The 519,015-nt window shown below is 32.4% G+C and overlaps 5 protein-coding genes and 2 long non-coding RNA genes across 17 annotated transcripts; 3 read left to right on the top strand and 4 right to left on the bottom strand.

The window, feature by feature from the left end:
• Positions 1–25,702: 25,702 nt before the first annotated feature.
• Positions 25,703–26,040, bottom strand: LOC146999083 (uncharacterized). Its single transcript, XR_015040586.1, has 2 exons — positions 25,772–26,040; positions 25,703–25,734 (listed from the first exon to the last, which is right to left on the bottom strand). It is a non-coding gene; the product is annotated as an uncharacterized LOC146999083 (long non-coding RNA).
• Positions 26,041–38,489: 12,449 nt separating this feature from the next.
• Positions 38,490–63,413, top strand: LOC118194716 (uncharacterized). 7 transcript variants are annotated; one of them, XR_015040584.1, is made up of 4 exons: positions 38,490–39,090; positions 45,147–45,202; positions 61,698–61,836; positions 63,051–63,413. XR_015040584.1 is itself a non-coding variant. In XM_085814584.1 (3 exons), exons 1-2 carry the CDS (start codon positions 38,667–38,669, stop codon positions 45,164–45,166), a joined length of 444 nt encoding a protein of 147 aa, XP_085670710.1. In that variant the 5' UTR covers positions 38,490–38,666; the 3' UTR covers positions 45,167–45,202; positions 63,051–63,413. The 7 variants fall into 7 exon arrangements, 4 of the variants coding, with proteins under 4 accessions (XP_085670710.1, XP_035221795.1, XP_035221794.1 ...); XR_015040582.1 differs by having other exon boundaries at positions 38,506–39,367; XM_085814584.1 differs by lacking the exon at positions 61,698–61,836.
• A 155-nt stretch (positions 63,414–63,568) lies between these two features.
• On the bottom strand, positions 63,569–90,608 carry LOC146999082 (uncharacterized). The gene is made up of 2 exons (XR_015040585.1): positions 90,338–90,608; positions 63,569–64,100 (listed from the first exon to the last, which is right to left on the bottom strand). It is a non-coding gene; the product is annotated as an uncharacterized LOC146999082 (long non-coding RNA).
• A 70-nt stretch (positions 90,609–90,678) lies between these two features.
• On the top strand, positions 90,679–157,079 carry KLHL18 (Kelch like family member 18). Its single transcript, XM_035365905.2, has 9 exons — positions 90,679–90,897; positions 99,367–99,497; positions 104,552–104,692; positions 119,138–119,336; positions 127,850–128,144; positions 132,981–133,203; positions 149,154–149,258; positions 151,671–151,782; positions 151,865–157,079. Exons 1-9 carry the CDS (start codon positions 90,787–90,789, stop codon positions 152,243–152,245), a joined length of 1,698 nt encoding a protein of 565 aa, XP_035221796.1. The 5' UTR covers positions 90,679–90,786; the 3' UTR covers positions 152,246–157,079.
• Positions 157,080–158,234: 1,155 nt separating this feature from the next.
• Positions 158,235–422,476, top strand: LOC118204253 (uncharacterized). 4 transcript variants are annotated; one of them, XM_085814551.1, is made up of 14 exons: positions 158,235–158,258; positions 349,192–349,292; positions 394,205–394,474; positions 395,252–395,518; positions 395,630–395,742; positions 397,005–397,233; positions 399,371–399,520; positions 403,147–403,322; positions 404,392–404,525; positions 404,660–404,799; positions 409,177–409,258; positions 415,119–415,263; positions 417,521–417,701; positions 420,688–422,476. In XM_085814551.1, exons 2-14 carry the CDS (start codon positions 349,235–349,237, stop codon positions 420,849–420,851), a joined length of 2,109 nt encoding a protein of 702 aa, XP_085670677.1. In that variant the 5' UTR covers positions 158,235–158,258; positions 349,192–349,234; the 3' UTR covers positions 420,852–422,476. The 4 variants fall into 4 exon arrangements, with proteins under 4 accessions (XP_085670677.1, XP_085670672.1, XP_035232483.1 ...); XM_085814546.1 differs by lacking the exon at positions 158,235–158,258 and adding an exon at positions 248,534–248,566; XM_035376592.2 differs by lacking the exon at positions 158,235–158,258 and adding an exon at positions 318,996–319,148.
• Positions 422,477–425,790: 3,314 nt separating this feature from the next.
• On the bottom strand, positions 425,791–465,531 carry LOC118204234 (cytochrome P450 18a1-like). 2 transcript variants are annotated; one of them, XR_015040577.1, is made up of 9 exons: positions 465,310–465,531; positions 456,879–457,006; positions 446,722–446,828; positions 442,812–443,113; positions 442,310–442,416; positions 436,751–437,006; positions 431,641–431,831; positions 429,313–429,452; positions 425,984–426,178 (listed from the first exon to the last, which is right to left on the bottom strand). XR_015040577.1 is itself a non-coding variant. In XM_085814531.1 (8 exons), exons 1-8 carry the CDS (start codon positions 465,495–465,497, stop codon positions 426,000–426,002), a joined length of 1,458 nt encoding a protein of 485 aa, XP_085670657.1. In that variant the 5' UTR covers positions 465,498–465,528; the 3' UTR covers positions 425,791–425,999. The 2 variants fall into 2 exon arrangements, 1 of the variants encoding a protein (XP_085670657.1); XM_085814531.1 differs by lacking the exon at positions 429,313–429,452 and having other exon boundaries at positions 425,791–426,178; positions 465,310–465,528.
• A 14,815-nt stretch (positions 465,532–480,346) lies between these two features.
• LOC118204280 (cytochrome P450 18a1-like) lies at positions 480,347–517,228 on the bottom strand. The gene is made up of 8 exons (XM_035376618.2): positions 517,001–517,228; positions 507,023–507,150; positions 496,152–496,258; positions 493,706–494,007; positions 491,702–491,808; positions 486,860–487,115; positions 480,906–481,096; positions 480,347–480,646 (listed from the first exon to the last, which is right to left on the bottom strand). Exons 1-8 carry the CDS (start codon positions 517,189–517,191, stop codon positions 480,468–480,470), a joined length of 1,461 nt encoding a protein of 486 aa, XP_035232509.2. The 5' UTR covers positions 517,192–517,228; the 3' UTR covers positions 480,347–480,467.
• Between the last annotated feature and the right edge of the window lie 1,787 nt (positions 517,229–519,015).

The raw sequence follows: 519,015 nt of genomic DNA, 5'->3' as shown, positions 1-519,015 counted from the left end.
ACATCTTCAAAATTCTGCTACAGTAAAAAAAAGGGCATGCTTTATCCTATTATTAATAAATATTTGCCGAATATCACTTTTGTTTTTTTAACGTTTTTTTCGATTAGTATCAATATTGAAAAATAGAGGGCACCACTACTCCATACGGACTGATTGTCAATTTCTATTTTGGGGAACATTTAATTTTTTCTGCATTAAAATATAATTTTTTACTTCAGGGAACGAAGTAACATTCACCATCATACAATTCATTCATTAAAATGTCATTCTTGCGCAGAAAAATATGCATGTACATCAATTTTGTCTAAAACTTAGCAAACCTAAAACGTAATTGCATCTTTTTCACGCCATTTGTTGTCGATCGTCTCCAGCTTTGCGTCTGCAGAGCTGAACAGGTTTCACTAATGTACCCTCTATTTTTGCCCTCTCCCCCAAGCAATTTAGGTCGAAACATTGAATGCTTTCAATAGCCATTTGCAGAATCAGTGGAAATGTTTACTTCCTAGGTCCTTCAGCTAACGAGTCACTCATTGAACGAAAAATTTCTCAAGCGCAATGTTTGTCTGCTAAATATAATTCAAATAATAAATTATTTTACTAATACCATTAATAAATAAATATTCATCTCAGGGTTATGAGAGAACGTCGAAAAATCATTCGATATTTTTTTATGAAGCGTTAAGATTACCTTTAAAATTCAGTTACCAAGTTGAAATCATTCTACATAAAAACTTGAATGCTGAACTGATATTTATTTTCGGGTAATTTATAGAACTTAATCATAGAAACTGGAGGCCTTCAAATTATACGTATATTTTCCGAATAATCTCGTCATATATTAGGTCAGCACTTCACACTGAATACGTTGAAATTAAGCATAACTGAAACGCTTTTAAAATAGTCTCCAGATATTAGGGATAGTGTGATATACGTTAAATTTTGCCTCTTCAATAATTCTTATAATATGGCGCTTCTTGTTGAATATTTCAGTATTATTTCGTGCATCACATAGTACAAGTTATCTCATTGCGGAAAGGATGGCATAATTTGATGGAAATTTAAAAGGATGGAAAATTAATGGAAATTTCTAAGGATAAATCGCAAAATTCTACGAATATTTCGCAGCCGACGAATTTCACTTACACTTCCAAAGAACTTGTCAGATAATGACGCATTATGTTAAATTTATTTTCAAACAGCCAAGCTTTGTCAGTACTAACAGAACCGTTATAAGCGATCAAGATCTTGATTTAAGCTGATAGCACAATTTAATAAGTTTACGTCACATCAATAAGTTACGTCACCTTTTTATTTGATCATGGTTGATTGGTTATCATGGTTGATTTGGTTTATTTATTTAATTATAGAAAAGCACACAAGAGCTATTGCATAAATGGAAAGATGCCTTCCTTGAGAACCGCTACGAACGGCAGAGCGGTAAAGTCACTGAACACTGGTAGCTCGGTCCGAGGATCGAATCCCACGAACAAAGCGGCTGCACGAGCGTTTTCATGGTTTTCCCAAGTGTAACTTGTACACGAGCCAGTTTCCCTTTGAAAGTCCTCCACGAAGGCATCGCTTCCCTTAGGCAGATAACTCTCGAAGCTTTGACGTAATTACGTAAACCAAACCAAACCTTAGTTAAGAACTTTTTAAGTGAAACTGGCTTGTACCCATGCTAGAATCACGAAATAATCCATTTCAACCAGCCCGTTCGTTGCTATTCGAGCCCTTCGAACTACCAGTGTTCAATGGTAGCAGCTCCTCACCGGTACCGCTCGGCCGTCGGTGAGCTAGTCTGCTGTTATGTAACGTGGTTAAATTCGAAAATGGATTGTTCAAAATGTCAGCAAATATTAAAAGCCTTTCGAAATTTCCATAGAAATCTACAGAAAATTCGTGATTTTTTTTAATGGTGTAAAATTACTAAAAATCCTTAAATTTTGCAGGAATTCCTGCTGTGATAAAGTAGGTCTTGTGGAAGAATTCAAACAATGAGTAATAACTTTACTTTAGAGGCATTTTTTCAATTTTGCCAGATCTTTGAATCATCGAATATTAATTAATGTTAAAGCAGATGAAAGATCTTTATCTAGGTAAGTATACGTACCTAAATTTCAATGACCATTTAAACTTCTCACTGTACATATTAGATCAGGGATGGGTAAACTTTTTCGGTCGCGGGCCAAAGATCGAAAAAGAAAAAAAAATTTGAAGGGCCAAGATAAATTTTTCTAAAATTTTAAAAACAATATACAAAGTACTACAACTTAAATATGTTCATGAGATGAATGAAATTGCCATTTCATTTTTAAAAGTTCCTCATATTGAGGTTCGAAAGGAGATGTACTAATTCTAAGGAACGAGGCTAAAATGCTCGTCGGTCAGTCTACTTCTGAAATAATTCTTTCTAATTTCACAGTCGAAAACACTTGTTCACATGTATAAGATGAAGAAAAACCTAGCACTGATTTTCTGGGGATGAGATAATAGATTTTGGAAACTTATTTTCGATATGCAAAACTCTAACTTTGGCAACTTTGGCTCAGTTAGAAACAACCGCTCGAGATGATTGTTAGACTGTAACTCAATTTATTCCAGCTGAAAATCTGACCTCACTGCTTCACAGTTTACTTCAAAGGCATGGTAAAAATATCCAATTCTGTTTGAATGATACTGAAGTCTTTAAATCTGCTTTCGAACTCAAAATGCAGTTATTTCAAGCCATCTTCATAATTCTTTCGATTTATGTTTTTGCAGAACAAAAACGGAGAAAGTATTCATCAGTCCTTTAATAAAAAATAATAGTATTTAAACAAATTAGAAAAGGAGATGGATATTTAATATATCAATATATATTTCTTTTTATTTGCCACCGAATTTCTTTTTATTTGCCACCTTTAAATTCTGTTGCCGGCGGGATAGGACCTTCCGGCGAGCCGGAGTTGTCCCTCGAGCCGTAGTTTGCCCATCGCTGCAATAGATGAAAATACGTGTGGATAATATTTTCATATGTTATCAATAATTTTAGTAAGATATAAAATTTTAAGCAATATTAAAAAATAAATTATGATGTCTATTTCTGCTAGTTGCAGAATTTTCACCTTAAACCTTTAAATGGACAAAGAAATTTTTTTTGTCTTCTGGCTATCGAGATCCAAAACCTTACCTATTCTAATTAGTTCTTATTAATAAATATTTTGTGTACATCAAACTTTTTCTGTACAAGTTCTTGGAAAAATCTTGATAATACCAGGGATAATAAGCTTTTTGTAAAAAATTATGCTGAATAGGTCAATATTGCGCAATAATAAGTGAAAAGAGCCTTTACGTTAAATGAATAAATTTATTATGTTCTTTGTTATTAAATATACATTTACCTTTTTTATTTCCTTGTACGAAGTAAAAGAAATATTACTATTATTAAAAATTACTACTATTATTAAAAATTACTACTATTATTAAATATTACTATTATTAAAATTTACTATTATTAAATTATGTACGAAGTAAAAGAAATTAATAATTTTGACTATTTTTTGGGGTGACTTTTGCCACCCGTACGTACAGAATAAAGTACTCCTCCTCCGGAGGTTTTCTAAAAATGCAACTGGCTCGTATCCACATTCCCGTCTGAGAAAATTCACGAAAACTCCCCTGCAAGAACTTCTCTGAGGATCTGAACACTAGTCGATTTAGCAATTTTCAGCTATTTTACCGTTTAACGGCTAATGAGTCTCAAGAATTATTTTAATTATTAAACAAATGCCAGGCCTTTTACTATCAGGTCATTAGGCGACGAACTCTCCAATACTTTTTAACAGTGAAATAAAAATCATTTATTGCAGAACACTCGTCCAGACAAGCAGCGGTCGTGCCTTGTTCAGAGGCATAAGCATTCCGTACCGTGCCCATGCGCATAGGTTAAAAATCTGTTCTCAATGCTTGGAAAAGGCTGTCAGCTGAATTCATTTCCTATAAAGTTTTAGGTATTGGTGTATGTGCTTACGGCAAAGCCTCAAGGGCTATCTGCCTAAGAAGAGGAATGCCTTCGTGGAGGACTTTCTAAGGGAAACTGGCCCGTATACACGTTACACATGGGAAAAACCACGAAAGCCCCATGTAGCCAGCCCATTCGCGGGATTCGAGCCTCGGACCGAACTACCAGTATTCAGCGACTTTACCTCTCGGCGGCTGGTGGGGCCTTATACACTTTTAGGAGCGCCTTGACTTTGCTTAGGCTCGAGAGTACACTTCCTTACCGTTTGCACTTTTATAGGAGTACCGAAAACATTATTACAGTTAATGATGTGCGTTGTATTTTTGTTACCATAAGATTTAATTTATATAAAAAAATGTAGTGAATTTTTTTTCCTGGAGAGAGAATTATTTTTTCCAGTTCGCTAACTTCGTAAATATGTATAAATGTTTTTAATAAATGTATTCTTTATTTAAAACCATTCATATTAAAGGTGTTGTAATAATTAATTCATTATTTCATGTTCATTACAGGTCTACCAACAGCCGAGCGGTAAAGTCGCTGAACACTGGTAGTTTGGTCCGAGGTTCGAATTCCGCGAACGAACTAGCTGCATGAGGTTTTACTTATATGTAACGTGTATATGAGCTAGTTTCCCTTAGAAAGTCCTCCACGAAGGCATCACTCCCCTTATGCAGATATCCCTCGAGGATTTGCCATAATCACATACACCACCACCATGTTCATTACATATCCTTTCTCTGCAGATGCAGTCTTCGAAGGTGAGACAAATCAGCTTTCGCAAATAGCAAAAACGTTTAGGAGGTAACATAATGCACAGTTAATTCTCGATATTTGTAACCAGTCTGAAAAAGTAAAATTTACTTTTGAAGTTAGATAACTATAGATTTAGAAGAGAGAAATGGAGATACGTTATCTTTAAATTGAATAATATTACTTTGTGAATATTGCCCGTTTTTTCATGTGTAACATGTTTTGTACATTTGTATGCAATTAGTGTTTATCAGAGAAGGAAGTTTCATTTCTTACACACTTGTATTAAATTCAGCGATAACACTGAATGCATTTTTTCATTACACAAACACAAAATATTAGACATGGGAAAGACATGAAACATTAATATGGAAATAACGTATAAAGTTGCAAAGGAAGTATTTTCTGCAATGTGTAAAAAATCAAAATGTGCTATAAAATATCAATGATAATGAGCAGAGAAAAGCTTTACATTTGGGTCGAGATCGTCTTGTAATCTAACTTGTTTCGATTTTTGTACTAAATTCATAAATTCAGCTATTTATATAATCTAAGCACTTAAAATTGCTTCTGATATAACAGCGTCTTTGGAGGATTTTATAATTTTATTATTTCATGAAACAGGAAAGCCATCAGCATAAAGCTCCATGTAAATGTTTTCGTCTGGCATTATTATTCAAAGAACACAAAGGATAAATTTCACTCTTCCGTGTCACTCATGCGCTTCATTCAACAAAACAAAACCATAAGAACCTAAATGTCATTACGGCAAGAGAAAATGATGTCATTGGAAAATATGCCTAATCATAAGTACGGATTTTTCCCATGCGTGTGGCGCGGTACGGAAAGGCTTATATGCTGTCCGGAATCATACATCACGTGTTCAGGTGAATTATTCAATTTAAAACTAACAAATTAGGTACTAAGATCATCCTGAGCGGGGACTTGGTGGGTGAAGGTTCACCGTCTGAGATTGTGCCTGCTTCCGATCTGTCTCTGCGAGTACGTCCGTTCAACGTGGTTTGCCTGTACGAACACGTGCCTTGCTTATCTGACTGCATCAGCATTTTTTAATGCTATTTTGTGGTTTGTATGATTTGTGAAATGCTGAAACGCTTTCACTAATTTTTTATTTTCGATTATTTTTTGGCCTTTTGAGTTTTATTATGAAATTTAATACCGCGTGTCTCGCCAAATAGCCTAATTGCTGGTTACTTGTTTTACGTTATATTACGCTTTACTGCGCGATTTAAAATAATCAGATAAATTTTTCTCTGTTCTGCACGACATTTTTGGATTTTATAACGCACGTAGTTACCCCCAAGCTTTCACTTCAGGTGACTGTCAGGGGCCTCGTGTGTTCTCCGCCTACACATCCGTCTGTGGAGAAGGCTGTCGAGCCAGGGCTCCATTCCGGGGTGTAGGACTACTGCCTTATGGGCGCTGGATTTCTGGATTTCTCTGCGTTTTGCTTTGGCTTAGCGCGACCATGGAGAGGCTCGTAGAAAGTTACAAATTACAAATACATGAATTGGAACAACTCAAATTGGATAAAGGTGAACTAACAGAAATTGAAACGAAATTCTTAAATTTTTTGTTAAGCTCACTAGAAATTGTCAATGCACTACTTATTCAAAGTAAAACTGACTCAGTTTTAAATCATGATAAAACACAACCTCAAATTCCAACCACAAGTAAAAATTATGAGGAAAATGAGAGGGCACATAGCGCAATTAGTATACATGATAGCACAATTGTAACTGATGATGAAAAAACACTTGATAAAGATTCTAGCTCTGAGGACGACTATCCACAACGTTTTGGAGACAAAACAGTCCGAACAAGAAATCCCAGACAGGGTATTAAGAAGATCAAATTAGACAATTTCACACAAATCATTTCACCAGTTATAACTCATAAAGATAACAATGGTACTAATGTACCGCAGGAAAATTCACAGAGTACTAGTCAGGAATCTGTCATTCCTGAACAACACACTACCTCTGATAACAATGAAATGGACACCAGGTTGCTGAAGATCAGCAAAATATCACAAATGATAACAACGCACAGGTTAAAACACCTAAAAAGAACAAACTACCTCCGATAATTCTCAAAGAAACTAAATTCAAATATAAAGCGTTAACAGGGTTATTCCATCAACACAAATATAAGTTCATAGGACAGAATATTAAGGATGGTGTTAAAATTATTACTACTGATCCTGAAAGTTATAAGGGAATTGTTAGGATCTTAAAAGAGATGAAAGTGGAGCATCATTCGTACATTTTGCCAGAGGATAAGAATCTCAAGGTAGTAATTAATGGACTACTTCTCACGACTGAAATTGAGGAAATTAAGGATAATTTAACAGAATTAAATTATCAGATAATTGAAATAAAACAAATGTCACGACGCAGAGGCGGTGAAGTTCAGAAACTTCCACTTTTCCTGGTTACCCTACCTAAAAATGAAAACTCTAAACAAATATATCATGAACGCTATTTATTTATTCAGAGTCAAAATCGTAGTAGAGGCCGACAGGGACCATTACAATGTTTTCGATGCCAGGGTTTTGGCTACACTCAGGCGGGTTGTAATTATGAACCGAAATGTGTCAGGTGTAGTAAAAATCATTATGTAAAAGACTGTCCGGACAAAAATAAGAAAGATGTTCCCTTAGTCTGTGTAAATTGCGGTGGCAACCACACATCTAATTTCAAAGGATGTGAAAAATTTCCGAAAAATAAAACAGAAAAGCCTAAAACTTTTTCTAACAGAATAGTTGAAGGTAAATCTTTCGCAGCTGCTCTTTCAACAGCTATCTACAGAGATACAATTACTGAGGCCAAAAAAGTCTTCACTGATCTCGCTGAACTGGTTTCAGCAATAAAATCCGCTGGTTTTTTCCAGCTCACACAACAAGTTAAGGACTTGAACAGAAATCATCAAGAAAGCAATCAACCCAACAATACTGATAATGGGCCCGCACAGAATTAATAGAGCTCCTATCCAAATCATGATTTGGAATGCTCATAGCATCTTAAATAAAATCCAGGAATTTCATAATTTCTTATTGACCTATGATATTGATGTTGCTCTAGTCACCGAAACGTTTGCGAAACCATGTTTGAATATTAAGATCGCAAATTACAACTGTTACAGGTGTGACAGACTGAGTCACCGTGGTGGGGGGGGCCGCTATCTACGTAAAGCACTCCTTGCAATCATGCCTGATTAGCGAAGATAGAGGAAACGGCTATGAAGCTGTTACAGCTTCTGTTTTGTTACCAAATTATGGCATAATTTATTTTGTTGCATTGTATAACCCTCCACACACTCCTATAGATGAGCATAAACTCGCACAGTTACTGCCCAATTCGGAACATATCTTAGCTGGCGATCTCAACGCGAAGAATGTAGAATGGGGATGCAGACGCACCAACAGAAATGGAGAACTTTTACTTGAATTCATTAATAATTATCCTATATATTTTTATGCTCCAGCTGACTATTCCTATCTTCCTGATGACCCTAGAAAAGGAGACATCCTGGATGTTATTCTTACCACCACTTCTATCCCGATTTATCTCGATGTGAAAGTTGAATTAACTTCGGATCACGTGCCTCTTTTAGCTACGCTTGGTACGAATAAAAACACTGATGAAAGGTTTAAAATCTCTACAGACTGGAATAAATATCATAATTACCTCATTGAAAACCCTCCGGCTATTAAGCACCTTAAAACAAAATTTGATATTGATTACGCAATTGATGTTCTCAATAATAGCATACTTAGTGCATATAACAGGGCTACTAAGAAAATTCCCGCTGATAAGTACAGTGCTAGATTGCCTAATAACATTAGAAACCTGATATCACAAAGAAACAAACTACGCAAAAGATGGCATATTGCCTGGGATCCTAGAATCAAAAAAGAGTTAAATAAACTCTACAGAGAAATAAAGAAAAGTATTTATAAACATAGAGATGAGTCGTGGAACGCAAAAATTGAAACATTCAATGAGCCGAATAATGCATTCTGGTCTTTTGCAAGGAATCTTCGCGACAAAAAGCCGAACAATAAACCAATTTACGGAGATAATACTATAGCCGTCACCAATAAGGACAAAGCCAATGTAATGGCTGATTATTTAGAAAAGCAACTTGTTCCTAACCAAGATCCGAGCGACCCTTTATTTTCTTATGACACAAGGTATTTTATTCAAGACTGGATTAACGGCCCGGGACCCAAAAACAAGACTAATTATACTTCACCTAATGAAGTTAAGGAGATTATCAAAAGAATGAAGAATAGAAAAGCTCCCGGTTTTGATAACATCACCAAACGTCGCTATCAAAAACATGCCTATTAATGTTATCACAAAATATGTCAGCATTTTAAATACCTGTCTTGAGAGAAATTATTTCCCCGATAAATGGAAAAATGCTAAAGTTATTTTATTACCCAAGCCTGGTAAAAATGCTACCTCCCCGGAGGGTTACAGACCAATTAGTTTACTGCCCGGTCTGGGCAAAATCTACGAACGAGTTATCTATAAGAGAATCGAGCCTTACATGGATAAGATACCTCCTGAACAGTTTGGCTTCCGCAAGAATTTGTCCGACTAAGCAGCTTGTCCGACTGTGTGAATACATCGGTTCTGCAGTTTTCAAACATCAGAGTGTCGCCTTACTCATGCTAGACTTGGCGAAAGCTTTCGACCGCATTTGGCATGAGGGGCTTATTCTCAAGCTTATTTCCTTGGATTTTGACAGAGACCTGATCTTACTTATTTATTCTTTTATTAAAAACAGAAAATTCTTTGTCAATATTGGTAACGACAACTCTGATCCCAGAAGACTCAACGCTGGTGTAGCACAAGGATCAATTTTAGGACCTATTCCTTTTATATTTTATGTTGCTGATTTCCCTAAAATATGCACTGACCCAAATTTTTACTTCGGATGTTACGCCGATGACACGGCGCTTGCATATACGTCTCCCAACCAAGAACTTGCCATTTCTAAATTGCAGGATAAAATTCCAGAAATTGAGCAATGGTGCACGAAATGGTGCATAGCCATCAATGCACAAAAATTCCAGCTTATAATCATAGGAAAAAGGCACTCTAGAAGTCCTTTTGTAAACAAACTTAAAATCTTTAATGTCGAAGTTCCGCTTGTGAACAAAGCTACCTACCTTGGTGTTGTGTTAAACAATAAATTCAGATGGAAAGACCATATCCAAAAAGTCAGAGGCAAAACAGTTGCGGCTATCAGAGATCTTATTCCATTAATCGGAAAAAATTCAAAACTTGACTTACGAAGAAAGAGGCATATTTATACTGCCATTATTCGGCCTATCTTTTCTTACGCGTCTCCAGACTGGGCGACTTATTCGAAAAATGACCTCAAGAAATTACAGATCACACAAAACAAATTTTTAAGACAGATCACGAATGCTCATTTTTATGTTTCTAATGAAACTTTTCATAGAGATTTAAAAATAGAGAATATCGAGAATTTCCTCAATAATGCAAATCGGAAATTTTTTGACAAGGCGAGAAACTGCTCGCACATGAAATACTTTAAAGTTTTCGACTATACCGTGTTTCCTGAAAATGTCAAAATCAGACCTTTAGCGGCCTTCCTCACCAGGTACACCAATTTTCCTACTTAATCAGTCTTTTCATGCAACATCATCTTTTCTGTATATAATGTACATAAACTTTCGTATTGCAACTCGAACTCTTTTGTATTTTGTATTGTATATGCTCATTTATTGTATTTATTTTATGTAATAAAATTGTATTTGCTAATATATCATGTTTTTTCTTAGCATACCTATCATGAACAACTTTAACTCTGACACTCCACACCTTGCTGCCTCTCCTGGTCTTGGGCTTTAAGTTCGATTCTCTGCTTGTGGCGTCCTGTGGTCACCCCCTCTTTATCTCATTTCCTATTGCCTCCTATCACTCGGTCCAGACACTTTTATGTCATGTGCCCCTCGGGAATACTTGTCATGAGCCGGACACGTTGCATCAAATGCAATATTTCGGCATAAATTGTAATGAATGAATGAATGAAGGTACTAAGATAATCATATTCGGCCAAACGTTCAAAGTGGGCCAAAGCGGCAGATCTGGAACATTGTAAGTTCCAAGGTCCTTACAGTTCATTTTACTAACCTTGGTAAGTTGCACAAAACACACCCCAGGGCTTATCACCAGAAACGATTCGATAATGAAGAGAGTGCGAGAAATTCATACTTCAAATCATAGACTCCGCAGTGGATGGTGTTGGGCCAATACCTGTTTATATATTTTAGCCATCAGGTGTGCCCGTCTTTCTTTACTTGTCACTTGCATACTTATCGCTTGTTCTAAATTTAACTTTAAATTAATAATTGAAAGTTAATTTAACCATACAACGACATTACGCAGAAAAGAGCGGAAAGAAGGAAAATAAGATGGAGATAAACTTTAAACCTTGAATTGAAAAGCAAATGCAAATTAGCTAAACCAAGTATAAAATTAAAAAAAAAAAAAAATTATACAAAATGTAATAGATTTAAGTGTTATTTTACTGTTTCCTTCTCTTCTAGCATGCGCGCAGAATGAAAAGAATTGCACAAGCTCCTTTTGTAGGTTAGTTCTTAGTTCATGCAAGAAAATATTTTCCTCTCTACCTTTTAGATACTTTATACATAACACTAAAAAGTATATTACTTCCTTTGGGAGAGGAGCAGAGGGCAACAAAACAACTTTTTCGGTAAGCGAAAAGACTTTTTGCTTATCTCTAAATGCCATGCAGGTATCCTGAGGCGGAGAAGGGGCAATTACGAATAAATAGAACTTGTAGAGAAATGCGCGATTCCTGTTTTCAATTTATAATGCTCCAATCAGAAGCTACTTCATGAACTGAAAATACTCCATAGAATATACGTGATCCTATTTCTTCACATTTTCGTGATCAGATTTTGCATTCTTGTTTCATTCTTAGCCTTTATATTTTGGATACTGTATTATTATTACTTTGCTTCTATACTTCCAAAATGGGTAGGCGTAAAGGTGAAAGTAGTCGTCGGAGAGTTCATCCAGTGCATTCATTAGCTTCAAAAACTCAAAGACTGCGCCGTCTGAAAGAAAGAACAGCGTCTCAGTCACCGATGAATATAGATCTTATAGAACAGTATGTTTTATGTACCCTTTTCCTCTTTTTTAAATAGAAGGTTTTTTTTTAATGCATCTCTTTAACATTTATTAATTATTGATGATTGTTCGCGTATTTGTCATGTACTGATTTTTAACGTTAACAGAGACGAAACTAAAGCAACATTTTTCAATATTAGCTCTTTATAGCAGTTCCACTTTTGTGCCAAAAAAATTTGTTAAAGTTAATAATATTTGAAATTTTAAAATATAATCAGTGAATAATGCATTCATCTTATTACTTAAGTGAATTAAATTCCACAGATGTACATACAGATAGCCAACAGTATTCACCAATGGCGTAGCTAGGGTGGGGCAAGAGGGGACATCTGTCCCCGGGCACAGCATCCAGGGGGCTCCAAATTGATGCTACGAAAATTTTTAATGGTATGTTTTCCATTCTTGGCACACAGAAAGGGGCGCAAATTCTTCAGTTGTCCCCGGGCGCTGAAAACCCTAGCTACGCCACTGGTATTCACGATTCGTTTATAAATAAATATATCCGTATGAGGTTGACCTGAAAATTATAGTGTTTGGATATAACAGCTTCAATCCTGATTAAACTTAGGTAACAAAGGGTATTCGAGAGGCTACTCGAAACTCTATTTTCTAAAAGATTTATCATGCTTATCATCACGTAAAATGTGTTTTCAAAGTTATAAAAGTTTCTGAAAATAAGATAGATAATTTTATAAGAAATATTTAAAAAATAGTATTTTTAGGTGGCTCTGGCTAAATAATATTCTCAATTAAAAGACAAATTTTTCGTATTCAAGCAAATACAAAAAAATAGAAATTTTTTGCAGAATTCGCAGAGGTATTTAATATTTTAATGGGAGACAGTCACAAATTCAAACGTTGGGGTGGGTGTGTGTAATTATGGCAAAGCTTCGAGGGCTATCTGCCTAACGGAAGGGATGCCTTCGTGGAGGACTTTCTAAGGGAAACTGGCTCGTATACACGTTACACATGGGGAAACCACGAAAACCCCATGCAGCCAGCCCGTTCGCGGGACTCGAACCGAACTACCAGTGTTCAGCGACTTTACCGCTCGGCCACTGGTGGCTCAAACGTTGGGAGTTGAAATTGTTTTACTGCAGGACGTCAAAACACTAAATTCTATTTTGTAATTACAATTTGAAAATCTCGATTGATAGGCTGTGAAATGTAATCTGAATTATTAAATTTGTATGCAAATACTATATCTTTGAATTTCATAGATTGGGCAAATACAGTATCTTAGGATACTCTGAGCTTATATTTGATATAAGCTCATATTTGATGTAGGCTTTAAAAAACCTTTATCGATTTCGGAAAGGCGTACAGGTACAGGTTCTTCTTTGTTCCTAATGAAAAGGAAACTGTACCTGGTTGCCCTCAAAATCAGTCGAGATTTAATTAAAATATAAGGTATTTTCTCCCTTCTCTCAGCATGCCTTCGTGGTATAAAGGTAGCATACTCGGCGCGTATTCGAGATGTCTTGTGTTCGAGTCCCGGCAAAGGCACTGCTCATTTTTCATGCCTCCTGCTTCCAAAAATAACCGAATATCTCTACACTGGCGGCCGAACTAAAAAGGGTACTGAATGATGATTCTTCGCCCCAGAAAGGGAGATTATATAAGATATTTTCTCCCTTACCTCGGCATGCCTTCGTAGTGTAACGATAGCATTCTTGGCGAGTATTCGATAGATCTCGGGTTCGAGTCCCGGTGAGGGCACTCCTAATTTTCCATGCCTTATCAGGACTTAGTAGGAAGGGCTAGCTCATAGAGCTTTTCCCCTTGAAACAGGAAGTGAGAAGCGATACATAGTCACGGTGACATTGTCGGCGGAGATGCAATTCACAACATAGTAGTTACATTTTTAATTTTAAGCACCAGTCAGTGCTGTAGCTAGGGTTTCCAGCGTCCGGGGACAACTGAAGATTTTGCGCCCCCCTCCTCTTTGTCAACAGTGGAAACATTTGATTATAAAATTCCTTAACATCAATTTGGCACCCCCTGGGCGCTGCGCCCGGGGACAGATGTCCCCCCTAGCTACGCCCCTGGCACCAGTACTTAAAATGAACTTATGTAAAAAATAGTTATACTTTGGAAGAGATGATGTTACAATAATTGCATTTTACACTGAACATTAAAAAAGTTAATAATATTTACTCATTTAAAAAATAATATGTAAAATAGGTTCGCTGTTGTAAAGTTTTCGTGTAAATACGATGCAATATTCCAAAATGTTTCATATATATATATATTTTTTCTTTGTCAAAATTCTGGGTGTTAAACTATATAAAAATGAGTATTATATATAGATGCGCATTTTCATACTGGCTACCTTTCAGTAAAAGAAAATAAAATATTTTATGTATTGCACCCTAATATTTTTTGTGACCAAAATAGTTTTTCAATTGATAGGTCTTTACTCGTTTAATACCGAATATTTCAGTACAAAATTATTCACTGAGGGATGAGTAATAGAAATTTGTATAATTTAAATGTAATTTATATAACTTAACCCCCAAATTATCTTTCTTGATTATCTTTTAATAAACCTGAATGATGAACTAGATTATTTGCTTTCATTAGAAAAGTTTTTATGTTTATTAGATTATTAGAAAAGTTTTGGTTTAAACAGAATGCGAAAACGTAGATTTTAACAGTATGTTTATATTATGTATAGTTAACGCTTTTATAAAGAATGATAAATAATTTAAGTGCGTTTTACAAGCATTTGTAATTGCTCCTCATCTTTTGTACAGTCTTTTTAGTGCTAGCTGTCGTGTTAAAATTTGTCAATGTCCTTTTCCTCGCTCAGTTTTTCTTTATGAAATCAAGAGGCTCTTATGTTCAAAATATTACTCTAATAAATTTCCCTAAACCCCATTGAAATCATAAAATTATAATCTGCAGCTTTGCACTGTATATATTTTTAGCTATATTCCAATTTTGATATCAATGCTCAGTTTTAAGAACATTTATAATCTTTTTCATATTGTTTGTTGTCACTAATTTAATTTCGATTTTCTTATCTACCAAAATGTACTCTTTTTGTCAATTTTTTTTTCTCAAAACTTTACATATCCATACAATCTATTTGGTAGTCATTGTATTTTTAATTTCCTTTGAGTGTTTTCATGAGCTAGCTGAAGTTCAGCTGAAGGCTTTGCGTAGGCTTACTGAGCCTGTGATTTCACCTTTCTACGATACGCAGATACTCGTATGTGTAAAAGCATTCATTCAGCTGATATCGCATACAGCTTTTTATCGCACTGAAATAATCCAAAATAGAGGCTGAAAATAAGTTCACGAACTTTAGTTCCTTTGGTGATAAAAGTGCTCAGAACATTACTTAAGAAGTAGGTACTTAGCAGCTAAGAGGAATTGAAATGGATAGATCGTGAAAATTATTTGGTACGACATCGAATGGCAAGAGAAATACTCTGAATTAGCCCTTCTATAATACTCTTTGTTCTATAGCTTTTATTGTAATTTCACATTTCCAAGGGAACATTTTTTTACTCTAGCATTGACTAAATCAACGAATTATCTTAATTTTTGCTGAGTAATTTTATCTTCTTAATCATAATTTATCGACAAGTTGTTGAGGATTCCTTGGAACATTTTTAGGGAATCTGGCTCATATTCCCGTCACACATTGCAGAAACCCCAAGAAATTCTACGCAGCCAGCTCGTTCTCCTGGAAGCGATCACCAGTTTATAAAACAGAATTTTTTTTCTTAATATGTATTTTCTTAATATGTATAATATAAAGTACATATAACAGTTTAATTGCCTTTGTTATAAATACGTTATATCAATAGAAAACGAAAAAGCTGAAAAAATGATTTTGAAGTTTAACTTTATTGCATTCAGATTAGATCTAACTGAATACATATACGCATTTTTTATGAGCATACATATATAGCTATATGTAACATCGAAATCGCATTTGTTTCCCATTTTCTTTTGTAATCTTTTATTTACTATTTTGCTTGTGTGTAATACACTGCTCGACACTGAAAATGCAACACCAAGAAGGAGTGGTCAGAAAGTGATGAAGTTTGGAAAAAAGACAGAGACAGCAAGCAGCCATAAGTGATCTTTATTTCAAAATGATAGTCAGAATACAGAGCGAGAACGGCGTCGGCTCAGTAGGTTAGATCACCACTGTAGGGGCTTCTGACCTAAGGTTATACCTATCAGAATAATGCCCATACAGCGGAAACAGAACTCCATTACGCAAGCCCGGGAACGCAGCGAGCAATCCGGGGACATTTATTTAAAAAAATCTTAAAGTGTTACCGAGTCACAATTTTTGTATACATAAACGTCTTTGCACTTTCATGCTGCAATGTGCTTTCAGAAGAGACTGAACATAATTGCATAAAGTAGTGTAGGACCGCCGCGGACAGCGATGCACGAAGAAACACGTCTAGGCATACAGTCAATAAGAGGAATGGTGTTCTGAGGTATGGCTCTCCATTCCCTTTCAACTATTTACCACAGTTCGTCTTCTGACCGAGGCAGGGGCAGAGTCTGCAAACGGCGTCCAATCACATCCCACACATGTTCGATTGGTGACAGGTCAGGAGAGTACGGTGGGCAGGGAGCATCTGTATACCTTGCACAGCATGTTGGCTGATGCGAGTACTGTGTGGTCGGGCGTTATGCTGCTGAAAAATTGCATTAGGCAGACCCTGAAGGTAAGGGATTGCCACCGGCCGCAGTATATTATCCAAGTATCATTGGGCCGCCATAGTGCCCTGAATACGAACTAGAGGTGACCTGGAATCGTAGGCAATAGCGCCCCAAACCATTATGCCACGTTGTCGAGCGGTGGGGCGTTTCACAGTTACTGCCGGATGAGATCTGTCTCCACGTCGACGCCACACACGTATGCGGCGACTGTCATTGGATAAACAGAAGCGTGACTCATCTAAGAACAAGACGTTTCGCCATTCTGTCATCCACATCCGCTCCAGTCCGGCACCATTCTAAACATGAAGATTCTAAACATGAATAATGAAAGTAGATTTAGAAGATTCGGCCAGATATTGATGGAAAACTCTAAATAATCTTTCAACAGAAGCGTGACCTATACGGAAGAAAAATATAGTACTATTTTCAAGAGATGTTCATCCATACAAATTTAAAAGAACGCAGAAATGATAATCAAAACATGGTCGATTAATTCATACAGTGTATTTTATTTTCACACTTTGTTATGCACCTGTCAAACCTCCTCAGAATAACAGTTTCAAGAAAGACAAAACATATTAATACATAAATAGAAAAAGTTTGATGCATCTGAAAAGTTTCCTACAGAATAATAAACTTAAAAATAAACAAAGTGAAAATACTCTCAGTTTTCTAACAAACACATATATGAAATCAATGTACTGTATCTGCTTTTGGATGCAGTATGCACTTAAAGTTTTGAACAATAAAAAATAAATAACAGTGACATAGTGACAATGTTAGTATCCTTTCCAGAAACTGAAAGCCAAGATTTACAAAAACAATACTGTACAATTTCGGAAGTATTTTTTAAAATATTATTTAAAAGATGGTATTGAAATATATGATGAAATATGTGGTTCTAAAGGTGCCTGCAACAACATGTAACTTAAAAAGCTCAAAACCATTATTAACTAATCTAATTGTTTAATATTTTCTAATTTATCGCACTGTTTAAAATATTTTAACTTGATTTTCGTTTTAGGGGTATTTTGCTGCTATGCAACCAACCACGCTTTTTGGTACTAGCGTGGCGGGGCATCACCTGTGATGCAGTATGCGTGTGTTTTTACCATCTAATATGCTATTCTTATGATTAGTAATTATTTCAATAAAAAAGCCGCAAAAATACCTGGCATGTGCATAATGGAAAAGCAAAGGGTTTTGTTTAAAATTTTTTGTTGATGCTGGAATCGGAGAATGATAGCTTCAAAACCAAGCTTAATAATAAAAATTGCCGTATAGTTATGACTTGTCACAAAAAAATCGCCATATGTGTTGAATCAAATATTTTAAAGAAGTCCCATAAAAGTTAACAGATTTGTTTTTCAATTATAATTTCCTTGCTTCATCTACCATTAATCTCTTGTAATATATTTTAAAAAAATGACAGAGAAACTTAAAATCTTCTCAAAAGTGCCATTTTATTTATTCACAGGCCGGTTCCGAAACCTGAAGCATTGATCTTGCGTATATTTCATGACTAGCTTTAGTATATAAATTCGATTTAATATCGATTGGATTTAGTTTCGTCAGCTGTATTTGCTCCGTGAAAATTTGGGCTAAATAGCTAAATAGAAGCACGTTATTTAATATATTAATTTCTTCATAATCCATTTTCTTTCATTTTCACATTGCTTCTTCATTTTATTTTTAACATAAAGGAAGTTTGTGATTTTTTTTTACTTCTTTATTGAATGGTTTTTTGATGCTTAATTCAGCTTTTGAATCTCAATGCAAAAGTATTCGGTTTACAATGTTACATAGTTTAGAAACTGACGCATAAAGATAATAACAGCAGAAAAAGAGAGATATTCGACTTCTCTAAGATGAAACCTTGATCCAGAATGATTTAAATATAATTTAGTTTTATCTCTATTTGCTGCTATAAGTTTTGGCCAAGTTTGAAATCATTATTTACTAAAGTCTTGTATAAGTGTCCTGCGTCATTAGTTTTATATGAGAATTATATGACTGCAATTAATTTTGAAATGACGCAGTTCAGAACGATTTATTTTAAGTAATTACAATTTTATGTTAAAAAGATTAAATTGCAAATGCTAATAGGTATGTGTGCAAAATTTCGAGAAGAAACAGTAGAAGTGGTCAAACATTAATTTCAACATTTACAGCAGCAACCAGATAGAGAAACCAGTATAATTAAAACTACGTTAAGTTACTAAACTCTTAATTAATTTTAAAAGTTTCTTCTATTAAAAAATTATTCCTCTAATTTTTAAAACTATGTAATTATCTAGTTGTTTCTTTTGGGAAATCTAATTGCAGCTCTTCTTATCTAGCTTCTTTTGTCGTTAAATTTGCCTACGCCTCGCATTAGGTAACTGACTGAAAATATTTGGAACACTGAAACGTATAAAACTGATACATCAAGTAATATGGAAAATTTCATGCCTGTTAGGATTTTCTGAAAGTTATTAGCAATAATAAAGCCGGAGATGTTTTATTTTTTAAGTTGTAATTTTGCTTTTATTATTCAGTTATCATTAACATATCTGAATTTATTTTTCTCTCCCATAGATCTTCAAATCTAAAGCCAGTGGACACACTGCAGGTTAATGAGGACAGCAGAAATGATCTTCAATCAGTTGATGATATTGTAGTTCAAAGTGTAAGTTCTAAATCTGAATCACATCAGGATCAAATAACGGAGGAAATTTTACCACCTTTGCTCTTTGAATTTCATGAAGAACGTAAAAGTCAGGACTTGCCATCAGGCCGCTTTATCTGTAATATAGCTCTTGTCATAAATCAATCCAGAAAGGTAGAAGAGCACACATATAGTTGCAAATTTAGTGGGAAATATGTATTCTCGAGCGTTAAATATACTGGACTTGCTGCATCATTTAAATATGTTTGCAGCAGTCTGTTGTGCCCAGACGTAGCTATTATTGAATCTGACACAGAACCAAATGCGCTGAATAACTTAGCTGTTTTAGGGGCTTTAACAACGGGCTGTGGGTTTTCTCAAGAAGAAGAAAAATTTAGTATTATGAATATCAAATATATGTCACAGTACATGTTTTCCTCTTGCGAAAAAATCACCGGTAAAATCATTGAAGCTTATGCGAAGGACTCAATGTATAGTGCTGTGGCAGAAGAAAAAAAAAAGGCAGAGGAACGTGGAGACAAAAATAATGATAATTTTTATTGTATAACGGCTATAACCGACGGTGGATGGTGCAAGAGAAGTAATGGGCACGGATATAATGCTTCAGCAGGAATATCAGTTATTATAGGTATGGCCACTCAAAAAATATTATTTATCGGTGTTAGAAATAAAGTGTGTCTTATCTGTAATTCAATCGAACAGGGAAAAATAAAAGCAAAAGAGCACTTTTGTTGGAAGAACTGGAACGGTCCTTCGACTGGAATGGAAAGTGATACGATAGTAGAAGGCTTGCAGTACTTAGAGGAAGTACATAATATACGATGCACTCGTTTAGTGGGTGATGGTGATGCCAATACCATGATGAAAGTGAGAGAGAAAGTATCATATGGAGGCCGCGTAAGGTCGAATGCGCAAATCATGCTGTACGAAGATACGGACGAGCACTCGAGAAACTGCTACGTAGCAGCATCAGGTTTTCAGGGGCAAATGGCATTAAAGCCAGAAAAATTCTCAAGAGCCGTATGTCAAGATTAATACGAGGTGCAAGGGCAGCTATAAAAAATCATGCAATTTCGAACCATAAGGAACCAACTCAAGAGATAGTAGACGCATTAGTACAGGAGTTACAAAATTCACCAAACCACGTCTTCGGAAAACACGATGCTTGTGGGTCTTTCTGCAAACGAAAGTTTGCTGACCCTGATGAATCTGTTTTTGAGACAATGGAGTCTTCGGGTATGCTGCAAGCAATAGAAGTAGAAATTGGACGTGTTTTAGTAGCATGTTCTAACACACTAATCTAGAATGCAACAAATAACCCTGCAGAAAATTTTATGAGCCAGTTGTGCAAGACTTCGGGAGGCAAAAGAATCGATTTTGCAAAAGCAGGAAGCATAAATAGAAGAGCAAACATAGCTCTTATGGCCTTTCAAAGTCCTGCACAACAATGGCAGAGTCGTATTTATAAGGCAGTATCGAGCAGAAGTCCTCAAACGCCTTTACACAGATTTTTAAATTCCCGAAAAAAAACGACATTTTGAAAGAATGAAAAGGCGCAGATTATTTGATCTTGAAAAAAAGAAAAGAGTTCAGAGGAGACTTTTTCACATTAAAAGTGGAAGAGATAATCAATATGGTATTTCTGCTGAGAAACCAGACATATCTACAGAAGCCTAAATATTCTTAAAAAGAACTACATGTCGTCTATTCAAGTTCTGCGTAAAGACGAATTAGAATTAGGAACTAGAGGGCAAATTCTATCAGAAAAGTGGAGACAGGAAAGATCCAAAAGAATATCTTCTTCTTATTTCAAAGAAATTGTAACCAGACGACATACAACGCGAACTGCCAACCTAGTGAAAAGAATTGTGTATGAAAACACGACAGCATGCGAGGCAATGCAATATGGTTTAGCTAATGAAGCTAAAGCTCTGGCGCAATATGAACATGACAAACAATTATATGTTCATAGATGCGGATTATTTATAGATCCCGCAAACCCTTTCCTGTGCACTTCCCCTGATGGTCTTATTGGAGACATCGGATTAGTGGAGGTAAAATGCCCGTACTCAGCTAGAGATTCCACTAATCTTAAGGAATTCTTTAAACAGAACAAACAGCAGGGATTAAAATGGAATGCAAATGGTTCATTTTACCTTCCAGATACTCACAAATATTACTTTCAAATTCAAGGTCAGTTGAATATTACTAACCGAAGTTGGTGCGATCTTTTTTATTGGTGCCAAGGAGACACATTAACTGTTAGAATAGAGAAAAACGAGAAATTTTGGAAAAATATTCTTCCCAAACTCAATTCATTTTTCTTTGACTGTGTGTTACCCGAAATTTTAGATCCCCGGCTACAAGGAATATGACACTTAGGGAACCATATTATATAATAGAAAAAGTAAATAGTAAAAAAAGGACTGAAATCGAGAAAGCTAAATACAGAAAAAACTGAAACTAAACTCAAACATAAGAAGACTAAGAACAGAAGAGTTGTCTCTACAGATGCATCTGAAAGTCAAACCAATACATCCCAATCTAAACGAATTAGAAAACCCAAAATTATATTTGATTTATAAAAAAAATTAGAAATTAAAAAAAAAAAAAAATAATGCTGTGAAAATACTTCAACTAAGCTCTCATGCTGGGAATGAACGATTTTTGTTCTCTGAAACTGTTTTTTCCGCTTTAGTCGCAGACAGCATCTAGACATTAGTGTATATATGTATATTTATATAGAAAATATATATATTTATATAGAAATTAGTGTATATATTATATATGTATATTTTGCATTTATATGTGTATATAAGTTTATTTTTATGTATTTATAGTTTCAATTTCAGATACCAAAGGATGCTTTCTTTCGCTGTACGTATTTACTGTGGAAAAAGGCCATTGTAAAATTTCAGTTTTAAATTTATTCATTAAAACTACTGCAAAAAAATTCTCTTTTACATTTGCATATCTCTTTACAAATAATTTTACAAAGAAAAGATATGCAAAGAAATTAACTCGATTTCTATGATTGATACCTTGGTGCAACTTTTTCCAAAAAACATAGAATTTATATTCCTATCAATAAATTATGAATTATTTCTCTGTGTAATCTGATTAACATGTTAATACCAGAATTTCCCTACCCGTACGTCAATTTTTAGTAGGATGTTCATATTTTAACGAACTTCGAGTGTTTCAAAGGCTGTAACTTGTCTCTTGACCGTGAAAACGGGAACGAGGCCAACATGAATTTGTTTCACTACCTGAAAGGAGATAGGTCTTTTTCGCATAATTTGATTTTATTTTGATGTTTCATCTTATATTTTAATGCCTTGTGTTTTAATATATCTCATATTTTATGATTTTAGTTCCGTTTACATCTAATATCATTACCTCAGAACAAGAATATAAAATTTGAAAACTCCTATTTGATGAAATATTGTACTGTCACCACAGAATCAGATCCTGCTAAGCGAGTCAAATAGCAAAGCAAGTCAAAAATTTATTTCAAAATTTTAAGTCAAAAAATTAGCAGAAAAAACAGAATAACATCTTGTAAATGTATGAAAAGTATAAATCTGTCTCTGCTATTTAATTTTCAGTTTTTAATTACAGAACAGATGGATAATTTAATACAGCTCAATAAATATTGATATATATTTTTGTATTTCTTTGGGTAGTTAAAATGAAAAAAGAGAGTTTACAATAGAAAGATACTATATATAACGACTGAATATTTAATTACTGAAAATAGCTGATTGGTTTGGTTTGGTTTTATTTAATTATGGTACTGCACTCAAGGGAAATCTGCCTCAGGGAAGGGATGCCTGCGTGGAAGACTTTCTAAGGGAAACTGGCTCTTATACACGTTACACTTGAGCAAAACCACGAAAACGCCCATGCAGCCAGCCCTTTCAAGAGATTTGAACCTCAGATCAAACTACCAGTGTTCAGCGCTAGTGGGTCAATAGTCGATTGATTGAGGGAAAATCGATAAAATTTGTTAACAGAAAAACTGGGAATAAATTATATGAAGTTTATTTTCAAACTGCCTAAAGATGAAAAGGTTAAAATTCTAAGATAAAACAAATTTAAGGCAGAATTTATACAGAAATCCGCAAAAATTGCGTCGAACTGAAATAATAACAGTATACTTATAGCATTTCGAATTCTATGACATAATGTACTATTTTTCCCATGTAATGATGTGGTATTTTCCGATATTAGCTTCTCTCTCTTATAAGGTGCTCAGCAATGCTATTCCTGCATTGAGAAAATAGCCCTTATGTGGTTTGCTTTGTTCAGTAAAAAAAAAAAAAAAATTTCAATTTTTTTCGTTTTGACACAGGAAGTTTGAAGTTTTTGATTTGACACAGGATTAAAAATCAACTGCTGTTTAGGAAAAATGTTACTTTCGAAAGTGCTCCCTTTCGAAATGCCGTATGGTTTTTAGCCATCAGTTTTATTAGTATTAAAAAATTACATTCTAATAATTTCATTGAGCAGAATATTTTGCATGGTACTTACGAACGATTAGAAAAGAATAAGAAATTTGTGAAACAGACGATATCATACTTTACTCTCTTTTTTGCTAGTTTTCAGGTTAGGTTACACACATAAGGAAAAACACACGCAAGAGTTATCTTGCCTACTTGGAGTGTGTGGGATTATGGCAAAGCCTTCAGGACTATCTGCTTTAAGATGAGGGATGCTTTCGTGGAGGATTTTCTAAGGGAAACTGGCTCATATACACGTTACCCCCACATGGGGAAAACCGCAAAACCCCATGCAGCCAGTCCATTCTCGGGATTCGAACCTCGGACCGAACTACCAGTGTTCAGCGACTTTAAAGCTCGGCCCGCTGGTGAGCCCTGCTTAGTAGGAGAGATGTCCATGTGGAGGACTTTCTAAAGGAAAATGGCTCGGAATTCTGCACTGGCTGCACGGAAGATAAAAATATTCTTAATTCATTTTTCAAAGATGATTTAAATTTGTTTCACGAGTTAAATGGTCACTGAATTTAATAAAAACTAGTTTTCAATCATCAAACTAGCTTTAATAAAACATCATCAGATGTTTATGGGTGTATGTGATTATGGCAAAGCCTTGAGGGCTATCTGCCTAAAGGATGGGATGCTTTTGTGGAGGGCTTTTTAAGGGAAACTGGATCGTGTACACGTTACACACCGGGGAAAACCACGAAAACATTCATGCAGTTAGCACGTTAGCGAGATACATCGGACTGTACTACCAATGTTCAGCGATTTTACCGCTCATTCGCTGATGGGTTCATCAAATGTTTAATTTTGCATTTAAGAAATAGTTCTGTATTATCAGCATAGTGTTCTGTAATAGGTAGTTTTGAAATCAAATATAATAATAATGATATTTTAAAAGGATGGAGTTAAAATCTTTCTCCAGAAATAAAGGAAGATTTTTTAAATTTATTTTCCTCAGTCATTTTTACATTCTTTAATGTCATTTGATTATACCAAGAGGAGTGAGAAGTTCAAAGGCTGCCCAGGCAAACAAACTCAGAACCAGCCCCGGGCGATGAATGTTCTAGTTATGTCATTGCTCAGATATGACATATATATCATCTTCAATCTCTGATTTTTCATTTAAATTGAATAAATTTACAGAATAGAATATAGATTTTCTAAGACAATCTTCTACAATTCCAAAAGATTTCGTTTTCTATGAAGACGATAGCCTAAAAAGAAATGATATTCAATACCAATGTTTCATGTATATTTTTAGAAAGACTGGTCATTTTCAGAAATGGTTTTTTTAAAGTAATAAACAAAAACAAAAGGTTTAGTAACAAAAAGTTTGAGTAATACGATTCAGCTACATTTTTATTTTACCTCTCTTACTACTTTTAATTTGGTAAAATTTTATAATATTCGATGCTTAATAGACAAATCAAAATTCTTAAATAAGACAAAAATTAGAATATTACCAGTACAACACATTTGCTTTCTAAAAGGACCTCCTCCCCCCCCCCAAAAAAAAAAAAGAAAAAAAAGCTTTGATAATTAATAATTGTTATCCTGGAGTTTTTAATCCTATGGAAAAGCGAAGTATTGCAAATGAAAGTTATTAAATTTACAGAAGGCAATGAAGAGCAGAAGGTATTAATTAATTCATTATAGCGCTTAACATTACACAAGTAGTAATATTTTCTGTGACTATCCCCGAATTTATTTTCTTTCTACTTTGAAAAAAGCCTATAGACTGGTATTCGTAGGTCCAAGTTCCGCCATTTTTGCTGGAATATCACACTATTTGTGCGACGTTGTCCAGCCAAAGAACATCCATACATATTCTTTGGCCCAGCTCAGTTGATGTAGTGCCCTGGGGCGCATGACTAACAGTGTTTTCTGGAAGTGGTTCTCCAAGGCATGGAGGTAGGAAGTAACCCTTTCCTACCTCCATGCTCCAAGGAGAGAGGCAATGATGGGTAAATGAGAGGACAGGCCTGGGAAGTAGTATTCATTGCTTCAGGCGTTGCGTTATTTAAATCTTATGCGGTGTTGCTATGGTTACCCGAATCATTAGCTTCAACTCTCTTTGGCAAAAAATTCCAAGCACCTGGCCCCAGCCAAAGAATATGTATTGTGTACGTGGATATTCTTTGCCCAAGCTCTTGTGATGTTATGCAGGGACGAACCGAATTTCCAGCGGCATTTTTGCGCGCGAAAAACGTGAGCCGAGGCCATTTTACAGCTGAAACGGGCGAAACAATAGACCACGATAGAATAATTTGCCATATTTTTGAAAAAAAAAAATAAATAAAAATAAAAATCAGCTTCGGAAACGTATTATTCATATATGGTATTATAAAAAAAAATGGTGTAATTCGAAATAGTATCAGAATTAAACATCCATAAAAATCACTCTTACAATGACACAATCATTTATAAACTTTAAAAAAAACTCTCTTGTAATGAGAAATGCATAATTGCATGTAGAATATGTTGTTTCTTTGCATATAATTGTACTTGTTTCGATTACACAGTTTCCAATAGCATGTGCAGACATACATGCTGCTGTCATTTCAGAAAATCAGCAGTGTAATTACACTGACACATTTTAATACTTCTGCAACAAGTATTCCATTAGAAGTAAATAAAAATAATTCAGTTCCTTTCGATAAAGTCATTGATGAGTACAACTCAATATATATTCAATCAACAGTATATTCAAAATTAAATTCTGCACATGTTAATAGTATGTCAGCTCAAAAAATGATGGAACACCTAAATGCCATTGAATATTTATTGCAAATTGGCCAACTCCCAAATACACAGGATGAAACTTCAAATAAGAACAATTTAGAACCTGCAAATAAACTTTTAACTAAGCAAAAATGCTTTTTTTCAGTTATGATACAAAACCAAACAAAAGTTCAAATCCCATTAATTCTGAAACCATAAAATTGAAAAAAAAAAAAAAAAAAAAAAAAAAAAAAAAAAAAATAATTCATGAGCCAGCCACTTGTGATTGCTTGATTACTGATCCTTATAATGATCATTTATAATTTAAAAGGGAGGCTACAGATTGGAAATTAAACTTTAAATGTACCCTAGTCTTTATAGTTTCTACATATAATTACTGACATTTGTAGGATTTTGGTTTTTGTATGCAATTATTTTAATGGGTGATAATATGTGATATCCTATTAATTCACAAGTATGGTAGATAATTATATATGCATCATGGTGAAAAGTTAACATTAATGTTTCTATCTCTATGTCCCAAGTTTGTTTTGTTATTTTTATGTCATTAGTTTGTTTTATTTTTATGTAGCATTTGTTTAAAGTAGTTTCAATGATTATAAATTATATATATATTTTTTCCATTTGCTTGATAGTAAATGGAAGTATATTGTGTAATATTGAAATTCTAAAAGTAGTGGTTAAATCTTTGATAGTAGCAGCAAAGAAATTTTAAAATAATGAAGTTTTATTTTTGTATGCTATCTCTAATCATCTAACTGAGTTATCTGACTTTGAGTGAATATTTTTGGATAATATTCTATTTTTTTATATGAATAACTATAAGTCTTTCTGAATTATGTATTGAATAATGTTCTTGTTATCATTTCAATTATCTGAAATCAGTTTATAAGTGACTGAAATGTAATTTTTACTCATTAATATGCATGGTTATCTTCAATTTTTCCATAAACTAATAAGTACTGAGAAAGAGTAGCAAATTGCTAGAGTTTAAAAACTATAAATAAAACTGATAGTTTAAGAAAATATCAGAATTTACTATTCAAAGTAATTGCAAAACATCATGTGAATGTAGTTCACTTTATATTCACCATACAAAAGGTGTGATTCATCTTTATAACCTCAATATTATAACAGCTATTCTAGAAATATCTGCCTTGGGCAGCAATATTTTTAGAATTTTGAGAAGCACTAAGTAGCAAAATTTTCAGGAGGAGACAATGGGCTGCAGAATTTAGGATTGCATCAGGCAACAGAATTTAAAACTGGCAGCAAAATGCCTAGTTCCAGCCCATTTTACAACTAATGTAGTTACTAAGGGTACTGGGTTTCATATATGCCAGATGAATAATGCATGTCTTATAAATACTGTTTTAATAATGGAATAAATTGCATACAACATTATTAAAATAATTAAAATCTAATTTCATATTAAAAAATTCATATTATTAAAATCTAAATTCATTACTGAAATTAAACTGAAGATTTCATTCAACTTTCAGTCTTCTACTGAAACATTTTGAAGTGTTGAGAATATTTCATCATGCTATCCTTTAGCTTTTCTGATATCTAACTTTAGAGAACATTGTAAATATAAACATCCAGTTTCTAATAAAGAAATGTCCTACTTTGATTGTTCTTTCCTAGAATTCAGCAACAGAAAGTATCCTGGTCTTGCCTCAGGGAGTTCATGTAACTATACAAATAAAAGACCATTTGACATAGGTAAAAAAAAAATTAATGCTCCATTTTTACTTAACATGTCATTTTTTCCAGAGTTGCAGTTTTCAAATTATAGAGACATTTTTTAATCTACACTAACAAAGGCTGATACTAAAATTCCTATAGTGAAATATTGTGAAAACATTAGCATATTCAGTGAGGCATTGGAAATGTGAATTTTTAAATGTTGGGTATTAACTTCATAAGCTTATGTGAAAAATAGGCATAATAAAATTTTAAACTTAATCAGCATGCAATTTTCATAATAGAAAAGGAAAATTATATTCAATTTCATAAGTTATTTTACCTTTTATTTATTTAACAGTAACTTTTCTCCAAATAAGTTATACATTAAAGAGACTATTAAATTTCTCACAATTCTAATTGCACAATTTTTTTTTTTTTTTTTTGGCAAGAATTCAATATTGTAAAAATCTTCATTAAGAGGAAAAATTAATCAAATAATAATAAAATTTCATTTTACATTTATTCATCTTATGTATGAATTTTACTTACATGGTGATAGCTTCATATCCACAGATTCAGTATGACCTGGGGGGGGGGGAGGGGATTACTAAATGGTTTCATAAATTACAAGTTTCAAAATGTTATCAGAGTAACAATTCATACCATAGCTGAAGTACAGAACTTCAGACATGTACACTACTGTCTTCCCATACATCCGCATAATTTTTTGGGACTGATGTAGCTAAAATATAGGAAATTAACATGTTCACTGCCAAACTGTACCTGCATTCTCAATTTACAGGAAACCTTTGTATTAACATTCCCCCCCCCCAAAAAAAAAAAAAAAAAACCATAAATATGTTAGTAGGCAATTTCAGTTATATGTATTCATTCAAGAGAAAGAAAGTACTTAACTTATCTTTATTTGATGACTCATACTTTTTTTAGACTTTCTTCCATTCTTGCTTCTAGTACTCAACCTGCACATAATAGAAATATGCTATTGCAACTGTCTTATTTTCTAAATTCTAAAAGCCAATGGCTTGAAAACTACTAGCATATTAGAACATGCAAAATGAAATGTTTCTTCTTTTAAACTTTTGCCATGATGGATGAGATGTTTCATCTTCCAAGATTATCCGTTGTGCATTAGAGACAAGATATCTCACCCTCTACCCAATAATTTTTTTAATTGCTGCAACCATTCTTGTGGCTTATTTATAACCTTTGCATATCAGTCTCTAATATTGTTTTCATAAAATTTCTACAAGATGGCACTAATCACAACGTTTTGAGAGCTTTGGCACAATTTTCATATCTGCAGAACTTGTTATGTTTGATACACATTTTACACAATTTTTGCATTTTTTGAAACGAAAAATGAATAAACAAAATCTTCTTTTGATTGACAAGCCAATAAAATATCTCAATTTATTTGATGAAGAGCTTGTTGATGAAATCGATTAAAATGGGAAAAGCAGTTGTAAACTTACTGACTTGTTTCCTATTCAAGCACCAAAGCTCTATCTTCGAAGCCATGATGATGACTTTGAAGATAGAGCTTAGACATCGCCTTACACACAAAAATAGTAATGGTGGCTATCCACATTATTGGTCATGTGAACAGTACACTGAGATATGTATCCACTGAGATCAGTACATCACTGAGATATGTATCCAATGGCATTCTATACTAGCAAACCAGATGCTGGGCCCATATGACAAATGCAAGCTATCTATGTTCATTCTCCTCAGTGCTTCCATGTACCATCATGATGCTGTATGCATAACTGTGATTTATCTGACAAGACGATGTGTACAACTCCTGTATCCAGCGTTGTCCTTCATCATACCATTGCAGATGAACCTGTGTCTGCTGTAAGCATCAAGGTAAGCAACAGCAATGGTTGCTGTGCTGACAGTGATGCTTCAGATTTCAGCGTGAACACTTGTCATCCTACATAGAAACCACATTCCTTTCCTAGGAAACATGATGTTGCTGTACAATCCTGAAATGCTGAGATGATATATCTGTTCTCATGGGTGCTAGTGGATTGGAGCCACTGAAATCCTGCATGACATTTAGTCTAGCCCTCCTGGACCCATCAATTCCATATTAGCTTAATAATCATAGCATCTCAACCAGTACTATCATGGAACAATAAACCACAATTCTGTGGCAGTCGAAATTTAACAGATGCTGATAGAAGTTTCTTCTTTTTACATGAGGCATAACATAACCTTAACACAAACCACCAACATTAAAATGAAATTTCTGAATGAGAAACTCACCATGCAGTCTTTCTATTCATACATAATTCCCACACAAGTCTTTCTATTCATACACACAATGTAGATTACTCGTACCTACTTTATGTACATGCGCTGGAACGCTTATCATTTGCACCTCCCAGCATACAGTATTTTTCATGCAAATCTCTCATTGGTACATGCAACCTTCATGGTGCAGCAATCTTAATGGCCGCTGTGTATGTGTGTGTGTGTATATAGAATATATATAAGTAATTCAAAATGTTCAAATCAGACATAAAATTCATAATTTGCACTAATGCTGCAAATTAGCTAAATAACATATTTATAATGATTAAAAATAAGATTAAAGAAAATTATCTCTGAGGAATTAAAGAAAATGAGAATCTTATGCAAAATTTAATATATATAAGCAAAATACACAAAATACATCAATTGTTATTACAATATTATATAATACTGACAATTATTTATTCATTCATTCTTTCATAACAGTGACAACTTTTTTGGCTAATCTTTATTGTACGGCACTCCCTGGTTTTTCTTAAAAAATCGCGAAGGGTTTGGTTTTTTACCAAATCTGGAAGCTTTGCTGTACCAAACATGTTTTTGGAAGCCCTAATGTTGATAATGCTGTGTTAATTTGTGTGCTAATGTTAAGTATGGCTGAAGTAAGTACAAGGATGAATGTTGACGGGTTATAGTATGATGAAATTGTAAATTTGAGATTTTTGTATAGGTTAGATGATGGATGACAGACATTTTATTTTTGCATGAAAGCTGGTTTAATTGCTGAGAGATATGAATGTCCTATGTGTAGCATGATATGAAATTGTGTGAAAGGAAATATGTTGTTTGAGTTATCGAAACGAAATTTACAGCACTGTTCCTAGGTCATTGGCTGCCTGTGTACTTTCCTAAGATTGTCGCCCCTCAAATTAAAAAAGTGCTCAATACTTAATAAAATTTTAGAGTCCAGCTGCCCGTCAGGAACGGCCCAGAAAATTTATGTTACAAAAATTAAAATTGTTATTTTATTATCATTCAAAATTTATATTTTTGGTTATTTATTCCTCTCTATCTGTTAAGACAGCATTTTGATGCCATCTTGGATTTGGCAAGTTTTTTTAAAAAATTGCCAAGGGTACAGTACAAGTAAATTTTTAACACTTTTTTTGGAGGAGGTATTTTATGAGCATCATTGCCAAAACAAGTTTATTATTGGTGCCTTTCATTCTAGGTCACACAAAACTAAACTTGATTTAGCAAATTTCTGAAAATGATTCAACCTTGAAAGATCATTAGAAATAAATACAGGCATTTCCTCTGCACTTTTCTTTATACAATTCAGAACTCTTTTTTTTTTTTTTGCTAATATTTAATTTATATGTGAATTCCTTGTAAAATACATTTTAAAGATTTTTAAAGAGATGCTTTAAAATTATCAAATGTTAAATCTTATCAGAACAGTCATTACCAACAGAAAGATCTGCTTATCATAAATAGTCATACTGTGGTTTAGAGAAATAGTTGATCATCAAACATGTTACAAATAAGTGAATCATAGCAATATTGGAAAAAAAATACTACACGGTAAATAGCATTTACCTAACTTAAAATATGCAAGCTGTCTGTATATCCAGTCATATATATTCCAAAATATATAATTAATGTAGATACACTGAAAAAACACACAAAAATGTTTGTCTTCTTAACTTTCAGCATTCATTTCTTGTTTATATCTCTGCTTGAAAAGGAAACATTCAATTTTATTTCTGAGAAGCATAACAGAATGAGAAAAAATTAATATGCAGAATTCAAAATATTCATTTACTTATTTACATTTGACAGAAAATTGCAAATACGTGTCGAAACTGGCTAATATTCAGTCTTTTCATTTTTGTTTATTTCCTAAATTATTATTATTAAATCAAACATTAATTATCTTTCAGGAAGCAAATTTAAAATAATAAATGCTAGAACAAAAGCATAATAAAATCATTTAAATTATAGTTTAGCTTTACAGATGATTAAAGAAAAATTTCTTATATTATATTGATGGAGGGTGTACAATGTGGTGTGCATTACTCTAATGTAAGTACACCTAACCTAATTTAATTATGCAATATCAAATTTCAATCAAATATAGATTTCTGCAATCTAGATTAAAAACAACTGCTGAGCAACAGACTGAGTTAGTACATTGCAAACCTACACAGCAGTAATAAAATAAAACATTACCCTCTATATCAGGGGTCTCCAAACTACAGCCCGTGGTCCGAATTTGGCCCACGAGCCTTATCAATTCAGCCAACCAATTTGTAAATAGTTTTATAAAATTTAAAAGAAGCAAGATACCATACACAATAACTATTTTATATAACAAATAATCGATAAATATATTTACAGTCATGCATGTTCTTTCTAAAGCATATTATAAATATTATACTACTGTTTCTAAATTTACAATGAGTAAAATACAGCCAACACTCTATTATAAAATTTGTCATATTTTTTTATGAGAAAAAAGGTTCCATACCCACTTTCATAGTAGTATTCTAGATTTGTTCATAAAAATTTTTAGCAACAATTTTGTTTAAATATTCAAAAATTTTTTTTAATGTATATGTTAAAATTTATCATCGCATTTTGAGCCCCCCACAAATATGAAATGCCTATGAGCGAGTTTTCATCTGATCAAAATGTGATGCTAAATTGTTACAACAAGCAAAGAAATCCACTTATAAGTAAAATTACATCGCAAACCAAAGAAATCTTTGATATGCTGCGACAAGATTGTTTTTGCAAACATTTAAACAATTTTAAGAAATTCATGTTAGGTGAAACAACATGAAAGTCTAAAAACCCCATTTCTTCGGATTATCATAGCAATATAGATTCAAATTCATTATATTACATCACCACGGAGTGATGAATTAACTACGTATTGGCCGTCAAAAGATAGTAAAAGAGGTACTATGTCCTGCAGGCTAAAGAAGTTTGGAGACCCCTGCTATATATGAAGCAAATTCATAACATATAGAATGCTTTCATATTATGTAAAAATTACTAAACTGACAGTGCTGTTTAATGATAGCTTTCATTTTAATTTTAAATGCTATTCCTGAAAACAAATGTACATTGTGTGCATAGAATAAACACATTTTATAAGAAATAAAAGTTAACAAAAGAACACATAAAAAAATCATGATCTCTCTAATTGAGAAAGGTCAAATAAACTATGTTATTAAGTGCTTTAAAAATATCGCATCAGTTTACCTAATTTTTAACTATAAATGAACAGAAATTAATGCCTACACATAGCAAGTAAAAATTAATCTGATTATCAAATAATACTGATTACAAGCAATTACTACATAACAAAGAATTAACAAATAGAAAGAAATATTGTCCAGTTAACAAACAGTTTATGAATAACTAGCTTTTACATTTACATCGCTTTTAAACAGCATTTTTGTAAAACAAACTGCTGGAGACAAGATAATTCTTAAATGCTATAATGATAAAACTTAAATATTCAACAGATAGCATTAACTTCTTGCATGTTAAGAAGCAAATCTTGTTTAATGTCTCCTCCTATATGAAATTATGTAATTTCCTAATTTCAAAATATTCGGTAACTGAAAATGTTTCAACCAAAAATTAAATAACACGTCTAAATATCAGTATAGCGTGAGCACTTTCACTACTAATTGCATTGAACACACATGCTAGGCCAAACGATCTTTACTCACCATAAAAGTTTTATTTATTCCAATTAATATGATTAAAAAATTTTGATGAAAAGTACGTAATATGGACAATATAAAAATACTACCCCCGAATAAAAGAATCCTTACTTACCAGAATGCTTTTTTTATACTGTCACGTTTGTTTTACTTGCAAATATTTTGTTACGTTGCACAAATTCATAATAAAAATATGGCGCCAAGAACTTGTATTTTAACATGAGCGAAAACTTCGCCAAAGATAGCAACACATAATTCTGACGTCAGAAATCCAGGGCAACGGTCAGCGCCATCTATTGTCAAAAGGCAGCATTCGTAATTCTCAAAACTTACTCTTAACTTCACATCATCAGAGATAAAATAATTACACCAAAAGAGGGGTTCATCTAATACAAGAAAAATTTAGAAGCCTAATTTATAAAAATAAAAGCTTTTCAGATAATGCCTTCCGCATGAGAAAAAAGGTAAAAACTCATAGAAGGTCTTTTTATTTAAATTTTGTGTCTAAAAATAGCCAGAATTCAATTTGGAAGGCAGTCACCATTCACAAAATTTGGAATAGAATTAAAAGGTGCAAAATGTTTCCTTGATTCTTGATATGAACAGTAAAATAAAAATCCTAAGAACAAGCAGTCCGGATGAAGAGAACTAGCGCAAGTTCAATGAATTTGCACCTACTCGGGGTAGCTGGGCAAAATAGGCGGGGGATCCGTTAGGCGGGTTCTAGAAGCAGCTGATGGAGGAAAAGAAATTTTGGTCGTTACTCAACGTGACGTTTAAAGGTGAGATATGAGCAGCCCCTTAGAAGGGGGGCGAAAGCAACCCGTTTAGCGGGTGAAAGGAAGTTTTTAAGAAGCAATTAAAAATAAAGTGCAGTCGCGTGCGGCTGCAGAGATAAAGTTCTCCCTTGTTAAAGAGACTTCATTCCGAGGTGGGACAGGGTTCGAGATAGATGTCTTATCGCTTCGCTCTCCGTTTCCTTGAGTTGCTGACACCCCGCTACTGTACCGAGTTCATCGACCTCGCCTCACGGACTCTGGGTTGTTTTTTTCTTTGGCTTTCGCCTCGCTGAAGCGTCGCCTTAACTCCGCTGCTGCACCCTTCGCTAGATAAAACAGGTCGTATTTTATTCTTTCTTCTGATTCTCTTTATTCACCATGCTGATAAGGGTACCTTCGGGCACGGCCTCTAGTTAAGCCGTTTCTCCAACCTATTTGCCTCACATGATTAATCAATATGACACAACAAACATAAATGTAACTAATAATAACACAAACATGGAAAATTCACCTCCAAACTCAGAAAATCCTCCCATGAGACATCTCAATGATGAACCCAACGTTCTCCAACCCAACTACCACCCCAAAAGACCAACCAAACAAAAGTGACACCATTCCCGCAAATAGAAAACCAAACTCCAGCCCCAAAACAAGCAGAATTGATAAAGTGCCAATTATTGTCGTAGGTGACGTACCAAAAGCGGATGAATTCTTAAAAATCTTAAACAAGCAAACCGGAAAAGAGATAACTGGCACCTTAAAAGGACACCGCCTTGAAATACAACCTGCAGACTCTGACTCACATCGATTCATTCGTAAAATAGTTGAAGAAATATAGCTTAAAGCCCACACCTACTTATTGCCCGAAGATAAAGTTTCAAAAGTCATAATAAGAGGCTTACACATCACCACAGATCCCTAAACCATCACTCAAGAACTACTTGACAAAGGATTCAAGGTTAACTTTATTACACTATTAAGAAACAGAAAAGAAAATAAACCAATGCCGCTTTTCTTAGTACATATACCAAAATCAGAAGAAAATAAGGAAGTATTCAAAATCAAACGCATAGGTTATATGAACGTATCAATAGAATCATTACGCAAGAAACCTGGCCCTCCACAATGCTATAGATGCCAGGGATTTTTTCACAGCTGCTCTTCACCAGATACTGGGTTTGCGTCCGTTGTGGAGGCAATCATAAACCTATAGAATGCACACATAGTCGCGACAAGCCAGCCATATGTTATCACTGCAAAGGTCCTCACCCAGCCAACTTCTCAAATTGTCCGGCCAGACCAAAAAACAAACAAGTTCATTTCCAACCCAGTCTTCCACCAGCAATCAATCCCTGGACTAACAGAAGACAGGACTTTCCTCCACTGACATCAAACAGTAACGAAAATCTCACTCAAACCTCCATTCAAAACAAAAATCCAACAGAAGAAACTACCAGCACCGCAGAATCCTCCCTGTCAGACCTCTTTGACTTCTCATCGCTAAAAACAATCTGGACAATAGTGATACAAGGACTCAAAAACATTAAAACCAAGAAATCACCTCTTGATAAAATAATCGCAGTAGTCGAAATCATTGAAAAAATAGGAAATCATCTTGAATTCTAATAAATTCAAGAATAGGTGCAACATAAAAATCCTCTCTTGGAACGCAAACGGTCTTTACAATAAAAAAGATGAATTATCCAACCTCATTATTGAAATTGAACCTGACGTAATACTCATACAAGAGACTCACCTTAAGCCAGCATTCAAAGTACTTTATGCTAATTATAACACCTACCGTACGGATCGTGAGGACAGGAAGAGGCGGTGGCATCATCACATTTGTTAAAAGGAGCATAAAACACTCTCAAATTCCTAATCCCAGCACCACTTTCGAAAGTAACACAATTGAAATTGTAATAGAACATAAAAAATTAAAAATTTCTAATATATACATCCCACCAAATAATAATCCCAGCGCACAAGAATTGATTCACCTCCTTATAATTCTAATACTTCTACCATTGTCGGAGGGGACTTCAACGCCAAACAGCCCTGCTGGAACCGAAGACCTGCTAACAAAAAAGGAAATTACATATTTAAACTCATTCAATCAAATAATTATAACATTCGTGCTCCAGACGAGCCCACCCATTACGGGTACAATAGCGCCACCACAATTGAACTTCTTTATCTCAAATAACATTACTAACAGATGCAATATCTCTGTAATTTCAGCCCTGTCTTCCGACCACCACCCCATTGTATTTGAAATCCGCATTAATAAATACCTCCCCTCACTTGACAGAAGTATAGGAGTTACAAATTGGATCTTAGTATTCGTGACAATGTGACGATCCGCGAGGACGGAAAATGGAGTCGGAGGAGAGTAGCAGCAAACGCGGTGTTTATAATGAGCAGTAAACCAGTCAATTTTGTTGTTAGCGACAATTTTCAAATTCGCGACAGGGCCGTACCGTAGGATCTTACCTTATTTTATAATTTATATTAAATAATGACAGCAATTCAGTAAATTCAACAGTAAATGATAAAATTAAATAACATTTTTTTTTTTTTTTTTTTTGCTCATTGGATGTCTCCGTAGAAAAAAAAATCACTTATTCCATAACAAGGATGTTAGAATAATCCGTAGAAGTCCTCTACAGACCTCGATTCTAACCTTCTTCTTCCATAATCTCCACCAAAGAGGTTAGAATTATGAACATAAATGTAAACATCTTTCACAACATCTATATTCACAGAGACCTTCGAATCGAACTTATTCAAGAGTATATTAAACGATTAGCTGTCAACTTCTTTTATTCAGTACAAACCCACGGTAATAGCCTTATTAGCACTCTCAGACACTCCCCGCGTCCCAGAGAAAAACATCGTTACCCTGATGACATCCTTCCCACATAAAGGCCCATTTACACTAGCGGAACTTTGAGCCTAAGAAATGCACGCGGAAGTTGCTAGCTTCACTAAATGGCGAAAATGTTACTCTTTTTTTTTCAAGTGAAACTAAATATGTACACATTTAAATAAACAGCCAAACTTATAACATTATTCAAGAGTTTAAGAGTTAAATATTCCCTCATAATACGAAAAAATTGCTGTTTAAAAGCTCTCAAACGAGTCTTCAAATTCGCCTGCGTTTCTTAGGCTCAAAGTTCCGCTAGTGTAAATGGGCCTTCACAACCTTAATTGACTCATTCACGCATAACTGACTCTGCGGTTTTACCACCCGCGGCTACATCTTATAAGGACACTGAACTTGACACCCCCCCTTTTTTCGCCGCCGCTAGTGCGGACCTCACTCTCTTTCATCCGCCTCCCACACTCCTTTCACCCTTCTCTTTCTCCCCCCACCCGATCTTTATCAGAAGTCGAGTAAAAAGATGTTTCTACATCTTTACACTCGAGAATAAAATACGATCTGTGTGTAAACATCTTTCTCCACAACTGGTCAAAATGCGCAAATAGTACAAAATTGTTTTTTGCGCAGCGAGTGGGCCGTCTAGCATTTTCACTGTGTATCGGCTAACCGTAAACACAGCCTTAGAGATGAAAAGCTGGCCTGTTTATCACCTAAATGTCTGAAACAATGTTGAAAGATGCATGTGCTACAACATGTAGTGAAAACTCGTACAACATTAACATAAACAGTGGTCAGAATGAATCTGATCCCAAAATACTTAAATGTGATATTTGCAATCTGACATTCAAGCGAAAGTATAACTTAACATTACATAAGATCAAACACGAAGGATCCGAAAATCTTGAATGTAATATGTGCGGTAATATTTTCCCAAAAAATCGATTTTTAAGGCATGTTATGGTACATACTGGTGAAAGACCGCATGTCTGTAATATTTGTGGCCGTGGCTTTAGATTAAATCGCGACCTTAAACAACACAGTTTTACACATACTGGTGAAAAACCCTACGCGTGTGATTTTTGTGGTCGAAGATTTCTGGATAAAAGTGCACGTAGAAAACATTATCAGACTCATACAGGTGAGAAACCGTACAGTTGTGAAATCTGTCAGCGAGCCTTTACACAAATATCACACTTGCGAGAACATCAAGTTACCCATACAAAAGAAAAGGCACATACATGTGTGATGTGTAATAAGAAGTTTACTACCAAAAGTAGCTTACAAAGGCATGTCTTAACTCATGCTAATACTTGTGATGTATGTGGGCAAACGTTTACGACAGAAAATAAGCGGGATCGTCATAGAGAAATGCATAATGTAAACCGACCATTTCCATGCCCTTTGTGTGATAAGAGGTATGTTAAAAAGGCTGATTTGAATAGTCATCGTCAAATGCACTTGAATACAAAGACTGCAGTTTGTAAAATATGTAAAGCAACTTTTAAAAGTACTAGGTATTTACGAGTTCATCACAACCACCGCCACAGAAGTATGGGAATTCCATTTCTTTGCACAGTTTGCAATAAAGGATTTTATCAAGAATGTGATTTAGAAAAACATTCCTTGATTCATAAAAGTAAAGATAGAATAAAATGTTCTAGTTGTGGGAGAACATATAGCAGTATTAGTTCTTTGCAGAAACATGTTTGCAACATAAATGGTAAAGTGTTCACATGTAAATTATGTGATAGAAAGTATCGACATAAACATTCTTTGAAAAAACATATGCGCAAAGGTCATTCTGAGTTTTGTTAAAATACCATAGTAGTGGTTATATACATGATAGTTATTGATATTTTCCTTTTCATTGAAATATGATAGTTATCTATCTATTGACATTATACAATTTGCAGAAATGATCAAATGCATCTTTCTACTAGCCTTTTGCTTCTGTAGCACATTTGAAAATTTAATAATCACAAGAAATGTCAATACGACAACTTGCATGCTAGTTATGTATTTAAATTTGCACGTTTTTAACTGGAATGTAAGGAAACATAAAATAGTGACCTAAGAAATTCAAAATTCAAATAGAGTGTTTTTTAAATAAGCACTGTGTGTTTTTAAAAAAAGAGTTGCTGCATTTTTTATCATTTTATTTTGTTAATATACCTACAGAATTTAAAGGACTATTATGATTTTAATTGTTGCAATTTTAAATATTTTATTTATATTTCAGTTTGTTTTATATGTATACTAATTAAAAATCACATCTTAAGCAATCAATCTTAATCAATATGTTTAAATCTTATTTGATTTGCAAGTTAATTATTTTCTACTTTGTTAATCTAAATATTTTTATATAATTTATTAAATAAATGTTATGTTTTTTGAAATATATATGAATTTAACACTTATGCAAGTTGTGGGGATAATTTGTAATTTTAGCCGGAGTGCACCGGAGCCCTAAATAAGAAGGCTCCGCACTTCTTTTATGTAACTGGACAATAATTTCAGTAGAAATTTTGATCTTAAAAACCTTATTTTTAGTAATAAAATTATATTAAAAATTGCTCATTAAATTCTAATTTATCTCTTTGCATTTTATTAAATGTTAATTTTAATTATTTAATTATTTTAATAATGAATTCTTTAATTTTTTTCAATTGTTAATGATTTTATTTGTCATCTTATTCATTTATTTATTCTTGTTCCTCTTTCCTGAAGGTCTTCTATAGGGTTACAGTACTTCTAAATTTTGAAATTAAGCCCTGAGCAGGAAAGATTATGAATCACAAGATTTCTTGCAAGTTTGATATTCATTAAGTAATTTAATTGGTTCTTTCTCATTATTGACATTCCCAATCATAAACCACACACACACACAAAGTATTGATAAGGCAATGCACCATATCACTGAAAAGTATTTATGTGGCAGCCCCAAATTTTCACATAGCATTCCACAGACGACTTTTTACTTATGTGAAAATTTTTGCCAGCGTGACTGCAGAGTATGATCCCTTCTATGGGAATTTCAGCATTTTAGCAGTTTTGGGTAAAATCTCAGACTTAAAAGCTTTCTGAATCCATGAAGCTGAATGTGACTTATTTAAAAGCATTATGTCACTGTTTTTTCCTTTTCATTTTAGGATTTTAATGTCGAGTTTCTGTACTTCTGGAATGTTTTATTATTAAACACAGATCATTATGTACATAGAAAGAACAACAGCACACAAGGAATTATGTCTGCTATGAGAAAAGAATAATGCAGCACTGGATGCATCATTGAAATAGAATACCCCATGATAGAGTGATGATTGAATGGGTGTCAAAGACAGTGTCACAGCAAGGGCGTGTCATTGATGTGTCCAATGCTAATTGCTCAAGCCAAAATTTTTCATGAAGAAATGAACTTAAAACTGAGTGCACATACTCGACAAATTGGTCAAACAGATTTAAAAATCACCATGGTATAAGTTAAACCAATTAAACTTGTCAGGTGAAAAATCTTCAGCTGATACTGAAGCTGTTGAACTATTTGCAGATGAATTCATTGAACTTACTAGTGAAAAGTTATCTCCAGAAAAAAATTTACAGCACTTATGAAACTAATCTTTTCTGGCAATATGTATGGCGAAATATCTTGGAAACTGCTCAGAAAAGGCTCCAACTGGTGTCAAAGATTTTAAAGTGAGACTAATAATTTTAGTATGCACAAATACTGATGGAATGCAAAAATGTAAACTTTTTGTAATCAGAAAAAATGCACAATCTTGAGCATTTAAAGGAGTAAAGATTTTCCCCATTATATATCGTTCAAATAAAAGAGCATGGATGACATAAGCATAAATGAATGATTGGTTTGAAAATTATTTCATACCCGAGGCTCAGCAACATTTGAATTCAGTTGGTTTACCTGATGACACAAAAATTGTCCTGATTGTAGACATCTGTATAGCTGATACTTCACTTTGTTTTTGTGAAAGGTAATGTATCCATATTATTCTTTCCTCCAAATTGTGTGTCCATCATTCAGCCTATAGATATCGGAATAGTGCACATGCTGAAATGCAAATATTAAGTAGCATTTTTAAAGTCCATGTTAAATTTCTTGAATAATGGGTAGATTATCCAATATTTTTTTTTTTTTTATATTTAAGCATTAAATCTGCTGTGTGAAGGATCTCAAAATTGTGGGAGAATGTGTCTCCAGATACTTTAAAAAATGCGTGGCATAATTTATGGCCAAGGACCATATTTCATGATGAGGATAATGAATACGACAGCCACAGATTTGAAGGTTTTCAGATATCGCAAACCAGAGGTGAAATTTTCTAATTAATGGATTTTGTAAAGAAATGTGGAGAAGCAGTAATAAATGGAGATGATATAATAGAAGTTTTTCATTGGGGTGACAATGCTCCAGAGATGTAGCTAGGGTTTTCAGCGGCTGGGGACAAGTGAAGATTTTATACCCTTTTCTGTGTGTCAAGAATGGAAAACATTTCATTCTAAAATTTTGTAACATCAATTTGGCATCCCATGATGCTTCACTCAGGGACAGTTGTCCTCCTTTGCCCCATCCTAGCAATTCTGCTACAATGCCCAATCATTAATTAGTTGATGGACAGCAAAATCTGTAGTATGTTTCTAGATGCAGAAAATACCAGTATTGATAGTGAAGAAAGTGACGGAAAGTGAAAGTGACTGGAAATGATAAAATTTCGATCAACAAGTTAGTCGGAATTCTCGACACAGCAATTACAGGACTTGAACAATGGAATTTTGTAACTGAACACGAAATTTTACCTGTATATAGAATTAAAGAGAAAGTATTAGCACAAAAAAATGAAGCAACTTAAACAATTTAAGCTTTTTTTTTTTAAAGTTTTTGATACCCTTTAGATCATAAATGCTTCATTATTTCATTAATCATGATTTCATATTTTTAATTTTGTATAATTAATTTCTACATGCCATCTTACTAGATTTTAAACAGATGATTTAATATTCAGAAAAATCCCAAATCCTGGATCGCCGAAGTCCTGACGAGCCTGGATATCGGACTTTGTACTGTATTATGTTAGTTTTTGGATAACAAATTTAAGGCATAAAAGCTTTTGAGTATTTACGAGTTCACCACACAGGTATTTTTGACGTTTTCCTCATGTGTAATGTGTATATGAGCCATATTCCCTTCGAAATTCCTTTCTTCCCTTTAGACGGATAGCCCACGATTGCTTTGCCATAATCAAATAAACCTAATTAACACGTTGAGCACCATCTCAGCCATCTGTGGCTGACACTAGACTTTCCGTTTAGGCCGCGTCAACCGCCGCTGGCTGACAGCGTGTAAATGATATATAACTATACAATTTACACTGTTTTATGGAATTACAGAAAAATTATTTAAAATTTACTTAATTTTGATTCATTACAGGACTAATGGATTTCATTGAAACACGGTAAGCATTCTCCTTACAGCTATTACAAATTGTGACAACTGTCTTAGTCTTTTTTCTGGCCATTACTCTTACCAGCTTCAGTTGCATTTTTATTATAATATAATTTACAATATTTCCGTACTTCAGAGGCTTTTTCCAGTTTTCTGTGGAGTTTATGCTGTCGTTTTTTAGATATTCTTGCATTTCTGTTCAATGGAATATCTTCTTTTTCCCAACTTGTAAGGGATACCGCTAATTCTTTCCGGACTTTTCTGGGCTCTGCTTTGTAATATCTTTGCATAGAATGTAACTATTTACAAAACAGACTTGGAACGTAACATGTTGAATGAATGCCTATAGGAATCACGTTCCAAACGTAAACTATCTTCTACTGCAATAAGAATCGCTGGCCCTACATTGCCAGTGGTAAGCAGCACGCATGGCCTGAATGGGATTGCCTAAGAAATACACTTGGTGCTCAACATGTTAAACCAGCATTTGGGGAGAACTTTCCAAGGAAGGTTTTGTTGCATTCACATTATACATGTAAAAAATAACCTGCCGGACAGCCCATTTGCCTGGGTTTAACAGTCTTGACCACTAGTGCAGCTGGCAAGTGCAGGTATTGTTAATCATAATAGAAAAAGAATAATAAAAGGCCAGAATTATTTTGTAAAAGTTACTGCTAATCATCATAGAAGAAGACTAATAGAAGGTCAGAATTATAATGTAAAAAACACCGTTAATTTTTCTTCAAATCCCTGCATTTTTAATAACATATTTTACAAATTTATATTTTTGGCTAACATTATGTCTTTTCTCAAAATATTTTGTGATACTTTTTGGATACAAGGTGCCAGTGTAACTATTCACCAAGGGCATTTTATTTCATCTCATAAATATTTGTGTAATTATGTTACTACAAACCAGTTATTATCAACTACAATGTTGTTCCAGCTTATGCTGGAAGAAGAAACATCTATCCATTAATTTTTCCTTTGATATTTTGTTTCTTGAACTGCTGACTCCAACCTCATGATGAAAGAATCAGTATTGCTTGCAGGTGTTTGCAGTTGCTGAATGATGAACAGTTGCAATTAAATTCTAAGGCAAAGGCTTCACCTATACTAAAAGATTTTGTTTGAAAAACCACATAATATAATGATATGTTACTATTACTGAAGCACCAAAATGGTACTGCAATGAAAAATCACATCATGAGAAAAGTTTACAGAGCAGACAATAATTAAGAGGTTTGCATATTCCTTTTCTGGTAGTTATTTTGTTTATTTACTTTTAGGATCCAGAAGTCAGATTGCTAAAATAGTGTCAACTACAGATAAAAATGAATTGGTGTATAACTATCAGTTGGAATAATTAAATGTGTTCTCTTCCTCAATGCCTAATTTTTCCCCTTCCTTAGTGCAGTTTAAAGTGGATTCATCTGCATAGTGACTATTTTTGTTCTTACTAAAACCCCCACAAACTACCTTCAAAGATCAAGCCTAACCTTTCCCTTCTAAATTCGAAATTTATACCAGCCCAATACAATAACTGACCAATCACAATGAAGCAAACACAAATTGACATTCGTCCTAAGATTTTGCTGTATTTTTTATTGCAATGTGAGTTTCTTTTAAAGAAATAATATTGTGATAGTTAGTTACAATTTATCCATGACTTTTCATTTGTTATATTTTTACTGTAAACATTTCTTTCAGATATTATATTTTTTTTCATAATTTTCTAGTCTTGATGTTTGGAAAATAAAATAAATAAAAAGAAGGGGGATAAACCTGAAACATGGTACGTATTTTAAATTTTATAAAATTGCCTTTCTTTTCATGAAGCTAGTATGTATATGTTTAAGACTATCATTCCTATCTCCTATCATATTTTAAGCCAGTATTAACATTTGGTGTCCTGTTAATGAAAAAATACAATTTTTATCATAAAAATTCCAAATTACACTCATGTCCATAAATTAAGGATAATGCAAAATCAGGCAAAGGAAGAGTTAGAAGCAAAACAAATTTGACTTATTTGTAAAGCTTTTTTATTAAACAAAAAGTAAAGAGCAAAAAAAGATGCTATATGTTTGATATTATTAAAAAAATTAGCGATGTTTTCTCCCTGGAGCAAATTACAAAAAAAAAAAAAAAAAAAACCCTATTTACAAAAAAACCAAGATTACATGGTTGGTATGATTGTTAATACATTGTATATCTCCCAGATGATGCAATACAGTCCGTACAACGCCTAGGCATGCTGAGTATCAAATTATCGATCTGATCTTGGGGGATATTACACCACTCAAAAAGCAATGCTCTCCGAAGTTCCAATAGACAAGTAGGAGGAGGTTGACAGGCTGCAACTCGTCGGCCAAGCATGTGCCACATGTGCTCTACTGGATTCAAGTCCGTTGAGAATGCTCGCCAGTCCATACAGGTGATATCCTCCGATTGAAGGCATTCGCTTATGATGTTTTCACGCTGAGGACGGGCGTTGTCAACCATAAACACATATTGTGCGCCCATGGCACCGCAAAACAAATGTGCATGCTGTTCCAGAATGACATTCGTGCACGTCTAAGCGTCTGTGCACAGTCTGCCTTGAAATTGTCGTACCAGTGGCTGAAGAGAGCTAACGAGACAGGTCTGAGGCTGTGCTCCGCCTGTTTCTTTTGGCAGTAACTTCCAAATACGGGTCCTCATTCGGCATTGTAACTCTGGGGCGACCTGTGCTGTAACGTCTACTCATATTACCATCATCTTGGAATCGTTGCCAAAGCCTGGAGATGACACTCTGGGCAATTCCAAGTTCGTCTGATATTTCCAGTTGGGTACGCCCACATTCCAGACGGCCGATAATTCTACTATGTAAAACATCATCCAAATGCGTCCTTTGTGTCATAACTATTCGGTTATTGCACTGAAATGTTTATAAAGCGCCTGAGAACAATTTTACTTCTTTGCCTGTATTCCTTATATATCATTCTCTTACACTCTCGTCATTGTGACGTACCATCGGTGTCATCTGGTTACTTCCTGAAATTTGCGTATTATTCTTGAAGATGTGTTTAGTGATTTTTAAGGTGATATATTTATTTTAGAGTTCGATTTCCGCGTGACTCCGAATTATCCTTAATTTATGGATATGAGTGTAATTTTATAACCTGTAGGTTTTTTATAAATGAATTCTTGAATATATAGATTTTTTGTAATTGAAAGTTATTCTCCCGAAGAAAGTAAAAGAAATACAGGAGTAGAACTTTTAAGGAAATTATTTTTCAATTACTAATTATCTCAACTTCCTTGCTCATTGGTAACTTGATGACTTTTTAACACTCAAGGGATTTGAAATAATAAGTGAATAATCATAATTTGGATATAAACTATACTTGATTTAGGTTTAGCAATTAAAAAAAATATATATTTATTTTTGTTGTTTTTACTATGTAGAACGTGTGGATTTGCAGAGTCTTTCTACCTGTAACTTGACAAAAGTGCATTTTTTAATACAAAGTTTATGTACATATTATCTAACATTTCAGCGTAGAATAAATTTTTTTATAAATCAAACTTTATCAAAGAATGGTGTGAACAGTTATCTGCTATTCCAAGTTTCTAAATACAATAAAAAGTATTAATTTATGATATGAATGAGTGTTTAAGAAAACAATGTTGACTTATTTCTGTGCATTTAACCTTTTAACTGTCAAGTTATTTTGATGATTTGGATGCATAAATTGTCAATTTTGTTTTATTTCAAAAATGAAATGTTTGCCTCGCAGTCAAAAAAATCAAAAAAATACCGCGCACTTTGAACTTTAATCTCTATCCTTTAAAACCTTCAGTAAAATTTTTCCATCTGTTGAACTGAAGCCGAAATAAACTTCTCACGATATATATTCGGGTATAACAATACGATGCACTAAAAAAAAAAAAAAAAAAATTAGCCCGAGTTGTCATATAATCGATCCTTTGACACTTTCATCTTTGTCGGTTCGTTTTCCATCCACTTATGAATGTTATTAGTCGACTCTATTTGCAGGAAATAAACTGGGTCACTTATGCAGTTTTAAGGATAACATGAGCTACATTTTTAAATTTTGTAAATACACATTAACTTTTCACAAAGTATTGCTTTTATTCACATTTACATCAAACGCACAAGTAATACATTGCATCTCTCAGTTCTTAACAAAAAAAAAAAAAAAAAAAGACCAACTCTACTCTCGGAATACAGCAAAACTAATTTGAAATTTTTTCTCATGAGCATGCCGTTCTTCTCGCATCAAGCACATTTCTTCTCTCGTTGCCAGATTTTCCCCTCTCTCCTTTCAGCTATAAGTCTGTTCTTCCGGCAGGTTTGGTCGGTAGCATAGAGTATGTGCATGACACGAGTAATACTCGGGCGTGACATTTTGGAATACCAGTGAATCTCGGGCATGACAGTTAGAAGGTTAATAAAGGCTTATCTCATGGTTAAATTATATTGTATTTACTGTTAATGTATATACTGTATTTATTGTTAATGTATGAATTTTATTTTATTGTTAATGTACGAAATACTGTATTTATTGTTAATGTATGAAAAATAACTGTGACCAAGATCATCTGAAAATATCAAGGATAGGCAACTTACCGTAATTTCCGGAAGAAAGGCCGCATCAGCGTAAACGCTGCACTCGAGAAAAATGGCGGGAAAAAAATTAAAATTACACAGAAACGCCGCATCAGCGTAAACGCCGCAATAGATTAAATTGCGCGTGACATCGTCGTGGGGGTATAGATGCAAAAGCTCAACCTAAGTCCTGATATATGACATACCAGTTAAGAAAAATGCATGAAATGAAACCATAACTAAAAAATAAATTAAAGGTAAGAACTGTAGCTTCTGTGCCGTTTAGAGACATTTTCAAAAAATTTCCGCTCCCTTCTTACTTAAAAACTATCCAATAAGTACTTGTACCCAAACTGATGGGATCTGTATGTGGCAGAATGCCAAGAAAAATCCATTCATGCTGAAGGGGAAATACATCAGAGTTCGTTATTGCGAGGCAGGTGGAATCGTGTCCGCCTTTGAAAAAAATTGCAGAAAAGGCAGGGGGGAGGAGAGGATGGGTCCTGGAAGATTCATCGAAGAGCAGAGAAGAGAGACTATTCAAACTGATGAGAATGTTGATTTGAAAGGGGGAAGAATGTTATTGTTCTGAGATCTCGTTTAGGGTGAATAAGGCATGTAGGTCCCTTCAAGGGAAAGAATGTAAACAAAATAACGTTCGCAAAAAGCAACTGAGTGGTCTTTTGTGTGGGAATAGCACCAATCTATGCACAATGACAAGGCCATCCAAACTACGTACAATGACCATCGTAGGAAATATTTTATTTTTAGTGCACCTAAACGCCGCATGGGTAGAAACGCTGCACCCGCTGAAAATTTAAGTTTTAAACACGTAAACGCCGCAGCGTTTCTTCCGGAAATTACGGTAAATAAATAAACATAACTATTATGTGTGCTCTGATGAGGATAAGAACTTTATACTTCGAAACTTTGTATTTGATTAAGCATATGACTGCTGTGTGCATAGTTTCTTTCTAGTTTTGATCACTGAACTCATACTATAATTAAAAATATTTTCACCTTATCTATGAATATACATCCAGCCTGAGACTACTGTGGTAGTAGGCACTATCTGCTGACCGTCACATTCGTAAGGGCAACCTCTTAAAACCTGATGTTGTGAAATAACCAATTTTGTTAGCATTTCAGGTAGGATGAAATACTTATATTCCATATAAATGAAATGAGCCTTTCAATTTGTCTTTTGTGAAAGTTATGAGTTTAGTTTTTCAAGAAATAGAATTTTTGTGGTATCCACAAGAGCCTTACAAAGAAAATGTATAAGCTGTTAGAAAATGTTACAGAATAATTAAAATTTATTGTAAATAAAATGTGACTTACTTTACTTCTCTTCCAACTTCATTCTTATAAAATTCACTACATGAAAACTGTTGTTTTTTTAGATTTTCTTTGAAGTTATGGCTTTATTCGGCACAGAGTATTTCATCTCAAACTAAGAAATAATTGTTTTGTATCCTAAAAGTCCTCTGATTAAAATACTTCTGCACATACTTTTTACCACTCTGGAAATCTTCAACTTGTATTAATGTAAACAAAGTTTGATCTTGAAATGTAAAAGTAATGAAAAATTTGTGTATGATGTGGTTTGCAAGCTTGCTTAGTGATCAACTATTCTAGCTATTTAGGTTTTCGATTAATCTCGTAATAAAGCTAGGATTTCCCTCTTTCTCAAATCTTAAGGGGGACTGAAGATTTCCTTGAGTTTTCCAAACCTTTGGAAATTTGTTTGAAATATAAATGTATATTCTAACTTCATCAAGACATTATGTTATTTACTTATACATTTAAGTATCTTAGAACTGTGTAAAAATTTATTGATATTACCGAATTTTTACTAGGAAAATAAGTTAGTTTATGCAGTAGCATTACTGCCATCTATGTACTAAATTTATACAAACAAACAATATATATACAGTGGTTCCCAAAAGTGTTCGTACACTTATGATTTTATTGAAATAGGGCTCTATCCATTAATTAAAAGTAAACATTCTGAATGAGATTTTAATAGTAAGAGTAAGATCTATAATCTATTCGAAACAAAATTACATGAAATATGTTTAAAATATAGCGAAACTTTATTTTTAAGAAATTAATAATCAAAAAATGACAAACATTTTATCTCACAAAAGTCTTCGTACACTTAAAAAAAATCTTGACATATAGTACAGGGTTATCCAAATTAAACTTCCCCAACTCAGAGGCCTGTGCAGAGTGTTGTATGGGTCATAATGTGATGAAATTTTAAAAACAGACACTTCAGATCATGCGCTCGAGATTTAGTACACAAAAAAAATTAGTACAAGAAGTTACCAATAGGTGGCGCTGTAACACTAGTAATGGGCATATTGCAGCAACGTGATTTGCAGAAATAAAGCTTCTGCGCAACGTATCCAAAAGACGAGCCCTACAAAAGTGGAAGACAGGCCTTGCACAGGCAGTTGTTTCCAGCTCGCTGATGCACAATGGCGACTTTGAAAGACAAAGCTCTGTTAGTCAAACTTTTCTGCCAGAATGACGAGAACTTCTGTGCTGCGATAACAATATTCCGTCGGCTGAAGATCATATGCCGAGTACCAATGACACCACGCGCTCTACGAGACATGATGAAGACGTTTGAAAGAACGAGACAGCTGGGAATTTTACCAGGTACGACAGGTTGTGGAATCTGCACGCTAAGAAGACGTTGCTTTGGCAGTCGTGGACCCCACTAGCTAATCGCCACATGGTGTTGTCAGTATGCCAACTGTTTCTCGTGCTGTTGATATGCCCTATACGACCGTCTGGCGTGTAATGCGTCGAATCCTCGGTTATTTTCCTTACAAAATACATAGTTGTCATCAGCTGTCCGATGGGGATCCTGTAGTTCGGGAAACATTTGCGTTGCAGTTCCTTGCCAGAATGGAAGTCGATACTGCTTGGCCGTGGAACATCCTTTGAACGGATGAGGCCCATTTTCACCTGAATGGTCAAGTGAATACGCACAACTGCCGCATTTGGGCAAGTGAAAACCCTCGCGCAATCCATCAAGTGCCTTTGAAACCTCCAAAGGTTATTGTATGGTGCGGTTTCACTGCAACATTCGTCATTGGGCCTTATTTTTTTGAAGAGGTGACTCCACCAGGGTTCAAAACCTGCTCTGTCACAGGAAAAAGGTACCAGGACATGTTGACAACGTTTGTGATCCCTGAACTGCAACAACGTGGCGGCCTCCAGGACACGATATTTATGCAGGATGGTGCACCTCCCCATATTCTTCGTGGCTTCTGGTGTTACAACAACATAAGATTACAACAACGATATTCAACAGGTGTTAGGGCAAATTTTACCGATGCACGTGTGATCAGCCGCTGTTTCCCTACAGCTTGGCCTTCCTGCTCGCCTGATCTCACGCCATGCGACTTTCAGTTATGGGGAATCTTAAAGGATCGGGTCTACCGAGAACACCCAGCAACCTTGGCACATCCTGAAAGACGCAATTATTCAACATGTTCGTGGAATTAATGTGGACTTACTGCGTTCCACTGTGGAACACACTGCTTTGCGAATGGAAAGAATTGTGGAGAACCACGGCACACATATAGAACATCTGTAGAATGTCTTGTTGATCTGCAGCGCCACCTATCAGCAACTTCCAGGCCTCTGAGTTGGGGAAGTTTAATTTGGATAACCCTGTAAATATTTACATTTTTCCATCCACAACGGCTTTTAAGCGTAAGGGAATAAATTTTGCTAGGTTTTTTTTTAAATTTCTGTATAAATGTTCATCCATTCTTCCATCATGAATGTTTTGAGTTTGCTTTTCATTTGGATGTCGTGTTTTCGTACTAAAAGCTCCAATTCTTTCCAAATGTGTTTGATAGGGTTTAAATTTGGCAAATGAGGTGTTTTCAAAACCTGTGGACAATTATAGAGACACCACAGGTGCAAATTTTGGGCTGATAATTTTAAATTGTCTCTTAAAATATTTAAATAAAGAGAATGATTCATTATGCCATCAATAAATACCAAATTACCTTGTCCTGATGCTGCCGTGCACCCCCACACAAGAACACATCCACCGCCATGCTTAAGTGTTCCAACTAAGTTCTTAGAATAAAGTTCCTCATTTTTTCTTCCCCATACAGTTATTTGACTATCGGAACCAAAAATGTTAAATTTGCTTTCGTCAGCAAATAGGACATTATTCCAATACGTTTCAGGTGTATTTATCATTGATTTTGCGAATGAAAGCCTAAGCTTTCTGTTTTTCTCACTAAGAAAACATTTTTTACAGGCAGAATGCACATGTAACCCAGCTTCTCTGAGAACTCGTCGAACAGTTTCAGGTAAAACTGAAGTAGAAAACTTTGCAATAAATTCTGCAGAAACTTTTACAGTACTCAAACGTGGGTTTTTCACAAATTTTCGAATAATAAATCTCTCATCATGTTTAGTAAACTTTCTCTTACCTTGTTTTCAATTTGATTTTTTTTTGGAATATTCCTAACTTGTGAAACTGAAATTCTGTTTTGCTTTCAGTAGCTGAGTTTCTAGTTGTAGTTGACGTTCAGAACCGCTTTTTCTCTGCCTGTGTGTTTCAGAAAATGATTTATCGGTATTTTGTTGGAACTGGGGTATGACACACCCTATTCACTTAGTTCAAAACAAGTTTTCTAATACTTTTGCAATATATTTAATTCTAAATAATTCAAAACCAGCCATAGATTTACATAATTTTATAGAAAACTGTTTATATTTTATGTGAGGCATGTACAGAGTTTCTTTCTTCAGAAAGGTAAAATAGTCTGCTGCTAAAGCAAATTTTTGTCCCTAGGAATCAAAAAAGAACATTGTGTTTGCCTTCCTCAGAATGCTTGGCAGTTTTGTATAAAACTAAATCTGCAGTTAAATTTTTTAAAAATTTAAATTTTGACTGGCAATCTTTCTTTCTGCATGAAACATACAGTCAACTACTGATTAATCAGGCAGTATCTCCTCCCCCCACTTCAAAATACTTTGGGTTTTTTCTTAATTTATGAAAGTTCTTAAATTCCAAATTGGCACTTTTTGTGTCTGTGTAAGACATAGTCAACTCCCAATTAATCAGGAATTTTTTTTTTAAGTTAAGTTTGTTTATTACTGAATGGAAAAATTACTTACAAATCTCTTGATGATGATGTTAAAGTTCTGTTGCAAATATTATCTAAAGCCAATTATAACTTAGATCCATCATTTCGTGTGATATTTATCTTTGTATTTAATATGTATTTTTTCTTTTTTTAAAAAATAGCATTTTAATTTACATAACCAAATAAACTTTGAAAATCAGGTAAATTATTAATGTTTTTTTAACTGATTATAATGTGGGTTATTCCTCTTTCCCATTTTTTTTAACTCCCTAGGATTAACCATGACGTTAAGCTAAGCATTGGCCTCATTAAATTAGAAATTAATTGTATATACTTTGATAATTCGCTGAGTTAGCATCATAATTATTGCATATTATAATTTAATTGTTTTGATCTTCACTGTATGTAATGAATTAGTTAATATGATTTTTTAATTTTACTGAACCATTAATTTCTGTTGCTGCTGTATTTTATCTGTTCTTTTTTTTAACTTATTAGGTGTGTGGGCAAAAGGTAAAACCCAAAGGTTCTATTCAGACAGTGTTTTTTAATATTATTATTATTATTATTTATGCAGCCATTGGTGTTTTGAGACATTTTGTTTTTGTACTGCAACTTAAAAATATTTTCGATAAATAACAACTTTACAGTGTTAAGCAGCATTTCTTTCATTTTTGTGAAAGCAATAATGTAATGGTATTATGCACTGTACTATGCATTTACAAAACATTACACATACAAAATATACATCTGTACTATGTATATATATACGAGGGTAAGTTGAAAAATAAGTTTCCCCTGTTGACTGTGGTCAGAGTTGTGTATGAAAGTCAAAAAATAGAATGAGACATTAAAGATATGACATACCTTTATTTTTCCACGTAGGTACCAAGTACATTGAGACATTTGTCATATCGCTTGATAAGCTTCAAAAAGCCCTCCAGGAAAAAATCAGGGCTTTGCATATGGAAGAAGCGTTGAACGACTTGTTTCACTTCAGTATTGCTTCCAAAGCGCCTTTCCATTAGATTTTTCTTCAAAGCCGGAAACAGATGGAAGTCGCTTGGTGCGAGATCAGGACTGTATGGCAGATGGTGTAGGTGCTCCCAACCAAGAGTTCAATATGGTTTTGCGTTGCTGTCGCCGAATGTGGTCTGGCATTGTCATCCAACAGCAGAACGGCAGATGTGAGAAGGCCAGGCCACTTTTTCCGAATCGCCTCTTTCAATTTCGACAGGGTGTCACAGTAGCGTGTAGCATTGATGGTTCCAACCTCCAAAAAGTCCAGCAACAAAACTCCTTGGGTGTCCCAGAAAACTGTGAGGAGCACTTTACCTGCAGAGGGAGTTGTCTTGAACTTCTTTCGGACAGGTGATGACGGATGTTCCCACTCCATAGATGCGGCCTTCGATTCTGGCGTGAAATGGTGGACCCACTTTCATCCCCCGTCACAATCCGAAACAGAAAGTCATTGCCATCTTCATGGTAACGCACGAGATGTTCCAGGCTGACCCCCATGCGTTGTTCCGCAGTGTTGTGTGTCGAGGTCAATTGTCGGGGCACCCATCGTGCTGACACTTTTCTGTATCGAAGAATGTCGTGGATGATGTTTTGAGCTCGCTCATGTGAGATTCCAAGTTTTTCCGCTACTTCATCGATGGTGATACGCCGATTTGCTCTAATCATGTCATCCACCTTCCTGACATTTGCATCTGTAGTGGCCGTGCGCGTTCGTCCAGCTTTCGGTATGTCCTCCACTTGCTGACGTCCATCACTGAATGTGCGACACCATCTCCGCACCATTTGCTTCAACATCACACCTGGCCCATAGACTTCCACGAGGCGGTTATGAATTTCTGTTCCTGATACTCCACGTGCCTATTCATAGCGGATAACCGCTCTCACTTCCTCCTTTGACCACGAATTCAAAACGCACCTTCTCTCCATACCTACCGGGGCTCAAACGAGAGGCTGGTCTCCGCTTTGCGCAGGCACTGCAACAGCACCATCTGCTTGATTTGCAGCGACCTCTACCCAATGGTGTATCGGTGACTTGCGCGTTTTCCTGCTGTGTCGCCTTTCGCCCATAGCCGTTCAACGCTTCTTCCATATGCAAAGCCCTGATTTTTTTCCTGGAGGGCTTTTTAAAGCTTATCAAGCGATATGACAAATGTATCAATGCACTTGGTACCTATGTGGAAAAATAAAGATATTTCATATCTTTAATGTCTCATTCTATTTTTTGACTTTCATACACAACTCTGACCACAGTCGACAGGGGAAACTTATTTTTCAACTTACCTACGTATATATATATATATATATATATATATATATATATATATATATATATATACATACATACATACATACATACCTGGCACATCACAGTATCCTAGAATGCATTTGAGACAGTGCATTAATCTCTTGCACTGGTAATGCTGGTAGTTCGACTGGCTTTGGGTTCAAATTGCCCAAAGCAGGTCAAACTAGATGAACAGGCTGGCTGCATGGTTGGTTTTCATGCGTAACTTGAATACAAGCCAAGTTCCCTCAAAAGGTTTTCCACGAAGGCAGCCCTTAATTCTTTGCAGTATTCTTATAATCTTAACTTAATTATTTATTGCATAAGAGGTTGACAGAACTTTGTTAGAAAATGGAACAAATGGACCGAAGGATAATTTTGAAATTGTATATTAAAACTGCAATTTTAAAATAAGATGTTAAAACTTTTTTTTGCTTCTGCATTTCCAAGATCATCAAATAGTGAGCCATTTGCATATGTATGATGTCACTTAATATATATCCTGATAGGGCTATGTCAGTTTGTGTCAGTGGTATACAGCACTTAGGATTTTTAGAATCTTCGATGCAGTTGTATTCTTATAAATTTCATGCCTAAGCCATTTAATTTTAATAACCTAAACCTGTAATAGATATCTGCATTTATGATTTTGTACGCTAGAACTCAACAAGTTGAACAAAGATCCCTTCTTTTTTGTGGTGTAGAACAAACCTATTCATCTATGATATGCAAAAAAAAAAAAAAAAAATTCTCAATTAACTGTAATACTTTTCGAATAACCATTCTTTTGCTGTTCAAACATCAGCAGTTTTATGTTTTTTAGCCCAAAGGGGCATTAGGTCAGAAGGGCTATTAGTCTAAAAATGGCATTTTGTGTGGAATCACTGTAAACAGCTGTATCACTTTTTTTTTGGCCACCAAACATTATCACCCTGTATTATATTTAAAGAAATTAAATAATGAAGAATATGCACGAACATATGTATGTTTCTTGCATTGCGAAAAAAAGATACCTAGAGCCATCAAATTTTGAATAACGTAGTCTTCTACCTGAATATGGACACCTGGAAGCCCATGTTTTCAATTTGTTTCACTATCTGTTTCATAAGTTTTAAACTTAATGAATTTTTTATTAAGAAACTCAATGATTTCAAAGTGAGCAGTGGCAATACAATGTACAGAATAAAATACTTTTACCTCCAGTAAACGAGACTCTCTATCGGAAATTCTAAAGATATGCTATTTTTAAATATTTTTAGCCCAAGTGCTCTTAAAATGTGTATGTATGTGCAAATGAAAAAAATGCCTCTTTGGGCATAATATAAAATCTGAACGTTTTCAGATTTTTTTAACTTTATTTTTTAATTTCTCTAAAGTTTTGTGATTTAACATTATTTTTTAATTTCTCTGTTACATATAATTTCATTCTATTACATACAAATAAAATTTATGGAATTTTGTTTTCCATTTTACTTCTGCAGAATCTATTAATTGTGAATTTCCTTTTTGCTATACTATTATTATAGCCATTATATATACTCATATATTTTTAGCCCAAATTTCAGTCTTGTCCTTCATATCATATAAGATCAATACATTTTCATAATAAAAGTATATTATGAAAAAAATTTTTAGGTTCTAATTTTAGAATTTCATTTTAATGATTCTACTTAAAATAGGAAAATTGATTATTATTATTATTATTATTATTATTATTATTTTAATTTTCGTGCAATTATTTCTTTGAATTAAGGGAAAAAAGTATTTTATGTACAATGCAACCGAAAACAATTTTGCTAAGCTATGTTTCTGAAGAGCTTTGATTTTCTCATGTAGTAGAGCCTGAGAAGAACAGCTTTCATTTTCCAGAAAAGTGTCATTGTTAAGGACAGTAGCGAAAATTTTCTTGTTTTTTATAGCAAAAATTTGATCAGCTACTTTCACCATTTTTATCCAAAGTAATGCAAGAGAGAGAGATAATATAGTCTGGACAGGAATATCGCTTGATTAAGTAGTTCAAATAAGAGCAAGTCGCCGATAATTGTGTTTCTGTGTTCAAAGCTTCATAATGCGGAGGAGTTCGCTGGGCTTCTGATCACCAAGGCATTCACCTTCTAGCAGCCTATTAAATTCTCAAATCTTTGATTTGAAACATCTTTCAGTAATTTTTTATTTCAAATCCTCATATGGGTTGACTTCGTCAGGCTGAATGATGACATCATGAACAACTATGGCAATATTAAGTGGCAAGTGACCCACAACATAGTTGAATTTGGTCTTTTGTTCTGATACTGGTTTAGGAGTTACTAATTCAAACTTCATTTCCAACTTGTGAAACCAAAGAGATAGATCAACTTGAATAAAAGGTGGAATCACTTCAGAAGTTTCGAAATCAGCCATTGTCCAGGTGGAACACATGTCAGCAGGAAGAATCAAAACCGAAAGTATCCCTTTCTGTAAAATAGTTAAAGTCTGAAAGTCACTATTAAATTATTGTGTTAGTAGACCTTGATCTTCATAGATTATAAATATTTTTTGATTTGATAAGATCTGGACAAATTTATGTACCTGATACAAATTTACTGTTGCAAAACTTAGCATTTGGTATTTGGGTATCTGGTGCATTGGAGATTTGCCACATAAGAAATAATTAATGCATTGTTAATTGATTTATGATAATGCTGAGATACAGTTGAAAAAGTTTTTAGATTTTGAATCGGTATTAGACATGGTCTCAGTCTTATGATAGAGCATTGGAGATATTCAATAAAACTGTTAGTTTCAAAGATGGTTGTTATGTTGTTAGTTTGTAACATTTCATTCATGCGAGCAACAGATGTACCACATCATGCATCAACCAATCAGCAAGAGGCGCACATCAAGTGTATGTTTTTATGTCACAACTTTTCTCTCTCCTCAGAGTCTTTCTAGTGATTCTGCTGGAAGTGAAAAGTTGCTACAGAGCTTCAGGCATGAATTTAGTTTCTGTATATGGAATAAATGATTTTTTATACTTACTACCATTCCATACTGCTTCATTAAAAATACAGGAGTCAGATCAACAACACACTCCTTCAGTATGCTGCAAGTGCAAGGTCCTCAGTGATCAACAGGCTGGTAGTAATAGCTCGCTCTGTACTACTTGGAAACTAATTCATCAGACACACATCATGTTGTCGCATGGGTGCACAGGCAGCTTTGAAGTGTAAGACAAAAGGTCACATGGTGGCAACCAATGTCTTGGAAGTGAAATATTGGGGCATGGTTCATTTCTCACGAGCCCTCGACCAAATATAGGGTGTTGCAATGCGGAGATAGCAAGGATAAGCAGGCTGTCATTCACTGTTCCTCGATGATTACCAGCAATGTGTGTGTGGTATGTACTTGTGCACCTTCTTCTCTTAAAAAAAGGAAACAACCCGTTGCATATTACACTTATGGATAAGTTATCCTCTGACCATAACCCAGTTATGGTCATCCTTGGTATCAGCCGCTATATGATTAGACAGAAGAAGCTTTATTACTGACTGGCTGAAATGTGCCTGCTATAAACAACAATCACTGTACCATACCAATAATGCACTTGGAGGATGACACTGAAAGTTAAAAGATGTTTCTGAAAGCATCATCTCTGCCTAAGACACCTGTAGCAAAAAAGCTCACGAAAAAAAAAAAAAAAAAAAACCTTACCTAAACTTAAAGATTTTAGTAAAAAACTGAATGCCACTGAAATGTACACCGAATACAAGAAATCCAGAAGACAAAGCTAATATGAATTGACTATATAATGTGATTAGGCTTCTAACGAACAGACAGACACAACTAGACTAGTCTAACAAATCTACTCCCTGTCTACTGATGACAAATTTCCGTGGAGAAGTGTCTCTTGATACAAGAAATGCTACAACATCATTCTGCCCTTAAAGGCCCCAAAGGATCCACTATATTGAAAGTGAAAAAACAGAACTTTTAACACATTATCTGGAATATCAGTTTTGCAAAACAACATTCCTGCCATTACCCCAGACAAGCAATGAGTAAGCTTACCTTACAATACTGCCAATCCCAAACACAAACAATATTATTCCTGATTTACCATTAAGGCCTGTTCGCACTAGCAAAACTTTGCTTCTAAGATACGTAAGCTAACTCAACTGCTTTGCCTAACCTGATCCGAGCAACCAGTACCAGTTTTTAAAGGGATTTGACTTGGCCAATCACAAACTTGGAAACTACCATGGGATTTTGTTGATCGTACAAGCGAAAACATGGCAAAGGATTTGACTATGTCTGACTGCAAATTAATTGCAGAAGTGTTATGTGATAACAGAAGAAAAGAATATTGAATAAAAAGAGGAGAAGATGTTCCTTGGTTACTGGTTGCCAAAGGACTAAATCGAAATGGTAAGTATCACATTTATCTTTTTTTCCCCCCTTTCAGACTGCTAGTCTGGGAATAATTGCAAAATACTCTATTTAACTGCTTTAAACTACATCTAAATGTACAGTGTTTTATGAAAATCATGTGCAGTAACCTTCTTTTAATTATGTAACACTAGCAGTAGTACTCGATGGCAGTTAAGTTGAGTGTAATGTATTATTTATGACATCATTTGAAAATTCGTGTGATTGCATATTACACATCTTAAGGAATATGATGCATCACTGTAATGCATAAAAAATGCCAAAGAAACAAGTAATATTCAATACATATACCACAACTTACTACGTAATCATAGAATCATAACTGGGAAAAATGAGGGCAAAAATAAACGTTTTAAGCATTTTTAATTACTAGCTCTATTTTTTTTTTTTTTTTTTTTAAGTGCACGTCGACCTTTTCCAGGTCCCAGAAAAAAATTGTAGAAAGTTTGGTGACGATAGCTATCGTAGTGACTGAGTTATTAGTGAACACACACACAGACTTTCTTTTTTATATATATATATATAGATTTTGAAAATTTTCCAACATTTAGTGATTCAGGTAATTACATATTTTTAGCTATTGTCTTTATATTAGTTGCTTTCCTTTTTGCAAAATGCTACTTGTGAGGTGGCCATTTTGAATAGAAAGTATCCAGTTACCTGTGAAGATCAACAGTTATAAATATGTTAAAAGTTCTTTCATTTTCAAAAGTACATTTTCTTCATTTCTCATGCAAATGTATATAAATCCATATTTTATTTTTGTATAAATAATTTTTGATAAAATTTCATATGATATTAGTATAACTGTTTGTATAAAGCATTAATAATTAAACAGTAATTTTTAATTACAGTAGTTGAAATAAAACTTCAGCTATATTTTTCCTTTTACTTCACAGATGAAGAGCTTACATATTAGTGGCAAAATCTACGTAAGTGATATAGGGTTAGTGCCGAATGCACTAACCCTATATATAGGGTTAGTGCCAAAAAAAAAAAAAAAAAAAGGTTAGTGCCGAATCTGCAGAGCAGCAGTGGCATTTAATGCCACAAATGCCATTTTTAGATACATGTATCTACCATCGAAGGTAAATATTCAAAACCAATTTTTTTTAGTTTTGTATGTTAAATATAAAATAATTTTCTTTGTGTTAAATAAATATCGTATGGATAAGATATATCCTATTTGTTACTAACCTGAAATATGATAAAGCATAATTGGATTATCAAGAGTTACCCAGGTTGATTATCAATCAAAAATTGACAATTACTCTAGTGGTATAAATTTATTAAGTATTTTAGATAGTCACATACATGAATAAAAACTCAAGCAAATAATATACTTTAGAAATCTCTCTCCTTAGGCACATAGTCATTGTGTGATTTGCCATAATTTAAATAATCAAATCCTATCCAAATATTTACACTGTATAAAACAAAAACTACCCAACACAATTTTTTTAACATTTATTGCCTCATTGTGAATGGTTTAACACCTTGTAAATCTATTATAATAAAACTGTATTACACATTATATTTGTATTCTGTTCTGTTTAGGCCAACTGAAGTTCCTGGGCTTTTGGTCAAAAAGTTTTATACAGACTTTGTTATGTACTTTTTTTATTCTTCCCATGTAATAAAAGGTCAATATCTTCTCAGTGTAAACTTATTAACAATGTAAAACAATATATACAAAGCACCTGCACTTTCCTCTGAAATCTTAGTTCTTAAATATTTTGAAGAGTCATCTGTATATATATCCTTTTGTAGCCAATTTCTTTTAATTTGCTATGGCATTTATATTTTCTTTCTATAGTTTTCTGCATGAACTACTGCATTTCATTTTGAAGCATTTAAGCAGATCTTCACAAGAGGAAGATGGCAATAGGCAGTGTTAGGTCTATACACATATAGCTGAAAACTGTATATTAGTGAACACTCTTGGCTGTTCAAAAGTTAGTGTTTGAGATTATGCATTCTTGCTATAATTTTATAATGTTACTTAACATTTAACACTTAAAAGCTTGGGATTTATTACTATAACATATACCATCAGTTCAAGGTGGTGTGGTTAAATTATTACTGTAATTCAAAAGAATAGTAATAAATACTTAAAGTTCCTTGTATATATGTTTCTGTAAAAATAAATATGACTGGCCTCATTTAATGGCTCAATATTTTTGTTTATTACATAAGGGCATTGTATTATCCATATTCAAAATTAGGGCATAGTATTTCATAATTGCCTTGAGTTAACTCCCCTTGGTCAATACTAAGGGACAGATGATGTCAACCTTCTGACTTTAATTTTCGGTGGATGCTAGCCATTCAACACTGTACTTGAATATATTTTAATTGTGCGAGTGTAACATTTAAACTCCCTTCAGATTGACTGGGGGGGGGTGTTGGCACCTCCTCAGATCGACTTTTGGAGGTTGGGAATAAATAAATTGTGCATGCCAGGTCTGGGATTCCCATCCTCTGCTGTTCTGTTCTGTCTCAGAGTTACTGTCAAAAATACTAGTGTCATTACAATTATTATTAGAACTGCAATCTGCAATAGTACTATTTACAGCCCTGTTAACTTAAAATCCCACTCATCTTCACTACTAGAAATTTAATTTTCCATGGTAGTATTTAACTGCATAATAGATGCACAAAGAATAAATATTTATATACTCATTAGCAACAGAGCAAAGCTACACAAAAATATTACACATATAATATACTTTGTAAATTTAACATAAATTTCACTTAATTCTTATTTGGTAATTTTTTGGTGAATGTAACTTATGTAACCAGCAGTATTTTCTTAGAAATTATTTTTGCTAATGATAATCAACATGAAAAATCATGTAAGAATAAAATCCATTAGGATGTTACAGTTTACTTTTTTTTAAAGAACTTTTCAGATAATCACATTGAAGAAAGAAGATCCTTGGCTTGTATTATTTTTCATGCTTAATTAAGATCTAGTTAAATTATCTGCAGTTCATAAGCCCAATTTAGTAAATATATTTAAAAATATACTGTTTAGTGAGATAGAAAATATGATTTCAAATTTTGTTCTTAATACTAAATTAAATAATTATTGCCTATTCAACAATATAATTGCTATGTTTCACAAAATACTCATTATGTATTTGATGTTCTCTTCCTTCCCAAACAGGACACAGGTAAACTTTCAAAGAAATAATAATGAATTTAGAGAGCTCAGTTTTACAGTGGAATCTGTTGTCAAGTCTCCAAATAATACTGAAAATCTGGCAGAGCCTGAAGATGTGCAACCATGTTATTCGTATTATGCCCTTATGTGAGCCACTTTTAGAATCTACATGATCTACCTTTGAATAATTTCAAAATGGCCACATCACAAGTAGCATTTTGCAAAAAGGAAAGCAAACTAATATAAAGACAATAGCTAAAAATATGTAATTACCTGAATTACTAAATTTTGGAAAAATTTCAAAATCTATATATATAAAGAAGAAAGTCTGTGTGTTTGTTTGCTAATAACTCAGTCACTACGATAGCTATCGTCACCAATATATATATACTAGCAATACACCAATATATATATATATATATACTTCTATATACTAGCAATGAAAATACCCTAGAAAGAGGACAAAGAAAGACTTTGCTTTCTGTTATTGAAGAAACAAATAAAAAGCCAAGACAAATGTGAAAATGATGATAAACTGTTTTTATTGAATCTTTACAGTGATGTCTAAAGATAAAAAATTAGGAACAAAAATACATCTTTTATAAATTATGGCATTAAATAAAGAAAATTATTTATATGCATTGTTTTATTTACATATTAATTTAATTTCATAAGTATTTAAAAAATAATTTACATAGAAAATGCTTTGCTTTTTTGCCATGGAACAGCTCCTTCTGCAGAGAGATAATCACAAAAGCCATCTTGAACTGCAGCTGCAGCATGGGTTGAATTATTGGTCCCTTGATGCCCAAGAAGCTGCCATGTTCTCCTGAGCATCAAGCACCTTCTTTAATGGAGGCATTCGAAAGAATAGAATCATGAAAGTTTAATGTACAATACTTCCTAGATACCTTTCCCATCTCATTTTTCATTAAGTAACTGTGAAAGTAAAGCATACTCTGAGTTGAGAGCAATTTCAATACTAAGTACTCGCCACCTAGAAGCCAGTATGCCAAAAGCATTTTCAACGCATTTTCTTGCTCGAGAGAGAGCCTATAATAAAAAATGTTTCTTTCATTCAAGAGAAATTTGCCTGGATAAATGCAGAAAAATTTTTCCCGACTAGAAAAGCCTCATCTCCAACAAATACAAAAGGTAAAACTCCATCACTGTTTAATAATGGCGCTAAAATCGGCAATGAAAAGAAAATTTCACTGACCAAAGCTTTGCCTGGAGTACAGTTATTGAAATTCCACCATCACTGATATGTCTATAATTACCTGAATCAACATAAAGGAAAGTATAATTAGCATCTACCACTGCTATTAGAGCTATGCTGTCATAGCCCTTATACAGTACAAAGTCCGTAATCCGAACTCATCGGGACTTCAGTTTTTCCGGATTATAGATCATCAGTTTAAATCTGGTAAGATGGCATGCAGAAATTATACAATTAACAATATAAAACCGTAATTTATGAAATGAAGAGCAATTATGATTTAAAGGGTATCAAAATTTACAAAAAAAAAAAAAAAAAACACCTTAATATTTATTTGTTTACTTTATTAAACATTTCTATCAATGCAAATTGTTTAAGTTGCTTCGTTTATTTATGCTAATACTTTCTCTTTAATTCTATAAACAGACATAATTTCTTGTTCAGTTACAAAGTTCCACTGTTCAAGTCCTGTAATTGCTGTGTTGAGAATACCGACTAACTTGTCAATCGAAATTTTTTCATTTTCAATAACGTCTCTGTCACTTTCTTCACTATTGGGAGCGTAAGGGTAAACACTTTACGCGCATGCGTAGCGGGCGTAAATGCATTATGCGCATGTGTAAGTTTGTGGCTTTGAGGTCCGGATTATAGATCATTCCGAATAATGGACGTCCGGATTACGTACTTTGTACTGTAATATGTTAATCCAGCTGATGGTAGAGCTTGTATTCTGATATGCTTACCTACATAAAAAGGAAAGCAACAATTATCAGTTGCCTAGAAAAATAATATATACTTTAATTATAAAAATTAATATAAATTTTTTTCAGTAAAAATTTTGGTGTGTTATTTTATATTATTTTGAAGTGAAGAAAAATGAGTTGCCCATACTAAAAGATATTTTCCAGTGCTATTCCATCAGTCATTTCAACAATCAATAACTCACATTTATTTCAGCCAAGAAACATTTATCACTTGACAGATAATACAGTGTCCATCAGAAATATATACAGGTGTCAGTTAAGAGATAATGGTTCAGTATAGAGAGAATTTGCTTGTGATGACCAATATTTCAGAATGTAAATAAACTTGCATAGAGATGTAAGATGATATTGTATTGAACATCATCTCTATGGAAGATCAAAATCATGTGAAATTGTAGGTACCGTAATTTCGCGCGTATAGTCCGCGGACTATCTGTGTTTAAAATGCGAATTTTTGAAGCTGCGGACTATCCACCAGTGCGGATAATACGCTGGTTGTTCACGGTTAAAATTGTTGAAATTTAAAAAACACGCTGTCGTGAACTGCCGATGATCAAATATAAAAATAGCGTGAGATTCCAAGTATCCTTCGCACTGCTTTAGCACAACTGCCGGGAGGGGGAAAAGTCGATGCGTCAACTCGGTTTTTAGGAGCCATAGTAGCAAGTACCTGGAGTACGAAAAAAAAGCGTGATTCGTTTACTTTAGCGTGGTTTGGCAACACCGAGTGAGTGGAGTCGAAGGTCACATTTCATTACCACTTATCACGAAGATAGCACGTTGCACAGTATTTTGTCTTTCATCTTCGCTAACGTTGATGAAACATCACCGGAGATTTACTGCTGAGAGGTAGTTGAGAAAACTGAAAAAGATGGAAATAGAGAAGCGGGCCGTTATTGGTTTAATCCTAGTATCCGGTGCACACGGGATTTGACTACTTTTGGCGACTTTATGATGAGCAGTAAAAACGGGACATATACGATGAGTAGTTAACGGGTCATTCAAAGAAAATATATAGTTAAACATAGTATATACTATGTATATAGTATATATACTATGCGTGTATAGTATATATATAGACGTTCTTTGGATCATTTTTGGTGTTGGCAAAGTCGCGCCAAGGCTGCACCGTATACTAGGATTTTACTCTATTATTTTGAAGTGGACAAGAAAGCGGTGAGAAATTTGCGCAAACAAAAGGATATGTTTAAAAAGCATGAGAATATTGCCGTATTAAAAAAAACGTAATTTCGGACGTATAGTCCGCGGACTATCTGACAATTTTTAAAATTTTTTTTATATAAAATCGTGTCTGCGGACTATACGTGCGAAATTACGGCCCAAGGCCCAAGGCGTTTGACTTCCGGAGTACCTTTGCAACTTAATGCAATTACCTCCACAACTTCGATAAGGAAACTGAGTTGGATAAGGAAAAGCAATGGCTAAAGGAGAGATGAACAGACCATTAAGGGTTTACACTGAAAGAAATGAATAAGGAGTCCACATATGGGACGAGCATTCTCTCTGCTTTCAACTTGTAGTTAAAGATTGAAAGAGAGAAAGGTGTTGATTGAGGCGAATTCCGGAACGCATTGCGTTAATGGAATCGGAAAGGTTGGAAGACAATCAGCCGGGAAACATATTTTTCCAGGGCTTGGGAAAGGTAATATTAGGTAATACGGACAGCCGCAGTGATAGCTAATGCCTTGGGGATGAGCAGGGGGGGGAAGAGTCTTACGACTAAAACTGGAATCCAGGGAAGAAGGAGCGAAGAGGAGGGGGGGAAGAGTCTATTCAGGAAGGCGAAAAGTTCTCCGACCGCCCGTGGCGAGAAAAGGAAGCGAGATTTGAATTTAATTATTGAAGAAGGTCTTGAAGTGATGAAATGCAAGCTTGTGATACTTGTGCAAAAATAAAGAATTGATAAGTTGTAGCTAGGTAAAAGAAGCACTGCAGGAATGATTATAGAGTATATTGATTATTGCTGTATTATTTAAGTCTAAATTTTAATGAATTTAATAGTAGTTAAATAAGTTTGAATAGGTTGATTTTAATTATTGCTGATTTTTTAAACTTTACTTTAATGTTATAAGTCTGGTCCGTGATAGATGAAAAGGTGAGGTCCTGATAAATGGGGAGGTCATGTTTAGTGGTACAGATGTGGGTCGCGATAACGAGGCCAGATTAGGTCTAGCGGGCAGTGATGTAAAAAGAGAGTTAATTAAGGGTCGCCGGGTTAGGCCTGTGAAGTGCTGGTTAAAGTTTAGTTTTAAAAATTAAAAAGAATTCCTAGTCAAGCAAGCACCTCCGCTTTGGATTCCTAGCAAAGATGTTAAATGTTCTATCAAGAACGCTCCTAGGTCGCTTAGCAGAGCTAGGCTCTGCTGGATTATAAGCAGGAAGTGAGTGCAAGACTGGGTTTTCAATCTGAGATAGTCTATTGAAAAACTTTGCCGAATTTTGCCGAAAAAAGGCATCCAGGGGTAAAATTTTGAGATCATTATGTAGCACTTCATTCCGGACGAAATAATGAGCATTGGTGAGTATGCGAAGCGTAACACTCTGGAATACTTGGAGTTTCTTTAGGTGACTGTTGGCTGTGGTTGACCAGATGATAGCTGCATAGGTGAGGATGGGGAAGATCGTGCTGCGATAAAGTAGGATCTTGTTGCTGAGGGAGAGGTTGCTGGTACGGTTGATTAGTGACATTAGTTGAGTTCTGACAGTTCTTGCTTTGGCTATTGTATAGTTGATATGAGTACTCCAGAGTAGCTTCGCATCTAGATAAACTCCCAGATATTTATAGGATTCCACCCAGGGTATCTCCTCATCAAATAACCTGAGTGGTTGGAGTTGTCTATGGACATTCCTCTTTCTGGAAAAGAAAACGGTGGCGGCACTTTTTGCGACGTTAATTTTGATTTTCCAGGTAATGAGCCAGGACTCCAAGTCTGTTAAATAAAGTTGGAGGTGATTAAGAGTGGCGTTAAGTGTTGGGTGCTGAGAAATGATGGCTGTGTCGTCTGCGTAAAGGGCTAGATCGACACTTGGTGATTGTGGTATGTCATTTACATACAAGTTGAAGAGCGTAGCGCTAAGAATTCCTCCCTGAGGCACCCCCGCCAGGATAGGGCGAGGAGAAGACAGAATATTTGACTTTAACAGAAAAGGTACGATTATTGAGGTAAGAGTGCATTATGTGCACAAAATTAGCCGAAATTTCAAGTCGCATGAGCTTGAATAAAATTCCGATATGCCAACATCTGTCGAAAGCCTTTGCTACTTCTAAATAGACTATAGTTGTAGGCTTTCCACTGCGAGATCCTGTGTGAATGATTTCTACTACCCTCAGTAGCTGGGTCTGAGTTGAGTGTTTTGCGCGAAAGCCGAATTGTTGAGGAATAATGATATTTCGGCTTCGGCAGAAATCATTCAGGTATCTAAGCAGTATAGCTTCGTAGATTTTACTAAGTGAAGACAGAAGGCTGATCGGTCTATAATTTTGAGGGACCTTAGGGTCCATGCCAGGTTTTAGAATAGGAATGACTAAAGCATTCTTCCAGCTAGTAGGATAATATTTTAACCTTAGCATTGAGTTAATCAAAACTGCTAGGTAAAATATGAATTTAATAGGCAAATTTTTAATCATGCGATTAGAAATCCTATCAAGGCCGGGTGCTTTTGCAGGGGTGAGATTTTTGACAATTGCAGAAATCTCAGTCATGGTTGTGGTAATGGGTTCCTCAGAATGTGTATCTGAGGAGAGAAATTTTTCAACTTGGTGTTGGACTTCATGCGTGTGCGTTGCACAGGTATCGAACATGAGTCCAGTGTTTAATGAGAATTGTGTTTGAAGACTGTCCGCTATGCGTTCAGCCTTCTCAGTGTCTGTTAATGCCATCCGGTCATTGACCGTGCCCATTAGGGGGGGAATGTCATGTTTGGGTTTGCGTAGCCGTGCGCTGGCAACCCAGAGGCTATTGTCAGAGGTCTTTAAGGACTTAAGGTAATTTGAATATTTATCATCTGCAAATTTTTTAATGTCAGACTTGATCTCATTCTGGATTCTTCGCAGTTGCACTCGAATGGATTCTAAACGTGTGTTTTGCCAATCTCTGCGAAGACGGTTTTTAATTTTGATTTTATCTTTAATGTAGTCAGGTAATTTATAGTGATTAGGTCTAAATTTGGGTTTGGAAGCAGCTGTGAACGCGCTTCCCAAGGTTTGGTTGAGCCTGTCAATGGCTAAGTCAACCTCCTGATTATCGTTAATTTTGATAGGGGGGAGAATACCATTTTCCAAAACATACCGAAAGTTGTCCCAGTTAGTCGAGACTTGCGCCGGTAAATTTTGATTGATTTTGGTAGTTTTAAGGGTGAGGTGAACCGGATAGTGGTCAGAGGACAATTCCGGAATCACTTTGATCGAATAATCTAATGGAATATTTTTAAATAAGGCCAAATCAATAATGGAAGGAGCACCTAATCCCCCAGGAAACTGGTAATGGGTAGGTGAGTTCGGCGCTATAATTTGGATACGGGCGTCCTGAGCCCAAATTTTGAGTTTATCGCCATAGTTGTTGGCAGTGACACAATCCCAACTTCTATGACGGGCATTTAAATCTCCTGCGATAATCAGGTTATTTGCAACACCACTTAATTTTCTGAGATCAGAGAGAAATGCAGGTCCCTGTCTCGGAGGCATGTAGCGACGCTACTGCTATTGGGGGGGAATTTTGAATATGAATTTGGATAATTGTCGCTTCTAGGGCCTCCAGTGGTGGTGTGGGTATTCTAGAATGCTTTAAAGAGCGTTTTACATAGATGCTAGTACCGCCACTAGCACGAACAGTGTCACTGATGCATACCTCTCTATCATTTCGGTAGCAGAAATAATTCGCGATGTTCGCGCTAAGTCCCTCAACCAGATGTGTCTCCTGAACGAGGAAGAGGTCCATGTGATGCTCATTAATAAAATCCCGGACTTCGTGGATCTTGTTCTTTATTCCGTTGGCATTCCAGAACGAAATCAGGAGATCTTCTTCTCTATTTGAGTCGTTGAACTTGATGTTTTAGTTGAGGAGTCCAACGTAGGCTTCATAAATAAAAAATGCTCTCTCAGGTCCGGTGGAGACTGTCCGTAGCTGAGGCAGGGCATTTTTAAAGGCTTTCAATAGGGTTTTATGTTCGATTCCAAATTCTGATGAGATCTGGAATACGCAACGGAGGGTATCAGTGCAGCTGTAATCCTCAGGAGTTGGGGCTAAAGCCTGGGCCGGTGGTGCTGGCTGTGGTGCAGGTTGCAGTGCCGGGGCTTGCTTGGGGGCTTGCTTCTGCTCCGAAGTCATATTAAATCCGGGATTTTTTCGTCCGGAAGCGATTTCGCTAAATAGGGGATCTGTACCACTAAGGAGAGGTTTAGCTGGCGCCGGTACAAATTTTGACTTCCCGCTATCCTTACAAATATTTGGGTTTTTGCCCTTGTTCATGGGATTCCTGGGACAGTGGAACCAGTTGGCCGCATGCTGACCAAGGCAGTTCGCACATGTGTTTGGTTCCTCAGGGTCTTTGGTACACTGGTACGCAAAATGTGGGCCAGCGCACCGCAGGCATTTGATGGGAAGCGTGCACACCGCTGAACTGTGGAAATATCCTTGGCAGCGCCAACACTGACTGGGTCCCTTTTTTCCCATGGTGTTTTTCCACTTTTATTTCTACTCCAAACATTAGAGTTTCCTCGAAGATGTCATATACATTCAACGAGGGGTTCAGTTGAATTAAGAACAAGGGCATTGGATAACGGGTTTTATGCCGATGTAGTTGCATGACACTGATCACCGAATAGCCTAATAGCTGAAGTTCGGCTTTGATTTTCTCAGGTTTTGCGTTGCTTGGCAGTCCCCTAAGCATGGCCTTTACTGGGCGATCTTGTTTGAGATTGAATGATTTATACTCGGCCCCCTGATTATTTAAAATTTGGGCGACTGAGCGGTAATCGTTCTCATTTTGCATCTCTATTCGGAGATATTTGCCTTTCATGCGGCATATGGCTGTTGGAACTTCAGACTGCACAAGTGAAGTCAGGAATTCAAAGTCCTTAGGGTCTACAAAAAAATAGGGAATTCTCTTTTTCGACCCTTCGGACGAGCTATTGCTGGGGGGGGGGGAGTACCGGTTTCAGCGCTCTCCTCGTTGATCTGAATGACTGGTTGCCTAGGCAACGAGCTTTGCTCTGTGGGTTGGGTGGGGGGGAGATCTTCAGGATTCTCACTCCAAAATGGAGGCAGGCTATTGTTATCAGTATTGCGTGCGATGAGATGGCGGGGTGGCTGTTGGAAGCCATCTTTGTCCACTTTCCTGATTTTTTTGTTTTCGGGCGAGGTAGGAGTATTTTCTCGCTTACTGATGGTTAATTTTTCTAATTTCTGGCTATTGCTAGCAATGATTTTGTCGGCTTGTAATTTTGCCGGTTTTAGGAGTGGTCTTTTGACTGGGGAGTTTTTCCCGACATTTTTGTCCTGGTCGCTGACTTTAACGTCAGTTTTAGAATTATTATTAGTTGTTTTAGTAACATTAACCAGCTTTTGGATGCATTCCTCCTCTGTAGGAGGGATGCTGAATAGAGGCAAGTTTAGACATTTGGCAAGAGAGGTTAAGGAAGCGAAATTACGGTAGTTTTATTTTTTAAGAGAATGTTTTTAATTTTCAGAAATATTGAGTTCACTGTACTAGCTTTCTGTCATAAGTATACATTACTGTATATAATAAAACTTGATGAAAAACTGCTAAATAATGATTGACAAGTAATCCTGCTGAAATCATATTTGACAATTTACAAGTTTTATCTAGCCCAGGAAAATTAAATTGCATAGATTTATAAAATATTAAAAAGAAATTGTAAATTTGTGTCTCATAGTGTTTAAAACTGTATAATTATATCTAAAAGAACTTTTGAAGTTAGATTAAAACAAAATATTATGTGAATGCATTAATGTTAAAGTTTATGTACTTGCAATCTGCATCATGTATTATATACTTCTTTTAATCAATAGCTTATTCAATAGTATAACAAGTGATGAGTAATACCTGATATAACTATGAGACTTTCACTAAAATGAAAAATTTTAGCAGATGAAAGCTAAATGAAATACTGTAAATTTTTAGCAAGTATGCAGTATGTAGTTTACTACATTCTTTCAAAAATGACATAAAACATTTATAGTATTATATTTTTATTACTTTTACTTCATAAATACTAATGCACCCTCCATCTACATAATGCACTGAGGTCTAAACCAATTATTATTATTATTATGGTACTTATTTAATTTTCATTAGTTCAATAACTATATAAAATGGCTCAGGTAAAATTCTTGAGTATAATAAGCTTGAATTAAAAATAATCAAACATAAGTTTATAATATATGTTTAAAATACATTTTATATATAAATGATTATTTTAACTTGAGCAAAGCATAAGAAGGCACATGGAAAAGCTCATTCAGTCACAAAAGAAGCCCACCAGGAGCCAAGCAGTAAAGTTGCAGAATACTAGTAATTCAATTCTGGGCGAACGGGCTGGCTGCTTTGGTGCTTTCTGGGCTTTTCTATGTACAACGTGGATATGAGCCAATTTCCCTTAAAAACTCTTCACACAAAGGTTATCCTATTCCCTTAGCTCTAATTATTTTGCCATAATCAAAGTAACCAAACCATCAATCACAAATGATAAATTACCAATATTTCAGGTTGTAGCAACTTGCTATTAACACATAATATAATTTAAAAACTAAAAAATAAGTTGACATGCACTGGTGTGCAAAAATTAAGGACGAAGTCGAAAAATTAGCATATCAGCTGAACGAAGAGGCAGAGCGGACAGAAAGACCAATCAGGAGATTAAGTAAGGTGATGTACGGTAGCACATGCGCAGATATGCAGGTAGATGTAATGGGGGAGTGTCTGAGTAGTATAAAGCATGTTGTTGGTGCAAGATCAGTATTTCTGGCAAAGAGATTGCATGCCGTATAGCAGTTAAAATCACACCGAGTTGCTGCCTCAGCGAGAAATGGCGAATAATCAATCTGTTAGATGACATCTGGATGCTTTTACCCGAGGTCGAATCATTGGGAAGTTGGAGGAAGGCCGCAGTGCGACAAGTGTGGCTGCAGAGTTCGGAATTGCTCACAGCATCGTTTGTCGACTTTGGAGACAATTTCAAACTACAGGAACAGCTATCCGGGGGTTTAGTAGTGGTCGTCCACGAGGAACCGCACCCACAGATGACCGGTATATTGCCTTACAGGCCAGAAGAAACAGGCGGCAGACAGCAGGAGAAATCGCTAGACACACGACAGAGGCGACTGGACAACCGATATCGCGTTTTACAGTGGCCAGAAGACTGCACGGTTGTGGTCTGTTTGCACAATGCTCTGGTTGTGGTCTGTTTGCACAATGCTCTGCATGGTGTGTACCTCTAACGCCTGCCCATCGGAGAAGGCGTTCTCTGTGATGCCGGGAACACCGGAATCGGAGACACAATGAATGGGGACGAGTACTCTTTACAGATGAGAGCAGATTCAGTCTGAGTAGCGATTCTCATCGCATACTCATCTGGAGAGAGCGGGGAAGCCGCAATCATCCCTCAAACATCATTGAAAGGGACAGGTATGGAGGTGGCGGTGTTCTCGTTTGGGGAGGCATCATGCTTGGTAGTCGTACAGACCTTCACATCTTCGACGCAGGTTCAGTCAACGGGACCCGTTATTGTAACGAGATTCTTCTTCCATATGTGCATCTTTTTAGAGGCGCTATGGGTCCGCAGTTCCTTTTCATGAACGACAATGCACCATGTCATCGCACAGTAGCTGCCGAACAGCTCTTAGAAAGTGAGGATATTGAACGTATGGATTGGCCGGCATGATCTCCAGATCTCAATCCCATCGAGCATGTATGGGATTTTCTAGGCAGACGTTTGGCAGCTCGTACCTTACCAGTAACGATTCCGGAGCTTCAATTGGCGCTGCAAGACGAATAAGCAGCAATGCCTCAACAACTCATCGACACTCTCATTCTCAGCATGGGCATATGCTGTGAAACCTGCCTAGCAGTCAGGGGAGTTCATATCCCCTATTAAAGACCAGATGCTTCTTGCTGGACACCCATCACAGGCATGTTTCGGCCTTCAGTCGCATTGCGCTCCATGCTACTTTTTCAATAAAGCTTCTTTTTATCCCTCTGATTTCTCTTTTAGTAAGTGTTGCTTACATTACTCATGTCCTTACGTATTGGGGATCTTACGGTATTAAATGTGTTGATTTGGAAAGCTTTTGTACAAAGTTATATTGAAAAAACCGTCTCGTCCTTAATTTTTGCACACCAGTGTATTTAATAACATATGAATTTTCTTAAAAGTCATGTATAATGACACACAATAAATTTCTGCAGTTTACTTATTTATCCACTAGACAAAAGTTTTTAAATTAGAAACTTGCATAAAAATTAATTTTTATATTATTCTTATTTATGTGTTTAATTTCACAATTTTATTTATTATAAAAATAAAGTTTCATTCATAAAACACCTTAATCATATCACAATTCTAGTCTTTTCATATTTTATTGCAGCTACTTATACCTAGTTAGTCAAAATGAATATAGTGATTAGAAATAACTATAACTATTTATTGAAAATGAATTTACCTTTAAGATTAACACATAATGTAAAGGGAACTTCAAAAATTTGTAGACATACGTCATAGATGTTATGTGCGACTTCCCTTGGTCATATGGACAACATCTAGGTGGTAGTCCATTTCGTGCAATACATCCTGAAGCATTTGTTCAGTCACCGACGCAAGCGCATTACAAATGCGCACTTTTGAATTCTTCAATTGTTTTGGGCATGTGAGGCACAAACACCGTCTTTCACATAACCCCATAGAAAAAAATCACAGTCAAGTCTGGAGATCTCGGTGGCCAAGAGTAGAAGACATCATCGGCAGCTCCACTTTGACCGATCCAAAGCTTTGGTTGATTTAAAAATGTGCTACCTTCGTACTCCAGTGTGGGGGTGCTCCATCTTGCTGAAAGATGTAATTCATGGAATCAGAGTCTAGCTGTAGCATTAACCATACCTCAAGCCTGTCCAGGTAAACATTTGATGTCACACTTCGCTCACTGAAGAACAAAGGACTGTACAGTTTATGTGATGAAATCGCGCAGAACACATTAACTTTCGATAAGTCACGTTCGTGTTCAATTACAATAGGAGGGTTCTCCATATCCCATATTCAACTGTTGTACCAGTTAACCTTCCCACTTATGTGGAAGGTTGATTCATCACTAAAAATGAGACAATCAGCCATTGTTTCATCCTCCAAGATTTCCAGCATAAACGTAGTGTAATTCATACGTTTGCCATAGTCTTCCTGTTTCAATTGCTGCACAAGTCGAATGATGTACGGTTTCATTTGCAGCCTCTTTCTGAGAACACGCCTTACCGTTTTTTGTGGCATTTGTAACTCCCTACTGCCTTTGTACGTTGGTTTCTGTAGACTTCATTCATATTTGCAGCGAATTCTTTCAACGTTTATCTGTTGAAACACATGGCCTGCCGCTACTTTTCCTTTTGCACAGACATCCTGTTCCTTTAAACATCCGATGCCATCTGTGTATGTTGGTCACATATTTAGAGGTTCTTAATTGTAACGCTGACGGAATCTTCTCTGCACTGTTGTAACAGGATGGCATTTTTCAAATTCTAAGATGCAGAATGCTTTCTACATGGGACTTGCCATTTTTACTAATGAGACACCCGCAATGAACAGGTTTCTTATCGTTGCGAAGTTTTAACTTGCATGCATAGGCTTCCGCTTCACTGCACTTGAGCCTTATGTAAAGATATTTTGTAGCTCCGTCTACATTCTGCACTGTTGAAATTAAGAAAGAAACCATAGATAAACATAAGCGCGGTGTAAGAGTGATGGAATTGGGAAAGACTTATGATTGTTTGAAATCAACAATCTGCACTATTCTGAAGAAGAAGGAAGAAATTAAGAAACGTAATGTGGCCAAAGAAGTTATTTCCAAACACTGTCCAAAACTCCTAGAAGATGTTGAGAAACTGTAGGTGGTGTGGATTAACGAGAAGCATTTAAAAGGCCATTCATTGTCCGAAGCTATCATTTGCGCTAAAGCTAAGAGAATCTGCAATTAGACCTTCTCTGAAAAACACCAGGTACATCGATCAAAGATGAGATGGTAATGAGATTTTTGGGGGTGATGAACGGATTAACTAGATTTTCATTATTTTCAATGAGGAAGTTTGTTTCTGGATATGAGAAATTCTCTCTATGCTGGAATGAATTAAACTCTTATCTCGAGGTTCCACTGTATTTAAATAGTTATTGTGTTACTCTTATCGATAAATTCTTTTCCATTAAATAGTTACAGCTATTTGTAACCGCTATTCATTTTGACTTACCGTGTATATCAGATTAGATAATTCTGCAATACTTTATCTTTGAAAATAATCTTCAACTGCCTAATTTAATATAATGCATTTTTTTATTTCAAAAGTACTCATTGAAAGACAAATCTAGAATACCAGACATATATATATATAGTATGTAATAATAAAATTCCATAGTCAAGAATACACTTAAAATTCTAACTGTATGTTCTTTTCATTTTTAATGGTGACGGTCTCTTATTTGAAAGTACGTGGAATTAAATCCACAGCCCCGTAGTCAAGTTGTTTTTCCCGCCTTTTCTACACGTACAGTTTTAGAATGTTCTGGAAATATTTAAAGCGAACTGGATTGGCTGACGTCATTTCTTGGAAGCTCCGCCTTTCCAGAGGCTATAAAAGGACTCGCAAAAGAATATCGGCGGCTTTTTCTTTAATGCAACGATGCAGTAAACTTCATACAAAAAGTTATTAGTAATTCTTTTTATTTACTCCGGATATCTGATTTTGTAACTCCTATTTCTCCTGAATAATAATAAATGGATCCTATTTTTTAAACTTATCGTCTGATAATTTAAGCTACGACTACATCTATATTTCTACAACAATCTATTTATTCTGGACAAAAGCTGATATATCACATATATATATATACATATATATAATACATGCTATCAATTGTACCTATGCAGTCGAGAAAATTCCATTTATATTCAAAACCTTCTACTATTGCAGTCCGTTCATTTGATGACATTGGTATAACCATAAAGAGTGATAACTAGAGTTGCCATATTACTTTACAGGTCTCTCAAATAATGTGCAAAAGTAAAGATTTGGAAACACAGAAAGTGTGTACCTGGTCTGTGCAATTACTTCCAGATGCCAGTCTGAATCAATACAGTGGAACCTTGAGATACAAGCACCTCTATGTACGAGAAATTCAAGATACAAAGAAAGTATGAGCGAAAAATTCATCTCTAAATACGAGCAGCAAGCCAGGCTGTTGGTATGCGTGGCATGTTTCCCGATCTGGCTCGACTCGGGGAATACCTTCATCAGATCGCTCATTATTCTTTGATTCTACATATTTGTGCGTTTGTGAGTTACTTGCTTTTTACATTTAACGTGAATAGCTATCATTTGCGCTAAAGCTAAGAATCTGCAATTAGACCTTCTCTGAAAAACACCAGGTACATCGATCGAAGATGAGATGGTAACGAGATTTTTGGGGGTGATGAACAGATTAATTAGATTTTCATTATTTTCAATGAGGAAGTTTGTTTCTAGATGTTAGAAATTCTCTATATGGGCTCAATGCTGGAATGAATTCAATTCTTATCTCAAGGTTCCACTGTATTTAAATAGTTATTGCAGATATTAAAACATCTAGTACAAAGAGAACAATAGCAATAACAAACAGTAATCTGTATGATGCAATATGCAACTTTTAAAAAAGGTGTCAGTTTCAAAGAGATTGTAATTTTTTTCTATCTTTACTTAAATTAAACTACAGCAAATAAAGGCTTTAATTATGTAACTTATTTTAATAAAAGTATGTTCCCATTCATCAGTTTTTTAAATTGCAACTATATTGCAAATTCAAAATAAACAAAAAGTATGAATCAAAGAGAATCAATTGGCCTGAAGCATTAATTGATCAGATCATTCATTCTTAAATATGTACACCATGTTTCAAAATGAATATATGTATTACAAAGTGTTATTTTGTCCAAACTATTAGCCTCCAAAAAAGAATATACGTATTTTGAATGCATATATTTATTAATCTGTATGACATACGAATATGAAACTTTACACAACATATGTACGAACTTTCTCAAGTTCAGATTACAGATGTTCAATATGTCCTCCATCAGCGACATGAACAATATCACATCGTTACTCAAATTCCTCCCATACTCGGGCTAGCATGTCCATCGTCACTGATGTTATGGCAGTGCGAATCCGGTTCTTCATCTCTACCAGGATTTGTGGAATTGGTGGTATATTAACATTGTTTTTAATGAAACCCCACAGGAAGAAGTCACAGGGTGTCAAATCCAGTGACGACCAATCCAGTGGTTCAATAGAGTTTCATTCAGATAATAACACACTTGGTGACACCAGTGAGGGGGGTGACCCGTCTTGTTGAAAAAGGAAGTTGTCTTCATGCAGCCTCGTAAAAAAAAAAAAGAATATACATATTTATACGTAGGACAAAAAAAGAATATACATATTTCGAATGCATATATTTATCTATGTATATAAATTTTGTCCAAAATCACTGCACCTCGGCTCAGTTATTGGTGAAACGAATGCATTAGTTTACATTAATAGCTGCTAGGTGTCAGTTGTCTTCTGTCTTGCGTGGTAACAGTCACATGTATAAAATGGCTACTCCGAAGCAGAAATCATTTTGTATTCTCGAGTTTGGGAAGTGCAATTCCGTGATTACAGTGCAAAGACGTTTCAAGTTGAGATATCAAAGTGATCCTCCGAATGTGTGGAACATTCACAGATGGTATCGACAGTTTGCAGATACAGGATGTATATATTAAGAAAAGAGTCCTGGCAGCCCTTGTGTCCCCGATGAAAATGTTGCATGAATTCAAACTGCTTTCCAACGTAGTCCTTCAAAATCAACTTGTTGTGACAGTCGGGAATTACAACTGCCTACAACAACTGCCATATTTTGAGACGATGTTTGGTTATGAAGCTGTACAATTGTTACAGGCTCTGCGTCCTGATGACAAATACAAACATGTGGCATTTTGCAACGAGATTATTGATGCTGTTGACAATGATATAACACTTTCGCACAACACATCATGTTCAGTGATGAAGCGACTTTTCATGTTAGTGGTCAAGTAAACAAACACAATATTTCGAATTTGGGGCCTATAGAACCCACATGCAGCCATTTAACGTGTACAAGATTCACCCAAAATCAATGTGTTTTGTTTACGGCCTATTCTTCTTTGATGGAAACACAGTTAAAGGTCAGTAGTATCTCTCTATGTTACAAAACTGGTTGTTTCTGAGGCTGCATGAAGACAACTTCCTTTTTCAACAAGACGGGTCACTCCCTCACTGGTGTCACCAAGTGTGTGATTATCTGAATGAAACTCTATTGAACCATTGGATTGGTCGTCACTGGATTTGACACCCTGTGACTTCTTCCTGTGGGGTTTCATTAAAGACAACTTAATGTACCACCACTTCCACAGTTCCTGGTAGAGATGAAGAACCGATCCGCACTGCCATAACATCAGTGACGATGGACATGCTAGCCCGAGTATGGGAGGAATTTGAGTATCGATGTGATGTTGTTTATGTCGCTGATGGAGGACATATTGAACATCTGTAATCTGAACTTGAGAAGTTCTTACATATGTTGTGTAAAGTTTCATATTCGTATGTCATACAGTTTAATAAATATATGCATTCGAAATACGTATATTCTTTTTGAAACATGCTGTATATATATATATATATATATAGATAGATAGATAGATAGATATTTTTAATGGCTGGGTGCTTTATTTAATAGCCGTTAGCCTTGTGCCACTACAAGGGCCAGAAGTGGCGGCCATTTTGTTATAGAAGCACCTAATAGGTGGCGACTGTGACTACCTATGAAAGGATGGACAGTTACAACCATGGCGTTCTCTAGGACTCAAACCCGGGGCCCATTGCTACAAAAATACTTAGCCCAGTAAGGGAAGTTTCTTTGACAGAAGACACTAGAAAAGTTGCATTTAAGAATAATTTTTCTATGATTGGTAATTCTTCTAAACGTCATTTAGATAATGTTATCATTGTCTCCTCATCGCAATCAGTCAATACTTTGGCTGAATTTCAATCTAAGTTAGCTAAAATTGATGTATCAAATACAGGAATCCACATTACGAATATGCGTTTAACTCGTTCGAGGGATCTTCTGATAAGTTGTGATACACAGAAGCATCAAGAACAGCTTAAACATTTGATATCATCTTCTCCGGATGCCAATATTTCGGCATGTGTACTTAGATCGCATATGGATAGAATTATTTTATAGAGTTCCTATTAATGTAACTGAGGATGCTATCGAAGATGCTTTTAAGGCGCTGTTGCCGAGAGATACTAATTTAAATTAAAATTAAGCTTTAAATGCACAGAAAATAGTAAGAATTTCATTCTACAAATAGACAAGCAGTCTTTGACATTACTGGGTTATAAGGGTCGCTTTTATGTCAAATTCCATTCTTGTAGTTTTCGTAAATATATTCAAATTTTAAGATGTTATGGTTGCCAGGCTTTTGGCCACCATATTCGAAATTGTAAAAATTCTTTATTTTGCTCTCACTGCATTTATACGCATGATAATTTAGTTCCAAACTGCAAAGAGTCCCATCTTGTATTAACTGTTTAAGAAAGCACACACAGTACAACATTTGTCATAATTCTAATTCTTACGCTTGCCCTGTTTTTAAAAAAGAGTTATGCAGTTAAAGGCTGTGTCTTAAAATAGCAAATTAAATGTTATTGCTATATTGTTTGTTTGTTTTTCTTTTCTTAGTTTTTGAGAATAATTGTATTTTAAACCGGAATATGTTAATTAGGAGGGCATTTATTCTATAATTAAGATAAATTAGTGCCTAGATAAGAACTGATTCAGATAGATAAGAATCATTATAAATAGATATGTAGTTTTGCACAATTTAGAATTGTATTGAAAAAGTTTAAGAATTGATTTTCTTCTTTCTTTTTTTTAATCATCTGAGATTCAAGTTATTAGTTACAAAACATTTGCTTCAATGGATAATAGTAAAATAGTGTACATATTGCTATGGACATATATAATGAGGTGTGCAAACTGTTAAGGACACAAAGTTATGATATATCGAAGTGGACAAGTAGTATTTACATGAACAATGAACTTGACAAAAGTGTACCTCAAATTTATCAAAAGTTAACTTAGAATCCAGTTTATATGAACATAGAGTAGTCTACACAACATCATATACTTTGGGCTATGGAACTATCAACTGCCTGAACTGATGTGACTGGCCTACTCTGTGGATAACTGCAACAATAATATGGACACACATTATTAGGTGTATAACTGATAAGAACATGAAGTTATGATGTATTGAAAAAGACATAGGTTCAGAAACTGGTTAATATATACTTAGTTCCTCTCTCCAAATTTCATATAATACTTTTTTATTATTATAATTTATATGAAAAAGGCTCAACACGACTGAATGGAAGCATAAGAGTAAATAACTATTTCAGATCATTATTATAATTTATATAAAAATTGCTAAACATAACTGAATGGATGCCTGCATCGCTATTTCGCTACCGACTTATCGCTAAAGCATAATTTCATCTCGTTGGTTGTTCAAACGTAATTTTCTATAATGAATGATGCCTTTTCTTTGAAAGTATTCAGAATCGGAACTCAGAAGTGCAGAATCGCTCACTTATTTGTTTGCCACTTTTTACAAGGGTTAAAAACAATTGGATTTTTGCCAATTTTATTTTACTTTTTAAATGAAAATAGGTCGATGTGTATATAGATAAAGTCAAGGGGGTGCGCAGTGCCATTTTTGTGCAATTCTGGGATTTTTTTTAAAGTGAAAATAGGTCGATGTGCACGTGGATACCGAGTATGTGCAATTCTTAAAAACGTGTCAAGCAGTGAGCGATTCTGCACTTTACCCAAAATTCTACTGCCAACTTTTCATCATGGGCAATCCCCAAATTGTTAAATCCATAGGATATCAAAAAAGGATTTAAAATCAAAAAAGGATTTAAAAAATTAAACTAGCAATATGTTTTAACGGTACTATTCGGTTTCAAGGAGCGTAAAAAATCGCCAAACTATTGTTGATGCCAATGCTGCCAAAAATAATTGCGGCAAGAAAGGAAGTATAATAGTAAATAACTGTCTAAGATTGATATTTTAATTTAGATGAAAGGTTAATTTCATATAATACTTTTTTATTATTATAATTTATATGAAAAAGGCTAAACATAACTGAATGGATGACTGCATCGCTATTTCGCTACCGACTTATCGCTAAAGCATAATTTCATCTCGTTGGTTGTTCAAACGTAATTTTCTATAATGAATGATGCCTTTTTTTTTAAATTATTCAGAAGTGCAGAATCGCTCGCTTATTTGTTTGCCGCTTTTTACAAGGGTAAAAACAATTGGATTTTTGTCAATTTTATTTTACTTTTTAAATGAAAATAGGTCGATGTGTACATAGATAAAGTCAAGGGTGTACCCAGTGCTACTTTTGTGCAATCCTGGGATTTTTTTAAAAGTGAAAATAGGTCAATGTGCACATGGATACCGAGTATGTGCAATTCTTAAAAACGCATCAAGCAGTGAGTGATTCTACACTTTACCCAAAATTCTATTGCAGACTTTTCATTGTGGGCTATTCCCTAATTGTTAAATCCATAGGATATAAAAAAACGATTTAAAAATTAAACTAGTATTTCAATAGCGTCTTAAGAAATATATAACTATATAAGCTTACGCAATCTGAAACCAGCGCGTACGCTAGATTTGGCGTGCTGTTAAATGGGCACGTTTGCTAGATTTGGCGCTTTTGCGCATACATTTTCGCTGCAATTTTTTTACTGCCCTCGAAACAGAAGAGTACTGTTTTAACCTAAAAAAACAAATACGAATTGCACATTCTAAGCAGCGAAGGAATCTACGAACTACGCACACCTCGCTTCAATAAATTAACATAACAACAATAAATTTCAAAGAATACCGTGTACACAGCATTCTGTTTAAACTTAAAAAAAATCTACGAATTGCACAAACTAGGCATTGTGCACAAATCAAGCAAATAAACTAAATTAAATTACAAACAGTTGAAACAACAACAACAACAACAAAAATTCATAGTAAAAAACAACGAACATAACATTCTATAAAAACAGTAAATAAAATGCACTTACCATAATACATTCCTGAATAAAATTTCGCCAGTCACACAACGTCTCTGAAAAAAAGTGCCACGATTTGGCTATATCACATGTCTTTCTTAGATTCGAAATTTCAAATAACGATAAAAACTTCCTCCAAAGTTAACTTACTACACCAAAACCACAATCCAAATCTTAAACTCTGCTGACAGCCACATACTTTACCAGCAACTGTTTAACTGGAAATCCACACAAGAACTATCAGAAACGCTCTTCTTCGATTTCTCATAGCAGCTCCGCATTTCAGACTCAATTTTAAAAGTTCCACAGAAATTCGAAAAACAAACTTCAATCCTCATAAACACACCCGTGAACAAAAGACTCGTTAACATCTCCAATATCGTACCTTTTAATACTAAATTTACTTTCCACACAATCTAAAATATTCGACTGAAATCTTGCCATCACGTCTATCATTGCAACATAGGCCATTTCAAAACACGCACGACACGAACCAACGAGCAATTAAACCACTCCAGCAAAAGATTTTTCAATGTCAACAGGGTTGCCATACAACACGCAATCGCACAAAAAACCAGCGCAGAACACATATCGCCACACTTACTGAAATTAGGGCACACATAAGAGTACAGCCAAAAAAAAAAGAGTTTACATTGTGTTAAAATTATTGTCCAAAGTACGAGAAGACAGTTTCCTCAAAAAATTTCTCAAGTCTAAACTTACCATTTCTAACAGTTTACTTACTTTTAGCAGTTACTCACATGTTATTAATAAAAATCACAACAGAAACTCCATAATTAAAAATAGCATCAGTCTTCTGTGAAGGTGATTACTTTCAATGTGATTATTAGATTATGACAAAGCGAACTAGGGTTACTAGTCTAAAGGAAGTGATGTCCTCATAGAACATTTTTTAAGATAAATTAATTCATATTCATATCTTGGACAGATATGGAAAAAATACCCATGTACCCAGGCTGTTCATCATAAAATGAACAATCAATGTTCAATGATCGTATTTGTTTAACCATCATTGGGATAACATGGTTACCTTCAGAAAATACAGCTACCTGTGATTGTTTATATACCAGTATCACTACCAGTATTTGTTTATATTCTCAGAAATACTGTCAACATTTGAAGTTGTTCACCATAGAGATTTCACTATCTATTGAAAATTGCTGCAATTATCATCAATAAACAATGTTCAGATATTTATGTTGTAGAGACATTAGGAATTTTTTGGAAGCAGGCAAGATAAAAAATCAGCAACACCTTTGCCAGGAAATGAACCGGGGACCTCTAGAATACACACCCAGTGTGCAGACCACTACACCACGAAGGCATGCTAGGAAGGCGGGAGAAATACCTTACGTACTCCCCCTTTTAAAAGGCGACTAGGGTTTTAAAGAGACCCAATTGCCAAATCCTGGGTGGGGAGAATCATCATCCATCACCCTTTTAGTTAGTGCACCACTGTAGAGACATTAGGAATTTTTTGGAAGTAGTCAAGATGAGAAATGAGCAACACCTTCACCAGGAATCAAACCTCTGGAACACATGCCCAGCATGTAGAACACCACACCATGAAGGCATGCTTGGAAGGCAGGAGAAATACCTTATAATATTAGAGATTTGAAAGAAACATGATTATATGGAAAATCACTCTCCATTTCAGTTTCATTCTTATACTCAAAGAAGTATTTAATTTTTCATGTGCTTCATATCTTTTTAAATGCAGAATTTCATTAAATAATTTATTATGATACAATTATTCTTAATCAAAGTACTTTCTTTTGGAGGTTAAGCTTTTTTTTTAAACATATTTATATTCCACAATGTATTCAAGAAATTATTTAAAATCTTGAATTAAATTCAGTGCTTATTTGTCAAATATAAAACATGGATGGATCAAATCTTTCAAAAATAAAGCTTTCTGCATATCTCCCAAGTTTCCTAGAATAAAAATCTAGAAAGCCCAGTCATTTTATATTTCTGATCCCATGAAAACATCTTAATGACTACATGAAGAAGCACTAATAAAATTTATTAAGCGACATTTACAAAAATCTAAGAATATTTACAAACTGCTGAGCATATTCTAAAGCAGGAACAAATCATAATATAGGACAGTGCATTAAAACGTAGACCTGCGTCTGGCACATATAGCAATTTTACATTATGCTTATTCTGCTATTATGTTGTGAAAAACTCAAGAATATGTTTTATTCGGGTAATCAAATTATTAACAAACTTCATTAATGTTAAAAACAAATGGCACAGCTTTAGTATTAGTCCTTTTTGGCGAGAAATTTGTTTGGCGACATTTTGGAGCGATAAATGAAAAATTATGATAACTTTGGTAACCCTAAATACTGAGCTTCAAACATGCCGCCATTTCTGTCCACGTAACTTTAACGAATTTGATAGGTATCAGAGCTTTGATGGCAGGAGGGATAAATTGTGTGTTTTTCTTAAAGTTACTTTTGTGTTCGGAAAGCACAACATTTAAAATATTTTTTAAAAAGCCAATTTTTTTATAGTTAAAACTGGTACTTTTAATATTACATCACATGAGTCTTGACATTTTTTCATATGTCAACTCTGCATATTATTATAAACTCCACCCCCCAAGGCAAAAAAACACATTTTCAGTAGCATGAGGTAAACTTTTGGTATTTCCTTTGCTAAGGAGATCAAAATTACCATGGTCTAAAAATACTTATTTACCTCATATTAGAACTATAGGGATGTGTAATTGCATGAATTCATAGGCTCAAATCAGGACCAAAATCAGGTTTCATTATTGCTTTTATAACATTTTCATAATTTGTCTGACTATAAAAAATATAATGTTGCTTAGATTATGGAATATATTGCTTATAATTTAGAGTTCTCGGTTGATCTTTACATTACGGTAACTGGTAGTTTGGCGACATTTTGGAGGCGATAAAGGTTACTACCTGGGACTTTGGCAATAATGTGAGCAGTACTGAGTTCCGATTACGCATTATTTTGTGTGGGGGAAATGAGAGATCATTGTATATGTCATGTGATATTAATGGACGAATTACGGTTCTTTAATCGGAAAAGGGGGGAAATCGGGAAAAAATCTGGAAATTTTGTATTTGGCTTTATTCTGTGTTGTGTGAAATAGTGTTTGTGAATTTTTGGATCCCATGGCCGTAAGTAAAGTGAATTCGAAATGGGTATTTAGTGGTATTGAAAAGGATAGTAAGAAATGTTTTTTAAGGTTGTGTGAGAGAGAAATAAACATGTTTTATTATGTTATTTATTTTACCTGGTATCTTGCTTTGAAAGATAAGTATGATTTTAAAGATTTTGAAAGAGAATGAAGAAAAGTGTATCCGCCACGTAATGAAGATTCTGAAGGAGATTAGGTAAGTTAGTATTTTTAATTATTTTTATGCATTGTTGGAAATGTAAGGTGGAAAGGAATTTGGTATTATTGGGAAAATTGTTATTAGCAATGATTTAGTTTAAAGTAATTAGGATTGTAAGGTAATTTTTATTAATTGAATGTATGTGCTCATGTATATTTTAAGTGGTGTTTTTGAATTTAATTATATTTTAATGAAATGATAGTTATTTTGTGAATTTTATACTTGTAGGAATTTGGTGTATGTTTAAGTTGAAATAAATGTGCATGGAAATAATTTAAATATTTGATAATAAATATTTGTAATGCTTCATGTATGAATTCGTTGGTGACGTGTATAATGTAATAGATGATTTAGAGGTAAAAGTTTTTGGATATTTTATTTATTTTATATGTGGAAATGTTCATATTTGTAAAGGGTAAATACTTTTTCGCGATCATGTAATTTCATATATGTTCTTTTTACCGGGTTTAAAGATTGAGAAAATTGTCATGTATTTTCGTGAAATTTTTTTAATTTATGAGATATAAGCAGTGTACATGGATATAGTGAAGAGTGTGCAGAATGCCATTTTTGTGCAATTCTGGGATGTTTTTTAAGTAAAAATAAGTCGACGTGTACATGGTTCAGTGATATTTTAATGAAATGATAGTTATTTTGTGAATTTTATGCTTGTAGGAATTTGGTTTACGTTTAAGTTGAAATAAACGTGCATGGAAATAATTTAAATATTTGATACTAAATATTTGTAATGCTTCATGTATGAATTCGTTGGTGACGTGTATAATGTAATAGATGATTTAGAGGTAAAAGTTTTTGGATATTTTATTTATTTTATATGTGGAAATGTTCATATTTGTAAAGGGTAAATACTTTTTCGCGATCATGTAATTTCATATATGTTCTTTTTACCGGGTTTAAAGATTGAGAAAATTGTCATGTATTTTCGTGAAATTTTTCGAATTTATGAGAAAAAAGCAGTGTACATGGATATAGTGAAGAGTGTGCTCAATGCCATTTTTGTGCAATTCTGGGATGTTTTTTTAAGTAAAAATAAGTCGGCGTGTACATGGTTTATGTGTATGTGTTATTTTGAAAAACGCGTAAGGTGTATGGTATTGTGCACTTTTTCCGAATTTTGCAGTGAATATTTGTCATGATTAAGCAGTTTTGTTTGATAAAATTTCTAGCATAAGTATAATTCGGCTAGTAGATTGTTGGAAGAAGTGTTCAGTAGATAAGAAGAAAAGAAACATGTCTTTACTTCGTGAAGACAAAATGGCGGCGGGGAAAAAAAATAGAGGGTTGCTGTAGGGGAGTTGGTCGCCAAAAAATCGCCAAGTTACCGTAATGTAAAGATCAACCGAGTTCTCAAATTTTGTAAATCTTACAACCTAACAGCTGTATATGAATAACCTTCACTGAGTATTATTATTTTTATTAATAGTATGTTGACATAACAGTCGACTTTATATTTTAAATTTTATGCAAATTTTCTACATTACTAAAACATTTTATCTAACAGAAATCTGAATTTTTTGTAATAAAAACTCTATAATAAAAGTAAGAGTACAATTTATATATAAAAATTTGACTACATGGCAAGTACTTAGATACTGATTTCAATGTCTTTAAATGTTATTATCATAAAGTTTAGATATATTCTTATTAAGTTAAGATATACTTTTATTCTATTATAAAGTTTAGATGTACAGAACAGAAGGTACACTTTGTGCTTATGACTCAGTCAACCACTTGTGGCAAGATAACTTATGATAACAATTAAGTTCAAATGTAAAATTTAAATTCAAATAAATTTGTAGCCCAAAGGCTGCACAAATCAATTTAATGCAAAGTTGGTTAAAAACTTAACCGGCATGGAATTCAACTATCAGCAATTATAATGCAAGACTGAAGACTACAAATCTTTTATCTAGCAACCTAGTAATGTGGCCTCAAAAGGCAAAACACGGTTTGTTTTACAAAATAAAAACTTCATTTGGAATCTGGTAAGAAAACGGATGGAGGAAATTGACAGTAAAGATCCCAAGCATAAAATAACTCTGGTTACAAAATAAAGGAACGTTACAATATACTTTGTTTCCTGGTTAATTATTCAGTACATGAAATAGTGTAATGCATTTTTGTTTGCATCACATACAAATTATTTAGTTTATTTAAATGTCCAAACTGACAGGATTTTGCAAACATATTGACGATATTTTTCTACCTATAGATGCAACACTTCTTCTCTTCAGAAGTAAGATTCAGAATTAAGAAATAAGTAAATAAGAGAGAATTATGAATAGAAAATAAATACACGTGCTGGCTAGCAGAAGAAGGATGCCTTCATAAAGTACTTTTTAAGAGAAACTGGCTCAGATTCACATTACATCTACGGAAAACTACTAAAACTCCCATATAGCCAGTCTGAACTACCACTGTTCAGTGGCTATCACTCCACCACTAGTGGATTCCATTGAGTGTTCGAATTTTTCACAGAAATCATCATTTACGATGATTGTTGTATTATTACCATTGGTACAAAATTTACTCATTATGATAATTTAATTTTTGCTTTTAAATTATAATCATAAATTACTTGTAATAAATTAAGGGATTAAAAAATACACACTTCTTAATATTTTTACCATTTACAAAATTTGATCATAAAAAATATTTCTAACACTGGTACAAAACTTGCCCATTATAATTGAATTTGATTTCCTTCACTTTGAAATATTTTTTTATTTTCTTTTAATAACAGAATCTAAGAAACTAAAGTAACATATACTAGTTTAAAATGCATTTATTAACCTTTTGTAAATTTCATTATTCATAAACATAAAAATTAACCTTTTGTAAATTTAAAATATTAGCTAAGTACTAATATAATAAAATATAAATATGAACTAACTACTTAAAATATTAATGTTTAATACATTATATTTTGTAATTAAAAATATTAACATTTTGTAAATTTCATTACTCGTAACATAATAATTGTCATACATTCATTTACAGTAGTGTTTCAAGAATTTATCATAGCAGTACTAGAAATGTTGAAAATTAGAGAAAGACTGTTTATTCTGATTAAGAGCTTATTTTTTAGGACTGTTATTTAGTCTAGATCGGGTTTTGTTGACAATCCGCCATTTTTTTTCCGATCTTCAAAACCGGGTCTACCTTGGCGACCGAAGTTTGTCGCCAAATAAAAAAATCGCCAAAAGGACCAATACTAAAGCTGTTCCAAATAAATAATAATATTAGTCTATCATTATATAAAAAATAAGCAATGAAACATTCATTTTGTTGTTAACTAAATCACAACATATTTACTAGTCCTATTTCGTTAGTAAAGCAGAAAAAATTACTACTAAGTTCTACCTTTTAATAATTACTAATTTGATGATACATAATAAGAAATATTTGACAAATTTTACGTTAAGGTTCCGCTAAAAAATGAAAATAACTCACAGTCATTTAAGTCATTATTCTGGGTCCTTCTCTCTCAAAATTCAAAATGTGAGCAATAATGTTTCATCAGCGGAAATGCAGCTCACTTTTGAAATGAGAGAACACAATCCCGTCTTGGAACGCAAAGACTTTGGTAGAGTAAATATATTCTTTTCCAAGTTCCTCTTTAAGCCGCGATTAGCACACAGTAATTACGTGCTGTGAGTAAATATATTTTTTAACTTACGACGTTTTATAGCAGACGAGTATGTAAATTTACACTAAAGAAACACTGCGCTATTGCCAGATATAAAAATTAAAATATAGGGCTTTATTTTGCTACAATAGTTTGGCATCACGGTGTGCTTGTTTTGGAAAAGTGGATTTAACTGTCAAAAGAGGGACTGATACCAAATAAAATTAAAATGGAGTGTCTTATAATTGTGATCAGAGATTTTTGATTTGCTGTCATGGCATCTGAGGATAGTGTAACGTTTATTCAAAATGATCTAGCTACCTCTTCGTTCCCTATTTTTGAAGATATAAAATGCGCTGGAAAGCTTTGTGATGTGATTCTGAAGGTGTGCTATTTTGAAATTGTTTATGAATATTTACATATGCAGATAAAACAACATGGTAAAATCCTAGTATACGGTGCAGCCTTGGCGCGACTTTGAAAATTATCGTCAACACCAAAAATGATCCAAAAAACGTCTATATATATACTATACACTATATACTATGTGTGTATATACGTAGTATATACTATGTTAAACTATATATTTTCTTTGAATGACCCGATACCTACTCATCGTATATGTCCCGTTTTTACTGCTCATCATAAAGTAGCCGAATCCCGTGTGCACCGGATACTAGGATTAAACCAACAAACATTATGTTCAATATAATCGCGATGAAGAAGTGGTATATCCAGATGCAATAAAATTCACCTTTTATTTTCTTCCCCCTTTTTAGTTACTTATCAGGTTTCACATGTTGATTTTTAGTTTTTAAAATTTAATAATTCAAGTTCATGTAATTAAAAATCGCAATCCAGAAATTTCCAAAAACATTAAGGCACATTACATAAATTAGAAATTAGAGAAACATGCATCAAATTTCGCACAATGATTTTTTCGCACAATTTCATATATTTAAAAAAATACAGCCAAAAAATTTCAAAAAAAAAATTAAGTTGCATTATGTAAATTAGAGAAACAGAAAGTAAAACTGTCTATTGAAATTCCCTAAGAGAGCCGAAACATTTTAATTGACATATCCTAGTTGAACCGAGATAATCGATAAGCATAAATTTTCTGATGTAATTTTGATTTACATTGAAATGGACTGTTTGCCTAGTTTATGAAATTGCTTAAATCCAAGCTAGTTTCTTATATAAATTCTGTTGCCTTACAAGAGTATTCTCATGATATATTGAGTGAAAATATTGTCTCATGGTGCCTTGAGTTAGTCTTTTTATTAAAGGAAAAAAAAGGCTAATTTTTTCCTTTAATAAATCTTTACATGTAAAAATAATTAAAAAGAGAATAAAAACAACCATGTTATGCTGCTGAAGTTTCTTGCTGTAGAATATAATTTGTTTGAAGGTAAATATAACCACATACATTGTTGGCATATAATGATTGATATGGTAATCATGGTGATTTCATCATCCAAATGCGACTTGAATATAGATGCTTTTCATCAGCTGTTTCCAGGATATTTTATCTATGAATTTGCTGATCTGTACCATCTTTCATCTTTTATAGAAATTAATCCTTCTAACTTTTTTTGGCACTTGTGCATTATCCTGTCAACTGTGAAATTGTGGCCAAGCAGCTCAAGTTAGCTGTAGTTATGGATAAACATAACACGCTCATAGCATCTGACTTTCATTTGATGCAACTGCAAATGACTCTAGATAAGGCACATTTTGATTTTATGAACAAGGATGAAAATTTACTGTTACTGCTGTATTTTGTGTTTTGCTTTTTGGAAAAATTAGGAATTTGGAATCTGCTTTCTACAAAATAGTGAGCCATGATTTTTTTTTTTTTTAAATTATGGTATCTAACCTTAAAAAAAGTCTGTATGAATGGGCACAGTATGGTCAATTGCATATGGCTGATGAAAGAAGAGTAATAAATTGATAGATTGGAACATTTACCTGCGGGCTCATAGTCTATTAAGCAGAGCTTCTGGTAAGATTGGAGGGCCTAACAAAATACCTTATATTTCCATGCATTAGCCAAGAATTTTTGGAACTTTTTCTAAAGCTAAATTATGGGGTTTGGCTTATATATGGATCTGCTTTTGCAAAAAAAATTTTTTCTGTTAGCTTGGCGCAAATGATAAATGACCGAATATCATACTTTTTTATTTCTTTAGTTTATGTTTCTTAAGTTTATGAAAAAAAAAATGAATTTTAAATGAAATGAGTTGTTTTATCTTCAAAATTTTTATAAATCTTTTTTTTTTTTTTTTTTTTCACTGTCACCAAAACAAAAAATATAATGTTGGTGAAATTTGTACCCCATTTTCTCCACTCTTGAACATATTTTTCATTTGCAAAGAAATGCCAAACAGCCATACTGTCTTTTGAATTTTCATCAAACTTGATCACCAGTAATTTAAAAATTTGTCATATAAGAATTTCTCTTCACGCTCATCTTTCAGAGTTAATAAAGAGATACAAAAAACCAGACTACCACAGATCGTATACAAGGCAACAGACGAATGAGAAAAATATGCTAGCTTCAGCTAGCATTATGAGAGTTAAAACTGTTGTCATTTAACATCTGACGTTTTACTTTGCAATGATTTGATTTGAAAATAATCCAACCATCTCCCCAGCTTAGCAACATTTTTGCTATCATGATGACATGTTTGAATACTACAGGATTATTATTATTATTATTATTATTTAAAATTTTTATTTTGCTTCTGTACAGGTTCTGGTGTAAATTTTTGAAAAAAACTAAATGCACTGTCAGCTTATATTCAGAAATATACAGTAGGAGAAATTGATGGAAGCCTTTTTATGAAGTGCATAGACAAAGAGGATCAAATACTGATTGTTTATTAAATAAAGAAGCATCAGCTCCTTCAGAATTCTCCAGGAATGATTGGCAGAACTTCAGTGGCATTTCTGCTAGTTTTTATAGTTGATGAGATACTATTTAAGTGCCACTTTTTTGTTTGAGGACATGAAAGATATAATTTATAGCACACACACACATGAGGAGGGAAACTAGAAGCAATGCATCATAAAAGAAATTTAACATTATTGAATGTGATGTTTTGAAGCATGCCTTGTTGAACTTCAGGAAAAGAGTCAGCATTGGATAACATATCAATCTGATCCCTTGGAAGATTTTTAAGTCATAAGTTGTTATGCCAGTATTAGTAGTTACACAGCTTTTCAGAATTAAAGGAAAGGACCATGTTTGAATACAGTTTTATAGTCAAATTTATGTAAATTTAAAAATGGAAAAATGGTCTTCTGCATTTTGAAATAAATCTTACTTTAATATGGTATGTGGTCATGCAGAAGAAATGCAGACCTTACAGCCTGATTTTGTAGAATTTATGAAACTGTTCAGGTCTTGAGAAATTACACACTAGTGTTTTGAAAATGTGTTTTTCAGGTCTTGCTGGGCCTGAGGTTTGAGTTTAGTGGGATCCCTCACATGCTTAATCATTTTTATGTCTGGTGAGTAAGCTGGTTAATCCATTCAAGTGATACCTTTTGTTTCCAAGTATTCTAATATCAGAGATGTTTGATGAAGTTAGCATTGCCATCCGTTCATAAAACATCTGTGCTAGTATTACTCCTAAGCAGCCCCATATCATATGGGGTTCCAAGACTTCATATAAGGTGAAAGATATCCAATTCAGTACTTTAATTCAAATAAAATCATATTTAAAGTTATACTTCAGGCTATTATCGAAAATTGTCACTTATCTCTTCATAGTCCCATTCCTCTTGGCTCCTAATCGTGACAACAATACAAACTTAAATGGGCTGCTTGTACAAGGACTCGAACCGTTAGTTTTCTTGCATGAAATAAAACCTTGTAAAGTCTTTGGGCAGTATGTCATTTGATTTGAGTTCCTGTGGCCGCCTGAGAATTTAAAAGCAACTTTCTTGTAGCTACTTTATGGTTTCTTTGTGTCAATTATGATAGAAAAGGATCTTTGGATGCAGTTGTTGCCATTGTAGGCCTCTGACCAGGTTGTCTAACTGCTTAAAAGTGATTTTTAGTTCTTGATATGACACCTTAATGTATGTTTAATTCTTGTATAATCTCCATTGTCTAGTGTCTACCAATTAACTTGCATTTTTACTATTCACTTAAATGATGTCCATGAGTCATAAAAATCATATTACCATTAAACAACATTACAGACCCAAATTTCAACATCTATTAATTGTACGACATATTGTTAGTTGCCTAATTTGCATTTCATATGCTATGCCAAATCTATGTTGTGTTAATTTGCAAAGGTTTTTGAATATAAATGGACTCAGTTGCATGAAATCTAGATGAAAGGAATCTATTATGAAGATCTTAACTCTTGTATTAAAAAAAAAGATTGATTGAGGAATAGATAAATTTAAGAGCATAAATTTATTACCCAATCGAAGAGACATTGGCAAACTGATCATCTGAACACATTCTAAAAATGATAATTCTTTGAATAAACACATGTGAATATAATAACAGCTATATATTTTAGCTTTTTTTTTTTTTTTTTTTTTTTTTTTACTATAGGGAAAGATCATTTTCTATTTTGAAACAAATTAAATTAGCTGCAATAATTGTTAGAACAATCTAAATTGAGTAACTTAAGCATACTGCTCGTAGAATCTGATACATTAGGAGTAAAGTGAAATTACATACAGATTTTTGGAAAGTAAGTAATAAAGAAAAAGTATATCATATTTTTTAATGTAGTTATGATTTCGTATAAGTCTATTACAAATATGTATTCTGCTATCTTCTGATACTGGCACTGCATGGATGAATCCCATGTTTTCATATATTAGGCGGGAGGTTTGAAAATCATCAAAAAAGCCCCAAAAGGATGTTCTCATTGCATACTCATAAACCGCTTGCAATGGGATCCGACTCCACTGTGGTGGAGTTTTAAAATTTGAATTCTCTCAGCATTTCTTGCTGAAATGGTAACTCAGCAGCACCACTCCCAGGCATTGGGAGACAGACCGCACAGGGTGAAGAAGCCTATCGAAAAACTGCAGTTCTGGCCATCATGCTATCCCACTCGGATGGCCATGACTATCCATAACAGCGGCTGCCCTTCTGGCAACAGGAAACAGGTTCATGTTATTGTGCCCCAGAGCCATTACTGTTACTAAGACAGTGTATGCATTTGTATGAGTGAAATTATAAACTACCTTTATTATATTATAAATATTGAATTAAATAAAAATGTTAAAAGATGATATATTCAAAATTAAATTTATTTTTCAGTTGAAGTTATCTGATTAATTACGTGTTTAATTTAATTATTGCTCAGTTCAGTGTGATTAAGATGGTAAATTGTTTTAGTCTAGGGCACTTATTAAGATGGTCCTGACTGTTAGAACAAAAGGACAAAATATTATTTTACCATATACTGCACTTTTGTGAAATAAAACTGCACCGAAAAATTCTCCATTAAAAACTGTTGTGTAATTTCAGTTACATACAGTATCTGTTGATATTAAACTTTGCATAATAGTCAGATATTGTAATATTTTTATTGTGTGCTGTTATTGTAATTACACAATAGTACTTGAATTCAAAATGAAATTGTATGTTTAAATAATTTGTATAAACCTTTGAACTATTGGTTGAAATAATAATTTCATTAACTGCATTTTTAGTTGCTTGTATTTTTAACTGACTTGGGGGAAAAAAAACTGTTGCCTATTAAGAAGCAGCTAAAATGCAGGTATTTCATCATGTTTTATAAATAGTCCTCCATCTGACTATATAATTGATGTAAGTTTTGTATTTTAACTTCTAACAAATGAAATGTTTTTAATGATTGATGTGTTATACTACTGTTACCTGAATTTCAATTAGCAAAATTGGTTTGTTAAAATAATAATAACACATTGCAATACTTTTTAATTATCTGCACCCCCTATTTCAACTTTTGGTAGAATGGTCCAGTTTTGGCACAATAAACAGTAAAAGTCCAACTATCTGGCATTCAGTTAACAAGAAAGCTCAAATAGCTAGAATATTTAGAAGTTAAGAAAGTTTTCTTCAACCCCCCCCCCAAAAAAAAAAAAAAATTAGTAAAGGAGAAATTTGTAATGCTATTATAGAGCTGTTTATACTATTAACACATATACATTGTTTCCAAACAGTGTGATTTAGTGTCAGTCATGGATAAACATGATGCTGAATACAGTCATAAGAAGTTTATTTTAGTGTAATGTGAATTTGATTAATTCTCGATAAGCTAGTTTATAACAGATTGATTGTTTTTATGATTTTAGAACAAATTTTTCTCACTGATATGGCTTTTCTAATGTGAATTCCCTTTTTCATACACTCGTATCTAGAATTTTCAATGTAAGCAAAATTTAGCATTTCATAAACTTTACTGTATATATGTGTGTGGCAAATAAATAATCTGTGGATGCATGTTATTTACATGTTTCATATTGAATGGTAATTTCATTAAACAGCATCAACCAGCTGTTAAAAATGTAAGTAATGACTATATAGATTTTTTTTTCACACAAAATTTCTTGTTTCTTATAAAATATTTCTTGTACTCTGGCGTCCAAAAATTCATGCAATGCAAATTAGCACTTTTTGGAAGCATAGTTGAATTTGAGTGCCTAAAAATTGTTGTGGTTGTAAATGACAGTATGAAAATATATTTTAAAGCCAATTACTATTAACTATATGAATATCTGCTAATTAGGCAGTATTTGAACCTGACTGAAAGCATTAACCTCAATGATAGCATTCTGAAGGGTTAGAGGAAGTTGGTTCATTTAAATTTTGATACAAAGTGGATATAGCTTTTGCAAGTTAATTTTTGATGATATTGATGATAGTATTCTTGTTTCTATAGCTGAAAGAACATGAATGGCAGATAGGGAATGCTGGCCTGCTTTAAGATGTATTGAAGCAGGATAGTGAATCAAAGAAGTCATTCTTTTCTTAGGCATTGATCATTCGGTAATTTCTTGAATGTAGAAACAACTCTAAACAAGTCAAATAATTGTCTGGTGACCTCTGTCGTGTCGACTGATGCTTACAAACCTTTTTGAAGGTTGGTATATTGCTGTAGTAGCCAAATGAAATCAACGAGTGATTTTCACATCTGTTATCCATAATTCCAGCATCACTTTGTAATGACAATATTTGCTACTACTGTGTGCTGAAGGCATCACATGAAAGGGAAATTATGCCCAAAGAAACAAGATTAAAACCGTGTTGTCAACATTTTGATTGGATTGTCTCAGATTGATGCAATGAATGAGTTTACAAAGGAGTCCAGATTTGCCGTGGAATCAGATGATGAGTGTGTAAGGATCTGCAGAGAACAAGGTATATGGAATCAGACCCAAAACATCATTGAACATTTAATGCACATTCAAAAGTGGCAATTCATCATCACACATTCATCATGCATTTAGAGGTGGCAGCATCATGGTGTGGGCTGGAATTTCAATGATATATTGCACCTAATAACACATATTTATGAGAAGGCTTCATGATGGCTACTTGGTGTCAGGAGCAAGTCCTACATTATAAAATTTTATGTTGCAGCAGATGGTCCTGATTTCTTCTTTTTGGATAATTATACGTCTTCCAATTGGGCCAACATTGTTAACAAGTAGCTGCTGTACTCTTGCTACCTTAATCCTATTGAAAATCTTTGGGATGGCTTTGCGTGTGTTGCCTTTGCACATTTTACTCGGATAGTTGGAAACTATCCAAATGGAGAATGGCCATCATTTGCATCTTCAGCTATTAATCACCTCACTGAAAGCATAGGCAGTTGCTGTATGTGGAGGTCCAAAGTTTTCACATACTGTATTAATCTAAGTTTTGTTTGTTTGTTTTTTATCTTTAAAAATCAGTTTCTTAATGATCTAAATATGTCATCATTATACAGAGGCTGTTCACACATTTTTTAGACGATGTATATTGTATTCACAAAACTAAATTACATAAAATTCTTGTGTTTTAAATGTTCTATTTGACATCCCTTATTCTGAACTAGCTTTCGGCACTGCAATTTCCAGGATAATAATGCCTTTTGAAGTGGCAGAAGAGGTATTCTATCCCATTCCTCCCGAACAGCTTTCCTGTTAGGGTTTTGGGTTTAGGGTCCTGTTAGGGTTTTGGGACAACGTTTGGATAATGCAGTTTTTAAAAGTCCGAAAGCACAAAAATCCATACGTGACACATAGGGAGATTTAGTAGGGATATCAGTGAAGGGTATAATACCAGTTTTTTGTTCAATTTCTTTTAGGAAATTTACAGTGGATTTCGATGTGTGACTGCTAGCTTTGTCCTGATGGAGTCTCGCAGATTGATGGCACTGTGGGTAAAGCGATGCTCTTTCATTCAGAAAAATTGGTGATAAAATATGTTCCTGATAGTATTTGGAGTTAATCTTGACATTTTTTTGCAATTTCTTTATTTTTAATTTGCCATTATAAGAAAAACCAGCAACAATCATGAATCCCTTAGAAAAACTTTCTTTCGATTCTTTGAACCATGTACTTAAATTTTTTGTTATAGGAAATTAGATGGAATCAAAAGGTTTGTTCATTATATCCAAAGGTTTGCTGTAAGCCGGGTTCACTAAAATGGGGATTGACTGTATATAATTTAGTGTGATATAGTTTTGTTGCTGTTTTTATTGACATTTTAATAATTATTGAGACACTTCTCTCATTTTCAGAATTGTTTAAGAAGAATATATTATGTTGAATTGGAACATTAGTAGGATTGCCAATTAATATAAAATTTTCATGAATGACTGATATTGTGAAATTTATCTTTTAGGTTGAAGATCAGTGCTTTTATGCCCATAGGGTTATTTTAGCTGGCACCATACCATACTTTCATGCTATGTTTACCCATGATATGGTTGAAAGTACAAAGAATGAAATAACTATCAAAGAAATAGATCCTGAGTATGTAATAACATTTTTAACTGTGCTTTCTTATTATATATCAATAATGTAAGCATACAAATTCTAAAATAAAAATTTTAAATCATTGAGCTCTTTTAAAATGTATGATTGTTTTAAAATGCCAATTTTTTGTCCATATAATGAAATAAATTGATGTTTTATATTCTTCTCTATTTAAATCTACTTGGTAAATGGTCACCATAGTAGGTGTGCAAAATAGCAGTGTTATAAAATGTGAAGCACTCATGATATCATTGCTTTTGCATTGTATGTAAGGAAGAATACTGATGTTTTCATGCCAGTTTCAGTTTATAAAATACAGTGGTCTGTATCTATCATGGTGTACATTTTGTTTGGACATGAAAGATTTTATTTTGTATATGATATTTGTTTGGAATATGACTTAAGTTCAGTGAGTTGTATAGGTTTTATATGATATATGTTAAAATATTCATTTTTTTTAATTAAATAGGTTTTTAGGTAGGTTTTTTAATTGGCTGCCATAAATTTTTATTTCTTTTTAAACAATTATATCTAATTTATACTGTTAAATTTGAAAACAAGTAAAATTTTATGTAATCCTATATTCACTTAGGAAATGGAGAAAAATAAATTTCTCGGATAAGACTTGGGGGGGGGAAGAGGAAATTAAATTTGCTTATAAATACAGGGAGGCTGAACTGATATAGTATGCATTGTAAAATTTGTTCTGAAATTATAGAGAAATTTACTATTTTTTAATAGCACTAAGTATGATAAAAAGTGTTTTTGAAGATTTTAGCTGTCCTAAACATTATTCTTGAAAGCACGTTCCATGTACTCTTTGCCATAAATATGATTTTTGGTACTATTCCGTTTTGAGTACCGTAAAAAATTGCAGTGAAAAACAATGCGCAAAAGCACCAAATCTAGCAAACATGCCCATTTAACAGCAAGCCAAATCTAGCGTACGTGCTAAGTTCAAATTGCGTAAGTTTAGATAGTTCTATATTTATTAAGATGCCATTGAAATACTAGTTCTGTTTTTAAATCCTTTTTTGATATCCTATGAATTTAACAATTTGGGAATTGCCCATGACGAAAAGTCTGCAATCCATGTACACATCGACCTATTTTCACTTTAAAAAAAAATCCCAGAATTGCACAAAAATGGTACTACACACACCGTTGACTTTATCTATGTACACATCGCCCTATTTTCACTTAAAAAGTAAAAGAAAATTGACAAAAATTAAATTGTTTTTACCATTATAAAAAGCGCCAAACAAATAAATGGGCGATTCTGCACTTTACCGAGAATTTTTGCAAAGAAAAGGCATCATTCATTATAGAAAATTATGTTTGAATAACCAACGAGATGAAATTATGCTTTAGCGATAAGTCGGTAGCGAAATAGCGATGCAAGAATTCATTCAGTTATGTTCATTCACTTTTTTTTATATAAATTATAATAATGATCTGAAATAGTTATTTACTCTTATGCTTCCATTCAATTATGTTTAGCCTTTTTTTTTATATAAATTATAATAATAAAAAAGTATTATATGAAATTAACCTTTCATCTAAATTAAAACAATAATCTTTAAATAGTTATTTACTATTATACTTCCTTTCTTGTGTTAGGGTTGCCGCAATTATTTTTGGCAGCACTGGCATCAACAATAGTTTGGCGATTTTTTACGGTCCTCAAAAAGGAATAGTACCTGATTTTTTTAATCCCTTATAAGATATAGTATACAAGATAAAAGACATGAGGTACAAGATATGCCTACTTAATATAATTACAAAACACAATTTAAATTAATTATTATCACATTTTGTTAACTAAAATTAAATATTAAAGAAAAGCTCAAAGATTCATTATTAATTTAGTTGTAAATTATGAGTTTTTAAAACTTTTATTGACTTTTGTGAATGAAACTTTAATACAGTATTTTGCATGACAAAAACAAGCATGCCTAGGCAGCTGTTGACTGTCTGCATATCATAAAGAAATTTATGAAAATTTGAAATCAATTCCTCCCATGTATAAAATACAGTAGTCATAAATGGATGGTTAAAGAGATCAGAAATAGGATTTATTTTTTAATGAGTTATATAGTGTAATTTTAATTATCTGGGTGCATATTGTTTGCGTATGGCATGCCTGTGCATGCACACTCAATGCTACGTATGGAAGTGTGTAAAAAAGGAACATGTGCAAGTTCAGTCACGAAGTTCACGGAGTCACAGTTCTTTCTAATATAGAAATTGTAGATTTATCTGATTGTGAAAAAGTCAAGGAAATAACTGAAGTTGTATGCCAAAGCATTGAAAATGTAAAATTTTTTAAGATGTTGATCAGGAAAACATCAAGGAATGGTTTGATGGCCATTTAACTGAGCCAAGCTTTCAGTGTTTAAATGATGTGGATGATTTCATTTCAAATATCACAAAAACAGAGTGGCAGAGAGGGATGCTGATAATACAAGTGAAGAAAGAACATACTGGCAATACTTTTTTAATTTCAAGTGTAAAATAGTAGTAAAATTACATTTGTTAATGTATTTATTCCATCAATTACACATGGAAATTACATAAATTCAGTTACATTATTTTGTTTTGATTGTCCAGAATAACATTTGCTATCATAATAGGTCTCGCATCTTTATTGGAAAATGCCTTTTGGTATATTTTCTTCAAACGGAAAACTTTGATAATGCATCTTAAATTTTTTATCACACTTTGACCCGTATGCTGCAGTTCTGGAGTGGTATTTTTTTTGGAGGGGGGGGGGAACTCTAACATTTTTGTGCATGTCTTTGGTATCTTGAGAGTGAGCATTGCAGTTGTCTATCAGTAGACCAACTTTTTGTTTCTGTACACTCATTCATTTATCTAAATTTAAATGTCTGAGGTTATCCATGAGTTCTTGTTGAAATCATAATCTATTTCCAGTGATTTAATACTTCTAAAACATCTTGGATGTTTACTCTTTCCTGTAAGTAAATGTTTCAGTGTTTCATTTCCTTTAACTGTAACTGTAACTGTAACTTTGCTGTGCTTGCTTCCAAAACATTCTCTCTCTCTTTTTTTTTTAATGTATAAGATGTATGAGGGAGCCTTGAAAATGCAGAAAAGCTGTAATATTGTGTTATATACATCATAATTTAACTTGAAAGCAGATACAAAATGAAACAAGCTGCCTTCTTTTGCTATAATTGCTTGCTTTCAAATCATTAGCAAGGAGATGTCAGATGGAATGTAGTAGCCTTATTTCTCTAAAAAGTGAGTGCACACTTGTGCTGCCCTATAGAGGCATACTGTTGAGCCCTATAGAGGCTGCCATCACTGTATTTGCCAAGAGGCTGAAAATTTTGTTTAGATGCCACAGCTGTTAATTAACCCCTAATGGTAATTTTGTCTTAACCGCTTCCCTTACACATTTTTTTGAAAAAAATTGCAAGAAATCATCACATTTTTTATTTTATTATTAAATACAAGGAAATGAAACAAAACAAAATATGTAGGTTTTAAGTTGAATTTTTAACAGGTATAAAAGCATTTAGTTTTAATATTAGTTTACTATCCCAAGTTATCTCGGGCAAATAAAAAAATTAAATACCGTATTTGACGACATATAAGACGCACCCTTATTTAGACAGCCACACACAAGGGAAAAAAGTTTCAATAGCGTGGTTTCTTTTAGTTCTCACATTTCGTAAAAGCCAAATAAACAATTATTGAATGCAATTACCTTCACGTATAAGACAAAGATAACTTTTTGAGACCAAATTTAGGAAAAAAAATGCGTCTTATATGCCGTCAAATATGGTATTAATCATTGTATGAGAGTTTGTGAAACAAGGGACAACACAAAGTGATACCTGACATATATCTCACATATACCTGACTGATATCTGGTCTCTTTTCTTACTTTCTTACCTCTGGAATCTCTTTTATGGGAGCACAGAGAACACTGTCTCATTGGATTTGATTTTTTTTTTTCAGTAGCAAGAATAACATCTGGAAAATGCCTTGAGGTTATAATCACTATCGGAAAAATCATCGCTTTCGCTATCTTGCATCATCGCCATTATTTTACTTTTTTCAAGGCAATTATCATTCTTTATACATTACTAATCCACAAGCCAACGTATACTAGACAATATGGAAAACACGTGACCATTCCCGCCAAAAGAACCGGGAAACCAACAAAACTTGGCGAACTACCAATAAAAGCTGAATATTTCCTTTCATTTCCTCCAGGCCAAATAAAACTGTGATAAAACAAATCATATTGACAAATTCTGCTTTGCCCGAGTTTTCTCGGGATAATAATTAACTGCAATATATACGAATTTGGGATAATCAGGCAAGCGGTTAAACATCTACTTCAGGCTGGATGTCAGGTGTGCTCAAGTAGTTTCATAGCAAACTGAAAAAGAATTGAAACTTGCTGTGCCACTGCTAAATCTACTGTTATCTCAGGAACATGTCCGCATCCTGTTTTCAGCTTGTCTTCTTCTTAGAGGTGCTCACAGGGGTCCTGTACCATGGGTTTTCCTGGTATCTGCTGATAAGAGAATGGCATCTTTCTTCGGTGAACATCAATGGAAACATGTAGGGTCTTTTTCTCTGTGGTGATTTAAATAGCAGTTCATCTGCTACCCAAGCTAAGTACTGTTTCATATGTTTTTTAGCTGTACTGAGCCATCAATTAACAGTAATGATGCCTTGGGGAGATTTTATTATTATTTTTAAGAATGAGAAATTCACCTTGTGTGTTTTAGAGTTAAATTTATCTAATCTTTTATCTGTGTTTTAAGTTTCCTTTCTAGATTAACGTTAAGATAATTATGATAGTTTGCAAGTTTGTTGTTATATTTTATGTTGAAACATATCTGTTTACTGGGGGCTGGTTATTATTTTTTAAGATGCATTTCGACTGTATAACATAAATAAAAGTTTTATTACTATGTACATAATATTATTCTTGATTTTGTCATTTAAAATTATGTAATTCTTTATTATTATTTAAACCTTATTGATTTAAAAGTAACTTTATTTAACAGTGCATTGGAATTACTGATCAATTTTGCATATAGTGGGAAAGTTCAAATAACCACATCAAATGTCCAGTCTTTACTTGTTGGTTCTTCTTTTCTTCAGCTTAGTAAAGTTAGAGATGCTTGTTGTGAATTTTTAAAGAAAAGGTTTGTGCTTGTTTCTTAATTTTTTCCCCCTAGATCTAGAGTGAGTACTGATAATTTTATCAAGAGTATTTTGGAAAAATAAAATTATATAAATCATGTTTATGTGCCCAAACTGATAATATAAAAAGTATTGCATTAAATATTACTTCTGAATTATTATATTTAATTATTTTTGCAGTATTATAACTTATAGTGCTATAAAAGATATTTTTACAGTATTGTATCTGATTTAGTCTGTAGATGTGATCAATACACAATATTGAATGAAGAAATATTTTAAAAGTAGAATCCATTTCTCATATGTTTATAAGTTGAACCAATGTCTGTATAGAAAGGCAAAAATTATGTACAGGAGTTATTAATTCAATGAGTATGAAATGGGCTAGATACTAGTAGATACTAAATACTTGACTTAATATTAGGCTAAACATTTGGTTATATGGCTAATGAATTTGAGACTTTTATGTAAGATAGTCATTATATTGATTATGTAATATAGTCAAATCTTATGTAAGATAAACATTTAAATTAATGAGCAACTCTTTTATAACATCCTGGATGTATTAGAAATCACTGAATAAATAGTAGTAGAAGTAATTGTAAAAGTGTTAAGAAGATGATCTAGGAAAGAAGATTCAGGAGGAAGGATTGGAATTTTAACTAGTAGTTTGATATCGGTTTTCTGTGTAAAACTTAATTAATTCTATTTGTATAAAAAATTCGGGTGCTTTCTGATTATCTGTAAATTAAATAATGAAGAATCTGCATGAATGTATGTATGTTTCTTGTGCTGCGCAAAACAACGGTACCTAGAGACATCAAATTTTCAGTAAGTTGTCCTGCACTAGAATATTGGGATCTGGAAGCCCAAATTTAGAATTTGTTTTATTACCTGTTTCATTTTTTGTAAGACTTTAAAGAATTTTTGAATGAGAAACTCGGCGATTTCAAAGCGAGCAACCAAAAAAAAAAAAAAAAAAAAAATCCAGCACGAGACTGTGTACCTGAAATTCTAAAGATATGCTCATTTTAAAATGATTTTGTGATATTGCAGTTGAATTGAATTTTATGGTTTATGTGCGAAGAGCATGATATTTAATAAAGAAAGGTAGCACATAAAACATTAAAAAAATGCTTCTTTGAGCGTAATATAAAATCTGAAAGCAGTCAGATTTTTTTTTAAATTCTTTTTAGCCCAGACGGGATATTAATTTCATTTTGGTATTTTGCATTGATTGACTGTAAATGTTGGTTCACTTTTCAAATTTTTGCCACCAAATATTAGAGCCCTGTGTTATATTTAAAGAAATTAAATAATGAAGAATCTGCATAAATGTATATGTATATCAGGGGTGGCCAAAGTGCTGCTCGAGAGCCTGATACAACTCTCGCAGGCAATTTGTGCGGCTCGTGCATATAAAATATATGTATGAAATATGGTAAACTAAAACTATTCAGTGTCCAAAAAGAAGTAATTAATTAGTTTAGACTCTTTTTACAAAGTTATCAGAGATTTTATATTTAAAACCTCCTCCACTACTTCTATAATGATGTAAATATGAACTTGTGGCTTTTAGAAAATCTAGATGCGGCTCTCGAACATTCCTGAATTCAGAGTCGTAGCTAGGGTTTTCAGCGCAAATGGGCAACTGAAGATTTCGTGCCCCCTACTGCCTGCCAAGGATGGAAAACATGTAATTCTAAAATGTCGTAACATCAGTTTGGCGCCTCTTTTATTCTGCGCCCGGGGACAGATGCCCCTCTTGCCCCCCTCTAGCTACGCCCCTGCCTGAATTCAAACATGCAGCTCTTACTGACATGAAGTTTGGCCAACCCTGGTATATATGTTTCTTGCATTGTGATTAAACGATGTTACCTAGAGTCATCTTTTGTTGATTTTAAGACTGCCTACGATTCAATAAACAGAAAATATTTAATCGAAGCTATGAGAGAATTAAGCAATACCTGAAAAATTTATAAATTTGGTTGCCATTACTCTTACTGAGACAAAACTTAGGGTTAAAATCCAGAATAATTTTTCTGAGCCTATTGTGCTTTCAAATGGGGTCAGACATGGTGATGCACTGACCTGCTTGCTTTTTAACCTTGCCCTCCAAAAACTCATAAAAGACTCCAACATTAGTACTCGTGGAACTATCTTTAACAAGCCTGTTCAGATTTTTGCTTTTGGTGATGATTTCGACATAGTCGCATGCACTTCCGAGTCACTTAGAGAGGCTTTTACATCTGTAGAGGCTGCATCTAGCAATCAACCAAAATAAAACTAAAATGCATGCCATGTGGTAATAACAGCAGCTCCTATTTTAAAATTGGAAATTACAAATTTGAAACTGTTAGCAAATTTAAATATTTAAGATCAGAAGTTAATATTCTCAATTAACTTTATTTAATGCCTTTATTTATTTAACTTTATTTAATGATTTAATGCCTGAGATCTGTAGTAGAGTCACAAATGCTAACTGATGTTTTTTTGGTCTAAAAAATACTTGAAGTCTAACTTCACTAGCAGAAAAACAAAGATTTTAATTTACAAAAGCTTAATCAGACCCATTCTTACATACTCTGCTGAGATCTGGGCAATGACAGAAAAAGCTAAAAGTATCATTTCTGTCTTTGAAAGAAAAAATTTGAGAAGTATTTTTGGTGGCATAAAATGTAACACTATCTGGAGAAGAAAAACTATATAAATCTTTTAAAGAAATAGATATAGTAAAAAAAGAAATAGATATAGTAAGGATTCAGAGGATTAAATGGGCAGGAAACCTGTGCAGAATGGATGAAAATCGAGTAACTAAAAAGATCTTCTCGACCAGATTATTCGGCATCCAGAAAAGAGGGAGACCTAAACTTAGGTGGCTTGACTGTTTGGAAACAGACTTTAGAATTTTAAAAATAACCAATTGAATGGCCATGGCCAGGGATAGAAGAGCTTGGAATTCGATTCTGAGGGAGGCAAGGGCCCATCCTGGGCTGTCTGGCCATTGAAGAAGAAGACCTATAGCCATCAAATTTTGAGTAGCATAATCATCCACTGAATATGGGCATCTGGAAGCCCAAATTTGAAATTTGAAAATTTGTTTTATTACTGATTTCATATTTTGTAACACTTTAATTTTTTTTAATTAACAAACTTAACGATTTCAAAGTGAGCAATGCCAACATTGTATGGAAAAAAAATTTATCTCCAGCGCGTAAGACTGTGTATCGAAAATTCTAAAGATATGCGCATTTTAAAATTATTTTGTGATATTGCTGTTGAATTAAATTTTATCGTTTAAGTGCGAAAAACATGATATTTAATAAATAAAGGTAGTGCACAAAATGTTATAAAAACGCCCCTTTGGGTGTAATGTAAAATCTAAAAGCTTTCAGACATTATTTTTTTTTTTTTTTGGTTCTCTCTCTCTCTCTCTCCTTTTTTTTTCCTGTGCGCAGTGTACATTGGTAAAGCTGTTGTAAAGCTCAAGATCAAAATATTTAAAATGCTGAATGTGACCAGACTATTGAGCTCAGATAAAAGAATTAATGAAGCATTTTAGTCAGAGAATATAAATGAATGTATCCCTGTTGAGTATTACGAGGGCCATCCAGGAAGTAGATTACGTTTCCGTCTGTGTCCGCTAGGGGCGGGGCTAGCGCGGCCATCTTGGGGTCAGAGCGTTGCGCAGCTCAGTCTGCATCTAGCCGTGCTATTGAGAGGTTCGTGCTGTGCTCCGTTCAGATACTGTGACGGTTTGAAATGTCTGCGTTAATTGAAAATCCCGCGAGCTGCGAGGTGCGCTCAGTAATAAGGTTTCTGACTGCAAAAAACTGTAAACCGATAGAAATCTATCGGCAGCTTCGTGAAGTGTATGGGGACAACATTATCACTGAAGGTGGAGTGCGTCAGTGGGTCATAAGATTTCAAAATGGCCGAACCAATGCTCACGACGAAGATCGAAGTGGGAGACCCAGCATAGTGACCGCCGAACTTCTCGAAAAAGTCGATGCTAAAGTCCGTGAAAATCGAAATTTCACAATAACGGAACTTTCTTTGAGTTTTCCACAAATTTCGCGAAGTTTGTTGCACGAAATCATCAGCGAAAAGCTTGGTTACCACAAGTTTTGTGCAAGATGGATTCCAAAAATCTTGACAGAGGACCACAAAAATCAGCGAATGGCTGCAGCGTTGAACTTTTTGGACGCTTACCATAAGGATGGTGACTCTTTACTCGATCGCATCGTTACTGGTGACGAAACATGGGTGAAACATGTGAACTGTGAAACGAAATTGCAATCAATGCAGTGGGGGCACACAAGTTCTCCCCAAAAACCCAAGAAATGCATGCAAACAATGTCGGCAAGGAAGATGATGGCGACTGTTTTTTGGGACAGAAAAGGTGTAATTTTGGTGGACTTCCTGGAAAGAGGCACTACAATAAACTCTCAAAGGTATTGCCAAACTCTCCAAAAACTCAGAAGAGCAATTCAAAACAAGCGCAGAGGAATGTTGAGCTCTAAGATCTTGTTGATTCACGACAACGCCCGGCCCCACACGGCAAATGTCACTCGTAAAGTTCTTGAATCTTTTAAGTGGGAGTTGTTTCCTCATCCGCCGTACAGTCCCGACCTGGCACCGAGCGACTTCCACCTATTCCCAGCAATGAAGAAGTGGCTGGCTATGCAGCGTTTTGATGACGACGCACAGCTGCAAGAAGAGGTAACGAAGTGGTTGAAGGCGCAGGCGGCCGAATTTTTCGACGAAGGAATTTCCAAGCTCGTACATCGCTACGATAAATGCCTTAATTTGTATGGTGACTATGTAGAAAAGTAGTATTTGAGTGTGGCTTTCATCTGTATATAATAAAATTTGTTTCCTATACTTTATTTTTTTATTCCAAAACGTAATCTACTTTCTGGATAGCCCTCGTATATACAGACATTTGCAATACTTAAAATGATTCTGAAAATAATTGTAAATCTTTTAAATAGTGTAGAGCGTATGTAAATAAGTAAAATTTCAAGGGGACTTTATTCATGAAAACATGTTTATTGAATAATGAAAGAACAGTGAAAACTAAAAGAAGATCACCAAGGCAACACATGATCTCCAAGGCACAGACGATCTTTTTCAACTCTCACGATAATAGCTCTAGCAAATTTATCTGGATCTGCCTGTGGTTGCCATCTAGTTTTGAAAATGTGGCCTAAACATCTGTTGTCATATGAAAATTAAAATTTATCAGTGTGCTGAATCAGCAGTTCTTCCCTTTTCAAAAGTTGTGACTGAATAAAAATGTATCAAAATTTGACCTCATATTTTTTGTTGTGTTTTAAAATGTTCTGAATCATAAGAACATTTTATTTTATCTTTGGAAGCAAGTAAAAGTTAAAATTATCTTTTGTTTGTTTGTAAAGATTTAGAGGTCCTTCTTTGTTTAAGTGGCTACTGTGTGAACCTTTGACGATATCCAAAATTTTCATGTTACGAATTAGGTGACTAAAGATGGTGGATGCTTTAGAAAGAAAGTACCGAATTAGATGTATACTTCTTTTCTAATATGATTATTGGATTTTAAATCCACTAAACACATTTGGCTAAAACTTATTTATTCCTCACTTTTTTATGCACAATGTGCAGAATAAATGAATATCAGATTATATTTAAATATGGCGCTAGACGAAACCTGCTCTTGGAAAATTCTTACGAGTCAACTTGAATTAAATTTTAATAATTTACAAGTTCTTCAATAAGGTCAAAAAAGTGTGAGGCTTTTTACGAAAAGGGGAAAATGTGAATGAATATCTATTAGCTGTTACAACTTATTTCTGCCATTTTTCATTTGAGTTGATAATTTTTGGTGATATTTCTCAGTCTTTACTCATCTAAACTACAATGAATAAAATTTCTTTTGAAACTTCTGAGCTAGTTTGGTTGATAATGTTTAAGTACTCAGGATAAAAATGCTATAAGATAAGGTTATAAAAGACATAGCTAGTTATCAGTTATCTTGGGCCTATTTTTTCTTGAGGAGAGGTTTTTTGCCAAGAAACAAAATAATGAGTTGATGAGTCAAATAGCGATTTCCTGGAGATTGGAAGGATCCCCTTAATCCCATAAGAAAACAGGAAAAGCTAACTAATCATGCAGACAGTTACAGGCTAATAGCCTTGACTAGCATTTCATTCTAGATTATGGAGAGGATTGCCCTGAGTAGACTTAACTATTATCTTGATTGAAACAACTTACTTCCTTTTGAATAGTATGGATTCAGGAGGGGAAACTGCACAAGGGATAATGTTTTATTTTTTTATTCAGAAGGTCAGGGATGCTCAGAATCATAGTCTCACAAACCACTCTGTGGCTGCCTTTCTTGACCTATCTAAGGCTTATAACAGGGTTTGGAAAAACAAACTTCTTTGGGAACTAAATAGCAATTTTAACATCAGGAGGAAGATCATACCTTGGATTGCTGACTTTCTAGGGGCCAGATATATTAGAGTGAAGTTTAGAGACAGTATTTCTGGAATACTCAGACTAAGTCTGGGTATTCTGCAGGGATCTTTGTGTAGGCCCACACTGTTCTTCCTTTCAGTTTCTAAGACTTATAACAGGATTTGGAAAAACAAACTTCTTTGGGAACTAAATGGCAATTTTAATATCAGGAGGAAGATCATACCTTGGATTGCTGACTTTCTAGGGGCCAGATATATTAGAGTGAAGTTTAGAGACAGTATTTCTGGAAGACTCAGACTAAGTCAGGGTATTCTGCAGGGATCTGTGCGTAGGCCCACACTGTTCTTCCTTTCAATTTCTCGAACTAAGGTTTTGACTAAGGCCATTCACTGTATGGGTTTTTGTATGCTGAGGATATAATTATGTGGCACAGCAATTCAAGTCTCATCTCTGCTCAGGAAGATATTAACTCATCCCTCATAGATCTTGAGAATTTTGTTGAGATGCACAAGTTCATTTTCAATTCCTTACAGTCTGTATCCAGTATTTTTACCACCATTAGATATCTATATAACCTGGAACCTGACATCTTTCTACTAGGCAGGAAACTGAATTCTGAAAATCATCCTAAATACGTCGGTCCGAATTATTATTCCAAAATATATATAAAATCCAATATATATATAAATATATATTTTGGATCAGATCCTGGGCCAGGTTCGTACTTATAGTTTGGTTTTAAGAGATAAACAGGAACTCAACATTAAACTCAACTCAACAACAGAACAACAAGTATGTGTCTGGTAGAGACTGGAGTGCAGATACTTGGACCCTGAGAAAAACATACATTGCTCTTATTAGGCATGTCCTGGAATATGTTGTTCTGGTGTATCAGGATGCTTCTGTCAGCAATCTAGATAAACTGAAAAGGGTACAACTGTTGGCTGACAGAACCATTAGTGGGCTCCGCAATTGCTGCCTGAGGGACATTGTCCTTATTGAGGCTGACCTTCAAACCCTCAGACTCTAGAGTAGGCATCTATTGACTGGATACTTTGCTAAGCTCAGCAGTTATGGTGATCAGCACAGGACCTCTAGGTATGTACATAACTGTAACAGCAATTGTCATCTGAAGAGAGAAAGCCCCCCCCCCAGCCATGCTGAAAGGTAGGGATGGCTGCAAAGTGATATTGAATATGTCTCGCTAGCCTGCTGTTTGGAGTTTAGTGATAGAGTTTTCTTTAGGACCAAGAAGTTAGTTCTCGGAAGAAGTTCTTTAGTTCTTATACTAACAAAGGTACTCAACACCCTGATTATCTTATAAAGCTGGCTTTGGAGGCTGTTCACAAAATCCTCAGTGATGTATTGCAGATTTATGCTGATAGTAGCAGGGGTGACAATGGTAACTCGGGTAGTGGAATTTTTATCAGGCAGGGGAATGGAATTAAGATTTCTAGGAGAAACCGTGACTACTGCTCCATTTTTTGGGCAGAACTCATTGCTGTAGAAGAGGCCTTGAGTTATCATGTCAAAGAGGGAGTTGATACTGACATCGAGATTTTGAGCAATAGCCGGAGCTCGCTATAATATTTGCCTGAGTGGTGGAAACTTGGAGGCAGAATTACTTTGAATATTGTCCAACATTTGGGTTGCTTCTGTGCCCATAATAAGATATTTTTTCAATGGGTGCCTTATCATGTGGGGGTTTGTTGTAATGAGATAGCAGATGGATTGGCCAGGGAGGGCAGGCTTAAGGAGTCTCCTGATGGTGGCCATCTTTCTTTCCCAGAAATTTTTTAAAAAGGGCCAAGTTAGAAATCAGCACCTTCTGGAGAAAGGCCCTCATACATGAGTGGTATGTTAGTAACCCCCTGGTGCTGCCCTGACACAGACAAGCTATAGATTTCAACAAAAAAACTCTAGCTAGGCTCTGCACTGGTTATTTGCTTGTTCTACGTTTTGTGTTGAGCATTAAAGTCTATCCCTTCTGCCTGAAATGAAACTTGACCCAAGCCACTCCTGCTCATGTCTTGTCTTGCATTGATTGCTTGAGGAGCCAACTATTGTCCTGTCCTGGAATTCTTCTTTGGGGTTTTGAAGTTCACGAGCTCATGGATCTGATCTGTTGTTGGGGTCAGTTGGGTGGGATAAGCCACAAGCAAACAAAGAGAAACAGAATATCAAAAGTAAACTATAAACTACTTCTAAGTCCTTTTACTTGAAAAGCTTTGTATGCTATACAAACAAAAGATAAAGTATGGGAGAAAATAGTAAGAATAATGCATACAATTCAATGAAGGAAAAGTTTCAAGAAGCAACTTTTACCAGTGGAAACACAAGTTCTGAAATGTTACAATACCAGTTTACACAATACTATCCTGGCTAATGTGTCATTATTAATTATGTTCTTGGCTACTAAAGTGAAGAAAAATAGTTGCAAAGTTGATGTACTGAATGATCAAGAGAAAAAAAGTGCGAAGGATTGTCACTGGGGGATAGCCCTTTTTGGAACGAAGAATGTGTGTGTGTGGGATTATGGCAAAGCCTCGAGGGCTGTCTGCCTAAGGGAAGGGATGCCTTCGTGGAGAACTTTCTAAGGGAAACTGGCTCGTATACATGTTAAACATGGGAAAAACCACGAAAACGCCCATGCAGCCAGCCCGTTCATGGGATTTGAACCCTGAACCCCGGGCCGAACTACCAGTTTTCAGCGACTTTACCGCTCGGCCGCTGGTGGACTTGGAGCAAAGAAAAATGAAGATAAAAGGCAGATAGAAATAGATAAGTAAGAATTACCAAAGTGTAATTGGAAATGTTTGCCAAAAAATATTATTGCCAAGAAAAAATATCACTGGGATAATGTTACTTGAGATAACCAGCAAGTACAAACTTGTAAAGCTTTTATAATTTTGATTTATCTGTTTCATGAAATTCATTTCTTTAAATCTGAGAAGTATTACATATTTTTGAGTCTGTGCTTTTAATACAATGTTACTATATCTGTTTCTAAGGTAGAAGTCAGATATAATCAAATTAAATAATTTTCAGAGTTTTCACAGGTTGTAGGTATAGGAACAGATTGTAGGTACAGGAAGTATAGGTAAAAGGAGAGCACTGATGTTCATTTAATGGCCAAATGGTATATTCTTGGACAGATAGTAATGTAATAAGTGAATTTATTTGCAGATTCTGTTAAGTGATATTAATTTATTCATATGAGAACTTTCCTTTAAGATGGGAAATAAGTAATGGGAATGCTGAGACCACAACAGAAGAAAAATTTAAAACATGTACTTTAATTGTGCATCTGCTATCAGAAAAGTTGTTAGAAGTTTTGCTGATTTTGAAATGGTACTCGACTTGGATCATAGACCCCAATCTGAGTGCATATCCAGTATTGATAATGATCTAATACATGCCTTAGTTGAAAATAACTCAATGGTTTCAAGCAGGGAGATTGTTGAATTGCTAAAAATTGGTAATTCTTTTAAAAATTGGTACTGCCAAGTAAATTTAGACTTATTTCTACTTAATACATAGATGTTGCATTGTTTGATAGAAAAAAATTAAACTTTTTTCATTTGTGACATCTTTTTATCATTCAGATTTTTTTCATGATGCCTGATATTAAATATAAAATAAAGATATAAAAATAAATATTTTCCAATTTATTTCTCTAGCAAACAGTGCCTATGAAAAGAAGTTTTAAGATCTGTTCCATGCTTACAAAACTTAATGTAAGAAAGTCACATTCTAATGAGATGGATGTGTTTATTTTATGTTGTTGCAATATTTGAGATTGCTGGATGAAAAGTATCTTCAGCATTTTTCACCATTGAATGATATTTGATGAGCTGAAAAAGTAATATGTGTAAATATGTGGTGCTGAATGGTAAAAGAACATTTAATGTCATTACAGAAATTGTGGGGAATTCACTGTGAGCTCCAGTCTAAAATTTAATCAAGAATTTTTGTGGGAACTCAAGTTTTAAGTCACTTAATAACTCGACAAATTTCTCTTGGGTTCTATATGACAGGTGATTAATCTTATCAATGTCAATAAAAAGGAGTTTATGAATCCAAGATAACTTTTTGAAATAAAAATTCAAAATAAAGCAAGGATTCTCACCCAGAGGGTAGTTCCCCTCAAGAGGGAAATTTCATAGTTTCCGGGGAGAATTGGTCAGCCTTTTATTTCATTGTCAAGTATTTAATTTTAGTTTCAGATGTACAAAAAGTAATCTAAATCTAAATAACTGTGCATATGTATTTTTTGAGTTTTGGAAAGGATGGGGAATAATCTTCTAGAAATAGTGAAAGGGATGCATTAGGTAAAAAAGGTTGACAATTACTGATATAAAGTATTTACAGAACTGTGTTTCTATGGTTTTTTAAGTGATCTATAGAAGTTTTTGCAATAAAAGTTTTACAACTGTATTTTTAAATGATAAAATTGTCAATAGCCGAAAACATTTGAGATGAATAATTTTCCACCTTAATCTTCCAAATGCTGATCTAGTTATTCAATCCTTCAATTTTATCACATAAAGAAAATATATTATTTTTCTTTGAAGAGAGAGGTTGAAATCATTTAGTTTCTCAAAAAAAAAAAAAAAAAAAAAAAAAAACTCACAGTTAGCACAATTTTCATAGTCATAAATTATTTTGAAAAAGACCAGCATGATAACATTATTGTTTGATTAAAAATTTAATAATTTCATCCTTTAATAGCAATAATAAATTTCACCTTTTGACAACCTTCTTACTTCTTTGTGTAATATATAGATATATATATATATTATTAGGAGTCCATCTCTTTGCAGAGATTTGAAAATAAATGGCTGTTAAGGGCACAACATTTGATAAAGTTTATAATTTTGATAGCATCCTGAAATATCTTTCAAATTTTCAATTTGCTATTTTTTTCTGCAAGGGCTCTTGACGAATCAAGCAATATGTAAAAATTACATGATCATTACCTACACTTTAAAAAATGGTTTAAAACCAATATTTTTGCTTGTCATTACTTTTGCACTATCTGTACATACTTAAGTGCAATTTTTCCATTCTAAACCTTCAAGTTTAAACAGTTTTGTCAGCTTTACTATATATGTCTTTTCTAGTATATTCTGTCAAAAGACAACAAAATAGTAATTCTTCATCAGTGTTTTATAAATCTGACATATAATAAAATTTGAACTAATTGTGAAACATCTTTTCATCCAAATGAATTGTAAATTTTGAGCTTTCTTTTATTGTAGTCTGTTTAATTGTTTAAACTGGTTTTTCCAAAATTCTCTTGGTGACAATGTCGCTTAATTAGGGAATTTTTTTAGTTATATTCCATATTTACTTCTGTGAAGTATTTCTACTATTTTAAAAACAGCGGATAAAACAAGATGTTCTCAATTGGTGTATGTTTTTTTAGCAGTCAAATATGAAATTTCATATGGTATGAGTAAATATTTTTCACTAACTGTTATAATTATCTCAAAATATTGTTTTGTTTGCTTTATTTAAAGATTATAGTGGTCATTCAAAATATTCCTTTTGTTTATTGATGTGCAAATGATACTTAGATTCAAGATGCCTTTTTAGTTTTGATAGTTTCATACTCCCTTAGTTCAAACATTACTATAAATTAACAAAGACATTACCATCACAGTTGTTGAAAGTAAAGCCAAACTGGAGAATTTATTTGTCAAATGCCAGTTACATTGACCGTTAGGCCATTAAACTGCTTGCTTTTCAATAATGCTGAAATCTACAAGAAAAATTTGTCAGTGCTTCACACTCATCCAAATATTCCTCTGTCATTGGCCGTCCACTATTACATAAAACACACAATGGCAAATCAGCTAGTCCAATGCTAAATAAATTATTCTGTAGACAGTCATATCCCAGCCAAACTGGAGAAATGCCTCATCATATTTTTTTTTCACATCTTAGATGCCTTTTTCTGATTATTATAGGTTCTGCCTGAAGAAACTTTATAGTGCTACCATCAGTACTTTTGGATTTTATTATTATGATTTAATACAAATTCCAGTACCTCTGAGTTGTATGACTTGAATCTTGCATGAACTGCACAATACTTTGCTTTGGACATAACATTTAGTACTGGTTTATGGAATATAAAGTATGTTCATTTACACTTAAACTTGGACTCTATAGATCAGACTTGATTCTTTCATGACTATATACTTCATTTCAATAGCGTGCAGATTTTGAACGGGGTGTTGATCTTTATTGTTCATTTACGTGTGTTTTTGTATTATATATGACTGACATTTATCTAACTATGATCTTCTACTTTAAAAGTTTTGCATTTATTGTTACCATGTTTGTAACAAACAGATGAATCTACAAGAAAACAAATGGCTGTCAATTCCTGTCTTAACTATTCTGGAAAATCTTAATATAATAACTTCAGATTTCTTCAGCGTATGCAATATATCCAAATAACTCTGTATATTGTACAAATGTAAACTTTGAAATTTGACTTTGACAATTAATGCCCGTGGCCCCGACCTAAGATTGTGGCCAGTAGATAGTAGATGGTTTTACCTCTGAGCAACATATTCTGTTTGTTGCCTTTAGGCTAACTTAGGTCGGAAGTTGCTCAGTAGGTCAGTGTAGTGCTACCATCTGTGTCATTACCTTTGTTACTCAAGTTTAACCATTTATCCGTGGGTAAAAGTATTTTTATCCTAAGATGTAAATAAAATGACATCTATCATAATAATTATTCAAATACCAACCTCAGTAGAGTAAAGCTGTAAAATACAATAACATATTGTTCTCATGATGTACACTCTTGTTTCAATGAAACAGAAGTAACTGATTGTACTGGAAAAGCATTATCAGTGCATCAGAGAACTTTATTCTTGACAAGTATATGTGGCACTGGATGTTATGAATGTGTCAACGTGTTTTGTGGCGTATTTTGATTTTGAAATAACTTATATGCTAAAATCAATGCACAACAAGGATATTATAGTGCACTTAGTGGTATTTTTCAATGCATAAATATAATATGCAGCTCTACTTGGTGAGTATTATGATTTTATAATTCTCCTGTACAGTAAATGTAATATATTAAATTAAAGAGAATAAAGGAATTGTGACTAATGTTTTTTGATGCTTTTTTTTTTTTTTTTTTTTAACCTGAATTAAATTTTTGCAATCCCAGCAATTCAGTTCGTGACCCCATTTGGGGTTGTATTCCACAGTTTAAGACGTGCTGAACCATATATTTGTAGTCATTGTTTCATTTGAGCAGCTTGAGAAAGAATTGTTTTCAGATCAGGTCATAACACATAATGGAAACAGATTCTGTGCAATAATGTGTGATGAAAAAGGAGTTGGAAATAATCAAGTTCAAGAACTGTGGCAAAGATGCCTTAAATGGAAGGAAAGTATTGCTGTTTGTTTAGTAGGATTGCAAAGGAATCATTTTCTTCAAACTTCTGTCACCTGATAAAACATTTGTTATAAATAAACACTGCGATCACTCATCAATGCATAATTTTATATAAAGTCTAATTTTGTCTATTCAAAAAGATAACATTATCCATCATAATAATGCCAGACTGCATGCTGCTCAAGTGCAACTGTAAGACTTGAAGGTTTAGAATGAAATATCCTTCAGCACCCTCCATATTTTGATTTTGTAAAATTTTGTTGCTTAAGATTTTCATAAATCATATCAATGCAAGAAGTTTGGTTCCATGGAAATTATTAAAAAATATATCACAATCATCTTTACTGAAAAACCATGCAGTTTATGCAAAGAAAGAAATGATAAGCTAATAAAATATTGAGAGATAGTTATAAAAATTATAGTGTTTTAAAATGTCTTATTAAAACATCTGTTTTCTTTCAAATATGACTGCTTTTGTTTTATTTTCAAATCAAGTATGGACTTTTGAAATCATCAAATATAATGATTTTTGTTATATATATATATATATTATTTTCCCTTTCAGATTGCATCCTAACAATGCCTTGGGTATTCGTTCCTTTGCTGATGTACTTGATTGTTCAACTCTTGTTGAAGCAACTAATCGTTTCATTCAAAAGCATTTTATTGAAGTTGCTCGCTCTGAAGAATTTATGAACTTGCCTTTCATAGATGTCAAAGAGATAATAAGTAGAGATGAACTGCATATCACTAATGAAGAGCAGGTATGCTGTATGACTTTAATATCTTGTCATTTGCAAGACAAAATAACTGTTTAGTAATTCAAGTTGTATAAAAGAAAATTAAAATGGTATCATTACAAGAAAACTCGAAAGCAATATTACTTTTAGAGGAAGTGGATATCCCAGGGATAGCTTTACTTTTCATGTTGAAAGTATAATCAGTATTCACCATTTGCATCGATTTTGAAAGCTTTCTTGGTAGGTACACTGTAGGGAGGAGGGAGAAGAGTACAGTTCTATATCTCCCGTTCTGCTGGGCCGATTCACGAAATTCAACTTGCGTTTGTCATGCCTTGAAAGTACGACTTAGGATATGTATTAGATTTATTTCTGAAATGGCATGCAAATCGTTTTCTGTATTTCAATTCTACAATTCAAATTATGCCAATCTGCAAAGTTTTGTAAAAATCGTATGAGTAGTTTTTAAAAAATTAGCTCTTAAGATTTTAGCTCCTCAATATTAATTCAATTTGGTATGTATTTATTAATATCTCTTTTTTATTACACTTATTTGATTCCTTCTTTCACAGTTCAAAATTTAGGTTCATTCCAAATAAAATTCCTTCATTTTTTATGACTTATTTTTAAAATTTATAATTTTTAATATAATTTCTATAAATTTTTGGGAAAAAATGTTTAATTATTACCTAAAAAATTTTTGTCATCATCTTAAAGTAGATGTATTTCTAAGTATACCTGCAAAAAATTAGAACTTTTTATTCAAAATTTCTGAAGATATACATAAATTTATATATTGGTGCATTTTGAAATTTGCCATATTTGTTGAAAGTGATAATAACATCTAATGTAGTTTAGGCACTTTGTTAAAATTATTTAAAAGTAGGAACGATGTGAGTTTTTTCTCTCTCCCACACAGGGAAAAGAAAAGAGGTTGCCATATATTAAGAAGTTTGCTGAGTGAATTATTCTTGGCACATTGAAACATTGAAAATTGTAGGAGAAGAAAGACATTTTAATTATTAAAAATTTCTTCTAAAAATTTAAATTAAAATTTTAAAAAATCTGAGAAGTTTCAGATTTTAAATTACGTCCAAAGGGGCCTTTTTTTAATGTTTTGTGTGTTACCTTTATTTATTAAATATCATGTTCTTTGCACTTAAACCATAAAATTCACTTCAATAGCAATGTCACAAAATAATTTTAAAATGAGCCTATCTTTAGAATTTCCAATACACATTTTCATGCGCTGGAGATAAAAAACTCGTTAAAGTTTTACAAAATATAAAATTGATAATAAAACAAATTCCAAATTTGGGCTTCCACATGCCCATATTCCCAGTGGGATTACGTCATGCAAAATTCAATGGCTTTATGTATCGTTGTTTTATTACAATGTGAGAAATATACATACATTTGTGCAGATTTTTCATTTTTAATTTCTTCAAATATAATGCAGAACTCTAACATTTTGTGGCAACAGTTTGAAAAGTGAAATGGATATTTATAGTGATTCAACGCAAAACGAAAACAATAGTCCTTCAGGGACAAAGTCCCTTTAGACTAATTACTGGCAAAAGTTTTTTTTTTTTTTTCCAGCGTAAAATCATTTTGTCTTACAAAAAGATGTAATAATATTCTTAAAAAGTATAAAATGTAGATGAAAATTCTTAAATAAAAAAATCATTCAAAAGGTACCAAGTTCCCTGGTCGCGTTGAAGCCGATATGCACGTCTTTAGTTTTAATTTGAATGGTATTTTTGGAATACCTAGCATCAGTGTCTGCACTTGTTTACAAATTTCCATATTTTGTACAGTTCCATTTAATTTTTTTCAATGATATCACTTCCCCAGATATTTGTTAATGTAATTGTTTCACAGACAGTCGAGCGAGCAGTCTGTTACATGTCAGCCATGTTGTTTGCTAAAATTAAGTGAACCGCCCAATCTCACAATGCAGTATGGGAAATCTCCCCATTTGCCCTGCTCCGGGAGAGGTAGGAACATTCTACCAAGTTCTACCTCCAATTCTGAGAAGCAGTTAATACTTGTTAGCCGTGTGAATGGGACACTCTGGAAGAACCGGTTTTTGCTACTGGTCGAATCCGCTCTTTTGAACGGGGCTTAAGAGTATCATGGTTAAAACAAGAATTTTTTTAAAGTTAACACACAGAATGAAAAAGATCTTTATTATGATGTTTTGTGAATATTTATTTTCATGAATTTTGTAAGAAAATGTTTTCATGAACTTCAGATATTTCCCCCTAATTTAGTCATATCTTTATACATGCTGATTTGATATGCATGGCTTCATTTACCTGTGGTTTACAGCAGGAATATAAGAGGATGATGTTTAACTTCTTAAGTACGCAAAAGGGATAAATGACCATGAAATGATAAATATTAAACAACAGTGATTCCAGATATATCTACTTCTATCATCTTTATATAACAGTCATGATAAAGAACAATTACATCCTTTTTTTTTCAGACCAAACAAAATGCAATAGTTGAAAATAGGAATCGCAAAACCTGTTCTATATTCTCAGCTAATAGGTTTTCCCTTAGCTTGGCATGTCACCTTCAACTCTGATTTATAGCCTGCATGTATTGACTGGAAATTAAGGTTACTGATGGTTAGAGAGTGTATGAATTTCTGTTCTGTGCACATAGTTCATTGTATTATCCTTCTCCTACTTCTACAGTACAAAGTCCAAGATACAGAATCATTGGCACTTCAGCAATTATGAAATTTACATCATTAATTTAAATGTAATAAGATGTTTTATAGAAATTATAAAATTAAAAATATAAAAGGGTTACTTGTAATATGAAGCATTTATGATCTTAAGAAAAGTTAAATTTAGCCCTCCCCCAAAAAACTTAATATTAACATTTATTTTATTAAAATTTTTTTTACAACATAAGTTGTTACAGCAATTTCATTTGTTCTGTTAATACCTTTTTCGTTATTTTCATAGATATATAATTCCTGTTCAGGTACAAAATTCCAATGTTCGAGTCCTGTAATTAAATAGCCATCTGAAGTGAAGTCATTTCAAATCAGAAGAGAAGTATAAGTGAAACTTAAAATTAGTGAAGAACCAACTTTGTATTTGGTGTAGATTTAGGCAAAAAACTCAGTTGATTCAGTCCTGCAAATTCTGATGAAGAGGGACCTGTTTGCCCTCAGAATTAAGTTTTTTTGTCTAAATGTACACCAAATACAAGGTTGTTTCTGTACTAATTTTAAGTCATGAAATCATTTCATTTTCAACAATTTGTTTATCACTATCTTCTCTATCACTAATGATAATTTCTGGATTTTATACCATACTACAGAGTTCACTGTTCATTGACTGATGATTGGAGCATCATGAATCATTTAGCATTTCTTGGCATAGTATGTTAACTGGAAAATTTCATGTTTTTTTCGTAATGCTTTTTTTGTTTGGTGTATTTCCTTGATTCCAGGTACTGTTAGTTATTGTTGGCTTTTTTCTTGACGAAGTCAATTTTTCATTTTAGTTTTATTTTTATTCAATTGAAGTAGATTTTCATGATTTAGGATAAACAAAGCGATAAAAAAGCTGATTCCTATTTTTCAAGAGGTATGCAGCATAAAAGTAGACTGTTTTTAAATAACCATCTCATTCAGTTTAAATATTATTTGAAGCTGAAATGACAATATTTTTTGACATTTTGGCTTATTTAAACTTTCATCATCTATTAATTAATTGATGATGGTGGCATCATAATTGCAATGATAGACTAGCTATATTATCTTTATTTAGCATTTCTTCACATACTCTGTTAATCAGGAAATTTCATATTTTAGTTGATACTGTCCATAAACCATCAAATTTGATACTCACCATCATCACAAAATGTGCTAAGCGGTTTAAAAAATACATGCAGACCATGATCTTGCATACTGTGTGCAGCAGACTTGGTATTAAAATACTAAAAGAATTCTTGGATAATCTGACTGCTACATTGATTTTAAAAAGATTGCTTTCTGCATTTCAAAGTATACAGACTTCTGATATCTCTAGATTGATTGAAAAGATTGAATAAAATAATAAGCTGCAACAAATCAGAATGTTAAGGAACAGCATAATACCTAATGCTGGCTGAACTTAAAAGTAAATCAAAATCTAATTCTTTCTTCCTTCTTCTCTGTTATAAGCATACAAAAAGATAATGGTATGTGTAACATTCCTTCCCAAAGAAACATTTTTCATCAGTGGCCCAGTGAATGCAGATAGTTCGGTCTGGGTTCAAACCCAGATGACCAGTCTGGCTTCTTTTTTTTTTTTTTTTTTTTTTTTGTTTACCCCATACGCAATGAGAATATGAGCTGTTTTCCTTTTAAAAAGTGCTGCATGAAGGTATCCCTCTTCTTAGGCGGATAGTCATCATGTGTTTATCGTATTTGAATTAACTAATGCAATCCAAGCAAACATTGATCTTCAGGCTAATTTATGGTGTACATGGGCTTTATAAGATAGAAAAATGCTGCTACCCTTCCACAACCACTTAAGGGTTGAAAACAAAATGTGGTTTTATAGAAGATAGGTATTTAAAGATGAAACAACGTGCAAGATGATTCAAAACTATCATGGGTGCTTTTTAGCAAATGCAAGTTCAGCAAGTTGGGGGAAAAGATTGATTTATAGCATGCTTGCATTTTTTTTTTTTTTTTAAACCATATTGTCAGTTCTTGCCCTGTGTAAAATAAAGCTTACTTTTTGATTACTTACGTCACTGATTTCAACATTTGATAAAACTGTGAAGTTTTTGACATTTTCTAGTGTACACATAACAGTAGCCACCTCATGCATGACTGTACCACATATACTATGATTGAGTACACATGCCTTACACACTTACCACCACCATTTTACATTTAACCACCATTTTGCTAAATTGTACTGCTGAACAACTGTAAAAATGTAAACATCAGCCATATTGATTTGCACTTTTGCTCGTAAAATATTTTATTTCTTATAAAATACTTCTTTTTGTTATTATTTAGGAAGAGTATATAATATCTGTGATACAGAACTTAAAATATTGAAGGAAACACTACCTAAAGATGACCAAACATATTGTTTTTGCCAAGTCACAAAGTTTCTATGAGTTGGCAAACAGTTTGTAATGATGAAAACAACCAGGAAGTACCAAAAAAGGCTTTAAGAGAGGTCTGGGTAATAGTTCATTCTGGTTATTAGATGTCCAGATTTCGGACCTGCCCTATATAGAATTTTCTGTATTGTCATAACTGTGGATCTACTGAATTTTGTTGCTTAGTAATTAGTTTTATAACGGATAGCACCACCTCTTTTCCAGTCATTTATTTCATCATGCAGTTGAGTGTGCCGTCAGGCAGTGAGACAGCATTTAAAAATTCAGTATCTTTCAAATTTGCATGATCAGATTTATTATTATTTAATGTAATAATTTTTTATGTTTTCAAAAAAAAATTATTTCTTTTGCTGTGTTTTATGGTATGTATAAGAAAACTGTCAGTGTGCGAATAAAAGGGTGAAAAATTTTTTTTTTATCTGATTAGCTGGTTTAAGTATATCAGTTTTGTACTGGTATATTTAGTTGTTTCAAAATCTATTTACAAACAATTAGTTGTAAACAGAGTATTAAAGAAAGAGAGATAATGAATTCAAGAAAGCTAAATTAAACACTGTTGCCATTTAAGATAACAGCTTCTTATTTCATTACTTCTTATTTTGCTTCTTATTTCAACTCTTTGTAATGTAAACATGAAATTTATTTTAGAGTAAATTGATAACAAAGGTTCGAAGACAGTGTTTTAAAAACACGGAAATATTGCATGTGAAAGAACCTTAAGCATAAACATTGCTTTTACAAACAAAATAAAAGAAGTGGCACCATCTGTTATCAAACTAATTAACTAACTAACAAAATTTGGTGGATCACCAGTTACGACAATACCACATTCTTTGTATTTTTATTAATGCAGCATTAACCATGTTATTTTTACAGTCTTTTGTTGGAAGATTAATAATGATTCTTATTTCCACAAATCTTTGAAATGATACATTACACTGTATTGTACAGAAATCGCATTTTCTTCATTTTTTATCCATCTTTCACAGGTTTGGAAAAAATGTTTAAATCCATAACTTTATTAGATCTGTTACAGGAGAGCGAAACATTGAAAAGTAGAGCATATTATGCACTACTTTCATTAGTTATACAACATGTAATGAGGTAAAGAAAACAGTATGTTTTATTTAATGTTAGCAATCAATTAAATTTGATCATATTTATATCTGTTACATGAAAATCCTGTTTACTTTCTAGTGCGAAGTTAAAAGGAAGCATTATAATCGCGAAAAGTTTCAGGCAGCATATTTCAACGAAAATATCAATTTTGACCGCCTTCCAATGCAATTTAACAATGTTTTTGCGTGATATCTCTACGTAAGGACAGAATAAAAGACTTTTCCTCCAAAAAAAATTCTAAAACTGCTTTAAAATGAATTCTGAAGAGAATTTTTCGTGGCGTCTGTACGAACATATGTACGTACGTATCTCGCATAACTCAAAAACGAGTAGCCTCAGAACGGTGAAATTTTGTATATAAGACTACTATAACATGTAGATGTGCACCTTGTATTTTGGTTGCAATCGGCTGCGCCAAACGTATATAAATATATTTATAAATATATCCACTCTGTTACCTGGGTCAGTGATCTCAGTTTCTTTACTCTTATATGTTTGTAAATTGTACATTTTTTGCTTTAAAAATGATTGAATTGTGTTGTCCTTATCTTCTGGTTAAGGTTTTTATGCCTTTAGTAAATCTGCAATATTTTTAGAATTATCAACAATTTAAAAGTTGTTTAAGTGCCGCTAAGCCTAATAATTTTTTTGATGGCAGCCATTGCTTGTTTACATTTGAAAAAGCACAGAGTAGTGGATTTGTTGCCAATCTAGAGAAACGTAGCTTTGCAAACAACAAAGATAACGCCTTCATTTATCATTGTGAATTAAATCATGTTTAATCCTTTCTGGAATTTTTTCAAGGAAATAAGTGTTAAAGATTTACTTAATTTTTAATAATTTAGTTTTTAATAATTAGCAATTTAATTTTTAATAGTTAGTAATTTTTAATACAGACATTTTGAGTTTTTATGTATTTTTGCGTTGTCGCGAAGTGAGAACTGAATTAATTGAATGAGAAATACTCAATTGTCTGTGAAAAACTGTTTCTTTTTTGTTTTGTTTGCTTAATTTCTTTTATACATTGTTCTAGCTTTATTATAGTATTTGAATAGAATATGTTCAACGATTAGATAAGTATTTAAATGATATAAATTTTGTGCTTTCTGAGGTATAATATGAACGAAATATAATACTGTTAAGTGAACCTAGCGCCAGAATGTCGCTATGTAAACAAATAGAGTGAATTTTAAAGAATACATTTATTCTATTGTGGTTTATGCGCTGTCGGCGAAGTAGATTTAATTCAATCCAATAAGTTTAAACAAAATGCAAGAAAAATTGCGTATAATTTAATATTCCGTATAAGGAAGTCATGTGGTGTACTCATCAGATTTCTTCTATAGCATTCATTGTTATTCATGGTTTCGTATGTCTGGGACAGGTCTTGGAGCATATTGCATATTTATATGGACATCAGAGTATTTTTTAGTTTTTTCTATGGTCATTTGATTTTTTAAATATTTTGATCATCTTAATTCTGCCTTCATTAGAATTTTGTGAGAAATATAAGATGAAGTAATCTTATTTCTATATTCAAACCAAGTCTTGAATTAAGTGTCAAAATTTCAAATCGAGTTCATGTCTAACTAACATTTACCTAGATTTCTACAGTTAAATAGCATAAATTTCATTGAATTGCTGAAGTGTGTTTCAGTAAGATTTCTGGGTTATTTTAGGCAAATTGTTGGGTAACAAGTCACAAACAGGTACTAAAGAACTGGAAAAGGCAAAACTGATACAATTTTTTTAAAAATTTATATAAGTATATTTATGAAAGAAGAACATTTAAAAATTTTACTAAGAACATTTTAAAGTATCATTATTATTATCATTTAAAGGTTATTAAATATAATTAAAAGGTTTATTATATGAATATGTTTATGAAAGATAACATTTAAAATTTTAAAGAATTTTAAAGTTTGTAAACATATAAAAATGTTTGTATGGATATTTTTATGAAAGAAGAAGGAACTAAGCAGGACAGCAAAGAAATAATTGGGTCAAGACAAAATGCCAGCTCATTTATCAGAAATTATAATAACCAGAATTCACCAAATAGGATTCAAATAGCTATCCTTCTTGTTTAATGCTTTTGTAATGTTCAAATGTGAATTTTAAATAGACTGTAATTTTATTTCAAATATATTTTGTGTTACTGCTGTAAAAATATTATGTCTTACTGCTGTACTTCTAATAGCATAACACTTTTCATAATTGTAAAAGTGACTATTATTTCAATTGTCTTGTTAAAATCTGATTTAATATAGGTTTTTGAAGCTGTCATGGCATGGGTGAAATTTGATCTTTCCAGGCAAAGTTATTTACCTGAATTATTAACTCAAGTACGCATGCCTTTGCTAACTCCACAGTATTTGACTGATCATGTTGCAACTGAAGAACTGATTCGAACATCTCATCAATGTAGAGATCTGTTAGATGAGGCAAAAGATTATCATCTGATGCCTGAACGGAGACCTTTATTGCAGAGTTTTCGAACAAGGCCTCGATGCTGTCCAGATATTGTTGGATGTATCTATGCTGTTGGAGGTCTCACAAAATCAGGTATAAAAGTTATGTCTTATCATAATATAGTAGTCAATGTTATGAAAGTTATATTTATTCATATTTTTTGATCACTTGTTCAAAATATAAAGATTCTATGACAGCCATGAACAAGGGTGAGATTCATTATTGCAGCATAATTGGAATTTATTCTCTCATTATATCTGTATTGTTTAATTTGTTTTATTAATAAACAGGGATTTTATTTTTGTCCATAATATATTTTTGAGTTCTTCAAAAATTTTTATGGTTTCTGCTTTAATATTTAAACGATCAACAAAGATTTGTAAATTGTTTTGGAATGGATTACTTTTAGGCAAAGCAGCTTTGATACAATACTATATTATTAAGCTATCTAGCTCTGTATTCTAATCATAGTATATGGGATCCTAATCTTAGATTGTTTTATTTCGTTTCTTATTAATTTTGTATTGTGAGCTTAATATAAAATTGGCAGCTATCTTTGAATCAAATACGATTTTATATCAAAATGAGATTGGCTGCATCTAGTTCTTCTTTAAATGATTCAGTTATAAATTAGAAAAAAAAATCCCATCTAACTGTAATGAAATTTTGATGAAGGTTTTATTAATTGCAGCATGAAACAAATTTATAAAATATTGGGTTGGCAACTAAGTAATTGCGGATTTTTTTTTTTAGAAAATCAAAGACAATTTTTTCATTGAACTAAATAACTTTATTCTGTAGTGTATTGCCCATTTTGATCAATGACCTTTTGCCATCTTTCAGGCAGCGTCATAATCCCACGTTCATAAAACTTCTGGTTTTTGTTAGCAAAAAACTGAATCAGGTACGATTTGACATCATCATCATTATTGAAATTTTTACCATTCAAGGAGTTTTGTAAAGATTGAAACAAAAAGTAATCAGATGGTGCAAGGTCAGGACTATATGGTGGATGTGGCAAAACATCCCAACCAAGGTCCAATAATTTTTGCTGAGTGACCAAAGATGTGTGTGGCCTTGCATTGTCATGATGGAATACAACACCTTTTCGATTTGTCAATTCGGGTCTTTTCTTCAACTGCATTATTTAATTTCGTTAGTTGTTCAATGTAGACATCAGAATTGATCATTCGGTTGGGTGGTAAGAGTTCAAAGTAGACAATTCCTTTGTAATCCCACCAAACTGATAACAAAACCTTCTTTTGATGAATATCAGCTTTTGATGTTGTTTGAGTTGGTTCACCTGGCCTGCTCCACGATCTTTTCCGCTTGATATTGTTGTAAACATTCCATTTTTCATCACTAGTTATCAGTCGTTTTAAAAATGAATCATTTTCATTACGTTTCTTTAGCAAATTGCAGCTGTTAATGCGTTGCATTAATTGCGTTTCTTTCAGTTCGTGAGGAACCCATGTATCGAGTTTTTGAACATAGCCAAGTTGTTTTAAGTGATTTTCAATGCAAGTATGTGATACATGAAGCTTCTCTGCAATCTCATGTGTTGTACTGTGATGATCCGAATCGATTATTGCTTTGATTAGGTCGTCATCAACTTCAACTGGACGACCAGAGCGTTTTTCATCTTTGAGTGAAAAATCACCAGAAAAAAATTTGGCAAACCAATTTTGACACTGCCGTTCTTTTAAGGCTTCGTCACTATAAACAGCACATAACTTTTTATGAGCTTGCGATGCGTTTTTCCTTTGCGGAAATAAAAAAGCAAAATATGACGAAAATGTTCCTTTTGATTTTCTATTTTTCAACGAACGCCAAACGAAAACTATGCAACCGATCAAAAAACTTTTTTTACTGATTGACAGCTGAATTGCCAACTATCAAATAACAAAATGTGTTTTGCATTTGTACTACGTCTGCAACCCTAAAAATTCAACTGAAGCCATCTATGAGTGAAATACGCAATTACTTAGTTGCCAACCCAATATTTCCTTATGCTTTGACTCAGACAGGACATTTCAACATGAGAGTTAGCATGCAGTCTGTGCATGCCTTACTTTTCTTCTTCTCTAGAATTAAATGTCTTCTTCTTAGAGTTTCTTTCCATTTTGCAAAAGACTGCGAATGATTTAGTATTCTGCATTCTCAACAGCTCCAATAGCTAGCTAATTTTTCTGAATTAAGGTCCATTTAGGTCTACATATTGTTATTTCATATTTCAGGTAATCATGCTTCTAGAGATCAAATTAGTTTCCCCCCAGAAGGACTTGACAATTTTCTTAGGAATATCCCATGAACTTAGTTTTAATAGTATTTTGAGATTAAATTACCATTATCATTGTAGTACCATCTGATATATGTGTCTTTTCACATCCAGATACTCCAAACATCTAGTTTGAATTTCACATTAACTCATAGTTTCTCTGATTTTAGTATCTCTTTTACTTTTGAAGAAAGAAAGACTTGTAGTTATTCAAGTGGGCATTTATTACCAAGTTCTTTCTCCTAAATTTATAAGTTAAGAATTCTGCAGGTGAATTGCAATTTATATTTGTAAGCAAAAATTCACAAATGGAAACTTTAAGTAATTAGATGTATTTGCTTTTAGTCATGATATTTTGTTTTGAATAACAATTTCAAACTGATTTTGAAGCTCTCTCCAGTTACTTGATTTTAATCACTTCATTAACAGTAATTATTTTATTAATTTTGTTAAAAATTGAACTGAGTGTAACAAAATCTCAATTCCTTGAGAGCTGTTTTATTTATTTAAAATCCCTAACCTTCTTGATTATTATTTTATCTTGATAGTTTTGAAAAGTTTTGACTTCTTTTTCAAATTTCACTTCATTTAATTGTTTTTGAGTATACTCTCTAGCTCATTCAGCAAATAATATATCTCTTTTAACTGTAAAATATTCAAGAAGTTCATCTAAAGATTCAGTTACTAATAAAGAATCATTTTTAGAGTTTTTATTTATTTATTGTAATAGTTGTTATAGATTATAATGCCAATATTTTTTCCTTAAGAAAAGTTAATTCTCTTATTATTCTAAGCAGATAGATTTTAAACAAAATTAAATCCAAATTCCCATTCTAAAGAAAATATAAATAGAAAGGACAAATATGTCATTAATGATAAATTCATATTATTATATATCAAAAGTCAAGAATAGCCAGTTCTAATTCAGTTGTTGTTTCAAACCAGATTCACGAGTCTTTCGTAATATTTGAAGGTTATTATCAAACTTATGTTATAATTGTTGAATTGGTCTCTGAATCAAATGAGAAGTTATATCTAAATTAGCGTAATTGCATGCAGTCCTGTAGCAGCTGGATCACTAATCTAAAATATGCATGCTCTTGTTATTGCTTAAATGTTGTTTATATTTGCATTATAAATACCAATTATTTAGCAACATAGTTTTTATCAAATGGAAATTGAAATGGCAGTAATAATGTATTCATTTCATTTTTCACAGTAGTTAGAAAGTTAGTTTAGAAGTCAAACAACAAAAATCAGCATTGTATTTGCAAATTGTTCGATTGATTGGATGATGGTTCGGTAAAACCATTGAAACTAGTTCTGTGAAAATTTGCAAATATAACGCAGCTTTTTGTTGTTTGACTTCTAAATTAATATTTGTTCAGTGTGTTATTTTTACCCAAAAAAGTTTTTCAAAGTTTAAAACTTAACCATCTTGGGTTCCAAGTAGAACACAGGTATAATTAAAATATATATTGTATCATTTGTACGTATGCTAAAACCTTGTATTGCTCTTGCAGTAGTGATTGATAGAAAATCTGAATATGGAAATAAATTTCAAACTGGATTAGATATAGTGCCAATTGTAAACATTCCATTATGATGGAGAAATGTACTAAAAAGTTTCTTCATTGGAATAACAAATTGAGCATGGAAAGACAATTTTTGACAAAATTATTCTGTGCACCTTTGCAATTAAAGTTTAGCTAAAAATTCTGTAATTTGATGTAGAAATCTGACATTCTTTTGGGTGGTCATACTTTGAGGCAAAAATTACATCTGTGTTTTAAACATTGATATTTTAAAACCATTTTAGTTTATGAATATATATTACAAAATGAAAACTAATTGATGGTGTAATATTGATATGTATTATATGATGTGTTACTTCATTTGGTGGAAAACTGGAATTTTTCGTGTACAGAATATTAATTGCGCTGAAAAAAATTACAATATCACTACTCAACATAATTCCTAATCAGGTATACTATGTCAATATTTGGTTAGAGCATAGATACCATAGGAATTGTATCCCTTTTGATGGGTGCACAAGCACTCATGCATTATCAACTGAACCCATTTTACCATCTTACAATTACATCTTGTATAACTTAGTTCTACTCATAAGTGTATCCATCTCTCATCGCCAGTGATGATGTCTTGCAAAAATGTTTCAATGTCAGCATCATACCAATGGAGAAGCTCTTAATGAGTATCAACAGAACTTTCTTATATTTCAGATGTCAAATTCTTGCATACTTAACTCTGCACATATTTTGTTGCACTTCAGCTCAGCTTGAATGATGTGATGAAATGACCCTATATTAATGTCTTTCTTTTGATGCCATCTTCTTGATTTCTCTGTATAATTTTTACACTTTATGTTATCTATGACTGTAGTGTTAACTTCAGTGACTGCTGGACTTGAACTTAATACTGATACTGTTAACTGAATAGTAAGCGTATTCATTGTGTACAAAATATCTTTTAATTAACCTCTTAAAACTGTTTTTTTTTTTTTTTTTTTTTTCAAATGAAAATACTGAATAACTTTATTTTATTCAAAGAATATTGGCATTTCATCAGAATTATCTTTATTTTACTCTATGTCAAATGAGAATTATTTATCATTTGCTTTGCTCTCTTAGGTGACTCATTGAGTACTGTTGAAGTATTTGATCCTAAAGTGGGTAGGTGGCAGTTGTCTGAAGCTATGACAATGCTGAGAAGTAGAGTTGGAGTTGCTGTGATGCATAACAAATTATATGCTATCGGTGGTTACAATGGATCTGAGCGATTGAGTACTGTAGAAGTCTTTGATCCAGAAGCACGTACTTGGAGTACAGCTGCATCTATGAATTGTAAACGAAGGTTGTATAAAGACTTTTTTCTTTCTTCTTTTGTATACTTATCCATTTATTTTATATCTGAATCATAATCTTTAGATATCTTCATTTAATGATTTCATTTCTGCAGAAAACATTTACAGTCTGTATATGCAGCACAATAATTTTGTTTCCTTTGATAGAAAATTAGTAGTAATACGAAATATTGCTTATCTTCATTTAAAAAAAATGCCACTTTTTAGTTAGTTACTGTTATGCTAAATATTACTTCATGAATAAAATTTCAGTGAATGAATTATTTTAACAATAATACAGTACAAAATCTGAAATCCAAATGTTCACTATCTAGAATGATCCAGATTACCAAAGTTGTAGTTAATTTTTTTTTTTTTTTTTTTTTTTACATTCTGGTTAATAGGATGCCATTTGACACAAATTTCAGTGTTCAACCAAAATGTATGTAGATGATAATACTAATGATATTGTAGGATTGCAGATCATATTTGCATGGCATTCACCATGAACTCCAATCAGGCATAATACACAAAAATTAATCTTTATTTCAAAACTTCAAACTGCATGCTATTCAACAGACGTGACTCTGTTCTTTGCACTTCAAAACTTAGGGTTGCCAGATTTATCGTCAGCAATGTGGAATCAAGGCACACTTTCTTATCATTATCATGACTCATCATTACAAAGTTTCCTTCCGGTTTCTTTCATGGCAGTTATCACTTTAAATGTGTTTTATACAAAATGCCATGTTATTAATACATATGACAAATACATGTCTTGCCATATGTTACAGAAATACACGTCAATCAAAAAATAAACTATCAAAAAATGACATCAAATCATCGCATATGTCAGAGAATCTGAACTGTTGAGTATTTTCAATCCTTAATAACAAAATTATGGTACAAAATTAGAAGATGAAAAATATGATTCAAGACATGACAAAAAATATTACAAAGCAAATAAAAAATAAATTGTAATGTAAGCAGCAAGTTTCTTTGAGAAATAAACATATCTGCTTGATCTTGTGATAGTTTGTGTCCTAGAGAGTTTGGTAGTGGAGTTATTCTGCTGAATTATCCTTAGGTTTTTGTTTGGTTTGGGTTCAGACATATTAGTGTCTGTAAGGGAATAGGCTGGATTTATGTGCTGATGAACAAAGTAAATTTAAGGCCATTTACTCTCAGCATCAAAAGTATTCATACATTGGTATGAAAAGTTGAAAAATCTTTTTTATTTAGAAAGCAAATGATATAATGAGTATTTAATGATAGTTCCATTGATTTGGCAGTATTATGCAATGAAAGAAAATGTGTAAAAAAAAAAAAAAAAAAAAAAAGTTTTTTTTTATTTCCACTTGAAATAGTAAAGAAGTAAGTATCTCAGTTCTAACGGGATGCATCAAAAATATTCATATACTAGAATCAAAACAATTAATTACTCAAAATTTCTTGCTGTTTAATTTAAATAATATTTGATCAGAGAGCCTGTAGGTTTCTCAACAGCTTTTAATCTTCTGATTAAGTTCTGATTAAGTTTTTTAGAAGTTCTCATGTAATTTTTGTCACATTTCTCATGCAAAGTTTTCTTAGTTACATCCTATTAGAAATTCGATAAATTTTCATTTTGACTTGCAAATGGGTCCATATATGTTCTATAGCATTTATATCTTATGACTGAGAAGGAGTATTTAATTGACTGTGCATGAAATATAAAAACCACAGTCTGGTATTCAAAGTAGTGGGCTTTGGATCATTATCGTGCTGAAATACAAAATCACTTCCTTGTCTGTCCATTTTTTCTTTGATAAATGTTAATTTGCCAACTCCAAAAGTAGACAACCCCCCAAACAAGTATATTACCACAATTTTGCTGTGGTTTGTAACTTTTTTTTTTTTGAAATTTTGTTCCTGGATTATGTCATATTTTAAAATTTCCATGAGGTCCAAAATATGAAATTTAGATTCATCACTGAGTATAACGATATTACAGAACTCTAGAGGTTGATTTTGATATTTATTTGCAAAACATAGTCCTTTCTTTACACAGAGAGCAGACACACAGAAAGTTTTCCAAGTAGATCGATCACTCGTGAAAATCTTGTTCATTTAATGCATTTCTGGTTGTTGAGCTAGAAACTACAATGCCCGGTTCTTGTTCTAACTCAACTCCCAGTCTTGGGGCTGAAATACCAGGATTTTATTTCTTCCAAAGATAGTTTTTTATAGCTTGACATTAGTTTTTAAGGACATCTTCTGGAAGTTTTATTTGCAAAGCTTTGGATTGCAATTGTTCACTGTATGCTTTTTTTATCATATATCAAATTGTAGGAAAGCTCTTACCTAAAATTTTTGCATCTTCATAATAGCTTTTCCCTTCTTTTACCATCTTAATAGCTAATTTTTTTCTTCTAATATTCTTTCATAGACTCCAACTACTATCTATTCTCCGTAGTTTCTACGGAAATTCATGAAAAACTACGAGCTACGAAAAGTATGGAAAAAACTACGGATTTTACAGAAACAAGAGCAGGAGAACCAGTACGCAAAACGGAACCAACTAATTCATCCGATGATTGGCTAAATACTCGTGTTATCATATATCACGTGTTGAGTGCGTTCCTAGTTTTGAAGAATTAGCCAATCGTAGATCAGTAACTCCAACCGTTAACGACTTATCAATAGTTCCACCCAATTGTCTGTCTCCCAGGTTCCTCGCTGATGCATGTTTAGGCTGCATTCGGCTGCATTGTGTAGTTTACGGCGAGAGCTTAGCGTGTGTCTTGTGAACTGTGAATCAGGTGAAAGATTTTTAATCATAATGCTGCCTCGAACGAAGAAGCCACAATTATCAAAGCAGAAGTTTAAAGATTCATATTCTTCAGAATTTCCATGCATTAAAGCGTCCGAAATTTCTGTGAATCACGCACACTGCAGTGTATGCAACAAAGACTTCTCAGTTGCTCATGGCGGAAAAGATGACTGTAAACGGCATGTGTTTTCTCAAAAGCATATAGAACTTGGCACCGTAAAATCTAAAATAACAAATTTCTTAATAAAAGATGATGAAACAGATCCTATAAAAGCCAAATGCTATTTTGTTCGTTTTTTAATTGAACATAATCTACCGCTTTCTGTTTTGGATCATTCCAAAGAGCTTTTCAAAGCAATGTTTCCGGATTCTGCCATAGCAAAAAAATTTAGCTGCGGTCATACCAAAACTGCTGCTATTGTGAAAACGCTTGCAGAAAATACTGTTGCTGATATTATAAAATCAGTGTGCAGTACATCATTTTCTCTAAGTACTGATGGAAGTAATGATAACAGTGATAACAAACTGTACCCATTGGTTATAACAAAGAAAAGGGAGTGATAATTACTTCATTGATTTCTATTTTAGAATGCACGAATAATACAGGAGAAGGTATTTTTAATTGTATAGATGAAAACTTTAAAAACAAAGGTTTAGAATGGAAAAATTGCTTATCATTTTCTTCAGATAATGCTAGTAATATGATTGGAAAGTTTAAAGGTGTAGCATCATTTATCAAAATGCATCAACCAAGTATAATCACCCGAGGTTGTCCGTGCCACCTCTTGCATATAGCTGCAAAAAAGCTACTGAAAAATTAATTGGCTCAGAAATTGAAATGTTGATAATAGATATATATTTTTACTTGGAGAAAAGTTCGAAACGGAAGCATAGCTTCAAAGTTGCTCAACAAATTTTGGGACAGAATGCAAAATCTCATAAAATTTTGAAATATTGCAGTACGAGATGGTTGTCTCTTTTAGAATCTATAACAAGGATTTTGGAACAGTGGGATGCTGTGATAAATTTTTTTGGAGATAAATCAGATAACAGTGAGAATGAAGGAAAGAGATTGCAAAACATTAAAAAAAATTTTACAGTCACCGACCACCAAATTGTACTTGTTATTTTTGAAAAATACTTTGCCTTTGTTTATAACAGTAAATATTAATTTGCAACAACAAGCTCCTTATATACATAAATTGAGAAGAGAACTTTTTGAACTTTTAATGAATTTATTTGTTAGATTCGTAAAACCATCAGTAATTTCTAAAGAAAATGAAGATGTTACTCTAACGTCTATTCCATTTCAGAAGTATAGTAAACAAAAAGAAAATGAAAATTTAGTGATTGGTGCGGAAACAAGACTATATTTAAAAAATGCCAAGTTGAATGAAAGTGAAGTGAAATCATTTTTCAATTCTGTGCGAGCTTTTTTTGTAACTGCATGTTCATATATAATTGATAAATTTCCACTGAGTGATCCATTTCTAAAACATGCTGAAGTTGCTGACATCAATTTGAGAACTGAAGTCTCATTTTCATCTGTTCTTTACTTGATGAATACTTTTCCATCCATTATTGATGAAAAATGTCTTAATCAAGTAGAAATTGAATTTTCCATGTATCAAGTAGATGATTTGAAAGAAATTGTAGATTTGCGTATTGATATAGCATGGGGAGAAATTGCCAAATTAAAAAATATGAATGGGTGTATTAAATACAAAGTATTGCCTTCTGTAATGCTTGCTGTCTTAATAATACCTCATTCAAATGCAGCTTGCAAAAGAATTTTTTCTATTGTTAAAAAAAATCAGACGGAATTTCGACCAAATTTAGGTCTTAAAACTCTTAAAGCAGTTTTGATTGAAAAAATAAATATGCAGGCAAATGAAGAACTGTGTTATAAAAAAACATTCTCAAAATCAGAACTTAAGCTTGCTAAGCATGCTACATATAAATCTTTGCATTCATAAATTATGCGTATTTTGTTTAATACTTATATGTATCATTCTTGGTTATTTAAATTTTATTTCCCTGTAAAAATCATATCCAGAATAAAGATATGATTTATAGCTTCTGATTTTTTCTATGATTAGTAGTGATTTGAAGTACTTTTTATTAGTGAATGCTTGAGGAGTTAAAAGAAAATTTCTAATTAAATGTGCATATAATTTACAAGGTATATTTTTAATTATTCAGTTTTATATGTATATGGATTTTAAATGTAATAAAATTGATTACAATTAATTATTAATTTAAAATTAATGAATGGTTAATTACAACATACGCTACGCGCACATTTTCAAAGTTGTAAAAATGTCGTTCGCGCGTTGACTACTGACAAGCTTTGCTGAAGGTTGGAGTCTATGTTCTTTCCTTATTTTAGCCATAAATGGCAAAATAAATCAAAATGCAGTGAAAATTACATACAAATGTTTTCAAAACAATTAATTGCAATAGTAAAGTGCAATCACATATTGTTTCTTGTTGTTTTTATATCACAACAGAAGGCATATGAATGCTTTTGGCACTTGTCTGTAATACAAACTAACAATTTTGCACATTTTATGCAAAAAATAAACTGTGAAAACTTCATTTTAGTTTCTTAAAACCAAAATATATTCACAATAAACTAAAATAAAATAAAATGCATTTTAAATAGTAATGAAGAATAGAAATGATTTAATTCTTTTATTACTGTATAACTATTTTTTTTTTTTTTTTTTATTTTAAGACACAATAACATGCCGAACAAATATTAATTCAGAATGGAAACAACAAAAATCAGCGTTATATTTTCAAATTTTCACAAGACTTGAATGGTTGAATGGTTTTACTGAACCATCATCCTCAGCTGCAAAAGTGGAAATGAATGAGATAGGATATAATTATTAATATGATATAATAATTAGATAAGATAAGAAAGCCTGGACAGGAGATAAGCTACTGGCACCATCTGTTGATGAAACCAGAACTAAAACATAATTTCTTCAAAGGCTGAAGGCAAAGATAGATTGGAACTAGGGTCGTTAACTAGAACAGAAAGATTTTTTTGAATGTGAAATGCCTCTAGAAAATCCAGTTCACCTATAGAAGATGTTTTTTGAATAATTTTGGCAGCAGAAAAATTGAAAGTGTGATTTTCAGACTAACAAGTTGGGCAACAGAAGACTTCTGTGTTTCCTTTTTCTAACATATGCCTCATGTTCCTTGACGTGAAATTTTAAGGCTCTCTTAGTTTGACCAATGTAAATTAAACCACACTGGCAAGGAATCCTGTAAATACCCAAGGAATTCATATCTGGAATGGGGTCCTTGAGTATGTAACTCTGAATTTTATTGATGGGAGAATAAAACGACCTGAAAGTTAAATTTCTGCAAAATACGTGGAACTTTATAGCTAATTGATGGAAAGAAGGGAATGACAACAGAATTTTTATAATCTTCCTAAAACAAGAGTCCACCTTTTGGTGTTTTGAGAAAGGTGTTTGGTGTGTTGAATAAGGGAATACGACAAATAAGACACACCCTTATTTAGAAAGCCACACACAAGGAAAAAATTTTAAATATTCTGCACGACAGCGCGGACCACAATAACTTAAAATGTGGTTTCTTTTAGTTCTCACGTTTCATAAAAGCCAAATAAACAATCATTGAATGCAATTACCAAGCATATTTTTATTAAGGAAAATTAACAAACAGCAAGCTATTTTGAACATGCTATGTAAATTTCAATAATGAATAAATGAATGAATGGCTAACAATCAAACATAATACAAAATAAAGCAGAAACAACAAAAAACACAGCTTCAAGGAAAACATTGCCTATCATGAAATTAGACTTTAATCAGTTTCAAAAACTTAATATTCCTTTTCACTATCATCATCATCGAAAACGAGAATATTGTCATAACTACTGTTTCCGTCATCATTAGTATCACCTTCTTCGAATAATGCATCGCCTTCTGTTCCATCAAGAGCATTACTGATTCCACACTTCTTAAAAGACTTAACAATTACTTCAGCCTTTACGTCCTCCCAAGAACTTTTTACCCACTCGCACACTTGTGAAATAGAGGGTCGCTTCATTCTACCTGAGGGTGTGAGGGCGTTCATCCTATCCACTTGTTCCATCGTTCTCGCACTTTTTCCTTAAATGGCTTATTCACCAATACATCTAAAGGCTGCAATTGGCTAGTCAGTCCACCATGAATGACAGCTATCTGGGTTTTTAATTCTCTTGCTTTATTCTTTATGGTTTCAGTTCTATGGGTGCTAAACTGATCCAAAACCAAAAGAAAGGGTTTTCTTAAGAGTCCACCAGGTCGCCTCGCCCATATGTTCTGTAACCACAGTTTCATTCCAGCTTCATCCATCCAGCCTTTCGAATGAACATGAACAATTACACCCGTTGGAAGTTTTTCATTTGAATACGAAAAACAGCAGTAGTTTTGTGCCATCAGCACAACATGTTAGAACTACCGTATATCAGGTTTTTTTCATGACCTGTGGTTTTTATGGTTATTGATTTAAACCCTTTCATACTCACAGTCTTGTTGGATGGTACATCAAATGTGAGTTAAGTTTCATCCATATTTTCTATTTGACCGAGCTCAAAAGAAGTTTTCTTGCATGCATTTATAACAAACCTATGAAATGCTAGTATATTTTCTTCATAATCTGCTGGCATTTTCTGTGCAATAGTTGTTTTTGTGCGCATTGATAAGCCTTGCCCTTTCATGAACCTGTAGCACCAACCCTCAGACTCTGAAAAGTTCTGATTCCCATGTTTTTCTGCAAATCCTTTGGCCTCCTTGATTATCATTTTGGTTGAAACACTTAGCCCATATTTCCTCTTATCTATCGCCCACATTTTCATGGCATTTTCAAGTTCAGGCCAAGATGGAGCTGAGCATCGAAGATTATGTTTTTGTTTTTTTTAGCAGTCTTCAGTTGATCTTCCTGCAGTCGCCAAATACGTATCATTTTTTCGGTAGGTGGTGGACCGAAATGCCTTGCTGCTGCTCTGTTTCCATGCACTTTGGTGTAGTTTAACACTCCTAGTTTATACTGAATTGTATAGCTTAATCTTTTGGTTCTTGTAGTCATATTTTTCAGGGTATTTTTTTTAAATAAATAGTTTTAAGCACTGATACCAACACGTTTATACAGAGTAGCACCGATACCGACACGTGTGTCAGCTGAGTGATAGAAAGTCTATGTAAAGAAGGAAAGGCTTCATAGATGTAATGTGACCGTCGAACCTGTTTGAACTTCGACATCAGCTTCGAGCTTTGGCGCTTATTGCCGACGGCTATTTCACTTATGCGCAAAATAATTATGGCAGATGTAGAAAAAGTTATGTGTGTCTAGAGCTTTATCTGGGCTAAAAATAGCATTCAGTATTGAAAGTTAACCTGTGTCCTTCACGTATAAGGCACAGGTAACTTTTTTGAGACCAAATTTAGGAAAAAAATGTGTGTCTTTTATGCCGTCAAATATGGTAATTTAGTTCTTCATCAAGGGATAGTTTCGAGGAGCAAACTTGAAGAACACGGAAAACATAGGAATAAAATGAAGCTAACTTTTGTTTAGTCGGATGACATCATTTGAAGTGTGGGGGAAGGTAAACCGTAGAACTAAAGTTTGATGTGTTACATGTGGCAAGAATGTCGAGAAATGGAAGAGAATTGCAAGTCTCAAGTTCAAAAGTGAACTGAATAGCAGGATCAATAGAATTCATTGTTGAAAGAACTTTATTTAAATCATCTTTATTACCTTCAAAGAGGCTAAAAGTAGCATCTACGTAGCAGAATTATACCGAAAAGTTTAAAGATTCAAACAATTTTTATTCATAATAATGCGTGTAGATATCAGCCAGAATGGGACAGAGGGGGCTTCCCATGGCTAATCCCTCAGTTTGCATGTAATATTTATTTTGGAAAACAAAATGCGTTTGTTTGAAACAGAGTGAGAGAAATTAGCTCATCAATTTCAATGCAAGAGAAATGAAATTTGCGAAGTCTGGTTTCTAGACATCTTAATGCACTCTTCACTGGAACATCGGTGCATAATGATTTTACATCAAAAGAAACCATGAGTTCTAGGAGAAATTTTTTTAACCTTTTTTACAAACTCTATTAAATTTTTTATGGTGTGAATGTTATTGTCTAACAGAGTTAAAAATCTAGAAAATAAATATTTAGCTAACGGGTACAAGGCAGTACCTAAATTTGGAAAGGAATACCACTTTTATGAATTTTGGGAAGAGCATATAATCTGGCACAATTTGCAACAGATGGGATAAACGAATGTTTTAAATTACTTGAAACGATTTTTGAAGATTTGATCGCAGTTTTTATTTTTGATAGGTCCAAAGGTGACAAATCTTTAGGGATTGAATTATATGGTCCTTCATTTAGTGATACCATCGATGTAAGTGTTCTTATCCATGACGACTATCTGGCCAACTTTGTCAGCCTTTGAAATGATAATATCCGGGTTAGAATGAATTTCGTGCATTGTAGCTCTTACTCTCGCCGTTAGATTTGGTTTCAAAGGTTTATTGTTTAATTTCACATTATGAGCGATAAGATGCCTAATCATTTCTTTCTGTGAATCTGAAACTTTACTGAACTTGAAAGCTTTTTCGATAGGAGCCAAAATCTTTGGAATTGAGGGTTTAGAGGTTTGTGAGAAGTTAAAATTGTATTTTAGAATATTCTCTTGTTCTTCTGATAAACTAATATTAGAAATATTAACTATTGGCTTAATGTTTACAATGGGAAGATTTTTTTGAACTACTTGTACTGGAAGACTGTAAAAGAAGTTTTTCGAATTTAACTGCAAGGGTGTTTTTATGACAATTAACTGTATTCTCCTTTCTAGACCAAGACTTTTGTTCAAGGGCAGTGAATTTTGGATATGAATTAGCAAGTTTTAGATGAAGCTTATAGAGCTCATGTTCAATTTTGGACAACTGTTGACTTGTATCCCTTATGATGGACTGAAGTAAGGCTAGCTTGCAGTTTAACAGAATTCTTGATACGTGACTGGAAGGTTTTTGATTAGATTTGATTTGAATGAAATTGAGGATCAATTTTTTACATTTACATTTAAGTAAAAAGTCAAGATGATTCAGGAATTTTTGCCGTTTCAGGCGTAATTTAGTGAAACAATTAATGGATGAAGGCATAACCAATAATAAAGCATGCACGAAACAGCAGAAAAATCCCACACTGAAACGAATAAAAAACAAAACATTTGCAACCAAAATGCTTGAAATCAGACAAGCAAAGCACAATATCCAAATATGTGAAACACAAACAGAACTTAAAGATTGCAAAAAAGTACTTACCAAAACTCATGTAATAACAAAATGGCGGCCACACCATGTACAAAAAAGGAAGCGAAATATAAGCTGTTTTCGGCTTCAAACATATACAAATGCAAGACGACAAAAATCACGTGGAAAAAAAGAAAGCAAAAAATAAGCCTGTTTGGGGCTTCTATAATTAAGACACGATAACATTGATTTTAATTGTGAAAGTTTTGTCCATTATGGTAAAGATTTTGTGTAGACCCGAGTATGGCTGGCACAGTGGTGGCTTTACTTGATGAATACTTATGTATATATAAGTGCATGATTTTAAGGTAAATTTTGTGTAATACTTATTGTAATAGTATGGAAATGTAACAATTGGGTTTAGTTGTTGCATTCTGTGGTGGAGACTACTGATGAATTGAATGTCATATGTAGAGATCTTAGATGTTGATATATCACTAGGCACCCTGAGAGTTGTGCTATACACCAGTTCTGCACAAGAGGTTTACAGATCATCCATGATGGTTGTCCAAATACTGAGAATAACAACTAGGTGTATTTCAGACCAGTTATTGATCTCATGAGCCTTGAGAGAGGACTTTAAATGCCAAGGAAAGCTTTTAGTAATGATGTTTGACATTGAATGGTAAGCGGTTATTGTGATTCTCTTTGTACCCAAAATGTGTGTAAACTCTGCAAACACTGCAGATCTCATTTGAGAACCTTGGTCTGTTATAACAATATATGCTATCAATGGTTACAATGAGTTTGAGCGATTGAGTACTGTAGACGTCTTTGATCCAGAAGCACATAGTTGGAGTACAGCTGAATATATGAATTGTAAACGGAAGTAGTATAAAGACTTTTTCTTGATGACATCTGGGTAACCAGTGCGATGTATCTATGTGTTGAAAATAGCTCTACAATTGGAAGTAGACATGGCTTCAGACCAATCTGGAGAACCTATCTATTAATGTCAAAAGGTATATGGTAGCTTCTGATGGTGGTAATGGGCCAATGATATACATGTGTGAAACACATGCATCAGAAAAAGAGGATGTGCCTACTGGTCCTTTGTTTTGCCTGCCTATTTTCAATCTTTGGCAAAATTCACAAGATTTCACCCAGTTTTTGATATGATGCTTCACACTTGGGTACATATAACGAAAACAAATGAGTTGTTCATGGTAGTACAACTCCTGGATGTGAGAGATCATACAGATAGTTAAAGATGAGTCTGCAAAAGGAATTCAGGATAAAAGGATGATGAATGTGTGTAAAGATGTCACAAAGAACATTACCATTTGAGTATTGGCAAGGATAAATTCCAGCTTTAAAGATGACATGTTGTTTTTGAGAAGATTTTGTACTTCTGGATCATACAGTATGGAACATTTTTGAATAGCCAAAAATGAAGATTTTGATATAGAATAAATTTTAGTTCTAAAAAAGGGCAGAGTTGCCAACTCTCCCGATTTTTGACCGCTCTCCCGCCAACCTGATTTACAATATATTTCTCCCGACTTTGTCTTATTCGTAAAATTTCTCACGATGTTTATGGAACTTGGCTTAATACTTTGTTATCTGGGGGGGGGGAAGTGATTTTGGACGTCTAAAAGCAATTGAAAAATTTTCTCTAGATTATATCTAAAACAAAACCTTGCGAATCAGATGAGAACTTCTGCTTTGTGAGTGAGAGCATATACGTATCCAGAAACGTCGTTCTCATGGGCATCGAGCTCCACTGCGTGTCATCTGACATATATTAACCAACGAGCACAAAGCAAGCTCAAGGCTGTTATTTGGATGTTCTGTAGTTATTTCGGTCATCTTGTCCTGAGTTGTGTGAGTACACATGCCTTCGGGAAATAGTTTTAGAAATTATCATGTTTTGCTATGTCTGCGAGAAAGGCGAAATACTCATGTACATCGCACACAGTTGACTTTTTGTCCATTATTTCCTCAAGGAAATATAATAAATTTGCGCTGTGTACCGACTGTCATTCCGATTTTTTGATTTCACATGACTGAAGGTAGGATGTTCTCAAACATGTGCAGACACAAAAACACAAGGACAACATGAGTTGTTTTGAAAAAAATGAAAAATTAAATTTTTCTTCGGAAACAAAGGACCAAAAAGTGCAGAATGTCTGTTCTTTGCCTTTTTACTGGAGCACAACCTGCCACTGAATGCATCAGATCACGCTGCAGCTTCATTTAGAAAAATGTTTCCCGATAGTGAAATCGCTAAGAAATACTCAAGTGCAAGGACCAAAACAGGTGCAATTGTTAAAAAAATGGGTTTGAAAAATAAATCTTCAGTTATTGATTGCATTAAAACAGCTCTGATCTGCCTCTCTACGGATGGAAGCTATAATACCGATTCAAAACTGTATCCAATTGTTGTTTCTTTTTTTAATCCAGAGTCTTCAGAAATTGAGTGCAGTTTACTTTCTGTTCCCACTTTAGAAGGACATTCGACAGGCTTTAATATAGCACAGCTGATTATTAAAACTTTAAAAGAAAATGCAGTCCCTCTGGATAATTGCTTAGCACTTGGTGCTGATAATGCACCAGTAATGGTAGGCTTGAAGACTGGTGTTGCAGGCATCTTAAGAAAGGAAAATTCAGATTTGCAGATTATCATGTGCACCTTTCACCTCTTAGATTTAGCAGCTGAAAAAGAGGCAGCTTCTTTACCAATAAATGTAGATGAACACATTGTTGATATTTATTATTATCTTGAAAGGAGTACTAAAAGGAAAGAAAAATTGAAACAGTTCCAACAGCTGCATAATACCGAAATGAGAAAAATTTTGGAACATGTGTGTACACGCTGGCTGTCTTTAAAGAAATGCTTATCTAGAATCCTCGATCAATGGAACCTACTTCTTGCATTTTTTAAAGAAGTAAATGCTTTGAGAGTTAAGATAAAAGGCTCTATTGCAAGTTATAAAGTACCTAAAGTAAATGGAGATGTAGTTACTACTTCTATTGTTAAAAATAGGTTTGAGAAAAATAAAATAATTTCTGCGCCATTCAGCAATTCATCTGGCAGTTCTCAAAATAATACTGCTAAATATAAGTGTAAAGCTGATACAAATTTCTCTCAAAATAAAAAAATTGCTTAGTCGAAATAGACTGAATGATTGAAGACAGATGCTAAAGAAATTATTTTAACATTAAGTTATTGGGAACATTTTAGGGATTCCACTCAATGTTCCATATTTCTAAGTAAATTGGAAAGATTTTGAGCCTGATTCCTTTCTTGATAACAATTGGCAGATTTCTTACTAGGAAGATTCTCCCGACCAGTTTACTGACTTAGTTGTATTCTTTCTGTAAGTGTCAATAGGGTCTGATTTCATAAGTAAATGCCGAACTAGTCTGTCTGGAAGAAGCTAAGAAACTACAGTTTATTTGGTAGTTGATTCTGTAACAGTCTTGGGGTAGCAAAAGCAATAATTTCACACATAATAAACAGTAAAGCTGGGTGTGATTGATTATTAACTGGAATTTGGACAGCAAGTACATCAGAAATTGTGCCAGGTTTAAGTCAAAATATAAAATACAACTAAAGCAAATGAAATATATGTGATAAATAGAAAATAAAATAGTGAAATTATCTATAATTAATATTCATCTGTTATCCAGAGGATAAGATCAATGTAATCCGTAATTTTTGGTTTTGAATCTTGAGATGGTGAGTCATCACAAATGAAAGTACTTGCAAACTTTTCACAAAATCTGATTTGGTGATGTCCAGAAGTTGTTGCTGTAGGAGTACAAATCATATTCTTACAGTATTCATCAATAACTTCATTAGACATAACAGACAATAAAAAAAAATCGATCTTCAAAATATCAAGACCTCAAAACACACACCACTCGACTGCCCATACTATTCTCTGCACTCCTTAAAAACTCATGTATCATAGAGTTGTAGCTTTGGGCTGCAGGGGCGAGAGGCAAAGCATACCCTTTTATCACTAATACGACTCCTCACTACAACATATACAGCTTCATGAAAAGAATGATTTAAATCAAAAATATAAAGACAAATAAGAAAAATACAAAATATATTTTATCATAATTATTTAAAAATGCACAGGAGGCAAAATGCTACTGATTTTATTTAACATTGCTGAAAACATTTGCATCTTCTCATACAGCTGATATTGCATGAATTCAATGAAGCAGAAATTTAGGTAATGGGATACAGCCCCACACTGATATTTATTTCTCTGTTTTGTATTTCCCACAACTTTTAACAGTTCACGTGACATTTGGTGTTAGAATCAATAAAGTTACATTTATTGTTACAGGTGTCCATATCTGGCAGCTGTTAATTCTTCTGTTCTGTACACTTTCCAGAAATCGGAGCAAACTGTATTTCCATCTGTCATATTTTCTTGTATCATTGTAATGAAGGTTTTCTCTGACTAGTCAATTGTAGCCACACTCTTTTGATTCATGGAACTTATGATATGATAAAAACAAGTTACTACATATAGCACTTTGGTGTGCAATCATAATTGGCATGTCATATATCAACAAATTATTTTACACAGAGTATGAAATTACATTTCATTATATATATACTAGTTCAGGTTAATTATTTTCTGTATTGATGTCAAAAGTCCTCATTTGTTCCAAGCTATTTTCTTTCCCCCCGTTTTCTTCCTTTCTTTATAATTTTTATTATATATATATATTGTTTTTGTTGTCATATAATTATATTATTCCATTGCATGAGCAGTAGAATTAAGAGGAATGTCCAAAGGGATATTTTAAGTAAAAGAGACGGGGGAGGAAGGAGGGTAGGCATCTTAACTTTGTCTCAGTAAATAAAAAATTAATAACTTTTGAGCTTCAAATAATATACCAAATGCAAAGTTTTCGACTCTCCTTGGTCGTTCTCGGAACTCCACGTACTCTCGAGACTCTCCACACGATGCACTCGACGATACACGAAAATAGCTCTCGACTCAGCACAGTCTAAGACAAAACTCGACGATGCACTAAAAGACTCTCTCGATGCACTCGACGACCATCTCAGTGCTAGACTTTGAAATACTCGTTCAATGACTGACATCAGCTCGCTAGACGAGGCGCGCACACACACGATGAGAGACATACACTAACTGAGGACTAGCAGGTTTTATATAGCTTCCGGCTTGTGTTCAGGCTGATATTATATATGCAGAATACTTTATGAAGCTTGTGACAAGTAGGAGCAGTACAATATTTCAGTGTGAAAACATATTAGAATTGCTAAGTTTATTGCAGTATTTCCTTTTATAGATTTAGCTTGTATCCATATAAGCAAATTGTCTTTGTCCATTCTTTATTTGAAGTTGCACTGCAAATGGGTTAAGTTCTAGCTAATTTCTGTGGAAGCAATTTCTATATTAATTGAGCAGTAACATTTAATATGCAGTTTATTTGAATATTTACCATTGTTAATTAGCAATTTTCTTGGAAATTATATTTGAAACTATGAATTACCTAACCATCTCATCCTAGAGAGTGTTGCTAAGCTTACACCATAAGGGATGCACTCCCAAGTAATGTAAATATACCCACTTGGCAAGAGAAAGTAAACACACAAACAAGGAAATTTAAAAATTTAATTCATGCATTTAATTTCTAACTAGCAATCCAATCTGCCTTAGCCCCCATGCCAACTGGGAGAACAAAAATGTAATTTAATAGTTATAATTTCTGTTGTCAGTTAATGAAAAAAATGTGTGGAGGAAAATTAATATCAAATTATAATTTTTGTTTATTTCATAATAATTGTAGCAATTGTTTTATTGTAGTGCTGTAGGAGCAGCTACTTTGTTTAATAAACTGTATGTGTGTGGTGGATATGATGGTATCTCTTCTTTAAACACAGTAGAATGTTATGATCCAGAGAAAAATGAGTAAGTTTTTACAGTACATTAATCATTCTATTTAATTATTCACTTAATTGCAAATGCATTATTAATGTTTATCATCATACATAGCAGTTATGCACACTCATATCTTAAAAACCACGTAAATTGCCAGTCTCCAAGCCTAATCTAGGAGCAATATTTCTTACTGCAAACTATTTTCAACAACAGCAATGAAGGGAATATTATTTTTGTGATCTTTGAGTTACAGTATTTGATTTATGAATTCATAAGAAATGTAATTAGAGGTAATAAATTAAAATTTTTAAGATTGACAGAATAATTTTATCTGATCATATTGATACCCAATAGGGGTCAATTGGACAAAACTGCTAAATGTTAAATTATTAAACCATATTTGTATATTTAAATTATTAAACTGATATATTCATCTGGGTGTGTATCTACATGGATGGGTATTTTAATGATTTTCTTTATGTGCTGCATCAATATAGCCAATATGCTTTAGTTCTCCACAAAGTCATTTCTTCTGTTTGGTATCTAACCATTGTGTGCTTTGACTTAATTTATTAAAAGGTTCTTCTAAATTTCTTTTTTCAAAATATCATTTTTGCTTTTCATTTTGCATAATGATATTAGTAAATTATATATTTGAATGAAGAATAAAAGTTTGTAGGTAAAAGGTAATTTTTCTTATTATTTCTTGAAATAAATTGTATATGTGCAGTTGTTTTTGTTCATCAGAATTAATAACATCCTTGAGGGAGCATTCTAGGATTTTATTTGGTAGTATTCTTTAGTTTTAAATTGTTTTACAGAATGTGTTTCAAATATTAGCGCTATTAATGAAGCTTAGTCATCTATGATTTTTATATTAGGAAGTTTTGAGAAAGGTTTTAAAAATACAAAATTTAACATGCTATATAATCCTTAAGGAGGAAAAATGTCATTTAACAAAATATTCATTGTACTTTTAGATGTTATGCCCCCCCTCCCCAAAAATAATCTTGCCTTTATGTTCAAAATTCGAAAAGCTATTAGTAAATAATAATTTAGTGTGGTTATATTGCTAGCTAGGTTTATACTGAGTATTATGCAGAGCCATATGTTGCCAAAATGAACAACATTTCTAGTATATTTATTTTCCTGAATCAAGTAAAATTCCACTTAAAATTGCTTAGTAATAAGCACTGAAAAGTGTAGCTTATCAGTACATTTGTTCTTTTATATCTTCATGATTTTGAAATTTAAAGGTACAGAAATTTGTATATTTAAATTATTAAACCATAATGAACATTTTACTAAATGGACTTTATAACCTGTGTAAATCACACAAAAATTTGTGATTTTATGTTTATTTGCAAATACTTTTCTGCTTTAATTTAAGAAGCTATGTAACTAGAACTAACTATGATGCATAATTGAAAACATATGGAACATTACTGAGTAATGATATGCATTCACACTTCAGAGTATTACCATTAAAAAAAAAATAATAATAATGAAAGTTTAGGAAGCATTATTCTAGTGAGAATTGGATAGATTTGATGAGGAGTTTAAAAGAAAGTTCAGTTTAATCTTGCAACAGTCAGCTATAATGTAAATGTTGCAATCATAGATTCAGAGAGTTATATAATGGGTATAAAAATTATTTTAAAAATTAGTACTAATTATAATTCAGTAAGAGTAGATTTCATACACTGAAAGTAGATTATACAGTAAGAGTACATTATTTATGTATATTTATTTTAAGATATATGTGGACTGTTTTTATTAATATTTTAATCAGTTGCCAGTGTTCTATAGTTGTATAATCATAAAAATATATCTTCAAAAATGAAAATATCCAAGAAATTTTTAGAGTGGAGTTGAACTTCAGTGCATTTATATTTATTTCATTTATTTATTTATTTTTATTTTTGAGCAAATACAATGTAACTAATTGTGTTAAGGACAGTATAAATAAGGAAAATAATTTTAGACTGGTATTTTTTTTTAAAAAGTAAAAGTATAGTATGATTATAGACTATATCTGCTAGTATATTTCTGTTGAAAGAAATATATTTATAATTTAAATTTTTTTAAAGAATTAATAATTATTAAACATAATGATTTAAACTTTTAAAGCAGGTTTTTTTCTCATCTGAAATTGTATATAAAAAGGCAAACATTTTGTGAAAAGGAAGGTGTTAAAATAGTTTTAATATTCTGTTGTATTATTGCAAAATTATTTAAATGTATTATTTGAAATTGTGTGCAACTATATATTGAATAATATAAAATGAAAATTGAATCTAAATTTTCTTAAATAAAAATAAATGTATAAAAAGGACTGTATATTATTTTAATATGTTTTTCTTTAAAATTCCTATATTTTCAAATAAATTTAAGCTCCTTCTTGCTTTTTTTAAAATCTTTTTCATCAATTTCACTCTTCAGGTGGAGTATGGTCACAAGTATGTCCAAACACAGAAGTGCTGCTGGGGTTGTTGCTTTTGAAGACCACATCTATGCTCTAGGTGGACATGATGGGCTTTCTATCTTTGATTCGGTGAGTTATTCTGTGAATATTTTCTAATTCATAGTCTTATTTTAATTTTTCATAATATTTCATGAATATGTACATGTTACAGGTGGAAAGATACGACCCTCACTCCGGCCAATGGATAGCTATGCCACCTATGTTAAGCAAAAGATGTAGACTTGGAGTTGCAACTCTTAATGGGAAAATATATGTTTGTGGAGGTTATGATGGCTCTACTTTCCTACTCACTGCTGAGGTTTATAATCCTGCAACTAAACAGTGGACATATATTGCCCCAATGAATGTTATGCGGAGTAGAGTTGCTTTGGTTGCAAACTGTGGTAAATTGTATGCAATTGGTGGCTATGATGGTGTCACAAACCTCAGTACAGTTGAAATCTATAATCCAGAAAGTAACCGGTGGGATTTTGTTCCATCCATGTGTGCGCATGAGGGTGGTGTGGGTGTTGGAGTGATTCCATCCTTATAGAAAATTCCTTAGTTTAATATTGTTTAAAATTTGACATTTTGCCTTTTAATGATAGTTTTTCAAAAGGGAGCAAATTATTAAATTTTATTTATTATTATTAGAAATTTGTATGTATTATTTTATGCATAACTTTTGCCATAGTAAACTTGATTATGAAGCAGTTGTAGTAATGGATGTATCTGTTCCAAGTGTACTGTGTTAAAATGGGCTAAGTGCAATGTTTCATATTCATTGGAAAATCAATATCAATCTTTCAAGTAATTATCATATACTTTTTACATGAATTTCTTAATTATGTGTTATTAGATTTATTTGTTATTTATTTTATTTCATTTCACCAAAATTAAAACATTTTGAATAATTTTTAATTGCATTTCACAAAGATTAAGATGCATTTGAATTGGCTTAAATTAGTTCTTGAATTGTACTTATAATTAGAACATTTTAAATAAAAAAATAATAAATGAAATAGGAGAAAGTTAGGAAAATGAGACTTCTTCAAATTAAATTAAAATCTTATAAGATTAAATAATATTGTTGCGTGCATTCGGGTTCATAATAGATTGAATGCATGCGGGTCCGATTATAGATTAACAAAATATATTTTTATCAAAAGAAGTATTTCAGAGTTCTGGAATTTTCCACGGAAATATTTGTACAGGTATTCACAGTATATCACACAGTGCAGTTAGTAGTTAAATTCAAACTACTAAGAACATTAAACACAATGCAATGCAAAGCGCATGTAAAGAGAAAGCTAACGGAGATATCTCAGTTCACGCTGAACTAACAACTCACAACAACAATAATTAAACAACTAACTGAATGTAGATGCTCTCTTTCTAGCCTTAAATAGTTTTAAACTAGCCAACGAGATAGTTCCAGTACTTTTTGCTTCTTGAAATTATTGGAAAGCAATATGAGGGTCGAATTACGGTTACAGCTAGCATAGTGATCAATTACCTTTATTCAATTTCAGTACATATTACGGTGATATAGGGACCAGAATTTGGCGATTGTCGCCAAAACCATCGTCAGCTTGGCGATATCTCACCAATTACTAAGAAACACATTTATTTAATGTTAAATGGACTTGCCCCTGTATTCTTACTTTTCTGGGTTAGCTTTTCCCTTCAGATTTTTTGTGTTACATTGCACAGCAAAATACGACAATTTCACATATAACTGCACTGAAATCATCTATCTTTGTACAATATTTTTAACAATATTTAGTTTCACTTTATTTTAAATTTCAATAAATTATTTTCAATTATCAAAATGCTGTGAGAATTTTCCTTTAGTTTGTCATCTTAATTTATTTTTTTTTTTACATGTTTAATTTATTTTTAGAAGTTGTCTAAATCTCCCTTTATTATTAAACATGTGAATTATTAAACAGTTAATTAAAAATATTCTTATAAGGAAGGTCTTTCAGTCTTGAACTCTCAGTATTAAAAATATATATATGCAGATTTGCTTATGAAAAATATGCAATCCTAAATACAATGATAAAAAGTAATTGCTTCAAGGCTTTAAATGAGTAGATGACCCAAAAGTGGGTGAAGAATATTCGCATGCTATGGTATATTTAATTTTCTGAAATTTCAAAATACGGTTTTCTGAACTCCCAGTGAGTGATTTAGTTTCAAAATCAAAACATAAAACAAATGGATTCATGTAGAATCTTAATTTGCATCTATCTATTTATTTATTATTTTTGTATATTCATTTATTATTTTTTTATTACAAATTTCATTTAAAAGTTTATGCATGTATAAAATTTATTACTTATGATTATGAACATACTTGTTTCCCATCAGTGTTTCATCATGCTTCTCAAATAGTTTAAACAAAGAATTTTACTTTTCCTTATACAGATTAATCAATCAAACTTAACAAAAAGGAAGAAAAATTAATGTTTGGAAAATGACCAGAACTTAGGGAATTCTGAATACCATAGTATTAAAAGAAAATGTGTAATGCTGTTTTTGTTTTGCTCAAACATGCATATTTCATACAATAATCATTTTGGTTATTGCAGGTGTGCATGATGATGTATAACTGTGAAAAAATAATCAAAACTGTAGAATAAAAATATCAAGTTGAAAATGGTAAATAATTATAATTTGCTTGTCAAATATAAATTAATTCTTTAAACATATATAAGTAGCTAATAAGCAGTCCTAATGTAATTAGTGTAAATAATTTGTCACAGTGTAGATTGCATAATCTGGTAAAAGACTGAGAAAGTGTTTGAGAGAAAGCAATCATATTATTAGAAGTAAAACAGTACATAAAATGTTGCTTAACAATTCTGCTACTTACAAAATTCATAATCATAAAAAGCCTAAAATTGTTAAATGGTAAATTGATATAAATAGGCAGTTAATGTAATTACAGTGATAGAGAATGAAATCCTGTGATCAAGAAGAAATCAATTTAGAGGAATGAAATGTAGGCAAATCATTCATCTAGGTAACATAGTTATTTGATTAATATTTCAAGGTCACCATCAAAGTATACATGAGAACAGCTATTTCAGATGTGAAATGGTGATACATTCATAACTTCTGTAATCATCACGATATTGAATGCAAGTGTGCAAACATGCATTTGTTTTGTTGTATGTCATTTTAATAGGTTATTTTAATAGGCATTTTTTTCCATGCCTGTTGCACTTGGTCAGCCAAATCAACAATGGTCTGTGCCAAAATCATTGCTGATTCCATCATACTGGATGACTCAGGATTTGTCATCCAGTCATTATCCTGCATACTCGGACAAATACTGTAAGTGCCCAAAGAGAGATGAACATGCCCAAAGCCCTGCTCTATACGTGCCCAAAGAGAGAAAAACTGGGTGATCTTGGAAGTCAAGGCAAGCATGTTGACACTTTGTCGAGCATGTTGGATGATAGCAGTAGTATGGGGATAAGTATTATCTTGTTTGAAAATGGTCCCTGGAATACTGCTAAAAAATGCACAACCAGTTCGGTCACCAGTTTAACATACAAATTTGCTGTCCGAGTATGTAGGATAATGAAGAACGAATAATACTTTGATAGGAAATTACTCCCAGACCATAACTCTTAATGTAGGTCCAATGTGCCTGCACTGCAGACAGCTTGGTGCCAAGCAGCCACCTGGCTTCCTTCTAACAAAAATATGGCTATCACTGGCACTAAGACAGAAGTGGCTGTCATCTGAAAATGCAACTGATTTCCAATTTGACCTCCTATGACCTACAGCTTAACACCATCAAGGTTAAAGATAGCAGTTATTTAGAGTTAGTGGTATGGCCACTCAGAATGTCTGGATTGGATAATTTGTTACAGTTTGCTGTGCAACTCTGGTGCCAACAAAAGCTCGAATATCTACTACAAATGCAGTGCAATGCGCCATAAACCTGCAGAGAATACAGCAGTCTACCATTTAAGTGGTGGCTTGTGTGTGTGGTTGGACCTTGGCCTCCTTGAAATAGCATCTTTCCATGACCATTGCTGCCAACATGCATGCACAGTGGATATATCCCTGCCAAGTCGTTTTGCTGTTACATAAAGAAAATCCACCTTCGCTTAGTACTATTACATGACCTTGTTCAAACTCGGTAAACAACTTCAGTTCAAACTCGTTCACACTTCAGTATGGTGCTCATACTGCCTTTGTTGTCTCTTTAAAGGCATTCTTGACCAAAATCTCACTTACATTGCCCAATGCAGCAGATAAATAAAGCACACAAAGTTTACCCTGTGTATTTAAAAGAAACATGATTTGTATGTTCGTAGTGGCATCATTAGTACCACTGTTATTTGTTTTACACGAAATCTAATTAGACATCATCTTTCAGATGTTCAAACATACCTCCCACATTTTGTTTATTTTACAGGATTTTATTTTCCATCAGTGTATAATTTCAAAGCAGCATTATTCTAGGTTTTCAAAAATGTTGAGTAGCTATTATATTTTGTCAAAACTTTTGCCTTTGTGAAAAAAAAAACAACTTTATAATATTTTGTGTTTTATTTATATGGATTTAGCATATAATTTAATTGATGTTTTCCTTTTTGAATGTACAGAATAAGCTGTATCTTTTCCAAATGAGTTGGAATGAGGTAGAAGTTAATGAAATTTAAGGTTGGAAGACTTCTTTATTAAAATCATGAATATATTGTGTGGCATTCTATTATGTACTATTTCACTTACAGACTGGATTATGAATATCAATGTATATTGTAAATATATTATAAAATTGTATTCTTTGCCCACATAAACTTACAAAATTGTTTAATCATGAAATCCAAGTATTCTTTTTATTATGTTTTTTAGATGTTTAATAATATACTCATATACCTTAAAAAATATAGACATCATTATTTAATGACAGCTATATTTATATATTATTAATTATTTTAAAACATCAAGACTTATGATCACTCATTATCATATACTGAATTTCATATATCTTTGAAATAACTTCTGCCTTGAACTAGTAATATTTATGTGACATATCCAGTGCACAATATGAACATTACTAGGCTTATTTTAAGTATGAAATGAAATGTGTAGCAGTTTATATGAATTTTTCCTAATCTAAAGAAAATTTTATTGTATTGGGATATTATCAGGATGTGGCCTTTTTTGTGTGCCATTATTTTATAAGTTTTGATGGTGCTTAAAAAAATGTACATACTCTTAAGAATTTCATTTGTAAAATAACACAATATTTATTATTTATTATTTTCTATAGCCTTTTTTCTCTGCGAGAAATGTTGCTAAGGTTTATTCAGTCGAATAAATCGGAAGCTAAGAGAAATAAATGACTTGTTTGAAAATTGTCTAATGTGTTTTCTTTTACATCTTCATTGTAATATATCCAGAATCATTTTAGTTCATTGACATTTCTTTTCACAACTGAGCTTCCTTGAAAGTTCTTCCTCCTACTAAATAGTCGGCACATGCTAACTGAGATACACAAAAAGTAGTGTCTTAATCAAGTCTTTAAATCTTATGCTTATAAAATAAATTTACTATGTATCAGCTTATAAATAAAAGAATGAAATTTTACAATAAGTAAATATGCTACAATTACATTCATATTATTGAGATAGCAAGTATCTTTTCCCAATGTTGTTATTGTTGTTGTGATTAATCTCACTTGTCTGACCTAACTAGAACAAGCCCATGAATTTTATCATGGCAAGGATAAGAAAACTGCATTTGTTGTTGTTGTTGGCAAAAGCCTTGGGCATCATAAATGTGATAGTATCATTTTTCTTTGTTACCAGCCGAATTTTGAGGGAGATTCCACAGGGAATGGGGAGGTGGAATCTGAGGGTCTCCCAGCCCTTTGCGCCCCCTGCCACCAAACCACATGAAAGGACTTTCAGGTCGTCATATATTTAGAGTGCCCCCATCCTTCAAAGGCACTATACATTTACAATATCCATGCCTTCTCCGGAATTTGAATTTTGGCCCTTCTGTATAAACGTAGGACTCGCTAAGCACTATCCTGTTAAGTGGCTCTTTTCCCAGTGTACAGTTTTGATTCATATCTTTATAAATTTCAAGAGCAAGATGTCCATCTTAAAAAATCTTTTGAAAGAAAGGACATTAGCTAAAGGAAGTTTAATATGGTTTTGTTTCATTAAGAGGCATTGCATTATATAAGGATCTATAGATCCTATGCCCCTGTTGATAAAATAATCAGTGTTGGTAAATCCATGTTTATAGTAAAATGTTGCAAAGGGACCATGTCTTGTTATTGTAATGTATTTGCATTGCTACACTACCAACATAATTCCACTAAGAAATGTAAATTACCGCAGACGCATGCTTAAAATTTTTTTTCCAGTTATTCTGTAAGTTTTGACTAATAAAGTTTGTTGTTCTTTCAAAAATGGTGAGAGTTCTTTAAAACTTCATTACAGCAGTATAGAAGAATAAATATCTGATGGCAGCGGTGGCATAAAAGGTGAAACCAGTGTTTATTTAAAAGAAAAGAAAATACAGTACTTGTGAGTATAAGTTTTAATGAATACTGTGCCATTTTGTATGAAAATGTTGCATCTTATTATTGAATTAAACTAATAGAACGATATTCCATGTTTAAGCTTTTGTATTAAAGCGTCAAAATATTTAACCTTTTTTTAAAATTTCAGCTCTTATATTAGAGTGGCAAATTTATTACATTGATATTAAAATATTTCTATTATAAAATTTGAGCTTTTGTATTAAAGTAGCAAATTTACTACATTAATATTAGAATATTTCTATTAAGAAATTTGAGCTCTTGTATTAAGAGTCGCAAATCAAGATTTTTTTGTGTGTGAATCATGTTAGAGGCTTGAATTCTTTATTTACTTTAGTATAATTTATTAAGAGTACAGATTTTTGTTTATCAGAAATAAGTTTTATTGCATTAAGTGTTTTAAGGGGGGGGGAAAAGTTGTGTCATACTTGAATTTCTAATAAAAAAAGGACTAGACTGAGCACTTTTATTTGAATTTTTGAGTGTTGACTAAAAGCCTTTTAAAATTAATTTTGAAAACACTGTCGAAGAGTTTTTATATTTCCAAACATGTCATTTCTTGTCAAGGGTAGAAAACAGGATTTAATAGATGTAGCCAAAGAATTAGAAAAGGAAGTGCCGTGAACTAATAAGGTCTCAGAAATTAAAAAGATAATCGCTGAAAATCAGTTTACCACAAGGAAGAAGTTAAATTAATTCTAACAGGGGCATAGCTGGAGGGGGGCATCTGTCTCCGGACGCAGAATCCAAGGGGCACCAAACTGATGTTATGACATTTTACATTTAAATGTTTTCCATACTTGGCAAGCAGTAGGGGGCGCGAAATCTTCAGTTGTCCCTGGGTGCTGAAAACCCTAGCTACGACTCTGAATTCTAAACCCAATAATTGCTGAACGTCTGGCTCAAGAAGTGAGAGAAGAACGCCTATCTCAAGAAGCGAGAGAAGCAAGGGCATATGAATTGGAAATAAAGCGGCTTGAAATTGAAAATCAAGTAATACGAGCTAGAGAATCAACAGCAAATATAGTAGAATCAAGCAATAAAATCTAGTTGTCACAAATTACTCCAAAGTTTGACGAAAAAGGGATGAAATGAAACTATGATAAATTTTGAGAGAAAAGCTGAAATGGCCAAGGTTCCTAAGAAAGTTTGGGTGGTTTATCTTTTGGGTGTTTTACTCACCGAAATCTCCAATATGTTAGTTAGAAGATCTGAAGATGCGACTAAGTACGAATATGTGAAAAATCTAATCTTAAGAAGATACATACTTAACAGTGAAAAGCTGAAACAGTGCTTTTATCAACATAAAAAAACTGCTGAAAAATCTTGGAAAAATTATGCTCATGAACTTTATAGTTATTTTTTAGAGTGGATTGCGGATTTAGAAATTAAGATATTCGAAAATCTGAAAGATTTAATAGTTACCGAGCAAATAAAATATAGGGTTCCCATGGAAGTAAAAGATGATTCTCTCAACCAATGGATGAAATTAAAAACTTCATATGAGCTAGCAGAAAAATTAGACGAGGACAGAGTGTTAAGGGGGAAAATCCTAGAAAACAAGGTTTGAAACTTCAAGAAAGTCATCAAAACGTGAACAAAATGCAAAATGGTATAATAGACATAATTCTAAAGAAATCTCGAAAGTTTTTAATCCTAAACCTATAATTAGGACAGAATATACTAATAAAACTCATGAAAATGAATTTGAGAAACGGAGACAACCTCGTTGTTATGAATGCGGATCCTACTCGCATCTTCGACCTTTTTGTTATGAATGCGGATCTTACTCGCATTTTCGACCTCAGTGTGATAAACTCAAAAAAAATTTAGAAACTGTAGCATCTGATGAAACTGTACCTTCAAATGAATTTTCCAAAAATAGTTTTAATGATATTATGGCTGCATATACCAGCCTAGGTAAAGTATATGGCTATAAATTGCTCATACTTAGAGATACTGGTGCAACTTTGGATTTAATTTGCCAAAAATATGTACAGCTATCCATGTATACGGGTGAGACCGTGTGGATACGAGCACCTCTGGAAGAATATCCAGTGTGCTTACCTTTGGCTGAGGTAGAGCTTGAATGTAATCTTGGTCATATAATAACAAAGGCTGAAGTATTAAGAGATTCATTAGATCAAGGAAGGTATCTTCTCAGTAACAAAACTAGATGAAGAAGTTGAAATTCATATGATAAATGCCATACAAACTCGTGCTCAACAGCGACGACTAAAAGAAACGGAAAATCTGGTCTCAACAAATGAGTTAAATTCCGAAACTGAACTAACGATAAAGACACATTGACTGAAAATGAAAGTTTGCCTCCTGTGAAATATGAAAGTTCAGAATTAGATCTGATAAAGGCCTCTCCAGAAATATTTTTACGAAAACAAAAGGAGAGCGTCGAATTAAAGCCGATTTATGAAGAAGCTAAAATAAAATCTTCTAAGAGTACGAAGTACATGCGTGCTAAAAAATGCACATATGATTTTAGCCGCTTGATGGCAGGATTATTAAGAAACTGTGAAGAATTTGCTGTACCCTATATTGACGATGTTGCAATATTTTCGCAAACATGGGAAGAACATTTGAAGCACTTAGAAATTATTTTGGTGAAGATGAAAATTGCTAAACTGCATATTAAGCCTTCGAAATATCAGTTTGCTCATACGACTGTCAAATATCTAGGTCATGTAGTAGGACAAGGTCAAAGAAGACCAGCAGAAATAAAAATCCAAGCCATAAAGGACTTCCCTTAAACCTACGACGAAAAACAAGTCCGGTCATTTTTAGGACTTGCGGGGTATTATCGAAGGTATATTTCTGAATTTTCTGTGACTTCAGCACCATTGACAGATTTGTTAAAAGGAAAATGTTGCAAATCAACTATAAATTGGACTGATGATTGCCAAAACGCTTTTGATGAACTCAAGAAACGGTTAACACAAAATCCAGTCTTATACAGTTCGAACTTTTCTCAGCCATTTTCGTTCAGTGCGACGCTTCGAATATTGGTATTGGCGTTGTATTATCACAGATAAATGCTGAAGGCGAAGTACATCCAATAATATTTCTTAGCAAAACGTTTTCACCTACTGAACAGAAGTACAGTACAATCGAAAGGGAGTGTGCTGCAGTACAAAGGTTAAAATTCTACAGTTCTTTGCAGTACAAAGGTTAAATTTCTACCTAGATGGACCTCATAAGTTCATCATTCAGGCTGATCATAATCCTCTAGTATAGTTGGATAAAAACACTGGGACTAATCCTAGACTATGACTAATCCTAGATTATGATGGGCTTTGATCTTACAACCTTTTAACTATGAAGTTACGCATAGAAAGAGGAAGCACCATCAAAATGCTGACAGTTTAAGTCGTATCCAAACATCTCACAACTAAAATATACATTCTAGGAAGTTTAAAACTTCATTGTTTAAATTTTTGTAATATTAGAAAAATACATTTTATATGTTCATTTAAACTGAATATCTTTCTCTTGTTAAAAAAATAAATAATGTATTTAAACTGAATATTTTCTTGAAATTTGCATCAATTTGAAAGAAAAAAAACTTTTCTTCGAAAAATTCCCCGTGAGGGAAGGAATTTAAGACTGTAACGATTTGCGTTGCTACGCTATCAACGTAAATCCCCGAAGAAATGTAAATTACCGCAGACGATTATCCGCAAAGAATATCCGCAGACGCGCGCTTAAAAATGTTTTTCCCGTTATTCTGTAAGTTGTGACTAATAAAGTTTGTTGTTCGTTCAAAAATGGTGAGAGTTCTTTAAAACTTCATTACATTATGTATCTTGATAACTTCTTCAAGCTTTCATCAGGAATGACCAAAACATCAGTCATTTAGTCCTCTCACCGAGAATGTTGCCAAGGGTGCTTTTCTTTTGCCAGGGGTAACCTGGGTGTTGAAATTGGTGGTGTTCAATTTCAACACCCAGGTCCAACACTGTGCCAGCCACTTTGCCATACCACTATGCAGAATAGAAGGCATCGTGCTAATTCAGGTTACATTCATAGGATTGACACTATACACGATCAACACGATACAGGCATGACATATAACCGACATCTACACCAGATATTGACGAAAGCACATGGCTGACACTTGCATATGATAGAAACCGACATAAGCACATGGCTGACATTAGTTACTAGCATATTTGCTTGACTCAATAACATATAAATTTTGATGATGATGTATGAGGATTTATGCACATTTTTCACCTTCACAGAATTGTTACAGGTATATAAACTGACCTTGTGCAGGTAGAACTGGGGCATCATTAACACAAAATAAGAATGATACTAGCATGTAAAGAACACTGTATAATGTACCCAAAGATTGCAATTCACAAAAGCACATAATAAAGAGGAAAAGAATTTCAATAAATTATTATTTTTTAGAGTGCATGAATAGTGTAGGCACTGGCATGGAACCAACACTGGTGTACAGGCAAATCCCCGTTTTGGCTGCCTTCTATGCTGCATTCTCAATAAGTCTTTTTTTCTTTTTTTTCTTTTTCTTTTTTTTTTCTTCTTATTTCTGTTACATCTGGAACTTGTACATTGGGATAAATAAAAATAAGACATAGGATATCTCAAACTGGACAGGAGTTTGTAAGGTTTAATTAAATAATATGTTATTTCTTATTCTGAATCTTTCTTGCATTTCTAGTGTTTCATCTACTCCATGAGAAAAAGCAAATCAAGCGAATTTAAATTTAGGGAGAAAGCTATGGCTGTTGAGCCCTGGAATTATGTAATACTGGTTCAACTTTGCTGGAATGCGGTGCTGATAATAGATAAGTTAATTTTTTACCTGTAAGTATACGAGCAGGCCTGTTAGGATAGCAACCTAGTCTTAAATATTTTTATTTATAAATAATTTAACTACTATTGTGTTATCTGGCCGCAAGTAGCGCGAAGTTTTGTTAATTTCCTTAATTGTAATTTCAAGCTGAAATATCAAATATATTTGAATTACTTCTGTACAATTGTTGGCTATAAATGTTTTTATGTAAGATTTTAAATTAAAGGTTTACTAAAATTCATTCGATAGGCTGAAGATTATTCATTGCTTAAATTAGGTGTGATTAGAGAGTAACTTGTAAGTTTAAATGCGGCTAAAGTGTTCGTCTGAAAAAATAAAATGGAGAGAGATTTTTAAATTGTGGATCTTCAGAGATGAAGCTTTTGCATTTAGTGTGAAAGTTTCTTTTTAGAGGACTGAAAGGACTGTGAGTAAATTGAAAGCCACCACCATTACATAATACAACCTCTTTCTTGAAAATAGCAACATTTTTTTTTTTTTTTTTTTTTTTTCATTTTGATAGCCATATAGCAGCCAAACTATCGAAGCATTTTGTTTTACTGAAGTAAAATGCTGATTTCGCCGGAAATCCTTTCCTCGCTAATCTTGCATTTCAGAATATCCAGAAGTACGTACAGTGATGGGACACTTGTGCTTTACAAAAGGAAACTGTAATAAAATAAATTAAAAAAACATGTAAAATTTTTTGTGGGTGTGTTTCATACTTAAGTTTAGTAACAATTATTACATAACATACATTTTCTCAAAATATTAAAATATTAATTTAATAAAAATACAATTGTTCAAAACGGAGCAAAAAATGACTGACATAAGTGATGGGACACCATTAGATACTACTACGTACTACAATAAAAATATTTTTGGGGTTTTTTATTTTTACTCAAAAGCAATTGGCAATAATTTATAAAATCATCAGCAGTATTTCTCTCCAGTTTGTTTTGGAATTTTTGTGTTTTTTAGCTTTGTGCAGCCATGAATACTAAACGAAAAGACACTTTGCTTGAAATTCGAAAATTAGTTATTAATTTGCATATTGAACGTGGAAAATCTATTAGAGAAACTTCTGAAACAGTTAACTTCAGTCATTCAACAGTTTTCAATATCATTAAACGATATAAAAAGAATCATATGATTCAGGATAAAAGAAGACCTGGCCGACCATCAAAAGCTATCCAATGGAATAAAGCGAATTATCGTTCGAAATATTAAAAAAAATCCAAGAACGAGTGCTCCTAAAGTTGCTGCTGATTTACAAGCATTATATGGAGTAATTGTTAATTCTGAGACTATTAGAAGAGTAATTCGATGTACTGGATATCACGGTAGAGCAGCCAGGAAAAAATTCTTCGAAGAATAGAAAACTCAGACTGGCTTTCGCAAAATCCAACATAAATAAAAATTCTGTTTACTGGAATGAAGTTATATTTGCAGATGAGAGTAAATTTAATATATTTGGTTTTGACAGTAGAATCTTCATGTGGAGAAAACTCAGGGAAGAATTTCGCAAACAGAACTTGGTGCCAACAGTAAAACATGGTGGAGGAGGAGTTATGGTATGGGGGTGTATGTCGTCCGCTGGAGTTGGTAATCTTGTTTTTACTGACAGTATAATGGACAGTACAAGTATATTGACATTTTAAATCAAAATTTGAAATCTTCAGCACGAAAATTGAACCTTCATAATGATTTTAAATTATACCAGGACAATGACTCCAAGCACACTGCTTTGAACGTTTGACTCTGGCTGCTGTATAACTGTCCTGAAATAATAAAAACACCACTACAGACTTAATTCCCATAGAGAATATTTGGCAAAAATTGGAATCAAGAATTCGCAAACACACCATTTCTTCAAAACAACAATTAAAATTGGTGCTTCAAGAAGAATGGGGTAAAATCACTCCAGAAATCACAAAAAAATTAGTCGAATCTATCCGAAGAAGATTAAATCATGTTTTAAAAGTAAAAGGAAATCCAACAAAATATTAAAACCTTTTAAAAAGTAAAATTTTTGGATAAATATTTGATGAAAAAGTAAGTGTCCCATCACTTATGTGAGCCATTTTTTGCTCCGTTCTAAACAATTGCATTTTTATTAAATTAATATTTTAATATTTTGGGAAAATGTATGTTATGTAATAATTGTTACTAAATTTAAGTATGAAACACACCCACAAAAAAACTTTACATGTTTTTAAAATTTATTTTACAAGAGTTTCCTTTTGTAAAGCACAAGTGTCCTATCACTTATGTGAGACACTGTATGTACAATCACTACTGGCAATTTACTCTGCTCAATTTCAATTTTTCTTTTCTATCTTAAAATAAATCACTTTGCGTTTGTCACGTTGAGTCATTGCTGTCTTTTTGAGTTTCAAGGTATAGAGGTGTTGGTCGTTTGAATATTGTGTTTTCCCCAACAATACTGTTATATTTTTTGTAGAATTAATGTTATGATTCATATTTTTTGTAGATATCTAGCTGAATTTAAACTGTGATGGTTATGATGAAGACACCTTTTCTCCAAAGCAACAGTTAACTTTTTCAGTTAATAAGAAAAAGATTTTAATTAATCTGTTAATTTTAATTGTAAAAATTGTTTTTTTAAACTGTTTTTAACTGTAATTGGTCTTTTAGTTTTTAATGAACATATTTTGAGTTTTTGTGTATCTGTGCCTTGTCATGAAATGATAACTGAATTGATTGGCTGAAGAGTATATCCGTAATGAAATTTGAAGAAATAAGTGTGAAGTACAGCAAAAAATGTGTATAATTTAATAGGCCGTCCAAGGAAATCATGTGATGTCCACATCAGATATTTTTCTTTATTAATTCCGCTTTGAAAGCCTTTATCCTATAGAATTTTTTTTTCTTTGCTTCCTACGAGACTCCTGAAAAAGTTAAAATTTTGTAGTACATATTTTACATGAAGTATCTTGTGATCAAAATTATCCAATTTTTAATTGAATTCTCATTAAACAAATAGCATTTATTACAATGTTGAAAAAAGTTTTTCCGATGCATGTAATAAAAATAAAATAAGCAATGTTTGTAAACATAAAATGCTGATAACCATTGTACATCAGTCATTGCTGCTGTATTGTCATTTGCATTATTGTCTTAAAAAATACATCAATCGTTAATTTTTAGTCTTCTGTATAGCAGAGATTATATAGTTATATAGTTTTCGAAGACTCGCAACTGAAGATTTTTGCCGATAATAGTAAACTTTTCTAGAATTAGCGATATTCTTTTGGCCAACGTTTTTAGATGTACTTGTTGTAATGGTTTTGTGGTTCAGTAAAGCACCACTTAACAAGCATTTATTAGGAAAATAACGTTCAAAGCATAATAGTGAACTCAGAACGCGCTCCTACAGCATAGTGAAATCTACAACCTTCCTCTCCTGAGGCTAACATGCAACTCTCCTAAAATACATTAACCCTTCTTGGAGAAGAGCTACATGCGCCAAGCACGCTATGTTGATCGCCAAACAGTCGCCAGATATCACACCCCCGTTGTAAGATTGTTGTTAATACTATTTACAAATCAATCATCAATCTGAGAACTAAAATCTAGAAACTGCTTGCTATCAATGAGAAAAAGAGAAAAAAACTACATATGCATTTATACATTCTACCCTGTAATACCTACAATTGCACATCAATTTACTACATAAACATATATAAACATAGATAACACATTTTTAACGTCACCCCACTTGTTCCGAACATTATTATTATTGTAACAATTTATCAATTCTTAACCCAAAGAAACCAAGTGGATATTTTTCTTTTATAAACATGTTAAAATATACTCTAGTATTATTCCAATGATGACAGTAAAATTATTTAGCTTCTTATATATATCTAAAATTCTATTCTTAACGTTCTCTTTAATTAATGATGCTGCAGCATGATTTATATCCTCGGGAGATAAATATCTAAATTTACCACTTATCTCGAATATTTGTTATCCAGTAATTTTTCTATCTATTTCAAATTACATAAACATCTTATTTGCACAAAACTGTAAAATTATTACGAAAAGCAAAGAAAACTATCTAATCATTAACTATACAAAATGTTTGTGAAGATGAATAGTAAATTAATGTTCAAAATTCACAGGTGGGGAGTCTGGATAATGTATCTGCGTTCGACAGTTTTTTTCCAGGGCAATGATTAGATTTCTGCAAAGCTATGGACCGTCGTTGTAATTTGGACGATTGCGGAGCATTTCTCACTATAAAGGCTAGAGGATTATGATCAGTCACAGTTTTCACCGATGAACATAATATCCAAGGTTCAAACTTCTTCAATGCTCATACTATAGTCGGCCAGCTTTGTAGAGGTTTCGATAATTTCTTGCTCGCGTAGCACACGGGAAATTGTTTCTCTCCCCTTTACTGTGATAAACATGCACCTATTCCGATTTGGGAGCATCAGAATGAATGACAAACGGATCCTGCAGTGTTGGGGTGATCAACTCCGTTGACATCGCTAATCGTTCTTTCAGTTGTTGAAATGCTGACTCATGAATGTCTTTCCATTCGAGTACTTCCGGTTGTTTATTTTTCGTGAGTTCCGTGGGTGGGTATGCAATCTGTGCATACCCTGGGATATAATCGCGATAATAATTACATAATCCTAACCATGGAGGTAGGAAGTTAGATGGGGTGGTTCTAAACAGGTTTCCCCATACCCTGCTTTGAAGCACTGGCGATCCCCTCATTGATGACCAAAACATTGGGTAATTTACCATTGAGTTCAATGGGTTTTGACACGTTCGGATGTAAATATTTTGTAATTACGTCATAAATATGCATATAAATGTATATATTTTCTTTTTCTACAATACTTCAGAATCCTAAGTATATGAAAAGAATACATTTTTAAACAACATTTCATTCTGAACGGAATTAAATGCTATACTTTTCACAGAACAGTTTGCTCAGAATGGTTTAATTTGAAAGAAATATTTTCACAAGTTTTCGTTAATTACATTAGAAAGAAATTTTAAGGTAATTCGATTTTGTTCGGTGAAGGAACACACAAATTAAGATCAAAGTTTATTGTATTATTAATATTAAAATTATGCATTATTTCTTTTCTATTTATAAAGCTTCTTCCTAAAATACTTTCTCAAATTTGACATGATTTTTTAGCTTCTGAGGCATCTTTTAAATCGAAAAATATAAGTCAATTTATAACTAATGCTCTATTCGTTCCATTTCAAATTAGAGCACCTTTTATTTTAATAGCGAAATACTTTATATAGTACTTAACTTTATCTGAATATTTTGAAAGGGAATAAAATAAGGAATTTTTTTAAAATATTATTTAAAACTTGTAAGTGAGTTATTATACAATGTAAGGGGAATAATTCTTTTAATTATACTTGGATTTTTTACCCTTAATTTCAACAATACATATTACAAAACTCTTCTTTATTACTTTAAGTACGCATCTCATAGAAATTGCTTTACAATACCTTTTACAGATTGCTTTCCAGTACGAACAATCCTTGCTTAAATAGTTTTATAACGTATTTGTCAACAGGATGTCAATTTACGTTTACAATTCAATGTTAAGGTTATTTAGATAATATTTATAATGATTATAAATTTAGATACATTTAATAATTAGATTTCTTCACAGTAGCTTTCACAGTTATTTATGAATGAATAAATCCTTCATTTCAAATGCATTTATAAATAATTTAATAAATATTTACGTATTTTGTTAAAGGCAGATGCATGCTTTTTGCAAGCACATGCATAAATACCCATATACATTTCATAGTTTTCATTTCCAGCATGTAGAAATCTTTAATTTCTGTGCATTCACTATGTTTTTCGAATAAAGTAATTTACACTAATTTTAAAAAGTACATGTTTCAATAATATGTAAATGTGAATAAAATTTACTTTATTTAAAACATTTTGGCGTTTGGAACATAAATTAAAAGTAGCGAATACTCTATCAAGGATATAGAAAGATGTACTATACAATTTTAAAGGTATGGTGAAATATTTTTCATTCTTTAAGCGTAACTTTTTTGCTAAAATTTATATTTTTGTAGTTCAACACCTTAGAATTTTATAAAACAAATTCATAATCAAAATCGCCGTGCTTTGTTAAACCAAGATGTGATTTTTGCGTAAATGTCACTAAACTATACAAATTGCTATTATCCATCACACTATGAATGTTTCTTTTATGCGGAAGTGTTCAGTTTTTCGATTTGTATGGAATTGTCGTGTGTCGAAATACTATCAGAGCGCTTGAAACGAGCTTCTGAATGTAAACAAAAAACACCCCATCTGGTGACCGAAACTTCGGAGCAGTGCTTCACTTCTAATGCCGGTTTGGCCACTCCTTCCTTTCTTACCTCCATGATCCCAACAGACTTTTAAGATCTCTTTTCGTTTTCGGCGTTTCCAGCTTCTTGATTGCCTCTATTTTCTCGGGATCTGGTTAGTAAATCCAAGTGACTCTAGTTTTGTGAAAACTTTATCCAGATCTTGGAGATGAGTGTCGAAATTAATGGAAAATCTAGCTATGTCGTCAATATAGGCTCTTGAAAATCGTTGAAATTCTTTCAGCGCGTTATTCATTACTCTCTGAAAAGTTGCTGCTGTGTTCCTTAGTCTAAAAGGTAGTACTTTAAACTGATATTGATTTCGATGAGTTTTGAAGTATGTGTACTCTTTACTTTGTTCCTCCTTGGGAATTGCCCAATATCCTTTCAGTAAATCTAAAGCTGTTAATGACGTTGGATCTTCCTACACTGTACATTAAATCAATGGCCTTTTGCATAGGAAAGTCATCTGGCTTCGTCACTGCATTCAATGCTCGATAATCTAGACACAATCTAATATTTCCATCTTTTCTGCTTACACAAACTACTGGATGAGCTATTTCTGCACTACTTTCCTCTATTAGTCCGGATTTCAATAATTCTTCTGCTTCTTCATCGACCTTGGTTTTCAATGCTTCAGGAATCCTATAAATGTAAGGTTTCTTCCTCTCCATATTGGGTATTAATCTAACTTTATGAGCTTCAAATTTAGCTATTTTCAGCTTTCCTGTGAATAGTGCTTGGTGTTTATTGATAAGAGCTATCAATTTTCTTCTTTGCTGCGAATTTAAATTTTCTAAATTCAGATTTGCATCTATTTTAAAATCTTCCAGGGAGGTCGAGAGATCTTTTCCTGGCAAAGTTATAATTTCTCCAAATTCTTCTTCATTTTCAAATATCACTCCAACTGCATTGACGCTAGTTTGGAATTTTCGAATTTTATTTGCATGAACATGTTTGATCTTTCCATCAGGTAGTTTTACTTTATAGGAATGAGGTGGGCAATGATTCACGATTTCTCCTGGTCCAGTCCAATGTGCATAGAGTTATTTGAATCTGGGATGAGTAAATAAACTTTTTCCCTGATTTTGAAAATTTTTTGGTATTGATCTCCGATTAAAGTACTCAGCATATTTTTGTTGTTTATCACTTGCAATTAAATGGGCTTGTTCAGCTGCTTCTTCTAACCTTATTTTTAAATGCTGTAAGTAATCCACTGCCGATTCACTTAGATCAGGTGGTATAGGTATTTCTCCTGACCATAAAGACTTCGGTACTGCTAAAGGACCTCTTGGTTGTCTTCTGTACATCAGCTGAAATGGTGAGACACCCGTGGTGCAGTTTGGTACTTCTCTGTAAGCAAAGAGCAGGTATGGGATGTGCTTATCCCAATTCGAAGGATCAGTCCTGATGACATGATGTAACATTTGCTTGAGGGACTTGTTCCATTTTTCTACTAATCCATTTGAAGCACTGTAAGCAGGCGTAAAGAACTTAGGGTGATAACCTAGTCTTTTCTGGAATTCTTTAGTTAATTTTGAAGCAAAGTTACTTCCGTTGTCACTAGCTATTGTATTAGGGAATCCTGTTCTGATGAAAATCTCCAAAAGCGCGTCGCCAGTGGCTTTTGCTGTCAAGCTTCTCAGTGGAATGGCTTCTGGCCATCGGGAATGTTGATCTACCAGGCATAACACGTATTTATGTTTCGTAGCAGAGGGAGGTTCCAATAGGTTCAACAACGTCGATGTTAATTGTTTCGAAAGGTAATCCTGGCCTTCTGACCGGTGTGATGGGAATCTTGTCCGATCGCTTTTCTGGACTCTTCAACTGACAATCTTTGCATGTTTTACAAAAGGTTTCGACATTTGTGGTAATCCAAGCCAAAAAAAAAAAAAAAAAAAAAAAAAAAAAAAAAAATGAATATCGTATTCGTTTCTTTGTTTTCCTTATTCCAAGATGGGCACCGAAAATGGAACTATGTGCTAATTTCAACACTTGTGCTCTTCTACTAAGTGGAAGCACTAACTGAAAAACAGTCTGTCCTCATATTTTATCTTGGTAATGTACAAGATGATCAATAAATAAATAATTTCCTTTTTTTTTTCTACAGCTAGCTTCCATGCTACTCTCAGCGAGGGACAGTTAGCTTGCTCTTCGCGTAGGCGTTCAGCAGACGACAAGTCTGTGTTTACGTAAACACTCTCCCCTTCGTTTTTATCCTCCAAAAGCATTAGCGGGGGTGACTCGACGCTGTCTTTTGACTGTGCATTGGCGAATAAACTTTGTAAATTTTCGCTTCCGTAATTATTTCTTTCTACGCTTGATTCTTCTGCCGCAGGATTAATCAACAGTTCGTGTATTTCATGAGTTATGAAGCAAGGCACATTTAGCTTATCAGTCACTGCAATTAATGTATCCACAAAATTAAATATATTGCTTCCATGATCTTTATGCTAAATAGGTACACGGCAAACTTTTGCTTCAATTAGTTGTCCGAAAGCAGGTGTTAGCAATATTTTACTTCCTTCTCTCTCCTCTAAATTTGGAATGAGCGATGGATGTACGATTGTTATCTGCGTTCCAGAGTCTACGATAGCTTCGATTTTCTCAGTTAATAAAAACGTTTACTTTTTGCAGTGATTGAACGATGCGTTCTGCGAATTCGTATCGTAGATGGGATGAGTCTACTTTAGCTACGATGGCTTCTTTTGATGTTCTGTTTATTTTATTTTATTTATTTATTTATTTATTTTTTAAAGTTTTGGAATCATCCTTTCCCTTCTTATTTACTCAGTTTCGTTCTTTCTTCTTCTGTCTGGGCAATCTCTTGCGATGTGTTGATAGTTTCCACAAATATAACATTCTTTTTTTCTCGCGTGAGATCCTTCGTGTTTTGAATATTCTCTTCTCATATGTGGGGAAATATGTTTATCTTGTGTTCGTGTTGTATCCAGGAATCTCGGTGATCGCTTAATTCCGTTTCGGACTTCGTCGAAAGATTTTCCTTTGGCCGTGAAATAAATATCACATTCTTCAGCTAATTCTTGCGGCTTCAACCATTTATTTCTTTGGCGTATTGCGACGTGCGCAGCTGTTTCTTCATCTAAAGCTTGGAATAATTTATCCGAAATAATTAACTCCTTGAGTGTTTCGAAATCCTTTACTTCTCTTGACTTGCAGTAATAGTCACCTAGAGCCGTTAGTCTTGAAGAGAACTGGATATGCGTTTCGCCGGAATAACGTTTAATTCTTCTGAAGTTTCCTAAATAGGTTTGAGGAGTAGGTTGGTATTCCTTCAGAACAAGAGTTTTCACTTTTTCGTAATTTTCCAGATCTTCCTCCTTTATATAAACAAGAACATTTGAAGCTTTTTCTCCAATTAATTTTAATAATATTTCCGGTTTGTATTCTTCGAGAACCTTCTTGCGCTTAAATGCTCTTTCGATAGAATCGAAAAATATATTCCATGCTTCTGCTCTCGAGAAGGAATGGTTAGCCGTGGGAGGGAGGCTTATCTGAAAATGGGAACAGGGAGCCTTATCGAGTTGCTACGTCACAGAAAAAGGACGTGTGCTTAGGTTTTATTAATTTGGTGATTTAGACATTTAGTAGTTATATGATAATGTGTAAACTTGCTTATTTATATTGAATTCTGAAAAACCTATATCAAGTAGGTGTTTTAAGTGACTGATACAGTTATTTTCTTTAAACAGATATTAGTATATAAGGAAATGTTTCCTTATCAGTCTTTGGAAAATAATTATTTTCTTACTTGTATTTAACCGAAAGTTGAATGTCTATAATCCTGCTACATATAATGGGTTTCATGCAGACAATACATTTTAAACCAAATCATAAGTTTATTAAAATACAAATCATACTGAGCACTATTTCTTAATTTGGTGATTTAGACATTTATATCCATGTGATCACTTGTGAACTTTTACCTCTATTGAGTTCTTAAAAACATAGATCAGGTACATGTTTTATTTTCTTTAAATAGAAATTACTATATGATAAAATGTTTTCTTCACAGTATAACTCTTTGGAAGATAATTATGTCCTTACTTATATTTATCCTGTGACTCAATATCTACAAAACTGCTACATACAATAGGTTTGATATAGACAATAAAGACAACTTTTAAATCAAATAATTAATTTATTAAAATGTAAATAATATCCAGTATCATAAAATACATTTGATAAATGATATAAAATAATAACTGGTAAATGATATAAAAATATGCTAGACTATTCACCCCGTCATTTAACAAATATCGTTTATCATCTAATGGGGATAAACTCACTTTTCGCAATAAAATCGTGCTAAGGTGATGCTTACGACTTTCAATTTTGATCATATTGTATCTATGCAGCTTTTTTCCGAAAAGACAGTTCCTATAATCTTCATGTTTTAAGTCACGCTGAATTACAGGTTTTAAAACTCCTTTTGCAGTCTTCTTCTCGAATAATTCAGTTTTCAGAGAGTACATTTTACTCTTTAACCCAATAAATTCAATAGCAATATCCCCGTTTAGTTCATCTTTCATCTTTCCAATGACCTTTTTATTTGCCTGGCTGTGTAAAGGGTGCTCTGTAGGGTAATCGGACGTATCATACATATGCAAATCTTAAGTTCTCCATAGTATTTCCGAAAACAGCAGTGTTCATCAACTTGAAAAAGTCTCTTTCAAAAGCAGAGTTGCAGTTCTTCCTTTGATTGGTATTAAATTCTATGTATGGTTTTAACCAGGGTTACTGACCAAACATGAGCATTTTATGCACCTTTCTTAACTTTAAACCTAATTTAAATGATAAGGAACATTATATAGTGCATTACAGAAATTTAAAACTCTTATCTTAAATTAGGTTTAAATGCACAACTTCTGCAAAAACGTGCATCATACAGGCAATCAGTCTCTTCAAAATTTGTTGCACTATGCATGAACTATCTTCTCTGTAAATACTTCTGTTTGATAGTTCATAATTTAGAGTAAACTTAGAAAGATTTGTTATGTACTGCTAAGCAATTTTGGCTGTATTTAATATTACTATCACATTAGTGTTTATAGAGTATAAATTCTGGGAGGGAAATATGATACCTCGTGTTTTAAAGAAATTATTCTGTACTTTGCTCTTTAACGCAATTGGCACAGCCTATAAAAAAGCTATTTTTATTTCTAAAATTACATTTTTAAGTTTTTAAATTATTGAATATAGTTCTGTTTGGATCATAATTATACTTACAAATTAACACTGCATTACTTAGATTATAACAAAGGACTGAACAGCTATTTGCCTAAGAGGAAGGATGCCTTTGTAGAATACGTTTTATAAGAAAAGTTCCTCGCTTCCATGTTACACATAAAAAAAAAAAAAAAAAAAAAAAAAAAAAACATAAAACCTCTCATACAATCGATCCATTTGCTGGGACTTGAAACTGGGTTGAACTAACAGCACTCCTCAGTTTTACCTATTGCCTATTGTGAGCCATTTGCATCACAAGAAAATATTGTTAATACGCATTAAATATCGGTCCCACCAGTCGTTGGGATGTTAAGACCACTGAACACTGGTAGTTCAACCAAGGTTTGAACACACTCAAATGGGCTAGCTTCATGGTTATTTTTCTCCATGTGTAACATGAATATGAGCTAGTTCTCTTAGGAAGTTCTCCACAAAGGTATCCCTCTCCTTAGGCATGTAGCCCTTGTGTACTTTGCCATATTCAAATAACCTAACCTAAATTTAAATTTGAATGCAGTGTTCACAGTTATGGTAAATCACACATTTTAAGGTATTTTTAAAAAAATTGTTGAACTATAGAGAAAATTACTCATTATCTGTAGCGTGTTATTGATCGTTTCGCATTCCTACTATGGCATCCACTACGTGAATGGTCATTAGGCCTTTAATAGCTCATTTACGTCATTGGAAAGAAACATTATATCTATTTCAGCGATTCATCCACTGCCACTTGTTTTTCTGTACGAGACACATATACATCTAAGTTTTTGTGCTTTTGTTCTCACCATATACACAGTCATCTGTTTGCACTTAAGGAAACATCTGAGAATATTATAAACTTGGTATTAAAATTCCAAAATCGGAAAGAAGAAATAGGCACATGATGCCTTTAAAGCAAGCCACATTACAGTCTATGCATGCAAAAAGCTAAATATGAGATTTTGCCAAAAACAACCAAAACTACACTATGCTGTCCACCACTAGGCTAAAACATTAAAATTCCCATTGGAGGGATCATAATCTGCAGTCATGCTACTGAAAAACCATCTGGGAGAATGCTATACCTGGGACCATCTGGGAGAATGCCTGGGTTGAACAATAAATATTTTTTGGCGACATCATGGGTTGCCATGTAAATGCTTTTTTGGTGACATGGTGCGTTGCTTCATCAATATATTCTCATGGCTTATCGGAGGTGTACCAAAAAAAAAAAAAAAAAATTGACCGGAAAAATATTAGGTACTGTTCTGTTATCGGGACCGGATTAACAAATGTATGAATGTATGCATGTGTTTGTGTATACACATACATTCGTACTTACATATATGAACACATACACACATGCATACATATCTACATTTCTGAATTAGGTCCTGATAAAAGAAATATGCCAAATATTATACAGAAATAGATAAATTATGTGTTTAATAGACTTTAATAGATAATACAGTGGCTATTAAAATAACACCCTCACCAATCAGTTAAAAATCCTTTACCTACTTCAACACAGCCTCTTTCTGCTCAGACATTTATAGATTTAGAAATTTCCTGTGAGGAGACATCTGTAAATTTTGACGTCCTTGCTACATAATGTAGAGTTTTATAAAATTAACTAAAACATATGTAATACAGAGTAATAACACATTTCTATATTTTAAAAAGAAATTAAAAGATATTCATAATTGGAGGACATCAAAATCAAAAGACACTGATATGACAACGAAATGAACTGAAATATAAACAGAACCTTAGTTTTAAAAATGTTATGATACTTCTTTAGTATTGCAACTTCCATTTTTTAAACATCAAAATGGCATCAGAATTATTGCCAAGTTCATGTCTTATGTACACTATGTCGCTGCCATGCTTCCTCAATTGCTTTTAATATGGCATAAGAATTCCAAGGTCTCAAAAATTTTTGCCATATTAACTCTGCATAGTAAGATTCATGATGATAGTGATAGATGCCTCTTCGATTTTTATTCCACCACTTAGTGGAGCTCCACAGTCTTTCTATATTTTATATATGAGAGCTGCTGTTAGATTAAGAAAACGAAATTTAGGTCCACAAAATGTCTGTAAGCTGCTATTTACCAGTTCCTGTCTTTTATATTCTCATTAGAAGTTGGAATAAACTGTCAATCCTTCTTGCAGATGTTCGACAACGTTTGGCATGAGTGTAGATGGCTCTTTATTTAGAAACTGAGCGAGAAAGAATTTTTCAATTTTTTGGCATAACTTTTTATATATACAGTATTGTAGAAGAATCATTTCAATTTCTATTTTTTGCTGTATGAACAGATTTTCCTCTGCTCAAAATTTTTTCAGGGCCACCTATTCACATATTTGGTTGTCGGATCATATGCAGAGAATACATCTCTCTCGTAAAACTGTTTCAGTGAAGAGTCACATTTTTGTAGTGTTGCTTTCATCTTATGCTGTTACAAACAGTATTCTGAAACCACTGAACCAGCTGTTAAAACATATACTTTTCTTTCATTTGCAAATTTTCAAGTTGCACCTCTACATTCTTTCACTGATGTAAAATTTTACTTAATGGCTATTTTTGCATATTCGAATGTGATGCAAAATATGTGCATTTCTTGAAAGAAAGATATAGTAAGCATCTGCCTTACTTCTCAGTAAATTAAGAATTTTAAGATTAAAATATAAATAAATAAAATTCATTATCATGTAGAATACTGAGAGCTTTTCTTGTGATGAGAGAATTCTGAATTATTATGAATTATTAGCATTTGCATGGTAAGAAATATGATAACATGGTTTCCTCGAAGTTCTTCTCATTACAAGCAAACTGTAAATTATCATTGTTGGTGCTGCCAGATGTTTCAGAATAGTTTACAATGGCGATTTATCAAAAATCTTGACACCTTTACAAAACAGGATCCATAATAATAAGGAATAAAAAATAGCACATGCTTACCAAAGCTTGGTTTAATTTATTTGATTATAGCACGTAAGGGTGAAAATGATGGATGTCTTTGTGAAGGACTTTATGGGGGAAATTGGCTTGTATCTACATTAGAAACTACACTAGAAAAGCCTGGAATCCATTTTTAAAGCCTTAAATTGATATTAGCTTTCTATGAAAATACCTTGGCAGCTTCATAAGGACTCATTCATATTAAATTTGAGTGTATTTCATAGGATAAAAATTTGTTATTTAAATTTAGTGTGGGTGATATATATTTTTCAAAACTATTCAGAACAAACTTATATACACATTAAAAATTATGAACATGCAAAAACTATTTAAAAAAATCTTCCAGTAGTCTTTTGTTTAAATATATTACATGATAGTTTTTCGATCCAAAGATTATGTAAATAATTTATATTTAAACCAAATTCCTTTCAGATATACAATAAAATAATATAGGTTGTCTCATTTATTACAAAATGTTCGTAATTTTAAATTCATTATTTATTTATTTGAATAATATATAGAGAAACAAATATTGACTTTTTTTCTAATACAATGATGAAATTAAAGCACAAAATATTAATTATTAGATGAAATGTATTGCAAATATTAACACAATTAATTTAAAACTGAAATCTCATATATTTCTCAGTGATTTAAAATAAACACAAGAATATATTGAAAAGCTATACATGCTAAAATGTTAATATTTAGTATGTATTTAGTTAGCATCTGTAGTATTTTCAGAAAAATGTTCTCTATTTCTGAAACTCATATTGCACAAGCATGTTTCAATTTATGCACAGAAATATACTGAGCATAAAGGGCATATCTTTGATGTGACATCATCTTACACGTAACATGGACCTTATAAGAAATAGACTAACCCAAACGGGTTTTCTCCCTCGTCTGAGGCGTTGCCGGCTGTCACCTTGATCACATCCGGAGGAGTAGGGAGGACTTGTAGAAATTTAACATTGATTGCCTATTGCAGCGTGTATAATTGTCAAAAAAAAGCTGGTTGTAGCGCCTCATTTCACAAATTAGAATTTCTACATATTTTTATTTTTAAAATTGAGATTGATTTTTAAAAATTTAGCATATTTATCAAGCATAATTAACGTTCCAAATAATTATAAAGCTATTGCATGCTTTCAGGACTGGATATTTTTTTAGCTTTTCCTATGCTGTAAGGAAATTTGTAACTATTTCTTTTAGAAAATAATATTTTAAATCTGAACTAATGGAAAATTTCAAACAAGCAATTTTATCTTGCAATTTTAATGCTTTTTATTGGTGTAAATAAGTAAAAAATACTAAATTATTTTAAAACGAACTTTTGAAAGTTTTGTTTAAAATTCTAAATTGTGCTGTTTTTTTAAAATTATATATGAGTATTATAGCACAATTTCTGTTAAGGAATTTTATTTCAATTATATTTCATAATACATCATAGTGATAAACACTTTTGACTCCTTAAACATTTTTATACGTTTAATTCTAATATTAAAATTGTATTTAACCGTAATAATTAATTTTGCTTGTATTTTATAGTGATTATTTTTTGAAATTTATTTTTAGTTCTGTATAAGATTTTTTTATTTACTGTTGATTTAATTTATTAGCCTAAAGGGGCGGTAGCCTAAAAAGGCTGTTAGTTTCGAAGCGGAATTTTGCGCTGCTTTACTATAAACGTCCGTGTCTACTTGCAAATTGTTGTTACCAAATATTATCGCCCTGTATTATATGTAAGGAAATTAAATAATGAAGAATCTGCATGAATACATGTATGTTTCTCGCACTGTGACAAAAACGACAGTATCTAGAGACATCAAATTCTGAATAATGTAATCCTCCACCCGAACATGGGCATCTGGACGGTCGAATTTCGAATTTGTTTTAATCTATTTCATATTTTGTAAAATTTTAACGAATTTTTGATTAACAAACTCAACGAGTTCAGAGCGAGCACTGTACGGAAAATAATAGTTTTATCTCCAGTACAGAAATTCTAAAGATATGCTGTTTTCAAAGGTATGTGGTTTACGGGCGAAGAACATGATATTCAATAAATATAGGTAACACACAAAACTTTAAAAAAAGGTTCCTTTTGGGCGTAATATAAAATCTGAGTGCTTCTAGATTTTATTTTATCTTTTTATTCCCTTCATTTCGCTCAGAAAATTTTATGCTCCGAATTTTATGAATTATTAAAATAACTAATCCACTTTAATGTTAATAATTTAATGATCATATAATCAAATAAATATGATCGTTTTGTAATGTTATTATAGTTTGGGAAATCACTGCCTGAAAATGTTCATTAAATTAAAAAAAAATTATCAGACCTTGTTTAATTTTACCTTATTTATTTCAAAGCATTGCGTACTATCAATCTTATTTAATTTTACTTTATTTTTACGCAAAATTAAGTTCATAAATTTTGTGCTTAGAATTTTTACCGTTTTACCAAATTAAAGATGTTGTACAAGATTACGCGTGAAAAAAAATGCGCGAAATACAGTAAAAAGTGCTTTAATGAGATATATTAAATCCTATTTGGAAAAAACTGTGGCTTTCATAATGTCATCACTATACATTATACATATCACATTTAATAATTAAAAAGAGTTATGTGATACAAACGCCATAGTATTCAGTATTAAAATAAACCAGATCGTCCCTACTCTTTCTTGCCGAAATGTCGGTGACGCGCGCCCCGCCCACTGGGTTAGTCTATCTCTTATAAGGTCCATGACACGTAATTCAGATGTCACGTGACCTCCCTGCACGTCTGGGGATTTAGCGCCGACCTTAAGTGTAAAATAAATAGTTATGGTTATTACATTATTTTTCTGTTCACACTGCATGAAATCATTTAATCAAATAATGTAGTATTGCGTGAATAAATGGTTGGCTTGAGCAAGCTATCAGCTTTCAAATTAACAAAAAATTTTTCAACCCATATCTGGTCTCTCTCAGTTCGGGTAATCGATGTTTAAGTTTTAATGTTTATCATCTTAAGTGAAAATCCTAAAGAAAACCTGATAAGCAATTGAACTAAATTGAATTTTAATTTTAATAAAAAATAGATATTTTAAGCAATGTAGTAGTTTAATGATTAAACTTCTATCTGAAGTTTTGATATTAGAAATCTAACAAAAATTTATCAGCACGCAGTTTTAATAAGTAAAAGACAAATTCTCGTTATGTGACAATCGTTTCAGAACAAATTAATAGTTTATCTGTTAGGGAGGGAAATTAATTAATTAAGAACCACAATTTTGTTCGGTTGTAAATTTCAAATCATCCTTTTCAGATGCGCTTTAAAAAATATTGTATGTATATATGTATATATATATATATATTTGTTTCTCATTTATGAATAAAACATTTCATATTTATAGAAAATAGAAAAATCATTTTCAAGTCTTTACATTATGGAAGCGATTAATATAATATTTTTGGTTTGTTAGTTAAACATTTATAGCCCAAGCAACTGACGACTCTTGTTAAAAGAGCGAAGGGACGTTGCTTTAGGCTTTGGGAACTAAATCCTTTATATTTCTGGAGAAGGATAACTTTTTCAATAGCAGGCTAAGAAGAATATCTTTAGTGCGCATGTGTCATATTTATAGTTTGTATTTTTGACTGCTGGCCTTTTCGGCTGACGTAGTATTTGAAACTTTGACCGCGCAGGTATGCATCAGTGAAACAAAAAAGGCTTTTGTTGAATGCTCGGCCAGTCAGAACTCCTTTACAATCATAATTAATTCCCAGAGAAAGTCGAAGTAACATTCTTGGTTCTGCGTTATATTAACGATGAATAATGGAGCTGATCAGGATTTATCATTTCGAATGCAAGGTTACGCAATGGTATTTTGTCTCTCAGGTTAATCGTTTTGAGTTACTGAGAGCCATATATCGAACGAACTGTTCTTCTGATTATCTGATCCTTCGTAAGCTTCCGGAATTCGAATATTTTTGTGCTTAAAATAGATGTAATAGCTCTTCATTTTGACGCTCGTCGTTAATTTAAACATTTAATGAAATGCAAGTGTAGATCTTAAGAATTCAATGGTTAGTTTTCGATTCGCAAGAAGAATCGTCATTTTGTACGCACCTCGAAGAAGTTCTAACTGTTTTTAGTAAGCGAATTTAATGTGTTAGCAAATTAAAAAGCATTCCCGCATTTGAGGAAATTATTTGTTGCAAGCCTCGTGGTCAAGTGGAATAAATACATAGTTACTTCTTGAATAATTTTTTTATTAAAACATATGCATAAATCTCCACGTGACAGTAATTTATGGTGAAATTATATCATAGCAAGTTTTCTTTATCTTACGATTTAGTATTACTGTTTTTAACAGCTCGTTTTCAATATATGATTTTATATTACATTTCTTGAATTCCTGGAGGACTGGTTTCTAAACTCGCAGACAAGTTCTAAATTTTTGGCTTAAAATTGATTTAAGTTAATGTAATCAGTAGTATACTAAAATTAGATCTCTTTTTAAAAAAATTTTAATATATTTTAACTTTTTGCGATGTTAGATTGAAATTTCACTCTTTTCCCCACTCCAAAATTAGATTTACTTGTTATCATAAAATAAAAACATGTATAAGTATTTGGATACTTTATTTAATCGCAGGAGTGAAAGCTTTTAATATAAGACTTTGTTTTTTATTTGCCAGCAACTGAACTGAAATTTCCTAATCTCTCATGGGATATTTTCAGTGTGTAATGTCCTCTTGAGGAAATAAAATTAAGTAAATGAAATTGAGGCCCTAGTCTCCGCGGATTGAAAAATCGGAAGTACAAGATGCACATAACGAAACATTAACCAGTGGGATCAAAATATAAGTTGAAACAATCAGAATTCTCTAACGCAACCATGTCAAATTTACGGCCAGCGGAAAGCATGCGACACTTGATTCATTTTTTCGCGGCCTTCCGTTCTTCCCGAAAAACAACAAAAAGCATATAATGATAAAATATGGAGTCATCCGTAAAGTTCTGAGGATTTTTTATGATAAATACAAATGAACGAGTACAAAAAATTAAGAAAATTTCATTGAATTGCATAAGCACCATTTTGTCCTATGACTTTTCTCTATCTCTCCGGCAGCTGGAAAATTCCATTTTTAAAAATGTCATTAAGTTTACTCGTAAAGAAGTTATGGAGATGCTGTTCGACAGTCTCTAAAGAAACGAAATCCACATCGTTCAAAACATTTTAAAGTGTCCTGAAGAGATGAAAATCCGAAGAGGCAATGTCTGATGAATGAATGTGAGGGGAAGGGTGCAATAAAATATCTCAGTCATATTAAACAAGTCTTTGTCTAAAATCCATCGAAACGGGGGGGGGGGCGAGAGTTGTCATGATTATGATGTCGCAACACCTCGATGATTGGTCAATTCTGGGAGCGTTTTGCTTTGATTTTTGTTTTCAAACTGCCATTTGGGAAGAGCATTTTTTCGAATTTATTGTCTGATTTGGTGACAAGAATTCATAGTGTACAGTTGCTTTGTAGTCTCACCATACACAAAGAATTAACGTTTGGGGATGCAGCCGCGCTTTCGATGTTGCTAAAGGGTATACTTATAGCTTAATGCACGATCGTTTTCTTGTGACATTATTGTTTGGTATGAACTTGTCATCTTCAATAATGAGCCGTTTAGAAAAAGAAGCTTCTTATTTCATTTCTGCAAAGAGTCCCATGCCGAAACTAGAGCAACCATATTCTGCTGTATTAACGGCATACATAATAACGCCACACATGGTAACGGCTTACGTACCCACTCTTCTTCAAATTATCATGTGCTGCATTTTTTGGAATATTTAGCCTGTTTATGTTGCTGAAATGTTTAATGTGGATTTTCAGCGATAGCTTCTTTTAACAGGTCTTTGTTTACAAAGGGTGATTTTCCATAGCGGGCATCATCTTTAGGCTGAAACAACTTCTCAAACTTCTGCTAAAAAAGACTCCTTAGACGGTCACTTTACAAAGGTTTTACGCAAGGACGTTGAGAAGGTGCCAGCCCATTTACAGATGGAATTTAACAAAAATTTATTGTGACTCAGCTGTAAAGCAAAAGCTCAGTGAAGCAGATATTCCCGATTTTGCAAATACTTGCCTGCGCGGTTCCCCCAAATTCACAAATTTGCATCGTACGTGATTCCATGTTTGGTAGTACGTATCAGTGTGAAAAACATTTTCTCACTTACGATAAGGAATAAGTCCTCGACGAGATGCAGATCAACAGACCTCTCTTCTAAAAATCATTAGCTGGAGCAACATGTCTCCAAGCATCCAAAAGCTGATTGTAGGAAAAAGATACCAGGTGAATTGAAGGAAACAATCTACTACTAGGATTTTACGTTTCTTCTATTTTTTAAAGAAATGCAGTATAGGTAAGATTTTTATGTATATACTCATACGTATTTTAAATACACCATTAAAAATGAACATGCTTTTTCCCCTTGCGGCCGCCGCTATTGCACACTACATGATTGTTTGCTTCACTTGAGGTACTAAGTCTGACATGTCTGCTCTAAAGTATGTATGAAAGATACTAGAAAAAATATAAAAATTTAAATTAACGAAACACTTAAGATGAGGAAGATGCCAGTAATACATACGAGAAAGTACTATATGCATTATATATACACTGTTGGACAGTTGCTAAGGACAGATCTCAAACTGAAATACAGCATAATATTAAGCCTGGGTGGAGGCTAAGCCGGATAAAATATTGTTGACATACTGCTCGGACATTAGAATAAAAGAGATTTATTGTTCAGGAAAATACAGAATGTTTTGAAACATCCAAAAATAAAAAAAGTGTTCTTTTGACTCTGTATACGAAGAAATGGACAACTGCCTGTGAAAGAGGTTGGGAAAGGTTTCAGTATAGGATGGAGCGCGATGCAACTATCCACTTGTCGCGTCGTGCTGTGCACAATATTATCCAGTGGCTCTTGAGGTAAGCGATCTCAGTCCTATTTCAGAGCATGGATGAGAGTGTTCATGTTCATCTGAGGATATTTACAACCAGCTAGTGCTTCCCCAGAGCATTTCAAACATTTTAAAAGGGATTTACAGTATGCTGGGGAACGTGCTGGCTATACGAGGCTTTGATTATTATCTCTGTCTAGACAACACTGAACAGCGAGTATTCGATTAAATGATGCATTGTCGTCCACGAAAAGAAATTTATCACCTAAAGTGCCACAGCAAAGGTGATTATGAGGCAATATAGATGCTCATCAATGTATCGCTGGTCAGTCCTAGTCTCAGTTTCAATCACATGTAGGGGCGTGCTGCCCTTGACCACGATGCCGGTCAATACTGTGATAATGCGTCTCGGCTACTGGTCTCTTTTCTGGAATTTTATGGATGATAAGCAGTGCCACTATATCACGCCAGGTCAGTTCGCATCTACAGTTCGATGATAGACTGAACCTACTCTCATTTCAGAATAGCATGCAAGCTCAATCCTGTTCAGTTCAATTGCGATGCTTGTGATATCTTTGCAGACAAGGGGGTACGGCGCTGTCTGGACAATGGGACAAACGCGACAGGTCTGCATAAATTTAGTTTCCATTCTCCCAAACGTTTGGCTACAGTTTTCTGGAGATCCGCTGCTCTGTGGTGGCAAGAAACTCATTTGCACCTACTGAGCTGTGATGCGCTGGTCTCTTTTTGCCGATAGGGCAATGTGCCTTTCGTCTGCAGATGTCGTACCTTTAACGCGACCTCCCCCAGTGACATTAAATACACATTTCAGTTGTTTTAAATACTTTCCACGGCTATGAAAAAAGCTGTGGGCGATATTAAACTTCCAGGCATCATCCGGCATTTTTCGACCTTCTTCGAACATTCCTTTGATACGGCCATGAGTAAAATCTAAGGAATCGAACAATTTTGAAGCTTACCTTATAGAAGAAAACGTTGAACGTATGGTAATTCTCGTTGTCAAACATATTCAATTATGATAAACTTTCTGAAGCCGATAAAAACTGGTGAGAATTCTCTGCTTGTGTTGAGATGAGCGGGAAGCTTATTCTGTCAAGATCAGGAGTAAAATATTAAATAATTTAAAAAAAGACTACGAATATGAATGGTTTACGAATAAGTTTTGCATTACAATATCAAGCATCTCACTTTAAATACTATTTTTTTTATCTTAATTTACAATCAAAATCCGTAAAGTATCTTTTTGTATGTTCTCTAGATTATTTACATTAAATTACTTAAATTACATTGACATTTTTAAGGAATTTTTTTTTTTTGAAGATTTAATGTCATCATACAGCTAATGTTTTTAAATCAATCATGAGGAATGTCATTACTTATGTATCTAAAATGCACTTATGTATCTAAAATTACCAGACTAAGTGATCTTGAAATTTTTAATATGTTCTTCATGCTTGTTCTATTTAAAGTTTCATTTTTACGCATTCCACCTTTATAGAATATGAATGAATTATAGTGCCTTTATGAATGTATAGAGTCACAAACATTTGTCAAAGTTTTCTAAAAAAAATCACAAGCTATCATAAGCGATCAAACTTCATTTTAAGAGGCATTTACGAAATTCTTTTTACTTTCTTATAGGAAGTAAAGGCAGTATTGTGATCGCGTAAAATTTCAACGAAAATATCCATTTCATATATCATATTTCAACGAAAATATCCCTTTTGACCGCTTTTGAATCCACTTGAACGATGGTTTTGTGTAACATCTATACGTACGGACAAAAGAAAGTACTCTTTTTTTTCCAAAACGGATTGTAAAATGGGTTCAGAAGAGATTTTTTCATGACATCTATACGTATGTTATGTATTTCGCATAAGCCAAAAGCGAGTAGAATGTTGAAATTTTATATGAATTTTGTGATATGAAATAATTTTGCATCTCCCTTTTTGAATCGATCGCACCAAACGTACATATTATAAATATATGCGTTTATAAACCAAACGTTTATATATAAATATTGCCACTCTGTTATCCGGCTCAGTGAGCCCTTCTTTTATTCTTATATGTTAGCAAATTGTGCATTTGTTGCTTTTGAAAGTGATTGAATTATGTTGTTTTTATATTCCAGTTAAGGTTTTTATCCCTTTAGTTAATCTTAGTATGAACAGTTGTAGAATTATTAACAATTTAAAAGTGTAAGTGGTGCTAGACGTGACGAGGCAGTTATTTGTTTACATTTGAAACGCTCAGTAGAATACTGAATTAAGTCAGTTGGTGCACCATCTTCAGTGTCTTTGAGATCAAAAGTTAAAGTTTTGTGCACCGCAAATTTTGTCTTTCTACACGCTGGCCGAATTGCTTGTTTTTGCGTAGAAAATTTAATTTTAATTGTAAAAAAAAAAAAAAAAAAAAAAAAAAAAATGTTTTTAACTGTATTTGGTGTTTTAGGTTTTTCTGTTAATTACAGTTTTTAATGAAGATTGAGATTTTGTGTATTTTTGCCTTGCAGCGAAGTGAAAACTGAATTGATTAGAAATGTATCGCTAATGAAATTCGAGGAAATAAGTTTAAATAAAATGCAAAAAAATGCGTGTACAATTTAATAGACCGTAGAAGGAAGTCATGTGGTGTCCAGATCAGATATATTCTTGTTGTAATCTTATGTGAATCCAGCAAAGAACCTCTTCACCTATAACACAAATAAAAAGATTTAGCTATCCAAAATATTTGAAATATTAATTTATCGTCGCAGAAGCTTTTCAATAAATCACAGCTTTAGATATTAAATAGCACTCAAGATAGAAAGATTTTGCTCATTTAATATCTAACCCAGCTTTCATAAAGTTTCAGAATTTTATTTCATGTGCAGATGTTTTCGATTGGAATTTCCGTTTCTAATCTACATTACTTCCGATCGCAACCGTTATATTTTCGCGTGCATTAAGGAAGGTCAAGCATATCGTAGCTTCGCATCGCGAAGTCTACGCTATCACACGAGCGTCGTGAGCGTGCTGTACGCAATTTCGCGTGAACATTTTGGTTTGAGTACTGACCACGGAGGAAGCGAAAGCAGCGTGAAATTTCTAAGGATGGTTACTCAATAGGAAAGCGGACACCCGTTTTCATTTCTACTGAACGGGTTTCACTTTGGGAAGCAAGGTGTCCGCGTTACTGACCATGAAACTTGAACCCTGTCTTTGACAAGCCTTAGTTCCGTCACGCTTAAAATGGGATTTACTACTTCTCATAAAACTAGAAATGCTGCTAAGCCTTTTTAAGCAAAAGCTTTTTGTATTCGGTACGATCTGTTACAATCTTGCATTTTTCTCGTCCACATTAACTGCGAACAAAACAGCTTTAAGGAGGTTAAAAAAAAAAAAAAAAAAAAAAAAATCTGAAATGTTTCAGATTTTAAATTACGTCCAAAGGGGCGTTTTTAACATTTTGTGTGTTACCTTTCTTTATTAAATATCATGTTCCTCGCACTTAAACCATAAGATCCAGTGCAACAGCAATATCGCAAAATAGTTTTAAAACGAGCATATCTTTAGAATTTCCGATACAGAGACTCACGCGCTGGAGATAAAAATGTTTTTTCTGCACAATGTTGCCATTGCTCGCTTTGAGATCCTTGAGTTTGTTAATCAAAAATTCGTCAAAGTTTTAAAAAATAGGAAATCGATCATAAAACAAATTTCAAATTTCAAATTTGGTCTTCCACATGCTCATATTCGTTGGAGGATTACGTTATTCAAAATTCGATGACTCTATGTACTGTTGTTTTATCACAATACGAGAAATATACATACATTTATGCAGATTTTTCATTATTTAATTTCTTTAAATATACTGCAGGACTCTAACATTTTATGGCAACAGTTTGAAAAGTGAACCGACATTTATGAGTCCGACGCAAAATGCCAAAACGAAACTAATAGTCCTTCGGGATTCAAATCCCTTTGGACTAAAAAAAACTGAAAGCTTTCATATTTTATATTACGCTTAAAGGATCGTTTTTCTAACGTTTTGTGTGTTACCTTTATTTATTAAATATCACGCACTTCGTACTTAAACCACAAAATTCAATTCAATAGCAGCTTCACAAAATAATTTTAAAATGAGCATATCTTTAGAATTTCCGATGCACAGTCTCGCGCTCTGGAGATAATATTCAGCGCCAGTCTTTTCAGGGTAACAAAACTTTCCATTAATATAATGCTTGCGACACTGGAAATGTTTATTGACGGTAAAATGGATAAATTATATATTTAAATATTTTAAAACAAAACTTGAAGGCGAGCGTTAAAAAAGGATTTTTTTTTTTTTTTTTTTTCATTAAAACTTTATTAGACCGATGATCCCAAGCATATCTGCAAACTGTGGACTTAATGCAACTTCCCTTTGTTATAAACCGCTTACTCAGAGTGTAGACCTTATTTTTGTTGAGCGTATTTGGGATCATTTGCAAAACAGAATTATTAAATTAAAAATTTTTTAACAGGAATGAACTTAAAGAAAAATTCGTCACAGAATAGGGGAAAAAATATTCGTCAAAATATTGTAAAATACATTCTTAGTGAAGTCATAACTCATTATTAATGTACCCATTATTATTCAGAACCCGTTAATAAAGTACTTTTTTATATTAAAAATGTGTGTCTCAATATCGTTTTAAACACTAATGTCTCATTTGCTCAGAGAAGTATGTTAAAAAATACAAGAAGTATCTCAGAGAAGTATGTAAAATCTAACATTAAACATTTGTAATTTAATAATTATTTAATAATTATTAATTTATAATGTAATTTAATAATTAGTTTAACTTCAATTAATTTTTTTTTTTTTTTTTTTTTTCGTTTTTGTATAGCCCTAAGGTATGCCATATTAAGAAAGAAGTGTTTGAAAGATTGTTGTGTGCCAATACTCTTTTGACTTAGTGTAGGTTTAGGATAATTTTTTTTCCAATTATTTATTTATGCTACATATCTGTAGCATATTGTAGTAATATATTATCAAAATGAAAGATATAAATACATGGCGGATATTTTCAGAGCAAAAAATACCCAAAGCAATTAACACAATTTCCCGAACAGCACTGCATTACAAAATGCATACAGATTAAATTAGAAATATTGGCAGGGGAAGTTGCGTATTGACAAAACGTATCAGGCTGGTGAAATATGAGTGTTTACAACAACAACAAAGCTGAAAAGAAATAAAGTTCTACTCATGGACTGAGAAGGTCTCCCAATATTGAAATTCAAGATTTAATTGACAAATAAAATGGGTGAATTTGATTAAAAAGACAATTGATTCTATATATTCGAAAGTACGATATTAGTTAAATTAGCTCCTAAATATCTGTAGATAAATAAACAAAACACAAAAAATATTAGATTCGGAAATTTTGATAGGCAAAGGCAATTTTTTTGACAGAACGTGGCTGCAGTTTGGAGTTTTGAAACATCTCTGAAACAGGACTGAATTGCCAGATATAGAAAAAAGATGCGATACAGTTAAGTTATCTGAATGTGGCAAAGCGAACAAGAACTAAGGGAAATAGCCTTTGTGGATATTCCTTGTGGAAATGAAAATCATGAAGAACTTTCTGTAGGAAATTGTCTCCTATTCGTGGTACACATGGGAAAAAACACGAAAACTAAGCAAGTAGTCAGCCCATTCGCTTGGGATCGAACTCCCACTATTCAGAGGTCTTAATCACTCAGCCACTGGTGGGGCCCCACACAACAGGCGTCCCCTTAATCGGTCACCACAAGATCGTATCCTTAGACGGATAGCGAAATAGCCGGTTTAACCGAATTATATAAAAAACAGTTACCTGTTTTAGTCACTTAAGTCACCATCACTTAAGATTAACGGAAATACGCTAATTGAATCATAGAAACAGTAACTTTGTAGAAACATTAGGTATTTTTTTGGAAGCAGGATAAGTGAAAAATTAGCAACGCCTTCGCCGGGAATCGAACCACGGACCTCTGGATACGCTCCCAGCGTGCAGACCACCACACCACGAAGGCATGCCAAGAAAGCGGAAGAAATACCTTATAACTTGTTGTATTTTAACATTTAACAGTTTTAGAACAGAAGGAAAATAGCGTTTTTAGATAATAATAAAAATTTATATTTTTCCATCTATCTCATTTTTAAAAGCACTGTAGAGACATTAGGTTAATTGGAAAAGCCGGAGAGATGAAAAATGAGCAATCGCCTTCGCCGAGAATCGAATCACGAACCTCTGGAATACCGGCCCGGCGTGCAAAACCACTACACCGTGAAGGCACGCTCGGAAGGCGGGAGAAATACCTTATATACTCCCTTTTTAAAGGGCGCCTGGGGTTTTTAGGGGACCCAATCGCCAAATCCTGGGTGAGGAGAGTCATCATCCACCTCGGGAGCATGCAGAACCACTACACTACGAAGGCACGCTAGAAAGGCGGGAGAAATACCTTATAGCACAATCACGGCATTTCTTCGTCAACATTATTCTAACTACAGTAGATTCTTTTTGCAACTCTATATGCGACGCTACGAATTCTAGTGAAGGCTTTAATTCAGAATGGTTCATTTTGCCTTCTTCTTACGCTTGGACATTTCCTTCTTCGTCGCCATTGGCGATAACTGCTTGAATGATTTCGTCATAATATTAATCTTATCATCAGAGTTTAAAATAAAGCCATTTTAATCTCGTTATCAGTAATTACCATGTGCATTTTCTTTTTCTCCTCGAGCACTTGTGCAGACTGAGGCTTATGGGCATTTCTTTATACCTATATTTATGGACACCCTTTCAGTTGAGGGTTATAGGAAATCGCATGTTTTCTTTAAAAAACAGGATTAATTTAATTTCAAAACACTTACAATCTCAACACTAGAGTTACCGATAAGCTTTAGTTTGACGAATTTGTAATTATTTTTATCTGTGTAAAAATGTTACGGAATTTTTAGTGTTAACAGACTTACCAGAGTAGTCTTCGCTGACATTAACTATTCTGTCTAGCAGTTCGGTATCTCTTCTTGAATTACTGATGTTGACTAAAGAAGGGTGTGTTATCAGAATAAGTAAACGTCAGAATAAAGTAATACTTTCCTTTAATTCCATAGTGACATTGCTAATATTCAACAATAATCTAATACTTTCTTCTCGATTATCTGTACTCGCACTAATTGAAACTTTTCTAAAACATCTTGACACATTGACTGGAACCCAACGACTGCAATCGTTTCTTAGTCTTGAGTCTAACGCTTTATGTTTATGGTTTAGGCACGTACGATTGACAGACAATCACAATGTGACTTATCCCTTGCTCTGGCGAATCACGGTGCTTTGATATTGGGTTCAAAGTTAATGAAAGGTATTTCCGCTGAATTGTGATTTTTATTTAGTATCTACGTTCTAAGTACTTTTACATTTGTCATCATAAAAATAATTTAATAAAAAAAGGTTTATTACAATCAACTACGAAACTACCCGTCTTTGACTTACCCGTCACTTTGACGGGTATCCGTGGAGATAGGTATTAGTCATATGTAACTCTGAAACTAAAGAGATGGAGGATAAATAAATTTAAGTATCATGTAGAAGACGTTCTTTATTGTTTTGCATTATTAGCTCCAAACACTCCAGTATCTTTTTTCTTTAGTATCAGAGTATTTCTGCAAAATTTTTTTCTATTTTAGTTTTTCCATGATACCTTAGTCAACGAGTTGTAATAATCCTTTAACATTAAAAAACAAACAAAAAAAAATATGCTCTCTTCTTCCTATTATAGTTCATCTCTGAATAAGCTGCTACATTGTTGACAACCTATACCGCTTTTATCCGCATTTTCAAGCTCGCCTTTTTTTTTTTTCTTTTTTCTTTTTGTCCATTTCAGAGAGGAGCTGCTTCATACACCATACTTTAAATAAAGTACTTTTCCATCTGAACTGATATTTCTAGCCTACAGTACACAGGAAGAGATGATATGTTCGTATTTTCAAACGCGTGAGGATTCTTTGATTTTTCGATGATGATAAACTTGCTGTGGATATAAATTTTTTCTTTCAACGTAATTTTCAAATTTTTCTTAAACTCTTTTGCTGTATTGCATCTGTAGATAGGTTTCCATCAGTCAATGATGAAATAAATGCCATGGTGTTTTTTGGAACAGTACAGCCTTACTTTTAAGTTAAATGCTATCTTATTCTATTTTGGCTCGTCACAATATTAATTTCAGAACAGAAAGTTTATACAAATTAAACGGTAAGAGTTACAGTTTAGAAGTAGGATGTTAATCTTAACTGCAAGCTTGTTGGAACTTTTATCGTACTGCTGCCGTTTTTCTTGAATAGTTTTTCCTGTGATAATTGTAAATCAGATATCGAGAGCTGTGTTTGGTAAGTTGTTTAAGAAACAACTACGTTCGTCTAACTTTTTTCTTACTAAGACTAATAAATGCCGTCCGGGTGATTTCAAACCCGTTTGGTCTATAAGACCTTATGTCGAATGCTATCTCGATGGAGTGTTAAGTATTTCTTCCTTCACTGAGCAGTTGTTAAATATCTTTCTTGTAAAAATATTTACTTAAACTACATAGCAGGGATCTGTTGATTTATTACACTGCAAACTTAAGAAACCACATTTTTGTAAACCATCTTTTACCTGTCCTCTAACATTTTCATAGATAGCTTCTATTCTACTAGTGATTGAACTTCTGGATAATTGCAATTGGACATCATTCCTTCTTTAATTATGTTGCCATCTTCAAAGTGCTTTCTCTGTGAACTGCAAGTATATGTGCAAACATAAATAATGCAGGCGTAGCAAACCTTCATTTCATTTCCAGATTTGATACGCATTGATTGTTGCTTTACTATTCTTTTACTTTAAATATTCTTAGCACTGCTGATAGAAAGTTATTCAGTATCATATTTTTTTAAACTGTTAAAAGTTGTAAAATGTCATTCTATGTTGGTTTTTTTGCCCCACCAGCGGCCGAGCGGTAAAGTCGCTGAACACTGGTAGTTCGGTCCGAGGTTCGAATCCCGCGAACGGGCTGGCTGCATGGGCGTTTTCGTGGTTTTCCCCATGTGTAACGTGTATACGAGCCAGTTTCCCTTAGAAAGTCCTCCACGAAGGCATCCCTTCCTTTAGGCAGATAGCCCTCGAGGCTTTGCCATAATCACACACACACACTATGTTGCTTTTTTCTCCAACAGAAACTATTGAACCGGTGTCCGCCGATAACATCGCGGCAAAAACATCGCGGACGAAAACGTCGCGGAGAAAACAACGCAAGGCGAAAACGTCGTGCTACAGAACATCGTAGGAGAAAACATCGCAAAGAGAAAACATCGCAGTTCTAAAACATCATGGTACAAAACATCGTCGTCGAAAATAAAGCGGTCCAAAAACTTCGCAGTTTAAAAACATCGTCGTCGAAAATATCGTGGTAAAAAATAAAGTATCTACAAATCATCGCATGGCGATAACATCGCAGACGTGCTTTTTTCAGGCTTTAATAACTGTAAATGGATATTCCCATGAGCGCAAGGTGTAAGGGAGGATAATTTTTACTTTCATATTTTTAATTAACTATTAAAATTTTTGCAGAGAAAATAAAAAAGAAACTTAAGCATAGAAAATTAATGCGACTTATAGCACTTAATAGAATTTTAAACCGACATAGTTAACTAACAAAGACCATTAATAAATCATTTTTTATAAATTTTTTACTGGTAATCTTTCATAAAATGTATAATCTATTAAGTTGCATTTAATTTTCTATGCTTAAGTTTCCTTCTTACTTTTTCAGCAAAAATTTATTAATTAATAAAAAAATGTGAAAGTAAAAATTATCCTTCTTTACATCTTGCGCTCACAGATCATTATGGGAATACCCATTTACAATTATTAAAGCATGAAAAAAGCATGTCTGCGATGTTATCGTCATGCGATGATTTGTAGATACTTTATTTTTTACCACGATATTTTCGACGACGATGTTTTTAAACTGCGAAGTTTTTGAACCGCATTATTTTCGACGGCGATGTTTTGTACCACGATGTTTTAAAACTGTGATGTTTTCTCTTTGCGATGTTTTATCCCACGATGTTTTGTAGCACGACGTTTTCGCCTTGCGTTGTTTTCTCCGCGACGTTTTCGTCCGCGATGTTTTCGGCTGTAACCATTGAACCATAACTCAAACAAACACATTTGTTCTTAAAACTAATTAAAAAATATTTTCCTTTCTTGTCATCGTTGAAATTAACTGTAGGTACAGTTTTTTTCTTTTTTTTCCCCTGCTTATATGATATGATTACGGCAACTATAAAATTATTAATATCCGTTAAAAGAAATGTTTAACATACACAGAAGAAGTGAATATTTTTTTTATACCCTCACGAAACCACCAAACCAGCTATTCACGCACAACTTCGATAATTCGTTCTCTGCTCGCTGTTGTGTGTTTCATGCAAGCTACGGCAGGAGGCTAACGGTAGCGGTGCGAAATAAGCAGACGGGTTGTGCGGTCAGTTCATTTTGAAGCATCCCACTGTAGCAGTAGTGATGACCCTTGGAATACTGAGAGCAATGTTGCTGCTCTATAGCATAAAACAGCGTGTCGGCTCAAAGCCCTCTGAAAAAAATCTATCTTCAGAAGGTCTTTTGTCGGCCACGCCTTTGAGTGTGTGGATTCGATTTTTCCTTTCCCTTCTTGGTATTTGACTTCACAAGACGCAGAAGGACCAGAGGTGCAGTGCCAGCCACCATGTAGCTCATAAGTTACAGGTTAGACATACCTAATGTGCTCAATCACGTGGCGTTTACATTATACATTTACAAACATCCATGCCTTCTCCAGGACTCGAACCCGGGCCCTTCGCCGGGCAGTCAGCGACACTAACCACTATACCGGTTGGGCGGCTTCTTTCTTCTAATTTTGACGATGAACACTAATCATCATCATCATTCTTTCTTCTAATTTTGATGATGGACACTAATCATCATCATCATTCTTTCTTCTAATTTTGATGATGAACACTAATTTTCTAACTGAGAAGATCCTATAATTCTGTTGCCTTAATTTCATTGAAAAGTATCTTACTGCATTTACAAAATTTTTTTTATTGAAACCGTTTGCAAATTAATGCTACATTTTGAGAATTATTAAACTTCAAACTGACCTGCATTCCTTGGACCAATAAAGTTTGATTCAGATCAATTCAATGAATAAAATAGTATCTTAAAATAAAAGAAATCAAGTTTCTTGTTGTATAATTATTTCCATAGTTAAAATTTCTTGTTATCTATTCCCAGTCTCGTAGAAATATAAGACAAGTGCATTTATATGAATTAGCATATTAAAAATATTCTAACGTTACACATCATAAACTATTGTCAACCATTTTTTAAACATTAATTTCATTACTTTAATCGTATTAACTGACAAAATTATTTTTATGAAATTTTCTGGCTTCAGATTTAAGATTTATAATCTTTAGGTCATTATGACTGATAATGGAAATTATGCGCTAGATAAATGATATTCGTCTTTGTTACAAGTTCGTAAAATCATAAGAATGTATGTAGGAAAAATTGCAAGCTTTATTACATTATAATCTTTTACTGTAACAATTGCTTAGATTCTACTAAGATTATGATTGCATTTCTCTTCTCACGTCAGCATAATCTTCTTTTCCGCAGGTCGTATATTTCTTTACTGTGACACTGTGACCCGCATTTTTTCTGGGGATGAACCTAACTTATGAGTTTATTCCTCGGGAGGTATTTTATTTTGAAATAAATGGAGCCAGTCTTTGTTGTCAACAACGATTCCTGATTGCTGGAAAGAATAGAGAATTATATTTAAATAGGATTACTAACAACGCGTCATACATCAATATGCAAATGTATAGATTATTTTCCGGATGTATTTAAGATATACATGATAAGGTTTCTAAATGTTTCTGCTTGTATTATGGAAATGGGTTAGTTTCAATGAAATGAAGTAGATGAAGCGTGAAAAATGTAATGGAACATAATAAAAATCTTCAATAATTCTATAAATATAAATTCTTAAATCTGATAAAATTGAATCTGAAAATATAATTTTTTTATTTTACTTTCAACACTGTTAAATATGAAGATTAACATTTTCAGGATTGCGTTTTTTCCTTCGATTATGTTACTTGAATTTATTAACAGCATGTATATTAGTTATAATTTTTAACTACATTAGATTGTTATTTACAGAGGCGGATTTCTGAGGTTGTATAAGCCACAGTCGCGAAGGATCTCGCATTCCAAGAGTTTTAAGATCATTAATTAATTAGAAAAGCTATAAACAGTTGCTTGCTCTTTTGTCCTATGTTAAGGGACTCCCACGTGTTTAAGTACAGTCCCAAGTGCAGTCCAAATGCTAGAGGGCTGAAAATGATATATCTGCGCGAAAAATTTAATAACTTCGTTTCCATCTCTTCTTAGTCACCACAAGAGGTCTTCACTCTTTCCAAGCAAGACATTTAACAACTCCTCCTTTTCAAAATAGTTGAGGGGTTAATGTTCGATTCTGTTTTTCGAAGCCAAATAGTAGCCGAAATGCGTAACAGAGAAAGAAAAACAGAGAAATAAATCGCACATTCTTTTGACCGCAAGTGGACAGAATTCTGTTTTTTCGTTTATTTCTAACAGAAATTTTGCAATTTACAAATTTCCTTTCCATTTTGAAAAATACTAAACACATATTTTTGCATAAAACTGAACAATGAAATTTTATTTCATGTGTTTGAATGTACCCTCCACCCGTTTCTATTATAATTGAAACAATGGATGCAATTTATAAGAAGAGAAGTATCGTGCTGTTTCAAAACATCATCATCAGCATATTTCTGTTTCTTTTGACACCAGCAAAATTAAAAAAAAAAAAAAAAAAAAAAAAAAAAAAATCTGAAATTTTTTAGATTTTAAATTACGTCGAAAGGGGCGTTTTTTTAACGTTTTGAGTGTTACCTTTATTTATTAAATATCATGTTCTTTGCACTTAAACCATAAAATTCAGTTCAAGAGCAATATCGCAAAATAATGTTAAATTAAGCATATCTTTAGAATTTCCGATATACACAGTCTCGCGAGCTGGAGATAAAAGTATTTTTTTTCTATATAACGTTGCCATTTCTCGCTTTTAAAGCATTGAGTTTGTAAATCAAAAATTCGTTAAAGTTTTACAAAATATAAAATCTATAATAAAACAAATTTCAAATTTGGGATTTCAGATGCCCATATTCGCAGTAGGATTTCGTCATTCAAAATTCGATGGCTCTATGTACCATAGTTTTATCACAATGCTAGAAATAGACAATCATTTATGCAGATTTTTCATTATTTAATTTCTTCAAATATAATGCAGGACTCTAACATTTTGTGGCAACAGTTTGAAAAGTGAACCGACGTTTATAGGAGTCCGACGCAAAATCGCAAAACGAAAACAATAGTCCTTCAGGGACAAAGCCCCTTTGGACTAATAAAATAAACAGGTGACTAAATTAACAACACTCTTATTAACAATAACATTTCAGCTTAATTTCATTTAACGTAAAACCAGGGGCGTCGTCCAAGGGCATGCGATACATGCCTATAAATTCGAAATCGTATAAAAATAATTATCATTTTTATTCATTCATATAGTAAAAATCTTATTAATTACTTTACTATATATATCGTTTTGCATTCTTCATCGATTTTATTTCGTATCAGTAATTCAAAACAGAACACAAGTTCCGGTGTCTTCTATAATTCCTGGTTCCCCATAATATCTATATAACCAATATCATTAACGAAATAATGTATTGAAGACATAAACACCAAAGTACAGCCCGTGCTCTGGAAGGATCAAGTCCTTCCTTTCAAGGTTTCAGAACTGCAACTTCAGGAGCAATCCGAGAGGGCGCAACCCCTCCCGGTGGCTGCAGAGGGAAAACTTCCCTCGACAATTTAATTCGTCGGAGAAGAGACCGACGGGCGACCATCATGAAGAGATCCACAGGGCCGATCTCAACTCCGACTACTCAGCACACGTTAGACTCAACGCTTCAAAGATTAATTCCCACGAGCGGGCACACCCCTCTCTCTCTCGCGGTACTGCAACAAGGAACATTATTTAAATCTGAAGATCATATGTCCCTCCACAGCTACCGAGAGGAGCTAATCCTTCTCAGACGGTTAACACTATCCACCATGGCCCACCAGCGGCCGAGCGGTAAAGTCTGGTAGTTCGGTCTGAGGTTCGAATCCTGCAAACGGGCTGGCTGCATGGGCGTTTTCGTGGTTTTCCCCATGTGTAACGTGTATACGAGCCAGTTTCCCGTAGAAAGTCCTCCACGAAGGCATCCCTTCCCTTAGGCAGATAGCCCTCACGTGCTTTGCCATAACTCAGCACACCCACCCACCCATCCACCATGTAATGTTTTTTTTTCTGTACGGTGTTGCCGTTGCTTTCTTTGAAATCGTTGAGTTTGTTAAAAAAAATATTCGTTAAAGTTTTAAAAAATATGAAATCGATAATAAAACAAATTCCGAATTCGGGCTTCCAGGTACCCCTATTCGAGTGGAGGACTACGTTATTCAAAATTGGATGTCTCTAGGTACCGTCGTTTTTTCATAGTGAGAGAAACATACATACATTTAAGTAGATTCTTCCTTATTTAATTTCTTTAAATATAATGCAGGACTCTAATATTTGGTGGCAACAATTTTAAAAGTGAAACGCCGTTTATAGTGATTCAACGCAAAATGCTAAAATGAAATTAATAGCCTTCTGGGCAAATTTCTCCTTTGGGCTAAAAAATGTTGTTTAGAAAAAACTGCGAATCACTGACTGGCTTTGTATCTGAATGAATGTTATATGCGCCCTTCCTCTGTAAGGTAACTTTCTATCAAACTGAGTTTCATTGCAATGCGAAATTTTTAATTTTTTAGTTTGTTTGTTTCTTAGAATATGGATACGTAGTGATTCATTCCACACAAATTTTGTTATTTAGAAATTCAAAATTCATTTCGGTTCGTAAATTTCATTTCATTTTTTTAGAATAGCTAATCATTACTCTAATTCCTGGAAAAACAAACAGCTCAAAATATATAATTTAGCTTCTGTTTAATACCATATTGCGTAGACATGTCAAAACATTTATGTTAATGCGTTACTATATTTTGCTTTAGAGCTCCCTCATTTGCCAGCATACTAAAGCATAAAATTAAACAGCAAATAAAATATTCAATGATTGGTTAAATAAAGTGAGATACGTTAGAAATAAAAAACAGAGTGATACAAGTCAAAAAAGCGCCTGACCGTATATTGCCTGTTATAGTCAGCCCAAGCCCAAGAATTTCCTCATGGCAAGTTTACGCCTGTCGTTGGCAACAGCCTTGAGCACTTTACAGGTGACAGTGCGATTTAGCTCTTCCGCCCCAAATTTTGCTCCCACCCCTCTTCCCCTACCATCAGCCTCTCGAGAAGACATTCGGCTCTCCGCATATTTAGAGTGCCCCCATGCCGCATGGACACTATACATTTACAAACATCTATGCCTTCTTCGGGTTTCGAACCCGGGCCGTTCGGCACGGCAGTCAACGATACCACTATACCGGTTAGGCGGCGCGTTAAACATTTTAATTTGTTTTAGATAAAATAAGTTTTGCTGAATTTATGTGGAGAGTTTTAGATATCGTGTAGTGTTATATATTCTTTCATACTTTGGGTTTTCAGTATAAAAGAGAAATATTGCAAGTAAAACAATTAGACGAATCTCAACTAGACAGACACAAGATAGAACTTAGCAAATTTAAAATTCATTTAAAAATCATTAATTCCCATTTTTATTTTTAGTCCAAAGGGGCAGTTTGCTCAGAATGACTACTAATTTCGTTTTGGCATTTTGCGTTAATTCACTACAAGTGTTGTTTCACTTTTCAGATTGTTACCACCAAATATTATCGCCCTGTATTATATTTAAAGAAATTAAATAATGAAGAATATGCACAAATGTGTGTATGTTTCTCGCATTGCGATAAAACAACGATACATAGAGCCATTCAATTTTAAATAACATAATCCTCCTGCGAATATAGGCATCTGGAAGCCAAAATTTGAAATTTGGACTTTGTTTTATTATAGATTTCATAGTTTGTAAAACGTTAACGAATTTTTGATTAACAAACTCAAGAATTTCAAAGCGTGCAATGGCAACTTTTTACAGAAAAAACACTTTTATCTCCAGGGCATGAGACTGTGTATCGGAAATTCTAAAGATATGTTCATTTTAAAATTATTTTGCGATATTACACTAGAACTGAATTTTATGGTTTTAGTAGAAGAACACGATATTTAATAAATGAAGGCAGCACAACGCCCCTTTGGACATAATTTAAAATCTGAAAAATTTCAGGGTTTAAAAATTTTTTTTTTAAATTTATTTTTAAAGCATTTCATAACGTAAACTGTTATTTAAAAATCAGTTTTTAGAAAACGTTTATTTGTCTACAGCATATGAAATGGCTTAGTAACCCAACTCATTTCCTTACCCTAATTTACTTATACTCAAAGTTAGATTATTCTGCTTTAAAATAAAATTTTGGAATTTTTGGGTTTCATTTATACCTAACTTATGGAGAACATTGAAAATATTTCTCAGTCGATTTTTAAATCTGTCGCAGTTTCCTTTTACAACTGAGTGAAAAAACATATGAGGATCTCCAACTAGAATTTTTGGTTTCGTCTTTACCCTTAACCCTCAAAAACTGATCGTGCACTTTTAACTTCAGAGTGAGCAGTTTGGAGAGGTAAACTTAGAGAAAAAATGCATTCGTTTTGCACGAAAGATTATTCTTAAAAACAAAGTAATCTTCGTTTCTCTGATCAAGAGGTCTGCTAAAGTCATGCCACACGCGCAAATTGCATACAGACTTTTCCGGTTAACGTTTATATATATTTAGCTTTAAATGAAAACCATAGAAGCACTCATGTGGAATCGGTCAGCTGCTAGATGCCCGAGGATGCAAATGCATTTGAAATACTTCGTTTCTTCATTTAATTCAGGAAAAGAAACAAGAAGGTGAAATCTTTCTCTTCAGTTTGATGCGTGCCAATGTCTCATCGTGTTTCGAGGACACCATCTTTAAAGAAGATTCCAAAGATACACTTAAATTACATTAGCGATCCGAGGTCTGGATAATTTTGTCCACGAAGTTAACAAATTCGTTTTCACAAAATATTTTAATAAAATGAATGTTATGTATCCTATCCTTTTTTACTTCCTTGTACGAAGTAAAAAGGAAGTATTGTAATCGCGAAAAGTTTCAGGCAGCATATTTCAACGAAAATATCCATTTTGACCGCTATCGAATGCAATTTAACGATGTTTTTGAGTGACATCTGTACGTAAGGACAGCGTAAAAGACTCTTTTCCTCCAAAATGTTTTAAAACTGCTTTAAAATGAATTCTGAAGAGAATTTTTCGTAGTGTCTGTACGTACGTATCTCGCATAACTCGTTTTTCGTAGCGTACGTATCTTGCATAACTCAAAAACGAGTAGCCTCAGAACTTTGAAATTTTGTATATAGGACTGCTATAACATGTAGATGTGCACTTCGTATTTTGGTTGCAATCGGCCGCACCAAACGTATATAAATATATTTATTTATATATCCACTCTGTTACCCGGCTCAGTGATCTCAGTTTCTTCACTCTTATATGTTTTTGTAAATTGTGCATTTTTTGCTTTAAAAAGGATTGAATTATGTTGTTCTTATCTTCTGGTTAAGGTTTTTATGCCTTTAGTAAATCTGTATACAATATTTTTAGAATTATCAACAATTTAAAAGTTGTTTATGTGCCACTAAGCCTAATATTTTTTGCCATGACGGTCATTGCAGAACAGCAGAATAGTAGATTTGTTGCCAATCTAGACAGACTAAGCTTCGCAACAACAAAGATAACGCCTTTATTTATTATTGCGAATTAAATCATGCTTAATCTTTTGGAGAATTTTTTCGAGGAAATAAGAGTTTAAGATTTACTTCGTAATTTTTAATATAGATATTTTGAGTTTTTATGTATGTTTGCCTTGTCACGAAGTGAGAACTGAATTAATGGAATGAGAAATACTAAATCGTCTGTGAAAAACTGTTTGTTTTTTGTTTTGTTTACTTAATTTCTTTTATACATCGTTCTAGATTTATTATAGTATTTGAATGGAACATGTGGTAGCGAGTAGATAATTCTTCAAATGATATAAATTTTCAACATTCTGAGTTATCATATGAAATAAATAAAACGCTGTTAAGTGAACCTAGCCCAAGAGTTTCACTATGGTAAACAAATATAGCGAATTTTAAAGAGTGCATTTATTCTACTGTGGTTTATGCGCTATCGACGAAGCAGATTTTATTCAATCCAATAAGTTTAAATGAAATGCAAGAAGAGTGCGTATAATTTAATATTCCGTACAAGGAAGTCATGGGGTGTACACATCAGATTTTTCTTATTTGTCATGTTCATTATATGCAGCCAAATATATTCAAATATTGTGAGAGATGACAAAATCAGAATGACGACATTTATGTTTAGTTGTTTCTGTGTTACGATTTAGAAAATGGTTTTCCAAGCAATCATTAATTTTGCTTCCTATCGCATAATATAACGCTAATTTCTAACTGAACTTGAATCAAATTGCAGCGCTATCATTTAGCAGTGCAGTTTGAGTCATGTTAATAAAACACTATCGAAAATAAATTGAAAAAAATTAATATTTATTTATAATATACTTTTATTACTTAGCTTAAGTACATTTTAATATGTTTCATAAGTTTTTAGCCCATAGGGGCGGTAGCGAAGAAAGGCTATTAGTCTCAAAACAGCATTTTTTGGCGTTTCACTATAAACAGGGAATCACTTTTTAAATTGTTGCCACTAAACATTAACGGCCTGTATTATATTTAAAGAAATTAAATTATGAAGAATCTGAATGAAAATATGTATGTTTCTTGCATTGTGAAGAAACGAAGGCACATAGAGCCATCAAATTGAAGCCCGAATTTTGAGTTTCGATTGTTTTATTATCTATTTCATATTTTTCAAAATTTTAACGAATTTTTGATGAACAAAACGATTTCGAGGCGAGCAATCGCAAGACGGTATGAAATAAAAAACATTTTTATCCGCAGCCCGCGAGACTGTCTATCAGAAATTCTAAAAATATGCTTTTTTAAATATTTTGTGGTATTGCTGTTGAATTGAATTTTATGGTGTAAGTGCGAAGAACATGATGTTTAATAAATAAATATAACACGCGAAATGTTAAAAAAATTCCCTTTGGGCATAATATAAAATCTTAAAGCTTTCGAATATTTTTTATTTAATCACGCTATCTTAATTTAATTTCATTCGTTATAATAATATTTTTTAGAGCATTTAAATTTCTTAAATGTTGAGCACAAGAGATAACGTTAAAACGCTTTAATGATCAAATGTAAATTGAAGATGAAATTATGCTTGAAAGAAAATACTTACAATAAATCCAACTGCAATCAGGAAATTTTCGTCAGATCTCAAAAGTATCGTTTTAATTATTTAATGGGGTAAAGTCTGATTACAGCATTTTCATATCTAGTCCATTATCAAATAAAAAAAACTGAAGTTCTGAAAAGTGGTATACTAATGAGGATAACAAAATTGTTCGCTTAGTTGTCACTCAGGGCTGAAAAGTCTAAATTATTTTAAAAATTCAGAACTTCTTTCGAGACTCACATCAGGTACCACAAAATATAGCTGCTTCAGAATCATCTTGATGAGCACAGTGAATTGCTTATTTAGAAAGAATTAGCGAAACACACAGAGTAATTTTATGCCAGTTGTTGTTTGAAGACTTTCTGGATTATGCCCTGTGTATAGGTAATTAACAAATAAATTTATCGAATAATTAGATATATTTAATGAAAAAAAGAACATTCATGCATCCCAGCAATCTTTAAAAAATTGTTTAAACTCTTTAGGAGTGAAATTTTAAAATTAATTATAATTAAAGAGATATATTCAACAGAGATAGAGAATGGTGTAACACATGTATGACAACATTTTCTTAGTTACGCACGTTGTATCTAATCGTTAGAATATGCTTTGCAATATAGAAAAAACTCCTGTTTTCTTTAATAGGCGTGAAGTAGTTAGTTTCGCTCTGCAAGCGTTTATGAACCATACCTGCTCCAACCTGAAGCGGTGTCATAAACTTTCATTCTCTGCGTACTTCCTCATAGATTTAGTCATTGCGGTTGGATCCTAAACAAAGCGAAGAATGCAGATTGCTAGAGTGAAATGAAGCGGAATATTTAAGGCAGAAACTTCAGTCACTAGCGAAGTGGATGCAGTGAAACCGAATTACCTTAAAATGCATTCCGTATCACAACGTTATAATCTCTTTTTTTTTAATGGCCAATCCTAGGGTTGAATCTTAGGGTAGAATAAAAAATAACGCTTTTCCTGTCTTCCTTTCCTTTCTTACTTTTATAATTATGCTCCCTTGTTACGGTTTTCGGCGGTAATTTTCCTATCTTTATGGCAAAAGCTCGTAGGTGATGTATTGAATCCAACATAACTTCTATTTTCAGTTTATAGCTAAAATCATTATCTTATGTTCTCACGTTTGAAGAATTTTGGGATACTGTTGAAATTATAATGCGCCGCATTTCAGACAGTAGTTATTCACAAAGAAATGCGTTATAAATACAAAACTTTTCGGTAATCCTTTGAACTTGCATAAAATTTTTTTCCTGGATTTAATTCATTAAGCGAATATTAATTTATATTATGAATATGCAAATATTAATTTATAATGATAATCTGTACGACAGATTTCAAGGAAAGCCTAATCTTTTCCATGTTAAATTTTGCCAATAATTTTATGGACTACTCTCTAAGAAGAATGAAACTTGCAGGGCTGGAATTTTTGTAGCGCTTGCTTATTTCTGTTTCATAACTATTCAAAGAATTTCATATGCCTTTACACTTCACATCAGCATTTTATTTACATTAAAAATTGTCAGTTGATTGCTTTATTTATAATGAGGTTAACATGCTCCAAACGCGAGGTTACCAAATCGCATTTTTTCGCGGTGTAATTGGGAAACACGTCTGGCTAGCAATGAGAAGGTCTGGAGTTCGAATTCCGGCAAGGGCACTGTTCATTTTTAGCCTATTTTGCTATAAATATCTAATGACTGCACAACAAAACTGAAGAGAAAAATATAAATGGGAAACAAATTGCTTGAAATTCACATAAAATATAACAAAAAACAACATTTTTTAAGGTTGAGAGCACCAAGTATACTTAAAAGCCTGAAATGCTTGATACTGTTCATGTTCAATAAGAAATTACTGATGTCAGTAGAACTCATGGCATAGTGACAAAAACCACAATCCCGATATAATTACACAAGCAAAATCGACCCGGGGAATATGGGTACAAGAATCATTAAAAAGATCGTATAATTTAATAAAAGTTTTAAAATAATTTATGTGAGGATATTCCCCAATTAAATTTGGCAGCGATGTATGAATAATAAAATATTTGTTTACTGAAATATTGTAAACTGTGAACAAGTCATCCCAAGAACTGTATGAATGAGACAACAGAGTGTCAAAGGACATTACAGGCAAAGGTATTTCATGCTTTCAGTAAATGCTGGTATGAGTCACCATGTACACGAGTCAGGATTAATTCCTTTTTAGCGAATGAATTATTCGATAATTTCTTCGATATCTTATAAACGAATAATTATATATAATTATATTATTAATATAAATAAGAAGAAGAATAATTATATTATTTCTTAACGAGTAATTTCCTTGTTTATTTTTGCTAATATTTTTTTTTCTCTATGTAAAATGTTTAATGCTTTATTATTCACTTCTATAAATAAAAATACTTCTAGTACAGTAAAACAGTCTATGCAAGTTTCGATCAATTTCATTTCAAAAGAAGCAAAACATAAATCATTTAAAAAGCCCATATCGTGTTTAGAAATGCATGGTCCGTTTCAATAGTTATGCTGTGAGTAAAGACTATTTTTTTATTGCAACTCGAGAAAATTTTAATTTATAAGATGGAGTTTCGTATTTTTTTTATATTTACCTTTTGCAGTGGGCATGATCCTGAGTAAAGGTTCTTTACTTATTTTTTACACTAATTCATTATTTTCAAAATAAAATAATACCTTTCAGATCCAGCTTTAAACTGATAATAGCATTATTTATATTTTTCAAGTTAAAAATGAAACAGCATCATGAGAGTAATACAGTTTAATATTTGAGTACCGAAATAAGAACTGTTCCAAGCTCGCTGATCCAAATCACATTTTAAGACTTATTTGGAATTTTTTCTCATGGAAGAACATTTTCAGTAAGTGTGGATCAGATTAATCTCGAAATATTGATTTAATGAGTTTTACAATAAGAAATAACTATATGTATGATTGTTATAATGACATAGTATTTAGACGGAAACTTGCTGGAAAACTGGGGTGTTTTCACTGGGTGACGCTTCAAGCTAATGCGTTTCTGATAAAATCAAAGGCCAGGGTTTTTGACATCTTTCAGTGAAACAATGGTCACAGTTATAAGTCATTGCATATAATGCCTATATAATGGAAATTGCAGAAATTAAATTACTCACGGCCCGCTGCACTTTATTATTTAATTAGAGAGTAGAGAAATGAACAACAGAGGAACTGAATAAAATTTTTTATGATGATATTACGGAATACTACAGATCACAGAAAGATATTCGATTAAAAAATTCATATATAAGCACTACGGTAGCTATGATTCAAATAATAAAGTAATTGCAAAGCGAAAGGAAACGAAAGCATTTAAACAGGAAAAAGACAACTAGCTAAAAATGAATTAGAATTTAAGTGAAGATTGGAAACAAAAAGGATTTTTTCAATAAAGATAATTTATTACAGCAAAGTAACTCGAGGACTGTCTACTTATGGGAAGGCATGCCTTCGCGGAGGAGTTTTTAAGGAAAAATGGCTGGCATCCACGTCACACATGGGGAAAATAAAAGTTTACTATACAAGGTTTGCTCTTGTGGGAAACCACTGACTTCCTCCTCTCCCCTCCTAGTTTGCATAAAAGCAACTACTCCCTTTGTGTCTTTTGCTCTCGCTTGTGTAAGTAAATGACGTCAGGGCTGGGAAGAGCTTACCTTTGCTTGTTACTGACCTTGAGGAAAACCACGGAAACTTCCATGCAGCCAGTCCGTTCGTCGGATTTAAACCCGGGTTCGAACTATCAGTATTCAGCGACTGCTCAACCGCCTATCCACCAAAGGAGGAAAGGTTAACCAAAAGTTAAAAATATAATCCAATCATGGAAGAAATCCAGTTACCAATTAAATGACACTGTAAGCAAATTTAAATAAAACAGGTTAATAGCAAACAATTGCTATCAGAAAGTTGCTTTCCTGCTTAGTAATACAAAAGCAATAGAATTTTAAATCACAAAACGAATTAAAAAGTATGAGAATAGATCATGATCAAAGATCAAGAAAACAAAGCTGCAAGGGTTGTTGCAAAGTTGCGTATCATAAAAGAAACAAAAGAAAAAAAAAAAAAAGGTGGAAGATATAAATAAACCCATGCAATAAAAAATATAATTTATCATGAATATATTCTGCTCTATTTATTACATATCTGCTTAAATTTCTTTGGAGATGAAAAGTGAAAGGTTTTATTATTTGTAAGAGTATATACGAGTATTATTTCATTTTTGTTCGCTGCTATGAAACTGAGGGTATTTTTTAAAACTTAAGTACAGGGTTATCCAAATTAAACTTCCCCAACTCAGAGGCCTGTGCAGAGTGTTGTATGGATCATAATGTGATAAAATTTTGGATAAAATTGGCCGTGGAACATCCTTTGGACGGATGAGGCCCATTTTCACCTGAATGGTCAAGCGAATACACACAACTATCGCATTTGGGCAACTGAAAACTCGCCCGCAATCCATCAAGGGCCCTTGAATCCTCCAAAGGTTACTGTATGGTGCGGTTTTACTGCATCATTCGTCATTGGGCCTTATTTATTTATTTGTTTTTTTTTTTTTTTTTTTGAAGAGGTGACTCCAACAGGGTTCAAAACCTGCTCTGTCACAGGAAAACGGTATCAGGACATGTTGACAACGTTTGTGATCCCTGAACTGCAACAACGTGGCCGCCTCCAGGACACGATACCTATGCAGGATGGTGCACCTCGCCATATTCTTTGTGGCGTTCAACAGGTGTTACGGGCAACTTTTACCGATGCACCTGTGATCAGCCGCTGTTTCCCTACAACTTGGCCTCCCCGCTCGCCTGATCTCACGCCATGCGACTTTTGGTTATGGGGATTCTTAAAGGATCGGGTCTAGAACACCCAGCAACCTTGGCACATCTGAAAGAGGCAATTATTCGACATGTTCGTGGAATTAATGTGGACTTACTGCGTTCCGCTGTGGAACACACTGCTTTGCGAATGGAAAGAGTTGTGGAGAACCGCGGCTCTTGTTGATCTGCAGCGCCACATGTCGGCAACTTCTTGTACTAATTTTTTTGTTTAATAAATCTCGAGCGCATGATCTCAAGTGTCTGTTTTTAAAATTTCATCACATTATGACCCACACAACATTCTGCACAGGCCTCTGAGTTGGGGAAGTTTAATTTGGATAACCCTGTATATAATAGGTAAAACCCTGCACTCATTATTATTTTTTACTTTTCCTTCACCGATTTTACCGTTAGTATAACCTTTGTCAATTATGACACCATTCTTGTGTTGCTTTTTAAAGATGTTCTAGAAATTAACTATTTTACTCACTTATTATTTCTGAAATTTGTTTTTTTGTAGATTTATTTTATAATATATATATTTTTTAGATTTCCTTTCGAAATTCTGTTTTTTCAATTTTACTGACATATTAGATGTTTTACCGGATTAATTTATTTTTCTCTTTTACTTTTTTTTTTTCGTTACATATACATATTTACCTTTATTTTAAATTTCTGTTTTTGTTTTAGTATATTTTATAACAATGTATTCTTGTCTCTTACTAAAAACAATGTTTTTTTCTAATACAATCTTATTTAAAATTATTTTTTGTTTTGTATCCTATTAGGCAGAAAGTAATCCGGTGATGGTAATTCTTCAGTTTTGTTTAGTTTATTTTGTATGCATTTAGATGTAACTTTACAGATTGTTAGGCTAGCTTCGCAGTTGGGTCACTTTTTTTTTTGTTTCGTATATTTTTGATTTGATTTAAACCAGTAGATACTTTTTTTAGCAAGGTCAGGTAATTACCCTTTTTCTCCCTCTCTTGCATGAATTCTAATTTTCCTCCTGAGAAATTTGCTGTTTTTATGCTACTTTTGACTGGCTGTCCTTCTCTGTTGCTTTATTTTCATTTAGGAAAGGGTCACTTTATTAAGCTGATTAATTAGTTGCTTTTTTATTAGTAATTTGATAAGAGTGCTTATAAAATGACATGAAAAATATTTAACTTTAATTAACCTTTGAAGTAACACAAATTTCCTAATCATTATACAAAAAACTGCAAATAAATTATTATAAACTTATTTCACTATAGAGGACCGGAAAGAAAAAATAAATTTGGAACGTATAAAGAAAAGGAAAAGAAATCAAAAGGTACACAGCTAACGCGTTTATTAGAATTGAAGGAGGTTGTTAGATAGGTTACAGTCAAAAACATCGCAGACGAAAACGTTGCGTTGAAAACAACGTAAGGAGCGGTTCAAAACGGTAAGCGGTTCAAAAACTTCGCAGTTTAGAAACATCGTTGTCGAAAATATCTTGGTAAAAAATAAAGCACCTGCAAATCATCGCATGACGATAACATCGCATACATGCATTTTTCAAATCGCATAGTGACATATTATGTAACTGACTTTCGTCATAACTAACAAATCGACCTCCAAAAATTTGATTGTACGCCATACATGAAAATGTTAACGACACTTTAAGAATAAATGGAAACAAACCAAAATATAATTTTTATTAAAACAATATCAGATTTACAAAGTGAAAGAAAATAATTCTATAATTAACTAAGCAATTTTATAGAGCTAAATTCATGCAGTTATTTATCTTCCTTTTTCTAAGCATTTTTAGACTGTATTCGTCATAAAAAATTATTTGTCGAACTTTGTAAAAAACGCTTAATTTATTAATAATCTTTGTTAGTTAACTACGAGTATATAAATTAAAAATTCTATTAATTTTTTTTAATTTTCCACTCATTTTCAATTTTTAAATAATTTTCTTCTTATAGAAAGTTTCCTTCTTATGTTTTCAGTAAAAATTTATTAGTTCGTTTAAATGCATGAAATATAGATGTAAAAGAATCCCTCTTTCCTTTTTGCGCTCTATGATCTTTATACGAACATGAATTTACAACTTTCAAAACCTGAAATCTCATGTAGGCAATGCGTCATGCGATGATTTCTAGATACTTTATGTTTTACCACGATATTTTTGACGACGATGTTTTTAAACTGCGAAGTTTTTGAACCGCTTTATTTTTTACCACGATATTTTGTACAACGATGTTTTAGAACTGTGATAGTTTCTCTTTGCGATGTTTTCTCCCACGATGTTTTGAACCACGACGTTTTCTCCTTGCGTTGTTTTCGTCCGCGATGTTTTCGCCGCGACGTTTTTGGCGGATACCGTTAGATAAGCATTTTATTCGAGCTAAAAGGATTTTTAACTGTCATGCTCACTTAGAATAATATCAGGAAAATGAAAAAAATATTTAAAAAAATTCTTAAAGGTTTCAGATTTTAAATGATTGCCCAAAAGGCTTTGTTAAGTTTTTTTACGCTCTTGCTGAGCTCGCAGTCTACCCAGTCTGCTGTTATACTCATTCATACTTTTTTTTTTACTTTTTAGCTTTATTATTAAGCATAACTTTCTTTGCAGTTACGACATTTACAATCAAACAGCAAAATCACAAAAATTTTGAAAGCAGACTAGCAGTATAAAGTTAGAATTCCCGATACAGCGTTAAGTGCTGGCATGGTTTCATTTTTTTTTTTTTTTTTTTTTTTTTTCAGTATTTCTCAGTCCATCATATCAATGTTCAGTTTTTTTTACTAAATTAGTTTAACAAAATTTATTGTCTTTTTATTATTAAAGTTTTGTGTGTTTACTCTACTTATTAAATATTACGTTCTTCACGCTTACGCCACATAAAACTTGATTCAACAGCAAAATCAATGATTGTCATATTTGCATAAATTACGTGTGCGAAATGACTGCCCCATTTTTAACAGAACGTTTATCCTGCTCTTTCAGTAATTTCAAGACGTAAGTATATTAAGTTCGATACAATCATTATGATTATAATAAGAATTTTGTAAGTTTTATTTTATACAAGTTACATTGCTGCGTGTGTACGGGTTCGTAATAGATTGAACGCACAAGTCCGATAAAAAGTTAATAAAATGTATTCTTATCACAAGAAATAAAACAAAATGCTGGAATTTTTCCTCAGAGATATTCGTACAATATCGCAATATAATCAGTAGCTATCCTTTAAACTAGTCAAACCGTTAGAATACAATACAATCCACAGGGCAGAGAAAGCTAATCCGATCAGCAAAATTACAGCAGATAAGTAAACAACAACTGAGCTGAGCTGAGCTCACTAAACAATTGAGCTGAGATGTTCTCTATCTGACTTTTTATAGCTTTTTAAATCGGCCGCGCAAGATAGTTCTAGAAATTTCTGGAAAGCAAAAAGAGTAGAATTACGGTTACAGCTAACACAGTAGTCAATTACATTTATTCAATTTAAATATAAATTACGAGATATCTATTTGTTAAATGTTAAATGCTCCCGTATTTTTACTTTTACGGCGTATTTTTCTCTTAAAATATGTGTCGTGCTGCATTTCACAGGGATATAAAACAATTTTAATTATAATTCTACTAAAAATAGTTAACTAAATACAAAATCCGTAACAGTATGTTATTTAATTCTTAAAATTATTTATTGCTTCACGGGCTGCATTAATGGATTCTCTGGCATAAGTAACGAATTCTCGGAATATATTTTGAGACAGAAGCATTGACCTTTTTAATGTGTTTTTAATATTGCAGTTCAGGTTTCATAATACACATGCTCAATATAAGTTCTTTTTTATTCTCTCCATCATTGCCAGTGACTGTCCCTCTAGAGGAGGTTTCTTAATGAAATACGTTTGCAAAGCGGGCGTGATTTTTTCCAAAATCTCTTCACGTCGTTTGCATCGACGACCACTATGCCCTTTTATTTTTGTCGAAACCTTAAAGAGGTATTTTCTGTCATAGCCTTTGGCTCATTGCCATTGTCCTAAGAACAGTTTTGGCTAACATATCATGTGTTTTTTCCGATAGCTGCTGTAATACCACGTGCTTATTTTTTTTTTTATTTTTTTTATTTTTTTTTTTTTTTTTTTTTAAGTTTCTCAATAGTTCCTGCAGAATCGCATTTCTCTCTTCATACCTTAAACTGGAATTCTTCCGCATAATGCTATTAAAAAAGAAGATAATAAATCGACATATACTAGTATCAAATTTCTACTTTATAGAGGTAGAACGCAATGTGTTCTAAACTACTCTTCCCTTTTCTGTCTCTGTGATTCAATAGGATAATCATTTCGATGCAGAGAGTGTATTAATTTGTGGTTTAAAACCGCCACCTAGGATACTTGCCATTTATTCTTCTTGGATCTCTGAAATATAATCAGCACATCCATACCATTAAAGTGGAAAACAAACTATTATTAACTAAAAGAACTCATTCATTATGATAACTATTTAATCTTGTTTTCTCTGAATACTAAAAGGTTGAATCTTCATTTTTATGCAGCCGTAAGTTCCCCTCCCCCCACTAATTTAAACTGATATGCCATTCATGTTTTGGCCAAATACTTAGATTTATATAATTGTGCTAAATGAACATTTAACGTTTCGATTTAAAATGTCTGTTGTTTATAAATTTCGGTTGATTATTTATTTTACAACAAAAAGAACCATACATTACTTTATTTATATATGCGAGCACTAGAGGGTTTATATTTTAGATCATGAAAGTTTTTATTTTTGAAAATATATGAAGAGAAGTTCTATTAATATTTTTCGCCAGCTCTTGCGCAGTTAAACCATCGATACGACAAACGTTCACAATACAGCAAACGTCTGATAATCCGGCGCGTTTGAAATTTTAGCGATCCTGAATTATAAAATATACCTGGTTATCGAAGTAAAATTGTGCTTTGCCACAAAACGATTCTCTTACAATATTAAATTTACTGCGAGAAATAAAAAAATGCGTATTAAAATCCTGCTAACATATTTAATAAAGAAAACTTAAAGATATCCACATATTAATTGCAATTAATCAATTTTTTTACTTTGTAATTTGTTTATCTGAAAAATCATTGTTGCCAATACATAAAAATTTTAAATAAAATTAGAATTTTATCCGCTTCAAAGCCTCCGCTTTTCTACATTAATATAAAGTTATTATGTAGAATATGAATATTCATTAGATTTCGAATATCACATTAAAAACCTTTTTTTGGTGACTTTCACAAGTGTATTTAAAGCTTCCGCCTCACACTAAATGATCCTACTTGAATTTTCTTCTTCTCTCTCTTTCTTTCGTAACTTGCAAATTCAGCATGCTTTAGTCATTTAATTCTTCCAAAATAGATTCATTTTTATCGTTTTCGATCCCTTCAATAATTTTTTTTTTATCCAGAAGCGGGAAATCTTATCTGTTGCAATTCCTCAGAATGGTAAAAGAAAATCACAATAACAAGCTTTCTAAAACGTTCCATTTTCTGTGGATTTTTTATATAGAGATTGGTATTTGAAAATAAGGGGTCAAAGTGAGTTAAGTGTTTGCACATATTTCATTCTGTAAGAGGAAATAATATTATAAAAAATACTGTATAATCAATTTGATTTTGGTAACATCAATTTGAATAGAATCCATAATAAGAAGGAATTCGAAAGTTTAATTCATACGATGTACAATTTTACTATAATGTATAAATAAGTTTGCATATAAGTAGATAAGTTTATAATAAGTTTAAGTAATAAGTTTTCTTTCTTTGTTTATAAGCTTTAAGGCTATGATTAAAAGATATTATTTAATATTCATTAGGAAAATACTTAAAATGTTGACGCACTGACAATAATGATGCAGTAGAACTTGTCCATTGTTAAATTTTCAGCATTTTGAGAGTTGTTTCTATTTCATAACTTTTAATGGTTTTAATTCTAGTTAAGTCTTTTTATTCTCTATAAACTTAACTTGTAACAAAACTTCTTGACTTTTGAAGGAAAAATGTAACTATTGTTAGACTGAAACTGAATCAGTTAGATAAACATTTCTTTCCCGTACCCAGTTTTTGCTGTCATAAAAATTCAAATAATTCCTGGCCAGTTATGGAATTCAGATTTAGAAAAAATGATTTATACCAGGAGGATATTATTGCTTTCACTCGGTATATAAGTTGAGCCACGTCGTTTTAGAATAAAACCAATTTTGAGTATGTTCGCTTTGTTCTGGGTAACTAACGCTCGCTACACATTTTGTTCTACAGCCAGGGATGGGAAAATAAAAAAATTCCATTAGCCTGAAGGTGGAGTAAGTACATAAGGACTTAGGTCATTTACATATGTGTAAAATCTTAAGCAAGCAAGTGTGTTTTTACTTGTTCCTCAGATTACGTGAAAGAATTTATACAATTCTTGCACGTCTGTGAATACGTGAGGCCAAAAGTATGCATACTTTGTAACTGATTTATTCTAAGGATAAATTCAGTTTCAAGGCAGAGAATTAAAGTTTCTCAACTGCGCACTTTTTCCCTTTTCCGAGATGAAAAACTGATTGCAGGAATTTTGATATTTTATTATGTGCGCATTTAATATTTAAGAAATTTGCTGAGTTTAAGAAAGATTATATTGGATTACTTTTGTACAACTAAAATATGTGCAGAATGCGTTACATTATATCCTAATTCTATATAATATTTAGAGGAAGATAAAGCGTTTGCCTGCTAGTGTCTGTTTTATAACATTATTTTTATTATTTTTCGCAGTTACCTCTGAAGCGAATCCATATACAAAAAAAAAATTGTTTTTAATTTTGTCACTTTCGTTCTCCTTTTACGAGAATATATTAGTGAATTTTTACTTCCTTGTGCAAAGTAAAAAGGAAGTATTGTAATTGCAAAAAGGTTCAGGCAGCATATTTCAACGAAAATATCCATTTTGACCGCTATCGAATGCAATTTAATGGTGTTTTTGCGTGACTTCTGTACGTAAGGACAGAATAAAAGGCTCTTTTCGAACGTACGTACGTATCTCGCATAACTCAGAAACGAGTAGCCTCAGAACGTTGAAATTTTGTATATAGGACTGCTATAACATGTAGATGTGCACCTCGTATTTTGGTTGCAATCGGCCGCACCGAACGTATATAAATACTATATTTATATATATATCCACTCAGTTACTCGGCACAGTGATCTCAGTTTCTTTACTCTTATATGTTTGTAAAATGTACAATTTTTGCTTTAAAAATGATTGAATTATTTTGTTCTTATCTTCCGGTTAAGGTTTTTATGCCTTTCGTAATTCTGGAAGCAATATTTGTACAATTATCAACAATTTAAAAGCTGTTTAAGTGCGGTTAAGTTTTAAATAACATGGCGGACATATTTGTTTACATTTGAAACAGCAGAATTGTAGATTTGTTGCCAATCTGGAGAGACTAAGCTTCGCAACAACAAAAATAACGCATTCATTTATTATTGCGAATTAAATCCTGCTTAATCCTTTCTGAAATTTTTTCGAGGAAATAAGTGTTTAAGATTTACTTAATTTTTAATAATTAGTAATTTAACTTTTAATAATTAGTAATTTTTAATACAGATATTTTGCGCTTTTATGTATTTTTGTCTTATCGCGAAGTGAAAACTGAATTAATTGAATGAGAAATACTCAATCGTCTGTGAAAAACTGTTTCTTTTTTATTTTGTTTGCTTAATTTCTTTTTTACATCGTTCTAGCTTTATTATAGTATTTGAAAAGAACATGTGGCAACGATTAGATAATTCTTTAAATGATATACATTTTGTGCATTCTGAGTTATAATATGAATGAAATATAATACTGTTAAGTGAACCTAGTGCCAGAGTGTCGCTATGTTAAACAAATAGTGAATTTTAAAGAATGCCTTTATTCTATTGTGGTTTATGCGCTGTCGGCGAAGTAGATTTAATTAAATCCAATAAGTTTAAATGAAATGCAAGAAGAGTGCGTATAATTTAACATTCCGTACAAGGAAGTCATGTGGTGTATACATCAGATTTTTTTTGTTCGTTTACGTGTATATTTCATTGTTAGTGATAACTTTGCACTTATCCGTGTTCTCATTTTTATCCTCAATACTCATACCTCAAGACGTTGTTATCTTATCCGTAAGAAGTGAAAAAAACTATAGTAGCTGTAAAACATCTTGGATAACACACATAATCAAATTATGCATTGATTAGCATATTAATACAGAATTATAAAGACATATATATATGGCTCACATAAGTGATGGGACACCATTAGATACTACTACGTACTACAATAAAAATATTTTTTTGGGTTTTTATTTTTTACTCAAAAGCAATTGGCAATAATTTATAAAATCGTCTGCAGTATTTCTCTCCAGTTTGTTTTGGAATTTTTGTGTTTTTTAGCTCTGTGCAGCCATGAATGCTAAACGAAAAGAAACTTTGCCTGAAATTCGAAAACTAGTTATTAATTTGCATATTGAACGTGGAAAATCTATTAGAGAAACTGCTGAAACAGTTAACTTGAGTCTTTCAACAGTTTTCAATATCATTAAACGATATAAAACGAATCATATGATTCAGGATAAAAGAAGACGTGGCCGACCATCAAAGCTATCCAATGGAATAAAGCGAATTACCGTTCGAAATATTAAAAAAAATCCAAGAATGAGTGCTCCTAAAGTTGCTGCTGATTTACAAGCGTTATATGGAGTAATTGTTAATTCTGAGACTATTGGAAGAGTAATTCGATCTGCTGGATATCACGGTAGAGCAGCCAGGAAAACATTCTTCGTGAGTGACTAGAATAGAAAACTCAAAGTGGCTTTCGCAAAATCCAACATAAATAAGAATTCTGATTAATGGAATGAAGTTGTATTTGCTGATGAGAGTAAATTTAATGTATTTGGTTCTGACGGTAGAATTTTGGTGTGGAGAAAACCCAGGGAAGAATTTCGCAAACAGAACTTGGTGCCAACTGTAAAACATGGTGGAGGAGGAGTTATGGTATGGGGGTGTATGTCGTCCGCTGGAGTTGGTAATCTTGTTTTTATTGACAGTATAATGGATCAGTACAAGTATATTGACATTTTAAATCAAAATTTGAAATCTTCAGCACGAAAATTGACCCTTCAGAACGATTTTAAATTCTACCAGAACAATGACCCCAAGCACACTGCTTTGAACGTTAGACTCTGGCTGCTGTATAACTGTCCTGAAATAATAAAAACACCACCACAATCTCCAGACTTTAATCCCATAGAGAATATTTGGGAAGAATTGGAATCAAGAATTCGCAAACACACCATTTCTTCAAAACAACAATTAAAATCGGTACTTCAAGAAGAATAGGGTAAAATCACTCCAGAAATTGCAAAAAAATTAGTCGAATCTATCCCAAAAAGATTAAATCATCTTTTAAAAGTAAAAGGAAATCCAACAAAATATTAAAACCTTTTAAAATGTAAAATTTTTGGATAAATATTTGATGGAAATGTAAGTGTCCCATCACTTATGTGAGCCATTTTTTGCTCCGTTCTAAACAATTGTATTTTTATTAAATTAATATTTTAATATTTTGAGAAAATATATGTTATGTAATAATTGTTACTAAATTAAAGTATGAAACACACCCACAAAAAATTTTTACATGTTTTTTAAATTTATTTTACTACAGTTTCCTTTTGTAAAGCACAAGTGTCCCATCACTTTTGTGAGACACTGTATAGGAATAGAGACGATGATATTTGGCAAAGCCGGGAGAAGGATGGGGCAAGTACTGAGATGAGTACCTAAAAGGGGCGTCAAATTAGCTAGGAAAATTTAGAAATTCATTTTAAAGAAAGAAATTACGATTATAACTTTCAGCTTTGTAACAAACAGTAGGGTTTATATTTATTTTAACTAACATTTATTTTAAGTTTAAACTATCTTTCCTGTCAAGCCTTACTTTCCCCTGGAACTGCCAATGCCAGAATATGTAAATTTTAGTAGAACGCGCAAGGATTCAAATTATCAGCGGAAGTAGTATGATTTAAATAGAGAGGAAACAAGTTCGGTGGGTGATATTCTTACTGCACGAGCGCGGAGGTAGTTAGCGAGAATTGAAGAACCCCGCGTTTCGGCCTATGTGCTTGGCGGGAAGTAGTGGTAATCGTTCCAGTGAGCTTCAAGTCTGCTGAATTAGCAGCGGTATTGTAAAACGCGGTGAGTCAGTTATTTTAGAGAGCTTCGTAGTTAGAATCTTGTCTTTAGTTTCTTTTCAGGTTATTATTTTTATTTGACTGCCGAGTTGGCACCGTCTGTAAGCGTCAAGAGGACGCAGTTGTAATTTATTACGTTGAATAAAAAGGGACTTAAACCCTTTACAAGACTCTGTGTTTTATACAGCTTTCACAGTCACCTCTTGGTTGCGTGCAAGTTGGAGGCGCGCAACGTTATATTGGCGCCCGAACACTTATCGAACTGAAATGGCCGAAAATTGGATGGAAGCCGCTGGACAACACCAAGAAATGACAACTCAGTTAGAAGGATTTGGATACCTGGTCCAGACTTTGAGAGCATCAATCAAGCCAAACGTCCATTTCGACGGAAAAAATTCGGTGGCGGTATTTCTCGAAGGTCTAGAAAACCACTTTCAGCTCTACCCTGTGCCTGAAAGACAAAAAGTTGCCATCGCCACATCAGCACTAAGAGGACAGGCCGCGCTATGGTGGAAAAACATAGGCAAATTTTCAAATTTTTACTAGGTGAATTTGGAAGCCAGACATATACATTTGAAAATTTCAAAAAATCGTTAGTAAAGGCCTTCCCCATAGTGAAAGATCGCGCACGGCTGGAAGCCGAGCTATATAGTTTCTATCAACGGGATACAGCAGAATTGACGGACTTTTTTCTACGAAAAATCAAGCTAACGGATATGCTGTATGGAAAGAAACCCGATGCGGAGATAATTGAAATAATATTACCAAGATTGTTACCCGCTGTTCAAGACTACTTTGAAATTAGAAACCCAAGCACATTGCAGGAACTTTTCGAATTGGCGGTGAAGTTTCAAAATCGCAGAATAGCGGAAAAAGTGAGAGGGGAAACATATTCTCAAAGTACCCGAAGGAAGGAGGAAACCAGAAAGGGAAATCGCTCTTATGGGGGAAAGAACTATCAAGCTAACGCATCGAAACTCGAAGGTCAAGGCCCAAAAAGAAAATTTGAAAATAAACATCCGCGTACCCAGAAGACACAGATTGAAAGGAAAGCTTTAAACGACTAGAGGGGCCTGTGAAAGGGAGGGTCCAGACCCCGGAAGTTTTAAAAAAAACCCTCAAATAGACATTTAAACACGGTCATCGTAAAAAACTTACAGCTACCAATTATACAAGTCCTGGTTGGCGATGTACCAGTAGAAGCCCTCATCGATACAGGAGCAGAAGGAAATTTTATGAGTGAAAATTTCTTCAAAAAGAATTTTTATAGGATACGATTGTTTAAAACCAGAAATACGGAAATTATAGCGGCGCAAGGAAAAACATGTCACTGCATCGGGAAATTATCATTAAACTTACAGGTAAAAGAGGAAAATCTCAAAGTATTAATTTTTGTGGTGAAAGACCTGCAACACTCTCTTATTTTAGGTATGGACTTTTTAAGGGCCGCGAGGGCCAAATTAAATTTTCAAGATAGTTCCGTGGTGTTGGAGATGGACCAGAGGGTGGTGGAACCTGTGGAGATACCTGAAGTGGACCTTAGCCATCTGAATGACCAGGAAAGTAAAGCAATACAGCAAGTGGTGAGTAATTTTTCTCATTTGTTTTCAGAAAAACCAGGAAACTGCCAGATAGTAACTCACAAGATTCAATTAAATGCCGAAAAACCTTGTAGGACTAAACCGTATCGTTATGATAAACAAAAAGACCTAATCATCGAAGAACATATTCAGGAGATGTTAAAGAATAAAATAATAACGCCCATAAATAGTGAGTACGCGAGTCCAGTCGTACTATGTAGGAAAAAGAACGAGTTTCCTCCTTCGGATAAAAGGGCTTGGAGGTTTGCTATTGATTACAGAAAACTAAATAGTATTACCAAATTTCCAGTTTACCCTTTGCCGGTTATAGACGACATCATTAGACAGATCAAATCGACAAGATATATGTCTACTTTGGACTTAACGTCTGGCTACTATCAAATAGCTATGAGACCCGAAGATATACATAAAACCGCGTTTATAACAAAATCGGGCACTTATGCATTTTTACGCATGCTCTTTGGGTTGTGTGGGGCCCCATCAACATTCCAGAGAGCTATGGACATTGTTCTAAAGCCTGTCCTAGGAAAATCAACTTTAATTTATCTAGATGATATAATTATAACGAGTAGTACGTTGGAACAACACATTAATGACCTCGAACAAGTTTTTAAATTATTAAAAGAGGCCGGTCTTACAATTAACGCCTCAAAATGCAAGTTCGCAACTAAGGAACTTAAATATCTCGGTTATAAAATTTCGCAAAAAGGTATAGAAACGCAAGATTCAAAAATAAAAGCTATTAAGAATTTCCCACCGCCCAACACCGCCAAGAAACTTTCTTCGTTCCTTGGGTTATGTTCTTACTATCGATCTTTCATAAAAGATTTCGCTAATATTGTTGAACCACTCTTAGTAATCAAAAGAAAAAGGGCTAAATTTACGTGGACAGCGGAAGCTAACACAGCTTTTGAAAGATTAAAAGAAGCGCTTATTAATGCCCCTGTTTTAAAATTCCCTGAGGGGGACGAAAACCTGGAAATTGCAGCAGATGCGTCAGACTATGCGGTGGGTGCGATTCTTATGCAAAATAACCATCCGCTGGCATTTTTTAGTAAAACATTGAATCAGACACAAAGGAATTATACAGCTACAGAAAGAGAAACATTAGCCGTATTAATGGCTGTACACAAATTTCGAGTATATTTCGGCAAATCGCCAGTAACAGTCTTTTCGGATCATGCGGCTGTTGGTAGACTTTACTCGGGAAAAAACCTAACGCCCAGGTTAATAAGATGGGCTTTAAAACTCCAAGAATATAATATCACAATAAAATATAAACCGGGTAAGGAAAACAATGTAGCTGACGCACTTTCTCGTATAAGACTGGACGATGAAGGAAATGAACTTAAATGCGCTGTGTTGACTTCAAAAATTTTAGATTCTAGAGATATGGTTATTACTGAACTGAAAGCTGATCCTGAATTTGGAAATATCTATGCGTATTTGAAAGACCCCGAAAGCTTCGAGCACACAGATATCGATGCGATAAGAAATAGAGCAAAAAACTATGAAATAATAGATAATTTATTATTCTATACGAAAACAACAAACGAATATCTTGAGTATAAGCCAGTCATCCCAGCCTCGCTCGATTAAGCATTTTGAAGGATTTGCACGAAGAAAAAACAGCGGGCCACCTAGGGGTCAGAAAGACTATAAAAAGGGTACGCGAGGCGGTATATTTCCCGCAATTATACAAAATAGTAACGGCGTATGTTAGGTCCTGCAATCAATGTCAGTTAATAAATGATATTAATTACAGCCCGGCCGGGTACTTAAATAGCATTCGCGCTACATTTCCGAATGAAATTTTAGGCATAAATCTCCTTGGTCCCTTCCCCCAGAGCGAGTTAAATAAAAATCGTTTTCTTTTAGTAATAGTAGATCATTTTTCAAAATGGATAGAAATTGTTCCACTTAAACGCGCGTCAGCCAAAACAGTCGCAGATGCATTCTTACACAGATACATTTTAAAATACGGTGCACCGATAAAAGTCATTAGCGATAACGGAAAACAATCCATTAGTCAAATATTTGAAAACATATGCAATGGACTTGGCATACGCCATATCAAAATGGTTCCGTATAGACCACATGCTAACATAGCAGAAAGAGTTAATAAAAACATAGTAAAAATAATTCGCAGTTACGTGAGCACACATAACAAGCGCTGGGATGGCTACATAAATGAATTAGCTTATGCTTTAAGAACGGCACATCATGATACTACTGGAAAAACTCCAGCAGAATTATTTTTAGGCAGAAAGTTAATTACGCCTTTAGATAAATTATTCTTTGTGCAACAAAGAGAGCAGGAGTATAAACAAAAAGATGTGCAAAAGTTGATTGATCAGGCGCTTAAAACCTCGGATACGGCAAGAAATAGGCAGAAACTATATTACGATAGAAAACGCCGTGAAGCAGATTTTAAAGTTGGGGATAAAGTATTGAAGCGGAAATTTTCTTTATCAAGTGCCCCAGACAATTTTATGGCAAAGCTAGCTCCAAAGTTTGAAGGCCCCTATGTAATTCAGGAAATCAAAGGAGTAGTCTTATATCTTAAGAACGAGAGAGGGGAAATCTGTAAAGCAAGTCCCGACCAGGTGAAAAAATACTATAATCCAAATGATTTTGAAATCCTTAAAAGTTTCTTGCAGGACTCAAGTCTAAACGAAGTAGAAGATCCAGAGACTACAACAACTATTCCACCACCCAAGAAACAGAGAACTGAAGAGAGACCTAGCACTTCTACAACCCGGACGTCGGTATCAAAAAGAAAAAATAATTTTCAAACTCCGGCGTTTAAGAAAAACAAAAATACAGATGCACCGGGTAAAGAAACCGTGGTAAAGAGAAAAACACCACCTACAAAGGATAGCAGGAGAAATTACACATCAAGGAGAACGCGCACACGGCCACAGAGTCAGGTGCCAGCAAGGCCGCCGTTCCGGAAACTGAAACGCCAACAGGAGGCACAAAAATACGAGGAACAGAAGAAATTCAAGAAGGACTCCAGACCGGAGGACGTCAAGACCAGCCGTCCCAGGGAGAAACGGAAAGGCCAACAACCAGACGATTACTCCGCCAAGAGGCCAGCATGTAGAGGACGCAAAAGAAAAAGTCAGGTGGACGACACTCGGAGGGCAGTAAGGAGAAGATTAACATCCATGAAACCTCTAACTTGGGACCAATTCTGCCAAAAACGAATGACGGAGTTTCAAGCATCGAAAACTCAAAGATAAGTTAAAACCTTCTATAATTTTTTTTTTTCTCTTTTGTTCCGAAATGTTATGCATAAGTACGAAGTTCTATGTTTTGACGAAAGTCAATATGTCTCGGTTGAGACTTAGTTTTGTTTTACTTTATTTAGCTAAGGCAAAAGTATTATTTTCTTTAAGTGTAAAAGCTAAAAACAAGCATTTTCTGTTGGTCGAAAGACTAATTCTGTTATGTTAAAGACAAAATTTGGCCGAAGATAAAAATAACTTCGTATTCTTGTATTAATAAGAATTTTACTTTCAGTGCCGCCAGCTTGGCGAAGAATGAGTAAAGTAAAAATTTATTTTCTCTTATTCATTTTATGGTAAATTGTAAAAAGCATATGTATTAAACTTTTGTAAATGTATGTAAATACTTGAATGTTATGTAAAAGTAGAATTTAGTCTAGAAGCATAAAATTGTAGATGCTAAAGATGAATGCTTAAAAGCAATGAAATCAAAATTTAAGTAGTAAATTGTAGATAAAGTCATGCTTTAGAGCGAAAGCCTGCATGTTTAAAGATGAATGAGGGGGAAGTTAGAATGAATGTGTTTTGTAGGGTTCTCCACCTACATTTGAATTTTTAAGAATATTAAAGTAGCTCATTGAGTTGTAGAATGTCGAGTAAGGTGTGTCTATTTGGTCGTTGAATTCTAACAAATCATGGTGGTTAGGGGAAGTGTTGTAAGACTAAAACACGAATATTCCCGTTTGACACCACACACGGTGGAGAGCCAGGGTAAAGTTAAATTAATGCTTGAAAAGTTGAATGAATGTGAAGTAAGCAATAACTAAGAAAAATGAATCGTTTAAAAACAAAAATTTATTGTGTCAAGAAAGTGTAAATTATAATGTATGTAGAAAGATACTGATACTTATTCCTTCCAGATGCTGGAAGGAAAGACCAAGATTGATTGATGAAGTCCAGGAAAAGTTGCTGTAAGAAGAGAGCTTTGTAACGTTCAACAGAATTTTAGTATACAAATGGTTACATAAGATTTTTTTGTGTAAACGAGGTTCTCGCCAGTTAGTTCAGAATTAGAGAAACTTACAACAGGTCGTTTGTAGGACCTGCTTCCAAGTTTTCCAAATTCTGGCAGCGGCAAATGTAGGGTTTATATTTATTTTAACTAACATTTATTTTAAGTTTAAACTATCTTTCCTGTCAAGCCTTACTTTCCCCTGGAACTGCCAATGCCAGAATATGTAAATTTTAGTAGAACGCGCAAGGATTCAAATTATCAGCGGAAGTAGTATGATTTAAATAGAGAGGAAACAAGTTCGGTGGGTGATATTCTTACTGCACGAGCGCGGAGGTAGTTAGCGAGAATTGAAGAACCCCGCGTTTCGGCCTATGTGCTTGGCGGGAAGTAGTGGTAATCGTTCCAGTGAGCTTCAAGTCTGCTGAATTAGCAGCGGTATTGTAAAACGCGGTGAGTCAGTTATTTTAGAGAGCCTCGTAGTTAGAATCTTGTCTTTAGTTTCTTTTCAGGTTATTATTTTTATTTGACTGCCGAGTTGGCACCGTCTGTAAGCGTCAAGAGGACGCAGTTGTAATTTATTACGTTGAATAAAAAGGGACTTAAACCCTTTACAAGACTCTGTGTTTTATACAGCTTTCACAGTCACCTCTTGGTTGCGTGCAAGTTGGAGGCGCGCAACGTTATAAAACTAAGCATAAAAAATGATATTGTAAACAATCCAGATGAATTAAAAGAATTAATAAGATAAATTTATTCTAAAAAATGCTGAGGTTTCATAGAATTATATATTTATTTCCTAACATTAAAATATATATTGGAACTAATGTACTGAAGCTAGTTTACACTTGTTTAAACTAATGCATTGAGCGGCAAAGTATAAACTTGCATTGAAAGCATCGTGCTGCTGATTTCAGTAATTTTGCACTATCTCCCTTTATTTTAAACTATAGCTATTATTGGTCTTAGTTCGCCAATAACAGACTTCTTAAAGTTCTTTAATTAAGTATGGACTGCAACCCAATATCCTCAAGTTCGTTGTAACAGACTTATCAAGTAAAAGCTCTTTAAAATAACTTCAAAAGACTAAATAAAGATGTCTAAAAATTTTTAAATATATCCATCTATCAGTACTACTTTGCTTGCCCAGTATATTGGTTACGGAAGCCTACTGTGGTACTGAAGGGCTCGGGTTCCAAATCTGGAAAAGGGATGGATGTTTGTAAATGTATAGTGTCTTTGCGGCATGGGGGCACTCTATATATGCGGCAAGTCGAAAGTCCTCTACTGTGGTTTGGTGGCAGGGGAGAGGGTTGCGAGAAAAATGAAAGCAGTCCGCGGGGTGAGAATGGAAGAAATTTCTTACACTCACGTGGAAGTTAAAATTTTGGAAAACGACTGTGAAATATGTATTAATATGGTCGCTATGTCCAAAGAAATCCCCAGCATATAGAGTTTTTATAAATTTGGAATTAAAACGAGTAACCATATATCTACAATTTTGCTGTAAACCAATTGATATATACGTTATAAAGGTTAGTAGTTATAAATGCCACTGGAAAAGAGTTATTTAAGGAGGAGAAGTTAAGACTAAAATTTATAATATATATTATGCTATTCTTTCGAAAGGCTAATTTAATTTGACTTGAATTATAATTTTCCCGATCTTTTTCCTTTTCCAAATTCCATACTTTAATTAAAGTTCATGCTTGAGCCCATAGATAGATAAAAACTCTTGCAGAAAAAATGTTATAATATTTGTATTCTGTAATTTATGCTATAAAAGGGAAATTAAATTACATTGCATGAATTTTCAACAATCTAATTGTTTCGAAACCTACAAAAACAGCATAGAATATAAACTTACAAAAGCAAAAAAGGGTGTAAAAACACTTAAATTTTGCTTTTGTAAGTTTACATCCTATATTCCTCATACATCTCTCAGGTAAAGTGCGAGCAAGGGAGTGTTAAATTTGGTGACTGGAGTGGTGTTAATGGAACATAAGATATGTTGCATAAAATTCAGAATTGAACTGTTCTTGTTAGTTTATTTACTTCCTTGTTATTTTTCAAGCAAGAAAAAAAAAAAAAAAAAAAAAAAAAAAAAAAAACATCTTGGAAATCGTATTTTTTAATAAGGCCATATCTTTTTGGAGGATCTACTTGAAGTCAGTTTTTTTAAAAAGAAGTAAATCTGTAAGTAAACTGCATTTGAAAAGTGCTTGCGTCTAATCAAAACACATAATCCCCAAACTGAGTTTGTTATTAAAACATTTTTTACAGACTGAGAGCTTATTTTCTTAATTTTATCCTAATACTCTTAGAAAGAAATGAAACTGCTTATCCTGGATATCTGTCTTTGTCAGAACAAAGCGAGTAGACTACAAAAAGTTACGTAGATTGTTACAGCTCAATAAAATCTTAGTGTTTATTACGGGGATTTCAAATCTAAAAATATTTGCTAAAGAACTTCTTCCTGAAATATATTTTTGTTCATATATTTGTTCGGTCAACAATAAATTGTAAGGTATTTTCTCCGTCCTTTCTGCACGCCTTCGCAGTGGTACTGGAAGCCCGCTCGATGTGTATGCGGGAGGTCCGGCGTTCGAACCCCGGAGAAAACACTGCATATTTTTCACGTGTCCTGCATCGAAAAAAAAAAAAAAAAAAAAAAAAAACCCTAAGAATCTACTAACTCTTCGACATATATTATTATTCTGTCACTGATATGTTAACGACATTACATATTTAGAAATACTTTGTTAATAAAATAGTTCTAGTATACTGATCAGTGATAAAGTATACTTAAGGAAAAAAAGAGAGAGAGAAATAAAGTAAAAGATGTATAGAGATCTATAGAGTAAAAGATCTATAGACACTCCCCCCCCCCAAAAAAAAGGTATAGTTTTATATCTCTCGTTCTGCTGGGCCGATTGACGAAATTCAACTTGAGACTCAACTTGAAAGCACGACTTAGTATATGTATTAGATTTATACATAGCATTGCCCTAATATAGGTATTTTGACACAAAATCGCACTTTTTCTGAAATGACATGCCATCGTTTTCCATATTTCGATTCTACCACTCAAATTATGCCAAACTGCTAAGTTTTTTAAAATTCGCACGAGTAGTTTTTTAAAAAATTAACTCTCAAACTTTTAGCTCCTCAATGTTAAATGAATTTGGTATATACTTGTTAATATCTCTCTTTTTATTAAACTTATTTGATTCTTCTTTTCACACTTCGAAATTTAGGTTCATTCCAAATAAAATTCGCCCATTTTTTATGATTTATTTTTAGTCCAAAGGGATTTGAGTCCCGAAGGACTATTACTTTCGTTTTGGCATTTTGCGTCGGACTCCAATAAATGTCGGTTCACTTTTCAAACTGTTGCCACAAAATGTTATATTTGAAGAAATTGCATTACATTTGAAGAAATTAAATAATGAAAAATCTGCATAATGTATGTATATTTCTCGCATTGTGATAAAACAACGGTATCTAGAGCCATCCAATTTTGAATGACGTAATTCTACTGCGAATATGGGCATCTGAAATCCCAAATTTGAAATTTGGAATTTGTTTTATTATCGATTTCATATTTTGTAAAACTTTAACGAATTTTTGAGAAACAAACTCAACGATTTAAAAGCGAGCAATGGCAACACTCTATGGGATAAAAAAACCTTTTTATCTCCAGCGCGTCGAACTGTGTATCGGAAATTCTAAAGATATGCTCATTTTAAAATTATTTTGCGACACTGCTATTGAACTAAATTTTATGGTTTAAGTGCAAAGAGCATGATATTTAATAAATAAAGGTAACACACAAAACGTTAAAAATCCCTTTGGACGTAATTTAAAATTTGAAACATTTCAGATTTTTTTTTTTTTTTTTTTTTTTTTTTAATTTGTATTTTTAAATAATTTGTATAAACTTTTCGAAAAAAATTTGCATTATAACCTATGAAATTTTTAACATCATCTTAAATTAGAGGCACACCTGCAAAAAATCAGTTTTTTTATTCAAAATTTTCTAAGGTATACATGAATTTACATATTGGCGCGTTTTGAAATTTGATATATTTGTTATAAGCGATAATAACGCCAAATGTGGTTTACGCACTTTGTTAAAATTATCTAAAAGTAATGTGCGATGACTTTTTTCCTGCTCGTGTACAATAAAGAAATGGAAAAGAAAATAGCTTACTATAAATTAAGAAGTTCGCCAAGTGAATTATTCTTGGCGCAACTCAAAAAAAGGCGCCAAGATAAATTTTTGAATTGGCATGTCTTTTCAGAAAAGTCCGATTTTTGTGTTAACAATGCTATATATAAATAAAATACATGTCCTAAGTCACGTTTTCGAGACATGGAAAACTGAATTTGAATTTCATCAATCGACCCAGTATAACGTTGAGATATAGAACTGTTCCATATTTTTTTTCTGCAGTGTATCTTTTTTACTATCGAAAGCTTATCATTAGATTTTAGAGAAACAATTTTTCCATTCTAAAATCATTTTGAATATGTTTAGTTTGTTAGCCGTAAGTCTAGTGTGCCTGACAGCTTTATTCCATTTCAAATGATTATATACTTTATGTAACAAAAAGTGGAACATTACTGTTCCAAAAGAATGCTGAAGCTTTAATCCCTCCTACTTAATGACAGATCAAGAGTGTTATATAGTTATTATTTTACTTAGTTATGTGTAACCTAATGAGTTTAAATATGATCTACATATGAAAGTTATAATTCAATTAAGTCTTCTTCAACAACATAAGTTTAGTGTAAAATGTAATCAATCAAAGAACATTATTTTACAATCTAAAATAATCATAAAATTTTTCTCATAATTTCAAGACCTATTGAGGAAAGCTTCGAAATCGTGTTTTATCCCTTAGTAATAATGCAACATTTGTAATTTAAACGCACACCGAAAGTTTTGCTGATATTAGTAGTTCGATAAAACGTTAGCATTCGCTAATGACTTGAGATATTTGAGGCTCCATTTGTTTTTTGTCAGCACAACTTTCTAGCTTTTGCATTTAGCATTTTAAAGATAAAAAAAATAGCTGCAGACATCTCAGACCTTCTTATGTTCTTTGAAAACTTCTAGTATTAATGGTTGTACTGTTTTATTAGCACTGGTTTCACTCTGGTTTAAGATTAATGGTTAGAATTAGCACTGGTTTCACTCTGAGTGTTTCGGATATTTTAGGAAAAATAACAGAATTTTATTTTAATAAATTGAAATGCATGGCATTAAGCTGCCAAATTTTGCTGAAAGCATTTTTTATTAAGTGCTTGGTACAATCATCATCAATTTGCTTGAGATACTTAATTCTTAGTATTTTATCTTTAGAAGAAAGACAAAAAGTTTCAACCTGATTCTCCTGGATGTAATTTAACGAGGTTACTAATGTTTTATTTACTTACTTTTAATTAAAAGTTTATTTATTATCCCAAAGGGGCAATAGCCCAGAACGGCTATTTGTCTCAAAACTGCATTTTGCGGCGCTTCACTTTAAACGGCAAATCACTTTTTAAATTGTTGCCACTAAATATTATCGACCCGTATTATATTTAAAGAAATTAAATGATAAAGAATTTGTATGAATGTATGTATGTTTCTTGCACTGTGAAAAAACGCAGGTACTTATAGCCATAAAATTTTGAATAACGTAATCCTCCACTCGAACATGGGCACTTGGAAGCCCAAATTTAGAATTTGTTTTATTATCTATTTCATATTTTGTAAAACTTTAAAGACTTTCTGATTAACACACTCAACGATTTCAAAGCGAGCAATGGCAAACCTCAGTTTAAATACTGGCTAATTAATTTGCATTTTGGTGAGGAATACGTAAGGAAGAAGTTATACTAAAGACAGAAATCCTGATAACTTGTTGATTCAAAATAATGACCTTACAAATAACCATTTAATACATTTTGTTATGTAGGTAATCAAAAGAGATTCAATTTATTTTTCTGTTATTTAATTAAATTTAGAAGAAATTTAAAACTAAGCACCATCATGCATCTTACTCTTTACTTGTAGTATTGCAGATTTTCTTATACGCTTTCCTGAGGTAACACTTTTTCATTAATTCTTTTTGAGGGCGAAAAACACGTTTCTACCAATTGCAAGTGTCGTAGCTGAATATCAGCTTTTTATCACTTGAACATCAACAAAATTCAAACAACCTTGCAATAGAAAATTATCAAATTTGTTTTTATTATATTTGGGACTTTCACTGGCTCTCCACAATGGACTGAATATCCATTTGACTTTTGTTATTTCTTTGAAACATTTTGCTTGAAAGCTTTCCTGAAACAGAATAAAAAAGAACTTCGGTAGTGAAAAGAAGGGAGGAAAAGGAAAATGTGCTTTCAATCGTGCAAAACGCTTAAGAGGTATAATTTAAAGTTGAACCATAAAAAGCTTTTAAAAAAGTAAAAAAAGGCAAGGTTTTTAATATTTTTCCGAATTTAACTTGTACGAAAAAATAAAAACCTCCTCCAGAATTATAAAATTTGAATATAGGTTAAAAAGTTATGTAACTACTGTTATTTTGAATACTCTGCAAACGTCATGGCGTTAATGGCAAAAATTACACAGAAGTCCAAAATTAAAATGTATTTTTGTTATTTTATTATGAAAAGTAAGTAAAATATAATTATATGATAATAATAAATAATTTTCGTTCAGTGGGAAGAAATGTACGTTTATAACATTCAGCTAAAGAGAAATTTGCATATCGTACTGTTTTATGTTGTCCGACGTGCAAATATAATGCAAAGTTATGCAAATCATCATGCATCCTGGCTGATATCTACATGCATTATTATGAATCAAAATTATTTGCGACTTTAAACATTCCCGGTATGGTTCCGCTACGTAGATGATACTTTTACCCTGTTTGAAAATAATAAAAATGATTTAAATAAAGTTCTTTTAACAATGAATGCCATCGATCCTGCTATACAGTTCACTTTTGAACTTGAGACATGCAATTCTCTTCCGTTCCTCGACATTCTGGTCACACGTAACACATCCAACTTCAGTGCTACTGTTTACCGTAAACCTTTATCGGTTTCTCTTCCACCACACTTCAAATCATGTCATCCGACTAAACAAAAGTTAGCTTCATTTTATTCCTATGTTTTCCGTGCACTTCAGGTTTGCTCTTCCAAACTGTCTCTCTATGAAGAAATAAATTATTTAAAAGCGGTAGCTATTGTCAGGGGCTTTTCACCCAACATTATTAATCAAGCAGTTAAAAAAATTCTCATCTCAACATACCAAAAGGCACACTCTTGTTTTAGGAGGTTATAAGAATTCTGTTGTTTTCATTCCCTTCTTTCCATCAATTAGCTATAAAATTGCACGTATTTTACAGAAATGTAACTTTCGGATCGTTTATTCTCCAATCAATAAAATTCCAACTCCCATACTCAAAGGACCCCATTCCGGGTATGAAATCCTGGGGTATTTACAGAATTCCTTGCCATTGTGGTTTAATTTACGTTGGTGAAACTATAAGACATCCTTAAAATCTCGCGTTAAGGAACATGAGGCTTCGTCGTGGAGAAAATAACGCAAGGCGAAAACGTCGCGGTACAAAACATCGGGGGAAAAGAAAGCCTCCTTTTAACCAACAAACGGTCATCACTGGCACCCAGACAGAAACGGTTGTAATCTGAAATCGCAACAAATCTCCAATCGGCCCTTCAGTGAGCTCTAGCCTGACACCACGGAAGTCGCATATGGCGGTGATTTGGAGTTAGTGGTATGGACGCTACAGAGCGCTTGGCTCGACGTTGTCCCTTAAATAATTAATTTGTTACAGTTCACTGTGAATTCTATTGCCAACAAAAGCTCTAATGGCTCTTGCAGATGCAGTGCGATGCGCCACATACGTGCGGCGGTCTTCCCTTTGGATATCCGTCGAAATCATCGCGGCAAAAACAACACGGACGAAAACGTCACGAAGAAAACAACGCAAGACGAAAACGTCGTAGTACAAAACATCATGGGAGAAAAGAAAACAAAGAGAGACCATCGCAATTTTAAAATATCCTGGTACAAAATATCGTGGTCGAAAATAAAGCGGTTCAAAAACTTCGGAGTTTAAAAATATCGTCGAAAATATCTTGGTAAAAAATAAAGCACCTACAAATCATCGCATGAAGATAACATCGCATACATGCGTTTTTCAAATCCCATACTGACATATCATGTAACTGACTTTCGCCATAGCTAATAAGTGGACATCCAAAAATTGATTGCACGCTATAGATGAAAATGTTAACTACACTTTAAGAATACACTGAAACAAAACAAAATATAATTTTCACTAAAACAATATCAGATTAACAAAGCGAAAGAAAATAATTTTATAATTCACTAAGCAATTTTTATAGAGCTTAAAATGTTATGCTTTATGTTTCGAAATGCAGTTATTTATCTTCCTTTTTCTAAGCATTTTTACATTGTATTCTTCATAAAAAATTACTAGTAAAACTTTATAAAAAAAGTTAATTTATCGTTGACCTTTGTTAATTAACTATGTAAATTAAAAATTCGATTAATTTCTATAAGTTGCATTAATTTTCTACTTATTTTAATTGTTTAAATGGATAAGTTTCTTTTTTATTTTTTCAGTAAAAATTTATTAGTTCATTTAAAAATATGAAACATAGAATTAAAAGAATCCATCTTTCCTCCTTGTGCTTCCAAATCATTATGCGAGCATGCATTTACAAATTTTAAAACTTGAAAAACGCATGTGTGTGATGTTATGGACATGGGATGATTTGTACAGTGTCTCACAAAAGTGATGAGACACTTGTGCTTTACGAAAGGAAACTGTAGTAAAATAAATTTAAAAAAACATGTAAAAATTTTTTGTGGGTGTGTTTCATACTTAAATTTAGTAACAATTATTGCATAACATACATTTTCTCAAAATATTAAAATAGTAAGTTAATAAAAATACAATTGTTTAGAACGGAGCAAAAAATGGCTCATATAAGTGATGGGACACTTACTTTTCCATCAAATATTTATCCAAAAATTTTACTTCTTAAAATGTTTTAATATTTTGTTGGATTGCCTTTTACTTTTAAAACGTGATTTAATCTTCTTGGGATGGATTCGACTAATTTTTTTGTGATTTCTGGAGTGATTTTACCCCATTCTTCTTGAAGCAATGATTTTAATTGTTGTTTTGAAGAAATGGTGTGTTTGCGAATTCTTGATTCCAATTCTTGCCAAATATTCTCTATGGGATTTAAGTCTGGAGATTGTGGTGGTGTTTTTATTATTTCAGGACAGTTATACAGCAGCCAGAGTCTAACGTTCAAAGCAGTGTGCTTGGGGTCATTGTTCTGGTAGAATTTAAAATCGTTCTGAAGGGTCAATTTTCGTGCTGAAGATTTCAAATTTTGATTTAAAATGTCAATATACTTGTACTGATCCATTATACTGTCAATAAAAACAAGATTACCAACTCCAGCGGACGACATACACCCCCATACCATAACTCCTCTTCCACCATGTTTTACAGTTGGCACCAAGTTCTGTTTGCGAAATTCTTCCCTGGGTTTTCTCCACACCAAGATTCTACCGTCAGAACCAAATACATTAAATTTACTCTCATCAGCAAATACAACTTCATTCCATTAATCAGAATTCTTATTTATGTTGGATTTTGCGAAAGCCACTTTGAGTTTTCTATTCTAGTCACTCACGAAGAATTTTTTCCTGGCTGCTCTACCGTGATATCCAGCAGATCGAATTACTCTTCCAATAGTCTCAGGATTAACAATTACTCCATATAACGCTTGTAAATCAGCAGCAACTTTAGGAGCACTCATTCTTGGACTTTTTTTAATATTTCGAACGGTAATTCGCTTTATTCCATTGGATAGCTTTGATGGTCGGCCACGTCTTCTTTTATCCTGAATCATATGATTCGTTTTATATCGTTTAATGATATTGAAAACTGTTGAAAGACTCAAGTTAACTGTTTCAGCAGTTTCTCTAATAGATTTTCCACGTTCAATATGCAAATTAATAACTAGTTTTCGAATTTCAGGCAAAGTTTCTTTTCGTTTAGCATTCATGGCTGCACAGTGCTAAAAAACACAAAAATTCCAAAACAAACTGGAGAGAAAGACTGCAGACGATTTTATAAATTATTGCTAATTGCTTTTGAGTAAAAATAAAAACCCCAAAAAATATTTTTATTGTAGTACGTAGTAGTATCTAATGGTGTCCCATCACTTATGTGAGCCATTTTTTGCTCCGTTCTAAACAATTGTATTTTTATTAAATTATTATTTTAATATTTTGAGAAAATGCATGTTATGTAATAATTGTTACTAAATTTAAGTATGAAACACACCCACAAAAAATTTTTACATGTTTTTTTAATTTATTTTATTAAAGTTTCCTTTCGTAAAGCACAAGTGTCCCATCACTTTTGTGAGACACTGTAGGTACTTTAATTTTACTACGATATTTTCGAAGACGATGTTTTTAAGAACAATTTCTGCTTTCAAAATTTTATTATAAATTTAGATTACTGAATTATCATTATTTTATTCCCCCCTTTTGATTTTATTGTATTTTTCTTTTACGTATTAATCCAACTTTGTCCTTTAGGACTATTGTTTTCCTTTTTGCGATTTTGCGTCGATACACTACAAACGGCGAATCACTTTTCATACTGTTGCCACAAAGTGTTATCGCCCTGTGTTATCTTTAAAGAAATTAAATAAGGAAAAATCTGCATAAATGTAAGTATATTTCTCGCATTGTAGTAAAACAACGGTACATAGAGCCATCGAATTTGAATGACGTAATCCTCCTACGAATATGGCATGTGGAAGACCAAATTTGAAATTAGGAATTTGTTTTATTATCGATTTCATATTTTGTAAAACTTTAACGAATTTTTGATTAGCAAACTAAAGGATTTCAAAGCGAGCAATGGCAACGTTGTGCAGGAAAAATTTTTTTATTTCCAGCGCGTGAATCTGTGTATCCGACGTTCTAAAGATATGCTCATTTTAAAACTATTTTGCGATATTGCTGTTGAAGTGAATTTTATGGAACGTGATATTTAATAAATAAATGTAACACACAAAATGTTACAAAAACGCCCCTTTGGACGTAATTTAAAATCTGAAATGTTTCAGATTTTAAATTGTTTCAGATTTAATCAATTTTAAATTGTTCAGAATTAATTGTTTCAGATTTTATTTTTTTAAAATTTTTATTTTCTTTCTTTCTGTATTATTTTTAATAGTTTTTACCCATTTGCAGCGTAGCGCTGCTGTACATTTATTTTGTTAGTGGTATAAGCTTCTTGTGTAACCCGAGGAACTATTTAGAGTTCACAAAAAAAAAAAAAAAAAAAAAAAAAAAAAAAAAGGGAAAAACGGATATTTATATTATTTTTTCCAAGAAATAAAACTTTAGCCTCAAGAATAAAAGTTCATCATAAAAACTACTCGACATGCATAAATAAGCTAATATAAAGTAGCTGACTGTAGGTTTCTTGCATATTGTAAGACTGGAGTTCTTATGCGAGAATGAATTGATATCATGTTGCCGTATTATTTAATCCATCTTCAAGAAATGGAGCATTTATTATGATTAAGGAATGACTTAGACAGTAAAGAAAAACAAAGAATAATGTGCTTTTCCATAATGCTTTTGGCTTTTATTGTTCTGGCGTACAAGCTGAATGAAATTATTGCAACAGCATTTTAGACAGTAAGTACATTTCTGTATTATTTTTTATGTTATTTAAGTCAGCGAAAATAAATTTAAAAACACGTAAATAAATTCATAAAAAGCTTAATTTTATGTTTTCTAGAAAAAACAAACGATTGCGGTAATTGGGGTTTTGTATACCTGGACTTGATGTAACTGGATTCTGCTGCACGACTGTATTTCAAAACTAAATTCTAAGAATAGGAATGTTGAGGAATGACCTGTAACAATTTTTTAAAACTTTTTTCTTACAGCGAGCTCTCTCTAGGACGACTAATCACGATTCTAGATGATTTTAGTCTTAAAGAGTGGGTGGTTAATATCGACGCTTATTTACGTTCTCAGAAATACAGGTTGCCTTCGGAAATGGACATCTTAAAGATGTGGTCATGACGAAAGGATTCACTCTATATTAGCAGAAGATCATGCTTGAGGAAGTGTCAGGTTTTTTTACCTTTCCCCCTCAATAACGGATTATAGGAAATCGCTTAATTAAGAGATTTAATTTATAAAAGAATAAAAATAAAAGATGGAAAATGCTCTTTCTTTTCCTCATCATTAACAACTCATTGACACCCATTGTTAGAAGACTGGATCTGCCGCTTGCTACAAATATTTCCTTTTTACTTTTTTTTCTAAAGGATTCCGCAGAACATACCCGCGTAGTCTTCCGCTTGACTGCCGAGTATTTATTGTAGATTTAAGAATGCACTGAAGAGGGTGTTATCGATTTTTTTTTATAAGAAGTAACAACACAACTGAGAGAAGTCATCAGGTCTTTAAGACGCGTTCACTACATTCCAAGGAATAACACTTCCGCAAGTAAAATCTGTTCCTTCTTTTTAAAGCGCCATATATATAATTTTAATGATTATTGGAATGTTTGTTCTAACTTTTTTAGACAATAAGCTATTTGGAATCTAAAAACATATCCCCTTTTTACAAATTTCATGGTATTTAGCCGTAGTTTCCCAGCAAAACTTAAGCAAAATGTAGGGAAATTTAGCAAAACTTAATATTTTGTTAAGAAAAATTACTTTTGGCAACATTACAAGTACTTTCATGCATTATACAAATAACAGAAAATTTTCATAAGTATCTACGATTTTATTACAATTTCTTTTCACGCTTGAGTTTATTGGATGTTCAGATTAGAAAAATAAATGTTGCTTATTATAAATGTATTTTCACAGAAATAATGTACTAAATTTTCTTCGTCTCTATTTCTAGTAATAAATTATCTTGTAACGATTGCTCTGAAACTTACGTTAATTGTATTCCCATGTATTCCTTGCACAGCCTCTAATCACTGTGCTTTTTAAAAATACTTTTCCACCAGTTACTAAAATGCTAGTATTTTTAAACGAAAGAGTTCAGTTACCTCTTAAAAAGTTTCAAAATTAGAAATAACGGATACGTTTGAACTATTTGGTCTCTTTTTTACAAAATTTATTACATGGAACCATTAATTTAGTCAAATTAATCTTATTAATATTAGTGTCGAAGATCCTTTTTTCTCCTTTCTTTTTCTTTTCTTTCTCTATTTTTTTTAACTTTTTGTATTTTTATATGAACGTAATTTCAAGAAATCAATAGACACGCTGAAAAAAATATCCGTATTTCTACTTTTTATGAATGTTGATTCAAATAAAATTGATGCTTGAATGAACCTATATTAATTTTTTATAATCAGCACTTTGTAAAGTACTTTATTTTTTTATAGTTCTTTTCATCACATCAAGATGCTTTAACAGAGAAAAAGTCTCGATTTTATGGTCCACAACTTTTAAGGAAACGGAAATCCAAAACTGAGCACTCGACTAGCTTTAATTAGATAAATTTAGTTATCTTTAACATTAGAAAAATCATTCGAAGTTTTAGTTCAGAACAACCGCATTTTTAATTTTGGCCATTATGTTGAAATTAATTTATCTTGAAAAATAAATTACTTTGACGCTAAAATTTCAATATCTATTTGACAATTTGAAAATTAAGTTAAGAAATCACTAGTAACAAAAAATAAATCAGAAGCGAAGATAATAGTACTAGTACTGTATTAAAATAAATCCAAAATATAGTAAGAAGATTATATGCTATATGAACTAAAATCATTGAACACAACCTTCAGAATCAAAATGCACTTGCTATTGATCCTTAAATTCGCTCAGTTTAGTGTCAAAAGGTATACAAGCAAGCTCTATCATTTCTAGGCAATGTTAGTTCACATTTTTGTTAACTTATCGTGGTAATTTTATAGTATTCTTGAGATGAGTGCTCTGCTTAATAGGGTTTTTATTGTCAACTTAAATTTGACGTTGAGGAAGTGACAACTTTCGATGATGATAATTAGTGAAAGACTTGCCTAACGAACCAAAGTTAAACAAACCTCTGGTGATGCTTACTTTACCAAAGAATCAGCAACGACAGAGTATATGCTTTTTAAGACACTAAAATATACTGACTGCTTATAGTACCAGACCAATGGTGATTACCGGTAAAATATACTGACTACTGCTATAACGAATCAACGGTAACTTAGAATTAAAAAGTACGAAGTAACAAGAAATGTATAATCATGTCTGCCCATAAGGAAGCTGGCAAAACTTTGAAGAAAACTACTTCATGAAACGTAAATAAGCTTCAGTAATATAGGATGTTTGTTTTCAAACTGACATTATCCAAAGACATCTGTAGCTAGATCTGTCCGCTGGAATGCCACGAAATTTGGTAGGGGACTAACGAAGACATGGGAAAGAAGATTCCGTAAAAAAAATTTAGTTCCGAAAACTGCCGTTAGCGGAAAATGTGGCTCTGTTTTAGTCTAATGAACTGCCCCAAAGTGTTACAGAGATGATACTATTTCAGTGCACCATAGCACTTTATTCCATAGCAGCTGTTCCTCTGAAAGGGCAAAACTTCTTTCAATATGAACACATTCTCGTGGATCACACATTACATACTATACATAATATTTGTCAATAGCCGAACTTAGCATGTCACAACAGTATATCTGTACTTCAGTGTATCATGAGAGAAAATATTTCCGATTTAATGATTATAGAATATTATATCAAAAAATTTAATTTAATAAACTGGTAAACGTTAGAAGAAAAATTAGTTTTTTTGTATTATATAAGAAGGAAATATATATGTTACTCAATTAAAAATATTATTTTTTTAGTATAAAAGTTAAGATACTTTTTATAAACAATTAGTCCTAATTAATGCTGTTTAACTGGAACTGGATCTGATTATTTGTTTATAATAGTGTTTCCGAAGCTTTTCAGTTTTATAATTTACTATATGTTTCTAAGGCGGGAAAAAGAAATTGCTAAATGAAAATAATATAATTATAAGATTTTGATAAACAGAGAGCTTTAATCAATAAAATCATCTGAGAATGATAATTTAATTCGCAATTATAGTTAGATACTATATGTTACTAATATTCCAAAAAAGTGTTATTATTAAACTCTTTAGTAATACATAAAAGAAAAAGAATTCAAAACTTTTCGCGTTCTATATAATGTGTCTCTATTCTGGTACCATGTGCATCCATATACACATTTGGGTAACTGCTGGCTTACAGTAAAGAACTTATGAGAGTTCTTTCTGTAACTCCATTCTAATTTTTTTCCTGATATATTGATACTGAACGAAACCTAAAAAATAGCTTTCTTTTACACTATATCTCCCCTTACGGCCTTTAACTCACAAGTTTACTTTTCCCTTCGCTATTAACGCCATTTTCCCCACCTTGACCGCATTTGCGACGATACCGTTATGCCATGTTACCAATTCATGAAGTCGGCAGTAGCAGAACTCAAGACGATCTATACAAGGGTTTTGCTTTAATCATTTGACTCTTTGGTAGAATAGAATATTGTAAGGAAAATAGATGAAGTGCATATGTGCACATTTAAAAAACAAACTCTAGGAAAAGAGATGAAGTGCATATGTGCGCATTTAACAAACTCTAGGAAAAGAGATGAAGTGCATATGTAAGCATTTACAAACTATAACTCCAGCTTTCTATGTCTGATCCGATTATCGGGTCTTTTATCTGATGTATTCCGGTTCTTGCAAATAAATGTCACAAGGATTCATAATGTTAGATATTTCTTTACAGCTAGTCTCGTGAAGGTCAGAATCGAAAGTAAGAAATGCGTTTACAATGTAATTGTGAAACCAGTGCATAATACAATATATACTTACATAGTATTTATACTGCTAGCATCTTATAATGCATATTTACTTTTAAATTAAACTTTACTACTTATATACATTACAGCATATCCCATTTTAAGTAGTGTTCTATATTATCTACGGTTTCATATAACCGTCGTAGTCTTCGAATTTATTACTCTCGGATACTGTGGTACAATTCATTTTGAATTAAGTTAAATGATATGTGAAATCACATTTTAAGAGTTTTCGATAAAAGTCTATTTGGAAACATCTGACATTGCTGTATTTCCTTGATGTCACGATGTATAAGCACCCTAATATCCTCCAGTGATTTACTTCATTTTTTTTTCTCATTCAACTACTAGGCGCCGTGCATTGTCTCGAAACTAGTAAAAAAGTAAGATGGCTGATTTGGTAGATTTAAGAATTGCTTTGTAGTCGATGTCGTGTATCAAAAATAAATTGAAAGAACTAGCGATTGTATCGCGAGGGAGTAACAATGCATGCTCGCCTTGGGGTATGGTCTAACCCTTGATACGCCTTCAGCTCGATTACCTCGTGAGTTCTGCTGCGGTGCTAATTGATGCATCGTCGTTTCTGGTCTGCTGCACTGACTTACTGGAATGCATGACTACTAACAGTTTCAGAATGAAGAATGCACTTTTTTTATTTGACTGATGAAACTTGCAGAAATAAAATCAAAAAGGCAGGTTTATTCATTAGAACGTGTTCCCTTCTTTTATTGCACATTTGCAACTAAAAAGCATAAAGTTGCTTTATCAAAACTGTATTTTGCATCATTTCTTCATTTTTTTTTTTTTTTTTTTTTTTTTGTTTTTTGTTTTCCTGTAGAGAATGAAAAATAGTAGCAAAGCTTTTTATTATACAATCTTTATATCCTAATTTCTGCCTTTTTTAAGCTCTAAAATAAGGAAATCGTTATACGAGGGGAAGGGGAATTTTTAATGCGCGTGCAGCCAATTATTCACATAATGTTTAGCATTATGTGCAATGTTGCAAGGTTCAGGATTATGTGCAAGGTTATGTTCTACTGCAAAGTTAAAATGAATTAAAAAAAATAAGTACAATATGCGGCCATAATATTAAACTGGTGGGCTGGATATAATCTCAAGCAGCCAATTGATCATCACTGAAATAGACTATAAATGCCTTTTAGGTTTTCAAGACGAACGATCAAGACATGATTATTTTTCTCAGATCCCAGTGCAAGAGATAAAACAGATTCATTTAAGGGGACTCATACAACTTAAAACCCATAAGATCTTCGAATATGTGACTGTTGCAAGAATTGTGATAACTTACTTATGTTAAAAGCAATTACTTCCAACCTTTTACAACTGACTACATAATATAGCTGCTTTCTGAAATAGTAATCAGAAAGTTTGTGTTGCCAGAAGTATTTTTAATTTGGAAACTACTGTGAACCAAAAATTCTAAGAATTTCATGTTAAATTTTTATTTTATTTTTGGAGTTGAGTTTATAAAATATATTTTATTAAAAAAATCTGTAATAATTTCGTCCATAAAATTTTTTAGATTTTAGGTTCAGTTAGAAAATAGTCCCCATATAAAGAATTGCATCAAATTTAAAGTATGTGCCATCAGCCATTTTTAAAATATCATACGCGCAAAGTGGAAACATGACGAAAAATTTTGTCACAGAGCGGATTATATTACAAAAATATTTGTGGCAACACAAACTTTCCAGTTACTAGTTTCCAAAGCAACTATATTATGTAGTTAGCTGTAAAAAGTTGGAAGTAATTGTTTTTAAAATAAATAAAATATTCCAATTCTTGCAACAGTCACATATTTGAAGATCATAAGGGGTTTAAGGTGTATGAACCCCCTTAATTCTTAGCTGATTATGTAACACTGGAGCAAGTTTTTTTTAAGATACAAAGGCAGATTATATGTAAAAATTTGAATACAGATACTGCTGTCATCGAAATTTTTTTATTAAAATTTGTGTTTTGCATAAGATATAACATTAAAAATTACTAATTACACTACTATAATTTTAACAAATTTGGTTGCAATAGGAATATATGACGTTCTTCCGTCATTCGCAGAATAATTTTTAAAATTTCTTTTTAGTTGTACAAATCGAGACTAAGGAAAAAGAGATGTGTAGACGATTGCCATCTTATCTGTTGCTATGGAATTTTATATTTATCATCTAGTTTTTATGCAATGGGAAATAAACAAGTAAGAGGATTCGGGAAAAATATATAACAGGATACGTAACGCATCTCATTTGAAACAACTTCATGAGTTATAATTGTTCCATACCCAATTATAAGCGCTATCGCGGTAGCGCGATCAAGAAGAAGAAAACGATTAAGTTGCCATGGAAATCGCCAGAGATTTTTTATTTTAGATTTTTGATTCTAACAATTTGAGAGAATAGAGTTAAAAGTGGTGAGTGTTTTCAAAAGGAAAGTAAATAAAGTGTTTTTAAAATACAGTCCATTGAAATTTTTATGAAAAGTGTCTTATAAACATCAACAATAATAATGATATGGACATTACTTTGCAAAAATTTTTATCAAAAAGTACACATAATTTTAAATGACTCCTTTTCTTTGTCATGCATGTAAATAAGTTTTAAATGGTTGTGTTTTACACTGATGCCCTCAGAGGAGTGATACAAATTGGTAGTGATTGTTATGTGATTATAGCGAGTTTCTTGTATAGTCGCTGTTACTTGGGAGAGAATCATTTGTTAATTGTACACTCTTGCAAATGCCAATACCTTGATGTGTCCGGGGTCTCTTTCTCTTTCTCTGAGGGTAAAGGTTTTCTCGTTCTATCTGGCCGATGTAAATTCCAGGGTGCTGGGGATAAACTGTGCGTAACACGGAAAAGAAACTATAAAGTGTATGTAATGATTATTTAAATATTAGAAAGGAAGGCGAAATATCAACATGCGAGGATTGTAGAGTCATTAGGTTATTTGGAAGTAGAAAAGATGAAAAAATATGCAACCGCCTTCGCCGGGAATCGAACCACGGACCTCTGGAATATCGGCCCAGCGTGCTGAACCACTACACCACGAAGGACGCTAGGAAAGTGGGAGAATTACCTTATAGGGTCACCTATAAAATAAGTGGGAAACAGATCTAACTAATTTCCTAAAAAGCGATAGAATCTCGAAAGAATCGACTAATGGAATACGATATATCTTTACAATATGTTTAACTAACAGAGCAATTCTTGTGTACGATGGCTAAATGGAACCGACGAGTGGTGTGGAAGAGAAGTCAAATCGTCTTCAAAAGGCAGATTCTTATGCACAAAATGCTGCCAAATCTGCGCAGCTCAAAAGAGAAAGAATGAAGTCGAAATCGCTCTCAACACGAGAGAATGAGGCTTTGAAACAGTTCGTGCCCAGCAATAATCAATCCTAAGGCACTGATTTTTAATGTGAGCGAAGATGTTATGAAGGTCGTTATTACTCTGGTCAATATTATTTGTACTCAGAATTATGAGTAAGAAAGCTGTTCTAGAGATGAAATTCGCAATGAAGGATCAATATGGGAATAACTGTGTATTAGCAGCCGATCCACACTCGTGCAAGATCATGATGAAGAAGAGTTTGAACTGCAGTGGATGCGGAACATTAACAGGGGTGTTTGGATTTGGTTTTATTGGATAACAGTGTAAAGTCTAGTATGCTTTGCAGTCATCCAAATATTGTCCAAACTCATGATAGACGTTAAACGAATTATTGCTAAATCTAAAATTACAACTGAAACTTGAAAAGGGTGCAAAAAACCCTTTATTTCAAACTATAGAAGAACAGAAGGCACACCAGGTGCTTACAAGCTCAGTCAGCATTCATGGCGAGATATCTTAAAACAGCACTAAATTCAAATGTAAAATTAAGCGCAAATAAGTTAGCAGCCAAGGCTTCACAGATCATTTGAACGCGAAGTTGGCTCACAATCTAACCGGCATGGACATTTAGAGTCGCCAGTTATAAGGCTAGGCCAAAGACTGCAAATTATATCTGATCTAGCAACCTAGTCACGTGGCCTCGAGAGCCAGAAGACATTCTTCTTACAATTTAAAAACCTCAGTATAAGTACTCACAAACTAATTTGCTTTGTAGCGGGAAAACGGAAAGGGGGAGTGACAGGAAAGATTTAAAACACAAAATAACAGGTTAATTAGCTACAATGGCACAGTACGCCAGGACTAGTTGGCTAAGAGAAGGAATGTCATCGTGGCGAACTTTCTAAAGAAAGCTGGCTCGTATTCATTTTACACATGGGGAAAACCCCGAAAACGCTCAAACATTGCCAGCCCGTTTGCTAGGAATCGAATTACCAGTGTTCAGCTGCCGCTGATGGGCACGCACTGTCAGGGAGTTTATCAGTGACAGCACTGAAATAACTGTTTCGGTATGAGTATACTAAAAAGGAACTGTTAAAAAGAGCAAACGTATTCCAAATGCGGAGAGTACGGGCATTTTAAGACTGACTGTTTAACAAAGAAAGCCAATTGTATCAACTTCAAGAATACAAATGATAGATCTAAATTAGAATTAAAGGCTAACAACAATTCTAAGGTAAAATCATATAATTTCAACAAAAGAAAGTTGGAAATACTAAAAAAATGAATTATGGGTAAGAACCGCGGAGTCCAACTCAACACCCAGCCTTATAGTAGAGCAACGACTGAATTATGTGTAGACATAGCAAAAGGTAACACTGTAGTATTTATGTTAAAGTTTAAGTAATGAAATGTTAATTTAATTCTTTCTTTTCTACCTCTTTTCGCTACAAAGTTCTTTCATTCCAGAATTTATATAAGCAAGCAGTTTTACTACAAAGTGTAGAATTTTGAGATTAGAAGTGTAAGGTTCTGACTTGCTGCTTTTGTCCTATCTATCAAAGAAGGACTGTCGGCGACGTTAAAACTGTCCTTGCTGGGATTACATTAGACGGAGGCTAGATGTTTGGCAAATGCGTGCATTCGAAATTCTTGTGTTGTGGCGAAGTTAGCTCCAGGCTGGTTGGTAAACTTGCATTTGCATATTTTTAATGTAAACACTCACAAGGGTGAAGTAGAATAAACTTTGTTTTAAGTCTGTTTACTTGATGGTTAGCTATTCTAATGATGGTAATTCACTATTAGCTATTCTAATGATGATCATATGTAATAACTCACTTATGTTGTAACTATATTAGTGAAGTAGTTGGAACCCACATAGATATTACAACCCTACAATTTGAGCTAAACTGTAGTATTATCTTTTATTTGGTCCACACATAGTTCAGTCGTATCCAATAATCTTATCTGTAAAAAGAAAACTCACGGGTTTCCTTATTTGTTATCAAAAATACTCGATAATAATTCGGATCTCTTCCCATGGAAATCTTCAAATCGAAGCATTAGAGCAGTTAACAACATGTTAAAGAAGTTTTGATTTCGGTACCTGCGCTGTTTGTTTATTTTGAGCTGTGTGTTCTGCCCATCTTCAATGCCCCTTGACGGTATTCTTAGTAATGATAAAATAAGTTATCTACCTAAAACTCGCTTCAGTAGATAACTTATTTTATTATTACTAATGCTTTGACAACAATGTTGTCTAATTTTGGGAGCTTTTACTTTCTTTTACCTGTTCTTTCTTTTCGTTTTGTTTTTAGGCTCCATTCGTTTTTTTCTTATGCATTTTAATTGATAATATAATAGTATATTATTAAACCTTATAATTATTTTAACATTTCCTACCTTTAAATTTTATTTCCCAACCAACAACTAATAAAGCAGTTCTTAAAAGTTTAGAGAACTAAATATAGCACATAGCCTAGTGGCTGTTCGTATATTCGGACGTGGCTACCATAGACTTGGCTATTCTAGTTGTCCCTCTCATAAATGTGCATACTCAATCTAAACAAAATTCGCCTATTTGGCTTGTAATAGCAATTTTTTGCTAAGTTTTAATACGCTGTTATGCTCAAGTATAAAAAACACAGTAAAACAAATATAAAATGATTTTGAGTTTTAGATTGCTCATGTGGATTTGATGACAATGCTACTGTACTGCAGAAGGCCCAATATGTGTAAACAAAAGAATTCACTATGCAGCATTGGAATTAATAACAAACAAGATAAGTTGCTGTGGCATTCAATATTATTTATAATTTTATTAGAACAGAAGATATAAATAAAACTCTTTTATGATTGATAAAATAATTTATTCACAGAATTTGAAATTAAATCTCTACATATAAAATATCAAAGATGGATTTGGCAATAAATTTAATAATTTATTATTACGTTTAAAATATTGAAAAATAAAAAAAGTAGGGGTGCTTTAAAACGTGTGGGCTCTTAGATATTGCCTAATCATGCATATCTGTAGCTACGCCACTGCCCTTTATCCACCAAGACATATGGATGAACAACACCGAATTCGCAATAACATACGATCAAATATTTAGGCCTCCCGCTGGATAAAAAGTCAATGTGGATGCCACATCTTACTGAAATATGAGATCGTACTCTTGGATGATCAGCTAAATAATAAACTGAGGAGTATAAAGTTTAGCGTAGATTACTGGAAGGCGATTAGGAGCAGTTAAGTAGTAGGTAATTGATCGCTCTCCTAGTTATTTATAATTATACGTATATACTGAAAAATTGAGAATGAACCTAATTGTTAAAATTACAGTGCTTTACAGTTAAAATTACTGTTGGTGCGAAATGTATTTTAGTGGAATGTGCATATTTTGACAGATTTCTTCTGTTTTATTTTAATGGCTTTAGTGCAAATCTTAAACATATGATTGAAAATACATCAGTTGGAACTTAGTCTAGAGAAAGATTTTGTGGCATTTGTGTTTAAATTAACCAAATGTTGTTTAATTTATAACTTTCCTATTTGCTTTATTTATCGTCGAGGTTCGTTACAAAACTTATGTAAATTGAATGGCAAGCAGTTTTACTGTAAACTTAAAAGAACTTCGCATAGTTGTATGTAAGAGTTTGGCTTGCCGTAGACACTGCATTATTGTAGAAAGTTCGCTCTCTATTGATGACTCCTTCCCTGGTCTTGAACTTAAGTGCAAGGATTGATTTGGAGCGATAAGGTTAAAAAGTTTGAGTGTGTGTCGCGATCTTAAGCGAAGCTTGTAGCTTTTACTACGAAAAATTATAATGTTTGAAATTATAACTATTTTTAAGGAACTTTCTGTTTCAGCCAGATCTAGATTACTGGTAATTTGTGTTGTAAATTTTTTAATTTAACCCTCCCAAGCGATAAAGTAAAATAAATTTATTCTATTTCTTTTTCTGTTTATTTTTTAGAGTTAAGAATTATAATTGGGAGAATTCACCCATAGAATTCATATAACACTTCAAGTTGATTGTAAAAGAGCTAGGTAGTTTGGCTGAACCCAAAGTAGGTGTTACAGTTGTTTTTATTATTGTATCTGAATTACTTTAAAAGTCATACAATTAGACATATGGCCTATTTTAATGTTTTATGTACTGACATATTACTTGATTTTATAATTGTGTTCATCTTTCAGGAGATTTTATTTGATTTTATACTTTCATTCAGTTTTTAAGATTCATTCGTTTGTATATCAGAATTTTTGTATATTTTCATCAAAAAAAACTTTTCAGTTGGTTTTTATCATTTGTGTCCTTACATAATATGGAATGCAATCATCATTTGTTTGGCGCATTACAACCTCTACAGGCTATATGCTATAATTTTTACTATATCATACCAATGGCAATGTATAGCTTATATCAAGATAAAAACCTTTGAATCAAAGTTTAATGTATAAGATTCATTAATGTTTGAGTACAGAATAAAATCTTGTAAGGTATTTCCTCTTGGTTAACCGTGTGTCCTCGTGGCGGAACTGGAAGCTCGATCGGCTGGCAATTAGGAGGTCTGGAGTTCGAATTCCAGCTACAGCTTAGCTTCTTTCTCTTCCTTTGGTGAACCTAATGACTCCAAAACTCGAGTTTCAGTTTACTTGGAATACAAAATATAAATATAAGAAGTAATTTAATTCTCAAAATTAAAGGATAATATAGGAAACAAAACATTAATTTTGATATATTAAAAGAAACATACCATTTTACATGAACTTTAATAAAATGTACAACTTCGTTTACATGCCGCAGAGAGATATGTAGAGATATTATAGAGGATGTATATGGCTGATTACAAGAAATATAGATCTTAGCACCTTATGCAAGTTAGAAGAGTTAGCACGAAATTTTATCAATAAGATTTGATGTGAAATAATGGAAAGAAGTTTATTCCTTTTGGTCTGTTTTCATCAGTCAGACAAAAAGTATTGCATGTTCATGAAAAGACATCGTCATATCTTTCTAAGGAAATTAGACGGATAATTGTTTTTTGTAAGATTATCATTGTTATAAAACAGCAATGTTCGTATATAGTAGTACATATCTTGGATGACATACCGATGACTAATATTTTCTAGGATAAGAAATTACCTTCATACATAGCTTTTTTTCCAAAATGACAGATATGAACTGATGGAAGTTGTAGCCCAGTTTTCGAAGATGTTCCAGGCATACAATCCATATGACCCATATCCATTGAATTTGATGGTCTTCACAATAATCTTATTTACATATCTTGTATCAGAGGCTGCTACGAGGCCAGATATGAGTTGTTTTGCAGCTGTATAAAGAATTCTCGTATTGTGCATGCTGTCATGATCCAATTGAGCACATCCAGCCAACAACGGACTGCAGTGGTTCAGAGCTCTGAGGAAATAACTTATTTATCTCATTACGTGCTTTAGAAAAAAACCTCTGTTTTGGCTGCATAAGTAAAAAAAATTGGTAATTGCAAATGGTAGTGCAATTTTTGATCAAATTTTCGTCTTTCTGATGAATAACACTTCTGTGGATAAGGAATAAAGGATACTTTCATAGCTATCCTTTATAAATAGAATATTTAATATCTGAAATCATCAATTGCGATTGGACTCTCCCAAATCTATCTGCGCCACCCTTTTGTGTCTAAATGATGTCTTCGAGATATATTTTTTTAACAATATCTAAATTCTTACTAACTCACCCATGTATTTAGAGCTAGAATATATCTGAAAATAATAATAGGGATTTATATCTCATCCAAAAATATTCTTGCTGTTATATTCAGTGCGCAAACAGAGATGCAAGTTTGCGCTTTCCCAATCGGAAGTTTCAAATTAGCATATCCTCTTACTTTTATAGAAATTTGAATTCACACTTTGTGTAAGTAGCATATCCTTAGTTTTTCATTACTTTTACACATCATTTGTCTAAGTATAAATTACTTTCATGAAAAATAACCTTTTCCACTATCACAAATTAATTACAAACTTTTCTTTTTTAAGCCGATGTAAAACTGCTCTTTAATTTACAATTTCATTCCGAGTAATTCCAAGCAAAGAATTACTTTCATAACCTCAGGAGTAAAAGTATACCTTCTTTTTATTAAACAAAACGATTCATTCATATTTCATATCTTTGTATAAAAACAAAATCATCAAAATCAAGAATGAACAATACGATACCGGAAACGCAAAACCTCATTATCTTAAAATGCAATTCATAAATTTTATCTGACACTCTTCTTTCTTGCTAAAATAAATGGTCAAAATGCAATTGTGAATGTCTGATGAAGCGAGAATTTCATTTAAAAGTAACCTGTGAGAATACGAATGTGTTAATACTTATCCTGTTGTAATCCCTGGGGCCCATTTCGTCGGTGTTAATCTGTCATGGCAAGCGCGTGTCCCATATCACTTCATCTTTTATCTGTTTTGGGTACTGGGTGGAATTCAGTTTTATGGGAGACGATGAAAATTAAAAATGCTGGAAAAAAAATCTGCCTTTTGTGTAGTTGTGAAGCCGAAAGTCGAAGGAGTTCACGGATCGCCTGATGCCGCCGGGTAAATGACCTTACGGAGGTCGAATGAAATTCTTTTTCCTTTTCCCATTTGTACCCCCTTTATTCAGTTTCAGTTTGTTCTGTTGTTTTTGCTGGCCTGTTAAGATCCTCTTTGCAAAGTAACCACAGAGTCTTTGTAGCGTGAAATAGGAATGTAGTGTATTTTGGTCATTAAAGATGTGTTTTGTAATATTGTAGCGACTAACAGTATAATGAAAGCTTACTCCGTGTGGATAAACGAAGCAAATCCCAACTCATAGTGTTTAGTTGTATTGTGCCTGTTAGAACGGAAATAAGGCTTGACAAATTTATTTCCTTTGCGGAAATGTGAATAAGACAAAAAAATATATGAATATGTTCCAGTTTGATCAACTAACCGTACAAAGAAAATTCTTCTGACCTGATTAGATTATTTCATAGGGAATTCAAGTTATTATTCAGCTAAAGAGTTTCTTGTCTTTAAAAAAAACTTAGTCTAAGATCAATATTTTTTGTAATAAATTCTTTAATTCAATTGATTACTGTTTCTGAACATTTTAACAAATCATTAATGATCAGTAGCAATTCAAAACCTAAACTTTAAACTGAATATTTTAAATATTTTTCGAAATTTGTCTTTCCATTTAATGGCCTGAAAAGCGTTATCAGCAAAAAAAGGTTTGAATATTAATCCATTTTGAGTAACACATTTTATTTTATATTACTGAATTTACATTCGAGTATATACTGAGGAATTTATACACACCCTTATTATACGCATTTGCCTAGGCTAGGGTCCATTGGATAACGATAATATACTTAGATTCCTTAAACAATCCTCTACAATGGCAGTCCTTTTAAAAAACTACATTAAACAATTTTATGTAATAAATTACTTACCAGTAAAAAAAGATAGAAATTGAAATGATGATGAAAAAATTACATGTTGATAAATAACATTTAGAGAAATTTCCATTATGACAAGAAAACTCTTTAGACTTCCTTGTAACAATGCATGTATTTTTCCTTTCAATACTGATCAATAAAATTATACATTTAGAAAATTTAGTCTTATAAAGTTTGAGAAAAAATTCATAGTAGGTCTTATTGCCTTAGTTCCTAACTATTGTATTTTAACTATAAAAACATAATATAATGTACTTTCTTTAGTGTTGCCTTGTGGTAGTATACTTTATTTAATCTTGAATACGTATAGCATGTATACATAAATTGCTTTCAAACTGATAAACATTACAGATAAATTTTATCAAATCTTAACATTATGCTTATCTCTTCTTTAGTCACGTTTTGTAGCAATATATTCCATAATATATTGTAACATTTCTACATATCCAGAATATATTATATTATTTATTTATCTGCTGTCTAATTAAGTAACAATAGTTTTTATTTCTAAATAAAAGTTTTCTTTCTTATAATTTTCTCAGCAATCAATCCGAAGGAAATAATATGACATTATTCCTTACTTCTAACCTACAAGCGGTTCTATTCTTCGTTTCCATTTCTTAATTTCATTTTTCTAATACATTTGCAGTTAAAAAGCTTTTGAACTTTATTTTTCCCACGAACGAAATAATTTTTTTCTGTCATTTTCAACACTTGTGTTTTTATTTTTATATTTTTTAATGAAACTTGATTTGTTGGCCTTGCTTGCGTTTAGATGACTCTATTTTATTCATAGTTATTTACATTTGTTATTGAAAAGCATTTAAGGAAAGAGCTCTTAAAATAAACAACTAAAAAGGAATTAAATATTTTTGATTTAATTCTAGTTCTTTGGTTGAATAAATGCATTCTAACCATTTTGCTTTCTTTATTGTGCAGTTCAAAGCACGGAGCACTCAATCTCAGAGCTATGACTAGATACAGGTAACTCATACTGAGGCAAAAAGAAAAAAAAGAATGATGTTTGATCTATTAGTATAAATAGCAAAATTAACTATACATATATGTTTGGTTATTGAATATTAATTATTTTTTACTTTTAAAGCTACAAAAAATTGTCAATGGTTATAATTTACATTTATTAATTATATAAGTTTCAGTTAAAAAAATGATTATCCTATCTGAACACGTGTGTGCGTATTTTATTAAATATATTTTTAAAAAGTTGTTTAAAATCATGTAATTAACGTATAATTTTAGAAGTAATAATAATCATATATTCATAGAAAATATATGCAAATATTTTACTTTAAATCGAAATAGAAGCTTTCATTGATGTTAAAATATTTAGAAAAGATGTAATTAATATAAAAAATTTCATCAATTTTCATCCTTCTTTACAATATTGCACCGAAGTTACGGAAGAAGAATTTCAAAATGGTATTTTTCTTATAAAATAGTGAAATACTTATGGCTGTATTTTTTTAATCGAAATGGCTGAATTATTACTATTTTATCTCGAATAATTATAGTTCTATTGCGTTTTGAGAACATCTAATTACAGTTCCTAAAAACAGCAATAATTATTTAATTGATTCTTAAATAATTTTGTAATTTACTATAATTTTTCCACTAGATAATTTCTTATTTTTCATCATATATAATAGCTGTTCATTTGAGGAGAAGATTTCGCACGTTTTTCAGACCTGCTCAATGCATTCTTTTTGTTAAGATAATAAGAAAAAATTCACAATTTTTCCTTTTTTGTAAGCATTTTCTTTATTTTTCCTACCTGCACTCCCAATTCTATTTCCACTTCTGGTTTAAATATTTTTACGGCAAATTTAATGGAATATTCCACCTATCAACCTCTATTTGCATATGTGAAAACGTCTGACTTTTAACTGATGAAAATGAAACGCAGTTATCGTCTGACATTAAAATTAAGATATTGTTATGCATATCTCACAAAGCATGTCTCCAGGTTTATTGTACTTTTTTTCATACTCCACACCCCACATCTATATTACTTTATACGCAAAGAACTTGCTATCTTGCTATTTCCAGCAGGTTTCTTGATGCTAGGTACAGGGAAACAAAGAAATTTGCGATATATGTCTCCATTTATGTTCTGTGTTCATACTTTATACACGCAAAATATATTGCTTATTCTTAAGTTACAATGATCATGTGGATATTTTCCAATTTAAAGCTCACATTTATAGGCAACTTAATATGTTCTATACTGTTACGAATTTGATACATAGATGATTTTAGTGCAATTATATGTGAAACTGTTATGGAGCAAGTCTATTTAACATTGAGTAAATGACTATCTCTCTAATTTGGGGAGATATCGCCAAGCTGGCAACAGTTTTAGCGACTAATTTTTATTGCCGAATTTGGCGATAAATCACCAAAAGTCACCAAACTTGATCATTTGACGACATTTCGGTCTATATTACGTATTGTAATTGGATAATTATAATTGATTTGATATATAGCAGTGACCTTATCCAGCTTTCATATGCCTTCCAATAATTTCGAGAAGCAGAAAATACTAGAAATATTTCGGCGGCCGGGTGAAAACTTTGATGCGCTCTGCGTTACGTTCTGTTTACCATTCTTATTAGTTTGAAGTGTAACTACTTGTATTCTGATAGTGTGAAGAGTTATACGACTATTTTTGTCAAAACTTACAGTGCTCAGAAGTGTTTCTTTTTACAAAATAAATTTTATAATCCTGTCATCGGAACTGTGTGCATTCGCTCTATTACGAATCCGTACGCAAGCAACACAACTAAAGTTAAATATTGATTCTCTAATAGACATCTGTATTAAATTTTCTAATAAGGAACCCTTATTTACCCCCCTAAAATATTATGACCAATTTAGACTACTCTAATGAAATTCTTTTCTACAAATCCCTTAATGTAGTTGGCTGACATTTTCCAGTGGATTATCTATCAGACAGAAACTGTAAAAATTCATGATAGTAATCTAAATGACACAAAATCATTTTGATTACTTTTGAAAATTTTCCTAAAACTTGCATGTTGACTCTTTTATTATCATCACGGCTCATACATGACAAAATGTCTGCTGTAAAATTTTGTTTAATTCAATTTCTGTTGACGGTGATCCATTAGTAAGTTTGCTGTTATATTTAAAGATTGCTACTACCACGAAACCCCTGAGAATCTTTCTTTGTCAATTGCAATTTTGAAATATTTGTATTTCTTTTCATTTGTAAAAAAGCAATTTTTTTGTACCATAATTTGAAAAATTAATTCATACTTCATTTAGTCTAGCTACTATTTTTAGTTTTTCCTTTCCTGCCAGCACAAAAAAAAAAAAAAAAATCCTGCATAGTTTTATAAGGGCACCTTACAGTCGGTCCTCTTTTTAGTTCAACATTTTTCTTGCAAGCAAGAAGTTTACTTCAAGGTCAAGATCATAGCACATGATTTTAAATATTAAGATTTCTGAATACATTTACCATGACCTCCGGGTCGAAGCCGTTTCTTTAACAGCCACCCAAAGAACTTTTTAAATGTAAGTCTGATTATGCATTTTCTTGTAATGCAGTTTCTGTCATTAGTTTCTTAAAGTTGGCAACCTGGTTCTTTGCTTGACATTTGATTATGGATAGTATTTAACTCGTAACTTGCAATGCTTTATATGTGTGTCTTTTTATCATTTCAGACTGCAAATATTCTTTTTTGATACATAACTTGATCAGAGTCTTTCATCGATTTTGGCTCTCAGCAGTAAAATTTGTAGATATTATAGCTTTAAATGTTGGAAACAACACACTGAAACGAAATTTTATTATTCATTTAATGCAGGGATTCGTAACCCTTTTCTTCGACTCCTTTTAAAAGAATGATTTACTTCATACACTTGCCTTAAATGTTTTTTCTATAATATACAGCAAACGACAAAATCATAATACCAATAATTGCACATAAAAAACTTAAAGATAACAATTGGACTAAGAATATGAATATAAGTTTAAAAAAATTATTATTAGAGTTTTGTTTTACCATTTTTTTGTATTATTATTATTATTATTATTATTATTATTATTATTATTATTATTATTAGTTTTTAATTTGTCAGATATAAACAATCTTCAGTAGCAAAATCACAGATTCTAATTACACAAGATTTCGATTATAATTAATGTCATGAATTGACTCTTGATGTATTGATACAATTCTTTTAATACTTGACAAAAACCTGCTTAACTTAATTCTTAAATCACTTTGTTCAGAAATATTCAACCTCTTTCTTGTTTTTCGTAGTAAATTACTAACTTGACTAGAGTGTGCTTCTACTAGGTAAAGAAAATGGAAACATCAATAATATTGGTTCGGTAACAATTTTTTGAGCTGTTTATATCGGATGACTTTTAAATTTCAAAATTTAACATACACATGTTTTTAAGCCCCTCAGCGGACAAGCGGCAAAATCGCCGAACACTAGTAGTTCGGTCCAGGGTTAGAACGGGCTGGTAATTTACTATACTGTACTTATTGCATAAAATATTATGTATTAAAAATATTACTGATTTTAAAAATATGATAAATAATTTTTGTATATCTTTCCCGTTATACTTATTTTACATGATTTATCCTTTAACACATGATACAGCTTCATATCAATGAACGATTAGTAAATTATAAATTTCATTTATAACTTTTTTTGTTATTAAAGGAATTCTGATTATGACGATCAATGGCCCATACGTATTCGGCTATCGAACCTAAGAATAAGTTCAATAATAGTGTTTCATGTGGTTAATCTTACGCATATGAATTTTTTAGCGGTTTCTTTAAATTATCGACAAGGTAGCGATTTCCTTACCGTTGAAGAATAGTCTCCTGGATGGCAGAACGGTTAGTGGCGATTATCCCTAAACAAGGGCGAAGGTTCGATTTCCGCTAATAAAAATTGTAGAGTATAAGAGTAGATTAAGCTCAATAACTGGCTATAGATCTCATTTATAGGAGTAACAATAATAATAGTAAAAACAAAACTTGCAATAAATAAACTTTATAGATCAAACGAAAGAATAACCAAGTATTAATGTAACTATTACCTAAAGCAAAAGTGAAATTACTTAGATATTTTAACTAATTATATCTGTTACTGATGAATATTTTAACTAATTATATCTGTCACAGCTAATTATATCTGTTACTAATAAATAACAATAATATCTTACTTTTCCTAGCCCTGTGCCAATTACAAAATGTCAGAATTAGACCAGAAGAAATAAATTTATGTTCAGAAGCTCATAGAGCAATTTAAAAGCTGTATTCTGTAAAATAACGGAAGTGATGAAATATTTCCAAACGTTTTCTTAAATATTTACGCAAACAGAAAATTTGTAATTACACTTTTCTTAACATGTAGGGTACTAAATTAAGTAAATCTAACGTAAAAGTTAGTTATCGTTATATCTATGAGAATATTACGAAAGTCCTAAAAGGTTATTTATAAGTTATTTATAAGTAATACTTTTTTATTTAAAAGTTGGAGCGCTACTCACCGCTATTAGTTAACAAAAGCCTGAATTTACAAATTAAAATGGATTCGTAGTCTGAGATTACACAAATTAGCGTAATTAAGCATTAACTCAAACTTTTAGTGGCCCAATTTAACTTTGGTTAGCAACATGGCCAGTGTAGGAATACCAACTTAGCAGATCTGGGTAGGAAAGTACAAATTGTAAGCAATGCTGACAAAACCTCTATATTTAAAACATAACTGCAAATACGGACATATGCCTAGAATGCCGCACATTAGTACGGCTTTTCCATGTTTTTTAGGAATAGCGTCATCTAGGGACAAGTCCGATGAAGATGTCTTAACCGAGGCATCCCTTTAGAAAGAAAGCTAGGTTGATAAAAACAGAATGAACCAGTTACCAGTTAGCGCAAGGCAGGATGACAGATATCCAGTAGTTCGTGAATTGAATTTCTACGAAATAGATGAAGTCCAATCCAAGCCCGGTAAGAAAAATTCTCAGCATGTGAATTGAAAAAGTTTTATACAATTAAATACGAGAGAAATAAAAATGCACATATAAATAACAGGTATATACATTATATACAAGAACGTAAACACAAATCAAATAGAAATAAAATGTAAGAACTAAGTATAAGTTTACAAAGGCAGGCTAGGTGGGAAGGTTGTATCATTGGGCCAAGATGGGGACGCAAGTGGACGTTAAGTCCCTATCTTCCAATAATACCTCGTAATAGAAAACGCTTAGTAACTTGAGATGATCACAATTGAAGGCTTTTTTATAGATATTCTCATTTACGCCGATGAGGAAGTTTTCAAGAGGCTTAAGTTTTAAATCTCGGTGTAGTAGCTGATTGAGAGCATATTGGTCTGCTTTTGTAATGATGCAAAAAACCTTTGATTGTCCGACTTGGAAGTTCTTAATAACTTCCAATACTATAGTTCTTAATAGTAACCAAGGCGGGCGAAGCATAGCATAAAATTGATTTAATGGTAGCTATGGTTAATAAGCCCCTTTTTGTCCAAATCGAGTTTGGAATAGTTTCCTCTGGTGTCTTGCTGCGGAAATTGTTTACATGGTTCCCGGGTAACACGCCTTTAAAACCTTGCGGTTCGTTTCGCCGAATAACCTTAAACTGCATTTTTGGAGATTAATCGCATCTTTCTTTCGATGACAAATAACTCCGATTTTATATAGATTCTCTAGTTGCTATTCCATGATTCAATAAATGGAGTAAAGTTCTGCAATTTTTTGATCGCATGATTAACATTTGTAGATAGCAGTGTCGTTAGCGTAACATGTGAGAAGATAGTTCTGGGGACCAGGCATGTGAAAGTCATGAACAAAAAACTGGTGGAGAATATGGCTAAGAATTGATCCTTGTGACACAGTCGCTTATATAAAACTTTCGAAACCCTCACTTTAAATAACCGTAACTTATTTTTCATCTTGGTAAGGAGCTGACGAAAGGAAAAATGACAATATAGATCCAACTCATAACTAAATGGGTTAAATAACATAAACTCTATAAAGATAAAATTTATTTTATTTAACGGTTAGTTCATTATTTCATGTGTGCTCGCATCTAAATCTCTCACTTAAAAATTCAGTCATGTGCATAGCAATAAGTATGTTTGGATAGACAAATAAGCAGTAGGAAACGAATAATCAAATTGAGTCCTGGTTGCGCGAAGATAACATTAAAATACGCACAATATAGTACTTGTTTTCAGACCCGTCATCCTAAGTTTAACAGATTTCACCCAAAATGCGTTTTAGAATGGTTTTCAAACTCCTTTTTATTACATAATATTGGATTACTACGGTTGTGTCCTTGTTTTGGCTGTTACACCTATTTGAAATATAATTAATCCAATTTTAATTCTGTTAGTTATATTTTGATTCCGTGGGTGAATTTTCCCCGCTAGAAAGTCGAAGTTTTTCGAAACAGATATAGACGTGTTTTAACTTTAAATTTATTCTACCTCACTACTTGTGAGGTAGAATAAATTTAAAGTTAAAAAGGGTTAAATTAAAATTATTATAACACAGGACTACCAGTCACCTGAACCTGGCTGCCAACGCAAGTTTTTCTTTAAACTGCTTCTGATTATGATATCAAATTTTTCTACCCATCTCCTGATGAATGGTAATAATGACTCAAAATTCTCAACTTATCAACCGAAGAATATTAATCTGAATTCTATGTTAATGGGGGATAATGCCTTCCACCTGGTATTAATTTGATGATCTAATTCCTAGGAAGAGAAATATGGATTAGTAAACTAAATCAGCTGAGATAAAGATAACGGAATGGATTCAGAATATAGATCACTAATCCTATTGGTTACACTTTAATTTATAAAAGTTCATTTCCGCATTTTTTCAAAAAAGATGATTAATTCTACAAAATTTCATTAACAATCTTATTGTTTGGATGAGACTATCGCTTTGGAAGATTTACTTCACTGAGCACATCAAATATTCATTCAAAAATATTAATATTATTATTGTAAAAGTTCTTCATGCTGGTTATATTAGATGTACTGTTAATAACAATATTTTCCTTCAACAGAACAGTTTTTTCAAAATATCCAGACATCATGAACAGAAGTTATGAACAAACTTTAATATGGTTCTTCAAAAATATTGCGTCGATTTGAACACAAGATGACCTTTATCCTCTTAAAACGAGTTTCTCAAAACCGCGTATAGTTATTAGGTCTTATTGGGTCAGTCCATTATTTAAAAATAATTTATTCTTTAATTTTAAGAAAACACGATTACTTCTTTTTCCCCAGCTATGGACCGCTTAATTATTTTTCAGGTAGAACGAATATTATATTTCAAACTATGTGTCTATCTCACATACATGTGGCCATCTTACATGCAACACCAGTTTTCACCTTGTAAAATTGCTTAAAATACACCTAAAGTTCATTTGATGCTATGGACAATATAATACAGTATTATTAGCATATAATTTTCCTATTTCCTGATTTTTTAAGAGTATAACAATTAAATAAGCATTAGAAGGATGAGCAGTCTTTCTCAATTATAAACAAAACAACAGCTATAGATGAAAAATAATATTAATATCTTTGGTAGGATTATAAAGTATTTAAAAATTACTTAATAGTTAAGTAGTCTTGTAGAGTCATTAGATTATTTGGAAGCAGGAAAACGTGAAAAATGCGCATTGCACTCTCCGGAACTCGAGCCTGGACCTCTCGAATACGCTCCGAGTGTTCTACCTTTACACGACGAAGGTATACTGGAAATGAGGGAGAAAATACGTTATATACTGCCCCTTTTAAAAGGCGACTGGGGATTAGGGGACCCAATGGCCAAATTCTGGTCGTGACAAATCGCCTTTTAGTCCAGTATCTTTTAGTTCGGGAGCCACTGTAAAGTCATTAGGCTATTTCGATGCAGGAAGACGTGAAAAATATGAATTGCACAGGGACTCGAACCCGGACCTATCGAATACGCACCGAGTGTGCTAGTTACACCACGAAATCATGCTGGAAGGAGAGAGAAGCTGGAAGGTTTTTAATAACTTATACTCCTAAGTTGAAGCTCTTAAGTTTTTATTACATTTCTTCTGCTGTATTTATTTAATGTTTGGTTTCAGATTAAAAGCTGGGATGTAAATTCGTCTTTTAAGCCAGAAGGTTCAAGCTAGTTTAGGGTTTTAAGCCAAACTAAATTTAAGCTTGTCTCAGTGTCCTTGTTCGCATATGTTTCAGATACAAAAATATAGAAATGCACCATATATTTCTATCCCTCCCTCAAAAAACTGAATACATATTATTTTATCTGTATATTAAAGTCGAAAAGTAGTTAAGTCGAGCTTTGGTAACGTGCAGGTTTTCTGTAATGCAACATCCTTCATCCAATGGCGAAAATAATAAATAGGTAAATAGACATCTAAATTAAAACTTTGAAGAACTTTCTTATACCATGTACATTTATATTCCCCTCTTTATCTTAATACTGTACTTTCCAGTAATTGTCCTCCTGTTTAACTGCCTTATGCTTCAACGAATGCATAAGTCTAAGCGTCCGTATTCTTTGTCAAAAATCATCACAGTAGATAAAGTCTGTTTTATATCGATCTTAAGATTTTACAAGACAGTTTACTACGCAAGATTTTACGACTTTCAAATGAGGCGTTACAATCTTCCAAAAGGAAACACACACGGACTTGAAATTGACTAAGTAGATTAAAAATAATCAAATGAAACAGTTTTATGCCCAAATTTAGAAGCTTTTCAATTGACCGTAATTCTTTAAAGAGTTGTTAATGTTGCAAAGCCGTAAATATTGATGCCTTTTTGAGCTGACGTTAATAATGATTTATCGCAATGGGGAAAGAAGGGAAAAAAGGGGGTATGAGGAAGTCTTTAATTTTTTTTAAAGAACTGCATATATTGTTGACAACATGTTTCTTTTCAATTTTTTTATTATTATTTTGAAAGCTTTGAGCATTAAATGACATTTTTAAACTTTAAAAAGATATATTTCTCTTATATTCTTAAATTTTGCTATAAAAATTCTTAGAAAATCATGTTTATATTTTATGCCTTTTAGCATTCTTAATTAATAAACTACATACAACAGTAACTTTTAGAATTATTGTTACGTACAACAACTCAAATTCAGAAGTTCAGATTTTCTATTTCGTAATGTTGCCTTGTTGTTATGCCTTATCTCACTTGTTTCACAGTAACATCTGAACAAGCTCAAGAAATTCATCTTGGCGAGAAGTATTAGATTTTGCCTGTCAGTACGAATTTGCTCAGTTCTGCCCTCCAAGACGAGCACCCTGGGCGGGGTCTGATTCGAGGGTCTCACACCCTTGTTCCCCTACCAACAACCTCTCGAGAGGATTTTCGGCTCACCGCATATTTCGAGTGCCCTCACGCCGCACAAACACTATACATTTACAAACATCCGCGCCTTCTCCGGTATCGGAGAATCTCCTTCTGTTCGGTAATCAGCGTCGCTAACCTTGTACCGCAGTTGGGCGGCCTATGTCATAATAAAATTACGAAGTTAAACAATTATGTTCTACCTTTACACGACGAAGGTATACTGGAAATGAGGGAGAAAATACGTTATATACTGCCCCTTTTAAAAGGCGACTGGGGATTAGGGGACCCAATGGCCAAATTCTGGTCGTGACAAATCGCCTTTTAGTCCAGTATCTTTTAGTTCGGGAGCCACTGTAAAGTCATTAGGCTATTTCGATGCAGGAAGACGTGAAAAATATGAATTGCACAGGGACTCTTAGAATGCCTTCTCTGCTTAGATTAAAAAACCTTATCCATGTTCACGAAATTGTTTCAGGTATACTTTATAATTAAATTGAATTCAACTGAATTTACTAATTACCTACTCTAATTACATATTACACGTGAAGCATCTATTGATTTCTAAATCAAACGTCTAAATTCATCTCTCCACATATCATATATTTATTCGTTGCACGGATATGTGCAGGGGATCATGTTCACGACAGGGTAAATTATAAAGCTGGGTTCAGGAAGAATCTAGAAGCTCAATATTTTCATAGTTAATATGAAATTAAGAGTTCGTTCCAAACTGAAAAATTTAGCAGTAATAAATAATTTTTTAAATTATAAAATAACTAAAACACACATATTACAGTGAGTAATTAATGTTTTTGAAATGTAAATATTTTATTCCTTTCTGATTGTATTTCCATTTTTTTGTATTGTTGTAGTGTTTTGTATGGTTTTATTTATTTATTATTTTTAGGTTGTTAATTTCTGGGTTTGTTTTATGCTTAATCTAATTTGTGGCCGTTTGTCTTGTATTTAAGCGTTTATTTGTTACATAGAATCGTAGACCTTTTCATTATGAGTCAGCAACATTGGAATTGTAAAAATAGCTCAGTTAGAAAATAAGATATAGGCAATTTCGTTTCTGATCGGCCTAGTGAGAGTTTTTGTCACAACGTTGTCGATTTTTCAAGATATGCGAAAGGCCCATTTTTTAAACCCTACGACCGAGCCAATAGCCCTGCATGTAAATACAGGTTGGAGAGCTAGGAGTTACGTTGAGAATCAGCTGTGAAATTTAGCCGTTAGCTGAATTAAGAGAACTCTACAGGAATTTTAGGAGCTAATTCGTGGGTTGAAGGAGGAATTGCTCCACATCCGCATTCTCCTTGAGTTATTTCCAGCTATTACTATGCAATGTGGGATACTTACTGTGCTTATTTCCATAGTAAATGTTTCGTTTCTTCCTGCTTATCTGGACTTATTTAAAGAATCATCAACTCGCAGCAATACGATATAGCTTTCTTCATAAGCAAATGTGTAACGATAGAGTTCATTTGGAAATTACGAATTTGACATACAATGATTGATTTTTGCGATGTTCTCCAGAAATTCTTAAAATAAACTGATGGAACAATGTTTCGATGTGTGAATGAATTAGTAATATATTTTATAACCAGAAAAAATTCACTAATTCACTAATAAATTTGTCGCCAAAAATAAGATTCATTTTTCTGAAATAATTTGTAGACGTGCTTTTCCTACTAATTTTCAGTAAATTACAACGCATTAACTGCTTAGAAAACAAAATTCTGTTTACGTTATCGTATCACCAGGCTATATTTATAAATATTTATAAATTACTTGAATGAGAAACCCAGTAATTTTTAAAAAAAGGCAACTGTAAAAAAGAAAAACAAAATTATCAAAGTGCTGAACAGAATCGTGCTTCGATACGTGAGTCTTGATAGTTTCGTCTGCATCGAAACTGTTTGGTGGTCTCTCCAACTGCTTTCACATAATTAATTAAACAACTAATCTATTAAAATTTAAGGGAAAAGATATGTGTCATTTGTACAAGAGGTCTTTTAGATTTTCAACATATCGAACATATATAATGTTTCAGATATTAGTAGGCTGATGAAGTATATCAAAGGAAAAGAACACAAGTAATTCTTGTTTAAAACAATATTTTCATTTTCCTGATCTATATAATTCCTTCACGAAATAACTGGCTGAGAATACTTTTTATCCTATATTAGAATTATGCAAGAAATGGTGTATGGTGTGAATGCTGACTTATCAGTTAATATGATCGCTGAATTCATGATATGAACAGCTTGATATTCTGTATTCCAGTTACCGATAAGTAGAGAAAGAGAAAGAACAATTATTTTCAGTAAATATTGTGTGACAGCAAGTTTATAAAGTTTTTTTTGCATTTTGTTTTAATGTACTTTTCGATGTTTGAGCGATCAGTTGCTTAAAATTTTATTTCATTTTATTTATTTATTTTTTAATGGCCAGGCACATAATTTAATAGCCGTTAGCCTTGAGCCACAACAAGAGCCAAAAGTGGTGGTTATTTCATTATGAAAGCACCTAACAGGTGACCACCGCATCCTTCTATAAAAGACGGACAGTTACAACCATGTTTTCTCCGAAATTTGAACACAGGCCCATCGCTACGGCAGTCGGGGTTGCTAAACAATGTACCGGCTGGGCGGCCACTCGCTTAAAATAGTTTTCACGAAAGGAAAAAATATTGTTGCGTTATTTTCTTCCTTCACGTTCGTACGGGGTTTCTAGATTTGGAGTGAATAACGACGACACTTGATGAAGTATCGAAACACACTTTATTTACCAATATTAATCAGGACAGCTCCAAAACACTTTTACAGTAGTCGAAGATCTACTATAAACACGCTGACACAATCAGCGACACAGCCTTCACACTATCAGGCTATATTGGTGGAGACAGCTTTACTGCAAAGCACTGAAGTACAGGTCCCGACTCTGCTCAGTCCTTCTCGGAACTCCACGTACTCTCGAGACTCTCCACGCTACGACTCGCGATGCACTCGACGACACAGAGCACAGCTCCCGACTTTTCGGTTCAGTTCTCGGAGCTCATCACACTCTCTCGACGATGCACGAACCGCGATACACTAAGAGACTCTTCGATGCACTCGACGACCAACTCGGCTCTCGCCTTCGAGACACTCGCTCAATGACTGACTATCAGCTCGCTAAACGAGGCACACTCACTAACTGACTGCGAACCAGCAGGGTTTATATAGCTTTCGGCTTGTGTTCGAGAACATTCTGTACTAAACCGGTAAGCCACCCGTCCATGGCATATCGCCCATTTTGTCGCCAAATATAGCCAAATGGCGATCTTTCGCCAAATGTGGCAACCATGCCTTTTCTTGCCATTTTATGGCAGCCCTAAAACTGCTTTGCGAAGAAGCTATCTTACCGCGCCTGGACATTTCGTAACAGTATAAAGCTTCTCTTACTAACATCTCACAGAACCTTTCTGTCCTGTGTAAGCCGATGTGATACAGTGCCAATGATTTGCTAAATTATTGAATAATTTAAAGTTACGTTACACCAATTAAATTTCCCTTTATAAAGAAATTTGAGACACATTTACGTTTTATACATCAAAAATACGTGTAGCTGAAATTTTCATTTTCTTTTTTTTTTCCCCCATAGAAATTTTTTCCATAATATGCTTGATGATTTATCGATGATCTATTATAATTTTTTTTACTTGTTTGTGAGCCTCACAGATGTTGCACTTGATTTTTTTTCCTTCTAACTGAGGGAAAAAATTAAATCCTGTATAAGCATACTTCTATGAATATATTTGGATGGCAGGTTATCTGATAGCTACTGCCGTGACAATCGTGAATTTAGGAGATAGTTATCTCCCGTTGGTCGTGATTTCTGTTATTGACAGGTCTTGCTGTAAGTGCTGCCTTTCGGCATCATGTTGACAGTAATGGGGTTCCTACTTTTTAATCTTTTCACAAGATTTGTCTACTCTAGAATTTTCTTAAGATTTTTTTTGTACGCATAGCATTGTCTGAAACGAGTCTGGGTGATAAGATGCAAATCTTCTTACACAGATTTTTCTGCTTCGAAAGGAAATAATGATAATATGAAATTTTCAGACATGTCGATCATTGAAAGAGGTAATGTTTACAGCTGTAATACATTAGAAACCAGAGTTCCAATAATAAAACTAAGTGCATGTTCTTTTATTATTATTCTTTTCCGCGGCTCTCAATGGAATTTCGTTATTTTTTTCGAACGCCGATTTTAAAATTTTATTTTGATATCTCTGTTAGTTTTCAAAACTGCTTGTGAATAGATATTTACTGGGCCTCATTTTTCACATCGCAGCTTACAGGAAGAGCCACAGCTATTTAGGGTTTGAACTCCTCTTGCTTCGATATAATTTACAAGAACTAATTTACGACTGAAGCGAATAACAATTGTTGCATTAATATTCACGTACTATGCTTCGTGACAGTGCTGACTATATATTAAAAATTTTCCAACTTACCTCGCCAAAAACCTGCGGAACTAAAGCAAAATCCTTTTGCTGTTTGTTTTATAAAACCCCGCAAACTGAGTATTTTCAGGCACATTTGAATAGTTAAAAATAACTAAATGTTTTTTCATTGATGATAAGAAATGTTAATAAATTAAAAGCATTGTGATAAGTAATTTTATGCGTTTAAATCATAAAGTATTGTTTGCAAAGTAAAATCGAAATTACAAATCTCTACAAAATAGCTGTCTCTTACGAAAAATGTCAAAACGAGTATGGAAGAAAAACTTCTTTATTCCACATAACAATTGGGAAAAGAGAATATTAATGACAATAATAATAATATTAATAATCACAAAAACAATACTTATAACAGCAACAACAGAATGAAAAAGATGAAATTATGAGTCTATTTGCCATCTTATAAATGAGATGAAACAGATATTAATGCTAAAACTCACTAATTTAATGCATTTAATATATACTATTTTACACTAAAAAATAAATTTTTTTCATACAAATGTTTTGATAGAGAATTCAAAATGATGTTTCAAAACGTTTCCTTCCAAAAAACAACTGTCAAAAAGAACTTATATGAAAAGAATTATCACGATTCTTGGTTCTTTCAAAATAACAGGAAAAAAAAAAAATAGCAGTCGTCACGATTTGCAACGGCAGATGCAGTTGTGTATTAAATGAGTACTAGTCAGAAGTTATTTTGGAGTCTAAAGTAATTTTGGTATAAGTAGAAAATATAGCTAATTATTTTGAAATGAATGTTTGGAGTTACTTGCTGACAAAAATAATGATATTAAAAAGAGAACTTCTACTTAAATGACAGAGTTATTTTTAGTGCATAGTGCATAGTATTTGAGAAACAATTGACTTTCTTGTCTGAAATACTTTCTTTTAAAGTAAGGAAGAAGTGCTATTCTTGAAGACAGAATAACTGAGATGAATGTGGAATATTAGAATTACAGTTGTTAAAATTGCATTTTATAGATAAAAAAATAGGAATATTCATCGGATTAAATTCTAATAAACTACAAGCATGTAGTCAAAAAGTTTTAGATAATATTATCTAATTTGTTGTGAAAAACACAATTTATATATGTATAACGTTGCGCGCCTCCAACTTGCACGCAACCAAGAGGTGACTGTGAAAACTTGTATAAAAGATAGAGCCTTGTGAAGGGTTTAAGTCCCTTTTTATTCAACGTAATAAATTACAATTGCGTCCTCTTGACGCTTACAGACTGTGCCAACTTGGCAGTCAAATAAAAATAATAACCTGAAAAGAAAGTAAAGACAAGATTCTAACTACGAGGCTCTCTAAAATAACTAACTCACCGTGTTTTACAATACCGCTGCTAATTCAGCAGACTTGAAGCTCACTGGAACGATTACCACTACTTCCCGCCAAGCACATAGGCCGCAACGCGGGGTTCTTCAATTCTCGCTAACTACCTCCGCGCTCGCTAAGTAAGAATATCTCACCGAACTCGTTTCCTTCTATTTAAATCAGAATACTTCCGCTGATAATTTGAATGCTTGCGCGTTCTACTAAAATTTACATATTCTGGCATTGGCAGTTCCAGCGGAAAGTAAGGCTTGACAGGAAAGATAGTTTAAACTTAAAATAAATATAAACCCTACATTTGCCGCTGCCAGAATTTGGAAAACTTGGAAGCAGGTCCTACAAACGACCTGTTGTAAGTTTCTCTAATTCTGAACCTACTGGCGAGAACCTCGTTTACACACACACAAAAAAAAAATCTTATGTAACAATTATATACTAAAATTCTGTTGCTCGTTACAAAGCTTTCTTCTTACAGCAACTTTTCCTGGACTTCATCAATCAATCTTGGTCTTTCCTTCCAGCATCTGGAAGGAATAAGTATCAGTATCTTTCTAAATACATTATAATTTACACTTTCTTGACACAATAAATTTTTGTTTTTAAACGATTCGTTTTTCTTAGTTATTGCTTACTTCACATTCATTCAATTTTTCAAGCATTAATTTAACTTTACCCTGGCTCTCCACCGTGTGTGGTGTCAAACGGGAATATTCGTGTTTTAGTCTTACAACACTTCCCCTAACCACCATGATTTGTTAGAATTCAACGACCAAATAGACACACCTTACTCGACATTCTACAACTCAATGAGCTACTTTAATATTCTTAAAAATTCAAATGTAGGTGGAGAACCCTACAAAACACATTCATTCTAACTTCCCCCTCATTCATCTTTAAACATGCAGGCTTTCGCTCTAAAGCATGACTTTATCTACAATTTACTACTTAAATTTTGACTTCATTGCTTTTAAGCATTCACTTTTAGCATCTACAATTTTATGCTTCTAGACTAAATTCTACTTTTACATATCCTTCAAGTATTTACATACATTTACAAATTTTTAATACATATGCTTTTTACAATTTACCATAAAATGAATAAGAGAAAATAAATTTTTACTTTACTCATTCTTCGCCAAGCTGGCGGCACTGAAAGTAAAATTCTTATTAATACAAGAATACGAAGTTATTTTTATCTTCGGCCAAATTTTGGCTTTAACATAACAGAATTAGTCTTTCGACCAACAGAAAATGCTTGTTTTTAGCTTTTACACTTAAAGAAAACAATACTTTTGGCTTAGCTAAATAAAGTAAAACAAAACTAAGTCTCAACCGAGACATATTGACTTTCGTCAAAACATAGAACTTCGTACTTATGCATAACATTTCGGAACAACAGAGAAAAAAAAAATTATAGAAGGTTTTAACTTATCTTTGAGTTTTCGATGCTTGAAACTCCGTCATCCGTTTTTGGCAAAATTGATCCCAAGTTAGAGGTTTCATGGAAGTCAATCTTCTCCTTATTGATCTCCGAGTGTCGTCCACGTTGCTTTTTCTTTTGCGTCCTCTACCTGCTGGCCTCTTGACGGAGTAATCGTCTGGTTGTTGGCCTTTCCGTTTCTGCCTGGGACGGCTGGTCTTGACGTCCTCCGGTCTTGAGTCCTTCTTGAATTTCTTCTGTTCCTCGTATTTTTGTGCCTCCTGCTGGCGTTTCAGTTTCCGGAACGGCGGCCTTGCTGGCACCTGACTCTGTGGCCGTGTGCGCGTTCTCCCTGATGTGTAATTTCTCCTGCTATCCTTTGTAGGTGGTGTTTTTCTCTTTACCACGGTTTCTTTACCCGGTTCATCTGTATTTTTGTTTTTCTTAAACGCCGGAGTTTGAAAATCATTTTTTCTTTTTGATACCGACGTCCGGGTTGTAGAAGTGCTAGGTCTCTCTTCAGTTCTCTGTTTCTTGGGTGGTGGAATAGTTGTTGTAATCTCTGGATCTTCTACTTCGTTTAGACTTGAGTCCTGCAAGAAACTTTTAAGGATTTCAAAATCATTTGGATTATAGTATTTTTTCAGCTGGTCGGGACTTGCTTTACAGATTTCCCCTCTGTCGTTCTTAAGATAAAATACTACCCCTTTGATTTCCTGAATTACATAGGGGCCTTCAAACTTTGGAGCTAGCTTTGCCATAAAATTGTCTGGGGCACTTGATAAAGAAAATTTCCGTTTCAATACTTTATCCCCAACTTTAAAATCTGCTTCACGGCGTTTTCTATAATAATAAAGTTTCTGCCTATTTCTTGCCGTATTCGAGGTTTTAAGCGCCTGATCAATCAACTTTTGCACATCTTGTTGTTTAAACTCCTGCTCTCTTTGTTGCACAAAGAATAATTTATCTAAAGGCGTAATTAACTTTCTGCCTAAAAATAATTCTGCTGCAGTTTTTCCCGTAGTATCATGATGTGCCGTTCTTAAAGCATAAGCTAATTCATTTATGTAGCCATCCCAGCGCTTGTGATGTAACTGCGAATTATTTTTACAATGTTTTTATTAACTCTTTCTGCTATGTTAGCCTGTGGTCTATACGGAACCATTTTGATATGGCGTATGCCAAGTCCATTGCATATGTTTTCAAATATTTGACTAATGAATTGTTTTCCGTTATCGCTAATAACTTTTATCGGTGCACCGTATTTTAAAATGTATCTGTGTAAGAATGCATCTGCGACTGTTTTGGCTGACGCGCGTTTAAGTGGAACAATTTCTATCCATTTTGAAAAATGATCTACTATTACTAAAAGAAAACGATTTTTATTTAACTCGCTCTGGGGGAAGGGACCAAGGAGATCTATGCCTAAAATTTCATTCGGAAATGTAGCGCGAATGCTATTTAAATACCCGGCCGGGCTGTAATTAATATCATTTATTAACTGACATTGATTGCAGGACCTGACATACGCCGTTACTATTTTGTATAATTGCGGGAAATATACCGCCTCGCGTACCCTTTTTATAGTCTTTCTGACCCCGAGGTGGCCCGCTGTTTTTTCTTCGTGCAACTCCTTCAAAATGCTTAATCGAAGCGAGGCTGGGATGACTGGCCTATACTCAAGATTTTCGTTTGTTGTTTTCGTATAGAATAATAAATTATCTATTATTTCATAGTTTTTTGCTCTATTTCTTATCGCATCGATATCTGTATGTTCAAAGCTTTCGGGGTCTTTCAAATACGCATAGATATTTCCAAATTCAGGATCAGCTTTCAGTTCAGTAATAACCGTATCTCTAGAATCTAAAATTTTTGAAGTCAACACAGCGCATTTAAGTTCATTTCCTTCATCGTCCAGTTTTATACGGGAAACTGCGTCAGCTACATTGTTTTCCTTACCCGGTTTATATTTTATTGTGATATTATATTCTTGGAGTTTTAAAGCCCATCTTATTAACCTGGGCGTTAGATTTTTTCCCGAGTAAAGTCTACCAACAGCCGCATGATCCGACAAGACTGTTACTGGCGATTTGCCGAAATAAACTCGAAATTTGTGTACAGCCATTAATACGGCTAATGTTTCTCTTTCTGTAGCTGTATAATTCCTTTGTGTCTGATTCAATGTTTTACTAAAAAATGCCAGCGGATGGTTATTTTGCATAAGAACCGCACCCACCGCATAGTCTGACGCATCTGCTGCAATTTCCAGGTTTTCGTCCCCCTCAGGGAATTTTAAAACAGGGGCATTAATAAGCGCTTCTTTTAATCTTTCAAAAGCTGTGTTAGCTTCCGCTGTCCACGTAAATTTACTCTTTTTTCTTTTGATTACTAAGAGTGGTTCAACAATATTAGCGAAATCTTTTATGAAAGATCGATAGTAAGAACATAATCCAAGGAAAGACGAAAGTTTCTTGGCGGTGTTGGGCGGTGGGAAATTCTTAATAGCTTTTATTTTTGAATCTTGCGTTTCTATACCCTTTTGCGAAATTTTATAACCGAGATATTTAAGTTCTTTAGTTGCGAACTTGCATTTTGAGGCGTTAATTGTAAGACCGGCCTCTTTTAATAATTTAAAAACTTGTTCGAGGTCATTAATGTGTTGTTCCAACGTACTACTCGTTATAATTATATCATCTAGATAAATTAAAGTTGATTTTCCTAGGACAGGCTTTAGAACAATGTCCATAGCTCTCTGGAATGTTGATGGGGCCCCACACAACCCAAAGGGCATGCGTAAAAATGCATAAGTGCCCGATTTTGTTATAAACGCGGTTTTGTGTATATCTTCGGGTCTCATAGCTATTTGATAGTAGCCAGACGTTAAGTCCAAAGTAGACATATATCTTGTCGATTTGATCTGTCTAATGATCTCGTCTATAACCGGCAAAGGGTAAACTGGAAATTTAGTAATGCTATTTAGTTTTCTGTAATCAATAGCAAACCTCCAAGCCCTTTTATCCGAAGGAGGAAACTCGTTCTTTTTCCTACATAGTACGACTGGACTCGCGTACTCACTATTTATGGGCGTTATTATTTTATTCTTTAACATCTCCTGAATATGTTCTTCGATGATTAGGTCTTTTTGTTTATCATAACGATACGGTTTAGTCCTACAAGGTTTTTCGGCATTTAATTGAATCTTATGAGTCACGATTTGGCAGTTTCCTGGTTTTTCTGAAAACAAATGAGAAAAATTACTCACCACTTGCTGTATTGCTTTACTTTCCTGGTCATTCAGATGGCTAAGGTCCACTTCAGGTGTCTCCACAGGTTCCACCACCCTCTGGTCCATCTCCAACACCACGGAACTATCTTGAAAATTTAATTTGGCCCTCGCGACCCTTAAAAAGTCCATACCTAAAATAAGAGAGTGTTGTAGGTCTTTCACCACAAAAATTAATACTTTGAGATTTTCCTGTTTTACCTGTAAGTTTAATGATAATTTCCCGATGCAGTGACATGTTTTTCCTTGCGCTGCTATAATTTCCGTATTTCTGGTTTTAAATAGTCGTATCCTATAAAAATTCTTTTTGAAGAACTTTTCACTCATAAAATTTCCTTCTGCTCCTGTATCTATGAGGGCTTCTACCGGTACATCGCCAACCAGGACTTGTATAATTGGTAGCTGTGAGTTTTTTACGATGACCGTGTTTAAATGTCTATTTGAGGGTTTTTTTAAAACTTCCGGGGTCTGGACCCTCCCTTTCACAGGCCCCTCTAGTCGTTTAAAGCTTTCCTTTCAATCTGTGTCTTCTGGGTACGCGGATGTTTATTTTCAAATTTTCTTTTTGGGCCTTGACCTTCGAGTTTCGATGCGTTAGCTTGATAGTTCTTTCCCCCATACGAGCGATTTCCATTTCTGGTTTCCTCCTTCCTTCGGGTACTTTGAGAATATGTTTCCCCTCTCGCTCTTTCCGCGATTCTGCGATTTTGAAACTTCACCGCCAATTCGAAGAGTTCCTGCAATGTTCTTGGGTTTCTAATTTCAAAGTAGTCTTGGACAGCGGGTAACAATCTTGGTAATATTATTCCAATTATCTCCGCATCGGGTTTTTTTCCATACAGCATATCCGTTAGCTTGATTTTTCGTAAAATAAAGTCCGTCAATTCTGCTGTATCCCGTTGATAGAAACTATATAGTTCGGCTTCCAGCCGTGCGCGATCTTTCACTATGGGGAAGGCCTTTACTAACGATTTTTTGAAATTTTCAAATGTATACGTCGGGCTTCCAAATTCACCTAGAAGAAATTTGCCTATATTTTTCCACCATAGCGCGGCCTGTCCTCTTAGTGCTGATGTGGCGATGGCAACTTTTTGTCTCTCAGGCACAGGGTAGAGCTGAAAGTGGTTTTCTAGACCTTCTAAAAATACCGCCACCGAATTTTTTCCGTCGAAATGGATGTTTGGCTTGATTGATGCTCTCAAAGTCTGGACCAGGTATCCAAATCCTTCTAACTGAGTTGTCATTTCTTGGTGTTGTCCAGCGGCTTCCATCCAGTTTTCTGCCATTTCAGTTCGATAAGTGTTCGGGCGCCAATATAACGTTGCGCGCCTCCAACTTGCACGCAACCAAGAGGTGACTGTGAAAACTTGTATAAAAGATAGAGCCTTGTGAAGGGTTTAAGTCCCTTTTTATTCAACGTAATAAATTACAATTGCGTCCTCTTGACGCTTACAGACTGTGCCAACTTGGCAGTCAAATAAAAATAATAACCTGAAAAGAAAGTAAAGACAAGATTTTAACTACGAGGCTCTCTAAAATAACTAACTCACCGTGTTTTACAATACCGCTGCTAATTCAGCAGACTTGAAGCTCACTGGAACGATTACCACTACTTCCCGCCAAGCACATAGGCCGCAACGCGGGGTTCTTCAATTCTCGCTAACTACCTCCGCGCTCGCTAAGTAAGAATATCTCACCGAACTCGTTTCCTTCTATTTAAATCAGAATACTTCCGCTGATAATTTGAATGCTTGCGCGTTCTACTAAAATTTACATATTCTGGCATTGGCAGTTCCAGGGGAAAGTAAGGCTTGACAGGAAAGATAGTTTAAACTTAAAATAAATGTTAGTTAAAATAAATATAAACCCTACATATGAATAAAAAGATATTTTTTATGAATAAATATATATTTTTTATTATGAATAAATAGATTTTAGAATTTTAGTTTTATAAATAGATTTTAGTTTTGTTTTTAATCGAAAAACTTTATTTATGCGAGCACTATTTATTGTTGGCAATACAAAATTTTGTGGCTCTTTAAAAACTTTGAAATTTTGTAAATTGTAATTTTTGACTCTTCCAACTCAAAAGGTTGCCGACCCCTATAGGGCATTATTAGATAATTACTTATTATTTAAGTAAAAAATTAAAACAATTAAACATTTACTTACAACACTAACTTGTACTTCAATAACAAACAATTGAGTAAACAAATTCAATGGGTGCGATGGTTTTGCATGGTTATTCAAGTAGAAAATTTAAACTTTACTAAACAATGTAACTTGTACTTAAAATAATAATAATAAAAAAAACAATGAAATACATTTTAGCAAACAAATTCAATGGGAGCGTTGGCTTTGCATGGTTTTAGAAAGTTTGGATGAATTTGGCTCATAACTTGGTGTTTTAAGTTTCTAACACCACTCTAAATTTTTATTTGTTAGTTGGCTTCTTACTGTACTTTTAATTATATTCATGCAAGAGAATGCTTGCTCACAGGAATATGTCGATCCGAAGATAGTCAGCACTCTAAATGCCAACTTCTTCACCTAACTGTAGCAATTTGGAAGACTATTCCATGCGTCAAATATAAGTGCCTCAACTCGCGGCTTTTCTTTGAAAGCTGTCTTTTAAAGCTTTTTGTTGCGTTACGTACATACATTTCTGGACCTCCAACTATTCCAGCTTGCTTTTCATCTCTGTAAATTTTCCACTCCACAAAGCTTTACTTTTTAAATCAATCAATTGCATTTCTAGAGATCCAGTATCAATTCCAAATGGCTCAATGTGGATTTCGTTACTATTTGTGTTGAGAGAATTTACTATGAATGCTAGAGTGATTTTGTTGGTTTTGATTGCTCAAATCTGTCAGCAAATTCGTCTTTAATTTTTTTTTATAACTGTGCTGAAGTAATTCGTGTCAACAGTTGCACTGGTTTTATCGCGATATTGCTTTAGAAATTGAAAATGAAGTAATTTACCGCCCTGTAAAAAGAATTAATTTTGCTTCAAAACAAACCAATTCTTCTACCAAAACATAGGTTGAGTTTCCCTTTTCTTGCAATTTTAGATTCAGCTCATTTAATTTCGCTGTGACATCCACCATAAAGTGAAATTTTTGCAGTCATTTGTCGTTCTCTAATTTAGGGTGATTAATGCCTTTTTCATTTAGGAATGTATTTTTTTCATTCAGGCACAAAGCAGAACGTTTCAACACCTTTCCTTTGGAAAGCTATCGCACTTGATTGTGAAGAAGGAGGTCGGAATACCGAGTCTCCATTTCGTTTAAGAATTCTTTAAACTGACAATGGTAGAGTGCTTTTGACAAGATGCTGTTAACAATCTTGATTACTAAATTCATTACCTCAGCTATTTCAGCCAGAAATGTTTGGGCACGAAGTGCTTCTTGGTGCATTATGCTGTGAAACGTAAGAATTTCGTGGTTTATTTTGCTCTGAAGAATCGTTGTTGCCCCTTTATTTTTCCCTGTCATACTTCTGGCTCCATCAGTTGCTATTGAAATGATTTATTTAAATCGATCTTATTGTCTTCAAGGCATTTTTGCAAGGTATTCGCTATATCTCCTCCTCTATTTTGTCCCGAGAATCGGTAGCAATGCAATCGGTAGCAAGTTTTCTTCTTTTGGGTTTTGGGGAAACGTATACTGTCAAAAAGTGCAACTTGTGCCGTATCTTTTATGTCGCTAGACTCATCTATAGCAAGTGATAAGGCAGAAGAAAGTTAAATATCTTCCACCTGCAAATATGTTACATTTGAAGACATTTTAGCTATTCTATCTTGTACTGTTTTGGCGGATAGTGGCAAATCTTTGATTTTTTTAACGATTTCTGGTTTATTTTTGAAATCACGAAACAGTTCTTCAGATGCAAATATGAAGCAATCTTTGACATACTCACCATCTGTGAATAGTTTGCCTTTTTCTGCAATTTCTAATGACACCGCAAAGCTTGCCAGATTAACATTACTTGCGGATTGCGTCCAGTTACTTAACATGGAACTTGATTGCTGTTTTTGTTTTTGGAGCTCGTCGACAGCGTTTTTTTCGTTCTTCGCCGGCTGGATATTTACTAGCAAACTGAGTATGTTTTTTAGTGAAGTGTCTCTCTAAATTTGATTTCTTATTGTGTGCGAGTTTTTTTGTGGCAAATGAGACAAGTCGGAAGGCCATCTGAGTTACATATGAAAGCGAACGACTGCGTCCAATCTCCATTGAATTCTTGATGCTCTTCTTCAGTTCTTCCCCCCCTTTTTTTTTTGGACGAAATAAATAGTAGTTGCGTATGGAACTAAAGAGCCGCAGCTTCACATCCAAAGAGCTGCATGTGGCTCGCGAGCCGCAGGGTGCCGACCCCTGTCCTAGACAGTAAGTACCGATCCTACAGATTATGGGCGCTCAGGCCGTGATTAGCCTAGGAAGAATTATGACGAATATTACAAGAGAAAACGAGTAAGTTTGTTTCAATTATTTCCACATTGTTACTTCTAAGACTAGTGTTCTACTGCAGTGTGAATCAAGATGGCTACTTCAAATTCTATATCTAGAATTTCAAATTCTTTAAGAAATGGGCCTACAAAATCTATTACACTTTTACATTAAATTGTATTTGAGATTTTAGGTGACTGGAAAAATAGAGATTGCGTAACTTTTGAGGTTTTTCGTCTTACTTTAAGGTTAAAGAAACGAAAAAAAATATTTCAAACTTTCACGGCAAACGATTTTATTTCTATGTATAATTTTTTACATCTTAACTATGAGTCAAATTCTGATAAAAACTGTGATTTAGTATTAAAGAGATTTTGTGATTTTAAACGTTTAAAATCCGAAAGTGATGACAATGATGAGTTATCCGAAAACGAAGGTGTTGACAATTCTGATAAGAATGATGATGTTAATTCTGTTCGTTCAGAATCACCTCCCATAAATAATTCAGTAGATCAAAATACTACGATGCCTAGTAATAGTTCATTACATTTTCGTGACATTTCGTGATTTAGAATTTAATGATATTGATACATATCCGGTTGAATCATTCATTTGCGATTTAAAAGAATCTTTTAAATTAGTTATCTGAATTACAAAAGATTGTGTTTGCTAGAAAAATGCTTACTGTTTCTGATAAAGAATTTATTCGGCCTTTGAAAGGTATTATGTCACAGGAAAAGTTAAAAGAAAAGCTCTTATTTGAATTTGGTTTAAAATAAACAGGCACAACTTCATAATTTGTTACAGAAACAATACTTTTTCAGACTTGATGAATCCCTTTCTAAGTATTTAATTGCAATGCGAAAAATAGTTAGTCATGGTTCTGTTGACGATTCATCAAGAAAGACAATTTAAAGAAGACGGTTTTAAGAAGACGCATTCGAATGACGAATATTGAGGATATTTAAGACGCATTTAGATGATATATCCAGACGATATCTAAGAAGACGCATTCAGAAGACGTATCCAGACCATGTTTGAAAAGACGTATGTACAAAGACAAATCCAGACAGATTTTTCCAGACGACTTTGAGGAATATGTTCCGCCATCATGGTGTTTTAAAACGACCATGACGACGATTGAGGCAAAGCTAAGCGAAACTAAATGCAAACAAATTTTTTTTTTTTATTTATTTATTTTTTAGATCCCCAGATGTTGATGGTCTTACTACTAGAAAGTGAGGCCGCACTCCATCAGGATGGATGAACAGTTGTAGGATAGCATCGTCGATAATAATCAGATGAACCGCAAGCTGTGAAAATAAATCTTTTTTTTTTTTTTTTTTCAATGAGAGAACACAGACGACTACAGATTAAGACGATGACGCGATTGAAAGATGTTTGCATTTAAAAGACGATTACTTCTCTTCATTTGTAAATAATCTCATCTTTTTCCTTCTACGCATGTAATCATTTTGTAGTTTTTAAGAAATATTCATGTTTCCATTAGATATTCAAGTTATTTGTAAATCTGACTAGTTTATTAGCTTTTAGATAACCACCTCGGAAGTAAGTTCACAGACATCATATATTCCTAGACAGTAAGTACCGATCCTATATATATATATATATATATACAGTATCTCACAAAAGTGTTTGCACACTTTAAGAATTTTCAGAAAAAACGCTGTAACCCGGAATTGAATTCGAATATAAAGCTTAATATTTTTTTATATCATCTCCATGTGACTTTGAATAAAACTAAACTTTTAAGTTTTAATACTAATTTATTTTCTTGTTCTAAAATTCAAAATGTAAGGTGGCATAGATAAAACACGCCACAAAAGTGATCGTATACTGAAATATTTTCGCAAAATTTCACAAATAAATTATCGTCTACCACGTTTTTTTAATTTTGCATTTTTGTGACGTTTAAAAATTGTTTGGCTTTGTTTTTTGCTTGCTTTCTTCTTTATTATTATTTTTTTTTAATGTTTAAAGATGGCTCGTAGTTGTAAGGAAACAACAAAAAGCATTCGAAAATTTTGATCATTTTCTATCATATGGATGGAAATTGGATTCGAGATATCGCTAAATTAGTAGATTGATCTCATTCTGCGGTGCAATATGTGATAAAATGCCTGAAAGAAGAAAATCGGAGAATGAAGTAAGAAGAGGTTGTCCGGCAAAGAAGACTCGACGTGACTCAACGTAATCAGAGATTTATAGTTAGAAAATCTGCGAAAAATTTATGTCTGACTGTTTTAAAGATTTCTACAGAATTTACTGAAAACTTTTCTATTGCAGTTTCATTTAATATTGTTCGACGAGTACTCAGATCTGTCGGATTACATAGGCGCTCTTTTCGAAGAAAATTTTTTTGGAAGTGCAAAGAATAGAAAGCTTATACTTTTTTTTCTCAAAATCAATAGTAAATAAGCCCGAAACGTATTAGAATCATGTTTTATTTGCAGATGAAAGCAAATTCAACATTTTTGTTTCCGATGGACGTGTAAGTTGTATGGAGGGAAACACTGAGGAGCTTAATCCCAAGACCTTGGTTGGTACAGTAAAGCATGGCGGTGGAGCTGTTCTTGTGTGGGAGTGCATGGCAGAATCAGAATTAAATAATTTACTATTTATTGATGGCACAATAAACCCTGCTATTTACTTTAATGTTTAAAAAAATAATTTGCTTCATTTTTTATCAGGATAAGCACACAGCCCTCAACGTTCGCCTTTTGGGTGTCTATAATTGTCCATAAGCTCTGAAAACACCACCTCAGTCACCAGATTTTTAAATTAAAAGAACACATCTTGACAGAATTAGAGGTTAGAATACGAAGACGCAACATTAAAACAAAAACCGAACTAAAAAAAATAATGATGGAAGAATGGAGGAACAATTATGCAGATATTACAAAAAAAAAAAAAAAAAAAAAGCTGAACTCTATGCCCAGAGATTTGAAAGCTGTCATAAATACTGAAGTATATACTACAAAATAATAACTGACTGAAATAGAAATATTGCAATATTTACTAATATGTGCAGATTTTTTTTAACCCGGCAGCACGCGCGTTGGGTCGAATAGGCCGTGCGCACTTTTCTTTAATTTATGCGACTTGTCATTGAACCAGTAATATATTTTCTATAACACTATTCATAAAAATCAAGAGAAGTTATATATTTGAAAATAATGAATTAATATCCAGAAAAATCTAGTTAAATCTTTACATGATATATAAACGTTGAATAAAATAACAGAATAAGGTAAGATAATTGAATAGTTAAAGAAGGTAACTTAAAATGATGAATTCATGTATTTAAACTTTTATTACTGAAAAAATACTCAGATATGAAGCTACAAATTTGACGCTGGTATATATGTATTGGTACATATTACACACTATGTAGCTATGCTCAGCGCAAGCATTTTTTTCCACATTTTGTGCATGATGATTAAAATTTTCTGTTCTTCACAGCGGGACATATATGACCTCTTTTCCTTGCAGCAGCTTTTAAGTTTTTACATGGAGGGTTCTCAACTTGTTCAAGCTGTGTCCTGTAAGGCCCATATCACACGGCGTTTGTTTCACACGAGCAGCTGTTTCGGACAGTTTTTCTGCCTCGTTTACTATTGAAAGAAAGACGTGCGACTTTTTCCTTCCTTTCCAAAAAAATTGCAAAGTTGTTCGTTTTCACCCAATCAGCTATCAGCTTGTTTGTAGTGGGGAACCAGTTTTCCCTGTGTTAACCCCAAAGCGATCTATGGTGATTGGCTGTTGTGACAAAGCAGAAAAATTGTTCCAAACAGTTGTTCTTCCGAAACAAACTGACGTGTGATAGCAGCTTAATTCTATCCACAAGCTCCTGGAAATATTAGGTTGGATTCTTCTGTTTTCATTATATTCCTTTAGAAGTTCTAACGCAAGAGCCTTCAAAAAGAGCCTCCTTTTACGGTACATTTCTTCAGGTTTATCAGTTGACAATAACAGGAAGCGAGCGTTAATAGCAGCTGCATTTAAGATGCTAAAAGTGCAACCATCGGCCATCTGTTGCTAAGCTTAGCCGTAGAATATAAAGCCGATATTTCGTGTACTACATCCACTGCACCTTCGTCAAGTTGTAAAAAGTAATAATTTCATTTTTTTTTTGGCATCAGCGGATGAAGAGATTAGAGCATCATCATCATGTATAGGTGATAATAAAAGCACACATTTATTCTTTTTGGGGGTGTATGACACTAAAGTCTTATGTTTCTGAAATCCGAAGAGAGTTGAATGCAATTCTCGTTTTCTGGAGCAAATGAATTTCTTCGGTATTTCTCTTTTATTTTTTCTTATTGTTCCAAAAAGAGTAATTTTTTTACCTTGAAGATCTTTAGCAGAACAACACTCGTATACCAGTTGTCAACAGTGAGGTTTCTTCCTGTGCTGAAATTAGGTGCGATAAGTCTCATAACAACATTTTCCTCGCTGTTGTCCGATTTGTAGGGCCCTTCAGGTTGCACTCCTGCATAATCTCTAAATTCCAGGTATAAAAAGTTTGTGAATCCACTAGAGCAAACATTTTAATGCCGTACTTTGCAGGATTATTGGGAATATATTGCCTGAAAGGACATCTGTCTCTAAAAGGTTCTAGTTTTTCATCGATGGGGACGTACTCACCAAGTCTGTATAACTTCTTACAGTTATTTACAAATAAGTCAAACACAGATCTTACAGGAGCAAGTTTATCAAGTTCTTTCCTTTTTATACGATCTATAACATCATCAAATCTTAGGCAACGTAACAGAAATGAAAATCTCTTATAAGGCATAGTCCAGTGGATTATATATTTCCAGTCTTGTGCCATCAGTGGCCCAAATATCTTTCACTAACGTAGAAGGATTTATGTACTCCACAAAGGTAAAGAAGACCGATTAGGGCTTTTATTTATATTAAATTAGTTTTTTTTTTCTTTTTTTTTTCGGTCATGGCATCTTTGAAAATTATCCTCAACCGTGTGCATATGAATGTTCGTGCAATCAACAATGCACTCTAATATGGTATTATCGAACAGTAATAACCTAAAGTCTGTGGGGGGACGAAACAGTTCTGGCATTACCAACATTTCTAGGTAATTTAGTAATAATAATATTATTATGCGAAAGTGTTTGATACTTTGTTTCAGCTTTCTTTATTCCATTTTGTAATCCCATCTTTCCCAGTATAAAATTCGCCTAAACTGGAAACTATTTCATCATCTGAATCAAATTCTTCTTCCGATGAAGTTTCATGAGCACTTTTTAAATTGATCTTCATCGATACTTTCTTCATCACATTCTCCACTTATTGATTCTTCATATGTTGATACTTCGGCAAGTAATGTTTGAAGCCGTTTCATTTCATCTTCATAGCTTGAATAACAGTGCATCTTTGAAATTCTTATACAAGCGTTATTAAAAAAAAAAAAAAAAAAAAAAAAAAAAAAACACGAATGCGAGAACGCGCGTTGGGTCTTTCAAGCCGGAGATTCAGTTCCTAGCTAAAGACAGCTTCGAGAAATATGACCTTCTATGCAATGTAAAGAGGGCGATCTTGGAAGCAGGTACTGGTAGATTCAACCATTTTCACAAAAGGGGAGAGGTTTCGCAACCCATTGAATATTCGCACGAGCCTGTAAGATCCGGCGCGCGTTCTCGCGGGTTAAAGCGTACGAAGACTTTTGCGAGTTAACTTTTCTATTACTTTTTTATTATTGGTTTTCCAAAAGAAGTTTTAATATGCTCATAAAATAATTAAGGTAGATTTGCCAAGAGAAATTTATAGATATTATTAAAAAATTCATTCTAAAATATTAATTTTTATTAACGAATTAAGCAATATTTCACTGAAACTTGTAAGCGTACGAACACTTTTATGAGCCACTGTATATATATGCCATCAACTAGCTATTATAAATTCCTTGCCTGTTACATAAATTTTGTCACTTGTTTAGAAGTAGTATTCATTATAGATTTAGGTTAAAATATAATGCCGAGAGATTATTTCAAATTCCACCAGTCATAAAATAAATCTAAAAAGGGAGAAATAGCAAACTGTTCATGACATCATTATGAAGTAAATGTTTCCGCTATGTAAATTATTATGAATAACTATCATTGTAAATAACTGAAGTGAATGACGGTACACGTAGAATTTAACATTCCTCAGTTAACATTTACTCATAAGAAAGAGTTAAATTCTCATTGCAAAAGTTATATTACAAATATTATTTAATATAAAGTTACATTTCTGTCAAACTTATCAAACAAAAATTAAGTTAGTGCATAAATGTACTAAAAATTTTTTAGTAGTTTATGATTCATAATGATATGGTGTATTCTTCGATTTTGTTTACAGTTTGCAAACTCTTGCAATCTCCGCTAAATGCATTATATGATTTTTAGATTTACGTTACATATTTTGAAACAGTGCCTGCTGAAGTTATATTGACTGAAAATAGCATATTATATAAACCAAATTTTACATTGCTGATTATTAAAAGTGCAATCAAGGAAATTTACATCATGTATTTATCATAAGGAACAAATAATTAATAATGGAGCACACCGGAAAATAATGTGCAAGATTAGCTCCCACGTGAAAAGGGGATAGGACTAAATAACACAGAATCATAGAAAAACACATGAATTGGTTTTATTGCAAATCGGGATCAAGCAAGACTATATATGCTCTTATCGGTAAACACGGGAGCGATACGATCGGGTTTTTCATGCCTTGTATGCGGAAAATTATTAGACTAGAGAAGGCAGATTTTCCTACGGATCACAGAAACTGTTTGATAACATCATATCGCAGTAAGGAGAATATGGATCTGTCAGTTGGAAAAGAACAGACTCGTCGAGTAAAAAATAACAGTGACATTTAAAAAGCAATATGCTAGAAAAATAGCAATGCATATAACTATGAATAATCATACAGCCCCTTCAAATTACTTAGCCCCAAAGTTTGGATTTGTTAAACAAGTGTCCTGAAGAAACGTAAGATGTCTACAACAGCAGAGCGTCTGCTTTTGATAGCCATTGCTTTCTCGGCTATTGGTTCTAAAATTTAGGAGAGTGCCAACTGCATTGGAGCATGAACATTTTCTTATGAATGGGTTATTGGTATCATATCTTATTTTCAGACGGTTCACTGTTCTGTACTCAGTATTACAAGTATGATATATTGAGAACATAACTCTGTGGTATTATATACACTATTATTATCCTCATCATCAAATGAAATGTTGAAACCGTTGCTGGCTCTGATTCTCAGGAAAATTCTGTGTCAATTTACCAACAGGACAACATCCAATCACACAAACGCGCAAGCATTCAGCAATACTTGGATAACCTTCTGGGATAGTTGCTGTGCTCTGCATGCTCACCCGATTTGTCATTAACTGGAAATGTCCACTCTCGTTTAAAAACATTATTGCTACCTATATGAACTTAGACATTACTGTCATCGTATCGAACATTAAATGTTCAGTTAGACATCCGCTATCTTAGCCTTTCCACTGTGGAAAATGAATTAAAAAAATAGTTGTTCTACACGGTAGTAGCAGCAGATATTTTTCCTACTTTAGCTAACCAAGATCTAAACTTTTATAACCAATTGACAGAATTATTTTAACTACCAACAGAACTTATTGCCACATGAACAGCTTTGGAACACAACTTATGAGTTGAAAAAATACAAGTGTTACATTATACTTTCAATGGTTAGTTGTATATGCGGATATCAACACATATGCAAAATAATCATAAAAAATCATAGCGAGAAAAATGGTTTCCAAGGTAAATGTAGCTTTAATAAATATAGAGAAATAATTATAGTGAAAAGAAATGTATTTATTCATCATTGTTAAGGACATTTATTATGAAGTGAAAGAAAAATAAATATAACGACTCTGATTCATATTATAAAACTCAAGAGTGTAAATTTTATTAGTACTTTTTTATTGAACTATTAGAATTTAAATTTAGTTAGTAGTGAGATTTCTCCTTCAAGCAAGGATAATGCTGTTTAGATTAGCATTATTAAGAAATTCAAATTACTTTAGCCTTCATATTTTCATAGGATCAAATTCCTAAGTTTAATATACAAAAACTGAAATTGTTGCTTATTCTTTAGGCGATAAACAAAAAATAACAATTACTTTTGTAAAAATCCTGTTGAGCTCTCAATATAAACCGAGGACACTGGGCCCAAATTCAGAACCAATCGACTGGCAACTGAACCAATGGGAAATTTCGGTTCGATTCGAGGTGAGATCGCACATTTTTATGCCACCCGGACGATCTAGTAGTTAGGGGCGTCTCCTGCAGTACCAAAGGACCCGGATTCGTATCCCAGAGAAGGCATGGTTGTAACTGTCCGTTCCTTCATAGGAGGCAACAAGGGCCAATTGTTAGGTGACGCCACAATTGATAACTACCATTTCTGTTCTTAGATAACTACTATTTCTGTTCTTAGGAGTGGCCAATGTTAAATAGGCAAGTGCCAGCCATTGAATTTGAAAAAAATATTCCCTTCATATTTTCTGTTTTGAAAAGCCTAATATATAAAAATCTTTGCAACATATCTTAAGAAAGCACATTACATAATAATCTAGAAATCTCTAGATTATTATAGATAGCTCTTTAGAAATGAAAATAAATATATTTCGTTGTTATGAATAACAAAAATTTTATGAAAAGGAAATGTCTAGGTCTTCAGATAAGATATTCGAAAAGATACGCATGACCTATTGACTCTCCTTTTAATATGGAATATTTCGCCTACCCAGAGGAACTTCATAAAATCACATTTTCACTACTTGTTTTTGAGATGTAAAAGATATTTGAAATTGTATTTTGAAGTTTTTGATAAATTATTATTTTTTATAATTATGTATTAAAAATAAAATAATTTTTGTCAATAATTATACTCTGTTTACGAAATGAAACACAGAAAGCATACTTTCTGTTCTTGTAGCTTTTGACATAATTATACTCTTCCCAACATCTCAAGCAATTGTGGAACAGGATATATTTCATTGATTAATGAGAAGTATTTTAATTAGTTACAATTAATTTGCTACGTATAAACTACTTTAGAAACATCTTTCAAGCTGAGAATTCAAGCAGAGATATTTTACGGAGAGCATTTCCGATACATCTTTTGAGATATCGGAAGCCTGCTGTGTGGAATGAGTACAACTGTTAATAATAATTCTCGTGAAATACTTATTCAAATTCAGAAACAATCAAGCATAGTTTATATGACACGCTACAGTAATTTAAAGCAGTTGTTTAAGAGGATGGATAAATCAAATGAAGAAAGATACTTTTTTATTATTTAAGAAATGGAATATGTATCTATACCTACGATTTTTTAAACACATTCGTAGAAGATGCAAGCTGTATTCTGTAAAAATTACATGCAGTTGTTTCCTTGTTGTGTATTTATTCGAAGAAATGACTGATAACTACCGCTGTGTTGCAGCTTCAGCAAAACTGAGTCAAGTTGACGCTATTTCAAGACAAAATATATCTTAATTACGGTTAATTTAATTTATTTTTCCTTCACTTAATTAACCTTTTAATTATTTTTTGCTGCTGCAAATACTTCCGTCATTTGTTCAAGTATTAAAAAGTAAAAAGGAAAGAAATCATTTCGGATGACTTGCCGGTAGTGAAACCAGTAGCCTAAAGCTACCTAAAGCTACTAATATTTTCTTTATGAAGTTTCAAATAATTGCAGCTTCCTCAACCATGAACACCCGCGAAAAAACTTTAATCATGGGAATTTTTGTCAGTTACAGTTACTTAATATTATTTTAGAAAATTTTCATGTAAAGTACTCATCAGATGCTCCAAACACAGGAGCAGTTTTTAAATGTAACTTAAAAAATGCAATTTTCAACGCAAATGGCAATTTTGCTTATGGAAAATACTATTTTTATTAATTCGTAATAGAATTTTTAATGTTATCAGTATATATGTCAAGAGACTTTTTTCTTCTTTTAATACCAACTTTAGCTGTTTGTAATCTGTTACCAATAAATATATATTCTGATATTAATCACAGATATATCTTTTTATATTCGACAGAATTTAATTGACATTTACTTATCATGTTTACTTATCATGTTTAATCAAAATGAATGTTTTGAATAATTTAAATTTTACTAATTTAATTGCCATTATATTCTTATGTGACCTCTCTCACTGATTTCCTTTTAGATTAATTTCAGTTTTAGGAATACAGAAAATTTTATCTTATAATTATCAGATTCAGTTTTATGTTTTATAAATGCATTTACCAACAGTCTACGCGAAAGCTGCGAAACTGCGTGTTTTCCTATTTTTACTTACATTCTTTCCTAATCTATATTTCAATGTTTTACACTATGTTAAAAGAAAGAGCTTCATATTCTACGAAAAGAATGTATTAAAAATTATCATATAGAAGTCAGTTTCTATCAAAACTAAGCACATGCTAACCATTCAAACGCTTTTTCCCTCAATATATCAGCGTATATCTGTATGAATATACGTGTTCGTATACATACGCATACTACATGTATGAATCTGAATAAGTAAAATAAAGCACATAAAAGAATCTACTTGCCACGAATTCATTTAATCTCTTAAAGAAATAGATTTATTACACACACTGGTCTCAGTCAAATTTGCCCATTGGCGATCGCTGCTTTCTATATTATTATTTAAATTTTAACTTTTCACTTCATTTGCATATTGTAAAATTTAATTCATAAAATAAAACATGAAACGATGTATTTTTTCAGTAATACGTGATTTAATTTTTTTAAATGCTGATATTGTGATAATTATTTTTAAACATTGATGAAGTTGATTTTCTAAAACATCTTATAGTTTCATTTTGAGTAAATTTAATTTGGAAAGCAGTTTTTATTGGAATAAAATTTAAGATTCAATCACTTATTGTTTTTTTGTCATTAAAGATGATTTACAATTTCATTATATATAATTATCAAATTAGAAAAATAAAAATGTTTACTTTTTAGAATAACTTTTCACTTGAGCGTTAATGGTATCTATCTATCAGTGCTTATTTTCTATTATCGATATTTAGATCTGTTATTGAGATTCGATATATTATCTATTACCAATATTTAGAGTTATCTAATGCTAACTGTAGAGGAAAAAGACTCATTTACAATGATTACTAATATCATTTCTGATACAGCATTTCATAGCATTCATAAATACAAAAACTGAGGTTTAGATTCTAATTGAATGAGATTCAATTAAAACTGATTAATGCAAATATGTAAAATGTTACTTGATTGACACAAGGATAAAAATATAATCTATATTTGTAAATGCTATAAAAAAGACATAAATGGACAGTAAAGAATAAGGATAGGCTGGTGTCTCACGATTTGTATCGAGATAATAATGTCAAAACGGTGAAGGAGTATAACCATTAATGCTCAAAGTTTGTAAACAACGAAAGATGTAGTTATATCTCTCATGATTTAATATAACTTTCGGTAAGGGATACAACATCATAAAAGTATAGACTAAAGGAAGGTCTATTGTTTCCTAAGATAAAAAATTTATTTTATAAAATAATAATCTGTTTCCCGTAAATCTCTTCTTAACTGTTCATATTTTAATTAATGCATCAAAAATAATGTCATTCTCTTTTAAAAATGCTTAAATTGCACAGAAAGGCTTAAATTTTGGTGCGATTTCAGAAATGCTTAAATTTTGTAAGATTACACCAAAAGTTCCTTATATCAGGAATTATAAAACTGTAAAACTAAAATCTAAATTGCATGCAATTAAACAAAAGAGAAAGAAAATTCTTTTTACTGAATTATTATTCCTTTCAGTTCAAAAGTTTATGGTTAAAAACTCTGAAGGAAAATAACGTAAAGAAAATATGGTTATTATTTTTAAATAACTGTTCGAGGCCTAAATTTACAGATCGGAAACATAGGTCGTTCACCACAAATATTAAAATAAAATACAAACAACAGAAATGAAATTTGTGAAAGCTTTTCAAGGCTATCCAAAATTATATTAAGTGCGAAAACTTTCGGCAATACTAAATTTTTAAACTGAAATATGGAAATCAACACATATAGAAACAGAAAGAAAATTAAAAAGAACTTTTGTAACTACTTCCCAACGAATGAAAATTGTAAAAGACTACGAAAAGAATGCTGAAGTCGAAAAAAGGTTAAATACCTTTGGCATTTCTGGATAACTTTAAAGATAATATGCAATCCACGGGATTCATCTTGCAGGAGATACCTTATTTATAAATATGATTATACTGAAACCAGTTTCAAATATTCATCCTTCGGAAGTCTCCCATAGCGCTGTTGAAATGGGAGGGAAGTAAAAATTCCGATAATCGAATATCCAATAATCCGGCGCACCTTTCACCAGTATTCTTGCCGCAAAATAATGCTTCTAGCACTTCATTCGGCAATATTTGAAAAGGCTTGGCAGTTACTTTGCGGATATTTCCATTTTCGGTTAATTCTTTGTTTCTAACGTCCCCTTTATATGCTGTTTACTCTTTTTTTCAACTTTCATTCATTTAAATGATGACATCTTTAAAATGTTTCTAGCAACTCTAAAGTCTGCTTTTAGGCAATTATACAACATATTTTACGGTCTCTAAATCCTTTGAAAACTTTTGTATCATAACTTCCACTAAAAATAACAACCTCTTTTCACCTTATAAATCAATGAGTTATTCAAAACGTTAAGTGTAAATACAGTTCATTTGTACAAAGACCTTTAGGACAAGTTTCCAAGTTCAAAGTTTCATTAAGGACAACATTCCAAGTTCAGTCATTATAAAATATGGAGTTTTTATGGTTTAATGCTTGGAAATAAGTAAATCATTCAATTCTTCGAAATCATTGACAAAAGAAATTGTAGCCAAATACCATAAAGCTCTGTTAAAGAAGATATTATAAATTATATAAATTATATATAATTAAAGTATTAACTTATTGAAAACAAATGTAAGACTTTTTTTTCCAAAAAATCCATTAATTAAACTTTCAGAAAACGATATTAATGAACGAAGTCAAATTGCTAAAATGAACCAGTTGTGAAATATATGAAGATACTAGTACAGAATGACTTCATAATTGAAACCGCAAACTGTACTGGATCCGCAGGTAGGAAAAAAATGGAGCTTGACGGAGAAACCTGCAACCAAGATCACTTAGTATGAGGCTGTTAGATATTATAGATTTTTGAAATTCCCCGAAAAAAATATAGAGAAATGTTATGAGAAATGACGAATATTTATAGTTAACGGAATGCGTATTTTTAAAAAAGAAGAACGGAATCTTGTGAAGCAGACATCCCTTAAAGCTTCATTTCAAAAGACCACATGAATCTGTAATAATGATGATTTCAAAACAAAAATTATTTAAGTAAATTTCAAATATGAATAAATATATTTAATAACAAGCTTTTATAATTTAAGTCCTGTGGCAGAATTATTAAAGTGTGTTTTCTCGCCTGCATTCAATAGCGGAAAAAGTAGATTTTTTTTACATATGTTTAATAATCTCGCATTGCTAAAGTGTCTAACAAGTTGGATTGCTGTATTTGTTTATAAAATGCGTTGGATAGAAGAGAAACGATTTAATAATCTCAAGAACAAAGTCAGCAGCGGAATACGTTATACAATATCCTCGTCCTTGAACTTGGACTAGCGGCAACAAAGCGAAATCATTGAAAACTACTCGAGTGAGGTTAGGAGAAGGGGAATGAAAGAAAAAATAAACGAATAAATAAAATAAAATAAAAAGAAAGGCCAGCCGAACAGGAAGAGATGCCTGAGTTCTTGTCCTAACGTGGTCAGCAGTAAAATCGAACGCTGGAAACGGATTTTCTGATTCTGAGAACAAGAATCTATGGTGTCCTTTCCCCTCGAGGATTGAGGGAGAGAGCAAAAGGGTGCTATTGAATGATTAGTAAAGATTTCTCTTCCTGTTAAACTGCTTTTAGAAGCGTATTCTTTCTGTTGAGCTTCTTAAATTGTTTAGTTTACTTTTAGAAATATCAAATAATCTACTAATCTTACTAAACTCATTCATTTTGTATTTTTTTTGCTATTAAGTTCTTTGCTTTCGATATGAATAAATACCAAAAATATATTTTTTCTAAAGTACATTCTAGATTTGACTCTAACAATGTGAACTGTTTTAAAATTACTCTTATGTAATTTCTTGCCTCAGATTAATTTAATTAATATTTGAAAAATCCCATGAATTCGGTTGCATTTTTTAGAAAACTTTAGTTTTCCCTTTTTTATTGTAAACCGTGGGGCGAACTTTTTTCCATCTTTCAAATTTTATTTCAGCAAAAATTACTCAAACAAAATAATGTCTGCTACGTTAAAAAAAAAAAAAAAAAAAAAAAAAAAAAAAATCAGACTTACATCAAAAGATTAAAAGTAAATTTGCTTCCACGCAGAGGTAATCTAGATAAAGTTGCCACATTTATTTGGCTTGTCTTTGAGAAAGAAATATTTGCTATCATTAAGCAATGTTTCCAAAGTAAATAACGTAGGTTTGAATCCTGGCGAGACAAGTTCCTTATCTGACTTGCCAAGCAACCAAAAACTTGTACAAAGGGTTATTTAAACAGCAATTTTACGATGTTTTTCTACAGTGGTATTCCTTTAAATGAGGTGAACTTTTAAAGTTTTAAAATTCATCTTTAGACAGTTGAGACAAGAATTATTCTTGTTTTGCCTCAAACTACAAATATGTAATGCATAAAAAATGTAAGCGGTGAACAATGACAGGTCTACGGGATAAAAAACGGCATTGCATTTGGGCTAACCTACTAAGTTAGGCTCACCATTTGAGGATAGTGTAGAAACATTTTCCTTCTGGACTCACTTCCTTTTAATAAGAATTGTGTATTGATTTTCATGATTTTATCTTTTTTTGTCATTCATATATTTTTCTCCTCCAGTCTGTGAAAATGCTCGCTGTTGCCTTTGGAATGCTTTGCCGTAATTATAAAACAGGCTTACTTCTCTTCAAAAGTCTGGAAGAAGAATTATTTATTGAAAATTAATAGCAACCATTACTAACTGATTTATGTCTTTACTTCTTTTCGCTTTCAAAGAGGAAACTTTTTCGCATTCAATTTCAGTTAATCAAGTATTGTTTTTGAAGAAAAGCAAATGCTAGTATACAAAAGTAAAAGAGCGGAACTGCTGTCGTCTCATGGGCTGTCAGCCAAGACTAGTATCTAGCGAATATTACTGATAGTTGTCTCTGTCTTGCACGCTAACTTTCGCGACCCTGTGATTTATTTGGTAAAAAAAGGTCGAGACTTTCCCATTCGAGCAAAAAGCGAATATAAAGTTTCTAAAAATAAAATTAAGGACATGGCTTGCTTCTTGTTTATAAAGTTGGATCAAATCAGGTTCTCCAGTGCTATATTCAGATTATAGAGTTGCAAATTAGGTTCGCTAATGCTATATTCAGATTATGGAGACAAATAAGGAAAAGATGTCCTGAAATGGAACTATGAGAAATTTTAAGCCAGGTCAACCACAGTCTCTCATGATTTAGCAATTACCGCGCTTGAACTTCCGTAATGATAAATTTTTAAACTCTTTTGGAATATCATATACACACGAATATATATGTAAATTTATATCAACGTAATAATCAACGTTTAAGATCAACGTAGTTTACGATCAAGATAATTAAAATTAACTTTTACTGTGATATAAGAAATGTTTTCTCTTAACCTTTCGTTAGTTCATTCTAAATTGTTTTTTCTCTACATTTTTAATGAAAGTCTGGTATTAAAACTAGAACTTAAGGAAGACTATAACAAAGAAGTAAATTACAGCTTTAAAAAGGGATTATTTAGGTCACGTTATTTAATACCATGTAATCCCTTCTAAGTATTTTTAAGTGTTCATGCCTAGTAACTCTCTCATCACCTCGCTTGACAGGGTAATAGTTCTTACGTTTTCTTAGTTGAAAAAGAGCCAGCTTCATTTCTATCAAAGTACATTTTTAAAAAATAAAGTTCAAGGATTATTATTTTCGGTTTGCTCTGAGGACCATATTCTGTTGATTATAAACTGGATTTCATAATTTTTCTTTGTGCTATAAAGGAGCAGTAATACACAGGAATGAACAATTAATAAGCAAAACTGAAATAAATGCTTACAAAAGCAGTATATAATGAAAATAAAACTTTTATGTGCAGGTGCTCTAAAATCAAATAACGATATCAAAGGTGATAGTCAATATTGAAGATAACAGTGAAGACTTAGATATTCTGTAGAATTTGTGAATAAATAAAGCATAACGAGAAATTCCTTAATTTGACTTGAACATCAAATGTATTGTTAATGAATCAATATTGCAAAGCTAAATGTAACTAAGATTAGAGAGCTGTCACCTTCAAATTCAGTTAACTTAAAGTTTTGAATAAATCCTTCAGAGATTTTCTTTGAGACTGTCTTGCGTATTTGGGCTGAGTATGATGTTTGGAATTTATATATAGCCTACAGATATAGCAAATGTCATTGAAACGAATTGGGGCCACTTACGGACATGCTCAAATATTTAAGCCTTTATTTTAATTGGAAAAACGAATTTCTGGAATATACCACTAGTTTAAATGTTTATTAGATTTGTATCATTTGTAATTTAAAATAGGGCTACTAACGCATATGAATTTCTTTTAGTATTTTGAACTGAGATCTAAAGCAATTAAACTAATAAGAAATTTAAATATTAATTTAATCTAAAAATGTATCTAAAATGTAATTTAAATATTTCATATATAATACAGAATGAATTGAAATATGATAAATTTTTTGGGAAGACGGGAGCGCAACCGCTTTAGTTTTTATTCATAGTACTTTGAATAGTAAACATCAAATTCATTTGTTCCGCAATTATACTGAAGTAAATAATACGTGTGTGGATGTGAAATTTGTAAAGTTACTTTAAAACGCTTATAATGTGAGTCTCGCCGAAGGCATTATTGATGTTGTTTGATGTTTTTTACCTCGAAATAAAACGAATGACCTCCCCTCTTTTTTTTTTTTTTTTTTTTTTTTGGAACAGCTGAGAAGCCATTTAAAAAAAGACTGCAAGTGAGGCTCTAGCTAAAAGGCGGTTACGATAATCTGTCACCACCTGCATTTCTCCGCGCCGCGTGCTTTAGTGCTGTAATTAGAGGCACGCCCGGCTAGCACTCGGGAAGTCAGGGTTCAGACCCCGAAGAAATCATTATTGATTGTTCGTGTTTCCTATTCCGAAATAAACTTAATTATTCTGTAAAAGTCTGATTCTGCTTCCCTAAAATTCCTACTTATCCATAAATTCGAAATGAATTATATTCTCCTATTTTCTCTGATGCATTCCTTTTATAAAGAAATACAAAAAAAAAAAAAAAAAAAAATATTATGAAATAATGAATGATCTATTTGAAAAATGAAGGAAAAAAGAAATTTTTCAATTTTGATGGGAATACATGCCATTATATTACAGCCAATGATAAAAAGATGATATAAACTATTGATTATTTTATGTAACGAGAAATCAAATCTTTGAAAAGAGATTCAACACGGGATCTTGAACAACTGATTCGATATTCTAGCCATTATACGGTAAGATTGTAACTGACAAATATCTTAGACTGTTTCCTATAAAACCAAACTCATGACGAATTATCAGCTACTCTTCACTTCGGGCATGAGATATCTAAGCACATGGAGTATACAAATTTGGAGCAACTGAAAATAAATTGAGCTCTCCTCTGGAGTAGAAAACTGGACTTCAGAATAACTTGCTTTATAGTATATTAAATAAGTCACCGAGGGAAAAAAATTACATACACTAAAGTACCTTTACTTCCTTATATCCCTTTCCCACTTAATGGCAACTGGAGAAAGATTTAATGAACACAAATCTATGACTCCATGTCTGGTTATGATTTATTATCCACAGTTACACTTCAGACGCCAACAGAGAATATGAAAAAATATTTGATGTTGAAAATCACGAAAAATCTGATCTTTTGTCCAGAATTGATCAAGTCCACAAAAGGACCTCCGGAGTGGTGAACCGATGTGCTGACTGTTCAGAACACGTAGGAATCCCATTAATACGGATCATGAGTGTCTTTAATTTCTTATGTAATGTAAAATGAAAATGTAAAGTGAATCCAAATGTTCCGGTAGGAAAACATTTTCAAAGTATCTCTCATAAATAAGAATTACTGTAATTGTTGATGATTCGACATGAAATATCTCTTAAATAAATTTAACCATAAATTGTTTTCTAGAAAATCGTAACCTCTAGTAGGTGATGAAAAAATATTATTTTAACACATGCATTTTTTTTTTTCAATTTAAAATTTTATTGCATTACGTACTATTATGACATTTTAAAGCAAATATTTTAATTTCTTTGCAAAAATATAGAGAATGATTATATAAATAATTACCTATTGTCTTTAAGAAAAATATTTAAATTTTCTTTTTATGTTTGCCTTGCACACTTCACTTACAAATAGTATTTTTAAAAAATTTGCACAGTTTATACAAAAAGAAAAATTACAACCAATTTTTAAACAATAATGATAAGAAGAAGACACAAACAACAACAACAAACAAAAAAAAAAAATTTAGAAAGGACATCCAGAGTTTTTACAAAATTCTTCCTGAAATGTTAAAAGAAATCGTTACGGTTGTGCTGTTCTTGAACTCTGTCAGGCGATTATTTCTTCAAAGCCTTTAATTGAAAGAGACTTGCTGTGGTTTTTCACCTAAAACAAATACCTGTGAAGGTTGTCGAGAATTCACACATCATTTCCCAACTCACGCCCATTAGCGTGTCACTACTTTGAAAACAGTTAAAACATTTTACTTAAAAAAAATATGCAGCTACTGCCACTCAGAAAAGTAATGTACTATGTTTACAGTCTCTTTTTTGTGTAGTGTTAAAGACTGGAAACTAGTTGTATATAATTTTAGTTAAAGTTTTCTTTGTTACAACTTAAGGCAAAATTACACAAAACTGGCCCATCAGGCGTAAAAACAAGATACGATTTTTTAAAGAAAATTAAACTTGAAGGATATATATATATATATATATATATGTGTGTGTGTGTGTGTGTGTGTGTGTGTGATGTACTAGCTTTTGTCCGGAATAAATAGATTGTTGAAGAATTATCAGTGTAGTCGTAGCTTAAATTATCAGACGATAAGTTTTAAAAAACAGGATCCATTTATTATATTTCAGGAGAAAATAGCAGTTACAAAATCAGATATCCGAAGTAAATAAAAAGAATTACTAACCACTTTTTGTATGAAGTTTACTGCATCGTGACATTAAAGAAAAAGCCCCGATATTCCTTTTGCGAATCATTTTATAGCCTCTGGAAAGGCGGAGCTTCCATGAAATGACGTCAGCCTCGTCAGCCAATCCAGTTCGCTTGAAATATTTCCAGAACATTCTAAAACTGTACGTGTAGAAAAGGCGGGAAAAACAACTTGACTACGGGGCTGTGGATTTAATTCCACGTACTTTCAAATAAGAGAACGTCGCCATTAAAAATGAAAAGAACATACAGTTAAAATTTTAATTGTATTCTTGACTATGGAATTTTATTATTACAAATATATATATATATATATACGTTTGGGATTTTAAATCCATAGCTTAATATTTTTCCTCGCGCGCTGTCTAAATTTTAGCTGTTGACTGCACGAGTGAAATTGATAGAACTCTCGCCACTTTGTTTTATGAGAGGAGATGTAAGATGTTTTATAGATGTAAGATGATATAGATGTATTAATAGATGTAAGATGATATAGATGTATTAAGAGATATACGATGATATAGATGTATTAAGAGATATACGATGATATAGATGTGTTAATAGATGTAAGATGTTACAGATGCTTTATTAATAGATTAACGATCTTATAGATGTATTAATGTTTTATTAAATGTATTTTGTTCGAACATGAATTGTGATTTTGAAACTAAAGAACCCACAAAATTGGTATCAGAATCGGGATCAAATTACAAGCAACAAATAGAGGAATATGAAGCAATATTGGATGACAGAAGGAATATTTCTGTTAATAGTGAAATCGATGCATCAACTGCTCGAATTTTCAACGACTCTTCTTTTGCTGCTGTTGATGAAGATCATGAGCTAAAACAAAATATTAGTAAGTCATCAGTTCAATTTCCGTTTTCACAGTTTTCAAATATGTATATAAATTTTAATGATATTGAAAGTTTAATTTCTAAATTTGATGGTAATGCTTATAATTCTGTTGACAAATTTATTGAAAACTTTGAGGATATATCTAATTTGTTAAAACTAAATGAATTACAGAAACTGATATTCGCCAAAAGATCTTTGTTCAGTATAACTCTGCTCAGTTACATGAATTATTATCCAAACGTAAAATGCAGGAAAAAGAATCGCTATATGAATAGTTTTTGGTAATTAAAAATCTAATGTTCTAAGGGTAATATTGAAAACGCCGCTTTATTTGAATATGTTATTAATGGTATAAACGATTCTACATTTAATAAAGCTATGCTTTACGGTTGTAAAACTTTGACAGAATTTCAGGAAAAACTTAATATATATGAAAAAATTAAATTAGATAATGATAAAAACAAATCCGTTAAGCCTAATTCTAAAACCAGAAGCGACCATTTTGAAAGTAAAATAAAAACAAATATTCGTTGCTATAACTGCGGAAATCTTGGTCACGCGGAGAATTTCTGCAAAAATAAGAGCAAGGGAAAAAATGCTTTCGTTGTAATTTATTTGGACACGTAGCTGCAGAATGTATAAAAGTTAAGAGAAATATAAAAGATCTTGCCAGAGTGAATCATATATTTGTAAACAAGCAGTTGAATGATATGCATAAAACTGTATCGATAGATAATGTAGAAATAAAAGCTCTGATTGATACAGGAAGTGATATAAATATAGTATCTATTACCAATTACTTCGGTATCACAGTCAATCTGGGCGGCTCCAATGTAAACTATACTAAATTGTAATAGGATAACCAAAACTATAGGATAATGTGGAGTTGTAGAGTGTAAGTTATAAAAGTAAAGCAAAAAGACAACATTTTATTTCAAATTAGGCAAATATAATTATCGCATATTCAGTCGAAATGCAATTTTTTCTTTTCATGTCCACAATAGCAAAATTATTTCATTGGAAAATAAAAATATATTCATTGCGATATAAAATTGGGATCCAGATGGGGAATGTAATACTGTATATATTGAAGGAAATCATAATGGGTACTTAATAAAATACAGAAAAATAATTTATATAATTATAACAAATAAATAAATAAATAAAATTCTACTGAGAATTAACTTCTTTGTGGCATATTGGATAACTGAGAGTTTACTGGATTAATCTTTTAAATATAGTTTACTTATGAAAGAAAATTGTTGCGATATTGATATGAAAGATAATAGACTACAAGTTTCGACAAAAATTTCTCATTTATATATGTAAGAAAGTTTTTTTTTCTAAATTAACCACGTATCAGAAACTCTGAAGTTAAAATTAACTTTTAAATAAAGTCTTACACAGATATCTATTGCGTAATTAGATCACTTCCTCAAACAAAAATTTCTTTTAAAAAACTTTCACAACACTGGGTCGCTGTAGGTGAAGTTCATAACTCAGGTTTGCTCTACACTTTTATTGCAAGGTATAGAAAGGCCGCAAGAAGTAGGGTCACGGGCAACATGTGGCCAGTGTGTCATAGTTAGCAAAGCTGTAGGCTAAAAAACTTGAGGAAAACTTCACAGAGATATAAAATAGGCAATTAGTGTGAGGAATGCATTCAACTACCAGCTCATAACGAGTAAGGTCTTCTTTGAACCAGTGTGGCAAGGTCTTAAATTACCATAAAATATTCATCGACTGAATATCATAGAAAGGCTTGTCTTGAATCTTGTAAACGCTGATTGGAAAATGTGGTTAAAATAATTTTTATCTTTAATGAAATAAAGCTAATTGTAACAGTTGCTTAAATTTAGGTGTTTAAATAAAATGTAATAAAAAACACCGAAAAACATTTTCAAAATATATAAAATCTACCAATACAGAAAAGTATGCAAAATAAACGTATCATAGCCAGAAGACAAATCGTGGAAACATAGTTTTTTTTCAATTTGTTCATGAAATCTTTAGAATGAGATGCTTTAGAATATGATCTTGAACTATAATTTTCAAACCATATGCTAATTAAATTATAGCTTATGTTTTAGTTTTCAACAAAATATTTGGTTTTTTTATTATAGTAGTAATTATGTACATTACGTATGTACATAACTACATTAAAATTGTGTTATTGATCAACAGTTATTAATTATTAATAATCATATATAATAAATACCATTATTATATTTCATTACATAATCTTATCATAAGTATTATTATTACACTTATCACATGATCTCATTCAAAGTGCTAATTTTGAAGGGATATTTAATTATTTTCAGCAAAATATTATTTATATATTAATAATTTTTTACGAATTATTTAATACTATATATTCACTTTGACAATTAAAAGTCTATATGCATTTGCGTAGCGCAAAGTTTCGCCTGATAGTTTTAATTTTTATAGTAGTTCCACAAATTTGCTGTTTTTGCGTAAATTTTCGCTCATCGAAGGGTAAAAATAATAAATGTTAAGTCTTCTGTTTATGTAAAAAAACAAAATTTAATTTAATGATTATGAATTCTTCCAGTATAAAACTCGTTTTATATGATTGTAAACTAAATTATTTAGTGATTGTAATAGCACTGAAAATATAAGATGTGTTCTCCAGTAAGCGTACTTGAAAAATGCCTATAAATAATGCTACACCTTATCTGTGAAATATATTGGCTACAAATAGAATAATAAGTAGCTCCGTTTCAGAGAAACTTCTGTACACTTTACCTAGGAGTAGTAGTGTTGCTTACTTACAACTAACAAGAAAAATATATGTTATTTCTACCGAATAATTTTTAATGCTTTTGCGATCATCGGTTGTGCACCAAAATTTTATGCATAAAAATACTATATTGTATTAAAAAAACTTCATTTACCATCTTTTGTGCTGTTCCATTTTATTATCTTTATGTTATCCTATTGTTAGGTTAAGGCAGAAGCAGCACTGTTTTGTATTGGTCAAAAGGAAGTCAAAAAGAAATAACAACAATCATTTTTAATGATCCCAAGTATTCCGCTTGTGGTTTTTATTTAGTTTTTGTACAAGGATTTTCATCTGACTTTTAATTGTTATATTAAAACAAATTCAGATCAAAGCATTATGGCTGTTCATTAAAAGAAATTATACTAATGCACTAAATTCAATGAAATTCTTTGTCGCTACAATGAACATGATTGAAGTTTCTTTGTTTACACTTCAGACGTTGTGGTTGCAGTGAATTCAAGATGCAGAGATAAGTACGGAATCTTAAGATTAGACCTCTAAATGAAAGCACTTTTCATGATTTAAACACTAATTCATCTATATATGTAAAATACACACTTACACACACATTTTTATTAAAATTATTTTGGACTATCAAGTGCTATCCCAACGTTGCTCAGAAATAAAAAATCTGATATGTACACCACTGACTTCCTTGTACGGAATATTAAATTATACGCATTTTTTCTTCCATTTCATTTAAACTTATTGGATTGAATTAAATCTGCTTCGCCGACAGCGCATAAACCACAATAGAATAAATGCATTCTTTAAAATTCACTCTAGTATTTGTTTACCAAAGCGACACTCCGGCGCTAGATTCACTTAACAGTATTACATTTCGTTCATATTATAACTCATAATGCACAAAATTTATATCATCTAAAGAATAGAATTATCTAATCGTTGCCACATGTTCTATTCAAATACTATAATAAAGCTAGAATGATGTATAAAAGAAATTAAGCAAATAAAACAAAATAGAAACAATTTTTCACAGACGATTGAGTATTTCTCATTCAATTAATTCAGTTCTCACTTCGCGAGAAGGCAAAAATACATAAAAACTCAAAATATCTATATTAAAAATTACGAAGTAAATCTTAAACACTTATTTCCTCGAAAACCAGAAAGAATTAAGCATGATTTAATTGGCAATAATAAATGAAGGCGTTATCTTTGTTGTTGCGAAGCTAAGTTTCTCTAGATTAGCAACAAATCCACTAGTCTGCTGTTTCAAATGTAAACAATCAATGGTCGCCATCAAGAGAAGTATTAGGCTTAGCGGCACTTAAACGACTTTAAAATTGTTGATAATTCTAAAAATATTGCATACAGATTTACTATAGGCATAAAAACCTTAACCGGAAGATAAAAACAACATAATTCAATCATTTTTAAAGCAAAAAATGTACAATTTACAAACATATGAGAGTAAAGAAACTGAGATCACTGAGCCGGGTAACAGAGTGGATATATAAATAAATATATTTATATACGTTTGGTGCGGCCGATTGCAACCAAAGTACGAGGTGCACATCTACATGTTATACCAGTCCTATATACAAAATTTCAACGTTCTGAGGCTACTCGTTTTTGAGTTATGCGAGATACGTACGTACATACGTTCGTACAGACGCCACGAAAAATTCTCTTCAGAATTCATTTTAAAGCAGTTTTATAATTTTTTTGGAGGAAACGAGTCTTTTATTCTATCCTTACGTACAAATATCACGCAAAAACATTGTTAAATTGCATTCAATAGCGGTCAAAATGGATATTTTCTTTGAAATATTCTGCCTAAAACTTTTCGCGATTACAATACTTCCTTTTTACTTCGTACAAAGAAGTAAAAATCAAGATGCGTAGCCGAAATCAGCACACGAATACATGAATAGAAAATCTCACTTATTTGTGATAAAATTTTTGTAAGAACAGCGTAATTTGATTTTCATTTAAACAAATAATGTTAAAGAATGGGCACTCTGTTTTCTTTATATTTCGCTTCAAATCTGGGCTACTAAAAGTCAATTACCCGCAAGATTGAGTAGTACGATTTATAAAGATTTGTCGCCTCTAGCAGGGAAAAAAGACACAAAATTGATTTCGACCAGTGACAGTTTTACAGTAGGGCATAAAAAGAAAAGAAGTGCAGATGTTTAAAGATTAAGAAGAGTAAAGAGGGAAAAAATGGAGTTGTTTTTTAGAGTTCAGGTCATGTGGCTGAATTTACGACAGATTGAAATTTTATATACTAGCTGCTGGCGCGTTCAACTGCCTAAAATAGTTATCATAAAAAAGAAAAAATGTGCAAAGTTTTTAATGAGGCCAGCTGATATAATTTCACGGATGCACCCAGTAATTAATAATAAGAAATAACCGTATTTATTGCATTTAAACCTTTTATTTTGTTAATCAGTAATAGATATATTAAATTTAAAAAAAAAAGTAAATAGCTTTTGCTTTGCCGAAACGCACTTTTAAGGTAAACGCACTTTTACGCAAGGAAGATAAAAATAATTTACACCAGGGCAGTAGCAACGCATATTTTTTAAAATGCAAATTTTTTTATAAATTTGAAAAAATGATATCATAAGCTTTGACGAGTGGCAACATATTTCTTTTAAATCACCATTTTTTTAATTATTTGAAACATAAATATCTTACGCTTTCTAGAGAGGGGGCAAAATTTTGCTTTTAAATCGCTGAGTTTGTTAATCAGAATTCCTTAATGCAAAATATGAAATAAATAAAAACCGCATTGAAAATTAAAAATTCCGGCTTCGAGCTGCAGATATTGGATGGAGGACTATGTGTATTAAAATATTGTGGCTCTAGATGACGTCATTTTTACTCAAAGCGAGGTCCGTGTAAACATACATACAGGATTCTTCATTATTTAATAACAGAGATATCTCTCTAATTTTTTTAACCAATATGTCGACTTATGAAACAATCCAACTGGTGGAGTTGAGAGGCTATACAGAAAAATATTTAAACTCACGAATGGGAAGAACTGAAAATATTAGAATATCTTAAATTTTGACTTTAAGACTATTTTAAATTTTAAATTAAGATTTATAAAATGTCAGTATATTTAAAATACAGCATTAATGTTTTGTTTATATTTTCTTCAAGTTTCTCAGAAAGGTTTTTATATGAAAATAAAGCACTTTAACGAATTTTTGAAAAATTTGTAACTTAATTTTACTCGATATCTGCTGTTTTACTACCCTCTATGTTTTAATGTATGTTTAGTTTATGCAATTATTCTGCGTAATTAAACGAAAAGTTCTGAAATTTAACAATGAAGGGTAAGTAACTAACTTACGATAACATCATTATTTTAGTAAAAGCCTGTCACAGAACGTTGAGTTAACAACATCCTGCGTTTGCAAGGAAAATATGAAATAATCAAGACCAGGGTTTTGAAAAGTCATTTTTAAAACTATTTTATTGCAGTTTTATATATATGTTACTGTGAAAGACCGAGATTTGGAGAATATCGACATTCTCCGGTGAATGTCAACATTTACATAGTCGCTTGGTGCATGTCGAAAGTATTTGACAAATATCTTTATTTCTGACTTACACCGGCAAATGTCGACATTCATCATGCATTAATGGTGAATGTTGAATACGTCGGAGATTTGCATTTTGTTCTCCGTATTTCAGGCGCCATAAAACTTAAAGGGAGACTTAACGTTTTCGCCTGTCTTACTAAGAGGTGTAACCATTCCCTGGTGAGAAGAGTTGTTCGTAACTCTATAGAGGCGTTTTCACTGCGTGACATGTAGCTTTTGATTCTAACGCGAGAAGGGCTACTCGATATTACTTGACTTCTTAATAATGACAGCAGTCGTGCTTGGCAAAATGTTAAGCATTTAGTTTTAAATTTAGTCAATGAAGAACTTTTTTTTTTAATTTTGCATTTATACCGTATATGTCAAAAAACCTTAAGTAACAGTACATGTAAATAAACTTTTGAACTTAAACAATACATTCTAAATTAGAAAAGAAAATAATACAAAAAAACTTAAATATGTGATTGAAATCTTATTTATTGCAACAACATAAACTTTTATGACATTTTGAATTGCACAAGAGTCCCTTGCTTTTACAATTGCATTTAGTTGTGGAACACTTCCTTTTGCAGTGACAGCGTGTATAGCCTTGCCCTCTACTTCTCGAATTAGCTGTAGTTGCTTCTCTCAGCGACATTACTTGAGAAGGAATCTCATCTACAGAAAGTAACTTTTCTTTACAAATTACGAACTGATTACGGGTATGAAGCTACTTGAAGGCGTCATTTTTATTTGCTAGTTTATAAAAGTCGGAGTCTTATTTCAACAACAATTGCCAGAACAAAATTTGGGTCTTTATCTTCAGTGCTATAAACTCTATTAACTCATTTGGAATGTTTTTCCAGTGTTATGTCTCTATCAATGGCTATTTTAATATGCTTATCTCTGACCCTGACAAATCTTGTCAATAAGTGAAGAAGTCCTGAAAGTTTTTCTTTCTATGCAGCTATAACTTCCATGGCATTTCTTTAAAAACTATATTATTTTCAGTCACTTATAGAGCTATGTTCATTACTCTAAGAAGCACATTATTCTAACGCAACTTTTTCTTTAGATGTTAGTAAGCGTTCTTACTTGCCAGTTGCTGATTCAGTCTTGAAGAGATTTCAGAATCATTCCATTCGTATGAGTAACTATTTTCATGTGCTTACTCAAACTCTTCCATTTATTACATTTATCAGATATGATATTATAAATTTATTACCAAACACCGATAAAAAAGAAACCAAATAAGCCATCTAATGACTGAAGGTTATTTCGTTATTTTTAAGTTCTTTTTAAGAATGATGAGTTACTAAAAAATACCGTCCACTTTCAACTTTAGGAAAAGCGATTTAGATAAATTTTAAAAGGCCCTATGGTTTCCCAGTTTGGCCATTTAGCTACGCCTGATAGATAGAAACTTAGCTATGCTAGGATTTACCATCAGTAACATTTTCACTAAAACAATGACCAGATGTTAACTTGTCACCTTATTGAATATCTCTTTTTTGCCAATAGCAAAAGCAGAAAAATTTCGATGCTCAAAGTATTCTTGCGCCTTTTATTGCTAAGCTATTTATTAATTCTCAGCGATTTCGCAAAATATTCAAATTATTTTTCTTTCTTAGGTTTTTCACGATTTTTAGATCTAGTTTTGTGTGTGACCTTTCTTTTTATTTTTTTCATTATCGTCCGTTCTAAGAATTATGTATGAAAGCATAACTGAAACATATTCTTTAAATAAAAACGCGTTAGCTGTTCAAATATTATTTATTATAATATTTAAGTACACAGTAGAAATAACAAAACAACAATAAAGAAAATTTTAATCTTCCTAACTCAAATGTTACCAAAAGGTATTCAATGTTTTAACAAAGCTGGATAAAATCGGAAAGAGCCCTCTAAACGTCACAACGTTAGGCAATAAAAAAATGGTTACTCCTTTCTTCTTGGAAAAAAAAGCGCATATCAAGCATTTAATCAGAGTTTATAGCAGTTACAAATTAATTAAAAATATTTAATTATTATTTTATTGTATCATTTAAGTTGTGGCAAATGTATAAAGTAAAGAATGAATTAATTGTTTTTATTTGTGCTTTCTTTGAGAATGACACCAAAAACATTAATAGAGGTAAAATAAAGAGTAATCAAGTTAAAATGGGAATGGATAAAACTAAATCAACAAAAAGAGTAAACTAGTCGAGGGGGGTGGTTTTAGAGCTCTCAAAACATCTTGGTTATTCAGAGTAGTGGCCCCTTTTTATTCGGAATCTAGGGTGGTCGTCTCCCTTAAAGAGGCTACTGACTTCCATATTGAAGCTCTTCTGTTCTTTTAAATACTGTTGAAATTTACTCAGACATTATTTATTTATAAAAAGTACTGCAGAAGCTTCAAACAAAGTAGCTTTAGGAAGATTCTTCGTGGTATAATGAAGTATGCTCTTATTTTTAATATTTTTACTAGCTTGTATTTAAAACAAGGCAAAAGTGTATACTGTAAAAATTTTTAATTATGAAAATAAAGATTTAATTTTTAAACACATTAGATAAAAATAAGGTTTAGTTAAGGAAACTAGAATTAAACTTTAAAAATGTTACCGAAGCAGCACCGAAAGTGGTAAGTAAGTTGTTTAATGTTCGTTAGAAGTAAAATCGGTTAGTTATCACCTAATAAATAAACTCCCAACCTTTACTGGTACACCAAGGGCCGAATAGCCAAAAACTGCCGAGTACTAGTAGCTCTACTTTGGTTTGAACCCAGGCGAACGGGATGACTGCATGATTCGTTTTCGTGGTTTTCCCTAGGTAATACAATTAAGTTGCCCTTAAAAAGTCTTGACAAAGGCATTCCTTCCTTATTAAGATGCATAAAGTCCTTTACTAAGACATCCCTTCTCTTAGGCAGATAGCTGTGATGTGCTTTGCTACAATCAGCTAAACCAAATTAAACTAAACCGAAAACAAAACGTTTGGAAGATAAAACCTTGTGTGCTTTGTCATTTTTAAATAACGAAACAAGAAATTATTTTTTAATGACAGCTATGGATGGCACTAAACTATATTCATCAGAAGATAGCTCGCCTTAAATCTGTTTCGGCGTATATAGGATGTTTTTATTCATAAAAGTCATCATAGTAGATTCCATTAATTTTTCACGCTCGAAAACCTAAGAGAATTTTTGTAGATTAATGAAACTAGCCATAAGGCTGCAGTAAATTTTGATGTGGAATTTAACTCACATTTTTTCGCCTTAATTTTCTAAATTAACGAAAGAAGAATAATTATCCCAAAGGGGTAATTTGCCTTGAAGGGCTATTAATTCCGATTTTGGCATTTTGCGTTGATTCACTATAAACGGCGAATCACTTTTTAAATTCTTTCCACCAAATATTAGGCCCTGTATTATGCTTAAAAAATTAAATAGTGAATGATCTGCATAAATGTATGTATGTTTCTCGCATTGTGATAAAACGAGGGTACCTAGAGCCATCAAACTTTGAATAACGTACGTCCCCACTCGAATATGGGTATCTGGAAGCCCAAATTTGAAATTTGGAATTTGTTTTATTATATATTTCATATTTTTAAAAATATTTATGAGTTTAAGAAACTGAACGATTTCAAACGAAGCAATGTCAACACTGTACGAAAAAAAAGTAAAAAAAAAAGGGGAGGACATTTTTATCTCCAGCGCGCGAGATTGGGTATTGGAAATTTTAAAAATATGCTCTTTTAAATATTTTATGATATTGCTGTTGAATTGAATTTTATGGTTTAACGTTGAGGAACGTGATATTTAATAAATAAAGGTAACAAACAAAAAGTTAAAAAACGCCCCTTTGGGCGTAATATAAAATCTGAAAGCTTTCAATTTTTGAACTTTTTTTTTTTTTTTTTTTTTTTTTGTATTCCGATTATTCTGTTTTTGATTCACTTCGAGGACTTTTATTTGCCTACTAATTAAATTACTCATTATTGTCAAGGAATTGGATAAAAATGTAATGTTCCTCACTTCTTGGTCTATGTTGAATGTAGAGATACCTAATGTACTGTGGGACGACTTATTGCTGAGTTCACGTTATAACAACAAAGTCTACAGAATGATTAAAATACCCTTTATTCACTCAAAGAAATGATAACAGATGGCCTCTTCTGGGATGTACAGGGAAGCCTCCACTCAAGATAAAAAAATAAGAAACTAATCTAATACTAAACTAAACTGAGCTGAAGCTAGACACAAGTACCTAACGTAGTTGACCCTTAATTTAATTTAGCCGGTGATTATCAACAGGCACATACAATATGGCCGAGCGTAGTAGGTTTAAGAACGAAGTAGATTGATGGTAAACACGCGCTACTAAGGACTCCTGAGCTCTCTCTTATTGAAGTAACCTTCCTTAAATACTCATTTGCGTACAACGCGATACTAAAATCTCATCCTGGTAAGGAACAGTAAATGGGAAACGAGAATAGACAGTAAACCGTGTTTAAACTTCTAATAACTGTTAGAAACTTAAAGTAACCGCTACTAAGAATATGTTCACTTTTTAATTAAGATTTAAGTTCCCTTTGAATTTCAAGAAATCTGGATCTTTTGAACCTGAAATGTCAAAAAGTTCTTTTATTACCCAATCAGAAATTAAATTGCAGCAAGGTCTTTATTATAACCTTTCATCACTGGTGAGTTGAAACTATTTTTTTTTATTCTTTGACATTATCACTAAAACGAATAAAAACTGTATTTAAAGTCATTGTTATTTGTACATAGGTTTAAGGCTACATTATGTTGTGCATTCATTTAACTTGTTACATTTAAGTTTTATCCGAAATAAGAGGTGTGGAGAAATGAACAGTTAGGATTATAAGGTAGCTTATGTGTCAGTTTAGAATCCAAAAATGTAATTTTGAGAAAAAAAAAAAAAAAAAAAAAAAACTCGAAACAATAAAATTTTACATTGCAGAGTTTTTTTTTTTTTTTTTTTTTTTTTGTGGTTACCGTTTACAAAGCATAATAGCAGTAATTATTTTCAACCTCTTCTTTGTACTTTGCTTTTAAGCAGTTGACAGTTTTTAGCGTTACGTTTTTTTTCATCTCGAGTGTGGCCTATTCTCAAAAATCATTTTTACCTTTTAGTAAGATTTCGTATTTTCATAAGCGGAACGGATTTAAAAGCATTCAGCACTTCTTTGAACTTTTGTTGCCTCTTTTAACGAAATCAGCGTTGCACGAAATTTTTGAAAGAGAACATCTAAGATGAAACATGTCAAATCCTTAAATCTTTAACGGACTTAAGAGTGTTTCCCTCACATTATGCTGTTAACACTAATATGTATCGATAAACATATTTAAGCAAACTTAAGTGCAAATTAATTTTGCCGCTAATCCGTTACCTGCTAAAGTTTCACGTTCCGCTGCCAATAATAATGCGACGTAAAAATGTAACACATAATCCATTATCGTGTTTTTTATGTTACTATTTCATTTTTCTCCGGCAGTTTTTTAAATTATAGTTCTATTGCAGATACTAGAATCCTATCTGTATATGTTTTATTATTTATTTTACATGTATAAGATGCTCGAAAAGAAAGCAACTTCTGTGATGTTTCCTTAAATACAGTTCCAACCGCAAAATTTCTAAAAATAAAGCTCAAATTTTCATAAAAACATTCTGAACACCCATGTCAGCTGAAACTGGAGAAACAAAAATTTGCATTTTAATGCCGGCTCTTTAGATTGGTCTGAAATCAAATTTTTTATGCCTTTCCATACAAATTTTATAAAAAAATTAAAAACTTTTCATTAAAAAATAAAGGGACCAATCACTAATTTAATGATAAACCCTTTTCATGAAGTATAAAAACCTTAATCACCAAAAGAAATAACTTTTGTAGATGCTCCCTAAATGTTTTCTCAAGTGATTTAAATTTAAGTAAATAACACGAAGTAAAGTCGCCTAATCCTTTTAATCTGGTCTCTAGTATGTCAACGATTCTGAATATACAGATATAGGCTTTTGTTTTTAACTCAATAAAATGATATGAGTATTCGAAATTTTTATTTCGAATACTATAACTAAGCGAAATTTTTATTCTAGAAGAATCAAGTAAGAAGAACAATTCGTTTTTATAGATAATTTGCCATGCGCAGTGTGTAACTGCTTCTTAAAAATTTATACTTTGTCTTAAGAAGCTCTATACTAAAAGGTACATTCTACCTTCTTCCAGCATGCCTTCGTGGGGTAACGTTAGCACACTCGGCGCGTATTCGAGAAGTCCAGGTTCGAGTCCCGACTACGGCGTTGCATATTTTTCACATCCCCAGCATGAAAAAAAATCCTAATGACTCTGCAGTACTATACCTAAACTAATACCTAAGGGAATAAAATATGTAGGTACTATTTTTTTCTAAGCTTCCTGCACATATTAGCAATTAATAAAAAATTGGATGCAACTCAGATATAATGAAATATCCTTCAGAAGAAAACATAACAATTTTATCGGTAATTTTCATTTTATTTTTGGAAGTCTTAACAGGATGGCCAGCAAGCAACACAGCGTCGTCGATTTTTAGAAGCCACCAGCTAAATTCTTACAAGCGAGAACCGAGTGAAGGTAAATACATCTTTGAATTTTTAATAACTTATATGGGATGTCAAGTGTACTAATACCCCAGAGCGCATCTGGAACTAAGATCCATCCTGGAACTAAGATTACTTAATAACAATCATAGTTCCTAAAAAGGAATCCTTTGCCTTGCGTTACGCTTTTTTATTCAACAGGTTTTCATCCCTTACGCATCTGTATCATTTTTTTTCCTGAAAGAGATACTGTCATTCATTTTAAAATTTCTTCCAGGGGTTAAATATTTTTCTCATTTTACTTTCTAAAGCAGTCTCTATGAAGCATAATTAAACTCTGCTTTTACTCAAAGAAAGCTTTTTATATTTTTTTATGACATTTTCAAGCGAAAATTTTATTTTTGGTTTATATATATATATATAATTTTCGTTCTTGTCACGTTTAAGGATTTAAAAACATGATAAGCATTCTATCATATGCTGTTATGCCTAATCTCGTCATTTATGCTATATAATTAAATACTTACCGCGGTACAGCTTTTTCAGGTTTTTGTGCGGGGAATGATAATTGTCTGGCATTATTGTTACTCCACGGTTCTTCAAAATATATTTTATCTTCGCTTTTGAAAAAGACTATTTCAACCTTTAAGTTTTTATTTGTATGGGACAGATGTCGGCAACCTTTTGAGGCGGAAGAGTCAAAAATTACAATTTACAAAATTTCAAAGTTTTTAAAGAGCCACCAAATTTTTTCTTGCCAACAATAAATAGTACTCGCATAAACAAAGTTTTTTTGATAAACAGAAACTAATCTATTCATTCATAAGAAAAAAATTTCTATTTATTCATCAGAAAAATTTCTATTTATTCATAAGAAAAATATATATTTATTCATAAGAAAAATATATATTTATTCATAAGAAAAATATATATTTATTCATATATAAATAGTGTTTTTCACAACAAATTAGATAATATATATATGGCATTATTAGATAATTACTTATTATTTAAGTAAAAAATGTAAATAATTAAACATTTACTTACAACACTAACTCGTACTTCAATAAAAAAACAATTGAGTTAACAAATTCAATGGGAGCGATGGCTTTGCATGGTTTTAGAAAGTTTGGATAAATTTGGCTCATAACTGGTTGTTATCAGTTTTAAACACGACTCTAAATTTTTATTTGTTAGTTAGCTTTTTACTGTACTTTTAATTATATTCATGCAAGAGAACGCTTGCTCGCAAAAATATGTCGATCCGAAGATAGTCAGCACTCCAAATGCCAACTTCTTCACCTCACTGCAGCAATCTGGAAGACTATTCCATGAGTTGAATATACGAGTAAATGCCTCAACTCGCGGCATTTCGTTTAAAGCTGACCACTTTTGTTGCATTACGTACATTCATTTGTGGACCTCCAACTCTTCCGACTTGCTTTTCAACTCTGTAAATTTTCCACTCCACAAAGCTTTACTTTTTAAATCCATCAATTGCATTTTTAGAGATTCAGTATCAATTCCAAACGGCTCAATGTGGATTTCGTTACTATTTGTGTTGAGAGGATTTACTATGAATGCTAGAGTGGTTTTGTTGGTTTTGAATTGCTCAAATCTGTCAGCAAATTCATCTTTAATTTTTTTGTAACTGTGCTGAAGTAATTCGTGTCAACAGTTGCAGTGGTTTTATCGCGATAGTGCTTTAGAAATTGAGAATGAATTAATTTACCGCTCTGAATATCTTCTGCAAAAGTAATAATTTTTTTTTTTCAAAACAAACCTATTCTTCTTCTAAAACATAGGCTGGTTTTCCCTTTCCTTGCAATTTTAGATTCAGCTCATTTAATTTCGCTGTGACATCCACCATAAAGTAAAATTTTTGCAACTATTTGTCGTTCTCTAATTCAGGGTGATTAATGCCTTTTTCATTTAGGAATGTATTTACTTCATTGAAGCACAAAGCAGAACGTTTCAACACCTTTCATTTGAAAAGCCATCGCACTTTATTGTGAAGAAGGTAGTCGGAATACTAAGTCTCCATTTCCTTTAAACTGACGATGGTACAGTGCTTTTGACAAAATGCTGTTAACAATCTTGATTACCAAATTCATGACCTCAGCTATTTCAGCCAGAAATGTTTGGGCACAAAATGCTTCTTGGTGCATTATGCTGTGAAACGTAAGAATTTCGTGGTTTATTTTGCTCTAAAGAATCGTTGTTGACACTTTATTTTTCCCTGTCATACTTCTGGCTCCATCAGTTGCTATTGAAACGATTTATTTAAATCAATCTTATTGTCTTCAAGGCATTTTTGCAAGGTATTCGCTACATCTCCTCCTCTATTTTGTCCCGTGATCGGTAGCAATGCTATAAGTTCTTCTTTTGGGTTTTGGGGAAACGTATACTGTCAAAAAGTGCAACTTGTGCCGTATCTTTTATGTCGCAAGACTCACCTATAGCAAGTGATAAGGCAGAAGAAAGTTAAATATCTTCCACCTGCAAATATGTTACATTTGAAGACATTTTAGCTATTCTATCTTGTACTGTTTTAGCGGATAGTGGCAAATCTTTGATTTTTTTAACGATTTCTGGTTTATTTTTGAAATCACGAAACAGTTCTTCAGATGCAAATATGAAGCAATCTTTGACATACTCACCATCTGTGAATAGTTTGCCTTTTTCTGCAATTTCTAATGACACCGCAAAGCTTGCCAGATTAACATTACTTGCGGATTGAGTCCAGTTACTTAACATGGAACTTGATTGCTGTTTTTGTTTTTGGAGCTCGTCGACAGCGTTTTTTTCGTTCTTCGCCGGCTGGATATTTACTAGCAAACTGAGTATGTTTTTTAGTGAAGTGTCTCTCTAAATTTGATTTCTTATTGTGTGCGAGTTTTTAGTGGCAAATGAGACAAGTCGGAAGGCCATCTGAGTTGCATATGAAGGCGAAAGACTGCGTCCAATCTCGATTGAATTCTCGATGCTCTTCTTCAGTTTTTCTTTTTCTTTGGATAAAATAAATAATATTTGCGTATGGAACTAAAGAACCGCAGCTTCACATCCAAAGAGCCGCAGGTTGCCGACTCGTGGTATGGGATGTTTCGGGAGCTTATAAAATTTAAAAACTATGCTACATTCCTAAATCAAACCATATTTTAAGTAACTGCCTATTATTCTTAAATAGCTACGTTTTCTCAAACTATTCTAAAGTAATATGCTCAGATATTTCATATAGAAGGAACGCGCAAAAGATTTGAGTATTACCTATACATCGTGAACCATCGATAAGCAAGAAAGGGAGCATAATGGAAAGCTCTTACCTCGTTAAAGGTAATCCAAACACGATGTATGAAAACACAATTTTATGTTCAAGCGTTTTATTTACAGCTGTAAGAAAGAAAGAGTAGAAAGCGAAACAAGCGCTAACAACATTTTTTCTTTTCAGTTAGAAACGCGAATGTTTTACGTAACAGAGACTTTTTATTGTTCGGAGTGTTCGAAAATGTCAAATGCATATTTTTAATCACAAGTATGAAGGGAAAAAGGACGTACATCTTTTGCTTTTCGTTTCGACGAACAATTCCACATTTCAGTTAGTGTTTAAGTTTTGAATATAATAAATATAAATTCGTGTTTTAAGAAGTTTCTTAAATAATAGAATGTAGAGCATCTGCCAAACTGATTCTAAATTAACTATTAATATAAGCCATGTATTATATAAAACTTCAGCAGCTTAATTTTCATAAAACTGTCCATGAATGATTTAAATAAAATAATAAAATGTGCAAATAACTATTTATATGTAAGATAAAATTTTGACTTTGATATCCCCTCAGGTCACCTTTTTCATTTAATTATACAATTATAATTAAACAGAAACTTTGATTAAACTAATAATAGTAAAACGATACGATATCTTTTAGTTAAGAAAAATAGTACCTTCAACATTTTTAACCTAATGTCAGTAGCATAATCATAATCAGGGTTTCTTAAACTTTTTGAAATGGGGACCTCATAATATTTATGAAAATTTTGTGGGACCTCATAAGCATTGCGCTAAACCGATACACGCGTGAGTGAAACTGTCCGTTTCTTCACTTGCACTGTAATATACTATTGCAGTTTTAAGTCTTTAATTTTTAAATGTAAAATGAACGTTTCTATTACTAAAAAAATGCTTCGAAACGTTTTCGTTTTTTCTTTGTCTGTATTGTCTTATCTTTATCTGTTTTCAGATACATTATGTAAAAATATTTGGTAGTTGTAAAATTATTATAATAAGTTAAAGAAATATCAAAATTGCTAAAATTTTTGGCGACCCTTTACTGCAGGTCTCGCAACTCCAACTGGGGTCGAGACTCACAGTTTAAGAAACTCTGATCATAATTATCTCTGTTTTCACGCTTGCTTCTATCTTGCTAGCATGTTCTCCGTTTCTCTTTTTCACCTCTTTTAATACTATAAATATATGAAACTATTGAATATTGGCTACGTGTTTTATACCGGTTAAGCTATTTGTACTTTTAAGAATGCCAAGCATAAAAAAAAGTTTATCAAGTGACTATAACTGTATCCTCCTTGTAACTATCCGGCTATCATCATCATCATCTGCGACAGACTCCAAATGGTAGCGTCATTAGATTATTTTGATGCTAGAGACGTGAAAAATGAGAAATGCCGTCGTCGTCGTCGGGACTTGAACCTACGACTTTGTGGTGTAACGGCAGCACACTCGGCGCGTACCTCTGGAATACGCGCCGAGTGTGCTGCCGTTACACCACGAAGGCATGTTAAAAGGAGGGAGAAAATACCTTATATATTTCTCCTTTAAAAGAACGACTGAGGATTAGGGAGCCCAGTCGCCACATCCTGGTGGTGAAGAATTATCACCCACCACCTTTCAGTTGAGGCGCCACTGTAGAGTCATTAGGTTAGTTTGCTGCCTTAGACGTGAAAAATGAGCAAAGCCCTCGCGGGGACTCGAACCTGGATCTCACGAATACGCGCTAAGTAGTCTAGCGTTAAACCACGATGGCATGCAGAAAGGAGGGAGAAAATTCTTTATAAAGTAAAGTAATATTTTAATGAATTTTTTAAAAAACTTTTATCTATTTTTTACTTTGTGTATTATCCTTTTTACATGTAAATGAGTAATAATTTTGTGTGCATTTTTAATGCATTGCAACTAACATCATTTCTTACTATCTCTGTCTCTGAATAACCACTTCAAAAAAATTTAATATTGCAAGATAAATATTTTGGTAGATTGCAAGATAATTATCTAAGGTCTCTTTTCTCTCTCAGCCCTTCTACCTATAATGTTCCTGCTAGAAATCGCCAGAATTACAGTAAAATGTTATGACTCCTAGAATTGATGCAAAATAAACGATGCTACTATCCTAATCATGATTAAATATTTTTTATGTCCATCGACATAAAGTAAAATAAAAAAGTATAAAATTGGAGAAACTTTGTAGTGTTCTGCAGAAATAATAAAACAACGAAGTGTACTAGAAATGCGCTTTCATCAGCTCATTTACTTCACCGATACAAGAACTGCAATTTGAATCAAAGCTTGTTACGACAGGAAATAATATTCTATGTGATACTAAAACCATAATAGAATTTTCAGCTAATATTCCGTAATCAAAAATTGAATGTACTATATTTTTTTTTAAATTCATTTATTACTACACTCATACTTAAAATGCCCACCAGCGGCCGAGCGGTAAAGTCGCTGAACACTGGTAGTTCGGTCCGAGGTTCGAATCCCGCGAACGGGCTGGCTGCATGGGTGTTTTCGTGGTTTCTCCATGTGTAACGTGTATACGAGCCAGTTTTCCTTAGAAAATCCTTCACGAAGGCATCCTTTCCCTTAGGCAGATAGCCCTAGTGTGCTTTGCCATAATTAAATACACCACACACCATACTTAAAACTTAATTAATTGAACAAAACTTCATTTACTTCGCCTTCCGATTTCCATTGTAATGCAATTTAATTTCTCTTCTTTGACATCAGAGTTGGAAAATTATAAATGCTGTTATAATTATTAACTATTTATGATAATTGTTCAGACAGGTGTTCTGGATGTCATTGCTCACTCACGTTTTAAAAATACTACTGTCTAATGCATTTTGTTTATTGTGTTTTGCTAACTTTGATCAATAAAGATAAAACCGCTCAACTTCCTTGTTTGCTGACATCATTATTTTGAAATTTATTTCTTTTATACGTTGTTGAGATTTTCTTAGAACCGCACTCCATTATTTATTCCTTTTTAAATAAAGTGTGCATATTTTTTACTTTTTTCCCTGCTAGAAATATGCTTGAGTTTTTTTAATAGCTATTTATACATCTTTAGGGGATCTTGCAGTATTTCATATTTGCCTTTTGCTTTACTAGAAATTCCGGCAAGTTGCATTCTATGTTATTGTTTCCTTTAAGGTCTTGTGGAGAATTAATTAAAATAAAGCGAAGAATATTAACTTTTAAAATAAAACAAATGCAAGAATATAATGTGGCACTGTCTAAGGGCATTAACATTCTCGTCATTTTTTAACAGTCTAGTACAAGTATTTAGAACTAGCCAACATATATTATTACGCGAATTTTATTTTAGATGTTGAATACAGTCTACTGCTTTTTCAATCTGATTTGCTTAAGCTAAAACTGTTTGTAGTTGAAATAATTTTACTGGCAAATATTACTTATTTGAGTTTTAAGAAGCATCTATATGTACATATAACGGGATTTTGGAATCGATCTGAAATCTACTGGCTTCGAAGAGAGTGCGATTTTTCGAGCGAAAACGTTTTGAAGAGGAAAGCATTTCAATATACTGCATTATATAGTTATCCTACGAATGCGCGCTGGAGATAAAAAAAAAATAAAATAATTAAAAAAAAAAAAAAAATCCGTACAGTGTTCCTACTGCTGGCTTTGAAATCGTTGAGTTTGTTAGTTAAAGAATTCGTTAAAGTTTTACAAAATGTGAAATAGATAGTAAAACATATTCAGAATTCAGGCTTCCAGGTGCACATGTTTGGGTGAAGGATTACTTTATTAAAAATTGGATGACTTTAAGTACTGTCGTTTTTTCACAATGCGAGAAACATACATACATTCATGCAGATTCTTCATAATTTAATTTCTTTCAATATAAGACGGGGTGATACTATATATATATATATATATATAAACTTATTTTTCCTAGTTTATGTAATAAATAATTTATTCCAGTTTAGATTTAAGAGGAATGACTTTTTTAAAATAACGCATTATAATTTATCGCTAATTAAAAAGATTTTCAGGGATTCCTGATTTCTTTTAGATTTTTGAACTCATACTATAAAAACAATCACAAAAGTATACAAAATGCAGAATTTAAAAATTATTGTTCAATGACATCCTTACGTTAGATTTTATTAAATCTTTGAATGTGCCCCTCAAATGAATTATTTAGAAAAGTATTTGCAATCTAAACGGATTCTCCAAAGGAAATGTGACATAAAAGCCATATAGAAAATTTACATTTTATAACAGTTGTACTCTAATTAGATGATAATGAAATAAAAATAAACATAAATTATACAACGTCATATTAAATGCAACTGAATTCCGCGGATAAATGATTAATATTTAATATGAAATGCATTAATTGTAATGTTTATTGTCAAATATAAAACTATTAATTACATAATATTTAATAATACGTGATAATCATTGCCGAGGTTTTTAATAATTACTTATTCATAATTTTTTCCTCCTTACGCAGCAAACGTTAAAAGTACGGCGTGACTAACGCCAGCCGAAATTATTTTCAGAATGAATGTAATATTCGTATTTCACAGTTTCTATTGTACTTTTTAATTTCCGAACCTTTGATATAAAGACTGACATTCCGTATTTATGATCTTTTAATGTCTTCAGCCATTCCCTTTGATGAAGACATTAAAAGTTCACAAACAACTAGACGTGAGGAGGTTCTCTTCGAGACAAACTAACAAGAACTTAACTACATTTTATTTTTACTATTTTTACTAGACTGCTTCTTTTTAACACATTCCTGCTGCATTTAGTAGCTGGTGAGATACCAGAAAATTATGTTAAGTTTTTATTTTCCTTTGACGTGATGCCTCTTCGTAGTCTTCTCTTCCCAGCACCGTTAAGCGGGATTCAGGGAAGTATCTTCCGTGCTCAGATTTTTTAGGCGGTGAGAGCCTAAATGAAAACAATCTCACGTATCTACCTGAAAAGAAAAACAAAGAGAGCCCCTTCCACTCTCCCCGTCTGAGCGAGCGAAGAAGCCTCCGTTATAGCAGGGCAGAGACAAGAAAGAATACTCGCGGATTCGGTCTGCGAGCGAAGCGTGCAAGGGGAACAGAAGGGTGGGTGAGAGAGTAACCTTGACCACCCCAGGTCATTACCAAGCAGAAAAGGCGGAAGACAGAAACCTCCTCGCATTCATTCGCAGCAGTCGGCGCCTCCTCACTCGCGCTGCCTCGCATTGGGATTCTACTTACTACCCCCGAACGGTAAGTTCGTCATCTCTTTTGCCGGTGTCAATCTTTCTTCAAGGACTTTGCGGGTTTTGTTTTCTGTTTCGTTGATTTTTCGGTTACGGATAGGAGACGCGAGCTTCGATTTTCGAGTTGCGGATCAAAATTCAGTTAATATTCTTGAGTTAATTTACATTAATATTCTTGAGTTAATTTTCAAATATTTAATACAAGTAGGATTGCAAACATTTATTTTATGAAAATTCTTATGTTTAAAATTCTCTCTCTCTCTTTTTTTTTTTTCCTTTCCGGAAAAATTACCATTTGACTAACTTCTTTGAGTTTTTTATATAAAGCTGTCAAGTACATTTACGTGTTTGGTGTTGCATTTAGAGTATAAAATTTGAACTTCGGAATATCTGAATATTACTGGTAATGAGGGATCTAACATAATTTTAAAACAACAAAGTACCCTCTCAAATATCAGATTTTTTATGTTAAGGTGAAGCAACCATATTTCTCTTATTCTGTTTAAACATTTCCAAAAATTCTCATCAGAGAGATGTATTTTTTAAATTAATTTTGGTTTTCCATGTTTTAAGCTATCGGCTATTTTCAGTTTTATTGTACCCCCGAACGTTAGTAACTTTTAAATATTTATTACGAATTTTCTTTCTGACCTATTAAAAACCTTTTTTTCCTCCCCGACTTTTGAAGTAAATCTTAATAAAAGAAATGTACCCAACACACACATTTCAAGGTCGAAAATAAAATTAGGCTAAAATCCAACCTCAGGCTGGCGCTGCTTTATTAGCAACCTCACTTATTATTCTAAAAAACAACGACAACTTTTAATTTATATATGCACTATTAATATTCTAAAAAAATACTTTTATCTAACAAGGAAAATTCTTCTGCTTAAGAAAAATATTTTTTCATGCATTATAAGAAAGGTCAGTTAGAAAAAGACACCCCATAAATTTGCAAAACTCAGTTTTTCACCCTAAGAGAGAAAATGTCGGGAGTAGTCATAATTCGGTTTAAAAGAGGAAACTGAATTTATGTAGTGGCATTTTAAAACTTTTCAATGCTTAATTGCTTAGTTATTCATTTTTATGTTTTAAATGTTACCAAGCGTTGTCTTTTTCGACACCATTACAAGAAACATGCGTTTCATAAAGTATTAAAATATACTAACATAGTCTGTGCGTTTCGTAAACATTAATAATCCTTCATAACTTCAGTATCTATCGCATAGAATAAACTCTGGGCTTAAATTTGTAGTTTAACTCAGAGTATATATTAAAAATTATTCTTTGAAAGATGCCTTTAAATTAGAATAGCAATTTCACACTTTTGTAATTTTTTTTCATATGCTTTGAGCAGATCTAGACTGAAGTATATATGCGATTAAGAAAAGCAATAAATAAATAACGGAAGGGAAAAATTCGTGTAAGATGATGTTTGTTGCATCAAAATAAGGCAAATGTTTATTCTTTTCTTTGAACTATCAGATTTACAGTAGGAGTTCTCTTATATAATTGTGTGAAAATGATATGTAAATGCACATTAGGAATTCTCTTATTCAATTGTGTGAAAAATGATATGTAGGTTTTATTAAGGAAAGCATATTTGAAACAATATATGAGGATAAATTATCTGCAAACATTTTCTTGATATTTTAATTGATTATTAATTAACAAATGTTGTGTAATCGAATAGTCATTAATGTTGCATTAAAATTCTGAAAACTTTGTTTGAATATTTTAATTAATTCACGTTATAAAATGGTAATTGTAAAAAAAGTAATAAAATATCTAATTTTATTACTTTTTTACAGTACAAAAAGTAACTTATTAAAATGATTTTATTGATGAATGTGTGAATGCTTTACATTTCACCTTCTTATTCCATTTTCAATATAAAATTTTTCTGAGTAATGATATTAAACTGTGGAGATGTAGATTTAAGTAGATTGACAATTTTAAGATCTTCATCTAAAGTTTTTTTTGTAAAATCTGCTGTCATATTCTTTGATGCTAATGATTCAGCAAATGTTCTAGCACTACAGTTTTAATTAAAGCTAACAATCTATTTATTTTTCCTAATATCATGCGAGCTCCATCTTACCTAATTTAACGTACTTTGACCACTGTGCTTCATTTTTTGCTATAAAATTGTTCAAACTATAAAGCTTCAACGTATTGAATAAGTGCTAGCAAATTAGCATTATTAAAACATCATTACTCTAAGTGAATATAATATAGGCTAAAAGCACTTGTGAAATTAACTTCTGTTTTTTATTATTTGATACCTTCAAGCCTATTCTTGAAAGTATCACTTGATAATGATATTTATTACACATAAATTACACATAAATCTTTTGGTATTTAATCTCCAAATATAGTTCTTGTTATTATTTTAGTAGTTTTAGGCTTTCATAAATTCATTTGAGACACGTTTGTGGCACATAACAGAGACGTGTTTTTCAATATTTTTAATGCAGATATGCGAAAATCGAAATGCTAAATATTAAGCACAATATTTTCTGTTTTACGTTTTACTGTCTTGGTGAATTTTAAATCTGGTGCTTCGTTATCAGATCCACGTTCATCTATTTTTCGTTTCAACAATCTACAATCCAGCAATCCATTTATAAGGATGTATATTTTTGATGAGGATGCTAACACAGTTATAAACACAGATAATGTTGGCACCATAACTAATGTAAAAAAACACAGATTAAACAGGTATTTTACGGAATATGATATTACTAAAACAGTTAGTTAGCAAGTGTAGGCTAGAAAGCTATACTGTCATTTTTTCTTCTCTTGTTCTGTCTCTGTCTTCACCGTCTTCTTTGACAGTAGCGATTTTGCTGTTCTCGTGTTTAATAATGAAAAGTAGTTTTTACTTGCCAAATTGCTAAAAAATATAATTTTCTGAGGCAACATTTGCGTTGATGATTTATTTTACTGTGGTAAATATGAAACAAAATTGTGATTTTTTTTCAGCCAAAAATTTGAACCTATTTATTCTTACGAAAAGTGTTTTGCGAACCGTCAGCAGCAGTTTCGTGGACCCCAGTCTAAGAGCAAATGCAGTTTATACTGCATATGTGTTACGGAATTGATTTAGGAAATATATCCTGCTCCTCAGTTTTAAGGATTTACTTTTTCACCTTTTACTTTTGTTTGCATGTGTAAGTCATGTTTATGAGTTACTGATTTATATATTTATTATCGTAATGTACTACATACTGCCTAAATCTCTAATGCATCGCGAATCAGTATCTGTAAAAGCAACATATTATATATCTGCGTAAGTTACAATATATAGGGCATCTGGTTTCATACAGTGGTAAGCTATAGGATGAAAGAGATGGATATAGGATACAAAGAGCTATAGGATGGAAATATATTCGAGAGTTTTTAACTCAAGTTAAGGCTTTTAATATGGTACATCTAAATTCGTAAACATGGCAATTTTTAAAATTCTTCGTGCTTTTCAAATTTATGTTGATAATGGAATATTTTTTTTTGATTGTTTAGTATAATCTATTCACAAATAGGCAGTTACTTTTAATATACTATGTAACAACAATTAGGTTTTCTTTAGTATCAAACTTTTAAGTGTGTGTAATATTAGCGCACGATTTATATGCAAACTCTTAATTTAAAAAAATCTGAACGTTTTCTAATTTTATATTATACCCAAAGGGGGCGTTTTTTTCATTTACACACACATACACATTTCGAGAGCAGTTGGGCTAATGCCAGTTTAGTCTAAAAATATTTAAAAACAGCATATCCTTAGAATTTCCGATAGATAGTGTTCGCTTTGAAATCGTTGTGATTTTTAATCAGAAATTCGTTAGAGTTTTACAAAATATGAAATAGATAATAAAACAAATTCAAAATTCTGGCCTCCGGGTGCCCGTATTCAGGTGGAAGTCTATATTATTCAAAATTTGAGGGTTTTAGGTACCGTTGTTTTTCACAATGCGAGAAACATATGTTAAATCATGAGAATTCTTCATTATTTAATTTCTGTAAATATAATACTGGGTGATAATATTTGCTGGCAGCTATTTAAAAAGCGATTCAACACTTTTAGTGATTCGATGCAAAATGCCTTTTAGAGGCTACGCCCTTCTGGGCTAACGCCCCTTTTGCCTTAAAAAAATCAAACTTAGGGATTTATTACAAGAGAAACCATTCTAATTGAATAGTTCCATGTTATGACTGTAGCGTTAAAATGATATTCAAAAAAATGCTATTTTTCAAGGTTTCTATTTCGAGCAGGAAGTTTCCATGCTCTGTTCGTTCAGAGAAAGTAGCCTGCAGTCATTTATATGGTGTATGGTTTTTTAATGTAAAATTCAATATCTATTTGTTTTGTAAATCAAATTTTGTCTTAGAAATCCCATTTATTTAAATTTAGTTTATTTAAAGTTTCATGCATCAAGAAATTTAAGTTATATTATCACCACCGTTTGAAATTCAGAGTGTATCATTGCCTAGGGTTTAATTTATCTTGAAAAGAAAATGATTTTTTATTTCGGAAGTTTTTGCTTCAGCTACGGAACAAAATTTTACTTATTCCATTCATATGATTAACAGTAGCATCCAAGTATATCTCTTTAAAATACTTCATTCATATCATGTTTACTAAGCAAGCCATTTCTTGACTTATTTACATAGAAACTTTTTTATGTGTGTGTGTATACGAATATGGGAATATGGCGTGCTTAAGTAAATTAGTAAAGATAATGCATTCATGTGAGTATACATTAAATATTTTGTAACAAGAAAATTTTAAAACATATGGAAATGTTTTGTTTACTTTTCATATAATTTTCAATCTTCTATAAATGCTAGTATTTTCAAGTCTTAAAGGAAAAGCTATCCTATGCCATGTCTTTACTTATGATTAAACTGAAATTTAAAATCCAGCATTAAATAAAAGGATTATATTTAGTGCTGGATTTATTTATCATATAAACATTAGAGAAGTTCATCCATGTCTTTAAAATTTGCGATTTTAGATTTTATATTTTTTCCACACCTCAAGATGATTAAAACAATTTTTCGCATTAACTATATTTATTTATGCGTTCACAGCAAAATTTGAAATTCTTTTTAATTAGTTTAAGTATTTTAAAATAATGAAATATAGTTTAATCTTTTTAATATTGTCCTGCTTTAGTTTTTTAAGTAATTTACGGAAGCTTCTGAAGGGGAAAAAAAACACAAAATTTATGATCAACAGTTAAAATTTATTATTATGAATAAATTCAATATAAAATTGTTATTATGATGATAATGTTTTAGAGAAATTTGGGTGCTTATAATCTTTGATTTTTCAATTTTCTTGGCTTATAATTTGAATATACTAAAAGTGGAATAAAAATCGAAATGTACCCAAAAAAATAGGCAATCTGTATGGAAAATTTTTATACGTTCTATTATGCATGCACTTCGAATTCGAACTTTCATTTATATGTTTTTCATTCATTTTATTCATATGTTTTGTAAAACTTTAAAAGACGCGTAAATCCAATAAAATTAACGTAAAAAAAAGCATAAGAACAATTCTGATTTATAATAACGATACTCTTATTTAGAGAAAATACTAAAAATAAGAAATTATTATAATTTGTTTCAATAATATGAAATAAGAATATTTTTCAAAGACTGCCTTCTTTCTTTTTTATACTTAATAGCTTTCTCTAGGATCAAAATATTTGGTTGAATTCTGGAACAGTAAGCGTTTCTCATTAAATTGTTCATTAATTTTCATATTTTTAAGAACTAGTTTTAGAAGTAGAATTGAGTAATTCATTCTTTGGATTCGAATCGTAAGTACGAATTTCAACCAATCAGAACAATAAATCAGTTAAAATTTGATTAATCTGCAAAAAATTCTCAGGAAATTGCGTGATCGCTCTTGAGTTATTTATTGATTTCGCAGTTTATAAACTAACCTAACCGATAGTATAATTTGTTCGAAAGCTTTTACAAGCAAAACTAAGAAAAGAAGTGATGTGAAACGATTTTCTCAGATTTATGATGCTATAAATTATATACTCATTCACTTGGTTAAGTAATCGCCTTAAAAAGGAATTGAAAACTAATCCCGGAGATGATTCGGAAGAAGAGTTTTGCAAATATGACATTTCCGGTAAAGTAATGAGTATTTAACGTAAACGCAAAAAAGAACCTCTATTATCAAATGATGTCTTTAGTTAAATAACAGTTTATTAAGAAATCGTTGGAATTAGTCATAATTTGAACAAATTTAGGGATAATTTTGCAACAAAAAACAATGGATAAGACTATGCATCACGGAATCAGCTCTCGTAAACCTCTCCAAAACTCATATTTGAAATTGAAATGTGACATGTCATCATTAACGCAATGATTGATGGACTGGAAAGTTTGCTTTATAATAACACGTCATTATATTTATGACCAAAATTAAGTCATTAGGCTCTGTGAAAGTGTTACTTTATTTGATTTCTTTTGACGTGTTCGATACATAAGAATTTCATTCAGGACTCTGCAGATATTTCTATTATATAAAGCAACGCGTTTTTATGAAATTTATTATAAGTCAATTTTAAGCTTTTATCATTATCATTAATGTTGTCAATTACGTATGGTAGATTTTTCGCTTAATTTGATCTCAAGTGTGTTATGTCAAAAGCTTGACAAATGTAGCTTTTAAATGCTGATAAATGTACTCTTAAAATTTAGTGAACTACATAATAAAATAAGGAGGAATTGCAGGGAATCAGAAGGGAAATAAAATTAAGGGAATCAGATGTAGAATACTCAGATTTATTTCTGACTAACAGTCTTTACAATATTTTTAAAATGCAATAACAGCGAAAGAAGATTATATGAGAAACAATTTGAAACAGGAAATGAATGTTATGCAATGCAATGCAATTCAAATGACTTGTGAAATTAAATTCGAGTAAGTAAGAAAATATGTTCGATATATTGCAATTAAGTAGTCTTTCATTTGACTGGAGAATTGAATTTAGAAGTCTGAATAAAATAGCAGTTCGAAGTTTCCATTTGAAAGACAGGAAAACTGTTAAGAACAGAGATCAAATATAATAAAATTAGTCCAGAAGCTAAAAATTGTATTATAATTTGATTAACTCTTGACATAAAGTTTGTAGAGCTCAGTAGATGATACTCCATGCTATGAAACTTGAAAAATACTGAAAAATACTGAAAACTGTGCCTTTACTGAGATTCGAACTCCAGACCTTCTACTTGCTAGATGGACTAAACCTACACTACGAAAGCATGCACGGAAAAATGTGCTAAGTCTTTATAAGGTATAATGGAAGCAAAGGCTTGAAAGAGGATTTAATTGCAAAATATTTTTATTTTTTTGAAAGGTAGTCAGCAATATCAATGCATTTAATCTTGTTTGCTTTATAACAACTTTTTCAATTTGATTACAGGACAGGTTTTAGCTTTATTTATTTCTCAAATGTAATTTAAATTCATGTTATATTTTGATATTAATTTTATTCTTCATGCTATACTGATTGTTGGAATCTGAAGTTTTTTTTATAAATTACCGATGTTACTGCATTAACTAATATTTCTTACAATCATTTTGCTAATTTTAAATTACTTTCTTAAGCGTGATTTGTGATTATTGTGTCAATAACTTTAAAATGATTAAAGAGATTTTAAAATTATTAAGGGGCTAATACGATGATATATGTCAGAAAGCCTCTCACATTTTTCTAAAACATGAACTGCATATTCAAAAAAGCATATTTTAAAACACGTTCATATGTTTTTTCTAATTTTTATTTTATTAATGCTTCTTCTAGTGTTGGCTTGTACTTTAACATCATTTCAAAAAATATTATTAAATATTTTTTCTATTTAGTGAAACATTGATGGGAAGTTTTTTATGTATCATACTTCCTTGCTTAGCAATAATAATAATAAAATTGTAATTTTCAGTTTTTGATAGTTTGAGGTAGGGAAGGTGATATCAGGGCCTTAGTGTTACGAGAAGTTTGTTCTCAAAGACATTTGCTTTCAATGAAAAATCGTGTTTTTAGTTTCGGAAAATGCTTAATCTTTCTTTATTCATAGAATAATGGCATGTTTCAGTTTCTTGGCTAATCAGCAACATCACATCGTTGACAACATCTGTTGTTAACTTTCGTAGTAAGCAAAATATGTTATCATTTACATATGTTAAAATTTAATTTATATACAAAGTGTAACTTCTGCTATTTCTTTTGAACATAATTGACTTAAAATTATTTATCGTACTCCTGCAAGCTCTGATTTAAACATTAATCCAAGGGAAAAACTGTCTAAAATAGTATCAGTTAATTTATATAACAGATATATCATATGCAAAATTATATGCATACCAGAATTATCATTTGTATTTTGAATGTTATTTTCCAATGTATTACTTTATGTACTGAAAAAGGGAATTAACATTTTCTAAGACGAATAAAAACATTAGTTTGCACATGTCATACCTCTATTTTTCTCAAAAAGAAGTGCGTACCAAATCTTTAAGATCTGAAAGTTTGATATTTCATTTTCCTTCTAATCAGTGTTTTTTCAGAATCATGGGTTTGGCGATGTTACAGAATTTAGAGCTAAAAATTTGAAATAAAAGATTTATTTGTTACTTGTAATTAAACTTTCACACGATGTCTTCCTGTCCTTATTTTGAACAAACTTTTAAAACAGGAAAAATTAGAGCTCGCTTTATGCTTGGATTCTTTAAAACTAAATAGAAAAGAAAATGTTTTGCAATTCTTCTAACCAATCAACGAAAGATTTTACAACAAAAATTTCGAATTAATTAATGAGCTATCGCGAGACAAATACGCCGAAAAACCAATGACCTTTCAAAATAAATTTATATAAGTACTAATTTGTCTCACAAGCGGTTACATTGAAAGCAAATTGCGGTAACTCTCCAATAGCTCTTACTTTCTCAACATCACTTTTTTTCACTCAACCTAATGTGAGAATTTAACGTGCTGCGTGCCTGTAGACAAACATTATTAGCTACCGTTGCCTAAATCTCTCTCCATCACAAAACGTGCAGAATAAATAAAATTTTTCAAGTTTGAGCGTATGTGTCTAAGAAAATGCAATCGCCACACGTGGTTAAGCAAGTCAACGCTTCGATGAAGCGTGCGAGCTAAAGTGCTTGAAGAACAGCATGGAATGTTGTGGGGGTATAAAAGAGAAATATTATCGAATGCACTTAGAGTAATTGGAGAGGCGGTTGAACTAACACTGCAAAGTAACCTTTCCATAACAGGAGTTTTTTAATGGCGAGCTGTTTGCCCAGAGGTTAATTTTTACTTCCTCGATGACAAAAGAAAGAGTAGCAACGCGAAATTACGATTAGTTAGAGATTTTAGTGAAAACCGAAGTTTAACACCATTAAATTTATTTAATAATTTATACAACTATCCTAAAGCATATTCTAAGTCCTAAGAAATGCGATATTTAATAAGAAATACCATTTTGTGTGGAAAATATTTGGGTAAAATTATTGGTAAATCTGGAATAGTACTTCTCAGCCAGAAAACTTTCGAGACTTAGTGGTATTATTTGCTGATAAAATTGTAATATTTCTACCCAGTATTAATTTAAAAAAAAACGAATGACAGAAGAGTATTGAAAAGCTTAAATAGACTTATTTTGTAGCGTACGTAAAAATTAGCGTACGTAAAATGTAGCGTAGCGTACATATTTTAAAAGATTTCTGTTATTAATAAGAAACTTTAGCTTATCGTTTCTTACATAAAGTTCAGTTCATGGTGGAACATAGGAAAATTATCTGTATTGTTGTTCGACGAATAGATGTTTCTTGCATTTCTCATCTTTTATGTTCGTCAGTTCAAAAAGCCAGTTTGCGCAGTTCAGAGCTCCAGTATTAATAGCTTTGATTTTTATTTCAGTTATTCTTTCTTTTCTAGCATCTGAAAATTATAATTTATCATATTTATCATATTTTAAGAGTTTATTGAAATTCTACGAGTTGTCTTCTTCCTTCAAAGAGAGTTTGGTGTTGAATTCTGCGAACACATCCAAAATTTTGTGCATCCATTAACATTTAACTGTAAAGATGTAGGAAAACAATTGTGAGTTATTATCCTCAAAAGCTGTTTGGGAGAGTTAAATCCAGTTCGAATATTACGCTTTTCGGTGGACTGACTTTGAAAACTTCTAAAAATCTTTCCTTTTCTACTTGAAATATGTTGCGTAAATTTTCTCAGAATTTAGGGAGCATATAGTTTGAAATGTTTTCATCATCTTGTTTTCATCAGATGTTTCGATTAGCTGAGTTGCCAAAATTTGAGTTAGTCGATAATATCAGCCAACTTATCGTTGTCCAGCTAAACAGCAAGATCTGCTTTTCTTTGCTAAACATATATAATAGTTTCTTCTTAAGCTCATAAACATTCTCAACTAAGAGGTATTTCTGAAAGCAAATACACTTTAATGTTCTGCAATAATTCATTACGAAAGATACTATGCCTTGACAACCCCCCTAAGAAAAACACACTTATCTAGAACTACATCACCGACTAAATCACGGTATTATTACGGAATATACTTCGACTGCCTACAGCACATATTCAGAGTAATAATAATAACAATGCCGCATATATTTAAACACCAATTTACAGATATTCAACCTAGATTTTAATTTTCATTATAATTAGACAATTTCCAAATCACTATTCGGTTGATTAAGCGTTCCTAAAAGCTTCAAATATAATTATCGTTTGCTTGAAATACGCTACTGTCACAGACAAGAAGTCTAAAAAGCAAGCATACATGCTAATCTCTTTGGTTCATTCTACATTGTAGATTTTTTTACCTTATTTACATTTAAAGGATATCCTATTATTTTTTTAAAAAATTAACATCTCTGGGGAAGCGTAAATTCAAGTATAACTGTAAATAAATAACTAAATCAGATAAATAAAATAAATAATTATAAAGGCTTTTCAGCAGTCTTAGGATTTCTTTTTAGGGTTTCCAATTTTTTGAAAAAGGCAGTCAACAATGAATTATGACGATTTCGAAATACCGTTTTTTTTTTTTTTTTAATTTAGAAGATATAAAACAGCAACTTTGTGAAGAAATTGCTCAAAAAGAAGGCAATGATGACAATCTAAACGCAACTGTTCTCTTAAACAATGAGTACATATGAAATATATTTCTCCAGTGTTGCAATAGTTTTTTCATGTAAAAAATATTTGCATTATTGTGAGAAAACTTGTCGAAGAGTTATAAATTTTCTCTCAAAGACATAAAACTTAAAATCTTTACCTTTAACTAATGAAAATAATAGTCGAATGCCCTGGTGACTCTTTTGTACAGCGAGTCTTCCGACCGACACGATATTTTTATTTATACACTAACAGTAGGTCATATCATCTAAACATTTTTCAATTCGAATGAACAGTTTAATGCAGCTTAATGATTTAAATGGTGGATATTTCTGTTTCTTTCTCGAAGATTAAAGCCAATAATTATATAAGGGCATACCTTATCAAAAATTCCGTTGCCTTCCCTTAAAATGCTTTGAAATTCGTCTCATAAAACTCCTAAAATATATGCATTCGTCTTTCAAATGCAGCGTAAAATTACGTCAAAATTCTAATAAGAAAGATCATTTCAGATTTAATCCAATGCTTTAGTATTTGCCCAGATACACAAGCTCTTCCTAAAATGAAACAAAAAAGGAAGTAAAAAATGTGAATACTCTCTTGAATTTTATGAATTTTTAATTATATTATAACTACAGCACCTCTGTGACGAGATAAAAAAATTGATCTAGAAAGTTGAACGTTTTTTGGGGGAAAATAGTAAAACTTCCGCTACTCATCTGAAAAAATTCTAAAAAGCTTCGTTTCGTTTTAAGCAAATAACCATAATAAAAATAAGTTTTTAACATTTGCTTAAACCGCGAGGATTGGTATTGGTATTTGGAAGGAGGGGAGAAGATGTTATTTTCTATAATATATCTCAAACAACAAGCTGGTTGGCACGACGTCTGGCATGATGTCATCGTGGCAAGTGGCGAGCCGGTTCATTGCATACTTCTAACTAGGAACGTGTACGCATGGATTTGCGTGAAGGACCCTCCTTCTTGCGTGATCTGTTAGTCTGATGGGGTTGCGGAACTTGAAGAATATCATTAGCACTTTTCTTCAGACCGTTAATGACATTCCACAAGTTCTCTAAGCAAAGAGATCTGGAAGAAAAGGTATCTATTACCCATGAAACGTAGTTTTTTCAATAAAAATGTTGTTGTACGTGCCATTAAAGAGCAATAAAATTTTTGAAAGCTTGTAATCATTTTCGGTTTTTGATCCATTACCTACGACGTGTTAATTCTTGTGAAATCAGCTGTAAAAGTATCTAACACTAGATTATTCTATTCAGAACTGTGATACTCCAGTTGATGGGATATGAAAGAAAGTTTCCGAACTTTATACTCAAAACTGAAGAAAGTTTCCGAACTTTATACTCAAAACTTCAATCACACATCGACAGAGAAGCATTATATTCAAAAGTTTATAAATTAAATTATAAATGAAATAAAAAAATAAAAGAGGAGTCAATGTGTCAAAGAAAATACTAGACTAAAACGGTTTTAATGGAATCATGAAAGGACGCATGAAGGTGTTCTTTAAAAAAATAAGAACATAAATTTGGAAGGCAAGTACAGCTTCGGAGACAAAACTTTTACCTGATGAAATGGTAAAAATAAAACAAATGTGATATCACCATATGAATATGCACAACGTTTCGTTGGTAATGCAGAACTGTTTATCATCGCTGTGTTCGAATAGTCATGAACATTTTGATGGAAATCATATAATTTTATCTTTGAAATGTTATCGCCCAAATGTTTGCTTTAATGCTGTACAACATTTCTAAATCATAAAATACCAGAGAGTTCCATATAACTTTTCTTATCCCTTTATTGTTTCTATCTTGTAATTTTCTTCCAGACAGCACGAGCTTGCCACGGTCCAAGACATAAACTTTCAAATATATCTAATTGTTTGTGCATGCAATTTTCAATATATCATCACGTCATGACACTGAAAGACGTCATCGAAAAAGAATTTTATTAAGACCTCTATGGATGATCATGATGGGCAACATTACAAGCTAGTGGGCCTTAGCATCACATCACATTATTACGACAGTTTGCAATAACGAAGATAAAATGTCACACTGCGGTCCTACAATTTTAGGAAAATATATATTATAGAGCAGCGCAAAAAAGGGTGCTGTTCAAAGTGTATTACAATGTATCTCTCATTATACTTCGATTATAGTCTTCGATACATGTACCCTCAGTCACACAATACCCATTTACACATTCAAATGTATTCCAAACTACATTTTATCGCATCTTATCTGCTGTAGTGATATTGAATACATAAATTTTCAGATCACAAAATTCCTGGTGAGCAATGAAGACACGCAAACGCTGTTTTTAACAAATTTTCAAAGAAAGAAACCGCATGATATTAAGATCAAATGGTGGCACTTACTACCCAGAGCTATGAAAGAATACGAATGAGAAACATTTTTATATTTCTTGGGAAAATGGAAGAAAACTCTGTTCATTTGTAGATTAAATCCCTACATCTAGTATTCAGTTGGGTAAAATTAATTTTTTTGTATGTCGAAAAATGAGCCACCAGTCACATTTTCTTCAGAAAATAATAATAATAATAATAAAAGGGACACTTGAGAAGGTGGAGGAGACACTGCAAACAATTCCTTGACTTTTGGACAATCATCCCGCTGTGAGTTTCTTAAATAGTGCCTGAAGTTCATGCTGCACTGCGATCATACATGGCGTAACAAAACAGAATACGCACAAAGCCATATGCATGTGCGGCGTAATCTTCGAAACTAGCTTTAGAAACTTTCATAGAACCTTTCATGCCTGTCGTTAAGCATGAAAAAAGGTTAGTGAAAGAAAATTGTTTGCATTATGTCATTCCCATTTTTTTAAATAAATTATCTCTTTCAGATACTTACCTACGCCAGCTATACACTCCTTACACTTTTCACATGGTCCTTGGTATCGTTGTTGCTGTTATTTCAGTATTAAACAGCTTTTTAGTTCTTTAACTGTGTGCAGCCTGTGTTTGAAGATTTTAATTTTTCGGTTTCGTCAAAGAAATAATCGTAAAGGGATAGATCTAGTGAAAAAAAAAACACCGACCATGCAATGACACCAAATTATCAAATTTGGCTGCTTGGAAACACTCGTCGCAAAATTGTATATTTATTTTGGAATATGTAAAAGTTGAAATCTTAGGCCACAAATAATTGGAATGTGGCAGTTATGTTTATGTTTTACTAACAAAATGTTTTAAACTGAATTATTTCCTTTCCTCTCCTTTTAGCATGTGGCTCTCTCATTCCAGAATTTATATGAATTTCGAGTGTCAATCAGATTTTCTCTAAAGTGTAGAATCTTACAAATAGGCGTGTGAGAGTTTGATCTGCTTCCGTTGCTTTACCGATCGATACAAAGATTATTTTTGCTTGGAGAAATTTAGACTAAAATTAGCTTTTGCTTGGTAAAAGCGTGTACTCAAAATTTTCTATTGCGGTTTATGTAAGCTACGGTGCCTAGATTTTGTATCCTATTAGCCGTTTTAATTCTTCTTCTAAATTATGCATTATGTCCTAAAAGTATCATAAGGTTTTAGAATTAAGCCATAAAAATTTAAAATGAATAGCCTTACGCAGACAATGCGATAGACGATAATTCGTCACCATCTCGATTTGGTGACTTGGGTCTCTTTTTTTTTTTTTTTCCAGTCGCCCTTTCAATGAAGGAAAATAGAAAGAATTTTCACCTTCCTCACGGCATGCCTTCATGGTGTGTAAGTGGTAGCATTTCCCTCTAGCAGTGAAAAGACCTGGTGTTCAAACCCCGCAGAGGGAATAGATGATTTCTCCAGTTCCTTGTCGAACGTCCTCCAGTCCTCCGAAAAGACCTAACAGATTGTGCATAACTATTGATCTAAATCTGATATACGAATTTTCCTTCTCCTCCTATTTCGTCTGTCAGCAAGAATAGTGTTTAAAGTGGTATTAGGTGGAGCAGTATTAGGCTGGCCTTGAGAAAAAGTAAATTCTATTAATGATGGTTTTTCATGCGCATTAAATATCTTTGCTTTTCTTTTAATCTCCTTTCTGTTATATTTTACTTAGAAATACTTTATTATAATATTGTTCATGTTGCATTGATATTTTTAATGTTTTTGGTGTTGCACAGCACAAAATACTATTATTTTTAGCATTTAGGTTTTACTTCTCGCATTTAGCAAGTTGGTTTCATTTCTTTTCTGTATACAACTTGCCGCAATGCATGTAGTAGTAGTGCAATACAGTTATAGATCACAATACAGTAATATTTTGCATTTACCTGCTTACATATATTTCATGCATTTATATGTTATTACGTTATATTCGCATTTTCATTTGTACCACACAGTATTATTTTGCAGCGTACCTCTGTAGTATCATATTGATTTAGTAAATTAGCTGATTTTACTTATAATTTGAAAAGAAGCTTGCAGAATCACTAGTACGGATGCCTAATGATAACAGGAATGCGTACACAATTTATCTTGTAACGTAATGTTTGTACTATAGAATAGGCATACAGTAATTATACTTTGCAATTTTGCGTTGAATCACTATAAATGTCCGTTTCACTTTTCAAACTGTTGCCACCAAATGTTAGAGTCCTGCATTATATTTGAAGAAATTAAATAATGAAAAATCTGCATAAATGTATGTGTAGTTTTTGCATTGTGATAAAACAACGGTACATAGAGCCATCGAATTTTGAATGACGTAATCCTACTACGAATATGGACATGTGGAAAATCAAATTTGAGATTTGGAATTCGTTTTATTATCGATTTCATATTTTGTAAAATTTTTAAGAATTTATGATTAACAAACTCAAGGATTTCAAAGCGAGCAATGGCAACACTCTACGGGGGGAAAAAAACTTTATATCTCCAGCGCGCGGAACTGTGTATCGGAAATTTAAAGATATACTCATTTTAAAATTATTCTGCTACATTGCTTTTGAACTGAATTTTATGGTTTAAGTGCAAAGAACACGATGTTTAATAAATAAAGGTAACACACAAAACGTTAAAAAAAAGTGCCTTTGGACGTAATTTAAAATCTGAACTTTTCAGATTTTTCTTTTTATTATAGATTTGTCGACGTTTCGAAAGATAGTAGATTACCCCTCTCGGATGGTAAACATTTCTGGTTGAGATCCGTGGTCGGAAGCCATCTCAGTACTCATAAAATTTTAGAATTTAGTTATGAAACAAAAACCTAGAGAAACGAAACTCTTTCCGTCAAAATTCTTGTGTGTTTCATTAAAAATTAACAATCTTTTTTCAGAGAAGGTAAAGCATGCGTTTCACAGTTAGCATTGAGATAAAAGGACCGATAATTGGAAAATAAAGGATGCATAAATTATGGAATTTTTTCAATACTGCGATTGAATTTCGGGACAAATAACTGTTAAAGAATATATCGTCTGATGTTCTATAGATAGAATTTAAGCACTGTACTAGCATGAATCTGTCACATCTCATTAACTTCTGTCGTGTGTAGTGTAACCTGATGTTTCTAACACAGCTTATCAAATATTTGATTTTGTTAAAATTTTCTGTTGAATCTTAATAAATTATCTGTAATTAATAATTTATTAACATTTTTTCTAGTCCATGTTAAATTGTTTGAAATAAATACTGTGCAAAATGGGATAACCTTCTTATATTCACCAAAATTTTAGCCACGCATTTATAATTAGGTTGTAAGATAAAATAAATGATTGCATAATTCTACAAAGCTCCATATGACATTCATTAGTTTTATTTTATTAGCCTTCACCAAAGGATCTATATTTTTTTATATGGAATTTATATCCACTGTAAAGAGAAGCAGACTAACAGTTTTGACGTTTTACTTTAATTATCTATATGAGGAAAGGATAAGACTGGCATCATTCTTTATCATAGTTAAAAACAGTGGAATAATCAGCAAATTTCACGTTAATTCACAGAATTTGAATTACTAGGACGTTTGAAGGCGCTACCTTAAACATTCTAGTTACCTTATGGCCTAAAAACAACTTTCTGCACAAAACTGTTGAAAATCATTACTTATTTATTTACAAAGACTTCCACAAAGTTGTGCTTAAGATGTAGCTTAAAGTTACAAAAGAATGTTTTAGGGCTTGAAATATTGGTGGTTTCATTTTGGCATTTACATGAGAGAATAAACATAGCTAGGCAACAAGTTTTATGAAGCGACACAGTCAGTGAAGCAAAAAATTTGCCGTAATCTTGAGCTCATAATTGTTTAAAGCATTGCTTGGAAAATCTGATTTATTGATGTGTTGCTCTTGTTTAAATTTTTAAATTATCGCACATATCCGGAAATTTATTGAGATCATTTATAAGATTATACTTAAGCAAGACAATTTCTTAAATGGAAAATAGTTAACTGCCCTAAGAGCTTCCAGAAAATCATCATTTTCTCTTAGAAAATGAGAAAAATGTATATTTATTTTGGATTCTATTTGGCAACGGCTGTTAGTTTTTTTTCTTTTTGCGATCTCATGGTTCTGAATAATAAAGACAGAGCGTTAAGCTCGAATGACTTTACATTATTTGCAACAGTTTTCTACGTATTTACTGTAAGTTTGTTAACCAGTTACTCTCTGCTTTGCTTATCAGGGGCGAGGAATTTCAGCAAGTTTCAAAATAATGTTTTCATGGAGATTTCTGTAAATAGGCGTACATCGAACCTTAAAGTTATCAAGATATATTTTCAGAAACTTAAGATGATTGACCTATAAGGTGTTTCCATAAATTATGCAAAATCCGAAATTTTGATGCCATGTTTTTACATAATAGTTGCATTTGTTTTCAAGGGATGTTACTGATGTTTACTTAACGTCTTTTACATCCTGCTGTAAGTAATGAAGCAGAAAATGTGACAATTAGCTTTTATATTTTAAAAGCTCTTTGCAAGTACTTACAATGAAATATGTTTGATTTTATCAGCCAAATATTATTATCTGATAAAATCAAATATTCCACTCTTCTATTAGTAAAATATGAACAAATTAATTAAAACATTTCCATTAAAAATTAAAGAGTGCAAATGTGAATTGTGAAAAGAAGCGTTAATATTTTGATATATTGATATTTTAGAGTTAAAAGAAACTTCTACGTAAGTTTAATTTAATTAATATCTTCACGAACTGTAATATTTATTTAAGAGTTTTACCCTTAATCTATGCAACAGTCACTGTGATCCAGACTAGAATTTCTTAAATTTATCTTTATTTGCTTATAGAAAATCTTGTCTATCATATAAATGTATTTTATACTTGAAAATTTAAAATCTTTGAATTTCTTAAAAAGTTAATAAAATACTGATTTGTATTCGGAACTAGAAGTCATAAATAGTTGTAGGGTCCAAACAAAGTAGCGCAGAATAAACTTCTGAATTTTATAATTATAATGTACGACATGTATACATTATTAAGTTTGCAAAAGCTAATACAAAATCTTATTAGTAAATATGATAATTATTAGTACTCATAGAATCTAAGTCTAGAATTATTAACTATTATACATACTAATTATTTCTGTAGTGCATTTTAAAGAATAATTTGCACCATTTCATAAGAACATAAGAATGTAAATTTTAAAATATTTATTCCAAAAAATAAACTAATTATAGTTAAAATACATTTTAAAACAAAAGTTGAAAAAAAGGCTTTACGATAATTCCATCAATTGTATCCTATCAATCTATCACGTACAATAATTCTATCAATTCTATTTCCTGCAAAATGTTAGCAGCGAAATCTTAGATGACTGATCCAACTTACAAAATTTAACACATAATTTGCTACAGACTAGTACACAGAATTTCCAAATTATGCACCATTTTAAAAATAAGTTCCAAATTTTATTATTCAATTTCTCTAAAGGATATTGATTGGGAATAATTTTTCAACTTGATTTTGATTCTCTTTACTGAAAATAGCCTTATTTTACATGTACAAATCATAAAAATATATAGCAGTCATAACAGAAATGAATGTTTAATCGATTTTCTTTAATATTTTATGTCTGTTACATCCCTTTTTAGAGTGGAACAATATTCGATTAATATTTTGTAGTTCCTTTATAACCCGTTTTCATTTCATACATATCCGATGAAAATGTTTTTTTATGCTCATTAGTAATATCTCTTAAGCTGTGTCTTGGAATCCAGTAAATTAATCTCAAATTATACAGTATACAAATATTTTCAGTTTTTTTTATAAAGCTCTATGTAGTTTTCTGTGTTTTGGCAACGTACAAAATTTCGATTCTAAAGGGCTGCCATCTCACTGGACTCAACGTTAGTTAACATGTAGAGGCATTAGGTTATTTTGGAAGCAAGAGAGATGAAAAATGAGCAATGCCCTCGAAGGGACTCGAACCAGGGACCTCTCGAATGCGCGCCGCCGAGCTTGCTGACCACTACACCACGAAGGCATGCTAAAAAGGCGAGAGAAAATACCTTATATACTCCCCTTTTTAAAGGGATTAGACTGGGGATCAGGGTACCCAATTCCCAAATCCTAGTGGTGGAAAATCATCACCCACCATCGTTTTTAGTTGGGGCGCCACTGTAGAGACATTAGGTTATTTCGGAAGCAGGAGAAATGAATAATGAGCAATGCCCTCGCCGGGACTCGAAGCATGGACCTCTCGAATACGCCCCAAGCGTGCTGATCACTGCACCACGAAGGCATGCTAAGAAGGCGGGAGAAATACCTTATAAACATACCTTCATATTCGAAATCACTCATTAGTCTTTCAGTTTGAAGGCCGACAATGGATGTCCTTCTTAGTTTAAGAGCCTCTAATTTTGAATAAATTATACCTAATTTGTGTGAAGGGTTTTTAAGTGACATTTCTGAGGATGTACGAAGGCCGCAGGAAACTACCTTTTTAATGTCTATGCTTTTAACAAAAGATTATTATAGTATAATGTTTCCTTTTGTTCTTACTATCCCATTCATACAAAAAAGCAACCATAACTTATATACCGAAAGTGTAGTCCAAGAAACAGAGTCATTATATCCACATATATCCCGTAAATGTATTTATCTTAGTTAATAGTATTGAGCAAAAATTTAATGTTTTAATAGGTTTATTTAATATGAAAAGAACAGACACTTTATTTTATGAATCATTATTCTTCGGCATTTTTTTAAGAAGAAGGACTGTATTTTTTAAGAAGCAGGACTGTGACATGCGACATGCGACGGAGGACGTGGGCACCACCCCTTTACCATATAGTTAATTGGTGTAGCGCCACGTCCACCAGTGTCAATATAAATATCAAGGACTCGGACGCCTAGGTGCATTAGATTTATTGCGCCTGACTGGCGTAAGATAAAATGTTCTACTGACAAGGTTATATGCATGCAAGGGTAGGATATATAAGAGCAAGACTGTGAACATTATTATTTTTTTTTTTAATTTATGAAGATTATCAGATAATATGTCTACTAATTTTAGCGCGTAAAATTGTTCTTTTTTGGAAAATGAGCTTTTTAAAAATAACTCTAGCTGTCTCTGAGGAAAACTAAACACTTTTAAGCGTTTTCAGAAAAATTCCATCGATTTAATTTTAGCGTATATATCTCAGTCTGATGGTTTCGCAAATTAATTTCGCAGGAAAGAAAATTTCAGTTAATTGTCCGGTACGTCTTGATTGAAAAAGAGAGCCTAATTGACCTCTGATATGGAACAAGATCAATAAGAATGTTTGGCACAATATAGTGGAATATTACCTCTGTTTTCTTAATATAGGTAACTTTACAATGTTTCAGTCAGAATATCATGTTGATATGCTTTGAAAAATTTAAGACGTCAAGTACTTCGTCCTACTTTGCGAATCATAGTGCAATATAAAAAAAGCGTTAAGTGAGTGAAAGTAGTTATTTTCCTATATTAATAAATAAGACAAACTTTTCCTTTATTAAGAAAGCAAAATAGAACTTTTGAGATACACAGACCTTTTTATCTAAAAAAAAAAAAAAAAAAAAAAAAAAAAGATAAAAATATTAAAAAAAAAAAAAAAAAAAAAAAAAAAAAAAAAAAATCAAAGCAAACACTGTGTCCACTTAAGAAGATTCTAAGCTGTAGAGCAAACGAATGAGTTCAAAACCATGTTTTCTTTGTAGGATAAGCTTCTTGAAAGACTTAAGTTAATTCTTATTCATGCGGGTTTTCTTTTCATGATGCTCTGCTCTTGTTAAAATAACTTTTACAAAACGCTTATATGGCAGTGAAAATTAATATATAGTTCTGCATCGTTGATCAAGTAAAAGTTGTAAATTCTTTTTGACATTTTCAAGACTTTTGCTTCTCGAATTCAACAGAAGGAAATGGCATGCGCCCAACGAGATAGATGAATTTTGCTGAAAACTTAGCATTCGAAATGAGCAACGTGTGACTCTTTCATGCGTATCAAACGAGGGACAAATTATCCTCGGGCTTACTAACTTTGTATCTTGAAATCTCAATCTCAGCTGCAAAGAATCCCGGATTTGACATTGGAATTTTATCGAATTTTAGATATTGTTGAGAGATACTGCTGTACTAGATAATCGGAAAATGTTATTGTTTTAGGAAATATATCTTACGTATTGTTCTGCTCTTTTGCATAGTTGACAGTTGCTAACAGTTTTCGAGGTGCTAATATAGAAGTTGAAATTCTGACTATCAATCAAATTCTGACAATCAATTCACTTTTTAAACCAATGATTTTTCGACACCAAGAAGCAAGTTTTTGCTTTATTTTATTTTACTTCTACTTGAATTTTTCATCAAGGAATTAAGTTTTAAAATTTGCTTTTAAGTCCTGATTCGCGATAAAGATACCGATTTATTTCTCGCTGTCTACGCAAAACTGAACGAATTTATTAACCCGATATCTGATATCTGATATTATTTATTATAATCTGATATTTTACCTGAAGATTATGAAATATTCTAAAATTAGAGAAGAAAATTTGTAAATATACATCATTTGGGCATTTTACAATCTTGTTTCGTTAAAAATTATGAATCATATTTAGTTGACAGTAACTAAAATTGTCAATGTATCTTTGTTTAATATCTGAATAAAATAAAATTAAATATTAAACATATAAGCTTTGATGACGATCATCTATATGAAACTATACATATAACAGCATCTTCAGGCAATATTATGCAATTAACCTTTACATCTTTCTGTTCTAGTAATTTTAATCTAATGAAGTTCTAAGCTGCTGCAATAAAATTTTTTTAATTTCTTTTATCATCTATAACTTTTACATATAAAGCGAATTTTCGTTTTTTACTACATCCAGAATTTCATACGTGGTGTAACTTTCATTCGGTCATACCATAAATTAAAGAAAATCTATATAAGTATTTCATGTCAACCAAATTTTAAGCTCGGAACCAATACGGAAACTTAACAAGTGCAGTACCAGAACTGTTGATTATCTTTGACAAATTGGCTGTTTACTACATTAAACGATTTTTGTTTATTAATTTAATTGCTCAACTATGTCATGAAATCCTTTGAAATATTAACAGAAAAGGGTTGTATAAGAAGTGTTAGCTTCGAAATTTAAAAAAAAAAAAAAAAAAAAAAAAATTAGAAATTTGATTGAAATATCTTATCTTGTCTTCATAATTAAAAAGTGTAAACTTATACACTGTAAAACTTTAAACAATTAAAATTATTTTGTTTTCAAACTCTTTATCATTGTAACTGAATGCAGTAACAAAACAGTAGCACTATATTGAAAATTCATAAGCTAAATACATGACTCTTACGTTAGGGAAAGAGTCGTACTTGACTCCATTCTTCATCCAACATCTTGATGACATATTTACCTTCCAGCGTGTTACCATATCAATATTTAAAGCAGATCATTCCAATCACTAGAAACCGTGATATCTTTCATCAGTTAAATTGTGCGCCAGCATAAACCCCAATAAGGGTTTGAAGAAGTGTATCATTTTATCAGTTGAGTGGGCGGTTTGTCGTGTTCTTTTTTATAGGTAAGGTATTAGTGCATTAATCACGGTATCTCTACACAATACCTTTCAGCCTTCTCGATCACTGCCATAAAAAGCAGCGTAGCTAATGATGTGTGCCATAAAATGTGAACTTTTTTCTTCCCCCTGTTTTTTTCACGTGCAACAAGTTTGTTTTCCGTAAGTAAGAGCCCAAGTTCAACCCGACCTAACAGGCCATCGCTGCTTTGAATGGTGGCCAGATCCGTTAACCACGTTTCTGAACTGGCTTGTTAGGGGAAAAATGCTTGGAAGGATAATCTAGACCTGTCTTTCTGACCTTATTCTGCTTGTTGGAGGGGTCACCCTGGGATCTTTTACTCTTTTCTTAAAATTTATTTTTCACCTGTCTTCTCTTTCTTAACTTCCTCGTATTGTTTTAAACGGCCAAACTATCCGTTTTGATCCAACCAAACTCATTACTTGCAAAGCTGTCAAGAGAAAAATTTAGAAAGTATCATTCCAATCTAGAGAAATTTGTAAAAAGAAGTAAATAAAAATCCTACAAAAGTAAATATTTTAACACAGTTCTTTCTGTTTGTAAGACGATTCAAGTAAGTGATATTTACTTTCTTAATAATATACTGAATATTATATAAGGTTAAAATAAGACTCAAAAGCAATCTTATTTAAAATGTATATAATTGCTGTCGAATTATTCTCATTCTGCTTTATTTGCCACCTCATGTTTTACATTCCGTGAAATTGTATTATAATTGTTGTAATGCAACAAACTAATTCTGTTATTATAATACTGTTTTCATCAAAAACAATTCAGTTATATAGTAACACATCTCATGCTTTAAGATGTTAACATAATGAAAAATATGATCATAATTGGAAGAAGATATATTGAAAATTAAATTACTTTGTGATGACTGCAGGTATGTACTTTAATTTTTAAACAATTTTAGATGATAAAATCTTTCAAACTTTGGAAAATGCGACATTAAATTGGTATTGGTTATACAGAAAGGCGGAATACTTTTTGAGGATGACTGACACTGATCCCCCATCTTCAAGGAATAAGCGTATTCTTCTTTACTGAAATTCAAATTAGAAGGCTTCTTTTCCATGTAATGCGAAATTTCTTAGTCTTAGAAATTTAGTTTTATAGGAAACTTTTATAAATATCAACGAAGACTAACACGATTCTTCGAAGTATTTCTCTAAAACTAATGCCATTCTATAAAGTCCCATCATACTTCCATCGAAATTTTATATAGAACTAATGTCATTCTAAAACTGAGATATTCTGATTGAATATTTTTGTTTCTTGAAAAAGAGAGATTCATATCAGTATCTCTCGAAATGCATTGAATTCTTGTCTTAAAGCAGCTTCAATTTATGGTTATCTATTGTTTAATTTTTTATAATGGAAGTAATTTGTATTTATATTATACATCTTAAGGAAAACCTTTCGGGGAAAACTCTATATAATTTCAAAATTCAAATTTAAATTTAAATGTAAACTTTAATTGTTAAATTAAAAAATGAAATTAAAAACTAAACTTATTCGTGTCGTTATTTATTTCGAAAAAATATGAGATAGATAAATTTTATAAAATTTTTTGAATTTAAATTAATAGATAAAATTCTTTATTATAATTTCCTTTATTCAGATGGTTTCAAAGATTTTTTAGAGCTTTTTGTTGCTATGTGTTCCTTTTTTATTCACATTAGCTCGGAAAATAAGCAGGTCTGTCGTTAGTTAGATACTATTGAGAAAAAGTGACATTACAGGTTCACTTTTATTTATCTGATTACCAATGAGGAAGTGCTATCAGCAGATTTGCATTCTTACACTTATTCAACCCTTTAGTGCAGTATAAAAAGTTACAAAATGTTGTGTTTCAAACTTCGAAGAACAAAAAGGGCATTTTCTTTTCGAAAACAACATGTAAAGAAATACTTCAGGATGAAAATATCCACGGAATGCTTTATTATGTAACAGCGGCTTCTGGCATCTTACGAACCAGAATTTCAAAAAAGCAGTTTAACAAAAACCCATTTACTTATTCCAGGGTTAAGTGAATTTAATTAACTGTATGTAGAAATGAAATAATTAGATTTGAGAATGCGCTTTAGCTGAAGTGAATGAAGCTTTGTCCATTCCTATTCCGCATTCTTGGAGAAAAGGGAATTTTGAATAATCAGGAAATTTCTTCATCTTAAATAATTCATTAAGCAATTTCAGTATAATTTGCAAACATTCTGCAAGAAATCGCTGTTCTGTTCAAGACAAAATTTCAAGAATTTTCGTTTACATTGTTAGTTAATGAAATATTTTCTCTCTAATGAGCTGACTTTGAAATTTGGAATGCTGTCTAATTATTTAAATTAGGAATTCTTTTTTTTTGTTACTTTGATTACCATCTTAAAATTACTTAGATTATTTTATTTGAATTCATTTTTATTTTTTAAACTACTCAGATGAAAAGGGAATATGTTTTTATGGTCGCTGATATATATGCAAATTTTTTATTAACAGGATCATACTGAAAGTTGTAGCTGAATATCTAGCAAAATATTTCCAGAGGTCTAATTACCAACAGATTTTAGATCCTACCAGCGGCCGAGCGGTAAAGTCGCTGAACACTGGTAATTCGGTTCGAGGTTCGAATCCCGCGAACGGGCTGGCTGCATGGGCGTTTTCGTGGTTTCCCCATGTGTAACGTGTATACGAGTCAGTTTCCCTTAGAAAGTCCTCCACGAAGGCATCCCTCCCCTTAGGCAGACAGCCCTTGTGTGCTTTGCCGTAATTAAATACACCAACAGATTTTATAAATACGAATGTTAAAATTCTGCAGTGAAATACTATAGCGACTGCTTTGTTTTTGCGTACATTTAGGAATAAATAGAGATAAAGTTGTAGTTAAATAGAATATTGACAAGTATAAAATTGAATAAATGAATAAGTAAAATTTAACAAAATAAAATAAAAACCGCAACTCTAATCATATTGCATTATTGGGGCTTAATTTAACTTAACTTTCCTGTTTTTAACGATTCTGAAATATGTGATAAACAAAATAGATATCCAAATACCACCGAATTGCCTTTAAATCGCTGAGTACGCAGCGTTCATTTTTTGTGGTAAAATAATTTTTTTGTTTGTTAGCAAATAATTTTAAAAATATGGAAGATTACTGTAGTGAAGATATTGTATACAAAACTGAGATTTGCTATGTATAACAATATTTTACAAAAAGAAAACTGAGAAAAAGCAATCGTGAGAAAACCGTGAAAAAAATAAAATATTTTTGAATGCATAATATGTTTTTTTATTTCTATTTTCTTCTTTTGTTTTTATTTAAGTATAATTTGGTCTTGTGAATAAACCTGACAGAGCTTTCTCATTCAGTATGTAATCAATATACATATCGTATCAGGTTCACATAAAAGATAAAAAGTTTTGTTTTTCCTCATTATCATTATCTGATGGATTCAGCAGCAACGTAAGCCAAGTCTAATATCTGCAAGTATTAGTACATGAAGTCAAGGAAATTCTGAGTTCTGAAAAAAATATCCATAGAATTAAACTTATTCTAAAATGTATGGGTCTTCTAAATACCCGTCACTAAGTTTTTATTTTATTTCATTTTTATAGTTTGATATGAACTACATTTTTAATTACTTATTTTGCAGCTAGTTCATAACGTGCCGAGTTTTGTAGGTACATATTTCTGAGTATAGTCTTTCTACAAAATTAGAACCAGTATGATCATTCAAATTAATGATTACGTCATTTCGCCCTTTTTTCTTTAATAAACTGCTTTAATTTCTTTCTAGCTGAACTTTTCATATATTCTTCTATTCATACTAATTATCATCACTAAAATCGAACTTTATTTATTTAATTTTTATGCGAGAGCGCTAATAAACAATTTGTCTGTTTTCTGCATTATTCCTTCTTTGAGTACTTCAAGTTTAAGACCTGATAAATTTCTTTGCATATATTCCTGATAAATTCTGTAGTGTTCTAAAGTCCTATCTTTTATGCAGATAAAAGGAATGGTAGTATAATCTAATCTTTAATTTAATCTTATTCTATAATTCTTCTAATGGTTGGGCATTTGTTTTCTTTAGTCGACGTTCAAATCGCAGCGTCTTATAAATCTCATTAGTATTTAACTACCCAATACATTACTTAAAGTCATATAATTAATTGTGTTATATTAATCTTTAATGATTCTTTTGCAAAAAGTTACGCTTCAAAAATCAAATTTATCTCTTCCGCAAGTTAAGTTTGCATCTGACGATAACGTAGCGTCTGAAGTCCATATGAAACTATATCAGTTTAAATATATTTTAATTACAGCTTCTTAAAGCCTGAGACAAAAATATGAAATGGCAAATGGTTTTTCTCGTATGCTGGTCTCCTGGATGCATTTACTAAAACTGGAATTTATGCTAAAAATTTCAGAAATGAATTCCAAAAATATCTTATTTTAATAAAAATCACGTAAAAATGGTCGAAAATTTAACTTTCTTACATTTTCGGAAAAATAATTCTGCAGAAAAATTTCTCAGCGCACTCATACCTGCTGTCAGTGAAAGTCGTTATTATTCTATCAACACAAATCATTACTTCCATTTAAGGATCAGCCCTTCAATTACATAGTTCAGTTACCAATCACGAGGTAAGGCGTCAGAATGTTCTATTGAATTTTTATAGCGAACTCTTCCGCTACCCCCAGGGTATATTGGAGGGGGAGAGTTTAATACAAAGCCATCATTCTTCAGAAGTAGATATACAATTGCCGTAATTACAGGTCATTGAATACGGCAGCTCTAAAGAATTAGATTACTTTTTTAATTTTTTTGTTCTTTTATTTTATCTCCGGTTCGTGTATATTAAGCGATTAGTTATAAAGAATCCAAACAACACGGTTCTTAAAATTTTTGTTTCTTGTAGTGGTAATTAGGGTATCATTATACTCATAGAAAATAACTTGGATTTTCAACTATGATTTAACATTCTTCTTAAAGCCAAGCTTTGAAAAATTCACGAATGTATTCCAGAAATTTGCGCCATATTTTTTTTTATTTACATTGCGTACAAGCAGATGCTTAATTAAAAGAAAAAGTACAGTTTATTTTGGCTGTGAAAACAAAGTGTATCCCAGTGCACTCGAACGCACTGCAAAAAAAAAAAAAAAAAAAAAAAAAAAAAAAGGGGGGAGGGCTGAATATACTACTCTTTTATGTTTGTGTTGTGATTTTTTCACTAATTGTTGTAAAAAACCTATTTAAAAAAAATGCCTTATTTTCTTTTCACTTTACTGAAGGATTCCAGTGTTTTATTTATTTATTCAAGCTGTTTTTTCCTCACATTTAAAGTTTTAGACACTTTAATTCCAGAAAGTTGAAGTTTTTATTGAAAAATAAATTATTTTATTTACATTTTATGTCAGAAATTCTACTATTGTTACATCAGTCGTGTCAATAATATGCGGCATCTAAATAGCAGCAGGTGTGTTTATAGGATTTTTCACGGGTTTCGTCAACAGAAAAGTACTCTTGGAGTATTTTTTTAATTATCAATGTTTCTAGGCAACGAAATATGACACACATAATTATTCGCATTTTTTTCCGTGAATAAATTTGTAAATACAGAGTCATTCTTTTTTTTTTTTTTTATGTATCTTACAAAACCGCTAGATATGAAATGCAGAGCTTTTTACTGTTGCTTTTGTTCCAGCCGTAATAACAACTTGTAGTCATAGACTTCTTCGTAGAATAAGTATTTATGATTTAAGTTAGTTTTATTCATTTATTTTAACTAATTATTGTTTATCTATCTGAGGATCGAGAATTTATCACTCCTTCGTTTTTTTACCAAAATGTGATTATACAGTAGATCCTTAAAAAATCGAGTAATTAAATTTCTATTAAACCAATAAAAATTTTAATTTATGGGGCTCCCCTTTTTTTGGATAGATTTAAAAGGCCTACCAGTGGTCGAGTGAATAAGACCTCTGAACATTGGTAACTTGACCTATTTAAATTTCGTGTAATGGGCTGGCTGCATGTTTGTTTAATCCCTTAGAACGAACGTCCTTCCATGAAATAACATATCCCTTGTACACATAGCTTTAATTTGCTTTGCTTTAATACAATAAATCTGGAGTTATTAAAATAGTACCAAGTTTTTAAAGTATTTTCAGAGTTATAACTGCTATTTAAAATATAAGATAGTCATTCTGTAAATCATTTCTAATTATAACTCCTTTTGACATTTTTAATTAAACTACAATTAACTGAATGCAAAATGTATAGGATAGGATTTATAATCTTCTGCCGTTAGCAAAAGAACTTTAAAATAGTAATAATCTCCTAATCTCTTGTTATGAAAATGATAATGTGCAAAATACCTAAGCGATACCAAAGTATTGTTTATGTAGTATTGGTGCATTTTCTTAGCAACTAAGTACCGTTAAAAATGCCGGTTACTAAGTACGGTTAAAAATGCCGGAAATCTATATTTGCAAATGACAGAGTGAAAAAGATTTAAATATGCACAATTGGAGGAGAAAATGCTGTTTATTGTACAATCTTTAAAGCCTCTATCATTCCGTTCATTTCGAAAGAAATGCTTCAACCACGCCTTTAAAAAGAATATATAACTGTATATTTTCCCAGTTCAAACTCGTAAAAATGATTATTACAGTCGTAAAAATTGCTATGAATTGGATGACTTCGAAGCAAATAAAAGCTTACTCTCTGTGAAGTTTAAATGGTTTCCTTTATACTGCCTATAAAGAAAGCTTATTTTGATGCCTGCAAGGCCTAATGTAAATATTTTTCTTTCAGGATTGTTGAAGTTACCGTTAAAAGACTGCGGAAACCAGAAAAAATGACCGTCCTGTTGATCGCAGTTACGTTTTTGACTCTGTCAGCCACAATTGTTGAAGGTAAGGATTTTTTTTTTTTTTTTTTTTTTTATTTGTTTCTGTTTTTTACCTTAGGCGGTGATGCTCAATTTAAAGCATTTTTTGTGCACTAATGTACCTAATATGACTCAAAAACGATATTTTAACTACGTTAAAAATGATGATTCGAGGGTATGGCAAAATACAATTTATTTGTGTTTATCAGCTTAAAAAGTTATTAGGAACATCCACAGCACAGCAGGTTGCAAAATTTCAGCTAATGAAATTAATACCATCTCATTTTTTTTATTTCATCAAACTTTTGTGCCATTAAAAGCATTTGTTTATTTTCATGTGTTATTGCGGACTGGTACTTAGTACAAAGTGATCCACAAAAGCCTTTATTTTTCCCCTTTTTTCTTTGCGGGTCCTAACTTTTTACGTGACTATTTATTTCAAATATGAACAAAATTTTTAATTCAGTTGCATTAAATCAGTGAATGCCCCTAACAAATAATGTTGCTACTTTATCATTTGTTTCGTAGTATTTTAATGTTTCTGCAAGTAAAAAAAAATTGTCAATTTTGCATCTTCGTTAATTTAATGATGAAACAGTCCATTTGCAGTTAATTTTTTAACTTTTTTAACTTAGTAAAACATCCTTTATTTCATTTCGTATGAGCTGCGTGGCATAAAGAATGTTCCATTATATTTAAAAAACTCTGCCATTCATATTCGCCTGATACAAAACCCTTCCTTAAGCTAATGCGGTATTATCATTATTCTTTCCATTATATTCAGGTTAAATATATTATTGACTCTGCCAAATCGAAGCTTCCCTTTTATATGCTTCACTTTCATGGGCTTTGGTGTCACATAGGATTGGGATAAAAGTTATATAGCACAAAACAGATAATTTACAACTAATCTAAATGATTCATGGTTCGTAAAGAATGAGTGATTGATAGTCGATGTACTTAGCCACCTTACTGATGCAATTTTTAAAACAGTTATCTCAAACAATGCATCAGTATCATCATCATACATATTTTAGGCTGTGACATGAATTTTAGAACATTCCTTTAAAATACTAAAATCCATATTTCAGTACTGGAAAGGCATGTTGGCTAAGTTAAGACTTTCATTAATTAGCATTTAAAACAAATGATAGTTTTACAGTCTACATATAACTGCCATTTTACCCACTTCAAAATTGTTTTTCTTATTTAAGCGAATTCTGATTACGACAAATTTCAGATTTTACTGTGTCATAACCAAAATCTAAAAAAAATTTTTTTTCGAGAAATTAATGAAATTTTTATTTTTTTTATCCTCACCATTTTTGTCCCCTTTTTATTTAATTTCTACACAAAACGTAGATTTATCATGAAGTTCTCGAACAGAGAATTTTATAAAAATGTTATGTGCTAAGCAAAAATTTTATGATCTGCTGTGCTAAAATAATCAAGAACTTGTCAAGGTCACATCGTGTACTTGTATAATGTGTAAAATAATTTGGCTGAATGAAACGATTAACTAGTTTCACGTGTGCTCAGAATCTTAATAAGTTATATTAACGACATTTTCAGAATGAAAAAAACTAAGGTATGCATTTGACCAAAAGCAGATTTGGCCTCTCCAGTTACCACTTTTGTCATCTACAAAATTATTTTCTGCAGGGATGTTTAAATGACGGCATTTATGTAAACTACCTACTTGATCTGCAAGTCTGCAAAACGGACATCATTTCTCTGCATAAGAAAGGAATCGAGACTCTTGAGACACGCGAAAAGAAACCGTCCTTGCGTGGATTTCACCGCCTGTAACGCGGAAGTCTAGGTCAACATTATTTAGTCGTTGTTTGTCGTATTAAAAGTTTCCGAGATGTAAATAAAAAACAGCATTTATATGCAACGCAAACACAGAACTTTTGTTTAACCTTTTTAAATATAGTAAGCGTTTTTAATAACTTAAGGCAGTGGCTTGAAATTCATTGCATGCGGGTCGATTGCATGACCTGAAAACAGCTGGCGGGCCAGAATTTTTTTTAGCAAAACGAAAATTTTAATCAGCAAATTAAAAAGAAATTTTAATAAATTTTAAGATTCGCTTACTCAATATTTATTAAACATACATAGACAATAATATTAACGTCGCAAATTAAAGTTTTAAATTTTTATTTATCTTCTACTAGAGGAAGTACCGGATACCAGTTGAGCTAGATTGAGAGTAATGTATTTTTACTCATGACATCATTTGAAAATTTGTATAATAGCATATTACACGTCATAAGAAATATGATGCGTAATTGTAATGCATAAAAAATGCCAAAGAAACAAATATTCAATACATATACCACAACTGACTACGTAATCATAGAACCATATGGTATATATATACCATATTACATATAGAATTGCCATTTGAGTCAGCAAAAACAAAAGTACATCATTATTTTGAGCAAAAAGGAATTATTTTGAGAGATATAGAACCCACATAAAAATTTCGATAGAAAAATAAACTAATTCTCTCTCATTATATCAGCACTGTTGCCACTCGGAAAAATGAGGGCTAAAATTAGTGTTTTAAGCATTATTAATTAATATTTCCGATTTTAGATTTTTTTTTGAAAAAAATGGACGTCGACCTTTTCCAGGACCCAGAAAAGAATTGTAGAAAGTGTGGTGAAGATATCTGTAGTAGTGATTGAGTTATTAGCGAACAAACAAACACACAGATTTTCTTCTTTATATATGTATAGATTGGTTTATTCCTAAAGTTTGGTATTCGTAAGAGAAGATTACATTTTTTAATTCATATATATTAACAGCTAAATATTAAATTCTTTTTTTAATTTAGAAAATTTGCCAAAAGGAACAAAACTTGGCAATAAATAATACAACCAAATTTCTTACCCTTATTTGTTAACCATTTCTTCTAAGCATAATAAAGACGCATACATTTGTATGTACATAATTATAAAGTTCTCTCTTTTTACAACGAGAACTTATTAAGAGTATTATGAGCATAAAAAAGGACATCCGCGAACTCATATAATGCGTATTTCCACTATTCTTCTGGCAAAAATTATTCATTAAAGATACATATTTCCATCATCACAAAAGTATGAAAATTTTCATGAATTTTATGTTTTTGTGTTATGGATAGAGCAGATAGAAGCATAATAGACCTATTTTCCCAAAATTCGTTTTTCAGAATGCATTTAAATTAATTAAGTAATGTGTAAAATAGGTGGAAGAATTCAATTCATACTTATTTACTTCCAAAAATAAGACAATTCTTAATTATATTTCTTCAATATTGTTGCGTGCGTACGGGTTCGTTACGAAATGAATGCACAAGTCCGATGAAAAATGAACAAAAATTTATTATTATCACAACAAAAATGCTTAAATTTTCTCAAATTATCATGCAGTATTACTCTCACAGTAGTAATCTTTTAACTACTCAAATGTCCACTAGAACGTAGTTCGAAACTGCTAAAGAACGCTAATCCGCGAATTCGCTACAATCAACAACAGTAGTTTTCTAAACAACAACAAACTAAGCAACTACAAACTGAGATGTTTTCTTCCTTTTATAAGATTTTAAAATCACGCGCTAGAATTTTCCAGTACTTTCTCGAAATCAAAAAGAGATATTTATTTATTTAATGCACGCGCTCTTGTATTTTCAATTTTCCGGCTTAGCTTTCTTTTAATATTCGTCACGCGCTGCACTGCGCGAGAAATAAAACCATTTAATTTATAATTGAACTAACATTAGCTTTTTAAATACCAAATTCGTAACACTGCCCCCTTCCCAAGGACTGCACGTCCCGGGCTGTACAATCCCTGGACAGGAAGCTAAACTTACGACTGTGGCATAAATGCATTAATAAGCATTACATTACAATAATAAATAACATGAACAATAAATGCAATACATAAAACAAATCAAATGCTATCAAATATAAATCAAATACACATTTAAAAACAAAATGGACCATGGTCTTATACTATTTACAATTATTTACATTATGTACTATGGCCATAGTAATGAGCTAACCTGTCGTAATGAACGACTTTAGGTTTAGAGTTCGAAGACTTACGAATCCGAACCACGACGTCATTCAGCCTGTTTAGGACTGTGTACGGCCCATCCCAAGGTGACTGTAATTTGGGACAAAGTCCTTTCCCTCGAGTCGGATTCCACAACCACACCTTTCTCCTTCGTGGAATTGATGTTCAGTAGCTCTTGTGTCGTATCGGGTCTTCATCTTCTCCGTCGCCAAGTTGACTCGCTCTCGTGCAAAATTGTGCATCACTTCAAACCGGGCCTGGAGATCTTGAATATATTCCTCAGACGATGAAGGAGCATCCGGAGGGCGGCCAAACAATAGATCACAAGGCAGACGAAGGTCACGACCGAAGAGCATCTGTGATGGAGAATAGCCGGTAGTCTCGTGGACAGCACTGCGGTAAGCCAGTAAAAAGAGTGGTAATTTCTTGTCCCAGTCCTGTTGGTTTCTGGAAACCACTAATGAGAGGTTATTAAGGATGGTTCGATTGAACCTCTCTACCATGCCGTCCGACTGGGGATGCAATGGCGTCGTTTGGGTTTTGTCAATGCCAAGTAGTTTGCATAGTTCTTTGATTACTGCCGAGGCAAAATTCCTTCCCTGATCGGAATGTAACTGAAGAGGCACTCCGAACCTGGAAATCCAGTGCTGTATCATTACCTCAGCTACTGTGACTGCCTCTTGATCAGGAATAGGATAAGCTTCAGGCCACTTGGTGAAGTAATCAATGACAACGAGTATGTATTTGTTGCCATCAGCAGTTCGTGGCAGAGGTCCCAGGATGTCAAAGGCGATACGTTCAAAAGGCGCACCTACGTTGTAACGTTGCAGTCTGCCTCGGCTGCATTTCCTCGGTCCTTTCCGACCTGCACAGGCATCGCAAGATCGGCACCACTTTTGCACGTCATTCTTTGCATTATTCCAGTAAAAGCGCTCACGAACTCTCTGTAAGGTCTTCATAATTCCAAAGTAAAGACCTGGGACATGTCATCTCTGCAGAAGGTGTGCGCACGGATCCTGAAAAGATATCAGCGGTTAAATCCTGGACGCGTCCCGAAAATGTCCATCAGCTGAGAAGCTTCCTAGGGCTTTGCACCTACTATAGGAGATTCGTGAAGAACTTTTCTTCCATCGCAAGACCACTTCACAAGCTGACAGAGAGAAAGCAAAGATTCTTGTGGACAAAGGAATGCGAGGATGCATTTAACAACTTAAAGGAAGCTTTAACATCTGCTCCAATCCTGACGTATCCTCAGCTCGACAGACCATTTATTCTCGACACCGACGCGAGCAATGAAAGTGTCGGTGCTGTTTTGTCCCAAGAAATAGACGGCCAAGAACGTGTAGTAGCTTACTGGAGCAAGTGCCTGTCTAAACCGGAGAGGAATTACTGTATCACAAGGAAAGAGTTGCTCGCCATAGTCAAAGCTGTAGAACATTTCCATCATTATCTATACGGGAGAAAATTCCTCCTCCGCACGGACCATGCCTCATTGGCCTGGCTTTTAAATTTCAAAAATCCTGAGGGTCAAATAGCCAGGTGGATACAGAGACAACAATTTTTGGTGTCAGAAGTGGGATTTGAATGCCAATAATAAGAGCGATGGAAGAGCAATTAAGGCAGTTAATATCAGCCTTTGCCTCATTTAAAGAAGAAATTAAAGAGGAAATGAAATTGGGCCAGGAATCCGTTAAGGAAGAAATGAAATTGGGCCAGGAATCCGTTAAGGACGAAATGAAAGCCGTTCAAGCTGGTCAAGAAGAAATGAAAAGAGAAATTACCTGCATAATAGAAAATAAATTTGAAGCTATAGAAGGCAGAATTGACACAGTTGAAAATAAAGTTGGACAAATTGAAGAAAAAGTTTCTTCCGTAAAAGATCAAATTGAAGAAAGAGTTTCTTCGGTGAAAGAAGAAATAGAAGAAAACGTTTCTGCTATCAAAGAACATATAGAAGGGAGAGTTTCTGCTGTGGAGGAACGAATTGAAGGAAGAGTTTGTGCCGTCCAACACCAAATCGAACAACAAATTGATGATAGGGTTTCTGCAGTAGCCAAAGAAGTGGATATTTTAAAGAAATTCGTAGCGACGGCAGGGAATAATAGTGATGGTTTTAAATTCTTACCGATGCCTGCTCGTCCATCTCTGAAGCTATCCACATATGATGGGAAGACATCCTGGCAAGTGTATAAAACACAATTTTCTATAGTTGCGGATGCGAATGGATGGGATTCCCAAGCGAAGGCCTGTCATCTCGCCGCTTCTTTAAGAGCCGACGCAGCGGATATCCTTCAGACTCTTCCCGAAAACAAAAGGTTAGATTTCGAAGCTCTGTCCGGCGTCTTGGAGCTGCGCTTTGGGGAGAAGTGTTTAAAAGACTACAGCAGGCTCCAATTAAAATCTCGTCAGCAGAAGCCTACCGAAACACTTCAGGAGCTCGCCACGGATGTTGAAAGGCTATCCCACTTCTGACACCAAAAATTGTTGCGTGCGTACGGGTTCGTTACGAAATGAATGCACAAGTCCGATGAAAAATGAACAAAAATTTATTATTATCACAACAAAAATGCTTAAATTTTCTCAAATTATCATGCAGTATTACAATATCTCACAGTAGTAATCTTTTAACTACTCAAATGTCCAATAGAACGTAATTCAAAACAGCTAAAGAACGCTAATCCGCGAATTCTCTACAATCAACAACAGCAGTTTTCTAAACAACAACAACCTAAGCAACTACTACAAACTGAGATGTTTTCCTCCTTTTATAAGACTTTAAAATCACGCGCTAGAATTTTCCAGTACTTTCTCGAAATCAAAAAGAGATATTTATTTATTTAATGCACGCGCTCTTGTATTTTCAATTTTCCGGCTTAGCTTTCTTTTAATATTCGTCACGCGCTGCACTGCGCGAGAAATAAAACCATTTAATTTATAATTGAACTAACATTAGCTTTTTAAATACCAAATTCGTAACAATATTATGCTTATTGTTAATTTTATCTCTAGTAGCTGCAATTTTATGTTAACATTATTTGATTCTTGGACACTGTGGGATAACAAATTTATGTTTAGTCAAAAATCTGTATTTTTGAATCTTCTGAAACTTTTAAGTTCTCAAAACTCCTAAGAGGTTGCTGTTGATCGTAAGCTTTGCCGAGAATATAAATGGTATATTAACATATATTTTACAAATTATCTTTATTAGACAAAGTAATTTTACAATATAAAAAACAAAGCAAAGAAAATACTTAACTAATTAAAGTGCATCAAAAAGAATATTAATAGTATAGTAATAAAAATACCTCGTACTTTTAAAAGACGAGTAGTATAGTGCTAAGTATACTTTGTACTTGCTATAGTAGTAAGAATACTTTAATATGAATAGTAATATAGTACTAAGTATACTCTGTATAACTGTACGTAGTATTTAGTATAGTACTAAGAATGCTTAATATTATACGATGAATATTATTAAATTTATTTCGATAAAATAATCATGAGGAAAAGGAAGTACATTTTCAACAGTCTAGTATTTTTATAGATACTTTGTAAGACGTAATCGCATTCTCCCGAGAATGCTCTCGGAGCGTAATAGGTAAAACGTCCAACTAACATTCGTAGAACCATGATTAAAGTCCCTGCGTATGCATAGCTGATTTTTTGTGTTTCTTGGGGAAACCGAGGGAAAAAATGTCTCTCGAATCTAGGTTTTTATCTACTTTTCAAAGGTGAATCGTCTGGCTGTGTATCGTGCCTGTATATATATTGTCTTAAATGATTCAAATATTGCAGACTGCATATGCAACATTAATACCTCAAAACTAAGATTTGTAACAGAGTGAATATTTTATGGTAGTGAATTATCAGGTAGACTAGTATTTACATACATTTTAAGCATTCAGAACATTCCCAGTTTCTTTTTAATCTGTTTTATATTAGCATGGTTCATCCATAATTTTTCAATTGACCATAAATCTCAAAATACTTTCTGACAGTTACTAAAAAATAAAATTTCATGCATAAGGGAAGCTGGGTATTTCAAATGTGCTTTATTCAAGGACCAACTGTATTTTATTTTTTACAGCAGCAGTCATAAGTTTTTTTAAAACATTTTTTTATTACGGCTGCGCACACAGTGATATCCGCCAAAGATAGGGATACCCCGTAGAGAATTTTTTTAAGGGAAATTGGCTTGTATCCACTTTACACTTGGAGAAAACCACGAAAACGCCCTTGGCCACTTACAGGACCCACCAGACCGAACTAATTGTGTTTAGCTCCTTTACCGCTCGTTTTACCGCTTTGTGTATCATAGTCATAAGTTTTAGCTTGAAAATTGCAATTTTTAGTCGGGTAAAACCGTGTGCATTTAATTTTTTATGAGTCAATTCACCTCCTTTTAAAACGAGAGTATTCGAAAAATCTTCTTACATGTAATGTGAAAAAAATCCATATTTCCTTATTATCAGTACTATGCTAAGAATATTATTGAATTTATTTCTATATAATTTATGCTAATTAAAATCATTTAATAGAAGCTATAAGAAGGTAAAAAGCTCAGATATGAAAGCAAATTATTAGTTGATATTTTCCTTTGATTAAGAATGTCTTTGTTAGCTCTTAAGTTCAGATATCATGTCAGAATTTCCTATAAATTAAACAAATTATTCTATATCAGATGACAGCAGCAGTGAATATCCTTTCCCCCGGCCGCTGTTTGATTTTCCTAATCAAGGAACCAGCGAACCGGAATGAAGGTGAACACACACTAGGCCATAAAATAGATGAATCAACAAAATCAAAGTAAAAAAAAAAAAAAAAAAAAGCTACATATAAAAAAAAAAAAAAAATGAAGATCAGTTCTGTGTCAAGTTCATTTGGTTCGGAAGCTCATCTAAGGACAACTTATCGGAAAAAAAAAAAACTGTGACGTCGGAATTAACAGCAAACAGCACCTGGCAACTAGTTATGCATATAAAGCATTCTTCAGCAAATGATGGAGCTGTGCTTGTCGAACTCTGAGTTACAGAGCTTTTTTTGGTTCAGCTTGACCGAAGTGGGAAGATAAACACATAGTTTAACCCAGTTAAATCATCAGTATAGAATCTTCTTTTTAAACCTTTTTTTCTGAATTCCTTCGAAATGAATAGCTCTATTATAGCACACTTCCAACTAAACAAACTACAACTTTTCAATTAAATGTATTAAATTATAAATCCCATTCGTCTACAGAACCTGTTGTTATAAGATCTTGCAAGTGATTTATATAAAATTTTATTGCTTACTTATATGTAAATAAAATTTTGTAAATACTACCCTAAAGGTCGTCACTGAAAAAACGTTCATACATTTTTATTTTATGAGTAATGTATTTTTATTATACATTACTTTATGAGCAATGTATTTTTATTATTAATGTATAAAGTAATGTATAATAAAAATATATTACTTTATGAGTAATGTATTTTTATTATACATTACTTTATGAGTAACGTATTTTTATTAGTACTCTGAGTAAAATATAAACAGCCTTAGAAGTTTATAAGAGATATAATTACCATCTGCGAAAATTAGATGTGGATTACTGCATCTTTTGATTAAAAAAGGACACCAAAAATTAAATTTTAAATTTTGCAGTCCACATTGCTTTATCAGGATAATTTTTCGTTTAAAATGGTTTCTGACGTCGAGTTATAATACTATTACACAGTTCACAAAATTCTTGCATTAAAGGCGTTTTTTTATAAACATTCTTCTGAGTATCACATCTGCCTTGTGCATTCACCTTTTAGCACTTAAGGCTATATTAGTGGTCTTAAGAATACATTAAGAGAATTTGCATACTTAGCCTTTAATTTTAATTCGAAAGAAATCTTATTTGCTTGGTTTTTTCTGAACGCCTCCGTAAACTTAGATAAACTCTCGTCTTATGAACTAATTAAATAAATTGCTTATCTACAGAATTTATAAGACTAAATAATTTTGAATAATTTCAGCAAGGCTACCAAACGTTCACTAGTGGAAATTAAAATGATTACCAATGCACATCAACTTATATTTTATAAAATACAATTTTCTTAAGAAAATTTAAATCACATTTTTATTTGATTTTATATAATTCATTCAAAGAACAGCCGATGAGAAGAGGGATATTTTGGATTAAATCTCTCCAAACCGCAGGAGGAGCATTTGAGATACGAAAAAACAACAAAGGTATCAAGCAACAACATAATTAAATAGCTTCTTTGGTACAGATAATTGTTTTTGAGGGTAAGAAAATGTTGATGATGAACTCAGAAATGGATCTTCAGAAAATAACGAAAGGTTTGGCTAATGCTGTTGAAAAATTATGAGCTGTCGGTTTGAATGACTGCGGATGAGAGCTTAACATCAACAAAAGGATTTGGAAAATTGCTTTGGAAGATCTCAGAAAAAAGCAAAATTTGCTCTTGTTTATCGCCTTGCGCCGAATAAAGCGAAGCTCGAATTGTTGCATGTCAAGATTTGACCGAGAAGCAGACTGTCATCTCAAAAATGTTTCTTAGACATCTGTCAGCTCTGACCAAAGTTATATGTTTTCTTTATAATCCCAAAACAAGCCGACAATCATCTGCGTGTACAGATGGCCTTGCATACAGAAATTTCGATCTCAGAACTCTCGGATAAAGACTATATTGGTGGTTTCTTTGATTGGCAAGTTGTAATTTTCCAGGTATTTGTACCAGAAGGATAGATAGTACACTTTTTATTCTATAACAACATAGTAGATCGATTTGTGAAAACAATTTTATTCCTTAGGCCAGAAAAAATTTTATCAGATAATTGTGTTTGCTGTCATTTATATGCTATTAGTATTTAAAAGGCTATGGTATATTTAAATTTATTAAATTAGTCTTAAAATTTTATTTAACGCATTTATTAATACGATTGTTAAAAGGACGGGACGTGTTTTAATTGGTACAGTATTATCAAAATTTCAAAATCTATCAAAATAATAAAATATTTTTGATTGATGACAAATGCATTACAACTTTACATGGTCTACCGAAAAAATTTGGGTTTAAGTAATAAAATTCTAAAGAATGTTTAAAATTCCACGTAATATTTAGAGTGTTGTATATATATATATATATATATATGTGTGTGTAATGATAGTACAATTTTGGAAACACTGATGTAAGAGCACTGAGATAGAAGCGTAGTCATGTTTTAATGTGTAGATAGCGGAATCCAGTACTTTAATTTCTGGCCTCAGAAGACACTTTATTGCGTAGTTGGAAAGATGAATGCACAAACCAAAAACTTCCAGATATGGCCGTTTCGAAACATAATTTTATTGCAGGATAATTCACATCAGGTCATCTTTCTGTGGATAAGACATTTTTCAATTATAGTTGAATGCAATAATTTTCATTTATGCGTGTTTTAAAGTACTACGTCATCTTAAGCAAATAAGCAGCAGCATGGATCAGAAGCGTCTTGTCAGGATGAAAGCGGAAGCGAGAAGGGCGTAGCGATTCAGAGGAAGAAGGGAGGGAGTCAAAAAGCTTCAGTTCCGAGTTAAATAGTTTCGGTTTATAATTTGGTGATTAGTCAAAAGGTATCTGCATGAAACGTTGCGTAGGATAGCATGATTAATTTACATGACGCAGTTTAGACTCATAGCTCTATTTGTAACATAGAAAGATAAATCCTCAAATTAAATTAAAAAAATAAGAGTTTATAGTCAATTAAATTTAGAAGCTTGTTTTTATATTTTTTATCTTACATATATACGAGTTAGGCAATATTTAGTGTGTTGTAGATGTACAGAGGGTGTTCGTACATTTTTGTAACGATTTTGATTTTCTCCATGAATTTAAATATTAACTTTATAATACAAACGTGACTGGCATCAAATTGGAATAAGTTTCAACTATCGTCTGCAGCATTAAAAATATTCTTTTCTTCAAAATGTTGCTGAAAAATGAACAATGGATTGAAGGCTATATTTATGCGCTGTCCGAAGAAAAAAAGGTCTTATTCAATTATTAAGAACAGATTTGAAAAACATTTACTCGGAAAATAAGTGACACAATTAATATGAACGGAAAGAACCGTCAAAGTTTACATCTGACTTATCAATATCTTGCATATTGAAATTTCTTTAATTATGTAGTCGTATTATTATAATAATATTCTTATTTAGTTTTAGAAACATCTATAAAACTTAGTTTTTAGACGAGAAAAGGTGTGTGTGACAACAATAGTTTATCTGTGACATTGGATTATATATATATAAATTTAATTCAACTCTCTTTAAAGCATATTAAGATCATAAACACATATATAACTTGATCTGCGTCTGCCATCTTAAGAAAACGCGAAGTTGGTATAAAAACGTACAGGATATTGATGTTGTGTGTAACTACCAATTATTCTAAGTATAATTTAATAAAATATTTAAAATTTGTTTTAACTAATTAAGCGGAAAACTGCTTTCAATAAAAATATTTTATTTTATTGCAGATTGTATTTCGTCGATAAAAGTGCTTGGTAATGCTCAGAAAAATTAAGGGAATAAATAAATATATTAAGATGCTAATGAGGGGTAATATTAAAACAGTGCAAAGATCCTTAAATTAATTTATATCTGGAAAGTTTTGCAAAATATGATTAGAAACGTCTGGAAAAAATAATTGTCTTCCTCGCTTTATCCACTATCTTTAACATTATATTGATGCTAATAATTTTCGTTTAAGTAAAATGCACTGTTTTATATGCCTTCATTGCAACACCGTCGGTTTAATTTTACGTTTTAGTCTAAACTTTGACACCTGAATATTAAACAAGAAATATTATCAATCATGAATATTTTAGTTAGCAGTGTTATTAATAAAATATCAATGATAGTGATTCTTACTTAAATTATAGGTAATATATATCGAAAACAATAAAATGTATGAAGAGGAGAGCAAATTCGTACCATCTTACTTCCCGGTGTAAAACATAACCGCCGAATAGTGACAATACTTCAAATTACAATAGATACATATCTTGTCAGCTCAGGCTTTAAGTTTCTTCCTCATACTCAACCTTCGCGCACCTTAATTGTTTTTTTTTACCTTACCATCCCTATTCTGATATTCTCATACGATAAATTATCGCAGCGAGTCATCTGTATTTGTTGGAAGAAACATGTCTTCCGTCTGTGCCGTGAACTTGCGATGAAAACAAAACAAACTAAAGAAATTAAACCGGGAAAAAAGTAAAAAAAAAGTGCCCGAATAGAAAGTTCATGCGGGTGTGGGACGGCGCTCGCTGAGCTGCATCCACCATCTAACGGTGTACACGGGAACGTAATAAAACGAGTATAAAAATAAAAGAAAGATGAATCCTCGGCCTTCCAATTTCATCAAGAATAATGCATCTCGCGAGAGCAATCGAAGCGGTGCTGATGAAATAAAAAGGAAATGCATGACGGAGGAGCAGAGGACACGGGGTAAGAAGACAGGCACATTAGGAAACGCTCAGTTATGACACGAATGCCCAGTTAGTTTCCGTGATGGCATTTTACGCTTGAATATGACAAAACAGGACATCGTGCGACGAAATTGTTTTCTCAACCTTGTTGAAACTTTGTCGTAAGGACAAATCGGATCTGCCCTGAATTTTGCATCATTATTATTAAGTGATTTTGTATAATTTTGTCGGAAAGGAAATGCCAAAAAAAAAAAAAAAAAAAAAAAAAAAAGAGCGGCAGGAGAACATCTTGGGTCGATACGGTCACACACTTGCCTAAGTTTAGATACGTCGAGGAATGAAACGAGTAACGTATTTAGTTCCGTATTAAGAAAAAGGAAACTTTTGTTAATTTTTTAAAGTTTTGATCGAAATCAAAGAGAAAGGGGGGAACTAAATAACGTTATCTTTAACTGCAATGTATCAGCAATACCGAATATTCACTAAAAATATTGGAGAAAAATAACACGGGCTTTAAAAGTGGCAATGTTTCCCAACATCAATTAATTTTTATCATCATAGCTTTGTCATTTAAACGGAAATGCGTATTTCATAAAATAAAAAAATTCAGTACATTATAGTGAATAGTGTACTTCCTGTTTAAGAAATAACTTTTGAACATCTTGCTTTTGTGGACAGATTATGTCCATAAAATTTGTTTTCGCATTAAATAAGTTCTCTTAAACTTCCAAGCTTGGAGTACCAGAAATTTTAAAGAAAAAAGGTTGCAAGGCATAGTCGGACTGAAGTTTTATTATTATCTTAGAAAACTTTTCAGTGAGCTATATACGGTACTGACAACGTTAAAAAGAGGATTTCTGAAACTGGAATATTGCGCTTATATACGGAATATTATCAGGTTTTTTTAAATTTTAAATGTTTCTCTAAGTTAGTTTTTTATTATTTATTTATTTTATAAATAATTTTTCATTTAAACTGCAATACTATCAATTTTCAATAAGCGCTTTCACACTTTCTTCTGTAGGACATTTATTTAGTTGTTTAAAGGAATAATTGTGATAAAAGATAAACAATTAAAGAGTAGTTTTATAATGCAGTCTTTTTTATATTATTTACACAAAATAAAATAAGAAATTTTTAGTTTACATGGATTTTATGCCGAACAGGAGTGCAACATTACTGTCGAAAATGATGTATAAACTTGACTTCTTAGTTATTTACGAGAAAAGGAATTAAATTATGGGGCTGTCAGTTTCAAATATTCCTTAATGATATGTTTCAAAAATGCATAGAATGAGGTAACAAAAAACAAAAACAGCGAATTAAAGTAATTGTGTTAAAAATAAATCTTTTATTTTGTTAGAAATGTAACGAACATGCATAAAATACGTTTACCTTTATTAAAAAAGTAAAGAATATAACTGAAATGAATGGAAATTTTAGTTTCGTTTTAGTAATTACAATTAATTCACCAGAAACCTCCATCCAGGTGTATATGTGTGTAAGATTTTATTATCCTGATGTTAAAGGATTTATTCCACGAGAAGTTGGAGGTATTAATTTCTAAGCATCAGATCTATGGTAGAGGCTGAATCTGACTTTCTTTGTACACTGTTAATTTAATAATATTGTTGTTTCTTAACTACTGGTCTGCCACGACAACAAGTGATGAGGAGCTGCAACCACAAAATCTATTAGAAGTCAAAGCTCTTCTGCGGAGGTAGACCGGTTGCTCACCTTGGGGCTATATATGTTGTTATATTAATTACTCAATTTTGTCATATCGAAAGAGGATAATTAAAATTTGAGCTATCGGAATATAATAGGAAAATAAGATAATTAAAATACGTGAGGTAGAATTTGATTTATATTTATAAAGATGTTATCAAAAGTAACTGTTATTGACAGCTGTTATTTATTTTCGGAAGTGATGAGAAAATCATAACGATATGGATAGAACTTTTTCTTTTTATTGCATTACAATCACGAGCAAAAGGAAAATGAAAAAAGAAATTTCTTTATTTAAAGTTATTCTTAAAGAGGAAAATGAAAAGTTCTTATATGATTCCTTCAAAATGATGAAAAATAAACAAATAACCAAAATTTCATGTTAGGGCCACTATATTGTAATATATCGCTTGGTTGGTTATCTATTACGGTAAAGAACAAAGAATTATCTGTTCTCATAAGGGAGCGTATGCTTTTGCGTGCGATCTTTTCAACGGAAACCGGCTGTTAATTGCTTTATACAGTGGCAGAACCTGAAATCTACATGCCTAAAAAAATATTGAAACAGGTGTCTTTAGTTTATCTGATAACATTCAAAATGATCCATATGCCTGTCTTTAGATGCCATTTTATTAAGTCCTCAGATTTTAAGACTTTATCTTTCCATTATTTAATTATTTTTTCTTATGTCCGAACTTATGATGTGTTTCTGCTTTTAGTATGCTGCGTATTGCGGATTCAAAACTTAACATACCTGTTACATATGCACACAAAAGAAAGACGAGGAGGGCACTTTCCCCCTGTCAGCTGTTATTTACTTTAGTGAAGAGGACTATGGCGTTCTTTTTACGTTAAAGTTATTATAAGGCAATCAGTAAACAAGATAAACTACACTTATTTAGTAGTCTCAGCTACGAGCTAATATGCAAAATGCATTATGTACCGTGATTCAAACGTTGGTTAATATTCTAGCATGCTGTTTAGATTGATGAGCCAGTTCATTTGAATTTAAAAATAATACTAAATGGCCTTGAGGATGTCCAAGCCGTCGTAATTCGCCTTTACCTGAATGGTCGTACAGACTCATTATTTCGCAGAAAAAGGAACTGTCTACAGCGCTTAAAAGAAAGAAAGCATCATGTGTAATCGTCAGAAAGATTTCGCTATCACCGAAAGTGAAATCCACAAGTGGCAATGTCGTCTATATTTCTGCTAGACTAGAGTGTCACTCTGAATAGTCGCTATAAAACTTCCTGTGATGGTGGACTGAGGGACTGCATACCTCCTGTAACACTACAAAACATCAACTGCAATAAACAGTAATAAACGATCCTGAAAAATAAGAGGTACTATTATATTAAATTTTAGAATGTGTGACCTAAAACGTGTACCTTTTAATCAATATTCTTTATAAATTATATTCTTTCAGAAATTTATAGATTTAATTACATAATTAATTTTCATTAATATTCTAGTGCATAAAAGTCTCAGTTCTTCATTCTCAAACCGAGAATAATGCCTAGAATGTTACTGAATCACTGTCTGTTACTATTCTCAGAGGCCTCAGATGTCACTGAGTCATTGTTGTCAAAAACCAAGAATGTCAAGGAATTACGTGATTATCAGTAAACAGAAGAAGAATTTAAAAAAAAAAAAAAAAAAAAAAAAAAAAAGGCAGAATTTTTTTCAAGTTGGGTTCGAAAACTTCATTCTCCAGCTTGTATACCTTGGTCATCAAGTCACTGGAGCGTCCTTCTTCTTGATTAGTATTTAATTTTAAAGAATGTGCTGAAATTTACACTTCAAAAATTACTGTCACGGGTCGTTGAACTAGCGTAGGCGAAGAAATTACATCATTGCCAATCAGTTATATTTGTAGTAGCGTTTCAGGTGAAAAGAATTTCAATTGTTTATGCTAGTAGGATTTTTATCGATCTTTTTTTTCATAACAAAATTGATAATAATATGAAATTAGCGTTGAAGATTAGCGTTCAAATTAACAGTTTAAATTAACCGTTCAGTTAAAAAAGTTGAATCTTTGTTTTCTCGATAATTTATGTTGTGTACGTGGACTTAATTGTCTGGAAATATTCTTCTTTCATAAATGAACCGAAGATTAGTTTTAAATATCCGATGGATAAACAAATGTTAGTGTATGATATTATGCGTTTCTACTGTTTAACCCGAAATTTATTCACAGAATTTCCAAGGACATTTTATAACTTTCAGTTTAAGATATAAAATCATTACTATTAAATTGGATTTGATCGGTCTTTTCTAATTTTATATATGCAAAATTCCACCCCCAAAAATTGTACAAAAGAGAAATGTGGTTTTCACGCATATATGAAAAGAATAGTTTATCTGCAACTGATATAATTTGTCAGATTTTCACTGATCCAGCTAGATTTCCATGCACCCTTTCTGTCCGAGTATCGGTTTTAGTCTAATTTGAAGGAAGTTTTAAAATAATCATTCAACTAAATATCAGACACAAACTAATGTCTATACTAATCACTGTGTATTATATAATAACGGATACCATCTCTAACTAATAATTAGGTGAGATACATCAATTAGCGCTATTATCAAGGACTCATGATTGCAGTAGAATTATTTATAAGACCACAGAATTACGTTATTAGAAGTATGTTATTGCACTGCCAGATGAAATTTATGATGAATTTCATTTTGCCACAGTGTTGGTGGTGTATTTAATTATGGCAAAGCACGGGAGGGATGCCTTCGGGGAGGACTTTCTAAGGGAAACTGGCTCGTATACACGTTACACATGGGGAAAACCACGAAAAGGCCCATGCAGCCAGCCCGTTCGCGGGATTCGAACCTCGGACCGAACTACCAGTGTTCAGCGACTTTACCGCTCGGCCGCTGGTGGGCCCATTTTGCGACAGTGAGCTGCAGTTCAATAAACGTTATATTCAGTTTTGTTAAGTTTATATTGCGCATTTTAAAACTTAGATGAGACATAATTTAAAGGCGATAGCTTGTTAACACTTATACTACTCTTGCTATTAGATTGTTATGGAAAAAGTTTTTATTTAATCTTTTTCATGGGCTATGAAGACTAATTTGCTCATATTAGAGCCATTTAATCGCTATTTTAAAAACAGCAAGGGATAGAAAAAGAAGTCGACAGGGTCTTACACTTCTATTCCATATTAAGGAGTAAATTTTAAGTCTCCATGGTTTACTGAATGTTTTTAGACATATTTAAAGTAGTGAACATGCGGAAGATATATGTCTTAGCTTCCAGGAAAAGGTTAAATTAGATTGGAAGCTAAATTTTATTGAAATTTGTGGCAGTTAATTTGAATTTGAAAATAATATTGTCATGCTTACGGCAATGATCTAGTTCTAGAATTGTCTGAATTGAGTGAATATAAAAAGGGCTAAATAAGTTAAAATGTAAGCATCATGAAATGCAACGAAACCACTGAAAACATTTCCTTATTTATATTTAATTAACATAATAATACTCTGCCTTTTTCTCTCACTAATCTGGATTGGCCTTATTAGGAAGACTTTCGTTCTGATCTTTTTATTCAAAGGCATGTAACAAATATAAATAATTATACAATATTATTATATATTCATAAATAGTATACATAAATAGTATTATAAATAGTATTATATATTCATAAATATATAATACAGAATATTTAGGAATACCAATAAAACGGTTGCCCAAATACCTGTTAAAAAGATATATTAACAATCTTATAGCTAATTAGATGCATGAAAATATTTCGCTTGCACTAACAAATAACAATATAAATACAACAACGTTATATTATAATTATTATATTTATGAATATAGTATTATTACTATAGACAATTATTAGTATTATTACTTGTTAATTATTACTTATTATTACTTTAAAATAATTGTTAAATTTTTTTTTTCGTTGCGAAGAAACTTGGACTGACGATTTTAAGTTAACTATTTTATATGGGAAGTATAGATAAGTATACGTATAAATACTATACGATTTTTAATACATTTGGAAGGTTTATTTTAATTTACAGTTTATTTTCATGTTAATTCCTTTCTTCACCCTGTCTTCTTATTCCATTAGCCATCATGCAAATTAAGTAGAGTTTAACTGGAGAGCGAATTTATAGTTATGGAAGACGATTGTAGCAACTAGCCAATACCGTTTACCCAGAATTTTTCACCTTTAGGCGATCTGCATATTCGATGAAGGACTTTCTGTATCTGTTAGCGCGCGAGGTTCGAATATCCATTATATGGAGTCGAGTTCGTTAATCATTGAAAGTTACCTTTTGTGTTGTATAAATATTTCAATTATTGACACCTCATTGATAGCAGTGAGTAGTATTTTCTAAATTTTAGTTTGTCTACAAATCGTAGTTTTTTTTTTAAATAAGACTCTTAGTTAAGTTTTACCTTTTGCTTGTGTTGCTGAAGTTTAATTAGACTTCTATTTAGTGCGAAGACGAAGTTTTATAAGAGAAAGGTAAGGATAAATAGTATAGTGAGAGATCGAATTAGGTTTCTTTGCAAATATTAAACAACTTAATGCGTACCTAAGCCAATTACTGTTTTACTGTTTCAATTGCTTACCTAAGCCAGTGCCTTATATTACACTAAACCTAATTTCAATTTTACATATTATTTCAAATACCCTCTTTAAACAAAAACAGAAAAAAACAAAAAAAAAAACAAAAAAAAAAAAAAAAAAATGTTTTTGATTACCATCTGATAATCCGCGCCCTCGGTTTCAGTATTGAATAAAATTACCGTGTTTTGGGGTATTTTCGGGTATTTACTCGACAGTAGCCCACCCAGGCATGTGCGTAACATGCGCATATATACGTGAACTTATAGGTGAGATTATGCATGTAACATACACCTGTATTTATATACTTTATGTTTAATCACCATTTTGCTCAACACTATCCACCGGTTTTTGTAATACAGATCATCGCCATACAGGGTTTTGCTTTTTCTCAGAAAATTTCTTGTTTCTTACACAGCGCTCCTTTTTATACTTTTATAGCTATTTATGAATAAAACGATATCTGTGGGTCTTAAAGATAGCCAAAACATATATTTTCGTGAATTTTAGAAGTCGCCAGTGATTTGACGATTTTTAATGGGGCTGCAGATAATCAAAAAGTAATGAAACTTTATTTATTTATTTATTTTTGCGGAGGGCTAGAAATGAGATTCTGACATACGGTAGAAAACGATGATTGGAATAAAGAAATATTGAAAATGACTCATAGGTAATATTCAAAATAATTGAAGAAGCATGCGAAACCTGACAGCGTTTTCGATGTTTCCATGTTGTTTTCATGGTATCTTTTGATAAGGGAGAAAAACAGGAAATAAAATTAAACGTAATAACGCATTCTTTGCGCAAACGACCTACTCTGGTATTTTTTTTATTATTTTTCTTTGCAAGTCACATGAGCCAGTTGAATTCTTACTCCTGATATTGCTCAGTATTTTTTAATAATTGTATTAGTTAGGCGTGTCTGACACGTGTGTCAGTTGTTGCAAATTACTTAATCTGTTTTAAGTCTAATAGACTCCCGTCAAATCTTCAAGATCAAGGACATTTATCATTCTCCTTTGTTTATCAATCCTGTTTATCTTCTTTTATTTCTTCCTTTTCGTTCAATAGATTGATGTTAGGATCGGATAATTACACAAAATTAGAGAAGTGGCATTTTTTAAAAATAATAATGCGGTTCCAATTATAATGATTTATTGCAAGTGGTAAATGACTAATAAATTACTTTAAAAAAAAGGACATGCTTTTCTTTCAGTTGTCTAAAACAGGTCTCCAAATTATTTTAAAAAATGGGTGCCTTTCCTTTCAATTGTTTAAAATTGAATTTATATTTTTTGTTCATTTATTTCTACACAATGGAAATATTGGTTACTATTCGTCTTGAGAAAAATACATCAAAAAGAGCAAGTTCTTATTCGAATAAAAATCACCGAAAGTAATTCATCATATCAAATAGCACTAAAATACATAACTTTTTTTAATTATACGGATTTAGTTAACTGGATTAAAAATTAAGAAATTTTTTAAACTATTATAGAAACATTTGTCATACGTGAATAAAAATAAAATTGCGGGATGCTAACAATAGCAGATTTTAAATTAAAATTGTCAAAAAGAAGTTACAGCAGACTGAACGCTATCATACTTGTATACGTCATTTCTAGGAAATAATTTCTATTAGTTCTTAAAATCATTTAATATATTATTGCGATTTTTGTATGTAGGCGCTCCAAAATTTTATTTTGAATCGTATATAAAAAGTCTATTATGACAGCTAAAATTATTTTTAACACTAAAATCCTGTAACATGAAAAAGTGTTTTCATATATTTTATTTTATATTTTTTAGTTTACAGAACATAAAGTTGGAAAATTAACCTCCCTAAATGCTGAAAAATTATGTTTTCCTTATCAGCGGAGCAACGACAACGAGGACATGTGACACTACCTTTTTTCGAGGAAATTTAAAGAAATCAACACGTACGAAAAAAATTGACCAAGATATTTGGTATTAAAATTGAGAATCATATTCTTCAGGGCTGTATACAAATTGAACGCCGAAATCTTTACATTTGTGCGTAACTAAAATTAAAATATTGTTTAGGAAAATTTTAATAATGTTAAAAGATGACGTGACGAGCGTACGGATTATTATTATTAAAGTATTGATCAATATAAAAATAGAGATTTTTACTTCCAGGATCTTACAAGGTTCATTTATTCTGGTAGGATTCGCTACTAGCACGCAGCGAACTCGTAACATTATTAGCATTTAATAAAATTAAAAAATACTTGAATGAATATGTAAATTATCTGAAAGTTTCTTTTCCTCTATGCACTATTGCCAGGTGACAATTTTGAATTTCGAATATAGTCTTAATGTCAGACATTCTTCTAGGAGAGAGTTCATAATCGGATGAGGATTTTATAGTTTCAGGAGGAGAAATTCGTTCATCCTTCTTATTTAGCTGTTAAGTACTTAGTGTTAGTTTATGAATATAAAAAAACTATTCTTATTCAAATTTTAATACTAATCAACATTTTCTATACTTTGTTGTTTAACTTATAAAGCATGGAAAAGGGGGGGGGGAACTTTCGCAGTGCTAGTGAAAAGGATGCATGAAGAAAAATGCTTCAGAACCATTTTTCCAACGTTTGGTGTTTGGGTCACAAACTGGTAGCTACTTCGGTTTTAAAGCTGGGCATTATGTAATCGGTTTATATTCAATGACATGTAAGGGGTGAATACTATGTATTAGTGCACTTCTTCATGCTATTTAATAATGCTATGCAATTTTTAATTGTCTTTTTCTTCTGTCTCATTTTATTGCAAGTTAGATAACTTCCTTAATTTTCCTTTGGGAATATCATATATACTTTTATATGGTCGGACACGTTCACGTTATTGGAGAGAAACCTAACGAAAACAGGTTGGAATCACTCATTACAAAATAAAATGGAGCACGAACATTACCAACTAATTTGAACCAAATGTAGACAATTATTAGTAATTACGTCATCATGCAGTATGATACAAAAGTTCCCGAACGGTAATTTAAACATCGCACGTTCATTTGTTCATTTCTTTTCTAATTTCATTTGTTAATTGCATTAGCCACTAAGATCACTAAGTAACTATTTGGAGTGAGAATTTTGGCGCTGAGTGTTCTTGCTCCTCACCGTCCTCTCACTAATTTTTTGAGAGTGTAATTTATATAATGTTGACTCTTTAATGGGTATTTGAGGGTTCACTGATGTCAAAAACATTTACCTGAAAGAGGAATATTTGAAAATGTTTTGCGTTGCTATATCTTATTTACAGTTATAGTTCGGAGAGTTCTGAATCGTACTATGTTAATATAATTACACAGAAAATTTAGGAGTTTCAATCACTTCCAGTCCCTTTTAACTGTTCAAATTTTACTAAGTTAAACAAAATCAGTTATTAAGCTAAGCATTAATAAAAGAATCTGATCCATTTAATATATATACTGTTTTGGAATTGCCTTTATAATGTAGAAATCACCGCTGAATAGGTCTGAAATGATGGGTATGCGTTTGCACTAAAAGCAACTTCAGTAGTTTAAAAAAAAATTATTTTTCATTGGCATGTCGCCAGGTAAATCATGAAATTTCACGACTGAAGATTGCATTGAAATTCAATAAAAATTTCAAAGCTGGGGATTTAAACTAACATTTAAAAATAATGTTAATAATAATAATCTTGTGGTGTTGCGTGGCCCCAACTTGCCCGCAACAGGAGTAGTGACTGCTATGAACTGGAATTACACAAACTCTTAAGAAGGGTTTAACTACCTTTTTATTCCACTTTAGAAGTTACAGATGCGTTCACTTGACGCTCACAAACTACGCCGACCCGGCGGTTAAATAAAAAGAGAAAAGTACAACTAAAAATAAATAACAGGATGCATAACTAATGGAGTCACTATCTACGAGGCTCTATAATTGCCACTATCTTAACCGCGTTCTAAGATACAGCTGAGATTTCAGCAAACTTTCTGAATGAGAAGTTGAAAGATTCAACTAACTGCCGGAGTAGGCACACACTTTAGAGCAAGCAGCTTCTTCACTGTTAAATCTGAAATGCCTCTCGGATTTGTTTACGGAACCGCAATTAGGAGGAATTCAAAACGCATTTATTTTTCTATCGCAGTGCCGCTAAAGAAGTATTTGCGGTGAAAATCAGAATTCATATCGAATATATTTTACTTGAGGAAGAAATATTGATATTCAGTTATACTGAAAGCTAAAAATATTATTGCATAAGTTAGCTTAGAAAGATGAAAATATTATTTGATAAAGATTATTATATTAAAATGAGTTATTAATTATATCTTAAAAATAAAAATAGTTGGTTTTCATTTAGTGTTAAATTAATAGTTTTTTAATTCATCATGAAAAATATATTATTTAATATACAGAAGAAAATAATGGAATTTACCAATAATTAACAATACAGGCCGAAACGCGCGCTTCTTAAATTTCTACCTAGCAATCTTCACGCTCGTGAATCAAGAAAGCACACTTACAAACTCGTTTCCCTTCTATTTAACTCAAAATTACTTATGTTAAAAATTTGAATACTCTGAGCGTTCTACTAAAATTTACATGCTCTGGCATTGGCAATTCCAGGGGAAAGTAAAGGCTTGTCAGGAAAGATAGCTTAAACTTAAAATAAATGTTAGTTAAAATAAATATAAACCCTACAATCTGTTGGATTCTTATCAGTTATATAAATAACTAGCACATGACTAAATAAAATTTACATTACTTATTTTCAAAACCGATACTTACATTTGTAAACCAGTCACGTTCTGCAAAGTTATCGTCGTCATTATACGAAATCAAGATTTTCATTTAAGTTAATGACATTTTGATGCTTTGTATACATATTTTCTTTTTAAGGCTTCAGACTGTCTTCGGAATGTTTAACGCTGATTGTGGGTATTTATAGGGAAGTAAATTACCTTAAATTTATGGAGATAATTGAGAAAAATATTCATCTTGACAAAACTGCTACTCAATTGAAAATGCTATCATTATAACAAGATACACAATCGACTTTTCAGTGATTACGATATGTAACTTTATTGGTAAATCTTGACAAAACTGCTACTCAATTGAAAATGCTATCATTATAACAAGATACACAATCGACTTTTCAGTGATCACGATATGTAACTTTATTGGTAAATTCCATTATTTTCTTCTGTATATTAAATAATATATTTTTCATGATGAATTAAAAAACTATTAATTTAACACTAAATGAAAACCAACTATTTTTATTTTTAAGATATAATTAATAACTCATTTTAATATAATAATCTTTATCAAATAATATTTTCATCTTTCTAAGCTAACTTATGCAATAATATTTTTAGCTTAGTATAACTGAATATAATTAGTATAACTGAATATCAATATTTCTTCCTCAAGTAAAATATATTCGATATGAATTCTGATTTTCACCGCAAATACTTCTTTAGCGGCACTGCGATAGAAAAAGAAAATGCGTTTTGAATTCCTCCTAATTGCGGTTCCGTAAACAAGTCCGAGAGGCATTTCAGATTTAACAGTGAAGAAGCTGCTTGCTCTAAAGTGACAAATGACAGCCCAGAAGATAAAACTGAAAGCAACAAAAAGAAAAATCGTATTCTTACATATCGCCTGAAGAAACTTTTCATCACTCGAATAGAGCGACTTGCTATTTTACGAAGCGCTTCAATATGTATTCATCTTTAAAATATGTCATTTAAATCACTTGATTTTAGTTTTATTCCATTTTATTTCCCGGTGAACGGGCTGGCTGCATGGATGCTTTCGTGGTTTTCCCCCATGTGCAACATGGATACGAGCCAGTTTAAGTATTCTTTACGCGGCATCTCTTTTCTTCCGCGTAGTGAACGGCAGGGTACGTAATAAAATAAAAATAATCAAAAATACTCAATTTTATTCAATTGCTCTGATGGCTTCGTTGTGGCATAAGATAAATAAGGTTATAAATAAAATTTTTATGTCAGTCTGTCAGTTATGTGGGATTTGCAACAAGGTTAGGATAGCTGCTCTCTCTTAGGTATATAATGTGCTCTTCTATTTAATTTTCTCGAATGTAAACAGATCTTTTATTTCATGACACAACAGAAAATACATATATTTTAAAGAAAAAAGGAAAGAAAATCTGAAATTATTTAACATCGCGCCAAAGGATTAGTTAAGGTTTTTTATGTTCTTGCTGAGCATCATCGTTTATCACCAATCTGCTCTTGAACTCACTTCTGCAAACATTTTTTAAAGCTTTATTATAAAACATCGCATTCTTTGCAACCATACATACAATTGAACAGGAAAATCACGAAAAGTTTTAAGAGCAGCATCTGCTCAGAATTCGAGATTAATAAATGTTGACATACGTTTTTCTATTTCCCTTCAGTCATTTCTCAGTTCATCATATTAATGTTTCAGTTTCCTTCGTAAGATGACTTACAAAATTGTTTTTGCCTCTATTATTAACTTTTTGTGTAATTAACCTTATTAAATATCACATTCAGTTCTTCGCCCTTATGCCGCATAAAACTCAACAGCAAAATCTGAAAATATTTGAAAGCGATATATCTTTAGAAATCTAAAAGGGCGTCTTAGGGTTGTCATACATTGCTTTAAATTCGAAGTATTATTTCTTTAAAAACTAGCCGTTCACGCAGACAACCGTGTAAATTAGTTATCATAAAAAGTGTATAATAATTTTAATGAGTTTAGCTAGTGTAATTTCATAAAAATATTTAATATTTCTGATAGCCTATCTCACGATTTTAATGCATTTTAAATCAATCAGATTAAAGAATGGAAAAGGTATTCTTTAGAACTACATTTATTGCTTTTCAGTCTCTTGGTTTGATACTCATTAATAGAAAGATTAAATCTGAAAGTTAAATAACTTACGCCTTACTGAATGACAACACATCAAAGAGTGAAGATAATAAGTATTCTGTTCGAGGCAAAGGCAACACATTGCTTTCAAATAGTCGAATTTTTGTATTAAAACCGAATCATAAATATGTTACTTTTTGCCGAACGGCAACAGTCTGATGCTCTGAAAATAAAAATGTTTCATTTCGAACAGTGATGCCACTTCTCGTTTTAAATCGCTTTGTTAACAAAAATTAGTTGAATTTGTATAAAATATAAAACAAGTAAAAAAAAAATCGAAATTTGGGCTTTGAAGTGACCATGTTTAGGTAAGGATTTAAAATTCTGTGGCTCTAGGTATCATCTTTTTTCCACAATGCGAGAAACGTACTCACATACAGATTTTTCATTATGTCTTTATTTATTTAAATAATACATCGCGACAACGTTTGGTGGCAACAAATTGATAAATGATTCAAATAAGTAAAAAATTATGCGAACAAAAAGTGAGTTTCCACACTAAATAATACCTCTGATGTTAAAAATTTTGCTTATTGTCTTTTTTATATACTGATATTCTCCTTACATATTTTCACTTTCATTTTATAGGCTACATATTTTATAATTTTATACTGAAATTTCAGCATATAATCTTATGATGTCTTAAGGTTGTATTTCAGCATACAACCTTATGATGTCTTAAGAAAGAACATATTTCATTTTAGAAACTGAAATACGTTCTTTCTTGTAAGAAATATGGTTCGTTTCATTTAGGAAAATGGGAAATTTTCTTTTACGAGATTTTTTGCTATTTGTTGTAAGACTTGTTCCTACTTCGAGAATAGAACATTTTTTAAAAATAATAATAAATAAAGGTTTTTTAGGTCAGCTTCTCTTTGTTTTGTTATTTCAATCATTACTTTTATTGTTTTAATCATTACTTTTTTTGTTTTTATTCAATTTTTGTTCCTTTGTAGTAAATGTAATTAATTTTACGTCAGTTATGCCAACTGTTATTGCTAATTTTCATCTCTTTTCAAATTTTTTCAGTTACTGTTCTGGTACAACATTTACGTACATCGTAAAATGGCTTTTACAATGTTATATAGACTAATATTGGCTTTAAATGAATGAATGATGAATGGGTTGTATATTATTTCATGAAAAATTGGAAAAAACTGCAATATATTTATAATTTTATAATGCTTTCAAATATAAAAAAGTTATTAAACGTAGAATTTAATTTTGACGATTAACCTGTTTTTTTAACTGGAAATAGCGTTGAGGTGTTTAGAATAATCATTTTTTTTTCATTAAGTTGTAAACGTATTAAATATATTTCGCAGTAAAACCATTTTAGAAAATCCTTTACGAAAGAACTAATCGTTGCAAATAATCAGCATTTACGTTCTTTGCTGCTTTTAAAGTAAATTACTAAGAAATACGGACTTCTTTTCCGTCATTTATTTTGAAATTTAAATTATTAGCAAAACATTAAACCACATAATATCCCGTAATAATCAACAAATATATTGGAATAATATTTGACAGCTGTTGCTGCCGTTTAAGATTTGAGATGCTAAAGAAATATGAATAAGTGCGAAATAGCTGCAAATAAACTCAGGAAGTACTTCTATTGCAATGCTATTTACATTCAATAGACTGTTTCTTACGCACACTTCAATAATTATGATAGAGAGGATAGCTGCAGAAAGAGGGCATGGTAAAATCATTGTATCCACCTAGCCCAGTAACCCATCAAGATAACTCTATACAAAGAAAATTATGAAGTGGAAAAATTCCCCTATTCATAGATAGTGCCACAGAATTCATCCCGAAACTGCACTTAAAGATAGGAATAATAGAAAATAGCAGAATGCGATTTTATAGACTCAACAGTGATACTAACCGTGCTGTTCTATTCAAGGCCGTAATAAGAATTTGGCGTGGTGTTCGTGCAGTACATTTCCAGATCATTTCTTAATGCTAGATTCGAAAATGGATGGGAGATTTACATAAATATAAAATATATTTTTTATTGTTACTCTGCGTCAAAATTAATCAAATATTAAAAGTTCTTTAGCTTAAATTCATAATTCTCGAATATATTCCAAATATCAATAAACTGTCTTTTGAACAAGTTTATTGATTTAGACTGTAATTCAAAGCAAATTATTGACCGAGTGTTTATATATATATATATGTAAGATATAACAAAATACGATTGGCGACTTCAAAATCAACTATTCTAGATTTGGTGTTCCCCCAAATTTGAGACCTTTCCATGTTATATAACACTGCTTAAAGCGGTAACTAAAACTAAAATTAAGCAATCGTAGCTTGTCTCTAAAATTGTATATTGTCTCTACAATTGCATCAACTTCAATATGAATACCGCTGGCAAGTTAATTATGTCATTCCTTTCTCTAGCTTCTACCTTGTTAACATCTTAGCGCTGCTTCGCTTCTCAGTCTAAGATACCTACGTCTTACTTAAAATCAGTCCACATAAAAATTATGGTATTGAAATATGATTGGATAAATCCCTTGTCTACAAAATGCTCTGATGTGAATTATATGGGATAAAATTATGTTATGAAATGGCTACATCTGGAAGTTTGTGGTTTATGCCTATATCTATCTAACTACGTAGACTTCAAGCTGCAGTGCATCAAAATATCCATCCCCGGCCATGACGACCGCAAGCTGTTAAAGTATCGGATTCCTCCTACGCATTAAATTATCACATACATACACACACACACACACATATATATATGCAATATATAAGCAATATATGTATATATACATAAAAGTTTTTATTTGATTCAACCAGTGATGCATCAGTTTTACCAAATTCGTATTTTCACAGTTACTAATTTGCAAATTAGAGTTTCTAAAATTAATCACTTTAAAAAGCCTTACTGTTTAATTCTTAAAAACAACATATTTTTCTTCGACATATTTACACCACAAATACTTTCATAAACACTTAAATTTTATACGTCACTGATTGCATAACAGAATTCTAGCTTGCTATTATTGCTTAATTTTTCTTGTCTCATTTATTTACTAATGCCTTTTAAAATTCTAGCTCCATCTACTGCAAGATACTTGCATTAAAATAGTTACTGATGCTTTGTTTATAATTTATCGCATCCCTATTTTAATTATTTCTGAAAAGGTTTGCGCATATATCCGATGTGTAAAAAGTCTTTTATTTGTTCTTTTTTTTTTTTTTTTTTTTTTTTTTTTTATACATTGAATAAAATACAGATCTTCAGTAACATGCGGGCGGATTCACAAGGTTCTCACGATTTGTCATCTGCGTTTTTTTAGCTACAAAGTACAATACCAGACTATCAAATAAGGCAATTTGAACCATTTAACTTTTTCTTTTTTATAAGGAAATTGATGTCAGAATTTCTAAATCAAGAGGCAGTTCTTTTTCTGATTTTCTCTGTTTTTTTTTTCGCCCTTTTCTTTTCACTATTCTCACGTTTTAACAATGAAATTCCGATCCGGAACAGCAGTAAAATAAGATTCTTCGCTCATATTTCCGGACAAATAGCGTGTTTATCTTCCCTTTCCTTGTTAACAAACCCGGCAATTTCGTCTGCTTTTTATAAAGGAAGTCAGCTTATAGTTGATGATTTTTGATTGTAGAATCATAGTTATCCTACACGAATGATTTGACTGAGTTTGAAATTTATATTTTAACCTAAATATCGCATTCTTCGTATGGATTATTGTATTTTCAACTTTAAATTTTCTCGAAAAAAGTTTAGAAATATCTCAAAATTACCACTGAACTAAAATCTATCTCTAGGTTCTTACCTGCACAGAGAATAATTACTGTATAGGTAATTCTAAGAAATACTTAAAATTCAAGGAAATTATATGAAGTAATAAGGAAATTAATATACATTGAGAAAATTGTAAAGTTTTCTAAAATCCTGGTCCGTGTCTGGTCCTGCTTTGCTTAGCTGTAATTGCAGACCTAAATTAGAAATTTCCATCATTATCCATTAATAATTTTCCATCAAAACTGTATGATCTATTTATTATATAATTATACTTGTAATGGTAAACCTATTCTTCAACCTTTGTAATATATTTATAATACAGAATAAATAAACCACACAAATCAGCAATATATTGTTTGTGATATTTAGTACTTCTGGAAAGTATAATATTTCATTCTCTAGTTTTTTTTAATAATTTAAACGTATCAGTGTACATATATGAATAATATTTGCTCGTAATTTCTCAGATGTCTGAGATCTTCAGTGTTTTTGTGCAATATAATATTGCATTTTCTAGTTTTTGAAATAGTTGAAATGAATCAGGATGAATCACGCTTGCTCGTAATTTGGCAGGGGATCAAAAAGATATTATTTTTTATACTCTGAACTTCAATAGTTTACAGATTCTATTGAATATATTTTTAGAATTTAAATATTTATTAGTTGTATAATTTTACTATATTTTTATGGCTAAAATTAAATTTTTTATATGTAAGGAAAAACAGAAAGCTATTAGAACTAAGGTAATGTAACTGCAGTCCACCTTTGTTTAGAAATATGTTTTGGAAATTCAAGCACATTTTATAATTTTATGAAATAAATGCAATTTTTGTTGGCGAAGTGCGTAGATTTCCTATTTTTGTAGTAAGTACCAGTTTTAGAATATAAGAATGCAATTGTATCGGAAATAAAAATTTTAAGATTCAGTGTGTCATTAGGCTACCTTTTTTTTGACGCAGGAGACATGAAAAATGAGCAATGACCTCGCCAGGACTCGAACCTGGACCTCTCGAATACGAGCCAACTGTACTATCGTTACACCACGAAGGCATGCAGAAGAGGGCGAAAATAACTTATATACTCCCCCCATTAAAGGACTATTAGGGATTAGGGAATCCAGTCGCCAAATCCTGTCGGTTAAGAATCATCAGCTACCACTTTTCAGTTCGGGCGCCACTGTAGATTTATTAGGTTTCTTAAAGCAGAAGACGTGAAAAATAAGCAATGCCATCCTCAGGACTCTAGTCTGGACCTCTCGAATACACGCCAAGTGTGCCACCGTTACGCCACGAAGGCATGCAGAAGAAGGAGAAAATACCCTATAAGTGTAATAATAAAAAAAGACTTAAACACGTAATCATGTTAATAGAGGAATATATATATATATATATATATAATGAAGTTATATTAACGCAGAGAATACATAATTATTTCAATAATCTTCAGTTTGAGGCAACATCTAAATTGATTCCCTGCATTAAGGCATTTTAATAATTTATTACTTAAAAGCACTTAACGGCGCAGTCAAATAAAAATATTTAATGTATCTTCACCAATTCCTATTACAAGTTATGAACCACCTGGTTTTAGCAAATCTGTAGCTAAAATAATCTTTTGTATTCTACAAGCTTCTTTGCATCATAAACCTTTGTAAAACCTCAAAGAAATGTCAGTGCTTAACACTTTTTCTTGTAGTTTGGTCAACTTCTTTGAGAGAACAGGACATTTGTTCCGGTAGAATTATGGCTTTTTTATATTTCGAGCAGGACGGAATTTGAACGCCGCTCTTTTACGCTAAAGAGAAGTTGGGGGGGGGGAAGATGGGAGAAAAAAGAACCGCACAATGGTTTTGTTTGAAAACTCTTCCGTGTCTGTCTTCTTTTTTCTTTCTGGACTTAACTGGAGCATTGCATCTTGACCTTGATTTTTATGAAGAGAGGAAGGAGAAATGAATGCTGGCTGAAGATTTACCCATACACAATGTATTATTTTCATTGTCCCTTAGATCACCCATTCTTGACCCGTGGCGGATTAAGAATGAGCGATATGGTGAGAACAATATGATTCTGCATCTAAAATTTCAATGTAAGTAAAGTAACATTGAAAAGCGATTGTCGCTTTTGTTACACGAAAGGTACGCTGGGAAAGAGAAAACAAGAGCTTCGACCAAAAATGCAGAGTAAAAGTTTAGCAACTGTGTTAGAAACTTTGTCAAAAGAGTTTAATTCTTTCATGCTTGTGGATATGAGAATAGGAGATGTTCATTACAAACTTAATCAAAGTTTTAATGCAAAATAGATTGTGTTAAAATGTGTGTCGGACTTTATTAACAGTCTTCAAGTATTGATTTACATTTTTATGTTGTAATTAATTGTACTCACATGGAAAAAAATCTGTTTTTCTCTTACTCCGAATTAAAGACAATTAATATAAAACAACAGCAAGGAAATGTTAGTGTTAAATAGTAGAAAGCATATTTTCTTATGAAATAACTTTGAATTGCTATCATTATATGTAGAAGAATGAAATCTTAAATTACTATAGCATGGTTAATGATACATTTATAGCAGAATAAAAAAACATGTCAAAAACTATTAATAATCCTTAAACGGGAACACACAAATGAGGGACTATTTTATGTTAATTATTCAAATAAGGAATTTTTAATTAGGAGCAGAATTCTTAGGCTTTAAGTTTTGTCTCCGTATGCATGTAAAGAATTTGTATCAATCCATTCATAAATGTATCAGAATATTTTCTCATTCAATTCATTTATGAATGGATTGATACAAATTCTTTACATGCATACGGAGACAAAACTTATAAAGTCTAAATGAGAAAATATTCTGATTGACATTGCTGAGGTAAAACTTATTCAAAAGAAATTGTTAAATACTTTAATTTCTTTTTCATTTTAGAGCTAAAAGCTTTGTAAATTGAATTAATGTTTTTTTTTTTTTTTTTTTTTTTTTTTTTTTATTATTATTTTATTTTTTTTATTTTTATTTTATTTTTATTTATTTATTTATTTATTTATTTATTTATTTTTTTCGGAAGGAACACTGATTTCGTTTATGTTGTAGTTACAAATATATTATAAGATATTTCTCCCACCTTGTTGGCGTGCCTTCGTAGTGTAGTGGTTCTGCACGCTAGGTCGGTATTCCCGAGGTCCATGGTTCGATTCCCGGCGACGAAGGCGTTTGCTAATTTTTCAATTCTCCTGCTTCCAAAAATTTGTCTCTACAATATTCTGAAACTTGTTTTAAGTTTCCGCAAAATAGTTTCACTCAGTATTTTCAGTTTCACTATCCCTTTTGAATATAAAATTTAATTTTACATGAAGTTGAAATTTTCGTGTTCAGTAGCTTAGAAGTCTTTTCCTGTTTTAATATTTTTTAAAGTTTTTAAAATATTATACGAAGTTATTCTAATAACAAGGAAAACAATTGTAAAGTTTAAACGTTTATACAAGAAATAAAAATACTAAGCTTATGAATATGCAAGAGCATGTCTCCTAGAATTATCAATATGACATTCGGTGAGCTAAAATGACCAGTTAATAGTACGATTCCCTTTTGATTTTCTTCCAAAAAAATATATATTAGCTAATTGGATAATTATATAATTAAATCTAACGGATTTTAATATTTATTTAAAAAATAAATCATTATTCATTATTAACAGATATAAAAGCTTGGATCATTTTAAGTTAGACTGTTAAATATAAAATGTTGCACCAGAATATCTTAACGAGGAATCCTAGAAAGATATGCGATGCATACGTTAAGCAAGAGAGACAGTTTTAGGAAATTAAAAAACGCAGGAACTATATCTTTTCGAAAAATAAAAAGTCGAGAAATTTCCGATTACCTCTTCCAAACGTATACAGCATTTTTATGTGTTAATATCTTTTCATCAGTTTCATCAGCTGTGAAGGATGACTTATAGAGGTCAGCATATCTTTTCCCAACACTGTATAAATTGTCATATCGGTAACACTAGGAGACATCTTTCTTGAATATTATTTCGCATCATAAAACAATACGTTGACCTATGTGTCAGTCAAAATGGATACCCCTCCATCAAAGCGCGTGATTTTCTTCGTGTACTTGTACGGAAGTTCACCCAATTTGTAACATGATTTGAATTTAATCCCAGATGGTCAACACGAAACACTGAGCATTTATCGGACATTAGATGAAAAGCGAGGTTTTCTGAAGATTTTAAAATCCAAGAGCCAGTCACGATAACACATCTTTCAATCTCCAAGCTTTAGGGGACAGAGGTCATTTCGACGACCCTCTTCCAAACCTGGTAAAGGAAGTAGAGCAAGCTGGGCCAAAAGGATAGGAAGGTCGCCATCGATATTTGGTAAAGCACTAGGCCACACGTGTGTTCGAATTAGCCTTCTGGACATTGCGCTGTACGCTGAAGGTCAAATCGACACTCTCTCCGATTAGTATTCTTTACTATGGCTGAAGGTGGAATGCTGCAAAAGATAGCCACAAAATTAAATCAGATAAAGGCTGACAATATAGCTTCAGGATTTTGGAAAGCGGAATCGTTTCACCTAACTGATGAAATTTCCTTATTAAAGTTTAACAGCTATTTATAATTCAGAACGAGCACAAGCGCGAAGAGAAATCTATAACTCAGTGTCACTTTTTGCGTTCTTCTGGGTAGGGGGAACCTTTCTATGAAGCTGGGCTAGCGCATGAACTTTTAATAGAATGTTTTCTCGTCTTTTTTTATTAAATGAAAATTGGCTAAGGCGATTGCAAATGTCAGTGCACTGATGAAGCGAAATATTTACGAAGTCTTTTATGCATATGATTTAAATAACTATTCATCTCTACTCCTAACAACTAACATGCAATTACTTAAGCACAGTCACTAATTCTTCATGTTCTTGTGCTGCAAATAAGCTTAATATTTCACAGTTTGTTTATGGAAGTTTTATTTAAGATGAGAAAATAAATATTGATGAATATACTTCGAAAGTTCGTGATTAACAAGTTTCTGAATACAATCCAGTAAAAAAAAATAAAGTAAATTTCTTATTTTGCAGCTTTATCCTACTTGAGAATTGTAGTTTTGTGTGATTATGACGAGAAACGTAGCATAAGAGAAAGCTAGGTAGATGTAACTATGATGAAAATATTAATATAAGAATAATTTAGCTGATTGTATACGTCGAGAAAAGTTACATCAAATAACTTTCGTCTGACCATCTTTGCCTTATATTTCTGTTGGTTACAATATATAAAATCATCATGGGATAATCAAAATAATAATAATAATAATAATAATAATAATAATAATAATAATAATAATAATAATAATAATAATAATAATAATCTAAAAATCTGAAAGCTTTCAGATTTTAGATTACGCCCAGAGGTGCATTTAACGTTTTGTGTGTTATCTTTATTTATTGAATATCATGTTATATTCTCACTTAAACCGTAAAATTTAATTCAAAAGCAATATCAGATATTAATTTTAAAATGTGCATATCTTTAGAATTTCCGATACACAGTGTCGCGCGCTGGAGATTTTTTTTCATACAGTGTTGACATTGCTTCCTTTGAAATCGTTGAGTTTTTTAATCAAAAATTCTTTAAAGTTTTGTAAAATATGAAATAGTAAAACAAAATTCAAATTTGGGCTTCCAGATGCCCATAATCGGGTGGAAACGTACGTTGTTCAAACTTTGACGGCTCTAGGTACCGTTGTTTTATCACAATGCGAGAAACATACATACATTTATGCAGCTTCTTCATTATTTATTTTTTTTAAATGTAATACAGAGTTCTAATATTTGGTGGCAACAATTGGAATTACATTTTTCCTTAGTTTTTCTCCTTGTCGTTAAATCTGTGTTCTGTGTGAGTTGTCGCTTCTTTTGTATATCCATTAACTATTCTTTTTAATTTAATTAACTTCCTTTATCGTTAATTCGGAAACATTCTCATAATATTGAAATATTGTTCCTTGAAGTTTTCCATATTCAACAACATTGATGCATTCATGCAGATTCTTCATTATTTAGCATCAAATATAATACATGGGGATAATATTTGGTGGTAACAGTTTGAAAAGTTAATCAAAGCAGAAAGACTAACAGCTCTTTGGGTCTAACGCCCCTTTGGAGTAAAAAGAAAAATAGAAATAGATGGCTTTAAGAACATTTCATAAAAACAATAATTCAATCTACTAATTCTTATGCAGTTTTTTACAAAAACAGTGTCGAAGAGTGAAATGAAATGACTCTGTGAGATTACTTCATGTTAAATAACCAATTATTTTATGTTTTTTCTCTATATTATCACTTCTCTCTTCCCGCTTTCCCTGAGGAATGCAAATTTAGTTCGCATCTATTTAAAGTGAGGTTTTTAGAGTGTAAGACGGAGCGTATTCTGCCTATTGTGGCCACGTTACTAGGTTGCCATTTTAGATAAAATTGCCTTGGCCATGCATCATAATTGAAAATAATTGAATTCCTCCCCTTTTAAGTTCTGAGCCATTTTTCCCCTAAATTGATTGTGTAGCCTCGCTTATTGGTTAATTTGAATTTAAATTTACATTTGATTTGCTGCTACTTTAAGTTATCTCGCAACAAATGGTTGGATAAGTTGTAAGCGCAACTGCGTCTTCTGTTTTTATTTAGTATTAATATAGGGTCTTTCCAAATTTTGGTTTTTATGCAGACTTAACATCTACTAGGAGTTTAGACACTTTGGATGATTGCTAAACACGTTAAACTTCACAGTTGAAAGAAAGAATGAATTTTCTAAGAAAATAAACTAGAAAACTGAAAGAGTAATGAAATAACAAGCGCACTGTAGTCATTAATATATATATATATATATATAAGTCTAAGGATTCTGTGACGTAATAATAGGGCTGTACTAAAATCGCATCAATGATATACAATTTTGATGATAATGAAACCAGAATACTATCATGCATATCCAACCATCAACATACTGAAATGAATTTAGAAACTACGGTTAGAAGATAAGCAATCCACCCTTATTTTTTCTTACCAAAAAAGAAAAGTTAAGAGAGCTAGAGAAAGCTGGAAAACTAATTTGTTTTTGAAAGGATCTTCTTTCTTTTTTTAACTTTGAAAGTTAAATATGCATTGTTTTGTAGAGCCCGGAAATGCTTTCGAGCTGTTTTATCTAAATATGTAATCGTTCAAGTCGAGTTGAGTACTTTGTTTGCTGTATCATCAGAAAGAACGGAACTGCTCTTTGTTTTCTGAAGGGTATATGAGTTCCTGCTTTAAATGGATGAAAGTCATCAACTCATTATGCTTTTAATGTCATCTCATGCTTATAAGGATTAAAGTCAAGCTAGTTATCTTTTTTTTACAGTCTTACTAAATATAAAATATCAAGAGGTTACCTTCATTTATTTCATTGTAGCTTTAAATTCAATTGTACCAATAAATTATTTTCAATAAATGCTTAAAGCTAGAATGGGAATCAACTATTGCGATTATTGGAAAAACACAGATCAACTGCATTTAATGTTAAACGAGAAACAAAGATGTAATAATAAAATTTAAAAAGTCTAGAAACAGGGGATTGAAAATTTGGCCAAGTAACATATTCTATAACTGTATTATAGCATCCTAAGAAAGCATTACCTGCAATAATTTCAAGTGGCTAGGATTGAAAACAACATAAAAATCCAAAAGCTGTGAGTTTATGCTTTCGTATTTTTGTTATTTTTTGGCAACCAGCTTATATTTGGTAAATCAAAGTAATGCGTGGAATTAAATGTATGTTTTGTTATAATTTTTCCTTTTTCAGATTGGGAAAGTTAATCATAAACTTATTGATTAAAGGTTTTAAGATGAATGCTATCTTGTGCAAGGTTACTTTATTTCAATGAGTTTTAATTTCGCCGTTCTTTGGCAACACAAATATTCAAAAAATGGCGAAATTGTTTTCAAAGAACACTAAATGAAAATTAGTGCATTGTTTTTTAACACAACATGCAGAATATATTACAATTACGTATTTTTATCATCAGTAAAAACTTTAGACCATCTTTGAAATGAAAACCGTTAACTTATTTCATTAAGAACAAATAACTTAAAACTTTCGGAAAATAATCTCCGCATTTAAAGAATAAATTTTTGCTCTCTAATATTACATTATTACATTTTTATGTGTAAAAATGCTCATAATTCGTTTCTTTTAATAGATATCGTAGTTAAATAAGAAGAGAGCAAAGAAGATATATCTTAAATATTTTTATTCTTTCCTCATTATTCTAATTTTGATATGTACTATTCAGTGCTTTAGAAATAAATATATATAGTTTAAAATATTTATTTCTAAAACACTGAATGCTTTGAGTTGTGATGATATTATACCGCTGATATTTTTCAATAAGAAATAATTATTTGAATTTGATTTGTTGAATGATTCTCTGCGTATATGTTTTGTACTGCAATATAGTTTTAATTCCTTTTTAAACATATCTGACCGAGGATTAAGAAGTTTGTTTAAATTTTAATTACATTCTCTGGTTAAAGAAACACAAAATATATTCATGAATAATCATTGCTCAAAAGTAAAATGTGTATTACAAAAAAGAAGCATATTGTTTGGAATGTTACTTTTTGAAATTCTCACATTTTAATAACAACAAATATTGTTTCATTTCATGTATCAAAAACACATTTAATATTAATAGAGCATGTAAATTAAAAGCGTTAACCTACCAAGCAGTGTATAAAATTCAAGGCTAAGTTATGCCATTGTTATTCCCAAGTAAGTATAGTTTAGCAGCAGGTGTTCCAACATTAATAGATCTCGCATGCAAAACAATGGCTGTTGAATGATGAATGAATGTATAATTCGAAAGCCAGGCACCGAGTTAAAATGATGTTTTGGGGTTAAGTAGAACAGATTGTTTATTATAAGTAAACTTAGTTTAAATGTTTTATAAGATGCTTTTGAATGCTTACGCTTCAATTACCAAACTAGTTATTAACTGTCTACTGTTTTGATATATATACATAGCTCTACGAAAACGCTATCGTTATCTTCCATTTTACGGGTCATCAACGTAGTTAATTGTGTACAAAAATAATGTCGAATACGTAACAGTTAAAGTAAAATGTAAAACAATTTGAATATAAGCAGCATATGCCAGAGCGTGGGTTGAAACAGACCCACTAGGAAATTCCTTTTCAGGGTTTGATGGAGCGTTGAAAAGGTAGCACTCATTGTATATGCAAACAGGAACTTGAACGAGTCAAATAAAAGTTGAATGTATAGTTGCGGTATATCGTTAATGATCTCGTTAACTTTAGTTGACTATACTGAGAAGTTACCTTGGAATGAATCATTCAACTTGTAGCAAACTATCAAGATATTTGTAATATCAAAGGTAATGTTTCTCAAAGCCGGTCATAAATTCTAGTATAATGAAACATAGTTTTCGTTACATTTAAAATATTCATGATTACTCTCAGCGTGAGGCTACACTCGACTATACTTAACACTCGACTATAAGTGCATATTCATACTATTTATAGTTCCATGTAAGAATAAATTGACTTTCAATTATTATCTGTCCAATAGAAACAGGGAATTTTTCGAATTATTAATAAAAGCAGACGAGACGTGATAGTGATGATGATGATGATGGGACTGATTATCTATTTCTGTTACCACTTATTCTATCCATACTCACATTAAAACTGAAGATTAAGAAAAATGAATAAATATTTCGCTTAGTTGCTTTAGTCCTTATTGCATTGCATGGATACCATAGTTTCAATTTAGTTAACGTATGGTTGTGTGGAGTTCCTCCTAATTTTCATTCAACTTAATTCGGTATTCTGAGGTCTAATAATTCTATTCTAAGATCTATTTTACGGGTCATCAAGATAACCAATAATGTGCTCAAGTTTTGTAATTAGTATGAAAGCATGTTGGTACATGTAATTTTCGAAGTTGTCGTCTATGTGCAATAGAAAGTTCATTTTGTTATGGAGGCACCTAATAGGCGGCCGCCGTTACCTCCTATGAGGGGACAGACAATTTATATCCATGCCTTCCCCGGGATTCGACCCCGTGCCCTTCAGTATCTCAGTCGGCTCCTCTAACCATCTGGGCGTCTATACCGTCTAGGCGGTATACAATTAAGTAATAACTAAAGAAAAGTTTGACACAAGTTCCCCCCCCCCCATTTTAATGTTAAAAACCTGTTTGTAACGCTTAACATTGCTCTGCACACGAAATGGAATAAAACATGAATCATATTTCTTGTTTTCTTTCAAGTTAATAAAATGTGAATTATCAACTTACTCCTTATATCTTACTAACTATGAGTATGTAAGTCTTAAAAAGAATTTTTTCTATTCCTTTTAGTAGATCTTAATCCTAAAATATCCAAATATGTGCTGTAATATTTAATTTTTTGTGAAAGCCTTCTAAGGTGCAATATCACTTCATATTCAAAACGAAAACAATTATTCACATTGACTTATTATTGTATCTGAGTTAAATCACTATTAAACTTTTGATAATTTTGAATGTCATTTTATGAAATTTTGTAATTTTCAAACTATTGCAGTCTTTAGATTATAATACGCATATAAGATCTCTAATTCTAAGAAAAGGGATTTGTTAACTTTCTAAAGTAAATTTGAAAACACATTTAAAAAAATATATCTATGCATTAATATATAATAAAAAGATACAAATGAAATTTAATAATTGAAGTAATTAAAAATTTCCAATTTTAAGTTTAATTTTCATTTTAGAATCTGACAAAAATATTTGCACAGCAATTGAAGGCCTTTACATTTTTTAGAAATCTGTTTCAGTTAAATACGAGTAGAAGGGAGAGGATTATTTGAAAAGTTTGCACAGGAAAATACTAAATACGGAAGGCGAAATTTTCTCCAAAACATTAAGCATGCGGCTTTCATAACTTCCACGAAGAGTTAATTATCCAGGCCTGCTGAAACTGTAACATTCCTCTTTTACTTTTAATGCACAAATTCCTTAGATTCAATAAAATTAATCTTTACAAAAGTGTTCAATTAAAATTTTTAGCAGTTTTTCAGGTTAGAATTCGATACATTTAAATTAGAGTGGAGGAAAAATAGTCCCGAAAATTCCAATTGCCGATTCTCGAATTTTTTTCATAATTCGAAAGACTCGAGGATTTGTTCTATTATTTCTTCCTTATTATTTATAAATAACTCTCATAATTAATTTGATTAAAATAATTAATGCATTAATTTCAATAAATCGATTAAATCCATAAGAGAAATTAATCCATATTTATGTATGGAAAAGTGCATAGATACCTTTTCCTTATATAGATAATATATTCTTGTAATACAAATCGCTGCATAAAAACTTTTTTTAATAGTTTTATTTGGGTTGAGAGTTCCGTTCACAAAAAGTACTACATAAGCAGCTCTTTATAATGATAGTTAATAGTAAAGAGAAATAGGGTAGAAAATATACACAATATTTTATATAATATATGTACAAAAATATATGTAATTGTGTACTTAACATAATGAAGCTGGCAATTATCCATATTTAACCCAAGATTAAAATTATTCAAGTCAACAAATAAAGCGGGGTTGATGCTCTAGTCTAAACTAGCACTATTCGTTGCATTACCACACCTTCCTAAAATTACTGGACAGAGTCACATGTATTAAATGAGTTATTATGATAAGTTACAATATATATTAGAATGTCTATTGTGAAATACCTTCTGAACGTAACTCACATATATTTAGGTTTTACATTAGAAATACTCTCAACCAGCCGTTAATATACATAAAAATACACAATATACATAAGAAATACATAAGAAATCCCTCTCAACCAGCCGTTTTACGTAAAGCAAACACATGTTGTAGCTTGAATTAAAAGAAGCATTATCATACAATATAGTCCAATACACAGAAGTAAATTTAAAGCTAATGTTTTATCTGCTATTTTCAGGCAGTATCTATTCGGAAGCTAGTACCCAGTGCTTTCATTTTCTAGTTTCAAAGTGAATATAATTTGGGGTCAAAGTTCATCGATTTCGTTTGATTAATTTCAGAGTTTCAAAGGGTATCGAATCCGACGCTAGTGACCATTGTTTCATCTGATAGTTCCAGATAATCGAATTTGAGATTAATATAAGTGGTTTCAGCAGCAACCAGATAGAGCATCAGATACAGACTAACGCTGTGCCTTTGAGAAATTATCGAGGCTGGCAATGAGCTCACTGTTATATTTTAAATACAGTAAACTAAAGAGCAACTGAAATGATTATGTTGTAACTTACATTACTTGTCTGAATTAATATGAGATCAAGCATACGAATTTAACGTGGCAGGCAAGATTGCATCTGGTTTGGGTTTAGGCATTCGGTATTTGATAGGTGACAGCATAAATTTGTCCACTTACATCCTATTTTTAAAGCAGAATACCCGAGGGACGAATTCGAAGATATCTTACCCAGGCCCGGGATAACCGACAGTCAAATGAGGGACTTGCTTCAGGTGAACGAACGGCTAAGAGAAGCGCCAAATTAGCTATGAAATTTGAGAAATGTGTTTTAAAATATATAAGGATTCTTAATTTTCAGTTCTGACAGGTATCAAGAAGCACCGTTTAGAAGTAGACCATATAAAGCAATAAAAAGCGTGTTGTGTTCTTAAGTACTTTTGCACACTCATGTGTTTTTCGTTAGAGTCAACTAACCGAACAAAATCAGAAACTTAATTAAGTGTTAACGATTAAATATTTAAAAGTAAAACAGAAACGTCATTGTCATCCATTTTATATAATTTTCAGCTCTTTATTATTACTTTATATTTAAACAAATTTTTATAAAGCATAAAGTAATAGGTTGAAAATAATTAGCTATTTAAGTAAATTAATTTTTAACTTCGGGTACGCTTTTGAGAATTTACTACTCCAAGAAAAAGACAAATAAAAATTGCGTCGCAATAAAATATTTTAAACATGCAAGATTTCACGCCAAATATCAAATCTTTATGAATGGATTGGCTGCATGAGTGGTCCCCCCCCATTGTGTAACATGCATATGTGTCACTTTCCGCTAGAAAAACTTCCACAAAGGCATCCTTAGACAAGTAGCTCTCATATGCTTTGCATATTGAGTAAACAAACAGCCATTATAGAAAGAATATCATTTTCTTTACAAAAAATTAGAGAAAATATTCTTGAGAAATGTAAAAATTTAGCTTTCAAATAAAGTTTTAAGTTAAATATATCAACATAATATGGAGAACAGCGTAAACGAATGGTTAATAAATCAGATTGTCAAGAATCACCACTAAAAGAACTAAATTTATCGGATAACATTGTAGGAATGAAAGAAGTGAGAGATATTTTAATTTCATAGCTAAATCAGATATATCAAAAAGTAAACAAGGAAACTTAAGATTTCCAGTTTTTAAATGCTGAAAAATTCATATAATTGAATTTAAGTAATTCGAAAATTAGCAGCTAGGCATTTAATTATCCAGATGTTATAAATGTTTCAGAATAAGAAATATCTAGTTTTAAAAACCATGCTATTTCAACAAATACGGTAGCTAAAGCAAAATGAGGTTTTTTTTAGAGATGATTCAAGAATTTAGTTAAATTTAATCATATCTGAATTCCGAAATTGCATCAAGATGATTTTTTAATGTTGCAAATTACTGTTGTTAGGTGGAAGAAGCTTCAGAAAATTTAAAGTAAAATTTTTTTTTAATGTGCAAAATCTTCTCTGGCCCCAAAAAACTTTTAAGTGTCACTGTATAGAACATAAATTGTATAATGAAGTATGTTTTGAAAAAAAATATTGTCGATTTTATTTTATTAAAAACAAGAAAAATTAAATTACAGAGAGAACTTGATTATTAATATAATATTTTTTAATATTAATTGTAGTACTATTTATATCATTTCGGTGTTTTAATGTACTGAATGCATAAACTCATGAATAAAAAATATTATAAGAGTTATAATATGATTTTGTGTAGTCACATTTGTTGAATATAGAAGTATACAGATACAGTTAATTTGACTATATATTATATTCTTTGTCTCAGGTGAAATAATATCCAAGCATGATTCTACTGTCACCACTTTTTAATTTGGAGGCTTTGCACCAGCCTCCCGAAAGGACTTTCGTCTACTTAGTATTCTAAGTGCCCCCATACCGCAAAGACATTGTCTGCTTACAAATATCTATGCCTTTTCTGGGGACTGAACACAGTTCCAAAGCTAAAAACCCAGATGTCATACTACCATGCTACGACAGCGGCTAAATGATATGTTAGCTCATATTACAAAATATTCCCTCTTTTCATTCGCAGGTCGCGTGACATTCGTAAAGAGCACTGGTTTAAGTTACGGGGGTTACTCCTACTTTACCATTCGGAACGTGTCGTTACATGAATGTCAAAGATGGTGCCGAGATGATACAGAATGTGAGGCAGCTGCTTTTGATTATGCTGCGAGGCCTCAGGATGGACTTCCGGAGACCACGTGTACTCTGCAGAATGACACCATGGCAGGCAAGACGAACATTGCCCCGAAGAGAGGAAGACACACCTATTACTTAACGAAGATGCATATCAATTCCGGTAAGTTTTAGATCTTGTTTTATTTCAGAATAAAGATTGTTTTGAGATGAGAGATTCATTTGCATTATTTACAGGTTATTTCGAGATACACAGATATAGAAAAGCGCGCGCACACACATTCAATATAAAAATTCAGTTTTTGAAAACTAGTATAATTTATTATATTTTATTCATAGAAATAAAATAATACTTTTTAATTTTCTATAAAAGCTGTTTTTGTTATGTGGTTTCTTAATTAATTCAAAATATTGCAGATATGTAGAAGGAGGATATTAAATCGCCAGAGGTTGAGAACCACTAGTATGGAGTCTAGTTTAATTAAGCATAGAGGTATGCAACTAAATAAGCATATTAAACAGAGAGAGTAAATACTTAGGTATTCACTCGCTCTGTTTCGTAATGCAATGAATAACATGGTTGCTTTGAATGGTATATAATTACCACATACTTAACGTTACTTCTGCAGCAATAAACTTCTTACCAATGAAGTTTTTCATTTATTTATTTATTTATTTTGCGCGTGTTCTAACAATAATATGATACTCATACTACAATTTCAAAAGGCCTCTTGCATAATGACCTCTACCTCTTGCATGATCTGATCTATTCATTAAAAAGGTGCCTATTCATTTTTGTTCCAGGTAATTAAATGCAGAGCATTTGCATATCAGCTTAAATGCAAATTATTCCCTTTACTCACCTGTTTCAAAGCGTCTGGCTGCTTTACTTTGTTTTGAAATAATTTTTAAACAATTATTTTTGTTCAATTTTTTATAGATCATCTCTGCGATCGATTGTGGTCCTTCGAGTGGATTCCAAACAAGATTCTGCGTGGTTTAGACAATGCCATAATTTTCACCTCAAATCGTGAATCTTGTCTGTCTGCCTGCTTGTCGGAAGTACGTTTTGTCTGTCGATCCGTGGAATTCAACATGGTTACTCATGAATGTCATTTGAGTGAATTCGATCGCCGCTCGCCTGGGGCAAATGTCCATCTCGTAGATTCCCAAGGTGTAGATTACCTGGAAAATTTTTGTCTTCAGTGTAAGCTTCTTTTTCTATATTCATATGTATACAGATACAGAAATTATATAATTATCATTAGCAAATTATCGAATTATGCTATGCCTTACTAAATAATAATTCACGTTTCAGCGTCTATGGTATGCCCTGGTCCTAAGCATTACAATTACCTCCAAGTTGGTTTATCTCAAGCAGCAATCACCAGCTATGTCCAATTCAATTATTACCCAGATAAACAGATTGTGGTAAGTATCTATGATGGTTGCTCTGAAAATGTATTTTTATCAACTATCTGCAGTGGTTACATTGCATTTTCTCACAGTATTTTTAAGCTAATTTTGAAATCGGAATTCTTATTCGATACACCGCCTTTAAAAATTATATTCTGAAACTGTAAATTACAGAACAAGAAAAATATTTTACAGAATTAATTTCACTTAAGTCTAATTTAATCTTTAATTCCGAAAAAAAGGGAAATGTACTAAATTTACTAAACATCAAAATAATAATTTACTAAAATATTAATAAATAATTTAATAAAATTTCCTTACGAAGTTTTTCTTAATTATGTCATGATTCTTTTTTACTAAGAGAAAAAGACTGTTTAGAGTTTTAATACACAAAATTCAAAATATATAAAAAATCAAAATATAAATATATCCACTAATATTAATTACCGTATTTTACATTAAATAAATCTGTTATTGCTATTATTTTCAATTCTAATTGTTTATTTTCATATCGTATGTTCAGCATAAAAATGTTAAGCGATTTAATAATGTTAAGAATTTTGCTTCACGGAATGAGATTCAAGTACTGAACATTTAATAATTATGTAATTAGTACACTTTATAGTATCGCTTCATAATACATTACTTGCATTGTTGTTCTAGTTCCTTGTAATCAACGTAAAAATACGAGCATTATTATGTAGAAAGTACCATACACAACGATACTAGACTTGTTACATAACCTCTCGATTAATGGAACCGTAATTTTACTTCATCTTCTGTTGAATATAAGTGAGGAAAGCATTGTAATGCATAATAGTGGTTCCGTATTGACCAATTAATGCTATAGTGAAGATTACTGGATTCAAATAAAATAAAATATGTTGTTAAAGTTTCCGGCATTTTGAGCTCCGTTGTGAAGGTTTGTGTTTTAGTATAAGCTAAGCAAACTTCAAAGATGTTTATACGTAATTATAAAGATAGTGCTTGTTATAAGGATGGTTAAAAGTTTATTTCCAAATGTCAGAGAAAGTCGAAAATTTCTAAATGATATGTTAGAAACGTTAGGAGGTAGGGAGGGGAAGAATTATCGAGTGAAAATGGAATAATTATTTCTTCAAATTAACAATTCATGTAATAATCATTATTGATTTACACTATATTGCGAAAGAACAATTTGTGTGAAGCAGTTAAAGTTTTAAAGACTTTTTTTCCTTTTATTTTTAGTAATTCATAAAAAAAATTTATAAATATATTCTCATTTCTTACTGTTTTAGGTTAATAGTAGACAAGACTGTCTGCAGCAGTGTTCCACGGAAGAGGTTTTCATTTGTCGGTCAGTCCTGTTCAAGCCAGATTCTCGACCAGGTAAAGCACTGTGCGTCTTATATCATTTGGATCATACAGCATTCCCGGGTGGTCCAGATGATCTTTCCACGGCAAGTCCTCAAATGGTCATCGGCGGTGAAAGGTCTCGTTTTTATTTGGAAACCGTTTGTGGTGCAGGTAAGTTTCCTGGAAACAAATTATATTAATGCTCAAAGTGTAAGATTTATTTTGAACATATCAGACAGCGCAGTAGACCTTTTCAAACTATCATGGCTTTAAGCAATCAACTATCATGCAATAAGCCCAAACTAACTTGCAAATGAAGTTAGGAACTAACTTGAAAATTGGGCTAACTAACTTGCAAATGAAGTTAGTTCCGACTGATAATTGACAAAATTTTGCTGTAATATGAGATGAAATTATTGGAACTTGGAAACTAAGTTGGAAAACTGGGAACTGAGGAAACTGAGTAGCGCAGTTACTTTTGTGCGATTAATAATGTTCTATTTCAAATTCGTCATAACAAATAGATGCACTTATTGAGTTTTTATCCATGAGCTGAGAAAAATAAATGCACGATTTCTTTTAAACAAGTACTATGACCAAAACAAATAGAAATGCTCAAGTCCTGCTTCATTTTTCATTTCATTCACTTTCAATTAGTGAAAATGTACTCCTGTTGACGATTAAAAGTCCAGTTTGTTGTTTAATAACAGAGCTATTTAATTACTACTGGGTACTTTTTCGAAATACTTATATAACGGTGAATGCACTAAAAAAGACACGTTTAAAGATAGTTGCCATTTCTGTCATAAAAGCAGAAAAATGGCTGGCTCTGGAATATATAAGAAAGGTATTATAACAGCATAAGATTTTGGAATTGAAAGGCATCGCAAAGTTTAACTTTTAATTTCTGCGACATTTATATATAAACAGGACTAAGGTGGGGATTAAGAATAAATGGAAATAATAGTGTTCACTATTTCACACGTAAAAAAAAAAAAAAAAAAAAAAAAAGAATAAGTAAATAAAAAAAAATCTATTGTTACTTTTTTTGTATTTATTTAGCTATGTTTAGTAGAATTAATTAAAATGGTTTTATAGTCCCGTGCAATGCAGCATGAAACTTATTTGAAGAGAAAGCTATGCCGGAAAAATTAAAATACAGGAGCACGCGCATTTAACATTTTTATTAAATAGGTATCTCGTAATTGTACTCTTGCTATCCAGAAAAATCGAGAAAATACCAGAATAATCTCGTGCAGAATTAAAAGGCTTATAAAAGCTGGAGGTAAACATCTCAATTCAGTTGCTTTATGAGTTGCTTACAAAGTTGTTTACTTATTGCTGTTAATGATTGTACCGAATTCGCTGAGAAATCGGATTAGCTTTTTCTGTTTTGAATTAAGTTAAGTTTGAATTAAGTTCTGCAGTAGTTTAAAATATAACTACTGTGAGATATTGCGATATTGTAAAATATCTCTGAGGAAATTTCAGCATTTTGTTTTTATTTGTTGTGATAAGAATAAATTTTATTCACTTTTCATCGGACTAACAGTCTATTAAGTTTATATTATTAGTGGTAAGGTATATGAAGACCGTAACCATATTCTGATATCTAAGAAAGCAGGGTACGTTATGTAAACGCGCATTGCGACTTTTCATAAACACAAAATATTTAATTCTTGAATATTTTGAAATTTTATTTTTACATATCTGTTGCAATATACATCCGTTTATTTTGCACATATTTAAACAATTTGTAAGAAAATCTAATCCTAAAGAAGTTTTGATTTTGTATTATTAATATGGCATTTGTTATGTTTGAAGATAGAATAAAATGAAAAATCTTCGCAATTATATATATTTTTTTATTTCTCTCATATAAACTCAATGCACTTTACTTAATACTAGTTTATTTCATGCAATCATTAAATATTCGTATTAATTATTTTTCTCAATGCCCATACAACTGTTGTCAGGGATACAAAATTCATGGCTATCATGTGTTAATGAAGATAAATTTATATTTACATAAGCCATATTTTCAAGTTTAATTTTAATATTTTAACATTAATTCTTAATTAACTATTTCTTTGTTACATGCTTTTTAATGACTTCCTTTAAGAACGTACTTAAAAATTTATAAAAGAAATATTTTGACATTTCAGTTGTATAGAATTTAATTTGGCAAGTCTTTAAAAGGCCTGCTTTTTGTTTATTGTATCATACCTAATTAAAAGAATACTTTTTAACTCTCTATCTTAATTGCTAGCCACTATTGAAATTCTTCTTTTGTGTATGTTTTATATAGCTCCATCTGAAGGTGCATTTGGTCAAGTTCCAGAGCAAAGACCCGAACAACGACCAGACATGATGCATGATAATACTACACCAAAGACTGCAGCTATGATGGCAGATGAAAATGATCCTTCTTGCGATGCTTATGGTGTTTGCTATGATGGTAAGCATACACGATACTTAATAGAGAGCATACATAATTAATATATATGTAATAAATTAGAGTTGAGAAATTCTAAATTAAGAAGATATATATTATTAAAGTCGCACAATATGCTGAGAAATTAATTAATTAATCAAGAGATAAATTAATTTCATTTCATTTGATTTAATTTTTATCTCTTGATTATATATATATATAAGAAAAATAATAAATTATCTCCAAGAAAGAAAAAGAAAAACTGTAGTTATAAATGTTAGTGAAGGAAGAATTTGTTTAATACAGGTGAAAAACGAAAAAATCAAATTAAACTGAAAAAGGCGAAAAAATTCAGTTATTGTCAATAAACGGAAAATGATTGACTTTTCAAGAGGAACAAACCTGTTTCGGTTCATATAACAATAATTAATTTAAACGATTATATTAATTTAATTTTACGATTAATTAATTTAAACGATTCTTCTCCTCTGTTTTTCTGGTTGCAAGAATCATAATCCAGATTGAATAATTAAATTGTTATTAAAGAAAAAAGTGCAAGCTAGAAAATTAGTTTTTAATGACATCGTCAATTATATCCAAAATGCAAGCCAAAAAAATAATAAAGAAATTCAATTATTAAGCACATGACCAAACAGATCTATAAAACAAGCCAAAATAATAATAAAAATGTTCTAGTTAAGAAATTTAACTAATAAGCGCATGGTAAATTAGATCCATAAAACAAGCCAAGAAAAAAATGCTATAAAATAAAACAAGGGGGATTACGAAATTTCTTTAATTTTCATGATCACAGGGACATTCTTGCAAAAAAACAGAGGACATTTCCCAACATAACCGCTTCATCGATAGTAAAAATTATAAATTACACAACCAAAAATAGCAAACCACCAATTTTTTAAAATAGTTAATTTTTATTAGTTATTTTTATTAACTTATTAATTTTTCGGGCTTGATTTTATTTAATTTAATAAAGCGAAATTTATCACTATTCAATTTTACGCTAAATATACAACTTCTTTGCACCTCAACTCAATTCTAACATTGCCATCTACCACTCAATTTGATTCTTTTTTCAAAAAAATTCTCAGCAGTAACACAGAATCACCATGTGAACGTTAACACTTTATTAAGATTTTAATTTCACTTTCAATTAACTCATTTGACTTAATTGATTTGGTTTTATTTAAAATTTTTACAATTTTAGGCATATTACTTTTTTTAATTTTATTTATATTTCATTTATTTCCTTTTCGTCTTAGGCTATGAGCCTCCCATTTTTATATGGTTTTCTCATTTTCCCTCAATTTGGACACTTTTCTGCATTTATTTAAAAGTATTTTTAAAATTTAATTTCCTTTAAAATACTTGACTTGAAATACTTTACTTTTGATTTACCATGTTACTTTTTATCTACAAAGTTCTTAGCAATTCTGCTTATTCTTTGGCTCGAAATATGTTTACTTAGTCCATTGCTTTTCGTTACCCAGCGGTTTTTCTGGTTTCTTTCTCGAGAGTCTTCTTATAATGTTTATTTTTACAATTATTTATTTTAATGTCACATCGGAGCAAATTATATATTAATGATTAATTTAATTAAAACATTTGTAATTAATTAAAAAAACATTCAAATTTTTTTACCTTGTTGCATTTTTTGATCACTTTATTTTATTATTTTAATTTTAATTAAATTAACCTTAAATTAGCACTTTCTTTACATTTTTATTTTGAATTGTTTCAAGAATTCATAATCATCTAGATACAATTCAGAGACATGACTCTGTTGAACATTCTTCGACTGCTCCTCTAAAAAGACCAAGGAATTTTCAACAATTTTGGATATTTTGTATAATTTTATTGATTTATATTAGATTTTTTGCTTCAGTTTTGGTATGTGTATTTCTCTTAGAGTGTTAACCTTTTTAATGTTCTAATTTTAATTTAATTATCTCTCGATTATTTCATGAATTTTGCAGCATACTACTCGACTACTCGATTTTTGTTTTTATTTATATATGTAAGATATAACAAAATAAGGCTGCTTTAAAAAATAATTGGACGACCTCAATATTATTTGCTGCTCTCCTTTTTGAATTCATCTGTTCTCTCAACTTCGAGATCATTCCAAATTACGTAACACTGCTTGGAAAAGGTAATTACAACTAATACTTAACAATCATAGCTTAGAATACTCTCCGCACGTACGAGGAGAATAACTTAATAAGTTTTTTATTACTGTTATTTTATTTTCTCATTTAGAACGTACTCTATAATTAAGTAAGTTTTTAACTTCTATTATTTTCGTTTGCCATTTTAAATGTACTGTGTGTTTTAAGTTCTTATATTCTTAAGTTTTTATTTTAAGTCTCAAGTGCGTTTTTTCGCGAATGTATTACAAAGAAAGAAATATAATATTCTTATATTTTCAACATTATCCATTAGTACATGGTGAATGTCGAAATTTTCCGGTGTAAGTCAGAAATAAGAGTATTTAGAAAATATTTCGGACATACACCAAGCGACTATGTGAATGTTGACATTCTCCAGATTTCGGTGTTTCACCGTAACTCATATAAAACATTAGTTGTATTCAAATATGATGGAAAAGTAATTTGTCTGCCAAAGAAATAATTTTTGATGTGCCTGGAAGTAAAGATGGTGATTCGCAGAAATTTTTTTTGTCAACGCCTTATTCCTGCCTGCCATCCAGCCACGCGTACAGCCAGAAGTTAAAAGTACTGGATATTAAAAGTACCGAGAACTTAGTGATTTTACATACTATATATAATTTCAAAATTCTTTGCTTGAATAGGAGTTAATAACCATTCTTTAGATTCTTAGATGATTCTTTAGATTCTTTCAGATGATAACACTGTTTGAGGAAATAAACTCTGAAAGTCTTACAGTTTTATGTTTGTGTAACGCAACAAAATACATAAAGCTTTTTAGCGTTTTCTCAACTTCATGAAATCATGAGATGTTCTGCTTTAATATAACTGCATAAACCAAATTATCCAGGGTATAACTCGTCAACAAATTCAAAATATCATTATGGTAATAATGTCATTTCAAAATTATAAAAATAAATTAAGAAGAATTATGAATTTAAGAATGATAAAACTGCTCACAAGTTTTTGAAATGTAGATTCTATCCAGTCCTATTTTTAGAAATAATAAATTAATCAGATATTTAGGTAAGTGTTTTTCAAAGTTTACTCTACATGAAATTACAGAATTTCACGTGTTTAAGGTATACGGAATTTTTATCTTCTATAAAAAGACGCTTTATTTTTGAAAAGGTTTTCTTTTTCCTTAAAAATATTATTTTTAATATTTTTGTGATTATTTGTAATTTATACAAAAGATATCGAACCTTTCAAAAGTTGTTTTCAAATTGGTCAGCTATGGTACTTTAAATTCAGTCAACCTGTGTATTAAAATACAAAATGCTAAGGAAAATGTTTTCTAAGTACTTAATAATACTTAGAAATAGCTATAAATGTTAATTCACTAAATAAGCTAGCGATAAATGTTAACTCACTAAATGGCATATTTATGTATTTATAATTCTTATACAAAATGTTTTCTCTGATAAAGTATTCTAACGGTTTTCCCAATGTTACTCTTTTCAGTGAAAATCCGATGCAGCGATACGAAAATCGTAGTATTTGTGGAGACATCCAGGCCTTTCCATGGTCGAGTGTATGCCCTGGGAAGAAGCGAAACTTGTAATGCTCATATCCACAACAGCCAAAACTTTCAACTGGATCTCTCTCTGTCTGGACAAGACTGCAACACCCAATCACTGGTAATTGATTGGCTTCTGTTGAATTATTTTCTTATATCTAGTTGCTTATTTTAAGAGACGAGGAAAGACAAATAAAAATTTTGCAAAGGTTTGCATTTAGAAAATAACTTTAATGAAACTGTGTAATTGAATTTTGAGTAATGAGATATCCCATCAAAAACTGGTTTCTTAATGCGTATTTATGATAATCGTAGACATTTTCTATCATTATGGTATCATGAAAGTAAACCTGGTTATATGGGCAGGAACGCTTTAAGGATCAGTTGGTTGAAAAACTATCATTATGATAACTTAGTATAATGACTAGTTTGCGTCACAGTACTCAAATCTTCATGCATGAACTTTTGATTTTGTTCTTACCCATTTAATGCCGTGCACCTGTCCTGTCATGCAAAGAAATTGGGTAAAGTTAAATTCAAGGTGCATTATCAGTATTTAATGTATTTCATAAAAACAAACTTTTATTATCTATTGATTTCGTTGCTACACTGTGGAAGGATAAATACGATCAAGATATTAATTATCATAAAACGAAGCCACATGAAATGAAACAAAACAATGTAAAATAAAATAACTGTCTTTTGCATTTGAATTTTTCGGTGCAAACTTAGGCATCAGAATTTCTTTTGGAAAGAAATTCAGATTTTTTGGTCATAAATGGCCCTTTCAGTCATTTGACATTATTCGCTTCATTTTTCTCATAGGGAAAATTCATTTCTTCTCAAAATATGATTATAAATACGACCGAATTATCGTTGCGACTGCTGTATTAAAACATACAACTTTTCACGAGACCACTAAACCTAAGTAGAGTTACAAGAGTTTTGGTTTCATGTTTGATACTTAGGACTCACTCATTACATAAAACGTTGCCTGCAATATATTACGTTTTTCAGGAGTTTATATTTTGTTATATTATCGTTGTTGAATGCTGTAATTAACGAATAGGAATGCTTTGGCATACAATCAAACTACTGTTAAGAGTACGTGACTCATGCTTACTAGAATGAAAGCTTCGAATATGATTTTCTGTTTTTTTTTTTTTTTTTTTTTTTTTTTTTTATCATAGGCTGGCGTATACACGAACACAGTAGTCCTGCAGCATCATAATGTTGTACTTACAAAGGCAGACAAGATGTACAATGTTCGCTGTACCTATGAAACCACATCCAGGAACGTATCTTTTGGCATGATTCCTGTAAGGTAAGTGGAATATAATATTTACATTGCTATATTTTCAATAACAAGAAATGTTATATAAGTAGCCCTATAAAGAAAATCTCATTTTTCCTTTTTCCTAAATATTTATATTAATTAGACATTTAAATTTTCTTAAGGGATCCTGCTACTCTCGAAGTTTCGGGAGCCCCTGAAGCACCTCTGCCTCAAATTGTTATCCTTGGGCAAGATGGCCGAGAAGCAAGCACAGTGCGCATTGGTGATAGACTCACTTTCCACATTGAGATACCAGAAGATAGTGAGCGAATTTTCTGTATTTCCCTTATCAATTTTCAGCTGTTGTTGTATTTTTTATAGCTTTCTTTGTATATTTTGTTGTAAATATAATTTATATACACATAAATACATTCATTAGAACTTCAAATATTCGAAATAACTTTGGTTTCGTTCATTGTATTTTATTTTAACAGAAAGGATACAAGAAAGATTATTTTATTCTTTGGAATGAATAATCTGTTACTAAAAACAAAGTAACGGGCAGAAGAAGCACGTTTTGCTTCATAAATCTAGCTTTGCTGTGAAATAAAAGATAAACACTGAACGAAAGAGAGAGAGGGGTTCTAAAATCTTTGATTTACCTTTGAGGAGATTTCACAATGAAATAATAAAAATAATACGATCAACAAATGCTAAAAATAAATCTTTACTTCTTATTTACGTACCAAAAATAAATATTTACACTTAGATGCTAAAATTAAATTTTTACTCTTAGACAAAATTAAAGTCCAATTACAAAAATTCAGTTTCGAAAAACCTTACAACTATATCTAAATTTCTTTCTTGAATCTCGAATAGTATAAACAGTTAAATGTTAAATTATTAAAAAGTATATTTCTGTTTAAATAAAATTAAAGACAGAAGCTAGAGATGATTGCAATTGATATGCTGCTAAACTTATAAAGTATTTCTCCCGCTTTCCTAGCGTGCCTTCGTGGTGTAGTGTTTCTGCACGCTGGGCCGGTATTCCAGCTGGGCCGGTATGCACGCTGGGCCGTGGTTCGATTTCCGGCGAAGGTGGTTGCTAATTTTTCATCTTGCCTGCTTTTTAAAAAAAAAAAAAAAAAAAAAAAAACACCTAATGTCTCTACACAATGTCATCATCATCACTAGATTTTCCTATTGAATGTAAATGAAAATGCACAGAATTACAGTTACAAATTTTACTATTTATTAAGAAGCGTATGGCTCGCTCTGTTGAGCTCATAAACATAATAATATCGTTACGATTAGAAATATAAGTTAAAGCTGCCTCGTGGTTGACAATGTGTCATCGATTTTCCAGTGCTATGTATTTGTTTTTTTTTACTTTTTATATTAAATTATTATTATTTTTTTAAAACTTTTATATGTTTATAAAAGTCTGTTCGTGAAATATGTACATAAGGCATGTCAAAGTTAGTATTCCTGCAACATGGATTAGCTATATGGATCTCGCTGAGGAATTGTTCCTTTTCATATCAGAGAGAAACTGCTTCCCCTCATTTATAGCTATTTTCTGTCTTTCCACCGACGGCAGAGCTGTTAGCATATCGATCAGGTGGCCCCACTGACGGAATTCGTACATACTATCGAATATGGAAATCACGTACGACGCAAATTTCAGACTTCTGGAAACTGTGCGGACAAGTATTTGTAAAATTTCTTTGACATCCGCTGTATCGAATTTTTGCTTTGCATTTCTCCTAATGCGTTGCATTTCTCCTAATTCCATTTACTGAATGTTAGTTGAGAAAATATATAAAGAGACGGTCTTTTTGGCAAACATGGTTATATATATTCACCGATATTTCGTAGAATTCTCATTTTTATTAATGTAATGTAATTATACTAGTAAGCCACCGCTTCTATACTGAATCGAATTGTTATTAATAAATAATAATATATTATATTAATAAATAATAATAAAGAATTATTAATTATTTAATTTTAATAATGGTTATTAATAAATAATAACTAAAATAGTCAACTCATGCCTTAAATATTATTCATCCCATAATATCTTAAAACTAAACTCCAAACAATTCGCAGAATGCAAATTATAAAATTATATAATAATAATAAGGCTTATAAGATCCATAACAATTGATTGTATTATCGGAACATTAAAATTCACAATTTTAAATATATAAAAATAACATCTTACCTGTTTTCCAAAACAAAGAAGTCTTAAATAGGATTCCATTTTAAATTGCTTTACAAATCGTTACCATCTTCAGCTTAAAAGCAAAGAACATTTTTATTTCTATGAGTTAAGAGTTCGTATAAACTCTGTGAAGAAACAGCAAGATAGTAACAAAGATTTTGAACTTTATGTACAACTCCAAGCGGCGACAATTGTTACGAGTGAAAAATTCGAAGCAACTCCGGATATCTGAGATAAAGCTATCTTCGTCACTGTATACCCCAAATATAAATAATGTAACGAATACAAAAAAAATGTGTGGCAACACTTTACATTCTATAAACGCGAACATTGGTACTGAGTGCGTCCACGGTTCACACATTATTTTTTCTTCACTTTTTCTAATATATTTTTTGTTAGTTTTTCAAAGTTCTTCGAAGTTAGCATCCCTGACATACGTAGAAAAAGAAGATACATTTACAAAACCGAATAGTTTTTTCCTTTACACACTTATTGACTTAGCGATTAATATTACTGCGCTCTTTAAAAGACTTATTTTGAGCCAGTTTTGTTTCATTAATTCAATTGCTTCATTAATTTAATTTAAATTTTGGATTATCTTATTTGATTGAATTCTTTCTAAACTATATGAACAAGAATAAAATATGAAATATATTGCGAATATCTTAGAATTTTATTAATAAGTAAATAATTAATTTAGTACAGAAAATTTTTATATTTTAGAAGCAACTAACCACGAAAAATGTGATTTCTCAATGGAAATTTTTCCTTGTGTGCATTAATTGTAAATTAATATATGCTTAGAGTTTTCCACATTAGCTACAAATTATTTTCTGGGATGCATGAAGAAACTGTATAAATCCATATTTCTTCATTAGCCTAAAACTATGAGCTATTCTTACAAGTTTTTCGTTTAGTATAGGCTAATGCTAACTTTTTAAATGATTGATTGCACAGGGAATATCGTTTCGTTTTCCCTTATTCACAACTTCAAGCGCAATAGTACGAAAATGTCTTGCTTATCTCTATTCATAGCACGTACACAAATTCCGTCATTTTTAAACAAGATCAGTATCTTCTTTTTATCGCCATGAGTACTCAACATCTTATTACAACGCTGGTGTGACTATGTTTTATTTATATGTTTATTATTCCTATCCAGCAACTTTTCCGCCTCTCTGACATTTCATGAGATATACCTTTAAACCGAATAAATGCGACAAATGCATAGGACACTGTAAGAACTAATGCATAGAATACTATAGCTCTATCTGAGATAAAGCTACAGTGTTCTATGAATTTATTCGGTGTTTATTAAATATTAAAGATTTAATATAATGTAAGTCCTTACAACAGGTCGCTGTTTGGAATTAGATGCTCAAATATTTGATTAATTTTTATGTTTCAATTACAGTTGCAATTCATTCACCAGCTAACACAATTTTACGGCCTCTTTTCTTCTTTTTTGGTGTTGCACTTTCCGATGCTAAGCATTTCTGCGCTGCTTTTTGATGGAATGTTAATTCAGTTTAAAATGGTTGTGTGGATACGTAATTGAACGGACATTCTTCTCATTTAGGGTCTTGTTGTTTCAACCTGTTGCCCATTAGTAAGAATTATTTAATACGACGACTTAAAGTGTACCAAATATAAACGTTTAGTATGTGTTATGAGAATGAAAACTACCAGACAGAAAATACTGCCTGAAATCTTCAATGCGAGTTTGAAAATAATCTTAAAACTTCCCAAATCAGAATATCTATCTATTCATGAAAAAAACTCTCTAAATCACGAAACAGCATTAGAAGACATATGAGAAGAATTTTTAGAATGCAAACTCGAATCTTGAGGCAAAAAATAGTTTAGTGGGAAAACTTCCGGAGTTAATGGATTTTCGAAAGAATTTCTAACCGAGATTTAAGCAGCGGATAAAAGCGTTTCAACAATGTTTTCAAATTCACGCATGCTTGCAGTCGCATTAAGTCGTCTGAAGTTTATTTCTATGAAAACACTTACTTATTATTGTTTTTTACTACCAAAAAATGTGCTTAAAACATAAAATTGTAGAACCTAAGGATAAGGCAATAAATAATACGAATATCTGTGGAGTCCATCATTTTGTAACAGAGGAAGGATTTAACTGCTTGATTAGTAATACTAAGTGAAAAGATAGCAGATGGTAACGGAGTGGACGACATGAAAGAATATTTTAATACAAATGCGTAAATAAACTTCCCTATATTTTTTATATTACAAAAGCAAAATTACTCAAGATGGCAAACACCTGCTTCTCAAAGACTGCATTGTTATATGACCTGTGACCGCACGTTTGAAGTGCATTAGAATCTTGAAAGCTATTTTCCCTAACCATTTTTATTTTCCAGTGTTCATTTTGCACGTATTAAATTTTCATCACTGCCTTTGGTAAATATTTTTTCTAGCTTCTATTAACCTGTAATTTTTTCCTTTTAGCTCCTTACGGAATATTTGCTCGAAGCTGTTTCGCTATGGCCAAAGACGGAAGAAGCACTTTCGAAATCATCGATGACAGGGGGTAATTATGTCTCTCTTAATAAAACTCATTTCTGCAATGCTAGTAATCGTTGACGGGGCGGTACTTTTGACTGCCGCTTTTTGTCCGGTGGCGCTTTCACAAGTCACGAAATTGGCAAAATCGTCAATTCGGAATATGAATGTGCAATAAAACTTTACAAGACGCGGGAATTCTTAAAAGAGGTTGATTATAATTCTTCCTTTCGTTATTCAAGCAATAATAGAAAGACCGGAAAAAAGCTAACCAATTCGCGGAAGTCAGCGGAGACAAAAGGGAGAGAAAAATAGTAAGGAGAGGGGAAAAAATGTTTGTGTATCATAGCCGAAGGAGCTAGCAGTTTTATGCTCATGGTCATGCAACCTCTTATCTATGGCTATAAGTTCGTAATAATATAAGTGGTTGTTCAATTTAAATGTTAAAATTAAAAGGCAGCAAATTCAACATAAAAACGTTTTTTTAATCTTTCACTCGCCGTATTAAATTCTATTACTCCTCTAAATAGAAAAGGCTTTCTTTCTTTCTTATTTTTTTTATTTATTACATAACGGTCACTCATTTTTAATAGTTATCGCAGCAATTTATTGATCATGACCTTTTCCATTCTTTCTGAACGGGTATTGTAACATAGCATTATTTTTATTAATTTGACTTTTTCACTGTTTGAAGAATTTGTAATTCAATGCCTAAAGTGTTTTTGTCCCTATGTAATATTCCATTGATCCTGAAAGTTAATGGAGATATCGTCGCACTTTAGCTAACCATTCGAAAAAGTTTGAAAGTAGAGATCACTTTTTTTAAGTTAAATAGCCACATGTTGCTCTTTATTTAATTACGTAATGAACAGATATATGAGGTAATATATATAAAACTTAAACACATATATTAGCTTCAAGTCTTGAGATTATTTGATAAACAAATTGATTAAAACTAGAACTAATCATACCTGCAGCCAAAAATCCCTTATGGCCTGGAAAATAACAACAAAATTATCACCTTCTTCGTGAATTCAGTGGCATAAATTCGCTTAAAAACGAATTTGTAATGTCGAGTGGTTCCGCAATGCTTTTTTTGCGCCGTTTTGCGAATATCAGTTTAAACACTCCCAAAACTTCGTGAAAACTGCTGACATAAGACAGGTCCCAAATTTTAATTATTTTTCCAAATACGAGAAAAGAATATAGAAATATCTTTAGTTAGCAAAATATAAACTGGCTTAGAGTCATATAATACTAAAGCGAAGATCTTATGAGTATTCGGTGATATTGTAAGGATCTTAAGTTTTACTAACGTTTATTTTATTTTAAATCTTTACTATCACTTCTTATTTTCTACTTCCGGCCAGAATTATAAGCGTGAAGGTTTTTATGCAAAGTTTGTCTGGCGAACACCAAGTATTTAAGTTGTGGCCTTTTGCCAAGCGAGAGAGAGGAAGCAGTTGAGTCAAAGCAGGCCGCTTACCTTAGAAGTTACGCAGTTGCTGTTTGCCTTCCAGGCCAGAGGTTTTAATCCTCTTGATAAATTTAAACGTATTGTAGTGTTCACAGTCTCTGTACTACATACGCTTCCTGTTAATATAAGGCCAATCTTCCACGTGTATTATTCTAAAGTTAAATTAGAGTTTAGTTTTTTATTTTTATACTTTTACGTTAGACCCCAAGTGGCGGGTCAGTGTATTCCGAAGTACGGAAGTTATTGTATATAGAGAAAAATAAAGAAAAAAAGGGTTTTGTATACCCTTTGTCTGTATCCTGTCTACTTACCACAATTAGTGAACATAGCTTTAGTAAGCTCTCTGTTCCGAGTCAGGTCCTTGTATGTTCCCGAAGAAGGTTAGAAGGAACATTGACCCTGATAATATTATCGCAAAACCACACTCTTTAGTGACAATTTATAGCTGCAGGAAATAGACAGGGGGAATACATGAGTACCATTTTAGTCTCAGTTCCTTATCAAAGATACTCTTTCTGTCAGAGTGTATTAAGATCACTTTTCCCATCGCAGTGAATGAGAAAATATTTTTCTGAATTTCCCACAAAATTATAGCATCCTTGTTAATGAGATATTTTTATATATTGATCAGAGTTTGGAATCAGCGTTTGGAATTTCATACTGAATTAAATCAATTTACTAATTCTAAAAGAAACAAACTATACGATCTTATTACTGTTATAATTATTTCTGTTATATTATTGTTATAATTATCACTATTTTCACTACTATAAAATACTTCATTTTTTCTTTCCATCTGTTGCAGTTATCCAAAAATGCTCCTGCTGTTAATCAGCAGTCTTTTTTGTAACTTTTCTATTCATCAAAATTCGGCACATTTATTATGCAATTCAATTGCTTGATTTCATGTGTATGGAGGAGAGAAGATTTTTATGCTGAAAAATGAAATTTTCTTCTGAAATGATGATCTTTCGAAAAGACGAAGATCATCATTTCAGAAGAAAATTTTAAGTGAAAAATACCCAAAAGGTCTCATATTTTTTTCATTTACAACTGATTTGTATTTATGTATCAACATAATATATTTAGAAAAATGCCTGACATAAGCTTTAAGAATTTTTTCTTCTGTAACTGCAAGTAGTTCTCCCACCGCAAAAGTTAAGAGCAAATTGTTATCACATCACAATTGCTTATTAGCAATACTCGTAGCACAGCTTTCTTACTAGTGAATTCTGATCATTTCTGATGGTAAGCGGATGATTTTCTCCCTTTATTTGAACATTGGCTGTCTTATAATTAGAATACTACTGTTTCGTTCATTTTTCTTTTGTAGCTCAACCTAACTTTTCATTCAAACGAGTCAATGACATACAAATAAATTTTAATGTTATTTGCTATATAATATGTATATCAAATGACCTAAAACTTATTCATCATAAATCGAAGCATAAGTATTTATGAAGAATATTTTATAACTTTGCTTATAGTTTATAACTTTGCTTATAACTTACACGTCAAGTTTTAAAGGTATTTAAAGGTATTTTAAAGGATTTAAATGTATTTTAAAGGTATTTAAAACTTGACGTGCAAGTGCTGTATAAACATTAATTCTCCAAGACATCTGTTGTCAGTCTCTGATTGATGCTAGCTATATTTATAAGTACAAAATGATTCAGCTGTTAAGGTTTCTGGCCTCGGATAACTCTTATAAGAACCTTTCATATTTTATCATTAAATAAACACATAACAATTGGTTTGTTAAGAGTATCGCCTTACATGACCCAAACTCTCATCGTCATTTTTCGTTTGCCTCTTAAATTGGCATGAAACAGCTAAACATTTCAGTTTTGAATGACCTTAAACACTTTGTTGCAAAAATTGCGCTTGCTACCCGAAAGTCATTTATTGTTTTGGATAAAATCACTCCAGGCCACAATGCTTTCAGTCGCTAATGTGGTTGCCGAGTATTTTCGGGAAAGGCAATCTGCAGTTATGATCTTTTTATGCAATAAATTGGTCTTATATGCAATATTCAATTCGTCAAATGATATCCTTAGATGCCTAATTTCTCTAAATTTTATTAATGTCACCAGTTCTTAGTATTTTCAAGAGTTTTGTATGTACATTTACACATAATTTCTATAATAATATATTATTTATTTTACAATTTCCATAAGCGAGCAAGAATATTTTTGTAGAATTAGCTGTAAGAACTCAAATTTTCGAAATTTGACAACAGACTATTCAAATATTTGAAAATTACAAATAATTGAGTTATCTTGCTTCTGTAGATCAAGTACATGCCAATCATTTGTAGTATAAATAACGACGGAATTTCATTTTATTTTTGCACTTACCATATTTCATTTTAACAAATATTATACAATTAAAAAAATTAAATTTTCACAAAACAGTCTTTTTTGACAAAATTAACATCAAAATCGGTTATCCAAAGCGCAACTCATTTGAAATAAAATATAGAAATTAATTTTTATTAATTAGGTTTTGAAAATTAAATGGATAATCCTAATTTTATTTTTCCTTATTAGTTGCTTATCAAACGGAGAGATGATTTTTCATTTGAGCAAACAATCGGTTTCTTTTCAACTAAAATTAAACTAAGGAATTATTTCTTTATTAACATAAAATAATAAAAAATATCTTTTATATTTACACCAAAACTGTTTTAAAAACCTAAATCTATCAGCAGTTAAACTGAATTTTATTTGGCTAAAAAAAATAACATGTGATTCGGATAATTACAATTATATTTAGAATCCAAATAATTAGAATTTTGTTCAAAATTGTAATTCATATATAAGTTTTTCCGAAAAATATCAATTATACTAATAAATATAAAAAACATATGACAACGGGGAAATTCTGTAGCTTGGAAATTTTAAGTGAGAAATGCATTATTGCATAATAATACATTGCCCAAAATTATAATCATAAATCTTAGGAACGGGATTTATATAACAGAGTATTAAATATGTAGAATAATATATGACGGCCTGAATCAAAATTTATGTATTAGAGCTATAGTGTGTTGTGCAAAAATATTATGCTCACCTTGTGCACAAATTCATCAATCTGATATATTAAAGATGGAGGAAAAATATCACGAAACTTTCGTCAGATTCTACAAAGACAGTATTGGTAATCACCGTAGTAAGCTTATTAGTTCCTTCTGCGAAGAGGCTCTCGGTGATCAAACGTTTAGCACAAAAATAGCATTAAAAATTAAATAAAATTTTGATATAATGATCGAAATATTTCTTAAAGCAGTATATTGTAAAATTATGATACATAAATATAATAATAGTACAATAAATAAGTTTATTTCCTTCTGGGTTGTAAAGGTTACTTATAAAAACATAATGGTATTCTAAGGTATTTTCTCCCTTCTTTCTGCGTGCCTTCATGGTGTAATTGGAAACATACTCGACCGTATTCGGGAGATCCGGAATTCGAATCCGGCTGAGGGCATAGCTCATTTTATGCGTCTCCAGCATAAGCAAAAAACGTAATGAGTCTCTACCCGAAAATAAATAACCCTGCAGATTGAAATATGCAAACTGCAGATTTGACAACTTAGAAAATGAAAACTGTATCAGTGTTAGACCTTAAAAATAGGAATGGTAGACAAAAGATGCTTAAAATTCAAAGCAAATTTATGCTAAAATATTAGATGGAAATAATTGTAGAGAGTCAATCATCATATATTAATTTTTTTAATTAAATATTAATCAAATGTTAAAATTTCAAACACTCGACTTAATTCCAATGAATCTGGAATCAGCGATAATTTCTTTTTGTGTTATGTCTTCTTTAATCGTTTATTATTTATAAACTTCGAACTATTATTCTTTTCTGACAAACGGCTAAATTATTTTGCTAACTGTAAAAATGAGAGATGAAAAGTTGATAAATTTTGATTTGTTCTGACATATAAAATTTGTAAAATTTTGTTTATAGCATATATATTACTTTTTTTAATTAACTTATCAAGGACTTAACGATCTCGTATACTCGGATAAAAAATATAATAAACAAAACCAGATCATGATAGAGTTTAATTTTCTCATCCTGATTCATACTGAAAGGTTGAATGTATTTTGAGAGAAAAACAGCAAAGTTTCATTATCCAGAAGGAAACGTTTTTGAAATTTAAAACAGTTTTCTCCTGAGTAAAGCAATGTTCTTAGTTTCTAAAATATTCTTTCCATTTTTATTTAATTACAAACAGAGATCTGTTTATGCAAGGTTTAAATGTTAATCTCTTGCATTACTGCCAACGATAAGAAATAGAAATAAGCCACAGTGAGGCATTTTTGATTAAACTGATGAATCACTAAACAGTGTTCAGCTATGCTTATATCAAATGTAAATTTCTGTTTATTGTTTTCAGATGCCCTGTAGATCCTGTGATATTTCCTCGATTTTTGCAAGTGGGTGACGCTTTGGAAAGTTCTTATGAAGCCTTCCGTTTCACAGAATCCTATGGTGTTATATTCCAGTGTAATGTCAAATACTGCGTTGGAAAATGTGAACCAGTGAGTTCCCTTTTATGATGCACTTTTTTCAATTAGATTTAAGTTAGTGGGGTGAAGGATTATGCCTGTATGTTGAAAGAATGACATTTTAAATGATTACATTAAAACCGGAAGTTTTCTTTCTCTTGCTAATTGAAATTATTAACCTTTAAGAGTTATAAAACAATTCAAGTGTTCCTAAAAATATTTTACCGTGGATTATGAAATGTTTTTTTTTCCTGCACACCCATTCAATATGCGCCGTAACTAGTGGAGTAAGTTTATATTGGCGCAAACGTTCGCTATTAGTTTCGCAAATTTCAAGAAATTTTCCAAGATTTCGTATTTTAGATTTTTTACTATTTTTTAAAAATTTTATCAGTTATTGTATTATATTTAATTATTTTGGTTCTACCTTTCATTAGAATTTAAGCGAAAATTATTTTTCAAAATAATCTTTCTTCAGAATCTGAACCAAAACTTTGAATTACCTCTCAATTTTTACTTGAATTCAGAAATACAAAAATATTCTTTTTTTGAAGTGATATTAAACACTCATCCTTGTCTTTGAGAAATCACAAATGTCGCTGTGGAATCCTTTTTTTGAATTTCTAAACGTGCTGTTAATCGCAAAAATTTGCGTGTTTAATATAATGCATCAAAATGACATTCTTTTAATGAATCTCATACAGTAATGTTAATTATTTCATAAGTTAATAAATCTCAGCAAGCGGCATGCACCCCTCCCCCTCAAAAAAAAAGTTTATGCAATGTTTCCTTATAGTTTGTAACTTTAAAACAGGAAATTCAATGTTATCTTCCGCCACCCGATTCGACTATGATAACAATAGCGGCGAAAAAAAACACCGTGTCACTTCCATTTCTAATTAGCAGGATTCGATTCTGCAATAAACCAAATAAAAAAGTTATTCCTTAAAGATAATAAAGTAATAAGAAATAACAAACTTGGAAGCGCACTAGAAGTCGTCCAGTTAAGAGATTGAATGTAATAAATAATAATAATAAAAAGAAAACAATAATTAATTATTTAATTGCTAGAAGTAAATCAGATATAATGAAAAAATAGTAAATTCTGTAAACGATATAAATAGTAATGATGTCAAAATTCTATGAATGACATAAAAAGCGACCGTTAGCTCAGTAAGTCTGCTTAACTATGCTAATAACCACGGCAACAAATACACATTTTTCTACTTTTTAGAATAATAATATTTCATAGTATAGTTTAAGTACTTAATAAATCATGTCATAAGAGAAGTTCATTAAGGTAGCTGAATAAAATAAGAACATTTAAAGAATTATAATAATAGTAAGTTCATAATAGTAAGCATAATAGTAAGTTCAGTGATGATACGAGTAAATTAAGAAAAAATATGTTTCCAAACGACAAGAAATTAGTAGATGTACTGGGTACAAAATTTCTTTTTTTTCTAAAATCGTGTATTTTTGAAGTTTTATTTATTAAGTAAACCTTGACTTTTGCTTTCATTACAAGCTAAAATAAAAAGGGTCATATTTTATGTTATTCTATTTTGAAAATATAAATTTTTAGACAATTTATAATGACTTAAAAGATTTTCTGAAAATATTGCTGATTTTGCTTCGAGAAGATTTTCGTCCCTTAAAGCAGAGTGCGTCAGAAAAAGATGGGCAATTAAGCGAAGTTTCAAAGGCAACTTATTTCGGAAAAGACAGGTGGCATCCATTTGGCGATGGAACAAATATGTACGTTCTACAATAATATGGAACTGTTCATCTCCTTGTTATAAAGAGATAACTGTAACATTCTTCGTCAACTTTCTAAAGATAACTAAGTGAAAGAGACAGAATAAAAATACTGTTGTTCAAAATCTACAAAGAGGCATAAAAGCTTTCTGAGTTTACAACTCAGAAGCATAGACCATTAAATGAAATTTTTTTTAAACCACAAACAGATTTTAACCGATTCAGTTTCAACAATCTTGAGTATCTTTTGCTACAAAGTTTGAAACATACTGTTGCCAGTCAAAATAAATGTTTATCTCACAAAGTACATAAAAGTTAAAAGTTAAAATCAGAGTTAAAAATGTTAAAGATTATGTGTAGAAAAATATGTTTGTTTATGTGCAGCTTTTGACTTAGAACTAATAAATTTTTTTATATAAAGTGATCATTAAAAATAATCACTTTATACGTTAAGAAATGCATAAAGCTGACAGATATGTGTAATAATATCCAATGTATGTAAGGTTATCAAGTATGACATGTTTTTCTTCAGGCATTATGCGGTGATTATTTGAGCTTGTCTCGTGAGGAATCCTGGGGTCGTAAGAAACGTTCAACATCAGAAAACGAGCCTCTCCAAGACGAAATGACTCTCAGCAAAGAAATTCTGGTTCTTGATTTTGGAGACGAAGGCGTTTCTACATCTTTGCACCACACTCCTCACTCTGCAAATGGTAAGTTCAAGCATAATACATACACGGGTTGGACAAAAATATGGAAACACCTTTAAAAAAACACGTTTCTTTGCTTAATATGGTGTAGGAAACCCGTTGACATCCAAAACAGCTTGCAGTCTTCTCGGAATGGATAAATACAGTTCCTGTATGTTTGCCAACGGAATATTATACCATTCTTCCTGCAAAACGGTAGCAAGTTCAGATAACGATGTTGGCGGTGGATAACGAGAACACACTTTCCGTTCCAATGTAGACCACAGAGGTTCGATAATATTCAGGTCTGGTGACTGTGGTGGCCAGGGGAGATGGGACAACTCATCCTCGTGCTCAGAAAACCAGTCCTGGACAATGTGAGCTGTGTGAACAGGGGCTTTGTCGTCTTGGAAGACACCATCACCATCGGGGAACAAAGTTTGTACCATGGGATGAACTTGATCGGCCAAAATGTTCACATAAGTCTTGGCAGTCATGTGCCCTGACACAGTTATCATGGGGCTAGCAGAGAACCACGATATGGCTGCCCAAACCATAACAGAAACCCCGCCATGTTTCACTCTTGGCAACAAGCAGTCTGTATTATAGGCTTGAGATGGCGTTCTCCAGACGTAAACTCGGCCAGAAGTGGGAAACAATGTGCAAGAAGACTCCTCAGACCATATTACTCGCTTCCACTGCTCTATAGTCCAGGCTTTATGACTTAAACACCACCTTTTCCTGTTACGGGCATTAGCATCACTGATGAGTGGCTTCTCAATTGCAGCACGGCCAGCAATTTCCTGTTTATGAAGCTCCCTTCTAATTGTTTTGGTACTCGCAGGGTTCGGTAACACAACATTCATTTCAGCAGTAACTTTTGCAGCTGTGGTCTTCTTATTTTTCGTCACAATTGCCCTTAATGATCGTCTGTCACGATCACTCAGGACACACTTTCGTCCGCGCTGTTGATGTTTTTCCGCTTTTCAAATATGCGGAATAAATCTTCGATACAGTACCTCTTGAAACACTAAACACCTCGGCTACCTTGCTTACGGAAGCACCTACCATACGTGCTCCAACAATTTGCCCACGTTCGAAGTCTGTTAACTCTGACTAAATGCAATGACAACCTCACATAACAGTACTCCGACAACAACTGAACTGTTTAGCACATTTACGAAGTTGTATAGGTGGCGTCAGTAGTCAAAAACGCCAGCGCCACCTACATATTTCATTAAAACCAATCTTTCTTTTCAAACATGCATTTCACAAGGTGTTTCCATATTTTTGTCCATCCACTGTATGTTATACCTATATGACTTTGACTTGGATGTAATTAAAACATGGTTTAAGATTAGACTCGAATACCATTTTTTATAATACAGTTAGAAATTATTGCTATGTATTTATGTATATAAGAAATATACATTCATTCATCAAAAAATATTAGTTTAAATTAGTGGTTCCCAAGCTTTTAACCTGGAGATTCTTATAGTTTCTTTGAGGAAAAAATAGCAATGTCTTAGGAGAAAATAATGTAATAATTAAATATATATATTGATTTAAAATTTTAATAACTTTTATAATAAATTAACAATTATAATTAAATATTCATAATTATATCGGAAATTGTACAGAAAGTTTCAAAAGGTTTCGCGTAAATTCTTTCATTAAAAAAATTTCGAGTGATTATAGTTTCTTTATGTTGATTATATTTGAAGATCTGGAATTTATTAAAATGATGCCTCAATACCTTTCCCTCGAGTATGTTTTCGCTATTTTAGAGATGCTAAGGTTAAAAATATGTTGATGGTTACTGTGAACTTAGATGATATTTATGGAATAGATTCAAGACTAGTTGTAGTAGTAAGTCGCAAATTTTAATATCCATCTAGTATTATACCAAATAAAAATAACTTATTGGGTACACAGTGTTTAGAAATAACTTAAGCATATATAAAAGTATGCCAGTTAGGAGACCTACATTAAAAAACTATATTTAGTTTCCAATAATGTGTAAGATTCTCACTAGATTATTTCTCAGTTACTGTAGAAAGTGACGAAACTTAAGAACTAGTTAGCGAATAATCGCTTAAGTTCGTGTAACAAGAAACAACAAGATGGAAGGGTAAGTAACCCTTTATTATTCCAATAAGATTTAACAAAACTCCGTCTTGGAGTGTGCAATCAAAGCCGACACTTGGGCTTGAACTTAAGAGACTAAAAATTTAAACTAAGATTGACTAAAAAGATATAGCCGAAGCTATCAAGATTCTAATCGAGTTGGCCCCTTAACTCTATTTGACTACGAAGCTTATCAAGGGCCTGAGTACGGCCGAGCGTAATAACAGCTTTGAGAGAGAGAGAGTAGCCAAAAGGCAGACGCGCGTAAATCAGAAGCACTGATTCTCTCTAACTCTGCAACTACACTTCGCGGTTTAAATACCGCTCCTCCTCATTAAGTATTCAGAAAGTTTCCAAAACTACGTTCTGGCTGGAAGTAGTAAATTGAAGTTAAGAATTTGACAGGAAAGGAACTTAAAATTTAACTGTTAATAAAACTAACATAATCCTTACAAATGAACGGAAGAGGAAGTTAAAAATATATTCCATGCAGGTAAGTTTCAGCAAAAGATTTTATAAACTTGATTTAAATATTTCCGGGGCAATATGACGTCACAGATGCAAATTTTATTGCTTTTGATTTTATTTGTGATAAAATTAGAAAGATATTTTCTATGAATAACTACGATTGAACAATAAAGTTAAAGGTAACAATGTTTATTAAAATTGCTTTACGTTATGGTTAATAACACGAAAGGTTTGAATTTTAAAAAGAAATTTTAAAGCAACTTATGCTTATTTTACCCTCATTTTAAGTGTACGTAATTTGGCATAGAACACTTTATAATCGATTCACGAAATTCGAATTAACTCTGACCATTTAGTATATCTGAAAATTGTCCTGCGTTACAAAGTCAAAAGTAAATATATATTTTCATTTCAGAAACTTTCGCTGTTCAGCATTCAGTTGGTATTTTGGAAGAATGTGCTTCCCGAACATCGGTAATGGCACTTGGAGTTACAACAGCGCTTCTTCTGGTCATCTATATTTGCACTGTGGCTTATTTCGTAGCTCACCAAAGAGCTGAAAAGGAATTCAGGGCCTAAAAAGTTAATCTCTATAAAAAAAAACATTTTGTTCCTTTAAAAGAATGGTGAAACAGTCTTAGGATGCCCATCCTATTAATATTATGTCTCAGAATGGGTGAAAGAAAGACTTATTTTCAAAACATTCTGTGACGATCAGGAAGGTAATCGGACTTAGTATTATGTTTAATTGTAAATCTCTTTTATTAGAGTATATATGATTTTGCATTAACATATATATTTCGAGCATGGTTTCAGGTTAGTAAATAAGTTTCCAGATTTGTTGAAGTCAAAACCTGATGTAAAACTAGGGGACTCATCGTAGTTATTGCTCGAGATAAATTTTGTAGCAATTTAAAAAAAAATTAAGTTTTCATGTAAATATTTTCTGTCTACACATCACTAGAAAATTCTTAAAACAAACAGAAAACGATTTTAAGAAACTGAGCAAATATTACATATCACAGTAAGATTAATTTCCTCTTAAGTTAACTGTTATTTCACTGAAATTTTTTAGTTACGTACCATTCTCAGAGATGACTTTAAACTAACGTTTAGACATATGACTTATCATTGATTTAACATATCTGTGCTGTGAAAATTTTATGTTTAAATCTGTTATTAGTATAAAATTTCAACTGATTCCGTTATAAATGAAACAATAGCTTTAGCTTACCTTGCAATGATTCTTTCTGCATGAATTTTCTCTAGCAATGCCATTAGTAAACGTTAAGCTTAATATAATTGATTCAGAAGGTATTGTTTACGTCCATTCAATTATACCGCTCTGTAATATTGCCAAGATTAATTTATATTTATTTATTTATTTATTCTGTATTCATCAGTATGTTTTTGTATATTCATTGTGAGCGTTTATTTATTATTTTCATCGCGCATGTTCCATATTTAAGGTCAGTTTCAATCATTCACTTTGTGCCTTCCTAACATAAATGTATGTAAAAATAATGGTCATGTTCTTGAAAGGCTGGTTAATGGTTTTTATTTTCTGTGATAGCACTATGAGCAAATAAAAATGGTTATATAAAAGCGGTGATAAAATGAATATTTTTCTGCTCATTTTTTACCTTAGTTTAGTTAAACCTATTAAACATGTTGAGCTAAAAATTAAAAACATGTTTACTTTGTGAAAATATATATGAATTGTTACATTGCATGACTACTTGCACTGAAGTTATGCATTGATTTAAAGAAGGATAATATCTTATATCTTTGAAACTAAGTATATAAATACTGCTTTGGGAATTACTTTGAAAACTGCTATAAATTGTATTAAAGTTATTGCTTCTGTTCTGTTGTACACGAATAATTATTATCCACCAAAATAGGAATATAATTATTGACTCTGCAATAGTCTTTGTAATCCCTTTAATTTTGGTTTTACTTTTGTAACATTTTAAATATTTCAATAGTTACATTAAAAACAGTTGTTTTAAAAATCACCGCTTTTGGATAACCCTGAAAATTTAAGCATAGTGCTAGGGTTAGTGAATAATTTTAATGGGTGCAAAGATTTATTTATGCTACCTTTGTTGATAGCTTTGCTAATTTTATTTTATATGTTTATTTATTTATGTGTAATGTATATGTCTTATTTTTAAAAATTTATAATAAAAATATCACTTATATTTTTGTTCTCTGGCTTGTTATTACACATTTTTATACAAATTTTAAAAGCATTTTCAACATGGAAACTTTCAACTTATTAACTTAGTAGGAATCATCGTCCCAATTTTTTCTAAACTTTTCAGTTTTAAGTAATACTTACTAGGGAAGAAAAGTTGTATCCTCAATATTAACAAATTACAAATTCTTAAAGCTTAGGGATGAAACAAAAATTACGAATTTTTTCATAATCTGATATTCTTCCTTTTAATTTTCTTGATTCAGTTTCTGAAGAACCATTACGAAATCAATTATTAATGTCTACTTTGAAGTTTCTTCTCTGTGCAGGATGTTTACCCTGCAAATTTAAATTTGCGTGGTTAAATTTATAAGATCTCAATTCTACTTTATTTATTACCTAATTTTTTACGTTTTGTAAACGTTTTGTGATATGCAGAAAAACTTTCTTTTCTAAAAGACTACCCTTTTTTCTTTTTTTCTAAGTCAGTACTCTGTTAAATGAAATAAGTAAATTAAATTCTAACATAATTTTGCTATGTATCTCATATGAAGTAATCTAAAAAAAGCATAGTATTCACGAGTTCGGAGTTACACGAATTCATTTAAGAAACAACGCGCTGTACAGAAATGTTATTTTTATTCAAATCTCCAAGATAAAAATATAAAAGTAATTTAATTAAGTTAGGATATGTATCTTAATCTAGTTAGCGTTGCTTTATTTTAAATGCCTAAATCGCTATGGTGTAACTTTGATACAACAAACTGGTTGAAATCAGAAAATATGTTTTCGGTTTTGCACTTTTTGTGTAATGCAGAAAATATCACATAAAATGATTTCACATAAAATAATATCACTTACATTTGAATTATGTAAAAATTCCACTATTTATTTTCTGAGAAAATCATAATGGGCATTTCCATGGTGGATTAATAACTGAAATCATCTTCAACAGAGAAATTTAGGATGGAAGACCTTTAACATAATGATCCCAGAAGTCTAGTTTCAGATATTGCATCTCAGGAAACCTAAAATGTTCTATGAATTCGTTATCATATTTTGCATTTTAATTTGCGTTAACTTAACTAAGTAGTTTTTTCTTTTAGTTGCTTCCGTTTTTCTTCCTTTCATTTCCTGTATCAGATATAAAGTATGAATGTATTTTAAGATATTGCTTCTAAATGTTTTGGTTTTCCCAAATGAAGATGAATTTTAAAGAAAAATTTCATTGACAATAATTACTAATTTTCTGTCATGTAATATTTTGATTGTAATTTAAGTCCTTTTCCGCCCCACCAGTTATTTAAAGATATATTACGCTTAGCAAAATTAAACACTTCTTTTAATTTTTTACAGACTTCTGGAAGTTGTATCATATGTCTTCATGAGATATATTTGTATTCTGTTAAAATTTCTAGATAACGTTTAATCCGCAGACTTTACTTTTAATTTTTTGTGATTCCATTTCGGGTCAAATACATATGTTAAATTTTCATATTGAAGCTTAATAGTGAATGTTGATTTAGTTCATAGTAAATGCTGACTTAATAGTTTTGCTGTTAATAGATGTAACAACAAAACAGTAGATTACTAAAATTCCTGAATTCTCGAAAATTTCAAGAATGATCAATTTAATTATTTTTCGAGTATGTTATATTAACTTTTCCCATTATTCCTAAAATGCTTCTAGTCTAATCAAGCTATTTCGTTAGTATAAATTTCTACTTATATGGAAAATTTTTATTTGATAATTAGACACAAATTTAAAAAAATGAGAGAAATGTAAATGAATGTTAATTTTATTAGTTACGTAGCCTGGACCTTCACTCTGTTTTTCAAAATTGCTTTCTCATCAGGCAGTGCAATCTTTAAGACTTAAGAGAACAGATAAAATATATATAAACTGTTACTGTAAATTCTCAGAGTAAATTAATAACATAGCATTTTAGAGTACAAAAGTAGTCTCTATCACGTATATTCGAAATCCTTGTCGCCCACCAGCGGCCGAGCGGTAAAATCGCTGAACACTGGTAGTTCGGTCCGAGGTTCGAATCCCGCGAACGGACTGGCTGCATGGGCGTTTTCGTGGTTTTTCCCATGTGTAACGTGTATACGAGCCAGTTTCCCTTAGAAAGTCCTCCACGAAGGCATCCCTCCTCTTAGGCAGATAACCCTCGAGGCTTTGCCATAATCTCACACACACACGAAATTCTTGTCTATTTTTGCCAGTTCACATGAAATTACTTTGTACTCTGTTTAATTCTTCGTTAATTCTATTTCATGTACATGCGAAGTCCTCTCTTGAAGAAATTTAAGTCTTCGCGGTTTCAACTGTTAACATAGTGCGGCTAACAAATTTCCATGTATACTTTTTCTCTTTCCCTTAATCCAGATTTCAGTGTGTAACGGATATACGAGCCAGTTTCCCTTAGAAAGTCCTACACAAAGGCAGCCCTCCCCTTAGGTAGATAATCCTTGAGTGTTTTGCCCTAATCAGACAAACCAACAAAACCAAATAATCCACATTTTAGTTCATACCTTCAACCTCTTTGTTATTCCTAATAAATGTAGATATGAAATTAATTTCTAGAAGTCCAGTTTCAAAATGACTGTCATCCACTTTATTTTCCACATTAATTAAGAATTATTCTCATTTAAAGTGCTAATGAGTAGTCTCTGTTTGTCGTACATAGTACTATTACATATTGCCTCATTTTGGAGCTCCTTAAATTAATGAAAGAATCTTTCTTTCTCAAAAGTCTATCATTATTCTTTCAAAAATTTCTTTATTAGATTCTGTGTTGTTTTAGTTTAATAACTTATTTTCCTAATGATACTCGTTTAAGTTCAGAGATGTACCCACTTAGCTTTACTTCACAAAAATGATTATCTCCGTCTTTAAGCAAGGCAAATAAATTACTCTATACAGTCACTAAAAACATGCTGGCAAAAATAAATTATTGCATAAAAAAGTATATACCTGCACCGATAGTTAAATATTATTTTGAAAGAATAACTTATATTACCTCAGTATTTTAATATTTTTACTAAGGTATGATTGTATACGTAGTTGAGAGGAGTTTGAATTAAATTACATTAAAGAGTTTACATTCAGACTGAATTTCTACACAGAAGATCAAATCTATGTATTTGTGATTGGCAAAATTCTAATGAATTATGGATTCCAAAAGTATGAACCATTGTCAAATATAAATGAAAGAATTTAGCACAGATTATACAGCGTTAAATAATCATATGTAGTATTTTTCACAGAATTTATAAAATTTTATATTTTTTAACATTACAACAGGCAAAATATCAAAGAAATAATTATAGGAGTGTTTATTATAAGATTTATACTATTTAACATTAGAAAAGATGAAATTTCGAAGAAATAACATTTAGGAATATTTAATGCACTTAAATTATAAATATAACCGAAAATGTTATTTTTGACCTTAACTGCATTTTTATAACCTTCCACATAATTCTTTCAAAACTTTTAACATAAAAAACTTATAAATATGTTAATTTCTCTTCCTTAAAATTAATTTCTGTGGCTTCGGAGCAAGACCAATTCCGAGTTCTCCGTCGAAATCAGGTGTTTCTCCTTCTGGTAAACTTATGTTGAATTTTTGAAGAAATGAGGTAAAGTATAGGAAAATTTCCATACGAGCTAATGGTACAGCAGGACAAGATCTTTGACCTGAAAAAGTGAAGTTATCAATCACTACTGTTTGAAAAAACATTTTCTTTAGTTTCATATCATAGCTAACGTAATTCGAAATAAATTTTATTTTATATATCATTGAATCAATAACAATGCATAGACAAATTTTAATATTCAATGAAATTAGATTATCAATAACTGTATATTTTAAATTAATAGTCTGTATTATTTACAGTAACTGAATTATATATTCAGTGAAGCTTGTACTTCATGCATTGCAATGCAGACTCATTTACTTAATTGATGATATCACGACTGATGGAAGTTACAGACTGTATCTTGCAATAAAAGAAGGCAATGGAATTAATAATGGACTTTCTTTCTAAACTCTGAATATGCTGCTATATAACTCTGCATGTTGTTTTAAAGTATTGAAATTGAAACCTTTTGTATGCTCTAGAATAACTGAGAAAATTATCACTCATTACATTAAAGCATTAAATCTTAAGTTTTTAGACATTAGCAGTTAAGTTATTGACAGGAACCCAGAGCCTGGAATTCCTTTTCTTTTAAGCTCAAAATTTTGAGTGGCAAAGCATTTTTGATCTTCTGGTCAATAATTAATTGTGTAACATTTTTAATTAGGTTTATACATTTATTTTTTAAACTCTTTAATATATTTCTCTAAAATATTTAAAACAATGAGTTAATGTTTCAAAGTATTAGAATAATATATAATTTTTATTTCTAAATCAGCTGCTCTGAAGAAGATGAAGTGCCACAGTTAAAACTAATCTCTGTTTATGTTCTGCTATTAGTTGTTTTACTTTTAAACTCAGCCCGTTTCTATAAAAAATTTTAAAAACACAGCAGCATAAAAATGTAGCATAATAAGCAGGAGTGTTATAATGCACTTTTACCGAGAATATCAATATCTGCTTTAACCTGTTACAGTTTTGGTAACAGTTTTGGTAACTTGGATGGTAACAGAGAATAACCCTTTTATCCTGCAATTGAAGAATTAAAACAGTTTAATTTATATTTGAAGTAACAAATCGGAATAAGAAATTTTAATTAAAATTAGTAAAATTAGTAACGTGCTATTGGACCGTAAATTGATGTATTAATACATCAGAGTTTTAATACATTTTTAATACATTAGTTTCTTCAATTCTCTAATAGCAATAGATTGAAACAAATAATTTAACTGATATTATTAGCCCAAAGGGGCAATTTGCCCAGATGGCCTATTAATTTTGTTTTGGCATTTTGCGTCTTCCACTATGAAACGGAGTTTCACTTTGCAAATTGTTGCCACCAAATATTAAAACCCTGCACTTTATTTAAAGAAATTAAATAATGAAGAATCTGCGGGAATTTTTTATGTTTCTTGCACCATAAAAACAACAGTACCTAAAGACATCAAAGTTTGAATAATTCTAGTACTCCACTCGAATGTGGGCATCTGGAAGTCAAAATTTTGACTTTATTGTATTATTTCACATTTTATAAAACTTTATAACGAATTTTTGGTTAAGAAACTCAACAATTTTAAAAGGAGCAATGGCAATACTGTACTAAAAAATAACACAATTTTAATATAAAATCTGAAAGCTTTCAAATTTTTTAAAAAATTTTCATATTAATAAAAAAAGTTAATTTGTGTAGACAATAATTCAGAACGCAAGACCAATGTTAATTCAGGAAGCAAACAACTATATAATTCGGAATACACCAATTACTCACTTAAGATAGTTTAGTCAGCTTTTGTAATGTTTGATTGACACTTTAGATATGACATCGAAGAGCGATTTAGCAGGACGAGGTGGCAAGGCTATAAATTTCGAGATATTAAGCAAAACAAAGAAAAACTGTGAAACCATTGTTAAATTTTCAAAAACTGGCAAAGTGATTACTTTCCTAATTTTGGTCTTACTGCCAGCAATTATTTAAAACAATAAGGAAAGTGTTACATAAAAATCAATATTATAATTTGCATAATTCCCCTTTTATTTTATTTTTTATTTTATTAGCTTGGTGGTGTCAAAGAAGATATGTTACTTCACTAAGCCCTAGTGAAAAATACCGTTATTCTGAGTTTATGAATTTATATCGTAATGTAGCTATTGACAGAAATATGCGGAACCAAATGGTTCTTCAAGAATGATAATTCGGAAAGCAAAGAAGAATTAAAACGAAGGTTACATCAAATTTTGAAGGGAAATAAACTTCCTGAAATCTAATACCAGATAGTCTACGCCATGAAAAGAAAATGAATTAAAAAAAGCAATGTCAAACTGATCTATATCATCATATGTTGCTTTTAGGGATTAGAAAAGGAAGTACACACCTTGAAGCTTCTGTAATATTAGAGAATATAGTAATCTAGGATGCTAAGATACAAACACTTGGAAGTGGGTGGTAATGTATATAAATTGGCAGTGCTATATGGTTTGACTACAATTTATATACATTACCCCACATTAGCAATAGGCGATCTATAAATTTTGAAATAAGAGCAATCCAACATACAGATTTCATAAAAATGGCGAATTCGAAAGAAACAGAACTATGAACGAAGAAACGAAAATTTTATTTTGAGAACTTGGAGCATGTGGATATCAGCATCACTCATATTGTTCAGAATGCAGAGGCTTAGCCGGATATGTGCGGAATGGCATTAAATGCGCTTTTTGAAATTCTAGTTTAGCGTAGATTATTTTTTTAAGAAATGGTTTGTGAATAATATCTTAAAAGAGGGCATGTTGTAAATGCGAATCTCTAATGTGTTTCTATTTAAGTATGACACATGTATCTCAGTCGCCTTGTTGAATTTGTTATTAAATAGACAAATAACATTTTTAATGTGAATTTGGTCATCGGATGACAAATAATTATTTATAATACGTGAGTTTTCTGGACTGATAAGATTTTCCAGCAATGCCATAAATTTTAACAATGAAAAACCATATCTTAAAGGCTTGAAACTACAAGATATAGTTTAAAGACCTGAGCTGTGTCATTTACGTATCAAGAAGAAGGTGGTATATCATTTGGCTTTCGAAAATTATGAGCATACAGAAAATAAGCAGCAATGTCCAATGCAGAAAATTTAACTGCATATTCTTCATAACATAAATAACATTTCGAAAAATTGATATGAAATTTACCTATAATAGCCAACAAGTTTCGACGTAACCTGCATAGGAGATTCTAGGTTCTGTGAATCTCCTGTGCTTCTTCAGCTGTAGGAGTTAAAATGGCGACAGACAAACATAGGCTTACGCTGAAAAATCCGAGAAGGTTCTAGCTAAAGAATAGAAACAAAATCCTTTAAAACTTAAATCATGCGAATTTAAGTAATTTATGCCGATTCTTGTTGCTCATTATTTATATCTTCAAAACTATTTTTTCTTTTTTTTAGATATAACTTGACAAGAAAGTATCTGAAGATAATATATGTTCTAACTGAAAGGATTAATTCCTAATTGAGTCTTTAACAAGATTAGTATATGAGGCTATAGGACATACTTATACATTTTTATATTATGTGTGAATATTTCCTGATTGCTTTGAAAACGTTAACTTCATTGGCAGTTTGGGCTTTCATATTTTGTGATACAACTTTTTCTTCATTTTCATTATGATTGCATAATGGACAAATATTATATGTGGAAACATATCCATAAATAAGAGCATTCTGTTAATGTAAGCATTAAAAATATCTCATGTTATTCCGAGGCTGTATCATTAAAATCCATTAATATATATATATACATATATAATTTATTTCCTAAACAGTATTGATTAATTGATTATATTATCTCCTAAGTTTAATTAAAGTAGAATTATTTTAAAAGTGTGCATCCATACTGGTAAGTTATATTTTGAAAGATGTTTAGAAGTAATTTGAAAGCAAAATGTTAATAATGTTTTAACGGGGACTGGAGTTAAATCATCACGAAGAATAATATTACAATTGTAAAAGTAAATATAACTTACCAGTATGGATGCACACTTTTAAAATAATTCTACTTTAATTAAACTTAGGAGATAATATAATCAATTAATCAATACTGTTTAGGAAATAAATTATTATTAACTAACTTTGCAGCAATTGCGCAAGTAATAATAACTTGTATTCGCACTAAATGGATTTAAGTTCATACAACATTTGATATACATATATATATATATTAATATATATTATATATACATATTAATTAATATATATATATACATATACATAAATATGCCATGTCCACACAATTCCGTACCAAATTTCTATTTTCTCAGGCATTAGGCATAGACATATACTTTTAACCATAAAAATGTTTTGAATGATTCAAATATTAATGTTTTGGTATTCCTAAATTGGAAATTCAGTTTTGTAAAAATTATGAAATCGAGATTAGGGACCATATACTTAAGAAAATTTTATGCTCATTATAAAAATTAAAATGAAAAAAAAAAAAAAAAAAAAAAGAGAGAGAGAGAGAGAGATTCACCTACGATAAAAGTTGCTGAGCTATTTCATTTTAGGCTAGAAATATATAGATCGAGGCATAGGGCATTCTAACTATATGGCGTGCTGAAGATCCTCCCGTGTGGTTTGGTGGTAGGGAAGAAGGGTGGAAGACCTCTGTACAAGCCCCCGGGCGCTCTTCCTGAAAATTAAGATGGAAGTCGAAGTTCAGCCTCCTTGAGGCTCTCGCAATTATTCTTCCATACGCTAATAAATCACAAAAGAATATCACTGACTGGCATTTAAGGGAAAATTGAATATAGAATTATTCTAATTCATTTATTAACCGATCACTGAAGCCAAGCTGGAAATGGCATAATGAGCATAAAATATCCAAAGCTTTGAAATCAAGCGTCTGTCTCCGTTTTTGTTAACGGGAATCAAACGTTTCGATTTTACTTTTCATAAGTATAAAATTTTTCTAAATCATATACATGTAAGGCATTCCGACGGATCATATACATGTACGGCTACATAATTTAAAAAATAGCTTTTTTAAATTTTCAGACGCCTAAACATGAATAATGACATAATTTAAAATATTTTTATATGGTTTATATATGTATACGACAAACATGTGCGAAAATAAGAGCCGTGTGAGGATGTTTGGGCGCACGATACGTATATGGTATTGTAGAAATTTTTTGTAACATAAAAATCTTAAAATTATTAAATTATTTCTGCTCAAAATGCTGCTGAAAAATTAATTAATTATAGACTAAAAAATAATAAATTCTGAGCTAACACGTTAAGAACACGAAAGAAATTAAATTTATGTTTAATATATTTTTATGCACTTCTATTGTTTTCCTAATTTCTTCTAATTTTAAATCATTTAGTTTTAAAAAATTTCATTTACAAAAACTAACATTTTTCATTTAGAAATTTTCGAAATAGCACTTATTTTAAATGATTTTTTTTAAACTATAGCGCAGGTATAATGAATGAAAATATGAATAAAATGTAGTCTCACCAATAGAGAATGGTATAAAATACTCTGATTTCTTTATGCGTAAACCGTCTTCTGTTAAAAATCTTTCTGGGCGAAACTTTTCAGCATCTTCTCCCCAGTATTGCGGGTTATGATGAATTGCCCATAAGTTGGATAAGACAAAAGCATGCTTTGGAATGAAATACCCATGAAATTCCACATCTTCGAGGGTACTATGGAATGAAACAGAGTATAAATTATATACAAATGGTTTAATTTGATTTTCTCGCAATGCCTTTTATAAAACAAGTGGAAAAATTATTGGGTCATTAAGATAAATAAAATTATTTTTAGTCTAAAGTATACTCTCCTACATCTGCTAGTTCGTAATAGTTGCGATGAGATTTTATTCCACCGGGTTTTCAAGACGTCCTCGTCGAGCTCTACAGATGTTTTAGGAAGAGTCTCGTCTCCTAGGCTGCAATTTCCAATTTAAAATTTCTGGAAATGTTATTAACATTAACTTGCATTTACTATCCGATCTCCATATGTTGCATTAATATTCCTAATAATTATTATTAAACTGAACTCATAAAGCAAAATATGTCGAATACGCTGCTTTGTGATTTCCAATTAGCATGAAAACATAACTGTTAAGGCCGAATAGCTCTCTTTCAAAACTTGCACTAAAAATAAGAGCAAGATAAGCAAGTTGATGCAGGTAGTTTATCCCGTTCCCTTCTGAATTTCATTTCAATTAAGAAAACCGCATTTTTTATGAGATGACTCAATATTAATCTTTTCTTTGAAAACCACAGTATTTAGAAAATACAATTCACGGGAATTGAGGTTTCACTTTTAATGAAATTGTTATTGCTTTACTAGTATGTCTTACATTTAGAGACATAGCAGGGCTTCCAAATTTTATGAAACAAAAAAATCCTGATTTGGTTTCTAATCAATTCTATTTCAGTAACATGTCAAGGTAAAAACCTAAAGATTACTATTAATTTCATTTTAAAGTTGTAAAGTCATTAAGTTATTTTGAAGTAGAAGACATAAAAAATGGACAATGTCCTCTCCAGGACTCGAACCTGGACCTCTCGAATACGCGCTGAGTGTGTCATCGTTTCACCACGAAGGCATGCAGAATAAAGGGAGAAAATACTTTATAGAATCCTCCTTTTAAAGGGCTACTAGGGATTAGGGGGCCCAAAAGCCGAATCCTGGTGATGAAGAATCATCATCCACCACCTTTTTTAGTTCGGGCACCACTGTAGAGTCATTAGGTTTTTGAGGTGGAAAACGCGAAAAATAAGTAATGCGCTCTCCCGAACTCAAGCCTGGACCTTTTGACTAAGTGCCGAATGTGCTACCGTTACAGCACGAAGGCATGCAGAAAGAAGGGAGAAACTACCTTAAAAAGTAACTAATCCACAATTAAAGCGTTAGAAGTCTTTGAATAATATGTAAAAACTTAGCATATACTTAATATCTAAGATGATATCAAAATTGTTAAGTAAAGAAATGGTAGGGTGGTAAAACTTAAAAAAGTATTTTATTTTATTCTGAAATAATAGGCGTTTTTCCTATTCTTCTGACACCAGTTGTTGCGTTATTTCCTTCCTTCACGTTCGTACGGGGTTCGTGTAGATTTGGAGTGAATAACGACGACACTTTATGAAGTATCGTAACACACTTTGTTTAGCCAATATTAATCAAGACAGCTCCAATAACACTTTTTACAGTCGTCGAAGATCTACTATAAACACGCTGGAACAATCAGCGGCACAGCACTGTAAAGCAATAATGGTGGAGATAGTTTCCTGCAAAGCACCAGAGTACAGCTTCCGACTCTGTTTGGTCGTTCTCGGAACTCCACGTACTCTCGAGACTCTCCACGTGATGCACTCGACGATACACAAAAGTACAGCTTTCGACTCAGCACAGTCTAAGACAAAACTCAACGATGCCTTAATTCGTGATGCACTAAAAGACTCTTTCGATGCACTCAACATCCAAATCGGCACTAGACTTCGAGACACTCGCTCAATGACTATCAGCTCGCTAGACAAGGCACACACACTCTTGATAAGAGACACACTCTAACTGACTGCGGACCAGCAGGGTTTATATAGCTTTCGGCTTGTGTTCGAGAACATTCTGGGCTAAACCGGTAAGAATTCGTTCCAGAAGGTTCTCCAACCGTCCATGGTATATCGCCAATTTTGTCGCTAAATATCGCCAAATGGGCGATTTCTCGCCAAATGTGGCAACCCTGCTCTCCCTGCTATTTTATGCAACCATAAAACTGCTTTACGGGGAAGCCATCTTACCGCCCCTGTACATTTCGTAACAATATTAAGGTACTATTTTCTGTGCTTTCAGATTGCAAAGAATGATATATCATTATAAAAATTGAAATTGGCTTGCGTATTATCCTTTTCTGATAATTATTACATACTTCATAATAACGTTTACGAAAACTGATAGATAAACGGATAAGTAAACTGCTGCTAAGGATATATTAATATTTTGGAAACTTTGTATCCATGTAGTGAACCATATTAGCAAACACTGTCTGACGCAACAGATCATAAAGCAAAAACATTAGGCGATGCATAGTGTAGCACTGAACGGATAAAATACCAAATTATGTTGTAAGAAATTATCTGCAATATGTTATTAATTAATGCCAGAAATTCATATCTCTTTCGAGAATATGGAACTAAAGTACTCACTTGACGGCAAGTAATAACCCATATGTTCTGAATTACGGAAAGGTTGGGAATCGTACTGCCGAAGGAAACATCTCAACACTTTATGAATTGTATGCTAAAGCTGTTGAAGACTTTATAATTCTTATAAGTAGAGTGTATTTATGCTCAGAAAATATATAAAATAATGTGCCATAGCAGTTCATTTACATATTGGAGTGCCATCATAATGTCCATCATACATATGAGAAAATCGGCTGTTGATACTAACCAAATCTCAAGCATGAAACTGCGCTGATATATTGCGCTTCTTAACTCACATATGGCGTTGGGTTCATTCTGATAACTGCATCGGTGCAGACTCTTAGTCGAAAGTTGAATACGACATCTTTTGTGGATAAGGAGTTCCCATGGCATGACATGGGATTCGCAGTAGGTTGGAGCGAAACAATAAAAGTAGTGAAACTAAAACGCATTACTCCTCAAAAGTTGTGGGCTAAAAATATATCACTCGTGAATTTTTAAATTTTTTCTACTTTCATCTTCATTCCCAGCAAGAGAATCTCAATTTTGCAATAGTAAGCAAAATACGAAATTTTCAAAAATTGCTTATGTAAACGAACGGCTCCTTAAAAGTTGTGTATTGGCTTTCTTATTACTCATGAATTTTTCAAAATTTTCCTGATTCATTTTCACTCTTCAGAAAAGTCTTGAAATTTTCGATTTTTACAAAAATTCCCATATTATAACAAAATATTTTAAAATGTTCTTTTTCACAGTAACACTGCAGATGTACAACAGTAAATCTTCGACTTGAAACAAAGTGAAATTCCCTTTACTGCTAATCCATGAGACCTTAGTTTTAATATATTGCCCACACGAGAAGATGTATTACAACGTTGGATTCAGCTACAGAAGGATGTTCTGAACAGTAAAAAACAAAAGTCGGTGGAGTTTACGAAGATGTTTTTTAAGGAATTTTGGTAAGGCTTCAGTCCCAGCTCCACATCGTGTAAGAATAAATGACTTGATAAAGAGTGAGCATGAGAAAAAAGAGAATCTTTTGAAGCAGAAAACAACAGCGAATTTTAAAGTTCCATGTAGAAGCAGAAAAGAAACAGCCACGTTTAAAACTTTCAGAGAATAAGAGAATAACTCTGTTTGAAATTGCTACTTAAAAATGCACTGACTATGAATATTATACATAGTTGTGAGAAAGGACGGAGAGTCCCTGCGAGAGAGCGAATTTTCCTAAACATAACTGAGATAAATAGCCAATGGTTCCACTGATTTCCGTATTACTCAGCGGCTTAACTAGAAAACTGGAAAAAAACTAGCTTTGGGTAGGGAAAGCTCGAACTGCCACATTTCAAGAAAGCAAACAAGGTAGATACGTGTTCGCTGAAGATGTGATATTCTTGCCAATCTTGAACAATGTACACTTTACAAATTATTAACATCAGTATTATCAATAAAGACGTCAATTTTCTACGACTTCTGTAGAGTCCTAAAGCTAACACCCTTTTCATCGTCTAGTACATTCCTATTTGATGACATTTATTTTTAAGTTATTGTTATTATTTAAGTCTCTATATAAAAATATATTTTTGAAATTCATTTCTTCAAAGCAATTTCTAATAATAGATTTGCAATCCTATAAAAGGTCGCGTTCTAGGACCTAAATTTTCACTTCCAGTTTTTCTTGCTTCATAAAATCTTCAATATCTTTTCTTTCAATTAACGCAAAGATGGAAGAAAAAGTTATGTTGCAAGACAAAAAATACCCTACATGAAATAAAGCAATAAAATGAAAATATACTTTTTCACTAAAATTGGTCAGTTCAGCGTGTACGGTTGCTTTAAAGACCTTCTTGTGTCAGGTTTTATACCGAAATTTAGGCAAGCAAGCACGCGGAGTCACACAATAAGATTGCAAAAGGTTGTTTCATTAATAGTTTTAAAGTTAATGGTAAAAATTAATATTGTGATTGATGGTAGTAGTAAGATGGTTAGATGGAATTATAGAGTCATTTCTTCAAACCAGAACTAAACAGTTATTTGCACATTCTTCCATTCATCAAGCCGAATCTATTTTCAAAACCTTAATAATCAGTACTATTTGATTACATTACGCAATTATGATTATACCTTACAGGAACATCTCTTTTTCTACATTAACTGTTCTTCATACTCCTCTGGAATGACTGCTCATATATTTGAAAACAAAAGGAAAAGAACTAAATCAAACTTAATATTAGACTTGCTTAAAACAAATAAATATGCTTCTTTTCCTTGCGAATATCAGAAATTATTGGACTTTAGATTGTGTCAGGTTTAATAATTATTTAAGATTGTGTCAGGTTCAATAATTTGTTTAAACAGTTAAAGAATGTAGGTTTTAAGTTAAAAATTGTAGGCTTTAAGAATATACTTACTATCTTAGAATATTTAAGGGTATGATAGTTCTCCAACGCATGAGTTCCATAATGGTGGCTTCGATGTAAGGCAATTTCTTTCTATCTCTCCAAGCGGGCAAGGTACCTCGAGGAATAACTTTATCAATTTCAAACTGAATTTTTTCCTGTACGTCTGGGTAGGCTGCCATAGTTAACATTAGCCAATCTAATGTTAAACGAACAGTTTCACTTCCAGCACTTAGAAGCCCTACAGCAGTATCCTCAAGAACTGGCTCTGTTTTGAAAAACATTGTTCATTAGAATGATTAAAAAATAATAAATATTATTTTTGACAACAATTGTTTCGTCACAAAAGAAATTTTGAGACTTAAGGCGAAAGTTAAAATTTATAGTAATGAGCGTTCTTAAGTGATGATCTAATAGTCTCTTATTCAATTGTATTTATTTAATTGCTTTAATAAACTGCTATACAGAAGAAATGAGAAGCCTAAAATTGTATAAATAATTTTTTAAATGAATATATATCACAAAATTTAAAAGAAATAAAAATTATATGTGACTGACAATTATAATGTTTGTAAGACAACTAAACAATTAATACTAAGATTAAATTTAAAAAAAAGTTAATTAAAAAATGAAGAGGAAAATATGTCGTTTATCTTCAATTTACTTTACATTTCATTACAAATAACATCTTATAATAGAAAAAGTGAATATGTATACAGTGGACTCAATGTTCACGTTTACAGACTATTAAATGCTGTATCTTATTTTACTCTTCGCAATTCTAATTATATTTGGGATGTAAATTGAGGAAAATGCCCGGATACCTTTGCTGAAAAATTTGTTACTGCTTGGAGACGTAAAAATGTTTCCAAATTTTTGCTTAATTTTTCCCCCTCTTCTGGCATGTTTATGCACAAAGTTTAAAAAAATTTTCCCGAACTGTTAACACACAAATATATTATTTCAGCATCTGAAAACATTTGAAAATATCAAAAAAGGTTTAATTTAATTATTCTTTGTTTTGAATCTGTGGATGACAACGACTTGTTAATCAATTTAAAATGGAATCTTAAGTTTTAAGACTTTTATTTGGGAAAACACGTAAGATGTGATTTTTATATATTTAAAATCGTGAATTTCAAATTTCCGAAAACACAATCCATATAAGCCTTACTTTTATCATCAAATTTTATCTTTCGCGTTATATTAACTGTTTTGATATTAATTTAAGCTGTTACGAGATAAATAAGCTTTAAGGCATGAATTGTCTATTTTAGTCATTATTCGGTTTAGTTATTTTCGGCTTAAAAGGGCATTAGCCCAAAACAGCTATTAGTCTCAAAACGATATTTTGCATCGAATCACTGTAAACCGTTGTATCCATGGAGGTTAGAATCTATTTTAACCTTCATGGTTCACTTTTCAAATTAAAGCCACCAAATATCGCCTTGTGTCATATTTAATGAAATTAAATAATGAAGAATCTGCATGAATGTATGCATGTTTCTCGTACTGCGAAAACACAAAGATACCTAGAGCTGTCAGATCTTGAATAACGTAGTTCTCAACCAGAATATGGGCACCTGAAAGCCCGAATCTTGAATTTCGGATTTATTTTATAGAAATAAAGAAAATAACTTATAAAATAAGAAAATTAAAATAAATTGACATTTAGATTTTAAACCACTACAGACGTACTCAACTGATCCATGTTTATAATTGCAAGTAATGTTTTCCAAAATGAGTGTAATTAAAAATAGTGAGAGAGGTAATTAAGCAGTCCTCGTGCTCGAAGAGTTAACATCAATACTGAACAGTAAAAAAGGTTTAGTTCTTTCCAGGTGCTGGACGAGTTAACATCAGTATTAACATATCAAAAAAAATTATTCAACACAGATCATTGGAGACTGAAAACAAGGGCTGAAGGTTGGATAGGACACAGGTACGTTGACTGGTCATTTTAAATTTAAAGCATTATTTGATCCGTTATAGAACTGTGGGTTTGATTAGAGAATTGGGGCTTAATTTAACTGTATAGCATTTAAGTTCTAAAGCGCATTTTATATATTTCTAGTGTATAGACGATTTATTTTTCTTAAATTAATTGCATATTAACAAATGTTTTTAAATTCATGATTTAATAATAAATTAGACTTCATTTCAAATTAAGTTCATGATATGTGTTTGCGGCCCGTAAATAAGGACTTTTTCCCATGAACCTGGAATTTCATTTTTTTGAGGATTCACGTTTATCTTTTTGGCTTGTTATTTTTTAATGCATTGGAAATGTGATAATTCCTCAAAAGAAGAGACAGATTTAGCCGACAACTATCTAAAAAAATTAATTTAAATATCAGTAGCTTAAAATATTTTTACTTAAAAATTAGGCGAAGTTTAATTTGCGTGAATAAATAAATAGAAAACATTTAAATCACAAGCTAAATACCTGTATAAATAATTATCCGTCATAAAAATTTTGCTCATAACTATAGCTAAACGAGAAGATAGTCATTTATATATCATTTAAAAAAAGGTGTTGTAGAAAGGGAAATAATTGCTTTTATTTACTTGCAATTTAATTACTTTTTAAGTTGACTCAAGTATTTCTAATTTTATTATTTTTTGTTTATTTATTTTTTAAATCCCGTTAATTTATTTAGAACTAAAATTTCTTTTTTGAAACTATAAATTATTACAAAGAGCTTGATAATATTATGAAGATTAGTAATATCATTTCATACCACTTAATGAGCTGTAATGTATATCGTTACTACACACTTCCAGTGTGTGAGTAACGATAAATATAATCATGTGTAAAGTAACGTGAGTAGTTTTCCTGAAAGTATTCAAGGTCATAAACGCCTTCTACTCTATTTACGTAGTTGCTAAATTTCTGGATTTTTTATATCAAAAGACCTTATGCATCTAACAAAAATTATTGAAATATCTAAAACATCTAACCAAAAAAATAAAACGTGACTATAGACATTTGAGTGTGACTGCAGAAACTGCCGTACCTCATTACAATAAAGATAATTCCAAATCGCACTGAAATTTCAAAAAAAAAAGCTTTCCTATTGATATACGTACAAAGACTATTTGTTGTGTTACGCGAAAGCAAATTTTCTCAGATATTATGCACATCATTCAATTCTGATTGCACAAATGCTTAGCTGAAATGTATGGCTTTACAGTGTGTTAGAGTTTATAAGATTTAAAAAAAAAAACGCATTTTACAAAACGGCTTTACTATCCACAGAGTCTCTGTCACTAACTTTGAAAATTTGCCGACAATTTGGAAGCCTATATAAAGAATATTTTCTTTCACGATAACAACATTTCCTTTCAGAAAGACGATGTTTTTGCATTCTTCTTGAGTGGTAATTATACAGTTAAAGAATACTCAGATGATTTAAGATTCTCGAGTAATTTTCATTGCATTTGCATTTTTAATATATTTTTTAGTTCTACCAATATATCTTATTACTGTTATAAAGGCAAAATAAGGATGAATGCGTTATTGAAAAGATGCATGTTGTTACATATTGTACTTTCTGTGTAAATGCAATTATAAGGCATATTACTCATAAGAAAGTCTATTCACTTTGAATTCTTTAGCTGTAAGTAAATCCTGAATAATGGTAAATACGCTGGGAGTTTTAACTTTATAATAAACTGAGGAGCATAAAATCTAGCGTCAAGTATTAGGAGACTACTAGAAACTGTAATCCTTTTATCAAGAAGTCCTTTGAAGAACTCGTCTTAGAAGCTGTTACTCTAGAGTTAAGCAAAATTACCTTCTAAAAGGTGGAAGCTGATTTGCTCAAAGTGTAAGGCTTTTTTATCGGTGTTTTATATTTCAACAGAATGCTCAAATCTTAAGACACTTCGTCTAAAGTATTTTAAAAACGTGACTTATCTCATGACCTTATAATCGGAAAAGAGGTTAGAGTTGTTTTATTTCAGCATCTAAGAAAGACTAACTTTTAATAGATCATCTGATCTGTTTTAACGTTGTTTAACGTTACTATGTGTTTTAATATATTTCATGTTTTGCTAGCGATTTGATTGTGGCGTTGGGAGCTTTTAGCCGTAAAGCTTATTTCCACCGGCTTCAACGAGTCAGATCCTTCCTGCGTGTAAAATTATCCTGTGAGCGTTAGGCTAATTTAATTGCATTTTTAACAACTTTTATTTGCAATGTTACCTGTTTGAGTTAAGCCAGAAGGTTTGGCTTTATGTAAGCCCAAATGGGGCCATCTGTACAATTATGTTGGATTGAATAAAGGGTCCTTTAAAACCTTCTTCTGACTTTTCTGTTGTATTAAGACCTGAGGATAATTCCTCATACAAACTTTTTAGAGCTTATTAGTTTATGCTCTCTAACAGGGCGAGACTTTATAAGTATATTATTTAATTGCTTTTAAAATTTTGATCTTGTTTTAAAAAAGTGAAATATATTTGACATATATGAGCATTATGGACAGTTTAGGTTCTGTGCCAATAAATTCACGAGCCAATTACCATCGCTATTTAAATCTTAGGTGTTTTATTTAAAGTGTATTTAACCTGTTTGAATTTGCTATCCTTAATGCCCGTTTGTTATCATGAGTTAACAAATGTGAATAGAATATACGTTACCGCTAAAGTGTGAAAGTCGTTAATAGGCACATTATCTAGCTAATCTGCAGATTAACTGATTTGCTCCATTAAAGCGCGGAATCAAGAGTTCTCCGGATTTTACCTAGGTAATGTACACATTAACGGCTTTCGTATCGTTTTAAAGTTCAAAACCTTGCTTCTCTCATTTCCTTTCCCTCTCCTTCAACTTTGCACATTATCTACTAGGTAGTCTCTAAACTGCCCGTTGCCTACTAGGCGCTCGTTAAATTTAAAATAAGTATTTTGCTGGAGCAACAGCAACGTTTCTGTACGCTTAAATTAACATAATGCTATTTATTTATTTTTCGATATCTAAAAAGTCAAATTAATACAATCAAGCAGTCAACAAATGAGTTGATAGAATATATCATCAGTCAATTAAAAAACTGTAATACAAAGAATAAAACGGTTTAAAATTTTATTACAATTAAGGAAATGAATTTTCAAAACGAATGATAAAATTATGCTTACTTATTAGTGCAATCTAAAGATTGGTGACACTTTAAATTACATAAAAACTGGATTTTGTGATAAGCACACCTATTTGTGGTACATTTACATTTGCAAGAACATTTTCTGAAACGTCGCACGATCAACAATTTAAAACTGTAATTGGCGGCTGCTTTAAGTGTACAGAAATGTTGCTATTGTTCTAGCAATATTTTATTTTTTACTAGTATGTAATGTCTAGTATGTAATTTACTAATACATTATCTAGGTAATTTGAGAAATAAAACAATATTTCGCACTTTAACGGATCACTCACGTTAATCTGCAGATCAGGTAGATAATATGCAGAATAACTGATTTCCACGCTTTAGCGGTAACATATATATATTTTTACTCAATAATTTAATCTCTTTTACACATACATCTAAGTAGATAAAAATAATATTAAAGCCCACTCACTACAAAATGCTGAATCATTCCTTTTATGAATTTCTACTAAGTATCCATCAATAAAGTCCCGAATATTAGTTTCGTTCAATGTTTCTTCGTGTTCTTTTATTTGTATACTGTATAAAAAAGAACATTTTCTGTGATTATGAGTCTGAAATATAATTTAAAATGCTTTTATATTATATACTATATTTAATTTACTTAACGCAGATATTTCATTATATTTCACACGCAATATAAATCAGTTACAAATGTCAAAAACCCTTTAAGATTGTGCATTATAATACTATATTCTTCTAAGGAACGATTATCAAAATTTGTAAACTCAATTCTGATTTCCAAATTGCACTTTCTGTTTTTTGCTTACGATACTAACCTGGTGTTATGCAAATTTGAGTGCGGCTTAAAAAGATTTATTGAAATTATCAAAAATTTAAAAAGAAATATTATTTAAATCTATTATAAATTACATTTATAAGTTTTTAAAATAGGTATAAAAGTTGCTAGCTACCTTACATATTCCTTCATACTGTCATATACTCTGAAAAGGCCGCCCACATCTCCAACGTGCAGAAATTTCATCACCTTTACCACCCAAGGATAGAATAGTAGCCAAGATGTTTGACTGTATAGTTTGTTGGCTTCCTGTAAACAGCTGTTTAACATAACTCGCTTTGGATCATCATATTTCAAGCGCTTCCCAAATAGTAAAGCGGCAATATTACTGGATGCACTTGAAGTTAAGTTGGATCCTACTTCTGTCGGCTTTCCAGCAGTCTTCTCAAAATATTCCATTAGATCAGTGATTTCTTCCTGTTGATATATAAGAAAGAAAAAGAACGTTAGATTTATCCTCAAAAATAACTTGAGAATCACAAAGTTGACTTATTAAATCCTTGTTTATTTGCTGTTTATTGCACTATTGTTATAAGTGATAATGTACAAGATGTAGAGTCATTAGGTTATGTTGAAACTTTAGACGTGAAAAATATGCAATGCTCTCACCGGGACTCGAGCCTGGATCTCTCGGTACGCGTCGAGTATGCTTCCAATTATACCACTAAGATATGCTGTAAGTAGAGATAAAATACCTTATACCCTTTTGAAAGGGTGACTGGAGATGAGGGGACACAATCGTCAAATCCTGGCGATGACCAATTATCGTCCACCACCTTTTAGTTTGGGCGTTACTGTAGAGTCATTAGGTTCTTTTGAAGCAGGAAATATAAAAAAGGAGCAGCGCCCTCGCCGGGACTTGAACCCTGGACCTCTCGAATACGCGCCGAATGTGCTACCGTTCCACCACGTTGGCATGCGGAAAGGAGAGAGAAAGCACTTTATAAAAAGATCAAATTTCTAAATTACCAATTCAACCGATTTCGGAACTAAAGTTACTTTAAATTTAAAATTCCGAATTTTTTTTTAAACTTTAAAACATATATATAGTCGGAAACGTTACATGCTTTGATGAAAATAAAGCTAAAATATATCTAAAGTTTAAAAGGAGAAATTTCTGGCATGATAAGGGGTCAAAAAGATTAAGACATGAAATTTCGCACATGAAACAGTCAGATGTAAATAAATCTAAAATAATATATAGGCGGCTCTCAATCTATGATTGTTCAGCTTAAAATGTTTTGGCTTTACGATGATGCAAAGGCAGTAACGGATCAGAAACGGATTCGAATTCTGATTTCTCAACTAACAGTATGCTATGTAATACCAAGAATTCTTGATGCTCTCTGAAATATATATAGCGTTAAGAAGATTAGATGACTAAATATATCTTCAATTTATTCGTTGATGCATGGTTCCAGTTTAACAGTGAACTAGAAAAGATGGATTTTCAGACTGAGACAACTTTTGTCCCTAACACGAAATATCTTTAAGTAAATATGTACGGAACCTACTTTCTACATCTACTTTAAAAAAAAAACAAGTGCCAATGAGAAAGAATTCCACAATTTAGTTGACCCTTATCTCCCCAAGAAAGCTTTAGGAGATTAAAAACAACATGAGAGATTTTTAATCAAAATCTGTAAGGTTCTTATTTAAATCATGCTGAAGACAGCTACACATATGATAAGCTTTTGAAAGCAAATTTCTAAATTTAACTTTTATTTCAGAGATACACGCATATGTAAGTATGTTTCATTTTCCTACTTATAAAAATGCTAAAATTTGAGCATTTTTATAAATAGGACACTTTGAATTACATAACAACTGGATTTTGTGATAAGCACACCTATTTGTGGTACATATTTCGGGTATCACATTTCAATGGAAATATCTATTTTGACCACTCTCGAATTCATTTGGAAGATTTTTTGCATGGCGTCTGTACGTTGTAAATTGGGATCGTTTAGTTTCTCAAAAATATGTGTATGCTTTTATAGTCATAATTCATTTTAAAGAAAAGCAGCAAGATCAGATTTTTGTTCGGTTAAAACTATAATAATTTTGTCTTTTAAAAATAATAATCTTCTTAAACTTTGCCCCCTTGAGATCTTATTTCTGCGGATAATAATAAGTTTTTTATTCATATTCCATATCCTTACATAGATTTCAAAATAAATGCCTGCAAGTTTATACCTTTGACAGCATCCTGAAGCCACCTTTAAATCCCGTTGCTAATTTGTTTGCCGAAAGGGCCTCTCAATGGATCGGACGGTGTGTAAAAGCTATATGGTCATTACCAGCAGCTTTAATTTTAATAAATAATTTAAAATCAATATTTTCGGCCACAGTCGCTTTTGCATTGTTTGTGAATATTCCAAAGCAAATTTGCCATTCTAAATCTTCGATTTTAAAAATGGCCAATTTTAGTACGTACGTCTTCTCGTCTTTCAAAAGGACGACAGATATCAATTCTTCATCGATGCTTTCTTTATAAATGTACCTGACATATACTAACAACTGAGCTATTTCATAAGTATTCATTTAATGAATTGAAAATGTGCGCTTTTTTTAATTTAATAATAAGCTTCTTGCATTGATCTTTGCTAATTTTAGAAGTTCTGTTTATAACGGTGTAGTTTGACAAAGGAATTTTCTGAATTTCATCACCACATTTATCATTTTAATAATAGCAGATAATAAGCAATCGGATATAAAACTTCGTATAAATATATTTCGCTAACAATCATATGAATTTTTCAAAATATTGGTTTATTTATTTGAAGATTATAACAGTCGCTCCAAATATTTTCTTAGTTTATTGACCTACGACTGATACTTGGTTTCAAGACTCTTTTTTAATTTTGATGGTTTCATACGCTCTATAGCCAAACGATTATTGCAAATTAACAAAGAAGTTATTCATGGCCATTACAATTGTTTAAAATAAAGCGAAATTGAAGAAGGGTCTTATTAGATTTTCTTTTTCGCGTGTTAGATACCGTTTTCATAATCTATCATAACAGTCCTTCAAATAAATGCCATCTTTAGTTAAGAAAATCAGTAAAATACAGTAATATATTATTCTTGCGAAGCACACTTGTTGCGATGAAAGAATGTAAGGATTATTTTAATTTTATTAACAGTTTTTTAAATTTTAAGGTAAAGTTTCTTTCCTGTACAATTTTTAACTTACTACTTCCGGAATGCTTAATGAGGAGGAGCGGTATTTAAACCGCGAAGTCTACGAGAGAATCCGAGTTTCTGATTTGCTAGCGTCTCCCTTTTGGCTACTCTCTCTCTCAAAGCTGTTATTACGCTCGGCCGTACTCAGGCCCTTAATAAGCTTCGTAGTCAAATAGTTAAGGGGCCAACTCGATTAGAATCTTGATAGCTTCGGCTATATCTCTTTAGTTAATCTTAGTTTCAGTTTATTTCTTAGTCCCTTATGTTCAAGCCCAAGTGTCGGCTTTTATTGTACACTCCAAGACGAAGTTTTGTTAAATCTTATTGGAATAATGTAGGGTTAGTTACCCTTCCATCTTGTTGTTTCTTGTTACACGACTTAAGCAATTATTCGCTAACTAGTTCTTAAGATTCATCACTTTCTACAGTAACTGAGAAATGCACTAGTGAGAATCTTACAAGAAAAATAGCAGACTATATTGGAAAAGCATTATCACCACACGAGTCGCAGAGGTGACGTCCGGACGTTATACGTTGGCATTTGGGGTATATTTTGATTTTGAAATAACTTGTACGCTAAACTTTCAGTGCTACACCGCTACTATGATGCGCTTGGTGTATTTATTAATGTGTAAATGTAATTTACAGCTCATCGAGTATTACGATTGTATAGTTTGCATGAAGCAGAAAATGCAATGTATTAAATTAAAGATAATGAAGAAGTTGTGATTATTTTTAACTCATGTGTCTGAATTAAATTTTCGCGACTTTAACTTTTCGCTTTGCGATTCCATTTAGGGTCACAGTTTAAGAAAAACTGGATTAGAGTATCAAATTACTTTGATCAGGTTTTCCATACGAGATTTTCCAAAGTTTAAACCTTTAAGCGCGTGCAGCATAAATTTCCTCTGCTTCTTCCAAGGTAGACCATTAAATGCATTGGTGTCTGCAAGGAGAAAAAAGTGTTAAAACCTTTAAAAACTCGGCATATTATTGCTATTCTACTAGTTTAGATTTGGCAAGACTAAAACATTTTATAAAACCTTTCGCAACACAAAAAATTAATTTTGCACATACATAAAATAAAATTGTACATACACAACATAAAATTGTACATACACAAAACATAAAAATTAATTTTGTATCTATCATAAAAACGCAAAATTTCAGAGATAAAAGACAGTAAAAGGTATATAAGTAGAATACGCAGATGTTTTACGAGCTCTCCGTAATATATGTTGTGATTTTAAAAGATACTTTCTTCTTTCACAGTTAGTAGCTTAAATGCCTAGGTTTTCAAATCCGTATTTAGGACGACATAGCCAATACAAAATTCAGGTAATTCTTTCCTCTGTGTTCCAAATGTGTACATATTTTAATTGAAGTAAAGGAATTTTACTTTTCTTTTCACATTATTTTATTTCAATAAAGGCTAAAAGAAAAACTTATCTTTGCTTGACACTGGTTAACAACAACAACTAAAAAACAAAAACAAAAACAAAACAAAAACAAAAACCACCTCTTCTGAATTTAAGAGAAGAGGGAAAGAATATTTTTGTCATTTCTTCAAGAAACAAGAATATTCTACCATTTAGGCAGATATTTTTCTCTTCTGTAAAAAGACAGGTTAAGAAGTATTTTTACTTTCATTGAACAAAATACAAAGCGCATATTATGTTCACTTTTATAATGCAAAAATAATTTTGAAAAATTTATAAAAAAATACTTAAAAATACAAATTTTAAAAATAAATCATAAAAAATAGGCGAATTATATTTGAATTAAGACTAAATTTTGAGTTCTGGAAGAAAGAATCAAGTAAGTTTAACACAAAAACGAGATATTAATATATCAAATTCAATTAACATAGAGGAGCTAAACTTTTGAGAGCTGATGTTTTAAAAACTACTCTTGCGATTTTTACAAAACTTGGCAGTTTAGCATAATTTTAGCCGCAGAATTGAAATATGGAAAAACGTTGGCATGTCATTTCAGAAAAAGTCCAATTTTGTGTCGAAATAACTATATTAGAACAGCGTTATATATAAATCTAATACACATCCTAAGTCGTGCTTTCGAGGCAGGAAAAATGCAGTTTGGATTTCGTCAATCGGTTTAGTAGAACGGAAGATAAAGAACTGTCCTTTTCTTTCCCCGCAGTGTACATCTTCTTTATAAACATGAAATTGCTAAAAGAGTTTATGTCTGTAAAATTTAACTCAAAACACATTGTTTCCATGCAAACTAAAGAAGGAAATTGCTTTTTATTTGCATAAACACACAAATACTTTTCTTTTGAACTACTAAATAAAATAAAAAAGCAAAATTTTAATTACATATGTGCAAGTCTAATAATAATCTAATGATCTCGTTTCCATTTTTTGCTGTAGAAAACTGAGATAAAGTAAAAAGAGATACTACATTTTGCGCAAAAACTTGCAAGGCTATTTATATTTAACAAAAATTAAATTAATATATTATTTTTATCCATGTCAAATTGTAAATAAAATAATCTATGTAGTGTATATTTCTAAATTTTAACTTAATGTCTTAATTTAATTTGAATATATATTTTTATAATATTCTAAAGAACATTAAAAATGCATTTCTATTGACATTAAAAATGCATTTCTATTAACTTTAAAAATATAAAATTAAAAATCTAAATAGAACATTAAAAATACATAAAATTTCTCCAACGTAATATTTTTATTGTTTAAATGAAATGAATAGAAAAAAAAAGTAAATGAAAATAAATTAACAGTAAGCTAAATTTTACTGGTGCTAGGAAAAAATAATAAGCAAACTGAATGACTGGTATTCTGGCTTTCGAAATTCAGACAACGGGTATTTTATTTATGTCATCTTTTACAAAGTTTTAGCAGTTTAATAAAAATTTAAGGTACTTCATATACTGTAGAAATTAAAATTTTGAACAAAAGCTCAATTTCCATATCATTAATTTACACTACCGTGAAAAACAGAAACATGGACATAATTTTGCAGCAGATAACCATGAAATTGAAAAATGGAGCACATAGAAATTAGCAGAATGTTCACTAAAAAGATTATTCTTATTCAAATACTGAAAATAAGACTTTACAGGGCATGCAAGAGTACTTGCTAAAGCCTAAATTAAACGCACCTAGAACATGACAATAAGAGAAAGGAAAATGAAGGATTGATTAGAAAGGTTCGTTGTACGTGTAACATGATTAAAAGAAACAATGTGGCCAACTTATAGAAAAATTATCAGTAAACTTGAGAAGAGGTATAACATCGCCAAAATAATTCAAGAGTTTGTCATCGACCGCAGTTTCTTTTCATGTACTCACAAAACCGTACAAAACACCGTCATCTCTTTGATAAAGGCTGATGGTGATCGGACAAGAACTACGATTTGAGTGAACTCCAGTCCTTCTACAGGCGGAATGAAACCACACCAGTTAGCCAGTATTTGCGTACCGCAGTAAGATGTCAAGTGTTGTTGTTAAAAAATTTTATCAACTTTGTACTATTAAAATTTTTTGATCATTAAATAGATAAGTGAAAGTTCACTTACCTTCTAAATAGGGCTGCCCTGAACTGCCTGCTTTTCCTTCTTCTCGGTATCTGTCTCTATGATGAACTTCGATTTACTGCGCAACACAGCTATAAACTTTTTAAGAAATTTTAATTCATATGAAAGATATCTACAAAATATTTACAAGTTATAATGATTACAAGCACAATTTATACGGAGACGGTCTATCGTTATACATCTGTTAGACGCGTCAGCCGTTCAACTGCCTACTTTTAGTCTCTTTCGCCAGAGGGCGTCCGTGGAAGTCCGTGGAAGTAAAGTTCTAGTAAGCAAACGCGACACTCCCACCTTGAGGTCCAGTATCAACAGAGGATGGACCTCAACTGACCTGTAGTTCAAGTCTTTTGAGATTTCATCATATGTCGAGTTCTGTACCTCACTAGCATATCCGACTCAGGTGAAAAGTTGAGTTCAAGAAGTATGAGGTTCTTAGTAGGTCTTATAATCTCCCCTTGTGCAGTTTTCAGTTTCACTAATCTAATGTGTCCGTCGCGGGATGGAAAAATTTCCACGATTCTAGCTAAGGGCCAGTTTATCCTTTTTCCGTTGTTGGACACAATTACAAGATCACCAACTTTTACAGAAGATGGTTCGCGGATAAATTTTGAGCTTTGTTTTAGTTGCCCTAAATATTCTGATCGAAATCTTTTTCGTAAATCTTTTCTCAATTTGGCTCTGTAAAGGTATCTTTTATTGATGGATTTAGAATCCAAAAGATCTAATTCAAGAACTCCAGTCTCTGGAATTTCTGTTAGAAACATTGCTGGGGTGAGAGCTCTTAAATCCTTTACGTCTTCTGACAAATACGTGAGAGGACGGTTGTTCATAATGCTCTCGCAATCACAAATGATTGTCAACAATTCTTCGTAGTTCAGAGAAGATTTTCCTAGTACCTTTCGAAGAATTCTCTTTAGTACTCCAATTAATCTTTCCCACCACCCTCCCCACCATGGCGAGGAAGGGGGAATAAATTTCCATTCAATTTTCTTAACTGTTGCGTTTTCTAAGATAGAATTCCAATCTATGGTCTTAAACAAATTATTTGATCCAACAAAATTGGTTCCATTGTCAGAGTATACAGTGACAGGTCTACCCCTTCGAGCGATGAATCGCCTGAACGCGTGCAGGAAACTTTCGGTTGATAGAGATGAGACTAGCTCTAAGTGAACTGCTCTATATATTGCGCAAGTAAAAATGACGATCCATGTTTTTTGGCCTCCTTTTAAAATTAAGGGACCCGTCAGATCAACACCAATAATCTCAAAAATTAAAGCATCTCTTATTCTGTCTTCAGGTAGTGGCGCTTGAGGAATCTTATATGAATCAGAGTCGAACCTTCGACATCGTACACAGTTTTGGATAACCTTGCGTACGATCTTCCTACTCTTTATGATCCAATATTTTTCACGCAAAGCGCACATAACGAATTGTACTCCAGCGTGACTTAGCCTTTCATGTTCAGATTTGATCAGCTTTAAGACTAATGGATGTTCTGAGGGAAGTAAAACTGGGTAACGAAAGTCAGCATCATCGTCTCTCTGAAAGATACGTGTTTTCACTTTTATAAGGCCATTGGAGTCCATGATAGGTTCTAGAGCACGTATTCTTTTATCTTTCAATCCTTCGAAAGATTCTCGTTGGATCAGTCGGAAAACCACTGTTTCAGCTCCTTTTAGTTCTTCGACTGAAATTCTCCCATGAGTTCTTTCAGATGGGGGTGTTGTAGCATTTTTAACGAATCTAAAGATCCAAGATACGACCTTTATGATCTTTTCGAATTTTGAAATATTGTCAAAAAGGTTAAATTTATCTGTATTCGTGTTATTGCTGGCTGAAACCACAGTTCGTTTTCTCTCTCCATTTACTATATCGAAGTCAGGATGTTCTTCATCTGCAATAGGCCACTCTTCTGGAGGTCGATAAATCCAATCTGGTCCTTTCCACCATTCGGATTTCCTCAATTCTTTTGCAGAGCAACCGCGTGATGGCAAATCCGAAGGATTAAACTTTCCGGGAATGTGATGCCAGTGATCTGGGTTACTCAGTTTTCGAATCTCATTTACTCAATTGGCTATAAAAGTGGACCAATTTTCTTTCTGTTTTATCCAAAAGAGAGCATTTGTGGAATCCGTCCAGTAAAAAACTGGAACCTCTTTTAGTTTCAAGTCTTCTCTTATTGTATGAGAGAGCCTGGCTCCAATAGTGCAAGCGAGTATCTCTAGTCGAGGTATGGTGAGTGCTTTTAGGGGAGCAACTCTCGCTTTAGATTGTATCAATTGACAAGTGACTCCACTCTCACCGCTGTGTCTAAGGAAAATGCAGGTCGCATACGCGTCCTTGCTTGCGTCCGAAAATACATGCAGAGTGGTACTTTCGTCTATTTTGGGAAGCAATCTAGGAATTTTGATGTCTTTCAATATTTTAACTGAGATGACCATGTGAAAAATTTCCTTGCTAGATCTTTCGGCAGATTAGTATCCCAGTTAATTTTCTGTTTCCAGCACTCTTGCAGAATCAGTTTAGGCATGAGAGTAACTGGACTAGTAAACCCAATTGGGTCAAAGATTTTACTCAATTCGGAAAGAATAGATCTTTTGCTCAATACAGGGTTTTCTTCATATTTTACGTGACAAGACAAAGTATCGTCAAACAAGTCCCATTTCAATCCCAATACTGACACAACATCTTCATAATCTTTATCAGAAAGGTTTAGAATTGAAGTTTCATTTTTAAGTCTATTATGTTTCCATCCTCTTAGGTCAAATTTTGCAGTAGCCATTATTTCCTTAGATCCTTTGATAAATGAGTTTAATTCTTCAATTGATTCCACGCTCGCTACGCAGTTATCCACATACATGGCTTTCTTTAGCTTTGAAGCTATTTCCTGATGATGTTTTGGTACATTTTCCAAATGGTAGTTAATCGTGGCAGCGAGTAAAAAGGGGCTGGCGTTTACAACCCTTCGGTGCCGATATATAGTCAGTTTTTCAGGCTGTCCTTTCTCCCACCATAGGAAGCGGAGAAAATCTCGATCCGCTGGGTTCACACCTATCTGAAGAAATGCTCTTTTTATATCCGAAATTACTCCATACTTCCCCTCTCGAAATTTCGTCAAAATTTTGGGGATCAATTCAAGATAATTAGGACCCTTTTCCAGGCAGTCGTTCAGAGATACCGAATTTTTCTCCTTTGCAGATGCGTCGAACACTGGTCGAATTTTGGTAGTCGAATTTTTCCGAAACACTGCTCTATGTGGCAGATAATGCCCTTTGATCTTTTCTGCCTCCGAAATATCGATAGGTTCAATTATTCCTTCTTCTACCCAATCCTTTAAAACAATTTCGTAGGCTGCTAAGGAATTCTTTGTCTGAAGGGTTTTCACGCAAGACTTCAGACGCTTTTCTGCAAGGATTCTATTATCTGGCAACTCAGGATGAATTTGAAGCCATGGAAGTGATACCTGATACCTTCCAGCGTCATCTCTTTCTAAAGTACGGATAAAATAATTTTCTGTAGCCTTTTGTATTTCTTGTTTTGTTTGCGAAAGAGCTGGTTCAGTTATTCCGATAGAATCAAGAGACCACAAGTCACAAATGTTTCTGTCACTAATGTGTAGTGATAAAAGAATTTCATTAAAATTCTTTCCCTTTACCTTCGTTCTCCCTAACATAGTCCATCCAAGGTGTGTATTCATCGCTACTAAACTCTCCGTTACGTGTTTTATTCCCCTGTAAAGAGTTTTCCGGCATAATCTGCTCCTACAAGCATGTGTATTTCATTAGGGTGTTTTTCAAATAAACAAGAATTCTCATTAATTACATCACTGGGAAAAATTTTGTAACCTCTTAGTTTCTTTAAGCATTCCCTATCCTCCAATTTTGGAATATGTGAGCATATGGTTTTTTGGCTCAAAACCTCCATTTCGCATGTGAATCCTGTTTCTGGATTATTTAACTTAATCAGATACTTGTTGTGATTTTCCCTTTTTTCTATTCCTCCAAAAAGCCCATGAGTCACACTTTCCTGACCTAAAGATTTTAGTTTTAATTTCTCCGCAAGAAACGTGCTGATATATGATCTGCTACTTCCGGTATCCAGAATTATTCGTGTAAAATTGCTTTCACCATCTCCGTAAACATTGGCAATTAAAGTTTGCAAGATTACCCTTTCATAGGATGAATTATTCGTTAAGGCCTTATTTTCAATTTGTTCTTCCTTAATTTCTCCGTTTTCGGTTTTAAAACACATTATAGTGGCATGTCGTTGTTTACATAATTCACACCTTATTCTAGAAGTGCAAATAAAACTGAGATGCCGTGGGTGTAAACAGCGATAACATATTAATTTCGCTTTACATTTCTCCCTTTTTTTCTCAGTATACCATAAAGATGCTTGAGTACACGTTAAAGATTCGTGATCAGAAGAGTCGCAGAAAACACATGGTGTTTGTCCCCCCGCAAACTTGCGTTCGTTAACTCCGAAGCTGTGTGTTTCGCAATAGGTCTGGTTTCAATCAGTTTGTTATGCTTTTGCGGCGCCGCCTTTGGCTGGACCGTCTGGAATGTACGTTCCCGCGCAACTAACTGTTCAGAAAGAAATTCCACTAGGTGACTCAAATCGTAATTTGATTTCCGAACTGTTTTATTATACTCCAAAACCAAATCTGCGGGCAATGTTTTAAGCAAAATAGGCGTTAATAAAGCTCCATATGTTTCTGAGGTCATATTTAATGATTCAAGACATCGAATATGTTTCTGTATATAATTGAATAACTTACGGAAATTTTGAATGTCATTAGAATCCTTTAGAGGTCTTATTTTCAGTAATTTATCTATATGGGCGTTGATCAGTATATCTTTATTTCCAAATCTTTCTGTGAGGAGTTTAACTGAAGTTTCGTAATTTTCTTCGGTTAAATCGAAACCGTCAATGGTGTTATAAGCAGTACCACCCAAAAAGGATTTCAAATAATTAAATTTGCTTATAGCGTCAAGCGTTTTATTTTGATGTATGGCTGATGAAAAAGTGTTCCAAAATGTCAGCCATTCGCAGCTCTCGCCATAAAACTTCGGAATCGTAAGTTTAGGAAGCTTCACATTATGACTTTCGATTTTAACGTTTTCTATAATACTTTCACTTAACTGTTCAGTGCTTCGTAACACATGAAATTTTTGTTGTTCTATATTAATTCCTTTCAATTTTTAGTTAGCTTTTTATTTAAATGTAGTTATTCTTTCACGATATTCGTCAACATCGTTTAATTCCTGGTCTAGATCCTTTATGTTTATTAATTTTTCTATATCGGCATCTATTTGTTTTAACTCGTTCGATTTTTCATTTAAGAGTTCTAAGGAAATTTCTAGTTCCTCTGCATTCACTTCTGTTTTTGGTAATTCAGTTTCGATTCGGCCAATTAATTTTGTAACGGCAGCCCTTATGTGGCCGCGTTTCCTTTTCAATGTATCGATGAATTCCGTCATTGTTCAATATTCAACAATTCAACAACTATCAGCAATCACTAATTATTTATGCTTATGTATCCTCTATATAACTGATATCAATTTAGACAGTTTCAATAGTTAGGAAAACCGCAGTTACTGGCAGTCCCTGTTCGGGCGCCATGTTAAAAAATTTTATCAACTTTGTACTATTAAAATTTTTTAATCATTAAATAGATAAGTGAAAGTTCACTTACCTTCTAAATAGGGCTGCCCTGAACTGCCTGCTTTTCCTTCTTCTCGGTATCTGTCTCTATGATGAACTTCGATTTACTGCGCAACACAGCTATAAACTTTTTAAGAAATTTTAATTCATATGAAAGATATCTACAAAATATTTACAAGTTATAATGATTACAAGCACAATTTATACGGAGACGGTCTATCGTTATACATCTGTTAGACGCGTCAGCCGTTCAACTGCCTACTTTTAGTCTCTTTCGCCAGAGGGCGTCCGTGGAAGTCCGTGGAAGTAAAGTTCTAGTAAGCAAACGCGACAGTTGTGTTTATTGGGATCAGATATGTTCATAAAAATGGCCTCTTCGTCTATCGGTTTTGAACGTTGCATCCCTTTGACAGCCGCCTATCGTCGGTGCTGTTTAGACTGATATAAACAGCACAAAGAGTGGACGCATCATCAGTGGGAATCTCTTTACGTTAAGAGTCGTTTCAGTGTCACGAATGATTCTAGACGCCAGCTGATATGGGAAGAGGTGGGGAAAGGGAGGCAGATTTCATTCCAACTACAACAGAGACTGAAACCATCATAGTAGTCCTAGAGTCCTCATGTGGGGAGGCATTACACTGAATGGCCTTACATACCTCCACCTCTTCAGTAGATATGCTGATAACGGAGATCACTTTTGTTAAAAATATCCTTCCCCTTGTTTATTTTTTTAAGATTCCGTTGACCCAGATATCATTTTTATGGATCAGAGAACCAGATTCAAGCTGTGGACTTGCCAGTGTACTTTGCTTATTTAAATTTTATAAAACATGTCTGGTGTGTCTGTGGGGGACACCTTCCCATACGACCCCAGTCTCAAAAATCCTTCGATTATGTGGTGTTGAAAATAGATGTACGATGTCATTCAACCATTATAGTTAAATCAAATCATTTCTCTTACTAAGGGACATCTGTTTGTTGTTCTCTATCTTGAAAAATTACTTTCACTAATCTCACTTGTTCTAGAATGATTTCTTCCGCTTTTTACAGTATTGTTTGCGTCTTGTTTAATTTGCGTTCGTTTTCTTCTTTCATCCTAAGCACAAAATACTATGTCTTCCTAGCTCCCAGGTGATTTTTAGCGGAGTCATGAAGAAAATGTTAACACGTGCTTAAGTTTTGGAAACTAATCTATTATGTTAACTCACCTACATGCATTTGATAGCACGCATCAGGTGGAGGCTTTCATCAGGTGGTTTAATTCGTTATTATTAATGAATTAAAAAATTCTTCAGACGCCAGCTTTTCTTTTACTTTTAAACCGATTTCGATAGTTAATAAAACTCATTGAACTTAACATGAAATGAAGATTAAAATCATGTACTTTAATAAAGTAATATACTAGTGAAATATAGTATAGAAAAGGATTAATCAGTTTCTTTTCTTTGCTTGCATCTCTAGCTGCAGACTGCTCTTTGTAATATTATTACGGACATTTCATGATAAGAAAAAGAAGCCACATTTTGAGTATGTGATTTTGCTGAAAAGTAATTTAGCAATATTTCAAAATGTTTTAGACACACAAAGCACATTTTCATCATGCCAAAAAGCACTTAACGAATTTTTTTATTCTGCTATGTTTTGCTATCATAATTCGCAAACATCTGTGAATCTAAAATCAACCTCCTGAGAAGTTTCAGGTTAATATCTAAACCAAAATATAGATTCTGTATGAATATATGGACTTACTCTGCGTTTCCTTGTTCAAGTGGAATGAGAATTCTGGTGGTCTTCCCATAAAAGCATCTAAGAAGAAAGCATCCTTTGTAGACAGGAAATCGTTGAGAACGACTACATACTGACTTCCTAATTTTAGGCTATGAAATAAATATATACATTTAATATATCATTCTGTAAAAGATATGATTATTCATATATTTCAACTGAAATATTTAGGAACAAAAAGATAGGTCTGAGTCGTAAATTATGAATCTGAAATTAGGGTGAATCATTTAAGTAGAAATAATAAATCATTATAGCAAATTATTAATTTATTATAGCAAAAGTATAAAGGAAAATATAAATTTTGCTTGAATTAATTATGATATTAGATCTAACAAAAGCCTCAAATTTGAGAATTGGCAATGATTTGTTGAATTTGAGAACCGACTGGCAATGCTTTGTTGAAGAACTTTATGCATTTCAGAGGAAAATTCCACATGTCCTTTAAAACAACAAGTTTTTTAAAATAGGTTTTTCCCCTTTAAAAACATAAAAATCTGTTAAAAAATATGTTTAATAGCAAAAATACCAAAATCAAAAGTAAAAATTTTAAGCATTGAAAAAGAACCTAACGTCGTTGATATATAAATATATATACACACCCAGTCTGTTACTCAGCTGTGCGAGCTCAGTTTTTAAAATTCTTTCTTGGTAAATTGAGCATTTTTTGCTATAAAACTGATTGAATTATATTGTTCTTATCTTCCGGTTAAGATTTTCATGCCTTTAGTCAATCTGCGTGCAATAGTTGTAGAATTAACAACAATTTAAAAGTAATTTAAAAGTTGTTTCAGTGCAGCTAAGTTTAGTGCAGTAAGCTAGTTTTCTTACCATAGCAGCCATATTTGTTCACATTTGAAACTTAGTAGAACAGTGAATTAAATTTTGCTGCACCTTCAGTTTCGTTTTGGCGAGTGAGACTAGTGGAACCAAAAGTATGTTTTGGTTTTGGGCATCGAAAAATTCCTTTTTTTGCCTGCTAGCAAAATTGCTTGTTTTTGCTCAGAAACTCTAATTTTAACTGTAAAAATTGTTTTTAATTGTTTTAACTGTATCTGGCGTCTTATGTGTTTCTATATATTTCATTTTTAATAAAGATGTTTTGAGTTTTTACGTTTTTGCCTTGCCGCGAAGTGAGAACTGAATTAATTGAATGAGAAATATATCCTTAATGAAATTCAAGGAAATAAGTGTTTCGTATAAGCAGTCAATATTGTCGCCAGTCTATCTGGCACAGAGTAGAATGCTGACGAGTAGCGCATGCGCATTAGGTAAGAGGCGCTGAATCGTCTGTTAAAAACTATTTCTTTTTTATTTGTTTAATTTCTTTTATACTTCCTTCTAGATTTATTTATTATAGTATTTCAGTAGAACATGTGGCAATGATTAGATAATTCTTCAGATGATATAATTTTTGTGCATTCTGACTTATAAAATGAATGAGATGTTAAGTGAACCTAGCGCCAATGTGTCTCTATGTTAAATAAATGTAGTGAATTTGAATTCATTTATTCTATTGTGGCGCTATCGACGAAGTAGATTTAGTTCAACTCAATAAGTTTAAACGAAATGCAGGAAAAATGCGTATAATTTAATATTCTGTAGTACAAGGAAGTCATGTGGTGTACACATCAGATTTTTTTTACTTAAGTAAATAAAATACTGCGTCAAAATACCGAGTGAGAAATCGATATTTGTTTTTCGAAATATTCACTTAAAACAAAATTAAACTGAATTTTAATATAATGTGATAGATACATTTCTGGAAAACAACATTTAAAATTTTTTCTTTGAGAAATATAAAATGCAGTTAAAAGTCTTTAACTATCAGAAAGTCTTTAACTATCAGAAACTATTAAGTCTTTAACTATCAGAAACTGCGACTAACCTTTTGGTAGATGTTAAGCGATTTCTCTTTATGTCTGAAGTGCAACAGATTCTTGAGAAGGATGTAAAAACCCTTTATTTAAAGCTTAATAAGATGAACAGAACGCACATCTATTGCTTACAAGTCTACCAGAAATTATGGTGAGAAACCTAAAGTAAAAATTCAAATTTAAAGCTAAATTTAAATAACTAATAGCCAAAGGCTGCACAGAGAAAATTAGCGGGAATTGGGCTTGGACTCCACAGGCGTGAATTTGACTATCGGCGAGTATAATGCAAAGCAGGAACTCTTATCTTAGAATAACAAACCTAATAATGTGGAAAAGGCAGAACACTTTCTGTCTTAATAATCTCAAACCTTCCCTTAAATATACGCGAATTAATTTGCATTCTGTGGGGGGAGAAAGAAAAAAGAGAAGTGACAGTACAGATTTCAAACATAAAATAACTGGTTATTTAAATTAAAGAAACCTCAAAACATAAAAAGCGAGTTATAATGCAGTATAGCAAATACTTCTCATTATGTGTATGTGTCATATACACATATCGATTTAAAATTTAATAACTCTCACCGTTCAAAATGGATGAGTTCTATTTTTAAACACGATTCGGATATTAAACTGGAGTCTGAAATAACAAAGTGCGTTATTTCCTTTTTCTTTTTCCTTAACATTTCTACAATGATAAGTTTGGGACCATTGATATGAACTTCGACATTATTATTGAATAAAACTTCTTTTTTTATCAGCTATTTGTGTTAATATTCTTCAAGAAGTATTATGTATATAATAAGATTACAATATAGTATAAAAACTTCAACGATAACGTACATGAATGTCGAATATGAATTTCGAACGTATTACACATGAATATACGACGCATACAAATGTGATGATAAGGTAACATATTTTGTTTTATCTTTGTTATTCTATTGTTTAACTGATATTACTTTATGACTTGAAAAAGATAATCTGATAATGCCCGTAGCAAAAATTTTCTTTTATCTGAACAGTTTAGAGAAGGTGTTTGCTGTTAGAAGCTTATATAAGCATTTTAAATAAAGGAGAAAATCACAGTATTTCGCGTGAACATTTACAGATTTATTTTGCAAAGATTATTAAGTATTTTTTTCCCATCGGTATATGAAAACAAAATTTTTATGTAAAATATTTCGTAATCCGAAATGGAGTAAGGTGAAGAAATGGTTTGAATTTATTAATAAGAGTAAGCATTCCTACACCGAAATTGTAATTAAACTTAAAATATACATAAAACCTAACCTAAAATAAAAGTAAAGAATGATAAAGATCACAGCCCATATATGTGAATAGAAAGAATTTAAATACAGTTTCTAATATGAATATAGTTATACCTTCAAAATCGGGCTTATCAAGTTTGAATTCGTGAAGTAGCTGTAAAATTTCTACATCTTCTTCTCATTGTCGAAAGGACAGGATTTTTCATCTACTACGAGTCATGAAATGATAAGATAACATCGAAATACGAAAACATATTAAAATGCTTAGATCCATTTTTTTAAAGAAATAGAAAACCTTGGAATCTATTTTTACTGCTTGTCTCTTCCGTAAATATAAATATTCTTTTCTGATTTCTTTTGGAAAGCGGAAATAGGGGCAAATATGCAGGATGGTCATAAAAAGAACTTACTCGATGTATGAACTCCTAGCGCCCTATTCGCTCAGCCAATCGAAATGAAATTTCAGATATTGTTATTTTAAGGTATGCTCTCGAGAATGTAAGGGTTTAAAACAATAGAGCAGTGAATCGAAATTTTCGAATGGCAATACTCGTTATTTTTCTGCGCAAATTGATCAGCGCAATGAAAAACAACAAATGGCGTTGGAATGATATACGCATGGAGAAAACTGCCGGCGTACCAATTTACAAAGAAAAACATTATAAAGGACCAATGACAAAACAAGAGAGGAGAGGGGAAAACACTTTTATCAGAATTACAAGTTATCTGTATGCACACCTTCGCATATGATAACGCATTTTATGCTGGAGATAGTTGACAACAATGACGAACGTACTTGGTAATTTGTAATATTGCAGGAGGAATCTGTATAACTTCACGCGTCTTACGTCATCTTTCAGTTCTGAGAGATCTCGGAGATTTGATGCGTACACCCTAGATTTCAGTTAAACCTTGAACCAGAAATCCATTGGAGTGAGGTCGTAAGATCGCGGTGGTCACAAAAATTGCAAAGTTATTGAAGATGATTCCATCTTGAAACTTTGCATACACTGAAAACTTGTAATTCCAATTAAAAAATTTTCCCTGTCCTCTCTTGTGTTGTTAATGGTCTTTTACAATACTCTTCTTAGCAAATGTTTACGACAGCAATTTTGATCATACGTATATCAGTTGAAATGCCTTTTTTGATTTTTCAAAGCGCTAATCAGTTTGAACAGGAAAAAATGGGTGTTGCAGTTCGAAATGTTTAACTGCAACCGCAACTGTGAGAGCTCTGTTGCTTTAAATCATTACAAGAGCGAGCGCATACCTTCAAATAACAATATCTGAAATTTCATTTCGATTGGTTGAGCGGATAGGTCGCTTAGGGATTCATTTATCGGATGTGTTTTTATGACCATCCTGTAAGTCTTTTATAAAGGCAAAATGGTACAAAGCCGACTTTCGTAAAACCAGGAATGCATTTACGTTAACCTATCTTTGAGGTTATTAATGATGATGTAGCATATCTGTTGTAATAAACATCTTTTTCTAAAAAAAAGATAAATTCATGAAATCCATAAAAATTTGTACCTGTGTATTTTAATTAATTCTGCGTATAATTGTTTCTGATGAATTCTAGTCTAAAAGATAATGTTATACATGTTAGATAACTCTTCATACTTTAAGTACAATATTTTTTTACAAAACACTTAAGGTTCCTGTTTTGTAGCTGAACATTACAATGATATTTCAAATTTCTAACAACATTTAAATTATAAAAAAAAACTCAACTAGAACACGAGATATGGCCAAAAACGCTCCTAATAGTGATGTTTAAAAATTTCTGGCTAACTTAGCCATTTTTTAGAAAATTCGAGAAAAGGTATTTTCGAACGTTGCTTCTGATTCTTTCATGGAATTTATATGGGCAATGTCAATCAAGATGCAGAAGATTTGATAGCGATCGTTAGCAGAAGGCACTGTTTTGTACGATGCAGCTATATATAGCATCAACCCCACAGTGTAATTAGCAGATTTTCTGCAAATATGTCAGAGACTCTTTTTACGTAGACTTAATCGTGCGTTCAAGACAGCTTCTACCAGTGCTTCACATGTAATAGCAGATCTACCCCCCATTGGATTTAATCGCATAACACGAGGTAGATATTGCACATACAACTCAACTCCAGCATTTTTCTATCATGCGGAAACGCACCTATGTATATAGCGATTAGGAACATTATGACATTGAACTTCCATGCAACCCCGAGCTTCTTATGTGGTTTTTCTTAGCTCTTTTAACAGATAGTGACAAAAGAGCAGGCTGTGTTTAGTACTTATATAAATGACAAACAGCTAGAGAACAGACCTTAGAGTTCAGAACACTATATACGAGGTGGAATTGCATGCCATTAAAGAAATCAGAATTTATGCCAAGAATTTGCCAATGTGTATTACATTATTCTCTGATCTAATTCTTATCTCATTGCGATTACGAATGCGACATAACAAAAATCCAGCAACTAAAAATACCCAAAGATTTTTTTCTTTCTATGCAAAGAAATGATGCAAAGAAAGATAAAGCAAAGAAAGAAAAGAAATACAAAGAAAGATGCAAAGAAAGATAAGGCCACTGCTTTATTGAGGGCTATCACATATTGGATTGTCGGCAATGAAGCAGCAGACAACGCGCAAAGCAAACATCCATTCTGACTTCTGTTTCATTCAGCGACCATGACTTCTGTTACATACATTACCAGCATCCTAAGAAGCATACTTTTCACAGACTTCAGACAGAAAAATTGGAATTCGGGCTTGACTGGTCGAAGAACTTACAAGTTTATTAACAAAGTTTCAAACAGTGAAAGAACCATAGATTCTAGAATCTGTTCATTCCTCATAGGCCATGACACGTTCCCATCGTAAACATATAGTTTCAACATTAAAGAAAATGGTCTCTGTCTAATGCCGTGAACTCGGTGGCCAGATAATTATGTTTTCATACACGGTACCTACTTACCTGCGTATTCCAGCTACTGGACATTGTGAAGCGTGGATAAAGAATATTAATAAAAAAATAATAGCGATCAGAAAAATCATCGCAGTTGTTACTTATTCTGCATCACTCTCTGATACAGAATGACTGCATGTAGCTGTAAATGACTTTTACACGTGCTTAATTCTGCATCATTCTGTACTTTTAATATGTTACAATATATTTGTTTTTAATGTAAGATTCTCTACTGTGTAATTCTAAGTTACAGTTAAAAGTGAAGAATCTTAAGAACTAGTAAGAAAATAATCGCTTGAGTTCGTGAGACAATAAGTAAACTTGGAAAGGGTTAAAAGACCCTTTATTATTCAAATAAGATTTAACAGAACTCCGTCTTGGAGAAATACAATAAAGCCGACACTTGGGCTTCAACTTAAGAGACTAAGAATCAAATTAAACTAATCTTAACAAAAGAGATATAGCCGAAGCTATCAAGATTCTAACAGTGTGAGCCTCTTAACGCTAACTGACTGCGAAGCTATCAAGGGCCTAAAGTACAGCCGAGCATAATAATAGCTTACGAGAGACCAGCCTGAAACGGCAGACGCGTGCAGCCAGAATATCTGGTATCTCTCTCACTAAGACAGTAGAACTTCGCTGTTAAATGCCGTTTTTTCTCATTAGCATTCAGACGTGATTCTAAAACTGCGTTCTGGCCGGAAGTGGTAGGTTGAAATTAAGAAGCGATAGGAAAGCGTAGTTTAACTCAAAATTTAACTGTTAATAAAATTAACATAATTCTTAAAATGTGAACATATTATGAAATTTACCACGTAAAAAATAAAAAAAGAGGTATTGTATTTGTTGTAAACAAACAAATAAGATTTCTTCATTCTGCAAGTATGTCATATTCATGACCTGCGAAATGTTTAGTTTTACTATAAATTCCTTTTCATGAAATCATTAGCTCAGAAAATGAATGAAACGAGAAACATGGACAATATATTTTAAACTGCGTTTCTGAGCTATTAATTTGGATCTCTGTATAAATATTAACATCTAAGATGGTTATTCCTCATTTCTATACTTGTTGATATTGGGCAGATGACACTTCCGAAATCAGTGTGCAATATATGTGAAATAACCATAAATTCCAAAGCACTTGATAAAAAAAAGGTACTACAATTAATTTAAGAACTTTAAAAAAATATTTTGATTCTTAAATCCTGTGTGACGAAATAACAGTTTTAGTGCTATTTTGTGTCTTCATTCGATTTTCTGTTTTGTTTGTTTATTTTTCTATTTTGTTTAAAATTATTCAGCTGTTCACGATAACCTAAATGAAATTACAGCATCTATGTATGCGCCCATACTATAAATATATAAATTAAATATAAGCATACCAAATTCTATTGCATTTATACTGTATCACACATTTTTACCAATCAATGGTTTGGAGAACTTTGCATCGAGGTTATTTGATCGATGCCATTTTTCATCTTCATGCTTATTCTGACTCTCAAAATGCGTTATCTGGATTCTCGAAAACTATTTTATCACTAATAATCTCTATAAAATGGCTCTCATTTTCAGTGGGAACATTAAATATGTATCAATGGCGATACTGGCAATACAGAAATAAGTCATACACAATTGAAGATTAATTATTTTGTTATCAAAACCGTCTACTTCCTTAATTTCCCTTTAAACAATACATTGTTTCTATAAATTTAGTTCATGTATCATACAGACGTTTGGTTTGCAGAATATTTTGACCCCTTCTGCTGATATTATAACGAAATTAAGACTATTTGTGACCGTGGAATAGCCTCAAACGGAAGGAAAAGTAAAAAATCGGTCATTTTAAATCAAAGCCTAGAAATGATTAAATTAGAAAGATATATTAACGCAAAGATAAGCTTAAAAATAGGCTTATCACATCAAAGAATAAACCGAAAAATTACGAGTGTTAGGGAGTATAAGTGACAATAAAATAAAATAAATATATTGTCTTATTCGTTGCAGTATATTCAATATAAATAAAACTTTTGCGTCCTCTGAGAGATCAGAAAATATTTGTGATTCATTTTAATTCGCAATTTACTTTATTATGGCTCACTGAATCTAAAGCCGCAATAACTCATGTATGCTTTTAGCAACAGGATAATAACTTTGTTCTGAGAGAGTTGTTAAAAAAATTATCATGGCAAAAAAGGAAATATACCCAATATTGAAACAAAGTATTACAGAACACTCATATCGAAATAATATCTAAGATTCTATGTCAATCTTCAATTTACAGAAAGCAGTAAGCTTACCTGTATACAGGCCCATAAGTTTGTGCTAATTTGTCCAAAAATAAGTACGGTTTAGAACTCATAAATGGATAATAACCAATAAAAGGTAATCCAATGGGTCCAGGAGGATTTCTTCCTCCCCTGCCTTGCAGTATCCAATATATAATAATAACTATATATGAAGTATATAGGAATTTTGCACTCTCCATTTTCACATTGTTTTCACTTGTGAGGAAAGTCGAAAGCGTTCGACATGTACCAATAGAATGGTAGTCGATAAGAAATGAGATATGAACTACTTAATCGTCGAGATAAAACATCCTTTTGCCAATATAAAAAAAGATATTTTTGATGATATAAAACAGTCGTATATTGCAGTTTTACTCTGCCGAATTCTGTCTTAAATTAGACTTAAAATTATATTTATATTTTAAAATTAGATCCATAATTTGATGTCCTTATTTAAAGTGAATCACTGTTACTTTAATCCTTTCATTTACAAAACCAATTTTTAATTATATTTTAATTTGGCAAATAGACTACGGGAACAGTCAAGCATCAATATTTAGCTAGTTCACTTAGTTGCAATATTAATTGTACACAGGTCTAATGACCTTAAATCATATACAAATTAATATCAATATTAATGGGAATACAAATGTTAAAAGAATAAAATTAGTACTTTGAGAGGATGCAACATAAGATGGATCCTAATGAAATGGGATAATGTTTCATAATTTTCTTATATAATAACACAGACCGAATGCATTTTTTCTGAAGTTTCATTTTAGAAAATGTCATGTGCAAAACTGTAAACGAATAATTGTATCTGACAATGTAATGAAAAAATTCAAGAAGATAATTTTCACCGAGTTTTTTCCCATTTCTGCATTATAGATTGAAGAGGTACGAAGAAGCCTTTTATTTTCCAAAACGCTGTGTTATATATGTAGAATTTCTCTGTATATAAAAAAATAATCATATTGTTGAAAAAATTATACTCTAATTAAATTTTTAACATTAAAAAATAAATTTTCTTATATGTTGTTTTGAATATCAAAAGTAAGCTAAGAGAGTGAATACCCCCTCATGAAGTAATGGAATATGCAAGGCATTGCAGTAATGAAAAAACTAGATATTGAAAATTGCTATTGTTTGAAATATAATTGCTTTTAAATTGTAAGATGGCTTAAAAATATTCCCTTCCATTTAGTTTCCAGGTTTATGCTTACCGGTGCTTTCACCTTTGCATATGAGGTATTACATTGTAAATAGACACTTTAATTGACAAACTAGCGGCCGTAGCGTAAAACCGTATAGCATTATTAGCTCGACCGGATTCAACTTAGTCGAACCGGCCGGTGGCATGACAGTTTTCATCGTTTTCTACCTGTGCAACGTGAATACGAAACAGTTTTCCTTATTAAGTCCTACGGGATAGTATCTCTTTCCTTAGGCAGATAGCTCCCGTGTGCTTTGCCGTAACTTACATAATCCAAAATTTTACTTCTAAAATTAAAAGTGTCGAAGTTCCTAGTAGCCTTATAGAATGAAGGGGCAAAGAATAATAACCTTAGACTAGTGGGCTGGATCAACCGTGTTCTAAATTAAGGGAACAGGGGGCAGGGAACATTCAAATATTTCTTTAAATTATTATCATAGAGATATGAAATTTTGCATGCATGCATATTTTACTATAATTATATCAAGTACATTTGAAAACAATATCCTGGCTCATTGCAATTTAATCTTTCTAATTCCTCTTAAACTTACTTTTTTTCAAAATGCTTTTGATTTATTATTACTGAAAATACCTTACAAAAACGTTTGGTGTCAGTTAGTGAAATGCATAAAATGTTGATTTTTAATTAATTTTACTTTTATATATACATAAATTTGGACAAATTTTCGCACTGTAATACATTATAATTTTACTTTTATCTCCTTTATGAATTTGGATTCAAAAATACATATCAAGTTTTCTCACACGTATAAACAGGATTCATAATTACAAATTACAATTATTTTGAACATAAACTAAAACGCATGAAGCGTTTTGAAATTGTAATAATCACGAAAATTTCATTATCAGAAAAATACATTTTAAGAATAAGAATACTTTTTCACTTACTTTTAATACTTATTTCCCAGTATCCTTATACAGATTTTATTTAGCTTAAATATTTTAATATTGTTTCATTTATCCATAAATATCCTTTTCTACCAATAAAGAAAATTCTACCAATAAAATTGTAGAATGGTAAGAAATAATTATTATTATTTTAGAAATTTTCTCAAACTCTCTCGGTAAATTAAACGAAATATTTTTTAACTGAATCACTCTAAAAAACTTCCCGCAGCCATACGCTTTCCCTTCCTTATTTACATTTTCATTATGTTTAACAACTTTGCATATCTTTTTGGTGATTCTTCTCTTCTTATATCCAGTTAAACATCTTAAATACCTTTTTTTCAATTCAGTCTATGCGACTTTTATCTTGCCTCTGTGCAATAGATATTGAATATGAATTTATATCTTTTTTTCCGTGCTTAAAGTACTATACACCTAATATTAAAGTCACTAATTGCTGTAATAACAGCTATTTTGAGTCTCTTTCTTGATACATATGTTCCTTTGGGGACAGTTCTTCCAAATGACTCCGTGTAAACTCTCATTAGTGTTTTGTGTTTTTCCAGATATTCATTTGCTAAAAGTTCATCACTGGCTAGTCTTTGATACACTATCCATGGAAGAACAGCGAAACAAAGTTGCATAACTTTCAGTCATCACATCTTGCACATTCATACCCAGCTAACTAAAAAGTATTAAGTGCGGAAATAAAATATATTTGTTTACCTTTCTGCTGACATCTAAATGTCCCTTTAAAATTTCACTAAAAAGGTAAACAAACATATTCAAATGCTTGACCTTCTTTAAAAATAATTATACACACAAGCGATTTTTTGCAGAAGGTAGAGTTAAAAACCATAGAATATTAATATAGTAATTATTTTCCTAATTTTTGGTCGATTTTTGCTAAAATCATCGTCCCCTTAATTTAAAAAGTAAACCGCAAAAACAAATAAAATGTTTTGAACACTTGTCAAACATTTTTAAAATTTTCTATTTTCCTTCTTGTTAGAGAAGCACAAACTCAGTTCCCAGTATCTCTCATCAAGCTGTAATACTCAAAACAAGGAACACATTTATTTATTATTACTTAGAAATGTATTTCAGCATAAAAGTTAGGTTTTGAAAATTTAAGGAGTCTCTCTTATTCGACCTCGAAAATTATTGCTGTGAAGGTGTTTCGAGTACCCGTAGCACCACGAGTCAGATAATACCGTAATTTCGTAACTTGATAAACTGATAACGATATTCAAATTTTTCTATCTCCTGAGTATTTCGACACAATTCTTTGACAGATGACCTTAATTTTATTTGATAGTATTCTATATGTCTTTTTCAGAGTAAAGTAAATACATCATTGGGGATTATGACAAGCTATCATATTTGTGTAAAAAATACACGCACTTTATAGTGATGACGCACTTTTGAGAAATCTGGTTTGCCACTACTTCTTAGCAAAGTTACCTCCATTCCCAACATAAAACTGTAATTTATCTTTTCGATTATGGCTGACTATTTCTTATACCAAACGGATATTTTTAAAAACATACGTAATCCTTATAATGTTATTGATGTTTGTACTGCTAGTATAATTAATAAAAGACGTTTTTGATGCCATATAACAGATATCTTTGTTACTGAATTTTGATAATAGAATCGCATCTTTTGAATTTTTGGAGCAATTCCAAGACATTTCTCTGTCAGCCTATTTACTATTCACGTAGTCGCGCAGATATTGCCAGGAGACCTAGAAACTTGCCGGCTCATACACTATATAATTTGACATTATGAATAGTTGTAATTTTATTGCAATTGATAAAAGATGTTATGTAGGTCATGTAAAAGACGTCATATTTTATGTTTTTTTCCACAAAATAATAATTTTTTTTAGTTTAGCTGCATTATGTATATTTCGTATACTTCCTGATGGTAGCAGCAAATTTTATTAAATTCCATCCCACGAGTGATTATTAAATTCTTCGAACTAAATATAAAAAAATTTGTGATTTGAAGGAAACAACTTTTCCTTCTATATACACTTTTTTGTTCTTTCTCTCTGCATATATATATATATATATATATTTGTGTGTGTGAGAGAGAGAGATATATAGTTAGACTCAGTCTTAATAGTGACGAGACATTTTCTGATTTTTTAATGACGAAAACAATTAAGCCGAAGATAACACATAAAAGAAGTAAGAAGAAAAATAAGTCTGTACATGGTTGTCATCAAAACATAATAACATCGTAAGACAAAATCATAGTCTTTCACATTCGAATTCTATCACTGATTCCGACTCACGTCATCGCTAGTCTCCTTCTCAAATGGCGGACTCCTTTCGATTTTATCATGCAGCTTGAAGAATCTTCTACCTGCTGCAGAAGTTGCCCGGCCTTTGTGGCTGAGATCAAATGTGTAATATATATATGGGGGGTGTATGTTTGAAAATTTCGTACATCGTCTCAGTGCTTTCGGAAGAGTCATCTGTTGTAACATTTTTTTTAAAGTTTTTCTTTTTTTAGGGGGGAAGCAGGAGATGTGAAAAATGTGCAATGCCCTCGCCGGGACTTGAACCTGGACTTCTCGAATACGCTCCAAGTGTGCTACTGTTACAACACGAAGGCATGCAAAAAGAATGAGGAAAATACCTTCTTTTAAAGGGCGAATGGTGATTAGGGAACCCATTCGCCAAATCTGGTGGTGAAAAATCATCATCCATCACCTTTTAGTCCAGGCGCCACTGTAGAGTCACAAAGATTATTTGGACGCAGAAGACATGAAAAAAATGTGCAGTGCCCTCACCGGGACTCAAACCTGGACCTTTCGAATACGCGCTGAGTGTGCTACTGGTTATACAAAGAAGGCATGCAGAAAGGAGGAAGAACATACCTTACAAAGTTTCTAAGGATATGAAATAATCTCAAACCGGTGCCTTTAAATAGCTTTCAACTAAAATTGAAGTAGTATGGTCAATTTTTCTTATTGATGATGCAAACAATTTCCATTATTGTAAAAGCACACTGCTTGCTAAAAAAGTATTCTTAATAATAATTTTTAAATTCATCAAGTATTTTAATTCTATAAGTGTAATAAATAAATTAAGTTTCTAGTATAGTATATTTTATCAGTTACAAAAATGTGCTAACTCTGTTTCTTCCATGCATCAAAAATAAAATCAAGGGATGCTGAGGTTTTGTCAAGATGCATTGGAATTTTATAGTAACGGTACCGACTGCAGCTTTTGTAAATACATCTTTCTGTTTATTTTGCTTTAACAATTTTTAGGGCATAAAATTTACTTTCCATGGTGTTAACTTAAATTTTTTATGCTTGATTTTAAAGTTTTTGTTTATGTTCCGAATTAGTTACAGTTTAATCACTGTTCGAAAGAATCAACTCCCAAGTTTAAATTTACTCTTCAAAAGTCTGCTAATGATGCTTTGCATCGATTATGTAGTATTATTGCTCAGGGGAAACGTAGGAAGTATGTCAGCTTTCTTATTTTCTTGGATATTAGAAGTGCACTCGATAATGCATGGTGACCTGGTGTTCTTCATTTGCTTCATTGAGTCTCAAAGTCTTTAAAGATATATTTATTTAATAAAAAGTTTCTTGCAGTTTCATTCTGCTGAAATAACTTTGGGTAATAAGACAAAAAATTTGATTTGGGGAAAGGATGTCCTCAAGGTTTAGTTTCTGGTCCTTTTATTTGGAATCTTATTATGAATGACTTGATTTGTAATTTAAGAGAATTCCAGAACAATCACAAAATCGCTTTTTCGGATGATTTACTTGTTATCGTACAATGAAAGAACATTAATGACGCCAGTGCTCCTTCTAAAAATATTTTAAAGTATATGTTTGATTGGTTAAAGCATTAAAAGATAGAGTTTAACTCTTCAGTGTTGAAAGTTATGATGATGCATAAAAAAATCAATGTCGTCTTGTGTGAAAACGTTCTTGTAGGTTTACTCACATTTCAAAGAACACTGATGGTGTTAAAAGTGATGTTCTCAAGATGATTTATAATCAGGCCATTGCACCGCTCATTTCCTATGCCTCAACAGCTTGGGTAAATTCTTAAAGGAAGGAAATAATATGTAAACTTCTTAGAAGGGTTGAAAGAAGATTTCTCCTCCGTATTATTCGTGGTCATAATCTTAAATGGTCTGAATGTTGGAGATAGACTTTCTAGTAATAAAAACCCTTGCAATCCCTTGAATGGGATGCTTTCTTTTTTAAATTCACTTCACCCTTCAGACAGAAAACCTATAATAGTTGTTACTTATGATAATAATGTTTTTTAAGAATATAAAATTATTTTTTTCCTAGATGGTAGTAAGTTAAATAGAAACGTAGGCCTTGCATTTGTTGTTTATGGAAATGGCAGAGAGAATGTAGCTGTTCAATAAAATATACCAAATGTATGTTCTGTTTTTCAAGACGAGCTTCTGAGTTTAAATCTTATCGTTAAATGAATACAAAATTCTTGCCGTAAGAATGAGACGTTTAAATATCTTTATTTGCACAGATTCACTTTCTTCTCTCTCTTCTACGCGATACACTATCGAGTGAAAAACTGGTGGTGGAAATTCGCTCTATATTACATGCGATTGGGCATACTGGCAGATATTCAATTTGTCCACGTCCGAGCTCACAGTGGTGTTCTCATTAATAAGAAGGCTGACCATTTTCCTAAGCAGGCGACTTATCGCGATATTAATTTAATATTGTGTACTCCCAAGTCTTATTGGAAACGTGGCTTGGGAGAAAACTGTGGTTGATTGGAATGCGGAAAATCTTGCTTCTTCGAAGGCCCTGTGGACAAAGAGATATTTTCCAATAACTTAAACCTAGACATTTTCAACTGGCATTTTATAAACTTACTCAGATTTTGACAGGTTAGGTTAGGTTATTTAACGACGGCAAAGCCTCCAGGGCTATCTGCCTAAGGGGAGGGATGCCTTCGGGAAGGACGTTCTAAGGGAAACTGGCTCGTATACACGTTACACATGGGGAAAACCACAAAAACGACCACGCATCCGGCCCGTTCGCGGAATTCGAACCAAACTACCAGTGTTCAACGATTTTACCGCTCCGTCGCTGGTGAGCTCAGATTTTGACAGACATTGGAATTTTGGATTTTACTTACTTCGTTTCAGTATTGTTACTAGTGGACTCTGTGTTCGCGGCGACGCTGCGGAAGATGTGAAACATACTTTATTACATTGCAGATTGCATGCGAATCCCAGAAGTGAATTTAAAGTGAGTTTATGGCTGCTCAATTTGCTGGCCCCTGTTTCTTATGATCTTGTTATGAGCTCCAAAGCCTTTTCAGTCTTCAGCGACTTTGTTTGCTTGAACTTTTACTATTATTATTTATATGACTGGATTTTAATCTTTTATGTGTCTATTATTTTGCGTATTGTCTATGTATGACTACGTTATGTATTGATGTATTGTATTGTTGATGTTCTGGCATCGACAACTGTAGGGATTTATATTTATTTTAACTAATAATTTAAAGTTTTATTTGAAACTTTCCTGTAAGCCTTCATTCCCCTAATTGTCAGTGCCAGAATAGTTAAACGTTGTACCGCGCAGAAAGAAATGCAAACTTTCTACATTGAAGGATGTAGTTAAAAGCCGAGTTTCGGTAGGAGGAAGGGAGAGTTAGGTTCTAGCTGCTGTCTCTGCCGTAGGTACGTTTGCTTACTGCTGGTTTGAGGGGCTTAATTGCATTTATCTGCTGCCACTAGCTTCAAAAGGGGTTTCAGTTAGGGGATCTCGTTGAGCCCTGTAGGCTAGTTTTATCACTTGTTAAATATTTCAACTTTTAGTTTTAATTACCTGACTGTTATTTATAGGCCCAAATAGAGGCGAAGTTTGTTAGCGTCGAGTTGATGCATCATAAATTTTAAAAAGTTAATAAAGGGTACCTGAACCTTTCTTCTGTGTAGTTTCCTGCTACTCCAGTATACAGACAGAAGTTCATTCACTGGACTCTACATTGGCGCCCGAATTAATACGAACCAAGAAGAAAATGGCCAACGAAGAAGTATCTCCACAAGGCTCAGAAGTGGCAGACCCAATGGTGACCTCCCCATTAGATGGATTTGGCTCTAATACAGACAATAAGATCGGCAACTGAAGCAGCAGTGGCTTCTATAGTCTTTCTTCTGATAGTTTCCCGGGAATCTAAAACTTTAGATGTCAAAAGTTTTTTACTTCCAAATGTACCCGGAAAGGCAAAAAGTGGCTATTGCCTCGAGTGCCCTCCGAAGACAGGCAGAGGTTTGGTGGAAAGGAAATGGGAAATTCCTACTTGACGAAGTTGGATCGCTGACCTATACATTCGGGAATTTCAAAGGGGCACTCCTAAAAGCATTTCCGATAGTTAAAGGTCGTGCCAAGTTTGAAGCCGAATTATATAGCTTTTATCGACGGAAGGTTGAAGAACTAACCGAATTTATCCTACAAAAAGTCAAGCTAGTGAGCATACTATACGTAGGAAACCCGACAGTGAAATTATCGAAATCATACTGGCAAGATTATTGTCCTCCGTTCAGGACTTCGTGGAACTCCGAAATCCTCGAACGCTGTAGGAACTAATTGAATTAGCCGTAAAGTTTCAGAATCGGTGGATAGCAGAAGAATCAAGATTTCTGGCCCACAGATTTAATCAGCAGTTCTCCGGACAGCCAGACGCGGAAAGAAATAAAAACAACGGAGGAAACCGTTTTTCACCTAAGCCGTCAACGAGCAACAATGATAAGGATGACGCCAAAAGTACCCAGAAAACAGCAGGAGCAGAAACGGCTTTAAGCGAAGAGAGGGGCTTGAGAATTTGAGGGTCCAGACCCCTTGGGCATCGAAAAATCCCTCTAAAATGTATTTAAATACTGTGGTTGTGAAACATTCTCAATTACCTGTAATACAGGTTCTTTTAAATAATATTCCCGTAGAAGCACTCGTGGATACCGGAGCAGAAGGGAATTTACTGAATCAAAATTTTTATTACAGATATTTTAGAAAAGTAAGATTATTTAAATATAACACGAAGGGAATAAACGTTCAAGGGAAAGTGTGCGAATGTATCGGGACACTATCACTTAATGTGCAAGTTAAGCACGAAAACCTTAAAATGTTATTTTCCGTGGTAAAAAACCTGCAGAACAAAGTCATTCTGAGAACTCAATTTCAGAGGGCGGAAGACGCCAGACTTGATTTTGGAAGTAACTCAATTACGTTAAACATGGAGTTAAAGGTAAAAATTCCAGAAATCGATCTCCAGCATTTAAAGCAAGATGAAAGAGCCAAGCTGCAAGAAATCGTAAATAGATTTTCTTCATTATTTTATGGCCCACCAGCGGCCAAACGGTAAAGTCGCTGAACAAAAGTAGTTCGGTCCGAGGTTTGAATCCCGCGAACGGGCCGGCTGCATGGGCGTTTTCGTGGTTTTCCCGATGTGTAACGTGTATACGAGACAGTTTCCCTTAGAAAGTCCTCCACGAAGGCATCCCCCATTAGGCAGATAGCCCTAGTGTGTTTTGCCGTAATTAAATAAACCAAACCAACCAAACCAAAACAAACCAATCATTATTTTCTGATAAAGCCAGGGAACACCCAGATAGTAACTCATTCTATTGAATTAAAATCAACTACTGAACCTTGTAAAGCGAAACCGTACAGGTATGACAAAGAGAAAGAGGCCATCATTGAGCAACACATACAAGAGATATTAAAAAATAAAATTATAACTCGCATAAATAGCGAATATGCAAGCCCTTGTGCACTGCAGGAAAAAGAACAATTTGCCCCTCTAAGGATCCCAAAGCAGATCGCTTTGCTATAGATTATAGAAAACTTAATAGTTTAACTAAATTTCCGATTTACCCTTTACCCGTGATTGAGGAGATTATTAGGAAAATAATATCTACAAAATTTGTGACTACTCTCGATCTTACCTCAGGATATTTTCAAATAGCCATGAAACCTGAAGACGTAAATAAAACTGTCTTTATCACTAAAACCAGGCACTTATGCGTTTTTACGTATGCCTTTCGGACTTTGAGGGGCACCTTCAAATTTTTAACGCGCCATGGATATTATTTTATGTCCTGTCCTTGGGAAATCCACTTTAATTTATTTAGATGATATCATCATAACAAGCACTATTATTGACGAACATGTAAAAGACCTCCACGAAGTTTTTTCATTATTAAAGGAAGCGGGATTTAACCGTAAATGCATCAAAATGTAAGTTCGCAACCAAAGAATTACGATATCTAGGGTACAAAATTTCAGCTAAAGGCATCGAGACTGAGGATTTCAAGATTAAAGCTATTAAAAATTACTCTCCGCCAAATATGGCAAAGAAGCTGTCATCTTTTCTTGGACTATGCTCTTACTACCGTACATTTATTCAAAACTTCGCTAACATTGATGAACCTTTGCTCGAGTTAAAACGGAAAAAATCAAAGTTTGTGGGAAGAGCTGAGGCAAACACAGCCTTCGAACAATTGAAATCAGCTTTAATTAACACACCGGTATTAAAGTTTCCGGAGGGCGATGATAACTTGGAGATTGCTGCCGACGCCTCAGATTATGCCATGGGTGCGGTGTTGATGCAAAATCAGCATCCCCTGGCATTTTTAGTAAAACTTTAAACACCACGCAACGTAATTAAACCGCGACCGAACGAGAAACATTAGCCGTGTTAATGGCAGTTCAGAAGTTCCGGGTATATTTCAGAAAAGCGCCCGTCACTGTATATTCAGACGATGCGGCAGTAGGTAGACAATATTCGGGAAAGGATTTAACTCCTAGACTAATTAGCTGGGCCTTAAAGTTGCAATAGTACAACTTATTAATTAAGCAAAGATAATACCGTGGCCGACGCGCCATCATGAATCAAGATAGATGATAATGGGAATTAAATAAAATGCGCAATTTTGACATCTAAAGTTTTAGATTCCCGAGAAACTATCATTTCTGGATTGATAAAGGATCCAGAATTCGGTAATATCTATGTTTATTTAAAGGATCCAGAGACCAGTCATCCCAGCCGCACTACGGCTAAGCATGTTTCAAGAACTGCACGACGCCCTGACCGCTGGCCACCTTGGGGTAAGGAGAACGGTGCGTAGGGTACGCGAGGCATTGTATTTTCCGCATTTACAGTAAGTAGTAACTGCCTATGTCAGGCCTGTAAATTATGTCAGTTAATTAACGACGTTAATTATAGCCCGGCCAGGTACTTAAATAGTATTCGCGCGACTTTTCTTAATAAAATTCTTGGAAGAGATCTTCTTGGCCCATTTCCCCAAAGCGAGTTAAATAAAAATCGATATCTTTTAATAATTGCTGACCATTTCTCTAAATAGATAGAAATAATTCCGTTAAAGCGAGTGTCGGCTAAATTAATCGTAGATGCGTTTTTGCATAGGTATATTTTAAAATACGGTGCACCATTAAAAGTAATAAGTGATAATGGTAAGCAGTTTCGAGGATTTATGAAAAGGGCTTGACATACGGCATATGAAAATGGTCCCTTATAGGCCGACATTTAACATCGCGAGTAAATAAGAATATAGTTAAAAAAAAAAAAAAAATCTGAAATGTTTCAGATTTTAAATTACGTCCAAAGGGGCGTTTTTTAACATTTTGTGTGTTACCTTTCTTTATTAAATATCATGTTCCTCGCACTTAAACCATAAGATCCAGTGCAACAGCAATATCGCAAAATAGTTTTAAAACGAGCATATCTTTAGAATTTCCGATACAGAGACTCACGCGCTGGAGATAAAAATGTTTTTTCTGCACAACGTTGCCATTGCTCGCTTTGAAATCCTTGAGTTTGTTAATCAAAAATTCTTCAAAGTTTTAAAAAATAGGAAATCGATCATAAAACAAATTTCAAATTTCAAATTTGGTCTTCCACATGCTCATATTCGTTGGAGGATTACGTTATTCAAAATTCGATGACTCTATGTACCGTTGTTTTATCACAATACGAGAAATATACATACATTTATGCAGATTTTTCATTATTTAATTTCTTCAAATATAATGCAGGACTCTAACATTTTGTGGCAACAGTTTGAAAAGTGAACCGACATTTATGAGTCCGACGCAAAATGCCAAAACGAAACTAATAGTCCTTCGGGATTCAAATCCCTTTGGACTAATAATTAGAAGTTATGTTAAAAAATATCCTTTTCTGAGTAGAAAGATTTTGACCCCACTCTATAAATTATTTTTCGTCCAAGAACGGGAGCCTGAATTTAAGCAGGCGAACATTCAAAAACTAATCAATGAAGCGTTAAAGAATTCAGACGTAGCAAGAGAGCGGCAAAAAGTATATTACCATAGTAAACGCCGCGAAGCAGTTTTCAAAGTGGGGGATAAGGTTGTGGAAAGAAAATTCATCCTGTCTAGTACTCCAGAAAATTTTGTATCTAAATTTGCACATACGTTTGGAGGTCCCTGCATCGTGCAACAGATCGTCGAGGAAGTAATTTATATTACTTCAAATTCAGGCGAAAGTATAAAGGCCAGTTCGGATGAGTTAAAGAAATACTACGACCGAAAAGATTTTGATATTCGAAATAGTTTTTCGCAGCTTCCGAGACAGAAGAGGCAGCAGCAACAACAGCGGTTTCAGTCCCAGCAGCGCTTCCACCCCCTGAGAAAAAGAAAACAACCGACGGGATGATAAGGCCGCAGACAACTCGAAGAGTCCCCCAGAAAAAAATGCCACAGCCGATGGAAGCTCCAACGAACAAGAAATTTAAGAAAACAGAATCGTCCAGAAGAAGTGCCCCAGTCAGGAACAATGATAGCCGTGCCCGGACAAGGTTTCGCAGTAGACAACGCCAGAATACAGCGAAGACGGGGTTTACTGAAAGAACGACAAGACCACCGCTGGGTAGAACAAAGAGACCAGCCGAGGCTCAAGGCTCTCATCACCGCCCAAAGCAACCAAGAGTGTCCATGCAACAGTCGTCAACGACGTACGTTCCAAGAACCAACGTTCTGGCCAACGAACAAAAAAATCAGGAGCCACCATCATCCACACTAAGAAACTGATGCATAGGGGAGAAAAACGTCAAGACCGACCCCAGCCAGAATGAAAATTGCGACAGTCGACAACTTAACAGGGAGTCAGTTCTGCAGGAAGCAGATGATGGAGTACCATTTAACAAAACACAAAGATAAGTGAATTTTCAATAAATCCTTTCTGTCTGTAAAATTACATGTTAATCTTTTAGTATGAAGTTTCATGTTCAAGTCCATTGCCTCTGTGGAGAACTAAAGTTTATTTGGAGAAAGCACAAAGCTAAAATGTAATGCTAATGCAAAGAACGAGTAGTTCAGGTTTTGTTTTCCGAAAGACTATTTATGTTAACACCTCAAAAGTTCTGGCCGGATAAAAGCAACTTCTTATTAGTACTTGTTAATGAAAATTTGTTTTAGGTTCGCCCTTTTGGCCAGAAGAAAGAAGTCAAGTAATTTTTTTCTCTAGTATGCTAAAAGTATGCGATTATAAAATGTGAAAATATCTATTGTGCTAAGGTAAATTATACTCTAATTCATGTTTAAATTCTAAAGAAATTAGAATAATTATGTAGTGCGAAAAATTTCGAAATATATTTAAAAGTTAATGTAAGAAAATCTTGAAGTGTAAAAGTTAAAGTGTAAAAATGCTTCAAACTCTTGAAGTGAGGATATTTTAGTCAAATTAAATCATACGTTTCCGAGCAAAAACTTACATGTTTCAAAAGCCCGAATGTGGGAAAAATTTATTATTCTATGAATGTGTAGGTCTCTTCACTAACACAGTTAATTTTCATATTTATTAGCTCATGGAGAATTTACGAATTTGAATTAAGAAGTGTTTTAAAAGGTTGGTATGTGTAACTATTGTGTATTTAGGTGGAGAGTTTGTTCACTGTGACATATAGCACTTGAGTTTTGCACCACATATTGTGGAGATCCAGAAGGGGATTAAGCTAAAATTAAGCCCTGAATATGGATGAATACTTGTGTCCCTTAAAAACCGCAATGTTCGGTAAACTTGAGAAAATTACATTAAAGTCTAGAGATTTAGGAACTCGATAAAAGGTTCAATGCTTGTAAATGTAAAGTGTTATTTTTTGTATGTTTAGAAACATGTATTCATAGTTACTCTGGAAGGACAAGACTGATTGCCCTAATGATCAAGAACGATAGATTCTACAACGGAAAATTTAGATGAAAACGAATTATTTGTATTGTAATTAAATCAAAGTTTAGTTCTTGTATGTAAACGGGGCTCAGAGCTGTTTTTCTAGAATTTAACAGTTTGTAACAGGTCTTTAAGAAATTTTTTTTAAGTCTGCTAAATTCTGGCACCGGCAGCTGTAAGGATTTATATTTATTTTAACTAATAATTTAAAGTTTTATTTGAAACTTTCCTATAAGCCTTAATTCCCCTAATTGTCAGTGCCAGAATAGTTGTAGCGCGCAGAAGGAAAAGCAAATTTTCTGCCTTCAAGGAAGCCGAGTTACGGTAGGAGGAAGGGAGAGTTAGGCTCTAGCTGCCGTCTCTGCCGTAGGTACGTTTGCTTATTGCTGGTTCAAGTGGCTTAATTGCATTTATCTGCTGCCACTAGCTTCAAAGGGGTTTTAATTTACGGGATCTCGCCGAGCCCTGTAGACTAGTTTTATCACTTGTTAAATATTTCAACTTTTAGTTTCAATTATCTGACTTTCAGTTACCGCCCAAGTAGAGGCGAAGTTTGTTGCGTCGAGTTGACGCATTTGTAAATTTTAAAGAGTTAATATAGGGTACTTGAACCGTTCTCCTGTGTAATTTCCTGTTACTCCAGTGTACAGACTGGTCCAGTTCATTCACTGGACTCTAAAGATGTCTAACACAAACATTCAAGGAAACAATAATAAAATTTTTATTTGATATCTGGGTTTTGTAGCTCGAAACATTTATCACCTCCTGTATAACGCAAACGGTATTAGTTGTCCATGCAGTTAATTATCTAAACAAGTTTAATTTCTCTTTTTCAGGCATAATTCCTGGCTTCTGGGTGTAAGGCCAATTCCAAGATCTCCGTCAAGATCAGGAACTTTCCCTTCCGGCAAGCAAATATTGAATTTTTGAAGAATTGAAACAAAATATAAGAAAACCTCTTCCCGCGCCAATGCTGCACCTGGGCAAGCCCTTTTGCCTAGAAGAAAAGAGTGTATATATATAAAATAATAATATGATGATGATAATATATTAAAAAAGTAAATTTTGAGTTTTTAAAATTATTGAATTTAATTTTTATAGGTACTGGAATTTTACGTCAATTATTCTATACATAAGAACGAAAGCACAAATAATGTTTACTAAAATTAAATTCAGAGAGGTAAGTTATCATTTGCGTTATTTGATTTTATTTTATCGTACATAGGATTAGCTGTTCATACAAAAATATATCTCACCAATGGAAAAAGGTATAAAATATTCTATTTTTTTAATTTCTTTTCCATCTTCTGTCAAAAATCTTTCCGGATAGAATATATTAGCATCTTTACCCCAGTATTCAGTGTTATGATGGATAGCCCATAGATTAGATAAAATTAGACTGTGTTTTGGAATGAAGAATCCATTAACTTTTGCATCTGTGAGAGTACTACAAATAGAAGAAAGCATAAATGACAGGTAAAAATGTTGACAAGAACACAATACAATACCAGTTTTACCATATTTATAGTAAATATTATACAGTATTATTGCCTCTTTGGACTAATAAATAAATAATTTGTAAATTGTTAAAGTGGATCAGGGGGAAAGGGAGGCATATTTAGAACAAATTGTAAAAGCCCAAATGCCCTTAATACTCTTCTTCCGTGCCAGTTCGAATAATTTGAACTGATGTTTCATTGTTTAAGTAGAACTTTGATTCATTTCGCATTTGTTAAAATAGCAAGGCTTCATTTCCTCTCTCCGATTTATTATGCGTTTCGTTCTACCTGTATTATACGTTTCCCCCTTCTGAGCGTAACGTATCTGTGTCATCTCCTTTGAAATCGATGATTTGGTTTAGTTTATTACGGCAAAGAACGCTAGGGTTATCTGCCCAAGAGAAGGGATGCCTATATGAAGGACTTTCTAAGCAAAACTGGCTCGTATACACGTTTCACATGAGGAAAACCATGAAAATGCCCATGCATCTAGCCCGTTCGCCTGGATTCGAACCCAGGTCGGAACTACCAGTGTTCATCTATTTTACCGCTCGGCCGCTGATGGACCCTGAAATCGATGGAGTTTTACATAAGACTACATAATTCTAAAGTTGTTTCTTTATATAACTTTACACGAGTACAATATCTTTGTAAGTGATACTATAAAGATAGGTTCAGTACTTTTTCGTCAATGTATAATTTCTTCAAGATTAAGCTACAAATTCTTAATATTTTAATCTCATTTTTAACAAGAGAAAGAGCACTATTGGTCACGTGCAGTACATTTAATTGTTATTTAATATAATGCTGATAATATCTTAATTTGCCTATTTTCTGTTTAAATTAACTGCTGTTGTCAATGCTACACGAATGTACGTTTCTATGCAAGTTCAAAAACCTTTCTTTAATAGGAAAAATTTTTATGAAAACATTTACTATTTGAGTCTATTGACGTTCTAGAAGATTTTCAAGTAAAGATTTAAAAGAGGGAACTCGTTTGTTTCCTTCCATAAAGTTTTTTCGTATCCAAAAATATAAAATTTTGCTCAGGCAATGGATGATAAGATGAAGTTTCTGAGTATGAGTTTGAATTCAGTAGAATTATTTAACTATGGTATAGCATATAAGAACTGTATATTTAAATGGAGGGATTCTTAAGTGCAGGCTTTTCTGAATCTGCTGTTAAGAAAATCAGTTCAGGAGATTCACTCCAAAACATTGCTAATCTCATGAAAATTACAATCGTTGAGCGAACTGCCAACTTTATGGTAAATTAGCATAAGAATCAAAATTTCAGAATTTTTTACGTTACCACATTACTTTTTTGCCTAGATTCAGTTATTGCCAGTTTTGATAAATACATATATCACGATTAAATTATCCAAATTGATTAACTTCGGAAAAGCAAACGAAGGCTATCTTCCTCAGGTCAGATGCATTCATGGAGACTGTTTTAAAGAGAACTTGTTAACATCATACATTGCGAAAACCTACGAAAACCCTTGAGTTCAAGCAGGAAATCCAACCTACCTGCGGCCGAGCTGTAAGATCGCTTAGCACTGGTAGCTCGAATCCCTGGTCACAAGAGCGATTATTCCGTGACTTTCTCCATGTGTAACGTAACTGCGATCCAGTTTCCATTAAAAGGTTCACCACAATGTGTGCTTTGCTTAAATCAATTAACCTATCAATTCAGTAATTTGGATTCGAATCAGAGAAGAATTAATTACAAATATTCCGTGAATTTATCCACTTGTTCATCGATTATCTTAAATTCTTGAAAAATTGAAAAATATTATAAATAATAAACTAAACACCCCCACATAACTATTTGTATAATTTTTTAAAATATGGTTGTATGTTTTTATTATTATTATTATTAAAACGGTTGCATAATTTTAACTCACTTTGTTTAAAACATACTGAAGCTTTCTTAATGATTCAGATAGGACATAGCGCCGACTGGGAATAAAAATTACACGCTATACGGCACACCTTTTTCTAAATTTCAGATCAAACTTAGTTGCTCAGATGCTGGAGCATGAAACTCATGTAATGATGTAACAGTTGGTTAATCTGCAATTTTTCACAATGTATCTTCACGATATAACTTTCACGTCTTATACGTTAATGTGTTGTAAGACTCTTTGTCAGATTATTAGCCTGAGTTTCGAACTTCTTTAAGGGGATTCATACACCTTAAAACCCATGTTCGAACATGTGACTGTTGCAAGAATTAGGATAACTTATTTATTTTAAAAGCAATTACTACCAACGTTTTACAGCTAACTACACAATATAGCTGCTTTCTGAAATAGTAATCAGAAAGTTTGTGTTGCCACAAATATTTTTATAATTTAATCTGGTTTGTGACAACATTTTTCGTCATGTTTCCACCTTGCGCGCACAGTTTAAAACATTCTGTTGCATAATTTAATTCCATATTTAATATCTAGCTTTTATAACATTTGGAAACTACTGTGAACCTAAAATTCTAAAAATTCCATGTTAAATTTTTATTTTATTTTGAGTTGAGTTTATAAAATGTATTTTATTAACAAAATTTGTAATGTTTTCGTCCATAAAATTTTTCAGTATTAAAATATTCATCAGATTGTTGGTTCAGTTAGAAAAGAGTGCCCATATAAAGAATTCCATCCAATTTCAAGTATGTAACATGAGCCTTTTTTTAAAATATCGTGCGCGCAAGTTGGAAACATGGCAAAACATTTTGTCACAAAGACGATTAAATTACAAAAATATTTGTGGCAACACAAACTTTCTGGTTACTAGTTTCCAAAGCAGCTATATTATGTAAACAGCTGTAAAAAGTTGGAAGTAATTGCTTTTAAAATAAATAAAATATCCCAATTCTTGCAACAGTCACATATTCGAAGATCATGAGGGATTTAAGGTGTATGAGTCCCCTTAAAGAACTGGATTTTATGAAACAGCTAAAAGAAATAAAACTCATCACGAGAAGCATCGAATAATTTTAGTACATTTTGTTGCGTTTGTAATAGAGTATATTTATCGGTTTGGCAAGACAGTAATTTCGACGTTTTAGTGTGAAATAAAACTTAATTTCTTCTACACAGAAAATTAAGTTTAATCAATCAAATATCTTCTATTCTTTCGATGACCTTTTGCCATCTTTCTGGTAACCTTACAATTCCACACTCAGAGAACTTCTGGTTTTTATCAACAAAACACTCATTCAAGTGCGATTTGGAGGTCATCATTATTACTGAAATTTTTACCATTCAAGAAGATTTGTAAACTTCTATACAAATGATAAAGCAAAAGTATAAGGTCAGGGCTATATGAGGGATGCTACATCACTTCCCAAACAGGTACTAGCAATTTCGTACGTACTGCTAAAGATGTACGAAGCCTCGCACCATCGTGGTGGAATACAACTCCTTTGCGATTTGCAAATTCTGGCCTTTCTCTTTGATTGCATTCTCCAGTTTCATAAGTTACTCGCAGTAAAAATCTGAATTTGGTTGCTTGGAAACAACTTAAAATACACAACACCTTTGTAATACCACCAAATTGACAAACATCATCCTTTTCCAGATGTAATTTAGCTTTCGATAGGATTTGTGCTGGTTCATCATAATTTTACCATGATGTTTTTCGATTGTTGTAGACAACCTATTTTTCATCACAAGTAATAATTCGTTTAAAAAAAGTATCGATTGTATTACGTTTAAAATGCGTATCGCAAATATTGATTCGTTGCGTTTTAAATGATTTTTTTAAAATTAATGGAGAACCCAAATATAAAGCTTCCTTACGGAGTCCAAGACATCGTATGCGATTTTCAGTTATCGTGTGTGATTCATGTAGCTCTTTTGCAAACTCTCGCAGAGTTATATAATGATTCGACTCAATTATGGTTTTAATTTTGTCATCATCAACTGCAGAAGGTCGGCCAGAATGTTAATCCTCTTCATGTGAAAAATCTCCAGAACAAAATTTTTCAATAAAATCTGACGCTCTGTTAATCAATAAAATCAATAAAATCTGACGCTCTGTTAATCAATAAAATCAATAAAATCTGACACTCTGTTAAGTTATCAAGACCATAAATTTCACACTCAGTCTCTTTCTTTCCTTTATGAAAGTAAAAAAAAGTAAAATATGTTGAATGTGTTCAGTTTTGCATCTCATATTAAAATTAACCATAAACTAACAGTTGTAAACATAAATACAAGGAATTTATTTCTATAGAAGCTAAAAGAGTCAGCTGAAAAAAAAAAGTAAGATTCACAGAAGAATAACAAAACGAACATAACGCTATATATTTGTGAAAACCGAAATTACTTTCTTGCCACTCCAATATTATACATATTGTATGTAAAATTCTAATAGTATGGAAACAAGGAAGGAACTATTAAAATTTTGTAACATTTAACGATTCCTTCATTATTTTCATTCTACTGCAATTTAACATGCTACGAAAGATTTTGAAAGTGACTATCGTTTGGAACTACTTATGAATTTTTCAAAATAAAAAATTGTTATTCACTTAAAATGTAAAATATAATTATTTAAAATCGCATGGTCTTAGAATCTCAACAACAGTATTTCTAAGATTGAACAAAAATGATTACTTAGTAAGCAAATATAACATGATTTCAAATGAAATCAGAGGTGTCCGCCGATAACATCGCGGCAAAAACATCGCGGACGAAAACGTCGCGGAGAAAACAACGCAATGCGAAAACGTCGTGCTACAAAACATCGTGGGAGAAAACATCGCAAAGAGAAAACATCGCAGTTCTAAAACATCGCGGTACAAAATATCGCCGTCGAAAATAAAGCAGTTCAAAAACTTCGCAGTTTAAAAACATCGTCGTCGAAAATATCGTGGTAAAAAATAAAGTATCTACAAATCATCGCATGACGATAACATCGCAGATATGCTTTTTTCAGGTTTTAATAATTGTAAATGGATATTCCCATAATGATTTGTGAGCGCAAGATGTAAAGAAGGATAATTTTTACTTTCACATTTTTTTTTATTAACTAATAAATTTTTGCTGAAAAAGTAAGAAGAAACTTAAGCATAGAAAACTAAATGCAACTTATACATTATACTTTTCATGAAAAATTACCAGTGAAAACTTTACAAAAACTGATTTATTAATGGCCTTTGTTAGTTAACTATGTCGGTTTAAAATTCTATTCAATGCTATAAATTGCATTAATTTTCTATGCTTAAGTTTCTTTTTTATTTTCTCAGCAAAAATTTATTGATTAATAAAAAATATGAAAGTAAAAATTATCCTTCTTTCCATCTTGTGCTCACAAAATATTACGGGAATATCCATGTATAGTTATTAAAGCCTGAAAAAAGCATGTTTGCGATGTTATCGTCATGCGATAATTTGTAGATACTTTATTTTTTACCACGATATTTTCGACGACGATGTTTTTAAACTGCGAAGTTTTTGAAGCGCTTTATTTTCGACGACGATGTTTTGTACCACGATGTTTTAAAACTGCGATGTTTTCTCTTTGCGATGTTTTCTCCCACGATGTTTTGTAGCACGACGTTTTCGCCTTGCGTTGTTTTCTCCGCGACGTTTTCGTCTGCGATGTTTTTGCCGCGATGTTTTCGGCTGTAACCGAAATCAGAACATAAGCATAAGTGTGATACCTGCGAGACAAACTTTCTTTAATTTTTTCTTTACATTACTTACTATCTTAGGATATTAATTGGTATTATTGTCTTCCAACGCATCAGTTCCATTATGACGGCTTCAGTGTATGGCATTTGGCGATGATCCTCCCAGGTAGGAAGGCGTTCTCGCGAAATAACTTCATCAATCTCAGTCTGAACTTGCTTCTGAACATCTGGATAAGCTGCCATAGTTAGCAGCAACCATTCGAGTGTCAAGCGAACAGTCTCACTTCCCGCACCGAAGAAAGTTCCAACCATATCCGTTAGAACTGGCTCTGCATAAACAAAATATTTTAACTGAAACTGTAGAAAGAAACTGTTAATCCTGTCTAATGTGAAAATTTTGTTTTAAATTTATATGACGCTTAACTTTATCAAAGACCGCTTTCGTTTACGTTTTTATCGTAAGGAACTATACATGTTTTAAGCCTTATTATTTTTAGCTTACTTCTAAAATGTTTGTGCAGAATTACTAAAGCAAGAGGAAAAATCATAGATTTATTGGAAAGATAAAAATGAAATATTTTATTATATTATTAATTATTAATTTTAATACGCGAAGCGAATTGATGCTAAGCAAATTTATCAATAAACAAGCTATATATTTTAAATTATTTTATCTATTTCACCAAGGAGGTTAAAATAAACGAAGTAAGCTTCCTCTGTAGGCCTCGAGCAATGAAAATGAAGTCATGAAATATCATAGTATGACGTTACGACTTATCATGGCACACTGCCATAGGCGAGCTTCTGGTTGGTTTTGTTTACGTTTTAATTGGTGCTGTCTTAATGTTAGCTTTCATCATTCAATGTTTATCAATCCCCCGTTCTAATTTTAATACTTAACAGAAATGATTTTCTTCTTAGTGCATAGAAGAATCGCAAGGATAACTGTTTCAAACTGTACAAAATCTAGGTATGGAAATGTGAAAATTTTAGCTGAAGCATAGAACACCTAGAACATGGTAAAACCTAGAACTAGTATAAGTTTCAATGACATTTTACGCAAATTATGCCTAAAGACACTTTTCAGCTTCCGGACGTTGATATTTGTTCTCAAATTCGGTGAAATTTTATTTAACAATATGTTTAGTACTCTTATCTACACGCTGCAAGGCGGCTATCATGAGTTGTGACGTCACGTTATTGCGATTTCCTTGGCTTCATTTTTGTGATGTCGTGCTTACTCCATCTGTTCTAACCTCCTTGTATTTCTCTATAAACTACTGAAGTTACTTAAATGTGCTATGCCCTTATTAAATTTAATTAAATGTTGTATATTAGGAATAAATCAGTTTTGGATTCACAAGGGCTTGTGATTTTGATAAGGCATTTCATATTATTTTACCAGTAATTTATTATCTAATAATAAAATTAAAATCTAAATATGAGCATCCTTTCCCCATCCAAACTGAGTAACTTTATCAGTGCGAGACATGTATTTGGTTCGCTAACCAAACACTGGAAAACTCCTAAAGCGCATATATCTTTTTGTACTAATACATTAAAGTTAAAATTGATTTATTGCTGTCCATCGAAAGACGTAATAAATACAAATATTCTCTTTTTATTTTAAGTAATAATTTAATTACTATAATGTAAACTAATACAGAAATCGTGGAGGTTTATGAGCCCACCAGCGGCCGAGCGGTAAAGTCGCTGAACACTGGTAGTTCGGTCCGAGGTTCGAATCCCGCGAACGGGCTGGCTGCATGGGTGTTTTCGTGGTTTTCCCCATGTGTAACGTGTATACGAGCCAGTTTCCCTTAGAAAGTCCTCCACGAAGGCATCCCTCCCCTTAGGCAGATAGCCCTAGTGTGCTTTGCCAAAATTAAATACACACATACACACGTGGAGGTTTATGTTAGGAAAATACAAAAGTCTTGTGTTTAGAGTATAGATTCAAATAATTTTTGTTACGGAACATATAAGTTTAAGTACATCGCTCTAAAACATTCAACTAAAAATTTCAGTTTGAAAATTTAATTTTCAATTAATTCATATTTTTAAATAACATCTTAAAATCATACACTATAAAAAATAGAAGATTTAGTCGTGTAGTTTTATTTTTAAAATTGTAATTAGAAATATGTAAACCTCCAGGTATTTAAATTTATATCAAGTTTTAATTCAGTCACTTACAACTATAATATAATCTACATAATTTTGAATTAATTTCAGAATTTTGTCTTTAATTATTATTCTACCAATGCAAATGTCTTTGTTGAGGGGTTTTATTTGGGATGAAATTTGTCTGTTCATTAGGCTCTTCTAATCCTTTCACTTCAGTATCCATTCTATTTGTGAAAAGAAAAACAATACAGATCTTTCGAAATTATTGCTGAGAAACTTCAATGTTGATTATTGTAGATTCATTATAGATTCATTTCAAAGTACTAAGCATTTTAGATACATTGAAGACGCGTAATAAAAATCAAACTTGCAGCATAGGTAGATTTACACATTCCTTTTTATTTAGTTGACCAAGCATTTCAATAAGAGAATATTAAATAATTGGGAGCCATAACGCCTATTTTTGGATATTTAAATCTTCACCGTTACATTTTAAAAGTATAATATTGAAGAGAGCAAAGAGTTAACAGGTTTTGGAGAAGCGCAGAGCAAATGCGATATATGTAAAGACAAAAACTTAGATCGGAATGAATTAATCCGGTTTCGATAGTATTTTTATTGGTTTATAATTCTGAAATTATTATTGACTATTTTAGTCGCAGATCACAAACCGTCTGCGGCATCAGCATGATGTAAAAACCATATGACATTGCTCTTAATTTTGAATGGTTCAGTTTAATAAGTTTTATTATAAGTAATAACTATTTTTATAATAGAAAGGGAAATACTCAAACTAAAATAAAGAATTAAGAAGCTGTTGCAAATTAAAGTTGAAATTTTGATTTACATATTTTTTTATCTTTCATAGATATTTCGTTTATATTCTTTTTAGTCTAATCTGAATATTATTTCTGAATTTTCTTTCAATTTTTACTTTTTTCACTTTTCAATTTTTATTTTATATATATCGCTGATCCAAGATAACCAACCTAAAGCAAGTGAAATCTCCCATATCCGGTTTATCTTAGGCCATCCAATATAATATCGCCTGCCTTACAGTTGTGTTATTTGCTTGTTTTGGATTCGGTTTTTCTTAGCCAACTTATGTGATACTGTGTATAATGTAGAAAAATATTCTCGAGAATTTCCTAAGGTTTTAATTTTGAGTAAAAGCAATTAATTCCGTTATAAAATATTACAAATATTTTCTTCTTAATTTTTTAATTATTATCCCAATAAACAAGAAGAGAACACATTTAAAAATTAATAAGAGAACACATTTAAAAAAGCTAATTGAATAAAATTAACTGCAAAAAATATAAAGTGTGATGAAAATCAAAATTGCTGTTAATTAATTAGCAAATGTATAATTCCAAAAATATAGGATAAATTAAGCCAAGCTTTTTCTCAAGGGATTAAATAGACTTGACTGAGTGAATCTTAAAGGTCATTTCTATAACGTTACATTCAGATGAAATTGAACCATAATTTGGAAATCTTTCATATAAATGGTCAATTAAGTAATTAATACCTAAATATATCTGAAAAACAAAAATTAGTGAAATAAAAGTTTTTTTACTGAGTTGCAAAGCCAAACAATTAAAACATCACAGGAAACAAAAAATTAGAATGATGAAAATACCGAAAAAATCAATAAAAAATCCATAAAAAATAAACAGTAGATTGCTAATTTAACAATATGATACGGGTAATCCGACGAAGATTAATTTGCGAACGAGAAAAAGCTAAATTAGGCTTGATCAAGTTGTGTTGACTGCCGAAACAGCAAATCGGAAATGTGGGATGGATTTGGTCGGTGAAATTAAAAACTAATAAACATTTGGACGAGTTTGTTTAATGACTCCTCCATGGTAAATATGTGACAGTATTAGGTAAAAGCAAAGAAGTCTGAAATGAGGGGTGTTGAAATGTCAAAGTAAAGAAACAGAGCATGTAAATAAAACTTCAAAAGGCTTAATTTTATTCATATTTTTCAAAGCAAATTCCAAATTCCGGTGCCCAAGTTCTGGTGGAGGATTACGTTATTAAAATTTGATACCTCTAAGTACCGTCGTTTTTTCACAACGCGAGAAACATACATATCATGCAGATTCTTCATTATTTAATTTCTTTAAATCATAATACAGAGCGATAATATCTGGTGGCAACAATTTGAAAAGTGAAACAACGCTTAATGTTGTTTCGAAACTAATAGTCCTTCTGGGCTACTGCCCCTTCTGGCTTAATAACTCATATTATTTCGTGCAGTTCCTTCTCCTTTTTTTTATGTCTCGTAGAACTTCATTCTGATGTTTGATATCTTAATTTTTTCATTATCCAAATTAAAATAAAACAGTTTTAGACAGGGCTTGGTTAATCTTCAACGCAGTTAATCAAGAGTATATTTTATATTTACATAATTCAATGTACAATATCGGCAAGAAAAATCTACAGCCATATTGTTTTAAATATGGAATAAAAATAAAACATAACTGAGTGTCAGTGATAATTTAGCACATAACAAATATAACAAACGTTTCAGATTTTATGCAATTTTATTAGTTTTTATCATTAATAATTCGTTGTTTAGGGTTCGTAATCAAATAAGAAAAGAAAGTCCATAAAATAAAATATCAATATTATTGCTCATAACACCTTTTTAAAAAATTTGCTATTATAAAATAAGCAGGAATTGCATTTAAATCTATAAGTTACTTTTTACTGAAGAAATTATATTAAGACTGCACATAAGCAGATGAGAAAAATACATAAATAAGATCATACTTACTGCAAAATGCTGGATCATGTCTTTTACGAATTTCGAGCAAATATCCATCGATATAATCCCGAATGTCAGCTTCATTTAGCGTTTTTTCGTGCTGCTCTACTTCCTTACTGCAAAATTAATAATTGTTGAGAAATATTTTTATAAAATTGTCTAAAAAACTATCATCTCTATCCAAAAATTTTTTAACTTTGAATGCACAAAAGTATCATTAATCTTACAAAACATATGCAATAATTGTTTTTATTTTTCCCTCAAAAGCTGACTCTTAAATTTTCACCTACAAAGAAACGAGAATCATCAAAATCAAAACATTTACGGGTGCAAGGAAGATTTTAATTTATCCACATTTACTTAGAATACTGCAAGATTTTTCAGTTAATCTTAAATACAAGAGTACATATGTTTTTTTCAAAAAATAAGAATATGGCAAATTTTTATTAGAAGTATATTTACCGTATCCATAAAATTCCTTTTACCCAGCCTTTACTTCCGCAATCTTTGGTAGCATATGTATACTTTCAGTTACAAAATATTTTAAATGATGCAAAGATTCATGTTTTGGTGTTTTTACATGTAAAAGCTTCAACAACCACGACTCCACAGCATTTTTTGTGTCATCGTCAGATCTAAAGCACTTGCCACAAGCTCGCGCTTCATGTGCAGGAACAAGTGATAGTCGGACGGCGCCAAGTCCGGGCTGTACGGCAAGTGATCGAACTGCTCCCAATGAAACTGTCGAATTAACGATCGAGTGACACCAGCAGTATGGGGCCGAGCATTGTCATGGAGCAACAAATTCCTTTACTGAGCATTCCTCTTCGTTTGTTTTGAATGGCACGCCTTAGCTTTGTTAAAGTCTCACAATATCGTGCCGCATTAATGGTTTCACCTCTGGGAAGAAATTCAGTAAGCAAAACGCCTTTCCTATCCCAGAAGACAGTGCACATGATTTTTTGTGATTACATTGTCACTTTGAACTTTTGTTTTTTCGGAGAATGAGTGTGTCTCCACTCCATCGATTGTTATTTCGATTCTGGTGTGAAATGACACACGCAAGTTTCATCCCCTGTCACAATTTGGTTTAAAAAGTTTTCTCCCTCATCACTGTACCACGTGAGAAACGTCAGGGCACTACAAGTCGCTTTGTTTTGTGAACATCAGTGAGCATTTTTGGAACCCATCGGGAACACAGTTTCCGATAATTCAAGCGGTCAGACACAATTTCGAACAAAACAGTACGTGAAATTTGTGGAAATGCCTCTGAAAGAGTTGTCATTGTGAAGCGCCCGTTCTCATGAATTGCTTCATCAACTTTCCTTACCAAATCATCGGTGACAACAGAAGGCCGACCACTCCGAGCCTCAGCGTGGACATTTGTTCGACCTGCATTAAACATTCTTACCCACTTTCTCACCATTCGATAACTTATCGCGTATTCACCGTAAACTTCTGTCACTTGACGATAAATTTCGGCCGGTTTAAAATTCCTCGCGTTCAAAAATTTAATCACGGCACGAATCTCACAGTCAGCGGGAGAACTAATTGTCTTAAACATTTTGAATGTGCACAGCAAACTGAAAACACAACATAGAGCAACCAAAATGGCGACAATTGAAAGTCAGTGAACAAGAAAGATTAGTGCGCATGCGTTGGACGCCTACCACAGCGCTGCGACGGCGCTAGAATGAAACGGTACTTAGTTTCCGAATACGCTACGTATGTGTTAGAGTGTATGTTAGCTTAGCGATGTAAAATTAATTGGACATTACTATCCTCCATATTTGTACGAAAATATGTATAATCTTATCGAACTTTTGGAGTAACTATTCATTTGAAAAACTTGCAAAACAAGTTTCTGTTTGAATAGCAATTATCGTTACCGCTAATATTAAGAACGATTAACCTTCGACACGTAAAATATAATAAGCACTATCAAAGTTAAACTCACTCTACTAATGAGTTAAATTTAAATAAATTTAAGGAAACTTAAGCCAATGTACGTACTTTACATAATCCCTAAAAATCTTGTTCACTTTTGAAAGAGAGCTCTTGCCTCCAAGATGCAAAAAAATTAGTATTTTTGCAAGCCATGGAAAAAAGATTTGCCATGCAACTTGGCCGGCTTGCCTTGCACTTTCTGTGATGCAGTAATCTAACAACTTGCGTTTTGGGTGGTCATATGGTAGCCGGTAACCAAAGATTAACATAGCAATGTTGTTGGACATACTTGAGGCCAAAAGGGGTCTCACTTCTGTTGGTTTCTCTCCAGTTTTCTCAAAATGGTCTAACAAATCCATGATTTCTTCCTGTAAATAAATTAATAAACCTTAATATTCTTTGTTTGATTCTCTTAAGAAATATAAAAATATTCAGGCCTTTCAGAATATGCATTAATAAAATATAAACAAGAAATGGTTAATTTCGAAAGGTTTCGCTGTACGAATAATAATACTTTACATAACTTTGGAGATCATTATTAAATTTCTGAAGTCAGTATGTGAATCAGAACAATAATAATGGTTTAAAAACCCAATAAATCAATCAGGATTTGCATAGAATCGGGCAATAAAGGTGTGATCTTGAGAGAAAAGTGACACGCAACTTCAATAATACTACGCTTTTAACCTTGATAGAATGATTAGGACGGTTTGTCTGTTCCGTTAAGAAATATAAAAATATTCAAGTGTTTCAAAATGTGCATTGATAAAACATAAACAAGAAAAGATTAATTTCGCTGCATGAATAATATACGTTACATTCCTTTGGAGATCACCACTAAAGTACTGACGTCAGCATGCAAATCAAATCAATCACAATTGTACACACACACACACACACAAAAAAAAAAAAAAAAAATCGATCAGGATTTGCATAGAGTCGGACAATAAAGGTGATCTTGAGAAAAAAGTTATATGCCCTTCATTATGTCAGTTAATATTACGCTTTTAACTTTGACAGAATGGTTAGTACGGGTTGTTTATTATTTGGATACTGACAGAAGGTACAGTAACGTTAGAAAGATATCAGTAATTTGAATTTTAGTGAGATTTTAGGTTTCAGTCCAACCAGTTGTCTTTTTATAAGCGTCACACTCGTTCAGACAGCAATACTCGAAAATTCACATTGAACACCATGGCGTAGATCGGGAAGTGTAGTACGTAATATGGGTTGTCTTTTCTTTGGATATTTCACCGACATTGTCATGTTCTTAGAAGGTACTGTGAAGGCAGAAAAATACCAGTTCCTTGAAACGTATGTGAAATCTTATAATTTAGCATTTCATCAAGCTTTTCTTTATGTATGTGAAACTCTCATCCCTTCAAAGGAAATATATTGAAAGGCTACATGTCCAACATTTTATTTCTCTGGATCATAGTGCAATATAAAAATCGTTGAGATGACGTTGGAAGTGTTATCTCTACCAAGTCTGTCTCCTCAAAGTTCTCTCCAGGAGCTGTAAACTTCTTTTTTGCTTCTTCTACAAGGATGGTAGCAATTACTCTCTGCTATAATGGATTATCTGATTAAGAGGTGAATAATTTATGCAAAATTTGTGTCAGTGTCAGAAGAACTACATTCCCTATTAACAATCTGTTTTTTTAATGAAAACGTAAAATATATGTTGAAGATTACAAAAAATTCTGAAAAAAAAAAACATTTTTATTGTAGTACTGAATATTACAAAAATCCTGAAAGTATCAAACATTTTTATTGTAGTTCTCATGAATAAATCATTTAACTAAATATTTTCAGTACTTCCTTGGAAAACCTAAAATAAGCTAATGTATAACTTTATAAAATATAGTTGATTTTTTGTTCCATACTTAATTTTTGGAGGGTAATGTATGTTATATGTACGCGTAATGCTTCATTTGTTGAATTTTCTGAATTGTTTGCATTATAGAATTTTCTCATGAAAAGCAGTTGAACAGCTATTACATATATCATTCAACAGTAAATTTAAAAGTGAAACAAACTGAGGTATGGGCATACATATATGAAGGAAAAATATCAAAAGCTGAATTTTACACATTTTGAAATTCATCTACTATGAGTAACAACCAGGAAAAGAATAATCTTAATCAATTTCTATTCATTTCAAATTATTCTCAGATATCTACTTATAAGGAGCTATAATCACAAGTCATTTTTATATTATATATTAGATTTCAATATTTTCGCTTTACTTTATATAATAAATTATTAAAAACAAGAGTAACCAAGATATCTCTTGCGTTATCGGAGAGATCTGTACTCTTCGTTGCAGTGATTGTAATGCTGCGCTGTCTTTGAAACACAAAAGGAGAAAGTCGCCTGAATAAAAAGGCTTAGGAGGCTCTCATTAATTAAAGCCTTGTATTACAGATGCGGGTGTATCTTAATTTTTAATGTTAAATTTTCAGGTGAGCTGCTCAGTTTTAAAACGACATTGTATTTAAGCACTTGTGACCTTTATGAGTTCTTCCATTCGTGGTTTTCCGAATCCCAAATCTCGAAACATCTGCAGTGAAAATCTTCTCTGCTCTATCCAAGGTAGTCCATTGAAAGCTTCAGTCTCTGTAAAAATTAAATAAATAAATTGAAATAATTAAAATTAAAAAGCTTACACTTTTTTGTTTTGAATGTTACGAATCAATATGGAAATGTTGCATTCAAACTAAAACTCCTTTTACATGGTTTAATGTTTTTTATCCGGCTTTTTTATTTAAAATTCGAACATTTTGTTTTATTAAATATACTTTTATATAAAATGAAAGGATTTCGATTAGAGATAAAAATTCTTCCCGCAATATGCAAGGTATTTTCTCCCTCCTTTGTGGTGTAAAGGGAATCCCGTAGAAATATTTTACATTTTTCACGTTTCCTGCTTCGACAAAACTAATGACTCTGCAGTTGGGGCTAAATTAAAAAGCGATGGACGATAGTTCGTCACCATCAGAATTTAGCGTTTGGCTCCCCTCCTCCCCAGTCGCCCGTTAAGTGAGAGATAAAGTAAGGTATTTACTCCCCCCCTTGTCTTCGTTGTGTAATTGAAAGTACATCCAGCTGGCCATCGGGAGATCCAGAGTTCAAGTACCGGCAACAACACTGCACAATTTCATGCTTCCTGCTTTAACTGTAAGAGTCATTAGGTTTTAATAACTCTACAAATATATTTGAGTTCTCAATAAGAATGATTTTCCCCTCGTTAAGCCAATTTTATCTAAATCATTGCTGATTACAAACTTCAAACTTCTACAGAAATTCATATAAATTTGTGAGTGATTTGTTTAAATTGGCACAAATTTGAATAAGCATGAAAAAACAAAAAAATCTCCGTGTCTTGTTGTCTCGTATGTAACAAAGCAAACAGTACTTACCTTTCCTTGCAACCATATTCTTCACTATTGGACTTAAAGTCTGTAGAGTCATTAAGCTTATTCGGAACAGGAAAGATGGAAAATGTTTTGCATCTCCCTTGTTTCCCTTGTGTTGTTTTTTAACTGTAAATTAATTTTACTTCATTATTTTAATCCTTAATTTGCTATCTTCAATGCATATGAATTGCATTGACTTTAGTTTTAGCATCATGCCCATCTCATATTTTGATTTAAACTTATTTATTTTACCATATGCTCAGTTTTGCTGTAATATTTTCCATTCGTTATGGTGTGCTGTGCAATTTATAATATAGTAAAATTAAGTTGTATGTCATATACTCGTTTGTCATGTGTTGGACGTATATCAATATATTACAATTGTTTAGAGCATTAGATTGCTTACTGTTCCTTACGTTGATTATTTCCTGATCCCAATCATTGTACTCTTGGTGCTACTTTGGTAGACGGTTGCACGGATTTTGGCGATTTTTCTTTTGGCGAGTAATAGTAATACAACTTATGATAAACCCATTGCTGGATAAGTTATTTATGGTAACCGATACTTTGTTATCATTTTATTTAAAAAATAATGTGTTTTATTGTGCATAAATTCCATGTTTCAAATATTATTTATGGCTTCTAAATATTAAAAATCAATTTAATTTTGCATTTTTATTTGAAATAAAAATTTTATTGTTTATGATATTTTATGAAATTTTATGTTGTGGATGGTGTAATCAATGACGTCACCTCACTTTAAAAGTAATTGGTTTTAATATGTATAAATTTAATCTAATGTTTTAAACATTATTTATGGCTGTTAAATATTAAAATACAATTTAATTTTGCATTTTTTAAAAAATGATTTTATTATGTATGAATTTTTTAATTTTAAATCTAGGCGTGATGTAATAAGCTCTCTGATTGGTTATAGAATATTTGTGCATTAACGAGCTGTAATCAGCTCCCTCATTGGTTACTGAAAATTTGTGCATTTTCGCGCCGTTTTAAAATTCAATTCATATCATCGAATTCCTTCAAAGATGTTCTCTAAATTATGATTCCGATTTTTTTGGTGGTACTTATCAATAAACAACAGGTTAAATGACACAAAAAAATGTAAGTACATATTTTTCATTTATTTTATAATTGTATACTTCAATTTTTGTTAAAAAAATTAATACACTATTTTCAAAAATTGCTGAGATAATTATTGTCCATATGTTTTAATGTTAATTATATTCTATATAACGTATTTTAAAGTATTTGAATTTAGTAATATTCTAATTCTTTTAAATGTTGTGTAGGGTTTATATTTATTTTTACTAACATTTATTTTAAGTTTAAACTATCTTTCCTGTCAAGCCTTACTTTCCCCTGGAACTGCCAATGCCAGAATATGTAAATTTGAGTAGAACGCGCAAGGATTCAAATTATCAGCGGAAGTATTATGATTTAAATAGAAGGAAACGAGTTCGGTGTGAGATTCTTACTTAGCGAGCGCGGAGGTAGTTAGCGAGAATTGAAGAACCCCGCGTTGCGGCCTATGTGCTTGGCGGGAAGTAGTGGTAATCGTTCCAGTGAGCTTCAAGTCTGCTGAATTAGCAGCGGTATTGTAAAACGCGGTGAGTTAGTTATTTTAGAGAACCTCGTAGTTAGAATCTTGTCTTTAGTTTCTTTTCAGGTTATTTTTATTTGACTGCCGAGTTGGCACCGTCTGTAAGCGTCAAGAGAACGCAATTGTAATTTATTACGTTGAATAAAAAGGGACTTAAACCCTTCACAAGGCTCTATCTTTTATACAAGTTTTCACAGTCACCTCTTGGTTGCGTGCAAGTTGGAGGCGTGCAACGTTATATTGGCGCCCGAACAATTATCGAACTGAAATGGCCGAAAACTGGATGGAAGCCGCTGGACAACACCAAGAAATGACAACTCAGTTAGAAGGATTTGGATACCTGGTCCAGACTTTGAGAGCATCAATCAAGCCAAACGTCTATTTCGACGGAAAAAATTCGGTGGCGGTATTTCTCGAAGGTCTAGAAAACCACTTTCAGCTCTACCCTGTGCCTGAAAGACAAAACGTTGCCATCGCCACACCAGCACTAAGAGGACAGGCCGCACTATGGTGGAAAAATATAGGCAAATTTCTTCTAGGTGAATTTGGAAGCCCGACGTATACATTTGAAAATTTCAAAAAATCGTTAGTAAAGGCCTTCCCCATAGTGAAAGATCGCGCACGGCTGGAAGCCGAACTATATAGTTTCTATCAACGGGATACAGCACAATTGACGGACTTTATTTTACGAAAAATCAAGCTAACGGATATGCTGTATGGAAAAAAACCCGATGCGGAGATAATTGAAATAATATTACCAAGATTGTTACCCGCTGTCCAAGACTACTTTGAAATTAGAAACCCAAGAACATTGCAGGAACTCTTCGAATTGGCGGTGAAGTTTCAAAATCGCAGAATCGCGGAAAGAGCGAGAGGGGAAACATATTCTCAAAGTACCCGAAGGAAGGAGGAAACCAGAAATGGAAATCGCTCGTATGGGGGAAAGAACTATCAAGCTAACGCATCGAAACTCGAAGGTCAAGGCCCAAAAAGAAAATTTGAAAATAAACATCCGCGTACCCAGAAGACACAGATTGAAAGGAAAGCTTTAAACGACTAGAGGGGCCTGTGAAAGGGAGGGTCCAGACCCCGGAAGTTTTAAAAAAACCCTCAAATAGACATTTAAACACGGTCATCGTAAAAAACTCACAGCTACCAATTATACAAGTCCTGGTTGGCGATGTACCAGTAGAAGCCCTCATAGATACAGGAGCAGAAGGAAATTTTATGAGTGAAAATTTCTTCAAAAAGAATTTTTATAGGATACGACTATTTAAAACCAGAAATACGGAAATTATAGCGGCGCAAGGAAAAACATGTCACTGCATCGGGAAATTATCATTAAACTTACAGGTAAAAGAGGAAAATCTCAAGGTATTAATTTTTGTGCTGAAAGACCTACAACACTCTCTTATTTTAGGTATGGACTTTTTAAGGGCCGCGAGGGCCAAATTAAATTTTCAAGATAGTTCCGTGGTGTTGGAGATGGACCAGAGGGTGGTGGAACCTGTGGAGACACCTGAATTGGACCTTAGCCATCTGAATGACCAGGAAAGTAAAGCAATACAGCAAGTGGTGAGTAATTTTTCTCATTTGTTTTCAGAAAAACCAGGAAACTGCCAAATCGTGACTCACAAGATTCAATTAAATGCCGAAAAACCTTGTAGGACTAAACCGTATCGTTATGATAAATAAAAAGACCTAATCATCGAAGAACATATTCAGGAGATGTTAAAGAATAAAATAATAACGCCCATAAATAGTGAGTACGCTAGTCCAGTCGTACTATGTAGGAAAAAGAACGAGTTTCCTCCTTCGGATAAAAGGGCTTGGAGGTTTGCTATCGATTACAGAAAACTAAATAGTATTACAAAATTTCCAGTTTACCCTTTGCCGGTTATAGACGAGATCATTAGACAGATCAAATCGACAAGATATATGTCTACTTTGGACTTAACGTCTGGCTACTATCAAATAGCTATGAGACCCGAAGATATACATAAAACCGCGTTTATAACAAAATCAGGCACTTATGCATTTTTACGCATGCCCTTTGGGTTGTGTGGGGCCCCATCAACATTCCAGAGAGCTATGGACATTGTTCTAAAGCCTGTCCTAGGAAAATCAACTTTAATTTATCTAGATGATATAATTATAACGAGTAGTACGTTGGAACAACACATTAATGACCTCGAACAAGTTTTTAAATTATTAAAAGAGGCCGGTCTTACAATTAACGCCTCAAAATGCAAGTTCGCAACTAAAGAACTTAAATATCTCGGTTATAAAATTTCGCAAAAGGGTATAGAAACGCAAGATTCAAAAATAAAAGCTATTAAGAATTTCCCACCGCCCAACACCGCCAAGAAACTTTCGTCTTTCCTTGGATTATGTTCTTACTATCGATCTTTCATAAAAGATTTCGCTAATATTGTTGAACCACTCTTAGTAATCAAAAGAAAAAAGAGTAAATTTACGTGGACAGCGGAAGCTAACACAGCTTTTGAAAGATTAAAAGAAGCGCTTATTAATGCCCCTGTTTTAAAATTCCCTGAGGGGGACGAAAACCTGGAAATTGCAGCAGATGCGTCAGACTATGCGGTGGGTGCGGTTCTTATGCAAAATAACCATCCGCTGGCATTTTTTAGTAAAACATTGAATCAGACACAAAGGAATTATACAGCTACAGAAAGAGAAACATTAGCCGTATTAATGGCTGTACACAAATTTCGAGTTTATTTCGGCAAATCGCCAGTAACAGTCTTTTCGGATCATGCGGCTGTTGGTAGACTTTACTCGGGGAAAAATCTAACGCCCAGGTTAATAAGATGGGCTTTAAAGCTCCATGAATATAATATCACAATAAAATATAAACCGGGTAAGGAAAACAATGTAGCTGACGCACTTTCTCGTATAAAACTGGACGACGAAGGAAATGAACTTAAATGCGCTGTGTTGACTTCAAAAATTTTAGATTCTAGAGATACGGTTATTACTGAACTGAAAGCTGATTCTGAATTTGGAAATATCTATGCTTATTTGAAAGACCCCGAAAGCTTTGAGCATACAGATATCGATGCGATAAGAAATAGAGCAAAAAAACTATGAAATAATAGATAATTTATTATTCTATACGAAAACAACAAACGAAAATCTTGAGTATAAGCCAGTCATCCCAGCCTCGCTTCGATTAAGCATTTTGAAGGAGTTGCACGAAAAAAAAACAGCGGGCCACCTAGGGGTCAGAAAGACTTTAAAAAGGGTACGCGAGGCGGTATATTTCCCGCAATTATACAAAATAGTAATGGCGTATGTCAGGTCCTGCAATCAATGTCAGTTAATGAATGATATTAATTACAGCCCGGCCGGGTACTTAAATAGCATTCGCGCTACATTTCCGAATGAAATTTTAGGCATAGATCTCCTTGGTCCCTTCCCCCAGAGCGTGTTAAATAAAAATCGTTTTCTTTTAGTAATAGTAGATCATTTTTCAAAATGGATAGAAATTGTTCCACTTAAACGCGCGTCAGCCAAAACAGTCGCAGATGCATTCTTACACAGATACATTTTAAAATACGGTGCACCGATAAAAGTCATTAGCGATAACGGAAAACAATTCATTAGTCAAATATTTGAAAACATATGCAATGGACCTGGCATACGCCATATCAAAATGGTTCCGTATAGACCACAGGCTAACATAGCAGAAAGAGTTAATAAAAACATAGTAAAAATAATTCGCAGTTACGTGAGCACACATCACAAGCGCTGGGATGGCTACATAAATGAATTAGCTTATGCTTTAAGAACGGCACATCATGATACTACGGGAAAAACTCCAGCAGAATTATTCTTAGGCAGAAAGTTAATTACGCCTTTAGATAAATTATTCTTTGTGCAACAAAGAGAGCAGGAGTTTAAACAACAAGATGTGCAAAAGTTGATTGATCAGGCGCTTAAAACCTCGGATACGGCAAGAAATAGGCAGAAACTTTATTATGATAGAAAACGCCGTGAAGCAGATTTTAAAGTTGGGGATAAAGTATTGAAGCGGAAATTTTCTTTATCAAGTGCCCCAGACAATTTTATGGCAAAGCTAGCTCCAAAGTTTGAAGGCCCCTATGTAATTCAGGAAATCAAAGGGGTAGTCTTATATCTTAAGAACGAGAGAGGGGAAATCTGTAAAGCAAGTCCCGACCAGGTGAAAAAATACTATAATCCAAATGATTTTGAAATCCTTAAAAGTTTCTTGCAGGACTCAAGTCTAAACGAAATAGAAGGGCCAGAGACTACAACAACTATTCCACCACCCAAGAAACAGAGAACTGAAGAGAGACCTAGCACTTCTACAACCCGGACGTCGGTATCAAAAAGAAAAAATGATTTTCAAACTCCGGCGTTTAAGAAAAACAAAAATACAGATGAACCGGGTAAAGAAACCGTGGTAAAGAGAAAAACACCACCTACAAAGGATAGCAGGAGAAATTACACATCAAGGAGAACGCGCACACGGCCACAGAGTCAGGCGCCAGCAAGGCCGCCGTTCCGGAAACTGAAACGCCAGCAGGAGGCACAAAAATACGAGGAACAGAAGAAATTCAAGAAGGACTCCAGACCGGAGGACGTCAAGACCAGCCGTCCCAGGCAGAAACGGAAAGGCCAACAACCAGACGATTACTCCGTCAAGAGGCCAGCATGTAGAGGACGCAAAAGAAAAAGCAACGTGGACGACACTCGGAGATCAATAAGGAGAAGATTGACATCCATGAAACCTCTAACTTGGGATCAATTTTGCCAAAAACGGATGACGGAGTTTCAAGCATCGAAAACTCAAAGATAAGTTAAAACCTTCTATAATTTTTTTTCTCTTTTGTTCCGAAATGTTATGCATAAGTACGAAGTTCTATGTTTTGACGAAAGTCAATATGTCTCGGTTGAGACTTAGTTTTGTTTTACTTTATTTAGCTAAGACAAAAGTATTATTTTCTTTAAGTGTAAAAGCTAAAAACAAGCATTTTCTGTTGGTCGAAAGACTAATTCTGTTATGTTAAAGCCAAAAATTGGCCGAAGATAAAAATAACTTCGTATTCTTCTATTAATAAGAATTTTACTTTCAGTGCCGCCAGCTTGGCGAAGAATGAGTAAAGTAAAAATTTATTTTCTCTTATTCATTTTATGGTAAATTGTAAAAAGCATATGTATTAAACTTTTGTAAATGTATGTAAATACTTGAATGTTATGTAAAAGTAGAATTTAGTCTAGAAGCATAAAATTGTAGATGCTAAAAGTGAATGCTTAAAAGCAATGAAATCAAAATTTAAGTAGTAAATTGTAGATAAAGTCATGCTTTAGAGCGAAAGCCTGCATGTTTAAAGATGAATGAGGGGGAAGTTAGAATGAATGTGTTTTGCAGGGTTCTCCACCTACATTTGAATTTTTAAGAATATTAAAGTAGCTCATTGAGTTGTAGAATGTCGAGTAAGGTGTGTCTATTTGGTTGTTGAATTCTAACAAATCATGGTGGTTAGGGGAAGTGTTGTAAGACTAAAACACGAATATTCCCGTTTGACACCACACACGGTGGAGAGCCAGGGTAAAGTTAAATTAATGCTTGAAAAATTGAATGAATGTGAAGTAAGCAATAACTAAGAAAACCGAATCGTTTAAAAACAAAAATTTATTGTGTCAAGAAAGTGTAAATTATAATGTATGTAGAAAGATACTGATACTTATTCCTTCCAGATGCTGGAAGGAAAGACCAAGATTAATTGATGAAGTCCAGGAAAAGTTGCTGTAAGAAGAGAGCTTTATAAGATCAACAGAATTGTAGTATAAAATTTGTTACATAAGATTTTTTTTTTTTTGTGTGTGTAAACGAGGTTCTCGCCAGTTAGTTCAGAATTAGAGAAACTTACAACAGGTCGTTTGTAGGACCTGCTTCCAAGTTTTCCAAATTCTGGCAGCGGCAAATGTAGGGTTTATATTTATTTTTACTAACATTTATTTTAAGTTTAAACTATCTTTCCTGTCAAGCCTTACTTTCCCCTGGAACTGCCAATGCCAGAATATGTAAATTTGAGTAGAACGCGCAAGGATTCAAATTATCAGCGGAAGTATTATGATTTAAATAGAAGGAAACGAGTTCGGTGTGAGATTCTTACTTAGCGAGCGCGGAGGTAGTTAGCGAGAATTGAAGAACCCCGCGTTGCGGCCTATGTGCTTGGCGGGAAGTAGTGGTAATCGTTCCAGTGAGCTTCAAGTCTGCTGAATTAGCAGCGGTATTGTAAAACGCGGTGAGTTAGTTATTTTAGAGAACCTCGTAGTTAGAATCTTGTCTTTAGTTTCTTTTCAGGTTATTATTTTTATTTGACTGCCGAGTTGGCACCGTCTGTAAGCGTCAAGAGAACGCAATTGCAATTTATTACGTTGAATAAAAAGGGACTTAAACCCTTCACAAGGCTCTATCTTTTATACAAGTTTTCACAGTCACCTCTTGCTTGCGTGCAAGTTGGAGGCGCGCAACGTTATAGTCGGTATGATGTTTTTAATTCGATATTCAATTTCAGTAATATTTTAATCTAATTAAACGTTGGCACAATTTTTTTATAGCGGTGTTTTTATTCTCTTCTTTGCTATATGAAAGTAATAATAACCTTACTTTAATATTTTATACTCATAGTAAATGTATATATTTACACTTGCCTGCCATCTTAAAAAACGACATTTTCAACAAAAAATTAATCCGTTACTTTTAACGATATTTATTTTATTTTTTTAAGTTTTGAATACTTTACTATGCGTAAAAATAGCGTTTTTCAAGATGGCTGATGTTTGTAAAAATCGCACCAACAATTGCGCCAACGTAAATCGCCATAAATCCGTGCAACCGTCTACCAAAGTAGTTCTGTACTCTTTACTATGCACCGTATTTTGCTTGTAGTAATTTTATTACATTTGCTTACTACATATACCTACTGTACGCTCTGTGATATATATTCATGTGTTAATTACCTCTTACACTTGTGTTGCCCATGCATTGTGCTACGTTACTGTATATGTACATTAAAGTAGCGTGTTCAGATTTATGCATTATAAAACTCTCAATTTTGAACATGCTACTGTGACTGAACATACTTAATGACTGTACGTATTATTTTTACAAGTTTCGCTATATCAAATTTGCTGTAATCAGTAAATGCCCTCTTATTTGTCATCTCAAATCTCAGCTTTGGTAAGCAAAACATTTTATACGTTAACTCTCAAGGCTACATAATAATAAATAAGAACAGTTGTCTAATTGGTAGTGCAAATAAACACACAAACTGTACCTGTAAAATGTCTGTATGTTTAACAAGCTTTGTCTTCTATCGCATTAGTGTCTTGAAACCTTCAGTTAGTTACGCTGTTATATAGTACGCTGTATGATCTTATAACACCAGCCAACAGTGAAAGCAGTGATAATGAAGAAGATAAAGCGCCTTTAATTAACCAAGAAATTAAAAGAATTGTTCAAAAATGCACAAGAACCGTCTGACTTTGCAATGCAGATTGACCTAAACGTAACACCAAGCGGCAAACTTTATGATAAGTATCGAAAAACACAACTCTTCTTACTGAAAAACTTTTATAGAGTTACATCATTCATTGTCCCAAACAATGATCACTAGCCTTTTAAAAAATCTGTACCACATACCGTAATTACGTACCATACCATCTGTTTCACGTACGTAAAAATCTGTATCATGTACTTATTAAGCAGCAATAAAATTCCTTTCAGTTAACATTTATTTCAAATCAATAAACATTCACGGAGTTTTATAAGATAATCGTGCATTTCAAACTGTCAGACTGTTAGCGAAGTTGAATTTATATCGAATGTTAAAAAAAAATTAACAGATTTATTTTACTGTTAATTATGTAGTATTTTATATATAGGACAATTTTATAGCATTTATATTGCGTGTTAAAATTCTATGATAAAAAACATTTAACAAATTAATTTTATTATTAATTATAATTTTAAAATATCATGGTGACATATATCCTCAAAATTTCGCGCAAAGTATGAAATTGCTTATTTTTTTATAGAAAATACAAGAGAAAATTGAAACTTATCCTTAAATTACAAAAATGGATATTATTTAAACAATGTACAATTTTTATTATAAAATTATACATAAACTTCTGCTAATTCCGTAGCGTTATGTAATTTGTTTTCTGGATTTTTATAATAATTTTCACTCTTGTATTTTTAAAGTATAGAAAAATCTTAATAAAACTAATTCAAAGACATTTACTTCAGATTACTGTAAATCAATTGTTAACAGAAATTTATATCCTTGCCTAATGTTTCTTTATTCAGTTCAAATGGTGATTCTGGAGGCCTCCCAATAAAAGCATCTTGAGCGAAAGCTTCTTTCGTTGAATAGAAATCATTGAAGATTACTGCATAATGACTTCCCAATTTTAAGCTAAGAAAATAAAATTCAACATGATTTGAGAATGGCTGCAGACATATTCCAAAGATCCCTACACAAATATTAAAATGCAAATATTAAAATTGTAAGCAACATTTTATATCATGTAAATAAATGACGCTTTTTAAACTAATTTAAATATTTGTATACTGGTAGAAACTATAAAAATTGTTAAGTTACATAAGGAAGTCTGCCAACTAGATTAACTTAATTAACATAAATATGAAAAGTTTTTAAGAGAAGTAAAACTTTTAAGTAAACATTTTAAGAGAAGTTCATGAGGTAAAAATTTGTTATATATATATATATATATATACACCGTGTTTCAAAAAGAATATGCGTATTACAAAGTGTTATTTTGTCCAAACTATCGATCACTGCGCCTCGGCATGGCTATTGGCGAAACGAATACATAGTCTAGTTTATATTAATAGCCGCTAGATGTAAGTTGTTTTCTGTTTTGCGTGGTAACCGTCACATGTTTAAAATGACTACTCCGCAGCAAAATCATTTTGTATTCTCGAGTTTGCGAAATGCAATTCCGTGACAGTCCTAAGACGTTTCAAGTTCAGGTACCAAAGTGATCCTCCGAATGGGTGGAACCAGTGGCTTATGTATGTTACGCTAAATAACAAATAATAACCCAAAACGATATTACAGTAACAGCAAGAAAGGAAGTTTTATTACCTGGACCCATAGCTGAAAACAGAAATTTCCGGTCAGGCATAATGGAATATCCTAAGAACTGTAAGAGCCTGAAAGGAGTACTAGTAACCTCGTCCCTCTTCAACTTGTCGAAGACTGTCATCTCGGTGAGAGCTGGCAACGTAAGTGATAAAGAGAAAATCATTAAGAAAGGCCAAGTGGTTACAGAATCTACTCTAGTGATCTGCGTAAAGCGAATCAATAGTCTCTGTGTTTTCGGAGAAACTAGCATCGAAGTTATTGCAGAATGTACAACTAAGCGATGAAGAGAGAAATGCTGCTGAACGTGTCGCTCAGGAATTTCAGGATGTTTACTTCCTTGCATCTTCTGACGTAGATCGAATCACTTTGGCTGAACGTAGAATTGATACGGGAGATCGTCCACCATTTAGGCAACATCCAAGACGTCTACAGATTACTAACCTGAAAACAAATCCTTAAACTTCTAAACGACATGCAATTAAACGACGTTATTGAGCATTCAATAAGTATATTCGCCTCTTTCATCTTCCTGATCAACAAGAAAAGTGGTTCAACAAGATTTTGCGTTAACTATCCTTAGTTGAACGAGGCCACAAAGAAAGACAGCTACCCTCTTTCTAGAATTGACAATATTCTGCACACTCCTTCAAGAAGCAAATGTTTCCTAAGCTTGATTTAAAGAGTGGATATTGTTAGGTAGAGATGCACAATAGTGATCGAGAAAAAAAGGTAATTACTACCTGACAAGGACTTTGGAAGATCAAGGTTATGCCGTTTGATTTATATAATGGCCGGCGACATTCGAAACCTCGGGGAGACCGTGTTGAGAGGTCTTTTCTACGAAGGATCTTCACCTGGATGACACAATCATCGTTGACATAGGTTTTAAAGAGAATTTAGAAAATATCAGGAAGCCAAATCAAAGGAAGCCAACCTAAAATTACGTCCTACCAAATGTAAATTGTTCAGACAGGAAGTGACTCATCTCAGATATCATCTCTGCCGAAACGTGCGTACGAATCCAGTAAAAGTATAAGTAGTTAAAGATTGGATGCGCCCCAAAAATGTTCATCAGCTGAGAAGTTACCTGGAGCTTTGCACCTATTATAGACGAATTATAAAGGACTTTTCTTCCATAAGATCCCTACACAAATTGGCAGAGTGCAAGAGAAAGTTCTTCAAGGCAAAAAGAATGTGAAGATACATTTTACAAACTGAAGACGGCTTCAACGTTTGCGACAATCCTGACATATTCTTAGCTCGTCAAACCATTTATTCTTGACATACACGCGAGCAATGAGAGTGTCTGTGCTGTTTTATTCCTAAAAATAAACGACCAAGAACGTTTCAAAGCATACTGAACGAAGTCTCTATCTAGAGAGAGAGGAATTACTCTGTTAACAAAAAAGTGTTCCTCGTTATAATTAAAGTCATAGAACATTTTCGCCGTTACCTAACGGCAGAACATCCTTGCTCCGCACAGATCATGCATCGTTGACCTGATTATTAAGTTTCAGAAATCCTGAAGGCAAAACGCCGGTTGGTTACAAAGACTCCTGGAGTATAACATAACTGTCCGTGATCAGAGAGAATGGTCCCGCGTGCTTAATTTGGTAGCACGACAAGTAACAAATTCAGCATCGGCGAATCGAGACCAATGAAGTGCCGAAGAAGTCAGGAAAGACTAGTTGGAAGACGGAGGCATTAAATCCATAATTTGCTGAGTAGAGTCTTGAGATAGGAAACCTACCTGGCAGTACATTTCGATCTATAGTCCTAAGATAAAACAATTTTGGGCTCTCTGGGGACTCACTCCATATTCGAAACGGTGCCTTGCAGCCGAATTTCAAACCGGATGATGAAAAGGTTTTCCGTTGTCAGCTAATAACGTTGCATAGAGTTTGAGACTGCGTTTACTGAAGTAATGTTAGGGCAGACATGTAAGAATAGTTCCAATGTTGCGATTCCTGTGCGAAAGATCTAAAAATGACAACCGAGGAAACCTGCAACGTTACAATGGTGAAAAGGTATGGTTATGGAACTTAATTCGATGAAAAGAGTTTTCTCTTAAACTACAGTCACCCTGGGCCGTCATTACACAGTCCTAAACAGGCTGATCTTCGTCGCAATTCGAATTGGGATGTCATCAGATTCTAAAATCGTTTATTACGACAAGCTAGCCCCTTACTATGGCCATAGTACATAGTCCTCAAGACTATCGTCATTATGTATGTAAATTTTTTAATTTGTGTGCTTATTTATTGACTTAGTATTTGATTCGTTTTATGTTATTTATCGAAGTTATTGTTTTAGTATTGCATTGATTTGCTTTAGTTCTAAATATAACTTCCTGTTTAGGGATTGAACAATCTGAGATGTGTAATCCTTGAGAAGAGGAAAATGTTTCAAATTTTGAACATATTTTTATAACCAAAATTTTAGTGAAACTTTATGTGAAGCTGTATTCTTTTTAATCATGTAACATGAAAATCTTAAAAGCGAAGCTTAAATTGATGATAATCAGACTTGCAACAAAGCGTCATTTTAAGTACATGAAAGAGGAAAAACATTTTTATCATTTTATTAAAAACGTAAATATCTAATAATTATACATATATAATTTTATGTGTAATAATAAAATTACATAAGATACGATACATGTAAATTTTTATATTAACACAATCGTGTTAATTACAAAAACAACAAAGCATTTATTTTGAGTGAAAATATCCGAAAGCTGTTCAGCTTGATTCGAACTCGAAATCTAAGTTTTCACGCAAACTAAAACTTGGGGCCAAACAATCGTGCGACTTAAACCAATCTAAAATTTGAAGAATCATTAGTAATAAAAAATTCAATATATTAATTAAATGCAAAGAGAAGATAAATGAAGTCATTCTTGTTTGTCAGAGCGGAAGAATATAGTAATCTCCTTAAAACAGGAAAAAAAATATTGTATCAGATTTAGTTACTGTTAACAAACGAGGTAAAAAAAAAGGATCGCTGTCTAGCTTGTATTAAAGTGGAGAAAACATTCCATCATTTATAAAGAAATCCATCGGAAATTATGATCAAAAATAAACATAGCATTATATATTAAGTTTGTTAGTAGTAGTACTTAGAAGTATTAGTATTTAGTAGTTCTATTTAGTAGACGCCATTGCTTTTGGGGCGCGTGATTTCCATGTGCAGTTTCTTTGGCTGTCGTCAAATAAATCTCCCACAAAACTATTCCATCATGGTCAACGAGCATAACTCCTCTCGCAAACGCCACGGGCGCGTCTATGATGCACCGGCGATATGTTTCCCTCTGTAGACGGAATGCTGTAGGCGCCGCAAATAGTGAGGTATACCTTTTCGGAGATATATGCCTTCTCGGGTAGACGAACCTTTAGGTAGATGCCATAATCCAATCTAATCTCTTTAGCTCACCTCGTTTTTTATCCTCTACAAGCATATAATCTGAAGCTGCACACATCCACGTCTTTTGATACTAAATGGAAAAGGATGTAAAATTTTAGTTACCGAAAAATTTGCCTATCTTTGTTCATTTTCGGGATAAGAAACCTGTCACCTTTTATTTATTACTAGAAGCTACATATTTACTGAATCGAAAGCTCGTAGATGCTTTCTTACCAACTGATTGTATCCTTGTAGCTCTAAAATACTTAAATCGGAATTAAGTTGATACTAACAGCTTGAGAAAGAACTCAGTTTGTAGTTTTATAAGACGAAAATACATATTTTTTCTGGTTTTTAAGATTCATAAAATATTACTACGAAATCGAATTACCAAATTCTGAAATGAAAGCATATTGTTAAAACAAATATACAAGTAAACACTCAAGTATTATCTTTTTTTTTTCCCCAGAAGCTGGTTAAAGCTACGAATGCCAGTATTCCGTTCCATGCTCTATTCCAGACGATGGAATGGGATGGCTACATTATATTTTCGTTCTTTTTTCATAAAAACAAGCCAGCTTCCTCAAAAATATGTTTCACAAAATATTCCTTCATACAGGGAGTTAACTGTGATGTGCTTGTCATAATTAAATAGTTCTTTTCTATTTCTGTTTTACATGTCGAAACGGGAATATGTTTGATTTGCCATATGTTTGATTTTTCTTAAATATTATACAGACTGCATCTAGGTAACTTAATTAAAAAAACTCTGTTTTAGTAACGTGGGATATTAAAGTAGTTAGAAGCTCAGATCTTTTAAAGATAGCTTATGAATATAATTCAGTTCTTTCATATCAAATTTTAAAATTTCTTTAAAAATATTTTACAAATTACTTATTGAATCTACAACTTAAAATACTTCAAATCCTAAGAAATAAAAATCTTGAACTGTAGAATCATTAGGATTATTTAAGCAGGAAACGTGAAAAATTAGCAATACCCTTGCAAAGATTCGAATCTGGACCTCTGGAATACGCTCCGGGTGTGCTACCGTTACACCACGAAGATATGCTGGAAGGAGAGAGAAAATACCTTATAAAGTATTTATTTAGTTTATCGAACCAGTTATTTTATAATTAAGATACAATAACACGCCAAACAAATATTAATTTAGAAGTCAAACAACAAAAATCAGCGCTATATTTTCAAATTTTCCCAGGACTGACTTCTAAATTAATAGCAGTTATTTTATGTTAAGTTCTTTACTGTCATTCTCTCTTTCCATTTTCCTGCCAGAATGTAAATTTTAGTTCATGTGTGTTTAAAGGGAGTAGAAAGAGATAGCATTTAAAATAAGGTTTTGGTTGCTTAATCAGAGCGTTTTCCGCTTACAGAATGCCATGTTAATAGTTGAAATTCTACCTTAGCCGTCTGTCTTCTGCGTTGCTTTATTCTTGCCAATAGTGCTTGTCACGCCGGTATTGGATTGAGCCACCTTGCACGTGATTATTTCTGTGTAGCCTTTAGCTAAACTTTGATTACTCTTGAAATTCTGTCTTTTTCGTTACGCCATAAATGCTGGCTGGTTTTGTAAACACAAGAAGTGCCTCCTGTTCAGTTATATGAGTTCTTAATAAAAGGGTCTTTTGCATTCTTCTTACATTTCTGTGTAAATTCTAGACATATCGATAGTTCGCTTAAGTCTTTCGTAATCTTGCCTTAGCACATGCTTCCCAAGTTTATAGTGAGAAAATAATGTTAAGTAATAAAAAAATAGTTTTCTTCACTTTGAGAAGAAAAATTATTAGGTTTGGTATGGTTACCGTCGCTGTTGATAGTCGAATAGATTTTGAAAACAAAATTTTGATTTTATTTCACTAAACAAAACAGAAAATTAGATTATAATATGATACCTGAACATATTATGTTATAACTTTTAAGCGAATTTTCTGCTACAATTAATATTTTTCATTTTCTTTCCTTTTTTAAACAAAAATTACATATTATTTTCTTTCGTATAATAATTGCTATTAAAATGCTGGTATGGTAAATAACTAGGATTAAAACTTACTAAACAAAATACACATGGCGCATATTTAATTTCATTGTAAGTACGTACAGATATTCATTTTCTTTTTCATGTTAGGTGAAGAAACGTCTAGCCACGGCTTTTTTATTTATTACTTTATTTCTCATTTGTGAAGTTTATGGACTGTTTTATCACTCTGTTTACTGGTTATAGGATGAAATATATACTTTTTACAGATTTAGTATAGAAATAAATACAATGAGCATTAAATTTTAGCATTTATAGTAATATTTTCGCCTGTAATATGATATTTGTCAATAAAGTACAATAAAATTGAGAATGAGCTGGAGAAGATATCGTATCTACACGAACAAGAAATGTCATGTATACTGTAGCTTTTTGATATTAAAATCCGAACGGTTTCATTTCTAATGCTTTGGTATTAATATAATTTATAAAGATTCAAAGAAAACAAATATTTTATTGTTTTTCTATCGTTGTTTATTTTATTGTTTTATTATTTACTAGCAGCTTCGCTGCCAGCCTTCGTCTGGCTTTTAAATGTACCAGAAAAATGGCTGAAGGAAACACCAAACGTTAAATTTAAAAACTGCGTAGAATTTTACTCTGCGGAACAACTTCATAAAAAAAAAAACTTATTACGTATAACAAAATTATAATGAAATAAGCAATATCCCTTAATACAAATATTAATTATCCTGATAAATAAATTAACCAACTTCCCTTTACAAAATCTTAAGAACTCAAATGGTATAAATGTAACTAGGTTAAGAACTTTGTTTCCTAAACAAAATCACTCAAAACTTTTCAATATCTTAAAAACAGTGAAATGAGCAATAAATAACATAAAAGAATACAAAAAAAAACAAAAAATTCTGAAAAGCAAAGTATAATTAATGATATTTTATCTTATATTTTCAAGAGAAAAAAATTACAATGAAATAAGCTATATCCCTTAATACAAATATTAATTATCCTAATAAAAAATTAACCAACTTTCCGTTGAAGAAAAGAAATCATGAAAAACTTTTCAGTATCTTACATACAGTGAAATAAGCAAAAAATAACATGATGAAAGCAACTCAAAAAACATAAAATTCCCCGCAGAATTTTACTCTGCTAAACAACTTTATCAAAAAAAATCAATAAAAATGCATTAAATATATATATATATATATATATATATATATATATATAAATGACAATTAATTATGCCAATCTCTTAAAAACAGTGAGATAAGAAATATGATGAAAAATTGTTGCCAAACCTATATTTCTAAAAGAATGAAACTATTCAAAATGATGCGATTTCATCAAAAATCTATCAACAACAATAAGACAGGAAAATTTTTGCCAAAATAACATTTTTAAAGATGTGAGATATGAGAAGTGTACTCGGAAGCTTCATTTAAAAAATGTTTTAAAAATAAAAAATATTATCATTTTTCCAAAGTTCTTTTTGTAAAAGCAGTCGCAAGGATGAAAGTTTAACGTGTCCAAAAATCAAAGAAAAATAAACTGTACATTTTTAAAAATAAACTTTTTTAGAAAAAATCCCGTTGAAATGGTGTTAAGCTTCCTTTGTTAAATAAATTCGTATTTAATCGATTTATTGAAACACGAAATTTATTTTAAGTTCGTAAAATAGCTAAGTGCCTGCGTTTCATGACGATGTGAAAATGGAGTATGTAGAGTAAAATGTCGCTTTCCTATAGCCCATTATGTCTCAAAATGACGCGATTTCGTCACAAAACATTATATTAAAAAAATTCTAATTCGAATTTCGAAAAAATCGCTTCGATGTGCACTGGCTCTTGTCTAGATCCACTTATGTACCAAATTGCGTAGCCGTGGGTCTTTAGCTTACGCGCAGCGCAAACGAAAGACACACACACACAGACAGACTGACTCTTTCTTTTATTATATGTAGAGATTGTGTAGGCAACGGTTATTATTTTCTCTCTGTTTCAATGATACAACTACTTAACTCAGCTTCTGTTAGGGATTAACTTAGACTATATTTAAGTTAAGAATAATAAAAAAGTTAATTGTGAAATTTAAATTTCGATCTAAATTTGTAAACAGTTTCTGATTAGATTACAGGACTAAACACAAAAGAATCCAAAGATTGAAAGATAAAACTGATAATGAACTAAATAAAGATTGAAAGTTGAACTGGTACGCAAAACTTGATTATATGGTGAGAGATAAAAACCGCGCTAAGTTTTTCGAAGACATTTCAACAGTGGCATAATGGTCCCTAGCAGATCATTATACAGAATAGTATTGTAGAATATTATGTGTAATGATCTGTATACTATATCGATATACTATATCATTATACAGAGTAGTATTGTACAATACTACTCTGTATAATGATATAGCATATCGTCTATCCTCGAGTTTATTAACCGATAACACTTAGCTACTCGCTTTTGTAATTAGACAGGAATGTTAACACAGCTTATGAGATGAAACTTGTGAGTCTGAAAAATATGAAAAGTTGCCCTATCATGATAGTGAAAATCATATTTTACTTACTTTTAATGTGCATTTTAAATATAAGGTTCACATAAAACAAAAATAAATGTTAAGGTTAATTGGTTGACTGACTGGCGAAAAAATAGATGATGGAAAAAAAAATTGTACAACCATTCCTTTCAGCGGAATCTTAATATGAGCCGAATTACCAGTGTTTAATGGTCTCTTCTGCTTGGCTCAGGCGGAAGTGGGCATTAGAAAGCCGTCTATTTCTTACATAAATTGCAGTTTATAGATTGTTAAACCTGGCTCTGAATTTATAACGCATAACATTCTAGAGAAAATAAAATCAATATATCCTGATAAATATTTTTTAAAATGCAGTGCAACTGAAAAATAGAATCTTACATGGAGCGTACACCTACAATTTAAATAGACATTAATGGCCTCAATTCTGTTTGACACTTTCCTCACTAGTGGCTAAGTGCTGAATTCTGGTAGTTCTTCTGAATGTCGAACCCAAGGGAACGGACTGGCTGCATAGTTTATTTTCTTTGTTTTCTCCTGTTTAGCGAGAACAGAAGCCAGTTCTTCACTAAGGTGTCCCTTCTCCTAGGCAAATAGCCTTCGCAGAATGTCATTCTTAGATAGCCCTAACTTCTTTGTAACTTGGAAATTACGGTTTTCAACCATACATAGAAAGGCACAGGCTTCATTTCCTTTTAAAGTATTTTTTTTTTATCTTAAAAAGTTAAATGATAAAATCCAGCTTTTTAAAACTGGAATCGCGACATTTTGCAATACCTTGCAAAATTTTTACATTAAGCAAACTGGACTGGATTACGTAATGAAGGCAAAACACACTAAAGCTACTTACCTAAGGGAAGAAATGATTTCGGGGAGGACTTTACGAGTTTATTTTAAAAGTGTCTACTGATTCAGTTTATTCCTAAATTACTGCTCCTTGGAATTAAAGGTAGAATTTTTAATAATGCTTGGTGAAACAAACAATCATGTAACAGTATTTTTAAATAGCAACATTTTCTTCCCGAAAAATTACTGCATAAAAAATTTTCATATTCGTATGCAATTATACTCGTAATTATATATTTAAAAATTACAGAATTTATTCACAGTTAATACTTGTAAATATGATGCAATATAATGTAAATAATTTTTACATCAGAACCAAAACAAGGTACTCAATTTCTTCCATTAACTTACCTGAAAACAGGTCCATACACTTTTGCTAACTTGTCAAAGTCTAAATATGGTTTAGAAGTCATAAAAGGAATATAACCGACAATAGGGAGATTCCATGGACCCGGTGGTGCTTTGCTATTTCTGCCTTGCAAAATCAAATACACGATTAAAATCACGAGCACTGTAATGAGTATCAAGGTCAAACTATCCATTTTAGCAGCTTGCTGCACAGTAGAATGCACAGAATGAATTAAGTGTGCTCTCAGATTATGGTGCGATGAAAGGAGATGAGATACGAACTGATAAGAGTCGACTGTTATCAAACGATAAACACTGCGGTTAGTTTTCGGAAATTCCACCTCTTTTTGAAGAGTTAATATCACTATGAAAATATAAAATCGCGATTCTTTTTCGAATAAATGATGTTTTTGCTTTCTCTAGACAGTTTTCCATCAAAATGTTTGAAAATTAAAAGTTTTTTTGAACTCTCAAAGGAGGAGGGGAGTATCCATCTGCTTCACTAAAATAATATCGCTAGCTAACGTAAGCGCGTGAAGTGAACCTTCACACAATATTAGCATTTCAGTTACCTATAATAACACTGCAATAGCTTGTCAATGAGGCAAATTAAGTTATTTAAAAAGAAGCAAAATAATTGATCAAAATGTGATACGTTAAAAAATAATATATCGAGCAAATAATATTCATTCATTTCTTTAAAAAATAGATCAAATGATATTCCGGTTATCGGTAAAACATTTTGCTTTCACAAAACCAAGTTGAAAAAAATAAACTGCATTAACTATTCAAAAAAGAAAAAAAAAAGAAAGCAAAATATTGAACTGTTTCATCTAACGGTGCCTGATATGCTCTACCGTGAAAAATATCTACATACACAATAAAAATTTTTAAAACGCTAAGGGGAGAGTTTATTTACAGCTGAACTGACATTATTCTAGTTGTGATTAATTTGTATAGTTAATGAATTTTAATTTAATTTCAATTCACTTGAAAGTGTGTCTCATGTATTTAATTTTTTTACCTATAAATTCATTAATTAAATAAGCTAATAAGTTTTTGATGCAAAGGAAAGACTCTGAAGCTATAGTGAAATAAGAAAATAAGCTCACTAGTTTGGGAGCTCATTTTGATAGAAATAAATTATTTTTATGCAGTGTTAATGGCTTTGTAAAATAGTGGTAGAATAATACCATTAATAATTTGAATCAAAAACGAACGAAAAAAAACAGCAAATATAATCTTCAAAAAGTGCTTTTTTTCCTAGTTATAAAACTGGTCGCTCAAGTTATGCGAATTTCGGTAATTATTGGGTCATGGCCATAATTGTAGAAAATGTAATTCTGTGAATGCTCAAATGGAATGCTAATGTTCTTTAAATCACATCATAAATTTCAAATAAATATAGTTCAACCACCTTAAAATATAAATTATCCCAAGCCAACGGTAGATAACATCAACTTGGCCTCTGAGAGCAAAAGAGATATATCAAATAGCAGGTGCCTTCCAGGCCGTTACAAGTTTACCTCAACTTGTCCAGATACAGAAAATAATTAACGTTCCACAAAAATCACGGCATTCCTCAATCGATCTACGTTACATCTTTAATGTAACTAATAATATCAGGGAAAACGATGGACCAACTATTGCTTACAGTGTTGCTAGACTTTGATGTACGAAATTTCACTACGGAGCTACATTATTTAGTCCAGAAACGCTTAGAATATCATAATAAAATGTAGGGAAATGATCGAAAAAAAATTAGCTGAAGAAACCTCACAGACACAGTAGTCCTGGAAATTTTCATCAAAAGAATGCAATTCTTTCTATACCATTAATCGATATTAGCGAAGCCAAAACATCCTATAAACAATTGCCTTTTGTAAACTTATATTTGTCTGAAGTTTCGTTCAAATCAGATTGAGCAGCAATGGAATTAATTTTGGGTCGCAGACTAACTTAGAAATTAACATTTTATCATCGTAACTCAGAAAGCCCTTAATGAAGATATCACGCTT

The sequence above is a fragment of the Stegodyphus dumicola genome, chromosome 1, assembly GCF_044657685.1.
Source record: "Stegodyphus dumicola isolate Sdum_Otavi_A_Nest chromosome 1, ASM4465768v1".
In the NCBI taxonomy this organism is placed as follows: Eukaryota; Metazoa; Arthropoda; class Arachnida; order Araneae; family Eresidae; genus Stegodyphus; species Stegodyphus dumicola.
The sequence above is the reverse complement of the archived record's forward strand: the minus strand, read 5'-3'. Positions and strand labels throughout refer to the sequence as shown.

Coding starts and splice junctions, on each gene's coding strand:
- LOC118194716 (XM_035365902.2), top strand. CDS start 38,667: ATGTCTGAAACAATGTTGAAAGATGCATGTGCTACAACATGTAGTGAA. Junction 39,368..45,146: donor TGCCCTTTGTGTGATAAGAG/GTATGTTAAAAA, acceptor ATAATTTTCTAG/TCTTGATGTTTGGAAAATAA.
- KLHL18 (XM_035365905.2), top strand. CDS start 90,787: ATGGCATCTGAGGATAGTGTAACGTTTATTCAAAATGATCTAGCTACC. Junction 99,498..104,551: donor ATCAAAGAAATAGATCCTGA/GTATGTAATAAC, acceptor TTTATTTAACAG/TGCATTGGAATTACTGATCA. Junction 149,259..151,670: donor TATGATCCAGAGAAAAATGA/GTAAGTTTTTAC, acceptor TTCACTCTTCAG/GTGGAGTATGGTCACAAGTA.
- LOC118204253 (XM_085814551.1), top strand. CDS start 349,235: ATGACCGTCCTGTTGATCGCAGTTACGTTTTTGACTCTGTCAGCCACA. Junction 399,521..403,146: donor TTATGGTGTTTGCTATGATG/GTAAGCATACAC, acceptor TACTCTTTTCAG/TGAAAATCCGATGCAGCGAT. Junction 404,800..409,176: donor CATTGAGATACCAGAAGATA/GTGAGCGAATTT, acceptor TTTTCCTTTTAG/CTCCTTACGGAATATTTGCT.
- LOC118204234 (XM_085814531.1), bottom strand. CDS start 465,497: ATGGAGAGTGCAAAATTCCTATATACTTCATATATAGTTATTATTATA. Junction 446,829..456,878: donor CTTGAACAAGGAAACGCAGA/GTAAGTCCATAT, acceptor TTCTCCTTGCAG/ACACCAATGCATTTAATGGT. Junction 431,832..436,750: donor CCCTTAAATATTCTAAGATA/GTAAGTATATTC, acceptor TTCATTCCATAG/TACCCTCGAAGATGTGGAAT.
- LOC118204280 (XM_035376618.2), bottom strand. CDS start 517,191: ATGGATAGTTTGACCTTGATACTCATTACAGTGCTCGTGATTTTAATC. Junction 494,008..496,151: donor GAATGGAAGAACTCATAAAG/GTCACAAGTGCT, acceptor ATTTATTTACAG/GAAGAAATCATGGATTTGTT. Junction 481,097..486,859: donor CCAATTAATATCCTAAGATA/GTAAGTAATGTA, acceptor TTCTATTTGTAG/TACTCTCACAGATGCAAAAG.